The 467,147-nt window shown below is 39.3% G+C and overlaps 15 protein-coding genes and 2 long non-coding RNA genes across 31 annotated transcripts; 7 read left to right on the forward strand and 10 right to left on the reverse strand.

Moving 5' to 3' along the window:
- The first annotated feature begins 49,818 nt into the window (after positions 1-49,818).
- LOC117210472 (leucine-rich repeats and immunoglobulin-like domains protein 1) lies at positions 49,819-253,865 on the forward strand. The gene is made up of 5 exons (XM_033453525.1): positions 49,819-49,880; positions 163,068-163,151; positions 214,214-214,282; positions 249,472-251,141; positions 251,205-253,865. Exons 2-5 carry the CDS (start codon positions 163,068-163,070, stop codon positions 251,773-251,775), a joined length of 2,394 nt encoding a protein of 797 aa, XP_033309416.1. The 5' UTR covers positions 49,819-49,880; the 3' UTR covers positions 251,776-253,865.
- A 7,897-nt stretch (positions 253,866-261,762) lies between these two features.
- LOC117210471 (mitochondrial fission 1 protein) lies at positions 261,763-264,354 on the reverse strand. Its single transcript, XM_033453524.1, has 4 exons — positions 264,114-264,354; positions 263,448-263,657; positions 263,262-263,367; positions 261,763-262,477 (listed from the first exon to the last, which is right to left on the reverse strand). Exons 1-4 carry the CDS (start codon positions 264,156-264,158, stop codon positions 262,386-262,388), a joined length of 453 nt encoding a protein of 150 aa, XP_033309415.1. The 5' UTR covers positions 264,159-264,354; the 3' UTR covers positions 261,763-262,385.
- A 432-nt stretch (positions 264,355-264,786) lies between these two features.
- LOC117210469 (dTTP/UTP pyrophosphatase) lies at positions 264,787-266,149 on the reverse strand. Its single transcript, XM_033453519.1, has 4 exons — positions 265,785-266,149; positions 265,300-265,541; positions 265,076-265,222; positions 264,787-264,994 (listed from the first exon to the last, which is right to left on the reverse strand). The coding sequence occupies exons 1-4, from the start codon at positions 265,872-265,874 to the stop codon at positions 264,856-264,858; spliced, it is 618 nt and encodes a 205-aa protein (XP_033309410.1). The 5' UTR covers positions 265,875-266,149; the 3' UTR covers positions 264,787-264,855.
- Positions 266,150-270,119: 3,970 nt separating this feature from the next.
- Positions 270,120-272,812, reverse strand: LOC117210473. Its single transcript, XR_004488110.1, has 3 exons — positions 272,498-272,812; positions 270,795-270,901; positions 270,120-270,296 (listed from the first exon to the last, which is right to left on the reverse strand). It is a non-coding gene; the product is annotated as an uncharacterized LOC117210473 (long non-coding RNA).
- A 4,129-nt stretch (positions 272,813-276,941) lies between these two features.
- Positions 276,942-284,371, forward strand: LOC117210470 (endocuticle structural glycoprotein SgAbd-1-like). Of its 3 annotated transcripts, none has more exons than XM_033453523.1 (4): positions 276,942-277,074; positions 281,840-281,973; positions 283,289-283,566; positions 283,961-284,371. In XM_033453523.1, the coding sequence occupies exons 1-4, from the start codon at positions 277,060-277,062 to the stop codon at positions 283,963-283,965; spliced, it is 432 nt and encodes a 143-aa protein (XP_033309414.1). In that variant the 5' UTR covers positions 276,942-277,059; the 3' UTR covers positions 283,966-284,371. The 3 variants fall into 3 exon arrangements, with proteins under 3 accessions (XP_033309414.1, XP_033309413.1, XP_033309411.1); XM_033453522.1 differs by lacking the exon at positions 276,942-277,074 and adding an exon at positions 280,640-280,678; XM_033453520.1 differs by lacking the exon at positions 276,942-277,074 and adding an exon at positions 281,182-281,376.
- A 3,419-nt stretch (positions 284,372-287,790) lies between these two features.
- On the forward strand, positions 287,791-289,066 carry LOC117210422 (endocuticle structural glycoprotein SgAbd-8-like). The gene is made up of 2 exons (XM_033453426.1): positions 287,791-287,880; positions 288,393-289,066. The coding sequence occupies exon 2, from the start codon at positions 288,419-288,421 to the stop codon at positions 288,815-288,817; it is 399 nt and encodes a 132-aa protein (XP_033309317.1). The 5' UTR covers positions 287,791-287,880; positions 288,393-288,418; the 3' UTR covers positions 288,818-289,066.
- Positions 289,067-292,101: 3,035 nt separating this feature from the next.
- On the reverse strand, positions 292,102-294,770 carry LOC117210438 (endocuticle structural glycoprotein SgAbd-8-like). Its single transcript, XM_033453454.1, has 2 exons — positions 294,632-294,770; positions 292,102-292,820 (listed from the first exon to the last, which is right to left on the reverse strand). Exons 1-2 carry the CDS (start codon positions 294,644-294,646, stop codon positions 292,440-292,442), a joined length of 396 nt encoding a protein of 131 aa, XP_033309345.1. The 5' UTR covers positions 294,647-294,770; the 3' UTR covers positions 292,102-292,439.
- Positions 294,771-306,422: 11,652 nt separating this feature from the next.
- LOC117210455 (larval cuticle protein LCP-17-like) lies at positions 306,423-308,059 on the reverse strand. Its single transcript, XM_033453488.1, has 2 exons — positions 307,954-308,059; positions 306,423-307,154 (listed from the first exon to the last, which is right to left on the reverse strand). The coding sequence occupies exons 1-2, from the start codon at positions 307,963-307,965 to the stop codon at positions 306,768-306,770; spliced, it is 399 nt and encodes a 132-aa protein (XP_033309379.1). The 5' UTR covers positions 307,966-308,059; the 3' UTR covers positions 306,423-306,767.
- A 7,401-nt stretch (positions 308,060-315,460) lies between these two features.
- On the forward strand, positions 315,461-316,954 carry LOC117210443 (endocuticle structural glycoprotein SgAbd-8-like). The gene is made up of 2 exons (XM_033453461.1): positions 315,461-315,734; positions 316,330-316,954. The coding sequence occupies exons 1-2, from the start codon at positions 315,723-315,725 to the stop codon at positions 316,714-316,716; spliced, it is 399 nt and encodes a 132-aa protein (XP_033309352.1). The 5' UTR covers positions 315,461-315,722; the 3' UTR covers positions 316,717-316,954.
- Positions 316,955-317,508: 554 nt separating this feature from the next.
- On the reverse strand, positions 317,509-322,032 carry LOC117210442 (endocuticle structural glycoprotein SgAbd-4-like). The gene is made up of 2 exons (XM_033453460.1): positions 321,401-322,032; positions 317,509-318,822 (listed from the first exon to the last, which is right to left on the reverse strand). Exons 1-2 carry the CDS (start codon positions 321,410-321,412, stop codon positions 318,355-318,357), a joined length of 480 nt encoding a protein of 159 aa, XP_033309351.1. The 5' UTR covers positions 321,413-322,032; the 3' UTR covers positions 317,509-318,354.
- A 3,733-nt stretch (positions 322,033-325,765) lies between these two features.
- On the forward strand, positions 325,766-340,184 carry LOC117210466 (sodium- and chloride-dependent GABA transporter ine). 4 transcript variants are annotated; one of them, XM_033453511.1, is made up of 12 exons: positions 325,938-326,076; positions 326,942-327,746; positions 331,649-331,845; positions 335,527-335,661; positions 335,973-336,198; positions 336,394-336,661; positions 337,022-337,250; positions 337,600-337,712; positions 337,838-337,978; positions 338,186-338,386; positions 339,183-339,359; positions 339,451-340,184. In XM_033453511.1, the coding sequence occupies exons 2-12, from the start codon at positions 326,956-326,958 to the stop codon at positions 339,619-339,621; spliced, it is 2,649 nt and encodes an 882-aa protein (XP_033309402.1). In that variant the 5' UTR covers positions 325,938-326,076; positions 326,942-326,955; the 3' UTR covers positions 339,622-340,184. The 4 variants fall into 4 exon arrangements, with proteins under 4 accessions (XP_033309403.1, XP_033309402.1, XP_033309405.1 ...); XM_033453512.1 differs by lacking the exon at positions 326,942-327,746 and having other exon boundaries at positions 325,766-326,076; XM_033453514.1 differs by lacking the exons at positions 325,938-326,076; positions 326,942-327,746 and adding an exon at positions 327,891-328,141.
- A 1,681-nt stretch (positions 340,185-341,865) lies between these two features.
- Positions 341,866-351,048, forward strand: LOC117210465 (1-phosphatidylinositol 4,5-bisphosphate phosphodiesterase-like). Its single transcript, XM_033453510.1, has 20 exons — positions 341,866-342,139; positions 342,385-342,444; positions 342,856-342,996; positions 343,090-343,169; positions 343,527-343,662; positions 344,080-344,180; positions 344,274-344,440; positions 344,991-345,201; positions 345,771-346,029; positions 346,533-346,721; positions 346,929-347,106; positions 347,509-347,666; positions 347,737-347,940; positions 348,256-348,454; positions 348,697-348,867; positions 348,951-349,091; positions 349,391-349,565; positions 349,680-349,883; positions 350,381-350,627; positions 350,845-351,048. Exons 1-20 carry the CDS (start codon positions 341,969-341,971, stop codon positions 350,911-350,913), a joined length of 3,261 nt encoding a protein of 1,086 aa, XP_033309401.1. The 5' UTR covers positions 341,866-341,968; the 3' UTR covers positions 350,914-351,048.
- Positions 351,049-351,445: 397 nt separating this feature from the next.
- On the reverse strand, positions 351,446-355,463 carry LOC117210467 (aquaporin-11). Of its 4 annotated transcripts, none has more exons than XM_033453516.1 (6): positions 355,130-355,456; positions 354,323-354,429; positions 354,003-354,232; positions 353,431-353,705; positions 353,026-353,164; positions 351,446-352,032 (listed from the first exon to the last, which is right to left on the reverse strand). In XM_033453516.1, exons 3-6 carry the CDS (start codon positions 354,181-354,183, stop codon positions 351,836-351,838), a joined length of 792 nt encoding a protein of 263 aa, XP_033309407.1. In that variant the 5' UTR covers positions 354,184-354,232; positions 354,323-354,429; positions 355,130-355,456; the 3' UTR covers positions 351,446-351,835. The 4 variants fall into 4 exon arrangements, with proteins under 4 accessions (XP_033309407.1, XP_033309409.1, XP_033309406.1 ...); XM_033453518.1 differs by lacking the exon at positions 355,130-355,456 and adding an exon at positions 354,534-354,797; XM_033453515.1 differs by lacking the exon at positions 354,323-354,429 and having other exon boundaries at positions 355,138-355,463.
- Positions 355,464-356,012: 549 nt separating this feature from the next.
- On the reverse strand, positions 356,013-369,558 carry LOC117210464. 3 transcript variants are annotated; one of them, XM_033453508.1, is made up of 20 exons: positions 369,361-369,558; positions 365,884-366,256; positions 363,978-364,102; positions 363,676-363,842; positions 362,712-363,605; positions 362,470-362,636; positions 362,357-362,396; positions 360,902-361,069; positions 360,557-360,695; positions 359,321-359,524; positions 359,050-359,184; positions 358,782-358,958; positions 358,537-358,688; positions 358,385-358,467; positions 357,734-358,066; positions 357,366-357,633; positions 357,190-357,272; positions 356,885-357,104; positions 356,363-356,796; positions 356,013-356,269 (listed from the first exon to the last, which is right to left on the reverse strand). In XM_033453508.1, exons 2-20 carry the CDS (start codon positions 366,123-366,125, stop codon positions 356,140-356,142), a joined length of 4,161 nt encoding a protein of 1,386 aa, XP_033309399.1. In that variant the 5' UTR covers positions 366,126-366,256; positions 369,361-369,558; the 3' UTR covers positions 356,013-356,139. The 3 variants fall into 3 exon arrangements, with proteins under 3 accessions (XP_033309399.1, XP_033309397.1, XP_033309400.1); XM_033453506.1 differs by having other exon boundaries at positions 365,884-366,270; XM_033453509.1 differs by lacking the exon at positions 365,884-366,256.
- Positions 369,559-370,241: 683 nt separating this feature from the next.
- On the reverse strand, positions 370,242-373,022 carry LOC117210425 (RNA polymerase I-specific transcription initiation factor RRN3). The gene is made up of 8 exons (XM_033453434.1): positions 372,859-373,022; positions 372,457-372,660; positions 372,138-372,357; positions 371,955-372,063; positions 371,665-371,817; positions 371,095-371,583; positions 370,844-371,022; positions 370,242-370,758 (listed from the first exon to the last, which is right to left on the reverse strand). The coding sequence occupies exons 2-8, from the start codon at positions 372,658-372,660 to the stop codon at positions 370,409-370,411; spliced, it is 1,704 nt and encodes a 567-aa protein (XP_033309325.1). The 5' UTR covers positions 372,859-373,022; the 3' UTR covers positions 370,242-370,408.
- A 922-nt stretch (positions 373,023-373,944) lies between these two features.
- LOC117210424 (sn1-specific diacylglycerol lipase beta-like) lies at positions 373,945-383,624 on the reverse strand. Of its 4 annotated transcripts, none has more exons than XM_033453430.1 (15): positions 383,467-383,622; positions 382,948-383,355; positions 381,560-381,658; positions 379,703-379,915; positions 378,300-378,616; positions 377,152-377,295; positions 376,834-377,002; positions 376,496-376,619; positions 376,269-376,412; positions 376,021-376,132; positions 375,352-375,444; positions 375,090-375,244; positions 374,837-374,983; positions 374,597-374,712; positions 374,289-374,445 (listed from the first exon to the last, which is right to left on the reverse strand). In XM_033453430.1, the coding sequence occupies exons 3-15, from the start codon at positions 381,652-381,654 to the stop codon at positions 374,289-374,291; spliced, it is 1,986 nt and encodes a 661-aa protein (XP_033309321.1). In that variant the 5' UTR covers positions 381,655-381,658; positions 382,948-383,355; positions 383,467-383,622. The 4 variants fall into 4 exon arrangements, with proteins under 4 accessions (XP_033309320.1, XP_033309321.1, XP_033309323.1 ...); XM_033453432.1 differs by having other exon boundaries at positions 382,948-383,086; positions 383,467-383,620; XM_033453433.1 differs by lacking the exon at positions 382,948-383,355 and having other exon boundaries at positions 383,467-383,624.
- Positions 383,625-399,552: 15,928 nt separating this feature from the next.
- On the forward strand, positions 399,553-452,131 carry LOC117210444. Of its 2 annotated transcripts, none has more exons than XR_004488105.1 (3): positions 399,553-399,723; positions 445,260-446,292; positions 451,258-452,131. It is a non-coding gene; the product is annotated as an uncharacterized LOC117210444 (long non-coding RNA). The 2 variants fall into 2 exon arrangements; XR_004488104.1 differs by lacking the exon at positions 399,553-399,723 and adding an exon at positions 421,641-421,889.
- The last annotated feature ends 15,016 nt before the right edge of the window (positions 452,132-467,147 follow it).

The raw sequence follows: 467,147 nt of genomic DNA on the forward strand, positions 1-467,147 counted from the left end.
AATACTCGAGTACGTGTATTTGACAATGATACTAATTAAATTCTTGGGTTAGCTACCAAAAATAAACGAATAAATATTTTTTCACTTGTGTCAAGTAAATTCTTGGCATTCGACAGAGTACTGACAGAGTACTGTATCAAATGATGGAAAAATAAATCCAGCAGCGACTGAAGTACGGCTGAACGCGTTTCCTCGTTAAGCGGAGCACGGAATCACGCGACAAGATGCTCCCTATTGTCGTATCCGGCCGCACTTGCTGAGTGAAATGCGCTTCATTCCTAATTCATTAGCGGCAGAATCTCGCTTCGTAACATTTACACGTTTCCGCAGGACATGGCCAAATGCAAAGTTTGGGGATGCAACCGTATTTCATCAGGCCTGGAAGTAGTAGCAGCTGCCTGCTCGCCCAGGTGCCTGCTTTTCCACGGTCACGAAGACGACTACGACGACAACGCGACGATGGCGACGAGGCGCGACGTCGAGGTTTCTCATTGCACGATACACAAATACGGGCGCGTCCAAATGCGTAATTCCAACTAGGGCCTTCAAGCTTTACTTTTGCTAGTTTCATCCCGGTGGTATTAGAAAACTGTCGCGGCTGAAGAAAATATCAGCCGACAGCGAAACGCGAATCAAATTTGCGTGCACTCGTGCGTTGATCGTTTTCATTTCGTTTTCATTTCACTGATGGGAATGGTCCATTCGATAGCATTCGATAAACGCTATCGAATGCTTTACAAGCGAAGCGTTGCGTGGAGGTCACTGGTTTTCATCGGTATTTACTGGTATTAATCACAGTTAACAGATCTTTCGGTAGTCATTTATGTAACAGATACACGCAATAGTTCGTAAATGTTTCGGCCATTCGATTTTTCACGAGTAATAAATTTCAATGGAAAATAAATGATTTCGGTGATTAAGGGATTTTTGATTCGGCGGTACATTCGATTATGCCAGCAGAAGTTCCTCATTTGAAAGGAAAAAATTTGTCGTTTATGAGTCATAAATAAAATTTCTATAAGTTACTGTTATCTCTAATAAAATACGCTTTAATAGAACGTTATAATTATGAATAAAAAATATCAATGCGATTATCTATTTCTTAAAGAATATCTTTAAACGCTCCAATCGTATTTATAAACACGCTGCAAACGAACATTTTTCTGCATAAGTCAGATTTATATTTTTTAATCGCCACAGAAATTAATTAGCGGTGCAACAAAGATTTAACTATCCCTTTATTTATCAACAACACACGATTATGGTGATAAGATTTTGTGTTTCATACTCATAAATACGATTAAGGAACTAAACCGGAGCTAATTCAGACAAATCCCTGATACTCACGATCAGCTTATTGCCTCTCGAATCACGCGGCTTTCGTAGGGGTAAGCGGACAAATGTACAGAATGATATATCCCGGTGGACGTAGAGCTTGCGTCTGATCAAAGGCCGGAAGGTCGACAGCGGTACTTTGTTTGTTCGATTTAACGATGCGCCGTTAATTAATTCAGTCTCTTCGATGCTAACAAGTACGATTTCGAGGAACTGACGGATAGAAGAGACTCCGGCTGTGTATCGAATCATTCGGTAATGGTACAGTCGCGTCAAAGCTACGACAGAGGTGAATCTACGACGCGAGACCGAAATCGAAAACTGTCTGCGATAGAAATTCAAATTTCCGTAGCTGGATCGTGATGCCTCTCGTGCTGATAATTTCGCGTTATGATCATTGTACCGCATTGTCAAATGCAAGTCATAGTTCTCGGGGGCTCGTCATTTTGTTTACAGTGTCTACTCTTAACGATATCGGATTTTTTGCTATATCGTACACGAGTCTGTTAATCGAATTTTATCGGAGAACACGCGCTGCATCGAAGCGTTACATCATTCCGCGAACACGCGTCGATAGCCTATTGGTTCAAGTGATTTGCGTACACAGATCGTGGTGGTACGTTTACTCGATGTAGCAAAGGTGGATGTATATAGTTAACTTGTACGTACAGAAGGATGGAAGCGTGTATTAGGCGGGAAAAATCGGCCATACACCGATGCAACGGCGATGGTAACTGTTTCGGTGATAACAGTTTGTATCCGCGTGACAAGAATTGGCGTTGGCTGAAACTACGTTGCCACACGGCTGGTGGATAGCTATGACACGAATCACTGGCACTTGAACGCGAATTGTTATCGTCCAAGTAGTTACCACGGTTGTTATCTAGGTAGCAACAAATCTTTTTCGTCGCGCTAGTCGTCGTCGACGTCGTTGTCGTTGTTGTTGTCGTTGCCGTTTTCGTCGTCGTGGATGCAGCAGAGTTGCGGCAAAGCGCTTTCAAGCGATACATATCTGGAAACGAGTCGGGTCTAGAGGTGTAGCAGGCAGGACGTGAGTCGAAAATCGTGTACGGCATAACTCGTCGTATTTACCGTAGAGATGCAGATATTCACGAGCAAACATACATCAGTCGCGCGTGCATGGGAATGTACAGACTTGTGTACGCGCAAACACATACATGCTGGAACCGGCGGTGCACCGTGAAAATCGGCGTCCATGTCGATATATTCTTGGCATTGGCGATTCGATCGTCTATCGGACTCCTCTTTCGCGAGTCCCGTGCGTTTGCCACGATAATTTGAATTAAGAGGAAAACGGGCCATTTTTATTTGCCGTATTTTTAATCGCGCACGACGAAAGATGCGAGACGACGATATTCTGGTAAAATAGTGTTCGGCGACGGTTAGACAGCGAACTAAGCGAAGTTTCGAGATAAACGCGAAGGTAAAGTAGTGTTCCGTTTGTCGAGGATACTCGATCAAAATGTCTGAGAACGACCGTGTGTTGCGTTTGAAGAAAAAATATGCTCAGAAGGTACATGTGAATCGAAAATCATGGTATAAACTGCAATGGTTATCACGCTGATACGCACCAACTTGCACGTGATTGTACTTAAGAACTTAGATATAGGGAAAGCATACTGGTGGTTCTTCGAAGCACATTGAAAGTTTATCCCTACTTTCACCCTTATAGTTCATCCCTACACTCAGGTGTATTTTTCCTAACACGATCGTTCGTTTATCGCAAACACTCGTTTCTCGTATGTTTCATCGTGCTTCTTTCTTTAAAACGACGTGGAATATTCTCTCGTGAAAATTATCGCAAGACACGCGCGCGCATTTTGTTTATCGTTTTCTAGGAAAATTCTGTACCTACGAATATTTTATATTTACTCGAAGACCATTGTTGTTTAAATGTATCGAGTATTATTTGACCGGACTAACTTTGCGATTTCACCAACGACACAGTCTCTATTTATTCGACGATATAACGATATGAAGCAGAACGGTATTCGAGAGCATGCAATTTAGAGGGACACATAAGGTGCTTGAGAAACAAGTTACAAACTGCATCGCGTCGAGTTCTCGCAGTATTTGCCGTCGAGATGCAGATACCCGTATGCAAACATGTGGAACCTGTAAACAGAGACAAACACACATGCGCAAGACTTCGAATTACTGGGCTGGTGAGTAGCCCCCATGGTGTACTTTTCCTAACTTCGTTATCCCATTCCCGATTGCATCGGCATACACGCAACTTCTTACTGATTACGTAATCCGTAGGTTTTTGATATACACTCGTTTCCCTTGTTTGCTCGTTGCCAAAGAAGAAATAGTGGAACTTTTATTGATTCCCGGTTCGATTATATTCGTTTGGAGATTCAATTTGGATATATTTGCTTACTATTTTGGATTACTTTATGATCAGAAATATATAGTTCTTCGATTTAAAAACTTGTACCATTTTTATAAATACCACATATATGTAACTTATTGGAAACGTAAATAGGAAAGAGAATTCTTTACTTGGAACGAGGAATCGAAATACTTTAGTCATTATAGATACAAGACAAATGAGAAAAAGAGAAGATTCATAGGTTTAGAGTGTTAATTAATAGAGTGACGTTCAACTTGTTACGTGTACAGTTAATGGGAAATTATGCAAAGGTAGTCAATAAAGAAATACGTGGAAAGTCGCGAGGCAGATTCGGAAACCATACTGGGAACAACTTGAAGTTTCTGTCGCATTTATCGTTGAGATACAGATACGCCTGTATAAACATGCATTGCCGTGTAGACGAAAACAGAAGCGCGCACAAGAATAGTCCTTGAGTCACGCCGGAAACCAAGTTTCAATGGCAAGGTGTACTTTTCCTAACTTCATTATGCCACCCTCAAATCGCGACCTCTTCGCCCTTATTTGTGTGTTTTTGTGCCAGTATACGCGCTTCCTTCCTCCCTTGTAATCTTATTTTCTGTTTAACTTGCGAAAGTAAGAAATCCTGAGTTCAGTCGAAATATGATTATTCTCTTTCTGCTTTTGGTCAATGGACGAACGAAAGAACGTAATATTCTTCCTTAATTTCCCTTTTCCTTTGCCAACAGTAACCTGAATAATTATCATATTATCTAAATTCCTTTAAACATAGATAATATTAAGTTTATTTATTATTTCAATAAACTTTTCCTTATAAATTTGAAATTTATACATGGTTGTTTAATTGTTTAAATAGTTTATTAAATCGTCGCCGATCAATCGTTTCTTTCATAACTTTAACCAGTAATTGCAATGTTTTGTATAATATCGATAATTATAGTACAGACATATGTATAAGATCGTGCGCCAGATGACGACGAATGAAAAAGATCAGGCTTACGTGCTATATAAATAGTACAACCCTTCTCACCGAAGGCTTAAATATAGACTTAATCCATACCAATGACAAGCACGTACCAGGTCTTAAATATCACGTTCTCGATTATCCAACGTTAATTACCGATACCAAGAAAGTTTCGTCGTATCGATAACTCTCTTGCTATTTTATATCTAAACTCGGTGAAATTTCGTCTCTATTATCGCCATCTACGTCAATGTTTAACAATGACTCGACCGAGTTAATGCCATACACGGCGATACGTGGTAAACGAAATTTAGTAACCCATTCATCCGATAATTAGCTATGTTTGCTGTATCGAGTAGATCGCGTGATACTTTTTGCGATGTGGCGCTTGGTTTCCCCCGTATTTACCCTCGAGATGCAGATACCCCTAGATGCTAACACTAGAGATGCAAACATGCGCCATTGCGGAACACAGACGTCGACTACACGCTTTGTATACAGGCGGATACGCGCACACCAGCGTGTTCTTTCGAGTCTTCGAATCACGCTTTTCAAGCAGGCTTCACGGTGTACTTTTCCTAACTTCATTATAGACCGTCGCGGGTACCGACGTGCTTGTTTGCGCATTCGTTACATCGGTTTGCGTGCACCTTTATCTACCCTCCTCTCGCGACTTTCGCTCTCTTTAGTCAGTATGCTAACGCCGTATTTCGGAGTTCGTTCCACGGTGCAAGAGAATGAGGGAAGGAACCGAGGGGTGGTGAAAAAAGAAAAAATTACGTTGTCGAATCGAAGCAGCCCACGGCCCTGCTGCTTCGTTATTGTGCACACGATATACATAATACACGCGAATAATGTTTGTCTGCGTCAACGAAACGATCCTTTTGAAGAATTCGTTGTTACGCCGACGTTTCCATACGCGCATTTTCTCCTTTCGTAGCCACCGAGTGTATTAATTTATGCGACGTCCATTGCGCACCAACTTTCCCACTCGTGCACACTATTGTACACGCGAACTCCGCTACTTTTATCGTGTTAGAATCTTATAGTTGGCGATATTTCGAATGCGATACCAACGTTTGAAGAACTAACCACGTTCAAGAATTTCGTACTCGTATGCTCGTTCAGTGATATAATCTCGGCAAACATATAGCGGGGTCATAAAATAAGCCAGGAGTTAAATCGAACATGTTTAAGGAGAGATATAGAGACTCGGCCAGGATCGTATGAGAAAATATTCAGTTCGTTATCAACGCAATTTAGACGATTTACCGAAACAAAAGTTCACGCTCGCGTTACAATTTCCCTTTCTCGTTCCCTCCTTCTCTCTAATTTATTTAAATCGTTTTTCTTTCTTATCTACTGGATAGTGATAAAGAATTTTGTCAGCCTTTGAAACACGCTAACAAGCGTGGCTTTGTTGCATGTATTAACTTTATGGTGAATTAGTGGCTATTTAGTCACAGACAGAGGCTCGGATTATTCCAAATGGTAATTAAAATGCTCAAGTTTTCGTAAAGGCGTTTAGTTTATCCGTTATCGCTATATCTTCAGCTGGACTATACGTTGTTCAAGAATCTGTCTCATAATCCTCATTGCGACGCAATGAACGAGATTAGTATTCGCTATGTTAACACGGGAGAGGTTTCACAGAAACACCGTTTCTTGGAAATTTGATCGGAGAACGGTGCTTACTGTTCCTGTTAATATCAATGTTAGAAAATGTAGCGTTGCAGCTCCAGGTTTTTCTAAGTATCGGCTCAAGGGCAGCGCGATGTATCTCTCGCTATAAACGATCGCGAATACCTTGCGTAACCTAAATACCTGATTGTTATTCAGTTAGCAACGTGTATTTTCCTCCCGTAACTCTGTTTGTTGTATCAAAACCGTTAACGTCAAGTTTTTAACATTGGGCTAAAATGCTTGTTAACTGTATGTTTTCGGTAGTTTTATGGTTCAACTATGTTTCAATGTTTTGAAGATCAAATACGATTTTGCAACGAATAAACGAACGAAACGAGTTGTTCAAAATCATGGTTAATTAAATGCAGGCGAATCCTATTCGAATTTCAAATTATTTCCACCAACGTATAGTGTGATTAAGCCTTTATCTTGAACTAGACTTACGTAGAAGTGTATCGTTGCTGTCACAGGAAGTAATTACAATTATTCGCGTCTATCAAGCAGGCGAAAACCGAGCTTGGGTAATGCAATTGGCATGCGAATCATTAGCGCGGTTAAAAGACGCCGCGATCGTTTCCGCGAAATGCAGACGCGAGATCCATCACTGTCTCTCGAGAAATCGATCAATTAAAAGCTTCTACGTGCACGCCTGCTAAATAAGGCCAGAGGGAGTCGTGACGCATCGCTAACTTGGACTCTTTCTTGCGAAACGCGTCGTTTGCGTTACGGTTCCCGGCTAACAAGCCTTCCAGACCTTCGGCTCGAAGAACGAGGCACCAGTTCCGCGACAACTGCATGATATTCACGAGCGACGTGTTGCGTTCTCAACGAACGTGTTTGCATCTCGCCGTATTCTTGCGTAACGACCGTTTGAATCTTTCATAAGAGCAAATCGCGAAAGGTCACGATCGAATTAAAATGTATGCTCGGAGCGTCAAAGGTGCGACGCGACGACGCTTTCCTGTCTTTGATCGGCAAACTTTTACAAACTATCGACGTTAATCTCGTGGCTTCTTTGACTTTAGTTTTCACCGCATTATTAACGTTATGATTTTATTCAGCAAAGTAACTGTGTACCAGAATCTCCAAATTATTTCAACAATTTTGTTTTTAGCGCAGTTGAACTCTGTTACCAAATATTTAATGTTAACGTTTAGTGCGCAATTATTCCGCTCGATAGAGCCGGCGCAGAAAATATCCCAATAAGCGTGCCGACATTAATCGATAGCAGTCATTTGTGCCGATATGAATTTCATTTGATCGCTTTGTAGAAATTCTGTAAACGATAACTTTGCATACTGCCGCACAGGTTCGGCTGCTCATACGCTCGGTTCTATCGATAAAATTATAACGAATGTGACGCATGATCGCGTCCCGATAATCTATTTTAATTTCTCATCATCAAACCGAATTCAGCGAAAACTCCTGCGTACCGGCTTTTTTTTTACGTTCGTTGCGGATTCTCTCGTTCCGAAGATAAAAACTGATCGCAGTTATTCGTTGCGATAACGAATTGCTTCATCGCGTAGCTCGACGACGAATTAACGATTAATTGCACCACGTTGGACTCTGATTACCCAGGCAGTGAGTACCGTTGCAGTTACTTGGCGCGAATATTACCGCGATAAGACGTTACGAAACGCCTTTAGCCAGGACACGAGAATTTTTATTCCCTCCATCCCGTTGAAATATATTCTTCGTCCAGGCGATATATTAAAGTCCCAATAGAATCTTAATTTCTCCGTCGTAAATTTCCACTGTGAACCAGCCTCGGTAACTTATCATTTTCGGGTTAAGTCTTGGGTCTTTTCGTTTCTCCGCCTGGATTCAAACGTTAATAACACTTTAACGGATTTCGGTTATACGTCTCGTAACCAAAGAACCTTTATCATACTACTCCGTGTTTCTAATCTCACCTAAACTTCCAATCGTATCCGTTACTGTTACTTTCCACGATCCTAGTCCCGACCGTAATACGTTTTAATAAGTTTCCATTTTACACTGTGATCCCTTGGGACGCAGACCCGATTTCCACGGTGCCTACGATCTTCCGCAGTGTCAGAAGGGATCGACTAACAGCCTGACGAGCAATAACACGAGAATATCAATGAATATTCGAACTTAACTTTGTGATCGGGGTTCAGCATGTTGATTTCGTTAACATACAGAGAGAAACGTGTCTCGTATTAAAAGCACAATTAGTATTGCTATTAGATACATTTGAAGTACGATACATATACTTAGTATAATACATTATACATATATGTATACTTACGTATTATATATGTCGGAGATGAAATGAAAACCGGAGCCTTCCCTATGCAATTTTGAGGAAGCCTTCTAATGCTTTAGCCTAGATTTTATCATAACTGTAATTAAGCAATTGTCATCTGTAATTGTTTGACATTTGTGAAAAGCGAAAGTGGGTTCGAGGTGACAACTGGTCGCTGAACGTATCCACGGTCAACGGGATAACTTTAAATAATTTTATAACACAAAAAATACGTTTGCTGAATCACTCGGTAAATTACTCGATGTATCACTTTCCAAGGCGATCACACGAATGAATATCTGATTAAAATCTTTTTCGTTATACGACTGCATTTGTTTGTTATATTCTCGCTGGAAACATCGAGAAGGTTCCAATCGTTGTTGCTAGGCAATATCTGTCAAAAGTTTGTTGTATATTCTTTGAAAGATCCAAACGCCGATACTAGGCAATTTCTGTCTGGAGATTGATTCCAAATACAACGTGTCCCATTATATCAGCATCTCTAAAGTACAATTCTATGTGAATTCTAGGGAGAACAATACAACCAATCCACACCTTCATCAAGCAAAACGTTTATCCCGTGACCGTGGTTACGTTCAGCGACCAGTTGTCACCTCGAACCCACTTTCGCTTTTCACAAATGTCAAACAATTACAGATGACAATTGCTTAATTACAGTTATGATAAAATCTAGGCTAAAGCATTAGAAGGCTTCCTCAAAATTGCATAGGGAAGGCTCCGGTTTTCATTTCATCTCCGACATATATTTAACAGAACAAAGATTGCGTGCATCCTAGAGAATTCAATTATACGTGTGTATATGCAATTTGTAATCTAACGTAACTCGAACCCATCGTAAGAATCATGGAATGTTTAATTAAAATCTGCCTGCCGATTTATGGAACCTATTGTTTTTAAATTTTTAAATAAAACTTCGGACGGATGAAACTTATTTCGTGTTAAAAAATGCCTAGTTGTAGAAAAAAAAGCAAACGATGTAGATATATGTGTAGTTGTCTCTCGTAGAAAATTGCTTGCGAGAATATCGATTGCTAGCAATCGCTTTATTTCAGTCTTTTCTTCTGTTTATTTGCGTGTTAAAAACAATTACTTAATTTCAAGATATTGGAAAGTTTAATTAACCGAGAGAACATTCGTTTAAAGTGTAAAATATCACCATTTAAAATTCGTAAATTATAATTCAGTTACATCTATCGGTAATATAATTTTCTCCAATTATACGAAACCAAAATTCAGCATTCCGAAACCATATTGTTAATTAATTTTATTATAATGCAGCGTAATTATTAAATTTAACAATCCATATAGTGAAAATTAAATTTTTCGAGCGCGTTCCTTGCTTTAATTTTTGTTGGAAAAATTAAGTTACTTAATCATTTTCGACTGACATTTTTCATACACGTTTCACATTTTACCTTCGTTCGCGAACGTACTGTATTTTCTATATGAACTTCACCGATAGTTGATTTATCCACGGTGCTCCCAAGAAAGATCTATAAAATATACTTGTCAGGTCACTACCATACCAACATCCCCTAATATTTCTCCTTGAAACGCAGTTTCGCACAAAGAGCTAATCCTATCGGATCAACTCGTTTCACGCTCGAATCTGATGATCCAATTGCTCGGTGACTTTTCGACCGGCCCGCTAGAAATACCCCGCCGAAAAGGAACGGAGCCGCGGCACGAGTAATTAAACGAAGAGCGAGTCGAGCTTTAAGGACTTCGAAAACTCCCGTCGTAAATTACGCGTACCTACGCTTACATCGAGTGCTTCGAACGAACGACGACTAACGCAGACACCGACGCCGACGCTGACGCCGTTTCTCGGCCCCACCCTCTTTCGCGAACGTCCTGACGAAGAAAAACGAGCCGCAAATATTAAGCCGAGCGCTCGCTGCTGCCCGGCTTCTGTCTAATACTGGGCATTTCGAAGTTCTAGCGGTGAGAAAGGATTACACCGGATCCCAGGGTGAGAACAGATATTACGTCCATCCGCGAAAATCCCGTGTTCGAATATTGCACGGGAAATAAAGCGATCGTTGCGCGGTTAGATTGAAATGGCGGAGTTGTGCCATTGCGTCCGCCATCGGGACGCGTTATAATCGCGGCTAAGGATTTTCTTCCTTGTTTTTATTTCTGCTGGCAGTGTTTGTTTTGTTTTATTTATTCGATCGCTCGATCTAGGCGCGAACTAAGATTTATTCGTTGGCTGCACGAATTTTGGGCCGTTTTGGCCGAGGCTCAAATGGAAAATTTCTATCCTATAGGTACAAATATTTTCCGATAATTACTCGTCTGTTCGTTTGTTCAATTCGTACAACTGTTAAAATGTGCGATGTCCGTTGCTGCGTGGCTCGTGTTGTCCCGAAATGAAAGTTAATAAGCAACTGTATGCGAGTAAACGAACGAGTTAGATATTTAAACGATGATATTTTGAAAACGTTTATTTCCACGCATTAATATAATTATATATTTCAATGTAATATTATTAATACGAATATAAAACAGAAAGCGCGTGTTTCGTTCGTTAAAATAACACTGTGAAGTAGGATAACGAATCGATGTTATTTTAAATTACGTAAGTATGTTTTAATCGAACTATTGTAATAGCGGGTACGGTGTTATTTTATTGCTTCTGCAGCTCTTACACGATTCGACGCGATGCAGATTAATTTTTTAACAATATCTGTTTCTCTTATTTCATTTCTCTGACTTCAAGCCATAAAATTGTTTTGAAAACGAGAGTAGGACTGAAATATAGAAATTGGAGAATCACAGTAGGATTAAATTATCACTTGATCATCGATCAGGTTAATCGAAATAAAAGTTCTACGTACCTATCGGTTTACTTACTATACGTATATGCGCTTCCTCTTCGCTGTTCGTCAGTTTCAATGCCAGATCGTTATAGTCGATGCACGTTTCGTATAACCGTGTATTTTCGTACCAATATTTTCTCGACGTCTACAAGCCACTCGCAAAGACCGTCGTAAAATACCAAAGTACCTGATACTATTTCAACAATACAGAACGAAGTCGGCACTGGTTACAAGAGAAATATTTAAACGAGAGAGATATTCGATTCTTTCGACTAGGATCGTACATTAAACGCAGCTTCTCTCTTTTTCTTCGATCGTGGTCAAGATAAACTGGCTCGTTCATCTACTCGCGTATATTCCGTCGGGATGGCGCGCGCCGACTTTTCTGGTAATGACTCTTAGCCCTTTCAATACGCAGCCGTTTCTTAGAATTATTGCCAGTGACGACCTAGCCGTGTAGATCCCGGCGGCATCTCTGGCCAGCCCATTCGAAAGTAATGTATCACGCTAACTGTTTCTTCGATCCAAGATATACGATTCGAAAGGGTTAAATGGGACTCGGGGATTTGTGTGTAATCGCTGGATGTCAAAGAGCAGTCGCGTGAGGGTCGAAAAATTTCCTGGCTATTGCGGCAACTTCTTTACTATATCGTTTCTAATAGGTTTCGACAGGAAGTCGCGCTCGTTTAGTACTATCCGTTCACAATATCCATCGATGTGCCGTGCAATCGCCACTTTACTTTACAGACCAACTTCCGAAGGTATATATTTTATCCGAGGCATCAATTTTTAACACGTTCACTGGCGATTGAATTTTTATTGCCACACCGCCGGTGTCCATACAAATTCATATTTTCATGAGCGCAAGTCAAGAAATGGAACCTAGCGGAGTACTTCAAATATTTTATATTTTACGATCTACATACTATCGTGATATAGAATGCAGTAAATATCCGCAGTTTACTTGTTATTTAAGGTATTTTTGAGAATTGAGGATTAAGAAAAAAAATTGTTTCAAATGTCCGGTGTATGTAAAATTTGTAACATTCGTCGAAAGGTATCGATTACCTTTTGAAATATCGTACAAGTCACAAACTTCTAGATAGAATATATAGAATTCAAAATATAGAATTCTGAAAAAATTTTATGTTTCCATTTGGAATATATATAATATGTATAGGCCATGTGCATTTGTGTTTTATTTGTCTTCCCTCGGCCCTTGTCTGGCGTACCATATCTATTGCAATTTATCAATCTAAAAAATCTATTGTTTCCATAAAAAAACTCTCTACCATGCGACGATATGAAATGTTAACGATATATTTTCGAAACTATAATTTCTAAAAATACGACGAGAAACTTCGATCTTTCGGATGAGAAAATACGTCCTTGAAGCACCGGTATCGGACTAACGTTCGCTGACCATAAAAACTAAATTGCTTGTGTATGTTACGGCGTACGTAATTTTACAAAGCATTCAGCATTTCAGACGACTGTTTCGAGTCGAAAAATACCGTTAAAGTTGCTATGGAATTGTTATAGTCGAAACTATTTGGCGCGATGTGTCGTGCTCGCTGTTGGATCTTTTATAGGACGCATCAAGCGGGAAATGAATTTTAACGACCGCAACTTATTTAGCGAGACATCGTCGGTTTTACAACTGCTACGTTACCTATTGCAAAACTGCGAGAATAGCGAACTAGCCTCGGTGTAACAAACGACGTTTGCGGTTGACAAGAAAGAAACTGAATATGTATGAATTTTTGAATAAAATTTTGATATTTACGGATATACAATTCTCTACTAGATTAATTGTTTTGCGAATAATAGCAAATAAACAGCGGTAAAACAAAGTTGCGTCAATTTATCGGATTTTCTATAGTTTAATATATACCTACGTAAATATATGATATGAATTGTCTGCTGAAAGGCCACTGCTCTTAGTTTAGTTCAAACTCGAACTGTTCGAAATATCGTTTAATTAACAGCAATTGGTATATTTACTTCTATCTATTATATAATAAATATTCTATTAATAATATCTGTTTCATATACCAAAATAACGTTGTTGTCAGAGAACCTAATTTTTATTGTTAACGTTTCAATTCGAAAGAAAATTACCTCAAGAAGGACAAATACAGATACGAGATGCAAGATTGCGGATGCTCATTGAACATACTTCAACTTGAGTAGGCATATACGTGATATACGTATGTAGATAGGTACATAATACACTTAACGGTTTAATCTTCTGGTGGTTAATGCAAAGTGACAGGTGAGCGTAGCAGGTCGATTAAAGCGTCAATTTTCATCGATCGAATTGTACTCGTTTAAAGTAGGAAACTGAATTGACGGCGTCGAACGACGTAACAAACTGTAGGTGGGAAAGGAGCTCGTCCTCTGATAAATTTCATTTCGATGCCGTATCCATATTTGGTCGATCGAGCGAACAATTTCGTGCAATTGCCATTATTTTTGCGTACGTTGAAAGCGATAATTTAACGTTCACCGTGGCAACTTACTGCCATACCATTATCTGTTGACCTAGCGTTCTTAATGCGATGCTAGCAGCTTGTAAATTATGAGGGCAGTTTGTACTCTCTGGCGGGTTTGGTGGTACGTGAAACGGTTGATCATTGCATTTTATGGAAAATTTCTCCGTGCAAAGTAAGGATTTAAAACGATAAAATATACGATGACGCGGTTTGAAATTTCAAACAGACAGTGAATGAAAAATTCAAGGAACGCTTTTTTATTCATCGGAAAGCTTTCAACGCGTCAACCCATACGTGAAGTGTTTCGTTATTTTTCCTATACCTAAATTTTGACTTTAATCGACTTCTGTTTAACGAATCCTTGTAAAATAGCGACTTCAACCGACCTGTGCTCTCGTGGCGATATAGAATCTCGATTGGTTCTTGATGATGATACAAAGCGCGTAGTAGGGTTAAGAAATCTAATTCAATTCATCGATAATCTTGGAATCACGTATTCCCTCCGTCGTTCTATCAGCCAGTAGAATAATTTCGGAGTCTTATCGAAGATGGCGAGACTTACTGTGCGATTTACCGTGTACTTCGACATGAGACAGAGATAGGAACGGCTCTTAGTTAGGCAAGAAGCGTCGTAATTCGTAATTCTGACCGGCCGTGAATCTTGGAATGCACGTACGTCGTGTCCCGCAGATGTGCGGCCTTCTCGGAGCGGTGTGTTCCGTTCTTCGTGCATGGCCAGTGGTGAACAGGAACTGCCAGTGCGACCAACTTTCCAGGTATCTGCGATCCTGTCGTAAGTACGCTCTCACCGTGGCAGGCGCGTGTAAGACACGCTGTAATTGGTCTGTGCGAGCGCAGACGAAACGAAGGTGTGGCAGCGGGTTACGGCGGTGGGGAAATCTTTTGGTCGGTTGCACCTGGCTCTCAGCGTGCCGTGACGTAATTGCTCGCGCTGCTTTGATGAATCAATCAGCCGACTGCAGTCGCACGGGCTCGAGCGCGCGCAACTGCAGCTTCTGCAATTCAAATGAGAATTTTCTACGGACGCGTGTCACCCGACGGTGGCCGGGCATGGCGTGCACACAGAGCGCGAGCGGAATCATTAACTCGCGCCACATAGGACGCAACGCGTCCGATAAAGCGGCTACTGCCAACCAGGTTATTCCGTAACGTGCTCGCGCGTCTATTACCGACTAGCTAGGAGCTTCAATTTATGCCATTAACGCTCCTTTTTCACGTACCGTTCCGATCCGCCAAGCACCCTGCCGGCCACGCCGCTCACTCACATTTATCCGTTGTATTGTTGATAATAATTTATTCTGTCTAATGGCGGCTGCGGGTGTATCAGGCTAACGAGGCGATGCGCCGCTGCATAAGAGAATTTCGACCAGCCACGGAACCAACGCGCCAAACAATCTGCGCTATATTTTCTGGCACAGGTCAAACGTGATGCATAGTCGAGGCATAACAGGTTCAACAAAATCGTAAATCAAAGCGTTAAATAGTCTGCATAATCGTCGATATATGTATTCGTATCCACCGTATCTACCGGCCAAGTAGAAATGAAATTTAGAATTAGTCAAGCAACTGTTGTTGGAATATTTTGCAAATCCGTCCATGTCCTACTTTTGAACTCTAACTCCTTCTAGGGACTTCATTTTTGCTTGATCAAGACGTCGCGTCATATTGAAATTCTTTGAATCCTAAACCGAGAAAGTATCTTATTAACCATTAACCTTTCTGTTGAATCTTACGATTTTACTAAATTTCTTCCGCCAACTATATATAGCAGAAACTTGAAAGACGTTCGCGGGGCCATTTGCATCGACGTTGGTCGCGTAGATACGCCGATCTGATTCTTCAGTCGTCGTTCGATTACGACCGCACTCGAGAAATTTGCGGGGAAGAAATCGAAGGAAAGTTTGGCGAGAATGATGTCTGCAAAGGGAATTTTTGCGGAAAATCGGAAACGTTGGAGGTAGAAAAGCGGTCGCGTATTCGACTCGTGGCGTCATGCGTTGAAAGATAAAAATGATTTAGCGAGCACGAGAGTAGTTGCTGAACGACGCGTCAGACTAGATCTAATAAACTATTTAATTAATGACTTTTTTCGTACTTGTTACTTCACCGTCGTGAATTTACGCGTTTGCTGTCAGTCGTTCCGGTTTCTAGAAACGCGTATTCCCAAAATCTATTACAAAGAAGAACGAATAAACTGTACCCATACTGTTACGACTGTTTCCATAAAATGTAACAGAAAAGAATCAATTTGTTCTACGATAGTCAAACATATTTCAAGAACGGAAAATATCCCTGATGATGATATAAAACAACAAGAGAAGCAATCGACCACGGTATATTTTTAGCAATCAACATTTTAAATGAAACGATGTTTCTTCTCTTTTGCCTGCTCTGTTCTGTGGAAATGTATTTTTCAAAAGAAACCCGAGTAAGTGAATTTTAATTAATCTTTCTTAGACAGTTCTACTTTTAAGGAAAGAAATTGAAATCTGACGAGAAATAGAACGTGCCTATCTTCGCCGGAGCTATAACTGGTGCCGCGCGATTATAAATCTGTGGCCGCCGTCAGTAAGCTATTATCTTTTTGAAGAAGAGGCTAAACCCATTTTAATGCATGATCAACTTGAAATAGAACATTTATCACGGATTATTAATCGCTTTCCCATTTTCTATCTATCAATGGAATTACACTAAAATCACCATATAACAGCATATATAATTCATTTATTATTAACGATAAATCTTTCCGTATTAAAATTCCAGTAAATTATAGACGTTACACGCAATTCCATATTCTGAATAGATATTTTTAAGTTGATACACTGCCTCATGGAAAATAGGCTCCTGCTATTTCGTGCCGTTTTACTTCTCAAAAATATCTTTTTACTCGAGAATATAATCTGCCTAAAATATTTATCTAAAGTTTCATATTAAAATTCCTTAAAATGAACGAGCTACGACGAGAATGATAAAAAAGGGGAATTAGCTTCTTGAGATACCGAATAGAGAACTTTTTGATAAAAAAAAAAAAAAAAAAAATGCGAAACGACCTTATTAACAAATTATTTCACGAATGTTTCTCTCCGAGAAGGAATGGTTTTCATCGAGAGATTTAAAAGCGGTCGGCAAAATACGAACCGTTTCAAAGATTTTACTTTTGAAAAAATGATTTACTATACTCGATTCTACGAATCAAACTTTTCATCGTATGTCGTAGGACTCTTTAACGTCCGTGTTAACGTATTTTGTGGATGAACCAAAAGAGGAAAAAAAATGATTGCCATTGAAACTTCTATCGACCGGCATCTATTTTATCTTCATTTCATCTTGGTGAGCGTATTTCAACAAGATTACGCTTACAACCATCAGAAATTTCAGATGCAGGCGTACTTTCTGCCCATTCGAATGTAGATGCATAGCAGCAAGCTTGATTCGCTGTTGGACGAGAGTCGTAGGTCACAAAGGTTTGGGATCGTTTGTTTGAATTTTACTTGCATTTGCACACATCCCTGTTCTCTGAACTCCTTCTGTATGTTTTCACGCAAACCTTACCGATGCCAAGGAGCAATTACGCTATAATCGGAGGTTCACGATGGTGTAAGACAAGAGAACTCGACGGTTCGAGAAACGATTCGCGCAAAAATAGCCGTCGCGGGAGTATACTCTGCCGGTTGAGCGGACTACGTTCGTCTTTTGCATCTGTAATGCGACGTTACTTGCGAAGTGGGCGTTACACACGTACGACGAAATTTATGGTGTAAGCTCCTTCGAATCGACGTGCGCTTTGCTGAAATTCTCAAGTGATCAGCGCGTAGGAAGTTCGCCGGATATTCCGAATTCCTAATGCAATTCACGTAGAGACTAGTGCGCCTGTGGGAAATGTAACGTTGGAAAGCGCGCGCGCTTGTATTTGTGTGTGCGCGCACGAGCGATCCACGGGTGTTAGAGAGCAGAGAGCTATGTGTCTTCTCTCGCGGCGCTTGCAAGAAAGCTGTAAAGCGGGGAATAATCATTTTCGGGCCGGTGATAGTCGGGATTCCGCAGTAAAAAAAGTTAACCAGCGCGAAGGACTGAGTTTCCCCCGTTGTTACGATCCCGCGAGTTATCGTCGCGAGCCAGTTTGAGAATAAAATAAGGGAGGGATCCTGACGAGCTTCCAGACGCGATTCAGTAATAGGGTGTTGAAATATCGCCGGAGCGTTCCCGCCGTGAGATATCGCGAACACGTTGCTCCGATAACCGGAACGCTTTTCCTCGAGGATACTTAGGAGGGGATCGTTTGCGGTTTCAATCGATTAAAATATACGAGGGACGAAATACTGTTCGACGTATAGATTAAACGTTCACGATCGAATTTATTAGGTTGTCTGGAAAAATATTGGACGTTTCGAACGGATGTGGCGCGGCAGCGGTTTATCGAGATGGAACGATCGATGGGAAACGAGAAGAGACGAAAGGTATATTCATCGTAATTAACGTCAAAAGACGTTTCGAACGAAGAATCGATCATTTTGATGGGCGGTTTGAAAATAAATGGAAACGATGCGAATAACATTTGACGAAACGTAGCAAGAATTATTAATTATCGTGATTTATATAGGGTGGTTGGTAACTGGTGGTACAAGCGGAAAGGGGATGATTCTACGCGAAAAAAGAAATCGAAAATATTTTTTTTTTAATTTTTCCATCGAGACAACGATCTACAGTGAGATCCGTTATAACGAGACGCGATAAAGTGCACGCGTACCGAGCAAAAATTCAAAGTCGATTTTCTCGAAAACAAAGCCTCGAACGAAAAATTTTTATTCTATATTTTCGACCTCTTTTTTCGCATAGAATCACCCCCTTTCCGTTCGTACCACCAGTTACCAACTACCCTGTATATTTCGTTTATATGTTTGTCCTTTACTTGCACCGAAGAATATTTTATAACTATCGATAACAACGAAAGAGACAGACGGAAGTAACGAGGGACATTATAAGAGGAAGAAGAAAAGTCACATTTCAACCAAATATGTACGAAAATCTAATGGCATCCACCTATGGGTCCGACAAGGTCCAAGGAATATACGAAACCGAAAGGGTGAGGGTCACGGTTGCCCTAAACCGCAGACATAAAAGTATTCTTGAACAGTCGAAACTCGAGTCGGGCAAAAAACTTTTCCCTGACGCGTATTAAGCGTATAATTTACGCTAAAACCGAAACGACCGCCACCGAGCGTAATACGAAGTTAAGTTCGGTCTGACATAAGACCGCGAAAGACGTTGCCGAACATTCGTAGCAAAAAGTTGTTTTCTTGGATGTAGGTCGCTTTTTTTCGTTATTTACGATCAGGTTGGAAGCTGTTGACTGCTTTTTTCCTTTCTCTTTTTTATACATTTATTTCTGTTCGCCCAGAAAATAAATGGGTGTTTACGAGAAACGCTATTTACACGGGGCGATTTTTTTCCACGTTACGATTTTATGCGATAGCGAAAGAGTAGCGCGCGGCCATACAGAAAAGGAGAAACATTCTTCGATTAAAAGAAAACATCAGCAACGGAGAATCAACGAGGTTTTTCTCGCAAAATATTGAGCCGGAACTCGGTTGAAACGAAGAATAACCACGATCCTTGAGAGGGCACCGGTCGTTAGTTAAACTGAAAGCACTCTGTACGTTTCCTGTCGGTTTATTCTCGGAACAGAGGACTGGCGCGGTTACTTTAAACAGAGGCGCAGATAGGATCGGGGAGAATTCCTTTTGCATCGATCCTGGTGCAGCTGGCAATCATAAAGAATCGGAAAGCTCTTCCTGCCCCCGCATTCGTTGGTCGTTCCTTCTAGAGAGAGAAAGAAAGAGAGAGAGAGAGAGAGAGAGAGAGAGAGCGCAGCGACTCCAACTTACGTGCAACGGAATCGAGCTTAATGGATTCGGGTAATTACTTTTCTCTCTCCCTCGTTCTTCGACCTTTCTAAAGAGACGTTAGTTCGGAAAAAGTGCCGCATAAAGAGCCGATTTAGCCGCGAGCGAGCAGCTTTCGGATGCCCGTTACAAAAGCTCGATGCACGAGAGAGCAGAGAGAGGAGAGAAAGTGAACGCGTCGGTCGAGCCCATTGGGGCGTGCCTGAAACCGCGAGAACTGGATCCGCCGTCCCTTAGTTACCCTAAACCTAAAACATCATACGACGGTGGCTTTCAGACGACTAGCGGCCAGGCGACGAGAGTAAAAGGGATCGGGCCGGCGCGGCGATAGGCACGCTCGTACGCCGTGCATAGAGAAAAAAAGCGAATATAAAGCAAGAGCACTCGGTGCGTTTCCTGTCGGGGCGGTCCGGAAGCGCGAGACACACACGTTGAGGCGGCAATGGCGGCGAATACTCGCGTGAATTTCTCGCGCGTGTTAGTACACGTGGCCGTTCTGATATAAAGGGCTGTGCGTTGTGCAGCCGTTTGAAAAGTCCTTAAATTTTAATGCAAAGCTCTAAGTCTCGCTGTTGTGCCGGCTATAGGATTAAATAAGGGGAGAAGGGATATACCGTGGCTATTATCCCTGTACGCAGTTGCGTTTGCATTAAGCGAGCAGCGGTGAATACAACGTAGTGAAAAAAACCGCACGCGCACACGCATAAAGCCCCTGGAAAGCTGTAAAGCTGGAGAAGATGGGATATTGCTATTGCTATTGCTACTGTTTGGGAGGAAGACGGGCCGACGCGACGGCGTAGGGACGAAGACGAGGATGCTATGAATGGCGATGAGTGTCGGATAAGAGTCGAGGATCTTGCGAAATGAACCCTTGGAAAGGATCCAGACAATTTCTGGCCACGGATCGAGTTTTTACCGGCGATGCGTGGAGTATCATTGGTGAAAATTCGAGGAGAAAAGATCGCGAAGCGATATTCTCGTTATTTTCGTGCAACTTACCGAGTTCTTTAATTTCGTTTAATTCGACTTCGCTTCGAAACGTTTTCCATGAAACTACTCGACGTTTCTTCAAACTTCACCGATCCTTTCTTTTTTCCTGTCTCAAAGTTTAGCAATTGCCTGTCCCCCTCTATTTTCATAGCGCGATTCACCGTTGGACAAACGAATCCACTTTTCGCGATGATTCTCTCTTATTTAGTTAGGATCTGGATTGCGTTTAATTAAACGAGCCAGCGATCAGTAATTGACCGGTCTTCGATATGAATCGCGCTCCGGTCGATTTTCTAGTTCGAGCGAATCTAACGATCGAGAGCACCGTCGAGAAGTACCGTCTACGATAGAGGTCACATTCAACCTTTACGCTCGACTCTGCCGATCGAATTAAATCCAATCGACCGTTCTATCAGAATTCGAGGGCGGTCGCGCGAATTCATCGTCCATAAAAATCGCATTTCCGCTAATTCTTACGGATCGCGGGGCGCGAAAGCGCGAGGGGAATCGAGAAACGATTTTCGCGAAAGAGCGATCCTCGCGACGTGCAGCTCGTATTTACGCTGTTTTACGATGCTCTTTAAACGCGGCAAGAGGAGATATAAAAAAGCGAGACTCATCTTTATATGGATTCCGATAGCAACTCCCTGGCATTCAGCTCGTTCTCATAAGACGATTATGTTCAGCTTCCGCATTCCACCGCTCGGATTCCTCCGATTCGAGCAACGTTCGCGCTCGAAGCGGCGCTCGCGAAACGTTACGACGACGCCGGTCGCGTGTATTTACCGTCGTTTGTTTATAACGCCAGTGTCGCCAACAGCGTGGGAAAATCTCGCCACGCGGTCCTTAAAGTCCTTAAACGATATCGCTTTCTCGATTTCGCGTTAGCACGCGACGTTAGCGGCCGCGTCTGTGTTTCCACGTCCGTGTCCGTGTCTAGAATTCCTTTGTTTCTTTATAACGGTGTATCCACGCGTATATCTGTGTAGCTTTTGTTCCGAAAACGTTAGGCGTCCAAGTGCAGATCTTTTATTCTCTTTTACGAGGATCCATGTAGCATAACGAGCGTGGATAGTTGACGTACGGTGTGCACTCTCCACCCCGTCGGTCGGTTTATCCAGCAGGATTTTCGTCGGGCAGGTTTCGCTTCGCGTATTCCCGTTGTTGAAACAGCAACGCGGACCGCTGTACGAATATGCTCGTACGAGTCTCGCGAAATCTTGCTCGTTTTTAATTTACTGTTTTATCGTTCCACGCGCCACGCCTTCTCCCCTACCAACCCCTTATCGTTTCGGCTGCTTTTTAATTTCCACGAAACAAATGTTTCGTTCTATACGGCTGTTTACGTGTTTCTCTGTATAAATTTTGTTATCTTCCGCGAGGCGTCTGCGGACAAATTGTTCCAGCGCCGCTGGATATTTCATCGCGAGGTCAACATGTGTGTACGTTTCTCGTATCCCGCTGTTTCTCCGCGATAATAGTTCATTTTAAACAATTGCACGGATTAGCGCGATTGAATGAAACGAAATTTGAATGCAAGGAATAACGATAAATTGAAACGGAGTGCAGATCACTTTAGAAATAACGCTTCTTTGTATCTATATCGCCAACTATATGGAAAGAACACTAACGAAGTCATAAAAAATCACCGCTTTAAATCAAGCAAATAATGGAACATCTTTATCAATGCTTCATTGATTTATCGCTATGATGTCGCTAATGAAAATTGTAAAATTAATTGAAATCGAGGTTTACAACTTTCGCTAGCCAGAAAGATATAAATTCGTGCGATCTTCCGTGTACCTAACTGATGCCACGCTAATGTCATATGAACGACATTGTTGCGATCACGTTTCTAGAATAATAATTAGAATATACATATATATATGAATAATATGAAATATAATGGCGCATCGATCGATAAACACAAGTTGTTCCGGTTTCTAATGAAGTTTTTTCCTCTGAATCGGCACAAAACGTACACATTTGCTCGCGCGACGTTAAGGTCTCTGCCTAAATGCTGGTAAAAATGTACGTCGTAGATGTCTCTTTATCAAGAGACAGGGCCGTTAGAATCGAAAGTGGAGCATGTAAAATTTCGGAGTACGTATATCGATCGAATCGGTGAAAAAATATACGTTCGTTGAGGGTAACTGCAGTCGATGCCTGTATGGGCGTACATCGAACGTCTCTCCATTATTAATATGCATTCGTACGGACGATTAAACGCGGGCTCGCGTTGGCCCAGCCAATAATTATTTGCGGCATAGTTGCGTTGCCCCGATTTTCCAAACCGCATTCGACGCTCCATCGTCAGCTGTGTCTGTCGCCGTACCATGCACATCGTTCGACGATATTATTCTGTCGACCCATCCATCTCGTTATCTCTTTTCCTGTTCGTCAAATCGTACGATTTTGTCACGATTGCTCGGAATTTGAGCTGCTTTGGACAAAATTTTCCATTTGATTCGTTGCCATCGTCCAGAACTCAATCTATTCGCGGATACGCCGACTTTCGTAATACGGGTAGCGGCCACCGTCCTTCGATAACGATCTAATTCGATTACCTGGAAACACGTACGCGATTATTCTAAACGGCGCGCCGCGTAATAATAACGCGTTCGTTCGAATGCAACAGAGGAATACAGGGAAACAAGGAAATCGGAAACAATAATAGAAGCTTTTTACGATCGGAGATCCTTTGTTAAAATTCAGAACGGTTTTTTCTCTTTTGTTGCATTTAGCAACGTGTTATTGTTCACGCGTTATGAACGCACTGTGTAAAATATTCGTCGGTTCTGCTGCTGCTTTTTCCGCGGTTCTCAGTTATAATTTGCACCTTGCATTGTTAACGTTGTACCAAGTGACGAATGATTTCATTGCGAAGCCGCCCGATCCGCGAGCCGAGCTTTTCTGTTACGCGTATACTTTATAATTAATTATCGAAGTGCGTTGAACTGTCTTCAACGAATGGGATCCTTTAGCGGTTATTCGAGGCGCGTTATCGGCAATTTCGCTTTTCACCATCTAAATTTTAGCGCGTTGCGCGCTCAGAGTTGTTTGCTTTAAACCGCTTTCGTTTAATCGCGTTCAACAAGTTCGATTAACATTGAATTAATACCCGAGCTTCGAGGGAAAAAACTACGTTTACGCGCGTTACTTCGCGTCCAAGCAATTCTAAACCCAATTTCAAAGGATTCCAGTTCTCTTCGGTTTTCTTTGTCATCTAGGTGCAGTCGTTCAAAGCGAACGGTTCGTCCTCAAACGGGGTCGCGAAAAGAAAGAAGAAGAAGAGCTATCGCACCGTAAACGAAGCAATTAACAAACACCGCCTCTAATTAGAAGAAGGTAGCTTAAATCACTGTCCGTAGCTACAATACGGGTGTTTCATAAACTATGACGTCGCTCTATTTACTCGAAACCCTGTTCTTTCCACCCTCTCGTCCCCGCCGTCACAATTACGGTGGCTGGACTCCCCGCATCTCGCCGCTATCATCCCGCCTATCTTCTCTCTAACGCACTCTCACCCTCTCTCCTCGTCCTTTCCCCCTTTGTCCCGTGAACGAAGGAGCCGTGCAAAAAATTTCTTTAAACGTGCGCTCATTGGTTATGCGCCAATGAGCACTCAAAGAACGAGAGGCAATTCACCAGACTCGTTTCTCTACCCTGAAACCTCTTCCCTCGCATCCCACCCTACGTCGTCTGTCTGCCAACTAAGAAAGAATCGGGGTGGAGAAGAATCTTCCGCGGAATGTCTCTCGCCGTGAGTTTGACGACGGTCTTATCATAGCTGCACTCCGGACAACCATTGCGCGACTTCGTTCACAGTGCGTCGTACGCGGCTCGCTCGAAGGGGCGCTGCCAATGACGTCGCCCTCCGCTTTCACCCTCGCGCTCTAGTTCCATCTCCCTCCATCTCTGTTTCTTCTCCGCGTTCTATCTTTCCTGTAGCGTGCACCCCGTGCTTGTGGAAAGGGACCAAAACACGGCACGTACTAATGCTCCGACCAGCGACTAAAACGAATGATTTGCGAGGGTGGCTTAAGCTTCGTTACCGCCGCGGCTCTTCTACGCGGTGAGGCAAATGGAGGCGCGCACACGATCGAAGAAGGTTGCTTTGAAAGGAGGGTGAGCGAGCGAGATGGGGGATAGGCGAGTATGCCGTGTGCGCTGCCGTGCTGTCGAGGAGGCAAGTCCGAGACGAGACCGATACGAGACTCGGGGCGAAGGAACGACAAGGAGAGAGAGAGAGAGATCGGTGAACGAGCGTGTGCGATAGAAGAGAGATCTAACGGTTTTAAACCGAGGAGCGACGAAGAGAAGCTGCTAGAAAGTGGGAAGAGCAAGGTGACATCAAGGGGATGAAGAGAGTAAAGAGGCAGGCTGAGAGGGAGAAGCAAAAGGCGAAGAAGAGAGAGGATAGAGAGGAGGTTACAGTCCCGTCTCATCTACTTGATTGCATCGGCCGGATTACAGCCGGGCTTTAACGCATCCCCCTCGGGACGCCTAGCGTGAAAACAAAAAGAGAAACGGTCGAGGCTCGGAGGGACGGATGGAAAAAAAGAGAGGAAAGGCCGGCGAACCACTGCTTCTTCTTCTACTTGTTCCTCTTCTTCTTCTTCTTCTTCTTCTTCTTTTTCTTTTTCTTCTTCTTCTTCCTTAGGCATCGCATCACAGCACCGGCTGTTCGAGTGAAATTCTCTGAGAATAATTTTCACTTGTATCTCTGGCGTCGCTGTTCAACCCTTCTATTCTAACTCTCTTTGTTTTGTCTCTCTCGTTTGTCCGTTCCTTGTCCGTCGTTCATTTTTTCCTCTTGTTTCTTGTCGGCCTCTTTGAATCACAGGGCTAAAGCTCTTTTTCCCTCGGATGCTAAGCAAAATCAGCAACGCGCGAGATCTTGCGACTGACGCTAATATAATACACGCGCGATTTTTAAAAGGAGCCCTCTCCCTTTTTCTCTGTTGCTCCGTGTCTGTTGCACACGGCCGTCTTGGCCAAGCGGAAGAGCGAGCGGAGCTGGAAATTGATCGCGAATTAACGTTTCGTATCTCTAGCGAGCCACCATCTCTATTCGCACCGTTAAACAAGTCGGATTTTGAGTGTCACTGGTAAATGTTTTAAACGTTTCCCTGCACATGGTGTTTTCGATCAAGCTATTAATCGATACTCGTACCGTGCAGCGTATGAGATTAACTTTCTGCGATTATATAACTGCAATGCCCGGTTCGTTCGTATCGTATACGATTTAAAGCTAATGCGATTTGAACGACGACGTTGAAACTGCACTTACGTCAGATGATATTAAAAAATATAGTATGATTTTACCAAATATTAAACAAACGAAAGTATAAAGTACGCGTGATATATAACGATGTTTGTATTATTTGATTTGAATTATTTTAAGTTCATTTACGTTTATTAACTTTTTCCAAGCATTCTTAATTTTTTATCACGCTTTTTATATATTATAAATTTGTAAATTCCTGGGTTTGATTTAATATAGCTTTAACTTAGGTTAATTATTTTTAAGTTAATATTAGATTTAACTCCAGTTTCAATTAATTATTCCTTCGTATATTACACGCGAATTTTATACATTGAACAACAAAATTCTCGTCAAAATGTATACCATGATATGCATATACTTCAAGAATTTAACGATTGCTCGATGTAACGTCTTAAATAGTTTATTACTCGTTGCTAATTAACCTACTAGACTGCGAATTTTTATACATTTATGGCAACTTGAAAGGTGCAACGATATACAGAATGTAGATTATATGCGAAAATATATGAATGTCCAAGGTAGAAATACTCGGAATAATATTTAGTAGGTAAAAATTTGCATAACTGTTCGCAGTCTACGTATTACACAGGATACCGAGCGCCATTTCGACGATCAAATTGTTCCAGTAAATTGATGGAACATGAAGCAGAGGCTTGGAAACAGGATTTTTTTCGAAACTGCAAGATTCACGCGCGTCCATTTAGGTCGACGTATTCATGGCGTCCTTTGCCAGGCACGTATCTATTTGCCTAACCGTGGAATTGTTTTCGAGGCAATGCCAGTGTGCGCCTTCGTTCGTGTAAATCTGCTCTCTGTTTACGATCACCAGCAAAGATTAAAACATTGCGCGTGTGCCAAGTGGAACGACACGCGGCGCACAATATCGTCGCGAGCAACAGTGTTCTGTTTCTCATTCTCCTTTGGATTTCGATGACAACGCGGAGGATCGATGGTCGTAAGCGCGATCGTTCTTCTGCCCGTGCTAACTAACAACTGATGTACCTTCGACTGATATCGCAACTGGATCGTATCTAATCACACGATAGCGATGTAATTTAAATTAATTAATTTTAATTTATACACCATGTGGATTTTTATCGCCTAACAATCGCATAGTAAACTGATCTTCATCGCGTAAAACATTTTACCCGCTAGCGAGCTATAGCAACGTTTATATAAACTTTATTATTTGAGCTACTGCAAAATTCCAACATGCGTGTGAAACGTTAAAGTATCTGTTGCCACGTCGACGTCCGATTCCGGCGTTGCACCAATTTTTCCCGACTAATTAAACGTCTCGTTAAGCGCGTTAATCCACCGTGTCGGCAATTCATCAAGCTCCATTCTTGGATGCACGACCATCTTCTATTTCGATCTTGGGGAATCTATCGTGTAGCTGAAGTAGCTGTCTCTCGTTCGTCTAGAATTCGATATCATCACCGTTGCAGCCTGTTATCCCGCGAGCGAGACCGAATATCGAACAGAATGCCAAGGATCGGTCGTTGTAAGTTTAGCAGCAGCTGCGCCTGTATTCGGGATAACAGCTGGATGAAAGTTCGCGTCTGAACTTGAATATATCATGTAATAACGCGACGATGCGCGCGCTCAATTTTGAAGAAGAGTTTGCGCAGTTCGGCTCGCTTCATTTTACGGCGTTTGCTAAAGTTACGAATATGTAACGCGTCAACGAAATACTTTTGAAGGAAAATATTAATTTGCCTAATGTTTACCCGTATCGTCGTCAGTAACGCCACGATTATTCCTACTGACAATAAGCGACAAGTTTCTCCACGAAATCGATTTTATTCGTATCAACAGCCTAAGCGGCAGAACAGTTTCGACATCGAAAGCGTGTGACCTCTTTCTCGCAGACCCTCGATCGCGCAAGGACGTCAACAAAAATGTCCCGACCAGCTTCGAATCGACTAAATGTCACGGCTGGTTGCTTCGCCGCGATTACTCGACGGTTCGACAGAGAGCGACTCGATTCACAGTTGAAATCACACGGTCGGAGGTGACATTATGCGAGCAACAACGCGGATAATCATCTCGTTCTCTTTCTCTTTGCTTCCGTCTCGGTTGGCTCGCTTTTCCGTCCAATGTACCGCGATAAAAATTCGATGGGTCGATCGTCGCAGGTTCAGCGACAGCTGTGGCTTCGTTTTAGGACGGACCAACAGCTGGTGCGAAAGCTTGCGTGTAGGCACGTGCACCAGCGTGTTCGACTCCTTATGCACGTTTATGGCAGATGGTGACCTGATCGTCGTGAAATGCACCGCTCTCGACTCTCGATGTCTCCGCTGGCTGGCGAAGTAAGCAAGCCGGCGCGAAGCACGTTACGCTAGCAATACGTAATTCGAGTGCCACAGACGCAGACGGTCCTCTCACGATAGACGGCTGCAACGCTTTCGAGAAACTACCATATGTCAAAACGATGTCGTTACGGCATTCCTGAAACACTTTCGCGTCTACACGGCGGGAGACGCTGCCTCGTTTGCATGCAATTTCTAGTTATCCGATGAATTATTTCGTTCCAGTTGGCGGACGTCAAACGTTCGAATAGGGCACGGTTGTTCGATACTTTACTCCGCGTATGTCATTACGGCAGTGTCTCAACTCTCTAAAATTGGTATTTCGTTTGCTTTCGAAAACGAAAACTATAGCCGGTTACAGATTGTTAGTTTGCTCTAAGATTTCGAAGCTAATATCGTAGATTATTTGGTGGTAGAATAACGTAGAGATGGAAAGGAGTGATGAAGAAAGTGGGTTAATTCTCGTGCAACTCTAAACGAAATAGTATTAGCTTTATACTAGTCAATTTACGAGAATTTTGTATCGAAAAGAGAGTGTCAAGATAACGCAAGCTCACGCTCGTCTAATTTTATCGTATCTTACATTGGCGAAGACAAATTTTTATAGGATCTTATTTTTCGAATTTCCAACACGAGAAATAGTTTCGCGAGAAATAGTTTTCGAGATACAAGTTGCGAGTTAAACGGAAGAGTATTATTTGATATTTTCGAGTTTTACGAACGTTAAATACTATTTTGGGCAGAAAAAATGGGAAATGTTCTCGGAAATGGAAAATGGTTTTTCTCGGAAACGGGATGTTACTCTTAGAAAACAATACAACATTTTTTAAATACGAAATTTTTTAAATACGAAATACGGAAGGTACGTATAAATGAAACACGATTCGTGTACGTTTGGAAATTACGTTCTTTGAATTTAGGTCAGTATAACGTACACGCAACGTGACTCGATTAAAATTTGTTAGATTAAAAGCATGTTTCTTTCTCCATGGAGCATTTGCATCTATTATTAACCGCGTTATTCGAGCGTTTCCTGTCTTTTGATAAAGTTTAGGTCTTCAAGGTGAAATTTATCTTTAAACATCTCTAACGAGGTACAAAAAGACAACTTAATACAATAATCTTGAATAGATGGGTAATGGGCAAAAAATGCTTTTTACATAATACTAGAATATACAAATGAGAAATTTAACGCTCGCATCATACCTCGGCTATTTGTTAGCAAATACCATACGCCATACACGTCAAATGGTTTCCCTTTGTTCCACATCATAGATAAAAGATGCAAAATTAATTTTTACTCCTATCTGCTACTTTTTAGCGCCTATTTATTTTCGTTAGTAAGTTAGTTCCGTAAGTTTAAATTACTATACAGTACACATATCGTTGTGTACACTTCTCTTAAAACCATCAACGACGTCAAACCAAGGGGAAAGTGCGACAAACGGTTTCAAAGTGGATGATTTACTTTCCCTTAACACTGAAATCGGACGATGGCAGAGCCAAATCGACACGGCAGCGGCCATTAAAAACACAATATCGGGATAGTTGTGCTGGAATCGGGTAACAAGGTGTATTACGTATACCACGTGTAACGCTCTATGCTTTCAAAGGACACATAATCGCTGGCCATGCTTTCACGAGCTCGTTTAAATATTTATATTGATCTTAACCCATTTCTCGGGAACGATGTTGCTTTGCCGTGTGTCCGCCAGCGCGCAACCTATTTCCGTTGAAAAGGGCCATTGCATTTTAATTCCCCGCGGATCTGCTGGCTTTTAAAATTCAGCCAGAAAATCGTGCTCTGCTCTCTGTTGCACTGTAAACAAACTTCTCATACTTGCGCTATCGGTGACCGCGTTTCTCTAAGATTCGCCTGAACGACCACATTCTTCTTAGGGCGTCGAAAATGGCAACTTCTCTGGGAAAGTTTAACGCGTAGCGGGAAACAGCGTGATCCGTCTCGAACTGTCGCAACACAATTCCGAAGAAGTCACATCTTTTTAAATTTTAAACTTCCACGATGATTAAATGACATATTTCTGGCTCTTCCGCTTTCAATCGTGTTTGTATTAGCACGTTGCGCCCTGTTTCGACGTTTTTTGGTCTAAAAACTGTTCTAAAGGCACGATTAAAATCCGAAGAAACCATTACTCAAGATCCGTATGTTCTATCAATTCTCGATATACACGTATTAATAAAAATGCTAAACTTCATCTGCTCGAAGAAGAAGCAGTCTCGTGGCAATCGCCAATCGAAGTAGTCTCAATTCGAACGTCGGCCCACGAGTCTACTTACGAACGACAAACGAGAAAGTAGAAGTTCCGTATCGCAATCGAGCCAGTCGAGCGACATTAACCAAACTATCGGTGAACAAGCCGAAACTTCTAACCAACGTTCGGAATTCGTACCTCGTAACTGTCTTCGGTTCTCGTAAATCGATCAACCGTTTCCCGTCATGATCTAGCCTCGCGAAATAACGCAAAACGGCGCAACGTACACGATTCAGGGGCGCCGAAACGATCCTAGCGCTGTTTTTCGCCGATCAAGATCGTGGTACGCGCATACACCGAGATGATGGCGCGTGTCCGTAAGGAGACGGTCGGGGATTCTCGTTGAAAAAGCTACGATTCCGCCTGGCAGGCTAGCGCAGAGGGTTTGGCTGCCCCAGCGAAAGATCTTATCGACTAATTGGAGCACCACGCGACCGGCAATAGAGGGTTCCCCGAACCTCCTATTCCCTTTCGAGAGCGGTGTCTCCCCGGCTTCGATACAACACACCATCGTCTTGTGACCTGTTCACGAGAAACGACAGCTACCTAATTACGATCTCTTCTTCTTTTCGCTGGAATTACCGGTCTAGCCAGGGAAAGGTTACGACAAGGAAAGATGTTCGGTCGGTTGCATCACCGACGCTTGCATGCGAGAGCTTGTCGCTGGCTTATCGTTTGCTGCCGTGCTCCTTTTTTTCCCCCCGTTTCTTGTCCGCCTTTCCGATGGAGGATACCGACGGCTTCCTGCGAGATCGTATCGATTAATTAGGGGGTCGAGCAAAATGCCGGACGGCTTTTACGGAGAGGAAACGATACTGTGTACAGTTTAACGGCCGTGCTTTCTGTTTCTTCCTGTCTTCCTATTCTCCCTTCCCCGATGAACGTCGACGATGACTTTGCTCGTGTTTCACAGGCTTTGATAAAGACGCGCAGTTTACTCGGGATTTCGTATTGGTTTCTTCAAGTTGTCTAATGCCCGTATTAATGGATAGACCTGCTCGTAATCGAAGCTAGTGGTCCGGTACCGTTGGGATTACAGCGTTCAAACAAGGAATCACTTTTCACACCGACGGAACCATTTTAACGATTGGGCTTGGCTAAGCACGTTTAGGACCGAACGTTCTCTCGTAGCAATTCTCCTTTACACCTTCGCTTAATTCGCCTTTTCCTTCTAAATATAGTAATTAACAGGAATAACGAGAGTTACATTCTTTCGCGCCAATCCTCGCTGTTCTTTCGTTTTTATAAAGTTTCAGCGCACAAAGCAATTGTAACTGACTATTGAAAGAAGCGCTGCGTCCCTCTGCGTGGATATAAATGGCGATAAATTGGAACGCGATACTAGTCCTTGCTATCATTTGATCGTTACATCGTGTCACGTGCATTATCCTTTAACGATGTACTTGGAGGGACAAAAGATACGTTCGAGAAATATATGATAACAAAACCTCGGTACGAGTACGTTTAACTGGGAGAATTGAAATGCATTTTCACGTAAAACAGAGGAAGCCCGCTAATGAACAACGTGATAAACATAAAGCGCACGAACCGCGCAACCTTTTCCTTTTATCTCTTTTTTTTCCCACCCGAGTGGGAGAATCTCGCCGCGTGAATGCAAAACAGTCTTCCGCTCGGGTATTACGTTTCTTTCGTACGCGATCCTTTGCAGTAACTTGCTGCGCCGGTCTCGTTGCTGTAAATAAACAAACTCGAGGATTATCTCAGGGACATTGGGAGTTTGCACGTCGTTGTCTCTAATTCTATACATCTCCTGGATTGGAAATAGTTGCGTGCAAATAAAGGCCACGCTAGACAGAGAAAGTGGCACGAGTAACTAACTAGTCGAGCACGTCCAGCATCGTTATGTCATACGTTTGCACAAAGGACGATGCATCGGGTCTCGTATTAATGCGCACGTGTCTCATTAAAGTTTCGCCAAATATTTGGCGACTATTCGAAATTGCCTTTCTCTCGGTAATTGGTGTGCTTTCCTTTCTAACCTGTGCTCTCCTTTAGAACGATTTATCATCCCATGTCATTATTTGTTCTACTTTGCATCTTTATTTCGAGAATGAAAAAAAAGGATGCAAAAAATTTGAACACAATAATATTATTATTGATAATATTAATGATCGTATGTTAGGATTAAGCGTGGTTTTGGTCATTTTCAATTTGTACCTGTAAAAACCTTTCTACGATGAAGAATAGGTTTTCAAAGTTGCGTCGCCTTTGTTGTTAGCATCTAGTCTATTCCAAAATATCAGCTGACCACAAAATACCAATTATGCCGGCAATATTGGACAATTTAGAGAAAAAGCATGTTTTTTAAACGTCGGGTGTCTCGCCTTATTTTCACACCTAGGTCCTTTTTTCAAATAAATAATCTCGAAGTTACGTTTAAAAATCAAGCATCAAGACAAATGTAGGTGTAACAGCTCTCTTTCCGATCCAGTTTGAAAATCACTTTGCGGCGTGTAATTTGCCGGGATCAGGGTCTATTGTTAAAAAGAAAGGATCCAGTTATGTGCGGGAAGCAAATTGAGGATCCTGAGCGGGTCATAAAGGTCCTCTATAAAATTGTACGACTGGGTTACTCGAAAACCCACTCGTTACCGATCTCGGGCTGCCCTCGAAAGATACTTGTCGATATTCTTTTTGAACTTCCATGACATTTGCACCCAGCTAACCAACACTATGTCGTCTCGATCCGCGCCCGTGTCTGAACCCTGGGCGAGAAAAAGTGAGTGAAATTCGGTCAGACTATCGTGCTGTCGTCGATTCTGAAGCACGAACACGTCCGCTCATAAGTCTCGATGTGGAATAAGTATCTACCAGCGTTCTTGCTGACCACCATGATATTCGAGCGAGAGAATGGTCTCACCCTTAGATATACCAAAGATTATGTACTGTAACTAAGGCCAGATACACTTATCTATGTACGTTAGCGCGTACATATACGTGTACGCGATCGCTGAGAAGCGGAGTAATGTTACGATTATGATATACCCTGTACATTGTGTACATAGCGAAAAGTAACCGAACAAATAATTAACTGAAATACGATGATCGATCGCGTTTGATAGTTTCTATATCGCTAAACAGATTTAGTCGCGTACGACTTTGATCGTATCTCTATATATTTTTCGAAAATGAGAATATATGAGAAATAATGTATCCTCGTTATTTCACGGTATGTTGCACAAATTCCTAATTAACATATAAAATATTCGTACGTAAAATATCTTACAATCCTTTTGTAAGAGCGATACTCGTTTTACTATTTTTAGCAAGCGCATATTTAGCACACTTTTTCTTGTCCGCTAAGTTCTCCCTTTGTTATCTCCAATTGCGAACGTCAACGACACGCGGTCGATTGATCGGAATTACAACGTTTCGCACGAAACCAGCTTTTATTCTTTTACTGTCCCGTAGAAGGACATTTCCCTTTGCGAGGATGGTGCAAAGTTGCATCGTATCCGAGCACGAAATTACGCTTTCCCATTGGACGAAATTGTATTTGGAAGAAAAGGAATGCTTCGATAACGAGCTACTCGTTTTTATTTGCGGAACGTTAAGCCAGGGGAAGAAGGCACGTACGAAATTGCGATTATTACGGGATTAAAGAGATATAAACAACTACGTTATGTTTTTAGCGCTGCACTCGCGAGAAGCAGGGAGCACCAGACGCTCGTAAAAATGCTGAAAACACGTGGAAATGTTAAACACCCGTGGCTAGGTATTTAACAGCCGAGATAAAGTGAGTAAACTGGAAATATAAATTGCGAGTAAGTTTGTGTGTACTTTCGAAATAATAACGTCGTTACGGCGAACGGTACGTTTTTTGAATCCATAGGTATTACGTAGTTTGGTTCTAGCTGATGAGTTTTTCATAAAGTAATTGGCAAAGCGACCTAAATTGCGCTTAAAATTAGCTCTGGCTTGCAGAAGTAATTGCGTTAATTGTTATGCCTAGCTACATGAGCAGATAAAGTCGTGCTTTGTTTCTACGAGCGCAATTAATTAAAAAGTCATGCTCGTTTACTAATTCGTATCGATATTCGATCGAAGCGTATCGCGTTATTCGTATTCAATTTATAGCTATATTAGCTTAACGTAACTTTGTTAAATAGTTTAAGTATGTACGTACATAATACGTTTCTCCGAATATAGGAATGTTATTCCGTATGATATATTTTTCAGCTTCAGGTTTCATTTATTGATAGTAAGATAGAAAAAACACGAGTTATTGAAGAAAACAAAAAAAAAAAAAAAAGAACAGAAAGGAGAATATCAAAAATAGGAGATACGGGAGGGATCGGATGATTTAAAGTTTCCAATTCTATCGTTCGATTATAGAAAAACAAATACGAATAAAAGTTCGCTACGATGGAAAATGAAACGACACAGCGGAGAAACTGGTCGAGATACGTCGCGTACGGAAATATTTTTCCTCGACTGTACGTTGCGCCGATGGTAATCGCGAAACCGCTCACCAAATTGCCAAGGTTGTACGTCAGTCCAACGACGATGCCCGTTTCAAAACATCGCACCGTCTCTCGAGTAGTCGAAAGAAGCGGGCCACGTCTACGTTATTGTATGGTCGACAAAGGGCCAGGAATATCGGGCTCGACCGGTAAGAAAATTTCTTAAAGTCGCAAGAAAAGACGTCTGCCGCTGCACTGGCTGGCAAAGCACCCCCGAGTAACTGGCGCGCGCGCCAGTTCAGAGTGACAAAAGAGGCATTGTACTCGCACGTGAGATTTCTGCGAGGCCTGGGTAACGCCCGAATCGCGCTATACAACCAGGGTGTATAGTTCAAGCTAGTCGGTGTACATACTCCGTCGAGCCGTTCGTGCTTATCGCATCGAGCCACGTCGACCCGTATCTTCCTCTCCTTCCCGAAATTCTGAAACCTGTTTTGGCTGCTGCCACTGTCGCCGACTCGCTGATGACTCCTCGTTCGGATGGAGGCGAGCGATGCGCCTGCGTGCATCGCGAGTCTCATCGGAATGCCGGTAACGAATAAAGGTGCTTTCATAGCGTCTAAGCAAGAGATGTCGGCAGGCACTCTATTGTTCCCCTTAGGATCGACCACGATCGAGCACGTCTGGATCGCAATTACTTTGCTATGCTGGACCCCGTAACGGTGACACGATACCGAAAGCTAAATTCCGTTGGACGCGGTTTCCTCTTCGAGTTGTATCTCGATCGCCAGCGCAGCCTGCACCACCGTGAGCGAGTGACGGAAAATAGGAAAAATAAAGTAGAGTGTTACGCGGTAGGCAAACCATACTCGGTGAAGTCGTTGTTTGTTTCATTTCGTACGATTCATCTATCTTTGGTGGGACGACTAATACGTATTGCTAAAAACAGAAATAGAGATGCCGTAAAAGAACACGTCAATGACCTTTGTAGCGCTAGCCAATTAATTCTTGATGTTCGGCTGTGTAGTTGGAGAAGCGTGCGATCAGCGAGTACGCGGGCCAACAGCTAATATCATCGGCGTTGTATTCTTGGACGTTGAGGATCACTTCGGTGTCCACTCGAAACGAAGCTTAAAGTGTCTTTAGCCTCGGGCGACCGCAACGGGTTACCGGGAGAAGGTGAATCACTGCCAAGAACTCGTAACGATGATCTTCCCGGGCTGATTCACGCGGACACGGATCCGGTTCGATGGAAGCTGCGCGATTGAAACACGAAACAGGCCTTCGAACCGGAAACCAAGCCGAAATCAAAAACGTGCGAGCGAGAAAAACGAGGAAAAATGCGCGTCGTTACTCAACTCAGCTCGGCGTTACAACGCGTCCACGCGTAATGTTTGTCGCGTCCAACGAGAGCTGGTCGACGTTGCATCGTCGAACGTGTTTTATCCCCCGCATGACGATAAATCATGGCGAATTTAACGAACTTCAGCACGCGGCCCACAATAATACACATATTTCCGGCGAATTTACGCGCGCGTATTGCATACCGCTGCCGGCAATGCGACTCTTTTTTATTACACGCCCTGCCGCTGGCTCGTTCTTTTGCAACTTTTAATTATTGTTTATCGCGACTACGCGCGCGACATCCGGCACGTCTCTTCCTGCGCGTTTTCGCATTTTCGAGCGGAGGGTTCCACGGGTATGAGCCGGAGTCCAATCATTCAACCAATCCGTGACACGATGGTTGTGGTAATGCGAGCCAGCCAGTTTGGCTTTTCAGTGGCTAGACGCCACCATTTAATTTTATATTTGCGTGATTTCCGGAACCCGGTGTATTTCACTCTGTACAATAGTTATCTACGCCGCGTTTCGTATCCTGGCGTTCCGCTCGCGGCGATACATGCTTTTGCGTTTTGACGGTTTCATGCTGGCGGTTTGTAAATATCCACCTCTCCAGCAGTGGAGAACATCGCATATATCAGTAGGCAATCGCGGCAGCTGATTGTTGTTGAATCGTCGATCGTACCATCAAATTGCTTGACAACCAAACTCGAGTCGCTCGAACAAACGAAAGGCAAATGATCTTCCAATCGTGAAATCTTGATTTCATCCGTGTCGAGTTTTTGGTCGGTTGAAACTTCGAGCACCGTGTATTACCCTATTTTCGCGTTGTTCGTTTAGCACGTTTTAAGCGATAGCCAATTCTAACGCGACAGTTTCGGGTCACGGTCCAATTAGTAAAACAAACTTCGGAAATACACTCGTATCTCGCATCGTTGCTCGTACGTGTTTTCCCTTTTCTCTCCTATTTTTTCCTTTTCCCTTATCTTATCGTTTCTTTTGTTTTATTGTCGTAGCCAGCTTTGCTCGCGTCGCTGGTGTTATACACCGTTTTTAGTCATCGTACGTGCCTATTCCGTAACCGTGTACTTTTTTCGCCCTTTAATCGTTTTAATTACTTTGCTTAGAGACGAAACTCGTCGACTTTAGCTCCGGCTGCGCGTCGTCCGAATTATGTCGCGCATCATTAGGAAACGTTCGCAGAGTTTGAATATTGTTTCAAGGCTTTCAAGCCGTTTTCCATTCTGCATTTGCGTTTGTTAAATCTCTAACGAGGAGTTTACATTTCCAACTTTTACGAACTGGCCAGCGACGATAAATCGCCGACGAGTAGGAAAAAAGCCATGCATTTATTATACAGTAACCAAAGTTGATCGATAAAATCGGGAAACTGGGCGCGCATATTGGACGGGGAGAAAGATCGTGACGATTAAACATTCAACGATTCATCGCTACTTTCGCTGTCTCGTATCTACAGCTTTAAGGTGGTACTCTCATTGAAATTCCGATTTTGCAAAGAGGTTTTTATTAAATCTTATATTTATATTAATATTTATATTTTAGATACGTATATTCCGGAATCCGGTTGATCACGAAAATTACAATAACTTTAGAAGATCATAAATGATGTATCGCTCTCGACCATTAGTTTCTCATTAATTTACGCATCTTATTTTGCTACAAAATGTCTAAACGCTTCCGGACAGTAGCGTAGGTACTATACACAAAGACAACGTAAAATAAATTGAAAATAAAATTTCTAAAATTTTCCACACAGCTATCGCGACACATTGTCAGCTAACGAACGACAAACAAGTTAATCGTAGAAACTTGCAGGGTTTCCTAGGATTTCCATAAAATTACCGATCGCGAATGCGTTAAGGTACACACGAAATACGGTAAATACGTGGGCATAGAATCTGTTATAAGTAATGGTATGCTACGTGTCTTGGACGTGGCGCAACCTGGGGGTCGCGAAACAAACAGTATCGGGCATCCTGTTACGCGCTTCATGCACTTTGAAAACAACCTCTCGGTATCTCTGGTGGCGGCTTTTGCAAGTTAGTCTTCGATTATGTTCCCAGAGGAGCAATCCACAGAATAGCTCTTGGCCGAGATCTTCCAAGTAGCTTGAACGACGGTTACCGGGCTCGTTTGCTCGCATTTAAATCGAGCAAAACAGCGCCTCGCTAAAGTTTCCGGCTACTGCGTGTGTTCGCTAACAGACCAACGTTACGAACAGTGCATTCATCCGCTTAAATTGCATTAACACTTCGCAGACCCTTGAAAACCGGCAGCCGTGATTTCGGGCTGCATGGTCACCGCAGTTAAATTTTCTCGCTTGCGTTACTTAATCTGTTTCACGATTTATTTTAAGATTGCCCATCCGAAATGAATTTGCCGTAACGCGAGACGGGTATCTTCGGGATGGTTGAAATTTTCATCGACATAAGCTATTTCCATGGTCGCTATAATAGCCACAGACGTTGCACTCTGGTGTAAATAAATTTAAAAACAGAAGAAAAACCACGGAAAGAATACCGTGAAATTTGAAACGCGCTTTCAGTAAAACGCCCTCTCAATTTTATCCATGCAAGTATATCCGAGGATCGCTTCCCGTGGTTCGTGCGCAAATTACGCGCGTTTCTGCTTAAATCGACACTTATCCTTGGAGGGTTCGTCGGTCTGAAGTCTGGAGGGTTCCTGGCTCGAGGACGAACGAACGTCGTGCGGCGTAGCCAGCGAATATCGTAAGAGAGTAAGGTATAAGCGGATCGCGACGACGAATACGTTATCAACCTTAATTATCGATCGATACTTGCTTGCTCGATACGAAGTTTAACACCGGCGTGTTAGCAATTTTTTTCAACCGACACTGGCTTCCTAACGGAACGCCACTTAAACAGTTTCTGTTTTGCCGCTTGTAAGCGCATTAGCCGACGTTCATCGAGCCACTTCCTTCGGATTACCTTGATCCCCTTAGGGAGCTTTTAATTTTTATGTATACCGATGAAGCGCAGGTATTCTCCGTTATCTTTTTCCAACGATTGATTCCTGTCCAACGTTGCATTTTTCATTTCTTGCGATAACAATCCGCCTGTTACAATAACAACGTTACGAGGTCCGAGCAGGTATTACTCCGTCATGCAACTATCATACGGAGTAATATTTTCGTTGACAATGTGTAACCTCGTTCCACGAATCATTAGATCATTCTTACAACCTGTCTCGCCAGTAACACGTGCAGATATTTCGGCTGCGATTGGCGCGATTGGTACGTATAGCGCGTATGAATGGTAAAACTTTCAATTTTTGTATCGACCATGCCAATAAACTGAGCACCACGAAGGAAGTTCTTTTTTATCGCTTGCGACAGTTCCGCAATCTTTGTTTACAGACTTTTTTACCACGGTAATTCGAAAAATCCATATTTTTTAAATACTTTCGCTTTAAATTACCGCAGCCTGAAACGAAATTGGCCAAAAAATATAAAAGCTGATTTGTAATACCGAAAAGATACTCTCGAGTGTAACGTGGAAAATGTCATAGTCAACTGTGGCAATTATTTTCTTAAATGGCAGTTTCAATTCACGATTATTCCCTACATTTCGAATAATATTAATTAATTATATATCGATTAACAGATCTATATTTTAACGTCCTCTGTTATAACGCGTGATTGCGAACAATCATTGATTTCGACGGCAGATCTTCGACAATGAGCATCTGACGTGTGGGAACCCGTGTTCAATCACAAACGTCAGTTGTGTTTGATCGCCGCCTATACGCGTTTACCAAACTCGGTTGTAGCGATTTAGTAACATCGATACAAAGGTCGAGCGTTGGTATTAAAAAGAAACGACTTTTACGAAGATTTTTTTTCGAAAACACTTGAAAATTAGAAAAGGCAAAGGGCGCGAAATTTTCCATTAGAATTTATAGATCGATAAAAAATATGAAAGCAATGATTTCTAGAATATATAGAACCAATATCAATGGTTGGCGAACAGAAGGATCGTTTCTAACGCTTGAAATGAAATTTTTATTTTCCCGTAGAGATAGCAGTGGCTCCATAAAGCGATCGTCTCGGTGAATCAAGTCACCATTGGCTCGATATTTTTCCGCGGTAATTCGAGAAAGAATCATCGAAGGTACGTTTCCTTTGTACGATCGTGAAACGTGTTACGCGAAACTCGAGAATGCCACCCTTTTCTCTGTTCCTCCGGTTCTTACGTCACCGATGGAGAATGGAGACTCGCGTAGATCCATGCAAAAGCGTCGGACGTCTCGGTTGTTCATAGGGGTTCTCGCGTATTCACGGCGTCTGTCATCGGTACTCAGAGATTCAAATAGAAAGAGGGACGAGTTGGCGGAAAGTTTTATTTACTTTAAAAACGCGGCGCCAGGGATCCTTGAGCCAATGCGAAGGGAAAATAAAGTTCTGGCGGGATAGTGAGGCGTCCTAAGAAAAAGAAAAGGGGGAAGAAGTAGAATAGCGATAGCGGTGGTACAGGCAGAAGAAGTGAAAGAAGTGGAAGGAGTAGTCGACGGTTAGCGTTCTTCGTTGGCGAGAAGAGAAATGACAAAAAATCGGGACGAGTTGAAAAAGTCAATTATCGTGGCAATCCGAGTTACTGCTTCGTTTGTTAGGAGCTTGCCAGCTTAGTTCGACCCGACTCGCGCTAGACACAGAGACTACAAAAGCGGCGTAGCGTGCTGATTGCACCAAACGCGAAATCATTTCGCTAGAAGTAAATGGGTTATCCAGAAAAAAACGAACCGCGCCGTGCGCGCTCTTTGGCCGGATCCGACCGCAGGCCATCGCGAAATTTCACGAAAATTAAACGTCGCATTTCGACCTTGCTTGTAATTTGCACTCTACAGTCTGAACCTCGACGTGGAACGAAAGAAGGATTTCTGTTCCCTCTCGGCGATAACACTTATCAATTTTTCCTATATCGTAAACTTTAACCAAATTCTCCGACATTTCCGTAAAAAGCGTAACAATTTCGCTAACAATGTACGAACTCGTAACTGCCAATGTAATTCCAGTATATACCACTATTATCCCGTTGTGTCAATGTTGTCTCTAGTATCCCCTGGTGTCAACTGCGTCGTATATCAAAGAGGCGTTGACTCGTTGGAGTTTCGGAGAATTTGCAGCCGTTGTTGGACCAGCATTCCCCAACAAGATTCGATCGATACAATTTCATTAGGAAATCGCTAGAAAATTATAGAGATTTTCCAACGAATGTTTATCATACGTTCTGTATAACTTTTATACGTTTCGATAAAATTTTTAGTTCGTCGCGCGCGACTGCTCATAATCGAGACGAGGCGGGAATTTTATTAAAATGCGGTAGAACGTATCGAAACCCGGTGAAATCTGGCGGCTACAAAAATGCATCGAATCTCGCGATAAACCATTTTCCAATTTTCTACTCGATTCTACCGACAAGGTTTTCTCTCCCGCGCTAAACGAAAATTCTTTTCCCTAAGTTGGAGTCCACGATATCGGAGGGCTGCACTCGCGATAACACCAGGGACGTAATGTACCAGATGCCGCCCCCTTCAACATCGCTTTCGATTTTCCGCACACCACCGGTGGACAGATGGCTCGCGACTCGTATCTATCGTCACTCGACAATACCGCATCATTTTTCTCCGCTTTCTTTTTTCCCTTCTCTCTCTCCGTCGCACTTTCTTCTATAACTCTTCCCCAGAACTCGCGTTATACGTATACCATATACGTTATGCAACCGCCATATAGAAAGCCATATTTTATCAGTACGTGCGTACACTTACCTTAGAACAAGGTGATTACATACATATGTAGATTCGCGGACCTAATAATGGAAATTACGGACCCGTTTACGTACTGCGTAGCATAGCGATCCGCTTGTAGGTTCCCTATAGGCCGATGCTGTCCGAGTCGACTTTCTTCTCGACTACGCTTACGCTCCTCCATGGCGATATTCTATAGAAACGAGCGGAAAATGAAAACACTTTTCTTTGCAGACACGTTCGTCGCTATCGAATATAATACTCTAGTATCTGTTTTAGGTCTATTTTAAGTTACAAAATAAGCGGAATAATTTTTTCATATTATTATTCCATCCTCTACGTTATTTCAACAGCTTAAACTTTAGAAGCTTCTGAGTGCATTTTGTTTGCGTCGATCTTTCATCGAACGCTATACCCTTCCACGTCCATTCACGTCCATCCACGTCCCTAAAATCCATTTACATCTGTATATACATATATGTATATATATGTATATATATGTATATATATATACGAAGACGCATTAACATAGTAACCCATTTATACGAACGCTATGTTATATAAGCATATATGATATAATATACATATATCTATATGAGCACACATACATAAATGCATGTGTAAGACGATGGCCTGCGCATATAAGCATCAATATGTCCAATATTCGAGCCTACGTAAGTAAATACATAGCTATGCACAAACAGGCAACGGTATTACGTGCACCCACCGGCCGATATAGGTCGGTTATAGGTGGAGGGTAATATTCGAGGATGCCGAAAGCACGTTCGAGCGATCGATCTCTCGGTCTGGCCCACCCTCTTAGCGAGTCTTACACCAACACGAGCTCCTTCAGTTCGCGGTGCCGGTTGCATTCGGGGCTCGAGACTTGAACGTCGCAAGGAGAGAAGCGCGACCTGCCTCTGCAAGAGGATAAGGGCAGATGAAATGGAAAGAGAGAGAAGCTGAGAGAGAAAAGCTAAGGCGAAGGGTGGCAAGAAACGGGGTAGAAAGGGGACGGAGAAGTAGAACGAGAGGGAGACGAAGGAAAGGAGAGAAGGGAGACTCTCAGTAGGTATCTCAACTTACGATTGCCCCGGGGGCGTGCACAGAAGTGCAAAGCAATCGTCTCCCAGCTCGACCCCACGGCTATAGGTTCTGGAAATGGTAACGTATCGAAATACATGCGGCAGAAACGCTCGGGTCCCGCGTTACCCTCTACTTTCCCGAAGCTCGCGTTACATCGGGCTGAAATCTACGGCCCATAGAATTCCCGCGAAACTAGAATTCGCCTCGTCTTTCCCTCGATCCTGCCTCTTGTCCCTCCATCCTCGCCCGTTCTCTTCGACAATGCTACGATGGCCCGTGTGTTTTCGCCCTCGATGTTTCCTCTTTGCCCGACGCGATCAACGCTCCGCGCAATTATACGGCGAAAGAAATTATAATTGCGCCCGTTGCTCTCTCGCGATACGCTCTATCCGCCTGCGCAGGGTTTAACCGCTTGTTTTCTTGGCGGAATTTATGGGAAAGTGCAAAACAGTTGTTCTCGGTGGATTTATGGCTGTAGATTTGTTGCGGGGAAAGTCTGCCGATGATATATCGAACATCGGAAAGGCTACTGTCATAAATAAAAAAAAAAAAAAAAAGGGCGGAAAAGAGTACGTAGTTTGTTATGGCAGTAGAAAGGTGCGTTCTTTTTGTAACGTGCGATCGGCGATAAGGCGTATAGCGTATGTTGATCTTAATAGTCGCGATTATTTTATGCAACGTATCGTGAATTATAGTAATCCGTGCTGTTACACGCTAAGTCTGCTTTCCGCGATTAGTTGGACGAACATGTACTTATACTTATCACGGGACTATAACATGCTTTATATAGCATCTGGATGGTACGATTTTTATCGCTGTTGGGTTGTGTTTCCTTCAGCGTTTGCTAGCTACGCGTGCAAGAACAAAACGGAAACAGATAGTTGATCGAAAATTTTCCCGCTTGGTCATTAGCCCAGTTTTAAGGGTATTTTGGCCGAGAAGCGTCAAAGGAGAGTTGGTTAACAACTACACGGATAACGAGATGTTGGCAAAAAAATTGATGACCCGACATAAATCCATAAACCCATTTACTCAGAAGCCATAAATGGAAAATAACGTTTTCCAGCCATGCACGACTTCTTAACCATGTATTTTAAGAGGGTCGAGGATCTGTTAAAAATTCGGAGAAGATCATCGTCGAAACTGTTTGTGGCTTGATGGTTGTCTATGCGAATTATCGACTTCGATTTCAAGAGAAAACTTGTCTGAAAATAATAGACCGTATTGATGATGGAACGTACGTACAGTTTCACGTGTTAGAACTTAATTTCCATGGAAAGTTAAAGATGCGCGTAATATCTAGTCAAGATGCATCCCCTTAAAATTAAAGACATCTTCAAAAGAATGTAAATTATTCCACGTAACAGGTGCAAATTCTTACAAACTGAAAAGATTGACAAGCGAGTTGCAACACGCGAGCGATATTCACAGTTCAAAGTGTTCGTCACGGTACATAGTAGTTTCAAAGCCTGTTAGTCAAACAGTATGGGTCGAATTCTACGGAGAACAGGAAGTTCCATTGAATTTAATCTTATTACGATTACTCGAGTTTGCTCGACACAGACACACATTGGCAAACAAAATAATCGTTCGTCGACGCTATAGGTTTTCGTTGAAACGTATCGAACTACAGAGCGAAGAGTAGTAGCGAAGAGGGTGGATCGAAGCGGCATTATCCTTAGCTTCGGACTCGTGTTACAGCGTCTACGACTCGCGGAATTTCCGGGGAGGGCCGCTGTTACGTTCTTTCGGTCTCCGTTGTTCGCGAGGTACATATTTCGTTGTACCGGTGAGAAGCGATAGTAGAAGGCATGAAATTTACAGCAGTAAACTGGGTTAAGTTCAGTTAAACTAAGTTCAGAGGGAAATGTTGACTAAAAGTTAAATCGCCGCATCGTAACACGTTGTGAACTACGATATTATCGATGGATTTCCCAACAAGGAACACCGTTACTTTGCTGCGATTTCTCTGACCATAATTCTGCTTCTTTCACTTAACTCGTGGAGACTTTTAATTTAATTTGAAATTGTTATTATGTTGTTATTATTAAGGGTTATTAATTTAACCCCTACCATGGAAATGTATTTATGGCATCTTTAAAATACAGATAATAACAGTTCTTCGCAGATATTTTAGTATTATCCAACTTTATGTTAAATATTTTATATCGAAATGCGACAAGTTATTAAAATGAACGCTGTTACAATGATCGTTTAAGAAACGATCGTCACGCGAGTGAAAACCGAAGACACTCGCGTTACTATGTAATCCTGCAAACGATAACAGATTATCTTAGAAACCTTAGATGCAGCGACACGTAGAAGAGAAAGAGATTCTCGTTACATTCTGCCCTCTTGCTCAAATTACAACGAGAAAACATACGACTTACGGAATCTCTTGAACTTGAATGTTTTCATTCTCGGCCTTTCATTATCTTCGCGTTCTTTCGGTCTGTTATTTATCGTTCGCAGCTACGCTATGCCATTTCCGTTTGTAACTCATCCGTTTATAATATTTTATGATAATTATATAGAACAGGGTACACCTCACCGATTTCGATGATCTTGAAATATGTCGTCGAGGTGCACGTTCTGCACAACTTTTTCCCATACAGATTACCGTGTCTCGGCCTGGCTTCTCCAGGTATTCGTGGAAAGCTTCGATGCAATTTATGTCACGATTACAGTCGATTTCGAAGTAGGCGGACGCATTTAACAAACTTAACTCGTTGATAAGAGAAATAACCATTTTTAATATGGTATACATAAAAAAGAGAAACGAATGGGTTCATGAGTGGGGCTGAAGTATTATAGTATCCGGCCAACAATAAAATTCGCTGGCGCGAAATGATTTTTAATGCATCTATCGATGTACGAAACGTTGCAACTGTGTCTTATCTGTTTGTTCGTCGCGTGCATACTAATAATTCAAATCAGCAGATACGTGTGTGCATGTGCCCCATTCGTAACCTAACGATAACCGCGCACGGTTTCAATTTTTGGGCTTTCGCGACGGACTTTCAATTATAATTTCTGTCTACATTTCGCGTGAAACTCCCAGTCAATTATATCAAAAGCAGTTACCATTGATAGTATTATTGGAAACGTCGATTCGAACGTCTATATTATGCAATTTAACAAACGATTAATATCTACGTAGATATATGTTCGAAGATATTTCGTGGTACTAAATTTTTACTAAACTTAGCACGTATAGATCGTTATGATTAAAGTGATAACAATTAATGTAAGTTAAATATAAGAATAATATAACATAAGCAATAATGTTAATAAACGATAATTAAAATAAATACGTACGTATGATTTATGTTTCCGTTCGAATAAAAGTTGGAATTAATTTTGTCAAAAGTAGTTGTTTTCTTTTAACGATAATAATAATAGGAAATCTGTTTTTCTCTGGAATCTGCCATTTTCACAGATTTCGTAGTTCTCGAGTTAATGTACTTTAATAGCAATTAACGTCTACGTATATCATATACGTTACGAAAACCAATTTTCATGTAATTTGTAATTTTCGATGAGACATCGATGATAAATTGTTTGAAGTCGTCGCGTGCCTATTTGATATTTTATATTTTGTACGTCATAAATTAATGGATAAGATAATGAGAAAATTAAATGGAAACGCGAAGAATCGATAAATGATTAAAAGCTGATCGAAAATGGTAGCCGAGATTCCGATTTAACGTCGAGAATATATTATTCCGATGAATCATGCGGTGCGTTTCCACGACGGCGAGCACATCGGAAACGAGAGAATTCAGCGGTGAAAACTCTCGCAGACCACACGAGTAATGCATTTTTTGAGAGAAGCATCGACCATCCACCTCTCCTTGCCACTGCTCAATTTTTCAAAGCGATTCGCTGGCAACGAGTAGATACTAATAGTCGAAGAGGTTCGGTAAATTCAGCGCGAATAGAAATCGATCGGATGCCAGTCAGCGACGCTAGCTGCAACAAAAATCCTTAGATCGAGGTCGCCGCTACGCTGATCCTCCTCTATATACCAAATGCTTCGAATGGAATTCCGGAACATTCTTGACGTCCGTGACAGAGCTATCGAATTAACGGTGTGTACAATCCACGGTGAGACGGTGGTTCCCGTTCTCTATTAGCCGTAGTTGTCGGTTTTACTGCGCCAGTTCGCCCTTACATAGCTGCGGCGCACGGTGTCAGTTTTGCAGCTTTCTTCGGCAACTATTCCGAACACTCCGACCGAGAACCAGCTCCGTCGATTAGATCGGTCCTGCTTCCCTTCCTCGCCCCTTTCATTCTCCTTCTCCTGCATCTCGCAACTCCGCTGTACTTTCTTCATCGAATTCCAGCGTAGACGCGGAATCTCGGTGCACAATGAGCAATGACTTCGACGGGGATTTGTGATTCTGTAACGTCTTGCGATTCTGCTTGATGGGATAGCAGAGGCAATACGCGCGCAACAATACCGACACGTAGTATCGTTGGAATTGTGTTCGTACGAATGTGTACCGAAGCTAGGCGGTATAATACGATAACAAAAGGTAATATCTCAATAAGATGGAAGAGTACATAAATGGTAAACGCGAGCAAGAGGCTCTATCAACACAATGCGTTAAATATCGGATCGTAACGCGCACTGGATCGTTCGTTGCATCCAGTGGAAGCTTTTAATTGTATATATATATATATTTCTAATGACGGATAGGATAAAGTTGCGGTTGTTTTTAATTAATTTCGTTCAACGCACATCGCAAACCGAGCAACTTTTCATTCTTATTCAGTTCGTATTCGATAGGATTCCTTTGCTTCGCGAGATTCGCGAAGAAGAAACAAGCTTATCGATCACCTCACCGACGAACGCTCTTAATTCTTTCTTTTTCCATCGAGGAAAAAAAATTTCCCTTCGATTCGGCCATTGAAACGCGATCTTCGTTCGTTACAGATGTTCCAACGAGTTCGAGCAACTTTTCACCCCTCTGCCCGTTAGCTTCGCAGTTTCAAACAATAAACAAACGAGGCTAGGAACCGAAGTTTTAGACGCTGCTGCATTTTTTCCTTTCTCCTCCTCAGCTCCTTCTCATTTTTCCCCTCTGCAGTTTCGCGAGTTTCCAGCAAATTATTCTCGACTCCGCGGTGGAGGATGACTTCCGGCGATTACAGGAACCGTGGAAATCCGAGCGGCACGAGTAGAAACGGTTTCTTTGCACGGAAATTCGACGATGCAAAGGGGTACTGGGCGAGCAAGAAGCGACAATAACGTCGGAGAGATAGCATGTAATAAGAATAATTGTCAGCGATGTTTTATGCATAGCGGTGATTTCGCATTCAGCTTGCTAAAGTAGTCGCGTTTGCTAAACTTTCTTGCGGCGACAATCTTAAATCGTTAACGATGCAATTTTTCCATCTCACCTGGCCTCTCGTTCTCGATGAACTTTTTGCGACGGTTCGCGTTGTGCAAATTTCTTTTTACGCGCAAAATGATTCTACGCCATTTCGTGCTTCGCCAATACACCGACTCACGTTGCCTTTCCTCGAACAGGGGCGCAAAACGAACATTTCTACGTCTTTGTGTAACGAGCGCTTTCTTACTCTCGGTGGTTTTACGAGAGAATTGCGCTTCGTAAAAGACGAACAATAAGAACTACGCGTATTGCATAAACACCGGTGTTATGTTTTCCTAGAAATAAATACATTTTTCAGCTTGTAGATGCGAATTTATGTGAATTTCGTTTCTTAGCTTGAGATATAAGTATAGGACTTGTATTCAAATTTTTGCCCAATTTTTTTTTGAACGCTCTGTATCGTAATGAAAATTCTAATCGCACCGCATAAAAAGCGTAATATCGTTTGTAACGCAAAATCTATCTGCTATAAAATCTCGCATATATCATATATGTTCGAGCGCGATTAGCGGATCTTTCGTTAACCGAAATCTGAATTTAAATAGCGGGCTAATTAATTGTACATGTCCAAGTGTGCGAACAGCTTCGCGACGGAAAATGTTATACGTGAACCGTAACGATGATCTTTTAATCGTTACATTATTGCATTAAACGTCGTGTACATCATTCGAAAATTAGATCGGCAATTTCTGCCTAGAGAAACTAATCGTCGTTGTAGATTGCTTTTAATTCAGTGTCGCTCTTAATTCATTAGAAGCGATAAAACCGTATCAATTTGTAAAACACGAGTTCTGCTAAACGTTTAGTGGTATATGCAAAGTAGAATAACACACGACAATCGATATCCAAGTCTACCGCAAAATTATGCGTTATACGACGTGAAAAATAGGAATTTGCTTAGAATTATAACTTCCTGCGGTGCTTACTGGATTCTGTCTCGAGTGGCAGCACTCGGCGTCCCGGTTCCTCGAAATCCCCCAGGCTGCAGATCAATCTAACAAGCACCCGTGGTTTTGTTTCAGATGAATCACCAACGCGAGTCATCGAAGCACCGTTCGTCGGCCGATTCGCAACTACGCTCGTCACGGGTGAGTTTCTATTTCGATCTGCGTACTCTCGAGCCTGATTACTATTTAAGGACGCGTGGAACACGTAGAAAAGTTTGGAAAAGTACGCGTACGAAAGCTGCGCGAAAGAGAACGTGCTGCAACGGCGCAAGAACGACGATAACGACGACGACGTTGATGACGATGGCGAGGGTTCGAGTTGGTTGACCTCGTGCTTGGCGACCCTCTTGTGGCTCGTGTGTCGGATATCTTGAAAATCTCGTGGGTCAGGGCGTGGTAGCGAGCCGGTCCGCAATCAGGTTAACCTGCCATGTCGCTCGACGAACTTCCCTGCCATTCGCTCATTCACTCGCCAAATGCATTCACCGTCGACGAGACTTTCCCTTGCTTCTCCCCTCGCCCTCTGTCACGTACGCTCGGCCATTCCGATTAGCTGCAAATAATACCCGTAACAATAGCCGCTGTTCGATACAGCTCGTTCCAGCTCGTTCTCGTTGCACTTATGCCCTCTGTCCGTGTCCATAAAGCTGGCCCGCGGTGTGTTCGTGTTCTTAATGCGGATGTACGTGTAGCTACGGCCGGTTTATCGCGTGTGTCCTCACACAGTTGATATATAGGGTCGTGTGCGTGCTTCCCCATGCACATGTGTCTCTATGATCTATGCGCCTCCACTTGGCCGCGTATACGCCTGTGCTCGTGTACGCTTCGTGTTACGCGTCCCGCACAGATTCACGATCATGTGTGAGTAGCGATTCGGTCGGGTGTGCGTAAATCAGCGAGCGTACGCGCGCGCGTTTGCTCGCTCGCTCGCCCGCCCGTCTTCCCTTGCGATATCCATCTCGCGCAAGCGAAACGCCTGTTCACCCGTATGTACGCGTGCTGTGTACTTTTGCGTGTGTCTAGGAGTTGTACGCGTTATATACGTCACTCGGTATACCGTGGGTAGAGTACGCGCACACGCGAATTACGTATATTAGGATGCGCGTGACCTAGGGATATACGCGCGACGCAATGACGCGAAGCGAGCTAACGTGGCTATGTAGGCGATACACGCGTGTTTACCAGCTGTCCGTGGTGTGGCGTGGCGTGGCGTCGCGTCGTCGCTATAGTCACGGAGGCTCGGCCTGAGCGAACCAAGTCGCGCGCTAGTCGACGTGTGCGTGATTGCGTGCATGCGTGCATAAGACCCTTTGTGTGCTCGGGATTCGACGAAGCTGCCTTTGCACCAGCACCAAAGAGACACGAGCCAATCAATCCCCATCTGCTTTCGGTTTCGCCTACCCTACGTGCGCTCCTCTACCCTCGTGCTTCTACGTCTCCGGAATTTCGATGATCTTCGCCTGGAAACAGATTTATCTCGCCTGCTTTCCTTTCTCTTCGCCCAACAGTAGCTTTCCAGTTTGTTCCCTCCCTTTTCCATAGATTCCACGGGGATGTTGCTCGCCTAACATTCTGGTCCCCTGTGTGTTTCTATCTCGAGGATGTATCCCGTGCCGAGGCAATTTTATTCCGCTTGCACCCCGAGTACGGTCTCTCGCAGTGGCTGCACGTTCGATTACCGTCTATAAGGATCGTGGCAAGGTCCGTTATCGGAGAATGTCCTACCGCGACTCCGTCTCTCTTTTTCTCTTTCTCTCTCTTTCTGCTCGATCAACCGGGTATACGTCTTCGGAGAGCCAACGAAGATCACTCCTTGGGGCTTAGGGTACGCTTCCATCGTAATATCCTCTTCTCCAGTACTGTTTTTAATCTAGTCACCTAGTTTCGAGGGTCCTTATCTCCAGAGAGATTCGTCGTTTGTCATCGTGTCAACGGCCGATAGTCCGTGAAAGCCACCCTCTCGTTCGGTAAAAGTTAAATAGCTTTTTTGCCGTTGGTCTGTATTATCAGACTTATCGTGGCGGAGATTCCGCGTTCAAAGGAACGCGTCGTTAATCTTATGGGAGCCAGATTGGGGTTACGGCCGGATCGAAGGTTAAGGTCGAACTTTCGAATCGTCGGGCGAAGCACAGCGTTAACGGAGAAATCGGCTAATTTCCAGGGTATACCGGCTGCCGAGTGTCTCGACCCTTGCCTCGCTTTATCTTATCTACCCTTCGATTGGACGAGACGGGACGTTGGAAATTTACTACCTGCGTCGTGGGCTGCGAATCTTCCTCAAAGACGGAGATAACGATTTGAATTACAGACGCGATGCCTAGGTGACATCGCAGGTGTCTAATTACGCGCGATAGCTGGTAATTCGCAGGTTACCGCGCGCCATCGGTTTCGCCAGACTCGTCGCCTGCGGATTCGACCTGGTCGACCGCGATAGCAACGCGAGGATATGAGACCGGAAACGAGTTGCAACGATGCGAATAACCTCGTCAAATTCGACCGATTTACCTCGTATCTTCTCCCTGAGAACTTGTGCCACTGCGGCCCGCCCTTCCCTTGGTTTCGTCGAGCGCGATTTTTCTTCGGCCGATTCACGCCGCGTTCGCAGTAACATCAACGAGCTACTTCGAACCAGGTCGATCTCGAAGCAACGTCTGAATCGTGATACGCAATTCGCAAACAGCCTCCGCAAGCAGCAACGCTGCTTCGATGGGAAGACGCGCGCAAACGTCGCATTCGTCGTCGAAAACGATTTATATCTTGAATCCAGAGCGTTTCTGCTCGAGTAACGGTGAACGCGGGAATAAATTTCGCGAGATGTCTGCCAGCGGCGGAGACTTCATTACGGGCGACAGCGGCTTATTAAAAATGCCCGTTGAACTGGTTCTCTCGTCGAGCGCGATTATGGACGACGGAGCAGAGTGTCGTAATACGAACTGGAAATTGTGGCGCGTTGTTCGTTCCAATCTTTACGGTTTAAAATGATCGATCGCGGTCTTTCTTTTCACAATTTGTGGCTGGCAAAGTGACTTAAACTAAGATGTTTGCACACCAGCAGAGTGTCGACCGATTTTCAAAATTTGTCTTGCTCCGTAATAGTTGTTAGTAGGTTTATTATTATGCTTACATAAGTAACGTTGTTTTATTCGTCGTACAAAGTTATCTTCTAGAAGCGCATAAACAACGTATTATATATTCAGGAAGGAAAGATACGAACGACTCGACTGAAGAAACGTTAAAGTATGAAGGTTGGCGCGGCAGGAAATGTCTAAATGTTTCATTTTATGGTTTCCCTTTGATTAAAAATAATAGCTCTCGATTAATCGTTATGAAGTTCGCAAACCAATCTCGTTCGCGTAAATTATTCCGCAGGTGTATGTATATGTACGTGTATAACCTATTTACCGTTCAACAAACACTTAAAAAGATATACAAGCGTTCAACCGTCGAAATACCGCTTAACGACCGACGTACATGAAAAAAGTCGGATGTTTCTGAGAAACAGGCGCAATCTGTTTTACGCTTGAACTTTTCCCGTGGAAACAACAAAAAATGGGACAGAAACGGAATTCACCGAGAGTTCGTTAGAAGTACATACCTATGTAGATACTTCGATATAAATTTACCGTGCATTCGGTTGTGGTGGTAAGGAGGACGGCGACATCCGCGCGAGAAATATGTGGATGCACGTCTTTCAGGTTTCGTGAAAGATTGAACGAGAAGCTTAAGTCCACGGCCTCTGAAAGGATCAATAGCATTTCGCGCTTGACAACGTGATATTCGACGAACGCCAGATTTTCAGCGGAGTTTTCCTCACGGCCCAGATTTCTTCTATCCATTCTTCGCTCTATTATTCGCGGTATGAACGGCTGAACAGCTTCCCAAACTGTGCGTTGACGCCGTCTCGCGAATACGCGTACATCCGGAGGCAATAAGGTGCACGACCTTATTAAACGCGTCAGGTATCGCGTCACGTCCATCTACTCGCTTTGCCCTACGACATATCCAATGGATATATGTATCAGTAGCGAGCTGTCGTTATCGACATTCGATCACAATAACTACTTGCGAATTTTCCACCAAAAATAGAAGGCTCGTACGGTATAAGCCAGAGGTTATCGCAGAAAAATCAAGCAACCGTCTCCCGATATCGATTCCCATACACCTATAATTCTCTACGTTCGATTTTGCGTCACCGCATACAGCGGAGAACTTTGCGCAATTAATCTTTCATCTTTTTGTTTGCGGCCTAGAGCAATGAATATTAATACACTCGTGGAAACAATGGATTACACGTGAATAAATTACAGTGCTACCAATAGAGAAAGACGATTTATCATTCGCGTTAAAAGATGTACATTTTTCATGACGAGTCGATGGAAGATCGATCGACACGGCGATAATACGAAGGATTTCCTTTTCTTCATGCGAAACTTTTCTCTCGAAACACATTTCCATTTGCCAATAGCTCGCTGCGCCGGACAAATGGTAGACGTTTTCTTATACGTATCGAAATGATTTAGGGGAATTATTCCATATAGAAAGTAGTAAAAATACAGAATATGACGTATTACTTCTATTTTAAAATATCCTTACGATCGCTGTCACTTTATTCTTCTGAATACAGCAACGAACGTATGGAACAACGACGGTACTGAATTTAGTGTAAATAACGCCACCGGTGCAATAATATCGCGTTTCCGTAGCTTAAAACTAACTATAGCCGGTTGGATAGAGAAATCGATATACCCACGTTGCCAGTAAATCACATCTATCGACAGAAGAATCTGGTCCCTTTCGATGCGCTGTTCTCTGCCAAAGATAACGTCGTAAGGATGGTTCGTAGGAAGCGTTAATCTTATTAGTCACGTTTTTCCACGAAGAAACCGGTAAAAACCTGTTTTTCGTCGTCACCACCTTGACACCGTTGATAAACTGAATCAAAGAGTTATTACTATAAGATAAAAAGGAGAAGAAGGTGGGAAGTTTCTGAAACGGATTTCGTTAAATACTTTATTCTACGAGAAAAGATTTTACAGTCGATATAATTCTTAAGGACAAACGTTCAATCTTAAAATACGCGAAGCACAATTGTCGTGTATCTTTGCGTCATGGTGGAATGTTATATCGATTCCTGAAGTGAACAAAATCTTGGAGTATGATTATTTATCACGATGTACTTGTTACGAGAATTATTACAATGTAATAAATCATAACAGGTTTAATGCAGTAACACGATTAATCAGCATACGTGTTATAATGCGATTATGTATTTAACGCACGTGTTCCACGGTATCTCAAAATTACTGTTCTTTTTCTCTCTTTTAGAATTACGCTTCGTACGACTAAAATATTATTAATATAAATTATTTTACTTCAGATTATTGCACACTGATGGATTATACTAGTTCAACGTGAAGCATTCTACGTATATGATTAAAGTATCATTACACATTTGTTCGTAATGGTAATAATAATTATTTAGCTTTAAAAACTCAAGTTTTTCGATATTAGATCCTAATTAAATATAATGATTGTATATGCGCATCGTTATCGAACAGCTAGCAACATGTACATCCCGTAACGAATTTTCGATCACTCATTATCCGTTGTTAATAATTATTCAACGTGGCTGAAAAGCCGAATACTACCCTTCCACCATACGTATTTATATATATTTTGTTAACTTTTTGTTTATCGTAGAATACATACTGTCGTTAAAAAATATTTATACGATTAATCTACCCGACTAGTGTCTTTTCAAAGAGGTTAATCAATGCGTGCAAACGTTTGAAGAATGGCATGATTTTGTTTTCGTTGGAATTAAGCTTAAAAGCGACAACATTGTGCTGTATTAACTCACCTAGTTTCCGCAACGAGTGTAAATGGTCGATCGACTGAATCGATGATGTCAGGATGTGACAACCAGGTCGAAACGATAACGCTACGTGTTTTCCTCGACGTCACATTTCCTCTATTCGCTGTTACAGGACAACGAAACACGGACCTTGTTCCTTCGGGTTTAAATCGTTTGCGATCACGGTCACGATCGCGTGCGATCGATCTGCCACCACGCGATGGACTTTTCCTCTTTGGTTCTCTCCTCTTTCTTCACGGAAGCACACAGCGCGAAGCGAAGAAGCGCGAAAGCTGATTCCGCCACGACGCCGTAAATCACCGCTAGTTGGATATATAAAAGCGATTATCGAAACTTCGTTAATGCAATTTTCTTGCCTTTCGCTTCGTCGCCTGATACACCGTGCGTTAACGAATAACCGGTCAGATATGTAACGAATTGACAGAGAAGCACGCGCATTCGATGGACATTATTTGCGCGCGAAAATCATTATTACCCGGGTTACAGAAATTTGCCACGCCACAAATTGATACCTAGCACCGTCTAAAATTGATACTCAATACCGTATGTTCAACAAGCAATCGATACAAGATAATTTGTTGTACAAGTTTGATTAGAGGTTATCGATCAAAGCTGAACGCATGTGGGAAAGTCGAAGGCGTCTGTCATTTGCCGCTGATTCCTTCGTTGTGAAAGTATTTTTCGTCCGAGCTTTTTGCAGCATGGACAATTCTGTTAAAGATCATGCGTTCACCGTCAGAATCGATTCTTCGTTATTGATTTTTATTAAAGGTCCTTACGCTGTTCGTTCCAAACGCCAACTTCGTATTGGTGCGTATTCCACAACTTTTCAAACGTGATTTTCTCGAAAATAAAGCCTTAAACGAACAAATTTTAGTGTTTGAAATGTACGGGATTTGCAGATTTACAAAATTCCTGTTGCATCGTAACGATAAGTGGATTAATGAATAACGCGTAAATGTTTATTACTATGGAAACTCGCTTGTTCGTTAGATAATTTACTATTCCTCAAATCTTATTATTATTTCGGTATTTAAATAAGATTATACTTGGTAGAAGAAGATCCGGCCTTGGTGAACGTACATATCGTTGGTTTTTAACTTTCGAAAGAAGAAGTTGGCGCAAACAAAAGAATTATAGCGATGATACTGTTACGACTTCATTGTTCGGTGGTCAATTTACCCGAAGCGGTAGAAGAAGAAACGAGAGAATAAATGCGATTATTAACAATGAAATATCCGCCTTAATTGAAAGAAACGCTGTAATACACAAGAGAATAGTTAACTGTATTAAACAGCTTCGTATAAATTAATCTTTTTATGAACAAGAGAATTTTATAATGATCGCAAAGCCATTTAATTATGACTGATTTATCGCAAAGAATTGTAACATGTATCTTTCCTTTAAAACGAAAAAATAATTCTTATAATTATTAATGCTCGAAAATGAGAAAAGAAGGAGAAAGATATAAAAATGCAAAGAAAGAAACCAGCGACTAGAATACGAAGAGAACAGTTAAGCGTACGAAAAAAACTTGCTTCGCGATGTCATCTTTTGTTCCAGTCGCATTCCAACAATATGCCTCGTGAATAAAAGAATAGTTTTAAAGTATGTGTAGGACACTTTGTTAAGTCGTCGAATATTGCTCACAATTATCATAGTGAATCGATAACGATCAAATTTATTTCGATCTTTTAAGTTGTACGATGCCCGTTCATTCAGATTGTTGACTTTGCCAATCGAAGAAAGACGACGTATTATAGTTGAACGATGAACATCCATTTTTATAGCAAACTCTCTTCGCGTTTCACGAGGATCGTTTTCCCTCAGTGCTTTTAAAGCATCCTCATCTACCGAAGTATTAGGTATATCGCACAAATCGTTTCACAGAGAAGAATCAGAGAAGAACGGAATTTTGCAAAGAACGGCGGTATTTTTCTTTCTTAACGGTGTTTCCTTTAAATATTTTGTTTGTATTAACAGTAGCTGCACCACCGTTACTTCGTAATTTGCATACGTACAAAAAAAAAAACCGCATGAATTTCAGTAAAAGCGAGCATTTCCGAAAATATACCGTAAACCTGTGTTTATGGCAGACTGTGGTACGATATTTTACAAAATGTACCGAATTAACTGTTTGCTTCGACTCTCACTCTCTGCCATCTGTTTCGCATTATCAGATCCCAAGAACGATTACTCTCGGCCAAGACTAATTAGTACAATTTGAAATATGTATATTACACGATCTCCGTATCTGTTAAAACGTTCCAGTCACACCCAGCACTCACGCTAATTCGTACACACCTTTAATATTCAGCCGAGTAGGAATTTAATACCGCGTCTTTCTCACGTAAACTCGTCGTTCACGCCAGCTGTACGAATTCGTCTACAGCTTTTCTCTGAAACACTTACTTAACTAATTTCAACAAGAGAATTGCAAAAATAGTAGATTTAACGTCGTATTAATATCGCGTCATCCCATCTACTCGGAGTAATCTTCTACCAAGATTTTTGCTAGTTAAATGTTTCAACTTGCTTATTTTTTTTTTTTTTTTTTTTTTAGAAATCTATCGATAATAGTTCTATCGGTTTGCAAGTGCGCATAATATCGTGACAAAGCGCGTATGTAGCTTCTTTGGTAGTTTCGCATAATTCGGTTTTGCCAAAAAACGCATAATTCGATACGTACGTGCAGATTTTCGTGGCCGGCTGTAAATCAAATCGGCTGAAATCGGCCTACAGGAGCACAAGGATTAAGACAAATTTCAAAATACAGCGTCACCGCAATTATTCGAACACGGACGGCGATTTTAGCGCGCGTGACATCGATATTTAACGGAAGCTCGGCGCGAACAGTACTCGAGGTTAATCGCGATCGATTCGATTGATTTGTTATTCGCACTCGAGTTTCCACGCTGTGGCCCAGCGATATCTTGGTCGACGCGAAACGCCACGGAAACTCGATTGCATCGACACCGTCAATCACGGTCTGGAGCTCGGATAAAAATGCGATTGTTGAAACTTGGCTAACGTAATTTCAGCGGCGCGATACCTCGCCGCCCGTCATTTGCACTTCAATTACGCGTCAACGAAAGCACCGCTATAAAGGAGATAATAACGGACGGTTATCGCGTAAAGATACTATAGCTACGCTGGGAAAATGCACCGCTCGGTCCGCTGCAACGAGTTTTGCGTAAGTGTGCGAAAAGTGGAAAGATGAGGAGACATGCATTGAACATACATATTCATGTATTTCTTTTGCTAGCTTTGAAACGATAACGAAGCTCGACGCTGAATTAAACATATTGCCCGTTTCGCCGCGACATGTCCAAGTATCGCGCGAAATGTGATTTCCGGGTTGAAAAATTGATTTTAATTTTCGCGTTGTTCTATCTTTGTGGCTAGCGAACGTTGTTGAATCAGGAGCTGCAAGTAAGAACGTAACTGATGAGAAAGTTGCGTGAGAACGAATGGAAAGATTGTAGGGGAGTTAAACGTAATTAAAATTGCGAATTAAATAATTATTAAGAGAATTATTGCAAGATATCAACTATCCGACCTGATATTACCGTTACTTCGAAATATCATGCAGATTTACTTCGAAAGCTAGAAAATTTCAATTCCTTTGCGCGTTCCGGCTGTTTCTTCCATCGTACGCGTGATTTTTTTTTTTTTTTTTTAATTTCTGCATCATGACGCATTAATACATGGCGGATACCGCGTACAATGTAATTAAATTTTAATGAGGTTTCTGCATCAGGCAGAGTTTCCGTTTTCCGTTTCAGAAATAGGCCACCTAAATAATTTTCCGCGAAATTGATAGGTAGAGAAACGAGTTAACTCCTCCACGCTAATAATTTCCGTAAGCTCGTGAAGATAGAATTTGCTCTGGAATAAAGTTGTGTTGCCCGGAAATACGGTGCTACGTTAAAATCCACCTATACATATACGTATTCACGTGAAAATTACTTCGAAAACAGAGAAAGGCGAAACGAACTTAATCCGTTGACGAACAATTTCTCCTCCTTTGATTAACCAAGAAATGATACATCTCGCCTTGAATCCGACCACCTTATTTCGACTACCCAGGACAAGAACCAGCTGAATTTCCAAAGCATCGAACACAAGTAAAAGCAAAGAAAAAATGTAGACGCGAATGGAAAGCGTATCTCGTAAATGTATAATCGTGGAATCAGTTGCGTGGCTGTAATTCACGAGTAGTCGAACATTTTGAACAAATCGAGGCGCGATATCGCGACGGGTCTGGTCGTCGAGTCGGGAGTTAAAAAGTCGATTTTGCAACGCGTAGCGATATTTCCCTGTACGCGGCGGAAAAACTGATTGTGTCGACGCTGTCAATCACGAGCGGCGGATATAAAAGCGATTACCGAAACATCACTAATGTGATTTTCCCGACGAGCAGAGCAGCCTTTGCGGTGTATCAGCGCGACATCGGTGACTCTTGCTTGCTTTGCCCGAACGAGGCTGAAATTCATCGTTTTGGAACTAAACGAACGAAAGCAACGATACAAAAAAAAAAGAGAGAGAAAGAGAAAAGGAAAGGGTGAAGGGAAGAAGGAACGGACGAAGCAAAGCCGGTTGTCCCTTTGCAGGAGGCAGAGCATCAACAGAAACGTCATCTCGGTGTAACGTGATTAGCGTATCTCGTTCCGTTTCGCCGATTCAGCAGGTATAGACACAAAGGTGTACGACCTGTACTGTGTACGATAATCGAAACCTTTGTTCGGGCTATCGTAAGGTTATTTACCTGAATAAACCGTTCGATAAAAGAGTGCGCGGCAGCCAGTGACCACGTGAGACGCGGTTTAATAATTTCACAAGCTCTGTGTACAATTGGAATATCGCCTCGTGTGTAACATCGTGTACATTTTTCACGACGCGCAACCTGATAGACACGACAAGCCCGTTCTACGGATCGTTACACTCACCTCGGATTAAGTATACGTTGCCTGCACGAGAACGATGTGTTCCGAGCTCGTAAATCACTCCCCATGGGGAAAAACATCATCGAGAGAACATTTGCTAGAGGAAAATGTTAATTTATTTCGAATTTTCTAAATCGTAAATAGAAAGTTGAAACAGCGAATTACGCGTCTTGGTGGGCTTTTTCACGGATCGTTGAAGCGTTGAAAGTTCGCGGCTGCAGTTTTGCAAGTCGAATCTATACTCGCTGCTCCCTTGCCAGTTATTATTTACAACGAGGCCAAGCGAACCACGAGGAAGCAACGTTCGATGGGATCGAATTTTCCAGCAAAGCGATTCCCGACTTTAGTCGCCGTTCGCAAAACGCATCTTGGTTAAGCGCGCTTTCTTAGTAAATCGACCGACCGCCTTTAACAAGGCGAACAAGGAGCCGCAGGAATTCATCGCTACACGACTATTTCCGCGTTGGTTATGGTTTCCGTTAAACGAAAAGTCAAATTTTGCATGTGGTCCACGTGGCGTAATGAAAATACCGGAGCAACTTGCTAAATTAACGTAATTACCGGTCCTGCCGGCTGGCGTGTATCGTCTCTTACCATTAATTCCAGAGTAATAATTAAATTACGAGACACCGGGTCCGGAAACAGTCTTAATCACACACAATGCGTGCGCTGGTTAGTTAGAAACTCCTTCGCGTAATATTTTAATAGTCGTTCAATTTAGAAAGTTGTTTGTACTTTTAGTTTAAATTTATATTTATTTGAAATTCTAAACGATGTTGCTCGCTTATCTTGTCCGAATAATTGTTTTTCTCCCATAATCCGCATAGTCAGAAAGGAAATTTTCGTCTCGCGTACCGCGAATCAAACATTTCGACGCATGTATGACTTCGCTCGGAATATTTGATGTTTCGAAAGTTGTTGTTTATCATTACCAGTTTCGTCACGGTAGCTTATCACGGCAACTACGATCGTAACAACGTCCGCGGTTCCAGTACGAAGAGTTCGCGTGGCACGCTCTCGAGCTTATTACTTCATTGGTGTACTACGTGACGCTTTCACGAGCATAATTATAATTAATGCGTACGAAGGCAAAGCTTGGGGCGTCATTTGGAAGAGTGGCCATTATTAAGGGCGCAACGCGGTCACGCCAGTGTCACTGTCGGTGCGTGCTCGTTGGTAATTCTGTGGCGTTGATAACCGGCGCGCCGTGCCATTAGGTGGTAGATTTTATTGTCCACCCGGACTCACCCCGCTCCCGATAATCATCACGATACCTTAGCCCACACAGCCCTGGCTGAAACGCGCGTACGTGACGGAAATATACGTCAGTAATCAGTGTACGCACCTGTGCGATATACGGGTGCTCTCTCAGTTTATCCTGACCATGCCGAATATCCCCTCGTTTCGTGACACGATCGAACCTTCGACAGAGAAATTGTTTCCTTCGGCCTGATTCATATGCCCGTTAATGGAATACAGAAGTCCTTGGAGCAACTGCTTTTAGAAATCGTGCTTATTAGACCTCCCTGTTTCAATCAAATTAAAGAGCAGCACGAACGTTCTTCCGCCGTTTGGCTATCGCCGTTCTCTGCCAAATCGGAAATCGAACGTTCAAATACTCTAGCCGTAAGGATAATTGTAATTTCTTGTTGGCGCATCGAGTGAAAACTGTACAGTTTAATTCCAGTTTTCAAATGGTATGTTTCGATTATACAAGAATCGTACGGTTCGGCTATACACCGGAAGGATTATGTTCCTATGACGTCGTTTACGTTTCTTCTGGATCTTGTAAGAATTTAAGAGGGGGAGGAGAAAAAGTTAAACGTAGGAGAAAGACGAGTGAGATAAATAAGAATAGGAACGTGTTGTCCAACCTGAATATATGATATTCACGCAGCCATATCGAACGCACGTGACAGAATCATATATGCGGAGATTATTTCTAACGCCTCGATTTGTTAAGAAGGAACGCTTTGATGACTACCTTTGGCTTTGACTATGCGAGCAGTATTTAAAAATAAAATGCTAGGATATAAACGAAAGGTTGTCCGAAAGAAATAAAAGGTTGCCCCGTGAAGAAGAAAAGTGATAAGCGTAGAATCGCGTACGTGAGTCTCGTGTATCATTGTAGAGAACACATTTTCAGATGTTGGAAGTCTACAGTGTCTTTCTCAACGTAGAAATTGTAAGAACAACGAGTTTAATTACGAGAACCTTGTATTTGCAATTTTTTGTCTCATCAAACCAAATCAGACTGAATAACACTTTCCCTTGTCGGACGAATACTGCGGTCAATTGAGCTGGTCGGATGGATCCTCTCTCCCTGTGTCTGATATCTGGATGGTTGTCGTCTACGCAAGGTCAGCGACATTGTTCTTTTTAAACGAGGCGATACATCTTTATCAACGCGATGTCATGGCTAATGTAGGAAACAAGTTCGACAACACACGGCATGCATGGAACGTCGAATGGGACGATGCTCCGAATCACGGTAATAGTTTCCAGTATAGCTGGATGTCACGAATATTAGTACGTTCGGTGAAACATCTGTTTTCTATTAAACCCTAGTGTACTGCTTCCTTAAGAGTAGATTACATATGTGCCGAGTCGATGTACTAGGTTGCAGGAAAATGTTAATTTATTATAACCGTTCAACACGGTGCGATGAAACTACTTTTTTTATCCATTGCATTCGAACGCATTTAAATAGTAGAAATATACGTTGAATAGAATTTTGAAAGTAGTTTATCACGAACCTGGACAATTTATTTCCTCTTGCGGAACGTGTTATCGAAAGATCACACCTATCGGTTAACATGTATATTTTATAGGAACTATTTATTTTGTGTTTGCAAATTAAATGTTTGGCGCACTGAAAGGGGTAAGGCGTACAAATTTCGGAAAATATAAAGAAGCACGTATCGGTCAATTTACGATAACAAATGCAAACAGGAATAAACGATTGCTCCGTTGAAGCAAGTTCGAATATTTAGCTTTTCAGCGGTGCTGTTTTAAAATAGAAATCTGAAAATCTGAGAGAAAATCCGTGCTTGAATTACCTTGTTATCTGGCAAGGGGAAACGTTGATTACCGAGATTTACGGATATTCGTGGATTATTGTGTGAGTTTCAGTTCCGAGAGTTTCTTCGTAGATGGTTTGCTCGACTTCTTTCAGGAGGTTTAAGATGTTCTAATTTAGAACATTTATAGTTGTGCGTAGATACGTGCATGGCCGACATTTCGAGTAATTTATTATACTGATTCTGTGAATCGGAGAGAACAGATTGTAGTAGAAGAATCCGTTCGAGATCGTACGGAATATAATATCGCTCTTGGAAAGAAAACAACAAGATATCGTCTTAATACGATCCCAATATGAAATAATAATTCAAGCATAGAGATTATATCGATCGAAGAAAATCGTACGTACGCCATTTTCAGTTGTGAATTCTGTCGAGTGAAGATAATACATTTAGCTTCGAATCGAAATTTGTTTATTTTATTAAAACACAAAGTATCTCCTTTTTATGATTTTGTATCGCATAAATGATTCCATGAACGATTATCACAGTCTAAGCAGTTACCCTCTTAAGGGATATCGCAGACAACGAACATGGACCACGTAACGATCATTCGTGTACCATGTTTACTATAACTTTGGTAACGTATATTACGCGAATATAATATCCTTTAATTACCAGTCGAGAAAGGCAGCAATCTATTCAAGTTATTGTAAACACCAGCATTACGATCGATGTAACTAATACAATAAAATGCATATTGTTACGGTAAGGAGCCGTACAACGCATATTATTATCGTTTCCGCTGATACGATCTAAAACTTGGGCGGTAATAAATAGCAACTGGTCAGCCAGTGGTTGCTACTGACTCGATTCTCGCCCATTTCTTTCCTCCGTGTCGACCATTATTTTTGCAAGATAATCCGCGTGTGGTTATTGCGAACACGTAAAGGCTATACATCACGGAATGTTTCGGGGCGTTAAATATAAAGCCGGAATTAGAATCCAATTATGGTAATGTTTCGGTAAATATAAAGAGCGTAATTACGGCTTAGAGGCATTCCACGGAGTGGAAAATACAGTACAGTTCATATTTACCCTTATCGTGTCCTCGGTGGCTATTAATCATGGGGTCAGAGTCGATTATTACCTCTATAGCAGCGAGGGTTATCGCGAATTTGTAATTATAGCCTCCTAATATCTTCCTCATCAGGATAGTAATCATGGTCACCAAATGTCCCTAGTTGATCGAGATTGTCCCCAATTCCGATATTCCCCATCCGTGACAGATGCAGGCGAGCTTTAGGTAGATAGATGACGCGTTTGTTCGTCGGATCATCTCGCGTGCACTCGTCGGCGACCAATGCGTATAATAAATAATTGTTTCAAGCTTTTAACAACGTCTAATCGTAACCACGCGTTTGCGAAATCAAATTGATATTCGTGATATGCGGTTCGAGCTACCATACTTTTGATCGACAGTCCCTAGATGCACTAGAAAGTACGAGATTTGATCGTAATTCTACGTGCTTCCCTTCGTATATCTTCTTTCATCTATTTACGTTGTATAGCTTCTCAAATTTAAAGCGTTACCTACACAATGTTATACGTATCATCGTTAAGGAATCGTTTGTTCGACATTTACAAAGGAACTAAAAGTTCTCGAAGCGTTAAATTAGCGTCCGATTTAAGTTCGGCTAATGTTAATATTTGCGAGAGAAAAGTTACATACCTTACTGGAAGGACGGGCATATATATAGCGAATGTATGTAACTAGGTATGGGGGTGTGTTCCCTATACCAGACAGTTCGAGTACTTTAAAAATTTACAACGAGAGTTTGGGAAGTGGAGCGCGTTTAAAAGGGAATGTATAATCGTTATTGATACTTTCCTTACCTAGAAAGATATTCAGCGGGTTTGTTTTAATACGTCTATGTACAATTGAATTAATTCCTAAGACGGTGAATATGCTGTAAAATTGCCAAAAAATGTCACTTTACATGCTCGATTCGCATTTATATTAAATTCCTTATACCTTGTGCCACTATGTCCACTTTTTATCTCTGACTCAACGAATATGCGGGCTACCAAGCGAATCGAAAGTGATTCGACGTCGCAGTATGCCAAAGAATCGATGATTTCACTCGTGAAAAAGAAAGAAGAATCGCGTTTGCTGTTTCTCCGATTTGACACAGTACAGTACAAAATCTCGGTGTAAAAACATCGACACTGGGAAACGTCCTACACATCGTTAAACAAAATCCTCAACCACTTTTCCCCCAAGCGACAGAGTGCGTGGCCGTGGGTAATTGTGTGCGTGGTCGTGTTCCACGCCCGTTTTCTGAACCGAGCTGAGCCACCGCGACTGATCCCTGACGTCACTTCCGCCGCTCGCGATGGCTCCCTCTTTTAAGATCCGACATAGATTGGGGGAGCAAGAACGAACTGTTCGTGCATGAAGTTTTACGGTTCGCCTTTGTTTGTCGTTCTTACGGTCGCAAAACGCGGTCCCGCAGGAGGAAACGGACAATGAACGCGGAGAGTAGGTACAGAGAGAAGCGAAGAAGACGCGAAACACGGATGAGAAATTTCACGTCCGACGTTTTTATCCGTTTCACGCGGCGTGCTTCGCATCATCGTGCCGAGGGAACGTCGCGCGAGGGGAAAAATTTCATTTGCAAAAACGAATCGTGCTCGTTTCCACTTTCCGAAGGTACGCGGTTCCTCGTCAATTTATTTCGTGCCTACTAACTTGCGTGCGGCCTTTTTTCTCTTTTCCTTCGCTGTCTTTTTTTTTTTTAGTGACCCTGGATTAACACACCAGCTTTTATGGGTTTCCCTTCGGCCGAGTTTTATGGTGGCCCGCGACGCAGGGGCGACGCTACGTCGTTGCTGTTTGCATGGAAACTGTGAAATGTGAACGAGCGAATAGGATAGACAGAAACGTTAACAATCGTGGGTATATTCCGCCAAAGATTAACGCGGACTCGTTTGAAAACAATTTCCACGAGCTGTTTGCAACAAAGCTGGGAAAACTAGCGAGATCGCGGATTACACCGATCGCTTAAGCTTAAATTTTCAGTAAATAGTAAATAAGAGCAAGAGCGAGATCTCTGTAATTGCAAACCTCAAACTGCCGCGAAGTAAATTGTAGACCTTGGAATAATGGTTTGCTTTTCTTTAATCCTTTGAAGAATGGGTCTAGTTTTAAAGTACGAAACGTTACAGGGCAGAGTAAATTGCTCGCGTTAACTCTCGCGTACTAAGTCCCGAAAAATTTTAAAGCGGTTAAAGAGCAAGTCGTATTCTTAAAAAGGAAATCGTGGTTGCAATAGGATCTCTTCGTCTACGCTAAGATTTAAACTTACATACAAGTAAAACTGATATCCCCGTTTGATTTCGCGAAAGCTGAGCAACTGAAGGGACGAAATTTATTTAATTGATCGGACTTTGCGAAGAAAATTTCTTACCATTCCTTGGCTAGTGTGCATACGCGTGTATACAACTGTAGTCTGTATACGTAACCAGCAAATAGTAGCATAGTTTCGGTGGAATACACGTATGCATGCGGCTGGCGATAGAAAATTTCATCCACTTTTATCGCACTGACTGACGCAACAGCGGGTAGATACGCGTCTACAGGATCGAATTAACTCGTAAAGCTTGAAAGTGGATTTTACGAAGGCTTTCGCAGATCAACCTCAAAAAGTAGTAAAGAATAACAATCGAGGTTTATGCGTAGTTGGTACGTTCCAAAAAAGCGCGATATAAAATAGCGGCTTTTGCTGTCCTCGTTGAAACGACTGAAGTACATTGCGGTTTATCGAGCAAATGGGTCAGCGCTTGGTAGTGTGGTTTAGAATTAACAGAATCTGGCAATATGTCGTAAACGACACTGTTACGATTCCCAGTTTCCTGTGTGTGACATCGACAAAGATGAAACGTTCCTTCGAAGGAAAAGTAGAAAGGACGATAATTCGAACGATGATTCTGCAGAAACAATTGCTGCGTAATCAGCCTTCATCGGCGAAATTAACGACAACGATTAAACAAGAATTAAAGTAAGAACGAAAAAAAATCGTGCATATTTACGCAACTGCTTCAGCAGCGATGTCTTTCATCGCGCAAAACGTCGGAAACGATAGGACGTTCGTTTATAATTTATAAATTGAAAATCAACCGCAAACGAAGCCGCAAACGAAAAATCATCCGAGTCCGCATTTTTCGATCGTCCGCGCTTTTAATCCTGCGACAACCACGGCTAATTTTTCAATAGCCAACGCCGCTGGTACGAAACCTGAAACGCCTACGATGAAATTTCGACAGCATTCCCTGCCCCTTTTCCCCGGCTGTTTGATCAAGCGCTTAAATACTTGCGTCTACTTTGCGCGCACATGCACTAATACACGAACGTTGGACCGCTCGGAACGCGGCGTTTGTTGCGGTCCAATGAAAATCACATCGCACGGTAAATTCGAATTCCCTCTAATTTCCCTACTCATCCGGGTATGACATTATTGGAATAAAGGCTGGTGCCGCGACAGGAGATCGAAGCAACCGGACAAATATGTGACTGAAGGAAGAAAGAGAAAGAAGAGAAGAAAGGCTGGATAAAGTCGAGGAATTGAAAGAAACACAAAGAGATAGAGGAAGTATAGGAGAAAGGAAAAAGAAGGAAAAGGGTCGAGTGGAAGACGCGGAGGAATCGGAAGGTGCATTGGAGAGGTTGCAGACGGTCGACGACGCGATGCCCGGTGACTGTACGAGAAACATGGATGCACGAGGGTGGCTAAAAGGGACGAAGAGTGTCGGCTGACTGGGGAGCAAAGGCACGAGGGAACGCCGACGAGTGGCACGGAAGAAGAGGCTCGATATATACGTAGTACGTATGCAAGAGGGTGAAAAGAAACAGGGTAGAGAGAAGGGAGAGAAAAGGGAGCCGAGACGGAGGTGGAGAAGACGGCCGGCTTCAAAGGAGATAACGATCTTTGCTTACGTTAATTACCGTCTGACAAGGATGAACGACCGACCAGGGTAGATCCCGATCAAAATTGATTGTCTCGAGAAGAAGGCCGTGACTGAATGTGACCGAATCTGCGACTACCTGTTCTTCGATAAATCATCCGGCGGTAAAGTAACCGTATTAATCCAAATCCGATTGAGAGGAGAAGCGTAATTGTAGGTGGCGTATATCGAGCAAATAGTAAAATAACCGGGTAAATTATGTGGATCGTGCCGGGGACCAGCAACCATCGTATCGTCAGAGATGCTTGATAAATTGTTTCCGATAAGGCGACGCTGCCGGCTGCCGAATGAAACTGTAAGTGGAATATCGTTCGTCCTGGCCGGGCGGACTCGACACTGGAACGATTAAACTATCGATATTACGTGTTTCCGCGATAAATTCGTTGCGCGTGAAATTTTCGCACGATCCCGAATGCCAGTGAAACGCATTGCACCCAGCTGGTAATTCGTATTTACCGTACCCTGCTATCGAGGCAGATAAATAGCTTTCCGTCTAATAAAACGAATCTTTCATTGGCTGCCTGTTAACGCATAAAGAACAGTTCACGAGTGTTTTTGGTTATCGTTGCGTGAAATTGAGATAACAAACTTGCACGATCGACGTACTTAACCAATACAGAATATGAAACATCCTTCTTACGAGCGATGATCAAATTTCGTGCGATGAGATTTTTATATCGCAATTATGTAACTTGTTATCGCTCGAACGTATATATGCGCATATGTAGAAATTGATTTCGATTTCGAATTTCGATTACGTAGTTTTTCCAAGTGGACCACTTCGGTAAACCTTTCTGTAAAGGCGCGTATCGTACACTGAAAATGGATTAAGTAAAAATCACTTGCTTACGAAATTGCTTGCGATTCTAATGAAATTCGTAAATCATCATGGACTTGTTAATTAATTAACGTAGCTTCGCTGAAGCGCGTAATTCAGCATAATTTACTGTAATAGTAACCGTAGGCACTTTTTAGCTATAACGAACAGTATAAATACGTCAATTTGCGCTTTCCCTTACATTTTGAGTATAAACCTATTCGTAAATATTATGTTACGAATCACTTCGTTTCAATATCTATAATCGCTATATTTTTTTCTTTTTTTGAAATTCCAAAAAATATTTTCACACATACGTTTACATAATATTTAATCGAGAGTTGTTCGTAAAATGCAATAAAAATCTGTTTATAAATATCTACTACATTGTATTTGACAGCTATTGAAGCTATTACCCGGAAAAACGTTGTTTCAAGGCACTTGTGCAATTTCATCATTTTCCGTTACACACCCGTAAACGTGTGTTTAAATAGTACGTCAAATAAATTCCTGGCCGATATTATTACGTGTGCATCAACGAGGCTCGATGTCATCGTTATATGCACCTATACGTAGCTGGTTCTTATTATTGCGCAATGATACGTGAACTTTCCTGAAAAGAAACGTAGCCTGGAAAATGCTACAAGTGTGAATAAGAATTCAAGAGCAGCTGGAAATTGATTTGTTGGGGGGTGATAGTCCCCAAACACGGAATACGAACCGGAAATGAAACAGCAACGTTTGCTTCGTCTAATCGAGCATTAACGAGCAATGCGTGGATCGTTTATCAGTTTGTTGACAGCGATTCTATAAAGATAGGAAGGGACTTCCGGAAGCTATCGAAATTTTTACAACGATCCTTTGTCGATAAACAAGCACTCGTCAAAGGGGGAAAAAAATTACACGACGTTGGTTGGAAAGTAACAACAAGGTAATTTCTGGAATCCAGGGGATCGTTAATCGCCCTGAGATGGAACGGAATTCGCGAACCGTTTAAATAATTATTGCACGCCACACTTGATGGGCCATGGCGAGTTCGAAGCAAAAATAACTCTCGCGTAATTACTCGAACTTTCCACGTGAACTTTAAATACAAATTAAAGTGAAAATCGATGCTCCGATGAAACGAGTTATAAAATGACTGTGCATTTTCTTGCACTAGTCTTTTTCAACGAAAAGCTGAACGATCGATGGAAACTAACGAAGAAAGAAATACTAATTAATTTTTAACATTCGGTATCCTGTTACAAAAACGTTTAATTTCGCGAAAGGCTATGAAATTTGTTTAAATATTCCAAAACGATCGTATAATTTCTTGTAACGTTGAAATGGATATATCGAAATTTCTGCAAATACTCGAAAAAGATCGATTCCATCGATGCGTATTTATTTAAGAGCGAAATTCCAAGCGGCATTCGTATTACATCGATCTGATTCTGCCGTCAATGGTAGAAGAAATACTCGAGTGTACGGAATTAAAAGCGTATACATAGATTAGGTTGTGCGCGTTCTACGGCATCGCAGGCTCGCGAAGCACCGTTAAAGACCCGGTACGAAAGGTCCACCTCGAACTGATTACCGTTCTCCTCAAACAAATTACATCGATAAGCCACGCTAATCCGTGAATAGAGAGACGCTCTTATACGGATAAAAGCGTGCAGAGGCAAGGCAAATCTCGGAGCCTCGGAAAAACAGGAATTGGGTCGATCGACCGAACTCTTTAGTCTTTACCTCCGGTGAATAATGCCGCCGCCGCTCGAGAGGCCTCTTCATCCCTGCTTTAATGGAAGAACTGGCTACCTAAACCCCATGGAGAATCGTCGTTTAACATACCCTGGGACGATAATCAAATAGTAACGACGCGTAATTGTTGAGAGCCGCTAATACGAGACCCGAGCATTCCGCGTGGCTTTCGATAAATGTTTCACGACTCGACCGTATCGTAAACGCCAGTCAACCAGCCGGAATTTCTCCTAAGAACGCTACTGCGCCATGTAATGTTTGTTCCGACACCGGCTAGTAAAATATTTACCGGCCCGTATTTTCGTAACGACCGACGCGAAAACGGAACCACTGTTACGAGCCCCGTGTCCTTTCAATCCGGACAACTGTCCGTAAGAACATCCGTGACGAATAATACGATGGTCGCGAACAACGCCGATTCCTGTCCTCTGTTACGGATTTTTCACACACTCGGCCGGTTAGCCAAATATCGAATATTCGCTCGTCAAATTCGCAACCATTCGAAAACCGCAACTTTACAATGGAACGGCAAACTTTCTTGACCCGTGTTCGTACTCGCATCGAACGCGGTTATAAAAGCGTTGCGTTTCCGTGTCGGTGCTATGTGGAACGCGTTTTACCGCCTTCTTTTATTACCGTAATAGAACGTATTGCTGTACGTGTACGTGAAGCTCGCGAGAACACACCGATGCTTCAGCTACGACCGGGCGTCGTTGAGGAACAAACGGCCAGTTTAAGGCAAACATTTAGAAGTTTCCGTTTTAATCGCGGAAACAGCGTGGTTAGTATGTGACTTTGATGGCAGCGATAGCGGAACCAGGAAGACAGGATGGTCGAGGTGAATCGAATATTGCAATCAATGATTAACGGTAGCGTGGTCAAGATTTTGGTGATAGTGACATCACCGATCGAAGCTGAAACGACACGATTAAAATTAATGACATTTAGAAATCGACAAAATCCATCTATGTAGATGTACGAGTATAGATACCGGATAAAGCAGGTGTGTGTTAACTGAAATTCAGAAGTCGAGATTTTAATCGTACGAGCTGATCGTACATGAAATAAAACGCAATCCGTATTTATATGTAATTTTTTAAATTGAGTACAAAGCGTTCTTTACGCTTTACAAGTATTTACCATGGTGCGAGTACGTGTCTCGTTAAAATTAGCTCTATAACTGACCCATAGGCGAAAGAAGATAATTAATTCATAAGAATGATTAAATGTTCTTGCACGTATAAATACGAGGAATGCAGAAATAGCTCAAGCAGCATCGATAACAAAGTACAAATGAAGCGTGGAAATTATTTTACGTTAAAATAAACATATACATACGTAATTGATATAACGCGTTAATAACTAAAGGAAACAGTCGTTGCTTACTTGTATTACTACATATTATCTCGTGCAATTTCCAGCACGTTATAAATGTAAATATCTCGTACGATCGAGTGCGTTAAATTTGTTAAAATTGCGATTAACGATCTACGGGGATCTGTCATCGAAAACGTTGGGTGAAAATCGACGACGTTTTTTTATTTTTGGGAATAAGAGAAAGATCTTTCAGAAATATTGGACAATCGAATTAAATCGAGAAAGTAAATGGAGAATGAAAAAGGAAGTTGCGAGATGCACAGTTGCGAAAAATTGCCAGCTTGAAAAAATGAAATTATAAATGATATTTTTATTTTAAAAACTCGACGATAGTCAATAGTTAAAAGGTAACGTGACACTATCGTGTCATCTATTTTTTTCTCTATTTGCTAAAAAATTGAAATCTGTTTGCAGGTCGAGTATTTTTTTACCGAACCTCGTATCTACTGTATTCGCGTGAAATTTCAACGATAAAAGTCCGCTATTACTCACAACGAAAACTAAACCTTTTGATCTCGCTAAATGGCTATCATTTGTTCCTAACTTAACCCCTGAAACGAGCAATTATCATTCAAACTGCGTACACGCGCAACGTTGAACACTGATTGAATATATGTTTGCGTAGGGTGGAGGTCCGCACAGGGGTGTAAAGCGTATAAATACAAACAGTCGCGTATCCACGGCCAGGACGAATCGAATGAATCTATAACGGATATGACAGAAGGGTTACCGTTTTTCCCATTACTCTACCCTTGTGTATCAGAATCCGGAAATTACCTGCCGTCGTATTATCATACAAGGGTCAAATCGAGACCTCGGTTGTCCCTCTCGGCTCGATTCAACCCCGCGTTATCCTCGTGCTTTTTCTATCTCCGTCCGGTTCATAGTCTTCTCCGGTGCACACACGCGAGATACGAGCTCGTCGTTCGCCAATCAATAGCCTACGTGCCCTGCAGTCCGAATTTTCAACGCTGTTGCCGGGAATGAAACTGCCCCGGAATGTATCCGCTTGCGGTTAAAATATCTGCCCATGTGCTCGGACCGTTCGGAAGATTTCGTTGCCGCTCGAGCCAACGGCAGACGACCACCGACGTTTTGTCGAACGTTCCACGGGAAATTAGTCGTCGTTCGTTTCTCCGTCGAGAACCGATTTCGAATGCAACGAAACGCGACGGAGATTCTCGAAAATCAGAGAATCAATAAAAACATCTTCTCTTTTCGTCTTGTCTCTCTTTCGTAACATAGAACTCGCTTACAAACTAATCATTCGTGAAGCGTCATCTTTTCGAAAGCTCCGCTTGGGTTGATAATTTATTCGAAAACCGCGATGTATACGAGAGTTGTAAACCCGGCCTTCCGTCACTTTACGTCGCAGCAGAAAGTTTGCCGTTTAGTCACATCCGGCGTGGTTCGTTTGAAACGCGCGCTTAAACTCATGCGAACGTGACTGCTTTTACGAAAGAACCGAGGAAAAATATCTCCTCCGCACGGCTGGAAAACGTTTAATTGTTCCGGCGGATAATTTTTCATGGAGACGGTGGTGCTCGTGCGCGGGATACTTTTGTTGTGCCATTTCGCCGCTGTTTGGTGCGTTCGCAGCCAGAAGGGTTGCGATACGCGACGAGACGCAGCGCACGAGGTATGAATAACGCGGTTAGATATGAAAGGCTATCACGGGGAATTAAAGCGTAATCGTTTTACCAAAGAAAGGAATTAAGCTGTACACTTTTGGCAGGGGGCTGAACTTCTGCTTTGGTCACGAAGCAGCGAATTTCATCGCGCGGTTTTAAACACCGGACTTGTGTGCGATGTTTGTTGCTGCTACGAATCCGGGCAACACGATCCATCAACGTGAGAACATCCATCTGGTCGCGTGCTGGGATATTCTGCTTAAATACTTTGCGACGAAATATCAGTATTGAGGGAAACGTTTATGTTGAAAGTGTCGGGCGAATGTTTTATTTTCAGATCGTTTATGGACTAATCAGGCGGAGCGAGTATTTAGCGCGGACCGGTTAAACGAATATCGATAACAAGGCGAAACTTGTAAACTGAAGACAAGAAAAGGGTCTATGGTACTTTTAAAGAAAATTTCACGACGAAAATATGTAATATTAGGAAACTCCATTCGTCGGAGAATTTTTCCTCGAAAAGTTTCTTTCGTTCGAAAATGAAAGGGAATCAGATCAGTCAGGGATTGGCAGTGAATTTCAGGAACACTGGGAACTTCCCGATACTCTGCAGGAAGGACGTAAAAATCGATAGTTCGCATACTCTATGGAATCAGGGAGATAAAGCTCCTTCGAAACATACCCATTGGCAACTTTAAATATCTCCGCGTGTCTGCTCTTCGTTGATCGTAACATTTAGTGAGTACACACGAACATCGTTATCCTTGAAAATACGATACAGAACTAGAATATGATTAATTGCTATGAAAAATAAATCTACTTTGTTTTCATTATCATCGTTGTTCGTTTTTAAAGAGTCGGCAAGAATATAATAAATTTATCTTGAAGAATAAAAAAATCTTCTTACCGTAGCGTTTGATTACGACGTAAATCGAAATGTTTTCTCGTTCGTTAAGATCCGTATGTGTATGTTGGCCGTAATAATTTACTGATTTCGATTTACTGAAGTCGTTCTAACAGCTGTTCACGATGCGAGCCTTTCGAAATTTTTCAAACGTTGTCAATTTAAAAATAATAAAGATAAAGGTTCACATTTTCTTAGATGCAGCTGAAATTAGCAGAAGTTTTGTAAATATAATTTTAGAGGAATTTAGTCGCAATAATACACGACCTTATTATTATTGGCATCTATCGTTATTCCGCTACGCGGAAAATCATACTTTTACGTTTAGAAAAGGAGCACGAAGGTAAAGCCTCGCATCAAGAATGTTGTTTCCGAGATCTCATTCTGCAAGATGGAATGCTATGAATAAATATCGATAATTCTTTATTATTTTTGATGACAAAAGGAACGTCCTAAGAAACGTATTACTCACAAACGCGAATATTAATAAAGAGATAGGAAGAGAGAGGGAAAGAGAAATTCATCCGAATTTTGTTAAAATAAATAGCGAAATATTCTCCAACGTCGATTTCACGACTATAAAAAGATATCTTCTTCGTAAGCTTGAATCGATATCGAAACTTCGCAAATTTTAATAATAGCCACCGTTAAATGACTTAAAATTTGTTAACATTCATCTGGGTAACTTGAATACGACCAAATAAGGAAGACGTTTTATATTCCAAACCGCTGTAATTCGTGGTGCAGTAAAAAATTTACGGACGAAGAAAACTCATGAAAGACTTATCTCTAAAAATTCCAGGTATATCTGAATATGCTCTACTTATTTGTAGAGCATTTTTTGCACGGCTAGATCTGCAATTGCGGTTTCGCTATGCTGGTGCATTTTGCGCGTAATTGAGAGTTCCCGATGAATGTGGCGAGCCGATATTTTTGTGAGGCCGATGAAGGAGCACGAGGATCGTAAATATACCTGTCGGCATTCGTCTTCCAACTGTTGGATTGCTTTACAGCTTGCTTGGAAGACCGTGGCACGGTTATGAAAAGAAACTGCTAGCGTGCCAGTTCGCGATCGTCCTGAAAGAACCGAATCCTTCCCGTCTCGATATTTTTTAAATTCATAGCTGTGGCGCGTGCGCTTTCAAGATATTAAACGAACGCAGGATATTCCTAGCATAGTTTAATCTCCTACATTGGTTACACATAATCACCGCGTGATAAATGTAACTGTTTCTTCGCATTTTCTACGATCTTTGATAAAAGTATGTACTCGAGCCACGAACGTTCCGTTAACGAACGTTTATGCCAATGAAGCGCTCGACTCGCAGAAATTTTCCTGTTCCCAAAACATTGTCGTTTAAAAACGAAACGTATCAATAACCGCAAAGGGAAGACGACGGTGAGTTTTAAATCGAAACATTTAATTAAATGTCTCGTGTGCGCGTATTACGTGTATGCTAAATACAATCGCGTTCGTGTCATAACGTGGTGGTTCTACCGATCTTGAATTTCATGTAAATTACTATTTCTATTCCTAGTCAGCTTTTCCTTACATCCATTTCCCCATCGATTTCCGCAAATCCTCCGTGGTAGCGTTAAGACACGTCGCGGCGGTAAATTCATAAGGTCGGAGATAATCAACGTTTGACGTTTCCACTTGTTCATTCAAATCAAAATGAGGTTGCGAGAAACGTGTAGCCTTCTATCTCGTGGTTTTGTCGGTGCACGCTGTTGGAGCATAGGTGACATTCGAAAGAATCAACCGCGTAATGCTCACATTTGCGTGGAACGTGCGCGGATTGATCGTTTCCAGAATCTGTATGATAAGCGAGAACGGTTGTGTGATGGAACAAGCGGGATGTACAGGTAGTCGAGGTTCGACCGTTACGCGTAATACACGTGGAAACGTTGTTAATTATACCGAAGTGCGCGTAGCCGGCCACGAAACAAGCCGTTCGAAAATTAGCAAATATCCGTTAATGCCACACGAGCCGTGGCATCAAGTAGCCCAGACCGTACCGCGCGCCGATTAAAAAATCGTAAACGCGCCCACGCGAATAAGCCAGCGAATGTTAACGTTACGTTCGAACGTAGTAAAGGAAATTTCTGCACACGGCCATCTCGTTCTCGAAAGTGCGAAACGACCGCACGGTCGAGCACAGCGCGATTAAAAGGGCCCAAAGGCCCGCCGGATGGCTGTTTCGGACGAGCAACCGCCGCGTCGTTCTATTTCCCCTAATGCTCCGAATCTCGCCCTATCTCTCTTCCTCCTGCTTCGTCTGATTTCGTTCCTCCCTTAATCTGCCACAATTCCGCGAATTTACCACGCTCTCGTTCCCCTTCGTTTCTCATTTGCACCGTTCGCTCAGTTTCCCTTATCGCTTTTTCTTTTCTGGTCCGTGCTTAGCGCGCGTTGCCTCCCGATCGTCGTGCTCGAATCTATTTCTCCACGATGCGTTCGGTGACGCGAGGGCGGGTGCGTGCCTGCCTCGGAGAGCCGGTTCGAAAGTTACGGGGAATTTTTTGTCTGACGCCGTACCACGGTTTGTTTCTGTTTTGTTCGGTATCTTGGCAGAGGAAAGCGGATAGGGGCGGGAAGAAGCATGGGCGGCAGAATCGAGACAGAACGAGAAAAACAGATGCGCGGATAAATAGAACAGAAAATAGGAGCGCGACAAAGACGGAATGACGCGCGATAGGGGAGATGCTCGGCGAGAATTAAGGGAGAAAATTGTGTGCGACTTATGGCACGCTTCCAGAACACTGTGTACGCCGTAACAGCCGGCATTACGGTGGCCGTGTGTTTTCATAAGTATTTGTGTTTATGGTTTATAAAGACAACTGGTGTGTCAACCGGTATTCCTTCCTTTTTAGCTGCACAATTGATTGGCAATGTTCGTGCTGCGGTCCTTGAAATTGGATTAAAGTTGTTTGTCCGCAAGTAGGTAACGCGATAAAACTAGTTTCTATGGGTCCGATAAAAATGTGAGCGCGGGTTTATATTTTCGTAATGGACTTTTACTGGCATTTTTATTGGCTCGATAAAATACGATTTTCGCTGGAAATTGGAGTATTTAGGAGATAAATTAAATCTTATGCCAATATTCTTTAAACATAACGAATCTTTTCGTAACACGCAATTCCTTCTAAAAAAAAATTATGAATCTCGATTCCGTGGTCAAAATTACATACAGGTCCTAGAACGCTCTTATTAAAAAAAAAGTATTAAAACGTAATTCGAGTTTTCGTTTCATTGCCTTAAATTATTTAAAGAAAATATCATGTATTATTTTTTGATATTAGCAGACCATTTCGCAAGTTAATCAAGATCTAAATAAAACCACCGAGAAACTGTACAGCCGAAGTAAATTAATTTCACCTTCGAGAATTTATATTTCAAATTAACTCTTTCAACAAAAAAAGTGCCCATTTTTTATTCCTGCTTATCTGACACAGTAAACGGTACACGTTCGTATAGTCTAACCTGTAGATGTTAATCGTTTATGGATCAGCGAATGTTGCGACTGGAAAGCAAAGTAATAACTGTACGTGTAAAAAATAGGGTGGTACGTTTTACTGAGAAAACTTTATTCAGTGTATTATGTCAGTATTCGTGTTCGATCTAAATAACGTAATAAACAAGTCGACGAGTGATATTTGTTTATTACGAGTATTCAGGAAGATACTAAATGAAATCCTCTTCCGAAAATATTGCCGCACACTTGTTACACGCTGCGGCCAATACCGAACAGCCTCGCTTCATTAAGCGTTCCATGGCCTGGGTTCGGTTAAAACAGAAACATCCAACGGAAACGCTTAATCACCCTCTTCTCCGCCTCTTTTCGTCAAAGCCCCACGGTGTACGCGTTCCTCGCTCATCCCTCTTACTGGATGCGCATCTGTCTCTTGTTCGTGCGTTCCTCCGCGATTCCAATCTTCTGGCGCAAGATTCGTAAAACGAGTTGCGATATATATATTTATATCAGATCGAAGACAAACGTTGTTCCATGGTTGCACGCTGTATCGATTCATGTTCATCTAGGCAAGATGAAAAACAAGCGCAGATCGTTTAATGCGCGACCCGTGCGCCATTTGAAAGTGTGGAAAACCAATACGGGGTTATCGTTCTACCAGCCGGGCCGAGAGTGCAGTTTTATTGGAATTAGTTTGAAACGAGAGAGCGAGAGTCGAACGACGAAAATAACGGTTGAATAGAGATGCTCGAAGCGCGAAAAGTTTCTCGTTATACAGAGAGCAAAACCGGCCGATATACGATCGGAAGTAGCGAAATTGATGATTTCGATGCTTACTTTATTAACACGTCGCGGGCGGTCAGAAAATCGGCGGCTAACTAAATAGCACTGTGTCGCTGCGCATCGATTATCCGCCATCGTTCATTTTCAAAGCTCGTCGTCTCCGTTATTATCTCGTGAAATTAGTTTAAACGGAAGGAAGAGTTAGGTGGGCTGCCGTTAGCCGCGGCAGAGGACATTAATTTATAACAAGCTCCCTTGAAATTAACCGTCGATGGAAATTAAATGTCGCGCCGAATTTGCAGTGTTAACGAATAGAAAGGCGTTAATCGCGGGTCACGAGATAGGAAGGTGAAATTGAAGAATATCATCGTTGGGAATTACAACTGGGAAAAACGTTGCCTTTGCGAACCACGCGAACTTTCTGTCTGATTAAACGAAACGGTGTAGGTATTTGTGGAAGAAAATGACGGCTTGCGAAATGTGACGAAATTTTACGCAAGGTAAATATAAAACTGATCGTAAGATACGTAACGTTAATACGATTCGCTTAACACCGAAAAGAAAATACACGAATTACGGCTGCTGGTATAATTGCTATTCGAGTTTCGAGGACAAGCGGAAAAGCGAAGACGCTGAAGCGTAAGAAAAAAAAAAGCGAACCGCGACGAAGAGACACGGTGGTCTCGCGATGCCGCAAGAGTCGAGGGGAACACGTGGTTTTTGTAAATATGGCAACACGTACATCGTCGCTGCTCGGATCGTAAAAGGTAAGGAGAAAGGGAAAGCGAAGCGGAATAAAGAGAAGAGACGTGTTCGAGCGAACGACGAAAGGGTTGGATATCGAAAGGAATATATAGTCGTGTGTTCCGCGCGACATACGAGTTATCGATATCATAACTCGAGGAACTTGGATACATGCTGCCTCGTCCTGTATTCTCTGGGCGGCGCGACGCGACGTGTCCTTCAGATCGTTGTCGTCGCTGTTCCTTCGTCTCTCGCCCTTTCTTCCGCTCCTCTTGGCTATATAATGCTCGAATCTGAGCAACTTTTTTATTTATCGGCTTCCTCGGAAAATGTCTCGCTGCCGTTTCCTCTTTTGCACCCTCGACGATCTCCGTGCACTTCCGCGCTCCCTGAGCCACGTTTCCTGTTCCCGCGCAACCCACCCCTTTCTTCTCTGGCCTTTTTTCAAGCCGAGCGCTACAACCCCTGTCTTTGTTCTCCCCCGGTTCTTCCCTTCTTCCTCTTTTTCTTCTCGTTTCCACGCTCCGTCTTTATTGCCTCTTGTATTTTCCGCTATCCCTACCCTCGGTTCTGCTCAGCTTCGCGTATTTGTAGCGTTTTTTTCCTCGCCCCTTCCTCGGCCGGTTTCTCAGTCTCGTTTTTCCGAGTAATTCTGCGCGCTCGTCTCATCAGAACGCGGCGGTCGGTGTCGTACGGATTCTGACGCTGTCTCGTTTCCCGTGAAGGCTAATTGTACTCGTTGCTTCTTGTCGTCGCGAGCGAACTCCACGTCGTTCTTAGTTGCAGAGCTGGAAACTGGGTCTTTCTTAACTGGGTTGGAGTGCATGCCTGTTCGTTGGTTGGTTGGTTGGTGTGAGCTCGGGCGGCTGCATCTCTCTGTGCCGCCGTGCGAGACTATACAGGACGATACACGCTCGTATACTTATCCGAGATTGTATATATGCCGAAGGGTAGAGAAGCGGCAAAGTGAGAGGGAGCCAAAGCGGAAGAAAGGGAGATGGGAGAAGGGAGAAACTCAAAGCGGACTAGTAGACGAGGAGGACGACGCAAGCTTACCGTGAATTTAAGCTAACGTCTTCGACTGGAACGCCACGTGAATTAATCCGGTTAATTGTTGTATACTCTGCTTCCCTCTACGCCGCTTCTTTGCGCTTAATTAGACACGTTCGACTACGCCAGGAGAGCAAGTTAAACGGCGTTTAATACGAGACGAAAAGCGGAGGGATCGGGATCTGGCTGCTAGTGTTTGACTTTCGGCGTCGTTCGGTCACTGATTAAAAATCGTCCGCCGAAATTTTCGGTAATCCTGTCGCGACGGATCGTAATCGCTTTTGTAGAGAATCGACCCGTGCCAGCCGGACGAACGAAAGAGAAAGACGCGCTCGCCTTTAATTTCGTCGAAGACGAAGTGGGCTTTTTACCGAGGCTAATTCGGTCGGGAAGGGTGAAAGCACTTCCGAGGGAGTGCCTCTTTGGATTATTAATTTCACATTTCCCGGCAAGATCGAGCGGTCCCCGAAACCTATTTGAAATTCACCATCGTTCGTCGTAATCAGTTTGTATCTAGCTACTTTATTCGAAGATCGACAGGTCTTTCGACCTGCGACTCGCTTTTAAAATTCGCCCGTTCGCAGCTTGAAAAGCGGAGTGACCGGCGAACCAATCGAACCTATCCAGTTTCATTCGCGCAACGCGAACAAGTTTCCATTTCGTTGAAATCGATGTCGATTTTTAGAAATGCGAATCCGGTGGAAATCGTCGGAGATAAAGATAGGACACTCGCGTGTAAGATATCTTTTGCCTTTTTTGTTTCTGATACCCTTAAATTTGAGACGTTGATATCAATCGTACGACCGGTGGTAAAACAGATGTACGAAAGCGAAAAGTTCGACACGATAAATGGAGGAGGATTGGTCAGGGAAATCTTGTTTCGAAGATGAAGCAGGGCGACTGTCGCAGATATTGGGGTGAAAATGGGATAGTACGGGTTCCAGAGAGGGTATAACGGGGTGGCTGATGAATAGATCAAAGATGGTCAGGCAACGTCTGTACGTTTTATCACTGGAGAATCTCCCTTGCTGTTCTGCTACTAGATCCACGCCTTACCGTGCACAGCTTTTAATCTGCTTTCCCGTTTCTTTGCTACCGCAAAACGATATTTAGTTGTACCGATACGTTTATCTCGCTCAACTGTTTCTAATCTTAATTAGTATGCGCCTGGTGAAATTATTTGTTTGCGTTATTTGTTTTCACGTTTAAAATCGCGTAACTTGATAAAAATTTCTGTACAGAGATCAAAGGCATATTTAGGCCACGAACGTGTCTCGTCGATTTAAACGCTCCAACGATGTCGATGTGCGACATAGAAATCAGTCCGCGCAAAAAGCGTTACTCGAACGAGGAGAATGTTCGAGAAAGAATGATTCGCTCGATCGTAAATTGCATCGTTATATTGCGACATCAGCGAGACATTTGTCGTCATCGATAAAAATTGTTCAGGCAAATTTTCTCCTTTTCCTTTTCTTTTGTATTTTTTTCGTCGGTGATAACGATACATCGTTGTTGAGTCTTCTCTGACAGCTTTTTGTTTCCCGTGACTGACGTAAAAAGATGGTTTGACACTTGCTGCACTTTATAACGAGACTGTCGCCATATAGATCTGTCATAGCCATACGTGTTGAACCTTTTGTGCAACTAGCAGAAAAGGAGAAAGAATACGGGGTGAGAGAGCACCGTCGAGAGAGAATACAAACAGAGAACACAGAAAGGAGTAAAGACAGGGACACAGGACTAGCGCTTTAGTCAGCTATTAATTTTGTATTTCGCTTAAACACGCGACGATGGGACTGCACCAGACGGAAATTCATTTCCAGCGCTCTCTCTCTCTTAGTGCAGCGGAGCGACCACGACTCTTATTGGATTCCCTAGCCGAGAGGCCTCGCTCTGCTCTCAGTTACAGAAGCGGTTTATCGAAAGTTTAAATTATTTCACCGCACGACGTCGACCGACCGAGCGAGAGAGACTCGGATCCGCTTGATTTTCTGTCAGCTCGAAAGAGAGAAATAGGCTGGAGGGAAAGGCGGAATATCAACCGGCGAGTGACACGCGTGAAAAAAATGAAAAAACTAACAAACGACGAAAGATGGAAGCTTTTGCCACGCAAGGCCAAAAAGAGATCGATAGAAAATACTCGATCTATAAAGTATAAAGGATTTTCGATAGTATTTCGATGGAAAGTATAACAAAAGTGAAAATAAACGAGCGAAAAGAGACTGAGAAACGATCAAGACAAATTGCAGATATAAAGGAACGAATAAATAAATGAGCATGAACAGGGTAATGAAAAGCAGTGCTAGAAAAAGAAAGGGGAATTGGGAATAGCGAAAATTGAGAGAACCCGCGGGAACGGAACGGTCTCGAGGGATTTGCCAGGCGGAAGACACCGCGGAGAGAATCGGAAGAAACAACCGGAGAATACGAAAGGTTGTGGAAAAAGTATAGTTCGTGGGGTTATGGGCGAGAAGCGAGAGAGTCTTTCGTCAAACGGGCGCGGTTGGTTCCTGCCTTATATATGCCTCTCTCTGTCTCCTCATCTGGGAAAATCGATGTTCCGCGACCTGGAACGAAATTCCAGGGAAGATTCCAGACGAAAGACCGTTTTCGCGGAAATTCTCGCGAGTTAATCGCAAATAACGCCCGCGCGTAGCCGAGATGATGCTCGCTTAGCTATTTCGTAGCAGGACGCAATTCGATATCGTGGTATAATAAAAAAAAAGAAAGAAAAAGCAAAGAAAGAAGGCGAGAGGAACGAAAAAAAGCAGAAAGAGTTTGAAAAAAGAGAGAAAAATATAAGAGGAAGGTGGGAGAGACATCGAGCGAAACGGTACCATGGGACGCTAAATACGCGCGGGCCAGCTGCGTGTAAACGATAAATCGGGTCCACGGGGCGGGCCAATTATGCCGTTCCATCGGCAGAATTATTGATGTTCGATGTGGTTCCGACAACCAGATTCCGGGCAAACGACGACTTGCTCGCACGGATACGGAAATTGAATTTTCTCGCTCGACGAATTCGTCGCGGTACGGACACGTTGTCCGCGGAAATTCTCCTGGAGGTTTTTCCATGACGGAACAAAGAGGGGCAGCGAGCAGCGTATCAGCCGATGCCGACCTCGCCAGACATTTAATTGATCATTTTCTGGCCGCTGAATGACGTGGAAATTGTTCGCTCGTTCCGACCGGACCCCCTCACCGCGCTCTTTCTCTCTCCCTCCCTCCCACTATTCCCCATTCTGTTCCCCTCTCTTCGTCTAGCTTGCTCTTTCGTTATTGCCACGGGAATATCGTTATACCCTTGGAACGTGGTCGGATAATGCGATCTTGATCGTCATCGCTTTGAACTGGAACGCGTTTGTCCGTTCGTTCGATCGCGGAACGACGCTCCGATACTCATAGGAGCACACGAGCGTGCTTTCGGTCTTTGCGTCCGGACAAATACCCGAACCAGTGTTTGTTTAATCGATTCGACAGACTGCCCTCGATCGATAAAGACACGATGATTACACGTGGAATTACGGCATAGTCATCGAGGGTCGAAAGTGTCGAGTCGCGGTGACGTTAAAGAGCTCGTTGCCAAATATTATAACGTGCGAATCTTCGGAATATCACGTCAGATGAATATGGAAATTTCATCGAGGAAAATTGAAAGACCGCCAGACGAGTTCGTTCCCAGCTGCGTACTCTTCGTTATCGCTGTCGTGTCTTTTCGTTACCTCTCTACCACCAAATTTTTCACGCTTAGGATGCAAGCTATTATACAGGGTGTAACGGTACACGTGGAACCTAAAAAACGACGAAAAAACTTCATGCAATCATATGTTCTATCCGTTTTCGTGTAACGAAATTTTTGTTTCGATTTTGCGTTATCTAATTATCTTTACGGAAGATGCTCGGAACGATCGTGTTGCATTTCAAGGCGAGCCTGTCGTAAATCCGGTTATACTCTGAATGGGTTCCTGAATTATGCATTTCCCGAATTTGTCGTAAAGCTTGTCCTATTCAGAACCTTGGTATCTCGATATTTTAAATAGGTTTCAATTACGTGCACGAAATTCTTTGTATCCCACAATCGGAGACACACGGAGTGTGTATTTATACGAAACTCTCTGAACATATGTTCTGTTACACCCTGTATAAGCTATTTTGATATCATTGTTAAAAACTTCTTTTATATTTTACAATTCCTAATAATCGCCATATGATAAAAGCAAATCGATAAACTCAGCACAGTACTAATATCGATAAAGCAAATCGAGAATTTGGCAAGAACGATGATAGCTGAAGTCGCGGTAGGTTTCGGCGATCCACTTATGCGAAACCCATACGTATAACTCAAGGGCCATTTCAAGGCAATGAATATTTCCTAGGTCAGTTGTCTTCCGAACTGCAAATCTCTCTTCCGTTTTTGCTTCCATTCGAGAATCAATCGCTTCCGTAAATTCGTTGTCGTCGATCACACTACCGCCAATTCGCTAGAGCCTTCATTGTCTTCGAGTAAAATATACCCATTTTCGATTTTCGATTTTCGACAACATTCTCTCTCGGCAAATTTGCCGGTAGCATTTTCTCGGTATATACATTGGCGATTTTACGCGTTTCTTGCATACATCGTTTTCAACGAATATGATATCTAGCACGATGATATTCTCGTATGATTAATTACGATCGAAATTTCACAAATGTAATAACATTCTTGTTTGCTCAATATGGCACAACGGTTTCCATACAAATTTTGCTATCGTCTTCCAATAAAGCTTTATATACGTCGCCCGCAGCATCTTTTTTTTTTTAATTTATTAAAATTTACAATCAATTCTCGCATTGAGAATTTTCAGTAATTTTTTCTGGCGTGGCGCAGTGACAGGGCTAATTATTTATAATAAGTTAATACTTATTATAGATAAGTACAATTTATAAGTAAGTATTATAAATAAGTAAATATTACTTAATTTAGATAACTAATTCGATCTAGCGTTTAGGTCTAGCTGGTAGTGTCTCTTCAGCCTGCGGATCTGGTCCGATCAAGTAGAACCGTAGCATCTTGATCAGAAAGTTGTAATAGGAATATCAAACGTGAAAAAAGTAATAACAACGCGATTGCTATTTAGGAAGAACGCGCGAATCAAAGTTATCCAAGTTTTTTTTTGCAAAAAAATGTAAGCTACGACTGTCCGGAAGGCGTGCCATTATTTCGGCAGAATCAATTAACGCGAGGTCCGCGAGCAGTCGGTTCGATGCGTTTGCCAGGTCGTTCAATCGCGGCAGTCCCGTAATCGATATTTACACGTGGTTCGGTCAAACTGTCAGGCAGCTGTACGCGTGTCGCTCGACATTTCAATGAATAAAGTGACCAGCGTCACCCTAAATTTTCATGCCCCACGCTGAGAGGGACCAGTCGACGATCCCCTTCTGCGAATTATCGTCGCTAGGCATTATGGTTTTCGTTCAACCCCTATGAGAGCCCTACGAAAGTACCCCCACATCATGACGAGAATCGGCTCGAGATTGTCCGAACGTATTTTTCCTTGTTTATTTTACTGCACGTCAGATCGTCCTACTACTAATCGCGGAGAGGATCGTTCCGCATGAACCCTACGTGCAAAGTCGACTCTGATATTTTCTCTAATGCCACCACGACGTGCGCTGCTCGGTTCGCGTCGCGTCGCACGATCCACCGGTGACACTGGATACGCAGGGATGTCTATAAATCAGAGGTTAATGACGGTGGCGGGTATGATAATTGTCCCGTAACGATGGCGGCACGACGCGAGCGGCGCCGTGCACCTACGCGAGGTTGGGATTTTGTTCTGCACCGATATACGATAAAATGAGTAGAAGTCGGTCGCGACGATGTTGATATCGTATTGTATAATACGGGGTCAGCATGAGTTATGGTAACCGATAGACAGTTATGCACGCATACTGTTCCTTAATAAGCGGTTGATAACGCCGGACGAGTATAAATCATTCTTCGTAATTGGCGCGATCCACTTACACCGTTTACTCGGTTGAATATCGCCGAGATTGAAAAGCTCGTTTCGTTTCGCTGTTGCGGATGTAGATCGAGAAGCGATTCTAATTTGGTTCTAATCTCTAACGTCCCGTTTTAACGGGCAATTAAAAGTTGAACGAGAATTTTCGCGATAAGTTATTTTTACGTTTTTCCTTCTTTCTTTCTTTTTTTTTTTTTTTTTTGTTGGGACTAAAGGAATCGTTGAAAGTAGTTTCGGGCAAATTTAGATGGTGGATGAACTCGAAAGTTAAAGGAACGAAGAAAGAAGCGATGACTTTAAGCGCACAGGCGTAACGCGTTGCTGTCTGTTGGCATAAGATATAAATCAAAAATTATGTGTTGCGCTTCGAAAGGGGTATTTTATTATTTCACCCGCGTAGCAAACCTCGGTATTGAATTAGACGAAGCAGCTGGGCCCGCATGAATCCTTTATGTATCTGGGCGCCGCGCCGAGCGGACGTACTTATTGAATTAAACATATTTATTTTTATTTGTATCTATTACATGGTTCGTAACATCGTATTTAAAGCCGTCTTTCGTAGAAATCATTTCTTCGTTTCAGGAGAGATATGACTCGAGAGAAATGTAAAATAATATCGTTTATATAATAAATTATGTGAAATCGTATCGTCGGTTTACTAGAATGGGGGTAATCTTGCCTACTAAAATTATACTATCTAATAAGAAAAATGTCATAACCCATAAACTGTATGGATTTATTTTCTTTTCCTTTTTTAACGGCGAGCAATATTTTATTAGAAATCCTGAACAAATTCGCTACATTAATATATTATTCTCAGAATTAATATGTTAGAATAAACGTAATGAAATGTGAATAAATTATTTTTCATCGAAAATGACAGATCGAAGCATAAATGTTAAGTACCTATATATGTATTTAATAATCAAAGAGATCAATTATTACGTGAATTAAAATTTCCGAACTCGCCGATCACGTTTCTCTACGTGTACAATATTAATAATAAGAGAAATTCGGAACATATACCGTCGCTTAATCCTAACGAGAGTACAGGTATTTCGAGACTCGTTGATCTGGAGCAGCGGAAACGGAGCAACCACTCTAAATCGTATAATCGAAATTACATTATCAATCGCAACGCAATTCACAATCAAGGCAGTTTCCAAGTTACAGCAAAACTAGATGGCTGAAATAATTGCAACATCAGCTGACGTTTGCTGTAAATTCCAGACTTTGGTCGCCATCTGTCACGCAAACTTGGCGCCATACGCTCCGGTGGTTTCTTACCAATCTACAGCGTGCCGTGGAAAGTTTTGTCCCTCAACCACCCTTGTACCATCCCTTTCGCCCTACTCGTGCCTCGTTTTCACTATTGTGCAGTCCGTTGTAGAAAATATCGCCGCTTGCGTATCATCGACAAATAATTACAGGCTTTACCTTCTTTCATTGTCGAGGCGAGAACTTTTTATCTTTCGGGAAACTTTTAGCGCATAAAGATGATACCCGGAGTCTTCTAAATGGCTACAAGAAACTACGCAATAACGATATTTCACGGTCGTATACGACTCTTCCTCGCAGCTTTGCACCTCGAAACGAACACCATCCTTCGAGCTCGACTCGTCGCGCCGCCGAGAACTTTTCAATTTTGTAGATTAAAAATACCTACGCCCTTTTGTTCCGTCATGCCGGTTCGAACTTTCTCAACAACGGTCGATCGATATCCGTTGCCGTGCCTAAAATAACGGAAAATATAGTTTAAAGTAAAAGTAAAACCGATTTATTTTGATAGCGACATTATCAGATTATTTTGAAATAGAAACGTCCGCGCGTATATCGGATCGATACAATTACGATATCGGAATGAATGCATAACGCATTACATTGTAAATTAGTTTTACTTGTAGCGGTATTGGTTGATAATAAATGGATATGTCCTTCACCTATGATATCGAACGTCATAGCTAATTTATATCTGGTCGTGTGATATTATTCTACACGTTGCAATTCTATACACTCATAGGTACGATGTATCGATATTTTACTAAATTAAGCTGTAGATAAGGCCATTTCAAAAGCCTGTCACACGGTTTTCCAATCATCTATCGATAAAACTATTTGCTGTACACTGATTCGCAAAATATTTCATTGACGGACAACAACGCAGTGTGTTTCGATTCACCAAGTCGAAACGAAGCTCCATCAACTGCCCGTAAAAAAGTTCGTAAAATAAATTCGAAATAAGTCCTTGAATATTCGAGATATTTATATGCCGACCGCCAGCTTCCGATTGTTCGATCAATCCAAAAAGTTTCCCAGCACGAAATTTCATTTCGCGGATAATACCGGTGGTAGTCGGGTTTTTCGGATGCTCGTCTCGCCGCTGCAACGACGCCACACCTGTAAGTATATCGACAACGGCGCGACGCGGTCGTAATTCGCTTTTTATGATCTACTCGGACACGGCCATTCTCCGAAGATTCATTACGGAGCAGTCTAATAAAGCCACTCACCACGCCACTTCGTTTCCATTTTCCTCGCTCGTTTTTTTTTTTTTTTTCTTTTCTTTTCGGCGATCGCGACGACAACGCGAACAGTGCCGTAGTGCCATATACTTCCGGCGTGACGTAAATTGAGCAACGTCGTTGAGATTCGCCAGAGGTACGGGCCACGGCAGTCTCACGGAGAAACGAAGCCAGAGAACGAAAGAACGAACGAACGAACGACGGGAAGTAAGTGGGACGTTCCATGCCAAATCGATCAGCCATTCTGATCAAAGAGAGGGCTTTGAATGTAAGCCGAGTGCTCGGCCGGGATTGCCAAGGAAAAATCTAATTTGAAACTTAAATGGAGGAATTTGTATCCCATTGCTCTTATGACGACTCTTTACGCGTAGGAAATGAAAATCACCGGAGGAACGTTGCGATCCTTGCGCGATTCCATCGCGATTTCCGTTTTCATAAGACCGTGTACGCCTGTATATGCAACTCCTCTTGCCCTGTGTCGTTGATTATACGTTTACCCTGAAATACCGTGCGTTCTTTTCTTTTTTTCTTCGTTCGTTCATTCCGAACGTTCATTCGTTCTACGAGCAACAAGCGGAAAATTGTTTTAAAACAACGACGCGGTTTTACAAAAGAATTTATAAAAAAGCTTCTTTTCAGAATTTAAATCTTCGAACGGTGATCTATAATTTGTTTCAGAAACATAAAAAATAATTTTGCTCCCCTAATCCTAGTAAATTCGCTTCTGAAAAGATCAAGTTTTTTCTGTTTATTATACTTTACGCGTTCGAATAGCCATAGTATTGTGAAAAATGTTCTATCACTTTGTAATTGTCAGTAGCTTATAATAACTTATAGGCTCTGCAAACTTTGAATCTTTCATATCTCTAAATTGCGTACCGCGCAGAACAACAAACGCGTATTCAAATTTTTGACGGTTCGAACGAAAACAGTTTTATGCCCGGGATTGCCTTTATGAATGCAAAATATTTTGATTTAACGGCAAAATTAAAACAAAACTTGCTTCTTATTTTTCTACTCTTGAACGTTATACGAGGCAGGAATTGACGATATCACGAATTATGTTCGGAAAACTAAAATCACGAATAAGAGACAATTCAAATGTACAATTTGATGAGGATACGAAGAGAGATGGATTTATCGTTTTTAAGTAATTTTTAATAAAAACTTGTATCCGTCCAACTTCGATACAAAGTTAAATGGGTTGAATCTAAAGCATTAACATTCCAAATAATCGTATCACGATTTTCAGAATTACTCCACTCCTGGGTGTTGTAATAATTACTCAATACTTTTCCACGATTGAATATTCTACAATCCCAAAAGCAGCTTCAAATTTTAATAATCCACGGTCGATAAAATTAGATGAAGCGTAAAAACGCACTACGAATCGTTTTCGTCCGATGAATTTATTCCTTCGTTTTCCATATTTAAACGCAGCTTTCGCGTCGTTCGAATCGTTCGTTTCGCGTTTCGTTAAATTTTTCAAAATTCAATATTCGACACATTACCGAACAGTAATAACATTTAAAAATCGTAAATAAATTGAAAGATTAGCGCGTACGGCTGTGTATAAATTTGTAATTAAAATGCGAGAGTCAGATCGTCGATAAAGGGACATCGAAAGAGAGAATCGGTGTGTCGGTATTTTCAAAATATAAAGCGCATACGATTTGACTATTTAAAAACACGTTAAACGAGGGCGCGTGTCAAATTAGAGCAGAACAGAAGCAATTTCGTATTTGTCTCATCGTATGCTGTACTTGTCAGCGCAATTGTTAACGACTGTTTTATTTGGCACTGCTGAACATTTCGAAATTTTGCCGACTCCAAATCATCTATAACGAACTTGAAGAAAGAATCGAATTTGTATAGAACGCTGCGTGTTATACATTCGCGAGATAAAAGCAGCGCGAACGTAGCGTCGTCGAGTTGATTTGCTCCACTTGTGATCTGATTTAACGCGTGCTTGATACGAAGCAACTTACACATCGAACGAAAAGCTTCGCGCGTGTGTCTAAAAAATCTCCGTTCTTTTGTAGAAACGATAAAAGAATTTATTACCTGTAAATCAAATCGTAAAAGACTTTACGATTTTGTAGACAATTCTGTCTTGCTACTAGTACGAATAGCAAATGTTCTACTCTGTTAACGTTAGATACCACGAGAACAAGTTTATCTGTTCTAAATCCAAGAGTCCAAGATCCTTCTTAAAGGCGAACCAAAGTTCGATATCGACGGCGTCGCGTCTCGTCGCGTCTCGTCGTCGCGATCGGAAACCGTCGCCATCCATTTCTTTAGAAAACGCGATATTCCTGCGTACAGAGCTAGACGCATCATTAATATTACGAATGTCGCGAAACGTTCTGTCGACTTTCTGGGTCACCTAAGTATAAGTTCATTTCGCGCTAGCGACACGAACCTGCTTTTGCGGCTTGTCAACCAAACGAATATCTGAATCCTAATCACGGATTATCGTAAGACGTGTGTAGCGCGAGTAAAACTAGATTGCGACCGAGCTCAGCTATAAACTTGTTCATCTGAACGACAGGTATCCGAATAACGTTCGCTTCGCATCCTTCTATAGGGATATAGTCGAGTGGTTCTTACAGTTATAGTCGGCCAGACGCGGCGACTAGTCGCATGTTTCGAAACATTGTCTTCCGAACTCTCCACACTCGTGTCAGACCTCGAATTCCCTGGTCGTCGTCCGCGAACTTGTTGCGTCGACCCGAATCCTGACGAGCAATCCACGCGGCAACCGCCTTGCGCTTTTCACGTTTCGTGTTCGTCCTTGCGCGATCGATGTGCCGCGGACAGCCACGACGAATTGTCCGTCCCTGTCGGATATCGCGGTCGAACCGTGGTTTCCGGAAACGAAAGACGTTTCGCGAGAGCGTTTCGGTGCACGTGGAAATTAGTTTGACTTCTGAGGTGTGAGTAAAGATACTCCTGTTATGGAAACATAGTTTTCAGTTGCTACGCGACTAAACTATATGTATGTAAATAGAGTTATGTAAAGCGTAGAGAGAGAATTACACGACTGCGGCAGTTCAAGTTCGATTGTACGTTCGCTCAATGTTTAGTTTCCATTTTCAAGTACGTAACGTACAACATCGATATTTTCCAGCAGGAATATTGAAATTATAAAAACTACGCACGGTTTGTGTTTATGCGATATATTTATTCGTATTGCAATCCGAGACGATCCTTCGTAGATATTAACGATACCGTTGATCAAATTTTTCCATTTGCACTTAATCCAAATATTTATCGAATATCGTTTATCGAATATTCTGCGATCTTAACAATCACGAAGTAAGAAATTTAAGGAGAAGAGTGTATTAAATTTCTAAGACTAAATATGTAGCTTTGATATAGTAGAGATATACATATACCTTTTCCAAACTGATCGTATTTAATCGTTAAGAAGATACGTACGGAAAAATTGTATTGCAGAAATTAGAAAACAATTTAGAAAGATACGATACGCTTGCCGAATTGAAAAGAACGAGAAAGTTGAGATACGGCGATCTTAAAATTATACGTTGAGCAATTACAAAGCGAAACGTACTGCGCGAAGGTTGATCGAGTAAAATCTACAAAACGGACAACCAGCTATGATCAAGCTCGGAGATTTTCGCTCGGCGAATGAAATTCAAATTTGCTCGCGGTTTTTAATTCGCCGCCCGAGGGTGACGAATAACCGCGTCCGATCTGATCGTGGAAGTTTAATCAAACGATTGCGTGAAATGAAACACTATTAATCGGATTAGAATAAATCTTAATGGATTTTCAACGGTGAAATAGCCAATTAAATTAATCTGCTTTACATTCCTCGATTAACATGGCACGTAATTTCTCCACTGCTTAATATCGATTTATTTTCCGTGAAACACGAGCCATTTCAATTTAAGGGTTCGTAGATGGCACAACGATGTCAAACATTGAATTTACAACGATATCGGTTTATCAAGTATCTACGAGCGCGCGGAAATTAATCAGTTTTATCTCGATTCGCATGCACGCCGGCACATCCCGGAAAATCATTTTCATCGCGACATTATTATAATTCTAAAATTATAACGTAAGACAGGCTGACCGTGCTTTCCAGTATTTTACGGCTGATTGGCATCGCACTTGGATCTTAACGTAACATTCGACAAGCGTTTAATTCTCTAACTACTAACACGAGGCGAATTTCATAAATGTAACAATCTAGCGGGATAATTGAATTAAAACGAATGCTTTGAAGATATTCCCCCGCAACGTTCCTTTCTCCTGTCCCTTTTGTATAATTTTTCTCCCTTTTTTCTTCCTCTCTTTTTACCTCTTTTTTTTTATGACGAAGAATGTTCTTGTGGAGTAGATAAGAGAAGTTACATTTTTTTTTCTCGCATGTTTGCTAGCGAAAAATTATTTCCGCTTGCTTTTATCTCTAACTGCGATTTTTACATTCGCCCGGTGCGTTTCACTTGCAACGAAAACATACGACCATGTGTATATACTTATGTATTTGCGTTATATCGCTTCACACGGTGGTAAACATTAAATTAAATTGAAAAAAATTTGTACGTACTTTTTACATAGCGCATGAAATTTGTTTACTATTTATTTACAATTTATTTACAGTTTATTTACAATTTATTTACAGTTTATTTACAATTTATATACAATGCCAGGCATTTAATTTTATTAGTAATACTAGCTCCATATATTATGCTTGTTCGTTATTTCATGTATAACACACGATTTACTAAGCGTATAATTTTTTCTCTGTTTCAGGTAAGTGACAGACATCGGCGGTGATTTTTTTCTTTATACGCGTAAAGTAAGTGTTGAAAATGACAACGTGAGTTCGTGCTCGCCATCCCTACGCAGATGCGTTAGTTAGAAGAAATAGTAACTAGAAGATAATCCTAATTACAATCGATAGATTTAATCGATAGGCTTAAGATGCTTTTTTGTTTTTATCTCTAGTTTTTATAAGCGCGTGCAATAAAGGTTTTTTGACTCACAACGATGTGATAGATTTATCCATTCAATAAAATAATAACTATTGTGATCCTACCTCTGAGTATAGAAATAACAACAGTAAGGAACAACTCACAAATTTCCCATGCCTTTTGATACAAAGAACAATAATAAATGATCTTTAAAATTACTTTACAAAAGAAGAACGAATTTGGAAGTAAATTTGCTACTTCTTAAACACGCTTGTTATTACATATATGCAGTAGAATAACGATACATTAGTAATATATTAATACAAATTCGTATACATAATTTGTTCACTTGCTAAATATTTGATATTTGGACTCTTGCCTCTCAAAACATTTTAATCGGGCAACGGGCGAAAAATTGCGTCGCTACGTAGCGTGACCGAAATAATAATCCAAGTGAAACACGTTACAAAGCGTGATAATAATTAAATATATCCCTTTACCGTAGGAATTGTTACAGGATTGGATTAAGCGAGGCGTTTGTCTCGTGTGTCGCTTGTATTAATTCATTCGATGCTCGATAATGTGCGTGACACATGCCGCGATTGATAACAGTTGTTCGGTGCGCTATCGTCCTGCGATAATATGATTCACTGTTGCGCGCCATCGGTGGAGAATAAAACGCTTTTTTGACCAATTCATTCTTGCACTTGCACGTGCGTTCCACTTCGTCCTGTTCAATGGATCAAATGTGCCTCGTTAAATTAGACGAGATGGTGTGAAAAAATATCGAACACGAACTAGCTGCTTCAGTATGATTTTTCACTTTCGCATTTTAATGTGTGTATGAATTTCACCTTTTGATGCAAAGTAATAGAAACGAAAAGTCTCTGTAGAAACGTAACTGTGCGCTTCAGATTCATATCGTTTCGAATTTTAAAATGTACACTGTTCTGTTTGAATTTCCATTCTTTGGAGATAATTGTGTGCAAAAATATTGTACTTTCTCTTGCATTTAAACGATGGATTTACGTGTCGTATATTCGCAGGTGTTGCCAAGTATAATCCGAAAATAAAATCTAATTAACAAAGAACATGCGTTTACGCACACCTGGCTACTTTATTACTACGTATGCAGTTGTTTCTTAAAAAGATGTGCTCCAGATTCGTTAATGCATATTCGTTTAATAATATTGGACTAATTAGATCAAATTATTTCTCGTTTTTCGGTAAAATTATCCATTATAATTTCATTCCTTTCATTGGGCAACCACGTTTCTAAAAATTCAGCTAATCCGCTTAATTTAATTTGCTTGCTTTTCATTTAATTTCACGTAAGAGAAAACTTCTCGTTACACTTTTTATACAAATTCGTCATTCTGGTATTTTCCTTTCATTTCGATTAACGAAGATAAAGAGAAACAGCGAACGTTTCCCTACTTTTTCTACGAAAGTACAAAGTATATGATGTCACATGGTCCGTAGACGATAGTCGATGCTTGCCATAACTTTTATTGACTCGGTTGGTCACCGATGGTAATGTTATCTAACGTCGCGACGGCATCGAAGAAATACTATTGTTTCTCGGCTGTGATAAGATTATCGGGGCGAAGCGAAATGGAGGTGTCAGTGACCGGCTGCTTATCGAGGACACGCGCGCAATTTCGCGGTTGCGCTCGCATGAGCAGGGGTAGAAAATTCGAACATCCGGTCGTATGAAGGGCGTTAATTTTGAAAAGCAGCCGATAACAAGCGCTCGTCGGCTTAGACACGGCGTAAATGCTCCCGTTGCACGCGATCGTAAATTCATCAGCGATATTTACATTCCGATGTGCATAAATTCGTCATTCAAACGGGCCAGACGGTATTGATTTTAAAGGCATCTCGTGCGATGACAAACATTGATTTATCGGACAATTGGTACCGCGAGCCTGTACTTTTGTTCGCCGGTAGAAATATCAGCTCGTTCGTGAAACGAAATTTTCACCGGGCTTTCTATCTCCAATTTCGTTGTTGGAGATCGAAAGTAAGCTCGAAGACTTTTCTCCTTATTTTCTGTCGCATAGTAGTTGATCGTCCAGTACAATGTTCAATTTTTTCTTAATCCTCTGTAACTGGTATTATGCTTATTAATATAAAAACAAAACTATCGTTTATCGTTTTGGAATAATTTTATAGAGTAATTTTTCTACGTCGTCTGCTTGACAGCGCAAACACAATGCGAATAAAACGTAACATTGTAGATAAATGAAATAAGAAATCAAGTAATATAGATACACGTACATAATTAATTTATAAATCACACGGTGTTATGCAGGATTAAATTATAATGGGAATGTCTGGTCCTAAGACTCGTAATTATTGGAAAGCTCGTCAAATATATATGTATGATTCTTACCAATTGTTATTTATACATCGACATAATCAGTAGTATTCTTTATTTAATTTATTTTAACAGGTTAATCGAATTACAAATTGATAAAGATTTCTGTCTCGTACAAATATGGGACTAATACGATTTATTTGAAATATATTATTTCTATTCGAAGTAAACCGACACCATATGAAACAGAGTATCGTCGAATAAACAAACTATTCTGTCCAAAAGAACGAAAAAAGGATTTACTACCTCGTCTTTCGAATTAATAGCTGAAAAAGGTCTCACGATATTAATTTTGCAATTACAACGGAGTAATTCGCTATCCTCCATTTTCAGACTCTCTTGGTTGAAAATTACTGATTTATTAGATTGTTCGAGCGACCAACTCGCGTCGATATCCCGTAACAAACATCGATCGCCATAGAGGACGAGGTTAAACGTACATATCGGAACGACCCGAACTATTTGGAAGTACCACGTTTTCTATTAACCGTTAGAGACGTAAAATAGAGCTCGACCGAATAGCTTTTGTTACCGAATTCTTTCTCCTTTCTCAAATTCAAAAGACAAATAAAATCATTGATAGAACGTGGATAGACTATTAAAAATTGTTAATTTTAATCGTTAAGTCGAATCGATAAATTGAAAGATATTTTTCGTTCAACCGAATTATATTCTCTGGATGGTTTGAAAATTGAATTGGAAATTTGATACAAATAAATACCATTTACCGTAAGAATTGTGAAAAAATGATAATCCTAGCGTAACGGCGATAATAAAAATGAAACGTGCGTGCTGGCATTAATGAAAAATAAATAACCGTGTTAAAATTCAAATAAAAATGGAATCACCTACGTTTCAATGTTTTCTCGAACGCTGCTGGCTCGATAACAATAGATATAACGATACCTTTCTCTTGTCGATTCTTTCAACCATCTACCGTCTATCTAAGATGGTTTCTGGAAATTACTCTCTCGAGTTGAAGATTTGAAAGAAATTTATTCCGTTTGGTAAACGGAAAAGAACAACGCGAGGTTCCCCGCCGGCAAAGCTCGTAGCATGATCGTAAAGAAGGGCCATTTTTGAGTTGGAATCTTAAGGTATTATAACGAGTACGCGTTCTGACGACAACAAGGAATGCACGCAGAGACGTACAAAGAAACGAAACGTTCCCATTTTCTTACGAAGAATTACGCAAAAAGGGCTTTGAAAAATCGGTGAACCACGAAAGCAGAGTGACGGAAATAAATTCTCGAAGCCCAGGCAACTGACTTGGTCGACGCCTTCGTGCTTGTCGATCGAATTCAATGAAACACCAGCGAGATTCCTCTATCCCAATTTCATGGAAACCACACAAAGAAAGTGCCGTGTGGAAAGACTGGTTTCCTGGGCAATAACCGCGACCGGAAGCGCACGGTCTCGCCTGTTTCCCCTCGACACTACCGGCGCGAAGATACCTGAGTGTAATGTTTCATACTTGACATTACAACCACTGTAACATCATCCGCTGTCGTTGTGTAACGTGAAAAAGAAAAATATAAAAAAGAGGTAGTGAACGAACGTATGTACAAACACGCACGTCGAACGAACAACGAGAAGATACAGGAGAGCCATGGATGGAGCGAGAGAAAAAGCAGAGAAGAGGGTCGAAGTCCTGGTGTTCGTCTGGAAACGCACGGGCTCGCGTAAACGAAGGACCATTAATCAAAATCCGACCCTCGATGTCGTTCGGTATCGTTGAAATCGGAACAAACGTGGCCCACGTGCACGAGTTCCCATATTAAACGCGGATATATCACGTCACGGACAGAATCGGCCGTGCTACGTTGTTGTAGATTTCTGAGCGTGAACGACGACCATCGGGCATGCAGGGAAACGGACCGCACTGGGACATTTCGAGTATTCTATTCTAACGTAGGCCAGAGATAATTGCGTCGTTCCATTCCGACTAACGAAGCGTTGCTGTTTCGTTTTGCTGCGAGAAAGTGTAACTCGTGTCGTGTAGTCGATCGTCTCGAACGAATGGAGGACTTTGTTCGCTGCTAGATGACGTGTCCAATTTCATTTCGATAGGATTGCATTTCTATGGAAGGATGTCACAATTGTGTGTTTTACAAATGCTTATAACGCTACGTCGTATTAAGATGTCTTTAAGTTGAAGATGCATCTCGATTATCTAGATCGTCGGATATTCTGTATTCTACCGTATAACCAACATATCGTAGTACACGGTTCGTCTTGATTCGGAATTTACTTATTTACGAGAATGCTTTGCGCGAATAATTCACTACCTCGATATGGTTGGTCACTTTGAAAAGTTAAAGCTTGTAGCGTACCAAAAATATTTTACTACACGAACAGTACAAATATCTCTGTTCCAAAGTTATTATAATCATGACGAATTGATAAATCCAACAGGGAAACGAATACGTAAATTTTGAATTTCGAAACTACGGCACCGTGCACCATCCACTCTGTCAATTCGGTATACGATGAACAATGCAGACAACCAAGTAACTCACTCTCATTCATTAAAACTTTTAAGCTGGATATTTTGCACACGGTACATCATACCACGTGTCTACCCGCCGTCTATCCCATATTTGCCACAAAATATCTAATCGAAACTAACATCGTAGCGTTAGGGTAGTAGCGATGACACGCAACATCTGGTGTATCTTGCGCTTTTTATATCATCCAAGTATACAAGGACGTACCAGAAACGTCATTTGGCACCAAGGAGTTGAATGACGCTTGTCACCAACAAGAAATATTTTAATTTTACTCTTTCTAACTCGTTTTTCGCTGAAATGTTCACTATTCGCGAATATCAAGCAAGAACGGAGGAAATTAAATTATACTTGTATGAAGAATTTCCTTGAATTTGATCGTACATCAGGGTGAATTAACACAGTTATCACGAATGTCACCGTAACTAAATACCGACGCGTAGTCTATATATGGAAGAAAATAAACGGCGAGATATTAATACGCTTATAGTCTGCTAATCGTTTGTCAACGTCAAAATTTGACTTGTACAGTGACAGCCGCGGGATCGTTGAAAGGGTGAACCAATTGTGGAGTGACCAAATAAAAAATGGCATCGAACCAGCGAGATCCGTAGACTAACCCCATGTCCCAGCGCGCCCCTTCGTTCCCTTCGCACGTGTGTTCGGTGGATCGTACACGTACGTGCGCTACGTCTCGTTTATTCGCGTAAATCCGGGGTAACATAAGGTGATAGGTATCGGGATGTATTTGACGAGAGAGAAAAGGGTTTAATGGTCGATAGAAAGCTCGATACCCTTCTTCGAACGATCGAATCCAGCTGGTCGGTAATATTAGTCGAACAGACAAACGCAGGTGAAAGGTCGACGGAATTGCAAGTAATTTACACGAAGGAGTCAGCAATTCTTTCGTACGTTTCTCGTTACCTCGACGAAAGGAATGTATAACGATGAGAAACGTCCGAGATCGATATTAGATGCAAAACGAAGGAATGCCTTCTTTCCTTAATGAGCAAATACTTCTCGCCAGTAATTATTCCCGCGTTCTGCCGATCTTTCTCGTTTTTTCGTCTTCTAGCGGATAGTTGGAATAGTCGGCGAATCGCCGGCATCTCTCGTTCACGCGAATTTGTACATTTTATTTAAACTACGACGCAGCGAATCGAAGTACGGGAAAACAACGAACGCCGGAACTTGGGAGGAAATGCGCCAGCGAATCCGTCCCATGATTTCATTCGAGTGTAACTGAGCTTGATCTAACTAAGGTATTCGAGGATTTCATGTAGGTATGTACGTTTCGAGTTTCCATTTCCTAGAGTTCTGAAGAAATTTCGCGTTCCCGGCAACACACACGATCGAACATTTCCGCCTGTCCATGCGTGTGGTAAAAAACATTTATATTTTCCGATATCACGTCTCTTTATTTTAACAGAAATGTGTGCTCGAAGCGTTTTGCGCATTGGCATATATCGCGTATATCGACCACGCCTTGTGTTTAAATTCGATGGAAATTATTAATCTATAGGTTGCACGTGCGGTCTCGATGATAATTATTAATCGCGTATTCGTGAATTTTTGAACTGATATTTGTATAAAAGTATCTTGCGCAATATCGAGAACCGATGTTGACAAACAACATTTTTATGAAACAGGCAACGATTCTTTTGCAAAGGAATATAATATTATAAAATACATACAAGAAGTTGTACGAGACATATAAATTTCGAAGATTTTTATCTAGCTTACTTTTCTATTTGTCTACCTGTCTGTCTGTCTGTCTGTCTCTGGGTGTAATTTTGTAATCGAAGTTTCATTCGCTTCAGGAACAGCTAGAAGACTAAAATTTCAAACGCAAGCTCATTTTCGACGACGATAAAATATAGTTTGGAAAAACTGATAACGTTTTTCAGCTTACTCTTTTGCTTGTTTGTCTGTCCGTGTATAATTTTGTAATCGAAATTTCACCCACTTCCCGACCAGCTAGAAAGCTGAAATTTGGAACGCATGCTTATTTTCCATGACAATGCGACATAATTTCAAAAAATTGACAACTTTTTTATTGGAGATAATTGTCTGGTTAGCCGAGGCGAAATTGAAAATCTCTCTTTATCCCACAATAGGGCCCAATGTATATTATCGGATGACATTTAAGAACTAAAAAGTAAACAATAAAATATATAAATTAAAGAAATGACAAAGAAAATGGTTTTTATTTAAAAATATAGTGAAAAGAAGAAAGTAATTTTCTTAATCCGGTATCGTTAAGTAATTGAATGTGATAGCGGTATACAGGGAAATCTGCACACGTTAAGCACACGCGGTAATCGCATAACAGGGTATCGCTCGATCGTCCAATTCATATGACTAAAAATAAGAAGTTGGCAGGCTCGTTAGTTTAATTCCAATGTTCTCCGAATTTTTACGCTTTCAAAGACTCTCCATTTGACGGGATAAATCTCGGATTCGTGATTTAAGCGAAAATTCTTCGAGTTTTCCATTTTTTTTTTTCCTTGTAATCGTCGAAGAAATTCGTTAGGAATTTTTTCATCCAAAAAGTTCATCCAATAAAACAGCAACAAATTAGGCAGGTTTTTACTTTTAGTAGTAGGAGTTCAACGATCGGGCGATACCTTGTTGTGTATATAATTATCGCGTGCGTTCGACATAACATACAGTTTTCGCTGCGTATTATCGTCACATTCGATCGCTAATAACACGTGACGGAGAAAATCATCTTCTTTTTAATACATTTTTGAACAAAAACCATTTCGCTTTTAATTTTTTAAATCTATATATTTCACGTTTTATAAATATTTATGGCAGGGTTACTCTACTTCGGATATTTTATACGTTGGCGCATATTACGTGCAAAAATGTTTAAATCGATAAATGCGAAAATATCCATTGTCGAGTTATAAAACTATACGCGAGCATTATTTCGAATCCAGCCGTAGATGTATCCTTAATGCGCGCGTTCGATTCTAATATCCGTGAAGAGGACCGCGTATTATCATAGCGATGACAAAAAGTAAAACGGGCACGTCGAAAGGTTTTTCTCGACGACTCGTTGGAAGGCAGCAAAGAAAGTAATGCAGTCGAGCAGCTCTTGGGATTTCAGTCGCTCACCAAAGCTCTTTATAGGTCGTCGTTTTCTTCCAAGACAAATGGAAATGTCCTTCGTTTCTTTGTATAAGAGCGGCCTGTAATTTTATGAACGCCGCAAAGCTGAGAGGCATGCCTTGAAGCAGCTCCATTAACGTGTCTCCGCTGAAAATAAACATCCGTGCAAAGGTTGAACAGGTAGCTGGTTGAACTGGGACCTGCTGGATGATTCGATCGCGAGCCTTTTAACCTCGTCAAATAACCAAGCGAATTAGCTGTGCGTAAAAATCGATCGTTTACCCGGCTCATCGAACGCGCACGTTCCATTTAACGTATTATTTCATGCGATTCGATTATATCTGTTTTCAATTAACCATGCCAGCCTCCCCGCCTAATCCGAAACTTTCACCTAAATTTACACAAGCGCGCATTATTAATCGAATCACACGCGTCCTAATGTGACTTCGCTATCGAGGCTCGTTTAGACGCGTCCGCTAATTTAGTGGAGTAGCGAGTAATTTAGTAACTTATCGTGCGCGCGGACGATAAAATTTAATCGAACATTTTAGTAAAACGATTTAGTCGAGTAGATCCATTTTGCTAGATTTTTCTGGTCGAGAAGGCTTGTTAATCCTTTAATTTGCAGTTTCGTCTTTGCTGAAATCGTACTTCGAACACGTGTTCTATCTCTCAGTTGAATTCGAGCTTCGATTCTGTTCGATAATAAATGAAAAGAGTTTTTCGACGTTCTCAGTGTGTCCAAGTATCATCCCGTAGCATCTTCTAATTCCAATTCTTCGAGCAGACTACTCGAAGCTTCCAACGAATCTCTTCCACTTGTCCATTTTCTAACCCATACACGGTTCGTTCCGTCTAATAAAATCTGAGCAACGCTTCTGATGGCGCTATTTAGTTACGCCGCACGATTACGTCGTCTGTCCATCTCTCGTGATTTCCAGAGTTCAACCGTATTAATTCGGACACTTTCTACGCACTAAACCGTTTCATATTAAGCGGCTACTCGCCACTTGACTAAATTACTGAACGTATCTGAACTAGCCTTTACACGAAGCTTTCAATGGCCGATCGATTCGCGCACATAATCCGTTTATCTGAAAATCACGCGTCAGTTGCGTCATAGCGTACAGTCGTTTGTCCCTGTCCTTTGGTAAAATTCTCCTCATTGATACGCTTCGATTTTATCGACACGATCGCCCCACGGAACATCGTGGCGCACTGGTCGGCCAACGAAATTGGAAGACAAACGATCGTCGTCCCGTCCAGACAAGTGGATTGCGGTGATCAACGGAGACACGCGTCCGCCAGCCGTGCATCCTCGTTCGTCCGCGGTTTTCTCGAGAAAACGGCCAATAATTAAACGATTTATCACCAACCTGGGAAAACTCTCTCCTTTACCTATACAATACACGTTCGAGTGGCGGACGAAGGGAAACGGTCGCACGGTTTCGTTCGCCCTTCGCATCTCCCTACACATCCCTCGGTTATCAACTGCGCATAAATGCAATCACGTGCACCGACGCGGTGCATTACCGCTGCATCTGCCCTCTCCTGGCATTCTGTCATGTGCTCTCTCGTCTGCCCATCTGTGTCTCCCTCCATCAATGTTTCACACTAGCTCTGCTCGCTGCCGATCTTACTCTCTCTCTCTCTCTGTCTCTCTGTCTCTGTCTCTCTGTCTCTCTGTCTCCCTCTTCGAGTGCGATGCATTCGACATTAATGCTCGACACTCGACGACTCGCTGCTGCTGGTGCTACATTCGCAAAATAGGGGGCTGGTTGTACGTTTCTGTTTATACCTCGATAGATACGAATGGCTGGGCAAAGGATGAAAGAGACGCTCCCTAAAACCACCCCCACGAAGCTCGCAGCTACGCTCGTTTCCCGAAGCCTCTCCTGTCCTTGCTTCCGTGGACGCTGAAAGCTCCAGTGACAACGCGAAACGCGCTTTTTTCGCCTGTACTCTGCATCGTGGGGTGCTCCGAGAGGAAAGCGGAAGCGCGGATGCGCGAGGAACATACCGAGGGAAACGGTGGTGCAGAGGAGGAGGACGTGCGGAACCTGGAAAACGGCGAATAAAAGCGAGGAGAAGTACGAGAGATTCGTCACGGAGGAAGAGTTGAACGAATGGATATGAGAGATCGAGGGGAGTTGGCGGAGCTTGATATGGTGTAAAGAATAATGAGAGAGGGAAAGAGGGGGGGCGGGGTAGCAAAGCTGCACGAGGATTAGGGTAGAAACAAGGGGTAGAATTTAGAATGGAGACGATAAAATGGTAATAGATCGCGATAAACAAATAGAAAAAACGAAAAAGATCGAAAGGGACGAATGTGGATTGGAATAATAGGAGGGGAAATTGTGGAAAAGCATGAAATAAACATGGAGGAACCATTTGGAAGGGACGAATGAAAGGAAAGGAGGTTGAAAAGAGTCGAGTGCGGGAGGAGAGGAGGAAGTGAAGTGGACTTAAAACAGTGCAGAAAGAGCGAAGGAAAGACAAGATTTCGAGAGTAGGGGCCAAAAAGGCGCATGTTAATGCGCGATGAAGCGAAGAACGGTTGAAAATACAGTCGGATGTGGCTGTGATGTTTCGCTTTGTTTTCTAAACTAGGTGAACAAGACCGTGAACGATGCGAGAAATCACAGTACCGTAAGTCAAACGTCACGTCGGATGGTTCCGTACGTTTGACACGTAAATTTCTGGCTTTCGTAAAGAACCGAAACGTGTGACGATTACGAGAACAACGTTTGTTAATTCACGAACAAACCGTTCGACGATACGAGCACTCGCGTATCGAGTTAGTCTATCGTAATATTTTAAGCTCAGTTAATTGCTTTGACTATGTTTTACAATAGCGTCATTTGCATAGCTTTTTTACTTGCTTCTTGTTCCATTTTTTTTCCCAAACGAACGCTCTCGTCGTTGATGTATTTATTTGGAACGGGCATCGCTTAACCGACTTATCGAAAACGCTTCTGGTTTGCTTTCTCGTTACGTATCTATCCTAAAGAAGGTTTTTATACCAATTCGATTCTTTGACTCGGTTTTTAAATCGAGAGAAAAGAGAAAACACGAGCTCAAGAGAAAATGAATGGAATCGTACCGTCGAAAAAATATTTTCTTTCTCGTGCAAAAATATATTGCCCGCTCGATATGAACGATATTTCAGCGTTTCGTAATTTTCAAAAATAATGAAAAATGGCAAGTTCGTGGCTCAAGAACGTTCACCCGCGCTGATCGATGGCGTAATTACTGATACCGTTCGTTTCATTTGTCTGCCTTCCTTTAGGAAAATAGAAAAAAAACGGAGATAATGGGAAAAAAACGAAATTGAATTTCTTTACATCTCTCTACGAGGACGGCGAGCCATGATGACCACACTGTAGAACGTCTTAAGAAAAGGAAGAAATATAACAGTGGAATGGACAGAAACGTGGTCGTAGGCGGGGAAAGTGCGTGGGTGGAGAGTGAATCGGAGGCAAGGAAATAGATCAAGGGTGGTTTTTCTACCACTTGCTTTCCTCGACCAAGATATATCCTTGCGTGTAATTGCGTGTAACGCGTGGAAAAAGTAAACAAGATCGTTTACGGACCGGATAACGCACCTGTACCATTCTTCTTTTTCCTATACTTCTTAAATCATGACGAAATAAATCGAAGGATTTTCCGCGAAGTTAAACCATTAACGTAGTAATAACCATTGGCGTTTCCCTCTTTTTTAACCGAAGCCTTCCTGAAGATCTTAATTGAATTTGGCGTTGCTTTATCTTCTCGGACTGAAGCTATTTATTCGAATACAAAAAAAAAAAAAGAAAAAAGAGAAAGGACGAATGTATATAGATATATGTAAAATGATAGCGCAGAAATAGCTATCTATTTGGTCATTTTACCTGATAGAAATGCGTTACGATACATCGTAAATTGCCATGATTTATCGTTGCATCGATTACGTTCTGTCTATTTTGCACTAATATTCTGTATGCATAGAATGTTAGCGTAATATTTCACGCGATGGCCCGTAACGATTACAACGGGACTTTCCCCTAATTTTTGAGAAATATTGCTAGCTTTGCAAAATATTCCTCGATAATTCAAGTAGCCGTACCTGTTCGAGGATCGATCGAGAAGCTATCGTATTTCATTTGTACAATTAAAAAACCTACTAATATATTATTATTGCGCATAGCAAGGGCGGAAGATTTAATTTCGTCACGTAGGAAAAAAAGTACACGATAGAAACGTTTAGAACATCTATAAAGGAGAAGGATAATTCTAAGAAAGTGATGGATCAAATGTAGGATTAAAAAATATGTAATTGTTTCCGTAAATATTCAGCTGTTTGTAAAACATTTAAATCATCGTTTGTAAGCTATTGCATGAATTAAAGATACGAGAAAACTGGTAAAATTGTGTTCGAAACGTTTCGTGGCCGCAATGCTTATTATTGCATATGCTAAAATCATCGAATTTCTACGCGAACAAGCAGAAATAAACATTCGTTGAATTTCTACCCATTTGCGAAATTTCCATTGTAATCGGTGCGTAATATCATACATGGCTCCCCCGGTAGTTTGCTTTTTATTAGAAAACATTTTGCTGCTTCGTAATCTATTTAAAGCAATCTAGATAGAGAATACACATCAGATCGAAATTCTTATCCTTCGTTCTAATTAAGATAAGGATGAAATTCTCGGAGCAAAATTACCTAGCTTCCAGAAGTCGTGCCGAGAAAGAAAGACATTTGAAGCAAGGTTTTCGCGATAAAATGCATCCGACCGAACATCGAATCTTCCAAACTGCGTTATTTGTTTCTAAAACGACTTCGTTAAACCTTATCCGTCTGCCGTGGCACTCTCGTTCGCGTCAATAACGTAACAATAACGATGCTGTTATTTTTCTAACGTATTTCGCGACATGCATACATCATATATAACTGGATACAGAACAGCGTGGAACAAAAAGTACTTAGGACCGAGGCGGCTTAGTAATTTTTCACCGCCAAGATCCAGATGAAAGGTCATCAAGAAAGATCGTGCGGTGCAACCGCGAGAGAAACATATTCGTTAGCGCGAAAATGTTCAACCGGTTCTCGCTAAGGTATTGATCTTGCAACGGTTTGGATCGCGAGTTTGCGCTATCCGCGCAGTACGCCCATTGTGCCCCCACTCTTTCACGTGCTGAATGATCTCCGAAAATTCGTTGACACGATATTGCGAGACGGTGTCTAGACACGTTAATTACCTCTTCGTATTTATGCCGTTCCTATGAGCGTGCTCGACGAGGTGATTAATGGCTGAAGCAAGGAATAACGGGGATCATCCGATCGAAGAGTTTTGATCGAAGCTTCGTCGACCGCCAGACCTATCCAGTTAATCCCGATAAGGCTTCTCTGCGATTTAATCGCTAATAACGTAACTTTGTAGCTTGCGATCCCTAATTGTTTATTATATCGCAAATAAATTGAAATAATCGTGATAGAGAGAAAAAAGTGGAAAAGAAATATGCGCTTATATACCATGGGCAATAATTCGGTGTTACATTACAGAACTAAATCGCATATTCCGATTGTTTGAAATAAAAGTTTATTTTATTACAATCTCGATGCAAGCTTGTGTGGTTGAATTTTAAAATATATCGAAGATCTATTGAAAAATTGTATCTTTCGCGATGTTTCAGCAAAGGTATCTGTACGACATCGAAATTACTCTGTAGTAGGATCGTAATTTCCATTATCTTTTGGTAACATGGAAAATACTCCACGGTAAAAGAGAAAAATACAGAGAAGAATTACATTATAGTATTCTATACATAGAATATAACATCGAACATCGTGGAAGGATGCCAACCAACAAAATCTTGTAAAAATGCTTCGAAGGAGCCATACTTTCAATGCTTTTTTTATCTAAAACAATAAAATGCCAACCTTCCTTCTTTTGATCGAAGCGCGACGCCATTATACAGGAGCCGAAGTTTAATATTTTCCTCGTATCGCAACAGAACAAAATTCATTTTTTTCCATTTGCAAGATATACGCTTCAGCTATCAAAAATACGTTTACCAGTAGAAATTAGTTGTTCCTTCTGTTTCAACGTGACGTACTAGTCGAACGAACGATGGAACAAATCATACGAGTAATCGAATATCCGTTTTTCAGACGAGAATCGTCGATCTATCGAATCTGTTTAAAATTTCCTCCCCTTTGATCGAGATTCAGTCAACGGAGCTCGAGTCGAGGCCTGACAAGACAGATGTAAGAAAAAGAAAGAATGCGCGCTATTTCTTTTCGATAAATTTCCTTATTGTCGCGCAAACTCCACACGATTCGAAGCATATTACGGAATCTTGCGGCTTTTTAATCGTGCGAACGCGGTTCGTTCGTCCGGCTTGAGTTAATGAAAAGAACCTTTCGTTAGAAATGGATCGGGAAAGAAGAAGGGAAGCCGACGACAGAGAAGTGCACGCCGAGGAGAATTGGGATTGGAAGAAGTGCGATGTAATTAGTTGGGAATAATTTCGTTTTTCTCCAACTCCCTCGTTCGCATAATTAGAATTCCATTTTTACTTATTCGCAGCTTATTAGGTTGATGCGAAAGTAATTCTTTCAAAGAAGAAGACTCCCTGATTACTTGTTCTTTCGCTTATTTATCCTTTCGCGGGCAGCTTATTTTCGCTAGGATCGAATTACGATATCTTCGAAATAGTAGCAGGTACCGTTTATCGCATAATTCCCATACGCTTTTGCGTATTTTTTCTTTTTTTTTTTTTATCGTTTGCGTGAAAATTGTTACATTTCTGCGGTCGTGATATAGTTTTCCTCGATGGAATTACGAAGCGTCCAATATGAATTTTATCTGCACACATTCTTGAGATTCGCGAAAAATAGTTTTGAACTTTGCACTTGGCGAACTTCGAACGAGATTCTCAGCCTTATAAAACAAAGAGGTCGACGTTAATGGAGCAATTCCGAAATTATCCACTTGCGAAGTAAAATATGCAAAAGTATATTTCTGGCGAAAACGTAAAAATATTGTAGTGGTTCGGTTAACTGTCGAGTAAAATCACGTTTCATCGGGGCAAGAGCATGCGTTAAGATGGTTATATCAAGTGTAAAATTTCGATTCTATCGCGGGAGAATCTTCGAAATTTGAAAGTTTCGATTTCGTTATTTTCTCAAAACGGAGCAGATTGTATTACCTGAAGACGAAGAAATTCGGTAGTCCTAGAACAAAATTCGTTGACCGATTGGCCGTGAATTGGAACGGGCCAAGAGGCGGGCATTGAAAGAAGCAACGCCAACAAACGCGTGCCACCGCTTAAAGCAGCCACTAGGGGCAGCTTAATAAAAAACAACGAGTCGGAAATTGACAGGGCCCCGTGTTCGGCGAAGCAACCAGGCGAATTCAATCAATCGCGTCCAAGCGACGGATCGGTGCGGCGCGATGAATTGTGTATGATTTGCTGGTTCTCGGTTTCAAACGGGTTGCCACTTCTGGGGAACAATGTAAGAACCAATCGACACGGCGAAAGCCCTCTTCTCTCCCGGCGCCGGCTGGTAAATGCATTTACAGAGGCCGACTTTTATAGGACGATTATTTCGTTACGAATTCACCGTCGAGCGGTCGTAAAGTCTGGTACACAATTATCTAATTACCGCGGCAATTACGTCGCTGAAATTTCATTAGTCGCATTAAAGGCTAGGTAAGGCTAGGGACACACAATCGTCGATAGGTACACTTCGATCGACGCCGCCAGGTAACTGGATTTTAGCCGGACAGGGGAGGAAATGGATCGAGGGCTAGATGCACGCGGAAAGCAGCTCAAGAGAAACTATATTTTGCCGCTCGTGGCAATTACAGAAAATCAGCCGGTGAATTCGCGGTGAATCTCGCGGATAACAGGCTTCCACTGTGTCGGTTTATGTGTGTGCGAGGGCGCACACGGCACGCGATTAATTTATTGACTCGCGATCGCATGATGGATAACGGCTCGTTACTCTCGAAATATGACCGGAATTGTTAAACCGCCACCAATCCCCGCTTCGCCGCCAATCTGCTCGTAAACGAAGAACAGTTTGCGCGTGGTGAATGAGACCACGTGGAAACGACAGGGATTACATCGAGAGGCTGAATTCACGGAATTTCTGGAAACGGATATTCTCAGAAAATCGTCCGGGGGAGCGAGATAACGGTAAGATAGGCGGTGCTATTTGTCTTACTTTCTGCGGCCCATTTGTGACGATACAGATCAAACGATCAATGGATATACACATAAGTATTGCGAAAATTCATCTGTTTCGAACGTTGTAAATGCCGATAATTCGCGTTCCTTATGGAAACCGAAATGGGGATATCGGTATTTTTAAAACGGTATGTAGACAACTATATATTTCACACGGTCAATTTTTTAAATGCCGAGACGGGACGTTGTTCCGATAAACAAAGATTCGTTAGCGAGTCTCGTGGAAAAAACATTTCAGAAACGTCGAAGCAGTTTGCGATTTCCGAAACGCTCAAGCGGTTTCCACGATAATCGACCACCGATCGTTAAAATTCTCGACTCTCGCAATTGCTTTGTTACCATCCCCTCTACTCCCCTTTCGCCCCCAAAAAGATAAATCCATGACTACTCGGGGAACGAACGAATTCAATTCTCCTTGTGCATGTGGGTACAACAAGAGGGAAATTCAGGCGAATCATGCTATAAATTAAAGGGAAGTGCTGTTGTAACGATTGCTTACGATTGATCCACTCGCGGGACCACCTTTTCTCCTTTTTTCCTCTTCCGCTTTTCTTTTCTTTTTTCTTCCTCCTTTCGTTGACATTTCCGACGTTACACCTACGTCCCCTTTGTTACTATAATATTCAGAGCACGCGTCGTTATGTTTCTTCTTTATATCACAGGGGAAGTGCAAGTACGAACGCGTATGAAAACAAAATTTGCTCGTTCCCACAGGGATCGTCCGGAAAATTGAAACCGTGTTAACACCATAAAGATCTATATACAACCGTTCCTTGGCGCATTTCATTCGCGTTTCAACGTTAAACGCGTTGGGTATTTCAGATCGTTGATATTTAACGCGCGTTTTTCTTCTTTCTTCGTAGTAAGCATTTCCTGTGACGTTATATGGTTTTTACCATTGAAGACGGAAAATTCTTACTATTTTTATCGTTTTCGAGTGTAGCAGCCGTGTGTTGCTAGTCTTTAATCAAATATCTGAGATTCGAAGATATTTTCTTATCGAAATTGTCAACTTTCTATTATTTTTAATTTCGTTGCTTCGCAAGGACGCATACATATTGTACGATCGTCCTCTTTCACTTGTTATATTTATCCTTTGTTCTCGTTTCCATCGTAATATTGAAACGTGTTTCTCGTACTTGTACATTCTATTATGCAACATTTACTTTATTCTACAAAGGACGTAAAGGACGCATACAGAATGAAAATGTTACAGGACAGGCGTTAAGTAATTTCGTCGATATAAAAGCGGCTTATAAAATATTTTGTTATAATTTATAACGAGAGAAGGAGGCAACTTTAAGCCATGTAAAATCCTAATTAAAGTTATTGCCACAATTTCACACTTTCCGGTCGTTGTATTCAATGTTAATCGTACGCGTACCTGCCCATGCCAAAGGGCGAAAGATCGATCATTTCTTGAGAATAACTCGCTTCCGTTCGTGCCAAAATCCAAGCGCGCCGAAACACGAGGAATTTCGAGACGCAACCACCGTGTGATCGAACCAGTTTTTCTTCTGATCTATTTTACCTGATCGATGTAATCGTTCGGTCCCGGATACGCTTTTCCATAGCGGACAATAAAACCGACAGGGTCGAAATAGTCTGCGCGCAGAGTGCCGAGAGACGGTATGCGAGTTCCCGTGTCGCACGTGTGCACACCCACTACCATGGAAAATACCTTTCTATAAAACGAAGCGTGACAGCGTTTCGAGGTACGAGCGCGCCCGTAATAATAGTCGGCTATAGCGTATATATCGGCTAATCCGATTGATCGAGCGCTAAAGCGCGTTATTATCGCCTTACATTTTCCATGCTGTGCCGTTCGTTGCATCCCTCAGACATGTCGTGTCGCCCACAGTTCATGGCCTACGTGAGCGTATACCACGTACCATACCGTGGACATGGCACTCGATCCTTTCACCTCTGGTCATCTCCTCCACCGTCTCTATGTGTCTGCCCTCGACGCATCCACATGCAATCCCGACGTTGCCCCATGACCGCGTGTCAAGTGGTTAGGGCGATGGTCTCGTTGGAAGGGACGACGATCTGGGAAAGCATTTTTCGGCGATCGTCCAGGAAACATTAATTTTGTCGCTGTAAACCTCGACTGCTACCAACCTCCAAGCAAAATCATTAGTGAAAAGAGCATAAGTAGTTTAGTTTTATGATGTTACTACGTAACTCTAATTTTAAGAAATCTCTTTTTAATTTCGTTTAATTTAGCTTGCGCTTTCGTAGTATGTATGTAACCTTGTATAGAAGTTTCGTGCAACGACTACCAATTCATCCCATACTTATAGAGTAAACTAACAAATTATCGTTAGACATAATCTCTACGTCAAAAATGCTGCTACGAAAATTCTGTGCAGGCAATGCGGCATGTAATCGCGTGTGCCATTTCAGAAGATTTAGAGAGGAACGCTCGTCGGCAGAACTAGTAAACGAACGAAATTAAAAAATCATTCCGGAAACGGGGTTGACAAAGTCACGTTTGTGCAGCTACTAATTAGCTGAGAGGCGTATTTTTTTTATCTACTTTTTTTTAGAAATATAAAGTTCCTCGGCTTGCAACGGAAGCACTTCCGTCGACGAGTAGAACTCATTTTCGAAATATCACCGGTTCTTCGAGAAACAGTCCCCTACAACGAAGCGTTAAATTCTTTGTACAACATTTTTCAAATACCGTTTGCTATTTTGCAAAGATCTGTTTTTAATTCACCACATTTTCGTAGGAATCTTGTAAAATTCTTTTTTTCTTTTTCTTCCTTTTTTTTCTTTTTCTTTTTCTTTTTTGTTTTTTTTTGCTTGGAAAGTTTAGGAGGGTCAAGGAGTGCTTGCGGACTTTCTACTTCCTTTTTGTACTTAGCCTCGTTAAGGATCGACTTTCTCGTAAAAAGCACTACTTTTCCATTGGAAATATTAATTTAGAAACTATGATTTATATTTAGACATTTTCGTACAGTTAAAACTCGAGCAATTTTGGAATTACGACTATTGGAATAAATAATAGATTTATTATTCGACGTAACGTGGTCGAGTAAGTTTGTAACTTTCTCCGTTACGCTCGCTATTAATTGTACCATAGACAACTGCGCCGAACGATGTTGCCTAAGATAAATGTGACAGAGATCCTATGTAAACCTAGTTTACGGTAAATTGCGATGAAATTAACTACTTGAGCATAGAGGGAAAACCTAATTAATTTGTTTACCTCGTAATCTATTGAAATTTTTAATTAAATAACGATACAACGTCATTTCGTTCACTTTACATAGTAGCTTTTACATCTTTTATTACTTTATGTAACACAATTAGTTACTCCGTCATGCTTTTAAAAGCATATAAAACAAATTATGCTTGCGTTAAGCTCTCAGGCATCGATGTATGCATTTAAACGTGAATGCAATAAAAAGTTCAACATCCTCCTTCGTTTTCTAAATATACGGAGGACGAACGTCGATATGGAAAGAGAGAAAGAAAGGACGCCAACGTGCACCTTTTTACATCTAAATACGCAAGTAGCTCCATCCAACTAGGAAATTCAATCATAGAATTCGATGAATCGGTCGCGCCGAAATTAAATCGCGTTCGATTCAACTTCAAACGCGATACGGAACAATATCCATGCTTCAATTAAATTTAGTAAAATGCCGATTGTAGCGTTTTTCTTCTCCCCTTTCATTCGCTGCTTTTTCCTTCTTTCCTTTTTTTCTTCTTCTCTGAACCAAACGAGTTTGACTCGACACTCGTGGACACAGAAATGAAAATGTACGACGAAGTAAGCGCGTTCAAAGAATCTTCATCTAGGGCACTCGATACCAAAAATAGAGGAAAAGAGAGATATACGAAGCAGTGATGCTCGTCTTCGTGCAACGACCACATCGTAGCTCGTACGCGACGCGCTACCAAGAACTACATCTGTGGCCATCGAAATGAAGGAAAAATCGTCGGCTCGCGCCACGCCGGGCTAAATATCGATTCGCGTTAAAATACAATCTGCCGCCCTTGGTCCGCTGCTTATGGTTGGTGGTTGCTTAACGCTCGATTCGGCCGCTCTTCCTTTACTCTCCGTTTCGATCGGTCCAATTCCCTCCGTCGTACGAACTATGGTCGTCGGATTTAACCAGCGAAATTTTACGCCTGAAATCCGACGTTCAAACGCGAGATCGAAACATTTTAATCTGTTCTGCTCCAACGAGGTGTCATTATTAACTCGTCGATTGAACGGAAATACGAGATGCGCGTTAAACGTTATGAATATTTCTCGAGGATCGCAACGATATGCGTTCGTTTCTTTTTCCTTTTGCCGCTGCCACGCTTTCCATCGCTCGATATTATACGAATTATTTAAATCGTCCAAATGAGCGCACACGTTTGCCGACCAAGCATATACGTATCAATTTACACGCACATATTTAACATTAATGCGCACATCCTGAAAGCGTATCGTCGTGCAGTTTTCGTTCGATTCAAACCATTCCGCGGGGCTGCTACTGCTTGTGGATGAGAAATTTCTATTACATTGGTCGATGTTTATAAAATTTATTGGCGTCGTGGAATACTTGACGAACCGGACATTGAAATGTCCGCGGGAAAAACTAGCGCGAGCGCAAGAATATTCATCAATCAATGTACGCAATCAACGCGTACGTTGTGATTGTGGATCATGCGAAGAAAAATGTTATCGAGAAGTTCGTTGATTCGACGAGACGAAGCTTGCTAACATCAATCCTACGGGGATTTTACGGTTTTCAAATTTCCCTGAAACGTTCTTTGTCTTATTGTTTATAATTTATATATGACTTGTATATAAATGCTTAAAGAATCTCCTCTATTTTATTATAAATTGGCTTTCAAATTTCCAAATAAACACGATCAACGGAGATAAACTACCTCATAAAAACGACGTCTTGTTAATCATCTTAATTCGTCAGACTATCTTTGACAGCGTGAATTTCTTCCGAAATACGAAGTTACGTAGTATGTAAGCTGATAGCCATTACTAGCATTACGTTTAATTCCGATAATCGATATGACCCGGATACTTGCAGAAAGGATCTATAGAAAATACGCACCAGCGATATTGTAACAGCTCATAGAGTTAATACTGGATTAAGTATTCCTCTTTTGATTGAAATTGGTTGAATCTGCCGCAGCCGAATAAATTAGCCGGTGGCGCAATCGTATGCGCAAACGAAAATTATATACGACAGGGTATTATCGTAATATGGATTTAAACACGTTGAATATTAACGGGTGTACCCATCGAAAATTCAGTTTCAGTTAAATATGGCTTAAGCATTGTATTTGTAAACTTGTTAATTATAGACGCAGGATTAATCCGGTGACAAAATAGCAGTGATCGCAGGGGAGCAACTAGATAATTCGTAATTCAAGTTATTTCGCGAATGTTGATAATCGTAGAGTTATCGACGATGAAAAAAGACAAAGAGGAAACAAGGAGAGAAAAAAGCCAGAAAGGAAATGAAATCTAAATCGGTCCACCGCATTGTTTTTTCGCCAAACCTTCGATATTTGATTCTGCAAATTTTATCCGGAGCTGTCGTTTTTATTTGCAAGCGTTCCGAAAGCTGGCGGCACGCACCTCGAAAATCGACGTGAACTGCACCTCAAGTGGAATAAGCGCTCGAAAGGCGGACAAAAGTGCAACTTGATGCGACTCGATGATCGTTTCTAATTAAAAGTGATTTAGGCTCGCTCGTTTTCGAACTGGAAAACTGGTTTCAACGACGAGAGAGGGAAAACTGCTCACGACAGGCGGACGATTCGAGTTAAAATTCAATTTGACGCCGCTGCTCCCAAAACTCACGGTGCATCTGTCAAATTGAACTCACTTCCGAAGAGTCGCCGAATATTCCATATAACATTAATTTAGCGAATTTCTGTGTGTTCGTTTTATCTCTTATCGCGGAACCTTTAGTTTGCCGTTTTCAAATATGCGTATTGACATTATTTCTGTTTCAATAGAATTCTAATGGTTCCATTAAAATAATAACACCTCGCGTCCTTTACAATGACTTTCGTTTATCCAAATTACTCCTTTCTTTCCACGATTACTTCTCAGCTGTCTGGTCTAATGCGATTTAATTCTAGATTAATGCATTCGTCTCTACTTCGCTGTAAACATCTGTTTTCATCACTAGTTTCGCAATGTCGGCTTTTCTTTTTCTTTCGTAATTTAGACTCGGAGTACCGAAATACAGAAAGTTGCGGATTTTTGCTTAAACAAGTTTTAACGGCGGTGGTAATCCTATAAACACGTGGAATATCATCGAAGGCTGATGATTCTACGTGAGAAAATTAGAACAGAGATGTAGAATAACGCTGTTTTCAATCTAAGCTACGGTTTCAAATAAATCAAAGATTCGTTGTACGTTTATCGTACATTTATCGAATATGGGCATTTTCGGGCAACGTTCTATAGACAAACGATAAATATTGCAGAAAATAATAAAACCACGATAAATTTTGCTAACAAATTATCTTTCGCCGGTATAACAATGGCTTGCGTATTTTTCTTCGGTAAAAACATTGTTAAGGATTCTGTTTTTCGCTTTTGTAAATAATTTCCCCTTTCGAGCATTCTTTTCTCTCTTTCAATTTTACGCCGTAAATTTTATACTTCGAACGAAATGAACTGCGTGATAGATATTTCTTATTTTTTTACGTAGAATCGGTTTCTTGCACAGTGCGCCACTAGTTGAGCGACACGTCATGTACATACATAAATATACAGGGTGGTTGGTAACTGGTGGTACAAGCGGAAAGGGGGTGATTCTACTCGAAAAAAGAAGTTGAAAATATAGAATAAAAATTTTTCGTTTGATGCTTTGTTTTCGAGAAAATCGACTTTGAATTTTCGCTCGGTACGCGTGCACTTTATCACGTCTCGTTATAACGGATCTCACTGTAGATCGTTGTCTCGATGGAAAAAATTAAAAAAAAATTTTTATTCTATATTTTCGACTTCTTTTTTCGCGTAGAATCACCCCCTTTCCGCTTGTACCACCAGTTACCAACTACCCTGTATAAAATCGATATAACTTAGATGTGTCGTTCGTCATAGTCGAGCGCAAATCAGAAACTTCGTTGGAACGTTTAATTCAAATAGGCCGGTAATTATACGGTCAGTGCTCTTCGTAATACCGCCACTACGCTCTTTCTTTCCTCCCCGTCCACTTAGTAGGGGTTTTCATCAGCATTCCGTAGACTGTACATTTCCGGCGAATCCCCATTGTCCTCCGTTTATCGTGTACAAAGCAACGAGTACGAGTTCCGACTATTCTTCTTCGTCTGAAATCGGCTTCTAAACGTTACTCTAATGCCGGGGGGATCTGCTTTTGGTCGTATTACACATTGTTCTACTTTGACCGTCAACCGCCCTCCATTATCTAGTGGAATCGTTGGGTCGACCGAACACCGACTACGAGGATCCGCTTGAAGGGGTGTTGGTGAACACTGGCGAGACGAAAAATTAGTTTTCCGTTAAATTACGACATTGACGTGATTCATGCATGAGAACGGACGAAGTGGCTGGTCGGTGGGGTGGAGGGGGGTTCGAAATGTAAACGGATCTTATCTCGGTCGATGAAACACGTCGTTCGATATTCCGATACTAGGCAACCATCGCCATCACCGTTGGCTCCAAGGGTATCGAGGCCTGGCATAATGGAATTCCTCGTTATATAAATTTCGGTGCACATTTTTCTGGCACCCATCGATCTCGCCGGTCTTCCATTTTCCTGGCTTTTCTCTTTTAAAGTCGACGTATGTACTAACCTGCTCGTACACTCATCCGCTTTCGCTCTCTCTATACACGTATGTACTTATTGTATATATGTATATATATCTCTGTCTCTCTTGTTCTTTTTCGCTTCACGGCCTCGCGCTTTGTTTCATTCCGTTTCTGCGAATAGCCGCTCGATTCCTCGAACGTTTTTCCAGAGAAACGGGGAGAAAACGGAATTCCATCGATAACTGTGAATCCAGCGTCGTTCTTTAAATGATTTTATCTCGCCGAGCAAAACGCTGGCAGCGGATAAAAAGGGATTCCCGTCGATTAACTTCCGCTACGCTTTTGTCTGTGGATCGCGAGCCAGAGGAATAGTAGCGGATCATCTGGAACGGTACTTTGGTGAGGCTTTGAGTACTCGGATATCCGCGAAGTCGAATATCTGCGATATGGTTGTTTCGATACGATCGAACGGAAAGATTCGCGAAACGGTCAGCATTCGATGTATTTAAGCGATCTTCGACCGTAGAATTTAACGAACGATCAAGGATAGCGACGAGCATATCGATATGGCATTCGTTTGATTGTTTGCGCGGCGTTCGACACGACGACGACCGAGATGCGTCGATCATAGTCGATCCTTCGCATCGATAGATGGCTCTGCCGTCTAACGATCGCATTGCATCGTACGCTGCCATGGACCGTTACTCGGAATGCGATTGCAGAAGTCTACGCTTGTTTACCTCTAATAAACCGTTCGTTTTAGTGCACTTTAGTCGTGATTTTCTATTTTACGTTGGCGATTGGCGTCCGTCGCTTGTAATTTCTTGCTCGTGTACGTTACAGAACGAACCTTTTATCTAAGGAGTCGTTAATTCAAGCAGAAATTAGGACGCAGCCAGACGATGACAGCGGTATTCGGCCCCTGTGTTTTCCAGCGCGAGCGATGTTTCGAGCGATATTTTCATACGAGGTTAAGTTCCTTTTCAAAGTGAGTGCGGACAATGAATATAGCGAAATTGTGGAATACGTGCCTCGTGCGACAACTGATATTCGTCGATTCCTCGGTGATTCGCGGTGAGTGTGCATTCTGTCTATTTCATTAAAAACGCAAATATAGACATTACGATTTACATATTTACGCAACGAATTAGCACGTTTTTAACGTACACGACACTAAGAACTCTAAGAAAATTTTCGACTAAGTTGATTCGTTCTCGCACGTGTATCTCACCAAATGTCCAATTTTTGTCAGTCTATAAAAATTGCCAGCGTGGATTTCGCGAAATTCAATTTCCATGTCAAGGGTTGCTTGATTTTTCAATTTCTTTTTATTGCTAACCGAATCAAACTTCGTTCGCCGTAAAGTGGCGCGACGAGAAGAGTTCTCGTCGAGACTCTTACCTGCGACGTTCCGTCGTCCCGTGCATCGGTCCTTTAAAAAGCACGAAACAGGGTAAAGAAGTTATGGCGATGGAACAACGGACGGGTATCATCGTCGCGGCAGAATTTCCCGGCTGTTTCCAAATTTATCAGATAAGCGTGCAAGAAAAAAATACACAGGCGTAAAGGAATACATAATCAACGAGAACAGAATAGGATCTCGCAGTATAGTTATTCCAGTCTTGTCGTTTATCTCGTCGTTCTTTGCCTGTCATTCGAGCGCGTAGATCAGTGTACTCCACAAACGGAGACAGATGTCACTTTGTAACATTACGTTCGCTTATCGGTGAATTTATTGACTTTTTATCGAGAACGCATTGAACTCGTTTCTTTCTTCTTTGTAAAGTTTTACAATCATAGGGAAATATACTGGATGTAGCCAATGTATATTCGAAGAATGAAAAATTAGCAGAGGCACGAGAGTTTAAGAAATCACGAATATTTAAAATGTATGGGACATGTGTTAAAAATGATTAATAAACGTTTCATACTTTCGATATTTGTTCACAAAAAACTGTTATTTTCTCAGCAAGACACGCTTTTTCTCTCAGAGACAGGTACATGCATTTTGAAATGTTTCGAACGAGTTAGAGTTGTAATGGTAGTGAATAGAATATTTTATTCGAAAGTGAAAGTCACTCTTCTCTATTCCCAAACTCCTAGGCGAAGATGTGACAAAAACTTGATACCCACTGTGAAGTTACTTTGTGAAAGAAAAAAAAAAGATAAATTGGTCGATGGGTCTGTTGGTGTGAGACTCGGACGATGCTTCTCTGGTTTGTCTGGCGAAAGATGGCCTGACTCTATTACGAAATTCAAAATCTTGAAGCAAAAGTGATATAAATGACTAAATTATGATCAAATTTCTTCCTCTTTAACTTGTTCATTTATACCGTTATTCTGAATGATGTGGAATTTATTATAAAACGAGACACGACAAATGTAAAAATACTACATGATTTTACGTACAGGATACGAAAATTGTACAAGTTCTACGAATGTGTCTACTTCGCGATAAAGGAAATAAAGGTGCACGCGCGTGTGTGTACTTTTTTAATCTAATTTCGTCCAGCTTCTAAATGGCGTTTTATAAATCACTGTAAATCGTCAATGTTTGGTGCAGGTACCACCTGTTCAAACCATTTTTAGGGCTTATCCGGACCGTAAATACAGCTTACCATAGGAATTTTCCAACTACCTGAGAAGATGCAGGTAGTGTGACGCTACTTTGAATGCATCGTCAGGTAAAGCAAGCGGAACGTTTATCGAACATTGCCGTGCGGAGTTCCCTTGCCTTTCACTTTGTTCGATGTTTCAAGTTCGATATCTCCGGTACGTTCACTCAGAAACTCGGAATTTAACTTTCGGAAATAAAGCGATTTACAAACATGCTCGGAAAAATATGGGTTTTTGAGCGATGCACGCACGGATCGGATCAATTTAATGTCGTGAACGTGAGACTCCGGCTAACATTCCGAAATGCCTTTACGGAAGTTCATCTCTCTACAAACTTCCAAACTTTATTTCCAGTTGTAAAATCTGATGGTTCAAGTTGATTTTGACCATTCGATACATGGAGGGACACCGTGCGATACGTCTTATTGCAATAATTTTAAATATCGATAAAGAGTCGTACCGTGCCGCTACTCTCGCGTGTGATATTAAGGAAGGTTCAAACCGGTCAAATGTACCAAAAACGAAAGAAGGAAATGACACGATATTTTATATCAAAGCGAATGGGCCGGAGCTCGGTCTGGTTTTTCAAGACGCATAACGATCGTCGACCATATTTTTCACTTTCCGTACCGTCGATTAATTTTTTTGTTCGCGAATACTCACCTGGCGCAAGAGTATCTAACATCGGGTCGCTCTCTCCTTTTTCTTTTTTTCTAACGAAGCTTTTTACCTGAAGCGACCAACCGTTTCCGCGGCGCCAGATTTCCTCGATATCTCGATAAATTTTCCTGGTAAAGGTTTGCTATTTCGTGGTTGGATCCTCGAATGTTTCTACTTTGGGCGAAAAAGCGCGCTTAAGAACGAGCGAGGAAGAAAAAAGGGAAGAGCAGGAGAAGAAAAAAGAAAGGAACAACGATTCTCGTCGATTAATCTTCGTTTCTTTTACTGTTGTACGCGAACTGCACCTTTTGCATCCTTCCGAGCCGTATTATATCCTCGATCGCATCATTTCCCTTTATTCAACCGCTGTTCCATCTTTCTCCTGCCTCCTGTATTATGCATTATGAGTTATTAATTATTTATAAGTGCATCACCTACTTGAAACTTGCTCACCATTTCATGCATCTTGCGACGTAATATGATTTATCTATCTACGTGATCTTTTCCTTCACCTTGTGAACTTTTATCTCGTGACCGCGAGCAATTCGCGGATAATAGTCTTGCTGGGCTATACAGTAATGGAAAGCAGTTCTAAAGTTACGCCGCACGTGTATTTACATTTATATTATATCGTGGTACGTCTTCAAAGGTATTCGATGATGAAAAATTTACGAAAGCTGATTTTCTGGAATAGTGTATCGTTTTTTCTTTTTATGATAAGTAACTGCGTGTTTCATTGCAGAGGTCGAGTATATCCGAATTCCATATTTTTATCTTTAAAACCGTTCCCTAAGTGTTAAGCCGCTTTTAAGACGATATTGTAAATACATATGTAATTGGAGTTTTGTTTCTTTTCTTTTCTTTTTTTCTTTTTTTTTTTTGCTACACATAGATCGAATATTATGAAATAAGCACCGGTATGATTTCAGTGGCTATTAATTACTTAGTTTGTAACAGGTATTTTATAACCTACACTTAGAGAAAATATTACATACGTGCAATTTAATTTCTGCCATTATTACTGAAACCGATTATTATAAAACGATTTAACCTTCATCGATTAAAACGTTATGTACATTAGCGATTTTATTACTTGCATTTTCTGGCTTTGTAGAAGATTAAATTAAACTACGAATTTTTGATAATACATATTTTAAATTCATTATTAATGTATTCTCATAATTGTCACATATTCCATAGCTTCGAAGCATGTTACACCGTAATTTGTAGTATCTAATTTGATAAACTTTAATGTATTCTATGTTAATCTTGATTTTTGTACAATTGTAGCAAGAGTTGCAATTTTTTATACATATTTAAATAGCTTAACACGTTTGCTATCAACTTAGGACTAATTTAGATTCAATTTTAATTCTACGCTGCTTGTCGTCGATTATGCATTTCGGAAGTGACTAATCTATTCTTCGTACTTTTCATCGGAAAGCTTCGTTATCTCTTATTGTATGGCTTTCATCACTTGGTGGAAAATGTCGAAGCTCGATAGAACGGAGTTCCTCTGGGATTAATTTTCGCTGCTCTATCGTCTACTATTCGCGTTAAATTCGCCTCCATTTTCGCGTCCGTTGTCGCACAGCGTTCTCTTGAACGCTCATAATTGCGTTGGATTGCTCTTTTGTACGCCTTAAATTGTTACATTGGCGCTAATGTTTTAAACGTAGGGGTTCACGTTGAATTTATTATTGCAACAGTCGAAAAGATCATGGTTCGTTAAATAACAGTTAGACATTAACTTTTATTCGTGATGTTACGTTTCTTAAATTTAAGAAGTACAAAAGTTGCCATGTTTTGAATAAAATGCTTAGGTATTTTATTGCCGTTTTTAAACAAATTTTCAAATTATTTTCCATTGATTAGTTGGAAATGTAGCTACGTAGTATTCGAGCGATCGGCTGAAATAGAATATCCAGATGGAATCTTGGATTGACCAAATATCTTCTCGTTTCTCCTCGATTCGATTCTGTGCATTCGTAGCGCAAAATCGTCAGAAACGGATCAGACAGCGAACTGGGTATAATAAAGAACAAATGCGATTGTACTGAAATTATAATACGAATAGCACGGGAATTGTTCGTTTAATGTTCGAATTAAATCCCCCATCGTCGAGCCGATCGCTAATTGAATAACCAGATGGAATCATTCGATGAATGATTGGATGAAAAATTTATCATGAATCGTAAAATTCGGCCAAGCGTGGAATAATCGTTGTTACAAGTTAAACGTGACCTGTCGTCCCTTTCCGTCTGCCAACGTTTCGACCGCGTTCCCAGCCTCTATCTGAATTACAAAAGTCGCGGGATTAGGCGATCCGCTTAATTTCAGAATGTAATATATTATTCATACCCTGATCTGCATATCCCTTGGCGCGGTTATCCCCAGATAGAAAATACGGTACAAGATGCAAATGTAATTTATGCTTGCTAGCACCGCGACCGTAGCTTAGCACTTGGTCATCGGGCAGTTACGTAGCCGCGTGTGTGCACACGTATTACACCTGTCTCGTTAGTCTGGCCATCGATACCATTCTTCGATGATTTTTATCCCTCGGCGGACTTAAACGCGAAAATAAAAAAAGTGATTCTCGTCCATTATTTCCGGTTCTCTCTTGTGCACGGTCGTTCGTGTAAAACGTCTATTTTCGAGTCCACAGAACTGTACTCGGGATTCATTATTGCCTTCCTCTCTATTCCCTCATCCGACGTGTGTTTCTTGATTACTTTAACATTCGGCCGTGTCGTTGCCTGTTTATAAATGCGCGTCTGCAACGAGCTCGTAATTTTCTACTATACTCCTACTATTTGTCGGGTCCAACCAATTCCAACTCTTTGATTTAACTTTCCCATGTATAACGATATATGGTACCATGTAATGAAAATCATAGAACAATAAAGTTATGAAAAAAAAAAACGTGAAAACTATAGATTGTGTCACAAAAGTTATGGAATCTATAAACCTACTAAAGATATAGCGGATAATAATAATTACGATAATCACTACGTGGAATGTTCAAAATGCATTCTCCTGTTGCGTTTAGGGCTCGAAAAGTTGAATTATGAAATTAATTAATTATCGTAACAAGTTGCCACTTGTATATTATTTATTACCGGCACAAAAAGAGAATTTGTCTTTATGTGCTGCAATAATACCTTCCGATATACGATATCGTAATACTATAAGGAAACACATTAAGAATTCGTATTGATTGGCAATCGATATATTCACGTTAACAGTTTTGTAATTCTCTTCTTCACATGATATGTATTCAACAAGCACTCGCAGCATCGTTACACTAACAGCTGAGATTTCCACGCGAATTCCACGGGTCTTTTACGGACAGATATGTGCGCTAATATCAATGTATAATTTATCTCTCGGCCATGCGAATTCTTTCTTTCTTATTCAGGAATATTCCTCGAATGAACTTTCTCGGAACGAAATCTCGGAGTTTGGATTATCGTTGATTAAGTTACATTCGCCCTTTTCGCCATAGAGTGCGCCGCAGATACGTACATTATTAATTTTCACACTCATTTCCGTCTCTCAGAACGAATCGGATGCATGCAGATATAAAAATGTGGATTCTGAATACTTCGTTATAAAAATACGTATTAATGGCGATGGAAGTTGCCCCGCACTCTGGCAAATCGACTCACCGTGGTAAAATTTCACTCCTCGTATTTTTCACTCTCTTGTTTTCTCATTCGTTCGATCGAACGTGTTTTTCTCTACGTTCGAACGGTTTCGAATTCGACTATCGTCGAAGGGCGGAAAGTTTCGCGTTAATTGATTCGTAATTAAGCCGAGCTGCGTTTCGAATATCGCGCGTACCGTGTAATCTCCCTGACGGGTGAGAGTTTCGAGAGACGCGTCATTTCCTCGGGTTGGAAAATCGAACGTCGCCTCACCTCGATGGTAAGCGATTTCACGTTCCCGTTCCCCTTTGGGAACAAAATCGCAGATTTCTCGTGCGATTTTCCTACCATATGGATACATTTTCTAGTCATCGTGGTCGTCCTTCGAACGATCTCTATCTACCCGGACAAAATGCTGCGAGTTGTCGTGTCCAGGGAGGTGGAGGGAGAGAAAGAGAGAGAGAGAGAGAGAAAGAAAGAAAGAAAGGTTGCCGCCGATTAATTTCCGTTTCTCTTTCGCCCGCCGTTCGTGCGAATCGTGCTCGACTGTTTTCGGGCCCGCTCAGGCGTATTATATCCTAGGCACACTATTGCGTTTTGTCTCGACCTACCGCTCTGATATTAAATCATTCGAGGCTCTTTATTAACGGGCACCCTGCTGATCGGATATTTAAAGCTGTTTCCGCCTGACAGTAGACGATGTCGTAATTTTCGTGATTCAGCTCGGACATAGTTTATAAATTACATTTTTCTCGAGATTAATTATTTATACCTCGGAAAGGGAGGTGGTTCGATGGTTCCGTTGAATTATCGATTTCAAGGAGTTTCAAATGCGACACTTTTATGGATTATTTTATCACTCGTGTTGTTTCATTTGTCCTGTTAATCGCATTATTCTTGAACTCATGCTGTTCACCACGCGTTTTTGCATATTTTGCAATATGTTGAATTCGAAATCATTTCCATCCTTTGAGCTTTATTCGCACCAATTTCACTTCGATGCTTCTATAAGAATTGATCAACAAATATATCTTTGCACCTCTAATCGAAAAAATATTATGCAGTTTACATTCCTTTTAACTGTGTAGCTAAAATCAATAGCTCTTTATATAAATATTGGCGCATGCGGTTTTTAATGTAGCTTCATATGTTTTCGGCCGACGTAAAATAAAGCAAAGAGTTTCCTCTTTTATGATACCTCGCAGAGAAAGGTTTAGTATTTGATCTGGTGAACGCGTAAACCATCAAATGTCTGCACTTCGTTCGATCCAGCATCCAGGAAACTGTCTGTTTAACTCTTCGTAAGTTATTAACGTACAGCGAGTTGGCCTCTGTTTGATGTACGACGACCCTGAAACGTTTTTGAGTAGGTGGATGTTACGTTCATATAAATAGTACATTTCTTGATGTTTGAGAAATTCGCAGTTCGAAAATACGAAACTGGAGCAATAGAAGAGGAAAAGTGATCGAATATCCTACCTGTGATCCTACCTGTGACTATAGTCTTTTTTATTAAAATATCGTTGTTTCCCTTATCGATATTATCAATAGCATTTCCTGATCTTTCTCTGGATCTTCGCAGTAAGAGATGATCAGCGTTGAATTCTACAAACGAACATTAAACTATCCTAACATTTACATAAGCTTCTTCAAATGCTAAATTCATACTCTCTGTAGCTATTACGATGCCTTTTCAACGTTTAAACTCATAAAAAGGTTACGCGAATATTCCTGCGCGATGATTCATGAAAATAATGGAATTGAAATTCAGGAAGTAATGTACTGTTAAATAATGGAATTTCCACGATGTTGTTATAATATTCAAGAGGTACATTATGGGGACATGTATTCCTCTCTAACGTTATTTCTAGCGACATAAATTTGAAAAAATATTTCGTATGTACTACTTTCCGGCATAATTTAATAGATATTCGTTTAATATGTAAATGAATATTATAAAAGCCATTAAAAAGAAATACGAAGAAAAAAGAAAAAAAGAGAGCTGTCAGTTCCATACGAATACCTACTATGGAGGAATTAGCTAAAAGGTAGTCACATCGTTAATAAAATACGACGAGCAGATAGCACAGTCTAAAACGTACGTTGCATGCTTACCCAGGAAAAAAGTCTATAACGTTTTATTGCTTGAAATCGCTTTCGTCGAATACCGCATGCATTATGTACGTTACTCAAAGCCGCAGCAGGTCAATACATCTTCGAAGTCGGTCACATTCCCTCAGTTTCTTGCTATTCGAATATTGAAATGGCGCATCCAGTCCGTCCCCCCACCCTCTTTCCTCCCCTTTTTTCTCTGTTTCTTCTATCAAAGCCCCCAAACTATCTTGGAGAATAAAATACCGAGGGTCGCCAGGGAAAAAGAAGAGATTTCCGCCGATTAATTTCCGTTCCCCGTTCCTCCGTCGTTCGTGCGAATCGCGCGAATCGTTTTCAAGTCCGTCGAGGCATATTATATCCTCGAATCATCGTCCCGCTCCGCCTATCGGTCTCTTGCTCTCTTCTCTCTCGTTCCCCTTCTCTCTTTCTCTTTCCGCAGCCCAATCTACCCTTTCGTACACTCCCTCGTCCGGCGATCCCCGAATTCGTTATAACCGAGAGCCGGGAACCACGCAACCGTAACTTTGCAGGATACGATATACGGCCGAGGAGCAAAGAGATGAGACGGAAAGGAACGCTTTACCCCCTTCGACGGACGGAGAAAGATGGCTTGAATCAAATTTACAGACTTCCTGCACCTCCAGACAGAAAGCCCCGAGCGACGCCTAGGAGAAGAGAGACTGGGTTGGTGGTTTCCTCTTACGGTTTCGAGCGATACAATACCGCGCGCTCTCTTGTCACCGATCGTTTCGAAATGTTTTCCGGTGTTTGCTTGACGACAAGCTACAGAAGTAGATTTCGCGTTATTTATTTAGCTGGAAACACGGACTGGCGCGCCGTGTACGCACCCCGGCAATACCGATTAACCGAAAGCTTCCCTTCCTTGCTCGCTAGCTCGCTCACGCGCGCACGCGAACGAGCAGCGGAGGGTAATTGGTTTCGGCCAATCAGCGTGCATTCGTCGGAACGTGCCGCTTATAACGCTTCTGTGTTTGTTGTAATTAGGATGTCAACGAATAATGCGTGTCCGGTAATTATCGATGATATCTGACTTTACCGACCGGGACATTCGGATTAATTTCGATACTGAATTCGACGGGGCCATGCGGTAATTAGTTTATTATGTTTGCTGTCGCGCTTGCTTCCCTTTGGGCCCTCCCGTATCTCTAGCTGTGTAAGATATTTAGCGTTCATCGAGGTTCACCGGTTAACGAATATTTGATGTCGTTTGAAAGTTCGGCACGGCAATGAAACCTCTAATAGGGTAAATATCGTTGGAAAACGGCTGTAATCAGTGACTATTCGATTATTCTTTCGGCGATATAACGAAAGGGCAACTGGCTGAGAAATTGCAGACCGCTCTGGTGTTTATCGCAATCTGTTCCGATGCCATAAATTTTAAAGATTTCGCTCTAGATACGTATATAATAGAAAATGATATTTCAGTGTGATTAAGAAGAAGTGGAGAGGCGGATAATTGTTGTAGCATCTACAATAGCATTAGTAGTTGCCTTATCTATTCAAAGTTCCATCGTGCTAATTACCACATCGGATAAAGTTGCAAATTTCCTAAATCAGTTATGAGCTTATTATCGGACGTTTGTTATTTGTTTTATTCGTAACATTGGAACTTTGAGAAAATAACCTTGTTTTCTTGCGTATTAAAAGTTTCTTTAACATTTTTTTAATGAGATATGTAAAAGACAGCGGATTATAATTAAGCATAAAATAGAAAAGAAGAACATTTTTTCTCTGTCACTTTTACATGTTGTTTGAGAAATTGCAGTAAGAATAAACACATTTTCTCATAAAACTTAGCTTTCTAAGTTTGTCATAGTAAAAGTAGATTGTATGAAGTGGTAGTTCTAACTTACACTACCAGTTTCGTAATGAGAGCAGAAGAGGTAAACGTAGAAGATAAATATTCTTTTTGCAAGGTTGCTTGTTTAGTTAACGTAATTGCGTGTATCGACTTGTATCTACGTTGCCTGTTCCGTTAACTGCAAAATTACGAATTCCACTAGATCCTCTGAATTTCCTAACACTTTGTCCTAGTGTAAGTTGCATCTCGTATATCTAATTAAATTTCTAGCAATTATCAAGCGGCATCGGTCGTAAAATTTCATTTTCCGTTGCAAATGGGTGTTAAATTTTTGCACCTGGTCGAATCGGGAACTCGCAAGGAATCTTATGGAAAAAGCTTCGAGCGGAAATTAATTCCAGGACTTAATAAAAGCGGTAATGAGCCACGAAGATTAGGGATGCAAAGCAATCGTCGCACGGCCTTATCGACGCGCGATTTTCATTATTTATAGCGTTTGCTTCGCCGTTCTATCCAAGCGGGACGGAAAAAGCAGAAACGAATCGTACGGTCGTTTCAGTAAAATTCTTTTATTCGCATACCCTGTGTTTCGAAACGTACAATTAACGCGTATACCGATCACGAGTAAATCCAGTCTACGCTGCGTTTCACGTTCGTCAGTCGCGGCTTACGTGCCGATCGATATTCTCGGTTTTCAAAACTCATTATCCGTAAAATTAGACTTCGAATCTAATTTCAGGCAAAAGATTTTATTACTTTTCTAGAAAAATTGCAATTCCCCGATGTTATTCTAATACCACCTGCAGCTATCCGCATCGTTGCTGCCGGTGGAAAAAAAATTTGCGAGTAAATTGGCCGATTCTTCGCAGTTTCGTTTGTCGCTCGTTCGCTACGCGGGTGTAAAGAATCAAACGTCGCAAGTATCAAGTCTGGGAATGCTCAGAGGCCGGTTCCCGCAGCGTTTCAAGCGTTGGAAGTAGAGATTGTTTCGCACGGGTTACGAAGGCTCGGGGATTGCTTTACAAGTCTTTTGAGGTTGAAATTGCAGACAGAGAGATGAACGTCAGTGTCGGTGTTTGAGGTACGTGAGGAACGTGACTCTTCTAGATATACACGTCTGGTTACGCGCGGTTTATCGAGTTTCGTTTTTCTTACCGCGTTTCTTTCGTCCTTCGAAAATCTTACTTTCCTCGGACGCTCGGCACCAAGGCGTCCAGGTTTAGCCTTTTATTTCGTCTTGTTATCCTATCGCTTGTCAGTGTGTGCTGATTCGAGTCGCGTCCAGAGGATATTATAGAAAGTAGCTTTATTTCGTTGTATTTATGGTTAATAAATTAATATCGTTAAACGAAGCAGGGAAATGATCGTGCCGCGGCACTCGAAATCTGGGTTTACTCCGACCAAGATGATTAACAGTCACTGGCGATTAAGCAAATTATCGCGGCGCGATGCGACGCGACATCGCGAAAAACAGTCGGCAGACGTCAAGTCGGATAAACGAAGGCTCTGCCACAGATACGGATTTCAATAGCTTCTTGCGATCGTTATGTTACGTGCTGATCGTTCTGAAATAGAAATGGCGCGTCGAGCGACAATTACGGTTTCTCTGAGAGCAATAATAACACGGTTCATTAACATAAAAGATAGGTGCGCGTGCTGTAAAAAAAGTAAAAAAACATCGATGAATTTACTAGCCTAGTTTAATGCCTTAGGTGAATGTATTCGAGCAGGCGTAAACTGAATTTTTCAAATAACGAGTTGAAAAAGTTGAACGACTGCTTGCATTTGAACGAGGTTGAGTCGTGAATAGCTTCACAGATGGAAGCAGTAAGTTTAATTAGAGTCTGAAGGCAGAGATTAACGAATAGATAGAAAGTTAAGTAGTATGAAATAGGTTTGAAGAAAAATAAGAAGCTTACTCGCGAAGTCATAAAAACTTTTTCATTTTTGCAGAATAGAAAGATTGAGCTGCGCGCGGACAGGCATTTATTCGCGAGACGTTAAATAAAATAGTAAAAGATACGATCGCGCAAAACTCTTACTCTCCACTCTCTCAAACTAACGCTGTATTCTTAACTCGGATTCCACCTCTAATTTTTCGGTAACTTTTCTAACTAACTCTCTCTGCGTTATCTGTCTATCTTTCTCCACTCTACATGTACCAGGTACTCGATTATCCGGAAAGTTCGTGCCACTTTCTTATAAGCGATGTTCCAATAATTTGCTACAAGCGAATCTCTATAAACGCACACGAACGATATACGGCTTCTTACTTACTTAAAAGCTTACAGCAACTGCAAGATCCGATACGGACTTATCGCTCGCACATCCGTCGTTCTCTTCCCAGCATCTGCACTTCTCAAAATTTTATCATTTTCACGATATCGTCGTAAACGTGCATTGGCAGGTATAAACAGTCATTACTATCCAAACTACAACGATAAACATATTGTTTTTAGACTCGTCAGAGAAGTGGCAGCACAAATTGTATAAAAATTGTACGTTGTAACTTTAACCCGGAACGAACCGATCCGTAGGAAGTTGCAAACACCTTGATACCATGCGATCGCAACGCAACCCATTTTACGATTATCGTTCGGCGTTAAAAATATCCGACGATAAGGATAGAGAAAAAAGTCGAGTCACGAACTGTTGGCCGGCAACGTGTCTGTTTCCCGGCTAATAAGAGTGTATCGCGGAGGAAAGAAATTGGAAGGCAGCGAGGTAAATGGAAAGTCGTCGCGATATGGATGCGAATACGAGTGCTTTCGGAGAATCAAGATGAGGGTGCGGCACGAAAGACGTCGTTGTCACGTAGTCTCCTGATGGCCCCGAGAATTCACGGACCTCGACGGAGGCTTTAAAAGGAAGAAATATTAATCCAAGTTAAGCTTACATAACGATGAAACACGGCTGTTTCCACCGCCGAAGTGAAGTTCTCATGGAGCCTGCAAGGAGAGAGTGCGCCCTAACTAGACAAAGGCAAACGAAGCGCGGCGAGGCCACTCTTGTTTCATCGTGTATACATATTCGCGACTGTGCCGCGCGTGTGTCTCTCTGTACGGTCGTGTATGTATGGGATACAGAAAGAAATTTATTATGCCGCCAGTAAAAAATATCAGTCTCTGCTATACGTATGAGAGTTAATTAAACTCAGGTATACGATACGTAGATATCAACGAGTCGATGATATCTTTTTCGACGACGAGAGGCACGGATGCTTGTCGAATGTGTGGAAAAATACCGAGTACCGGTGTAAAAATGGTGGAAAAATTCAGCTCGTCGATATCGTTCTTCGGTGGATCTTAATTTGTTTGTATTTTAGATGATATTGGATAAGATATTTTAGACAGGGTTTGCTTACTACTAAATAGGACAATATTTGATCTGATTTGCTTTATAGACTACTGATGATTTAAACGAGTTTTTTTTTATTAATAATGTACAATTTAATAAGTGGAAATATTTTATGTTAAAGAGAAAGTGAGATTTGCCATTTGATAGATAGTTTACCGCTTAATAATACACGCATGAAAGTTATGGGATGTGTAAATAAGTTAAAACGTTGCACACGATTTATTTACATACGTATTATCATGTCATCGGGCTATGCTCGTAACCAAAGCGAGCTTTTAAAGTGCGAAAATTGTGTCGTTCCGGTGGCACGTGTGCACATTGAATGTAGTTAATTACCCGATGAAGCGAAATAAAGCAAAATAGAATAAGAGAATTTTATAGCGATATGGATGTCACAACGGTTTTAACGTGGATGAGCGAATGGAAACTTTGACGTAATACGAATACCTCATTGTTTATTTTGCTCTAACTAAAATGAAGGAACGTGAGATATTCTCTTTCTTGACTGCGATAAGATGACCATTTCGAATCTCGATTACAGCGAGATTCTTTAACGTAGAAAGGGAAATATGGCGTAAATTCGTATGGAATGAAAATTTCGATTTTTCTATATTTACGATCAAAACGAAAACAAACGAAGACAGGCGAATTCGAAATTCTACAGGAATGCGTCCCGTGACTCGAGGTTGACGCGACTTGGCTCGAACCGGGAGATACCGGCAAGATAACGCAAGATTTGCGCGGCACTACGTCACACCGGTCGATTTGCATAAATAAGGCGTACACCGGTGTTCCATCAGGTATTATGCTCTCAAAATGCATCGAATACGAAGAGCAGCCATGCATCGGGGATGAACGCGTCAGGTGCCCCTCTGCATAGAGTTGCGCGTATGCGTGGCGGTAATCCCGGTTCGGTGAAGGGACGAAAGAGAGAAAGAGAGCGGTTGGAAACGTGGAATACCTGACCATGATAAATGCCCGACGCACATCACTCTCGCGACGCGCGTCGCTCGAAACGGCTGCAATGCAGCCTCGTACCTATTATGCTAAAATGCAATCTCCTGATAACCGCAGCGGCGTCATTGTGGAGCTTAATCTCACCTATCTGTACAGTCATGGGGGAGTGGGAAACAAAATGGGAATGAGAGACCGACCGGGCTCTCGGTGATTCGGGATAAAGAGCGGGATCGGTGATAGTGGCTGGATGAGAGGTCGTTCCGGAGAGAAACGGAGCATTTGAGAAGGAGAAAACGAGAGAGGGAAGAACGACGGTGGTGCGGATGCTGGGGTTAAAGCAAGAGAAACGGAATAACCTGCGAGTGATAGAGGCGGACAATAGCGGTAGACTCGAGAGATACGAAAAGAAATAAATTCCACGATCGATAAGCGTTCGGCCGAACGTCAAAGCGCGGCTGTGTAGGTGAACACCAGTGTGCTACGGATCTTTGATAAAAAGAAGAAGAAAAAAAAAAGGAGAAGGGGACGGGTAGGGGAAACGGCAATCGACGTGTCGTTTCGGATGGGACGGAGCGTAGAACCGGCTCTGAATCTTTCTTGCTTACAAGTTGCCGCTTTGGTATCCCGATCATTGGCGAATGGTGGACGCGTGTAACGATTAGATCAGAGTAACCAAGTTTTGGGGATGTTGATTGTTTCATCTTAATTAGCGTGATAAGATTTGATAGGAGTTGGAGAGTTTCGGGGGATGATCGAGCTCCGGGTTAGAGATAACGATAATTCCGTTTTGTTCGAACGAATTCGACGAAGATTCTATTTGTTCGCTACAATTTAAAAAACGTCAAAAAAATATGTTTATCTTTATTTGTTTATATTTGCTTTCATTTATCGATATATATTAATTGAGTAAACATAGAGGTAGATAATCGAAAGTTGCGATGTTTACAGTATAAATGCTGTCTCGTATTATCCATCATTTTTTAACACGACATTATTCGACGGTATAAGAATGCTACAGTTTTGAGGAAAAATTGTATTATTATTTCGTTCGATCATAATTTTCGTGTCGCGTGATGATCAAAAAAATAACCCTTTCGTTCGACGGAGTTGTTGATACAGGAGATGCAATTTAATCAAAATACTCGTTGCGACGCAAAACAGTTTTCCGTTGTTTGGTAGAAATATTCTAATTCCAATGATATTTTTGCGATGCGAAAAAAAATTCATCCAGCAAGAAGCATTTTCATTAGCAGTACTACTGCAATCTTGTTCGTTTCTTTTTTTAAATGCCCTATTCCCACTTGCGTTCCCATTATTCAACAACGTCCAACGTCGACCTCCGACAAAAGAGACGATCCCAGTTTCGAGTTTTATCGGAAAAAAACACGTAGCGGAAAATACTCGAGAAATTTTTTTCAATGTATAACACCATTTAACGTTCTAAGTCGTCGCATTATCGTGGCGCTAGATAAACTCGAAACAAATATGCCGTCGTGTTATTATCGTGTGAGCGTTGTATATTATTGGACGTTTCTACCGTTTGTCTTTGTAGTAGTGAAAAATGCGCCAGTTTTGCGGCGTGCTACTGCAGTCGGTAAAAAACTAGGTAAAAGCAGTTATACTATGTCAACGGAATAGTAAATTATAGAGAAAATAAACGTTCTTTTTGCGGACGTAATCGGCTTACTTGTCCATTATTTTGACATTTATACCGGATCGTAGTCTCATATTTGATCTATCGTGATATAATGACTAACAAATAAAAGAAACTAGCGTTGTTCGAGGATGAGAAGCGGAATTATCGTTCCAGCTTCGATGCATATCGTTCCGCGTACGTTGTTTTCGTGAAAATCGCAGTTGGACACGCAAGTTAGCGCGCGTTTTCTACGTATAATCCTCGTTCGACAAACACATCGGCGCGTATCAATACGATAAACTCGTTGGAAATCTTTCCAAGTTGCTTTTCCCAGTTCCTAAAATTCGGTCAAACAAGGTCAAAAATCTACTTTACTTACGTTTTTAGTTCGGTGAACGCATCAAACAGAAACGCCAGTATACCAAGTCCTCGGAAGCCCTGGGAAAAATGTACCGTCGACTCGGACGATTGCCGTGACTTAGTCAATGGATCAAAAGAAGTATTTCCTCCGCCTTCGCAGCTACAAAATCGTTCGCCGTTTAGCTCTCTTCGGAGGAACATTCGAAAAGTTTAGATACCTCTTCGGGATCCTCTTCCAGGCGAGCGAATAAGCAGGTATTAAGGGCTTAGACCACAGATCGAATTCGGAGAGAAGAGTACCTATACCTAACACATTTTGCCTCGTCTCACACACACACACACACACACACAATTTTTCTTCTTCTTGCCTTTATTTGTTTTCCTCATTTCTTTTTCACGGATTTTCTGTTATCTCTCCTCTTTTTCATCCCGCCTCTGTTTTACTCGTCCGCCACGCCCTAGGCTGCACAAGCACTGTGAATGTAGGATGCCAGTTGGACTAAGCGAGTTCAAACATCGAGGATCGTCGAACTGCTCGACCAGCTTCGTCGCAAAAGCGGAAGAGGGTTTAACGGAGGATCATCGTCTGATTTCGCGTAAGTTTCATCGGCGAGGGCGTCTGCCATCGTGTGGCGCTTCTAATTACGTGCACGCGGGACCTACGCTTTCTTTCTCTTCCGATTGTCGTTTTGATTACGTGTGTCATTAGATATTCCCTTGTTTCCTCTTTTCGCAATTTGTCGAAAGTGCACGTCCAATTATAAGAACGATTATCGTTTGAAAAAGATATTATATCACGAAGAATCGTCTCTTCTTCCCGTTAGAACGATCCCTCCGAATCGTGTAATTTTTTAAATATAACGCCAAATATTCGACATCATCGAGTTATGCGTAGTACGATATGTTTTAATAAGATTAAATTTTGACAAACTGAGGTTGTTGCTAAAAAGATTCGGATATTGGATTTGGTATCATGTCATTAACAAAGTGAATGTGTACACGTGTAATTTCATCATTTTATGAAAATATTGAAGATATTTTGGACAGCAGGATTTCGCCAATAAAATTAAATTTTTTGTTTTCCTTGTTAGCGATTAAACACTACTGTTTAATTTTTCTGTTTTTAAATGAATACGTATTATTTTTAAATATTTTAACGATTGTTCGTTGAAACTGCGACGTGCTACGTTTTTTCGGTATTTTCATTTCGATGTCGCGAAAACGGTGCATTTACCTCGCCCAAACATCGAACTCGAAGCGTGTGTTGTGCTGACCGAATCTCACTTCACGATCGATGCTTCATGGGGACAATACTACGGGATGCAGGATGCTTGAAATGACTGAGGTTAAGCATCGGAGATGTTCAAACTACTCGACTAGCTTCGTATCCGAGCAGAAAGTACGTTTAATCAAGTGCCATTGGTTGGAGATTCACTGCAGAGAAAAGAGAATTTCACTAATATCCGATGCGGAAATTGATTGCACTTTCCAGTAAAATGTCCAAAATCGGTTAATTAATCGATTAAACATACGAGTGTATATCTCTATGTGAATAAGGTTATTCCGATATTTTACTTCGTATTAATTCCATCGTTTCTCAGTTACATTTTAGACTTAAACACTTTATAGAATTTCTGTGATTGAGAAGAGCTTTGTTTACAATTAAACATATTTCGATTTATTCCCAAGTAAATTGCCTAGATAAAGGGAAAGAAAGAGAACTTCAGCCTCGCGGCCTAAAGCCTTACTTCGAATTAGACAACCGCTTCGGGATAGCCATCGTCTTGGCTTGATCTCCGAATTTATCATCTTCGTTCCATCTCCCTCTCTCTCTTTCTCCCTCTTCCTTCCTCACTTCCTCCCGCTATCACTTTTACTTAAGCATCGCATCAATACCTTTCGAATATGCTTAGCGAGAAGTCGTGGCGGGCGTTAAGAGATGATAGAACTGGAAGGATATGGAATAGCTTATAAGTAGGGAGTAAGGGAGAGGTTAGACGGTAGGAGTGCCGCTCGTTGAAGGGTGAAGAAGAAGCCGTGGAACGGAGATAGGTTACGAAGACGAGGTTAGAGTAATCCGCAAAGCTCGTCGTGTAATTTCCCATAAGACCGATCGAGAGCTTGTACTTCGCTTTTGTCAAACGTATTTGTATCTGTGTGTTTCGTACGAGCGCAGCGTCTACGTCGTTACATCTCTTAAAGTAGCATCGAGTTGTCCGTTAGCGTGGATCTCGATGCGGCAATCGAAAATGCATTTTTCTCCGCCTCTCCTCCCTTCCCTTTTCGACGGTCATTCACTCTTTCTATCGCTTCTGTTCGCTTTGACCGAATCGCTCTACACGGGTGTCACGGAGCTTAATTAAGCTAATGGATATCCGTAATTGATGCAACGAGACTGTCCACCGGCGATCCACCGTTTTCTGCTGTTCGTGACATTCGTTCGTCGATAGGTGGATAGGTGGGCCATGATAAATATCGGTTTGAGTTGCTGGCCCTTCGATAGGCTACCATGTAATTGCGGCTAATCGATTGGAATGGAATTTGAAAGCGGCGTTTCAAAACCCCGGAAAGATTTCTTTGTTCCCTACTGCCTGGGCTTTAGGGGATACTCGTTGGATTTCGATGCTTTTTCGTCTTATACATCGCTTCAAAGACATTGTTATTCTCTCATACTGCATGCCTAAAGATCATATACACTCGAAGAACAGCGCTGCACGAAATTGGAAAGTTGAAGGGTGCTTTAAATCTTCTTCGTAATAATATTACTCGTGAATTTAGGTGGAACATTTGCGGAAGATTAGGTTTTCCAACCGTAGAATATTCATTCATTCACGAAAAGTCTGTACTTCCGTAAGGATAGTCGATTTCCGTAAGAAAGAAGATTATTTTTGCTTCATCGAATCGTATTAACGTCTTAACCATGTCGATTGTTCGTTCAGGTGGAACATATTTTCCACCCACTGTGCGAACCACAGTTAAACCGCGCGAACCGCATCTAATTTTAGCACGCGGTATGATTCAACGCGACATAGAAACCGCTTCGTGCACAACAGTTTCCCTCGTAAAGGAAATAGAAACGTTCGGACGATTCTGATGGTTTTCGTTCAATCAACGACAGGAACACAAGTTATCGGCAAATTTCAACATGATCGGTCGTTAATTATTCTCTATTTTCTTTCCTACCGTTTTCACGAAACAATATTCGTTTTAACAAATATTTTGATTTCATTTCTGACAGTATTTCGCAACGTTCGCGGAAATGCCAAAACGCAGATTTTAGAATTGTTTGCATTTTTATGCAGTTACAGGATGCAAACAACGGTACTACGAACCTAACGATACGGTAGTAGGTACATTTTTAATGAAAATGATATTTTAAAGCGTTCGCAGCGCGTTAAATTAATAAAAATTCTGCACGTTAAATTAGGTCATTCGGACTTCGGTTTCCCTCTAGCCGAGCCTATAAGCATGTCATTTAAACATTATACTCGAATACCATAGACTGTCGCTTTCAGCTTGCCAAGCAGCAAAGGATTAATCCCCGCGTCTCAAGAACGCTGCTGCAAGAACGGCAAAAAGCTCTGCTCATGGAACTATTTTCCAGCTGCTGCGCGAGATTGAATTTCCATTGAAAAGCCTCGACGGCGTAGTTTCTTCCGATGCTTGCTGGATCCCTGCGTTAAATCGGAGGAATCTTCTCTGGTGGAAGAAGCGTGTCACGTCGTCCACTTAAATACCCGTCAAGGAACGCCTTTAAAAAGTTGCGGTTCCTTCTTGAAGCAAGATCCTCCAATATGTCGGTACGTACGTTTGTTGTACGTTCGCGTATCCACCTGCCCGACCAGACCAAGAGAACCCTGCGTTTACGAGATGAGACGTTCTGCGCGACAAGACGGGGCAAGGAACTTTAATGCAACGTACTTAAGGGGAACATAATGGAATCCACGACGCGTAAACATATCTGGGCTGGTATAATACGAGCGAGAGATAAGCTTGGTCGTAGTTCGATGTCTCTACGTTGCGCAACGAACGAGTTAAGTCAGCAGTCGCTAAATCGATAACCAACTTTGTTTCTATCGTCGTCGGCGACAACTTGAACACTCGTGCATAGCTGTACGTTCATGTAAGTACGTACGTGCATTGGCAGAGAAATTATCGCGTTTCGACTACGTGTAAAAAGGGACGTCGAAAAGGAGGGAGGAAGGGTAGCAACGTAGAAGCTGTTGTATTCAGGTTACCCGAGTCGTGGACAGGATTAATCGCTTTCCACGATTGTTTCGAACGACACAGACCCTCGATGTTCCATTATCCGTGTCTTGATTGTCGCGAATTCGTTTAGGAAGTCGTCGAGTACGTCGATGCTTCCTTTCGTTTCTTCGCGCCCCATACCCCTTTACGAGGAACAGACGGCGAAGAGAATAATTAGTATTTAATAAGGTACGATGGGATCTTTTCACGTGCTTCGCCAATCATCACCGATAGAACAACGTCGCAGCCTCCGAGGCAAGTACCTAATTGGAGGTATTTTCACGTCCTCGGTAATAATCGATGGCAAAATACGAGGCGACTACTGTACGGCCGAGAAGAGATCAAACAGTTATCAGCCGAATGCGAATACGGCGCTCCAAGATCACCGACGCCTAGACGCCTAGCAAACTCCACTCCCTAGCAAAAGAATACGGTACACGAATCACGATAAAACGCTTAATCTTGAACTGTCGCAAACATAACACACTCTGCGAGAAACATTTGTGGAAGTCTTGCCTCAAGGAAAACTTAGGGGATGAAACAATCTACGACTTAACTATAATTCTTGAAGGAAACAGGGTTGGTCAATAAATTAGTTTAATGTAAAACGCTATTCCGCACCGCGCTCCCTAAGGTGTCGCTACTAACCACGTTGTTCATGCGATATTGATTAATTAAAAACAAAAAAAAAAAAAAAAAAAGAAAAAATATCGATACATTATTATGCTTTTACACCTTTCTTCTGCAACAGACAGTACACATATACTTCTACCGCTTCAAATATTACACGTTATAATCAACATTTTGCGAGGAAAACATGGGAAAAAATTATTCTCTTCGTATAATTCGATGCTAATATTTTTATTTGTAGTTGTGTTGTTTTTTCAAGTTGTAATTTAAGAAGAATAATTTATTATCAAATAATTGCAATATTTCTTTTATACGCCGTTCCATAATATTGTTAATTTACGCGTAAAATCTACTGGAAAGAAGATATTCATCGAACTCCGGTTTCGAAGTAAAAATTCACGGATACAGGGACAATTAAAAGCTCTCCAATATCACTCATAAAGCTTAATAAAGCTCGAAGGTTTTCATTTTTTCTTTGCGGAAATGCTGTCTTTTACTAGCGTCGAGTTATTAGTAGATGCCCACTTTTTAGAATTATTATTAAGGACAGAGGGCTCTCTAATGCATCCGTTATATTCAGCGTTCTTTTCAAAGGGATTATGTCGCGGCCGATATTGCGAAAAGAACGTCGTTTAGGCGTGAAATAATTCAATCAAACCAATGTTATTCAACGTAAAGGAAAATGATTGTTACTCCTCCAGCGCGAGGGATGTGAATAATCGTTGGAAGACAAATATAATTTTTATAATTGGCAGTCGGTTACGCTTGCCTGTTTCCAACGATCTACGATAGAACGCAAGCGATAAAGGAAGAAAGTTCGTTACGAAATTCTCTGCCTGCCGTTTCAAGACGAGAATCGATAAAACGATATACGCGTAGGTGGAATTGACAAATTTACAAATTTGCAAGAGTTTGCCTTTACCTGAAAAAAAAAGATATAATTTAAAGAGAAAATAATATTCTAGTAATACTACACACGATTGCAGGGAACTTAACGTTCTATCGACGAGACACTTTTGACTAAATACCGGACGGTTCATAGACAGCAATTATTTGTCATACGCTTTTACAATTTTGCCAGGGCCAAGGCGATTTGAACGTTTATACGATACGTACGTATATCGCGATATGATTGTTTCGTTGTAATACGCTAAGTGGCGTTTCCGACGTGGATAAGTAAGGATTAGTTGAGATAAGCCAAGTGGTTTGTTTCGTACGCGATGCGTGGAAACTCGAAACTTCTCGGCCGGGGCAGGAAAACACCGAAAATAAAAGTCGGCGACCGATGCGAGACAATCGGGAAGGCGCGAGTATGTGGTTGGCGTGAAATTACTGGTTTTGCTTGGCTCGCATCTCGATCGAAGCTGACAGCACTTCGCAGCTAACGCGAACTCAACTACTTAATAATGTAACAGTCAGCCAACCACTATGCGCCCATTATGCTTCTATGCACGTTGCGCAAGAAGTAGAGGCAACAGCCTGGTGGTCGTAATATAGGATTCGCATCCTGTATCGCGCTGTTCACTTTCGTTGTGTCTGTGGCCTGCGTGAAAACACAACGTATTCTCCAGTATGCCCTGTTAGCTTCTTCGGCCGGTTCTTGCGCATGTTTCGCCTGTTTTCGCTCAAGTTGACGACGGAGGGCCAAAAGGGAGAGAGAGAGAGGCTGTCGATGTCTTTGCTCCCCTTTCGCGAGTTACTTTTAATCCTCCGAGTAAATAGAAGAAATCCTGTCGTTGCCGCGCGCCCGTATAGCTACCTATTAGCAGTAACAGTCAGCAGTAGGAACGTTCGAAGCGTTTCTATTTTCTCCACGGAGTAGTTTGTTTCGCCTTGCTTGCCCAATTTTCCCTTCTCTCGCCATCTTTCGCTTCTCTTCCACCTTGTCCGTCGCGGAGATACGAGACTGTACGGGATTGTCTTTCGAAAGCTCGAGCGATTCCTTCCAACGGAGCTTCCAATTCTGTCACGGGACTGTTCATTTTCCGTCACCGAAATGCGATCAACAGAGGTCGATGGATGATCGATGCGCTGCCGCGATTAATACGATCGCGATAAGTCCATAATCGCTGTTATTCTTTCGATTGTGTATTCCAACGATATTCGTTGCTTTTCAAAACTCGCGCTTCGCTCGGACTTTTACGCAAATGCCATTTTTTACGAAATGCCACTGATTACGAAAAGAGATTTAAAGGACTAATCGCGCTGTAGTCGTCGAATCGTTTCAACAAGTTTTTAATACTCGAGCTTCTCTTTGCTTCAGTTTTGTATCAGAAATTCTTAGATTTTATTCTCACGAATTTGTTCAACGAAACAAGTATAGAATTCTGTAGTCAAATTAGTACTGTATTTATTTATTTATTTACATTTAGTCAAGTATGCAGTGGGTGTTTTAAAAGTAGACGTAATTCCTAGTTAAATAGTAGAACTTCATGCGCGAATAACTTGCGAGAATGTATGTAATGTACGAAGAGATGATTTTTTGCTCTGCTATGGCAACGTAACAACAATTGATCTTTGAAATTTTAGAAAATTTATCCTTTATCCTACTTTGTAAGCAAATTAGTCTCTTTCGAGCACGCGTTGACTCCAGTTACATTTTAATTTTCAACAAGTTATTTGCATCTTATCCTTTAAATTAACGCAGTTATACCTCAAATAAGTTTGTAGGAAAGAAGTAACTTCTCGCGTGCGTTACTCTCGTTTGAAACACGAACGTGTCCTCCTACCTACCATTAAAGTACTCCCATAATATTAATTTGGCGTGTGACGAAAGAAAGAACGTAAGCTTCTTTCTAGCGTGCGTTTGCACGATTGTTCTTCGTCTGCTTTTCTTCTCGTATGTTTCCAGATTGCCGTACAGGTCATTGTATTCAGTCTTTGTATTCTATAATTCGTTTTATAACTTTGTATAATATCGTTTTTTAACATTTATAGTAGCATAATTAAAGAAATTACTGCATATATAAATATATTTCTTAAAATTGGTTCTTTTAAATACAAATAGAAAAGAAGGTTACTCGTGTTTGCCGGAAAAAGAATCGATACTAGTGTACATTGAATCGCGATGTTCCATATAGCCACGACTACGCGAAACAATTGTGACTCGTTTAGATTTCTGTATCCGGCACGATTAAATGGAATTTACACATTAAAAAGCTGTTTGTGCTCTGCAAATGCTATTTTCTCTCTGTTTTAATTTACTGGCATTCTTATTCTCCTTTCCCGCGTTATGGTCGTTCTTTCGATTAAATTTTCGAATTGTCTGAAACGAATGTATTTTTATTGCTTAGTCCGTCCCTTTCAGCTTTGGACGAACTTTCGGTTTTTCCCCTCTTTTCCACTCTATTCTATCGCACTACCTTACTTATTCTACCTCTAAAAACTAAAAATTAGGAACTATAAATTAGCAACTAATGACTAAAAGCTATTGCAACTTTGGTCTTTAGCCTCCTTCATGTCGTTTGCCCTTCTCTTCTCTATTATTGCTTTCAGTTCTGCTAAACCTTCTCCAGTCTCGTTTAGCGTTTTCACCGTGTCCTTTGCTCCTCCCGTTATTTCACATTCTTCTATTACGTGTCTTACGTCTTCTTCTTTCCTTCTGCATAGTCTGCATCCTTTTCCAGTATTCCCTTGCTTTGGTCTCGTTTCCGCATCTGAACCTTGCCAGTATTCTTTTGTCCTTCTACTTCATCCTCCCTTCTAAGTACTTTGGTAATTTTTCTTTGGCTATGTGAAACGAATGTACTCGATAATACAAAGGAAACTAGAAAGAGACGGTATCGCTTTATCCACGGGGAAACCAATAACAAAGATGCGTGCGAACGTTCTGTCTTCTATCCAGAGATACGGATAAGGTTGACATCGTATCGATGGCAGTAAAAATTTTGATAATAAATTTTACAAGTATAGGACGCAATTTTGACACGGTTCCGCAGTGACCATTCTAACGACGATATTCCTGACGGCGGATAGACCTGGCTCACCTAGTCACTACGTGTCTCAAACGGTAAACTTTATGGCAGAAATAATAAAATTTCTTGCACGGATATCGGTTATATCGAGCCCATGAATGTATCAAAGGATGGATGTATTCTTAAGGAAGTGGATCGTCTAAGAATGGTCCGTTGGAAATAATTGAAAGGAAATAAAGGGACGATCGTTACTTATGATTTATGATTCTGCAATGGAAAAAATTCCTTGTACCTAGCTGCGAGCAGAATGAATCGACGCTTGAATTTATACGCTTCGAGCGTGATTCTTGTAGCCGAGTTTCTTAGAACGCCAGCTTTTGTACGTTACGTGAATATGGGGATATTTTTAATTATCTACCGTTACTTCGGTATGTTGGACGATACGTTATGCTAGAAATTGAATTTTTTGCACCATAGATACATTAAAGCGATGAATTTGAAGCAACAAAGTATAAAATTGAAAGCGAAAAGTTTCATTCCACATTTATCTATGATCGAGGTAAAGCTTATCCGAAACTTTGAACGAATTTTGCTCGTAATAGAATTTAACGTAGCTTAGATATAGAATCTATCGTTCTTATTTCATAACACGAGTTCTAAATAGAAATTCTAAATAATAATAATCGTAATATCTCTATTTCCGTCTAGTTTCTGTAGATGGAAGCTGCAACGTTGAAAAAAGCATTCTCTGCTGCAAAATTATCAACTCGATTCGATTCTCTCTTATTTCGGCATCGTTAACCGTTTAATCATGTATTTTACTCAAATTAGTCTCTCGACGGAATTAATAGTTTATTCGATTACAACGCCGGTTTGTCTAATATTCGACGATGAATAAACACGGGGTACCCGCGTGTTCAATTTTCCAACGTTTCCAGCTACCTTTTTCCCTTGATAGTCGTACACCGGCCAGGAAATTATAAAGCCCGCTTGAAATTTTCATTCGGCACACCTGCGCCATTTTTTATTACGGTCGAAATTTAAATGCGTTTATGTTGAGTCAACAAAACGCGAGGCAAACATTTTCCACCGTCGTTCTACGGAAATCTCGCCGTAAAAGCTTGACGGCTCGTGTTTTTTCCTGAATTAACATATCACCCAATCGATATCCATTCCATGCTTTACCGCCACCTCCTCGCGACTCGTGCGTACGTGTACACGACCGGGAAAATAATGAAAGAAAAACAAAAATATATCGAGAACGCTTTATATCTAACGCACACGTGTTAGAAGAGCATCGACAGACAGCAGGTCGATTTAATTGCGATCCATTAAGCGTATACCGTTCACGCGATTCTCGCGCTCTTAAAAAGAGTAATAAACGTCATTGTTGATGGACGCAAACGAATCGTCGACGACACTTTCGTGTCACGTTGGACGTTGTTTCGTCGCGTGTGTATCGGTATCGCGAATTGTTTCCCTCCGATTCGAAACCTATTTTTCTTCTTTTTTTTTTTTTTGTGCAATGCACGCACGTGTATGTGTTATCCGTTTGGGTAGCAGGACGTAGTGCGAACAAGGCGGGGGAGGGAAAATGCGTTGAACCTGGCCAGAAGCAGGGAAAATAAAGCACGTGTGAACGGTACGCGTAGCATAAAATTCGCAACCGCGTATGGCGAATGTAAATCGTGGAGGATTGGACGCGCATGAATTTAACCGGGCAGCATGTAAATTTTGAGAGGCGCACCGGCCATGGTGGACCAAGGGAAGGGCAAAGTGGACGGGTGCATGTAAATTTTATTGCAATCAGCTATTGTAAACAGGATTACCGGCGGTGCAACGCGAAAACTATTTGTCCCCTGTCTGGTTAGTCGCGGCTCTACGAAACTTGCCGATCCTCGCGTCCGTCGCATTACTTTGACCGAGCTACCAATCTGGATTGCTTCGTTCGAGCTTCCCCTAGATTCGGCCGTAATCTTGTTCCCGTTACAACGTTTGACAAATCGCAAAACATAATACTTTTAAAGCGACGGCTGGAACTCGTGAATAAAACACCGGGCTTCCTGCACGTGATTAATAGCGGATACGGTATCGTCCTGAAAAAGGATATAAGATGTTCAGACAATAAGAACCTAAAGCTTTAAGCGCTTCTAATACGTAGGAGGAGAAGCACGATAAAGATTGGTCACGCAACTCGCAGCTTAGGATTTAGAATTTTATACTTAAAACCAATTTACGCGAATAAAGAGACTAAGTTTGCAAATATTATACGTTGAAGGAATCTAAGGTATCTTAAAATCTACCTAAGGAATCTAAGGTAAGATACCAGAGCAAAACTAGTTTTCGTTTTTTAAATCTCTTTTAGAAACGGATTCGATCGATATCGAAAAATTAATACACATATATGTTAATAAATTCCGCGAACTCTTTCGCTAAAGTTCATGGTGCGATTTTTGTTTTCAATTTAAATACATCGGAGGAAATACGCACAGAATGGTTCAATTTCCGTGATACTTTAATTATCAATTTTTGGCCGATTCCCGCATGGACGAACGGTTGGATTTCGTTAAAAGCCGGATAAGATCAGCCGCATCGATACAGCGTGTGATTTTAAACCGGCGATTCTGAAAATCTGACCATCTACCGGCCAGACGGCCGATAAATTCGCAATACTTGCACGTAAATCGTTAGAGCTGCCAGACGCACGCCAACTTTATTACAATCGCCACCAATTCGATGCGTCCCCTTTTTTCTATCCGACGGATAGCAAACGGAGAGAGGAAGTACACTGCTGGCCAAAGGCAATCGATGCAATCCTATTACGTTCAAATTCACGAACGTTTAACCACCCCTGTAGCGAGCAATTTGCATATCTTCCTGAACGGCCATCTTTCCGTCCCTCGGAATTGCAATAAGTGCACGATGTTGCACCGCAGTGGCCGCCTCTAAAGTTACTGTAGTAACCTAAGGATAAAGGATTAAACGGCGTCTCTCTGTTTCTTTTTTTCTTTCTTCGGTTAGAGAATTTTTATGGTCGACTTTTAAAGTGGATTTCTGGTTGCTAAGAGTACTGATTTCGCTCGGCTCGAGGGACACTTTTAACTCGTCCCTTCTTGCAAATGAAATCGGCTTCAGCCATACTCTCTATTTCGTCGTCTTTGAATTTGCCTGGCATAACGCGATAGAGACAGTGTCGAGAAATGTTAGAAGAAAAATTAACGAATTCCATGCTTTAAAATGGTCGATCGAAAACCGAATCGGGGGTATTTACAAGCGAAAAGAAGCGTTTGATCGATTTTACTTTGAATCACGTTCTCAACATTTATGTACGACCAACTAGAACGGTGATACCTTTCTCGTTTCGTATCGCAGATTATACAGGCCTCTTTTCAGCAGGTTTATCCACGTAATTAAAATTTACTTTGAACGCAAGAGTTTTTCGCTCGCTGTGAAAGCTGTCCGATGCAAAGCCAAGCGCATATGCTTTTGTTTCTTTCGGTGGAACGCTCGCGAGTACTGCATTAGCTCGTTAACCTGTCCTTAATTCGCAACTTCAAGCGGATGGCGGTGAATCAAAGAAAGACCAAACGAACGAATTTTCGACGCGGGAACGCGGAATAACGAGGTACCACGATGGACGCATTTAACGGAATTTCGACGGTCCTGAAACTAGATTCACTCTAGGTTGACAATCTTGATTGATCTTCGATCGATTAAACGTTTGTCCCAGCCACGTGTCATTCGGCGTTCGAAAATGAAAGGGACGATCCTCGACTTCGATACGTCCGTTGCGACTGTCCGTGCATTCTCGTGAAAACTAGACAGGAGAGAAAAGAAAAGAAGATAAAAAGAGGAAGAAAAAGTACATAGAAACGAAGAAAAAGCGGCAGGAAATTAAGGACAAAAGAAAAATTCAAGTTTTCTTCTTGCTGTGGAGGGAATCACGGGATGAAAAGGAGCAGGAAACACAATGGGGAACGTAGACACGGTAGCGGGGCGGAGGAGACGTATCGCAGCGTCGAAATTCGTGCACAGTCGCGTTTTTTATCTCCCCTTTTCGGAAAAGTCGCGGAATCTTTTAGTTCTGCCAACATCAAGGGGGCGGAGACAGCATTTATACGCGTAGACGGCAAGGTTCGCCCGTTCAAAGCGCAATAAGCAAGCGAACCATGTAATCGACTATCTGGCAGTAAATCCTGTGTGGCGAATGTACATGGTCGGTGTCTGTGCCCGTATCGAGCCTCGGTTACCACCGAATTCCGACTCTGTTATACTTCTCTCTCTCTCTCTCTCTCTCTCTCTCTCTCTGTTATGCTCGACGATTACCGGTCGCGTTGTCATCGCGTATGCTGTCGGGTTGATTCACGCTCGAAACCTTTTCGAGCTGCAATTCTTAAGCGGCTGCGGATAAAACGTCGGAAATCACGGAAAAATGTGTCCCCATCTTCTCAAAGAGCTTCTTTGTTATACGAATTGAACGTATGTATGCACGCGACGTGATCGATCCTCTTTGGGTCGATGAAAAGGGAATTTTATAACTTGGACGATAAGGTTTCGCCGATCGAACAAGGTGGTACATTGAATACTTGGTTAGGATTGTTGCATCGTAAGAAATAAAAGTTTTTAGAGTAAAATACAGTATCGATTCATCGACGGTATATTATGTCCTTCGCATTTACGATTTTACCTAATGTCCTGGATTAAACAAACCCGATACCGGATTACTGCGTCTGACATTCTTCTCCGACATACGTAGTTGATGTTGGAAAACAAGGAGATTTTGTTGGTGTAACAACAGCACCAACCGGTGCTGAACGTGTTTTAACATTTGGTAGTCGTTTGAAACTCGATTCGCTGTTGCAAACCGTTGCGCTTCGTGCGTTCGTTGCTACTACGTGTTTGATTACAAGGAATTTCGAATCAGGTGTCTGGAACGCGTAGAAAGATGATTCCAGAAGAGAAAGTAATTGACACGGTGAATTTTATTCTCGACGTGTTTTCGGTATCGAACGACAACATCCGAAACACTGTCTCGTTATTTTCTTAATGCACATATTATAACATATTCACATCCTATCCAAAGTAAACTATCACCCAATTTCATGGAAAATTATCAAATGCAAAGTAGGAAAATATTTTGATAATTATCGTCTGATAAAGAAAATTAAGCAATTTTCAAGCAGCTGTGTATTCCTTGTAACAAACCTCGTTCGCGGAAGAAAATTGTTACGTTCAAGGGCAGAAAGCTCTTTTCTTCGAACACTCGCAAATAAACAGAAATATTTAACGAGACTTCGTAATCTCGATGAGACGAGTTTAACACTCGAACAAATCTATTTGAATAAATTCTGCTATCAAAATCGAATTCTCTGTTGTGGTTTTACATTTTACAGACGACGTTAATCCCATTTTATACCGAACTATATATTACTACATTTTATACGGATTAAATAACTACACACCGAGATAGACGAGTTTTTAATTACCTTGCATCCACGAACGAAATACGTCGCAACGATGTCGTTAACGCGATGCTTTGAACGAACGAGGGATATTTCGATGAGATATACTTGAATTTTTACATTTCGGTCTTGCTCTTATTTCAGCGAACAAAAAGGTATTTGTAATGTTTTGAGAAAAAGTTTCAACAATTATATTAAATATAAATTACGATATTACATATTGTGGAAGCTTTTACCTATAGATACGCTAACCTTTACGTTCACCCGTTACATATGCATATATTTCTACCGTATGTTTCTATGTTGGCATAAAATTACTTGAAACATTGATTGTACGCTGTGTACAAAGCTCGCAAAAAGAAAAAAGGATCGGTAGATTTGCTGGGAAACTCTGTAGGTTTCTGCAAAATTTAGTCTGTAAAATCATTTTTTCAGGAAAAAGCTAGATGCCTATGCGAAATATTTTATCCCTAGTCTCGCATGAATGACATTTCATCGTGAGGTTGTTTCGTTCATACATGCGAAAAGGTTAAATATTAAAACTTCGCACTCCTGCTTTGACGTCTATAGACATCATAAAGGCGTCGTCGTGCTGAGAAGCAAATTTGGTATTTCGGGTCGTAGAAAGAGATTCGGTTGTTGCACAGGCAAAGCTCGTTAACTCGCAATTTCGAGGAAAATTAGTTGAGTAGTTTGCCTGGTTTTGGTACAGGATTTTCATACTGCACGCATCTCGTTTAACGCGATTCGTTTGCAGCAGTGGTAAAAATCCGCCGTTAGTACCTGACTGTCGTAGTTCGATACAAATATTTTATTCGCAACAGCTGTATGAAGCGACACGAATGTTTTCGAATCGATCATCAAGTTTATCGTGCGTTAAGTCAAATAGTAATTAAAAGTTTCACGCTTAAAATAGTTTTTCATACAGCGATTAAGAATATTTACGACGGAAGATTAACAAACAAATTAACTACGTGATTTGTTTCCCTTCATTCGGAGCTAATTTTGTCACGTCGTTACGTATTTCATTACGTACAAGTTAGTATGAACGACACCTTAACAATCGGAATAATATATTGGCTATTCGTGCGTAATCGTAATTTAAACAATTGAAGTTTTTTATTTTCAATATCTTGGAAACTGAAGCTGTGCGACGATTATACGTATAGGAAGAAATACTCAGAACGTTCATCTTGACAACGTGTTTCAAGATCATCGAAATCGGTGAGGTATCCTCCAACAATGTTACCGATCGTAGCAGTTTGTTATTAAAAATTAACTTGCTTAGGTACCGACTTTCGTTACATTAAACGGTATAGTTCAACAAGGGACACGTTTCTTAACGCAAGGAAGCGTCTGCCTCTAACGATCACAAATTCTGCCAAGTGTCTGATTGACACTGTGCAGAGGAGAGTTGTAACAGTAATTAGCCAATTACCTAGTCCGATATAGCTTCCCTGGAAGGCTGTAATTTATTTGATCTCGGCACAGACTACTAGATATTGCCAAGGCGTGCGTGTATGCACATCTCCAGCGCATAAAACTCGACATCGGAATTGATGGAGCCAATACGAGGAAGGAGCGTGGGCGGAGTAGACTAATTTATTAAGTCCGGTTGTAGAAGGTAACTACGCGTGATAACATGGGTACGAAGACGAGGAATCGTTCGTCCACGCGAATTCCAAGGAAGAACGAAATCTCGTCGCGTGGACAAAGTTAAAAGTAAAAGTGATGAAAGTAGAGGAACCGACACAGTTTCAATTTGTTAATCCGTGTCGTTTCTTAATCAGAAGCTTTTATAATCGGAGAATTAAAAATTGACAAAGACAAGTAAATTTCAGTTTGGTCGGTTTTATTCCTTGCAGATATAAACGCGATATACGCGTTTCATTTTCAATAACGACTAAATCATATGCCAAAAGATATGAGATTCCTGATTTTTCAAGAATATTTAATATCGCCTAATGAATGGTCCAAGGAACGTGTATTATTCTCGGAAGCGTGGTTCGATACGCGACCGATTCAATCCGATTACTCGATAGGATGGTGGATCTGTTACGTATTCGAGCAGAAAAACCTACTGAGTTTCGATGACAGAACAAAAATATCGAGCGTGTTTTTAAAAGAAAGTCTGATAAAGCTTAATCGGCGAAATTCTATCGATCGAACGGCTCAACACGACGGGAAGATCTCGAATAGACGAAACAGCGATGGAAGCGAGTCAGTTGATTATGAAAATAATAGAAACGCGCTTATATCCATTCGGCCTGGCAATTTATAGCTGCATTCCGCGTAATTAGCTACGAGACCGAGGTGTTTTTAATTAAACGAATCACTGGAAAACAAGTTTCTCGCGACAGGAAATTCGATTTCGAAATTGTCGCAAGTTGCTATGCAAATTCATTCGTGCAGCGGGCATGAGACTTCAATAAGCTTTGAAAACGTAGACGAGAGCAGAGCAGCGTTTTTTTGTCAGAAACATTAGACATTCCGCTGTATTTTACTTTTTATTTTATCTTCTGCGAAATTAGAATATCCTGAGATAAAAATAATAAAGTCTGGCAATATCGTCGATTCTATTTATTCTTTGAACAATAAGATAGATGTAAGTTGCAATTTTCTCTCGTGCGACGATAAAGAGCAAAAAGATAGGTATATCGTATCTACATGTATGGATGATATTTGAAATATTAGCCTTCGTCCGTTATCGAGGAAACGATTCACGACTTCTGCTGAAATTGGCTCGCAATGTTCGAATAACCACTGACGCACTGCGTTCGATCGAAATGGATTCTCATTTAGCGATCCGATATTTTTGAAAAAGAGAAAGGAAAAAACAGGCGTTCGCGTGTGAGTATCCGTCGCGAAATATTCGCATGATTTTGCTGGCAAATGTATTTGTGGTGCACGACGATAAATCGATATTTTTGTCAGGCGGTAATCGTGTTTTATATGCATCGCAGCACACGCGCAAATATTATCAGACCTTCACCGGAGTGAAATAAAACGAAGCGTCTAGATACGGTAGAAAATTATAAGATACATCATATGCGGGGCTGTTCAAACTCGACCGTATATTGTTTGCTCTGTAACGTGTAACTCTCTCGTGACATTGTCAGCCTTCAAGATGCTTGACGCGTCGATCGTGATCCTCGACGCTTACAACGCGACACGCGATGTTAGACACGATTGGCATCTACTTCGACACCTTGCATCATGCCCGATTGTCCTGATTCCATCATCCAGTTACCCAAACTGTCGATCGATATAATACTTATTTTCGATATTACAGCGTTCATCGCACTGCGTTTCGGTTCAGTTCGTTCATCCTCCAGCACCTTCTATCGCAATTGTTTAAATATCCACGTGGTCGGCCTATTTCCTTTTATCTCTTTCGACCGCGTTACTTTTATTTTAACTCTGTTACGCGAGGTTAGTTCACGGGGTTAGTTTCGTTTGATCGCGAAACACGGTTTAACCACGAGAGAGGAACAACAACAATGTAAGCAAACGGTTTCTGGTGATATTTGCGTCAAACAGCGTGGACAATACAGTCTCTAGCTCAAGCTTATTTGCATTGGGAAAAGGCCCGAACTGAATACATAGGTGAAATAACAGGGATGCCCGTAAGTCGGCTCGATCCGTACAGTATATTTTTATCGGAACTCGACGTACGAAGTCGATAATTGCTCGAAGCGTGTCTTTGATAATTCGATTAAAACGAATGCTTTTAGAATATACGTAGACGTTTATATTCGCGCTTAATACAAACCTTCGAGTAAAAATCACGGTAGTAAAGAGCGTCGTTTAGCAATCAGTGGCAAAACCGATAGAATCGATAGAAAAAGAAAATGAAACAAGGAAAGAAGAGAAAAAAGACGATACGTGGATTGATCGATTAATGGAAGCGAGAGGCTCCCAGAGCAACGATTCCAAAGTGGTACGGTATCGTCCCGTGAATGGCAAGCAATCGCAACGACGAGACGTTGTCTTTAAGAACGATTAATCGATCGTATTGTTCGGTGCCCTACACGCTCGCGATACGTACGAAGCTCGGCTCTCTATCGGCAAATCTATCACATTATCGGTGTTCAAGGTACGGGACGTGTCGATAGCGGTGCTCGAAATTTCGAGCGTGACGCGAGACGCGCGGATACATTTCACGTGGATCGATTCACCCTCGACCCGTGTTTGTGGTTGTTTCCGTGTATAGTGTTGGTGGTTCCGGCTTAAGAGGGCAAGGGTGTGATCACATTACACGTGAAAACGCATTGGCCCGATATAAGGAGACAAACAGGTATCGTAAGATGAGAATGTATCTGGTATGCGGCTGCTATTTCATAATTAAACTGATCTACACGGATCGAATCCGATTTTATCCAAAATGCTGTCGTTTTGTCCTCCTCTTGTCAAACGACCTCGGGGTTTGACGAGTTGACAAACTGTCTTTGAAAAGTTCGATTAGTTTGCCAACGAAAGCCAACGCAGATACTAGTGTAATTTGGAGGAAAGCAAGTATCTTGGTGTTGCGAAGCCTAAACTCGTACCTAATTCAGTTCCGTATTTTGATGCGATGTGTACCGGTACTGTAGATTGTTTCGTGATGATTTTACTGGCTGAAGGAACGGGGAATGTGTACTAGACGAGAATGTGGCAGACGCCAAGGTTACGAGGACCGCAACGAGGCAAATGGATGCGTGTTGCGAGTAATATAGGGAAATACGAAGTATTAGACGAAATATCGATATTAATTTACGAAGGAACACGTTGCAAATCTTGCAGCGAATCTCTAGTCCCTGCGTTTCACCGTGTTTCTGCTTGATAAGCGTAATTCAAACGCAATTCCCCTAGTCATTTTTAATTAGTTGATCTTTAATTAGCTCCGGTCAATTGTAAAAAAAAGTCTCGTTAAATTTCATCTAAAAGTTATTTATTTACGACACGTTATTGACGATATTGTTCCGGAATAAAAATTTAAGTGGCGCTTAATGATAACATTTTTTAGCTGCTATAAAGGAAATGAAAAAATTGGCAATATTTATAGGACGCAATTGTAGATATCAAGACACTCTGTTTCACTTACGCTTCATATCTCTTATTCCGAGGTAAACGTACAAAATTGAATATAACGAGCCAAGTTCAACTATTATTTGTTTGCTCGTAGTGAGAGACCAACTCGAAGATAGTTTCAAGAGAGGATACTTCTTCGTAAGTATAAATTTTGGAGTATATTTTCACTTTTACAAAGAAATTGGCAACTGTAAACATCTGTTACTGGATAGCAGAGTATGGGATTTCAGATGAAACGCGAAAATCACTGAAGTAAACCTCTCATACATTGAAATATCAACTTGTTATAACTGTGGCGGATAACGCCTGGATATCCCCGTACAAATGTGAAAGTTCTCCAAAGTTGGTATCACGTTGTCTAACTTGAAAACAGACTGTGATCGAGATCGATCGAATTATCGCTCCGAATTGCCCAATCGTTCCAGCGATTTAACCTACTTTGTGCTGAAAATTTAGATGGCGAGAGACAGTTTTAGAACGCTTGCATAAATTCAATCACTTTTTCGTTATGCTGCGAGCGGACAATCAACGCAAATGGATGCGTTGGACGACGATCGATCGGCAAGGAAATTGAATTATAAGAACGTTTGCGTTGCATTCCTTAAATTCCCGCAGCTTGACAGACGCAACGGAGGAATCGTTGCGCACGTTGCAGCAGCCCTTTTAATAAAAGATCGAAGGACGCAATCGGCGTTAAATTTACAGGTCGAGTAGCAGGCGACGATATAGGCAATCCTGGAACCGTAGAAAATTCGTCCGTGATCGGCCGCTGACTCCTTCGGCGATAAAGAAGATTTAGATCGATTTAAGATTCCAATTTCCGGGGCTTCTCATGGGAGCTAGGGTACTTGGAAATACGACGACGTCGACGAGGACGGAGATGTGCCAGTGGCATATCGTGATGAAAGGACGAAGGAGCACAAGAATGGTTCCCCGTAGATAGTAGCCCGGTTTCGGTAGTAGCCTGGATTCAAAGTAGATGGTCGCTTCAGTCCGAATTACTAGGCTCCACTTTCTACCTTTTCTCCATTCTCATCCTTTCCTCTATTTCTTCTCGAGTCTTATCGTTGCTCGTCTTCGTCTTTTTTTTCCAGAAGCTCTTTCCTTTTGACGCTCTTTCTCTATTCAGAGCTATTTGTATTTCTTGCTCGATAATTACGCTCCTTCTTCTTAGAACGTTTCTATAATTTTTATAATTGAACGTACGGTTATATAGCCCCTGGTCTCGCCGGATATCTCTATCTCCGCGTATAATCCTGTCAGACAGCTTTACGAAATATTCGTCTTTTTCCTAGGGAATACTAATTCCTCGACTAATTTTATCGTATGGTTTTGCTTTACAAGGTAATTTGGCCGGACGTAGGATCTATCTCTTTAGTTATTTTCATTAGGCCGTTCTTGCCGTTGCTTACCACGATCCCTTACTCTCTTTGAGTTACCATATACCCGTCGTTTTGTTCCTCTTTTGCTCGTTCGGATTTCATTTCATCCGGTACGCGCCACTCCACTCCGCTCTTACCAACTTTTACCTTTTTCCCGTACTTTTTGAATACGTTCCGTCTTATCGACTGGCGTCGTTCGACTACGTTACCGAAAGAAAGAAGACATTGTACCCGAGACACATCTATACGTGACGCTGCGATACATACATACGCGCGAATACAGGTGCTCAGATTATACTCGTGTCACTTCCTTCGAAGTGTCTGCTTACACAGATTAGTATACAGGCTTTAGTCGCAGTACTACGGTCACGTTAAATTCCACCGGCAACTTGAATTAAACCGGTCGACTTGGCCAGTATTACCGGTCTCCATTTTCTCTTCTTCGTTCTTCCCTCTCGCCGTCTGCGTTTTTTCTTTTAACCCTGTCCTTCTTTTTACCAGATTTCTTCTTTACTTTCTCTCGACCATCGTATCGCCTTTCCTCCAGTCTGCTACAGCCCGCCCACCTCCTTTTGTCTAACTTCTCGTCCCTCTTGCGCGCTACCTGGGAATACCGCCTCGCCGTTAGTATTCTTTATTTGAATTTCACTTCACTGGCCCTTTGGAAATTTACGTACATACGCGTCGTATAACGGTGTTACACGTTTTCATGCGTTTAATGTTACACGACATGGGCATCGATGATCGTGGATTGGCATATCCGAGGAAGATTTCTGTATCTGGCCAGCACAGGAACTGTCAGCATTTTTGACCGAGAAACAACGATTTATCGATCGACGACATTTACGCGCTGCTCTAATATGCCAGTTTACGCTGCTTATCGCTTTTCACGCAGATCCACTCGCGAATAAGAAATCGATTATCGTCGTTACCTTTATTGTATTTAGTCATCGCGAAGTATTTTAAAAATACTTTTTAAATATTTTTACGTAAGTTCCAGTGTCCGATGATATTTATTTATCTTTCTCTTATTCTTATCTTGTCTTATCTAGGATCGATAAGTAAATGCAGCAATTTGAAACAATTTAATAATTGCAATTTAACAATTTACCTTCCTCTTACGTATGTCTCACTCTTTATAGAGGTATAAACTTTTATACAGCATAGTATATACGAATTTTGATAACATACTAAACGTGAAATATTAAAATAAATTTATAAAAATTTATAGCGTAATATATAAATTTGTCTAGTACACTATAGTATAGTATTTTACGATACGATATAAAGATTTTATTGCTTTTCGGAACATTCTCTTACATAAAATTTCATTGCTCGAACTTGGGTTTCTTAAATACTATGATCAATCTACTATCCTTTAACTAAAATAGGATAGAGACTCGTTCGAGTATCAAGAATGTAATACGTTATATTAGATATCAATGTTATATTCTTTGTGATAATTTTCAACAATATATTTTACATTTCCATCTTTTATATTACTTCGTGTGTCCATTGTCATGTAAAAGATACAGCGAAACGTGTCTTGCACAAAGAAACGCAATGGAATCACGAAACTTTTGATACAACATCTTGGATTATTAACGTAGACTTTGATAAAAAACGAATGTATGCGGGTTGCCGTTAATATCGTCTTGGATTCGAGCGAATAGACGACTAAATCCGGATTACCCACCACGGGGTTTCTCCTTTCTCTTTTTCCCTTTCACCGGCATTCTTCGATTCTTCTACGTTTCTCTTGCTTTCAGTGAAATACGTTCTCATCTTCCCTGGTATAAGTTTTAATCCTTCTCGATGATTTTTACCCCACTTCCATTTTAGTATAACACGATGTTTATACAGATACAGTTTCGTTTCCCTGAAAGTTTCGACGAGATTGACCAGCGAATGGCATAACGTCGAGAGACCTTCGATCGAAACGTACGATCGTTTCCCTTCAGATTTTATATTTCTTATTTTGTTTTCTTTTTGAGTCAATACCCGTATACATACATATATATGTACTTTCATTATCTTTGACAGTGTCGTATTTTTGTTAAACTTCGGCATATCTGCCGTTTTCTTTTCATAGCAACTATTCTCTATCGACCCTCGATCAACTCGTTATCATTTCTCTTCGTTTCTTGTCTGACTTTTGTTATTCCCTGTAGGTACACATAAAAAAAAATTCCCCGTGTGTCCATTCATCCAATCTTATCTTCTCGCCTTTTTCCGTGTTTCTTTCTTTGGACTTTTTAATTCCATTGCTGGTTTATATCTATCGCCCAACTTCGTCTCACGGTGATGCATATTTTGTATTCTCTCTGGCTTCACCAGCTCTCTCGTCACCCCTGCCCCCGCCCCTTCTTTATTTAATCTCCGAACAAACGTAAGGGGACTGAACGGAGAATATTTCGTGTTTCAATCTGCCTGTTTAAATTTTATGCGCTCGTTCACCGTTTTAATCTTTCTTCCACTTTTCATCCCGACCATGCAGGCGTGTTATGTCAACGCGTTTCATTCTACGAAATGCTATTTATCTTATAAGGAAATGCTTTCGCGCGCCAGCGTAACCGCGTTTCTTTAAACGACGCTATGGTGGTCGCGGTACCGAGAGTAACGATACAGCTTCTCTGCGCGTAATTAATGGTTCAACTTTGAATCGGAAATCTGTTAAAGGAAACCGTTATTTCGCGTAACTTAAACGAAATAAATAAATTAAATAGCACGAACGAATAGGTAGTTAAACAGAGAAATGTTTCATCGAAGAAGAATGACTCGTTCCACTTGTCATTAGTAGCACCAACGCGTTCTTACGGCAAGCAAACACGTTCACTGGATAATACGTATTTCTTCTATAAAACGGCGCAGCGTTCCTATATCGCGATAACGAAGATAGAGAACGGGCGAAGCTTCCTAAGCCGAAGCTTAACTCGGACAGCGTGAGTCTCAGACCACGGATTTCAGTAGCAACAACGTCCTCTCGTCGTACCTTTGCCCGACCTTCGACTACTCGAATCGACCGTCCCCTCGCAATTGTACTCCACTTTCGTTGGTTCTTGGCAAAGCGGGGAGCTCCATCTTTGCGAATCTTGCCACCGTCTCATCTTCCGACCTTTCCTCTCCTTTGGTCCTTTTTTCTCGCTCCCCATCGCGCTCTTCCGCCCTCGACATTGCCACGTTCTATCGCAAGGAACCTCGTAATTGGCCCTTGGACCGCGACCGGCCTTCAGGGCAAGTCGAAAAGGGAGCGGCGAATGGGTAAGGGTCGAACGAGCCGAGGGTAGCAGTCGAAGAAGCTGCCCGTGTTTAGGGGGTAGACGAACGGAGAAGTAAGAAGCCGAAAGGACAGATACGAGGAGAAAAGCATCGGTATAGAGCGAGAAAGAAAGTGTATAAATCGGAGAAAGGGGACGGGCTGTGAATGGAAGGTGGAGGATGGGAGACAAGGGAGGAAGAAAAGCAAGAAACGAGTAGGCGAGGACGGGAACTGAAACAGGGAATGGTGGCACGGGCAGAAAGATTTGCATCAACGGAGGAAGAACACGGAGGCGTAATACGACGGTGGAAGTAGGAAAACTGCGGTTCGAGACGGAGAGGAAGAGGGAGAAAGTGAAGAGAAAAATAGGGCAACAACAAACTGTAATTAGGAAAGGAAAAGAGTAAAAGGAAAAGCAGGGAATGGAGAACTATGTGGACAAATGGGAGCGGGTAAAGAAAGGGGTGCAAAAAGAAGTTCGTGTTGGCGGGGAAAAAAGTAGGGAAAAATAAGGAGAGTTTGAAATAGAGAAATGGTGAAACGGAACGAGAGCAGGGTGCGGGTGAGGGGGGAGGGGTGGGAATGGAGAAACAGGGAGCTAAAAGCCGGACCAAGAGGGGGACAGGGGAATGGAAAAAGAAGAAACCAGAGCGAGTGGGAGAGAGGGAGAAGCAAGGGACGAAGAAATGGCCAACTTCGAGAGGGTGAAGAGAGAAATATGGGACAAGAGAAATTATGTGCGAAAAAGAGGAAAAGCGGGCGGTGGGGGAAAGTAAAAAATCGAGAAAGTACGTGAGCAGCGACGAGAATGAAGAATTAAAGAAAGTGGAAACTGCGTCTATAAAAGAGTAACGGAAGAGAACCAAAGAGCTGTCGGAGAAAGAGACGTAAAAACGCAAACTGTATCGGCAAGAAAGGCGTACGGGTAGAAGGACGGGTTAAAAATAAGGAAAAGAAACTGCGCGAAAGACAAGCACAGCGAGCTAGAGGAAGTGGTTAAAAAATGTAAACTAGGAGAGAAACCAGGGTGGTCGTGCAAAGAACAAAGAAAGCAAAATAAGTAAACACGCGATAAAGAAAAATAGGCAGTGCACGGGTCTCCTAAACTGAAACGAAGGAGCACACGATTTCCGCAAGGACTTTACCCTATATCACGAGATGGGGTTGCGCCACGGGTACAAGGGATACGTAGCTTCCTTTCACCCCCTTGGGAGAGACGGCTGCTTCGTCGTGCTAAACTTTAGTCGGGGTGAGATATGCAGAAATTAAATATTCATTTGGGCTACCAACCCTAGTCTCCTGCATTTTCCTCTCTCTCTCCCTCTCTCTCTCTCTCTCTCTCTCGCGCGCGCGCGCCTGTCACGCGCCCTGCTTTGTACCTTCATCGTTCTCCTTCCTTTTCTCTCTGCCGTTCACTCGAAAAATAATGCCTTGGCCTGGGGCCAGTTCCGCTGAAGGCTCTCGATGTTCAACCCCTCTTGTTTCGTTCCAGTATCGTTGAAGAAAAAGATGGCGAATAAGGGCCAGCGAGTGTGCGCGCACATTGCTACTAAGTAACCTCTTCTTCCCTCTTTCGTTTCTTCTCGCCTTTCTTTTAATTCTCGTTACTTGCTTCTCGCCGCTTCCTCCAGTTTCGAAACGCGCGTATCGTTCCGAGGAACGTACCTGTTGAACCATCCAGTGACCGTTCGATGAAACAACGACGAGTACTTTGTTTATGCGTGATTTACCAGCGTGCCGCAGGTGAATGGTAACCTTCGACTTACATATCGTCTGGCTTTCACGCCATTTCGCTCTACCAGCCTGCTCGTGGTCGCGAACGGAACGGATCGGATCGCAATGGAACACGCTGCTGCTTGGATGTATCTGCCGTGTTGTTGCGCAACATACGTACGTACGCTTCCTCCCGGCGGTTGACGAAGTGTTCTCTCGGCACGGAAATGCAACAGCGCTTCCTTTTGCTCCTACCAACACATCCTACAGAATGGTTAGACGCAGCGTCGAGGGAACGCGAAGGATAAAAGGATTTGTTTTGGAGCTTTCTAGAGACCGAGGGTAGAAGGAGCGGGAGGGTGGGAGCTGGATGAAATTTGAATATCGTCGTTGTTGCCTTGACAGAGTTCGGTAGGACGAGGGCGTCGTGATAGCGGTTAGGTTAGAGGATACTTTGTACCTTAATCGTTGTATAAATAGTCATTAGACGCCGAGCTAAATATTGCCTGGAAGTATGCACGCGCGTTTGTTGCTCGCAGAACGGATATTTTCCTCTATGCGTTGCTGCTCGCGTGGTTGTAATTATTTTTGACTAGTTTCCGACCATGTTGAAAATTAGCGAGTAAATAATTTTGAACGGCGGACGTTTAACGCGCGGCAATTTTTCTTTTTTTTTTTTTTTTTTTGTTTCGCCGGTTTGTTACAAACTTTGTCGACGAAAATAAGCTGTAGAAATTTGAACGCGGCGGTCCTAATAATAATTACCGAAATAAGTATGTTGCGTCGATAACAGTTTCATACGAGAACTAGTGCTTTTAATCGTTCGTATCCTCGTATTTGCTGTATTGTGTTTAATTTTTCCTGCGAACTTAGAATCACGCCGTGTCGAACGTAATAGAATTAAAGGGCAAGCGAGAGTTGCGAGCGAACAGTGGCGTTTTCAGCAATTTTCATGCGAGATTTAATACGCTACGTCTGGCGTTCTCTACAGGTTTCAATCGTTTTAAAAGCAAATTCTAAGGATAGCTTAAAACAACGTTTGTAAATTGCCAAAGTACCGGGCTGGCCTATTTCTTCAACGAAAGTGACAAATCGTCTCGTTCCGTTATCGGGAAAGGAACGGGGGAGAAGAACTCGCAACTTTGATCGTTCGGATTCCTCCAAGTGTACAGAGAAAAGGACGCAGGAACGGGACAGCTTAAAGCGTATATGTTATTTTGTGTTTCACGAGAGGGGGATCGAATAAAAATAAAAGATCGCTGTGACAAGCGTTCGATAACAAATATCGCGGATATACGGCCCGTTTGTGATTTGAACGAAATAAAGCTTAGTGTCGCCTTTGCTGTTTAACGGAAACGTTTCAGAGAACGAATATAAGAACAGCGGAAAGGGCAGGGAACGGCGAGGAAAATAAAGAGATTTGCTTCGCCGTTTTCAGCTGAAAAATAGCTAGAGTGGGATGGATAAAAATAACATAAAATTTGAATATCATCGTCTTTGTTGTTCGCTCTTTACGAACCTGTAAACGATAGGGAATTGCGTTATTTATCGTCTCGTTGTTGCACAATACGGCCTCATATGGGATAGAAGCTAACAGTTTCTTCTCTTTTTGTTTTAGATGCCCGCATTCTGCGGAATAAACACAGAGAGTCGAACCGAGGTAACAGGGATGAAAGGATTTCTTCGACTGTGTCGAGAAAGGGTAAGACGAGCTCGGAATGTTGTATCGCGCTTTCAAAGAGTCTTTTACAACGTTTTATCGCGTTTACGGAGGATTGTCTCTCTACTCGCGTGAATAGAAAACGCCGCAATATTATAAATATTTCAGTTAACCGTTACAACGTGAGAGTATGCTTTCCCAGTAGCGTATTCTTAAAAAGAAGAAACAATGTCGGCAATTTCAAGTCGAGGATCGTTAAATGTCACAATTCTTTTTTTTTTTTTTTAAACATCGACTTATCGCTTATCAAGGATTCGATACATTACGCCACGAGATAGTCGATAAAGATTTCCATCTGTGTTTTGATCGTTGAATCCAATAGTCGATATTTCGTCCCTATTTTTAATCGCTCTGTTTATCGAAATAGTTCAAGGATCGAGTAAATTTACTAACGTTACAAAATTTCAATATAGATCGCGATTTATACGTTATGGTCGCATTGAAAAAGAAAAAAAAATGATTGGGAAGATGTATTCAAAATTGATTTGAAATAATCTTTTAATCTAAGCTAATTACGTATATGTACGGCGGAAGAATTTTCTTATTCTTACGGTTATTCTTTCGACACTTGGCTCAGCTTTTATTAGAACGAACTCGTAACAGATCTATAAATTTGCAAATTTTTTAAATAATTCTCCTTTCTTTCCGAGTTGGACGATTAATCCAAGAACAATAGTTACGCGATATCTCCATTGTACGATATCTTGCGAAACTTGGTGCGCTCTTCGTACTCGTTAATACAAAGGTAATACAGGATTTCATCTTTACATGCGACTTGACTTGTGTCTTCCATAATTGTATTCATGATATTCATAGTGTACTGAAATTTATCGAACCGCGAGTTTATGCTTTTATGAGAATATCTCGCGGATTTAAATCATACATAGGAAACCATAATGGCACACGACTAGATGGCGTCGTTGGAAATTCTGTATATTTACCACCATAAGCTGTAGCGGTGATCGCAAAAGGAAATTTATAAGGGGTTGAAAGGATTTCGCGGAAAGTCGAAACGTTATCGTAAATCTGTCCGAGTTAGCTCAGTGGGGTCGCCATTTCCGTAAGCGACTTGCCGACGGTATAAACAGAAGATGCGTGGAACAATAGAAGACTCGAGGAAATCGTCGGCAGTTCAGTTTGTCGCTGTGGCTCGTTTAAACGTTGAATATCGCCTTCATCGTCCTCGACGGCGTTGTGGAATTATTATTCTATCGATGATAGAAGGGTAAGAGGTAGGGGAGGCAGCTGATTTAATTGGAAATTAACGAAAGCCTCCGTCGAAGTTGTATCTTCAGGAGTCGATCTCATTTACGTGGCGGCGCGATTCGCAATAAACGGAGACGCGAGGATAAAATGGCTCGGCCGGGGCCGTCCAATTAACTTAATTAACGTTACAGAACGTTAAAATTTTGACGAAAATAATGCTTTATCGACGAAGTGGCTTTTAATTAATTTTCGCAATTGTTTTCCAGATAATTGTATTTTCCGCGTTGGGTTTAATCAACGAGGACGACCTTTTGCAGGATCGCGAGAAGACGTTTCGAAAGAAATGACTAAATTTGCTAAATCAACAACCGTTGCATCTTTCATCGCGTCTTTCGTTTCACGAATCTATCGTAATCGCATTCTCTCATCTTCACTATCTGCGGATTACGATATTAATTCTTTTCACAACGCACGATTATTCCTCCTAGTGTGGTAATAAAATGTTCGTCGTCAGGCGTACAGGTTGATAATTTCTTTGTATTTGTCTAGAAGTCGCTTTCGACTTCGCCGAACGAACAGCGACGAAAATACACGCGAGTAAGTTAATCATGTCGTCGAATGATCTCGCGTGCCATGTTCCCGGGCATATTGTTTCGAGTCCTGACTTGAACGCTGGCCAATTTCTGGTATACGTGTAACTGCATGTCAGCTGCTAGTTTCTCCTTGATGAGGTAAACGAGCCATGTCGATTAGACCGCAATAGTGCCATATTTACCAATAACGTAACACCAGTGAATCCTGAGAAAATCTTAACCGTCGATAGGGGGAAAGGCGTTGATTGACATCGATATCGTACGATTAACTTGAATTAAGAGAAAAGGAAAAGGTTTTCCGATTGTCTGGAGGGTAAAATATGCATACAGCGTGTCGCAACAACTTCGTTCGCCTGAAATATCTTCGTTGTTTCAAGCAATACGCGAAAATGTGTCGAATAAAAGTTAGAAATTTGAACGGAATACATAATATAGCGATAGCGGTTTCTTGAAAGTGGATACGTACAGGAGATACGATTTTGCTTATCTGAACTTTAAACACTCTCGCGTACATTCTCGCGTATTCTTTGCAATAACGGAAATACTTCAGCTGAATAGAGCTACACGACGCAAATGCACATCGCGGGGTACATTGAATTCGAACAAAACTGTAAATCGGCAATTTTACGAACGTTAATAATCCTGTCGGATCCATTGGATTACGTTATCGTCGTTGGGGAAAAAACGATACGATGCGTGATCGCGTGAATAATACATCATAAATCGTCACATAGGTTACTATCGCATTCGGTTCGATTAACAACGCGCCAGGTTGTCGTCGTATTAACACGTTGACTGCCACGACACCCGCATTCGGGTGTCAGTAAAGTTTCTGGTCAGGCCGCGTAACTCATATTCGGGTCTCGCTTATTTGACTACTTGCGAAAGATCGTCGTAGGTATTTGAACAGATATTCCATAATAATAAAACTGTTGAATTGTTATAACATAAAAATACGGAAATGGTTTATTAAAAAAATTATTTAGAATGTAGAACTTTAAAGCATTCTATGCATAGCTGAAGTTGGTCGGGACAATTTGGACAATAAGTTGTTGTTTTCTTCAAATTCTTTTGTACCTTTGTTCGGTTCATTCGACGTCTTTTATTTGCATAACATAGTTTGCATGCGTGTCTAATGCTTCTTCCGGAATCGTTTTTCCGAACGGCGATATTACGCTGACTCCGTCGAAGATAAGGATTTTTTGTATTTTCAAACAACTCTAATAATTTTGCAACTAATAATTGTCTAAATATTCTAATATTTATATTTTTCCTTGTTGCAATTTCGTAAACCGTCAAAGCGTTTACAACAGAAATTCCCAGAAGGAATTGAACGCCAAGTTTTCTGTACCATTTGACTCCTTTTTTAATTATGGTGGCATAAGAAATCATTTGGTTGCAATAATCTATACCACGCTGTCCTTCATTATATTCAACAACAGCTAGTGATTTCAATGTTGCGAACAAACGAAACGAAAGATCATTCTTGAGACCACCACTTGAGCGACTCGCATTACTAAAATATCGATGGGAGCACCTAGCAGAGAACGCTTGGTACTGCTGTACGCGTAGCCTGACGGAGATTCCTTTGAAAACACGCATGGCAGTCAACGTGTTAAATTAGTCGATAATGTCCGCGATACGGGGTGAAAAAGAGAGGAAAGAAAAACGAAGAAAAAAATTTATAAATAGGAGAAATTTGCGTTCGAGAATGCTTGGGGGAAAGCACGCCGATCGCAACGAAAGCGTAGTGTTCTCGATGACTCGAGTACTCGTTTCGCAGAGTCCTTAGAGTTTTATGCTGAACGCATGCCAATTTCGGCGGTACGTAACTGCTTATTAACCTCTGGTTTCGTTTTTGCGAAGAAACGAACCGTGTCAACGCGGTGGGGACTGCCAATTAATTTGGCTAATGTCCTGTCTCGACAGAACCTCATTTCTGTGCTTTATTATGATCTTTTTTATAGAAAGAGAAACAGGAGGAATCACGGTAAAATATTAAAAAGATGGTTTTTAAAGTTTTATCCATGAAGGTTTGAGAGTATGGGGATCTTGCGAAATTAGCTAAGAAATTTCGATATTTTATTATTATTATTTGACAGTTGAAAGAAACTAGATTTGTTAGATTTGCGTGCAAATACCTTGTAGTATGTTATGAAAAATAGATATATAACGTTAAGAAGAAAGTTTTTAAGGTTTTACGAATGAAATTTTTAAAGATCGTAGGATCTTATGTAGTTAATCAGAAAATCTATAAATACAATATAATCTTTCAAAGCACTATTCTTTGTTCGATAAAAGAAAAGGGCATTCGTTTCCTCTTTTGTTATGAGAAACGAAAGCGGTAGGAAGTAACAATCGTGTTCTAACAAAAGTCGTGTGAAAACAATCGTACAGACGTAGAAAACAGCAAAAGAGTTTCATGCAACAAATCATTATTTTTCTTGATTTATAGCTGTGGGATTGGCAAGCAAAGCACATGTATAATTTGTATTACTGAAACAGAAAAATCGTATATTATTCCGATAAAAGTGATTAGCGAGCGTACGTTAATAGACAAACACTTTCTGTAAAAACGATGCTGCTATTAATTTGTAAATTAACGGTTAGAAAATGTTCCATGCAAAATTGTAGAAAACATAAAAATATCGAATCTTTAGTTTTTACTAAAGTATTATTATTGGCAGTAATAATTTTATCGTCAATTATGGATGGCAGGTTACATCGGTCAAAACTGTAATTTGTTGCGAGATGTAACGAATCGAATAAAAAATCCAGTTACAAGCTATGTAATAACTATTCTATCCATCAGGAAATATTTTTTACATGTCGAACATTCAGTTTCGAACAATATTATTTATCGATAATCTAAGTAGACCAATCGTGGTACTGAACATTCCATATAGATAATTTATTTTAACGTTTCAATTTATTTGTCGAGTGGTTCACTTTTTTTTTTATCTCTGACACGAATTAATCGCCTTTCTTGTGAATATTTCTTGTAAGTCTTTCATTATCTTTGATTGAAAATGATATTTTATAGAACGCGTGTACCTCGATCGTTACATCGATAAACGTACGGAACATTCGTCACAGAAACCGTATCTATGTTTAGGAAGTTTTTCCACTGCAACGAAAACGATGTTTTATCGTACGATTTTACAAAATCCTCCTGTTATTTATACGCTCACTGTCCTCTCCATGACGTTAAATAACACAGGCCGAGCATGATCGAAAAACGAAAAAGAGGTGGCTGGAATTAGGTCGACAGTGCCGGGGGTCTACGCGCGTATGATTAATCGCATTAGTTGTTTTATTAACGTTTTCCTGTTCAAATTTACGCGGTTCGTGAAACAGAATATATCGGCCCGATAATTAGTCGATTATTTGCAGACTCACGCGCACCCGTACCCCCGCGACGCAAATTTTCATCGGTATATTTAATCTTTGCTCATTAAGATTCATTTGGTTCTCTTTTATTTTTGCCCATCGATACGCTGTTTTTTGAACACGCTGTGTGTACAATGGAGATGTTTGTGTTTTCGTTCGAAGCTTCATTTTACGTTTACCAGAGGAAGGGTATACAACGCTGTTTCGTGTTTACAATTGTGATATAATTATGATATCTTATATGATATTACTACGATATTGCTATGATAACTGTGATATTATAACTATGTTTATTTTTTGCCACGAACGTCATGCATTCTCATTGTGAAGCTCAAGTTTCTGCAAAGACCTGGGATGCTAAGTTTCGCTATTGGAGCGAGTCTATGAAATTGAAAGAAGCGTTTCGTCAGAATGGAAACGAAAGGTTATTGAAGACAACGGAACGGTCCTTATTTTGGTATGAATGAATTAGTCACAGTGTTTCTTCTAACAGATTACGCTCAAAATAAAATATTCCTATCTTTAAAATACATTATTTTTTATAAAATATGTTTTAGTAGATAAATTTCATGCTAAATGTAGTAGAAAAAGATTTAAAAAAGAAAAGAGTGATGTAAAAAATGTTCCTTTAGCGATAATGTAGCCTACATACGAGACGCGTTAATATCTCCTTAATACCACACGTGGCAAGGATGTCTGGTGCGATGCTTTTTTTTTAACGGGAATTGCAGTTCCTAATAAAATGACAACCACGCTTCTCGTTTCACGGGTATAAAATTTCGTTGCTCGGACGAAACTAATTTTTCGACGACACAAGAATATCATTATTCTGTCAATCAACTCGTATTACCCAGCCAATATCTCGTGTCACAGTCAATTATCGGTTTCCGGGAACAATTCCGTAACTGAAAACAATCGATGGACGTTTCCGTTCTCCTTCTGTTTGCTTTCCTTTTAATTTACAAAAATTGTCTGTATTATCGATATTGCAAATTGTGTCTAATATTACAAAGTCGGCTCATCAAACGGACTAATAAGTAGGCTTTGTAATAAATAGATATTATCATTGCTCATACTGCAATACAGAGGATTCATACGTTTGTATCATGGGCTAATGACAGAGCGGGCACTGGTACAAGGAAACAAACAGTCGACTATCTAACGAACGTTTAATCTGTGATATTATCGAATCATTTCGATAGGGGAAAAATGTTCGCACGTAATCTTGTATTGCTACGATTGTATATTGTTATTGGTTTATGTACAGTTGGTGCTGATTTGGAATTCCAATTTACATGCCCCAATAATCGATAATCAGAGAATCAATTTCCGTATAATCGACGTTCTGAATAGTAGTTGTCGAGACAATCGATATATCTAGATAATCGACGTTCCGTTGTAAACGTTATACTCGATTCTCGAAAGAGTTTTTCTTTTTTTTTTTTCGTTTTTCCACTTCCTGTCAATTTGAAAGATAACGACAGCCCCGATGCAAATGATCCATCTTCTGTAATCGCTGAAGCAATTTCGGAACGATACACGAACCGAAATGAAACGCGAACCAGCGTTTACGCTCGCGAAAAATAACGTTGTTATCGGTGCATACTGCCTCACAGTTATTCGCTCGAGGGTTGTCGAAACATATCGAAGAAAATCTTTTTCTTTACACGGTGAAATCAATCGCGGTGTTTCTTATTCGAAGACAGAAGTTTTGCTTCGCGAAAGTCAAAAAGTATCCTCCGCGTTGGTCTGGTTTCTGACTTGCAAAAGTCGCTGATAATATTCATCGATAGTATTAGCGAATGTAGTACTAAATGGTAGTAGTATTGGTCTACCTCGATACATAGCATACGAAATCAATAAAAAAGAATTTACTAATCGCAAGCTTCTTTGCTGTGATCCTGACACGTTCGTGGATGATCGCTCCAATGTATGTGCACGTGGTTGAAGTAGAACGCAGCAAAGTGGTTTTCTCTATTCTTCGTAAAAGTTCACGATTAAGATAAAGCTTATAGCGGAGAAAAATTAGGGTTTTGATTCCACTTTCAGTTTGCCGGAGTTGCGATTCGCTTCCGAATACCGATAAAGTCGAAATTATGGGTCCATAATGGAAAACTTTCTCCCTAAAGTCTGAAGTTGTCGGTTCCGGAACTAGAATGAGTTAAATTCTTTTTTCTTTTTTTTTTTTTTTTTTGTTTCCCCTCTTATTTCCATGCGAAATGCGAGAATTTACGATTTCGTCGAGAGTTACCTCGATCCGTGAAGGGAACACAGTTCTTCTTGAAAGACATTTCAATTCTGACCGCGAAAAAATCAATCCCAGCTACCGGTTGGTAAGCGAAGTGCCTTTTCAAGAAACGAAGTGGCTTTAAATTATTACAGTCTTAGTTATCGTTGCAGGGAAACCTGTTTAATCTTCGAGACCAGTCGGCGAAAATGAGTCTGACAATAAGTTGATATCCCGGCGAGTTAACGCGAATAGCAGATCACTAAGAACGGATTGCTCAAATTGTTCAATTATTTTAACTGCAATTGAAATGTTATCGCTACGGAACAAATCACGATCGTTCGGTGATCATCGTTGAGCAGGTAAATTGCTCAGTTTGTTACCGATCTAACTGATTCTTGGTTTCGAGGACACCTTGTCTGCAACCGTACCGATATCATGTCTTTGCCGAGGATGGATCGCAGTAGTACTTGTCCTTAGTTCTGTGGTGACGAAACTTTGATAACGATGTGGAACTTCAGTTTCCCAGCACCAGACATATCGATTCCAACAATCATTAAAAACTAATTTGCTTTGCCCTCCGGTAGTGTTAGCTTTCTGACATATTTGCTTTCTCTTCGAGCGTAGAAGGAGCGCAAGCGCCAAACTGCAACCATTAAATCTCAGTTTCTCCGTTTCATAGATACGTGAACTTTCTGTTAGAAAACGAGAAAACCTATATCTCGAGTAAAATCGATCGTTTTGAAACGACGCTATCTTTTACAATATTCCCTTAATACAGTATGTATCGGTTAAAAAAATGTGGCTAGTCACGGAATATGTAACATTCAGCCGAATAAACGAGTGAATCCGGTTGCTCTGATCGTTCGCCTCGACGAGAAATAGCCAGACACACGGAGGCAAAAGAAATCTGGCGAACTGCATCTGGAGAATCGTGCTCGCTCTTCTCGAACGCGGTCAAAGCGTTTATCAACGGTTTCGACGGCGCCCTCACGTGCATTTTTCGTCGTGTCGGTTTCGAGTTTCAACTTGAACCAGAGCCAATTCGCGGTACTTCGCTCACCTCTTTAGAACGACTAGCCATCCGAGCCGTCGTAAGGAGGATCGTTACGGCAATTTACGGCAATCTTCTTGTTGCGCCGCCACCGTGCAGAGAGTCGGGAAACATTGTTTTAAAGGAGTTCACGCGTTTTTAGAAAGCCGTCAGATCGAATCGAGGATCATTGTTTGCTCCTCGATTAGGGCAACGAACACTAGTAAAGCTTCCTTGGCTGCTCTTCTTTGCTTTATTCCGCTGCTTGCTCCTCTTTTCCAATCATGCTGTATTTAGATACGAAGCGAAGTATTCCATATAAAATACATAAATAGAAATGTATTTACCATTGCATGCAATGCAAATGTAAAATGGAAAGAAGGAAGATTACCGATTCCTGTTGACCGAAGGTAACGATTACATTAAGGTAACGATACCAAAAATTTGTATAAAATATTCGTTGATGTTAAAGCGTTGGTGTATTTTTTTTTACAATAATTTTTACGTAGGTTTGGAAAATCCAATGGAAAACGATTTACATGCGCAGATTCTACCGATGGATCTGTCAATCGTTATCCTTTTAAGACTGGTACGTCGTACTGTACGTACTAGTACTAGCTATCTTTCCTTAAATTGTTTTATGTTGTCAAAAATACTTACTATTAATGCTACTTGGTTAATCGATTTGTATTTAAATGTAAAACGAAAGCTTTCGAAATTTTATATCTGTTAGATTGCAAGTTTGGAAGTTGCTAGTCGAAGAAATTTCGTTGTTCGATAAATGATTAAAAACTGCAGAAAATGTTAATACAGATCAGCACGAAATACAGGAATACAGACATTAATTCGATATATCGTTACTAATTGAAAATAGTTGTTAATAAACGGAGCGACGAGATAAATACGTTCTGTTTCGTCTGAAAGGTTTACTCGCAGAAGAAACATCGAGTGGAAGCAAGAATCGCATAAAGTAGACTTTTTATTGCTATTCGAAACGTGTTATTTGAAACGTAGCGTGTAATTTCGTATCCTCCGGTGGGATCACGTTTTGCTAGTGTATCATATAGTTGGAAGAAACGTCTCGTTGCAAGCGGACAATATTAAAAACCATAACACGTGTCTTAGCTAAAATAGACCAAAATTATCAAGTTTCAATCTTTCTCTGTCTTATTATACGAATTTCTATCGGAATAGCTAGTTTTAAATGTAACATTAACGAACTACGTATTTCGTTCGCAGACAAAAAGGAGGATGATAGAAAATGCTGAATTTTTGTGTCGTTCAGGCACCAAAAATATTTATAGGACATTATTCCGTAGACTCCAAGGAATTATAAAGACACTAAGTTCGCTTTCTAGGAACGTTAAGAAATATTTTTGTCAATTATATTTGACGTACGATACCAGCGGAATTTGTGTTTTTGAATTTCATCTATTTGTTACGAAGTTACGATCATCTGAAGTTACCGACTACCAATTTTTCGCTCTGTTTGCTTCATAATTCAACTGCTTTTTCCAACTTTTCCATCATATTTCCAGCAAAATATCGTACTTGTACAATTCTTTACATGTACAAATCTATATATCGATGTCCTATAAATATTTTTCGTGCCCGAGCTACATAAAATTGACCATTTTCAATCAAACCTGCTTTTTATTTCGACGAAGCAGTAATTCCAGATAGCAGTTCCGCTGTTTTTCTTTTTTTTTTTTTGTTTTTTTTTTTTTTACTGGATAGTTTCTATCAAATTTACTGATCTTGCGCGCGAGCTGTGCGATGCCTAGTGTTTGAATAATCGAGGAATCGTGTAAGTAGAACCTGCAAAATGGTACTCGGATACCATTGATAGATGTTGATCGATACTTTCGAATAGTTGCGAGTTGGTCGCGTTTCAACGGAATCGGCCTGCGGTGGATCGGAATCAGTTCGAAGCTTTCTTCTCTGAAACTACCGTTCAAACTCCGTCACTCCGATTCAAACGTCCAACCTTTTTTTTTTCTTTATCCTTATCGCGTATTTGCGAGTATCTTGAAGGTGGGATAAGCGTTCATTAAACGCGCTGTAAGTTGCTTTTGAACGCGTGGTACATATCGAATAATTCTCGGGGCTCGCGAAAATAAAGCGTTTTAATACCCGTCCATAATAGTCGAACAGCGCGCGCAAAATTGTCCAGTAAGTGGATAGTGAGTGGAGCAATTCTTGTAAAAATAATTATAATTGCCTCCACTCACGAGACTCCCGTTTTTCGTCACGTTTTATCACGTATATTTTATGCTACGCTGAAATTACAGAACTGTACATGGTGCCACGATGAAATTGTTATCATGTGTCTAGCATATTCGCGCGTTCGTGTACGTAATCGAGTGTGAGAGTAAAATTGCACGTGCAAAGTTCCACCGTTACTCGTGACCGATGCTTTTGGAACTTTTTCTTCCGCAAAATATCCGACGAAAGTTGTCGCTTTCCTCGTCTCCTTAGAATTTAAGCTATCACTCATAACTGCTCGTAAGCGTCCAAACGCTTTCTACGACTTGTAGTAGTAGTAGTAGTAGTATGTTAATTTTATCAAAGCGTACGAGCGAATGGCTGGATAATCGATTATGGAATCACCTCGGTACAGTAACGCTTTTTGATTGAAATCCCTCGGTGGTTTTTATTTCGCAGAGGAACGAGTTACGGGGTTTCCAGGAAGAAAAGTTCAGAGGGGTGAAAATAGATCTACACGGGGGCGGAAAAAAAGTAACGGACAGGATAAAGTGGGAGATTTTGTTAATTCAGAGTGTCGTTTCGTTGGTCATTAATAGGATAATTGGTTACTCGAACTCGACTATCGCGAACGCTTTTCAGCCGCACGAATACATGACGCTAAGGAAATATTCCGTCGTTGCCGCGAGGATCAAACATTATCTGGAAAGTCTCAAGCTGTCTGCGTCTACTCAAATACTCAAATATGTAATAAGAACCATGATATTCTGAAATGGAAATTTCCGTAGTCTGCTCCGGTCTTTGCTCCGCAGGAAGCAGGCTGTGTCGCGTTCGAGTTTAAATAGAACTTGCCTGGTATAACGAACGTGGCGTTCGTCAAATATTTATACCGAATACTTGGCTGTTATTGGAGAACTTCCGAAAACCTGTCTGGTGCAACTTGCCCATTGTTTCCCACGAGACTGTTGGTTCGTTCGAAGGAAATCTCTTTTCGGAGACACGAATATCTTAGGAAAACGCAGGGTTTGCCGTGTCATTTTATGGACAGTTTGAACATTTCACGAACATACACGAGTCTATTAACGGTAATTCTGGGAAGAACAGTTCGATTATAAAGTTTATGTGTAGCCTGTTATTCGGTAATCAACGACTCGATAGTTTTCTTTATATTTTCTTAATATTTTATTTTCTTTAATTCTCTTTTCTTATATTTCTTTAATTCTCTATAAGATAGTTTTCTTTTAGCTTTTTAATTCGGTAACATTCTCGCACAACGATGCTAATCGGTTAAGAATACTTTAATCTTCGTACGTTGTTCATTTTATAAATCAAAATCTTTATAACTCGTGCAATATGAATTTTTGACAATTTCTTTTCCGCTGATATCTATTAACATTTTTAATTTTCATATATTTATCATTTCGTTTGCCCTTATGCAACGATTGCTTTGAAAGTTTCATGTGATTCAACATTTTTTTTTTTTTTTTTTTTTTGAAGAGTTCTCGACGCACGCGTATATTCCATTTCCACTGGAAGCTCGTTTTGCGTTTCCGCTTAAACAGGGAAACTTTTCGAACGCTTATTATACACATTCTGATTGAAGTATTTATTCATTTTGATGCGTTCGGTATTGACTACGTAATAAATGTGTTCGATCTTGCCGCATAGATGTCGAATGAAATATTTATTCGTTTCGAAGCTTGAAAGATAGACGGTTCGAAATAATCGATATCTGAGTAGGTTTCTAATAGGCACGTTGATATTATCCGGTATCAGATATACACGAATATCTAGTTATCGTCTATACGAATAATTTTTTGCAAATTTATATGTCGGTTCGTAATTACCTTAACTATGCGAGCAATGGTAATAGATTCTAAGGGGCAAACGTACACGTTGATACTATACAATAAGATAAACGTATAGATAAGAGAAACATGTATAGCGCATCTGAAAAAAGCTCAGCAGCAACTAAAGTATCGGAAAACGTATTTCACAGGAAGAATATGATTCGATTAGTCGAAGACTTTGACACTTTGTCTTTGCGTGGATCTCTCAGATCCAGATGAAAGCGCGGAAGAACGTAAAAGATAATTTTTGCTCGCGCGATGTTATCGTCTTCTATATTCTAAAATGAATTATCTCGACGATCGGCGCGTTGCTCGTGAGATTCTCGCGGGAGAGCAAGAGTATCGAGATTTTTCTCGTTTCGACCGGCACAAATTTATATCCGTCGACGAGGAGGAGCAGTTCAACGAAGAAGTTACGATCGTGGCATGTAAAGATCCTAGATTTTATACGGCAGAAATGCAACGAAGACCGAAAAATTTTGTTCGGAGGCGTTGGAGAACGGAGTGCGCCGGTTGAACGAGAGCAAGAAAGAGAAAGAGAGAGAGAAAGAGAGAGAGAGAGAGCTCTTCCCGTTCGTATCATAAATTTCATCGTGCCACGTACTTTGCACCGTTACTCGGCCGTATATTCTGATATCCTAGAACTCAACCTTGTTCCCGCAACCCATTTCAAAGCACTCTCGCGGTTACTTTGGTTCACCCGGCTATACGTGTATTGTGAATTCCGATATTCGCGGCTGCACCGCTCTATCCTTTGGAAACGTATTTGCTTCGAGCATCAACTTAACCAAAAATCTCCGACGAGAATTCCTTACATCGTTACCGTTCTATCGATCCGGTTCCCTCTCTATCTATTTGCTTGTTTATTCACTGTCTTATGGTTTTCACTGGCTGCCGCGAGTTCTCGTGCCAGTTGTTCACGGCAGGATAATAGAATTGCGGCATGCCGTTCAATGTCTTTGTCTTCGCGTTCTTGTTCGGGAACTTTAAGTATTCCTGATTCGGTAATTACATTCGAGTCTGGGAATTGGTTCGGGCAAATTCTTTCGCCGATCGAATCGTATGGAATTAACGATATTGAAATATACGTACGAAATATGGAATTAACGATATTGAAATATACGAATTCGGCTTCGTTTTTATTCTCTTCTCTTCTTTCCTAAGACCGACGTTTTTGTACGTAATTGTTCGAAGAAATTATATCAAGTCAGGTATAAGGTTTTTATGCCAGAAGAGATAGAATCGGTTAACAAAAATTAACGTTGAATTATCGGCGAGATTAAAATAGCGGTACAACAACGTAAGTACAGGTGACGCGCAATAATTCTATCTCCTGGTACCTTTAAAAATAGTTGTCAAGGTAAATACGTACATGTGTACTTTAACGATAGAAAAGGATCGCCTTCCAAGGGCACGTTTTCTATCACAAGATGACTTGCAATTTACAGAAACGTCTGCTAAGTAAAAGACAACGCAGAGTCTTTACTTAGTTAACCCATAAACCTTCAAGGTATAGAATAAGACGTGCAGTAACGATAACGCTTTAATTGCCGTTGTATCTTTTTAAACAGTAAAGTGCAGTTCAGCTGGCATTAATTCCACGAGTCTTGTTATTGTACGTTACACGACACTCTTGCCGCAATATCTGCAATCGAGCAAATCACGTTCTTGAATTCTCTCCAAAATCTGAATATCACGGTTTGTCGCGCGTTATAATTCGCAGCGAAAGCCAACGAGGTGTTCCCATCGAAAGATATTAGCAATTCGTGTCCTATATCGACAGATGGAAGTAAATTACGAATCGATGGAATGTGTTATTAAACTAATTTGTATATTGGCCCTGTTCCTTGTACCCACCAATCTTTGCGCAACTTTCTTCATTTACCGCTCTTCCCGTCGTCTTTCAACACAGTTACGCTCGAAAGGCATTTGCAAGTCTGCATAAGTTTCAGCAACGTTCCACCCTTTTACGTTCGAACGTTAATCGTAGCGATTAAGTGAAATTTCAATTCAGTCGCCATTCGCTGTTCCATACCGAATCGAAAATGAATCAGAAGAACTTGCTTTCCGGATTCTTTAAACGTGTATTAATGGCACAGAAACGCATAAGGGAAATTACTTACATATCACCGTAAAACAAAATATTTACAATGACAATTATTTTATTCCTTGTTATTTATTTATTCCTCCTTCTTTTATCGACAATCATCGTATGCATTGTGTACATTTACCCTATATCATGGTCTGAGATTTGAATGTTAAATTCCGCAGTTTGAACATGCGCGATTTCAGTTTCGTTCGATGTTTTCGCTCGCTTCGGCTCGGCCACCATCTGGTATTCAAACGGGGTCCCTTTTCTACCGACGCAGTCGTTCCGATATCTCAGTACTTAACCTTGTACCCGCAGCCCCGTTTCAAAGCACCCTTTCCCTGTCTCCCGTGTCCCTTTTCCTACTTTATTCCCAGTCGCTTTACCCGATACCAGCTTGACATTTACCTTCACACAGGCTGGTTTTTCCACGGGAATACGTCCTAGCTTCTGGGTGTCCACGTTGCGGTATTGTGTAGCGCGGTGAAACGACTGTTCCCTTCATTCCGAGATGCACGACACGCAGGAACACGCGACTGTTAATCGTGCTCCGTTTGATTAATGCTTTCAATGCAGAGTATATACGTAGAATGGATAAATCGATTTTACGTTGGGATAATGGACACGTGTTCAAAGACATCGTCTCTGGGAATATCGAGATTCTCTTTTTTCATTAAAACAGATCTGCGTTAACGAAGTTATTGTACAGCTTGAACAAATGTACCAGATTTACAGCTGAATTAATTTCGCGATACTTTCTAGCGTTTCGATAAAACCCTATTGTTCCTACAAGTTTCCTACTTTTAAACAGGTGGCCATGGTATTTAAGGGAAATACCGTTCTAAACGAATGCTCGTATCAAAATTGTTTGTACGATTGTATCGTAACTTTTTTTCTTGTTTTTCCTCGTCCCTGGTACGTTTCATCCGTACGTCGTGTATCGCCTCCAGCTGCCGCGTTTTTTCCGATTATTCTAAAAATATCATTTCCTTTGCACTGGTAGGTACCCGGTGCTCGGTACTCGTTTCGATTCCACCTTGCCGTGAATCCCGATACAAGCGAAAACTTGACCCTGTTGCCGTGATCCATTTCACGGCTCTCCAGTTTATTCTCGTCTAGTTTCCAGCCTGGTGACTAGACCGCTGCACTTTTCCCAGATAATACGTATATATTCGGCGCGACACGTCCATGTCGACAGCTCGCTTTGCCTCGCCCTCTAATCCGATAACGTGTATCAACCGTCCGAAAATGTCTTCCCGAGAGGAAAAATTCGAGAGGAAGAAACGCGTCATCCAGCAACCGAATAATAAGCTTGTTGTATAAGCTCGTTATGAATTAAATCACAGAAAGTTCCTCTCTTTTCTCAACGAGCCTCGCGAGGTGAATAGAGCGGGTCAATTCCCAACTCCGAGGAACACATCGTCTGTCAAATATATTTTTGATCGAGTTTCGATCCAATTCCTCGATAAGTTCTTCCAGTTTCATCGTGAAAGTTTCGATTAACCGATAATCGGTGATTGCTGCACTTTCCCTCTGGTGTCGTTTGCGAATAAAACGGACGTTGAGTGTGTAAGCCGCTATCGACTATTTTTGTGTTTTCTCGAAGGGGAAGAGAGCTAGCTGTTCGTCAAAATAGAAGCACGTCAAACGAGGAAGCAAGAAAAAAATAATCTTTTACTTCTTCTTCAAACTTTTCTGAAAAATTGTTAAAACGACCGCAAATTTGAAGAACGTGTGTTCTTATAGCAGCTATTTAAATGTTTATGTGCTTCAAAAGATTTGCCATTCGTTAAAAGGAAACATAGCAGATACCTACATGTGCATTTGTAAATTTCGTCGAATTGTCGACAATGAGAATAAGAAACAAGAATACATTTTATAGACTGTCGGATGATCGTTAACCACGTTCAAATAAACTCTGCGCAACAAGAGATCCATTGCGCGCGTCTCAAACAAATGTAACAACTTGGAGATCGCAAAGAAGGAGAAGATAGAAATTGTAAATTGTGCGCTAAGAAATGCTATACACGCGTCGCGAGACTTCGGTCGTAAACCATGACGATCCTTTGAATGCTATATCTAACATTATGATGCTTTCAGACTAAGATACACGCGTTCTATGGTATAAGGTTCGTAAATGGAACGATATCGTTTTGACTACGAAAAAATGCATAGCTTTGTTTTTACACACTTACCACGGTATGCGTGTATTAGCATGTAGAGTAGAAGGTGTACGATAAGTATATAGGTTTATGTTTCCACATCTTTTTTCTCCAGAAATACTTTGTAAAAAATACACCCGACAACGAGCAACATATTAGGGAATGTTAAAAGTTGTTTTTACAATTCCATTACTTGTTAATCGACCACCTCAGGACATCGAACGTCGTTCCGTTTGAAGGCTAAATTTCATCGAGGTCTGACGCATAAATTTGGACGAAGTCTGAGGCATAAATTTCGTCCAAGTCTGTATTCTACCTGTTCCTCCATCGTGGATTCCGGTATCCTAGAACTTAACCTCATTCCCTCAACCTACATCGAAGGTCTCTCGTTTATTTTCGCTCAACTTTCCAGACACGCAGGATCCCGTGGCGTTCGCGTCTCTCGGGAGCCCGACTGTTTGTAAGTCCTCGAAGCTTTTATCCTGTGTCACGATAATTTTCTTTTTTCTCGATCGAAGGAAACGAGAAAAATTTTTCGCCGATACCTGGCGTCCTCGTTGACGAAAGCGTCAAAACACGTGTTCACATTCGGAGACAAAATCCGTTCGTTCGATCGATTAACTACCGTGTTTTTCCGTGAAACGAGCGATAGAATTTATGGAATAAATATCGTCGTTGTATTAATCCTGTTTACCACGTAGCTCTCCATGGAATATTTCATGAGACTCGATTCGACTTTTGACGTGGGAAGAGTGAAAGAGGGAAAATACCTCTGTACATAGGTACGCTATATAAATCTCAGAATTCCCAGGGATCTGCGAGTGTCTCCAACCCATATTCCGTTCGCATCATGAGTTTTACAATACGTACGCTATACGTCACACAGGATCCGAACTATTGGATTACAACAGGCAATATCTGTACGAACGTCGCAGCTGATACATTGTATATCCTTCTCGAAAGGAGCACCTCGGATGCTGCCATATTCCGCGAGACTTTCCAGTTTTGTTAAGGAGTTCTGCTAAGAGCTTGGTGCTCCCGCGTCTACGAGATTCTCGGTTAGAAAATTGTAGTAATATAAAAGCAATATGGAAATACCTGGGACCTCTGCTGTCTCTTCCGCGTTGTGCCTTATGTTTAAACCCGATGGCACGTTCAACACACTCCTTCTGTCGAGAACTATTTTCTAGCATCAGAGTACCGCCTTTCCATCTGATACGATCGCATTATACTATTTTAACAGCAAGAATATAGTAATCCGCGAATTGTTTTAACCCCAACGTTAAACAAGCTATAGATCTTTATTGTTGGTTGGGTTAGTTCATCCGAAAAAAGTATCGCCGAAGAAAGTTCGGCCAATATCGACAGTACCGCCATCCATCAGTTATTCTTGTTAATCAAAACTTCCTTTTCTCTAACAGCAATCCTGGCAAAAGGCAAAGGATTGTGGGGCGAAATACAGCGGTTATATATAATACGAGCGGTGATCCGTTTGGTGTTGTTTTTCCGCGATTCATCGTACGTTCAGGACCTTTCGTACAACTGTATTTCCACAGGGTTAGATGGAAGCTTGCTTGCTTGCTTATTTCAACCGAGTCCCCGAATCCTATCGAGTCCTTTGCTGACTATAGCTGTTATTTGATCCTCCAAAGACAATACCGTTTATGCTAATCCGCGGACGTTACTCGAGTTTCCATGCTTTTCGGTCACTGCATAGGTCGGAAATCTCGAATTCTGCGTTACGTTTGACAAACGTTGTGTTATACTTTGTACTACGCCAACAAACCAGATATATCACGAAGCAACTCGCACGATGGAACATGATGCTTCTGCAGACCAACGGAGATATTTCCGGTTATCACACGACGAGAATACCTGGAAAATAACTTTTTTCCCTTTGTTTTTTCCTGCAAGCTATAGCATCGCGCCTTTTTTTCTTTTTGCTTCCCCTTTCTACCACCCCCGCTCTCTCTCTTTCTCTCTTTCTCTCTCGTTTTTCTTTGCCATTATCTTCCAATAACGGCGACAGAGTGAAAGCGCGCCGTACCACAGAACTTAATATTACTCCACCGCTAATGGGAACCGATAATTACTTTTTCGGCCACCTTAAATTCGCTTCGCTACGTCGCGATAAACCTTGGATAATGCGATAACGGAGTTACCGTGTCACTCGGTTTTTCAGACCCTCATTAGCGCTTTTAATAACTGCTCCGCTATTGATCGACATCTGGAATGAAATTAATTACAGCCTTCTTCTAAATATGAAAATTTCGTCGAATCTCGACGGGACGTCCGAACTAACGACGGAACCGCTTTTAAAAGCGAACCATAGCGATCGGTAAAATTGCGGCGCTGCGCCACCACCGTCATCGCTGCTCGTAATGCTCATGGATGTCCTTTTTCCGCCGGTCTAAAACGATTCCCGGCTTTATCGAACATAATGTGCAATTAGTCCGCCGCGTATGCACAGAGAAAAATAATAAGAGGGATAAATTGATAGGGAAAAGGGATATTAAAATTTTTAACATTATATGCGTGACAAATAATAGTGAGAAAAAATGGTTGCGAACCGTATTTGCTCGGTATTGCGGTTATGGAGATATAAGAATAACAAGAGACAGAAATCGGCTTCCGCTTTTGAAATCTCGGCAATTTTAAAGAAAATATAGAGCATTGTATGTGATTTCTAGAAATTACAAATATGTAGAAATTCGCCCAATCTAATGCGAACGTTTTTCCGATTCGTATCGTATAACGTTATTTTTCTTAAAACTTCAAATTATTGTACTTGCAAAATAATGGAAGTGAAATTGGATAGAACGGTTGCGGAGCGTTTCAACTGAAATTTTACCTCTCATTATCAACTATGTATATTACACCATATCCAAACGAAATTATACGTACGCATATTATTTTAGAATTAAATTATCTATGTTTAAATAATATCCTTTATTATCCGTATGAATAGTATTTTATAATTGATAAAACTTGGATATTCGTATTCAGTGATTCTATATACCTGGCTGAAATCACTAATTGAGTTAATCTTTACATAGTACGAGCACCTTCTAACTGTGTAATTTATTTATCGCGTAAATATCGTTTGATCTTAAATGTAGTTAAAAATCTAACAAGAGAAGAAGTTTAAAATAAATTTATTAAAAAACGGATACAAGAATGCCCTTTAATCGAAAAGGAGAAACGAAAGGCGAATAGCTAATAGTATCGTATGAAACGCGGGATTGTTAAAAAATGTCTGACATCGTCTGACAACACGACTGAATAGAATACATCGAAATACCCGGTCCAATTTGGTAGAATACAGTCACGTAATAATAGAGGTCACTAGGAATTCCTAGAGGTAGTAATACGCTTTGTTCTCTACCTTACCATTTCGCCACCGATATCCAAGAACTGAACCTTGTTCTCGTGTCCCATGTCCGAGTCTCCGTCGTTTATTTCAGTTCGACTTCTCCGCATGCCATGTTACTCTCGTAGTACTTATTGCCTTGGGGAATGATAAGTTGTAGATCCTTCGAAGTGTAGGTACGCGACTTACAGCGATCCAATAATAATATCTTTCGGTTTACAAGATCCCAAGTTTACCAATTAATTCTTTTCCGGTCAGATGATCGTTGCGAATGTAAACGCGATTCGCCACGCGCCACGCGAACCGTAAGAATTTAATAATGTTAATACTCGTCAGTTTCCTAAGAACGATCGCCGTTGAAAAGGGATCGAATTAAGCTACGTTGCTTCTCGTTTACGTGGTTGCCTTCTCGAGTATCAAAACCGACCATTTTACGGTTCGACCATGGAAATTTTGTTTTTTCTTGCCGTCCTTTTCTCCCTCTTTCTTTTGTTTCTCGTTTGCCAGGTTCGGCGATAGTTTCACGAAATTACTCGCACCATGACAACTTGCCGTGAAACGCGATTAAACGTTTTCGCACAGACAGGTATCGTTCCCGTGGAAAACCTTCATTTCTACGGTTTTAAGAAAGTTGCCGCCAGACGAAACCGCAATCTAGCCGGCTTCTATTTGACTTGGTGAACTTGGCTCATCACTTTCCCGGAAATGTGCTTTTCGAGCAACGCGATACCTCCTTTCCGCCGATAATATTAACACATTATTGACCGCTTTTTTACCGAGCTAGACGACGTTCTCGGAAACTTGAGCGGTGCACGATTATGTTTTCAATCTTGACTTTCATGACTCTTTTACTACGGAGATCAATCGAACGGAACGCGACCATAATACCGATCGTATCTTATTTTGCGTAAATAACCGGTGCTTCTCGTTGATTCGTTGTTATCGTGTTTTATGTAATGACGTGGAATTGGAATGGAATAAATGGGACGACAGAAGAGGAGGAACGAAAAGCGCGAGGATACGGTCGAACTGTTATTACAGCTCGTTAGGCGTCGTAACTCGTTCTTATCATAGACTCGATTGTACTTACTTACTTCATACTTTCTTTCGCAATTTCATCACAGATCTCGATATACGGGTAAGGCGTGTTTCCGTAATCCACGGAGAATCTCCCCCGTTTATTCTGGTTCAAGTTAGCCCGCGGCAGGGGCGTGGTGCTCATTCCTCTTGGGAATGTATCCTCTTGCAACTGCTTCAAAGACTACTTGCTGTGATTCAATAATGCCTCCAGACTACCGGGAACATCGCACGGAACTCTTAAATTTCTAATTAATCATCTTCGAGTCTGTGGAGCGTGGTTGGTCGGAGATTCACGTGCAACGAGAAAATGAAAGAACGAACAGCCTCCGTGGAACGTTAAGCATTGGATATTTTGCGTGGCTGATCTTAAATTGCTTTCATTTCTCTATTCGAAAATGTCCCTTTTGAAAGATACGAAAGGGGAATATTTTTTCCAGCAGACTGGTATAAATAAAATATGAATATTTTCATTATTATTACTATTACTATTGCTACTGCTATTGTTACTGTTATTGTTATCGTTACTGTTATCGTTATAGTTATTATTTTACGATATAGCGTTTCGATTGAGTTTTTGATACGATACGCTTAGCGATAATGAGTAATGGTAGAACACGGAGTAAAACAAGCTGAGGGATATTAAAGATTCGAAGGCGTTTCCTAGGAGCATACTATTTTTGTATATAACAACGTAATATTTCCTGTTATGAATTCAGCGGCACATCGCTACTCTGATGTTGTACGTGTTACAATTTGACAGGCTTGTTAGAACACTTAGAACTTAATAGGTTTACCAGCGTTCTCATTCTGAAGATTGAAATAATTGAAACGTTTCCTTCCTACTCGGAGAGTTTAATTTCCATAGTTGGCGGTGGCCGTAGATTTATCGCTGAAATGCTACTCCATCGTCAGCAATATCTTGTCTGCCGGTATCGTTTTTCCCTGTTTTTAAGAGTATCCCTCCTGTCCTGAAATTAAATTTGTAAATTAAACGCGCTCCGTAAATCCGGGGTGACGGTGCACGATGTAATTTCCTACGTATCCCCTTCGGGTAATTTATTAAAATCACGTGTATTATCGGAAATGCGCGTCGAAAATTACGAGCAACCCTGCCTCGACCTGCCTTTCTCGCTTCCACTAGCAGAACGGTAGTAAGAAAGATGGAAAAAGTCAGAAGGAAAGGTAAATAAATAAGAGAGATATCCGCCGCTTTTTAATCACTCTGATTCGATCTCGTGTAAGAAGCAGATATCTCTTGGGGTTTGGGCGTTGCTCGTTTGTCGTTTATTACCGCGTACCGGAATATCCGTGAGAGATATTCGATTTCTCGCCAGGATTTTTCCAACCAGCCACGGTCTTTCGCTCTCTGCCCTCCGTAGCCTTATTATTTGCCCTCGATATGTACATTTATTCGTTGCTCCGGTAAATAGGCACTACGCTTCACAACGAATTTATCAGGCAGTCTCTTTCGAGCGGTAACCGCGTTTTCAGATTAAACTGGTAATAAAGCGCGCCACGTGTTCCAACTACGGTCGGCCGACAATCCATATTTGCGCCATGTTTATACGACCATTAAGACATCGATTCAAATTTAAAACTTACCACGGACGAATCCACGCTTGGACAGTGCCCCGACCAACTCGTACTTTGGGACCGTTTTATCCGATATCTTTCAGGAAGGAAAATACGGAATTATTAACGACGAAGGAAAGCGAAGGTATTTATTGGTTTATCTTAAAAGCGTGTACCACGATGCGATACAGGTACACGTACAGTGGCTGAGGAAAGTATTTAAACGCTCGTGGAACCCTTTTACGTCCTTTTTCGTTTCACGAAGCTTACGTATATGTTTCAAACGTTGATTCAAATGTCGATATACGTATAGAACAACGATTGACACGAACTAACGAAATAACAATACGTTCGACTCGTTAGTTGGCTTGTGTTATTCCCACCGACTCCTTCAGATTCCATTTGCCAGGGGATAATGCAACTCTGGCGGCCTTTCCAAGTCTGCTTTCTGTATTAGCTGCAACTCGCGCGAATCACCGAGTCAGTTTTGCAGTCTCAAAGCTCTATTCTCAATTAATCTTACGCCCCAGCCCGGACGGAAGCGTTGTTTCTTCGGGCGTTGCCGTTTTAACGAAGCTAATTTTCCTCGTAACGAGCGTACGTTGAAATTGAAACGTATACATGGTTTGGCTGCACGCACTAGCTTGTTGTTTGCCGTTTCCATCGCTGTTCCGCCGCCAATGATTCTGTACATCGGAGCTGAAAAGTTGCAGTTCTTGCTCGGTTGTAAGAACAATTAGGAGGATTAAAGTAACTCATGGAAATTCGACGAGACTTTGCGCTCTTTGGATCATGTTGCTCGACAAATACGTATATTTCTTAAGCTTCGTTGATTCGAGGAAACAATTATTTGGAATTTTACGTTTTAATTGGATAAATTATATAATGTCGTTTGCTCGTAGTAACATCTAAATTCTATAAAACGGAGTTCTTAGTTAGCTAAAATTAATTCCACCGAGTTCGTGGCATGAAAGTTTCGTACAAACTCGCGGTGTATTCGAGAGATATATCGATTTAAATACTCCTCCGAGTACATGAAAATCTTAATCTTATTAAAATACCGTATGTTCGATCGATCGAAATATTTCGGCATTTTCACACGAAAGATCGTTTTAATAAACTTCGCTGTTATCAATTTAATATCAAAGGTATAGCTGGAAAGAATCTTACTCGCTAGAAAAATCTCACTTGTATAAGCAAGAATAGAAATTTTAAAGAAAACTAAACTGGTTGAAAGTAATTTTGCCTCGTTAATTTTTAATTTCGAGTTACAAGGAGTTTTTGGGTGATAAACGATTCTCTTGAACCAAAGTAACAGGTAATCGAGATAAAATTTTCACTTGCTCTTGCAATTTTCCTCGTACAACTTAGCTGTGAAATTGTCAGTTGCCAAGTGTAAAATATTGTTATATGCTCTCTGTAAAGTTAATTGGAAGCTGTAGAACGTTACAAATAACTCAAGTAACGATTTCGCTTTATCTTTCGTTTTATATTTTAGTGGAGTTATATGATCGGATCAATTCCAATCAAATACACGTACAATGTGCTCGGAACGGTACATATGGAACTGATTTCTACGTGCGATTGTGTGCCATTGATATAAGGGTTAGGAGAAATTTTGATAGGGAAATTGGAGAAATTGAGATAGCCGATTCTATTACGGAACCTGTTTCCCAAAAGCATTAACCGTCAGCGTTACCTGTATCGGTGAGTTTGCGAATATTAAAATTGTCTTATATACGTCGTGTAATCCTCGCGCGGTACTATCGAATTTCACACGAACAGTAAAATCCACTTTCTACAATTACATACATATTATGCGTTATGCAGTATTTGCAACTGACGTGTTCTCTATAACAAGTTTGCAGAATTGGCTACGAAAGCAATTCGCAATAAACGATAGTTTCGATCAATGCGACTGCAGCGTTTGAAAGTCGGAAATACGAACTTATTTACTAGGAAACGTTATAAGAAAAAATATAAGAAATCTAAATATCTTATACTATTCTATCGGGCAATATCTGGTACCTAATCTTGTAAAAGTATTCATAGAATAGAATTAGATAATACCAGTAACAGCAATACGCTCTGATATATTGCATTTATTGTAACTCGAGTCTATATTATAAAACGTACGCTTATTTTTCGATGAATCTTATGCTTGAAGAACCTCTTAATTGGAATAACGTAGCTGTGGATGAAAATATATGGACGAGAAAATGCAAATCCCCTGTAACCAACTCCATCGAAAGGAATGGAGATTCTCTTAAAGGCGTGACGAAATTGTCAGGAAGCTAAAACGTAATTAGGTCGCGAAGGTGACTAGCCAAAGAGACACCAAACTTGCTTAAGACCGAACCATGCCGTATTTCGTTATTAACTATACAAAGATTGAAGCTGCGCTGCGATGCATATTCCAGTATATCGGTAGTTACAACTAGTAGATATAATACCGTTTTACAAATTATGTCACTGTTAATAGTCGTTTTCAATTCTGATAAAAGTATTAATCGACGATGACTTATCTCGTGTACTTTCACGCTGCGTCTTTTTTCTTCCTTACTCTATGTTCCGATCAGTAGTTGATCAAAGGTTGATAAGATCAGCTCGTTTTCAAAAGACGGTCCCGAGATTTGTCTGAAACGAATCTCGATAAGAAAGTACACGATGGTAATTACGCTATTTAAACGCCCTCGTACGATGTCTCGAAAGCAAGACTCCGCTATATATATTGTTAGAATTTAATCTTAAAGTCAAGATAAATAATCTGTGGAAGACACAATGTTTGTGTTGAAATAATATTAGGTGATATTTATTAAACAGAATTACAGAACCAAATGTATTTAAAATATAAGTGAGTGATATGGTATGATTAAAGAAGTGTGCAGATAAAGAATTTATGGATTGTTGACAGTTGGCCAGTTACTCTCAGACTGACTGTACGTAGTGACCCATGGTCCCTTAAAAGATTTTGAACCCCGCTCTCTATACAGTAGTGCCTGTGTAGGTGTCTGTATAAGACTGTTTGTGTCTATGTGTCTATGTTGTATTCCAACATATATATTTCATTTGCGCTAGCCGTACAAGATTACACGAATCCTAAAGATCCAGATTATTTCGGTCCATACAACTGAGAGTTTGTACAGACAGATAGCGAACAACGAACACATTTTTACCCACGTCACGATCTCTTCGACTCATCCGTTCAATTTCAGACTTGCATTTTCGAGACACCCCACGGTAACGTTCTATTCCCTGGCACAAAAGGTTTGCAAAGGAACACTCGGATCGTGGTGAACGCCGAAAGAAGGGAGAAGCCTCTGCAGCAGGATTCATCCGACGAATCGTACGGTCCAACCTTTAACTTTAATAATACATAAAATTAGATGCACTCAGCATGAAACGATTTCGTTCGCCAATGGCTAGAGTAGAGAGTGGGAGAAACTGGAAAGTCAAAAGCAGCTCCTCTACTCCGCCGCTCTCGTTGTACTTCCAGTCGACTTCCTCCGGAGCTTTAACGCGTTATTCCCTTGGTAGCCGGGCTTCATCGGGGATAACAGTAACGGCCCTTCGGAGTCGCGCCTGCACCAGTCACTTCTCATCCGCGTCTCCGGGAAAATTCAAAGCCTGCCGGTGACGGAACAGAGGATGCCCCTGGTCTTGGCGCCACGACGCCTCCCGAGGTCTATCTCTTGCTCGATAGCCCCGACCCCGGTTTCCCATGGCAACTAAACTGACACGTATATACGCTCGTGTGCGGCTCTGATCGTTATTGCGGATAGCAGCTCCCTGCTACAGGTCTGAAGAGAAAAATGCGTCGCGACGTCGACGCAGGGGACAGGGTCGCGACGGTCGCGACGTTCGCGTGAAAACTCACCGCGAGTATGCTACTCGGTCTGGCTTTTTCCACCTTGCCTTTGTCTCTTCCCTGCTTCGTTCGCTGTCGCGTTCCACCTCCTTTTCTCTCCGACGTTGTTAGCTTTTTCCCCCGTTCCGTTTCGCGGCTATTCACCAGCTCGTTCCGCAGAAAGCACGGGATAACGCGAAAGTGTCACTCGGAGACCAGGGTCCACCGTTCCGCGAATGTTTCCCGAGGAAATTGTTCCCCAGAGAACTGAGAGGGAAAGGCGGCGTAGCGATCACCAGATGGGATGCAAATTCCAGTCGAAACACCAGGTCGATCTATGTTCTCTCTTAAGCGTCTTCCGCTTAATTTCCTTCATATCGTACAAGTGGTTTAGGAAGGAGGAAAAGAGCGACGTTTGTATCAAGGATTTCTTGGGATCGGAGAGTCTTAAATTCGAAGAGTTTCTTTCCACGAACTCGTTTTATCGATTACGTTTCTGAGAATGATCTATAATCGAGGATAATTCCGAAAGCAGTTGGCAAATAACGAAAGAAGTGCATCGTTCGATTCGATAGGCTCTTGTGTCTTATCCGAGATAAGCTGTTTCTTTGAAACAATTTGAAACTCGAATCGAAGTTCCACGCCAAACGAATCGTATCTTTCCATCGCACTCGTCTCTCACGCAACCTTCATTTGCCAGATTTAATTTGTTCCTCGATTTCAACACTTACGCAACGAGAGAAGATCGACACAGCGAGAAGGTAAATATCTAAATTCGCAAATTTTTTTATCGCAAGGCAAGGAACGAGGTTTCTGTACGTTCAGGCATAAAATTGTTCACGGTATTGGCGAATAGTAAAAGAATCTGCAGGGTATATCGCTATTTTAAATTTGTCGTGACGTGTCAAATTGACGCAATAAAGGACGAAGATTAATTTTATTTCAATTAAGATAAAATATCGCGAACGGATAAAACGAAAGGATAAGGGAAGGAAAAAGTGAAATATAGATTCGTCGTTTCAGGTAAACTGAAATTACACGAGCTTTTGCCAGCGACGCGACGTTTTATATTCCTAGAAATAAAAGATAGCTGCTTTATGCGAAAAAACAAAAGCTGCTCTCTAGCTGCAAATAGTCAACAACGTGATATATGTGCTCCGTCTGTTAGTTCATGTACGAATATCCTCTATTTTTTCAGAAGCGTTTTAACGTTTTCATAATATGAATTCGCATTAACTGCGATTATTTGTCCTGTTGGCGTACTTGTATCTTTGCGATTACATTTCTGCGGAATGGTCAGCGCTAGAACGATTAAACTTTGGTCGTTGAAAGTACAAAGACAAACTACTGGCGATGAAAACACTTTGACTTTATCGACCCGCATCCGACGACGATCTCTTCATTTTCGAGAATTTTCCACGAAAGAAGCAAGACGGACGTATTTGGCCTTGTATATACATATATCGTTACATCTTCTGCTACTAACAGCACGAAACTATTTTCGATTGTTATCGCGATCTTTTTTATATGTTATCTTTGGTCAAGTTTTTAATCAAATTTCCACAGACCTCTATGCTTACATAGTATACGTTTTAGGATGAAACGGTGCTCGTGAAGAGGCTTTGCCGTTTAGATGGTCGCGTAGATGCAAGGAGTCGGACGAGTTTCAGTTGGTTTTCGTGTATTCCGATCGATCTCGCAGTCTTTTGATCGGCGTGCAGCTTTGTGCTCGTTCGCGCGATTCAGAAGCCGCGGAAAGCTTTGAACGGACGTTTCTGTGTTTATTACGTACGCATCTTTCGCTGTTCTAAAAGCTCGGTTGTTTTTTGGCCGCGAGCCTTCCAATCCGCTCATCTTTCACGATACGAATCGCGTCGCGCACAGTCACGTTTTTCGAACGATTTCGACGTTGTGACCAGCACACGCCAATCGTCAAACGTTATGAAAGAACGTTTCTCATTTTTCCGAAACATTTCGAAAAATATATAAAGACTGATTTTTCACTTGAACGACGTGTCACGTAGCAGGAAAGAACTTCGAAATAATTAACATTTTTTAATTCCGAAAACGACTGTTATGCGAAAAGAAAGATCGCCGTTTTGAAAAATCAAAAGTTTTGCGATTTTCGAGAATATAGAAAAGACGTCTCAAAGGCATTGAGAATTTATGGAGTTCGATATTTCGTGGAAATATTGAATTTTATTAACATGTCACGTGCAGAGTATTGGAAGAGGTGAGTCATATAAAATTTATAGTGAAAGTATAAGAAGCGAATGGAGAGGAAAAGAGAGGAATATCAAATATATGTAAATTTTGTATACAAACTGATAATTTTTAGTCTAATAATTTTTATCTTCTCGTTTAATACTGTTATCAAGTGATGCGTACGAAATGCATGAAATCTTTTTTTTTTTTTTCGTTACAAAGAAAGTTAAAAATGAAGTTTTGTGTTTCTTGAAATGCCAGATAATATTTTGTAAATATAAATATTTGATCTCTTTTTGATTTGTACATGTTATAACACGCTTTCGGGGATATATTTACCTGTTATCGTAATTCACATTCAGCCGATTTCATTTTTCATTCTGTAAATGTATTATTTTACCTACATAATGGAATTTATTTTATCTAGACTGTGATAACAATTTCCACGCATTTCTATCGTTTCATAACTTTTGCAATTTTTGAGTTGGGAAATTTTTATTTTACATCGTGTGTTGAAAGGCATGCCTATATCCTATAATTACCGGCCAACAATTTTTTTTATCGCATTCGCAGATATCTCTTTTTATTTACTTTTAGACATATACTCTGTGACGTGATTCCCTGTTTTTCGCGAATACGTATATTTCCAAATGTAATTTTCGATTTTATATTTTGAATAACACGATATTTGAACGATATTTTTATATAAAGTAATTTCAATTTATTGAACGTATGCAAATTTACAAATATATTTGAATTGCACAGCGCAGTGATTTTAAAGTCAGTTGATATTTGATTCCACGCTTAAAGTTAAAATTAGGAATAAATGAAACGTAAGGTAAAAAGTTCCATTATGAATATGTTCACATATCGAAATTAAAGTCGATATCGCATAGCTGATATGGGGGAAATTGAATTTTATCGATAGAACGATAAGATTGCTACGATCAATTAATATTATAAATAACCATCTCGTGTTCGTTCCAAATTACTCAGAGTTACACGATATAACATTCTATCGATGTTATCAATTTCATCTGTGAAACAAACAAAGGAACGATAACGTACGACAAACCCATGGCTGGATTAAATCGTAATCATCGTGATAACAATATTTGATGATCCACGAGCCAACTAATTAACATGCGCAGCCGTTGATACTTCTTATACAGTCGTCTCTCGTTTTGTATCTCGACATGCCGCGTCGAGCTGTTATTAATGCTGGCAAATTATACCGCGTCCGTGTAAATGACATCTTTAGCGTATATGGTCGAGTGTGAATTGCAATTAGGCGCCGGTGGAACGCGATTTACGAGTACCTACCCCGCTTTCACACAAAGTGTTACAAAAAGAGAATCTATGATTTAGTGAGATTATAGCGCCCATCCAGAGCATTTAAATTTAAATTGTATTATTTTGTATATTTATAAGACAGAATACAGGTGAATACGTTGTTCCCGCTTTTTGATCAATTATTTATTCAAAGTCATCGATAATGAGCTATGTCGGAAAAGGTGAGGCTACGGTTACAACGAACCTGAATTTGCGCCAACAATCAAGCAAATAATGGCCGCTTAAACGAATAATCTTATAGGAATCGTTCCAGTTCTCAAATTGTTAACATCTCTCGACGTTCGGGGAGAATCGTTCGAGCAGTTGAACGAAAAGAATCGTTTCAACATCCGGAACGGTCGATGGTCATCAAAAATCGTCTGATTTTTTCAACATCTTGTCCAAGATTGAAATAAAATTATCCGTGTAGCAGGAATCGTAAAATCGCCCGTTAGTCGTTTGATGGTATAGCAGTCGAGAATCCGTTACTCTCACTCGTGAACTAATCATCCAATATTAATTTGGCGGATAACAAAGTACAGCCATCATCACCGAATATCCATCCAAGCACAAACGCTACTCGATAGATTCATCGCCGATAAATTATATAAGATACGAGGTATGGAAGAAATATTAAACTCGCTAAGTCTTAGATCCGTTCTTTTTTCTTTTTGCAACGTCCTACGTCCTGTGTATCTCACGATTAACGGAGCAAATGGTCGAAATTAATCTTAGCGACTATGGATTAAGCGGAGGTAACCGTCTATCAGAAGGGATGACAAATAGCTGTCGAATAAGCTCATCGGCTCGTCGCCTCGACAAGGTTTGTCTATTATAATCGATGCGGTTTTCCAGTCGAGAAACATACTCGTCTCTTTGTTTTCCGGGTCGCGACTAACTTCCAGCTTAATCCTCGATCCTGATGAAATCTACATCGAATATAGTTTATCGAAAATACATAATCTTGTTGGCCGTTTATGAATGACGAAGCGATGGTACAAGCTGTGAGCCTATTTTATCATTATTTAAGCCGAGCGTAATGCGATTTTGACGGGCCCTGATCCGCTTACGATAGTTCTTCCTGCCCGTTGCCGGAATTAAAGCGTATTGAATTAAGAAGAGTAACATAGAGTAAGGGATGGGTTGATCGATTAATATCATTAACGTGGATAGCCGAGAACGCCTGATGACGTCGGGAATACAAAATTTACTCGCCACGGTTCAAGTATTACAACGACTGCGATCGTCTTTTTGTATTTTGAAATCTTCTCGCGTCTATGTCTTCGGACAAGATATTTTCCGACGAAACGTCGTCCACGCGTCAGTCGAATTATCTGAATTTTTAAGCACCTACGAACGCAGTCATTTACTTGATTTAAAATGTCTTTTCTCGAGTGTTGTCTCTTATTAGTCGTCACGAATCAGCGTAAATTAAATCTCCGTCTATATATTTTTTATCATTTCGTCTCGTAAATCAAGGCGAGCGTCAAGGGTATGGATCGATGATTCTTGTACTTGACTAGAAAGAAAAAGGGTGCAGTGCAAAGTTGGACGGTTACGCGAGAAGCAGACCGATGATCCTGGAACAGTTTCGAAAACGTTTCGAGACAGTTTTTTCGGAAAAGGAAAGAACGAGGAGGACGAAGGGATAGAGAAGGGGGAGAGAGCTTGAGCGGACGAAACTTTCGAAAAAGTGTCAGGAAGCGAACGGGGTGAACGTTGGACGAAAGCAAACTGGTCGATCTTCGCAGTGGAAAAATTACGGACAGAGATGAACCGAGTAAATGAACCGGGGCTTTTTACGGCTCTCCTTTCTCGCTTGACCGACTTCGAGACTTTTCAGAAGCATATATCAGAACGTCCCGAAGAAAGAGCTCGATAACGAAGACCTCGGGGTTCAGGGAACAATTCCCGCGGCCTCGGTGTCCCCCATTTTTGCCGTGTCACGTCCATAAACGACAGGTTACCTCAAAAAGAAACCATTTTATCGTTAAGCGAATGGTAATTCACCGATGATCCCATTCAGTTATTACGAGCGATTGAAGAGGTGATTTCTAAAACGTTGCGAAAACTTTCGTTAAAAAGCGATTATACCTTTTTCTTTGATGATCGCGTAAAACGTAACCATTCATCGAGCTCAAAGTACACTCGCAGATATTTTTTTTTTATACAGATGTATTTTTATATAAAGAAGAACGTTTGGCAAATGCGCTGTTAGCTTGTTCTACGTTTCTTTTACAATATGGTTAAAATCAGATGCGATCGCGTTACTAAAGAGCAGTTTATGCTACACGCTTTCAATTATATAATGCTATTAACCCTTTTCATTTTTATCATGACACGTTTATTAATATTATACATCGTAGAAAACCTATTTTACATTTTATTCCGTTGCTCAGATTCATATTCAAAATAATTCGAAAATATATTCTTGAAAACGACAATATTTTTAAATGCAGTTAATTCTCTATAATGCATTAAACGTTATTACGCAAGTAATTGCATGCACCGAGCAATAAAAATGAAAAATTATTTCAGTGTTAGCAATCACCGGTCGGTAAATTCCGAGGTAATTTGCGTTTATGCAAATAAAACTCATTTAAATGTACAAAAAGTATGTAAAACGTAGATACTAATAAAAACAGATTTTTGGTACTCTGGTAATATCGTATTCCATTGATTTCATTACTTATACGAGAATACGTGTTTATCTTAGATCGTTCGTTGGCATAAAGACGCGATTAAGTATCTGTCCATAACAGATTTAACGCTATTGAGATGTTCTTTTTTGATAAGTGAGAAAAACAATAAAAATTGTCGCGTGTAAAGATTTTTAAAGTGGATATTTTTTACCAATCACGGCTTTCATTAATTGACATTAAAGACGTGTAAGTTGTTACCAGCGTCGACTGATTAGCGCCTGCGTCAAACTGCCAACAGACCGGATAATACAAACGTCCGACACATAACATCTCCGGTACCGTAAATGGGATCCAACTGAACGTATCACGGATAAACAATAAACTTTCAATTTCGATTTCATTCGCTTCACGTTCGGTACTTTTATTTGGTTTATGTGCCGCAATTTTGCGTTGCAGGCATTCACGAAGCTACAACTAAACGTTACGGATCATAGAAACTTCTCATGCCTGTACACATGTTTCGAAGAAAGAACGGAAACGGGTTGAATCGACGAACCGACTACACGTCGAATCATCGGATCACGTATGCGAGATATAAAAATGCTGATCGTTTTACAGATTCTTTGATTCGAATGCAGATACAACGGTTGTGGTAGGAGTCTGCGTTTATCTATACCGCGTTAAGGTAATAGCTTTAATCGGTCCGGTGACAGACAGTGGGATCGTATAAGGTCGAGTAACGCGAAGATAAAGCGAAAATGTAGTACGAAAGCGGTCATCCGATTCATCGTCGAATTACACGGAGTTCAAATCCGCTTGCGCAATTATTGACTTTCGATCGAAACTTTAGCGAATTCGGTTGTGCGAAATTGCCGACCTATTCCGTGCTGTAGTAATTGATAGTACGTGCGTGTAAACGAGACTTGCAACGTTTCATTATTTGGAAATTAGAGAGCCGTTTACTAAAAGGGCGACAAAGGTGTGCTTTTGAAGAATTAAATCCATTGTTTGGAGCGATGTTCTTTGGTACAGATAAAGAACTAACACACACTCGTTACCGAGTCTCTTTTACCTTAAGTTTATTCCATGAAAGATCGTTGCAACTTATTCTCGCGAACAATGTCGGAGACTACTGCTGATTCGTTTCCGAAATTTTACTAAACGAGATCGCAGATATAATATAATATAATAGTTGGAGATGAAAGTAAGTGGCTATGATACCATGAAATGATCGTTAATCTCCAGTTTTTATTTTAGTATCAATATAGCATAAAAATGTTTTCGTTTATTCTTACGTATCAATGTTACAGTTGTAAATACAAGATATAAATATGAAACGAAAAATATCGAAGTTATATAAAATGTTATGTACCAAATAAGCGTAGTTTCTCTTGCAAAAGGTAGTACGAAAACGAAATAGTTGATATTTGTTAGTTTTAAAAAGCATCGAAGAAATAACATTAATTGCAAAATGTCACTGGTACTCTTACTTTATAAATTGTGCTACTTTTATTTTCACTTCGTAAATAAACAGGTTCCGCGAGTAATGTACATTATAAAGATATTGCGTTGCATTCAATGGATTACCTCTGACGAAGGAGCCCTACTAAGTTTCCTTTATTATTAGTCTAAATACAACTGAACCGCGCGAAAGGACGACTTTCTTTAAAATACTGCGTGTTTTCGACGATATATGTATGTTAAGACCGTGGAACGGAGTGTTGCGGAAATATAAATCATTCGATGCACGATAACTTCTCGCGCAGTGCATAATTTTATTCTTTTCCCTTGTGTTTCTGTCCTTTTATTTATCTTTTTTTCGATCATTTATTAAAACTACTTTGAATATATATTACAATAGCGCGTGATTTTTGCTCAATTCTTTGGATTATATATATTCAATGTCCGATTGTTAAAACGTAAAAAATGGCTTCATGCATCTTTCAGCGTTTTTATATTATATAGAAGATTTGTAGCTGCATTGTCTGAAAGTTATTGTCAACGACAGTGCTGATAAGTAAGGTAAATAAATTTTTAACTTCCAACGTTTCAACGTTGCGTAATACGAGTATTTCACGAAAGAATCCTGCTATTTTCCAAGTATTTGATAGACCAGGAAAATTGATAATAATGGATAATAAAGTTCGCCGAAGTAAAGAAGACCAACTATTTTTTTTAATACCGTCTTTATTGTTAAACATCGACCTGTACGTGCCCGTACAATTTTTTCAGTCGCTTCTCTTTTTCGAGAGGAAAACACGTCGGATTTGTTCCTAAACATGATTCTGATAAGCTCGCACAATAAAATTTTAGGTAACACTTTTCTTTTTCTTTTTTCTTCCGTTCAAAGCCAGTTTAACTGAGCTACTACGAAAAGTTACAGATTTATGAGTTTTCGCTGCTTACATTATGACTCCGATAACCGTAACAGAGCGAGTAAAAGTTGCATAAACTTCAATTGCGCGTAAACGCGATAGCGCGGAATTATTGCAAAATATTTACAATTTTGATAATAAACGTAACCGTACACGCGTAGAGACGTCGTGAGTCGTCTAATCTCGACGTCGATTCGATTCTCCAGCTGGGACATTTAGAAACAACCTGTGTATACAGCGCCTGTTTTTCCCCGTGTGGTTATTCGTCAGATATCAGGATACTTAAACCCAACCTAATCCCAACCTGTGATAGTTTGCTGGGAGAAATCTATATTATTGCTATATCCTCGGCGAGCTACGTCCGCGTTAATGCAAACGCGAAAATACTACGATGGCGTTGGTGCTTGGGAATTTCGATGAACGGTTCAGGGAAAAAGTGTCTGGGCAACTCAAGGTGAATCAAGTACTTGGTCGTGTATAGTCCGTTCGGCCGCTCTTTTCTGCATTATTCTTTTACACCTCGTTTGCGTTTAATGAGTCGAATGAACGCGGCAATTTGCGGATCCGGATCACGCCGTACCACTTTCTAGTCCGCGCAACCAGAAACGCGGATCGTATCTAGCGGTAACAGGTCAAGTACCGAGCTTTGTGAAATTACTGGACGGTTTTTGTGCACGAGAGAGTGAAATTGCCTTGCGAACAGAGAGAGAGAGAGAGAGAGAGTCGAAAACCGTGCTCGTGTTTTCAATTTCGCGGACCCCTTACGTCCGTTCTATTTTGTTTTTATTTCTTCCTCTACTTATCACCGTTTCTGCTTACGAGTAGGGAAAACTTGCGACTTATTCTCTGTGCACATTTCGTCCAGTGTCTTTGTAATATTCGATGAAAGAAGTACAAGAATGAGAATGTTCTTATCTGTTTCCATTCTTTGTACGTCGTTCGACTGAAAGTAAATGAGAGGAAGTTGGATTTATAGATTCAGCGTAGTAATAGGCATGAAGCATAAATGATGATCATAACGATAATAAATGAGGTTTGATTCCAGTAATTAATGATAATACTATGCTAATGAAATAGCGGCAGAATGTCATAGTATGTAATCATAGCTGTTATTAACGCTGTCGCTGTTAATTCCTAAACTATAAATTTCGTATAGTTCGTAGATAATACTTTGGACATTCTGTCAGATGTACGTATACGTGTGTAAAATATGTTAAGCTATCACGTTGTTCGTGGAAAAGAGCAATTAATTTTCTAAAATTATTTTTGATAAAACGAGAAAGGACGTATAAATGGATATCAAATAGCATATCAAGTAACACGTTAGTATATCAAGAAATCACATTTGTATGAATTCCAAGTCTCGTATAGTACGATTTGCGATAACACGGAACTTTTAACCGTGTTATTCAACGTTTGTTGGTATTTTCGTTCATATTGCTCTTCTTTGGCATTTCGAAAAGTTCTTAGTTACAGATAAGCAATAGTTGGTCTGAAATAAGAAAACTGGGACGACGATCGCGACTTAAGCGACTATTTGATAGAGTGGTAAATATCGATTTATGCAAAGCAACTTGTATTTTCATTAAATCTATGTATGTGTGTCAGTGTGGAAAAGTAAGATCGGAAAATGTCCTTCAGGGATTCGCCTCTTGAAAATTCAACTTTTTCTTCGGTTCGTTCTTCTCCTATGTGTATCCGAAAAAGGGATAATATCGATATCACCTGTCCCAGTTGCATAATTCATGCTGTATAAAGGTCTTATTCATATCTCTCGTCCATTTAAGTCGACCATACCTACCAACACCATTTATTCACCCTAACGGATTGAAAGCCGCATCTACGATGAACATTTTAAAAGATTCATATCGTTTCGAACGAATCATCGAATCAAACGTACAACGAAAGAACGCGAAGCGATCGGATAGCAAACGATCCACTACATCCGTCGTTCTCCTAAAAACTTTCGATAACCCGCAATCGATCGTTTAGACCGATTGGTAGCGATAGGTGAACGTAATCGGATCTTGGATTTATTTTGCCACGTTCTTGTCTCGTAGTGACACGCGTGTTTTCGAAATGCGTAATTGGCCCGCTTGCAATTGTGCAGCAACGGCATCTCCAGGCGTAATACCGTGGTGTTTCGATGTAGAAGCGGTAAAGCAAATGGATAGAAGTTGGTCTACGGTTCACGGACTGGTGGGGGTCCATAATGGGAATAAAGAGCGGGTGCAGCGGCACAAGGGCTGGTTAGGGGCAGGGGAAGTGAGAGGGGGGAAGGGAGTAGGCGAAGGCTCGGAAAAGGAGGACGAAATAAATTAAATCGGCACGATTGAAAGAACGCGACTGGTGATCGAATGGCACGCCGCGGCGCAGCCTGAGGATTAATTAATTAAACCGATATTGCGAGCTCGCCGGCCGTTGTTCGATTCCTCGAAAGTCTCGTAAATATTTATCGGCGCCGCTTTATGGCTACGACGGTTCCATAAATCGGTTGCCGTGGCGCTCGATCGTGGAAAACCCTTTTCCTTGGTGGCATGTCGGCGCCACCAGTTGGTCCAAATGATTTTTACCTTTTGGAAGCCGGCCACCGACGTGTGCCGGCAATCGATCGAACGGGATAAGTTTCGCCTCCTACGATGATGCGAAACGTCCGTGGCTCCGGTGCGCTTTGAAATTTACGAAAGCGGTTTCCCTCCCATCCCCGCCCTTTTCGTTCGCTCTCCGCTGGAATATTCATGTTTCCCGTGGCACTAACAACGCTTCTCTGCCTCGATTCTTTGCCGCTTCTACCTCCAATCGAAATGATTAGTTGCCGAGAGCCCTTTGTGACTATTCTTTCAAACGGTCTAAGCTTTTATAGCCTCCAAGATTACTTATTGGAAATACGCGGTTCAATTGGTTTTCTCGCGTGGAATAATCTGCCACGATTATAGAGAATTATACCTACTAAACTTCATGGGATAGCTTTTATAATAGGCGCAAGTATAGAAACAACAACGATATAGCATAGGACGGTTGACGTTAGCCATTGTTACTACGATTCAAAGAGAAGTCTTGACCTGAACGGACACCGTTTAAAATAAAACTGAAGAACGATATTCACGGAGCGGTTTGCGCTACGAAATTAATATATCGAATGTTAAATTATATTTTTGTTAGTAAAGAAAAACTTAATTTTCATTATTTTCAGGAATTTTGATTAAACGGTACCTATGATGAAAAAGAAGAATGTAACAGTAAGAATAGCGTTAAGCAGATGAAGGTATAAATTCGTAGTTTATTAAATTTATGCGAAAATGGATCTAAATCCGTTGCAAGAAGTTCAAAATGAAGAAATTAGCAGCATTTCAAAGTTAGAGATGAGTTTTCATCATGTTTTGTTCGTTCTGCTTGGATTTAGTCCAAGCTTGTTTAGAATATGTCTTATCCGCTAACGTAACTTAATTTGTGCAATAAGATTTTAAAAGATCCTCGTTATACATTCCTCTCGATCGAATGAAATTTCTGTGTTTTAGAAATAATAAAATCCTTCGAGAAAACTGTTTTTGTATCGTTTTAAGTTGCAAATTTATAAAGAATATCGTTGAAATTTTATTTGAAAAATAACGATAAAAAATGTTATTATGGATATCATTTTTCCATAATTACGGTATTTATAAATCTATATTTTTATTAGAATGATTTACAGGCAGTACAAGTTGCCACAAATAATGGGTACGTACATATATCGTTCGCCTAGTTTTATCATAGTGTGTAACCCTATTAAAAGTGAGTACCCTATTATGCAAATAACTTTATTTCTCTTATCTACGTATATTATGTAATCAGGCTGTAGTTGAGGTTATTTTCTAAGTTGTGTTTTCATCTAACGAGGATTATGGGATTGCTAAATGCCTTTCTTTAAAGTACATGTTACAATAATATTATTTTATCGTGTTGTTTTGAAATTATTTACGGATATTTATAGAGTTATATTTGTAAAGTTGTTTATATTTTAAATAATAACAGTAAAGCAATTTAATATTCTACACAGTACACTACACTACTCTGGTAGGTCTGCTGTTCGAACTGATAATATTATTATATAATTATAATATTATTATAAAATTATTATTACTGAATTTTTTAAATTTAAATTTGAAATTTAAAAGTTTGCCTTTTTATCATTTTTATTCAATTTTCTTATATGGATAAATGAAAACTCTCAATTATATAAATACTTTCTTGCGAAGAAATGCTTCTATGATATAAAATATACCCTCACCATGTCTGTCCCAAGTCGTTAGCAAGTAATAAAAGGTCGATTACATTTCCCTTACGTAAAAGCTGTTGTACCAACTTATCCGAGTACCATCGACCGTAGATTTTCATCTGAACGTGTTTAATAGAATTGTCGATAACTTGTAATATTTCTCACGAACGTATATCATTCTTAGATGGAATAATTTTCAAACGTCTGTGAGAAAAATCCATTTCTTGATGTATCTATCTGACAAATTCAGGCAGTTTCTCCACGCAGGTCATATTTCACTTATCACGAAATACTGAACTCTACCTTTACGGATTTATAGACTTCGTGATTCTGCAAGGAATGAAATCTAGTTACGTACTCTATAACTTGTTATAACGTCCTTGACAATATATTTCCTAAGAAAGTACGCGATATAACTTCTAATTAAATAAATGGAATAAATTAAAAAGAAATAAAGTTCATAATAAGAGGCAAAACCATTTCTTGTATTAATTATCTCTAAATACGATTGCGATAACAACAAGAAATAATAGAAAACTGAAGATTATTTTATTGATAAATTATTAACGTTTGTGAAATGTGTATATTGTACGAAATACAGTGATATCTTACGCTCTTAACCGGCATAAAACTTCTATTGCGAGATACGCGTTATACGATACATTTTTTCTCGAGTCTGTCATCTTCTTTGAAGAGAAAATATAGATTAATATCACAAGATGTTTAAGAAAACATTCGAGCTTCGCTTCATCTGCATTTTATACCAATAAAATGTGGCATTAAGCGAAAGTTAATTTAGAAAAACAATCGTTCGATCGAATCATTTTCTCGTTCTAAAGATCGCTCTCCTGCAAACGGTTTGTGCAAACACGAAATACATAATTACACGTGATTATTATTTATCGTGCTGGCGACGAAATCTCCGCTCGATTCAGGTATGACGTTTTGTAATCCGATTTAAGCGACGCAGGTCGAGATAAATTTAAAGCCGTAAATGGGGAAAATACGAGGGTATAGAAGGCTCCGTTATCCCTGTCGTTTCCGGGATTACATCACACGGTAACGTTTTACATCCTCCGAAAGAGTAGCGATTATAAATCCACGTCGTTTCGTTGCTGGTTTCTCACCGGCAAAAACTAGTTCTTTTATTAGATTTACTTTTCTTACTACTCGTTAAATCTACGTTTCTTTCGCGTTCGCGTGTCGTCGCAAATTGCTCGTCGAATTTGTAAAATTTCCTTAGAACGCCGCCTTCGTTTTCTTCAATTTTTTCAATTTACCGCATCTCTTTGTTTCGTTCTCCAATCGATTTTCGCACATCGAATTATTGATCTTCAGATCTTTTGTTTCTATACGATCCAGTGAAATTACATTAAAATGTTTCATCGGCGGAAACTTACGCCTTAGATAAATACGTATCTCTTACCCAGTATCGGTTTTATGCAGCCACGCAAATTAGTCTTCGAGTAATCCCGACCAAAAGCTCCCATAAACTTAAATTAGTTTTCACTTTTTCTTAACACAATCTTCCTCGTGGGAAATTAAATGTACATTAATAATCTGAAATCTGTGACACAAAATTAACTGCAAACTCCACGGGCAACTTTATCGTCAACACATTATATTTCATTCGCAAATAGGAATTGAAGTTTACGTACATCAATCTCGGAAAATTGAATATCAAAATATCGAAATACAAAATATTAATACGAGCGATGCTTAAAAAATTCTGCTATATCTTAGAACTTTGGTAGATTTACTTCCGGTGATCTATTCGGTAATCTGAACGATAGGAAAAGAATTTAGTTAACATATTTTTGTAAAACACCTATTCAAGCTCTTTGTTTCAAACTTAATACTAAAAGTAAATTGTAATACACCGAGTATTTTTAAAGACACGTAAAATTCGAATAAATATAATCAACGTGTAAGTACAATACTTGACACTCTGGAGAATGCGAAAATATAAAACGGCAAAAAAGTAAATCTTATTCGATAGCGAAAAATTCTCCGTTCTCAGAGCAACTCATGTAAAGCAACTATCTGCTTTATAAAATTCGCAGCAAGTGATTTCCACGCGCACATACACATCTCAACGAGTATCGCAAAATCTCTCCATCAAATTCTGTAGGAAGACCAAAGATGACTTTTCGGCGATCGAATAAAAACGATGCTTTCGCAATGCCGCGATACGTCCAAGGATCAGAATAAAACCTTTATTAGAACACGTGTAAGTCGTTTTATGGGCAAAAGGTTCGCTCCAATAGATTATTTTATGTGCCTTCTCCGATGGACAAACCCCGACCGACCTTTTTGTCAAATTTCTTTATCCGAAACATGAGATCAAATACAGAGGAAAACAGGTCAACAGTCAATATTTTTGCAGCATATTTCACCGCAGGAAGCTTTGACTTTCCTCGGTATAAGGGTATCAAATAAACGGTATAGCTGCACGAGGAATCGTCTTTAGAAGGGCACGCAGATACTCCTTAAAATCGAATTGCCGCAACTTGGTCGCAATACATAGTACGGGTAAATATTTGCTTGTTACCTTTATTGCTTACGATGTCCGGTTCCAATGGGATTCAGGGACCGCGCATTCTCATTTCGTCAGAGAGAAGTGATTGGAAATTAATACCTGAAAAAGGGCGAAGGAACGTAGCAAAGTTAGCTACCTGTATCGATACTACGATGACACGAAAGAAACGAATATTCGTTTAATCGACGAGCTTTACAGCTGTCTTAAATAAAGTAGGAAAAAATTTCTATCGATCGCCCCTTCCTTTTTTCGTTGTATCCATTTCCCCGTGTATCTCGTTGCATGATAACGAAGTTGAAAGACGATAATAAAATTGTAATTAAGTTTCCGCGGTTTCGTTTCGACGATATGTCTCCACTGGTGAGAGAGAAACGTATCGCAGGAAATAATGATTCGAATCGACTAGCTGTCAGACTCAAAAGGGAGAGTTACAATTGTGGTATATGAAACGCGTAGTTAGTAGTATAGTAGAGGTAACGAATTTTGTATCGATGTATTTTAGTTTCACGAGCCTGACGTAATTAGTTTTCAGTAGATGGTGAATTAATTTTCCAGTAACTGTATCGACGTATCTTAATATTAGAGTAATTTCACGGTAATGGAAACGGTTGATAGTTGCCGAAGCTTTTTCTTCGATTACGTAACAGATATCTGAAATATTTGTTTGTTTGTAAGAATGATCGTTATACTGTGAAAAATTAGGTAGCAATCTCTGTGGACGTACGATGTATGTCAATATAATGATTAAACGCAACACAGACGGTACATGATAAAACGATAATAGGCATCGAAAGGCTATTAAATTCGAATATTGGCGATCAGCATCTTTCTTAACTAACAGGCTATAAATTTACGATGCCAGGAAGAAAACTTTAAGAAAAGAAAAGTTCTCAAGATCTTATTTGCGTATCTCTGACGTTTATCACGTTACCTAGATTAGAAATTTTATTATTCGAAACGATGTTTTATCATAGTAGAAAAGTTAGTAAATCTGGCGTCACATATAATGCAAGAGACTCGTTTGAAAGGTGAACACGAAACTAACGCGGAAAGTATATTTATATATGGCGAAGCATGGAAGGAAGAAACGCGCTCCAAATGATACGCGGTTTCCCGGATCGAAATTAAAATTACGATCTTGATGAAAAGCTTCGCAACATTAAAGAAAATCAGGTCAAACAGATATTTAATTTTTCTCCCTGATATTTCATCGAGTATATCGTTCAACATCGTATATAAAGGACGCAGAAATAGAATCTTTCCGTCTTCTCCGTACATTGCATATAACTAGATCGGATGGCCAAATATATTATTCGGCCGAGTTTATTTTCGATGCTATCCTTTTGAAAACTGAAAAGTTCAAACAATTTGCCATGGTTGACAGCATTTTCCTTTTAATTATCGATATTAACGGACTGAATCGGAAGCAATAAAATGCAAATGTTTTGCCTCCACTCGGGCAAACGTGCCCCTTTTCTATTAATTAAAAATTCCCGTTCCCTTTTGCGTTTTTCTTCTCCAAGGCGAAATAACGCTTCGTCTCGATAATAATACAGTAACCTGGAGCGCTCTCGAAAGGCAAAACGAGAAAAAGCAGGTCGATGAAGCGCGCGTCGACGTTTGCCAATATGCAAACCGATAGATAGCAAGTAGGTCAGAATTGAAACGTTGATCTTCTTTCCGTCAAATTCCGAAAGATTAACTCGTTGGCTGACACGTAGGCGGAACCGTTAGAACATTTCGACGATGGAAAGGTTTAGGGTTGGTAACAATGGAGGAACGTGTCGGGATGCATTACCAGTCGAATGTCACTAGAACGTTTTTGTCGAGAAAATAAAAACACGCCGGTACGTTTCTCTCAATGGCGATGGAAAAGCTTACATGTAAAAATACCGTGACTTTTGCCGGTAGATTAACGGCACTGTACCGAAATTTCGCTATCTGGCATAGAATAGTGGAGTACCGTGCATCAGCTGGAAAACGTTGATCCTCTCATCGTGTTACATATTTCGCAGATAAATATAATACATTTGTTAAAAACTTTATAAACGAATAAAAGTTAAACCACAGCGTGTTTCGCGCAACTGGGGCAGACTGTATCTTCGAAACGGATATGAAATATACATTTGGCATTTATTAACGCATCGCTACATTTTAAAAGTGTAATTCTAATTTCTTTCTTTTTTTAATGAAACTTTATACTTCTGATTATACGTACTAATCTGAGTGAAACTTTTCATTCTCTATAGTACACGTACATGTATCTCAAAAGTACCGAAAGCTTACTACAGTTTGAACTTTTCTCACTTATGTGTTGATGCGCATAAGAAATATTCGAACGATCTCGTCTTATTTTTATCTTCCTCTTTCCAACTCTCTCTGCAAATAGGAAAATAATTTGGATACGATATATCTTTTCTAAAATAAATAATTTAACACGTAGTTTAGATCCTCAAGCGTCGTTTAATAGAGCAACTAAAATGAAAGAAAGAATTACAACAAACAAAAAGGTGTTATACAGTTGATCGTGCGTTTGCGAAAGATGCAGATTGCTTCCTGCGCTTATTTATCGTCAGAAAAATTTATACCAAGACAATCGTTGGAATTCTTTACAGCTTGCCGATCGAATCGCTTCGATCGCTTGAAAATTTGATTTTTTCGCCCGATTCTCTCCAATCGCGGGCCGTTCGTGCGTCAAAGAAGAGATATGTCTCGGTCGTTTCTGGCGAGATTGCTTATCGGTCACACTGGGAACTGCCGCACGCGTACGATTCTCGAGTCTCGTTTTTCCCCTTCAAAAGCCTTATCGACGAAACTCGAGCGTCAAACTCGACGCTCGATCGACACCTCCACAACGGATAGTCTTTTAGCGGGCGCATTTTACCGGGATAAGGCGAGTAATTAGCCGTAATTAGTTGTCCCACTCTTCTAAACCCCGTCCCGTCCGTCAGCAAGCTGTAATCCGATTTTCTGCTTGACAGCGGACGTCGCGGAATAATCGAATCCCACGCCTCGAATGGAAGCCATTAATCGACAGCGGGGAAATATTCCACCTTATTCTCCTCTACTACGCACCTTCGCCCCCGTATTTTGGACGGTTTTTCTTCCATGTTCATCTTGATCGTAGCTGTCGGCGACGCCGTGTAAAAGCTCGTTTGTAAGGAAGACGTTTAAAGGCGAGAAGTAGAAACGAGTTCGAATGCAATACACGCTTACTATCCCAAGTTGTTCCAGTATATCCAAAAATTTCACTTTGTAGAATTCGATTACTATCGTTAAAAGGTGACGTTTCGTTGCTCGCATTACGCAAACGATACCTGCGACGTTCGAGAATGTATTTATATAATTGAATCGATCGGAACGTTCCGTCTTTGTCTTTATTATTCCGTTAAAGAATATGAAATTTCTATTAAATAGTATTTAGTATAATATTTGTCGTTGTTTTTGGTTATCTTCCAGCTATTTGGTAATTCTTTCACTCCCTCGAGGTATTCGAAACTTTTCAGTCAAATTTCAAGCTATTTGCAATATAAGTAGCTGATCTCATCTTAGCGTGTAACGAGTGTCGAAACTCGCTTCGTATAGTCGACCTTCTTTTTTTCGGGCGAGTGCGTAACGAAGTGGAGGGTAGCGATGTTGTTGCAAAAGGAAATTCATTTATGTAAATCACCAAAGACCCGGCCTGTATGTAATAAAATTTGAGCTGCGCCCAGATGCCTGCACGAAAACCTACACAATTTTTCTGCTTGCCTATATCGTTTCCTTTTCTCTCTTTCTTTTCGCTCCTTCTCTCCTCCTCTCCTTTCTTAGCCCTTTTCTTATCCTGCCCGCTTTCGACCAACCTCCGACTACGTGCTACTCCGACTGGTGTTGGGTAACCGACGCTCTAAAAAGCAAGGAAATATAGGTTTGCGTTACGCGATGAATGCCTTCGCCAAGTGCTCGCGTAAAGGACACGGCGATATTTTTCGACCGAGCTTCGCTTGCCATAATAATTGGAAAAGTTTATGCCTCTGCGTCGACGCTCGAAGCGCACGTAATTTTGATCCCAGTGTCATATCGTTTCAATTTTATAAGGTCGGTTACAAGAAATTCATTGCGCGATTAGTATTTCACGGTGTTATTCAGCCAGTATCGTAGGCGCTTGAAAGAATGTTTATCATAGCTGTTGTCACAGCCTTCTCGTTGTTTAGGATCATTGACGATCCTTGTCATAAAGATCAAAATATCCGCTACGCTTTTGGGACACGAAATTTATGTAATATACGTATAATTTTAAGTAGATAATACCCGTTTTTTGTTTCCTTTGTAAATTCTAACATACGTGACACATTGTTCGTGATGTTCTACGTAAATCCATTACCTACATTTTTCAGCAACGTTGTTTGCATTTTTTGTTTATAGACAAAAAAAACAGCGGGCCCGTTTTCGTAATTTTAGAGGACATAGAGTTGCCGAGCCATTCGTATAATTTTGTTGAACCTTTTGCATAATGCTGTTAGTTGGTCTACCATATGGTAATCGTTTCCCGTGTAAAATGTGATTCTACCATAACATCACGTAATTCCATTAAATAAAGTCTCTTTCTAAATTTTTTTCTAGATTCCGTTGCATTTTTATGCTGTACCATAAAACCGTAGTTCTTATATTCTCGTATAGTCGTTATATTTCCGTAGAAAGACGGTACGCTAATCAGATTTTTCGATAAACATATTCGATAATACTTCTGTCATTTCCGTTATAATAATATATCATATTTTCGTTTTATCTCGTCAATATTCTAAATATCGAAATCGTCGCTGATTCTTTTCAGAGAAAAAATTTGTTTTCTGTTGTTAATGACGATTAATGTTCAAAGATATAAACGAGTCTCATCATTGCCTGTTAAATCTTGAGAAACATTTCGTTAACAAAGGAGAAAATAGTATTCGTAGTTCGATTTTCAACCAAAATGACCTAGTAATTTCTGCGACAGGTTTAGATCTAAGACTTGCTGTATACAGAGTTTCGTGAAACGGTATAATCAGCTTTACGCACCGTCTAGACGACTTCCTTTTATAAATCGACGATGAATTGTTTGAAGATAATTGTGATAACATTCTGTATTAAAGTACGTGATACAGCGTTTAAATAAAATGTTATAATTTCAAAACGTTCTATACCGTTGCTACGATGTTGTTACGAATTATGACGGGACTGGAACTAGTATTAATCCATTGATCAGCACCTACGTCGACTTACGACTTACGACTTACGGCTTACCTCTTCGTTTCGATTGCCAATCTCTCGAACACTTTTCGCACAAATTGAACGAACCGAAGCAAATTATGTAAGTACTACCTACATCCGCGTTCACAACGATGTCAAATTTTGTTCCGGTTCGTCCATCTCTGTAATCCGATTTCCCACTTCGATTCGTACGGGCGATACTGAAGGAGCGAGTTCAAGCATCAATTTGAACAAATTGAAAAAAGCAGAAGAGGAAGAGATTTTCATTATCCTTGGGCGTGGGATGTCGGCGCTCGTGATTCCGTGATCTCTCTTTAAAACTTCTTAACATGCTAATACTTTCAATATCTGCCGACACGCTTCCCAATTCCCTTCTCTTCTGTATGTATTACTTCCTTTCTTCTTCCCTTTCCCTCTTCCTTTCTTTCTCTTTTCCTCCCTTCTTTTCTTCTTTTTTTTTTACGTTTATTTAAAGGAAAACATTCGATTCTCGACACGCCTGAAAATTCAAGAGAAGTAGTTTCAATTTACCGACACGATCGACTTGACACTTCTAATTTCCACGCATCTTCCATCTCCACCAGATTCTGACGCGAATGCTGTTTCAGATTTTTAGGACCGCTCCGAATGGCTAGGTCGGTGATTCCTCGCCAAGTCTCGAGGTGTGCGCCAAATTGAACTTTTTTTCCTTGCTTGCTTCCAGATTACACGGATGCCTGTTTCGTTCCACGCCAGGCGCCGAATTGCCTCGCCACGGCTAGGCTACACGTTCTTCCCGACCTTTTTTCTTTACTCTGTTTCTCGATTTTCCGTCGACGCTAAACGCGGTACAATCGAAACAAACGATTACCGGACTCTCTTCTGTCGACGATACGGCAAACTCGTGACAAAAATTTCGTTTCTTCCAACGAACCGAGTCGAAATTTTTTCCTGCCAAATATTTGGTTTTAAAAAAATGTACAATCATAAGCGTAACTGTACTTGTTGTAATTCTTTCCAAAGAATTCTCTCTTGACCGAAACAAAATAAAGAAACTAATCGTGTTACTACTATCAGCCGCCTCTAGTCTTCAGACTTGATTAGACGCTGACGTTGAAATTTGCATCTCTTGAGAGTACGGTTTCTTTAGCTACGATTAGTGGATCCTTTTTGTACACGTTGACCGATCAGCCTCACAGTTGATGTATGGAATTTCAACAAAGGTGGTGGCTTTTCATGACAACTCGGTACCGTTATATCCGCATTGTCCATCCTCTGAGTTTCTCTTCGGAATTGTCTGTATGGTATATACATTGTAGCGTACAATATTCAACTTTCAACAACTAATTTCATTTGTCAGGATTTATTTATTTTCATCGCTATAGTGTCACGAACATTTTTCCCAAAGTATTCAAGTTTAGGCAAATATCGATGATTCAAGAGATAGATTTTGATCGATTGTTACGCACCGTTTAAACGTTCGTCGCTCTGTTCCGAAGACTCTTAGCCCGCTCGACGAAATCCTGTCACTTCCGTAGTACTTCCTTACGATATGCGAAAAGTCTGCGAAATAGTAAATCTTCATTTTCGTAGTATAAACTTTGACAATATTTTCGAATATTTTGTTAATTGCGTTGTCGAAGGTCTACCGCGAAATCGTATTTATACGTATGTTGGTGCATGAAAGCCGATTAACCCACATAGTGAAGCGAGCAGTAAAGCCAGTTTCAGCTTGAAAGTTGCGTTCTCGTTTGCAGTTGCTCTGCGAAAGTAAATCGTCGATGTATCGGCGTGTTCGTGTTTTCTGCATAGGAACCCTTCACGGGCTTCAAGCCGTTTGCGAATAAACACTTTAAGCGAGCACGAAATTACGGCGCATCGTTCGTGCATCCCGCTGGCCAACAGTTTGAGAACGCTTGACTTATTGTCAGTTTTCGTGGCGAGCGACCATAATGCAATTAAACTCGTGATAATTAAGCTATACCAATGAAAGTAGGTGCTCCATCTTTGTTTAAAAACGCAGATGTACACCGATATTGTTGTTATCGTTGCTATCGTTGCTACTCGATGTACGCTTGACAATCATATTACGTCGTTGAGTTTTTTATCTTTTGCGTCTTGAAACTTATAACATACGCTTCACGTACCTATTTACAGCGAACAAAAAAATGGGAAATCAACTGTACGGAAAAGACATCATGGTTTTACAATAAGGAAGTTACAATTGATAGGTACAATGGATAAATGTACGTAATATGTATGCGAGAATGTAATAGATGAATATTATCAACGTGGTAAAAACGTATGTCTCGTATAATAATTATCGATTGGACTGATTAAATAATCGAGATACAAACGATGAATTTAATTTTTCATATATTTTTCTAACAATATAATAGGGATCTAAGTAATTTGTTATGTAGGTACATGATTACAATTGATATTGCGATTTTAGATTTTCTACTGGATAATCTATAAAGCATAATTACGATGACAAAGGACCTGTACCTTGTGTAAATTTTAGGACATCATATCGGAATTAATAGTAATATCTATTTGATTATTCGAGTATTACAATAATCAGATCGAAATTATCTATTAATTATCTATTGCATCGAATAGTGCAGCTTTTTGGAAAAATCTTAATATCGCTATTTCTACACAGCCATTTCGTATATCGTACAGAAAGTAAGTTAAACATTATTTTTTCTAATTGGAAAATAGAATATGAAATATCTCTTGTTCCTCTCCTTCTCATTCTTCTTCTTTCAAAGTACAGAAACTGTATATCGTTACGTAAAAGAAAGGAACAAATAAAATACATTAATTTTTCTGAAAGGGGAAGAACGAAGCGAACGCATCGCTTTCTTTAAAAAGAAAAGTAGGACGAGAAAGTAGATATATTTTATTGGAAAAGGAAAAAAGCTATTCTTCTATATGTGTATGTATTGCCTTCTACGTTATATTTTAAAAGTAATGGAATACGTAAAAAGTGTATCTAAAAAACGAGTAAAAAGCAATTTCCTGAAATCCTATATAACAGACGGAATGTCAAAATGTAAACAAGTTAGAGTACATAAGTAGGACAAACAAGCAGCTACTAGTAGTCAGCGTACAGTCAGCAGTCAACAGTTAAACATCGCTGGGCCGGATGTGCTCAAAAGGGAGGATACTATCTCCCTCTCTAAATATTGTTTGGGGAAATTGCCTGCAGTCAAATATCATTTAACGGGCCTGAATATTTTATTCAATTTCCGCAAGGCACAGAACGCGCGGCATCGCGAATTGGCATATCTTTAATTTAAATCTATTATGTATCATCTTTGACTTAAATGTAGTATACCTCTGGTAAGAACGAAAGTAATTTATATCGGTACAGATGTAATTGTCGATTTCATTAAACGAACCTCATAGAAATATAATTTATTCCTACGTTTATTACAAAATTATTGATTCACTCCACTGAATTGTTTACATTGCGCACATGTTCCAGAATAATCGTTCAACTTTTATTTTATCGATGGTCAGCCATGTCACGCAAATTTAAGTAACGTTTACTTTGTTCGATTTAACAAATATAATCCAATTTTGAGTCTTTTATAATAACATTAATGGTGCAATTTAATACATTGTAATATTATTATTAGCAGCCGGTAGTAATATCGGATTATTTGTCGCAGTAAATGTTATTTTATAATTCAATTTATAACTTTCTGCGATTAAAATTGGACGTGTTTCTTTTGTCGAACAATCATGGATTCTTTAACAAACGGAAACTTGTGCTTCAAAATTTAAGTACCGAATATATACTCGTAAAATTCAAAGTCACGTTCCTTACAAATAATTGTTTGCATTATTTTTCAGGCTGTGTCAGATACTACGACGTATCATGGTGTCAAGCGATCAAGTCGATTGTCGGACATTCATTCACAGGTAAATATTTCGATTTTAATATGTACGCGTATACGCTTTGATCATAGATAATCGCGCATATATTATTATTTCGTTCGGTTATTTGACAGCGATAAGGCACGAAAAATGAAGATCGGATTTAACGATGTATTATATGCTTATTAATCGTCTCTGCGAGAAATAACGCGTGTATAATCAAGCGAATATCCTTTTAAAACACTTCAAGCGATACGCTTTTGTCGCAAGCAGATCGAGACATTATTTGCATTTTTTCTTCCTTGGAAAAGAGAGATTCTCTTTGACGACTAAATTTCAACTCGTTTACAGACTTTACCCCTTGCTTGCCCTTGTCATTATCGGCTAAAAAGGGAAAGAAGAGAGTCTGCTTTCCATTCACGAAACTGAAAACACGTAAATCTCCTAGCAAACATCAACAGATCGTGTGTCGCAGCTTTTCTTTCAAACAGCGGCTCGCTCGAAAGATATCTTTCCTCGTAGATTGCGGGCAAGGTCCTTTCGAGCAGGTGAAAAAAGGCCAGCTGTCTAATCGAATCGTCTTGGTGAAACGAGAATCTACGTTTAATCAGCGCCTTTTAGATGGCCTATAGATAAGGCTCGTAATTAGTTACAGACGTTACTTTGAAGCGATGCCGATTCACCGGGCGATGCGCCCCGTTCAACTTCGGCCAGGCTTTAACCCGGTGCTGGCGTTTGCACGTAATCCGATTTTCCGGTTGGTGTGCGGGCTGTCTCTCGCGAAAAGCGTGCCCGACCGACCCAAAGACTGCGGTGTGCCTTGTCATCGTTTAAAAAATGTAACACGTTCCGAGATATCTCTTCCGACCCCCATCCATCCTCTATCTTCTCTGTCACATCTCTTTCTACTCGAAATTCGTCAAAGTACGATCTAACAGTTGCGAAATTGCGTGTGCACTGATACTATACGGTCAATGAAGAAAGTATTTGCAAGCCCTTTAAAATGGGATAACTATTTTGAAACTCGACCAAACGACTCGAGTCTTTCGCAAGATGATAGGAGGATTAGTCTACCAGATGACGCGTAAAGTAAATTCTAAAAAAATGGCAGTTGATCCGAATTGTAAAGATAATAGTAAAGATCGTTCGTTATAACTTTCTCGTCTGAGTCTATAAAATGAAAATTTATACAGTACGTTCTGTACATTTATATCAGCGCCGGAAACTTTATCGAAACCGGTCGATGCAGAAGAAAGCAATTGACAGCGGTAAATGTTGAAATTTTTAGATTTTTAGAGTTATAGGCCAAAACTAGTGAGAAATTGTAATGTGCGCCATTCTTAAACGTTCGCAGATCAAATCAACCGGTTATCTTATTTTTCAAAGTTCTCAAAAAGAAAAAGGGAAATCATGTCGTTTGGTCCAATTTCAGAAAAACTTATTCCGCTTTGAAAAACGCACGAATACTTTTTTACGCTGACTGTATGTGAATGTCACAGTGAGGATGTAAGTACATAGGGTTTAGCAGTTAAATTTTGTAGTTGCGTTTCGTAGAATGTAGATAACGAAACGAAAGATATTATACGAACATAGGAGGCGATTTAAAGATTTAAAAAAAAAAATGTTATATATAATAAAAATGCGGAGTACAAAGGCAACAATACATTTGCACAATGCGCACATGGGAAATCAATGATCACAATTATTCAAAGATTGTTTTACTCTTTGCAATTTACTGCCTTTTCCATTTGCTAATATTACTATTCCTGAATACTTTTGCAAAAAAAAAATAAAAATAAAAAAATAAAAAAACGAGCTAATTACACTGTTACCGCAACGTATATTAGAACCTCGCAGTAGGGACAAAAGGGAGGTTTAGATTCGTTCTTCTTGCGAAAGGTTTACGGATAGGAGCGGTTTGATTACCATGATGAATACCGTGCCACGAATTATGGTTACGTTTCTGATAGTTTTTACATTTTAATGTTTCGTTACGTGCTTGTTAGGGCCGACATAGAATAACGAGGGGCGTTTTTAGGTCCGGATAAATTCAGAACAGCTGCCGTTGTTGGCCACTTTATTCGTTTTGCACAAAAGGACCCGTGAGTGGATGTACCCGGTGTTCGAAAAATTCTGTTACCGTCAAATATGGTTTCTGCGAGTATTTTGTTATCGAGAGGCCATTATATTTTATTCAACTTTTTCACTCATCTCTCGCATTTATGTTTCTTCTTGATTTTTTATAGCACTATCACTGGCTTACGTTTATTTTGTGAGTATCAACTTTTCGCATATAAAATTATTGGAATATCGAATCGAAGTATATATTTCATTCTCGTTTAAATTTTTGTTGTACCTTATGTACGTAAGTATTCGCTTGATTATAAAGCGTATCATAAAAATGATTATTATCATTGTGAAATTTACACGGTAAGGACAATAACACGTTTTATAAAATGATATATTCATATTTCATCGCACTGTCCCATCGAAAGAAACACAATGTAAAGAGTTATTTTCTTTAGAAATTTCTAATTGAAATGTTCCTCTGTTTCAAATATTTATCCATTTTATATTTATGTTCCATTACATTTCATCTTTTTACCTTTACCGCGTGCTGAATAATTATGAAAGTTCGTAATAACGTAAAACCACGTCCTGCACGCGCTTTTTCGGTGTTAAAAACATACCGCTGTGATTTAATTCTGTTCCATTTCATTTAACATTAATGTAGAGCATTCTGTGCGATACTTCTCTTTCTTTTACGATCATAACGTACACGACAAATTTTATTAAAATACAACACGATTATTTAATAAAAGAAAAGATACATCAAAAATTTCAATTCATTTTTACCGCATTAATGTCTTTTCTTAATAAATATGATCAGGAATTGTTCTCCATGTTGAGATATTTATCATGCGATGATATTACGTTTTATTTTAAAATGCAACGAAACAAAGAATTTTCAAATTCTGAATCTATTTTAAGTCTGCGATATTACACGCCTTTTAAAATTTTATACGATATAACGAAAAGTCGCTGCGGTTAAGTTTTTTGGTTCGTAATACGTTACAGTAAAAATTATTGTAAAAAAATATTTTGCTATCCAATATATAAATAGCCATAAACAATTACAGATATCAGTAAGTGTAATAATACAATATATAAGAACAGTTTTATACTATCGTTCAATTTTAGATCTCTCATCCTTGTTACTCGATTCATTTTATTCTTGTCATAGGATTTGTCGAATAAAGGGAACTGCTTGCGTTTTTCCTTTTCTTCGCTTCCTTCATTCTTCTTTTTTTCCTTTTTTTTTTTTTTTTTTTTTTAGTTGTACAATCACTTTAACGTTTGCAACATTGACATCGACCATTTCCTTGATACGTTGTGCATTATAAAGTTCCGTTAACACGAGTAAACAACGTAAAGGGTATTGTTAAAAAATTTCACACTTTTCATTCTGGTATCTGCGGCTTGTCAAAGCACGGTCGTCTCATATGAGCGGAATTGCGTTTCACAAAAGCATGAAAACGGAGACGCGGGCGAGATACAGAGAGAAACAGAGAGAGTGAAAGAGAGAGAGGCGTTGCAGCAGAATTCGCCATCGAATCACTTGCAGATTCTATCCCAAATTTCCCTCGGTTTCGATGAAACCGAGCGTTTGTCAATCCTTTTAAATAAAACTATGCTTCGCTTGTTTCCCGTTTTCTAAAGTAATCAAACATTTCCAGTGTTTAACGTTCCAATTTTTCCTGAATTAACGAAGCCCCGGTAAAATTCACACGAATATCTATGAAACCTGTCGTGTATAAGGGAGAAAATTAAAAACGTATATTTTATAAGCAATTGTATATTTAGTTCCGAATGAAAATTGCACTTCAGGAAAATTCATTAACTGTTTATACGAATTTTTAGAAATTTATCCATCGGTCGTGTTATGTGCATTATGCAGCGATTTGTCACGTGTATTGTGCAAAGCGAGTCTGTGTACCTATTTCGTTTACAGCATCGTAACAGCAAAAGTGAGTTTCATATTTTTTGAACTTGCCTGTTACGAACCCGTGCTATTTGAACTTTACATTCTGGAACCTGCAACTTCTGAACTCTACAATTTTCAAACTTGCTACTCCGGAACTTTGAAATTTACTGGATTTAATGCACTTTACAAAACACGATGGTTCGCAAAATGACGCGTAAAAACTTGCAAATATTCAAACAAAATATTCGACCTGTCCATTATGTATTTGTTAATTCGAGAGGCAGACTTTCTCACCACTTTCTAAAACTTGTTCAGAGTAAATGAAATATCATACGATTAATTTAATTACACAGCGAAATTGTATGAACTTCATAACGATATTCTGTTGAATCGTTTGTGCCGGTGGAGTGTCATTTATCGTTTTATATTGGTGATCGTCTCCAAATACCAAAAACAATCGTCGATTTTACTGTACATGATATTTTGCTGAAAATACATCGCTTACATGTGTCGGTATTTGTACGATTCGACGTCACGAGTAATTAAATTCCCTTTGCAAATAATATAATTTGACAGATTACACATACAAGTAAAACTTATGTTTTCAAACATAAATAAATATATTTGATAACACAGATCCGTGTAAACAAGTGGTTGCACGAGTTAATACCAATATGCTCTGAGTAATACGTAACATTTGTAACAATCGTATTGCAACGATTGTAACGATTACACGGAACGTATAAATTACGTAGAATTGCCGCTGTAATAATTGTGCGGATCTGCGTGTGCGTTGTTTTGAATATAAATTCCAAGGACAGTGGTAATAAAAAATAATTCGTTTAATATCCTACACAGAAAGGGGGAATTACACGTTAGAAATTTACGTAATGTCTTTTCGTCAGAATTTTTGCCTCTTTTCTCAGTCGATGCTCTTCGTCTTCTTGCATTCGGAGAACACGTATTGAAAGACGCCTATTCGAATAAACATTTTTGTTACCGATCTCGAAATTGTTTCTAAATAAGTATCTGTCTATCGTCGTTGTACATCATCGCTCAGAACTTTCCTTTATTGCACACGGCATCAAAGTCCGAGCAAGAGTGGTGCAGTTCACTACGTTGCAACGCAGTCAGTCTCAAGAGAGTACGGCAAGGTTCAAACTTGTTTTCGCGTCATGTACTCTTGAGGATCGTGCGAGTTTAATGTTTTTAGCGTTACGTTGCTTTCAGTAATCTTCGCATCACGCCGTAATTTAATCTTCCGTTACTAACAAATAAGAAGTACGTGTATACCGCGGAACTTTTATCGACGCTACCGAAAAATATTATACGTACTATACGATCTTACTATTGATTATATGTCGATAACGTCAATCTTTAAAATTTCCCATACAGTTGGTTGCAGTTTAAATAAAAAGCAAAATAATTTTGACTACAAATTTCTATAATAGACCTTATATCTGGACGTCTCGTGATGTATGTACCAATACTTGATTTCACGATGCTGTAAAACCATGCGCTACCAACGCGATCATTTATTATTAACGCGAAAGTACAACAAAGGGGCATATCGATTGAAGGGCTCGAAATATGTCGTAAATTTTCAGCGTAATGGTTGTGCGCGAAAACGACGCGTGCAAATAAACGCGTATTACTCTGGTAATGGAAACGCCGCGCCGGATCGATGAAACTGCGACGAATCGGTGTTCTCGGCTGAAAAATATAAGCTATAATATTGCCGAATCTCGTGACAGCTGTCAAACTGTGACGTCTACAAAGCGAGATACGACACGATTGCATTTTCACGAAACGTTTCGCGGATAGGAAACACGGAAGTGTCGAGAGCAGAGAGAAAACAGTCAGTTTCTTATTCGAGTCCTACGTTCCGTCAAACAACTTGCATCTAACAAAAATATTTATCGCGTTGTTCTGTAAATAAGAACTGACACGTTAAACCAATAAATATTTCCCTTGTACACTTCCAAATTACCGGCTGATTTAAAATAGACAGTGAAATTGACTTATTTATTTCGTTTTGCGATTAACGAATAAAGCAGTGTGCGATCCTCGTGAAGCTGGGTGAAAAATGTTCGATTAATGTGTATACATATATTGAGAATGCTGACAGGTGTGAGACGAGATAAAAAATGATATACCTACATATTCCGAATGAGGGATTCGCCTCGAAATTTGAAATTTTGATACTACGTGACTATATTTCATTTTATCAATGGTTTAGAACTTTCCATTTTTCTGTTTCAAAAGCTTTTCAAGAATATTTTCTGCATAAATATTCTCCGTTAATATTAATCTTTGTTACGATTTCGTTATAAAATAATTATTGTAACGAGAAACCGTGTCACAGTACATACATATTTATTTAGCTAAAAATATCTTTTAGTGGTTTTGTTTGGAATTAATTACATGAGGTTTTATATCATGGCAGATGCATATACATACAAAATCGTAAATAAAAGATCCGTGCTTTCGTTTCAAATATACGTGTTTCATCGAAGAGTTTGCACAGAATGCGTATAAAATGTAAGAAAAACGACAGATCGCACGATCTACGTTCTTCGCGATTCTATTTTTAGCGGCAGCCCTTCGAGAATATCTCGAAGGAAATCATCAAAAGTTATGCACAATCTTAGATCAGTTTTTAGGGTCAGATGCGTTTTAAACTTCGGTTGCTGAACTTGCTAAACTCATCTAATACGAAACTTGGTAAACGTCCGAATCTTCCAACTCAAAAGCCTAGATTTCTTCTATTCGTAATTCTGTACACTACGGATTTCGACAGACTTACTCTCAATTTTGCTAAAACTTTGATCGCTATGAGGCGAACTAAAAACTCGCGAATATTCGAATAACTATAAAAATGAAGGAAAACTCACTCACTCGTGTTCAATAAGAAACAAACATATTATACAACCAGAACTATTTTATATTATCATTCGCAAATATTCGAATAACGTACAAGATACGACGAATACAATATTTCTATTTCTCGAATACGTGTAATGATTACACTTATGCAGTTAAGAGGAGAAATACGAAAAAAAGAAACTGTATTTCTATAAAGAAAAATCTTTATTTCGGTTTAGAATCGCTCAACGACAGAGAATCGGTTGAATTCTATCCAAATCGCCAAACCGTTCTCTAAAACGAAAAAAGAAACTTCCGGTTATAAATCGCCTTTTCAGTTATATCCGCTGTTTTTACCGACAGAGAGCAAATTGAAAAGAGACCGAGACTCCGGGTATTCCACTCAGACGTTTTCTTCTTTTTTTTTCTTCCTTTTTTTTTTTGAGTTTGACAAGCCAGCTGCTTAAATTCGGTTTAAGCCGCGGATAAGCATCGCACCATCCCCGGGAAACTTCGTTTTAATTATACACTATTTTAATACAGTCTGCCTTTATCGGCGATGCGAACTTTCCTGTCGACCGGACGAGTTTTTATCAAAGCTTCTTCTATCTTGCGAGGCTCTTAAATTCAGCGACTCGCCGTTGACGCTCGCCCGACTTTTTCCCCTTTTCGCGAAAACTTCCGCTTTCTTTTGCCCCCCTCGCCTTTATTTTTCAGCGCAATCGTCCCTGTCGCGGAGGATTAACGCTGCTAACCGAACGTTCAAAACTTTAACTCGTATACGTAAAATTCCAGCCAGTCGGCGAATTTGTTCCAAGCGAGATCTCGGCGAAACGATGTAACCGTTGCAAACGCTTTGATACATTTCTTACGAGCGGAACTGTCGTCACGTAACGTCGCTTTCCCATCCTTTTTCGCGCTCGTCGATCTTCCAAATTGCCTCCGGCAAGTTATTTATCGCGAGATTTCGCTAAACACCATCGATCTTCGACTCGCGTACAACTCGATTGACCGCGAACGCCAGCTCTTGAAAAGCTCAGACGCTTTCAGAACGATTAAAAGCCGATATTGAATTCAGTCCGTTGCTCTACTCGAGTTCGGGCGAAACTTACACGACGGTTAATTTTCAATCGATCGTACCGCGAAACGGAATAAAACCGTCCGATTGTAGAGAGGGCACTGGCTTGGATGGCGCGGATCTGCCCGTGAAACGTTAAGCTATCCTTTCTCGCGACGACTTTGATACCTTTTTGCTACTTGTACGCCGCTAAACCAAACGGCGCGTCGATGAATCGACGAAGGAATAAAGCACGTTTCAATCTCGGTGAAATTCGTCAAACGCTTTGTCGAAGGTGCAACGGGGATGGATCCTCACGCGCCACTACAACTCTGCTAACCGGAATTTCGCCTGGAAACGAGAATCGCAAGTTAAGGAAACCGATGGAAATTCGAAAAATTCTCTTGTTCCCGTTCCTTCCAAGGAGGAGCAACTTACAAGAACGTCGTGGTTTCGTAGCATTTCGTAGCCTTTGAATAGAACACGAATTTTCTATAATTTCACTGTATGCGATTTCATTTTCATCAAACCGTAAATTTATGTTTATAAACGATTTCTTTACTCGCAGGCGAGCCTGTAGAAAGTTTCCGTTACTCGAACAATATTTCTTCTATTTGATTGGAATTATTTTATTAAAGCCATATTTCGTGGAAGTTGTATCGATATACGGCGCTGTGAATAATTATCGATTCAAACACATTTTCCGCATTATTTCCTCGATATTTCCAAGAAACCACTGATCATGCCTGAACATGTTAAGTAAAATTGTTTTTGTAAAGGGTAAATTGAACGCTATAGAATATCAGGAGATGGTACATGGCGAATTATTGCCTTTTGCAATTGAAATAAAAGACCATTTTTCTCCCTTCATACAGCTGCCACTACAAGATGTGCTTTTAAGATTTCGGAATAGGATTATTACCATGGCTAGTATTGAGTCCTGAACCATTGACCCGAACTCGATCGAGAACCTATAGGAAATTTTAGCAAGAAAAGTTTACGGTCAGGAGAAGTCACCTATAGAAAATATCGGTGAACTTAAAAGGGGAATAAGATACGCGAATATTCTTTATTCAAAACGAAACTGTGAATAAGTTGGTGGATAGTGCACCTAACAGTTTAATGGAAGTAATCGAAAATAAAGAAAAACCCATTAAATATCGAACGAAAACGTAACGAAATTAACATCGTGTTTATGTCTTTTCACAGGCAAATACAGAATTTTAAGAGAAGATTTAATATTTTCCATACCTCGAAAGAAGACAATTTTTCTTTGTTATACACCTTCGGTGTTGTTTTATACTATAATGTGAAATTGTACAAACGATTTTGGCAATTTTTCTTTCAATATTACGGAACATATCTACATGTTATGTGTACCGTTATAGTTTACGTGTCTCTTGGTCTTCAGGTGATACGTTAACTGCTAAGTAACCTAACTGCTATCCGTTTAGCGCAAAACGAGCAACGATATGAAATTTCCAAAATAAAAGAGACACCCTTTTAAATGCACGTAGACTAATTGGTACGTGGTACTAACATCGATTCGAATAAATGGCCACAATCACGGATCGAGTGCTTATCTGCTCGTGCACGTTGAAAAATACAGCAGCGTGCAATATAGCGGTAGTGACTTATCAAATCGTAACGGAATATCATATATGCCGCTGTAGCGTTTCTCGCGTAGAACGGCAACGGGAATACGAAAGAAGCGAGCGAACGGAAAAGAGTGAAAAATACGTTCTCCACAGTCGAACAAGTTGCGAGTATTCTTTATCGAGATCTCTTAGATACGGAAAGTATACTATTTTTATTATCGCCGATAGATATCTTTTAGCAATGTTGCGAGCATAATTTATCCCTTATCCCTTTCAGTTACTGATACAAGCCCGAGGACTTGTATCAAGATATAGTGTCCCGTTTATGGCCGTATCTAGCTACTTTTTTGTCACAGACGGGAAGATACGACCCTCTTTTTTTTTCCACCGCCTTCGAATCAGGAAAGTAATCCTTCTTAAGCTGATTGAAACGTTTCCTGCCGACGGAAAGAAACAGCCGCTAGCAAAGGAAACGTAACATGTTTTCGGTACGAAAGGTGCATTTAATTGGATTCTGTGGAAAATTTCTGTTGATTTTATTCGAATAAAAGTATAAATAATTAGACGATAAAATAAATATAAAATTTTATTAATTATTTCGCTTTAGACGTCGATGACATCTAAAAGATTTAAAGAACAGTAGTAGCGATTGAATAGGTATCGATATGACCAAGTTCATTTTTTAACAAAATACCGCTAAAATCTTCGATCCCGTTCAACTGTACGTAGATATGGAGTTACGAATTTACGAGGCTGCAGCATGGCCGATATTTTATGTAGAACATTTACAAAAAGCATAAAAGAAGAGAAAAAGTAACTCTCGGCTCTCGTAGCAAAGAGGGAAAGAGCGTTCATGCGTTTTGGTTGACGTCACGAAGCAACGTATGTATATTCCGTGTTCGTCGACAGAGCGTTTCTTTCTTCTTGTTTTCTCGCTTTCCACGAGACGCTCTACGAAATGCAATCCTGCCGTCACATATTCTGTCACACTTTGACAAACAGCTGGTAAGAAGCGAATCGCGATGTACAGGATGTTTCACAGAACGTTGTAATTTCGTTACGGCGAATTATCTTCATCGGCAATGTGAAAGAAAGGTTCGTCGCTTTGCACTTTTGTTAAAGACTGTTTGTAAAAGAAAAAAGGAATATCAAACGAATAATCAGGGTGTACTTTGGCTAATTTAATATTACGAAGTATACATATCTGTGCGCGTTGATACAAATTATTATTTATCTTATTTATTTATGATGTCTGTGATTATCAGCACTCGCAATTAATGTACTTTTATGGGATAAAAATGGCGCAGATCGATAGAGTTATATATCTCTATTTTCATACATATGTAATTTTTCGAAAAAAGAGTTTCAAAAGCCCTCGTTGATACGTTTTGTATACCACTTGGAAGCGAAGACGACCTGCCAAATTCTTGCTCCTCGTAGCCAGAACTTCTCGAAATATTGAACAGCCTCTCGTTGGCTGTTGAAACGATATTTCGCCCCGCGAAGCTACGGTGTTTCGTCGTTTGTTTTATCACCGTACTCCCCCTGGTCCTTGGGAGTGACGAGTTGTCGATAACCTCTTCCTTCTCGTTTTCCTTTCGCCCACTTCTCGCCTCTCGCTCTGTTTCCTTTCAAACTTGCCGCCCTTTTTACCAAAGAATTTATCACCCCGTTTATTCGTCACTCCCTTCCTCGTTCTGGTGAGAATTTCACTCCTTCGTATATATATATAACAAGATCATAAACGAAGCATGTATACCGATAATACGCTGAAAATATACCTTTACGCGCGTTCTTATCTTTACAAACTCGTACCTACTTTCGGTATGACGGAAATAATATCCTTAATTTGTTTGAAAATTTGCATTAGTTAATGTGTCGAAACACATTGACTTGCGATTTTTTGTCAATCGAATATTTCTATTCCGCCGTACTAAGAAGGTGTACTAATTTCTCTCGGTAAAATTCTTTTACGAATGAATTCAGTTCACTGATAGACTTAAAGCATTCTATAAGCTAGAGAGAGAAGCACGAGATAGATAGTTTCTTTCCTTTTTTTTTTTTTTAATTTAATCGTATATTTTTATAACGCATTATATTTAATAAAAACAAAGATTAAATATAGCGCATGTTTGGTGGAAATATCCAAGCGATTAACGCTTAAATTCGTAACACTATTCGCACAGCGCTATTTTCCCGATTCGTTAACTCGTTTCGCTGAAGCGAAGCGAAAATATATTTCTGCGCGTGACGTTACCAGCGTGGACCGAGAAATGAACACTCGGAATATGAGAAACGAGTATCGCGGTGAAGAGATTAAACAAAATTGCAAATTGCGAAATAACAGTCTGCGGTTTCTATTTCTGACCCCATGCCCCACTTTCTTCAGACGTATATTTAATAAACTAGTTTTTATATCCGGAATCGATTCGAGAAAATAACGTTACGACGATCTACTTCCTGCCAAACACTGTATTCGAATTCTACGCAAACCGTGTAACATATTAACTCGGAACGAGCGCATAAAAGACTTTAAGAGACTGTTGGAAAAATGATTTAAAGCGAAAAATAAAATAGCGCCCTGTCGGAAATCCGTGAAAACGATGCCACGATTATTCGATAGTCGTAATTACAATCGCACGATTGATAACTCCATTACACTACCGTGGCACGTTCACTTATAAATCTAGTTTGCAGGTTAATTGCATAATAAATAGAGTTTGCAACAATGCCGCCTGTCGATACTATGTCATGGCATTCGCCTCGGTAATTACGGCTTCTATCAATAGAATACATCGAGCAAACGATATAACCGGACGAGCAGAAAAATCCTTCCGCGCTAAGCGTTGCTTTACGTTGAATTACAAAGGACAGAGGAAATCGTTGACGCAGAGGGAAAAAACCGGTCCGAAAGACAAGCCGGAAACGAGGCGGTTTCAACTTGTCGGTAAATTAATCGTCGAAAGTTGGTGACGTACGAGCCGATAAGCGGGAAAATTGTGGAAGAGCATCGCTTTCGTGGGTGGAAGAGGGAAATGCGACTTCGTGCGTGACAGCGACCTGTCATAACGAGATACAAGGAGAGATAATTTCTTACGAGGGTCCAGTTCCGACCAGCGAAGGAAGGGTACATCGAAACAATGAGAAAAGGTGAGAGGGGCGAAAATGCGAAGTCACGCGATGGAAAGAAATATTCGGCGTAGCTTGGAGGTTCGAATCGTCGAGGTTGCAAAAATCGTCCCTTCCTTTTTTCTCTACCTTGCTAATTACTTTGTTTTGGTAGCATCGTCTCGTTAGCCTGTTTAATAAATTCCTCGTGCCGGTGCTATTTGTCTGCAAATATTCGTGCATAGAAAGTACGAAGCGATGGCGTTCCCGTGATGCAATATTTTTAAATAATAAGTGGAAAAATTTAATTTCACGAAATATTATACTTTGCGTAACATTTCTCGTCATGTTACGATACGAGATGTTCGCACAATTTTTGTTAGCTTCCTATTTCGTTACTCTGATTTTCTCACAGAGAACGAATCGCATACATTTTTCATTTACAACGAAAAATAAATAATAAATATTGAATAATCGATAATTTGAGAATGAAAGAATTAAGGAACAAGTGGTATCGGCTTACATCATTAGGATACATGTTATATCGCTAACGCACGTATTGTAATATTAAATGATAATAAATCGAGATAAATAAAACACCACAACGCGTATGCATATAGCATATCTCCTATATAGTCCCTACATACATTTTCTATATTATTGCGTATTACATCGGCATAAATATAGACATTTGACTTAGAATACATCCGTCCCCCGTCGCTTGTTACAACTTTTCACAGAAACTTTTTCCGTGCTTTGTAACGACAAGCATGTGCTTACTCGTTGTGATCCGGTATCGCGATCAGGCACACCTTCTCCCTTGTTAAAATTTTCTTCCACGTATCTGGTTACTGGTGCTTGTCCGACCTTGTTGACTAACGTTTTCCCGTGTTTGAGCTAAATCTTGAGTCAACGATACCAACACAAATATTATATAACGATCATTACTTCCGCATACATCCAACAGTTAGGAAAAAAGAAACGCGTATTCAAACATTCCATTCGGCAAATCTCATCCGTGGACAAACATGATCCCGCTAAAACAACGTGCAATCGCTAGAGACAGGAGAATCCGAATAATATTCTAAACGCGTGACGCACGTTGGAAATATAATTCACGGAATTGAACGGAATTTGCGGCCGCGGAGGGACAGATATGCAGGGCGGTTCGCTTCTAGCTTGAATTATATCAAGTATCAGACTGAATTAATTGACGTGTACCCAACCTAGCCGCCAAAGTGATTCAACTTCTACGAAAGCGAAATTTAATTTCGTCCCGAGTCACGACTCGGAAATATTTATGTACGATCGAAGCAGCTGCAATGGATTTCCTCGGTTTATTGTCTAGCGTTTCCTCAGGATAGAAGCGTGGGGTGCGATGTGTGTCGTCGCATATTTCGCTTGGCGTGAGCTACCGATACTTTCGTATCGACCGTTTTTCGGTGCTTCCTTCGCCGAAATGTCACACGTCCAACCTTCTCGTAAGCATGAACGGTTTTTCGTCGACCAGTTTCGCAGTTCTCCTGATCCGTGCAAAGATATTTTAGACGTTTCATATATCGTAAAACCTGCGAGGGCAAATCTGATACATTTGCATTTAAATCATTCGTTTAATTCTTGCGTCAATGTAAATAAATTTTATATAGAAATATGTCGAGGAGGGGAGCATTAAAATTCTAAATGTCGATATATAATAAATTAGGAATACGGAATTGTACGTCTCTTACTTATTTTTCCTAATTTTTCCGTAACAACCTACTGCCCCTGAATCGCAATAACGCGGAGATTGAGAAATATTAACGCTTTGATACGACACCGACGTTTTCCCTTTTTTTCTGCGCTTGAAGCATTGGCATAAAATTTTATTAGAAATAAAGGAACGAACTTGCACGACATTCGTTGAACTTTGCATTTGCGAAGATGTATAAAAATAAATTTCATTCGATTCTGTTAGTATCATTCTACACGATACTCATGTACAAATTGCGTACAAGTTTGTACAACTTCTTACGCAAGCCCGATCCCAAATATACTTGCGTACAAATTTTTGAAAATGACGTAACAAGGGCAATATCGGACATACGGCGTCGCACGTGCGACAGTTCGAGAGGTAGGCAGCTTTAACAAATAAATACCGGCCGGTCGCGTCTCAACCGAATAAATTCGTCAAGGTCAAATTACATTAGGTCAGACTGGAGGATTCGTAGCATGAACGTAGGGTACCGCATTCGCGGCAAATGCAATTACACCCCCTTTGATCGCGATTATAAAATGGCAAATCCGGGACGAAAAAAGAGGGAAATCCGAGGGCCAGATTGGTGGAGTAACGGGCGGCGATTCAGCGAAGCCAGGCGAAATGTATCGCTTTTAGCGGCACAAAACGGATTCGTGACGTTGTTTTTCATTCTCATCGGAAAAGAAGCAACGTGCCATTTCCCTCGAATCCATATCCGGACGCTTGGCTCGACTATCGGCCAAATGTCGATAGACTGTTGCCTGACAGTCGGAATACAAACGGGGCGACGATATTGCCATAAAAATACCGGTACTCGTGTACAAAGCCTCTCCTTACTTTTTCTTCTATTTTCCCCTTTTATCATTCTCTCGCGCACATACACGAAAACACGTGCCGTTTCGCTTTCCTACGCTGGTTCCTTCTTCCCTGTGTTTCATCGTGAATAATTGCAGAGGTTCGAGATTTCCAAAAAATTTTCGACTTGTGTTTGACAGATCGAATCCTCGTGGAATAACGGATGCATCGAAAGCGCAACAGAGAAACCGTGTTTTAACCGGTAATTAAAAACGACACTTTGATTTCCTTTTTTCCCGCCAATCGAAACGCGTAGTTTGGTTAGAAAGTTTATGCGAGATTGCAAAAGTTTCAACAGCTTTGCTTTCCTCGACACCGGCAAATAAGTTGCAAATTAGGTTAATTAAACTCCGGTCCAAGTGCGTGGCTTCTTTTTTTGTAAAAGCTCCGAAAAAAAGTTGTCCCCTTGAACGTAACGTCTTTTCATTTAGTAGGACATTTAGATGTCGATGTTTGTCGTTTTGCTATCACTGACCGATGCAAGTTCGAGCTTTCGCGTTCATCTTCGCGTCAAAAGCTTTTAGTAAGAAACGTCATGCTATAATTAATACATCGTCGGTAGATATATTTCGCGTTATTATTATTTATTCGTGTTTTAAGAATGCGAATAACGTACAAGATACCTGCTTATAATTTCTGCCCCGTTTGCAATAGCAAACGTGGATTGCAATAGCAGCATACACGTCACGCGTCACCTTAATCTTACATGATTATACATTGAACGTAATATGTACATATGACGAGATCTCGGCTAGCGATATAAAGATGTTAGAGCAATTCTTACATCTTTAAAAAACTTAACTGTTAACAGTTGACAATGCCCTTTTCTTGTCTCGTTTCTTTCTCTAAGCGATGCAAATTAATTTCATCAATTGCTTAAAATTGCTTCGCAGGTAACTGGAAATTCAAGAAAACTCGAAAGATCTAATAATTAACGCGAGTAACTAACACGATTCGTCGTTTATCGAACAGTATCAAAGCGTGGTTAAGATTTCCACGAAACACGGGTAGTTCGATTACTGCGGAGCTAAATAGCCCTCATCATTCGCGAACACTTCGTTCAAATCACGTTTTATAGACGAACGTTAGCAGATTTCTGGCGATCTCGCGAAGTTATACGTGCTCCGGGAACTGTTACACCCGAATGGTTTGGCTAAAACGAAAATCCGAGCCGAACTATCGACGTGGCTTTCAATCAACGAACGCATTAATGTTTCAGGCGATCTGCAACGAGAGAAACAGCCGGGAAAATGGGTCAAAATTGTTATGATTCGCCGGGCAATTGTTGTCATTGTAAATGCAAAGCTTTTTAACGTTTCGAGACGTTGGTTGGTTGGTTGAATCGTTCGGTTGGGAAGAATACATTGAACTTGATCGAACGAAAGTCGAAACTGTGCACGCAGACACTTAATTGTTTAACGAAACCAATGATATCGGTCGTATTTTCATTCGATCGTACGCGGTTGAACGCGAAATATAAACGCCGGCAAAGACGCGAGACTTGCTTTTGATATTTAATCGGCTGCAGATATTTTTTTTTAATAAAGCTCGTCGTTCTACTTTTAATTAAATTTTTTCCTCGGCGTCACACTTTTCATGTTTTTCTTTTACATAGCAACAAATTTTTCTTCCAGCGAAATTACCGAACTAACGTTATATAGGTATCTAGGAGTGCAACAATTTTTTATTTACGATCGACGTAAATGTTTAACGAAATGAAAATCATTGGCCGGCGACGGAAAGCAAAATTCAACCGCTTGAAACGTAGAATTTTCGTTTTTGCCAACATCGATAGCTAACAGAGGTGTGATAAACTCGGCAGTCTCCGTAGGCTAAAATAGAAATTACTTTTTAACAGTTGCTGGAATCGATACGTTCGACGGGGAGTTTAAAGTCTAAAAGAAAGTTTGCGTCGTTGCCAAAGTTTCATGCACGGTTTAACATGCTACAATAGGTGTACGTTCCCTTCTCGCGAAAAATGTACCAAGGGTATGACACGGGTAAGGTTTGAGTTCTGTCGGAGAGGATTAGAACCTAATTAGCTGGTAACTGAGTAATTAGACATAGGACAGAATTATTTACACGAGCAATTAAGCTTCTAAAGTCAGCTTTATGAGAATACGCAACGTCCGCGTCAGCAATATGGTTTAAACTTTGCACATTGTTAACGCGAATCTTGTGGATCAGTGTGATATTAAATATGCAAGGTGTACCGTAATTAACAAATAGTTAGAAAGCTACTTCCGCAACTGAATATAAGGTAAAAATAAAAAGACAAAAGATGCGTTTTAAGCGTTATTTGCTGGTTATCGATTCGAACGATTCCTTTTTTATGAGTAAGAATCAATTAGATTTGTACAGAAAACACTGTATTATATTAAACGGTATGTTCTTACGACAATATAAATAACGAACCTCGCACCTCTGCGTAATATTGGTAGACGTGGCGTACATTAACCGCGTGCTAAATTTGTGCCAAATCAGTAGCTCGAACGTTGTGCATTCGCCCTCATTAGCAGTAACCAGGTTTCGAATAATCTCCAGCTAATCAGTTAACGTCTTATGCTTCCATTAGATTAGAGTCAAATTACACAGCATCAAGGAGCAAGCAATCGTCGGTCACATACGCTACCTACCTGTCATTTAATTATACATATATGTAAGATGCATTAAAATTATGTAATTTTCTATTACTCTCTCTCTCTCCCTCCCTCCCCCTCTCTCCCTCCCTCTCCCTCTATACCTCATTTCTCCCGCCCTCTCTCTCTCCCTCTCTCTCCCTTTCTCCCTCCCTCCTTCCCCCTCTCTCCCTCTCCCTCCTACCCTCCCTCCCTCATTCTCCCTCCCTCACTCTCCCTCCCTCCCTCCCTTATTCTCTCCCTCCCTCCCTCCCTCATTCTCTATCTCCCTCCCTCCCTCCCTCCCTCCCCATCTCTCTCTCTCCCTCCCTCCCTCCCTCATTCTCCCTCCCTCCCTCCCTCCCTCATTCTCTCCCTCTCTCCCTCCTTCCCTCCCTATCTCTCTCCCTCCCTCCCACCCTCATTCTCTCCCTATCTCTCTCCCTCCCTCCCACCCTCATTCTCTCTCTATCTCCCTCCCTCCCTCCCCATCTCTCTCTCTCTCCCTCCCTCCCTCCCTCATTCTCCCTCCCTCATTCTCCCTCCCTCCCTCCCTCATTCTCTCCTCTCCTCCCTCCCTCCCTCTCCTCTCTCCCTCCCTCCCTCCTCTTCTCCTCTCTCTATCTCCTCCCTCCTCCCTCCCTCCCCATCTCTCTCTCTCCCTCCCTCCCTCCTCCCTCATTCTCCCTCCCTCCTCCCTCATTCTCTCCCTCTCTCTCCCTCCCTCCCTCTCTCTCCCTCCATATCTCTCTCTCCCTCCATCCCTCTCCTCCCTCCCTCTCCTCTCCTCCCTCCCTCCCTCCCTATTCTCCCTCCCTCATTCTCCCTCCTCCTCCCTCATTCTCCCTCTCCCTCCCTCCCTCCCTCTCTCTTATTCTCCCTCCCTCATTCTCTCTCTCCCTCCCTCCCTCCTCCTCCCTCCCTCTATCCCTCCCACCCTCCTTCCCTCTGACTCTCTCTGTTTTCAAGCCACAACTACATACACGTGTACTTGCTAAATTTTGCCGTGAAACCAATTTTTCCTGTTTACACCACCCTCTCGTTATTCCAAAAATACCATTTAAGGATCTACAAATTCTTGAATCGAAACGCCATTATCGTTGTCGGAATAACGAACGATACCCATGGGTACAAGGAAAACGTAGCTCCTCGAACATTGAAACATTCATACAAGAGAAAAATATTCACGTTGCTCGTTCGTTCAAGGTAAATTCGCGACGCGGCGATTTTTCTATTGAAAGTTAAATAAAGAGAGAAGAGAAAAAACTGTCGTTGTGGGAAACGGAACAACGATCGAATCGTAATTGGACTAACCGCGATTCGAATGCGCGTCTGTTGTTCGAAGCTACGAATAATACTTAATGCGAGTAATATAAATGGAAAAAACGATACCAGAAGGCTGACAGAAAAAAGAAAGAAAAGGAAAAATGTACACGTGACAAGATAATTTTTGAATACTCAGGGTACGGAAACCGTTCAAAGATTTAAATACGTTTCGGACGAACGAACGCGATTTGCTTTTGCTGAAAATCGATGCCCGACGACGATAATCGTCGATGAATATAAATGACCGAAAGATTGAAAGACAGGAACCGTCGGGAAGCGAAGCAGTCGTCCGAGCGAAAAGAATTTCACGAACGCCAGATTTCGCCGAGAGTCTCGCGACCCTTTTCCTCTTTTTCCGATCGTTCATGCGATTACTGAAACATGTAGCTATTTTCAATACGCGGTACGGACACATAGTTGGAAATAAAAGCAACATGCTCCATTTATTATGCGTATTTATTGGAATATGTAGGTACGGTTGCCTTTAATCGCTTCAAAGCGTCCTTCGTTCTCTTCAGCTGCGAACTGTACCGTTTTATTTACGAGGCGAATAGCTATTCTTCGCGAGATAGATAACTAGAGGAGAAGAATTTATATCTAACAGATTAAATAGCTTGATTGACCGGAATGCTTGAACGAATAAAAAGCGAGGAATATTAGATCGGTCCGTATACGAAGCGTAGGTACTTGATAATTAAATTTCAAGAATGACGCGTTTCAAGATTTTCTGGAAACTGCCTTTTGTTACTTCAAAGAGCTAAACAAATTGTTTCGTAATAATGTAATTATGAAGACAGTTTTGCGATAATTTTTGAATTTCAAATAATGAAATTAGTTAATTATCGAAACGGAATCGCATGAAAATTACGTTAATCAAATGTATGATATTTTAAAGGACTTTACGTATTTAAAATGTTACTTTAGAAGTACTTTGTACGGACCAAATAAATTAAATCTCGGTTTTGAAACTCAGTCGACCGATATTCCAATCGTTATATACTTTTCGTAATCACTCTTACCGCTTTGACGCTTATTTCATGTCAGTCCGAACTTTAAACTCGACGTATAAAGCAGTATATTCCGTAAATGGAACGTTTTGCAAGCGACAATCGCTTGAAATATAAGATTTACGTATAAAGGATTTATGGATAACATGAAAAACTAAATTAATTAAAGTACTTGCTAAAACGATACTGTCTCTCCATTTTCTTATGCTGCTTGATAGTTATTCTGCAAGAGATTAATGTAATGCAAACAAGATAAACATTCAAAAAGATATACAAGGATCGATTCGGTTAACGTTATATTGTTTAACGTAAATATTTGTCCGGATCCATAACGGACTAATGCGCTTAAAAAATTAATGGAAAGGAAACGTAATTCACAATACATTTTAATTTCCAGTATCTCTTCAATTTGAATTATTACGCGCTTCGATTTTACGGCTCCAGCTGGGTTCGCTTCGGCCAAAGCGACAAAGTGATCTTCATTTACTTAAAAATTCAAAATGTACGAGGATATAGTTCCGACTTTTTATCACTTTGTGCTTTTATCAAATTTTTGAGTTAGCCGCAGTCACATCGCAGAATCGTATATCGACGTTTTATTCTGCACCGTTTATATCATTTTTATAATATTCCTTTTATTTTTTGGAATTATCGAACTTGGAAATCAATATTTTCAATTATAAAGCAAACAAACGTTTAAATGTAATATCGGGATTGTATTTTGTACATTTTCATTTGCAGCATCTATAGAATCAAATAACAATCGGCATAATAAAGGACTTCATAATACGAATGGCAAAAGTATAAGAGTCGATATAGTCCTGGAGTTATAGAGGAGGAAAACGTTTAATTATATTTTACGTAATTGGTAAAATTATTAGGTCATGGTTCTAACAGGCACGAAAAGAAAACCGCCGTTTTGAATCTTCGCGTTATTTGTCACGTGAAATTAAATGGCGTTGTTACGTCGCGTGAGATTAACCGTCCTTCATTAACCATCAAGGCCCAAGCACCATTATACAGACCCTCAATAAACCTAAGGCCCAGGAACCTTTAATCTTACAAGCTAATAAGATCTTTTAATCCTTTTCGGTTTATATCTGGTACTTAAAACAGTCCTTAGGTTTACTGTACGTTCTTACAAATTATGAAGAAAGCGGATATTTTTCTAACATAGAAGCAGGTTTTTTCCATAAACAATGTCGCCCATGAGTCACGTCGGTGGGAGGCTTCTTCCTCTTATCTTTATTCCCAACGTTGGTCATAACTAATCGGCATCGCGGATCGTTACCCTCACTTTCCTGACGAAAAGTGTGAGCAACGAATTCACGTTCTTCGTTCAAAGCGCACACCCTTGCCGAGCTTTCTTACACATTCTGCTGGTACGCTCGATTGGTGGAATAGTATCTTCTTGCTCTCCCATTAACACCCGTACTCTCTTCACTGCATTGATTGTTCTCGCAATTCATCATACAGTAGGGTTCACCAGGCCGTTTGGGTACGATCGTCGAAGTGACCCATCCGATCGGCCTAAGGGTTCCGGTGCGCAATGTGTATGGCCGCCAGAACACCGGGCGCGAATCGTCCAATTCGAACGTGAATCGAGTTGGTCAATTCGTGCACAGCGTCTTTTCGGCCATGCATTGCGCAGCGGTACTTCTCAGGCCGATCGAATGGATCAATTCGACGATCGTACCAAAACTGCCTGGTGAACCCGACTGTATTATGAATTGCGAGAACAACCAATGCGTGGAAGAGAGTACGGTGGTGATGGGATAGCAAGAAGATACGATTCTACCAATCGAGAGTACTAGCAGAATGTGGAACGACAATGGGACGGTACGACTTCAATGTAATACAAGATTGAGTAGGTGAAATAACAACTGCGAACGAGTATTACCTGAGACTGCTTTCGTGTTGACGACGGTGATGATATATCTTCTGTCGATTGACTGTCTTCGACTTGTAGATTCTGCTTGTCTTCCGACTCCTGCTGTTCCTTGCACTGTCCTTTCACTCGAGTTGATGTAGACTAACTGATGAGATTTAACTGTTACGTGAATGTTACTGTGAAACAAGTCTAGAGCACAAGTAGAAGTTGTGTTGACCCTCCTGATGTCGTAGAGGATGTGAAATTCGTTCTCATGTGATCACGGAGGAAAGCTCGGTAAGGGTGTGTACTTTGAACGAAGAACGTGGATTCGTTGCTCACACTTTTCGTCAGGAAAGTGAGGGTAACGATCCGCAATGCCGATTGGTTATGACCAACGTTAGGAATGAAGAGAGGAGGAAGAAGCCTCTTACCGGCGTGACTCATGGGCGACATTGTTTACAGGAAAAACCTTCTTTTCTGTTAGACAAATATCCGCTTTCTCCGTAATTTGTAAGAATGTGCAATGAACCCAAGGACTGTTTACCAGTTTTAAACCGAAAATACTTGCAGGATTAAAGGTTCCTGCAAGCTAATAAGATTCGGTTTATGGTAGGGCCTTAGGTTTATTGGGGGTCTGTAGAATGGTGCTTAGGCCTTGACGGTCAGACAATGAAGGGCGTCGCACAGACCATCTCACGCGACGTAACAGGCATGAAATGATAAAAACGACGTGCTAAGTAACTTAATATCGTGAAACGATATTTATACCGTGTATGATAACAAATATTTCGAAAACTAAGATACTTCGTTTGATTACCGCGTGAGTCTTTAAAAAATAATTAAATAATTAAATAATAATTACGATTATCACGACGTTAATAACTTTATTGAATAATATTGAAGAAATACGAAGAGCAGCTTTAAAATCATATATAGATATTTCGAAAAGTCAGAGTTATAAACAAATAATAGCACAAAATTTACCATTTCGTTAGGCTACCAACCTTTTATCTTTTCAATTTGCTCAATTGTTTTTCTTCGACATATTTCAATGAAATATGTCAATAATGTCTCTTTGTGTCTCTCGCTCAATTCCTCGTATTCGCTTGCAACAGAGAGCGAAATGTCGATGGGCAGGAAAATATAAATCAACTTCCTCCGGTTTCAATGTGTATATAATAATTAAACATTTCGCTAACCGGTTTCCATAAATTCGACGTTTCAATTGGTTCGATGTGATAAAAACGTAAACAGAGTGGCGAGCAAACAAGAAAACTCCATCCATTAAAAGGAGCCGATTTCCGGAAGAGAGACAAGGAGTATCGTTAACCAATCGACCAAAAGAGTATCGGGAACAATCGGGCCGTGTTACTCAAGTAGGCGTGTTATTATGATCGTTGGATAACGATAATTATTCTCGTTAACGGGGGAATTCCGTCGAGTGATTAACGATAAATACTTAATTCGATTGCCATTCCTGTTTTCCACTTGTTAATTTTTGTCGATTTCCTTAGTCTACCGATCCATAGTCTCGAGTTGAATTCCGAAACGGATATGAGTAAACAACGAATAATGGAACCGAATTGATTTTCATGGTGGGCAAGAGAATATTGACGAGTAATCGACTGAAGAGAAAACTCGAGGCGAAGATGTAGTACTTTTTTTGTTAATTTTTGAAAATTATATAAATCACACGTATGTCTTATTAATGGCGAAAGGGTTAATAATAGAGGTATTAAAATAACTTTTAGCTACTTTTATTAAAAATTTAAATGGTAGTAGGATTTTATTATTATTATTATTATTTTTCTTTTTTTTCCTTTTTTGCCTCTTTAAAAGCGTAATAGCATTTAAACATGTAGTCTGACTACATACAGTTAGGTAGGAAAAAAAGGAAAAGGTTTTACAGCTACATTAATTGGTACCGACCTATGCGAGCTAAAGTTTTTAAAGATTTTCTTCAAAAACTACAGGATTGAGAAAAAGCGAGGCGATTAACTAAATGGACAATTTTGATAGAAAGTTGAGAATAATAGCGAAGCCGCACGAATCGTGTTTTATATTTAAATTTGAATAGCTTTGAAATATGGTTTACCGTTACGTGAAAGTTCCAAATATCGTTCTTCTCTTTTATTCGTTGAGATAGTTATAAGGGATGAAACAAAATTTCAATATTAAAATATGAAAGTTTTTGTTTATAATATATATAAAGTTCAATACTAGGATAATTCAGGGATCGATTCTGAAAATCTGAAAATCGAGTTCATTGTAACAATACTTAAATAAAATACAGTGGTAAATAACAATTAACGATAATTAATAACAATAAATAATAATAAATAACAAAGCTTTGTACAAGGTCTACCTGAAAATCGAGAATAGATTCTTAAACTACCACTCTTCCTCTGTCAATCTTCAATACTTTAAATAATAGTTTCTTTCTTATGATCGCTCGAAATCCTTCTTCTTCTCTAACCGTCTGTCTGTGTAATGACTGTTTGGCAAATCGGTTGTCTGTAACAACAAATAAGGCCACACTTTCCGTTAAACAGAGAAAGTCCATTTGTTTATCCGCGTTTGAACTCTTAGGGAGTTTACATATATGCTATTAATTTATGACTTTTATTACTTTAATGCTTACTTTTATGATATTTCTTCATAAATATTTTTTAACTAAAGTTTTTTTTTTATTTAATATTTCACATTCACAATTTGTCCAATTTGGACATTTGGTAGAATTTTTTATCTGTTTGATTATCATGTGGGTGGCTACCCCCAGCGGGGTACCATTTTTGTGCTTATTAGGTTATATCCTTTATGAGACCTGCTGGGTGTTCCCTTTTTAGTCTTCTTTTTATGCTTGATGTGTTGATCGTTTTCGCTGTCAGCCGGTTCGGGTGCGTTGCTATTCTTTCTCTGTACCTTCTTACGCACCTGCTAATCTCCTCCTTGACCGTTGGTATTCCCAGGTCTTTCCGAATGTCCTCGTTTCTAACGCACCATGGGGCGTTTACTATTGTTCTAAGAACTTTAGCTTGCATTGTCTCCATTTTGCTTATATGGCTCATTGCTGCTGTTCTCCATAGTGGCATTCCGTACGTCCAGATTAGTTTTATGATCGTTTCGTATTGAACTAAAGTACCGTAAGGATTTAAAAGCAGCATACTCTTTTCATTCGGTAGTTAGATATCATAGCTTCCCTTTCTGATTTAGGATAACGAAGGTAAATATACTGTTTATTTATGTCGAATGTTATTTAAATAGAAATGATGACTATATAATACTCTCAAATAGAGGAAGTAATAATCATCTGTGTTTTAATCTTAATCCGTCTAATCTATATAAATTAGCTTTTAAATGCTAAGCTGAAAATACAACAGGGTATATTACTTGGGCCACTATTTTATGCTTTACATTATACATATTTACTAGTGCTGTATCTGCAGGGAAAGTATGTCTAAACTATCCTTTTGCTGTGAAAAAATTATGAATAAATTCATTAAAACGTAAAACAACTTTATCATTTATTTTTGTAAGGGATGCGAAAACGCCAGGACTAATAATCTTCCTTGGCCGCTTTTAGCTGTCAAAACACGGCAGAATATTTTGATAAAATATATCCGTGCGTTAGATTAATTTAAAGTGCTCGTGCTATTTAGAGTATTAAATGGGCATATGCAAAAGAGAACTGAGAATATAGTGCATCCCCCTGAATAATAGCGAGACAAATTATTCTCGACTATTCATACGCGTTAGAAAAACGAAATGCAAAGATCTGCAATGTATGACTGGGAAGATTTTATAGCATGTGAACACAGGATATTTATGAAATATTCGCTTTTTCGCCTTTCAATAAAATAGCACAAGACGAATCTTCTTCATTACTTTCGAATGAAATGAAATGAATATTAAATTCTTTGTTTCTATGTTTTATCTACTACAGGTAGGCGCTATATGCCAGCAATTGTATGATGAAATACGCAATCTTATAAAAATTCATTTAGAATCGGTTAACAAAAATATGTGATTGTAAATCCCAGGTTTAACCGGCTAATTCGCCTGTTTCGCTTTAATTGGAACGCGATTTAGCGATCTGTAATGAGATTTTTCGTACACATTTCACCTTTGAAAATGTTCCTTCAAAGAGATAGATGCTATGAAACATAAATTATGAAAATTACTCTCAACTCACGATTTGACCTTTGTGCCGCGGCTCTCCGGCACCTAAGCTATTCTAGCTGTAAAGCAGTTCTGCTCCCAACACCATTCTACTTCTAAAACTATGTTAAAAGTAGTACTCAACTCCTACTAAACTAGTAACGTCTACGGCAGAATGCAAGCAAAATTCGCCAAATAAATCCCTTTACAACCGCAACGAAGTTCCATGCCGTATTCGTGGATATCCAGTAGGAAATACAAGACGATTTTCGAGCAAGTCAGTCGGAAGTCTGAACAAGTGGTTGCGTGCTTTTCCGCGTTTGTTATTTTTCCGCGATTCCGTTAGCCTCATTACGCGTCTCATTCGTATCAGGGAAAAGGAGACGACGCAACAACGAGAAAACAGTGAAATGCCATCAACCCTGGCTGATTTCCGAAGCAGACGGTGCGTTATCCAATGGAGCGGGAGACAGCCGTGGAACAGCTCGGCTGTATCATTGCCGACAGAACAGTGAATAACAGTCGGTGTGCACGACTCGTGTATAAGGGATGCACGATTGAACGCCGGACGGCCAGGCTCCTCTCAACTAAGCACGAGCAGCCACTCTTTCATTACATAATGATTCCTGTGCGCAGCATGAAAATTAACCCCTCAACGGACAACATTTTTCCATCTAACCAGCTAAAAACGTAGAATCTTGTGCTTGCAAGTAGGTGTCTATGATGCGTGTACGTATTACAAAATGTGTACAAATTTTTGCAACGATCGCATATTTTTCACTCGTACGCATTGTTATGATAGTGGAAGATATCGTGAAATTACTTGTTTGATAATAGAAATAACGATTAATACTCGCTAATCATTCTCGTTCCATTAAGCAGGAAATATACAAATTTTCTGTCAAATTAATGTACAGTGATTAATATAATAGTATTGGGTAAGCATTCGTAACTACTACTGAAAATGCATTACTGCTATCATAGCAGTCATACAGCAGTTGTGATCATTTAACTGTACGTTGGTACATTACGACCTATTTAAGAATTAATATCCTTCTCGACCTCGATAGGTTAACACTTCGTTAGCAATTGTATCGCGCGCCATTGTTAATTATAGTATCTATTAAAATGCGATATACAGTGTGTATCAGGATTATTTCATCGTCGTGTCAATTAGATTTACGTACATGTGTCTGCAAGAAGGTAGCATCCGTTCTAAAGAATTTCCTTTTTTTCTTCTAAACCGAAGCGATATCGTCGATGTATGAAATTAACGTATAAAATGACTACGTTATCTTCTTATTACCACAATTCCTTACCTATGTGTTCATTACCTATGGTTCTCTTTGATTAAATTGTACAGGATAAACTTCCTAACGCTTAACGTCAGGATCCAAATTACTCTTCCTTATCTTGAATTAGAGAAAGAAGAGAAAATGTTGAACGTGGAAAATACCTTTAACGAAGAGGCAAATGTCGCGTCATAAAAATAATTTTTCGTTAAATCTCTAATAGTACCCTTCGATCTATTTGGACGTAAGCGTAATTTCGCTTTTATATATCTTGAAAACGAAAGGTATTGCTAGAAATTTGAAATACTTTTGGAAACTCTCAGGATGTACAATCTTTTGACTTTATACGACAATTTACATATTGTAAGCCCGCGAGAACGTGGAACTTGGGACAAGGATTGTGGCACCGCTGACCAGTCGCCCAAGTCAGGGGTATGAGCAACGTTGCTGCATTGTATAGATTCTATGACCGTGTACCAGGCTTATGCAGGGCGTATACAAGATTCAGGAACTGCTGCCGAAAGCCTTTATCGATATTTTCGCACTGCTGTCTCACCTAGAAATTCTTCAAGAATATCTCGGTGAAAAGTGTCAAAAGTCTGAAACTGATTTTAGATTAATTTTTAAAGTAGAACCCGCTTTAATCCCTTACGATCAAACTTGTCGAACTCGCTCGCCTTCGAAATCTAAAACGATTCGAATCTTATAACTCAAAGTTGCGCAACTCTCCAACTTGCAATATTGTGAACATTTCGGAATTCGGCAAACTTAGTTTCATTGTATAAAGCTTAAAAATCATAAAAACTCGCGTGGAAAACTTTATGTCGTCATTTACATGGTGACTCGTCTAGCAACGATTGTGAATTCGAAACTTGCCGGGAAACGAAATTGAAAACTTCGAACCCAATTCTAGAGAGAAATATGTCGCACGGCGTTGTTATGGGAGGAATGAAATTCCAGTTGTTTCTACGACGAACCTCGTATGAATCCAAGAAGCGCGGACTAGCGATATATCGTTTTTGACTGGATGTTTGAAATGAAACGAAACGATGCAGTCAGTGGTGCACGCGTCGTCCCTGTTACACGACACGAATCCTACTTTTCGTAGTTTTAGGTATATTTAATCAGTTTATCAGTCAAACCATATAAAATGTGTAAAATGTACGGACGTATGAGGATTAGCGACTGTGACCGCGATATCTACCGTCTGTACTTTCAGAAAAGTAATACGGAAAATTTGTATCATCCGCGGGTTGCCCATTTTTGGCCACGATACAGGAGAACTTCAGCTTTTATTTTTCCAAAATGTTACGTTGATTATGGCAAATAACTGAGCCGTCGACGTAGCTGACATACAGGTTTTGTACATTTCTGGCGAAAAGAAGAAGACTGCGAATTGCTAAAAACCAACCGAGCAACACGAACACCAGCTCGATGAAACGTAATCAGGATATATTGTGAAACCTGGTTTTATTTAATTTTACGATACAGGCCGGGTCACTCTAATTTCCACACGAATGAAACACGAGCTTAGACAGGAGCTGCCACCGCGATACGTAGTTTCTGCGAGAGAAATGATATAATTGAAGTGGCGAAGATGAACTAATAGAAATAGCAGAATTTGCGATTGAAGGTAAAACGTTACTTAAATTATATTAACTTTCTTTGGAAAATATGGACAACAGGTCTACTATCAGATCTATTATCTATATGGTTTTATTACATAAGAAACTTACTGCTTACGATCAATCGAACATCGACAATTATACAACTCGAATTTCTTGTATCTATTCATTTATTTTTATTAAAAATTCACTCAATAATCGATAAATGGAAGAAGCTGTAGATCGATACGCTTACTCTAATCTGTTTGTTTACGTAATTGGGATAAGTCACCTGTTGTGCGAATAAATCATCCGTTCTTTGTCGTATTTGCCTAACGCTAACAGAGGCTGAAAATCCATCAAAATTCAAACCGAATCGCAATTGATAGAATTATTCTAATATTCTTTTGCGGTATTTCGTCTGAGTTTTCTAAATGTAGATAAAAACTAGTCTACACCTGCGAAGGTTACATATGCTCTCACTTAAAAGCCAATGAAACACTGGAGCGTGCTGACACGCGTTGATATTCAAAAGTTTTTCAACAACGCTCGATTCTCGTGGTGAAAACCTACAAATAACAACAAATTGTTCGATAAACCGATTTGCGATCCGTTCCTGAAAACTTTTATCCATGCCTGGAAAATCGTCGATTCGATAACATTTCGCTTGTCACAGCAAATACGTCGGATGTTACAGAATGTTTTAAACGGTCGCTTGGAAAATTCGAAAGAGTCGAAACAAAAATGAAATGCGGACAAAGCTGACGGAATTCGTTTGTAAGCAGTATCTTCAAAAAATCGTCGATGCTTGTTACTTGGACGTGTATCCATTGTCCAGTCAGAAAATCAATGTTCAACTCTGCTTTACCATCCTCCGCATCTCGCTTTTTTCTCCTGTTTTTGAAAAACAATACGACGGACGAATATTTCGGCTTCGCGAAACTACGATTTCGTGTTTGCCAAAGTATAGGGGTGAAGATATTACGCGAAAGTAAATGTTTTCTCTATGCGAATACATAATTTTAGCCGAATAATAACGGCACTTTGAACACCTTCTACGAAGCTCGATACGATTTAGTTAATTGCGATGGGTGATACCAATTCGGACGTCAAGAAGAATGGCTACGCTATAAATCACATGTGATTTAAAGGCAAAGAGTTAAAGCAAACCCTCGTACTCGCGCGAGTTGCTACGGTGAGGGTAACATAAACGCTCCCTTCTCTTCCATAACGTTATAAAGTTGCTTTGAAAACATTTGTTACGGAGAAACAGGAAAGGCGGAAGACGGAATTTCATCAAATTGAAAGTTTTCACCTTCGATATCTCAAAAGGTACACGTGTATAAAGTATCACCTTCCGTGCTCTACCTGTGCCATAGCCGCCCTCGCTTTATCGCGATAAAAAGGAACTCAAACACACGTTTTCCGCGCTTTCAGCTTTACACGGTGCTACCGCTGGCCTACTTTTCAACTGTTTCGCGAACGCGTTAAATGGTCACAGTTTACGGATGAGTTCGTTCGGTTTTCGCAATTTTCCGTTCATCTTCTCCACGATCCAACCGTCGAACAGAAAAAGAGGAACACAGAGGGATGAAAACGTTGTGCTAAATGACTGACGTTTCGAAAAGCTCCCACGGATTTCACAACTCCGACTCTTGTTTTCGGTAACTTGGAGAACGTTGTACGTTCGCGAGCATCTAAACGGAAAAAGACAGTTGGTGTGTATGTGCGAGATAAAGAGACAGACGAAGAGGGAGAGGGATGCAGAAGCTCCTGTCCATAGAGCATGTTCATTCGCAGCGGCAGCTGTGCAAATCTGCCGCGTGTATCGCGGTCGCGCTAATGGACAAAAGGGTAATTTGTAATCGCTAATTACATCCAGTTAAATCTGACGTGTTCACCCCGAAAGCGGTGGTACGCGTGACGTTATCCCTCTCCCGAACACCGATTCGCAGCCACCCTCCGTTCCAGCCCTTTCACCCTGCCGCCGTCCGAGGTCGGTATGATTAGTACGAACGATAAGTCGAGACGTCTGACGTATTCTCAGCGCTGTTATCTGACTGCAATTAGTTGCGCAGTAATTAAGACAAAAACCTCTCGTCTAAGTGTCACGTTATACGCGATATCGACGCGCGATGTTCTTCGTCCGAAGAGCCGTTGCCCGATGGACCCTGGGGCACGTCTTGGAAAAGCGTGCTCGTTACGAGACCCAAGATTTTATCGCGATAGAATGGTACAAACGCGTGGCCACGTTATTCTCCAACAGACTGCGCGAATTAAAGCGGCTGACGAGATCCACGAGGAGTCCAGCGTCTGCGTTCGGTTCGCTGTTGATCGACCATTTGCTCGATTAGTTAGCATCGGGTCCTTTGGTGTGTTGGTGATCGACGTACGGAAACGATCGGAGTATAGCGTAATTAGTAGCTATTAGTTGGAGGAATTTTGAGAAGTAAACATATGTTAGACGCGATCGATCGAAATCAACATTGGTTTCTAGTCTTTAATGTTTCTACCAGAGTAATTTTTTTTTTTTTTTTTGAAAACTGTCATTGGAATATGACGGTTTCGTTATTTTGTAACGTATACATACGTAATATATATAGTGATAAAAGTTAAGAAGGACGAAGCCATTTGAACTTACTTCGTCGTTAATGCGTATAAAGTCATATTTATTAAATACACGATACGGGCAAATTACATGTACAAATACGTATACAAATTTCATATACACCAATCTAATACGATACTCTAATTAGATCATAGATATTTAGTTAATACAGATTAATAGTGTTATATCGGTATGAACATTATTATGAAGAATGGGCAAAATACAGCAGGTGTGCTTAAAACGTGATACAACATGCGATATTCCTACCACGTAAAAAAATTAATAAATTTCAGGAAGGAGAAGTAATCTATGATAAAAAAAATGAGATATCTTTAAGAGTGTATAGATCATATCGCTACTCGTAAAATTCATCTTATCGAGAGAATTCGTGTGATTGGCTTTTTACGATTGCCTACGTTAGTAAAAACTTCTCGAGTCTGATGCAAATTTTATCGTTCTGTTCATTAACTTCGGAACGAAAACGTTCGATAAATCTTGGAAAACGATAAATTACTTGTAACGTGCGATTAAATTTCCATGTGAGAAAACAGTGACAGTCGGATAAAATCTCGATGACACTCCGGCACCGCATTTATGGTAATTTCACGCAACAGAATTAACGATCGCTGCCGTTGTTTGCCAGCAGTGACAAGAGCAATGCAAGTTCATACAACCTCGTGCACGCTTATTATTTTTACTCTGATTAATTGCTCATCTGATATCCATAATAATTTACCGGACTCATTCAACCATATGATTTTACATTAATACAACCAACAACGAGGATCAAACACGTGCCACGATAAGCCACAATAACAAAACATCTGTTAAGCTAATACATCTATGCTGCGATATATCTACGCACATAGTAAAACAATGTTATATAACAGGTTGTTTTGTAGCATATAACCTGCCATACGCTATCCATAGGCGTTAACGAACATTACGTATTTTCTTCTCTTTTTGTAGCAAGTTTTATTAACTTTGCCAAGACGCAACTTTCGATAGTCTGATAGACTGATAGAAATATCAGTAGAAATAAGTAATATTTCGACGTGCACGTTGTCACGATCATCGATAAACATAATTCTTGAATCGAAATTCAAATCATCACTGTACGTGACTTTGGATTAACACAAGATAATTTAACCAAACATACCGCGATAATATTGCCGGTTGCTTCCGTGACTGAAACAATACGCCATTAGCATCTCAACGCAATCGTAATTATATGCTCGTGAACTCACGCAACACCGAGTAACCGCACCGTTATCTCTGGCTAACCCTATTATAATTCGTATTAGGTCAGACTGCAAAGCCGCTTTTAGCGGAGGCTCTCATCCTGTTTTAGCAGGTGTCACATTTTTATTGGCTCGTTTCTCGCCGCGATAAAAGCCCGTCTCCCCTATCGCTATTAAACGTCGCTATTATTATTGTCGTTGTGATTGATTAACACGTCGTTCACGCGATTAACGCGACAGCGATGTCGTTAACTCTACGTATAACTTGAGCAATGCGGCGTTCCTAATAATCACCACGGCGAACAACCTGTCGGCCGAAGTTTCCACGAATACGAAACGCTTTCGTTTCTTCCATACACACTGCATAATTTCTTTTGCCCCTTGTTCGTTGTCGAGTTTATAATTGTATCGACCTGCCGCAGAGTCGAAGTGCTGTTTTCCTTCCCATTCGAATACAGCTGACCTCAAAGGGAGAAAGCTGTCTACCGGTCTTAAAGTAATCAAAACTTGTGTCCATTTTGCGAGTTCGATCCCGTGCAACTTTCGATCGCGTCAGAATACGAAAAGTCAGCCGTTCGAAGAGCTTCTTTCGAATTTGAGAGCCAATACGTTTAGCGCTTTATTTATATGAATATAAATCCAGAGCGTTATTTTCCATTTACTTTTTTTTTTTTTTAATGAAAGAGGGAAGCTCTGTTTCTAAATTAACGAGTTGCTCTTGACTCGTAGCTGCTACTGCGCTGCTTTTTTTAAAACTCGTAGCACAGAAAACAGTACTGAAATTAATTATTTCGAAATGTTCCCATCTCTTTTATGTCCTTTATTTAACACCTAAAAATGTTTACGAATATGATACATTTTACCGATATTATATTACTTTATGTTATAATTGTAGTTACAAGTATGGTATTAATTTTAATCATGTTGAATCATGGAATACGGTCGACTGATTGCTGAACAGTAAATAATACACGAATAGAAGCAATTCGGTCCGTGTTAAATTGAAAATATTGAAAGGAAGTTATACGTATTGCGATAAACGTGTGTTTGTAACGTTACGGATATCACGTGTTTGGAAATAATACAAGTCACAAGCAGCGATAAATTTTTCATTAATTATATCTCGTTAGAATTACGTTACGTTATTTACGCATTTGCATGATTTATTTACGCATGGAGCCCACGATAGATAGGCATAGGGTAGATGTGGATAGTAGACCCACGATCCCGGCAAATCAATCGAATTTATGATATTTTATTTTTATAAAAATCATGATCAAATTTAACCGACACCAACCAACAATCGAATAACGCTAGCAAGGCTCGTTAAATAAAAACCAAAAAGCGATGACATTTGCATATTACATTTGATTAGAAACGATAACAAAGAGGTCGAATATGGTCACTTAGGTTAAGAGTCTCGGCGATATTTTCATGAAATTACAACGTCGCCTAATCATACTCGGCATCTGCGAGCGTGCCGTCGATTTATTCAGCACACACGCCGCTAAAGATTTGCACACGAAACACGTGCGTGCTGCCAGCAAGTATGCAGAAATGCTCGAATAAATAATATCAGAGCACGTTCGAGGACCTCGATTTATTAAATGGCGGCTGAATCTCGTGATACGGCTGAAATGGGAAATGAGTAATGGAGTCGAGTGCCGCGGTGACCTCGCAAGTAAGTTCGGTATTGCGAGCGTATAATCCTTTCCTAATGACGCACCCGTTTTTAGCCTTAAATGCGGCTGACACGTCGCAATCGTACAGCACCGTTAAAAGCAAGCCCTCTCGTGTTTTCCGCGCATTTCATGTACAGATTAACATACGTACGCAGAACAGCGAGCCTAATTTCACGGGACGTTCATCGCGGTTGAACCCAACCCACCTAGCTTTTCGGACGAATCTTCTCTAGGATTCGTTTCTACTACGCGTTATCCTCTCTGAGAAGCTTCCAATCTTTCGAAATAGATTTCAAGTTCCGATAGGATTGGATGGATCAAAAAATATCCGTGATCTTCGTAATTATGTTCAGGCTGGCCTGTATAGTCGAAAAACGAATAACTCCGTACGAAGGAATAAGTGGAAGGCATAACGTATAGAAGTTGATCTACTAAACTTAAGCCGAAGCAAAGATAACTTTGCTCGTTTGCGTCGATCACGGTAGTCGACGATCGCGGGTCTACGATAGTTTGACCAAGTCTTGGTAGAAAACTCGACGATAAATTAAATTAAATCACGTTCGACGATAAGCCGTAGTCAGTGAACCTACTTAATAAAAAGTTTCTTGTTTATCGTTCGCAGACGCCACGCTGCCGTGTAACCGTATCGGCTACGCTGTTGCACCTGCTCGTCCTGGCTGTCACGTTCGCGCTCGGAACGGCTGCGATCTGTCCAAACGGCTGCATCTGCGACGACGACAACCTCGTGGTATCCTGTATAGGCGCGAATTTGGACGTCATACCGATCGCCCTGAACCCGAGTATCCAGCGGATAGTGTTGAAGGAAAATCGGATAAAGATAGTGGACGCGGCGGCGTTTCAATTCTACGGGGACCTGAAAAACGTCGATCTATCGAGCAATCACCTGTTTACCATTCCCAACGGGAGTTTCGACGCGCAAAAGCAACTGGTGGAGCTTCATCTCAGACACAACAAGATCTCAGCGTTGACCGAGAAGACGTTTCAAGGTTTGAAATCTCTGACGGTACTGAATCTACGGGACAACTACTTGGAAAGTCTGAAGAACGGTCTGTTTGCCTCGTTATCAAAGTTGGAGGAACTAGACTTGGGAAAGAATCGCATATCGAAGGTAGAGCCAGGAGCTTTTCAAAAATTGGGTACGCTGAGAGTGTTGCATCTGGACGATAATCAGTTGAGAACCATCCCGTCGCCAGCTCTCGCGCCGTTGAACGCCTTGGCTGAGTTGCATATAGGTTGGAACGCCTTCTCGTCGCTTCCGGATGACGCGTTCAAGGGATTGGAACAGTTGACCGTGCTGGATATTACCGGTGCTGGTTTAGATAACATCAGCGACGGTGCTTTTCGAGGCTTAAACGCTTTGCGTACATTGGAACTGGATGGAAACAAGTTACGAGAAGTACCGACGAAACAGTTGGCGGTTCTGCCTCGCCTCGAAGAACTCACCTTGGGTCAAAACTTCTTCACGACTCTGAGATCCGGTGCCTTTCAAGGTCTATCCAAGTTGAAGAAGCTGGATATATCCGCGGCGAAATTGTTAATCACCGTCGAACGGGGTGCATTCTCGGACAACGCCAATTTAGAGACCCTGGTGTTGAACAGCAACAAACGGTTGACTACAATGGAGGACGGTTCTCTGGCCGGTTTACCCAACTTGAGGCATTTAATGCTACGTGACAACGCGTTCACCGGCTTCTCAGAGTCTTTGGTAGCCTGGAACGAACTGCGTCGACTGGATTTAAGCGAGAATCCCTTGGTCTGCGATTGTAGCTTGCTCTGGCTAGCCGAGGTTCTCGTCCCGAGAAACTCTAGTCCGGTATTATGCGCGGAACCTCCTGAATCAAAAGGGAAACCCATCAAGGGTATGACACCTGACGAACTAGGCTGCGCCTTCTCCGATCCCCGGAAACAAGCATTGTTAGCGACTTTAAGCGTCGCTGGCCTTGCCTTGCTCACCGGCTTGGCTCTGATCCTCTACTACAGATGTCGTAGACACGTCAGGGACGCCTTGAAGGACTACAAATGGAAGAATCGCGGCATTTCCCGCAAGGAACACGAGTATCAAAAAACTTTCTCCGAGGACGAGTACATGGTCAGATCCGCGTCCACTCACCATCATCACCATCATCATCAACCTCAGTCGCAACAGATCCCTTCTCATCATCACCATCACCATCTTCAACAGCAGCAGCTGCAACAACAGCAACAACAACAACAACAGCAACAGCATTCGCAGATAGCGGCGGGTATTAAACCTATACCTGTAACGGAACTGTAGCTAGAACTTCGGGCGGCGAGCCCTGGAACCGGCGGTGTGTGGTTCTTGCCCCATGGCAGCACTACTCTCGCTGAAGGCTTCACCTACATCGACGGGGAGACGGCGCGTCAAATGCGCCGTCCGGGAACGCTGCCCAATTCCGGCACGTCCGGACATCGTGCTGCCGCCGCTATAGAGGACGGCTCCACGCCATTGAGCGTCGCCGGCGATAATTGCTCGTCGACCGGCGCCAGGTTACATTACTCCAATCACTCTTTACGCCGCACGCCGCAACCGCCCCATCTGCCACCTCGCGACGCCGACAGCTCCTCGGAAAGAACGCAGAACGACTCGAGGCTTCAAAACGGTATACCCGGACACCATCGTGCGCCTCCGCCCCTTCCTTCCAGACACCAATCGTCCTGCAGCCAATCTTCCTACCCTACCCTGCCTATGAACGGCCACGCGACTCATCAGTTCCATCATTTCCCACGCGAGAAAGACAGATCGTCGGCTCGCGAGAGGAGTCGCGATCGGGACGTAGGCCTGCAATCCGTCCCTCATCGGTCCGACAAGCACCGAGATCTTCAGATGGAGATGGAGATACGCGACGGGCTGGACATGGGCGAAATAGGAACTTATCGAGCGTAAAGATACGCAGCACGAAAACGGGAACAAGGTGAACTCGTTTCGGAGGAGGCCAGAGCGCGGACAGGCCGAGCGAATTGAATCGAAGACTGAATTCGAACGTCGAATAGAGACTATCTGGCGGGTGAACGAGATTCAAATAGACCGCAGTTTACGCGTCTCCGTCCGATTTTCGCGCACGCACGTGATACGGTCGAAGAGGCAAAGATGCATCGAAGCGTTAGCCAGCAAACGATATCGATGCAATCGCGATGGAATTGGCCAACTCACGACTAAATCAAATCGAAGACTGATTACGACGGACATCGGTGAACAATATCGACAAGTAATTAACCGATACCGGTACATTCCAATCACCTGTCTGCCAGTCTTCGCTGGGATCGGCCAACACCAATTTCAATCAAATTACAACGTTTTGGTCGATGCAGTTTCTCTGAACGTCGATTGTACCGTGTCGTTGTAACGGCTCAACGAGAAATCTCCAATTTTTGCTGCAAAGAACAACCGAAAGGAACGTATAGAAAGATACGCGAGTTATTTTAACGGAAACGATGCTTCGCGTCAGGAATACGAAGAACAAGAGTATATCCGATGGAAATAAGAAGAGAAAGGAGGATTAATCGCGCATGCGAATCAAACGAGAGAGTCGATAATGAAAACGTCATGATGCCGAAGAAAATTGGTCGATAGGAAGAAAGGCCGACCGGCTATCGAGAATTATCAGAAGGTATCGATACGTTTCGTTAGACGTGGACGTTACATTCGCGTCACGATAGTTCAGTGACTCTAAGAGCGCTCCAAGGACTTCACGGTAAAAGGAAACCGACTCTACGAGGCAAGATGGATCAGATTGAAACGCGCGCGTGTGAAACGTCCGTGAAGAACTGTGTCGAAAAGACCGACGGAAGACGAGTTCAGTGTACGTTACCGCAATGGTTTTACGCGCAACTATAGAACGGTCGTCTTCGTCGTGAACAGAAAGAAAATCGCATGTTCGACACATCGATGACTTTGAAGATCTTTCGCGAAGAATTCGTAAAGGCGAAAGCAGAAGAGAAGAAGGTTGAAGGAAGATGAAAGTTCCAGACGAACTTGCTGAGAACGACGTTCGACGAACGTGCCAATGTTCGAACCGTAAAAGCACCTCGTTTGTAAACGTAATTCTGAAAAGTTCGTAGAGCGAAACAACCGAATCGAAATCCAAAGAAACGAGACTCGTCGGTTACGCTCCCTTCTCGTCGCTGTCGCTCGCGAACGATCCGACGAAATCATTTCGGGAATCATACCGCGCTCATGGTGAGAATCGCGGTGAATTTTCAAGCGCCTTAGAAAGCGAATAACTTGAGAAGAAAGACGCCGAGTCGTATTCGGAATGCTCTACTAAGCGTTTCGATCATTCGTTGTATCGTATATGCCCGGCTGGTATCATACGTTATACGTATGTATCATATATTTCGTATTTATTGGCGTGGTTTTAGATAACTTTATATCTATCTTTGTATTTTCTGTATTATTTAAGGAAACAACCGACTGCTTTTTTACATTTCCTTGAGATTTGTACATTTTTTCTCCCAGAAGAGTCGAGCTGATTAACCTTGTAAATTATTGTAAAGATATTTTTTAAATTTAGTCGTGTACAAAGAAAAAATGTACGAATTTGTAATAGAACACCTATTTTCTGAGTACGATTCGTAATAAATGAACGCTCGCACGAAACTCCGCTGCATGTGCTCGTGTACTTTCAGATATAATAAAAAGTCGACCGCTTAATTATACCTAAACCGTGAAATATCACAACAAAGGACGGTCTCAAGTTCACAACCTACGTGATGAAATCAAAGGAACCTTCAAGATCGAAAGTAACTTGGACGAAGTTGACTACCGAGAATAATCGCTCGACTGGAATATTCTCCTTCGCGAATCTGGAACATAAATGTATAACGAACTTTCTTGGACCGGAAGGAACTTTCGTGAAACTGGAACTTGATCGTGAACTTAGGCTTCAACTATTCAGGACGACAACACTGTCTCACGCTCTTTCGGATCGCCATCCAATTGTACTTAAAACAAGCGCTTGAAACAATTTTCTATTTAAGTCCGTGTGTCTTTGACTCGTACTACCGTTATTATTCTATTCTCTACTTCTAAAGAAAAGTTTGAACTGCAGAACAGAAGAAATTTCTATGTTAATTTCCATGCGTTTCATTCGATAGAACGTACATTTCGCTTATTCGTTTCAACCTCGCTCCGGTTCAACAACGAGTCGACGTTCTAGTTGATAGCTAAAGCTACACGTATGCTGTCGAACGTTCATCGAAAGATCCTTCGATTTTCTGGCATCGGACAATGGCTGCATTAACAAATCGAACTATTAGAAGACGCTTTCATTTGTGGAGAATAAAATGTGTATCGTAAGAGATGTATTCTCGTTCGACGTAGAATCGTAACTATATATAGTATATTTTAATGGAGCGAATTTTATTTTCCAAACGAAGCGTGAATATGTAGACGCGTGACATAGTTCAACGAACCGTACAAGTCGTAGCTCTTCGATCGTTAAAATTTAAGAATTAATTTGTAGCGTCTCGTCGATGCAGATACGTATATCATTGCCAACGTCGAAATTCCTGCGATAAAGATTACCGTTCGAAGCTGCTGTATCGCTAATCAAAGTGTCTCGACAGCCTGTAAGCTTCCCTGGCTGCTAAACTTTTGCTTTTTAAACTCACTATTTCACTGCGACGACCAGAAAAAAAAGAGGAGAAAGGGAAAAAGGCAAGGAAATACCTCAGAGTGTAAAGAATTTTACGATAAAGCTAGAAATTTCGGTTGTCGTGCAATGCTGTACCCGTCGTGAAAATCGATTGGCAAGACACGATACCTATACACGATTCTGGTCGCCCGGCCAGCTGTTAACCGACTAGAAGCAAAAACTTATCAACGTATTGAAACGTATTTTACGATTTACGTGTACTCGTACTTTAACCGCGATCGTTTCACCGCCAACTCGATAGCGATCGAAGCTCGAGCAGACTTTTCCGTTGTTATTCAGAACCGTGTACATTTCAGAATAGCTGGCGGTCGTTTTTATCCCACTGGGACATAGGTGGACATTAAAGGTGTAGGGTGTTCGGTATCTCGATGCAAAATTATTGGTTCCGTGTAGATACGGAATATCGTGATACAATGATAGACCGCGGTGAGACAGAGCCACAGGCATTGAAAAACGATCGTAAGCTAACGATATTCGAATAGCTCCCGATTTCTTTTCGGACACGTTCGTTCGTCCGCTGGTTTTTAGAATCAAACTGAAAAGTATAAAAGAATATCTGCGATATTATATATCTCGAGATTGTAAATAACATTACCTATATCGTTTACAAAGATTTCCTTTGGTTGTAACAGGTGTATATGCATTTTTCACGCGGTCGGAATACAGTGTATCTTCGTCAAGTACAGAGTATCATTCGGATAACTCAGTTTACTGGTATTTCCTCGTCTCGGGTTTGTCGCTGCCTCGCCGTTTGCTAATTACGCGACTGCAATTACGTGACTACAATACGATAAAAACAGCTTATCGGTATTCGATCGAACGTTGTCAGAAACGTCGTTCTAATTTCTAAAGTCAAACTTTCGACGAGAAAAACCACGATCCATAGTTCGGCTCGTTATCGAAAGTAACCGACGTTCCGTGACTGAGAGACGTCTTAAATTCGTCCCTCGATACCATCAAAATCCTGTTTCAAACAGCACGAACGATATCTCTCTTTCGATCGGCCAACCAACAACGTTAAGCATTCTCGTTGGTGACACGATACTCGAGACATTCTTTATCCAGTTCGAGTCTACGCAAACTTTTTTCTATTCAGGATATAAAACGGAAAAGAAATGCCAACTTTAAGATAATAATCGATAACTATATATATAATGCTCTCTAAAGTAAGCGAGCAAACTTTTTGGTCGACGCTCGTATACTAAAATTAATAATTCGTGTCAACAATTTCAGTTGCTGACGTTAAAGAACACATTTCCTCTCTTACGAAAACACAGAAAGGCAAATTTATGATAAGATACATGCAATGAATGAATTTTACGTTATGGAACGCAAAAACGCTATACTGACATTTACAACCGATAGACGGGCTCGTCGAGAGTGAAATTACTTAAAATCTCGTTATAATAACATGGGTAGCGTGAAAGAACATAGAAATCGTACAAAAGATATATTTAGCCGGTTTAGCTGGTCTAGTTGATTGCACATTGTACGCGGTCTTGCGCATGTGTATCGCGCTGCAACTCGGCGGAGCTCGGTTGGAAAAGATGAGAAGCTCGCGCGACGAGATTATTTTTCCGGCCGAGTGTACCCTGTGGAATTCCACGGTCACCCCGGTCGAGAAAGGTGACTGCACCTTGAATCGGCTCTCGCGCGCGGATCCCAACCGTGGAGAAGCTAAATTCCAGTTCAGGCCTTTGAACGAGCTTCGATTCCGGAATAGGTTTCGAGCAGCCATTCGCCAGCTATTGTTTCGAAGAAGAACGAGAAAGTCCTGTGCGCGTTTCCTAATCGCTGGTTTTCATGCGGGAAAACGCGCGTGCAAATTCCCTATTTAAGATTTTTTTACTTCAAACGGACATTTTGAAAGAACTTTACTTCTTCGGACGTGTCACTCTAAATTCACGATATTTAATAATTTCGTTTTAGGAATCATCGAGCATTCGTCGAAAATCCGTAATCGGATAGCGATAATACAGCGATAGGCGCGCGGTACAATCAGCTGCGTCGATGCTGGTAAATGCAAAGAGCAATTCAAACAGTTCAGCATTCAACGCTTCATTCAGAATTGAACAAACTTTGTCCGACAGAATATGTCAGTATAGTATCTGTGTTCGCAACAAGTAGCTTTTAAAAATTCAGTATCTATCCGGTACATGTCAGTCTGACCCATCCGTTTCGATCGCACTATCGTGTTTGGGAAAGTTTTCATTCATAAACGTCAGTGAAAAACATTTATTAACTCGAAAATGGATTAACACGCGTGTACGTAGTATTTTACATTTTGTTTGTTGGGAACGTTAAATCGATGACTGTTAAAGGATTCCCAATTCTGTACACGAGAGAGAAAAAATTGCTCACCGATATGAGTACCTGATACGTTTCATATTTCGTTTAATCGCGACCGGTATCCATTTGCTTTAACTTGCGACAAAATGGTAAAAATGATTAAGCAATTGAAAAAGTTATCCCATAGATCTCGTTGAACTAATAATCTAAAATTACAAACGTTTCGCTTCTACAACCGAAGACAATTGAATTAAGCGCATGGATTAAATTATCAGGCGATAATTCTATATTCTCGAATAGTCGAGATTAAGTAACGGATATATTAAATTTTGTATTTTGTAAAACGAACGTATATGTCATATACTTCGTTCCATTATGCTAGAACAAACATTTATCAAACTAATCGGCTTCGATTCTCTTGCGTGATCCTTTAAATTATAAATTTAAATATGATACTAGAAATCGAGTGCCATTGCAATTTACCAACGTATTCGAAACATACGTTTCGTAGATTACCAGTCTTTCGTACTATTCTATATTTTTTTAACTACTAATTTATTTATTCTAATTAAAATTTTTTATCTTATAATAAATTGGTATTTTTTTGTTGCAATATATATTTCTTTTAACGTAACCATTTAAATCTCCAACGTAATTACTAAAATTTCGACTATTTCTTCAAAAATATGTTCGATCGATGTCTCGAGAAACGTTATGATCAGTTGTTCGCTGTTATAAATCAGCAATTAAATGCTAATGTGTCTCCGGAAATATTGAGCATCTTAAAACTTTATTTTATTAAGACGGAACGGACGATAGAAATATAAAAGAAAAAGATATGCGTATACAAAACCTCGATCAAGACGTGTTTTCAACAAGTGGTTAAGAGATAATTGAAAACGGAATAAGTAATCAAAATTGCGGCATATTTTACGAAGCAACCTAATATCTGTAATAAAATATTCATAAGCATCTATTATGCGGACATGCGTACTTTAAGAAACTATTATTTTTTTTTTTTTTTTTTTTTTTGTAGAAACGTTCGTATTTTAATTTTCGTACTTAATCTGGAATCCGTGCCAATCGAGTACAGATCGCCTTTACACGTGCACACACAAAAGTAGATATAAAATTTATCTCGAGGCAAGAGCCTTTGATATTTAAGATTTTACAAAGATTTTCTTCCGTTATATCCTAACGGGAAAATAGCATTTTTAGTTGAAGCAACAATAAAGATAAATGAAGTTTACACGAAAAACTGCAAGTTATATCGTTTTGCTCCGTTCGCTTTCAATTTTGTATCATCACTGTACTGCCACTTAACCGGAATATCCGACACCCTCTGTGTTCATAAGAATCATCGTTCCGCGACATTTTAGAAATAATTTTAACGCGAAATCGAATCGCCATTGTCATTCGAACGTAAACAGAATCTCGAGCGTCGACTGTTTCTCGTTATTCATTGTCGATTCTCGTCTGACAAATCAAGAGATTAAATACGAAAAACAGCAAATCGAAGGTGATTCGCGTTCGAACTGTCAAATGGATCGTCATACCCGTTAGATCCATATAAAAGCGATCAACCGTGAGTAACGATGCATCTAGTTTCGTAAGTTGGACGCTTTCCAAAATACTCGCACAAATCTTATCGCGCGTAGCTTTTCAGTGGTTGAAGTTCGCTAACACCGGTAAAAGAGTATCGTATCGAGAAATCGGCATGAACACGTCCACCGTTGATCAATTTCCATTGTCGATGCCACTGTTCGCCAAATTATAATCTTACGTCATAAAATTATATCTTCCTTTCGTACAAAATTTTGCATACGCATTGCGAAGAACTCCATGCCGATTTGAATCCGAGACATGATCTGTGAGCGTGTTAAACCGTTGTTTTTTACCTGATTCATTTTCCCTTTATACCTAATATCGGATATATATGTCTACATCACGAAATAATATTTATCTCGAACGTTCTTTTCTATATGTTGAGCGCATTATTATCTAACATTTATCTACGTACTGAAATTCGTTTGAGCGCGATATGTCGTGTGAAACGTATAGAATCGCGAATGTGAATCTTATCGATCGTCTCCGTTATCGAAAATATAGTAAAAATTCGCTCATAAATTCGTGAAATTTCTTCGCAAAGATCGCGTAACAGGCGTGGAAGAAATGACGAAACGTGTTCGCAAAACGTCCCTAACGTCTGTTCTGTACGAGGGAGAAACTGCTGATATCCTATCCAATGTATTCCGACGGAATGGTCGGGATCGAATTCAAGTAACTCAAAAATTAATGTAGTGGTAAGCCAGCATTAAATATATCAGATCTTATTTTTTAAGCAACGCAAGAGTTTGCGGGCGCATAGGTGTGACGCCTTGAGAGCGAATGTAAGAAAACACAGGGAATCGATGTCTGAATTTCATTCCTTGACACTGTTCACCTGTGTTTTCCACGATCGAATCTGCGAATGCATTGGAAGAACCCTAAGTAGAATGTCCGATTGTAATTAAATATATTGTAAATGTCGGGTCAAATGTCGTAGATAGACGGGGAAATATGTAGAAAAACAGAGTATTACTCTATCATGATAAAAAAAAAAAGAAAAAAATGGGCGAAGAAAATTGTATATTTTAGGATATGGCTGTTGTGTTAAGCAGAAAGAAGAAATAATTACGTAAACGAATTGCGTCGCATCGTATCGTGTTGCTAGTCAATCGACACGTGTTGAAAAATAAAGACGAATAGACGACGATTCGGCGAGAGTGGTGTAAAGAGCAAGATCGAGTAAGTTAATCATCTCAGAAATATTAAATTATTGTACAAAATTTAATGCCGATAGTTTGTAAGGCCTATCGTTTTACTTGTACGAGATCCATTTATGTTTATAACGTACGATCTATTCGATACTATCGTGCTAAGTTGAATGGCGCGTAAACTCGTATCTATGCACACGATTTATTCACGTTCCTTTCGCGTACGAGAGACAAGCTGGAGTTCTGACTGGTTCCCAAGTTTCTTTAACTATCCTACGCATTATGATTCCGATTCAACAAACGCAGATAATATAATATTTGAAACAGAATGTACTTTGAATTATAATTTGACGATAATTTATCCATATTTTATATCTAACATGGTGTTGAAACAGCAAATAGCTAAAGTTGACTTAAGTAGCTTTTAAAACATCGTAAGACAGGATTATATCAATGTATTTTATACCGACCATTTTTTAAAAATCACGATCGGTGACAATATTTCCACCAAATACCAAATTCTTTTTCCTTTCTTCTCTCTCTTTTTTTTTTTTTTTTTAATACGTAAATAGATAAATTTTGACTATATTTAGCAAGATTTCTTCAAGTACATCTTCGTATAAACATTCGCAAATACTTTTTATACACGAAGATGGTATTATCATTAAAACCGCAATTAATAGAATTAAAGGAAGATATAATACACTGGAACAAGTAAGAACTCTCGCTAGTTTATCTATGCAGTAGCGGCTGACTTCGATGTCCATCCCAATTCTTCGACCACGTGCACTCTGAATCGTTTCCAATTTCAAACAGAAAAGACTAAAGGACTCGCGAGGCTTCACGAAACTGTCAACATGGGAAGGAAGGAGCGAGGAAACGCGTTAGAGGATCAGCCGGCAAACGAAATCTAACATGCACGCGGACACACTGTACATTCGTGTAAAGCATAGCGGAGCCTTATTGAGAAAGCAATATGCATCCTTTAAAAAAAACTGCTTAAAGTATTTTCAAGCTGCTAATTCTACTTGAATAATTAATTCCTATGCTAAGTAATATCGAGGCAATCTGGATTCTCGAAAAATGGGAATCGTCTTCTGCGGCTTCGTCATCGCGAAACTCACTGAAGAAGATCACCTTTTTGGAGAACCATCGATGTAACCCACGGATAGCACTTCAAACTTTATACGTACATTGTCTTTTTCACAGCCAACTGGTCGCCTCGATCGTTCACACTGCCACCTAATTTTTTCACTATTTATGTATTTACTTTTACAAAAAATTACCAAATTTTATATTTCTTTTCGAACGTACCAAACGAAAATTATATCATATCGCGCAATATAATATTTGCATACATATACATATTTTTCGCTACCGTGGGCGGCAGTCAGAGCCCTCTCCACCCCGTATGTAAATACACTACCGAAAATAGTACGTATAAAAATTATTCATCGCCTATAAGATACAATTTTCTCCTACTTATTGAATCTTTATTGAAGTATATAATAAAAACGTGAGTGCAGTCCCGGTTCCACCAGCTTCCTCTTCACCGCTTTTGCCGCGGCTCAACACCGTCAAACATGTAAATATGTGTCGTGAAAAGACAAAATAAAGAGGAGGCCGAGGGAAACACGACGGTGCTCGAGAAAAATAGTAGCGGCGCTCCATATTTTGGCGTAAAAATTAAGCGAACGTGCAAACTCGTAAAACCAAACGGGGAGAAAGTGGTTTTAGCGAGTCCCTTGGGCCATAACATAGGTCACTAAATATAATAATATTATAGGAATATCTCAGCGTTATTTTGTACATAAACAACTTTATCAACGGATATTAAGAAGTCATCAATAAATCTACATATAAAAAGACAATCCGTATAATTTTCTTTCCGATATCTATTCCCCTATTTTATATATTTTCTCAAATATACTCGCTCCATACATCGGATTAATAAAATGAGATCGTTAAAGTGTTAGATTGATCCGTTTTAAACCTATTAAATTTATTAACAAACATATATTGTAGAAAAATTGGCATATAGTTTGTGATGTGTCTCATGTGTGAGAATATGTTGATCGTATTATACAAATAATACAATATTTATTTAAATATTTAAGGCATAATGTAGGCATTGGGCATAGTTATGGAATATAGATCAGTGAACATAAGATGTAATATAGACGTAATATATTTATTTCATCAAAGATTTAAGTAACAATACACATAAATAAGACAATACAATACTTTTATTTTTATATACAAAAGCTACGTTTATCTGCACTGCGGTTTCGGCATAAATATATTTTTTTGACGTACGTGGATTTAAATTAAATAAATCTTTAAATCATTGATACATATATATATCTTATTTATAAACAACTAAACACAGAACAAAACACGAAACATTCGGAATGTCTTTCTTTTATAAATTAACGTATATATTATTAAAAAATTATTTTTGACAATCTAAAAAGAGGATACATATGATTTTATGATACATGAGAGAGTGTAATTGAGTTTACGAAAATCTAAAAAATAATACACATATATATTTATTACCGTGTATTGCTTATATGACGTATTATTTGCTTTTCTGTAAAAATAAATTTGACATTCTACATTACGAATCGCATTGCAGTTTACTTAATTTGAACACAAGACTATTTCTATTGTCCTGTCTCTTTTTTTTTAAATAAAATCTTTGGTGATATTAATTAACAAATTGTATATAACACATTGTACAAAGTAACTATTTCATATCACACAATAGTCATAAGCTTTTTCACGTGAATAAATTAGTTTCTTTTGACCATAGCAAAGCTGAGGCCGAGAATACTTGCAATACCGATAATAACCCCTCCTGCAATGGCCATACCGTATAGACCTTCTGTAAAAAAAAAATCCTCGTAATAATTTAAAAATTAACATTTTTGTCTTTTTTGCTTCATTCATATTACAAAATGCCATAAAGAAAAAGATATGCTTGTGACTAGAATTAAAGTATATGAAACAAACACAAGTTGAATACTGTAAAGGTATTGAAAAAATTTCATATATAATACTACTTTTATTAAACATGTAAAATATACACACAGAAAGAGTAGCAAACACAATTTTCTAGTATTAACACGAAGAGCTAATATAATTATATTAATAAGGAAAGGTCAACAGTGTGAAATGAATACTCCTAATAAAATTGTATTAAGACCTATGTGATAAATACTGCTATCATTTTAGAAGTACGCAAGTCCGTTCTTTATTCGTTTCATTAAAATAATTCAGATCAAAGATATGCAAAATGCAATTTCTATATCATTTAATATAAACATGTATACATATATACACAGGTACAGAGCATTTGTACTTTCCTAGTATAGAGAACATAATGAAATTATCATGTTAGTAATGTGCAGACTTCTTGATTCATTCATGATATAACATCTAAGTTATTTACAGGTATAAGATATTAAATGAAATTAATATCAGTTAACTTTGACTAAAGGAAATGTAATAACTACTAACCCATGAAAGTATTACTATTGTAAAAAATAAAGATAAAATGATTGATTTATACTACATGCTGACTGTAAAAGCATCAAACTGACGACGAAGCATCAAACGAATAACAAACTTTATCTGTCTAAAGCAATAATAATTTATAAAAAAGAAACCTTTTTCCATTTTTTTCTTGATCAATGTTTCCAGATGTTGTACTTGTTGATTTCCGGGTTCAACTTGAAGAAACGATCTGACATATGCTAAAGCTTTCGTATATTCCTATAAAGAAAATAAATAAATACTAATTAAACAGTGCTGTTTATTTTGAAAAATTTCAGCAGGCTCGTAAAAGTCCATACCTTTATTCTAGCATTTCCAATAGCTAAATAATAGAGACAATCTCGTTTCTCACTATCGTTATGATTGCAATATAAATCTTCCAATAACATTATTCCCTTTCTGATGTCTGCAGGATATTTACTTCTAACAAGACACCAAGCATATTCAAATTGTGCTTTTTGTGTTATAACAGATGAACGTAATTGTTCGTTATATATACGTTCAAATTTCTGAAACAGAAAAATCATTTTTTAATCTCTCGGTTTATGATGTAATACTTTTGTGTATCTCTGAAGTATGAGTAACCGATGAATAATGTTGTCATTTTATTTTGATTAGAGCTTAATATATAGATTTATTACAAGCTTCGTACAAAGACATTATGTATTAAATATAATTGCAAAATTCCTTAGAAAGCCTACCATAATTTTATATCAAAAGAAAAATGAATAGAAATCGCATAACCTTTATTGCTATATAGACACATTCAGTGTTATTTTACAGTATAAGCAAATGGAAATTTTATTTTGCAAATTTAATAATCAAATATTTAAAAATATTTCATACTACATACATTAATTATGTATTATTATATTACTTATTATATATTTAAAATATGTGATTGAAACATTAAGGAGTCGACAAGTAAGAATGGTTTTCGTGTATTCTTTATTAAAAGAGTGTACCTTTAAATCATCAGAAGAAACAACCTCTTCAAGAACGTCCTCCATCTTCTAATACAAATTCGCAAGAAAACTACGAAAAACAATTTATCCTGTTCTAAATTCTACCTTAAAAGCAAAGAACTCATTACAAAACTACCAACTTCGGTCCGGCAATTGAGCTGTCAAAGGCAAAGAAACAAGCAAGTTCACATATGCGCTTCTACTTACAGTCACTACTTATTGGTAAGAATAGCAAGGCGCCATTATATGTATGGTTTAAACGACCATAAAGATATACATGTATATTGGACTTTGTTCTTTTAACAAAATCATTTTGATTTTATGATGTTGGCAGTGCCAAACTAAACCAAACGTCTCTAGATTAAAAAATACAACTTTTCGCTTAACACAATAAGTATATGTTTAATCTTAAAATAAAGGAAAGAAAAAGTTCGTTTAATCATGCGCTGTGGTGGTAACTCAAAAATATTAACAATTGATTTAAAAATAAATAAATTAATCTATTTTTCATAAGTTATATGTAAAAAATGTTTCATGTAAAAAATAAAAAATGATATAAAAAGAAATATACGCTGCTGCAGCAGATAAAATCCTAATGTATATTTTGTGTTAAAATTAATATAAGTAAGGAAATGGAAGACTGAGCGAAAGAAGATACAAATAACACAAACTATCCTGTTTTTCAAACATTTATTATGAAATCAATTACTCGTAGTTCATTAACAATATATATTTTTTCATGTTAGTTATTACCAAACATTTCATTTAATCGTTTTGTCAATGAATACAATGGCAAGCCCATTACTGTATAAAAATCACCGTCTATTTTTTCAATTAAACAACCGCCAAGACCTTGTACGCCGTAACCTCCAGCTTTATCTCTGCAAAAAAAGAAATAATTAGCAATATTTTCACATTATTAAGATTATAACATTTACAAAAAGATGAAATATTTTACTCACAGTGGTTCCCCTGATTTTATATATGCCCATATCTGTTCTTCCGATATGTCACCAAATTTTACTTTTGTAGATTCATAAAAATTGACTTCTTTCTTTGGCGTTTTTAAACATACTCCGGTATAAACTATGTGTTCCTTATTTGCTAAACTAAAATCATATTTTTACTTAAATTAAGTTGACGTTAATATTACTTATGTATAAAGTAATATATAGTTATATTTTACCTTGATAACATTTCAAATGCATGTAAGTTATTCTTTGGTTTACCATAAATGACATCACCCATTGTAACCAAAGTATCTGCACCAATTATTAAGGAAGGTGGTGTTACATCTTCCTTTAATCTATCATATACTTCTTGCACTTTATATTTTGCCAAGTCTTGTACATAGTCACCAGAATTTTTATATGCCGATCTATCTAAATTTTCATCATACGTAGATGATACTACTTCTATATTTATACCCTAACATACAAAATAGATATATCCATGTACTACAGTACTAGTATAGTTATATTAGTATAGTTATAGTACTGTCGCAAATTAGTAATATTTAATTATATGTATATTAAGGCTTATGACAAATTAGACTTATGTAAAGTTTGCTTTTTTAAATAGGTTATTATGTCATTTACTAAGGTTACAATAATACATAAATATTTTCTGATATTATAGTAACTGTGTTTATGAATGTTATAAAGAAGTTACCAATTGCTTCATTATTTCATATCGTCTAGGAGATCCACTGGCTAATACAACTCTACCTGCTGTCAAGACTTGCACTACTTGTTCAAACATTATTTTTTCTTTTCAGATTGCATTAATGAAGTAGCTTTAGGAATAAAGTCTTGCAAAAGTTCAATATTAAGGTTTCCTATGTAATCTTTCTATCTATATCTTTTTATCATTTTTAAGAATACAAATTAATTTATTATTCAATCAAGATGATTATATAATCACTCATAAGGTACAGAATACAGAATACATAGGCCTATCATTGTATGGGTCAACCGACGAGGTACAACTCACAGATTACAGACGTACAGAACTGTCCTTACAATTAGTCAATGCTGTCACATTATTGTTACATGATAAGATAAATACAATGTTTCCAGATGTCGCTAGTTACGAAGTTTTCTGCTAACGAGTTTAATACTCCATAGGAAACTATTTGGCATTTTGAGTTGAAAGGAACATTTTATTTTTCACTGTAACAAATCAGATTTAATTTTCGATTTTAAGATCTTTATTTCTTTATCTATTTTAATACGATTACAGAGATTACGTCTATCACTTATCTAAGTTTGGTTTAGTAGTATTTATATATATATATATATATATTCATTTATAGCATTCATAGAAAAATAAAAATATTTTATTTATTACTAAGTAGACTATGTTTATAAAAAATTATATTTCTATTGGAAATTTGAAATTTAATCAGTAATAATTGGAGGAACATATGTTTAATTAAACATATATCTACATAAATAAATAAAAGTACACAAAATGTTGAACTTCTAGGAGATATCGTCGGTTGCATTAAAACAATTTCAGAAATACAAACGAGGTGGCATATAACAAGATATCGTGTAACCGTTTTGTCAGTTCGATGAAATTAAAATCGACTAAAAGTGCGTAAAAGCGACGGGCATGGCAACACGCACTCGTGATATTCATTAACGGCTGTTACGAGAAAGCGAAGTGGAGGATAAGCGGACGGTTCATATCGTTCAAACTTAGTCTTATACCTTACTATACCTTTTTATTACTTGCTATCATAAAACGTATTTTCAGTGTTACATACTTAATTTGTAAATCAAATATACTGTCATAAAAAATGGATGGAATTTTTTTAAAACTAACATCGAGTACACGTAGTGTTAAGCCTACGTGTTTTAATGGAATCATCTAGAAGTTGGGATGGTAATTGAATGTGGATGACAAAAGAGAAGACGATTAAAGGCGTAAAGGGTAAGTAAAAGGGGAATAGGGTGAATATATAGCGCAGCTTAAAAATATTAGAGCGGGAAGGAGAACTATTTTCTAGACACAGAAGATTCTAATACATCGTAATCGGTAAATTACGTAAATGCCGCATGCCATGAACGAACCTAAAGGTCAGTCAGTCCGAGGTCTTACATAATCGCAAGGCGAAAGGTTGACCCATCTTTACGCCGTAGCCTTCCAACTGAACAAAGATTTCGTGGCATTTTTTCGCCATACCTCGCATTGTTTCGACGGTGCAACGATCTTAACAGTTACATTAATTAATTCAAAACGATATTTTGAGTGGTGGGAGGGGGGAGGGGGGGTTGTCACGATTCTTATAATTAGCCTTACTTCTAACAGCATCTGTGATGCTTATCTGTTGTGTTATTTTATTTCATTATGATTTTTATTGTACAATGGACATTTCATGGCGACATTTGATTGACCGTACTTGAGATAATATCATAAAATTGAGTTCATTGTGAATAAATTACTTGCGTACTTAATTCTGTCTAGAATCATATTGCTGTTGAATTTGAAGTCATTAAGAAACTTCCAGTTATATAGTTTACGGAAAAGATTCGAACCGATTAAAATATGTACTTTCTTTGCATAAAGACTACTATAATTTCAAAGAAATTGAAATCTGCGGAAACGTATTGATTGCAGCTGAAGATGCAAATTACCCGGAATTCTCGAAGATGATTTCATGAAAACAACATTGGTTATCTGAAGATCTACATAATCAAAGACTATGACGAGCAGGATATTAAAAACCAGTTATTAAAGAGTATTCATAGACAGAATGCCAAGATAAACGTAGATGATGTACGCTATTGTTACTTCATACGTTTGCCTCTTTACGGAATTGTAAATGGAAACAAAGATCTTAGGAGAGCGGGGAACATTCTTCAGTAAGAGGAAATTTGTTGCAATTTTTGTAAAAACAGTGAAACTTAGTAGCTCCTAATAATCAAATTTGAGGTAAATCTTTGAAAAAAAAGGAACAAAACGAAGAACCTTTAGAATCCTTTTGTTCTTTATTACTTTTAGTTAAGGAAACGCGTAACAATAAGATATAGGATCTATACCTATATCTATATAGGATATATACTAATATATATCATATGATACTAATATACTGCAATACAACCAAATATATGTATATTAAAAGAGAAGGAGAAAGGAACAAGAAAATATGATAGGTACATGTCGCTTTCTTTTTTTCCTTTTTCATATATTTATTTTCTGAATATTGGAACTTCCAATGAATGACCAATGATCGTAAGATATTATGAAAATTAAAAATTATGAAAGTATTCTCGGTCCCACGGAGAAATAAATTACGTTAATAAGCACGAAGCGTCTTCTCGTACTTTCACTAACTTTACATATCCTTCTTATCTCTGCCGAGTCTGAATTTGCCTCATCCGTATCCTGAAGTTGTTCCTTACCATATAATCAAGGTTAATAGGAAAATTAAGTTAAATGAGACAATTTTGGTTAAAAACTATGAAACGATGACAAGAATTGCATCATAAGTATGTGGTATGCAATCCTTGAGCCGACAATTGGAAAAGAAAGTGAGATGTTCTGGCTCGTCCAGTTTGGCGGATTTGCGAAGTCGTATACTAAATGTGGTGAAATTAGTGAATTAGCTAATAAGTGAAATTACTGGTATAGGTCAACCTCTATTTCTACGCGTATGATGAAACATTGCGTGGATATCGTAAAAATCGTTTGAGTAATTAATTATCACCATGCTGCACCGTATTTCTGCATTGGACATTACATAACAGTATTATATATCGAGTTTGGAATACAAATAACGAATTCTATTGATACAAATTTGCAACAACTTGTGTTGGTCTTATTGCTCTTCTTCTCCTCTCGTTTTATCTCTTCACATTTAGACATCGTCCTACGCTTAGACTAAAGTTATTAAATGTTTTATCTCTAAAATTATTAATTTTTTCTTCCATCGATCGCCATTCTATCGTCGATTGTACGGCAATTTTACGTCGACAATCAACTTGCAATTCGTAATATTCATTCGTAGAATTTCGCATATTTTATTACGAAAGTTACTATTATATAAGCAAATTTATCAGCATTGCTAATTTATACCTTGTCACTTGTAAAACTTCGCTGATGATACTAGTTCAATCGTGGAAAAAGATAATTTTATCGAAGCAAAATTAACTTTTTTCAAAATAATTGTACAAAAATCTCGTTATTACCTAAAAAGGTGATTCTCAAAAATTTCATTGCTCGTTTCATTAATTGCTCGTTTGTTTAATCGTTACTACGAATTCGCTTACTGCTCATCCCGTCTGTGAGTTACCGACATCGGTCAGCACATTTTGAAACGTGCTTTTTCGTAGCAATTTATGATTATTTAATTCGACGTTGAAGCAGTAAAGATTCACCTTCCCGACATCCCTTAAGCCTTAAGGCGTCGTATGGTAAAATCAGGTAAAATCGTGGCTGGTGAGTCGAGATGCAGCGGTAATCGCCAGGCTGTCGTTATTAAATGTGATTACGCAACTCGAAAAGTGGCTTCAAAGGACGCGCATTATGACACTATGGCACGTAGCCGTTTCTATGGGGCGCTACGTCATGCCTCGAGGTGTCTGCGTTTAGCATTACAGCTAATACGCCTGCGAACAGGGGCGTATTCAGACGGAATTCGATCCCGGAACACGGTGATCCTTTTTTTTTCTGTATCGCGATTATACCTCGCGGATAATAAAATCACTTTGCTAGGTTGGATACTATTGCGTCGTTTTTTATTTTCGTATAGGTTTTCCAGTAGAATTTGATACCGTAGATAGTTCCGGAGAGTTATAGTTTACACATATATAGTAGTTCATCAGAATTATAATTTTTAAGTTATTTTCAATATGTACAATATTTCATATGTATAATGTTATGTTATGTTATGTATGAAATGTTATGTGTAATGTTATGTTATGTTATGTATGTAATGTTATGTATAATGTTATGTTATGTTATGTTATGTATGTAATGTTATGTATAATGTTATGTTATGTTATGTATGTAATGTTATGTATAATGTTATGTTCAATATTTCATATTTTCAATATGAAAACTGTGTATTAATAACTTCTTTCTTCCAAATGATGGATTACGCAGTGTAGGTATGTGTTTGCTCCGGAAGTGGAGGCGTTTCAAATATTTGAAGGACGTCAAATTTTTTTAACGGAACTGTGGAATGGAACTTTTTCATATATCAATTAAAGTATCCCCTAATTTTGTATGGAAAACGTATATATAAAATACTTGTGTCCGAAAATTATTGGTTTAAAGTTTAACGATGTAAGAATTAACGTAGGACGGACAAGGTGCTAATTAACGTATATACATACAATGTATCCGTAACGTTACGAACGAAGAAGAACAAATAAACGATATGTTGTATCTATTTTACTAATAATTTTTAGATATACTTTACAAAGTGTAACGAGATAATCTTTCGAAATACATCGCATAGAATGAATTTAAATAAACGAAACGAAATAAAAATAATTAAATCTACCATAAGCCGAGAATTATTTGCGGATTTATAGTTATTAGTTAATGGCATTTTGTTCAAACAGAGATTAACGAAAGTATTATAAGAAATAATTGTTATTAATCCGCTCCTATCCGTCGATACTAGTACTTGCATGATGTATACGAAAGATCTATTCGTATATAACTTACCTGATCGTCTCATCTTCTCTCAGCTGACTCTACAGGCTATAGACAGCTGCATGATTTGTCCATACTTGCGTGTACAGTCTCGTTAGGCAGTTGCGCTTGATCGATACCTACTTTGAAATAGAAATGGAATGTAAATTGCACTTTTCGAATACGGGAAGATGGATTAAAATATCTCCAAGCGAAGAATGTAATATAGCCATTAAAGAAATTCTGTAGTCATATGATTGGGTAATATTACAAAATAATTACGAAGTGATGTAAAATGGATTTGAAAAATAATTATTTGTTTAAAAATATTCGTTTACAGAGGTGCTGCATACGCTTACTATATCTGTTATAATTTTGTTATATGAAACGAATTGAAAGAATTCACCACTTCCCTTTCTACGTGACCTAACATTTCAAAGCACATTATGACTTTTAATTAGTCTAACTCTGATTGTTAAACGCTACTGTGACCAAAGAGCCTTTGAGCGGATCATCCAATCGATGGAAGTTGCTTCTTTTGACTGTCATCGGCAGCAGACCGATGGGAATTAATGAAAAAGGAGCGCAAAAATTGAAATCACGAATGATTTGTTGCAACGAATTATTGCGATACAAGTTACCTATTGTCGAAAATATTCAGAGTCACGAGATATTAAGCGTCACACATAAATTTATTACTGCCTTTTCCTCTATAACATGTAACTTAAGCAGCATCAGCCTTCTTTTCGTCGTAGTTGGTAACCTAATCTTTCTAGGGTTGTTAGATAGAAGAATCTTCCCTCGCTTATGCGTCAACGGCCCGCGCCTCCTCTTTGTACCTGAGTTTCATCATCAATGATATCACGTATATTTCCTCTCTTTCTTTCTTAATATTCATTAACTTCTTTGCATTCGCAACTAAGATAACCGCCAAATATTTATTGACTAATTTCTTTACTTTTACGATCCCGATAATTGTGATATTAAATATACGTGTACATGTATTCTATATATCTAATGTACTATGATTCCTCCAAAAATTTCAAGATTAAATGAATAAATAAATACGTTTCACATTATCACCATTGTTTCTGATAGATGGATAGATAGGTCGAACATCAAAGGCGCATTCGCAGACTTCCCGAGCATCTACATGACACACCTTCTGTCACAATAGCGAGTATTTTTCTGACCTTTCAGTTGTCATTAAAAAGAAAGAAGAAGCTCGGCTGACGTGAAACGGAATTGCGGTTCGACTAGTTTCAAAGCAGCGGTCGACCGCCGCGAAGGACTGAAAACACTGGCATTTCAATCTTCAAACAGATATACTCTGTCTACCCTTCGTTCCCATTTGTTTCTCCAACGATTCAAGGAAAAGGTCCTACCATTCTATTAGGTCATCCCACAAGTAACGCTCTTTTTTTTAGAACTGAATTTAAAACGATAAGATAATACCAATACAAATAGCTATTAACTCTTAACGATCGGCAATTGCTGATCTGGATAGTGATTAATATTATCTGATTAGTGACTGGCATTATAATAATGTAATATAATATAATGCAAAATATTATTCCAAGTTATAGTCGCGATAAATAAAATGTACCGAAATATAAGAAATTCTTCATGCGTTTCCGTTTCTTTTGTTTTCTATAACGCAAGTGAGATGTATTAACAGCGAAGCTTCTCGATTTTCAAGGATTAATTGTTTATTTGCACTTAATATATGTACATACCGTAAAAATCGTATTGCTTATGAGGCGAGCTAATTTCGCTTTTCATCCTGAACAGTAGCGCACGGTATTGCGCGTCCTCGTTTGTCGCTCCGATGATTTCCACTCAAAAGACGTATACATTCCAGGAACCTAGTTGCGTCTAACAGCTGAATAGATGAACTTGTTACATTTATTAAGCGTACACGATTTCCCTAGTTCGTGGAAGCAGATTGTTTTCCAAAGGATCGTGCATACTGCACGACTACACTGTATAGTGTAGGACGTCGTGTCGCGCCACATGAATGACACGATGTAAATGTCGGTATATGGCCGTGGAATCCTACGAGAAAGGCTGGTACATTCGAGCCGAACATTAATAACAAATCAAGATCTCCGATCAGCATTAACGTCACAAATGAATTTCACCGAAAACCTCCACGCGATGATTTCGTACCGTACATATTTCAGTGACAAATTATGTAACGAATGCTCCCGTTTTGACCTTATGCGATCAACGTTGATCGCGCGTTGAATTTTTAAAAGCATAAAGTTGTACGACGAAGACAAGTGTGTAAGATATCAGCGAAACATGTATCTAACGAGAAATGAAAGTGATTGATCGTTGACTCTATCGAACAATTTAACGAACAACTTTGGTAGCTGCGATCGTTCCCGATTTAATTAAAACAGGAAAGATACGAGCAATAGAAATGGAAGATATAATTTGTTTTATTGTTTTCATTATTTAAAGTTTTGTATGATATTTTTAGCAACTTGTATTCAAAGATTTTTAAACAACAGCATAGCGGCGAAGTTTCACGTATACGCAGATTAAGAAAATCTCAATGTACTTACATAATAAACTATTACCATTTGAAAATATTAAACAAATTGTCTGTAGTTAAATAGCGCATGATAATTTCTCCTCTTTATTTTATAATTTATTTCGTGCTTGTTTTCTAAATCTGAAGTATGTTAGCGAAATGTCCATCGAATGATAATAAAATAAACACGATAATTGCTAAAATCTATTTACCAACGGCTTTGAAAATATATATTACAATATTTATATACACGTTATTAGCATTATCCGAGCATGTTAATTACCCATATAAAATGCCTGTACGAGGTAAGATGATTTTACATGTCGAGATAAGAGATACGAAAGCGGATACAAGTAAAATGCGCCTTTGTCGCGAGAGTCGATCCTCGAATCACTGAACGATATAACAGTGATTCATAATGCGAAGTCGTCGATGATTGCTAACGATATAAATAAAACAGTTAGTTAATCTCGTATTAGAATTTATTCTTTAAATTATGACGCAAAAGCTAATAAACTTTACATCGTTCAATTTAATCGCCTAATAATACAATATTGAACATAAAATCGGATTTTATATGTACATAAAAAATGTGGTATTACTACGACGTCATCAAACACGTAATATTTTACATTGTTCTCAATGTTCCGTCCCACGTTTCATTTCTATGCAAATAATTAACAAAGTAAAAGATTACACGAATGAAAAAGGTGTCTACAAAGTGAATTTCTTTTATTAAGAATTCGCTACAATTCCCAATCAAACAGGGCATTCGTACGATCATACCATATTCACCACGTTTACATATATCCATGGAACCGACAATTCGGTTCGTTATACTTGGATTCATGCGAATTCTAATAATTAAGTTACGAATCGATGGTCGAACCATTAATTTTCATGTTCGCAAAACAATATACCTAGTGTGTATGTACCTTTCTCTTGTTTCGTGGCGTACTGCCATGTAGATATGTTCATGCCTGCCGCAGGAAACGAAGACTAATAAAAATCCGTTGCGGTTAATCATTACGAGATCAAATCTATCACGTAACAAGAAATCGAAGAAGCATCATACAGATTACTCGTGCTATTCAAGGCGACGAAAAAAAAAACCGATGCACAGAATACGTGAAATTACATCTTAATAACATGCGGGTGGGGACTTTGATCTAAGATAACATGCGGCTATTTTTAAGATAAGAGTAAAGTTGTAATTTTTTAACTACAGACGTTGTTTACTTAAATTAATGCCGTTAATCACCGTGATTCTTGAAGGGAAATCAATCTCTATTAAAAGCATAATTAAAAGCGATATTACAGTTTTTAACGATATTAGGTAAATTTCTCATTATCCAAGCGTAATCGATCTTCTATCAGTTAGTATATTTTCGATTAACAAACAAATAAATAATTCGGCTACGTTTATCCAAATTTGCTTGATATTATTTAGAAAATATTGTTGTGTTAGATGTAATTTTCACTTCGCATAGAGAAAGAAGGAAGATTTGTATTTGGCAACTTATAAAGCAAGAAAAGTTACGATTCTATTAAAGGAAAAAGTATTTGTAATTATTATCGTATCTACTTGATGAGGCAAGAAAAACGATTATTGGCGAATTTATGAAAATTACGTTCAAATAGTCGTTGATGCATTATCGCCGATTGTAACTTACGCCGCAAATGTCAGGGTTAAGCAAAAGACCGTTGCATTAGAACACCGATATTCCAATATCGCGGGAAATTCTGGGTAATTTACTTTTTTTATTTCGTCCGAGTTTTGTTTCGGTATCGCGTGCTTGAAACGTTGCAAATATGTTAATAGTAGAGCTGATAGGTAGTTGTTAAATGTCAGCATGTACTTATTGAAAATATTTTATAATTAAGACGAAGAAACGGCAGAAGTAACAAGCTTCAAAGTGCAACGATAGGGAAAAGAGTTGCGTTGACCCTTTACATTGATTTCTGCCAATTTTTAAATCTCGTTGTCGTTAAAAGTCGCTTCGATTGATTGGGAGAAGGTTTCTAAATATTATTTTAAATCGGCGAAGTCTCAGAAAGAAGTTTTAATTCTGAGAATCTAGGTAGTAGATATAAATAGTTCTAGTGAAAAGACTACGTCGTTTCTACTTATTTAGATACTAAAAGACTTTCACTTGTTGGATTATCGAAGATTTTTGCTAAATAAATTCACTAAGGAAAAGAAGCCAAAATTCTGTTTTTTGAATATCATATTATTTCAAATATGCAATTTATTATGAAATGGATATTTTTATTAAAAAATTGCTAAATAAATTATAATAACAATTCGTTATTTTTTGCAACATTTTTAAACTCTTAATTACTATTCAAACATTAAAGTACGCTGTTATTCGTGTTAATTTTACTAAAAGCAATGACAAAGCGCGAACTCTATATCGAAATTGCTTTTAAAAGTAATCGAAATGAAATTAATATTGCGTCAGGTAAATGCAATGTTAATAAATGACGCTATATGTATATAACTCGTACATCTATACGTATAAACGTGTCATGAGCCGTGCGTGCAGAAACGATTCAAGGAAACGAAGATTTCCTCTTCTATAATCGCAGCTAACACAATTGTACGTGACCTAGACACTGCATCCCTTCATACATTCAATCATAGCCTGTTTTGTTCGACTTTATAAAAATTCTGAACAAATATCCGGTAGAACCTTGCAACAAATGGCAATTATCTTCCTACTTCTCTCGTATCTTTTGTATTTCTTGTTTGTATTTCTCTGTTATATTACTGCATTTCACAATTGATGCTATCGACGAAATTGAAATTGAAATTAAAATTCTGTGCTATGAATCATACACTCGGATTTGTTCATTGAAACATAGTTTTCACGGTAATTTTTTACCGTACGTTATTTAATTCTGAATTTTCACCTTCTGCCTTATTTCTTTATTGTTTCCAGTAATTACTTAAAATTTCGATTTCGTTTAATAACCTATTCTTTGTATTATACGTTTATACGGATTTATTACGGAGATACGCGTAAGTTTTATCACTTTTGAATAATGTTTCGTTTCTTATTTCGTTCATAAAATAATTTATTCTTTAATACATTTTTTTTTTTTTTTGATTGATAAAAAGATCTTTCATTTTAATTTTCGTCATTATATTTGACATCTTTTATTTAATTAATTTTACGGCTTGCTCCATACGCACAAAAAGTTTCTTCAATTTGCTTTCACATTTTAATGATCACCTTGTTTTGTCTGGTATTTAAATCCTTAAATGTTTCATCCGTAAATCATTTATCCGTAAAGCAACTTTTAAAAAATCTTTCGCCGATGTATAAGGCGACAGCCGTCACTTGATTTCTGGACCTCGTGTGTTTCTCGAAACGTCCGAAATTCTTGGACGCGCTGCTCTTCCGGAGGATGAGCGAAGAATAAATCCGCCATGAGGATGATATCATCCATAGTCACGAGTCATACAATGGATAATTTCGCTGTACCGAAATTAATAGACGGGCCATGGACCATCGTTGTACGTATCGAGCGTCAAGATAAAAAATTCCAATTCCTCGATTCATCCGAGCACATTTTTCCGAAGATGCACTGGTCAGAAGAAGTGCATTGTGAAGAGGGCAGGGATGACCCCTTTCACTGTACCACGTTGCTACGGTCGTGTATATAAAGAGGCGAAGCATCTGACGAAGAAGCACAAGTACCAACCCATCTGCATCCTAACCGCTTCATCGCCGGTGTCCGTGTGACAGAGAGATTATGTTCACTATCAAGGTAGGTACTCAGTCCGTAATACACGCGCCCGACAGTTGTCCGCGATACACGGTTTTCATACGGCGAGATAAGTCTTCTGACTTGAACGCCACCAACTTGGCCGTGAATTACCATCGGTGTTAGGTACACGGGTCGAAGCTTTGATTTACGTTGGCTATGGGGAAAAATTGGCTACTCTCGTTGGTAGCGTGTCCCTCGTCACGCATACATTTCCCGCGATCGGTGTGATACTCTAACGATAAGCACAGAGGAAGATCTATGGATATCGAGATATCGCTTAAACGTGGTTACAACTTGATTTCAAGTCACTGTTCGTTGTTACTTGTATCTATGAAATAACTATTACATATCCTTCTTTCATTCCTTTGTAGTTTGACAAGCCTGAAATAATATTCAAGTAGGTGTAGCAATCATTTTTTTCTTTCTTGATTATTTGGAATTTTGGACTTTACTTTCGACAGAATTACGCAATTATTCTTATTTTATTCTTGAAATACGTCGGCGATGTACATGCGAATAATCAATGTTGAATTAATAGGATTGATCAATGAACGAGTATTCCGTCATGAAATAGTTGTGCCAGCGATAAACAGGGTTATTTCAGAACAGAAGCAACGAACATTCGAAAACCCTTCGCGTTTATTCCGAATGATATAATATCGTATTTTGAATCGTATAATTTTTTGTAATTTTTTTTTGTTGTGTCGCCTTCCATTAACGCGATAATGACTCGCCATAACGCGTTGCTATCAAAATTATCTACGTATTGTGAAACAAAACACGAAGGACAAACACAGAACGCGCGTGTAACGAAACGGTTTTCTCAATCGATATATATTTCTAAAAAATAAAAGGGATAGAAAGCTTGAAACGCGACGGTACTAGTGGGATATGTACCTGTAACATCGAAGTTCCCGCGAAATTCGATATTCGTGTTATAAATGTTAATATTGTATATTTATATGGTAAGAATTGAGTTTGCTGATAACGAAAGCTCTTCCGCGTGTACCGATCCGATTAATTTTTATAATTCTTGAAATATTTCCTATTATATCGTACAATAACCACGGTAATACAATACCAATACACGCAACGTGGATCACATTTCTTACGTGCTCATTTTATTAATCTTTGTATTAATTTGTTCTTCATTTCGGTGATTGCAATTCTTCGTGCCGCGCAAATGGAATTGCACGTATACCTAAAATATTTTAATCGATACTGTTCTATTATAGAAATAACGAGACAAACAAATGGTCATTGACAAGCCTTAATATCTATGGTTTTCTATAGAAAAAAAAATACCGAGTCACGATATTTTCACGTTCGAAATATCCGCCGTTATCGAATTTTGAAACTTGAATTCATGTACGAATCTGGCTTATTGACAGAAGTCGTATCCTTTCGCTCCGTGTATGTAGCTTTCGAATTAGATAGGTGTTACATCAGGATAACTTTAAAGCCGATTACTTGCTCGTGCGACTTTGATACTGTCGTTATGTCACTTATATACGGATACGACTTTTCTCTTTTGTTCGTATAGCAGTGTCTTCGTCGCATCGCTGTTGCCTTATTAGCATCGAGCTAAAGATATTTTTACATACATTGTCAGGAATATTCTACGCACAGGTATTCCACTCGAAACATTTTTTCGTAACAGAATCGTCCTTCCTTTTCATTTACTCAACAAATTGTAGAAATTGTACATAACATATGTACGCAACGATAGTTGAAACGAACCTGTTAATCGAATTGAGCTGAAAATATATTTTATTAATAGAACTCGTAGTCAAACATGTACAAATAATACTCTGCGAATGATACGAAAAATATTCATACTCGGCAAGTTAAGCTCGTTATTCTTCTCTTACGCTGCATGCGTATCTTTTTTTTCAAATCAACGATTCGTTCTCGATGCAGGATTTAAAAGGAGGCGTTCGAAGATCTTCATTAGCAATCGCTGTTGCGATTGCATACAATCAAAATTAACGGAATTCGAACGAGGGAACAGAGGACAGGCGTGAAATTAAGAATAGAATTATCATAACAATTACGAACGACGAACGACTAGCACGATTGCGTCACGTTACACTCGTGTCGACACCTTTTTCTTCGAGGTAGGACAATTGCGATGGAATAAAGCATGACACCAACGAACATCCCGAATACTTTCGTGTACGCGTGCACACACGCGTGCGTTCCAATTGTGTCATTTCTCGCGCCACTTTGCCATTTAACTGGGCCAGGTAATACGCTCAACAAACGGGTATCGAACAATGAAAGGAATATTATTCATAGTTTTTATGAAAAAAAAACAATCGCCGCTATTCTAACTAAAATCTTTTGTATCTTATGTACGTTTTCCACGTTGACGATAAAATTTCTCGCGAGTCTCAATAGTGAAAAATCGTTCTTCCGCATTATCGAGGTTACAAATGATTGCTTATTGCAGTCGTGACAAGAAAATAATAGCTAATTTCGAAGGCGACTTAACTAGTTTTAATATGCGCATATACATACACACACACATTTATATATGTATAATGTATAGATAACTATACGAACGACTACCAAGTAAGTAAAGTATGAAACAAAGTATCAACGAAAAAGCAGAAAAAGTAATGCAAAGTAGTATTATTTGTAAGTTTTGAATAGCTAAAATTGATTAGAAAGAAACAATAGATTCTCGTTATTCTCGTTGTTTTTTATTGTTTATCGTAAAACACAACTTCCAAAAGAAAAAGAAGGGAAAGAAAATGTAAGGGAAAATGTTCGATGAAAAACAAGGAATAAAATTCGACAGACAGATATATGCATCCGTATCAAAAACATCGATTGCATATAAAAGTAAATACGAAAAAGGTACCACCGTCGAAGATCAAAAATGGTTTTGAATTAGTTTTTCGATTCGAAATCCAATACCAATATCGTTACTGCACAACTACGACGGATGGCGGAGCGATGGCGGAGCGAAATTGACAATCAACGAACGTATCGAAACGCGTCGGTGCACCTCTCAGACAGGGTCCCCTCGGTGATCGTTTGACCTTATGAATGAGAAGAAGAAGCGCCTTCGCGTCTCTCCGGTTCTTTCATAATCCGTGTGATTGCACGTTACGCGGCGCATCATTACCGCCACTGGTAATTCCTCCTTCATTCCGCGCGACACTTGTGAAACTTTCCACGCCTTGTCATTTTCGCTACTGAACCGCGTAACAACGGGGTCCGGTGCAATTAACATTTCAAGTAGCGATTCGTTCGTATCGAGATCTTTCTATCGCGCGCCGTGATAAGGGATCGCGAGCGAAAAACGGCCGATATCGATCGAGAGAAAGAGAGGAAAATCAAGACAGGCTACGTCCGCTTGTACACTCCGGCATACCTCTTCGATTTCCTTCCTTGTCCTCTCCCCCTTGGTGACTGGCTTCGCTTGGCCTTCCGCGCGTTCCATTGTCTACGCGGTGAACACGACACGTAGGAAGCGATCGCTTGTTTCAGCTCGGTCATACGGTCAAGGAGAATCGAAATATCGATTACATTGTTACGAGAATGAAATCTCGTCTTGGATAGCGTTTCATTGATGTGGCGCTGTTGCTCGGGATTGGTAATTAGAAACGCGTTATGGACTGGAATAAGAGCCACGAGTCCGTAATTCGATCTTCGATCGTGCTGGACGACTAGCATCTTGTCATTTGTCGGCGTCATTCACGAGTGGAAGTTTAAACAGTCGCAGACGGACGTCGGCAAAAATTTCTGTATTTCGCGAAACAATTTTGTGAAAGTTCGTCGGATCGTACGTTTAACAGTGAATAGAAGTGAAAATGTTTCATCGTGTTCGAAGACCGGTATAGAGTGCGATCTATGAAGATGGCCGTGCATACTTGTAGAAGACAAGAGTCAACGATGAAAAGCGATCCGATCGGGCTGACATTTAATTCGCGAATTTTTCCTCGAGCAGATTCACGGTTGACGGAATTCTTGAATGAAATTACACGTTCCACGGTCGTGCGGAGAAAAACGGGCACATTACACGGGTACCGCTTTCGTCCTGCCATTACGTTGTATTTCATAATGTCATTTGCAACTGATGTAACCGCGTCGTGCAGTCTCTAGACATTATCGTCTTCGCTTGCCCTTTGCAGCCGCACCACACAGTGCCACGCCATCGTCGCCAAGCGCTACTTTCACGAATTCTATGAATATTTGAACGAAAGGTTTTACAAATGGTGTTAGCGATCGGCATTTCTCATGGTCTACGGATTTCCCAGGCGCTACCCCACTTTGCCAGTCACGAGAGACAATGCAAGTTAAAAACTCGTATTCCAATTAAACTTAATTGGTGCGAATCCCATTTCGACGCCAATTCAAGAACGACGCTCACTCGATCGCGCTTATTTACGATGGCTTTGTTGTAATGTACACCGTGTAACGTGTAACGCGAGTGCTCGTAATACGATTATTCATCGAATTAAGACAATTGCAGGTTGTAGATTTGTATATTCCGTTCGTAGCGTGGTCAGTGTAGCTGCGATCACTTTGCTTCGCAATTATTTTTTCACAAAACAGCCTTTATTTTTTCACAAAACAGCCTTTATTCTTGCCTCTTTTTACAAAATTCATATTTTGAGTAGATGCGACGCTTCCTTTTCTATCGATACAGCGATTAACTACATATTCCTTCTTTGTCCGATTATTTTATATGTATATATATATACAAGTTCTTCGAAATTGAAAAATATATTAACGAGAAACATGATTGTTTCAGGCGTTAGTGGCGGTCGTACTTTGTACGACGGCGATATTAGCTCTTCCTCAACGACCTAGCGGAGGCGCTGACAAAGATGCGATAATTACATCTCAGCAGCTCGAAGTCAACTTTGACGGCACTTACGTCAATAAGTAAGTTCATGGGAGAACATCATCGAAAGAAGTAGTTTGTTGCAACTGATTTCTTACAAAAAGGTTTACAACTAACGGCAAACTTACCTCGTCGTTTTATTTCTTAATGTAGGACACTAGTTTTACAGAAGAAAAGTAGGTCAGGGCAACGCAGGAAATATAGAAAGGTGTAGCATCTGTATAAGAGAAATTATATAGTAGGTTTTTAATTTAAATGAGACGATATTTTTTGCTTTCTACAAACAAATACGCAACATGTAAATATAATAAATGAAATTTTCTTAGGTATATTTCTTTTTAGAAATTTAAGTTTCAACTTCATTAACATATTTTGTATAAGATAAATGTCGTGTGCCGTTTCTTAAAACTTAAAGGATTTCATACGAAGTTAGCTTCTATTTTTTCGAGAGAATTTCATACCAGACCAGTTGCATGGATTACAAACGATCAACTTGCGGAAAGCGTGAAGAAAATCGAGTTCAAAGTTGAATTGTCCGCCGGACACTTTGCCATGTAACGAGTCAAGACAAGACCTTTGATCATTACTAGAACGCGAACGTGTAACGAACAAAGTAATCACAGACGTCGAAGACAATAGACGGAGGATAACAGGTATTTGAGTCCAATGGCACTGGTTTATTCACACGATTCGCATTGTCGCCAATTGCAATCTCTATTTTGCATAAATACGTAGCTATCCATAGGTAGGAGTGACTGGCTACCGAGCTGAATGTTTTTCTTTCAATTAGAATGCTGTGTCTCTTTCTTTTTTTTAACGCCGTTGGATTCTTGATATGATAATTATTATCGATTACTCTCATGCATCTTTATACTCAAGATCGATGAATTCGATAAAAAAAAACCTCAGCTTCTCTTTATCGAATTCGTTCAATTTGTCAAATTCGTTCGTTCAAAATTCGATTAAGATATTTTGCTGAATAAATTTTTTATTTCAACGATTTTCTACTCAACATTCATATATGTTATTCGTTAGTCGGATATGTAAATAACATTATATTTACACAAGCGTTTGATAAAATAATTAAAGCGTCATTCTTTAAAATGTCGTAAACGAATACCGCCCAAGTTATGAAAGTTTAAAGTGTCTCTTTGGAAGAGTGTTTTAGCGTTACGTCAGCGTTGTATTTAGCTTCGCTCGACGTCTGGACGCGGCATCAGTACAGCATCGGTATCGTGTTAATGAAGCTAAATGTAGTACCGATGAAACATTAATCTGCTGTTCCGAAAGGACGTAGCCTTCGCTGCAGACATTAAGCAGCGTGAAGCGTTAATCAAACTACAAATTATTGTTCAGCTTCGAGACAAGCAACGGAATCAGTCACCAAGAATCAGGACAACCTAAACAAGTAGACAACGAGACACCAGTTGTTTCGCAAGGCTCTGATTCTTACACGGCGCCGGATGGTCAGCAAGTCAGTATCACGTACGTGGCGGACGAGAATGGCTTCCAAGTGCAAGGATCTCACATCCCCACGGCACCACCGATACCGCCAGAGATTCAAAGGGCGCTCGAGTGGAACGCGGCTCACCCAGAAGAAGACGACGGTGGTCAGCCACGACCACCTGGCCGAGGTACGTCTTCTTTTCCTACCCTAATGATTAACGACGCTTTTACGTTCTCCGGTTAAATTGTTCGTTTTCGCTGGCAACGAGTCTGTACGATCGATTTTCACATTTTACATTCGCTTCGAATTTGTACGTTGCGTAGTTCATTTATTTCTTTGAATGTCGATTTTACAGCAAAAAGCATTTCTTATCCTTTGGAATGTTTTTACATTTTCTACTTTACTAGCATATGATTGTATTATATATCATGGCCGAACTTCGTAATCGAATGAAATAAATCGTAACGATACGTGGACTAAAATGAAATTTCTCGGTGATAGTATACGCAGTGACGTACGGCTATAACAGTCAAAATATATGTTTTCCAACGATCGAGTCTAACAGGTTTCTCGTCCCGTAGGTTAATCAGCCCAACTATACCTCAAACGTGACCTGATTTCGAGCCAGCTTGCCATGGACAGAACCGACCCTGAGCCTTCGATGCGACCATAAAAATAAATATAGTGTGGTATATTAATCTAGGATTATACATAACAGAAAAAAATAAGGCGCGAGCCAGCCGGTATATAATAACTGTATACTTCGAGATTCTTTATCTTACCTGTATAGATGAAAGTAATGCGCACTGTTCAGCAGTTTACGACAGGATCGTGCCGATGCGCGCACGCTGCTTTCACAAACGTAAAACGCGAAAAAACGACGACGCCACCGCAGCTGCGAAGACGCGTATCGAGCGTCGATAGTACATAATAATATACGTATACTTTAACTTGTGATTTTTGTATATAAATAAAAACGTTTTGCCGAAGAATCTTCTGTCTGTCTGTCTGACTGTCACACTTTCCCTTTCTCCTTCTCTTGAAGCGTGTTACGGCCCTCGTTTATACGTATTAAACGGCCTGCATCGTCACATCGTGCGGTGATAATTAATCCAGATTATCACGAAAACAATTAATCGGTCTGAATTATTGTATCTTGGCAACTTCTACAGGTAGTTTTTATACAATTTTATTGCGTGTTTTCAAATTGTATAGTAAACGGAAATAAAACGTGTAAAATAGTTAAATCGCTGTAAAATATGAGAAATAAAAAGGAAAAGAAGACAACAAAGCCTAGTTATACGTAATTTTACACTATCGTTATATCTAATTGAAGAAACACGTACATCGAATAAATTTTTATATAATATTTTGCTGTGACTTGGCTCCGAAAGCGATAACATACTATAAATTATAAATCTCTCGTAGTGATATTATTCTAAATTTTATAGTCACGTACCTTTTCTCGTTATGTACTTGAAAATTGAAAAAAAATAGGAAAATTATTTCAAATTTTCTTCTCATATTTAAAGTTAATTGCTACGTAAGATTTAATAGTTCCCAATCATCGCCCCAAATTTTACAGTAGCACGCTCGTTTTACATCATTTCAGAGCCGCGAGTTACGAAAGTCAGGCGTAATTTTGCTTCTTGCCCAGGAGTAAAACACGGGAATTATCACGGGAAGAAAATGTTATCGTTCGAAGGGTATCGATTACAAGACAGCGGGCATGTCGAAACTCTGCGGCAAACGCGATGGAAGCTTCAACGAAGATCCGAAGCAGTAACTTTGTGAAAGGTAGCGAAAGACATTGTCGATGCCATTAATGGTACAAGCTATTAATTAATTACAGTAACAACTTTGAACGCGTGTCAATGCTTATATCAATTAGTTATTGTTAGGAACCTAAATGAAATTATATAACAGCGTATACCTGGTAGAACCGAAATAGCGAGTTTGTAAAATCTTCCGTTAACTTTGGGAGAGAGCAACGATCGCATAAATACGAGTTATTCGTGCCGGAGACATGTTGTCCTCCAAACTCGATTTAAAATTATAAATCATAAGTCTTCTTCGTAGAATTAATCATCTTATCCTTCAAATATTTCTAGCTTGTTACGTTCGAAGCAACACATCCTCACTTTTGCTAATATCTTTTAGTGGAATTCCTAATTCTAGCTCATCGAGAATTCTTTTCTCCCTAGGTCCTCGTGTAATTTAGGTTTGTCAGAAGTTTCGAAAGACCGCTTGAAACCGCTCGAAGCACGCAAACTGATAGTTAGAATGAGAAAGGTCGTGAAACAATTACAAAATTTCTAATAACCATGGTTGAACCGTGACTCATTCGACATTGACCCATCGTTGCCTCACAGACTTGGAGAAAAAGAAAAAAAGAAACACGTATTTCTTAAATCTTCTTCTTTCCTTCTACAAGTTACGCGGTCTCTAAAGTGCTTCGAATATTTAAATAAAGAGATGACTAATTGCACTTGTCGCAATGAAAAGTCCCGGGTAGTGCTGTCGGACAGTATAATACCTTGTACGAAATATTCAAAAGCCACTGTTTCCGCTCATTAGAATTGTGCTTTCTCTGACAGATCATTTTTTAAAAGAACCAGTCCACGGTGTGCGTAACATCACTGTAAATCACGAGATTAATTATTTTCAAGTATGTATCATTGTTTGTTGAGACACGCTTCTTAAACTTTCGTTGTTGCTAAAATCTCATTCTTTTTTCTCACAAGTATACCTTTACCAAATATGCCTTTCTTTTATAAAAAATGTTTCTACATCCAGGTTCGTTCCGAACCATTACGTAGGCGTACCGTTGCTAAAAAATTAACGGTCGACGAAGTCAGATATATATCGTTATGACGTAATACTCCTCTTTCGAATCTGGAGGTAGCTGACAGCGAGTATTTGTCAAAACGTAACAGCATTATCGATACGATTGATAACGTCAATAACAATACGTCAATAACGAGGAAAGTGTCATATAGCATACTGTACTTTATTTTACTATAGGGCAAACCTGTATTTATTAGATACTTTTATAACGAGCAAGAAACAAAGAAAGAGAAAAAAGAAAATAGAACTAACAAATTGCGTTTTAGTACTTGAAATAAGAATAAAACGAAAGCTCTATTTTCCCCGATTTTGCAGCTCTGCAATGGGTAAAACCGTATACACTGTACGGTATTGGCGATTAAAGTAAATTAACAACGATAAAATCGAAAATAGTTAAGTTCTTCTGTTCTGTTCTACAGTTTTCGAGCGCCCCTCTATTACACCCTATACGTACACTGTACTCAACTTTGTTGCAAGTGCCCCGCAACATATTCTTCCTGATAAGCACATATACCATCTAGCTTGATTCTTTTCTTCGACAACTTTTGTTTCTTAGCTGTTGCTAATTCTTATAAATTCGAAATAAATGTCCTTCTCTCCCTTCTTGATGTAGCGAGTAATTCATTTTTGTATTCAGACTCCGAATCTTCTCCGAGACACATGAAGATAACCTTCTGTTTATAATGTTACAAGAAAAACGTAAACATAAAAGTACCACGTTGTCTTTCCTTGTCGTTCGTACGACGAGTTTTGCAAGATGAAAATTAAAATATCTTTTAAACTGATCATTTTTCGACCCAAATCGAAGTACCTCGATACTTTTTTGCAGGGAATTAAAAAACGTTACATTGGCATTGAAGCCTCTTTAAAGACGAATATAAAGAGAAATCAAGATATCCTGTTAAGTTTGGCCCATGAAGTCAAACAACTTTCATTTGAAACACTTTTTGCTACTTCTCGTACTTCGATACTCTTAGCGTATACATTTAAAACTGACATACGTATATGTATCGTACGATCGGAAAGCGAGGGTTTTTTGTTTTTTCAAGCTAGTCCAACGCATAAATTTTTACTTTTGTATTGTATAAAAACAAGCGAGATAAAAGGAAACATGGAAACGTGAAAACAGGCATCTGTTTTGTTCGTATATTGCGTAAGAAAACATGAAACTGGTCGTTCATAAAAGTAATAGGGGATACATAAACAACAAATAAACTACATAAAAGTGACTTCTCACGCTCTTTAAAGAGAAGAGACGCGAACTCGTTGACACGGTGCTTATGCGCGTTGTCCAATCTCCTCGAAGGAAGCTCCAGAAGTAAACACAAGTTCCAAGCAATTTGTATATTTATAGCAAGTGTGTATCCACGGTAACGGTTACTATAATTGACGATCTAGGCGTGGATTGATTGCAGGTTGCCCGTGCCATAACCCAGCCGGGAAGGTTTTCTTTATTACGCGATACCGGTCATACGAAGGCTGAACCGGTATCACCGAGTGACATTTGACGGAAAATGTCGGTGATAGCGGAGAGTATTTCAAACTATAAAAGGTGCATGCGATAGATGTGCACTCGCCAGTAGGGTTTTGCACGCGCTATCTGGAAATTCAGAAACCGAGGTTGGACGATCGCGTGGACACCGTCAATAACCAAGTATGATCGATAGATAGACTTTCGATCGTTATCTTAGCGCGCACACGTTCCATCGATTACCGATTAACAGGCGTATCGTTGCGACTACTTACGCCACATTTCAACGCTTAACTTAATCATCACGTTCGTAAAACGACTTAATTGAATTAACCGGCCTAAACGGATAACTACTTCGTTACTTAGATTTATGATCGGACACTTGTCACGGTTTTAACGAGATACGCGATAATTAACCGGTACGAAAGTATAATACGTAATACAGATAGAATTACGCGTATCTACTCGTCGGGGATACAGTGCATATGAAAAAGATCAACATATAGCTGTTCATATATACGTCATCGTTTATTTTCTAATTTTAGTGAATTTTAGTACGTTTTTTTATTAATTTTTTAATTAATTTTAATTAAAATTCCAATAAATAGAATTCGGACGAACAAAGCTCTGCTGTTGAGTCAAGTTAGAATAATATACCTTAACACGTTACGATTACACGTAATGACTTTTTTCAGACATTTTTCCACCCGTTACTTGCATCATGCACTTCCGGACAATTTGCCTGCTGAATGTGGTAGTTATGGCGCTAGCCGCGGACAAACCGATCGCCATCGTCAGTCAAAGTCAAGATATCAGTCCGGATGGAAGTTTTTACTCGAAATGGGAAACCGCTAATGGCATTGCCGTCGAGGAAGAGGGTGTTTTGAAGAATCGTGGTCAAAAGGACGCGGAAGCCGAAGAAGTTCGCGGCTCGGCCTCGTGGACCGCGCCGGATGGTACGAAAATCAACCTCGGCTGGTTAGCTAACGAAAACGGTGCCACATTTCAAGGGCCGCATCTGCCAACGCCACCACCCACGCAACCGATACCCGTTCTCATACAGCGTGCCCTCGACTGGATAGCCGCACATCCCTCCAAAGACGCGAAAAACGGATTGTAGTTTTCCGTTATGTTTCGTTCTCAAAAGGACAGTATCGCGCGAAGAAGTCGACCGCGTGCTTTTTTCTCCGAATGATTTAAAGAATTTGACTTTATGTACGTACGTCTCTCTGGAAATGTGAATTCTCTTGCCTGGAATTCACCGAATTACGCTATCCGTGTGTAAATTGTTCGAAGAGTATGCGACGAAGAAAAGCATTTCGTAAGAACTAAGATGTAAAACCTTTAGATTAAACGTATTGTAGATCGATGAACCGACGTTATTAATTGATCGCCATAATATATTCGTACCTCGCTATCGATTAATTAAAAGATTGCTTTGTAAATAACCTAAGTAATATAGTACTTTTACAGTCGATTTATATTACAATAAAGTCGTTTGTGCTCGCGCGACGAGTATTCAACGGTAATGAAGAAATAAATCGTGTTCGTGTAAAATTAAGTGGAAAATGGACTAAAAATATAAAAGATAATCGAACAAGATGATCTATCGTTGTTACTTAATTCCATTTAAATGAAACACTTTGACAAAAATATGGCAGTAAAATCCATACGCTGCAATTAACAACATTCCGAATTATAATGCTAGCTCGGTGTACGATAAATGACGAACTGAAAAGAAAAAGGCGAACGTCGGTCCTGCGAATTGTCGTGGCACTGGAATCTCGGCGAAACAACACGCGGATTTCGTAGGCGATCTATTTGCAAGCAAAATAGCTCGCGACAGGTGCAACGCGATAACACGGAAGTCGAGGTCGAAGGTTGCCGTTGCGGCGAAGGAGACAGAGAAATATGGCATAAGTGTCAGAGTACGAAAGTTGCTCGTTGCAGCACCTGCATCGCTGCTGTCAACGATGTTGTCCTCGTTCGTTTGGATTACACACGCCTTGGTAGACGCAGAAAACCGTTTAACCGTGTAAATAGCACGCGCCCATCGTTACGCCTATTTACGGATTATTTCGTTAAATTGTTTGCGCTAGCATGGCGACAATGAAAATAATATAGACTCATGCGCGTTGTAATACGAAAATGTCATTCGGTCGAAGTGTAATAAGTGGTGTCCATTTCTTCTTACGTCTTATGTACTGTGGTTACAGCGACAAAAGTACAGTAGGTACACTAGCGTTTATAAGTATTTGAACATTTGATTCGTTTCGATCAAAAGGTTGATATTGTTGTCATGTTTTCAGCGTTATAAGAAAACGCCTCTCCATCGTTAATATTTTATCACTTGCCATAATTCCTAATTAAAATTAATCGACGACTAAATAAGTAGCAATAAATTGAAACTTGATACAAAGAAGGCAAGGGTGAAAAGAAGATAATTCATGTCGGAAGAGATACTTATGAGGAGAAGGAGAATAAATGCTATCTTTATCAAATTTTGTCTCGAAACGAAAGATATAGAAATAATTTATGTATCCATCGACAAGTAATAAAATATCATCCAATGCTATCGAACTGCATTATGCTATAGATGGCAAAATGTCCTGTTGCATTTATTAGAAAATCTTGATTTCCTAACGATGCAAACGGTAGATTCGGTGAAAAGTTTCTTAGTATACCCGACACTAAAGTTTAATAGACTTTGAATATATAAAGTTTATTAGCTCGAACTTAGTGATATTCTAAGATATCGTAAATGAAGCTGATTATTCGATATCATGAAGGAAGATATGAAAATATATTCGGTAATTCATCTTTGTTTAAGACGTGATTTATGACTCTTGACACGTACTCTAATGATGCCCTCGGAAAGCTATCGTATATACTAAAGATAAAAGTTTCACCGATGGTTTTGCATAGATGACAGAAGTTGGAACGGCCAAGCATTATGTAATTCCATTGTAAACGTGGAACATATCTCAGGTATACTAAAATAGAAGTGTATAACGCTGTCGTTCGTGAAAGTTCAACGAAAGTTTCAGACACAATCGATAATCCTTCGTCGCGTCATCGAAGAGACGTTGACACACGAGACTGATATAAGACGATTCGTTGAGAAAGTTTGGCGTTACGTCTGGCTAATTGACTAACACGTGTTTAGATCAAGTCAGCAATTAGTAATAATTAAGATCGTTCCATGACATTTCACGTCTATCAAACTTGACGAAATTTAAGAAAATAGAGAACGAAATATGTTATTTATGCTAATGCTATTTGCGAAATATGCTAATGTTATTTTATTGTTCTTCCTATTTTTTAACATTTTATATTTATAATATCGTACCGTTGATTTAAATGAAACGACGCGAACGCGTTAAGAGAACAAATACCGATACAAGCATATAGAATAGTATTCTGTTCATAAAAATGTTGATTCTTATCAATTCTACTACTACTATGTTGGTTGAACTTTGCGTGGGATATAATTCTTAAGTTACGACAATTTGCTGTTTCATTTGCAAGGGAATGCAACAAAAGGCAAACGAGACCGCGTTATCCACAAGACCGTCGTCTTCGAATAAATTACCGGAGGACGTCCTTTATGTCCGCGGTATCGCGATTGATTAACGATGTCGAGGCAATTCTACAGCGAGCACGTGCTTAAAACGTTGTACTACGTCGCGTCGTGCTGAAACTTTCTATCGTAAATCAGCGCGTACCTTAGAGAGCACGGATCAAACGAGAACGAATCAAATTCCTCGAAGAAACTACGCTCCTCTTTCAGATTGCGCTCGGAATTTGTATTTTGTATTTACGATTGCAGTGCCGCGGGATTATTTCGTCGAAACGAGCCGGCGCTGATATGAATAATTGGAGCGGAATCGTAAATGATGACAAGGAAGTGTCAACAGAGAAGAGAATTTCGCGTGCATTTACAACGTGACTCTGTAGTTGCAGGCTGCACCCGTAGCTGACCCGTTCTGTCCTAGCCTTTCCTAAAGCGACTGTAAACTAGCCTTAATTCAATCTGCGTTTACATTCGATCCAGCTAACAGTTCCGGCCAAAGTGGACAAATTCGGGGCCAAAGAATAAATACTGTTTTGATACAAAGTTACGATTGAAGTTAACGTTGACAGTTCGACAAGTTTGTTTTGCCAAGCGGAGAAGCAAATTGTCGTCAAATTTTCAAGCTGCGTCCGGTAAGCGAGACGTCTCGGCAATCAGAGAAACGTTTCGTACAACTTGACGCAATAACGTAGGTAACGTTAGTCGTTTCTATTTTGTAATAATCTTGGTTAACGTAAAAATCAGTCTCGATATCACTGTATCATTCTCGTATACGTAATGTACGGGAATAAAAATACGTAAATACGACAGGCAAAGAGATAAGACGAGGGTGTGTGTTGAATTGCAACATTTATTTCGTATGCATCGTAATGTGTACGTACCTGGCAACGATTGTGTACATGTTCGCTGCCCGTGGTACATACTCGCGTCTGCATGTGTTACAATACACGATACATATATAATACGATATAATATATCGATATACAATACACATATACGTCCGTAAAAGTATACAATAAATATTTACAACAGATTGAACCAGAGTAGTACGCGTTTCGTTAGAGCTTGGACTGCAAGAGGTGACGACGGGGCGATTCATCGTAATTCACGTTAGAAGAAAATTGAACGTAGCTCGTTTTGAGATCACTGACGGTACACGTCTCATCCTTTATACCTGATTCTGGTCCTCCTTGCTTGGGTGCGCCGCTATCCATTCGAGCGCCTTTTGAATGAGCGGCGGTATTTCTGGTGTAGTGGGTAGGTGAGCGCCCTGTGGTTGGAAACCTTCCTCGTTCGCAACATACGTCAACGAGATTTGTTGACCGTCGTCGCTCGGATAACTGAAGCTACCCTGAGCGTTCATCGCCTCGTTCTCTTGGCCAGCGTTCTCCAGATGACCCTCCTCTTGCGCTTTGATCCCATTGCCGGACTCGTAGCTCCATTTGTACGAGCCGTCCGGATTTGGACCCTCTTGACTTTGGCTGACAATTGGTATCACGTCCTCCGCTGGGGCAGCTGCCACGCAGCTTGCCAGTGCGATCACGACTACCTGAACATCCGAAAAACAGAAATAAGTCGCGACTTTGCCTTTATCGTTCTCGACGTCGCCTAACATCGAGTCGTCAGATCGCGCCGTATTGTTCTTCGATTCTCTTCTCTTATCTTCTATTTCGAACAGTACGATAAATCGCACGTTCCGACGTTTTCGCGTTGGAGCACTACTCGGAACAAGGAAACCGACTTTTGTTATTTCCAAATCGAATCTATACGGTTTCAGTAGAGCGAATGCAATATCTGATTCGACCAACACGCTATCAACTTGCGTACATTTACGTTGCCCCAATTTGAACAAAATTACGAAACAACATTCGAACGTCCCGCGCGAATCACTCTCTAGCTCGCAAATGACGCGTCTAGCTTTAGCACCTGCATCGAACCGGCAGACACGCATTTAATTGAAGCGATTTCAAAGTTTGCTCGAGTCCTTAACGCAATGATGGTCGTTATAGCTGAGCGGTAAAACAAACGCGACACGCAATTTCGCGTAAAGACGTCAGGACAAATGGATCGGGGTGGAATGCTGTCGTGAACGAGCGCGCCTATGTATACATATACTCGCTCAGTGTTTACGTTATTGCGTTTAAACACCTATAAATTACGTCGCGAAAGATCGATTTTCACGTAATTACGAGCCGGTGAAGCGCGATTTAAACGGTAGAACGGATCACGTATCGATTCGAGAAATCGATTGCGAGATTACCCGTCGTTTGATCCGGCCGTGTGCACTACGAGTGGCTCGTATTGTCGAAAACAGCGGGAAGCTTGCCGCAGTAGTGATACCGTTTCGAGTCAGCCACTACTCGAATGGTAGTATGACGTTTATTAAGTCAGACGTAGTCGCCGGCGTTTCGTAACTGTTCGAACGTTTATCGCGTTAATAACATTTTCTGCTATCGATACCTTTCCGCGTAAACATCGAAGCTGCTAACTGTTTACATAATTAGAGAAATATACAGGGTGGTTGGTAACTGGCGGTACAAGCGTAAAGGGGGTGATTCTATGCGAAAAAAGAGGTCGAAAATATAGAACAAAAATTTTCCGTTTGAGGCTTTGTTTTCGAGAAAATCGACTTTGAATTTTCGCTCGGTACGCGTGCACTTTATCACGTCTCGTTATAACGGATCTCACTGTAGATCGTTGTCTCGATGGAAAGATTAAAAAAAAAAATTTTTATTCTACATTTTCGACTTCTTTTTTCGCATAGAATCACCCCCTTTCCGCTTTTACCACCAATTACCAACCACCCTGTATAAGCAAAGATTAATCGAAACTGCTTTCGAGTTGATAACGAACATATAACGAAACAAGTAGAATATTACCTATAACAAGAATACTAAAGGATTAATCGCGTGCCAAGAACGTACGTGTTTATCTACATTGTGCGGTGAGTTACAAAATTTCGATCGACTATCCAACGAGATAATTTAGAGATCTTGAAGCCCGAGACGGATATACACCAAGCGCACACGATCCTTGTTAAAACTGCAGGCCTCTCTACATTCCACCCTACTCACCTCTCGACCATTCGTCTCGTTAGACTTGCGTAGGAAATCGCAATACGTCCCCGAATCGAGCGAATCAAACGGCACAGGCAACGCGTATCACAATATCCCGGAATGTATCACGCACAGAAACGAAAAAATCGTGGTCTCGACGGATCACTCGACGAATCTCTGTGGATCAGAGAGCTCACTATGACGACGTTCCGATTGGTCCGGATTTTCGTTTCCGCGAGTTTCACCCTAGGTTTCCTCGTCCCGAGATCTTTCCGCTGGCGATTTTTCTCTTAATTACGCTTACCAGTGACGTATACATGCTGCAGCAGTAATCGCTGATGGGCAAGTGTTTATCAAGCCCCGCAGCGCTCGTCGTATATATACCCCTGGAGGCATCACCAATACGATCGTTTGGCCAAGTAACGATAGCCACCGTGCACCTAGGAGGACGCACATGGGACACGACGACACGGCGACAGACAGAGAGGCACGATCGAGACGAACAGAGAGGGAACGATAGTGACACAGAGGTAGAGGTACCTTAAGAGGGGTTACACGGATCCTCGTTTAACGCGCGCGCGATACGCGTTCGTGTGTATCTATGCGAGGAAACGTACAGGGACAGCAACACATTGTACATCACCTGGAGAGAGATTACCTTGCCGGGGATCAGCATGTCACATTACGCTAAATGTCATCGGGTCCCCGTTAAAGGATGCTTGCTCAATTGTCATAATTTCTTTAACGACGCGCCACCATGCCATCGAGGCCCTTTAGGTCGACGTTTGTCAGACGAGTTCGAGGGTTGACTTGCCATCTATCGATTCGCGTCAAACCGATTCGGACAGGGTTACGAGTTGGTAACCGAGACGCGTAATAGAAGACGAGAGCTCTAATAGGAGTACGTTGAATAATGATTTATATCGGCTTTGTCTTATATCGAGATAATTTGCCATAGTCGAGCCGGAAATCGTGCAGCTTAAGATTCGATCGTACAATTTGATGCTGTACGACTAACGAGTAACAACGATAACTGTCCGAAGATACTGATGTATATAGTTTAGTTTCTAAAGTAAGGCTGACGCATGACGCATCTCATACTCATATATAATCTGTGAAAAATTTACTTTACCATTTATACTGACATTGAAAAAGGAGGGAGTTTATCTTTTTCAACGAGGAAAATATTTTCCATTTATCCTGAAAATCGAAACTATGCAAATTTATCGTATAACGATTATCGACACAATCAATACCGACTTTATTACTTATAACTTATTATTACCGACAAACTGATGAGACGATTCGCACTCTGACGATCGTGTAAATTTGTCTTATTCGTATTTTTGATTTAATTATAAAGTCGGGACTACGTTACCGATACCATCGAAGGAGTCTGGATATCACGAATAAATCTTACTCATCTGAATATTATATAATATCATACCACGAACTGTTCAGCGGTGGTCTTTCGCTGGTTGCGCTTAATTATACGCAATAATACGTAAGATATCTGGTCGATGTTCCAACTATTTACATCGTCGTTAATTTCCTCCTTAGGAATAAAACTCCTAAATCGAACACGTAATGCGTAGATAGAATTTTGCGTCAATGACGATAATTACGCGACACGTAATAAGCATATATCGTTGTGCTATTTTATTTAAATAGCGTTTAACGCGCAATTACATTCTATAATTCTTATGTCTCGCGTTTACGTCGTATTTAGTTTCTTCGGCATTATTCCATGCATTTCACTTTCGTTCCTTCTGGACAAAGTGAAGGCACTTTGCAACACTTTCTGTGTATCTTTCTATTCTATTTGAAACATACCAGCCGCATCACCATTACCTTGAATTAAGTATGGGCGTGCATTTGTTTAATCAATGTTACCCGATTGGAACGTCAAGAGTTGATCATCGATAGATATTAATCGATCGTATATTAATCATAATACTTTTCCATACAAATTTGCTTTGCATAAAAAAAAATTTCTGTTAATCTAACCTGACCGTGGTACTTGCCGTACACGTTATAATGGAACGTGGCATTTAAAATCTGCATTTAATCAACGATATATGTAAGCTACGCGATGAAATACAAAAGGTCGTAATCCGATCGAATGTTTACCTTTACGATTAATTTTCTGCGATGCCTCGGAGGTGGTCTCGAGAGAAAAATGAGCGATTGTCTCTAATGACGTGTACTAAACCGTAAATACGGTTTAAAAACTAGCGTATAATCGTGTTCGATGATATTAATCATATTTCCACTTGTAGAAGAAGAGTTTTCATCTTCCTTCTACGATCGCTAGACCTGACTATAATCGAATCAACTGATAAATCACTCGGCTAAATCGTCCAAAGAACGATGAATTATATACCAGAAGACGTTATTCCGCTTCTTTTATGGAAAATACAAGGAATACGCGAAGCTGTAATAAATTCTCGTTTTCTTAGGAATGTCAAGTACCCTGCTGGAAACGTCAGTTGTGATAGTGCGTGATTCACTGAGGCACGTCATCGATATCTATGGACAATCTTCTTCGAGCAATGCTTCTGTCCGGATACAGGCATTTTTAACCACACGAGGTAGCAACTACGAGAAAAAATAACTTGCAGCTTCTCGACTAATAGAAACGCCTTTTCGTACGTTTTTCTATTTCGTTAACCCTTTGAAATCAGAAGAAACTAACTTTTACAGTCCATCGCGCATAATTAACATGATATGCCTTACGAGAACAATTTTGTTCCGTTTCTATGAAAGTTTCGTAAAACTAAATCGCTAAGGTTTACATGTGGTTGTTTGCGGAAAAACTTCAAGTACAAAATAGATATAGCAACGCAAAAAATACTACAAGTTACGGCTGCTCTGTTGTAGCCAGAGAATTTCTATGTACGGTAATGTGACTGGAGGTAAAGTGGAATTTATATGCTAGAGAAATAAGAATACTTTTCTTTGCGATTTATTGTAATTTATAATCGTAAAGTATCATAATCTTCGTACTTCGTAGTCTTTCGGTGTGACACTCTAAACAAAACAAACAAGGAAAGCTGTAAATCACCGTACGCTCATGATTTACCGATTGACACGTTAAGATGCAAAACAAACAGTCACCGGTTCACCAGATACCAGATAGTAGCGTGGTAAATATAGGGGAAAGTCTGTCACGATATGTTTGAAGTTTTAATTAGCTGGGTTACGTAATATGACCAGTGCAAACAAAAGATACGTGCATAAATATCACTCGTGAAAGTAGCGGACTAGGTACCATCTTTCGAGAATATATCGTTGTATTGACCGGAGCGTCGCTCGAGGGGTTGAACCGAGTCGCCTCTACATCTGCGTTCTTCTACATTCTTACTTCGTTACGAAAATTCACTTTCCGTAGCTTACTTTTTCTCGTACGAAGTTAAGAAACTTTCTAACAAGCAGGTCTGCTTGTAACAACGCATCGATGTAAAAATAACTTTACACGGAACGTTTGCTGTACGATGAATACAGTAAATTGATACTACAATCTTAATCGTTCGATCTTATATTCGCGGATATCGTACAACACAGATGTGGGAGACGCGATAAAGTAGCGGGTAGCGGATAGATAAATTAGAAAAGTAGCTAGATTTCCACTTTACGTCGATAAAACACCTCGATGAGATTGAAAATCAATTGCTGCTTTCACACGATACGTATTATGAAACGTTGAGGAATAACAAAGGCAGCATCGAAAATTATACCACTATAATTTCCGAGCAAAAAGCATCGTGGCAAACTATTCTGTATTCGGTACACCGCGTCCGTGACTCGTTCGCGGAATAACTTCTTCCTCGAGATTAATACCCGGACTTCGGGGAGCTGAATTCACGGTTTGTAAATTATACCGCTTTGAATGCCAGCCCACGCAAGCAACAGCCACAGACTGAACGACACGAAACCCATCGATGCGAAGGAATCGTGAATTTTCGTTTCCCTAACGAAGCGCTGCGATTCTTTTTTTTTAATTGGTGATTAAACATGCTCGGTAGTCTCTCGTTATTTCGCTGCGGCGAAGGCTTTCGCGTTCCCTCATTTTTATCTTGTTTTTTTTTTCTCTGTCCCTTGTCAAAATTCGTTTCGAAATAACTGACTCATCGAGAATTTGCGAGAACCGATCGCTACCTTGGAAATCTTTAATAAGGATCTGTTCGATTTTGTAAACAAGTTATCTTCCTAGCGAACCAACGATATTTACACACATTGTTTTCGTTTCCTACCATACACTTATTTTCACTTTCCATTATTCATTAGTATGCCGTTCTCTTTCAACGTTCTTTTTATATCCTGCCTCGCTCAGCAATATTACGCAAAATATTTACTAAATGCGAGATTAAAATTTAAGAGTCAACGGTAGATCGAAAGGTTATACGTATACACTTAAACATATAATAGTTTAGTGATGCAATAGCTCGAGCATTATCTTGTCTTCCGAGGGAATAACCAACATGTATAGAGTAATCAAATGTACTTGCGTCACGGCATCTTGCTTACACTTTGGTACAAACCCGATTAATAACGTTCTATGGCCTGAAGCGATCGATTAAGCGAATGACAAAACTGAGTTTAAAAACAATAACGAGTGTTATTTGTCACTATTATAAAGTGCTATAGCTCGATAGACAGATCTGTTAGCTCCTTATCCTATTACGATGTTTGTTACGATGCCCTTTCTTGCAAAGTAAAATTGCGTTCCTATGGCAGAAAGTATCTCCACGGTAAATGCGCAAAGGTAAGAATCGAATCGATATTTGTATTTTGTAATAGAGGGAAGTAAAGTGATTCGATCTATGAACGATAACGACGATTTATGATAGTCCTTTCCGATGAAAAAAAAAAAAAAAAAAAGAAACAAATTCCTGATGTTACGAAGCAGATGGTCGAACAATTTGAACCTCTTTCTTACTTTAGGCGATTGCCTGGCTTAAAAAATTCCTCGGAGGAAATAAACGAAGGCATTGATCATCGTTAAAATGTCAACGATGAATACGAGAACTGGCCGAGAGTCAAGAGCCGACCATATTTACGGAACATAGAAACTCCGATGTTCGTTGGACCAAGTCGTTCGACTCTCCGAAAAAAGGTAATCGTATGACAGACCAGCAATAAAGTCGATGATTCTCTTCGATCGTTCGTTGCTTTCATTGACTCGCTTGTTCGATCCCGCTGATACACTCTGACTTTCTCCCTCTCCCTTCCTCTCTTTCACATTCTTTCGCATTCTGATTCATAATCTTCACTTATTCCATCTTCCTTCTCCCCCTCTCTCTGCCTCTCATCAACATTTATAAATTTCACCTTATGCGCTCATACATATTTTAATTCATCTCCTTGCTTCTTTCTCTGTGTCTTGTTCTCCTTTCATCCTTTTTCGTGTCACGTACAATGTTCGCCAAGCCGGTATCTCCATCTCCGTTTCAACGTTCATCCCACTCCCCCTCTCGTTCTATCCGTCTACATTCGCGTGGGGTTTTCATTCAAGTACGCATTCTTCGGAATGCGCAGGGCTCGTAAGTGCATCCGCGTGTAACCTTTCTGTAAATATAAAACCGTCTATTGCAACAACCGTGCCGCGTATCGTACTTATAAGGCCGTTGGAAATGCATTACCTTGCCATCTGATATTTTAAATTTCCTCGCTGTTCTTCCTTTGCGAACTTTCGAAAGCAGTCTGCGCGGTAGTTTCAGACTCTTGGAGTCGTGCGATCGAACCCTTGACAACAATCTCTTTGGCACTCGTTGTACTTATTCTCATGAGTTAGCGGGTCTTCCTTTGTAACGGAGCGTGAACTCTTTAAAAGAAATGTAATTTGACGACAATTTACTCGGACCAGCCTGTATACTTTTTCTTAACTTTTATACTTTTATACCTTTCGCATGTGAAATACCAAAAGGTAGCGTAAAAGCGTATCTACTTAAGATAAAAACGTAATTTTATGTTTCAGATAGATTATGGTACTTATACATAAATTAGCAATTTACATTCATAAATACTTGCAGATAGAGTAGCTTAGAAATGGAATATTTTACGCAAATTACATTCTTTCCACATTACACTTTTGCTTATTCAACGAAATAGAATTCCAATAGAAGGAGATACCAATTCTTGAGATTATAATTTTGAAAAAATAATTAATTGATTTATTCAGTTTCGTACGTTTCAGGCAATTACCCCACTAAATCATAGTACGTAGAATACACGCTATGATTGGTACATAAAATATTATAGTACATAGTAGATTAATACGTAGAAAAGTCAACGAAAAACAAGTGTTTTAAGAACTTAGAAAGGAACTTTAACACTTTCAATTTGACGCCTGATTCATCGTCGATTACTTCACTAATGTTCACACGTACCCTAAACTATTTCGTAGCTGTAATATCGAAACTGTATACATAAGTTACAACACCTAAGAACAAAATTTATTCCCCTCTTTTATTCTAAATTCTAGCATTTTTTAAATTGTCAAATGGTCGAGGTTTCAGGAAAGATAAAGAAAGAAAGAATGCTCTCAGAACGATAGGTGGAACGATAGGAGGAAATGTCTATATCGGTCATGTACACAGAGGCTCGTTGAAGTTAGAAAAATACGGTCGAAAGGCGGCACCAGTCGATTCTTCAATTTCAAGCATCGTCAACTGCTGAATTACGGAGCGCTGGATTGCCATGTAACGATCGATCGAATCACTTTCTCGCGGAGCCTAGGCCCACGAGAGCAAACACAGGTCGATCGACGACTTTCCCAACAGGATTTTTTATGAGAATCGTCCTCGAGGCAAAGTATACAAAGACACACGTGCGTACGTCGCACTACCTGCACCATGGATGAAAGTGAAATTGATTTTGGCACGGGTTACGTCTTCTAGCCTGCGGCTAGGCGCTCTCTTAGAATGCTCGCGGTATACGCTTATATGTCAAGGTCGTCTTCTACCATAACTTCTTCGTCAGTTTTACGATTTATTTGCGTTGCGCGCTCATTACCGTCTTCGATTCCCCGAGGCTCGACATACTCGCGCGAAGTCGCTATCGATCATCTCCTTTAGAAATTCCTGATGCAACATTTTATTTTATCGGTCGATTTAAAGCGTCTCTTTCATCGTGAATTAAATCGCGAAGCCATGTTCGCGACTCTGGAACACCATAATCGAGAAAATCTCGCGGATTCTCTTAACTAAGCATTATGGAGGAAACGTCTACGAAAAGATGTCACACAGTCGATAATTAACGGCTCTCGAGTAGAGTATATTAACAACGTTTTATTAATTAAAACCGCTTTATATAATCCGATACTGCTAACTCGCGCGACTGTTTATTTTCGCTATAATTAGTCAAAGATTACGGGCAGAAATACGATTCATTTCGCGTCTCTCGTTTTAACGAGCCATGCCTTGAAAGGTGCAAGAAGTTCAAGATCCGGAAACAGCAGGAATTATCTACCTACTAATTATAAAAAAGCAATGTACATGAACAGAGGATAGTTGAATGACTAGAAATATTTCGGTTCTCGAAAATGAAGATACGCAAAATTCCCCTCTTCCCCTGTGCTCGTTCGTTTTTCCTCTAATTTGTAGTTTTTGAAATTTAAAAAAATACCTAGCTCTTATTCTCAAACATCCGCTTCACATTTTCACGTATATCATAAAAGATGTATTAGAATATTAAAGCTGTTAGGGAAACAGATATTTCAGGGTACACGTTCATTATGGCTGGAACAAAGGGAATAGGAAGCGTAACGCGTTCGTAACAAGTTGTTTCTAAATGTTATTTCTACCATTAAAATAATGTTTCGGGCCGCCGCTGGCTAGTATACCGGAGTATGTGTATTTTACTTAATACGTTCTTATCCGAACGGAACACGTATGCGCTATCAGCTTTACTACGTGTTCCGCATTTAAGCGCATAAATCCGAAAATTCTGCTCTCGCATAAAATTACTCTGAAATTTCAGCTACCCTTCGTCCTCGTCTTTGGCTGAGAGTTATTCAGCTTGAAGGCATGACGAGCAGCTAGCAGGAGTTCGCTTAAAGGCTTCGTATCTTTAAAGTGTCGCGTTATTTACTTTGTTGCATAACATGACAATGATTTTCCACGCACCTCCCGTTACATAATACGATGGACGAGCCACGAGCCACTGTGTCATTATATTTCAAATGTGTTTGCGCGTGTAGGAAAATTTGAGAGAGCGGGAGAAGGCTTTCTTTGCTCCTTCGTTCTCTACCTCTCTTCCTCCCTCGTGTATTGTTTCCTTCTTTATAATCGAAACCTAACAATTCCCTTAATAAGCAGTTGAAAAGATCTTTCATTATTCCTTCTTACTCGTTCTTCCTTTACTATATCCTTATCTTCTTTTATATCGAAACCCAATAATTTATTTGAGGAGAAATCAGAAATATCTTTCTTTTTCCTTCTTTCTCTTTATGTTCTCTCCTTTTCATACTATTTCCGTCGTTTTCGTTTTTTTTTCTAAAATTTAATCACTTCGTAGATGAAGTCGTAAAGTCTATCGGGTTTCGTCTTGTACATCTACCTCAGGCTCATAAGCCATCGAGATTTATAACTCGAGATTGTCAAAGAAATTTCGGCTCTTCCCCTCATACGACTCACTTCAACGAACAGATGATATTTAAGAAATGATTCGCTGAATAAGTTTTTATCGCGTGTCGGTTGCGATAACAATGCTCACAGTTGTGCGAGCAACGTTAATCTCGCGAACGATACTCCTTTTTACGTAATCTGTGGGCTCGAACCCAAGACAAACTTAATTACCCTGATCCATGTAATCGATCGATTCTATTCCATGTTAATTTCAATTACTCTACCATATTTCCTAACGCATAGAATTAACTCGTGTATTTACGCTTATATCACGATATTTACGTAAGCCTCAAAACAATACGCAGTCACGCCATCATGATCAGAGTAGAAAAATTCGACGTGAGTCGTTCGACCGATATCCACGACGCTATTCCTGCGACGTTTTCTTGTCAGTGGAATTCCGCGGGTGTCGTGACGAGGAAGTGAAGAACGGGCCGCATCTCGGGCATGCAGACGATAAATAGAAGACTTTCTCCGTTGCTATGTGTCTTTGCTAGGATCGAAGAGCTCGCTCGATACGAGCAATTAGATTTGCCGGTCTAGTTGCGGTTGCGAAATCTGGCCATCCAGCTTGTTGCACGACCTTTGGGACTATTCTGTCCGTGCAATGACGCGACCCCTAACCACGAAGAGGATGCGGCATGATCGCCGCGCCGATTAGATATTTCCAGTTCTCCACTGTTCCGCGTTCAGCGTGTTCCCGACGACTGGAGATTCGTGCAAAGATACTCGTAACCCGCAACTCCATAAAGCCGAATTTACGCTGTTTCGCTTTCGAGGAACACGACGAATGAACGATGCTTTCATCCTTGTTTTCATCGGGGATGAAAGCGACACGGTGTAAATTCGGCTGAAGCTTCGAACGTGAATTTCTACGAAGAACGTGCGGATCGAGGGAGCACGGCTAGTTCTTGATAAATGGATTGCACGACTGCGATTGCTAATCGAAGGGTGAATTATGCGTTCACCTTTCGCAAAACTCTCTAACCGCCGTCTGTATATTTTTACCGACATTTAGCTGTGTCGCGGATTTACCAGCCTAGCTGAGACGACTAATTCTTCGGTCCAAACGCAGGCTTCCGTACTTTTCGCTTAAAATTAACATCGATATTAAAATTACTTGCCAAAAAACGTTCGTTTATTCATTGTCGTTATAAAGAAAATTATATTTCGTTAACTTCATTTTCAGTAGATCGATTTACCGCGTTTCTCTCTGTCGACAAAATTTTAATAAACATCTCTCTCTCTCTGTCTCTCCTCTCATCTTTCTCTTATGAGCGTTATAAAACGTTTATCGCAAGCAGAAGAATCATCCGCAGGAATAATCTCGTACCACGCTCAGCGATTAATTCCACGAATACCATGCAGTAGCTAACCGCAGTTAACAGATTGACGATTTAATCGGCTTAATCGACGATACGTTAAATATGGAAAATAACTAATACATTAATTCCAAGGACATCGTCCGAGTAGTTGCGAAGACTGGTTTCTCGTTCAAATATTGTTCGCTTAATTAGTTGTTTCTTACACGAAGTGTCCAGAGGAGGGCTACACTACGTAGTTCCTTTATAACTACGATAGAACTTCATTTGTTCGTCGTCGAGCAAACAATTCGCATAACATCACACGATAGGAGTTCGTTGGTTCTTCTCGCTGATTCCAAGCTAATTTTCCTAGGCCGATGAACGCGAAACACACTGTACAAATGTTTCTTTTAGAGAAACAAATATACGAAAAGGCACGTAGCGAAAAAATTTAATCGATTCGCTTTTTAAATCCTAGACGACTTAGTTACTTCAGGTTAGTACACTTTACCGCTTATATCGTTATAAATTACGAGTCTGTATACCGTCTAAAACGGTACGGAAATCTCCAATTCCTTGAAGATGAAATAATACAGGGTGGTTGGTAACTGGTGGTACGAGCGGAAAGGGGTGATCCTACGCGAAAAAGAAGTCGAAAATATAGAATAAAAAAATTTTTTTTTTTAATTTTTCCATCGAGACAATAAAGTACACGCGTACCGAGCGAAAATTCAAAGTCGATTTTCTCGAAAGCAAAGCCTCAAACGAACAATTTTTATTCTATATTTTCGACTTCTTTTTTCGCGTAAAATCACCCCCTTTCCGCTTGTACCGCCAGTTACCAACCACCCTGTATGTTACTTAAATATATCGATACAAACTATCGTGATACGCTGATCCACATATTGGCAAAACCATCGTCGGAAACGATCCCCGAAAAGAATTTTAATCCGTACGTTATTTTCATTCTCTTTTTCACATCGTGTCGTACAGGTGAACTCCAACCGTGACCGTATTAATTATAATTCCAACGAATAACGCGCGTCACGTGAAACACGCGCGACTTTCGTGGAACTCGCCTTTTTCCCTGTGCAGCTATGCATCACTGTCGTTTTATGCGTAATGTGTGACAACTCTGAACCGATGTCGGTCAGTGGTTAATGACGTCATCAGTCTCGTACGCCGAACACGTCCGTAGGACATAGCAGCCGTATATCTCTTGCTTGGATCCCTGGTTTCCTTCATTTTTGTTCCTCGCTCGTCGTTCGTTCGTAATTGAGACGAACGCGCGGACAACTGTTTGGGAAACGGAGCTCGGCACGTAAAACGCATTCCGATTCTAATTTTTGGAAAGTAATAATCGATAATCGAACAATTTTGAAAATAATTTTCCATTCGACAGAACCGCAAGAACGAGATTCTCTTTGTCGATTATAAATCCGATTATTATGCGAAACTCGGTCGTGCAATAAAATTCAATTATCACGAATGCTCCGTTGCATTCGCTCTGCGTATCGGGCCGATCATTCTGTTTACGCTTTTCGATCATCGCACCCCTGCAACCACATCGATTCGTCAACTCGCGTTTGCTCGGTCACCACACCCTATGTAAACTTAATTAGTTTCAATAATCGATACGATAGAACTGCATTTATTTGAACTCGTCGGCGAGGCAAACGAATTGTGTCTTCGGTCAAATCTATGAACTTCAAACTTGCGCGAATTGCCCATTAATTTCCATCATATTCTTCTTAATAATTTAGATAACTATTTTGATATTTGCCTCGGTGATTATTATCTAAATCTCCAGCTTTGTTTACCAACGACGTTTATACGTGACGTAAGCAGCGTTAATCAGTTCCTCGAAGAAAGATCCGACTAATCCGCATGAATAATCAAATCCATGCGTCTAAACGCAAGGGTAATTTATCACCCGATTATGCAATTATGCGGTATTGTTCTATGATACAGAAGCCACGCGTTATACACGTATGTTACAAAATTTGACGTACATACGTAAACGGTAAGACTAACTTTCTCGGTGTATTAAAAATTATTCGACGTGTGTTTCTTCGTAAAAAAACCGACTGGCAGTGAGATACGAGGAAACAACGGTAAACGAATAAGAGAATGAGAATGATCAAGAACCACGAGTCTCGTAAGATCAGCTTAAACGTCTAAACATTTATTCCACGATACAATTGAGACCGACATATTTTACACAGATATTACGTTGTATATTGATGCTAGTAACGATAAGTCGTACAGCATCGCTGTATCCGTCTTAAAACATAAACGTCAAGTGACTTTGCGTTACAGTTGTTACACGGCTATCGCTTACGATCGTTATAACGCCGGGCGAAGATTCGATGACGAAAATGGAGAAAGTAGGTGAAACGAGTCTATAAAAATACACTGCATCGTGACGAGTAGTAAAACGTTCGCACTTGACTCGTATCGTCGCGTCAATTATGTCCTATCTCTACTGTACGATCCGCGTAACGAGCGATCAGCGTGCATTGTCTTGTTCGGGGTGTGCGGCGATGTATTCCAGGGCTTTCAGAATTCCAGCTGGGATCGGATGAGGGGTTGGAAGGTGTTCACCCTGTGGCTGGAAGCCATTCTCGTCGGCGACGTAGCTCAAGGCAATAGGAATCCCGTCAACATCCGAAAAACTGTAGGATCCTTGAACGACGATCGCCGAATTCGTGTCGTTAACTTGTTTCAGCTGACCGTGTTCCTCTACCTTGATGCCATTTCCAGTCTCGTAGTTGAAAGCGTACGAGCCGTCTGGGTTGGGTCCATCGGCGGTGTACGCCAGGATCGAAACCGGTGTGTTATTGTCCACCGGCGCGGCGAACGAGGAAACCGCGACGATGGCGAGAACAGCGCAAGACTGGAAAACAGATTTTTTATTGCAATTTTATGGTTATGGATGGTTATCCGAGATTGATTAGTCGATGACTATGCGAAATACATTTTAAGAATTTGCGAATAAATTTGGTAGAAGTAAAACCTTTGTGCGTGCATCGCGTAGCCTAAAGTTGGTTAATCGTTGGTTAATTTGTAACGATAAAGTAAATGCGTTATACACAGAGAGCGAACTTGATTTTATAAATTGCGACGATATGTGAACGATACATAAGCTTGCAGATTATAAAATCGATAGGCAATTATAATAAGTAACAGATAACGAGCGATTTGTAGAATTACGAGGTTAAATTTCTGCATAGATTATATTTAATTGTGAATACTCTTCTCCCGATTTCTCGGTGAAAATTTCAAGGAAAATAGTTGCCGAGTACGCGGAACGTTTGGTCAGTGACATAACGTTGTATAGTTTACGACGTTTAAAAGATATAATAATTTGAAGGAAACGACCGTAAAACGATGAAACGATAATAAGGAAGAACTACAAACTGTAAAGATATTATGAAAAAGGTATTCTGCCGTATATAAATAAAAAAGGATATAGGACACCGCAACAAGAAAACCGATCAGAAAGCAACGAATCATTTGCAAGAAATTTACTTCGAAATTTTAACTGATCGTTCAAGTTCACGAGTCGAATAATATACGATAAGAAAAATCTTTGCAAAGCGTTCGACATGAAGGTAATAAAATTTGTAAAACGATAACACGATCTCCGCGACAGCCTGGGTGGCCCATGCATCTGGATATCGTGTGGAACTCACCAAAGCGTTCATGTTGATCGGAGTTGTTTTCTGGTTGTAAAGAGCTAGTCTAATGGACGCGTTTATATAGCGCTGCCGAAACCTTGCAAGGTGCGAGGATCTCTCTCTCATTGATAGATTTCTGGCCGAGGCTTAGACACCGGCAAATATTACGAAATTTTCAGACAGGGGTCTGCATAGGGGGGCGACCAGAGTGCTGACCACAGTACAGACGCGCGATGTCTCCTCAACGCATAACACCGTGTCCCTGCGACATGTTCATGAGTCTTCCTGGAAAAAATACTTACGTTTGCGTCGGCTTGAGAACTCGCGGTTGAAGAAAGTTTCCAACCACTGTATTACGTGAGTATAATATAGATGGTTAAATTAAAAGAAAATAAAAAAAAAAGGTTTTAAACTTTCTTGCAAGTATCTTAAAGATTAGAAGAATATCAAATTTATGTGATATTGTTACAACGTTACTTTGAAAGCACGATCGCGTCTGGTCGACGCAAGAGCAGTTAACGCGGGCGAGAAAAGGGATGTATATTATCGAAGGGGTTGATACGTGTTCGTACGATTCGTGCGGAATGTCGAGTAAGAGCGAAGTTTAGTAATCTGATTGTTAATATTATCGCGAGTATCGGAACGATCAAAGCGTAGTTGCAACGCTTCGGTTTATGTTTTTCCTAAATTCGTATTATATAATACTTTAAATCGCGCGTCGCGTTCCAGTGTAACGTAGGAAGTATGTGAAAAATTCTGGAGAATTTTTGGAAATTCTATTAAGAATTATTGCTTAGAGTGTTTCTAAAAGTTGAGAATGTTCGATCGTGCGTACAGTTGTAAAATTGATTGTAAAATTGCCATTCTTAAGGAAAAGTTCGAACATTTTTACGTTTCGCGTAAAAGCACTCAAACTGGATTAACACGAATAAAATTGAATTCGGAATGTTCTCTGAGCTTAATCGCAGCGTATTATGCCCATAAATTTCATAATGAGATACTTATTCGTTGCTATTCCATTAAATAATACAGGTGTCAAAGTCGTTATGTTTAAATGAGCTCTAAATTCGAATATTAATTTATTATTATAGTAGTTCGTAAGACTTTATTCATAGAATCATAAATCCCTTATGGGTATCTATAATCATCGATATCAATGACAGTTAATAAATCCACTATTCTTTCTAATAAAGCTATTTTAACTTTATTTCACGCGTTCTAACGGTCTTTTGTAAGTTTTAACGAGAAATGCACATTTCCAAAATTCAGCATGGATTATAAGAATAAGAAATGACGATTGGATCGCGTGTCATATTTTTAAATGCTTTTTCAGGTTTGCACGTAAGGCGAATCCGTAAAAGGCTTTCCATATATGGAATACATTTTCGATGCTTCCATTGACCCGGTGATCTCTTTGTGCGAATTTTCGTATTTCGCGTTGATTATAAATTCAGCCGTGTAACAAATCTCTGGAGCCTTGGCCAGACCACGTGAACCGAATATATAAGTTAATCTATCTTCATCGCGGCAAGGGGATCACTGTTAAATTCTTTCTTATTTAGGAAGTATCTCTGACGTCTCTCTGACCAACTGCATACACACAGACATAACGGTATTTACTTATCAAGGCATACAGTTTTGCGTTGCTTTTTTCTCTCTCAAACTGTCATAAATTTTTCGCGTGGTTCTACAATTTGTTTTGTTAACTCTATTTTCTGTTCTTTATACTCTGTTTTATTTAACGCTTTTCAGTCATCTATGCTACGTTTCCAATAATCCATCTCTGCTTAGTAAGTTTATTCGTTGACGAAATGAATCACGAAATTGTGATTGCAAACATGAAATCCAATGACATCTCGATGCTATCTTTATACATTTTTAAGGTATGTATAACCTTACTTCTTCATAAATTTTATTCATTACACTATATGTGTACCTTATATACTTGTATAATCATATATTTAACAAGAAACCATTCGCAGCATAATAAAAAGTGTCTCCTGATCCGTTTGTACATCACACGTGGCAAGCGCTGTTTCTCATAATTACGCACTAATACATTATATTTATACTTCTTTCCTAGAACTGTTGCGTTTATTTTTAATTAAATCCTATATGTAAAAACTAGCAGAAGAGTAAAATGACTAGCATAATATTATCGAGTCTAAAATTTATAGACACGTTATCTCAAAATCAAATTTTTATTTCATTATTATTCCGCTATCGCGTATTTCCCGCGTCTCTTAACCACTATGTAATACTCTTTCTTTCTTCTTCTTCTTCTTCTTCGTCTCAATAAAACCTTGCCTTGAACAGTTACACGCGTCGAGATACGTTTTGTCGCAGACGGTATCTCAAAATCAGAAGCTAAATGATCGAAATGAGAAATTTAACTTCCATTAAGAATTCTCGCTTATCTGCAGATTCTGATCTCTGTTCGCGATCCAACGAACCTAAACGAAAGCGTGAATTCCGCTTCTCTCGCAACTACTCGTCAAACGCACAGTGACATGGTTAAATTGTTTGCTCTTGAAATTTCGCCGTTAAACAGCGAAACTTCATTTCTCTTTCGTGTTACGCCTACATGCCGTACAAATGCACGTCGTCTTATGGTTCTGTAATTCGGCAATAAATCTTCGCGCGGAGAAAAGGATAGGAGAGAGGCAAAGGATCGCGCGCAACAGATGTGAACGCCGAGATGTCCTTATAACCCACGGCTATCGGATTTCTTTTTCTAAGGTTACGCGAAAACGAAGGTTTAACAAAAATTTGGTAATAGGTCAGCCTCCTATGTTTGGTCATTCGAAATTTGGAATTTGATCCTGCGAGGCGATTTGGTTGATAATGAACTTAGTATACGACGTGAAATCGTCTTTTTATCTATTTCGCCATATTTACGAAGATCTATGACTCGCTCTTTTCTTTTTTTCTATTTCTATATCAAAGATTCGATTGCGAATGTTGCATAAAATTTACAAGCTATCTTCGCTGATTTTTACTTGATCGGTAATCAATACGCTTCGCTTCTTCGTCCCGGGAGACGCGGTGAACGGTGGAAGCGGACACTGGGAAATATGCTTTTGAGTCATCTACCAGTTTCTGCGTATGATTATTCGCCAATCTTCGTTTTACCGTCGGTAAGATAGAAAGTTAAATCTGGTTGCAAGTAGCAAAGGGGTCGAGGGGAAATTAAGCCAACGATTTCTTGGAAATTTTAGATATTTTTAGCTTCCGTGAGAGAAAAGAAAGGCTTCGGTATTTTTAGGATTAGAAGAAACTGAAGCTTGTTAAGTTAATTGAAACTTGTGCTTTTTCATTGATTTTTGTTAATTTTAATCCATTTAAATATGTTTTCTTTTTTTGCTTGTTTATTATATTAGAAATCTAGAGTCGTCCTTCTGTTTCAATACAGCCGTCTCATTATTAATAATTATCTCTCGAATATATTTTCCCTTAATAATATTTACATATGAGTTCTATTATTGGAAGTATAAGAGTTGTATTAATATTTTTTATTATTTGTATTAGTAATTTCTGGTATTAATAGCGTTATCATTATTTAAATATTATTTATCGAACATGCAATTCCAACTGATTCTTTCGATACAATTATTAAAAGAATTCAATTGGAAAGAAAAGAGTTAATCTTAGTGATAATTATCTAAATTCTCAACTATTTTTGTAATGATATTCAGTTATTAAAATAGCTTATTCCTTTCATCATAAAACAGACAAAACGATTCTGTAACATCTACAAAAATTCCAAATAGGGAAAAACAGCTTGCTCGATGAGAACATGAACGTTTTAAATCTGACATCTTAATATTCAGCTTCTGCTTTTTCCTAGGATTTTAATTAACGATTCGTAAAGCACCTGGTTTATTACCGTTATTATTTCGAAAAAAAAAAGAAAAAACAAGAAATTCGTTTCTGTCAAATCTTATTCCGATACTGATGATTCCTAAGGCTTTTAAATGTTCTTCGTTTTCGTATTATCGTGGTAACGATAATAAGCATGCTATAAATTACCTTGATACGAGAACGAAGTTGCCAGAACCTAGCTTTTAAGGAAAAAGTGAATGGATCCCAATTCATATTCCTGTCATCCCCCAACATGTTATAAACCACTTAACGAGAAACCTTCGTGAGAATTCCACCTACGACCCTGACTCTCTTCGAGGTAGAACCTGCACGGCCTATAATTTCACCTATATACGAGACCTGACGCGTTAAATAATTATCACTGAACTTAAAAAAATGACAAATAAATGTACCATCAAATCGTCCTACTAAGATGCAATAAAGATTCGAAACTCTTTCGAACACCTTTAAAACAGATTTTAAGAATTTTTAGACGAATTTTAATCGTGACAACAATTACAAACAAGTCGATAGAGATATATGTATGACCATCCCTGTAAAGAACGAATGTCTGTTAGAATTTTTTTTTTTTTTTTACCGACACACACTTTTACCGATATAACATAGACACAGATACTTTTTACTATCTATACTACTACTATCTTCACTATAAATTACTATCTTTTGTTCGTTTTTTTAATTGACTGCAAGTATGCAAGACCGATACTGATACAACGGTAAAGCACCGTTTTTATTGCGGCAGAAAATGCAAAATACCAAAATTCGAGTCGTATATTTGAACTTTGTCCGTTTTTTATGTATATTCGTGATGCATACGTACTATCCGTTTCGCTATCCTTGAAGCTGACATAATCTGGCGATCATACATAAATTTTACATCAGAATTTATCAGCCCAAATTTGATTAGCATCGACAAAACTTTATTTCGATCTCAAGATTATCTTTCTTCGCACGGCGGAATATCCCACGAACACGTATCTCGACAACCTGAATTATCTCTTTCTTCGGGAAACAGTTCAATTTCTTGTTGCACGGGCGCAGCTATAATTTTTTTATCTACATTGTACAAGTACAATTGGAAGAAAGGACGATGATTCTGGGTGCCGGTTATATCACGTACATTTTCAGAGTTAAGCGTACGGCTGAAAATTGATAAGAGAATCGTGGAAGACAATTTCTCATGGTCGTTAAGTCGTAATAAAGGCGGAGGTCTCGTTGGACGAAGATCCACGGAATGGAGGTGATAAATTATCATAACTCGTCGTATGCGGCTCCTTAATCGTTGGCTATGTAACTTTCGTTGAACCAACTAAAGGGAGTTCGGCTCATTCACCTTGTGAAAGTAAGAATATCGTGTAGTATTTAGGTTAGCGAGATGAGCTCCTCGATACGAATTACGATGTCTTCTTCGTCTTTCATTGCGTGCAAGCCGAGCGGGACCTACTTGGAGCACGTAAAACCGGAAAGAATCAAAGCGTGAGCAGGGAGGACCGAAGGCGTTTTAATTATCGTGCCTCGTAAATTGTCTCGACGAAGATAAGTGTATTTATTAGTAATCGAGCAACGTGTACCGGGACACGCATATAACTGGCTGTTTTAATAATTCTGTAATTTATCTCGTATAATTCATCCTGTCATATTTGTTTCTTCGTTTTTCGGTCTTCGTTCTTTCTCCTTCTCGTAATTCTACGTTTGTTAAATACATAACAAGTGAAATTACTTTCACCACGTTGTACTGTTCACTGCTGTTATTAATCGGGATAATTGATAACTGAGCGCGACGAGCGAACGACGTTTTAATACAACCGTTTGGCGATACGATGGTATCTTGAAATATCTGGAATCTTATAGGCTCAAATTGAATCGCGTGTCAAGATCTATAATTTGAATTTATTAAATATTTTAATTAATCATTTAAGTGATCAAGTAGCTCGCATATATTTCCACGAAGATCCAAAGATATATCTGGATTGAGAAATGTCGTTGTTAGTGAAAGATGTTGCGTCCCTGCAAAGTTGGAATCGCTTAATTACGCGCCACTTAATTATTATTCCAACACAGCGTGGATCGAATGATTTAAAACTATGAAATTTTTAGCTGCAGCAGAGAACTAAAAATAACTAAAAATAACGTTGTAACGATCGTTCTGCAGAGATTCATCGATTCATTCGCTTCCCCTTAATCGTTATTTTACAAGAAATCGCACTTTGAATCGCATTTCGAAACATCGACGAATACAAAAGAATTGTTTACATATGCCGGTGTATCGTGATCGCTACGTACAATTTTTAACGAATTAAGAGATAACAAGTTCATCGCGTTTTCACACGTACGTATAAATTTACGTTGTAAACGTTGTTGACGTTAATTTCATCGATCATACTTACAACATAAGATGTTCAACCGTTTAACGTATCATCATTTTCTCGTTACTTGCTTCCACTAGTATGCGAATAATTACGATAATCGTAGAATAATTATGCTACCGATACCGCCGTATACGATTTGCATAAATGCACTCAAACCGATCATTTGATAAACGATATATACGTAGGTCGATATAATATACTTATTTATTCGTCGAGAAATAAAGTTACACCATTTTACATACAAATTTCTTAAAAAGATACTTGCGATTTAAACGGTTATTTCTTCGGTATAAGAAAGTCGTCAAATATCTCTAACTATCCCATTACGTTGAGATAAAATGTCGTTTCACCGGAACTTGAATTTCACGAATTAATGTATCGTCCATCAAATGTGATCCTATCGCGAATTTTTCAGTAAAGAAGTGAGAAATTTTCTATAACATGCGACTAGGAAATGCTTTATAATAACAACAATAAAATTTTCTTCTAATTGTCGGCACGAATAATCGAAATATCCGCACGAATTTAAATTCTTATCGAGACAACTGACAGAGTGCAACGTATCAAAACGAAGAAATGTTATTTTTGATAGAAAATAAATACAATTACATTTATTAATAGTAATTTACGTGCGAATTCTGAATAGCCTAATTCATCAATTATTTCGTTAAAACTTTAGAGTATAAAATTTACATAAATCGAAGTATGAAGATCGTTGTACTGGAAGACGTAACAAACTTTATGTTACGGAAAACAGCAATGTTCTTTTCCGTAACTGTATGTACAGGCGATCAAGACGCATGAAATTTATGTACCACGAACTTTGCAGTTTACTTTGACCAATTTCGGAATTAAAGGTTCTGCGTGTTACAAATTCGCCCCACAGCCTTAAAATATCGAAATACTGTAGATCTGTTATATAACGTTACGCAAGTACGCAAATGTGCCGAAATCTACACTGCAAGATTATATATATTTCGTCATAAACGAAGATGCATTCTGAAATATTTATGAGATCAAATTGATTTTACCTTTATCGATCGATGCTACGTAACAACCACTTGTTTTGAGCACTTTTAACGAAATTTCGTCGTCCGATACGAAATTCCGTTTGAATAAAAATTTCATTGAGAATATATCGTGTCTTCGCATTACACGTGTCTTCCTAAAAAGATATCGAGTTATTTGTCATCGGCTATTCTGCATATCCTAGGTAGGGCATTCAGAAAATGCAAAAGATACAAGGCTTACCTTACAACTTCGACTTTCGGATCAGCCAACCGCTTTGTCATCCTCGGGCCACGTGTCTGGATCATCCGCAAAATTTGAAGGTGTCCTGTTCACAGAGTGGGAGAGAAAGGGATGGAGGGGGATTAAATAAGGCACCGGCTTGCCAGAAATTCACCGAATGTTCAGCTGATGGATATATAAAGGGATCCTGTGCCCCATGTTACGAGTCAGTGTAGTTTCCTCCTTGTGGAAGAACCAGAATTTCGCTTTCGAGACTAAAAACAAAAAGTCCGAGGTATCATCATGAACCAGTTGGTGAGTTCAGTAACAGTGCCGGTGCATGGTGTTCGGTTTCATTTTAACGGGTGGTCGGTAGATATGAAATTTTAAGATTCGATGTTATATCATAACGCGTGGTACGGTGCCATTGCGTAATTACACGATCTGAGATGTCCGGGAATATTCAGAATATCCGTATGAAAATTTCCGAGAAGTAATAAGCATATAGAGTACCGCTTATTCCTAGAATTTCTTGCTCCGACATAGTGTTACTGCTTTTATAAGTGGGATACTAAAGTATATATTTTGTTACTCTTTTTCGTATTCAAATTCAGCAGTTACGGAGAAAATTGAGATCATCGTTCGTTCGTTACACGACTATATATTCTGTGAATTTCTAAAAATTTTCTACGCTGTTTATAATTAGAATATTCCATTCGAAATTAATCATCTTCTATCGTAGATTGCGCGCTTAGACCAAGCAATTGAATTCACGATTACGAATTTACCAACACGATCTAATGTTCCCACTTCTTTGCTCTAAACGCTCCTTTACAACACGAGTCCATTGTACTCTAACTTGTTTATAAGTAAAATATTGGATTATTTTAAGAAAATTCGTACGTTTCAGACGATCGTGTTATGCGCCTTCGTTTCCGTGGCAGCCGCCGTTCCTCTGGGTGTGTACTCTTCTACCACGCCGATTCCCATTCTGAGGCAGAGCGCGGACGGCCCAAATCCAGACGGAAGCTACAGTTACAGTTACGAGACGGCGAATGGTATCCAGGCACAGGAGATCGGCTACCTTAACTACCCAGGCACCCAGGCTGAGTCTCGCGAGGCTCAGGGCAGTTACAGCTACACCGCGCCAAACGGTGAAATTATCCAAGTGTCCTACGTGGCTAACGAGAACGGATTCCAACCCCAGGGTAGTCATATCCCGACCATTCCACCCGCCATTCTCAAAGCACTCGAATACATTGCCGCCCATCGGGAGGAGCATATCGGTGCTCAATGAAAGGAGACAAACGTGGATCCGTATACGACAAGAAGATCGGCCTTCAAGCTCCTCGACGTTTATATCTAAACCAAAGTCGAGGATGTACGAAATGGAAACGTTGTTCTTTATTCGGCACGACTCTCGATCATTTCAGTGGCATTTTGAGTAGAAATTCGTTTACGAATTTTCGGATTCGGAGTTTCCAGGCTCGATTCGTACGTTAGCTTTGTATTTATGCATACTGCTTACGATTCAGTTTTTTTGTATTTTAAATGAGAAGATTGTAAGAGAATGTTAAGGAGGATTACTGTAAATAAATTGTACATTGATACCTTTATCTTTGTTGTTTTAGCGATCCAAGAGAATATTTCACAATATCGCTTACGTACCTTGTTTATCATTTATTAGTATTTATTAGAAGTACGTAACAATTGGCGTTATTTTAATTCTAATTTGGCCCGTTGCCTCTCGGTGTTATTTTGATTCACCGTTATTTCTTAGAAAATGGTAAAGCCAAGAAATGGAAATCAAAGATGTTTCGAGTGAAGCAATTGAAGGTAATTAATCTTCCGTGTAACTTTCCCTTTCCGTGACACTAACGATATTTTCAAGATGCTTGAATTTAATTAATTGATTTTTGAAAGCTGATTTCGCTTTTCATCTTCCTTTCATTTCCTTAAATAACTTCACAAGCAAAACTACATCAAGAAAGACCATAAACGAGCAATACCAAGTATCTAAAATATCTTCTTAAAATGACAATTCCCAATTCTATATGAAATTATTTCGTTTAATTAATAGTCAGATACATTTTCCATATTAGAATTATTTTATAAGCCTTATAAGTCTTACAATATAAGGAACATAATACTGATTTACGATTAAATAATATCAGCACATTTTCAAGATCGAAAGCTCGTAGAAATATCATAAACTTTTTAAGAAATACTCGTATCGATAAGCAAGTTTAGTGAGAAAATTAAAAATTAAAATCTAAACTTTCGTCGACATTCCCTTTTTTTAATTACAAAAAATGCGCGACTAAGCATCACAGAAATAGCGATTCCCTTAAATTCCGCCCAAGCTATGCAACGCGTGTTGTGAGTTTAAGTATAAAGTTGCACGTGCTTATTCAATTGCAGCCATCGCCTTTTTGCGCTCTACGTCGATAAATTATTTTCTAGGTAACACGTAAAAGTGCTTCTGTGGAGCGTGCAAGCATTCAATTCTGTGCGTGTTTGCGACACGGATAAAGAAGCGGAATTTTTTCTCGATATACATATGTATATTAGCGTGTTTATGAATTAATAAACATCGTTCGACAAAGAAAGTAGAACGATCAAACGCCATTAAGAAAATCATTAACATACGAAGAAAAAGACGAATACATAGAGAAATCGACAATAGATTTTTAAAAAATATATAGATAATTTTCACGGTAATAATTTCCTACGTTTATTCGTGAGACCGTAACACGTCGATGGTTAAACAAAGTTCCTCCATAAAAATATTTAGAAGCGAATTGAAGATGAACGATTGTCGATGAAACGAGTTAATTCGTGACAAATGAGTTTTCTACGAAAATACGAGGTTTATTTTGTACATTATAAAAACTAACATGTGAACTATTCTAATATTCTAATGTATCACGATCGATCAGTTTCGTTGATTCGTCCTTAACGGTTTATATAGTCGATTAGTGTTGGCTGCTGGAACGGCGTTTTGTTGACTCGGCGAGTCTTTGGCGAGTTCCTCGGGTTCCGGAGTCGAGGGTTGTTTCGCGATCCAATCAAGAGCTCTCTGTATGGCTGGTGGTATTGGTGGCGGTGTTGGCACGTGAGTACCTGCTACTTGAGTACCAAATTCGTCGGCGGTCCAGCTAATTGCTATCGGAGTACCATCTGGAGCATTATACTGTACGGATCCTTGAATCAGCTGAGTTTCAGACGGCGTGCCGACGTACTTTCGACTTCCCGTCTCTGTTTGTACAATACCGCCTTCGGTCTCATAAGTGAACGAATAGTGGCCACGATTGTCACCGAGGTTCCGGTTTTCGCTGACGATCTTTTCCGGTTGCCGGAAATATTCCTGGCAGTGAGCCACTGCGATAAGCGTAAGGAAAACCTGAAAGATGAAGATACATGAAGATACATGTTAAGAAACAGTCGAATGTGAAAAATAAGACTAAACGATGCCAAAGTGCCCTATACGAAGACAGATAAATATTTGACGCTACATATGGACTTCGAATTGACACAGAAGGTGTACATTATTGCAAAGATTCAAAAGGTCGGAACTTAGTATGGAAAACAAATTATAGGTCTATAAAAGTCTAGAAAATAAAGCTAATGTGGATGTATGTTATACCATTATGGGGTATATAGCCAAACTATTTGGTCTATTTGAGCTAGTTATCCTACGCTCCGTGGTTCGTTAGAAAGGAAGAAATAAGAAAAGACCTAAACGTCGTCACACTAAGATAACCAGCAATCGCAAGGAAAAAGATGGAAACGCGCATTAATCTGTTGGTCAATAATATATACGATCGATATATCCCGTGTAAAGTATCCGGTTAAAAGAACACACCCTGCGGACTTAACAAACAAGTAAATATCTGCAAAGGATTCGCAAGATCGACTGATCCTAACGATAATGACGTTGTCTCGGAAGAAACGCTGTCTATTTTGCCACGTTTAAAACGATTTGCCTAATGTCTATTGACAAAATTGTAAAATGTATTTATAAGAAAATATTCAAAATTACGAGGTTGAAATAAATTTTCAGAACGATGCTGCTTTTCTTCTAAAACTTATAGAAAAGAAACAATTTGGTCGATTGAATTGCTACTTTTTAATTAATTATTGTACCAATTATAATTCTCTGTTTCTTCAAAATTCAAATCATTACATTCCGTTTATCGTCAAGATGCTTCTCCTTTTACTTCGACATCAATTCACAAAGTTAATTGAAATTTTCTTTCTTCGTCGCACGCTCATCAAATCATTTGATTAATGTTCAGTTAGTCGAAAAACACGCTTAACGTTCTTAATGTTCGCTTTCAGGATGCCAATGCTATTTTGATAGCAGCTGTTTATTCAAGTAGATAATCAGTAGCAAAATTATAGAGAGTCATCGTTAGCACGAACGCATCGATGTTTGATGTAGACATACTGCATTATACATAACGATTGCTTAAGAAAGCTCGGTAAGATCGTAATGGTTGTGCGCCAAACGTATTGAAAAATCGTTAAATTTTTAATCTTCAAAAATTTTTACTTCAAATCTTTATATATCGATTCTTGCTTGAAATATCGTAGGATATTGTAAAGTTAAATAGAGCCGAGCCACTCACTTCACTGTCTTTCTACTCTATCTTTTCTCGTTTACATTTTTACATCTTCCTTTGTCTGTACGTATTCGTTTGTTTTTGTCAGCCGTCCTTTATATCCGATTCTTAGTAATCGAACCAAAGCGTAACTATGGAACGTTAAGAAATAAAAGTCGATACAGCAATGCTTTAATCTTCGTTACGTCTGTCCTGTAAATCCGTTGAAATGCCTTTCCCCGTGAAAGGTCAGGGCAAGATGAATGTGTTAGTAGGTAGGTCAGAATAGTCATTACGATTGTAAGCAGTAAAAGGGACGAAGGAAATCTGGCTCTAATGTCGTTATCCGCAAAAAACTGTTCAACCTAGTTCAATCAATATCTATAGCTTCTTTCGAATATTTTCTTTCTCAAATATTTTTTTTCAAACATTTCATCAATCGCTGTTGCGTACTTTATAGTCATATTGAATTCACCGTGCGAACTGGAAGAAAATTTGTTAGAAGAAAGATGCGGTAATATACAAAATTTATATTCGTTACGTCACTTGAAACTGTTTTCGTAGACTCCCTTTTTATGTTATACATTTTCATTGTCGTACAATACATAATTTAAGTTAAAGTATCGAGTAATTTTATAATTAATCAAGTAATTTGAATAAATATTTATGTTTATAAGTTTTTGTAGAAAATGATAGAGAAAGTAGCACAGAAAAAGGAAAGTACGACCACTTCATCAACAAGGAACGTAAATTAGCTATATAAATTTTAATATTATATATTCTCCGTGTAGTTTTTAATATTACTAAAATTCTATTTATTTTCTCAATAAAATTCTCATTTTTCGATATTTTCTGTAATTTCTTGCACTAATTATCAAAAAGTAACGAAGAAAATTAGTCGACATTTAACGACTGTATTTAAAACGCTATTCATGTAGATTTCGCAGAAAGATCTAGACATTATTAAGTAAATTATATTAAATAATTAAATAATAATCCTGCAAACTGTGCAAAGTTTCCTAGTAGAATCATACTGGACATTCAAGGAGCGAGGAAAATTTCTATCGATTGTCACGAATTGTAAATACAATTTTAGAACATGCTCGATTCACGTTGAATATCAAATAAATTGGACACCTAATAAAACACTTAAACAAATGATTCGATGTCACTGACCTGGTCGCGTTAAAAATTAATTACCTTTTGAAATTTCGATCTCAAATTGTTAGGTTTCACTGCGAAGAAAACAAAGACGCGAGGTTTAAGAATAAGAGCGACTTCAACCCTCGTTTGCATCACCAAGCAATAAACGAAAGAGGAAGTTGAACACGGTGCAGGATAGGACAAGAGTGGCACAAGGCAAAAGAAGATACTTACCAAAGAACGCATGTTGCCGAAATGACGCGACGGGACACGTGCCTGTGCAACAGCACAACGCTCTCTCGAGAAAGTGCGATGCGACGATGCGTGTGAACGATGGAGATAAGTCTGCGTCAGATAAAAAGGCAACGTCACATATAGAGCGTCGATGTTCTGCCGATGGTTGCCGGCGTGAAGTTCGTGAGCAACTCTTGGACTGTTGGGGGCACAGCCGACCTTTATACCGGCGAGTCTACACAAGCCAGTTGCCAGCCTTTACATAACCCGAGAAAGTTTATTTCGGGATATCCACATCTCGCTCTAGAGCACTTCTAACAGCGAACGATCCACACCCCCGTAGAAATAAAAAAAGGAGCAGAGATGATCGGTCCTTCGATCGTACCTGCGCGCGGCTTTTTAACGCGATTTCACCGGCCACTGTACTCGCGGCACCACGGTCATCCGTGGCTTTTCCCGTCCCAGTCCAATACCAGCAGAACTTGCGTAATCTCTCACTTGCGTAATTATCGCGAGTATTCTGGTATCTTCTCCTTTTTCCTTCCCGCCAACCTGAACAATGCACCGGAAGATAAAATGATTATAGTTTATTTCTTTGTACCCGAAATGGAGCTGACACCGATTTTGGAGATCCGCTCTTGGTCCATTCGCGTATATGCGTCATTTGAGAGACGAAACTTTCCGGTAAACGTCGGTTCAATAAACGACGAAGATTTATGTAATTTCAATGTGATCGAGACAGCCATCATTACCAGATAATGGTAAAGTGTTGATATTTGTGATTATTTAATTGGTTACCCGACTAGTGGAAAAAAGGCAAAGAAAGCTTTCTACTACTTTTATTGACGCTACCTTTTTAGTATCGTACTTATATTCTATGTAAATACTTTGCAAGCATCGTCAGACGCTTAATAAGACTTTATGAATAAATTCATGAAACATTTCGGATTATCGATAAAGATGAAAACAAAATGCGCTCAAAAAAGCTTGATATATGTTCGTGTGGGCTTTAATGTCAAATGCAAACGAACCTTTATATCGTAGCTTGAAAACATCTTAACTCACAATCTCATGGTATTGTAGTTACAATCTAGTGTGCATCGTGAACGACACGATAAATAAATTTCTCATCTTGGTTAATACCGCGCGTCGCCATCGTTAAATTCTTTCAACGTGATTTATATGTATTGCGTTATATTACAATATCAGGATCCTGAGGAGTATCAGATTATATTTAAAAAACCGACAACATATTTGAAGAAACGATGATAATTCGATACGCCATGTTCTGAGTAAAAAATTCAAAGACAATTACATTCCTTTGGAATTATTATTGTGCTTGTCTTTACATAGCAAAGATGCAATTGCAAGGTAGTAGCAGAACGAATTGAGATTTCTTCATCGGATCTCATTTTCATAGCTTTATCTAATTCACAATTCTGAATAAGAAGTTTATGTGTCATAGAGTTAATTGTTTTACACAATGATCGCTAAACTAAAAATTGTTTAAACTTTTTTTTTTGGAGAAGCAGAATGAAACACTCTTCGAAAACACACAAATCCTGATTGTTAAAAGTTTGAAAATAATTTTCAAAGATGAATATAATAAGCACGGTAGGAAACCATGATAAAGATCTTGAAAGTTGTTGTTGGTTGAAAGTTGTTCAAATTAGTTCAACGACATAATATTTCTTTTTGCGAAACACACACGACTAGAATCGTTTTGTCATCGTTAGAAACTAGAATCTGCAGAAAACGAAACTGTTTACTCGGTCGTAAAATACGCTGAGCTCACATTATTGAGTTACAAGTAAGCAAGAAATGTTACGTTCGGCTGTACCTGTTATTTATCAGGAGGATAATGACATCGACTCGACGTCTCGAATGCCCGTTACTTGCACTTCTGTGGGAATTGAACTCTACGAATACAAGTCCTTGGCACAGTGATCCTAACGACGTGCTACGTGTGACAACCAGCGTACATATAATTGCATTAACCGCTTCCTAATATATGCAAGTCAATATTTATCTTTGCGAAAGGAAGATCTTAGATGAAAGACAAAAGATTGTTGTACGTTTTTAATAAAAAGAAATAAAAACGATTTCCAACTCAAACTCGTTCTCATTCCTCTTGAATCTTGTTTTAATAACGATTTCATATTTATTTATGCGTTTCGTTATTGGTTCACTAAAATCTGCATACCAGGAACTGCAAGAAAATTTGTAAGGAAAGGTTTGCGAAAGATATTTTCGTTGGGAGGACAGGTTTTGGATTTAAAAATGGAAGAATAAAATCACCATTGATATTTCGACAGTAACTAGAATTTGCTAGTTTAAAAAAGAAGATCGTAAATTGAATTATTATAATTATTGTAATATCGAAAAATAGTTCTCAAAGTAAACAGGGAAGATATGGAGATCAATATTACAGTTGTAGTAAACATTTATCAAGAGATATACATAATGTAACTTACGATTTGAGAAAATTGATTATTTAAAAACAAATATTACAATTTACTGTAAGAAAAAGATAGGAATGGGTAGCAGTATTGTAGTATACATTAGTAGTTTACATTAACCGGTAATGTCCAGCTCGGCAAGCTGTTGATACTTCTTTAGTTTTTACGAGCAAACCAACTTTACGTTATTGATATTGTTGATCCTACTACATTTCACATTATATCAAACGTTATTGCAGTCATAAAAGTTGCAGTTAGCTAATCACAGATTCTCTTTCTAATTGACAATTAGATATAATGTGGGTACATATGTGTGTATATACATATAGCTTGTAATGAATATTTCTAGACATATTTCTAGACATACGTACATAAAATTATCGAACGAAATATTAGGTGACTTTACAAGAATATTTGTGTATATGTATAGATTTTCTGATATATATAGGATTACTAAAGTTTATAAAATTTAGAAATAAACTTTATATTTCAACCTTGTTATTTTACGAACTACGTGAATAACGTGGAAAAGTAAATTAAGAAATAATTTATGTTCGTTTCTTGATCAGACACTGTAAGTTGAAGTTAACGTGGTAAATTGACGTCAAACATTTGAAACCTTTTACGTGTTATTATACATTATATCGTGCCGGTACATTGATTTGTTGATTTAGTACGACACGAACTACATCATTTAACTTGTACCTGACATTTTAACTTTCTACATTATAGTACTACTGTACATCCTTACCTCGTGCGCTTAATCGTGATATTTGTGGTGAAGCAAAATTGCGAAACAGGAACGGACTGAAATAAATTATTAAATAATCTTTCGAATAATAAGATTTATTATATTTTATTGTTTAATTCTATTATTCAATGTTATTGAACCACTTTAATTGTAACCCATGTCTGACTTGTCTCACTGATTCCATTGCTGTACAAACGACACTGCAGTAGAATGGGTTGTCTATCTACAGGCAATAGCACTGCTCGATTAATGATTGGTGTCTTCATTCTATTATGGATAAAATTTATACTTTACAGAACAAAATTATACCTAATAGAATTATTTATTACCTTTGTTTGTTAAATATTTGTACATCAACATTTCCTTGTTAAAAAATTCTTTCACAGCAACAAATTAAAATTATAGTACGTATCATGAAATAAATAACAGTAATATTCCTTAAGAATAACGTAATATTTTCTGTATTGTTAAAAATATTATGTAAATTAATCTTTTTTTAATTAATATATAATGAGTTTCCTAATTTATTATCAAATCATTATAGAAAAACGATACAAATTAAGATAAATATATTTAATTAGATAATTCCTATCGCATAAAAATTATCTTTTCCAGATGACTGATTGAAACCAAATTTGCAGTTGAATTTTATAAATTCGTTTACGTTTGAAAGAATATTCGCAGACGAATGCATTTTCTAAAACATTAAATTATCAGACTGCTGTCCGATCTTAACTTTCACCGAGACGAAGATTTTGAAAGACTTTCTTTTCCTTATCTATCTCTTCTATTTACATTCACTCGAGTCATTCTCATCTCCGTCGTGATTACGATACTTAGAACCCTTTTCTAATGGAGTTACCGAATAGTATTCGTAAAATACCGCTTTATCTTCCATCGCTCGCCTTCGCAAGCCGACATTCTTCCCATCCGTTGCACTTTGGAAGACCCATCGATCACATCAACGAACGACAAGAATCGTGGTCGATCGATTCAGCTACTAGAAAATTGTAGTGAAGTTAGATCGCTATGTAGTGGGAGTGTTAGCCTGACGAAAACTCACGAACGATTCCGACAGAGGTGCGTCAGGTCCGAGTCCCAACTTTCGTATCACTAGTACTCGTAATGTCCACAAGAAGGCACTGTCAATTGAAAACGCGATAGCCATGCATGTGTTTGTCACGGCTGCTGACGCAAGATCGGCATACACAACGCCGTTGTGACGCGACGTCGACGTATAGTAATCGCGTGCAGCCGCGACAACGGTCGTTCCGATTTTCGCGACTATTCCACCGGGACGTATTTCACGTTCCCAAACGACCACTGAAACTTTTGTCAATCACAAAACGTCACGGTTCCACGTGGACAATTGCGTATCCCTGTTATCAACTCTCTGTACATCGATGGATCTCAGTGACTTCGTTGGAATGCAATCGATCCGGTCGAGGCTCTCTTCGATCTGACAGGTACTGACTCGATAACACGTGATCTTTGTAGCTTCGTTGATGTACGCGTATCTTTGTCTCATAATATGTATTTTTGTGTGACATTTTACGCTAAAAGTATCAAAAGTATACGTCTTAATTTTTGTTTCTCGTTTGTTACATGCTTGCTGTGTTTACTGCATGCTACAAGAAGAACATTCTGTTCGAATTAGTTTTGAATGAATCGTTGCATCGATTCAGAGCTAATGTTTTCATTCAACTCGGTGCTTATAAATTTCGGGGAAAGACGACAGATTCTGAGTCGTGACTGTAGGCCGTCACGTCGTACGGTCTTTGATATCATCACGGTAAATCTTAATACGACGCGATTAAAGGTGCTTCATACACTTTATCTTTGTGTACGGTTGCGTTATAAGTACAAATGTATGTTGGTAAATGGGCCCATCGCGTGAGATAAAAATAATTACACGTATGGTAATTAAAATCTTTATTGGTAATAATAAATCATCGTAAAAATTGATAATTCGAAATTTCAAGCGACTGTGATACAAACATGAAGAGCGCAAAAGTCTCGAACAGTTTTTCATTGCAATCGTGTAAGGTAAGAGTTAAATCTGATCGAATCTTTTAACGAATTGTCCGTGAATGTTTTCGCGTTTCCTTACATCAATGAAATTACCGGAAGTTCGTGCAAGTATTCTGTGTAGACTCTTCTCTACACACACGGGCACACACACACACACACACACACACATCGTCTCTTTCTCCCTCTCTCACCTGGACTGACTCGATCGCTACTTCTGTGTGTGCCTGTGTGTGTGTTTCTCTCTCTCTCTCTCTCTCTCTCTCTCTGTGTGATTCTCCTCTTCTCTCTTTCTTCCATTAGATCGCCATGCCATCATGAATGCCACGGACAGCAACAGCGGCGTCAACGGCAACGACAGCAACAACACGATCGCGGGCAAGACGAATGCGCACGGCAACAGTGTTCGTCTGCAGAGCGTGATCGGCAAGCAGAGCAGCTGCGTGCGCAAGATGAGCACGATGCCGGAGGAGGAGGATACCTCGGACGATATGGATCCTGATGTGATAAGGATAGAACACCAGCACTATCAGCATCATCAGCATCACGACGTCGATTCGGATTCACCGTCCGAGGAAAGGGGTCGTTTACTAAGTGCTACCGAGTCGACCGTTCGAAAGATCACCATTACCCCTACGAGCTCGAGTAACCTGCACTGTAACGGCACTATAAAGAAAACCATCCCTCGAAACGACAGTAGCAACAGCATCCACGAAAAAACGTACTCTCGACTTCAACAATCAAAGTCAGGGGACCAAGTCGGTCAAACGGAGAATAGGCTGCATCGCGACATTCCACAGGGTATACTTAGATCCGTTCGAGGGATCGACTCGCATAGTACACGACATCGCTGCTCCAGCGTAAGATCCGTGAAATCTAATCCGACGATGGATGAACATCAGCACCAGTATCATCCACCGGCGGCCAGCTGGGCATCGATCGTGTTCTCTGATGGAAACGGGCAAACCCACGTGCGAACGCTTCCCGATTCCGTCTCTATACGCTCTCTAGCATCGATCGGCATGGGTTCTTCCAACGGCCGGAAGCTCACGATACGTAGAGTTCTCACTTCGCCGTCGGAGCTGCTTAACATGGTACATCCGCCGCCGTAAGTGAGCTACATTATCTAACGTGCGCGTCTCGGCGAGAAGCGTCGGAAGGAGCGAACTATGAATCATGTTCCGCAGTTCCTCCTTCTCCAACTTCCTGCATGCGGTTTTCATTCGATGCCTTTACGCTTGCCGGAGCTTACGCTTTGCTCTATAGCGAGGATTACTGCTCGTTGGCCGGAAGAGGATTCGGTTCGGCAAGACTAGGCTAGGTTGATGGAGTTTGATAAGATAGCCGTTATCTTGCCGTTAGCTACTCTATAGTTGCGATGTTGTTCAGTGATAATTGGTAATTGGCGATGTTAGATGGAGATGATTGATTGTTATTGTTTGTTTCTATACGTAACGGGGTAACTCGGATGAAGTCGGCAAAAGAGATAGTTTTAACGATGAAGTAAGTTTACTTTAATTAAAACTTGTTTAAACCATGCTTTTTCCAACGAACGTTTTTAACATAGTATTCGATTGGGTAAAAGTTATCGTACGATGTATCGTCCATATTACGCTAATAAAAATCTCGTTGTGGTACAACTTATTGCAGTTATATGTAGATTATACGTTTCATATGTAGTTTAGTTTATACGTGGATTGTACGATGTAGGAAACGGAAGATATCCACTAAATGTTACATTTCGATGATTCATCGATGTATTGAAAAAAAAGGATCGAATCGCGAGTCAAAAGAATTCAGAATGCTTCCAAGAAGTAAAAAATAATGTTCATTTTTCATGGTTCTCGAATGATTCACATTTGCCGCCTAACGATAAGGACAAACAACAGAAGACGCTGTTTTCTTTTCCTGCGGTAACTCAGCTCCATAAAAGTAAGACCTGTGGTGCATTTGGTTCAGTTGGCTCGTAACACGCATCTCGCGATATATAGTTCTCGATAACCAATAACCTTCGTTTCAGTTATCTTCCCGTACTTAAACTTCTCTTCGTTAGACAAATATCGGCGAGTAGTATCTAGCAAATTGCATTTCGAGTTAAAAGTGAACAGCACTTCGGATCTAGGAACACGTAAGTTAGAGGCAGTGCGAATATAAGTTCTTATCTCGAAAATTGTTTAAAACGCGCTGGCGATGTAAACCAAGCTGTTATGCTTGTCTAAGTCAAGATTTCGGTGGCAAGAGATGCCGCGTACATCCGAACTGCTTGTAAAGCATGGTCTCGTCATCCAGGCACTGCAATTCCAGCGTATTGTCCCAGAGACGTAAGTGGATAATAGGTGTACAATGTAAGTCCATACTTTTGTTATAAGTAGGTGTTCATGCGGTATATTGTTGTAGCTGCCTCGCTTCCTCCATTGAAATCGGAGTGGTCCGTTTAAAGAGTCGTAATTGCTGTTCCACATTCGAAATTTTTATAGGCCGCGGTAATGAATTCAACGCGAAACGACTCGCCTAATTGCCCGTGTTGACTTCACCTGCAATTAGCAGATTTTAAACGGGTGTATTTATCTTTAAGAAGCAAATATTTGCGATTAGAGAAAAATGAATCTAACTTGAAGCTAACGTATAGCGAATTTGATGAAATTTGGTAGGTATTTTGCTTGATTAATTTAGCTTTAATTCTCATCGAAAGTCAATTTCTCGGTCGAATGTTAGAGCGCAGTTTGTATTTTCGTCGAATTATTTAGTTATTCCTTAATACGTTTCATTGACAGTTTTTGAACATTGAACAATAGGTAACATTTAAAATACTGTTTAATATAGATTTTTTATTAAGTTTATTTTATTAAACTTGTCCGATTCGTTATAAGAATTATCTACATAAAATTCATACAAGTCTTCAAATTCAGTTTTCAAATCATCCATTAGGAGATGAAATACGGGAGATGAAGAATTATGTAGGATACTATTTAAACTTTTTTCTCAAGTTAAAAATCAGGGTTCGCTAAGTTCAATCAGTATTAAAACATTTGAAATACTCGAGAAGAAAACGGCTGTAGGGACAAAATATTTGCCTTTATATCCAAATAACTTCAAAGCATTATACTAATAACAAAGTGTTTAATTAGACGCGTGATAAACGAGTTTACATATCATAAATCGATTGATTCCAATTTCAGTTATGTCATGCACAATCCTTACGTAAACGCACTTAATTGCCGTGATATGCTAACCAAATATTAATTTTTTTGTTTGATTTGTTTCCCGCTAAAATTTACTGTATGGATAGGATGCACGGTTAATAAAATTTACTGGATTCGTAATATCATAAAAATTAATTGTAATCGTCATACAATTGTTAATTATTCTGTGATCAATAGCGTGCATTTCGTACTTAAATATTATTATTCTTCCTAGAATAAATTCGTTTATCATGGACTACATTTTTCAAAAGTGCTACACGAGCGAATTCAGTTTCTGTAATTGTACGGTTTTCTTTCGTCGACATTCGTAGATTTTCAATCTACGCGCAAATCGTTAATCCAATTCGTTATCACGTCTGGCGAACCCGCAGGTTAAATTTCACACGAAGAAGGCAAAGATTTAGAATTCTATTTTTACGACAGCTGTTCCTACAGCTGTTAACGCGCCTGCAAACAAAACAACGTCGGAATTATGCTGCAATGGATGCTGTGTCTTCGTTTGTAATTTAGTTATGACACGTATATGTATATGTAATAACTTATTATTATTGCCCTGCAGGTCGCATAGCCATTACGCATTGTTTTTACATTACGAAATGCCCGGGGAATTTGCACAGGTGTGTCGTATGTATTATCGTGCTCTGTCAATTGCCATAACTCTCACCGTCATAGTACGACATCGCTTCTGCATCTACCGCATCGGATACCATGAACACGATAAACTCGTAAAAATTCTTCTTCATTCTTGCCGCTTATATAATACACGGGTATCAAGGTTGTTCGTCGCTACGGTTGTAGGTACCCCTGTTTCGCACGATCGTTAATCATAATAAGGACCCCTCGTGGCTCGATTTTCGTTCTTTCTTTTTTTCTTTTTTTCGTTGGCGTTCATCAAAATAAATGCGCGATAAATTTTCACGTCCTCCCAACTATTATGATAAATCAAACACGTAAACCTCCGTTGGTTTAGGATCCTTGGTTCTAGAAGAAACGACGGATAAAGATAACCGGTTTGTCATAAGTTTCGTAAGTACATAGAAGGACGTATGTAGAAGAGAAGAATTTCTAAATGTAGCATAAATAGAACTCGAAATACTTTCCATCGCTTTTTTAACCATGGATGTTCGTAAAACATCGTGTCAATTAGTATTATGTCTCATGCGTTTGACAGAAGGCATGTCATCTTCAGATCGACAAATGGAACGTATATCGAGAGATTGATAAACTTGCATAATGTCGTTCGTTATATGCTCTGTGTAAACTGATTGTCCCTCCAATATCTAATTTATGTCAAGTGCGTTCGAACTGTTTTGACATTTCTAACGATGTACGTGTAATGGTATAGCATGTTAAAATTAGAATATGACTTGTTTCAATGATAACACTATACGTATATATAGTATGGAGATACTGTATCTGTCCTCAGACAATCTTTATTATTTCTATTTTTTTAACAAAGCTGTTAAACAAGGGGGATTATATTAATTTAAACTGGAATATACAACTTGCGTTGTTAATAATTAATAAACAATTTTTAATTATATTTTTAGCATCGGTTTCTAAAAAATATATGTCTATGTTCTACTTTCTAAAATCTACGATAGTTCTTAAATAATAAGAAATAATCATTTTCTCTAGTTAAAATTATATAAAATATTTGAAAATATCTTGTTTTTTTTCAAAAAAGGTGTCAATTTCCTGCATTTTCGATTGATTGTACTGCAAAATTTTATATGATTTGTACCTCACACACCAAAGTTTATATTTCTACATAATAATCTACATGGGGATATCGATCCTTTTTCAGATCGTTCGAGGATGATCTGTCCGTGTGTACCAGCTTCGATGATGCTGAAGATGACGCTGAAGACCCCGGGGACTACAGGCAATCGAGACGCCCACACTGGGCCAACAAAGTTCAATTTGTCCTTGCTTGTATTGGTTACTCTGTTGGTCTCGGAAATGTTTGGAGGTTTCCTTACCTATGTTACAAAAGTGGCGGTGGTGAGTATCTGCATACGTTTACATAATTTCACTCGGGACGATAACAAGCTTTCTCTCTCTTCGAGAAAATTTCACTTTTACTCAAGTCGAAATCTAGTAATGTAGAGTCTGTAATCGATTTATGTTCTACTATTTCTAAATAGCGATAAAAAATTAAGTAAAAGTCGAAATAAACAAATACAATCTAAAATGAATAGTAAAATCAGGCAAGTCTAATTGCAATTACTTCAAGTAGGTTTGATCGCCTCTCTCATAATATGCACGATACGTATAAGAAATATGCTTTGATCGCGTATTTATTTTCGCGACAACACTTCAAGCAGATGGTTTAAAACAAATTTGTACGTGCTAGATTGTCGTTGTGACATACATACGCTCGCTATAAGTAGTGTGCCAGTGATAAGAGGACGTGTTTAGTATTGTCATTGCTGGTGCTAGACGTGACACTTAAATAAAGAACGAACGAATAATTATCGAAAGAAAAATTTTCTAAACCAATACGTTACATAATATATATGAGTTTCCAGTCTTGTATCGCTGCCTGAGAGATGTCGTTTAAAATTTCACGTGTACTTGTAACTCTGTACTCATTTCGTAGTTCACTTTAGTAAAGAATCGAGTCTATAACTGTTTTATTTTAATATAAACGAGAGTATAAAAAATGTATAGAAAAAAGAAAATGATATACTCAATGTTATTCTCCTGTAATATATAACATACTTCCCATGCAGAGGCGTGCATTAGTGTGCGATATGTCGCATATCTTATGCCATGGCAATAAAGGTGCCACACGTTCAAATTAAAGTTCGTATGGAACTGTTTAATATTTATCGCGGTATGAAATCATTTTTTTCTAAACGTGTACCTAAAATAGCAAGTTAATAAATACCGAAGTATTACCTTTCTAATTGTAAAGCAGAAGACAAAGGAGGCGATAGTTTACCATAAAAATATTCTCGCGGATGGTCTGAATGTCAGCTGTCAAGGGCGTTTCGCGGCCATTTTTCTGCAACATCCCTCTTTGCGCGACATTATACCAAACATATTCAGAGCAAGGACATGCATTCTCTCTGTTCGGCAAACCGTAACACGAGTGCGTATCTTGTTACCGGTAATTTTCAAAGTCCGAGACCATCTCGACCAAGTCCGGACATGGAGCAATTCGCCCGCGGAACTTGATACATGACCTTGCCGGAACGTAGCTAAACCAGCGAGCATCGTAAATGATTTCAATGACACCGGTGGAAATAATCGGTCAAGTATCATTTCGACCAACCGTTCGTTAAATTGGATGACCGGAAAACCAGAGCGTGTGGTACGGTTTGATTTCAACCTGGCCAACTAGCATGCCTCCTTTAATAACAAACGGCGATCGATCCCGCTGACCAAAAGATGCGGTTAATTGTCACGAGCATCTCTAAATCGAAATTGGAAGTTGGAACACCAAATTAACATTTAGACATAATGATTTTCGAGAGATTATTGCTGGTTATTTTCGTTTATAACGGAATGATTGTTTATCGATATCTTCAAATACTATCCATCTGTAACTGAAAAAAGAAGGATATAATTAATTAGAATCTCTTTTTTAATGTCAAATCCACGAATGATATAAATATGAATAAATAGTATAACGAGGTACTAATAAAATGTAATAAGACAATTGAAAAAGAACAAATAGATATGTAATTTATACATATGCCTATCGCATAGCGTTATAGTGGATCCATGAAACAAAATTTATTTATGCGCAAGATTTGAAATAACAGTTTTTAATAAAGATAGAAAAGCGTGGCATTTTTTATTTGTGAAAGAGATCATACTTTGTGCATCGTGTAAATATTTTATTTTCCCAAAAAGGTATAAAGAATCTTGAAAAAGCGTTGACTGAAACGGAGATTCATAGAACACGAGATAAAGTACTCTGATTTGCATGTGGCTCGTGGCGCATTTATGCGACCGGTGTTCATTTACGTTTTCATGGAAAAATCCGCGCTAAAAGGAAGGAGTGAAAAACTCGACGAAAATTAACGTTATCACTTCTACTTAGGGAGATACATATATTTACAGTGCCTGCTGAATTCACACGTTCAAATATCCGCTTCTGATCAAAGAATGAAATACTGAAACTTGCGAGGCTATCTCTACGCTCATAAATTAACGAAATACGAAGAATATTCAACTAGTGGACCAAAGATAGATACGAGAAAATTAAAAAGTTCTTTTAAAAATCGCAAATGAAGAAAAATCAATAGAACGATTACCTTACTAATTAAATTGCAGCGTGAATCACGAAGTCAAATCAGACTGCTGCCTGATTTGTTCGACTAGCACGATACAACATTCGTAGAATTAATTTACATGTGCGTGAGATGCAATGATACGACACGAATTATTTCAGTGCTACAACCGGAAACGCTAATCGCTGTAGTATGTAGGAAATGAATTCGAAATATTACAACAGGTATTTCTTAAAATTTATTATAAAATATTTCCTAGAAAAAATGAATGAGAAAAATTTGAATTCGGAACGCTGAGACAAAAGAGTGATCAACTGTTGCGAACTTCTGCCTTCCTCCGAGAGAACACAAATATGCATATTCTAATATCTTTAACTCGTCTAGTTAAATCATCTATCTTTCAGTTGTTTCTAACTTTGTCTAATTGTTTCTAATCAATTGCATGAGTAACATTCGTTGTCTGATACATTGCATTAACACGGAAAAGTGCTTCCGTATCTATTACGGCATTCGTTAAGAAAAGGAAGCGAATAAATTTGCTCAGTTCGAGAAATTGTAGGTCCTTGCGGCATGAGCCACCACTCACGAAGCTAATCAATATGAGATGTGACAGTATTTTGAAAACGAGATTCGTGCGTATACAACCTGTCGTGAAAAGCAATAACGCATTTCAGCAATTTGGCCGAACTAAATGCTTGTTCCCAAATTAAGTCATAATCCACCGGACTGTGATCGTCGTTTATTACGAATAAAGAGTTACATCCAGTGACCTTGTTACTGCCCACAGAATGACGATTAACGAGGAGTACTATTACGTATGAGTCGTGTTTAATGCAACCTTTAATATATCCCACATTACACGCAGATTTAGTAACAACGTTTTTATTTCACGAACATGTATTTCACGAACATTGTCATTGTCATAAACGCTGGCTTAAAATACGGGTAGAGAATGTTACAAAATTGTTAGGTAAATTCATAAAGCTTTGATCTCATAGATTTTTTATCTCGTTTGTGAAGTTTGGCTGAAATATATAGGTTTTTTTTTCAGGGTTTTCAACAATTTTTAATTAACGGAGTTATAGAGAGCCTGCTGTTTTTTCTATTTTGTAGCAGTAAATATAACTTATATAGAGTGCCCCATTTAAATCGACCAGTTTCGCAACTATTAACGATACGAAAAACAGTTTCAGATATAAATTAAAAAGCTTCGATCGACGTATAATCTGAACTAGTATTAGTTCTCTTGTGGATGGACACATAGAAGAAACACGAGGGTGATTTAATTTGTATCTGAAACATTTTTCGATATCGTTATACGTTTAGGAAAATAATATGTGCCATAAATGGCGCATGCGTTCTTATAAATCACTACATTGAAATTATTTTTAAACGTCTCAACCGACTAAAGTTAAATTATATTTTTTATCAAATTTTTCAGGGGTGTTCTTGATACCTTACTTCCTAATACTTATAGTATGCGGGGTACCATTATTATACATGGAACTTAGTATTGGACAATTCACACGACGAGGACCGATCGGTGCTCTCGGTCAAATTTGTCCCTTATTTAAAGGTATCGTATCAACAGTTTATTTCTATCATAGAATTCTATAACATTAGTCTTATATATGACAAAGATATAGTACTCTTTAATAAAACAATCGCTTTCTTTCAAAGCTAAAAAAATGATTAAATAAGATATAAATATTTTAGTGACAGAAATCATTTTGGGTACTTGCTGTATCGTTTCTTTGGAGTCAGTACACATTTGCAAGATAATATTTATACCGAAATTTGTTGACAGTAGCACGATCATTATTCGCTAATCCTTCCATAATATTAGAAAGCGAACAAAAACAAATCGATTTTGTGTTTTTAAAACAGGGGCTGGCTTGTCTTCGGTAGTAATATCATTTTTGATGTCAACCTACCATAATGTGATAATAGCCTACGCCATATATTATTTCTTTGCGGCGTTCAGAGCAAAGCAACCGTGGTCTGAGTGCGGCAACTCATGGAACACTCTGGCATGTTGGTTACCTAGTTACAGTGCCATCGATAATAGAACAAGACCAAACGCTTCTAGAACGCCGGCCGAAGAATTTTTTGAGTAATTTTTTTAGTTACGAAATTAGTTATCGGTCACGTATTTCGAGTCATTCTGACTTTTAAATAAATTCCTACAGGTCAGAATAGTTTCGTCAATATTAAGTAACTGTTCAGAGTATTTAATTATAATCATATAGAATTGATTGTAAATTGTGAATATTCATTTGTTTCTTTTTCCCTGTCTTTGGCAATTTAGCAACAAAGTTCTTCAAATTAGTAATGGAATCGAAGATTCCGGGGCCTTAAGATGGGAGCTTGTTGCATGCCTGATTACTGCCTGGATTATGGTATATTTCTCCGTTTGGAAGTCTATAAAATCGTCGGCACAAGTGAGATACCTGACCGCGACTCTGCCACTTCTTTTAATCGTCGTCTTCCTCATGCGGTCCCTTACCCTTGAAGGTGCTGACAAGGGCCTGCAATTTTTCTTTCACCCTCGTTGGGAGCTGCTTGGCGACGCAAAGGTAATCCAAGAACTCTTTCTTCGCTTTTTAAAATATACTCCATAATATCGCCTTGACAATGCACGCAAGATCCAAGTTATTTTAACGTGGCAGCCTAAAGCTAACAAAGAATATAGCTCATTTTATTTACATGTTTTAAGTATCTTTATCGCCGTTAATACTCTAACTTGTATTCATTGTTCTGTTAATCGTTCAATTAGAAAAAGCATTCTGACAAAAGGCATTAGCTATACTTCTATCGATATTAACCAAGTTGGATAATATAACATTTTTTATATTACAATCTTAATTTTGTGTACTCCACATACGTAAATCTAAAATTATGGCAACTTTCTCATGAAATTATTGTGTTGTGTATAGGTTTGGATCTACGCAACCGCTCAAATTTTCAATTCTGTAGGCATAGCGTTTGGTTCAATGATATGTTTTGCCAGTTACAACAAGTTCCATAACACCATCTTAGTGGATAGCGTGGCTGTTTCTCTCATAAACGCGTTCAGTAGCCTACTCGTTGGAATATTTTCATTCGCAACCATCGGCAACATCGCTCTCGAACAAAATATGTCTGTCGAAGCTGTTTTAACAGATGGTACGTAAAAACATCTATCTCGTACTTAGCAATTAATTTCAGTCTTAATATTACGTTATAAATAACATATTTCAATAAAATGTTTTAACGTCAGTGATATGTATACTATTTTGAATACGATGATGCTAATGAAATTACCGTTTCTTGTAATATTCTATATTTCTTTCACACATATCGCTACTGATAAAAATAAAACTTTATCATCTCAAAACACATGATGTGTGAAAATATTGATTACTTAATGAAATATAACTAAAAAATTTTATATTTTTTTCGTCTGGGTGGTGTCAATCAATGTCAGATTAACTTCTCCTACAATTTTATAGACAAATCATAATTTCCGTTCAAGGACCTGGCCTCGTATTCGTTCTTTACCCGCAAGCGTTAGCCAAGATGCCAGCATCGCAAGTGTGGGCCGTGTTATTTTTCTTTATGCTAGTCTGCCTCTCTTTGAATAGTCAGGTAGGGATCAATTATTTAATTATTATAGCGTGAAAGATTAACACTAAGTTCACAAAGATTGACAGTAAATGCACGAATAATTTTGCCTTTTATATTATAATTTTTCTATTTTACGACAATTTCAGTTTGCGATAGTGGAAGTGGTTGTAACGTCGATACAAGATGGTTTTCCGAAATGGGTAAAACGTCATCTTTTGTGTCATGAAATGTTAGTACTTCTAGTATGCGTCATATCCTTTTTATTTGGCCTGCCTAATATCTCACAGGTAAGATGCTTTATTAATAATGTTAATTTCATTCGTGATTGGTAGGACAAGTTGCTTCTGAAAATTTGCGTATCAAACTTAACTCTAAAACCTATACTTTCCTATCATGACAGAGAAGGGAACTGTTTTTTAAACGTTATATAAATATTAAGTGAGTAACAATCAAAATTACACTAACGAAATTTTCTGTATCGTTTCTATTTCCAGGGAGGCATTTACTTTTTTCAACTGATAGACCACTATGCTGCCTCGGTATCGATAATGTTTCTCGCTTTCTTCGAAGTAATTGCGATATCCTGGTGTTATGGCGTAAGACGACTGTGCAATAACGTAAAAGAAATGACTGGACGTGCACCGTCCTCATACTTCTGGTTTTGTTGGCTTATCGCTGCACCTCTTCTCATCATGGTAAAGTTAATTATGATATTGTTAAAAATAAGTAAACAACTAAATTTATCCGAACAAGTAACCGTAAAAATAAAACTAAATTGAAATAAAAATAAGAATTAATCATGGAAATTAGCATTAATTAATCGTATCGATTTCCTTCGTTGCTTTCACTTTTACATCAAACAATTTTATGACTAACAATAAATATTATATATAATTATATATAGACATTGATAACTCGTAGCAAATCATTGAAAACAATTTCATGTGCTTTCTTGGAATGGTTTTGTCATCTTTTTAAATGTCATCTTTTTAAATAATATATTATCAAAATGTATTACATAAAAATAGTTTAAAAGATAAAGTCGTAAGTCATATTTTATGACAAAGAAATAAATTTCTCCTGAAGTTTGTTTTTACAAATATACTCAAGAAGCAAGAAACTCTTTGTCAACATTTTAATTAATTTTAAGAAGTAATAATTACTCGTTTCACTTTGAAACATTAATATTCTTCCAACGATTTAAGCTGTCATCGTAAACAAATCTTAAAATCATAGATATAAATGTCCCCAAGATCGATTATGTTAATAGTAATCATCACAAATAACCACATGTAAATACAGATTGATAAGTATAGAATAGATAATTGTTAAATATTCTATTTTGAAATTATATTTAAATCGGTCTAGAGACGCATCTCATATTTTCGTCTCAACGTTACAGTTGTCAGCGTTATAAACACGTGATAATTTAAAATTGTACGAAAACTCACCGTCAGCCGCACACCACATTCCCATAAATCTCTGTTTCAGGCTGTGTGGGTATTCAGCGTAATTGATTATGAACCACCGACCTACCACAACGGCGAATACAAGTACCCGTGGTGGGCAGAGGCGATCGGTTGGGGAATAGCTTCTCTTTCGCTCATTTGCATTCCCGCTTTCGCTATCTACGAGTTCATCAGAGCCAACGGCAACACTTGTGCTGAGGTACGATAACGCGAACCATGGCGCGAGCCACCGATTAAAATTTCATTCCACGCGCCATCACTCTCCATAATTTGGCTACTTTGTCTTTCAGAAATTACGGAACTCTATTAAACCGCATTTCGAAGCATGCAAAATTTGTGGCCAAGAATACTGTAACGAGTCCTTGCATAATTTTGAGGACAACATGATCAAAGAGCAACAGGACGCGAGCAGTCCGATACAATTGAGCATCACTACTCCTTTGTCGAAATCCCAGACATGATGCTCAGACAGACATGGATCATTCGAAATTACTTATTACGAGTCTTATAAAGTGTTTACACAGATGAATGATGCGTTTAGTTGATAGAGTTGATATTCGTTAATTTTTTGTTCTTCGTTAATATCACACGTGAGTTTATTAATAAAACTTTGTAAAACGTATAAAAGCTACCAAAGCCAACAAGTAAGATGGTTTATGAGTATTAAAATTGGCCAATTCGTAATTTTTTCTGATTTTTTCTGCCATTAGTTGCACAAAAATGTCACAAATACGTAAAACCGTTTTTTAGTGCCGAAGGTAATACATAGTAGTAATTTAAAGAAAATTCGCTCTGTATACTACGCGCATCCACCAACCACGGAAGAGGCTCGTGAACATTCGCGAGCCACTTAGCGCGGCCGCTGGATACATGGTTTTACGGTAAACAAACGATTAAAGTAGAATAGTATTGTTTTGCTCAAACCTACCAACATTGACGTTATACTCTAGCAAACAAGTGAATTTGTGATAAGATTAAATACATTCATTCACATTTACCAGTAAATTTACGATATTACGATATATAGCGTCACTTTCCTCCCTTTTTTTTCTTTAAATTATATCTTGGAAAATTGGATACGTATATCTGAAATGTAACATTCGTATTGCAAATATTTTGTGGCCTGCACTTTGTATTTCACTGGTCAAAACAAAATATCGTGTGACGTCGATAACATTTAAACACTATATTACTCATTTTCTATTGAAAAGAAAATTATGATACTCCACAAAGCTGATGGAGGACGATATTGAAACTGACTCACGTTCCTGAAAACATTCAAGTGCATATTCTGCTTTCACATTTTAATATGTCATTTTGAAATGAGAACTTTTTCATACATCCATATAAAAACTAAATCGATATCATTTATGTGTATGCTGATCGTAAAGTGAATAAAGAAATGTGCACAACATAACAAACCGAAAGTATTTACCACGTAGTAAGTAAGTTACCATGAATATGGTTACGTATTGTTGCAATAATTAATTAATTCAATATTAGTTTTTGTTCGTTTTTCTGTTGACTTAAATGAAAAACACTATACTCCATAGCTTTTAGGATCACTTCATATTTTTACATGACGTTTTAAAATCAATCGATATTTAGTTATTTCGATTGGACTGATAATGAATGTAAAGCGCAACAAATTGAATGTAATATAATATAATACCATGTCGGTAGGATAGAATAAGAAAAATCACTGTTAGAAAAAATTGTAGTTGCATCTAACAGCGTAGAGACACATTATTGTATTTTACAAACTTTTGTCTGCTTTGTATACATAAAGACATTTGATATTTCATCATACTTTACATAATTTACATTATTAATTCGCATACTTGTTGTTGAATTGTTAGTCGAAACAGAGCACTGTTACTACCATCGTTAATCATTCCTATTACGTAATAATAAGAACATCATCGTTCGACTTAACATCGTTCATAATAGAAGGGTACCTTGATAAGATACGACTCAAACGCACCGAAAAGCTAAAATAATAATCGTTTAATATACTGCGATTAACGATAGACGTATATTTAGAGGAATATGTTAAACAATAATGAGTACAAATGCTAACGTTTTGTCGTAATTGTACATTTTATTCATTTTATTGGGTAAGTAGCGCCGCCAGAAGCGACTATTAAGCGAAGACGACAAGGAATGACTGCGTAAGCTTGTTAATAACGTGATTGTACACGTGATAAGAATAAATATCGTCGAGCGTGATGCGTCGTGTACAAAATTCAAAAGACAATAAAGTAGTGTACAAAACTAAGTTGACAATTACAAAAAGACATCGAACACATTAATTTGTAATTGTTCAAAATTATAATAAATTATCCTATTCCCACGTTACCATTACTTTCAAACATGTTTACGATAATCTTGTTAAGAATTTATTATTAAGAGTCTTATGTATTATCGTCCTTATTTTTAAAAACGCTCTATCCGTAAGGTAGAATTAAGAACTATTTAAGAATTGATTAAGAATTATTTCCGTTCTTTTGCCTTTTCTGTTTATAAGATAGTAGAATTGGTTTCTGATGCATTCCGTTGTGTTTGATGTTTACAAAATCCGATGCATCGATCTTATGTAAGTTAAAAATCTGTTACGCGACGATCTCCCTACACAGTCGCGAGCGAATCCTCATATAATGCTAAATTGGATTTGCCTAATCGCATTATGAGCCTTCGTGCACTGTTTCGCGACAGAATCGAGCCATTCGAGTCTCCTACCATCCCAAGTTCACTTCAAAATAATCAGAAGCTAGATCACTTCGTCGACAAACCGAAAAAGTCGGCAACATGACAAAGAAGTTCGAATTCAATTGGCGAATCGAGGTACCGGAACTTTTGAGAAATGGTTCAACGTTCGATCGCTGGTTCGAAGACAAGGAAAACACCGAATATGAACCAAACTGCTTATTTAAAGTCGATGAATATGGATTTTTTATCTATTGGAAGAGCGACGGCAAGGTAGATTTTCCAAGTCACTATCTGTCCCTATTGTGTTTCAAAACACAAATTTTGCATAGATACTTGTCCATTTCGAGATAAGACTCGAGTATTATGAAAAAATATTTTCTTTTATGAAATTGGATATGCAGTAAGAAAATAGAAATAATATTAGAAGAGAAAACACAAGCTGACTATTATATTTATTTTACATAATGATATTTCGTTCGAATAAATATTTTTCAATCATAAATCTTTTTACGCAGGACGGCGATGTAATAGAACTGGCTCAAGTGAGTGATATTCGTTATGGTGGCACGCCAAAGGTAAATAATACGACAACTATTTGTTTAAGGTATCCAAAAGGGTTGTATAATATCTAATCGATTTTTTATACATACTAGATCATCCGTGTATACAGGGTGGTTGGTAATTGGTGGTACAAGCGGAAAGGGGGTGATTCTACACGAAAAAAGAAGCCGAGAATATAGAATAAAAATTTTTTTTTTTTAATTTTTCCATCGAGACAATAAAGTGCACGCGTACCGAGCGAACATTCAAAGTCGATTTTCTCGAAAACAAAGCCTCAAACGAAAAATTTTTATTCTATATTTTCGACTTCTTTTTTCGCGTAGAATCACCCCCTTTCCGCTTGTGCCACCAGTTACCAACCACCCTGTATAATTTGTATTTGTTTTAATTGTATTGTATTTTTTTGTTTTAATTGTATTGCTTAGGATCCTAAATTGTGCCATAAAATAAGTAAACACGGGACAATGGAAGAAATAGACCAGAAGAGCTTAACTATATGCTCGGGTATCGATTACACTAATATTCATTATCAGCATGTTATTTGTGCAGACGCAAAAACGGCAAAGGTAGTAAAACAGAAAAAAAATAAGCTATTCTTCCTCTAGATTTAATCGGGAATCTAGATCATATTTCTTAAATTGGACATTTATCTGGTCTAGGATTGGCAAGTTGGGTTACGGTTAATTACGCACAACACGAAAGCTTCAAATGTTTGCCCGACGATACAACTAATGAAGCAGTACGTAACGTTTACGTTAATATAATTGTCTCTGCATTATCATCTAGCTAGTCGCTTGAAGGCTGTTAGCCTTTTTCAATACTTTTATTAAATTATGCTATATCGCTACTACAATACTTGCTACATATTCGTAATCGTTATAAATAGGCTGTGAGTTCCCGTTCACGAAATTTAATCCTTTACGCTTCTAGAACTTTTACACTCTAATACACATTTACAATAATTCCTTTCTTAGTTAAGAATTTTATTTCGAAACGAATATCGTTATAAATTTTAGTAAGTTTTCAATATAGGCGATGTATACGCGTGTTATTAAGGAGTTTAAATTATAATTTTAATTATATATTTGTTTAACAGTTGGATGAGATTGAGCTTTCAAGTAGATCCTAAAGGAAAAGTGCCAGTGAAAGTTATATCAAAGACATTCGCCTCTGGGAAAACAGAAAAATTAGTTTATCAAGGGCTAGCAGACATGGGCTTACCTAGTGGAAAGGTAAGCTTCCTCTTCAATACGCGCAATCTTATTATCCTTGTAAAGTCTATATAGACAATGTCAAGTATTTTTAGGCTGTGAAAAATAAAAAGACTAAAGTAACAGTGAATATTACACGTGTTAATATTACATTCGGTTTATTTAAACTAAACCATTTGCCGCTATGTCTCATAGAATTTTCAAATATTACTAACAGAAATACTAGGTTCTCAATTTTAACGATACCTTGTTCCATCCGTGCGATAAAGTTAAACGATTAGTTGAACAAAAGTTCTGTTTCCCAAGACGTTGACAATTTCTTTAAAGCTATCTACTTCGAACAGAAGAAAGTTTACAAGTAAAAATTAGTCGGTAATAATAAAAATTAATCTAGACAAGAAATAGTAGAATTAATTACATAAATATTATCATTTTCAGAGCGATAAAATTGAGCCTAAGGATTTCACGTTCGAGAAATTTAAGAATTTGTACTTTAAAATTTGCCCTCGCAACGATATCGAGGAATTATTCCAATCGATGTAAGTACTAGTTACATAGAGGTAAAATTACTGCGAATAGCGTCATAAATCTTCTGAAATAACGTTTATTATGGTACTAATGGTATATTTCAGAACCAAAGGAAAATCGGATACGATCAGTCTGGGTCAGTTAGTACAATTTATGAACGAGAAACAAAGAGACCCTCGACTGAACGAAATTTTGTATCCCCTTTACGATGAGAAACGATGCACGGAAATAATCAACGATTACGAACAAGATGAGAAAGCAAGGAATGACAGTAAGTTTATTTGCTAAAACGATTTACGTTCTAGAATCACGAAATTTCCTTTTTTTTCCCCTTCCTCTTTCTCCTTTAGTTGGTTTTAACGTCACATCTAGCCTACATCAATGTAATCATTAGTCACGAAGATATATAGAACTACGATTTATTACAAAGTCACTTACAAAATAAAATGCCATTGATATTTATGTATTTTCTTTTTTATGAAATGCATACATTGGAGTTGTTTTGTATTTTTAATCCTATCGTTTGGAATATTAAAAACTGATACAGTGTGGCAATAAACATTAATAAATCTAGATTTAATAAATTTGTTTAAAGTACGATTAGAGGATCAGACGAGCAGGAGAAAGTACATATAACTTTATATTTATTTATTTATAATTATTTTAATTTATAGTTATTACTATTTATATTTTTATTATGTATACATAATTTTAAATGTTTAATGTGTGTATATATATATGATTACAAATTATTTTTTAATTTTTCCTTCTTCCGCAATATTTATTTGATGCATTTTTATTTTCTTTATTTCCGTATGTAGAGTCCTTAACCAAGGAGGGTTTCATTCGTTACCTAATGTCTGATGAAAATGCACCTGTATTTTTGGACAAATTGGAAGAATGGATGGACATGGATCAACCTCTTGCCCATTATTATATTAATTCCAGTCACAATACTTATCTGAGTGGCAGACAAATCGGTGGTAAAAGTACCGTTGAGATGTATAGACAAGTCTTGTTAGCTGGTTGCAGGTAATTATTAATCATTAGTAATTTATTATATATTAGTAATTTATAACATTTCAGGCACGCTAGGTCCTTTTTTAATTTTTAATTTCAATAACAGTTGGATATTATTAGAAATTCTTAATACAAACGATATAAATTTTATTCGTATCGATAAATCATCAATGTTTAAAAACATCAGATTAAACTGTAGAGTTTATTAAATCGGACTAATTCTTTTGTACAAATTTTACATTTTGACTCTAGTTATGTAGGAAAAATTAATTTCTACCTGCTTATATAAAAGATTCTGCTGTGATTATTATTATTTTAAACGTATTTGATTCATTATGATTAAAAATTAATGGCAAAAATATTTAAAAGTTATAAGGACTATTTGCATGTTAAATACAATGCTTTACATCTTATATGTAGGACAATTGTTCTATGATTTCCGTAATTTTGACGATACATGTTGTAAATGATAACGATCACGCTGTTTTTTGTATAAGTTGGAGAAATTTTTGATATTTGATAAAGTTATCGAGGGAGTAAGGACAATTTGAGAAAGGATAATGAAATATGTTGCCCGGCAGATGTGTAGAGCTCGATTGTTGGGATGGGAAAGGAGAAGACGAAGAGCCTATCATAACTCACGGCAAAGCTATGTGTACTGATATCCTTTTCAAAGATGTCATATACGCTTTAAGGGACACAGCGTTCGTCACATCGGAGTATCCTATAATTCTAAGTTTCGAAAATCATTGCTGCCTGAAACAGCAATATAAGTTAGCCAAATACTGCGATGAAATATTAGGTGACTTGCTACTGAAAGAGCCTCTGAAAGATTATCCGGTATGTGATACTCGGATTTAAATTTCTTGAATCTCTTAACACGACGCTGAATAAAACAGTAATATATAATATCGTCGATATCACATGAAAGATAAATCTTCGTTACGCATTTAACAAGTTCTTCTTGCATATAGCTTATATTTATAAAATCGTAAATAATTTCGTTTCCACATACTGAATTAGAAGTTATCTCGAATAACATACTAAAGAATTTGTTCGACAAACGAAAGTCGGTAATTGTCTATTTCCTGTTGTCTCAATTTATGAAAACATTTTCCCATTCGTATTTCGTGCGACTCGATAAACTCGCGTTTTTCCTCGCGAACGGACAAGTAATAGTAGCAGCAGAATTTTATAAATTTTTAACACGCCCGCTGGAAAATACGAGTTTGCCCGATTCAGAGGGAACAGATCAAATGAAAATATGAGAAGCGTGCTTATCGCACGGATGAATGTCCCGCGAGAAATACGTTTATTTTGTAATCGTAAATAAAATGGCACAGCTTGAACCCGGGCATCCACTTCCACCACCAAGTGCACTGAAGCGAAAGATATTAATCAAGAATAAAAGACTGAAACCGGAGGTAGAAAAGGTGGAGCTCGAGTTATTCCGCTCCGGGCAATTCGAGGCGAAAGACGAAGTAGTGGAGGATCCCAGCGCACCACCTTCTGGACCACCGGAACCGCCAAAGGTGTCCCTATGACTATGTTTATCGCTTATTTAAAAATTCCCTTCCACCTCTATTAGAATATAACTAAGATATAATTTATTTAAAATTTACCAGATTTTATTTAGAAAATTTTCTTCTGAAAATCATGTTCCTAAATTATTAGCCTACCGCACAGCCATGTCATACAGCACGTCTTTTTTTGAAAACAAAATCTTGATAACATTTTAGGAGGAACCACCACCCGAAGCTGCACCAGCTGAAGGTGCTGCACCAGGTGAAGGGGGTGCTGAAGGAGAAGCGCCTCCAGTTCAATATACCGGCAGTACGATGGCGTGTCATCCATGGCTCTCTTCTATGATTAATTACGCACAGCCAGTGAAATTTCAAAGTTTCGAAACTGCGGAAAGTATGTAAAGCGTGCTTTCTTTTCATTTATATTAACATACAAGCGTTATATTCATATTTCAGGCTTTTGATAAAGTAAGTACAATTTATGTATGTGCATACGATTTATCATCGCATTCGCCATATCTTGTATCAACAAACGAATAGTATCATTGATTCTCGTATTTGTATTTTTATTTTAATTTTATACTTTAGTACTATGGGAATTTTTATGATAATATATTTATCACGAAAGACAATTATGCAGTAAGTAAGTAAAATTAATAAGTAAAACTAAAATGTAGTCTGCATTACGAGTTTGGATCTAATGTTAGGTAAAATCGGTTATGCAACATACACGTAACAATTACAATGATATATCGTTATTCGCTATTGAGATATATAAGCGCTATTATTGTTGCAGAAAAGAACATACATCATAATATGTCCTCGTTTTCGGAGACTGCGGCACTCAACTATCTGAAAACGAATGCCGTGGAGTTTGTTAATTACAACAAACGTCAGATGAGTCGAATTTACCCAAAAGGTACGAGGGCTGATTCGTCGAATTACATGCCACAAGTAAGTCGTTAATTATAGCTAGGAAAAATTGATATTATTCGGTACATCAATCAGGTTTGTATTTGTTTAGGTCTTTTGGAACGCTGGCTGTCAAATGGTTGCGTTAAATTTTCAAACACCCGATTTGCCTATGCAATTAAATCAAGGAAAATTCGAGTATAACGCAACAACTGGGTATCTACTAAAGCCTGATTTTATGAGAAGGTCGGATAAAATTTTCGATCCATTCTCCGAGGACGTAGACGGTGTTATCACAGCTCAATGTTCCGTTCAAGTAAACTTTGCATATGCAACATTTTATTTTGTCAGAATATTTTTGCAGGGTATTTGTGAAACGATTTGTTTTATTCGAATAAAAATTTAATTTTACTATGTACAAGCAATTACAGTAACGATACGAGTAACATTTTATTAAGTATTATCGATCGACTGTTGCCTGTATCGTTAATACCGATATTAAAAGTCGAATTAAAAAATTTAATCGCCTTTAAAATAATAATATAAACTAATCAATAATAATACACATTATTAGTTAAGTAAATCGAGTGATGGAATAAAAGTTTAATCGTTGATAAATTCTACTTATCAGGTAATAGCAGGACAATTCTTGTCCGACAAAAAGGTCGGCACTTACGTTGAAGTGGATATGTACGGTTTGCCAGCAGACACAATTAAGAAAGAATTTCGAACACGAATGGTTCCTGGGAACGGATTGAATCCAGTTTATAACGAAGAACCGTTTCTATTCCGTAAAGTTGTACTTCCCGACTTGGCTGTACTCAGATTTGGTAATTCTATGACTCTAATCATTTTAACAGATTTATATTAATGCACATAAATTTTTAATAAATTCATCTATCGTTCCTTTAATCTATAGAAGAATCATTGTTTCCAAAAAATAAATTAGCTACACGTCTTTAATTAGTTAGTTTCCAACTCTATCGGCGTTCTATTAAACGTTTTCACCGATTCAAAGAATGCAATTTCACGCTGCAACAGCGACATAAATTGACATTCGTTGTTCGCATAGGTGTATACGAAGAGAGCGGAAAATTGTTGGGTCAACGAATTTTACCATTGGACGGCCTTCAAGCTGGATATAGACATATTTCGTTGAAAACCGAGGCGAATTTTCCCATGGCACTGCCGATGTTGTTCTGTAACATCGAGCTAAAGATTTACGTACCCGATGGATTCGAAGGTAATCTCTTGAGCAAGTTCGCCGAGCAAAAATAGAAGTGTATGACGATGCCTCTGATGCGAGTCCGCTTTCTCGACTTGTAGACTTCATGGCAGCCTTGTCTGATCCGGGTGGATTCAGCAAAGGAGCAGAGAAGCAAGCCGAAACTATGAAGGGACTAGGAATCGAGCAAACCGACACGAAGGCCGAGGCGAAGAAGAAAGAAGAGGAAAAGGCTAAAAAGGGTATACCCTGTTTTTCAAGTTTTCATTCATAAAACTTAAAACGGAAAACGAACGTTTAATGTGCCATTATTTGAAATTGTCGCCGGCAAACATTTTTAAACGTTCCCGGAATTAAATTGTTTGCTCGAACTGTTAATTTTATTAAAATGTTAATCAGTTTGTAAAAGTTTTGTGACGAATTGAGAAATATTTTTATTAAGGCAACGATTGTAAGTTAATTCTGTGTAATAAACCGTGAGACTATATGATACCATATTTATATATAATTATAAAATATTTGTCGGTTATCAAATTTTTAGAGGAATGGAAGCCAGAGCCAATTACGATAGACACGCTAAAGAAGGAGAAAGCGTACAAACTGGGGAAAAAACAACAGAAGGATCTGGATACAATGAGGAAGAAGCATCTGAAGGAACGACAGACAATGCAAAAAAATCATTGCGCTGCCATTGATAAATTGGTGAAGGGAAAGGAGTACGTAGTGTACTAAAACATTACTTTCGCTAACTAGAAATTACCGAATTGTCGCGATTAACGTCGTTATCGCACTTAATCCCTTAATGGCAATGACAAATCTCGCATTTACAGCAAAAGCGCGCTGCTCCAGGACGCGAACGTGAAAAAAGTTATAAGCGAACAAACCGCGCAATGGTCCGCCATGGTAGAACGGCAACGAAAAGAGGAATGGGAGATGTTGAAGAATCAGACGGAGGCCGGCCGGGAGGAATTCAAAAAATTAATCGAAATTGTACAGGCCTCTCAGGTTAAACAGTTACAGGCAAAACATGACAAGTGTGTAGATTCTATTTCTAATTTCTCTTTAGTATTTTTATTCGTTCGCTTCTCACATATAATTTTGGCTTGAAGAATGAAAAATAGAAACTTCTTAAATTATCGTAAAATTAAAAATGTTCAAGCATACGTAAAATTGAACAAAGTTTGTACTTGACATGTAATAGTTGGTTTATAAAATTATTCCTTACCGTCGGGGTAATATAATTTTCCGGATGATGAAAGGTAGGGGTGTGAAGCAGTTTCAACACCGAAGTAAACGTACGATTCGATATACTAAAACAACTGTAAGCTGCAACAGTACAGAACAATGCAAAACAATTCAGCTACACATTGTCCGTACATTTTGCAATCAATTTTTGTTTTTTACGTTCATCGGAAAGTTTAGGCGACAACTACCTCTGCACTCTTACTTTACTTGAAACTCGCAACTAGTAATGCAACTAGTTGTCCAAAATTGCTATTCCTACAATAATATCCTTTTTCTTTCTTCTCAGAGATATTAAAGATATGAACGCGAATCAGGTAAAAGTATCTGTGGAAACGGCTAAAGAAGTAATGAACGACAAAGCGTTAAAGACAAAAGGAGACAAGGATCGTCGACTTCGTGAGAAGAAGGAACAAAATACGAAGAAATTTATGCAAGAAAGGAAAACTGTGCAAATCAAGCAAGGCCGTGAAAAAGAAAAATTGAAAGCTTCTCACGAAAAACAAGTAGCAGACTTAGATGGCAATATTAACGCGGTAATGCTTCATAATTTTACTTTAAAAACTGACTTCTTAATTTTTTATGATCATAAGAACAAGATAATCGATAAATTGCATATCTTTCTTCTAAATCAATCGTTGATATCGCGTGTGAGTGACGCATATTTATTTTCGTATTTTTTCACCAACGTGTCAAGCTCGTTTTTTTTTTCTAGTAGCTGATAATACTTACAAGATTATCGTTTTGTTACAGACCATTGAAATGTACAAGAATGAAGCAATTCACTTGGACATGTCGTCTAAAACAGAATTCTTTGTATAATTATTCGATCTGGAAATTTTCTACTTGAAAGTTTATACTTAATTTAAAAACATATTTTCTACCCATACTTACTCGATATACATATCTTGGCACTATTGTAGAATTTATTAAATCTTTCAAATTTTTCTTTCTCTTTATGCACTGTTACATTTTGATCACATTTTGAACTACTTCTAAGATTCTTTATATAATATTATTTGATAAATATTGTAATAACATTTACATATAATTCACGGATGTGTGACTCGTTTCGTATTCTTTTATAAAGGATAATTATTACGAACTATATATACCTCTAAGTTTCGAAATTATACGATATATATCACGTAGGGTTTACATTAACTTTTAACATTTAATATTCTTACAGTTGTAAGTCAAACAATTTCTTTTCTAATACTATATTTATTGCAATTATGACTAAATTTTGCTTACTATTGTAAGCCTTTGTGAAATTATTGCGTTTCAAGTCTTTAAATTCTTTAAAAGTCTAACACATATACCGTCGCTTTGCTAAATATCTCAGAATGTAATATTTCCAATTTATTCGCAAAACTTTTATTTGTACAGTCTTTTATTGTACAGTCATGATACATTATGCTAATTACACGCATCGCTCGCTATGGATAATTTTACACTAATTTCAATTCAAATCATCGTAGCACTATCATCACCCTACAATATCTAAAAATGTTCCTACTTTGTAAACGTGCGAGGAGGGTGACCGTTTTCGAGAAATTGTTTGTGCGCAAATATTGTAACAATCTGAGAGACTCGATACAAGTATGTATAAACTTAGACGTTACTTCGTAGAACGGTAACTCAGACAGAAAACAGGGAATAAGATAAAACAAACAACGGGAAAGTCGGGCAAACAGAAAACCAACAAACTCGTGCAACGACCCGATGTTTCACTGTCGGTGACTTAAAGCGTTTTCTCTTTATATTGTTCCACATACCGTTGAACAAACGGTAGCCTATATACTCGTAAAGAGGCGATGGAACCCGCACACGCACCCACCCAATAGACTATCACGTGCTCCATAAAGGAAGTTCCTAAACATCCGTATTTCAAGGAGGTAGCCAGCGCGGGATTGAAGTAGCCGCCGGAATAATCGAAAGCTGAAATCAGCGTGAAAATAAATCGAGTATAAGTGTATCAACACGATCATCAACAAGTGTTCACATCGAAAACAAGAGTCTAATCTATGGCCATCATACGATAATACAGAGTATCTAATATTTGCAACGAACAGATTCGATTACTCGCAAACATTTTCAGTTCTTAAATCGCGAAAAGTGTAATATGTTTTCTTTAAGATGCCAGATTTATTAAGGTGGAAGAATCGTAGTGAAGTGAAATCGTAAAGAAACTTTTCTCGAAATAAGAAGAAAAAACAAACGAAAATAAAAGAAATATGGGAAATGTGAAAAAAAAAAACTAAGCGTTATTCGAGTTATTCCAGGCGAATTTTTAATCGTTTCTGGGGAAACAAACATCTGTAAAAATAATAAAAAATGTAATAATTCAAAGGACTTTAAAGTGTTGTTATGTTCGTACTTATTATTGCTCGATGAGAGAAATTTCTTCGAATGATCGAAGCAGACAATTTTCGATGGAAAACTTACATTATTATATATTTGAACACGAAAAGGATTATATTTACGATCCGAATATATTCGAATATTCGAATAATTCAAACATATCCCTACGTTCGAAAGGTTTATATACAATTTCCACATTGAAAGAAAAGAGTTGAAAGAATTCAAGAGTGAATAAAGAAATATATATTATATAAGGATACACATATACAACGTACGTACATGTATTCAAAAATATGGATCGATTCAGCTGTTATTTCCCATTAGTTTATATTAATTTGTTAAAGGCGATTGCGTTGACCTATTAAAGTCGTATGAAACATCTAAATCTAAATATTTATAAACCGCGAAAGAATATATGTACAAAAACGAATGAAAGTTTCTATTTTTATACAGCTTAGATACCCTGTAATTAGAAAACTAAAAGGGATATGTAAATAACTAAAGGTTAACGTAGGTAAATAAATGAAAAAAATTGTTTACAAGACGAATCGTGATATAAATTAATCAAACCTGCAATAACCAAAGTTGTTCCAACGAAGGAATCAAGAATAACACTAATCTTCGAATTTATCTCGCTCAAGCCACGTGAGACCACCCTATATATACAAGTTGCCACGCATTCTATAAATGCTCCAAATATTACAGGCACCTTAAAGATAGAAGAGACGCTCGCATAATTTTCGCTAGAATTTATGTAAACTATGATTTTTTAATCTCATATATCCCGATAGGGTACTAACGTTAACGAGGGTATTATAATAGTCTCAAAGATTCACAAAAAATGTAATGATTTTTATCTTATGTTCTTGCATACGTCACTATCGCGAAAAGACTATTTTTGTTAGATTTTCGAACGAAAGAAGCGAGCCTATTACAAACAGTCGAGAAAAGTTTGTAATTTATTATCGCACTTACTTGCAGATCGGTAGTACAATCTTCGAATGCTTTGTGTTTGTGCGTCGAAACAATTTCGAGTGCCCAAAGTAATTGAACGTATCTAAAAACGGCAAGACCGCCGACAAGTTCGGCCCATATTAAAAGGAAAGCATCGCGCACTGACTTCGTTCCATTGACAACGTCTTCGATGTGCGTGTAGGGACAAGCGGTAGCGTCTTCCCAATTTATAGACCACCAAATCGTCAGTACGAATAAATATACGCCGTACATAGAAACACCCCAGTTATCCGCAACTAAGGTACATTATAATTAAAACAGAGAATATGTACTGAAAAATTTATACAGAAAAGATATAACGTTCTTATAATTTGACGTTGATAGAATTGTAATTGTACATAGTATCCCATTAAAAAATATTAGCTGTTACAGGTACACATAAAAAAAAAAGAAAAGAATAAAATTCGATACATATATACATATACATGTACATAAGTAAAAACATTATTAGTTTAATAAATTTCGTATCAAATTTTGTAAAATTTATAGAGTTACCAATTAGAAATTATTGACGATAAATTCGGTAAACTTACTTATTATTAATTCGAAACATGCTCCGCAAAGTTCACCGGTAGCAATACCTTCTAAAAATAGGGACCTTACAAACGGATCCTGTATATAATAGTTGGTATATCTTCTCATCCAGTAAGCTATGAGACTTGTAAATACAATATACAGTGTAGAAACTGCCAAAGCGATTATCGTTGCAGCCATGGTGTTGATCGAATATAGTATGCACAAGCTCGATATCGTAAAACGGAAACTAAAAAAAAAAAAAAAACAGAATTACAAAATCATGAATAAATGTTTATATATGTCAATGACTGCTGGTATAGTGCACCCCATACATTACCTATACGACCGTAATCGTCGAGCTTAAAACTTGAGCACATATAGTGGGAATTCGGAAAAAGAATAACAAAACACCATATGAAACCAAACAAATATCTTGAAGAGGCTCTGCGAGAACAATGGAGTAAAATATCAGTAAATTTTGTTAAAAACTTAATACACTTCATGATAAATAGAATGCAAACGATTATTCGTGGAAAGGGCAATCTTACAAAATATTAATTGTAATATAAATTGATAATCTATCGTAAAGTACGAATACTTTTTTCCCTTATGTGAATTTTCGATTGTCATATGTTACAAAGTACCGCAGTTAACTCTTTTATTTTGTTATATTTATTACTGCTAACATTGATGTATAACGTGCGATCATCTGTATATCAATGTAATTATTAACATAAAGAACAGTCTTCCCAATTTTCACGTTCATATTATACGAATACTTTTAATCCAGGCTGCCTATATCGTGGCCCAAACTACAAGCATAACAAGAAATCATAATGCAATTATTGTCAATATTTCGTACACTAAAAAAGTTGTTAAAAACAATCTACCATAATAATTTAATCGTACTCTTACAGTAACAATGCGCGAGTATATTGTTACATGTATTCTGGTCTAGAAAAATAATATATTTAGCATCAAAGTATAGTTAACTTTAAGTTTGTAAGTTATTACACATTAACATTATAATACATGTATGTATATAGAAAATATAGGAACATTATGCAACAGCAAAATATTACGCAAAACAGCATTCGACAAACTATGGTTTCAAGTGATTCTCGTGAACATAATATAAACTTACATATTTACCACCAAATTTCATTCGCTTTTCTCATCTCTTCCCGAGCAAACATTCACACAATGCTTGTAAATCTATTTCTCGATCTCTTCCTTTCTTTCGCGCACAGCAAGATTTTGCTTAGCTGTTATTTAAAACCATCGAGTGTAATTGAATATATTTGTGTGAATATGTCGCGTAGCTTTAAATAGCTGGTCTCCCAAATTACCTGGTTGTACATCCGCATCACGTTAGATATCGAATATGTTTCAAAATAATCTTATGACGAAATTGAACAGACAATTTTTCGTAAATATGAATAACAGTTATACCTGTCACCAAGTATTATTCAATTATTTTGCAACTAACTAGAAGCATTTCATTCATTTTATTTATTCAATTTACTTGTTCATATCGTTACTTTGATTCGTATTTCAAAAATCGAAAAGCAAATTTATGTACACGTGTAGAAGAATAAATTATAAATCTTCCATTCATGCTTACAACAATGTAAATTTAATGCTTACAAATTGTGTTTGTATTACAACCTTTAAAGAATAATTTGATCTGACCGGTTATAAATTTTTAATTCCATAACATTCGTTTGTTTCCAAACAATTCAGACTACTGAATGCAGTAAATTCTACACCATAATGACATTTATACAGTTAGTTGACCTGAATTGTAACGAAATAAAACCGGTATGCCCGAAAAGACGTATGGATTTAACGCTCAACAATCAACTAAATACTTAGTTCTACATATTTAAAGTACTAAATGTTTTTACTACTTGAGATTACAAAAATGTCTTTAAAGTGCAAATGATAAATAAATTTTATAATACGATTGTCTATTTCTGATTAACACAAAAATAATCGTTATGAAAGCAAATAAAACTTTCAGTTTATACAGTTATGATTGGATGTTTTTATTCGTTTTATGAAGTATTAACTACATTTATTACATAGGTAAATGATTCCATGTTTATTTATGAGTGTGGACTAACTTTATCATTATAAAAAAGAAAGTAACATTTATTTACAAGAATCAAATGATTCTCCTTTGTGCTTTTTGGCCGCTTGAGAATCATCTTGATTCTCAGTTTTTATCATTAACCTGGAAATCCGTTTTGACTTTAAGTAGGACATCGTTTCGCTTGATGATCTACAATAAAAATTAATTAATTAAAGTTTGTCGGTTTTATCGCAGAATAATTTGTATTTAACAATAGGTTAAATTGTAAAATTTTGTATTTACCTTGGATGTGGAGTCTTAGTCTCAGTAAACATTTCTGTTGAATTACTTTCAGATGAACTAGAACTTGTACATGGAGAATACGGAATGATCTGGTATGTAGTTCTACTAACTACCTCAGTAGTTGGTTCTGTATTTTCTGCTTGATTTGGTATATTATTACTAATACGATTTTCCCCATCTAGTATAGGCTTTTTCTTATCTTCAACATCTGTTTTCACAGATTTTATATCAACATGATTCTCAGCCTTAGTTTTTAGTTTACCATCTTGTGTGGGAAAATTTACAGTTGGTATTGTTATATTTCTATCTCCTTTTCCTGCAATCATTAAGTTAATCAATAGTTTAGAGAGTTCTTCCCTTTTCCTTGTTACTACTATTTCCTCAAACCAATTTTTCAGTGTCTTTATTGGCAATGTATAATCTTTAATGGGATTCTGGAAAAAAAATTTATTATTGTACAATTTGTAATGCTACCTCGTCTACCAATTATACCAATGATATAAACTAAAAAAATAAACCTACTTTAAAGAAGCTCTCTACGTATTGTAATACATATAATCCGCAATCAGTGAAATTTGATTGCTGAGGAACTTTCAACGATGCTCCTTTAATAGTATCTTTTGAAAACACTTTCTCATTTCCCATTTTTGCAACATACTCACAGCTTAAGTAATCTCTTAATGTAGCTACTACACGTGCTCTACTTGCCCCCGCAAGAGAGTCAAATATTAATATGCAGGGTCTATAAAAAATAAAATAAAAATATGAATAAATATAGTATCCTATTTGGAACGTCACTTGTTTTAAAAGTATATGCAAATACTTACACTTTTATAGTCTCTTTCTCCTGCTGTATATTTGGTTCGACATTTGAAGATAAACCTTTATTTTCTGCATTTTCTGATTCATCCTACATTAGAAATTGCCAATAGCATATACTTTGATACATTTATAATTTATTATAATCTATATTAAAACACAACTTAGTTTGCGGCACACTTACATCATCTTCGCTATCCATCTCCATTTCTTCGTCATCGCCTTCAGCTTCGTCTCTTTCTGAACCATCATCACCTTGATCTATAGTCACAGTAGTTGTCACTGGTTTGAGAGTCGTACTTCCAATCGTGACAGCTTGTAGTTTTACTTCCTTTAATTTTTTACTTTTTTGTACAGTCTTGCGAACATCATTTTCATCACATCGTTTTGGCTGTGCAAAAACTTTACCCACCAAACCAGGGAAACAAATAATAGCCAAAAACCAATGGGCACTGTAATATTATTTTATATAACAAGTGTCACTTGGAAATATTTTAGATTAAATAGAGACATAAAAACAGAATTGAGCATTTGAGAAAGATAAGTACTTACTGTTCATTTATAGGAATTATAATAAAATCTTTTTCAAATATGTTAACGTTTTTCGTCCACTTTTGTACTCTTGCATGTCTCTTGGCAGCGGGTGAAAGAGGTACATTACTTTCACCTGCTTGAGCATGTGGACTTGTTAATCGTTTATAAAAATATGAACTGAATACATGAGTTCTATGTTGATCAGATTCTGATAAAACCTCCAGTGTCAAATATTTTAGATAGAAGTCTATAATTACATCGTTTAAAAACTGATCCTCCCCAAGACATAAATAATCTTCAGTGTTAATCGCTATACCGCCTTTTGCAGGTGGTGGAGGATATACAGTTATTCTGTAAATAACAAATCGTACATTATACGAAAAGTGAAAACTGTTAATTGTAAAAAGGAAATGTTTCAAATAAAAGTGGAGAATATAAGAAGAAACAGATTATGTTAACATTTATTTGACCAGCTTTGAAAAATATCCCGAGAATGAAGAAGTTTCAATATTAGTTATAGAAACTATAAATATAATAAAAAGTATAAGTTTCAATTTAAAATATTAATTGTTACCATCAACTCATTCCCAAGTAAAATAAGAAGAAAAAAAAGGAAATAGTATAAATATGATTATTTATTCTAATTCTGTAATTAAATTTGTTTCTTACGTCTGTATACCGCCATTGACATTTGAATTAGTTGTTGTTCCAGTTTGGTTTTCTTTTCTAGATGAGCTTTGTATTTTTAGCTTCTGAAAGAAGGCGAATTATATTTGAGAGATAGTAATTTTACATACTTATCAATAACATATATTACTCACATCTTTCGGCGATGCTCGTACAAGGATATCATTTGCCTCCTTTGAGCTTAATTCCTCTAACAAGCGTCTTCGCGAAAATAAAGATTTTAGCACAACTTTCGATTCTTCGGATAATTTCTCTGGTAGTAAAGTTATACGTTTATGTGTATGATCTGTAAAAATGTTAACATTCTCATTTCATTTATAATTATATATATATATATGTAAAATATATTATAAAGTATAATATATTTTAAAGTTGATACCTTTTCCAGCAGGATCATAATACGGCCCTTTTGGATCCTGCATTCCTAATAATTCGCGAATCATAGCTCCAGTATTAGTAGATGTATAAAAGAAAAGCACTGGCATTGCTTTGCCAAAATGAATTAGCACTTTTACTATATCTTGGATTTTAACTTCTAATGCTACGAAAGTTTTATCTGCAACAAAAATGCGCGAATATTTTTATATGACAAATACCTATCAAAATAACATATAATTATGAACATATAATAATTAGTAAAGGATTACCATCTTCTAATAGGGGTACACCAAATCTTACTCCAGTTTGCGAGATTATGACTCTCTCTCGAGGAACATATTTATAAGATCCTATCCTTACTGTTCGACACAACAAAGAAGTATGTGGAGATTGAAGAGAATTATCTGAAAATATTTATTTTCACGTTTTCTCATTATATATATAATTACATTCAAAATGCAATAAATTGGAATCAACGTATTTTATAGAAGTCATATACATATGTAAAATACGTAAAATATGAAGCATATTGCAAGATACCTTTAATATCTTCACTCTCCATAGCATAATCAGAACTCACGCTAGAAATAGAATTGTTCGTAATTACGGGTTCCTTCTCAAGAATGGTTTCCATTTCTTCACTAAAATTATTACTTGCGTCGTTTGAAAATATATTGTTACTAGAGCCGTCCGATCTTTTAATTTTGCTTTCCTCCTCTTCGTCAGATGATATTGTCAGACACTCTGTATAAGAAATATCATGTCTGAGCTGTCTGTATGTCATAAGATATATAAAAGAATTCACTTCAAAATTTTTGTTGTATATAAACATAATTATAGTAATAAAGATTATTCGATTCAATTGTAAGACACAAAAATACGGTAATAGAAACAGTATTTTTCTCAAGGTCGTTCGTTCCATGTTTTTCTAAATTATTAATGCCTTTATTCAAATCTCTAACATTACAATAAAAAAGAAAAAGAAAGTATTAACTTATTTATATATTTAGACACATCGCGAAATAATATATGAGACAAGACCTACAACACATTTATAGTTCGGAAAAATTCGAAAAAAAAAAGAAGAAAATGTAAAGCTTTAAAAAATTTACAAATTTAAAGAAACATAAACTATTAATATTTTAGACGTTTAGCATGTATAGACGTATAACAATAATAATAATGAAAATTAATACATATGTATATGAAGTAGTGTTTACTATAAATTATGTCATTATTAACATGAATGTTATCGTCATCGATCATTTAACAAGTAATCAAAAGAAGCTAAATATGTTACTTCACATTATTATGATTTTAAACAATAAATCACTTTTAATCATGAATATAATCTCTTGTGTAGACATGATTGTATTATAGATATTACTTGAATAATGTGTCAAATATACAAAGTAGCAAAGTTAGGATGTACATTCAAATAAATATTTCTTAAGCATTTATTTCTATATATCTTTCACATCAAATATCTCGCAGTGTGTTAGGCATACAATGTAAATACATACCATTGATTTTTGTTTTTAATTTCTCTTTAGTTCAAGCACTAAATAAAACATATGGTTCCATTTAAAAAAATATTGATGACCTTGAGAAAAATATTCCTTCCACTATCATATTTCCTTTTGGAAAATTGTGTTATTTTGCTCATTTTTCTTTCTGCTATATTCAGATGCAACAGAGATGTTCAGCCATACTGTTTAAACTTACACAAGATAATATTGTATCGTTGAATAAAATCATATAAATTATTTTTTCTACCTGGCTCTTTATGAATAGGCCTTGGTCTTGAAACGCCACCTCTTCCTCTTCCCCTTCCACGTTTATACACAGACCCATCTCGCTCCAATTTCTCTAATTTTGCCGATGAATTTCGTTCGTTATTTTTCTTGTAAAAAGTCTACAAAAAATGAACATAATAATACAAACCTAAAGATTTATATTATAAATTATATTTGTATCATAAAGAATTTATATTACATTTCGTAAAATAGATATTATAATGGACTTTAAATTAAATTTATACGGAGATGACAAGTTAATATCACAAATTTTAATCTTAGATACATCTAGAATATTGATTTTTTAGAGCCTTATAATCCTTACGTCAATGGTTAGCATTGTTTCTTTCTTTTCTTGCATACCCATTGTCATTGATATAGATTTCACATCTTTGGGTAATTTTCTTTTACATCTTAGACATCGATTAAAGTCAATAGAACTGATACCGCAATGGGAACAGACAGCCAACATTCCTTCAATGTATATAGGTTCCTGCAAGACATATCGAAAATAATAAATAAAAGATATGAAAAATACATTTATATTAAAAAAATATCTTTATTATATGTAAAAGAAATAAAATTCATTGTTATGTAATATGTTATCATATTATAAATAAATATAATTGTGCTATGATAATAGAATGATTAAAATTTACGAAAAACGTGGACCATTCAATGTGTGCACTGTAGTCATAATTTTAATATTCTACATTCTATATTTTTGTTTATTTAATTGTTTCAATAATAGTATTTGTCTATATGACAAATGATGTATGTAAATGATAATTTATATGATGTTCCTAATTAATAATTATTTTTGTCAGTAATTCCGTTAAAATTTTTAGAAATGCTATGTAAATGCCTTTAATGAAATAAAAATTTAAATTTCATGCCAAAGAACATTCTTAGCCGAAATATAAAAATTAAATATCTAATTTAAACTTATACTTAACAATATAACTATATCATTTAATATATAGATTTAACAATTCATGATAGATGTTACACGTGTATTGTTATACTTCGATTTTAAATTAAGGTAATAAATTTAAAGAGAAATTTGATGTGTAATTACTCTCTAAAATTAATCTCTATGTGTAGCTTTTCAATGTTTAAATATATAAGCAATTTAAAAAGAGGCTTCATGCATTTTACACATTGTTTCGTCAATATTAAATAATTTGTTACTTTCATGCAATATCAATCATTACAAATACGAAGAGATGCGTTATATAAACATTTTTGTGAAAAAATGGTTCAATCAATTCACATATTAATTGCATTAAAAATTCATGTATCAACCAAAATTTATATATTAATTATTTATGACATTTATTTTTCACATAATTCTTATGATAATTTGATTTGTTATTGTTTCATATTTTATTATTATTCATTTTTATTCTGGTAATAGTTATATAACTTAGTTATGACGTTAACATTCATAGAAATTTTATAGATTTTTAGTGCAGTTACAAACTAGCTTTCAAGCTAGGCTTCAAAAATATATGCATCTATGTAATATATTTTATTTCATGTATCAAAATTAAAATAATTTTTATTTTATTATTCCTTCAAAAAGAGATTGAATACTTCTCCAGCATGATTTCATTTTAGTTAAGCAAAACATGCTTACAGTGTTACTGCTTTTTATGCATAAATATAAAATACATAATTATAAAAATGTTTATATAAATTATATTATTACAAACCAAAAATTAAATAAATGTTTTATATATTATCAGAAGTTGTATAAAACTAAAAAATTACAACTTACCTCATTTTGTTGTACAGGATTACTATTCTCATCTGGTGAACTGAAATGTTCAATATAATATATAAAAATATTTTATGTGTTAACTTCAATCAGTGATATATTTAAAAGCTTACCTATGAGAATTCTCTAAATTAGTATTTGCACTATCTTGAGAACTATCATTTTCACTCATATCATATGAAGCAACTGCACCAGGCCCAGCTTCTACAATGTAATTGATACCCAACATAGGATCGGAAACTAAAGAGACACTTGTTTTTCCACAAAATACAATATTTGCCTACAAATGCAAATCATGTTTAATTAATTCAATTAACAATTTTTGTAAAATTTCTTTTGGTGACTATTAACATACCTGTTCCAGTAAATCTTGAACTGTACAATCTTCGTTAGGTATGTCAAATGTAATTAATCTCTGTTCACCATTTGAAAGCATAACTAACATTTTTGCAGTATTTCCTTGTATTTGAGGTTGAACTTTAGTATTTGTTGGATTATGAATAACTTTTTCAAGATAAGCGATACTTTCAGTAGAACCATTTTCTGAATCAGTTTGCGAAGGAAAACTTTGTTGATTTATTGGATCTTTTTCACTGACTGATGAAGATTCCAGAGATTCAACATCCATAGTATTAAGCACATTTTGAGATGGAGGTGAAAGTGGTGATTGTTCATACTGAGATTTTTGTGATATGGTTTGTTTCTGAAATTGTAATTGTGATGACGATGACATTTGTTTCTGTTGTACTGAATTTGTAGTTGTTTGTTGCCGTGGATTATTCAATGAACTTTGCACTGATTGTGAAGCAATATTTGATAATTTCTGCATATTATTTCCTTGTAATCTTTGATCATTTTGCACTTGTCTTTGATTTTGCATTTGTTTTAATCTTGTTTGTTCCATTTTAGGCTGTTGCACTTTTAAGGAACTTTTTGGCAAGGTAGGAGCTTGAGGTCTACTATGAACTGTACTCAAAGGAGAATGTATTTGTGTAGAAATTTGTGTCACATTCTGTCCAATGGGACTAATTGTTTTATTACAAAATGGTGTAGATGCTCTGATAGACGCATTAGCGTTTGGTATTTGAGTTCCAATGTTATTTGTTACATTCACCCTGTCAATGGATGATGTTCCTATTTGTACACTATTTGTTGATAATCGATTTCTGTTTTGGTATGATTTAAGTGGTTTTCTTTTTACAATTTCAGTATTCGATGAAGATAATTCACAAAGTCCATGTAGAAGATTCTAAAAATATACAACTGTTATTGCACTTAATAATTTGCAAAATAAAACTATTATGATTCTTTACACTTACTTGTGAAGAAGTATTATTTTGATTTTCATTTAAATTGCCAGTTTGAATTTTTTCTGATATCAATGCATTCTGTTTTGAAACTGCATTTACATTAATACTATTTTCTTGCATTTTTATCCATTGTATTTGTTGTCCATCATTATTACAACCTATAAATGTTTTGGAACCTAAATAAGAAAACAATGTTCTTATAAATTGCTTTATTCCTTCATTGTAACCATAAAACTTTTCCTTTTACATATTAGTGTAAATTCTTTGATTTAATGCACTATTAAGATGATATACAAATTCATTAAATTTACCTTTATTATCCACAATGTTTACAATGTTCCCTCCTACAGTATTATCATTTACTGTCGTAGCCTTTAATACACCTTGGGGTGAAGTTAATTCATTTGTATTTGTTTTGATTATAAAAACGTTTTGTCTGAAAGTAAAAATGCATCATTTCAATAAGTTGAAATATGAGAAAACTCAAAACAACGAATATTTTAATAAAATAGTGCAAACTACTTCCTGTCTGAGTCATTAGTATACATTTATAAATCTACTAAATATATTTCTAATGAATGGTTCTGATGACAAATTGAATAAATTGTGATTGAAGATATGTTTTATGGTCCCTACATGTCAATTATGTGTATAATGTTTATAAGTGAGAAGCACGAGGAAAAAGGGGTGCATTGCTATATTTTAATTGCATTCTATAAAATATAATTAATTCTTCCATTTCATATATATTCTGATACAAATACTATATTACCAAATACAAAATTTTTAATTTTATAAGGTCAGCACCATGATACTTTAATACAAATACTATTAAATGGATTATGTTAATAAAAAGTACATTTTAATGTACTTGTATTATAACTCATTGCATACGAACTTTTTAAGATAAGTTTGGTAATATTATTGTTATGTGAACAATTAATTATAGAACCCATAGAGCTAACAGATGCATATAAATCATTAAACAAAATTTAGGAAAAACAAATTTCAAAACACAGAAAATTTAATGTGATATAATTATATGTATACATAAATGGCAAATATATATTAATATTTAATAAAATAAAGAAGTTCAGAAACATATATTTCATCATATTATTATTATTTAAAAATATTTGGTTTATTAGTGTACATTATACCTTATATTTGAAATTGGTTTATTCTTTCATAGTTATGTGTTCCTATCATGTTATATGATTATAATTTTATGATATTTTATAATTTTAGCAAATTGTTAATACATTCGATATTCAATGAATGAATGATATAATTACACTTATTTGTTGTGTTATATTTCTATACTTGTTTGTTGTGACTTATTTCATAAAGTGACACGAAGTGAATAATGAAATTGATATGATATGCCCAGATTTTACATGCTTACATAAATTTACTATGATTTAGATTACCCAAATACAATATTTCATTATTAAATCAGTAAACCTACTGTGTAATTACAAAAGATTTCTTTGAGGCACACATGTACAATACATATACATATACATATACACACATATATGTATGTATATATATATATATACACTAGTGTAATATATTTTAAATTTACATTTCAGTGTTACAAATAAACAATGCACTATTATTCTTAATAATTTTATTAACAGAAGCAAATTCATAACTTTTTTAATACATCATGTTTCTATATATATAGCTAGAAGACAACCTTAAGAAGTTTTTATTAATATGCTATATTTCTATAAAACATATCAAAACAGACATAATTGTCTGTTAGAATTACAAATTTAAATGCTGACACAATATAATTTTATTCTAAACACATTATACATATACATGAAATTATATAAATCTATTTACAAAATTGTGTGTAATTAAAATAATTTATTTAAATTATTATATAATTGCAATCGTATTACATACTATAAAATATATTTTCATAATGCAACATGAATAAAAATATTTGTTATATTCTAATAACATGCTGTATAATTGATATTTAGTTTTCATAATAAGCACCACATACCAATACCCCCTTTGTTTTCCTCGAGTATCTAACAGTTCTTATATTGCAATATGTATATTAATGTGTGTGTATGTGTGTATATATATATATATATATATATACACACACACTCATACACACACAAAAGACTAAAAGCACGAAGATACTACACTGCTACTTCAATATTTGGATAATTAAAATGCATGCGCACAAATTACCCTTGCTCCAATTGTGTTGCAGAAATTTGACTCCCTAAATTAATTTGCTGTGAAAATATCGCTTGCCCGCTGTTTTGTGGTGCAGTGGCATAAGCCAAAAATTGTTGAGAACCATTACCACCATTATTTATGTCTTCAACAACTAATTGTACACTTTGTCCCTCAACAGAGCAAATTCTCTGTACTTCTTGAAGTGTTAATGTACCACTGGCATTGGTCACGAAATTATAATATTGTGCCATAGTATTTAAGACTTAAATGCTTGCAAATATGATTTTTTGTCAATCAATGTAGATCAAATGAATCAATGTCACTACTATGCCAAATTACACCAGTCCATCAGTATCATATCTGTAGAACGATGAATTAGTATCTGCACAATAAAACCTATTAAAAGTAATTTAAGATTACTTGTGTTTTTCTATGATATATGTTTACATAAGTTAAGCTTTATTATTTCATAGAAAATGTGAATATAAAAATACATAAACAAACATTAAAAATAAAAATGTAGTGTAATATTAGATCAGGTTAAATTAACCTTGGTTAATGATAATATATATTTGCATCATTGCTTTTTGGAATGCATATCATATTAAATTTTTGTTCAGATTTGTAAAACCAAAGAATAATAACATTACTGATGATAAAACGAAAGAATTACATATACCAATTATAGATAAAAAATCACATATTTGCAAAAAGTATTTTATTCCCAAACTGAATGGCAATTATACTTTTTCTTAAATTAATACTTTACATTTATTTTATAAAATCTTTTTTTTAATTACATTTCATGTATATTATGATAGATGTTTAAAATAGGTATATATTATATATGTATATAGAAACTAGAACAAGATCTTATTGAACTACAAAATATAACATTAATAAATATAGAAAGCATATCAAAAATATTTTATTTTATTTATAAATAGACATAAAGTAAAACTTCTTAAGTAGTCTCCTACACACAGCTTTTTAAATATTGCTTAAAACCACCTTAAATCACATCACAATTAAAAATGAAATCTAAACATAAATTTCTGTTGCAAGATCAAACTATATAAAAATTGTTGTACAACATGTGCTTCAAAGATTTACAATTTTAACAATAAAAAGCTATTATTTTCTTCATGTAAAGAATATATTCTAATAAACCTTATAGACAAAAATATCTTTCTAATTTATAGTAGCATGCAAAATTTTAAGAAAGAGAATTTGTATGATCTTGAAATTATTTAAATAGCATACAGACAAATTTATGTGAATATTAAATTACACAATTTTCTGTACTATACAATGTTTAAGAAGTTTCATAATATATTTACGTTTATTTTATTTCACATTGTGAGATACGTCCTATTATCATATATATAATACGTATTCTCATATCAATAGCAATAGCTTAATAAAAATGTAAATAATATATTATTGAGAATATGATGTTTAATGTCCTCTATAAATACTTCATTAACAAAGAAAAAGTTTACTACAAAACTCCTATATTATTAAAAAGTAATGATTTCACTATTCTCTAATAATATTAACTAATAGAATTTACATAATAGTTCGATTTATATATAATTAAAACTTTTATGATTGTCTAAATATTTTCTAAAATTTTGTGCATTTTCGCTAATATAAAATATTTATATCTTCTGTTTACAAAAATGTAATACACATATACATACAGTATATCTTGTTTATTTGTACATGCGCTATATTTCCTTAATTATTGAAAATACTAAAAAATGTTTCATATGAAAGTTGTTTGATTTCATGGGGGAAACTTAGTAAGATATTGTTTACATTCTTATTTAAAGAAATTTCAATGCCAATGTAACTTCTTTAAATGGAACTACATGTGTACATTTTTCTATACATTATTTGATGCATTTTTTGACTTTAATCTAGTAAAACTTATCATATGAAAGACAAGAAAAGACAACGCTGTGTTTTTATGTTTACGATTTCTTTGTCTTCCAAACAATAAGTTTTACAAAATTGAAGTTAAAATATATTTTACACTAATCATTTTTCAACCCGAGTTCTTTAATATGTACTTTCCTGTAGAGAATTAAAGAATGCATCAGGTGGCATATAAAAAAATGTAGTTCAATTTAAAAAACATTATATTGGCATTGCAAATCCCTTTAAATAAAAAACTAAAAAAATCTTGTTCTCTCACAAAATCAAACAATTTTCATATGAAACATTTTTTAGTATTTGCAATAGTTAAGGATATAATAGCTTGTAAACCGATAAACAGGACATGCTATATATATATATACATATTCAATAATATTAATAATTAAAATATTCTTTTGATAATAAAAATACAGTTTTCTCACAAAATTATTTTCTCCACCCGACTTATTAAAATTACCTTTAATTAATATATTCAAATAGTTCATAGAGTGCTTTATACAGAATCTCATAAAGTACTTCTGAATAAATGTGAATAATATAGTTCACAACATACATGTATAAAACCATATAAATCTAATCAAGTACAAAGTATCATCGAAAACATAGAACACAGAAAAGAAATTTGTTAATAAAATATTGCTAAGTATTGTTAATAAAATAAGCATTGTAGTAAGAATGTGTTTCTAAGATATTTTGTTTGGAAATTTGTATATTTTTATTATCACTTTGTCAATAACTATAATAATTATTACTCAATGCAATAAAAATACATGATTTAAATATATATTTTACAGTTACAATAAATTTTCAATAGATTTAAATACAAGAGATATGTTGAAATTCAGATGAGGAAATCTCTAACAAATTATTGGAGTTTTTATAACACATGTAATATAAGTTAATAATTAATATGATATTTTGAATTATAATATGTAAGTATGTAAGTACAGAATAAAATTGAATGTAAAAATTATCTCTACTCTGTGCGTGTAGGTGTGTGCGTACGTGCGTGCATGCGTGCGTGCATGCGTGCGTGCGCGCGCGTGTGTGTTGTGTGTGATTTCTAATATTATTATTGTTTTTACACTTGTAAATACAAAATGAGAATTTGAAATAATATCCCAATTATGAGAAATAGTTAAATTTCACAGAATCATAACCTAGAAAACAAAGAAACAAATCGACCTGGTTTCCATATATCCGTTAAGAAATTAAAATAATAAATTAAAAGTAAACACGTGCACTAGAAATACACATATTACTATGTATAATAAAATATATTTACAATTCAACATCAAAACGTGCGAAGTAAATGACGGTAGAACTGTTTGAGAATTTTACCATAACCTTATTTCAAAATTTCAATTATCTTAAGCAAAAATTATAATGAAATAGCACTAAGAACATTTACATTTTGCTATGTTATAAAGCTATTTTATTGTCAATTTCATATAAAAAACATGCGGAATTACCGACTTGAATATGAGTCGACGTCTAGTGCACACGTTATAAATTTTTTATTAAATTGACAACCATGATACTTACAGTTGTTTGTGGAAGAAGAAATAAATACACAATCCCGAATTCGGCAGTAGTAAATACTCCTTAGATTGTATTCTAGTTATTTCGATATAGTTCGCGCAAGTAAATAACAATTCCAATTCGCCATTTTACGTTACCGTTTACGTGAAAGAATCGCAAAGCAACCGATAGACCGCAAAAGATTACGCCACTGCGTCACTGAAGTAGAATTTCCGGGTCCGGTTTTCTAAAACATTAACGGCGCGAAATTTGGTATGTTATGCCAACTACAGTTTTTGTGAGATGCCAATACAACGTATACTTAATTTGTGTTCATTATTTAGTGATATATTGTTATATTGTTTATATATTGTTAAAATCTTACTTCATTCACGCATATAAATAGAGTTAATAATGAATATAGGTAATAATTCTCAAACCTTTCTAATGGAAATTTCTTAAAAGTTTATAATAAATTTCACGTTATAATACACGTTATATTGTTAAAATCTTACTTCATTCACGCATATAAATAGAGTTAATAATGAATATAGGTAATAATTCTCAAACCTTTCTAATGGAAATTTCTTAAAAGTTTATAATAAATTTCACGTTATAATACTACAATTTGTTACAAACGATTTATTTTTCAGATTTTAATATCTTTAGAGAAAATGAATTGTAAGATAAATATATTGTTCATGTTTTTAAATTTACAAGGAACTAGGAAGTAAAATTCACAGATAAAATGTATTTAAATGTAATTAGAAATTTAATACAAATTATAGATTATATTTATTCTACTTCTATAATTATGAAATTTTACATATTAATATTTAGAATTTATAAGTATAACAACAAATTTGCGTATATCTCATTTACTTTTTTATTAAATTAAAATTTTACATTTTATACAAGTTTCCAGATTTATTTTAGAAATACTATATTTGTCTGATCTAAAACAGTATAATATTGTTTTTATAAATATTCGATTTATTTAAAAAGATGATTACACAGAAATGAATTCAGAGTATATTAAAACATACTCTGTGTTAAATTTTAAGAACTAAATCTAATATTCAGTCATGTATTCAATATATCCTCTATATTTCATACTTGTTCTATGTGCCCTGCTATTAACGTTATCACGTAATACAGGAATTATCCTCTGTCCACTTCGTTGTAACGTATAAGTATTAAATGGGGAAAAGATTTCAACTGTAGGTGTTGTTCCTTTTTTGCTATCGAAAAGAGGTAGTTGATTCCGTGTGTTATTTTCAATTACGGTATAACAATATGCCAATTGATATATTCGGGTAATTTCTGCAAAACTATGCGCAATTTCAGGATGACAAGCTTTCAATGGGTTTAGTTTACAAGTTATAATTTTCGCTAAATCCAACTCTTGTAAATATAACATGTCTGAAAGCAAATAAACAAATAATATCGAACGTTAGTAGAATTAAGAAAAGATGTATATATTGTTTCATTAAAATGATGTATTTACATTTTTTTGAATCAGGATAATCATTATGCCTTTTAATAATTATAAGAAACAGTGCTTCACAAACAGAATAAAATACACTGTGTTCTTTATTTCCATCCTCTATATAGTTTGAATGATCCTGCATGTTGATATAATCATGTATCCATTTGGATATTTCAAATTGGACTGCTTTTACTAACCTAATAAAAATAAAATATATAAAATCTTTATGTATACCTTTTGTATTATGTGTTACATTATTAAAAACATACCCAGTTGTAACGAATGTTGCTGCAACAAGTAAACTAGCAATATATACTACAGACGATTGTCGTATAATAGAGGGTACATTAGGATTGGATGCTTTCTGCCATAACCAATCTACAAAAGCCTCCGTAACAGCTGTTTTAAAACTACAAATATAGAACATAATATACTGCACGTATTGACTCGCATGAGTGGGTAATATTACTGTTTCAAATATTTGCAATATATCAAAATAGAGACTTCTTAAACATTCCACTTGCAAAACTCCGTTAATAAAACAACAGTTGTACATATATTTTAGGATCAGTTCCATACACATATCCAATTTATGAGCTATTGGATGTACTTCATCTGTTTCTGTTATATTATTTTCTTCAACAACATTATTCACATTACCAAGTATACTGTCACATTCACTAGCATCGTCCATTAAGTCTTCATCTTCTTCATTTTCTATCTCTGAACGTGGTATATTTACATCTAATACCATTAACCTATTATGAAACAGAAATCACTTACAATAAAGAACTTACTTTTCATCCTAAAATGATAAAATTAGATTACAGCGATATTACCTGTTAATAATTAGAGATAGAATATCAGATCGTAACTGTGGTGCGTAACTTAATATTTGAATCAATGCATAAACATAAACTTCATGCGTACGAGTTCCATGAACAATATATGGGAACCTTGCTCTAAGAGATTGCAATAGAAGTTTGCTTGACCTTAAACAGATTTTTATAGAAATTATTATATTTTTAAATTTTACTTATGAATTATATACATACATTATTTATAAGAGAGAGAGGGGGGAGAAGAGCATATTTTATAAAATACTAAAAATGATATAGTAAATACTTACATTGGCACAACTTTCAAAATTTTTTGAAGGACATTATGTATATGATTTAATCTTTCAATATCTTCTTCTTTGCATTTTTCATTTTTCCATTCATCATCATTATCCTCATCTACGCAAAATAAAAATTTTAGTTATAATCCATCGTTAGAGCCACTTATATAACAATAATTTCTTAAAATATACCTGGTTTAAATTGTTCAACTAAACTGTCTATTGTATTTTTAGCATAATGAATTTGCATACAAATTAAATCTTCAATAAATGCTTTGTAAGCAGATGTGACATCTATAGAACGGTTTGTCCATTTTATTTGTAGAAGCGTTTCTACAAATACTTTGTGGATAGGACCAAGTAATGATATACATTGTCTTACATTTGATAAAAATTCTATTAAATCTGTGTCCTAAATTGAAAAGTAATAGATTCAAATTAGAAATATCGAATAATATTTAATCGAATAAAACTAGGATAATATAAACTATTTCAATAATTACTTAAATACCTTTATATTTGAATCTCGTAGAATACATATTAAATCTTCATAATCTTTTGTTCCATTACCAGCTTCAAAATTATAGATAATACTTTTGAGATTTTTTGGAAGTTTGAAATGTACTCTATTAGATTGTCTAATAAGTTGTGATCTAACTCCAGGAGATTTTAGAATCGACGAGACACTACTAACCCTTGAAGATACAACTGACATCTGTTGAAAAATAATATATTTATCGTTTAAGGTAATTTATCTAAAACATAATTCTAATATCACAAAATATACTAATATTGAAACTGTTAAAAAACACTATGTAATGTTTATAATATTTATTAAAACTACCAAGCACACGTATTCAAAAAGGTAAAGAGGTTATGATATATGGTAGCAGAAAATTTGAACGATACTTACTTTTACAATTATATTTATAACTTTCTAATGTGATAATACTTTTAATAATTTCAAATCATACATCTGTTTACATTTCGAACTTGTATTACTGTATAAATATTACTAAGTATTCTCACTCGCTTTTTCTTCCTACATGTGACTGGACAACCGCTTCCACTGAATACGTACCATTGATTAAGTACAAGATAGACCTGATATTCAATACGTTTTCATCTCCCGTGTTTTTGGAGCCACTTGACCATCTTATAATTTTCGTGTTGTATGCGACATTATCGATTAGGTATAGTAGTGGAATGTATATGATAATTCACCATAACAAATCACAGAGGGCATAAGAAACACAGGACAGAAACGTCGGACAGGAAGTTCGATATTCTGTATCTGCCTATGTTATGTACATATGCGTATGCTTATGCGAAATGTACATATATATTTACTTTGTCGTGTACTATTTGGTCGTGTCTACTTTATCCTTAGTCGTAATTAATAATGTTATGTAAGTAGTAACTACATGACTACGCCATTCTTTTTTATCCACGTTAAATTGATTTTAAAAAAGATTATTTTAACTGGAAACATTGAATAATTAGTTTTTTTAAGGGATGCAAATAGATACCTATCCGTTTTGTATCAAATTTTTATAAAATTCGTAGGAAAATAAAAAGGAAATATATTATCAAGTAAATATCATTACACACTAAAAAAAAAAAAAGAAAAAATATCTTTTTTAATGATTAAAAGTTTAAAAATGTGTTACATTTCTATAACAGAACAGAAAAATGTATTCAATAATAAAATATAACGTAATCATTTTGGTTACATTTGGGTAAGTATAATGCAAATAATTAATTACACCAACCAATTTATAAATGCAACACAGTGGGCATGTTAAAATACTATAACCAAGAACAAGTCATATTCTGTATTTTTACCACCATTATTATAGTAGAAAAAATATAATATATATATATATTTTATATATATAAAATCACATGATTGGGATTTTTGAAGTAATGAAAAGTAACAATTAAGAGTAATTACAAAGTGATCACAAATTAATCGCAAGCATTGCGATACTCTATAACATCATTGCACCATATGTATAATCACCATATTAAACGATTATAATTTATCATAATGAAGTGAACATAACTGATCGAAAGCAATTTTCATTTCTTCTACGAACATTTTGTAGACGTTTTTAAAATGTAGGTTGTTACATTTGTCATTCGATCTTTCGGTGTTGCGTCTTATACATGTTTTATGTTATGCATTATGTTATATTATATCCTCAGTTTAAGTCAGGAAATATTCAAATTTAAAACTACGCCCCGTGCTATTCGGAAAATTGCACGATTTTACTAACGATATAATGTAATCACAAACCAATTCATTTTTTATTACTTATGTCAAGGATTAAACTATTGTAGCTAGTCTTTTTGTTGTTCTAACAAGGTGGTCAGAGTTTTGTCCATACATTCTGGTAAATGATCCAATAACATCCGTGGCATCACAACTAATTCCGTAAATTCTTCTGGTTGTGCCCATCGCATCTCGAATTTCTTTTCTTTCTTATTTTGATTCTTGCTGCAAGAGAAAATGTAATATGCAGTTAATTATTCGGCGCTTCGAAAATATTCTTCAACTTTGCATAAACTCAATAGATAAGTATTAGTATTATAAATAAATGTGCATGGAGAAAATAAATAATAGGTAAAATATAAAATAAGTAACAAACCTGTTTTTTGATTGTTCGGGTTTACATTTGGTTATGTGAAGTATTCTACCACCTATGTATAATTTTACTTTAGAATATCTCCTTTTTGAAATATCTCGCTCGTAAATCCTACTTTCCTATAATATAAATCATTTTTTTTTCTTTTTAGAATATAGTATTATAACGCAAATTAGGTTTTATACGTGGATAAACGAGGAAATGAATAATTTAAATTATATGGTCACGTATGTAAGTATATACCTCTACTGTATTTATATCTCGGTCGTTAAGTAAAGGTGTTTCTCCCGATACAGTGGTAATCATATTATAGGCATTCCATATATTTTCAAGGTCTTTCTCAGGAATGCCGAATAAAATGTAACCTAATCCGTTTAATACTACTCTATACTGCAACAATAATATTAAAGAAATAAAATTTAAAATATTTCAGATAGTATACGCTAAAATAGACATGTCAGAGTCTAAAATATTCGAAATAGGATAAAGATCGCACCTTAGGTAATGGGCAAACACGAAGTGCCATAAGCAAAGACGTTCGAAGATTTTCTATGCTATCAACACTCAGCCTCATTACTAAGTCATCTCCAATGCCTACTGTGAAAACGAATTCCTCCGTTACTCTGGCAAGATCCCTTGAGAGAAGACCCGCTAAACAACAAGTTTTTCTTAGTAAAGGTTCTTTAATAATAATTATTATTAATTAGAAAAATTAACCATATAAAGAGGAAGAATCAAAGTTTCTGAAGAATCCGTACCTGGCGTGGAAAATCCATAGACTTTCAGTGATGGATATCGTGGACGTAGTAAAAATCCTAACAGAATACCTATACCAGCACCTAGACTGTGACCTGCACATATTGTCTTACATGAAATTGTTAAAAGATTGTCTTAAACATATAGATAAAACTTTATCAGTAAAATTAGATGTCTCTAAATTTCGTTTTAAATTATTTGTTAAATACTTAAAAAGTATCTATTATTTTGGCATGATGGCATTTTTAAGAAATTATATCTTTCTAATTGAAATAAATTGTTTCGTAATCGTTCAAAGAATGACCATGTATGCCTCTAAGATGACTAACGAGAAAGATACAAATAAGTAAATTGCGAGTCATTTGTTATCTATACGCGAAAATCCTTCCTTTTTTATTTATTTTGTACGTAATTTAATAATCTCGTAATGTACAATGCATATATCATTCTAACATTTTGTCTACATAATTGGAATATTTGATACCTCGAAAATACGATTGTTTTCAATTTATCGTTTCTCATGTCAACAAACATTTTATCGTGCGACCGAAAAGAGTAAGACAAAAAAAGTATTCGTAACATAAAATTGAAAACATTTAAATATTATAGAGACTAATACGTGTAAACCTATAAGCAACATTTTCTAGCGCACATATAGCATTTCTATTTACCTGTAATAACCAAATCGTAATGAGGATATGTATTGAATGCTCGTTCTAAAACCTTGTTATCATCTAATTTCTTCAAAATCAGCCTAGCACCCGTTATCATGCCACTGTGTGCCTATACACGTAACATTTCACGATTATGAATAATTTAAAAGGAAACATAACTTAAACTCAGCGTACAATTTTCTTTGTAAATAGTACGATTAAAACTATTCTTATTGTTAGTTTCATATTGGACTTAAGATACTTACATGGCTGTTTGATGGAACACCTTCGCATACAAAAACATTAGAACCTGCGGCAAAATCAGTTATCAAATCACGCATCGAGAGACTACCCCGTACAATAATGACAATGTTATTTTTTTTCTGATCCGCTATTACACAGAACGGTATCTAAAAGTATTTTATAAAAACGATTAAAAAAGCTGTTTCTTTATTGAATATACAAATATATAATACTCTTCCTTAATACCAACCTCGCATAAATAGTTTTTAAATGACGCATACAGGATGTCATCCGTTGATAAATCTGATAAAGTTTTCATTCCGGCTAAATAACAGTAGCAACAATTGTCGCCAATAATTGGAATACGTTTTGTTCTGTAGTTACAATGAATTGATCAACATAGGGTCTCATAATATTAGTTAAAGTAGTACACGTTTTATACTTTTTTCTTTTCTTAAAGCGCGCTATAATATCGTTTCTATATCGCAATATATTATTTAAAATAATATTTTACTGAATCGTATTTCAAATTTGAGTCTATTCTTCTTCTATTTTATTTAATATTCTCCTAATTGATTTCCTACTTACCGAAAACAGGTGCAACAAGTCAAATTCGGCAGAATATGAAAACACCCGGTGCATATATGCAAGTACATAACAAATAACCATCCGTAAGCAGCTAATGAGAGTTTTATATAGTAAGCCGCGTTCTCTAAAGACATCCAACTTGGTACATTTCTAAAAATTACAGTTGCATCTAGAACAATAACGTTAAGATCGTTCATATTATTTGTAGAGTTTCGAAAGAATATAATTAACTCTTTAGTTACATGAATTCCCGCGAATTAAAATTAGAAAAAATGTTAGAAAATTTTGGAGGAGAATTATAATAATTAAAATATATACCGGAAGTATATTTTGGAGCAGGAAGAATATTTAACCGGCGCAATTCACGAGTTTCTCGCTTTTGCCGAATTCTTAGCAGGATACATCCTGCGATAATATCTGAAGGAACTAAATCTGTTCCCTGGTACAGAGAGCTTAGCAAACCTATAAAAAAGCAATAATTTCTTTATCATGTCAAAATTACCCCTATGACAGACGATAAATATAAGATTGAAAATATTGTTGCAAATATAGTCTATAAAAAAAAAAATGTAAAATGTGTTAGATGTTTGGTGAAGCGTTAAATGGCAAATATAGTCAAAGATAGATAGTTTGGTACGGAGAGGTGTGCGATAATGTTAAAGAATTACGTTGTTTACTGTATTTACAAGTTTGTAATATTGTCAGTAACAGAATCACGACGAAAGGAAATGCTGACAAACTGTGTTAGATTCTACAAAGATTATAGATATTTCTTTCTATCAATAGCTATAATTGTTTAGTAAAACAGAGAATGTTTAATTTCTATACATATACTAAGACGTACATTGTAGGCATTTATTTATGCACATTTACCCTCCGGAAAAAAGTTCTGCCTTTCAAAAGTTCAGCATAAACAGAAAGAGATCAACGCCGCGAATTGCAAATATCGTGACACACGAAACGTGTGCGTTGCGCACGGTACATCAAATTATTTTTACTATCCTGCAGTTGTCACGTTTAATTCGTTATATATATATAATTCATTACATGCCATAAGGCACAAGCAGATTTTACTTTTTCACACCAGTTCGTAAGGATGTGTACGTAGAAGTTTAACTACTGATATATATATATGTTATGTGTGTAGATAGGAGTTCAAAATCTCTGTTAGGAAACTATTTATATATACAAAGTACGTATTTTATCAATGTGTACAAAAAATTATCGCCAATATTTACACTAATCAACGACCTTCTATCCTCTTCCATTTGGTGTAGCTCTTGTCTTGACTTTTTACTTTTATGTATTACAAGTTGATACAAGTTTAGGCCAAATCTCCGTTCGTTTAGTTTAATCTTTTTTCCGGCGTTGAAAGCTTTCTTTTAAAAAATATATGACGAAGAAATGACGGTTTCGATTTCAATCACGACAGAACCTTTTTTAGGCCAGTCGTACCTATGTCTCACCAGCAACTTGTTGAAAAGTCTCGTTAGCGTTCTCGTCTTTTCTCATCCACCAGAGAAACTTGAATCTCCGTTGCCAGTTCCTTGAGAGTTTGCCATATTCGACAGAACTTTCTAAATGTTTGTTACTTAATAAGCCTAATGGATCAAAGATCAATGCCAAGCCGAAAATGGTTAGACCTATAAGAATCCAGTCGAAGAACACTAACGCCTGGGTTATCATGATCGTGTAATGTTCATAAGTACATTTGACGTTTGATCCAAACAACCATAAACTTCCTAAAATATTCCATGATATCTCAGGCAGGAGGAACAATATTCTGTAAAATCATAATAATATCTTTATTATAATTTTAAATAAGGGACATCAATTTTGGGAAGAACGCGCTCTTGCAGAATTTTTTTACGCGTATACAAGGTGTCTCAAGACGAATGATACAATACCGATCAGAAAATTGTTTTACCAACAAAGATGAATTGAAAACGTAGAATGAAAGTTTTGCATTTGAAAGCTACTTTGTAAGAAAATTCAGTTCGAAATGATAGTACTCATCGATACTTTGTAAACGACTGAACCGTTATAGGAGATGTATTGTACTTGTTAATGGGTCAAGAGTTACGAAAATTTGTCAAACTCGACTGCCCGCAGAAAAGATTCTTTGTAAAAAAAAAAAAAACCGAATAAAAGAAAATTACGAATGGAAAAATGTTATTCGTATTCAATTGTATAATTCTTTATAAAACATCCTGCATATTAGAACATCTGCCTTTTGAATTTAGCGGCAAGTAAAAGATTCACTAATTATTAAGATTATTTGCGCGATAAAACTTTATACTATACGTATTAATTTGAAGTTGGATTTAGAATTTCTGGAATAACGTTGAGATCTCTACAACACGTGCAAATTTTATATCTTCGCGCTAAGATATTACAGTCAAGTTTTATCGAATTGCTACAAGCAACGAACCTATCAAAAATAATCTTATCGCGATAATAAATTATATGTGATGATAATCTCGCATTGTAACATTCAGAAATGGTGTATATTACAGTACCTATCAATTGTTACTAGTGTACGTTAATAAAGTATGATGCATCAGTACTAAAAAGTGAAAAGAGTTGACGTCAATAGACATGGCAAATGGAATTCATTTTATATAGTAATTCGTTAATTGCCTATACATAATTATGGATAAATGGCGCCGTTTATGATCGATGATAGTAGTTGAAGTTTGTACTTGCAATTAGAAAATTAATAATAGGAATGATAAAAGTATAAAGTAGTTCGTGAAGCGATGCATGTCAGAACGAAGAACATTGTTTTATTTCAGCGGTATTTTATAATGAATGGCGTTGTTCGTCAACGATATGTAAATTGCAGTATAATTTTCAAACGTCTACTTACTTAACTGTCAAGAATGGTTCAACGTATTTACGAGCGTGCGTTTCCATGATAGATCCTTTTGCGCTCAGTCTTATAATGATGAGCATGAAAAGTATAGACACGACAAGAAATGCAACCTCTCCTAAGAGATACACGCGAACTAACTCTCCGCCTAACTGACAACTCCATGTATGCTCGTAATATCTGACACAAACGGTTACAATTAGGGATAACCTGTGAACAGAGTTAATTACGTAAGAATTAAGATTTATTCAGATTCGTTTAATAAACAAAGAAACTCTTCTTAGCGGTAAGGATAATTATTTAGGGATGTTAATTAAGGATAATTATCGGGAATTGTTGGGAATTTTACTCGGCATCGGATTAGGAACCCGAAGGTTTGTAACGTTCCGGATACCCGCGGTCTCGTATCTTTTATTATAGTCAAATAGTCAAATAGTGAAAATCATTCTGAAGATAAAGGTTTAGGTACAAAATCTGATAGCGAAATTAAGAAAAGGCATCTTACTTATGCGCATGTTAGGTACCCGCACGTTCCTAGCAAACACTATCTTTTATATTTGTAGCATACTTAATGTACATACGATTCATTTTCAAATTTTTCAACGATCTGTGAACGATATGCGACATGTGAAAGTAAAGATTTGAGAGAAGTTCTGTTTCTGTTTCTAAACATCTCACAATGTATGTAGTTAAGCCGTTTTTTTTATTATTCGTAAACGTGATCCATTGATTTAACCATTCTGCAAGAAGTTTTAAAAGGAATTTTACTATGTATTAGTGACATGTAAAATACCATAATTTATTTCAACAAATAAGAAATATGATTATATTATCCTTAATTAGATCTATCTAATATAAAGTCTATAATTTAATATAGAATGTATAAAATCAAAATACGAATAAAAACATTAGTTATTTACAAAACATGAAACTATTTCTTGGATAATTCTACCTATGTACAATGTATTACGTACATTTTCGTCATCTTCCTGGAATAATCGAGAAGGTTTAAATAATGTTATATGTGTAGATACACATATTATTTAACCGACTAACCATAGCTCTATAAACACGTACTATGGGTGACTTGCGAGTCTCCAGTTCGTCAAAATTCTATAATCGTAAAATTTGCATAAACACAGAATAAGAAGGTAATCGAGTAAAATGTGTAAATATAGAAAGGATCGGTTCCTTATGCTTCGGTGGAATAGAACTGTTAGATCGTCATTTCTGCCAAGGGTACACGTCAAAACTTAAGCTAAATTATCTGATATTAAAATTCTGAATGTCGTTAGTTTGATTATTCCTACTTTCCACTTTTTTGTTATTTCGCTACTTTTACATATTATTTTTTCCAATACACCTTATTATTTTTTCCGCACAGCTGTGCTATTGTAAGATATCGCGTTACGCAAATTTCATGTGTATAATTCTTAAAAAGTCATATCATTGCGTATAAATTTGAATTTGCACGAAGGAGAGAAGAAAATACATATTTATATGTTTCATTGATTCTTAATCAACGAGATTTTGAAACAACTCGATAAAAGATTTCAAAAGCTGAACTTATACGTTATACATTTTATTTTCGAGGCGTGATATAAGATTATTAAATTTAACGCCATGCCTCGAGAGCAATGTTATGACCCTGTTTACTGTACTTTTAATCATTTAAAACCATTATTTCTTTGCATGTTGGCATCGATTTACAATGTATGATATTTTAAGTAAAATACGTCGATCAATTGAAGCTTTAAAGACTATGTGGAGTCTATACAATCTCTAGCAATGTTCCACGTAGGATGAAATTCTCAAGATTCTAGCGTTGAAACTGAAAGAAGACGAACTACTTACCAAATGGATCGAATGAAAATTTCAAAGATACCCGGATAAACAAGGTCGTCGCTCGCAGCTAGCCATGTTCTGCCGAAGAGTTTTATCGCAGGCATTTTTCTGTGGAACATATCACGATTTGTAAGATTATTTTCTTTATCGATGCTGATTGAATATTGTATCGCGTAAAACATATATCGAAAAGGAATAGATGAACGAGGTGATACGCGTTTGTTACTCTTGCGAGTTAATATCCATATAGCTGAACGAATAAACGTGTAATTTAATGTTTGGATCAACGTTTCATAATATACATAGCAGGTTCGAGCAGTATGCAATAGTGACCACGATGTTTTACGAGCATAAATTTTCATAGGATTTGGATAACCGAGTATACCGCGACGCACGTATTTCTTTGATAGTAAATTACGGATCAGAGAAAGCGCTGAGAGAAAGTCTTTGTCTATCCTACATCTGAGAGTATTGACATAACTTAAATGCGATCGTAACTGGACCCTGACCCTGTTGAACATCGAATCTTTGTTCCAAATTTTTTAGAGTTACCTGCATACGCTTCCGTTTAAAAAAGAGATTCGTCTTTCCTCCGTCGCGTGACGTTTCTTGTTTTCAATTCTATATTATTGATTCAGCACATTTTCTACATCGCGTTGCTTAATTAGATAGGATGACTATCTTTTCGATAAGGAAACATTGATTTAGCAACAACAGAAGATATTATATGCTCTATAAATTCTTACATTTAGCGATAGATCGAATCAATTTGTCGGTGATATAACGTGATCGAAATCGTAAGCTGTCCGTTGCAGACTTATATTTGTCAACGATTCTATAGTAACTCTTTGACATAGTTATAACTGGAATTTCACACCACATTAGTTACTAATTACACGCCTTATCATCGTACACGCTTCTTTAATAAACATGCTGAATCTTAAAATATTTATAATGCCAGATATAGTATTTCTTTTATTATAGTATTTCTTCTAAGAATATACTCCGGAAACATCTTACGGTATATTCGATCTTCAAGTAATGTAACATTCTTTTTACACTCAATTATTATAGTTGGGATAAATAATTCTATTACATCTCGTACTTGCTTTCGTATCGTAAACGCTGACATGAATTTAAAATTGCGTAAAAACACTTTTTCATTAGTCTGACAACATCTTATGTAGCAAAGTCTATACTCATACAGCAGCAAATAACCGTCGTTTAATTTTTTGTCTAATTTAAATACGTCGCTCTCGCGTGTAAAGCCTTGAGAAACAGGCATAATATCTTATTGGCGCAATAAATTGACGATACTATGCGCATTTCAGGAAACGATATAAAACGGAAGAAAGGCTTAATCGATTGAGAAAATTCGAATTTTAAGATATATTCACCTTTTGGAGAAAAATTTGAATTTCAAGATATATTCGCTTCTCGAACAAAACGTCTCGGTATCTCAGTAGAATTTCGGATCATTCACAACATGCCACTTTTCCACAAGCACAATCAGTATTCGAGAGTATCGTCACCAACCTGGTACAGGATGCAGTCCGGTATTTACCGTTTTAGTTACTCGCGCGACGAGTTTTTGATTTCTTCTAATGAGGGAAAATATAAGACTCGCTTGCACTGACATCCATAGTCGTTCACGACCTAACCATCGATCACGATACGCCGATCCAGCGGCTCCAGTCGATCCAATGGTATCCAGCGTACGCGGAACGTGAGATAGTGTCGAAAGCCGCTGAGGTCAGTTCGCAAGGAATGTGACGCCTTGAGCGAATTTTCGTCTGGCTGTGAAGCTAGCGACGAATTAAAAGGAACTGGAGTCGAGCTCGTTTGGTAGAAAATTGCATCGGCTCGCGACACTGGATCGGCAAAATGCATATACAATACACTCGTAACCCGCTCACCTTGTTTCGTAGCATCCCGCGTCGAATCTCACGAGCTGGTTGGCGGTGACTGTCCAGCACGGCCACAACTTTCCCTTCGTTCCTCTCGATCACACGTTCCTTCGCTTACGAAAAAACCAATTGCTTCTCATGGGGATATACAGTAATGGTAGGAGTAGATATCCCTAGTATCCCGTGTTTGCAACAATCCGAGCACTTCGATTTTTCACTAAAACTGTGAAACGAATTTATAATTTATATTATATTCGACTTTTATAAATAAAATATGAACAAGTTTTAATACGTCCTGATTTCCGTGACCAGTATGGCGTAACCAGTATAGGAATATTTTATAAATGCACATTTTCTTCGAACAATTCCATTGAATATATAATAACGTAACGTTATTAGGCACGATGTTTCTTTTTCCGATGACGCATGACTGTTCTTAGAACAAAGCATAAAACTTATCTTCGCTCTGTGCCTGCGTATGTGCATCGTATATCGTTTGATAAATTTTGTACTATTTCTTACCTGTATGAAATTTTCTGCGATATTAATATTAATATGTATCAGTATCAGTATCAGTATCGGTGCGACACCCTGATGAACTCAACTGCATTGTTATCGAAACATCGGGATTCTTTCCTTTCTGGACACGGCCGTTTCCCGGAAGCCTCAAACAGCGTTACACGAAACAGCGTTAATTGTATCAGTGTCAAGTGTAACAGTCTGAATACCATACCTAATAGGATAAAATATTTTTTCTCGAAAATAACTAGTATTCTAATAGAACAAAATAGAACATTTAACATTCTAGCGTACTTTCTTTGTCTCTCTTTTTTTATGCTTTACACGTGAATTCGCTACAGCTACGGGATTTACACACGTTTAAAAGCATAACTGTCCTACTTGCGAGAAAGGCTAGCGGCCTTAAAATCCTCGTGGCGTTTTCATGCAAAGAAGATAAACGAAACCAACAAAGTTTCTTTTCTAAAATACTTTAATTTTATCTACCACTTTTTATTTTATTTATAGTTCCAAAAACAGAAGTCGTGCAAAAGTATTTTTGAAAGGTCAGAAATTTCGCATAAATGGTTTTGCGTAAAAACTCTTTAGTTTAGTGATATACGATATGCTTTTGCAAGAAAAAATTTATAATGTTTTCCCAAAACTATAAATTCTTCTGAATTCTTTCCATTTCTGTGATAAAAGAATGCAGAAAAATATTTTCGAAAATATGACTGAATAATATAATAAAGTATAATGCAAGAAATAATAATTAATTTTAGTAAGCAATTTATATCTAGTTGAAGAATAAATGATATGATATAACATTTTCTGTACATATTGATACCTATATATGAGACGTATATATGATATACGTACCTATATATGAGAAGTCCAGCATCCACTTACAAGCAATATTATAGAAATTTTCATGTAAATTGATTCACGTAAATAAATGGTACTTGTAATTATCTTGTTTGTAAATTATCTATTGAAAACTCCGAACTGAGGAAAAAGCGTCAAAACATATGAATATTCTAAGATAAATTAACAAAATAAAAATACAATTTATTCTATAGCATGTCAGAAAACAAGGATTCAGGATGTAAATTATTTCTATTGTACAAGACATTGATTATAAGAAGTGTAAAAAATATTGAATTAAGATACAAGCTGTAATCAACTTTTTGTGTAAGAGATTTATATATTTGCGTAGTATCATAAAAACAACTTTCAACAAGGTAATTTAAAAAATTTACATATTCTTTTAGTCATTTATCCATGAAAATAAAGAGTTTAATTATAGAAACGGAGATAAAAATATTATGCCATAACAGGATATTATCGTCTACCTACAAAGAAAATATGAATCAAGCCACGAAACTATACATTTTTCTACATAAAAGATGATTCTCCTTTCAATGTCTGACTACATAACATCCACATACGTATAAATAATTAATGAATATTCCAGTCGTTTAATTTTTTCCCTTTTTTCCGTCTCATATGCATATTTCGCTTTAACTACACTGATTGTCGTGCATGTATAAATTACACTCATTAACTATCCTTACTAATATTTTACTATATACGTTTATACGTATAGCCTGTAATATTGATTTGAACAAGTCCTTTAAAACGTTGTGCTAAAAAGATTAACGGATTAAGGAACATGAATTCTTATATTTTTCGTTAATATCTATTTACGAATTTTAATAAATATCCGTCTACTGCTAGAAATTCGAAAAAAAAATTGCTTCGAAAGATACATTGACTCGAGTGTAATACTATAAAATAGCCTTGATTTTATTGAATCCATTTTATATAGCGCTATAAGTAAACAATGTATTGAAGCTAATGAAAAGCTAACTCCAAAATGGTAACAGACAGATATCACATGTTAGATGCATAATTATTTGTTTTTTCAATAGTTCGGTCATTAATAATGCATTACAGTATTGACATCTAATAAGAATTCAATAGGTAGGATTCAATATGCACCATCGATAAAATTCATTGCTTACGCTCTATGTTATATATAAAAATAAAATGAAAAATGATATACACTATTTAATATTAATTTTTCAAATATCATCCTGTGTAGATTAAAAAATAATTTAGACGATATATAATAACATAATTATCCAATACCTATATATATATATGAGCAGAAAAATATTTTACGACACAAGAAAAAGACCATTTATTTGATATATGTAATTGCTACATCTTATTTTTCAGTAAATTATCTCATTATATCGTTATATTTTGCAATCTTATATCAGCAACGCACAGTGTGTGTAGTGATTTACCCTTGCTATTACTATTTTAGTCGGGTTTTATTAATGAAGTTTAATAAGGACACGACAATTTTTCAAAATTAATTATTGAAAATATCGTCGAAATTGAATTTTTTAAAACGATATTTTATTATCGGACTACCTTTAAATGCACTGTGACAAAAGCCATATGCCTTTTCTTGTCATAAATATCTCGCTGGATAATTGCGAATACAAACTTCATTTCACCGTTTCGAAATAAAAATGAACTCTTGAATTTTTACATGTTTTCGTTATCAAAATGATCTCGTTATTTAAAAGCATAACATCTTATTAATGTATACAAGTTTGCTTTTATCCAGTTAAATTTTTTGTAGAATGTTTATTATACTCTTTGTATAATATTCCCTTGTTCAATTAATATGATATCGTGTCGTAATAGAATAAGATTGGCACGTGCCCGGTTTCTGTCACTATTTCACGAGGTCGCGTATTTCTTAAATTTCGCTCTGAAACGAAAAATGACCGCTTTTATAACGTTAACTATGATAGACGAGTTACAAGGAAGCTACGTTACAGTTACTTTAATTACAGGAAGCAACACAATTTTTACGAAAGTAGACCTCGGAGTCAACGTTGTTGTACCTCTTGTGAATCACTTCAATGTGTTCAAGTTAATTACATACCCTTTTTCGTTGGAAGCAAAAGTATACAACTGTAGAGGAAACAAAATACAGAATTAAAACGAAGACAGTCTCTAAATACATTAAAAGTACAAATTTATATGTCCAGTTGTGAAAAGTTCGTATCAACCAATAGATATTAAACGTAGGAGAGAAATGATACAATTGTTGAAACTAATTATAATCTGATAGATGTAAGCAATATATATGAAAAAGTGTTTGTAATGGGTAACATTGTACCGGCAATATTTCTTCCTAACATATTTAATTACAAATAAATAATTACAAACGAACTTGAAAGTAATCGACTATTCAATTGTTGTAATGTAATTGAATGTAACGTGTAGATCATGCTTTTATAGTGCGAGCTAAGAAACTATGGTATTAGAATAGTCGCAATCCGTTTGACGCGGTACGTACGATCAACAACGCAACAAAATTAAAATAATTTTGACATTAAAAACTGACAAATAACATATACGCGACAGCTTAAAAACTGAGTTCGATTATTATTCAACCAAACTGTTTGGTAGTATTCTACATGGTCATCGGTACAGGTGTAATGTAACCTCGACTTTATTTGTAGATCTCAAATACTACCTGCTTCCCGGTAATCTGAGTAATACCCGGTAACGACTCGCTCAATTTTACGAACAAATCTATATTTTTCCATGAAAAAAAAATTCTTTTTATATAACTATTATATTACTATTACTATATGTATACATGTACGTTGTACGTATGTATGTATGTATGTGCGTTGTTTATGCTATATCATATTTTTCACGCAGTCTTGTCTTGTTTGATTTTTGTCTGCGTTAAATCGTAAAGTCTCCTTCATCCTATCTGTAGTAGGATCGTATAGAGCACATTTAAGTATAAAGGTCTTAAATCATCTTGCGTAACTTGTTTTGTATTCAGAAAGTCTATATTAATAATACACGTTTGTCATATTCTATTGATTTATCATAACTAATAGGTGAAAAGAAGCGATTCTTCAACGTCTGCTTGAAACTACATCGATGGATCTATGTTGTCTATTGCATATAACAAGAACAGCTTCTTAATCCAATTTCTATCGGTAATGATGTTAGAAACAGAACTGTATTCTTCCTATGCAGAAATTACGTAAATAATAATATTTTTACATTAATTGAACGATGTACATATAAAAAATAAAATTTTATATTACAATGTCGGCATTATTTGATAACTAAATATCATTATTCCACTGAATGTTTTATATTAAAAGAATAAAAGAGCAAAGTAAATTGATCAATCCCTAACTATGAATTAATTGATCGATTAAACGATTAATCATTAGTAATTGGTTCAATGATCCTAGATCATTATTTAAAATGTTTAACTTTATATAAATCAGACATAAACAAAGTTTATCGGTTATAGAAGGACCGACGATTAAACAATTTGATTAATATTTATAAAAACTAAAAGATAGTCGTTCGGGAAAGCGTCAACTTTGGTTGTTGCAAATCAAAATATTATCATTATGTATCTCGTGATTCTACATAACATATATATCAATAGAAATTTAAGATACGCAAGTAAAAGAAGAAAGTATAACACTATATTAAATAATTATTCTATGGCGATAACGTTACCATCAGTCGATAATTCGCAAATCGCAGCAACGTTTAACATATATACGTATTTAGGTTCTAATTCTTATTTTGTTATTATAGTCCCATTTTTGTTTCCCGCTATATTTTATTTTTATAACAACTAATCATTACAATACAATTTACTGCGGAAATAGAGATCGAGCTTATAAAAATACAAATTAATCGAAAAGATCTGCTGAACATAAATTTCTTTTACTGTTAAAAATTATAATTTGCAAAAGTAAAGAACTTGGTTAAACATTTTTCGAATTACATCTAGAGTAGCTTTTTGTTAATGGAACTTCTGATAGATGGCTCCATGGGCATCAAGAATATAAACGGTATATTACGATTGAATCGTAACACGTGCGATGCGTACAATGCTAAAATAAATAGTTTCTGTTATACAAATATATACGTAAATATTATATAAAAATTAGTGAGAGGGCGCTCGATTTTAATTCTTTTCAACAAACAGATAATTGTAATCGCGAAATAACGAATAGATTAAAAGACAAGAAGAAAACATTCTCCCAAGTAACGAGGTATACTTAATTAACATAAATAATAGCTTTTATTAACTAATTGTTAAATATATTATATAAATTGCTTTGAGTTCACAGGTGATACGAAGTTAATATTTTTCACTTGAAACAACACTCTGTTTGATCGGTTTAAACGATTAGTTCAATCGTTATATAACAATTGGTATTATGTGTAACATAGTTTGTACAAACTTTGATACCAATAGTGCTATTAACAGAGTAAATTAACGCGGCAAACGAATAACAGGGCAAACAACGATCGACTATTTCAAAAACGCTGTTACCTTCAGTCTTATAGTATATAATATATATATATATATTATCTTAGAATAATGTACGTATATCCGAAACTTTATACACGTTTCACATCTATTTACTACATCTAATACATGGTTGTTATTATTAAGAAATATCTAGCCGTTATTTAAAAGAATCCATGATGCTGTAACTAAGCGGTAGATCTGAAGTCAGACCGTAGTCACTGGTCTGATTAGCTACCGATTCGAACTACTTCGGCAAAGTCAGTGCATGCGCTTCAAGGTTTTCATAGTGGTTGTCGCAGTGATTATAAAGATCTCGAAATAGGACAAAAGCTCCGATCTGTATTGCACGAAATGTACGACAAATGAACTCGTATTCCTTAATTTCTTCTATCTCTAGTCATTGTCGTCGCGTATTCAAACGCGTACAACTTCTCCACGTTTCTTCATCTGCTTCACATTTTGGCGAATTTTAAGGAACCACGCTATACGATGGTTAAAAGATAACGCTTCGTAGTAGACTGTGGCGAAGATCTCAGCTCGTACAGTTACAGTTTCGATCGAAACTATCCGAGTATCGATCGTACAACCTGTAACATCGTGTTACGCTCGGACGTGTGTACACTGTACACGCGCTTCATTGCACGGGAGCAGGCGACACAGACACGTCCGTGTGAAAAAGTGGTAACTGGTAACATGTATACACGCGTATTACGTGTGCACGCGGAAAAGCTGAAGATTAAAAAATATACAAAGGAGAGGGGAGGTGATGAAGAATGGAAGAGTGAGATGGGGAAGGTTGTGTGTCGTTACGTGCGAAAGTGAGAGACAGAGAAAGAGAAGGAGAAAGAGAAAGAGGAAGAGAAAGAGAACGGGAAAAGGAAAGGGAAAGGGAAAGAGAAAGGGAGAGAGAGAGAGGGAAGAAGCGGTCCGCAAGAAGATTCTTGGAGTCGCGGATGGTAAAGGTTCGGGCAAGGGTAGGTGGGTGGTTGTGTCGGCGAAGGAGAGCCACAGGAGGACTAGAGGTGAAGAAGGAGGTAGAAGCGAAGGTGGAGGTTGCCGGAGTAGGTGGATGAGGATGAAGAGAAGGATGAAGAAGAGGAAGGGGGAGGGTGGTTTAGGCGATGGTGGGAGTGGGCCGAGCTAAGACGCGTAATGACGCCCTGAATCAATATGTGAGGCACTGAGATATGCATACGAACTAAGACAACCGCACACCAACCAGCCACAGCTCCTCTGCTCGGCGTCGCGGCGCGGCGTCCGCGCCGTGGCGCAAAAGGAGGGGAGAAATTAAAGACGAAGCAGGCACAAAAATAACGACCCACCGGCAGTACCGTCTTTCCTTCTTTCACCTTCGCTATTTCCTTTAACGTTCCTTTCTCTCTTCGCTTCTTTCCCCTCTTTCTTCCCTCCTTGCCACTCCCGCCCACTATCCTCTATCTTCTTTTCTCTTTCTTTCTGTCCTTTAAACTTTCGCCGCCTCTCTTTCCTCGTCTCAGCTGAGATTCTCTCCGTCTTTCTTCGTTCTGCTCTCTCGAAGACGTGACTGCACGGCTGAGATGAGACCATAGGCAGAGGGATACGATGCTGCTAGTCGGTGTCAAGAGAGAGCAAGAGAGTGGCAGAGACGGACAGAAAGACAGAAAGGGATGGAGGAGGGACGGTGACAGGGGAGGGAAACGAGAGAGGGTTGACGAGTGGAGGAGACGATCGGTTAGTAGATCGTTTCGATCGGGACAATGGTCCTGGCTCTCGAGTGGATCCTTGAAACGATCTTATCCGTACAGTCTTAATCCACGTCCCTGCTATTATTCGCTTTTCCCGGCACAAAGAAATACAAATGCCGTTCCCGTAATAGCCTGCGAATGTATGTATACATGCAAACCGAGGGCTCTTGCCGAAGGGATGGCTTGGTGCCGCGATTAGACGAGAATGCAGACAGAAATGACGTCGTTGTGTAGATTTTAATACGATAAATGGCTCGCTTCTACTACACGTGTTCATCTTCCCTTGCAGTTTCGGCAAGCTGATTTAATCAAACGATACAGCTCGTTAGCGATTTTTCTCTCTTCTATACAACATTCTCCAACATTTCCCTCTTTCCTTTAATCTCGTTTTATATTTCGATCGATTCATAGATCCGCTATTCGTCCATCTATTCGTTACGCGCCTTCTCCACAATATTTACATCGGTCATCGTTGATCCAGCGTCTTCTTTTCTACCGTTGCATTCAACGTCCTAACAATCGCCTACGCATATACGTATCTCCGGTTTCGATATTTTCTTTGATTACCATCGTACTCTTGTATCTCATTAGTAGCATCGCACTGGCATCAATCAATCGGTTTGTAATAGTTATTCGTTTCTAAATTTCAAATTAAAACGACAAACCGTACGGAATCACCATCTTTTTCTTTTACGAACAAACAGAATTGCGGTTATACAGGCTTAGACATTTTTAATCAGCGCACGTACATTTCTATAATTGCAACACATTACCACCCCACCCGTTTGACGTCTAAATCGATTTACGTCCTTTACGAAATTATACTACCAAGCTATACAACGATTGCTGCCGCGTATCGTTTCTCCCTTGTCGTCTACGTTCGTACAGCGAAGATCTTCCTACGTATATGTATACGAGCATATGTATAGGTAAATCTCGTGTCAAGGAAAAACGTTAGTTATTTGTTAGTACGCTATACAATGAACCGTTAGACTGTTGATCAATTGCCAACGGAGAAAACAGTCGTAAATATGTCCTAGATATATTGTACTATGCAAGTAGGTGGACAGAGAAAGATATTGCTCGTGACTCTTACATACATCTGTAGACCTCTGTCAAAGTTTTCGCAATTAATATTCCCCTTGTTCCTTCTTTTCGTGCTTCGTAGGAAAGAATCTTAGCGAAAAGTAGGAAAACAATTCGTCGATCGATTTCCAAGAGGCAAGTGTAATTATTTAACACTATCGAGGAAATGTTATGCGAAAAAGCGCATCTAATTAAAATCTCAGTGAGCCATCCGAGTTAGTTTACATGTTCTTAGGAGAATATACGAAAGATATCGTTAGAACGTACACGACTGTTTTGGTTGACGCAAGATAGTTCAGATACGTATTATCATGCGATATATCGATAAATCAATTTATCTTCTGACTTAAATACGAGTCAGATAAATTTCGGTTATTTGCGATAATATAGGTATACTATTTTTAGTGATATTAGCATTTAACGAGCCACGGTTCGAGATAAATGATTTATGTCGTGTTCGTTGTTAATTTCGGACAATATGCTTACAAACAATAGGAAAAGAGTCGGCGAAGGGAAAGAAGAGATTTATGAGTTTCATTTACATGTGACCTAATTCGTCTGAACGTAATCAATGACCAAGACATACAAATCAGATTAAAACTCTGATTTGGTTAACTACACACGAAACAGTAATAACCCCTCCTAGGTCAAATTTAAGGCACCGTAAGGGATCGTATCGATCACGAAACCCGAAAGTCAACGATCGTCGTGTTTCTTTTAATATGCGTCACCCTGCAGTACTTCGTAATCAGGTCGCTATTGACAATATTACAATTCAATTTAACGTTGAAATTTGCTTCGTTCCATTGTCAAATCAGTTTCTGTTTTTCCTAATAAATTTCAAATTAACGAAAACCTTCGATACATGGTTACTTTCCGAACTTTAGTTGGCAAAAGAGTATTTCAGAAAGGGTATGTCAGAAATGTCTCTTTTTTCAAACGATTTAAGTTTTTATAAAAAAATGAAAAGGATTAGTTTGCTAGATGATACCTAAGAAAAATTTTTGACAAATGTTGCGGTTGCTCGTGATCGCCTCTTTTTACAACTACTTTTATCCGTGTCTGTAATGAAAATTTGGACGACACGTTTTGTAGATCTACGTCAATCATATACGTGTTCTTCGCCACTTCTAGCCGATAACTGCGATAAAGACCAAAGATTCTTACATCTTTCGACGCCAATTGCGCGTTGCCGTATCAACCGATTTCGATGAAATTTTTAGCGCGTACGATACATAACTGACAAGAGTGTTGTTAACATTTTCAATATACACTCAGATACGATACAAATTTGTTCAAAATTTTCCTTAGGCGTTATTTAGTAAACTAATCCCTTTCGCTTTTCGATAAAAGCTCAAGTTCGTTCGGTTCAATTTTAAAAACGTCATTCCTGTTTCAAGGAGTGTTGAAATATTATTGTGACCAATTGCACGTGAGTCCATTGCACGTGTTCCATTATTGTAACTTACGATGCCAAATATGTCATCAGTTTGTAGATATTTGCTACGAATTAACTTAGATTTGGATAAACCTTTTAGAGGATAGGAACGTGATCTATTGATCACCGCTACTTCCAGAATCTCGTATTTCGCTTATTCCAAAAATATGTTACAAATTAAAAAACCGACGAAAAATTTAATTTTCTAATCCATTGTTCGACTTTCCGATCATCGGCATTCTTGTCAATGAAATAAGAGCCAGAGAGCGTAACATCGTTAAAAAAAATTTTATCGCATTCGTGAGTCACAAAATCGAACAATTTTATAACACAGAATAAATATAAAAATACTGTCTGTCTTTTATCGAAAATAAATTTTATCGCCAATTAGGGGAATTTCAATTTTTATACAAACTACATGTCGATAACCTAAACTAACAGCGACTGAAAACGACCAACTAGTTTTATCGAAAGTATGGACACGCGTAATTACTCTCGAATTTTCATCGCGCTTCGTATCCACCTGCGGGTCTAAGCGTCTAGTTTATCGGCGGCGTGGAGGGATGTCTTGGACGGATGATACTCGTCTGCGTCTCGAAGAAACCGATCCACGAGATCCGACGAGCGCGGTGATCATCGTTGTTGCCAACACGAAGCGTTTATCTCTAGCGTGTAATCGATATTAAAAGTCTAAAATGTGTAGCGTGTGTGGCAAGCTGGCCGCGTGTAGGGGTCATAGCTCGACGTTGGGAGTTGGGTGAACCCCGCGTTACTGGTTGAAAGGGGAGGGTGGTGGAGAACAGGCAGGCGACCAGGGGGTGAGAGGGGGTGGTAAGAGTGGTGAGCAGCGGCGGTGGAGGCGGCAGCAGCGGCGACGGTGGTGGTGGTGGTGGTGGTGGTGGCGGTGATGGTGGTGATGGTGGTGGTGGTGGTGGTGGTGGTACGAAGAGGTGGAGGTTCTCATTAAGCAGCCCGGGCACCGCGCTCTGGGGGTTTAAATAAGAAGAAGAAGCGTTGCTGTGTGTGTGGAAGAAGGGAGAAAAGGAGAAGAAACCGGTAAGACTAAGGCAGTAAGGGTGAGCAGGCGAGCGAACGCGAGAGGAAGTGGGAAACAGAGAGAGAAGAAAAGGAGATAGAAAGTGAAGGGGGTCGGGGAATTATCAGGGCTCGCGCTCTTCGCGAAGGGTTGGGGGTACCGGCAGGCAATATGGCCGCTACTGATGAGTGATGCTCGTAACCCTTACTGCCATCCATCCCTGACTGATACGTCAGTCAGTCGGATCTCTTAACATACTTGGGAATTATGCTCGCCACGACCCTTCTTTATCTCCATTCCTACCATTGTTCTCGTCGAAGGTCCTCCGTATTCGGTCAATGTTGCCGTGAACCGCGTATCAATTACTTTAATGAGACGGACCTCCTTCGTGGTTGATTTTCCATACTTTTCTTCCTCGCTGAATTTTCTAAGCGGACCTGGACATGCATCGAACCTTCCGGAGTAAAAAGACGATCAATTATATCGTTGTATCGTTGTGCATAGGTTTGTTCGACAAGATAGAAAAAGATCTTTCTTTCGAACGATACGAACGGTGGTAACGAATATCTGCAATTAGGATTCTCGCGCAACTGCTCGAAGTTATTTCCGTGATTGCGAATTACGTTGTACGTAATCTCGACGCGATCGAACGAATTCGCGCTGATCCAAATTATCAGCTTCGAATTTACGCGAACGTGAATGTCAAGTTGCGGTTAAGAACGGCAGCAGCGTCGAATCGCTGTAGAACAGCCCACGGTGGAACCTTTGTTACCAAACGCGTCGGTTATACGTTTATATTAAGGAGAATTTACATTGGAAAAAAGGAACGGATCGTCGTTGTAAATTGAAATGTTGTTTCGTGATTTTGCCATTTGGGTGGTTACCCAAAGCCGACTGGTTAGTCGGAGCTGCGAAAATTACAAAGTGACGAGCAACGTCATAGCCGTTTTCGTAACGAATCAAACTTGAGTCGCACCATACATCCGATAGAATTATCGATACAATCTTCATTTCCCACGGACTAATCAGAACACTCCCCCAAGGGCAAATCATCTTTCCAACGAAAATATGATTAGAACAGATCAAGGGTGTCCATGGAAGTTATATAAGACACGGATCGCCCCGGCACCTTTAACGATCAAGATCCAAAGCGTATAGGTATACAAGCGAGCCCGACGAAAGGTATTAAGAAGGTACAGGCAGCCCTAACCTAACTGCAGCAGCCCTGGACCGATCCTCATCCTCCTTACACCCACACTCCGTGGCCGTCTTACTCCCTGGCCCGAAGTTAAGGGTGGTCTCTTTGTCTCGCCCCTTCACCCTCCTCTTTCCCATCGTATGCGTGCTACACGGACGAAAGACACGCGTGTGCGTGAAACCTCGCAAGACGGACAACGGGGTTGTTGGGTGGATGGCTCGAAGGTGTAGGATGAGAAGAAGGAGGAGGCGAAGGAGAGAAAGTGAAAGAGGGAGCGAGAGAAGCTGGCACGAGCGAAGGAGAAAGCGAGAGAAAGGGTGAGGAGTGCAAACGGAGGGGAATGCAAATTAGAAACGCTTGGGCAGAAAGCAGGAGGAAGAGGGCCAGGGTAGCGTGGGAGGATAGAGAGGGTGGCACTGGCTGGATGGGGGTATATAAGAGGTGGTGACTGAGGGTGGTGGCCAAGGAACTTCACTTATGTAAACCGTGTAACGGTGTGCGCGCTCGCTTGCCGCGTGTGTTCACACTGGCACCTACCGGTTTCTCTATGTATGTGTACGCGTGTCCCCCATGCGTGTGTGTATATATCGATTGCTGGCCAAGCTACCCCGCGGGGTGCCCTCCTTACTACCCCTATAGTAATTATTGTGCTTCTCACATGTGTGTATTTGTCGTGAGATTTCGCGCAAGATGGTATGCGTGCGGGCGAGCGCACACACGTTGCAAAAGACCCTGTACACGTATATCCGAGTTCCTTACGTGCCTTGTCCGATGGTTCCTATAGCGAGCTACGGCATTTAACGGGTGTCATCCTATAAAGCGAACTTCCATTCGTTACGAACCCGTACGAACATCCTATCGTACCCGTCCCGACCAACAGTTCGTTCCGGCAAAATGTTTTCTACGAGTCGCCGGCACCGTTTCTGCAAATTCTTACTTACTTCCTCGTTGACCGCGGCTAATTAGCAGATTTTCCCAGAACGCACGCACGCCTCTACGATGCTTTTCTTACATTTTCTTCGTAAATACAATCTTTATAAATATAAACTGTAGTCGTTCGAGTGGAGACAAAACGAGAGTCGCAATAAGGACTACACGCGAAATGGAAGCTGCTCCATAGATAAGAATTTACGTAACGAACGCTCGACTTTAACTTTCGTTTTGGCTAACGATATCTATGGGAGAACAGCTGTTCGCGAAGCTTTACGGAAAACACTTTAAAGGAGTGGAAGGCGCGAGACCAGAACATCTAAGAATAAGATCGGTTTATTTTCATTTCGAAGAAAAGTTGCCAAAGTCGTTCGAAATCGTTGCACGATTACACGTTCGATACCATCGATTGTACTAACTTCAGCAACTCGAATCCTTCTATATCGTTCGATCGTGGAACGGGCACGCTTTAAAATTCTGCTTTACATAGGTCGACACGCGAACCTTTAACCGCCTCGTCAGATGGAAACAAAGTCGCACAAGCGTAACTACGTACTAGTTCTACGCGTAACGCGTATAGTTGACACTGGGGAACGGTTGTGCGTGGCGTTCGAACGGTCGTGCCACCTGATAGATCGAGCCTCGCTGACGCTCTTATTCGAAATAAATGGCAAGACTCGTGCGATAGTATGTAATTCCTCGGCCAGTATTTCGTTCTTCGCACACACGATCGCGCGTCCGTGACACCGTAGGTGAAGCCACGTGCGGGTTCACACACAATTTCACCGGCACGGTAGTGCACACAACTAACGGTCCGAAGTGCAAGAACATCCCTGCAAGCCACCCTCGACCACCTCGTCCATCCTCTCCTAGGGCAGTCTTGGAAAGGACCTTCAAGCAAGAGGATAGGAGAGAAGCGGTTAGGAACGGACGGTACGACGAGAAACGAACGGACCGACGGACGTAGGACAGAGCACACGCTATATATAGCAACCCTATCTTGCGACACACAACCACAAGTCATCCCCCCGCTCACGTACTTTGGCCGCATTCTCAGTCCCACGGTTCACCCCTTGGCTCACCCCTTCGTCGTTTTACCTATCTCCTTCTCGTTCTCCTTCACCTTGCACCACACTCATCCGCTTTAACTCTCCGTTGTTGTCTCTCTTGCTTTCGCTCGCGGTTCTTCCCCCGTCCCCTTCGTCCTCTCTTCCCGCCGCTTCATCGTGAAACCTCCGAGGCAATCAATCCTCCGTCTTACAACGTACTGACCACCTTCCGAGAAACTTCCACTGGCACTCGTGGCTAGATGGATTTGAGGAAAAAGTCGTGAATGGTTAATCGTCGGTTCTGCGGACAGCGCTGCACTGGATTTTGCTTTATTTGCCATTGTCCCGGGCTGCGAACGACGAAACAGGGCTTCTCGAGGGTCGAAATAATTGTTCTACTTTCCAACCGAACGGGTTGGCTTACTTTCACCGAAATCTCTTCTCTTCGCCTTTTGTCTCGTACGATTCGATTCTTCCGTACGAAGTTTGCAGCTCGATTTTTCAAACATTTTTTATCCCCTTTCTCGCGCACCTCACTTTCCAAATGTTCTCACGATGTAAGTTTAACCGAACAAGATTTCACGGAAATAAATAATTTCTCTATTAACCATACAAGCTTGTATCGATTATCGATAATATATCCCGATCGATATTCTCACAAAACGATACACCTGTGTTTATTTCAATACTTCAATTTCTTTCCAAATCGTAATATTTCTCAACTCGTTCTTCCCCACCATTATTCTATTCTTGTTTCTTCCTGTGGTAACTATTCGAGGCAATCTATCTTCCTTTTTGCAATGCACTGACTGCATTTCAAACAACTTTTGCCTTCCTACGTTCGAAGTTAACGTAACTCTTGATTTAACTCGAGGGAAACAAATCGCAAATTTTAGCGTAGTTAGAAAAGAAGTTCTCCTTCCTATACTTTTTTGTGTCGATGATCGATTATATTAAATTATTTTACGCTATACTATGTCATATATTTACGAATCGATATTCGTAATCGTGATTCGTGTACATTGCGCGTAACTTACGCGTATCGTAATTACGACACGGAAATACAATCGTACGAGCCCGAAGACTTGGCACAAAGGTGTAGCTCTTCGTAAAGTATGGAAGAAAAAGCAAAGAATAGATATCGAAAAATCCTTCGCTCGGCTTTCAGTGTAAAGCCACTCTTTAATCACGACTCGGGGCAAATTATGGACAGTTAATTCGCTTGGCTTCTCCTCTCTTTTACGGTTATTCTATGCGGTCATTTCCATCTCTTCGTTCTGTAGCCAAAGGCGTTCCACAGTCAAATCGAGAACCAATCAATACCGATAATTAATTAGAAAAATCAGAAAGAAAAAACTTGCGAAACTCAAGAGTTCCAACGGAGCTGGTAGAAAAACTGCCGGAGGCTTTCGTTTGACTCCAAAGTCCCTTCACCCTCCTCCCTCCCTCCCGCCTTCTCATCGGTTCCTCTCCGGTGAAACCACCCTTTTCGCCCCTGTTCGACCCTACCGAAAGTCCTTGCTCAATCAGCCTTCCTCCAGAGTTCCTTCTCGCTCTATGTTCTTCCTCGTTCTCAAGCTCGTCTCTTAGGCTGCAGTACTCTCGTGTCTTCGTGCCCCTTTACCATTGAATAAATTAACGTTTTTAGTTTGCCGATATTCTGTCCGACGCAGCCTCGGCTCCACTCTACTCTCTATATCTTCCGTCTATCGCAATGAATGAACTTCTTTTTCTTTCAGACGCTGCCTGCCTTCGCAGCGGCCGGGCCGCGCTCCTTCGCGCCGCTCCTCGGCCACCCACTCTATTCAACCGCGAAAATTCTGCAGGAATTTTAATAACTCGGATTCGTACTGATTAAAACGGAGGTCGCATCCGACATTCCTCCGACCAGCCTACGGTTGCTACTTGGCAGCGGGTGAGTTCAATATTTTGCCTCTGTGTATTTATTCCTTCTTAATCCGTGTTCCTTTTGAAGAGATAGAGATAGAGATAGAGAGAGAGAGGAAGACAGGCGGGCAGATTGGGAAAAGACGAGAAGAAAGGAAATACGTCGTTGAAACTTGTCGAGTCGTTATATATTTACCCAATAACGTTAATAATTCCTCTAGTGAGCGTTTGTATCGAATATGTCGTATTATTCGATTCTATCACAAAATTTTGATTTTATTTACGAAAAATTTATTTTAATATGATAAACTCGAAACTAATCTAAAATACGTGAAAGATCTGTTCGCAATTTTCTTCGCTCCTGTAATATAAACGATATATTTTCTTTTGTTGGAATACAACGATATTAATCGCATACAGATGAGGTGGTTGATCGAACGGATTCTTCCCTTCGTTGCCCAGCGATATTCCTACTAGCGTACGTTCGTGAGATGTACCGCGGTGGCTGGTGCGTGCACGCTCTTCCGAGAATTCGACGGAAGAAGCGTAAGGATACGGATGGAACATTGGGCACGGCATAGCGCTTTGTATCGAGAAGCTGCTACAAGGTTCCGTGGCACGTGACGTCACACAGACATCTACTCAGGTCACACTCTTTACTGCATAGAGAGTGGGCTTCAAAACCTTTTCAAGGGCCATGGGTCACTATGTCGGTTAGCCTGAGAATAACTAGCCAACTGTCAACATTCCACAACGCTCACTTATATTTCCTGTAATTTTTGTTTAATAAATATCACATAATATTATTTCAACACAAACATTGCGTCTTCCACAGATTATTAATCTTAATTTCGAGATGAAATTCCAACATCTTTCCGTCGCACAAACTTATTAGCAATTAACTGCAATTATTCCATTCTTTCTCTTTTTACTTAAAGTTTTAGCGTCGCATCGACATCTAGATCAGCGAGTGAAAAATTTCACTTTTTCACAGTATTCGTTAAAGAGAACAGGTAATTCGATTACGATAATCGATCGTTTTAGTTTTTATGCAGTTCTGACGATCACGATGATATTCAACAACGATTACACTGCGTTTCTTCGCATTCTCATTCACATTTAAACATGATTATTTCTTTATGTACGTTACGTCTATTCAAGGATACTTTATGTAAATAAGCCGAACAAGGTCAGAAACTTGGCTTCGGATTTACCATCCACTTTCTCTCCTTTCGACCCGTTCGACCTCATCCTTTCTCACTGACTGGAAACTTCAGCTTTCGTCGCTTTTACACGTAACACGTCTTACATTATTTTATCACCTCCCAGAATCAATTAAGCAAAACCTTCCACCCTCTAAACGATCTTAAAACGTTCATTATTCGATCCATATACCGGACGAAATCATCGTCACATATATACATATCTATATGTATACATGGATTTACAAACATTGTTTGCGAAGAATCTGCGTATTTTCTCCTGTTATTTTATTATTACGTATCTTGAACCTCGCGGATTCTTTTCATGTTTAATCGCGTCATATCAAAAGCTTTCCGCCTAATCATAAAGTAACATCGAAATCAGAAAATTAGCAAATATATACTTTGCTTATCGTGTCTTAGTCCCCCGCGATCATTGTACTTGTACGTATATATGTGTATACCTTCTGGTAACGATACATTTAATTGCACGCGGGAAATACGACTCACAGTATGCCATGTATCTGTGAGTCTGCGAATATCTCGAGACGTCACGTGCTCGTGGCTTTTAACAAAGCTATGTGAAGTCATATGAATGGCAAACGTGTCTAAATCTACGCAAGCGAAAAAAATCCTGTACCGTACAAGCGTAATGCTATAAAAGCGAAGGGAAACGGATTGACCCTACCGAATTAGATGCTTTCTATCAAATGTCCCGACTCTGAAGCAGAGTGATAGCTTACGTGACTGAACGACCGCGATGATCATTTAATTCCAGTCGAGGAAAAGTATCAACAGTCGGGGGCAGTTGATCGGGGTGAGGGTGTCATTCGGTCCGCTGGTCTGTCGGTCTGTTGGCCTAGGGAAGGGCGCGTGGCGCACGTCCACTATCAATTTATCACCCACCCTCGCAACTTTCCCTCTCGGACCTCGTTCTCGTTTTCCCTCTTTTCTCGGGTCGCCCAACCTCTCCCTTGACCTCTGCACCCCTCCCTGTCTCCCTATCTGTCTTTCTTTCATCCTTTTTCGATCCACGAAAGAAGAGACCACTCTGAGAAAAGAGGGAACACGAAGAGAGTCGAAACAACCATGACCAGCACAATCTAGCGGTGGTCAGTTCACGCTGTAGGATTATAGCTTGTATGTACTACTCGTCGCAACCAGTCCGTTTGCTCTTTGACTCGTCGAGCACCGAGGAGAACCGTTTACGTTGAGTGATTCTGATCGTGAAAAAGGATAGACGAGCAAGGACGTGCATGATTTTCGCTTTTACGACTCATCGGGGAACGTTACGAATGCCTGAAGGAAGGCAAGAGAACTTGGTTTTCAATTTTTTAAAGATAAAAATTATCGTACCTTCGTGATCTGTTTCGTATTTCGTTACTTGGAACGACGCGACGCGATCTACGATTTAGCACTGACTTCGCCTAAAAATCCGATTCGTACGTACTAAATTAATTATACGGTTTGTATAATTATAGATTAATTACGTATACGTATATACACACTTTCGCTAATACGGCTCCCCTCTGGGATCAAAGATCGTATGTTTTTAAACGCGTAATTAACTCTTTGCATTAATTGATCGAGATTCTCAGTATTTTCTGAGATAACTTTGTAAACATTGTACAGGAGATCAAGAAATATAAAATACGGTACTGCCCGATAAATCGAATTTTAGATATAACGCGGTTGTAAGTGCGCGTGTTTTTGCATAAAAATTGAACATCAAACGGAAAAATTTTACTGCAGGTACGCTTTTTTCATCTACTTTTGCAGAAGAAATTATCTACTCGCGTAACATCAGGCATTAGCATCTTGTATAAGCTTCGATTAAGAACCCGTGCGTTGAACGCAAAAGTTCGATAGAAGGGAAAATAACGTCTCGCGTATCGACCTCTGGTACAAAAACACTTTCTTCTGGTCAGCCTTGCGCGGGTCAGTCGATCGCAGACACTGGCACGCTAACATCACCGCACGATCGTACACGAAAAGGCATAACCGAGTACGCGGAAGAAATTTTTCTACCATCGGTAACCACCGGTATGCTCGACGAAAGGGAAAGCAAGGGAAAGAAACGAAAGACTACGACGGGTCGGGCAGGAAGGAAAGCAGGACGACGCGACGCGACGGTGGCTAGAATCGAGGGTGGTTAAAGGAGAGAGAGAAGGCGGACAATAAAATCAAGCGGCAGGGCTTCAACCCTTCCGCTAGAGTTGAGTCGTAATCTTGCTTGCCACTCAAGGGTCGAGGCCTACGAGATACCATTTTCTTTTCCGCCAGGGTAATTAATTAGCGTCACTCTGTTAAATCACGCGACGTACGTGTTGCGTGTTGAATATCCGATCCGTGCGAAAGTAAACATGATAAATAGCGATCGATCGAAATACGTGAGCTTTTGTAATTTAATTTATTTTCTTTTCTTTAATCATGCACGTAATAGCTCTATTAAAATCGATACGAAGATTTTATCGATCGCGTGGAACAACGACGGTACGTTATAAAAAGCACGATATTCAGAGGAGCCGCGAAGAATTACGAGAACGGAAACGCACAACCTTTCAGCGGTTTATACACGAGTAATTTTCCAACCAATATCAAAAGTTATCTTTCCACTGGCGCAAATGAACTTTAATTTCTGTAATTCAATAAGCCACAAGAGCACTCTCGACTCGTATCTCCGATAATTCTGGCTTTCAATACGAGTTTAAGAACATCCGAGATCGGCACTTATTTGTAAGTAATTCAGATCCGCTGCTGGCCCGCCCTTCTCCATGGTTTAATGATTAAGACGAGCGTGGAGGAGGGGGGGGGGAGGGCACAGGAAAGAAAAACGAAACGAGTAAAGAGAGAAGGATAAAGAGAGTGGCTCTTGTCGTCGTTGCTGCATTTTTAATACCGCATTCTTCCCTTTAAAATTTAAAAATACTTCCGCGTCGCGTAATTGCAGGACCTGCTGGAAGTAAAATGCACGTGAATGCAGGGAAATCCGTCTCGTTGGTCGATCCACCGCCGACGGAACAGAGTTTCGCGAAAAGAGGAGGGAGGTGGTGGTAAAGGGGGAGTTACAGAGAGGCAGCGTGCCGGGGCTGGTTGCTCCAAGAAAATTAAGTACTGCCTGGTAATTTGAGGTATTGATTTTTATAGCCTCTCTCGGTAGGCATACATTAAAACTCCCTCTTTGCCCCCCTACCCTGCTTTGCTTTCCACTCCTTCTTCTTAGTCACCCTTCCCTGCAGGGGTGACACGAACACGGCGGTGCCTGGCGATCCAGCATAAATCTATCTTCCCTTCCCTTCCCTTCCCTCTTTCGAACGAAACGTTCGCATACGTGTCTTTCGAACGAGCCTGCTCCTCTTCGATCACGACCTCTGCCAGTCTTCATACCGTAGCAACTATTTTTTTTTTTTTTTTTTGTCATATCAATATTATTCTATCGATTAATTTATCAAATGAGATACAATTTAGATATAGTTGATATAAATTAATACATGCAATCGTATGCCGAATGACATCAATTTTGATAGATACTTTTCGCAAGTTATTAAAGCGACTTATTAAAAATTGCTGGGAAATTAAACGCGTTCAATCAACTTGGAAATAGCGGTGTTTTTCTATATAACCTTCGCATGAGAAAATTAGACCAAAGTAACATTTTGACATTCCTCCTCGGCTCGTACTTGGCATACGCGCCATTATATCGATTTAGTTTTCCATGTTAATTAATCATATTGGTCCGAGGGAAAGCAATTTGTTCGGAGCAACCCCAGAAGGGTGTCACGAGTACTGTGGCGTGTTTCGATCAGATAAAATTTCTCCCCCAATGAATTTTTCACCTCCTGAAGCACGGATGTTCCCCGTGCTGTCATACGTAATTACAAACACTCTGTGTATTCCTAATCGGCAACTATTTCTGCAGATTTTTAATTAAAGCTGTTTCTTTAAAATATAAAAGATAAAAGAAAACGATCACAGACATATACGCAACGATATTAACCGAAACCCTCGATTGGTATCGTTGGAACATAAGAGACGATACCAGCTTTTGAATTGAATTTTAGAATATTTAATTTTAATCTATATCCCTATATCTTGCGTAATAATTGTCACTTGTGTTTTTGCCGCGTAAAACAAAAGTATAAATTAGCAAGTATTTTAAAATTAACTCGATCTAAAGTCTTACGGATCGTCGACGGCCCAACAATGATCAACGATACGGGAAAGTATCGTACAATGATATTCTAGACGATAATATTTCAAAGAGGAAATTTTTGAGAAAAGAGGATAATTTTTGTTAACGTATACGGAGGATATACAAGGAAACGGTCTGCGTTAAGAAATAATTGTAAGAGATAGAGAGAATGGTGAAAAGGCGTACGAATGGATGTGGAAAATTGGCGGTAAAGATCGTGCACGATCCGTTCTTTCGTTGCTCTTTCGTTGTTCTTTCGTTTCCACGTCAAGATAGAGAAGCAAAAGAGAAGAAAAGGAAACTCTCTCGTTCCAAGTTCATATGTGAGCGTCGATTTCGCGGTCCGCTGCGCTGCGTGAGTGGTTTGCTTGCCGCTTAAAAGATCCGAAGCATAGCCATAGCGATGGCTCCACGACATCGCGCAAGCTCGTCCAAACAATACGATCAAATAAAGATCAGCTCTACTTATCAAATAAACAAATTCGTTTCTCATTGGCTATCGTTGAACTACTGGTACTTTACAATATACTTGTCGAATCTTTGTGTCGATTTTAAATCACCGAAGAAAGTTATTATATATATAAATTGGAGATACTTTTGAAATTTTATGCACGTAAGGACAGTCATATATAAAATTACTATATAAGATATATCGTATATAGAGGAATACAATAGATACACGCGGCTATACAACGGAAGGAACAAGGTGAATAAAAGATTTCTTAAAATGATTTGCCTCGACAACGTACGTACTACCTGAGCTTCTGAGGGTAACGGCGTAAAGGCTGGAGCGTCGCACCTGTTGCTTCAGTTCTTAGCACCAAATCGAAGGCCCCGACTCCGACAAGATACCATAAAATGGAATTTCATAAAGTGTATTTGGAGGCTGCAGGTATATACGTATCTACTTACCGTAGGTATACATGCCCTTCTGTTACATCGATCTCTGGCGTAGTTCGCTATGTGCACGTACCGTCGCACGATCACGCCGAAAGTATTGTATATTACCGTGCACCTGGCACACGTAAGCACTGCTTTTTCAACGGAACGAGATCGATAAACTTTGGTTTTAACGCTCTCGAGCCTGAGATCAGATTCGATGAAAAACCATTATCGTTCGCGCTACATTAACAAATTAGTTCGAACGGGACACGACGAGGTGATAACGTAGGATTTATATTTTTCCTTGATCTTCGTGAATATCAGGGATTAATTTACCGCTAGATTGCGATCAATATGAACGGTTTGATCGCGCGGAATGAACGCTCGTTCGAATCCATCGTTACTGGAGCTCCTCCGTACGGTGCACCTATTCCTCCGGACGGGGTAAAAAATGTTGAGGCCAGGCCAGCGTGGGGTCCGGACTTATGCACGCTTCAAGAACTCGGACACTTTAGATTTAACCGAGCGCTCGTACGAATAAACAATCCGCGCACCGGTGTTGCGGATTTATTAATTAGAGTCGTTAAAATCGCTCATCGCACGAATGTTTTGGCTGTTTCACCATTCGCATAATTAACGTTTTACGTGCTAATTGAACATTTAGGTGTCCTAACGACAGTCGTCGATGATCCTACCGACGATACGTGCTACTTTAATAGCGCCTGACGATGTTTAAATTACTTCAATTACATCTTTGCTACGTAATAGCGGTCGGGCAGGATATGATATGATCGGAACATTAGAACTAATTATAGGTATGTATCCGTAATGTAACGTTTGTGACGTACTTTGAATTAAACGCGATGGAAATTAGATGAATTAAAAACGTATCGTGCTTCGACTATTTTACATACAAGATATTTAGACGGAACATTTACATATATCTCCGTTTCAAAGTATTTCATTGTAAGATCAGAGTTTTTATAAAAAAAAGGAAAAAGAATCGTAATATCGGTTATGTTTTATCGCGCGTTTTAACACTCATAACCAGCTGAAGTTACACCTAAGTTCTAGCAATTCCAAATCAACGATCCGATAAGATCCTTTTTAAACAACTCTCACATAGTCAAAGTCGAATAGTCGGAATTTAAAGTTTCTTCGAGCGAACCTTTATTTCCTAAACAGATGCAACGTTACTCGTTTATCTCGCAAACAGCAAGATCAACGAGAAGATTAACTCGGGGCGTTGTTACAATGGCCTGGAATTTAGTAATCTGTACAGATTTCAATGATCGTTCCCCGAATCACGCTGCTTTTCTCTGTACTATATCAGGATACAAAGGTTAAACCGCGCGAGATCAATCACCGACAACTTTCCCGTCCTATCGAGCTTTTTCGGAAAGATTGAAAGTACTCTTGGCTGTTTGCACGCGTAGTCGCGGCCGACGAATCCAAAGGAGGCACGAATCGCGTATATCTATCCAGGAGGCAAGGTGGCTCCGAGCAGGTTTTCGAGCCGATATCATTTGTATCTCCCGCGGCCACGACCTGAAGGCCTCTTACACCCGGACCGCCCCTCCTTCGTGCCTCTCTTATCCCAAACGATCGTCTACCTAATATTTATTTCGCATAGGCTCTTCTTTGATTTTATTTGGATATCGTGTGCGCGTTTAACGGTCGGCGTATCTCATCGGGCCGTTACGCACGTTTACGCGTCGAGCATCGCGCCGCGGCAGCCACGGTAAAACCGACCTTTTATCTGCGATAGCAACCGAACCGGACCCAACAGGGGTAACTTAACACCTGAAGATGGGTGCGTGCGCGCCTCTTAAGTACATACTCGCAGTTACGTTTTTGCGTAGACACTCGATACCGATGCATCGTTCGAACGTCTATTGTACATTTTACTCTTACACTCGAGTGAATTTTTATGCACCTATCTGAATCGAAATTTTTCCATTCATATACATTTTAACACATTCGTCGATGATTGGGTTTTATTATATGTGCTGTATACGCACGGAATTTTTGCGGAACGTTGCGGAACAGTGGCATGTGAGAAGAAAGACGCGGAAGTAAATTGGTAAACGTATAGCAAAATACAAAATTACGACAGACTGATTTTTTATTTAATACGCGCAATGGTTAAAGGGCTTCACCAAAAAATCATCGAATATCGCGTCACTGAATGTTTACTCAAACCGAAGAACTCTGTACTACGATTGCTGTAACAAAATTCTCTACAGAGCGAAGAGATAGTCTAATAAATAAGTAAGACAAGTTGGAGAATTATTTTCTGTAAAACGGTGTGTTTTTGTATTTACAACAAAGGGCGTATGAAACGAATTTCTGTATTGTTTTGGAGGAATTAATTCAGAGTTGTTACGTGGGTATAGATATCACATGTGTAAATAATGAGTAGCAGCACCGGGAGCATTCATCACGACAAACAGCAGCAACGCCAAAACGGTTTATCTACGATAAACGGACTCTGGCACGTGTAACGTAACACCTTAAATTCATATATGTTCGTACGAATGATCGTACGTCTGGATTATAACAACACATTATACATACAATGAACTATACGCTTACCTACCAGTTTCACATTACTGTTGCCTGCGTATACACCCTAAATGTCTCTCATGGATTTGAGTGAAAATTAAACGTTCCAAACGTAAAAGACAAATTAATGCAACATTTCGCTGTAACGTTTATAACATATACGTGTATATAGAATTGTTACGTGGTAATTATCCTTAAGTTTTAGAATGTTTAAAAAATTGTCTATTTCCAACTTGAATTTGCTAATCGAACGATTTTATTTAAAAAATTAAGCAAACACAGATAACGATAAGATTCGGCAATTTCTTTCGGTCGCCTTCGAGAAAGCTATGTTTTTTGCTTGTTCGAGGAAGCCACGCTCCTAATGATCGCTTTAAAAAAGGCTGATGTATCAGTTCGAGGCGAGGCCGAGGGTTAAAAAGTCAAGCAAAGCTCGACCATGGGTACACGTTGGCTGCAAGAAGGAGCAGCATCATCTGCAAAACTCTTTCACCCGCCATAAAGGTTATCAAGGGGCCCGGCACGTGTAACTTAACACCTTAAACTGTTCGTATATACGCGTATAAGGGATTCGTAACACGTTTGAACGCGACCGTGCGGATGCAACCGCACGGACGCGCCGGCGAGGCCCGAGCAGAGCTGGCCATCTCGGCAGATACATTCGAACGTTGGTGCATCGGTGAACGAGAGAAGGAAAGAGAGGCACCGAGAGCCGAGAGAAAGACGAGGCCGTGTCTGCGGTCGTGACTGCCCGTGACATACACGCTCACGTTATACATACATCTCTCGCCGAAGCTGCCACGGACTTTCCACGCGGCATTCGGTTACCCCGATGATCACACTACCAGCGATCATCATCCACCAACCAGCCGAGCAAACAAATTTAGCCGGGCCGGTGACGATAAAAATTATTATCGGGCTCGATCGTCGTCTTTCCCCTTGTTCAGCAAGTGTACACGAGAGACGAAAAAAAGTTATCGCTTCGTTGGTACGATCAGTGCGATACCTGTATCGTTTCGCAAATTATCAACCGTGATAGGCGGAGAAGCGTTACCATGAGAAATTACACGTCTCGTGATTAATATCGATAGGTTTGATTACAACGCGATTGTAACTGTTAATGCTTGAATGGATTACCAGAAAAATAATTTAACAGAATGCAATTTGGTCAAAAGCAACGTTTAATACCGTTCAGGATAAAATACGAACGAACTTGTTACTCTGACCTATCTCATTTACATCGACAACTCCGTACGTTTCTCGACGTTTAATAAGATATGCGATGGTAAGTGACGCTGGTCGTGCGATTTAATAAAGATATACGATGTAGCTTCTTTTACGATATACGAAAGATCGGCACGTAATAAGTTAAAAGTCTCGAAATTGTATCTTCGACCATGACAATGCTCCCCCCTTGTAACTCTTGATCGAATTGCATTCTTGGCGCTAGAGCTGATTCGAAACCACGCGTCACGTATTACCTTCGATGCGTTTTCTCACGCGGTCGGGAGAATGAAGCGAGGCAAAGGATTGGAAAGGTTGTAGATAATAGGCGGGATGGCAAGGTAGCAACGGAGGGAGGGGTAACAGAAGATCTTCATCTGTAACATCGCAAATTGAACGAGGATTTGCTGCGACCACGAGCTTCCACCGCAAATGAATGCATATCTCGCGGTATCGATGGTAATACACGTATCCTCTGATTTAAATTACTCGGAACTGCCAGGCTTCCTGCAATTTACAAGTCGCTCGCCCAAAGTAGTATCGCGCTATACGTCTATGTAAATAACTATGAAAGCTTAAAGTTGAATCTCTGCAAACAGTTATCGACCCGTTAAATAGAAGAAGTTTATCAAATATCGGAAAAGTGGAATTAGGCGAATGAAAGTGCCTACGAACGTTTCATTTATTTACATTTATTTTAATTACAAACGTCATCTGTGTTCGCGAAAATTTCAAAAGTTTTACTTCTTAAATACTGGACGCGTACGTACGTGCCCGATGAACGTCATTAACGTCCATTTACGAACAACATATTCATGGGCATCGCGCAACTGACAAACGAATTATAAAAGCGCGTAAAAGAAGAAAGAAGAAACAAAATATACGGTTCTATCTCAAAGACACGACGTTATTCCATTCTTCTACGGCAAAGACAGAATTTTTGAACCGGGTATCAGCTGTGACGATCCATTTATCCTTCGGAAGCAACAAACTTTTATTCGAAATGCTGCATCATCATCGAATTATCAATTATCTGTTATAGTAACGAATGAATCTAAATCGCCACTTAATTAAACTATTAAATATGAATATTGATTTCCTTCGTCTTCCGACGTTGGTCATTGAAAGAAAAGTATTCGGCTACTTTTAGTAACTCTACAAAGTCGAGTGTTTTGTATCGCATACAGTTAGCCTATACGAATTGCGTAAAATTGCGATAAAACGCGTGCGTACATCGTGACACGTAGAAAAAACGTAGAGAACGCGAAGACAGATCGATGGAAATATACGATAGCGGATAGGAGAATCGTGGTGGCTGTAACACGAAATACGTACGCTATCTTGAAGCGTGTAAGATCCTGGAGATGGAACGTAGTCCGATCTGTCGAGGGCGTGATTCCATTTCAATATCAGTCCATCTGCGGTTCTACGCAGACACCAATCTCCGTAACACTGGATTCGTCGAATATGAACTATATCTCGCTATTGTATTTTCGCAAACAGAATAAATTATCTATTCCATGAGAAACTCGATCGTAAGTCGATAATAGAAAATGTCATCTGTCATCCGAGGAGACGAACACGGAAACAAATGGAAGTGGTCGATAGAAAGGACATTTTTTGCATCTATCGACTCCCTAAGCAAAAGATAGATGCAACCCGGTTGAATGCAGCTGCAAATTTGCGCACACGGTCGAGCATCGAGATTGTGTTTCAAACTGTTTAGCAGGTGTGCTTCGGTTCGTAAAGCAAGGGTTGGGCTACCTCCACATACAGATTACACCTGGAACGAACGTCTTCGTCTATTGTTTTTTTCCTGTTCCTTCGTACCCACCCACTGCTATCAGCGTGCACACTCGTATTCTTCCTGTGTCACATGCATACGGTACAATAGGTGCACCTTTCAAAAGGTAACACCGCTAATTGGGGACGCGCTGAACATTTGTAGCAGAGAAACAGACAGACAGAAGGCGCAGTGCCTTAATTGTCACCTTCCTCTTCGAGATTGTATGGCATACCAAGCATGAAGCAATGCTTGCTCGTATGAAAACTCGCTACTAAGGATGTGAAATGGTTACGTCTACCGTGACGATGCTGGCTATATAATTAATACTTTCTACGGCAAGCTTTCGCAATAATCAACAATCTACATACGCAAGAAGCTTCTTACGGAATTCGTTTCTGTATAAATGAAGTTCTTTTTAATGGCGAAAAATGCTGAAATATTTCAAATACCAAATATAAACAATGCGACGAAACATTTCGTAATTCTTAAACGTACAAACCGTTCGTCTTTCAGAGGAGGTTAAACTTTTATTCCATCGAATCTACGATCTACTGAAAAATCGCAAAAGCTCCATCGTTCGATTATCTGCAATTTTTGCTGACTCGATTCTCGGTCCTCCCTTCGAACACTGGATTTTTGAGAAGGACAACCGTGACATACAAGTTGCCGACTTATTGCCCGAGTTGTCCTCTCTTTTGTCGGGTTACATCAACGCCAGTTTACACACTAGAATTATACCATTGATATCGAATTCGTCTTTCCTCTTATATCAGGAACTACAATTAAAAAATTGAATTTTACGAACCGTGGAACAGTTTGCTCCTCTAATTTTAATTTGATTCTACTCTGTTCGAGTAAATGGAGTTTGGATAAAAGAAATGTACATCCGTATTGAACAAACATTTTTATCTCATTCTACCGGATACGAGTGTAGTTTGGAGAACCATACTGATATTCGATTTTTTTAAAAGGCACGCATACTCGATTGAAACCGTTAAAATTTCAAACATAAAGTCGTTGAAAGAAATCGTTATAAACTCGTGGTCCTTGTGTCGATCCGTGTCTGCCGAAGAAGCTACAGCGGAGAAGTATAAAGTATTCCTTTCGTTCCCTACTCGTTGGACAGGGAAAGAGGGTGAAGCTCGGTTGTGAGTAGCAGCGGCGAACGTAGTAGTAACGAACGGGCACGTGAGTACGTAAGAGGCTGAGTTAGGTACTAGATAGGTACGCAGGCTAACCCCGGTAGATCGGAGATCGGAGTAAAGTTGTGCAGGATAAACGACGAAAGAAGAGTGGAGAGGAGAGGAGAGGATGGCAGAGGAGTTAAAGGAAGAAGAGACCATCGAGCCGCCACCGTCGTCGTCGTCGTCGCCGCGGCGCGGCGCGTTAAGCCAGTAGGTAGAGTCTAAGTCACCGGCAACAACGAACGTTCAGAGAGCTCAGTGATTACGAGGCTGATTGGCCGCCGCGAGATGAGACGGCGGCGTCCGTCCTGTCGACCACAGCTCGTGACGGAACAAGCGCGCACAAGGTTTTTCTTATTTATTCGTATTGTGCTCGCGGCCGCACTCTTGCTTGGCTTTGCGACTGCAACCGGGATACGACTGCAAGCAAATGCGGACGCAGGGAGCTGCCGGGGCGAACGACGAAACGAGACGGCGGGAAAAGAAAAGGGAAAGGAACAAAGACGAATATACCCTTAGCCAACGTATATAATTTCATATCGTGGCGACCCGGTGCGCCGCGTAGGGATAGGCGCCACGCCCACCTGTGTGTCTCTTGGGCTGGCGCCCGTCGTGTCTCCTTTCGCTTCACCGACGGTTGTTGAAGCTTCTGCCGTTTGCTGCCTCTTCTTTCTTCCTTTGCTCCATCGAGTTGCTCCTTTCTCCTCCATTTACCACCCTCGACTCTCTTTTCTCTCCCTTCCATCCCTGTTTCATCGTAGCTATCTGTCTTTCCGTTTACTTATTTTTCCTTCTTTCTCCTCTCCTTTCTCTTCACCTCTCCTTTCCCCTTCTTTTCCGTCACGGCGATATCCTCTACTCTATCCTTTGCTCTGTCAACTCCGTTCCATCATGGGTTCAAGCTTGAATCCGCTCAATTTCCGCGACAACGCCGGCGAATCTGCAAAACCGCAACGCGTGACGACCTAACTGCTTTTCGTTTGAGACCTCAGAGTTAATCGGCGAGCTCCTACGGGTGTCTCGGCTTTCTATCTTCCCTTTTGCTGCTCGGGAAGCCGCGCGCGCCGTTCCATTTCACGCGACCGGTGAAACGATCGTCCCTACGTCCGTATTTCTTTTAACTTACTTTCTCGCCAACTTTGGCGTCGTTGTACGTATGATTTGAAATTCGGGATTGCCGCATAATGAGGCTTGTTGCTGTATAAAGTGTAGCCATATTTTTACACGATGCTCGTCGTACCTTCTTCGTTCATCCTGTTGATTTATCCTGGTGTAATATAGACTCGCAGGTATACCGAAAGGTTAAGATTTAACGTAAAGATATAGCTTCAATGTGTAAGTTATAGGCGGTACTATTCTGCTAATGAACTACTTGATCAATGGGGGTGCCTTGCTGAAGAAAGCGTAAGTCATAATACCGACTGTTACTGTCTGCAAGCTATTTCATTGTAAGTAAAGTACGAGACGAGGATAAAGCGCGAAGAAAGAAGCGAAGAGCAGAAAATAGAATATACATAAAGGAGAAAAATTAACACGAGTATAAAGATCAACGAATTTTTTTAAGTATTGCAATATCATAAACAAAAGTTGTAAGATATTTGTAACAATACAAAACGAAAATGTCGAAAGATGTAGTTGTTGCTGTATCTTGCTTGTCGCAAACTTATTAAAGTAAAGAAAAATTTGTAAGTAGACGGTTTTCAAACGTTTCGTCTGTTAAGTATTTCTATTCCTATAGGGGGACAAAACAAAATCGTACGAAGAAAATTTATGAAGCAAAGACGTACTATGTACAAGCAGCCGTGCTTCTTATTATAACAAAGAATCTCCGCTGTAACGAGAACTCGACAAGAAGTAGAAGAATGCGTCTTTCTCGTTCCATTCGATCGGATATGCAGACACACGCGTACTCTGCATTGTGAAAGAATGACTTTATGTTTATTCACTTTGATAGTTCAAGGAACCCAGTGAGATGTTACAGTAAGAATTAGAAATTTCGCTCTTAACGGAAATACGGTCGAGTACGTCCTATTACAAATATAATAAATAAACGATTTGTTTATAGAAGGCAAAAGCAAATTAAGATATTATCCTAATATGGCATAACATTTGAAATAAAAGTAAATTAAGAATTGAAGATCAATTTGATCAGAATTTATTGCAATTATTGTTCGCCGTATACACGGCGTTCATATATTTACATAAAGTCGTAGCTCGAGATGACGCTCACGCAACTATGGTCGTTACTGATAAGTAAAATCAGATACGTTATAGTCTATATTCAGGATACGAAGGGAAACATACCGCTGCTGTTAGATCAACATACACGAAACACAAACGGAAGAAAAGAACGAAAGTAAAATTAACACATTGATATATGTAGTACTGGGAGAATCGAGCCACTCGTCTTACCACTGATTGCGTCCTCACGTACAGTTCGAATTGCCGAACAAAATTGCCCGCGCGGACAAAAAATGCAGACAAGGCTGTAAAACAAGAAGGACGAGAAAAGAAAGAAACGAAGCAAATGGAAAGGATGAAAAGAGGGCCAGTGCGCCGCCGCAATGTCGATCGAACGAGATTTGCAAAAGGAGAGACCGCAACATGCGCCAAGTTATTTATAAAGCCGTGTTGCAAATCTTGGCATGCATTATCACCGGAATCATAAAGTTGCTACGTAAAGCTTCTTACCTATGAAACAGAAATAAAATTGTCCAAACACGATCTAATTTGCATGTGAAAAAATTATTGGAACGTTACCAGCTTGTCGTCTCAGGTAGCGAACATTACATCTCCTTGTATAAATTCGTTTCATTCCCTCGAGAAAGGAGAACGAGTGTAACCGAAAGGGGAAAAAAAAAAGAAAAGGGAAAAGAAAAAGAAAACAGAAAGAGTTGCACATATTGGACAGACGAGCGGGAAAAGAGCAGGTGGGGAAGATAAGGACAGGGCAGAGAAGAAGAGAAACGATAGAAGGACAAGCGTACGGCCGCAACGCCGATCACGGGACCTTTGCGAAAGGGCAGAGGCTCGCGGGGAGAAAAACGAAGCGACTATGGAGTCGTCTGCGCTGTAGAGATACCAGAGCACACACGACGAGGAAGAAGATTATTGTGTAGCGCGAGAGGGTAGGGCATGACCCTGGGCGGCCACGAAGATCGGTACCACAGCAGCCTCGCCGCCACCATCCACGTTCGTACGTCTACACACGTGCAACGCACACGTGCGCCTTCCTCAACCACCGATCCGCAAGAACGATGTAGGCTCGAACAGCATAAACCGAGCACACGCGGTCTCGTGAGAGCAAGAAAACACAATGCACCGTCACGGCTTTCTTAATCGCTCTCGATCTACTCGTTTCCTGACACAAGGAAGGATACCTATACCGAGAACTTAATTTCGACGACTTTCTTGTCAGTTCATTCTTGCGTACCTTTTTTCGTCGAAACGGCGTTAATTTTCACACCATCTCGTAATTCTACGGAAAATTTAATACGCATCTCTATTCGTTAAGACTGTATATCACTGGTGACATTTTTGTTATCGCAATATAGCCATTTTTACGATTACAACTTCATTTATTGGAACGTAATTTTAATTAGTTCCCGATTGAACGACCTCCTGTACAAATTTCATTATTTATGCTTCATTTATGTTCACAGCTTCATCCTTGTTCAGACAAACGGCTATTGTTGAAATACGTGTTATCGTAGTTGACAGTATTGTCGAACGATCGACATGAAATTTAGCTTCGGTCGTAGACAACAAGGCTGCTACTTATTCTTTAAGAGTTTGTCCTACAATACTATAAAGGATATATGTATATTAGAAATACGTTTAACGCGGATCACCGTTCGAATTGTTTAAAAGATATACGTAAAAATGCAATTAATCTCGTCTCAATTTCGACATACGATGGCTACTTAAAGGCGAATATCGATAGTCTGGGAATAATTTCACACGGATTGTGTAAGAACTCGATTGTTTCGCGTAGCTTGGCGAATAGCCCGTAGCCATGGGTAACACGTGGGACGGTGCGTATTCTCGAGAGCGCGTCGAATAGTGCCAGTTTACCGATCGGAGCTCGAGTCAAAGGCAACATAGCGAATGTAACTAAATCAAACAGCATACACGGTTCGGCGGTGCAGACACAGGCGTTACGAGAGCGAACAAACACAACGCCCGTCACGTATTTCTTAATCGTTCTCGATCTATCCGTACCGTAATTTCGACACCGGTATACGTCCATTACATACGTATTTATGCATCTTATATGGACACTTACGTACAGATCATGTACGTGTTAGCGTTCTATATCCTACACGGACTCTTGGTGTACCCAGAGCTTACCCCCTCATTCCACGGGTCAATGGCTCGATGCCTCGACTTTGCTCCGATCTGCTTCGCTCCGCTCTGCTTCGTACCACCTCTTTTCTTTCCCCCTTGTGCCTCCTCCGCCGTGAGAGGCATCGTCTCCTCCCCACATACGCTGTTTCAACTCTACTTCGTTCGTTCGTGTTACTCTTGGCGAGAGCACCCTGCCGTTTCGGAGACTTCAATGCGCGACAGCTCCTCTTTTCTCGACTCTCCTCTCTCTCCTCTCTGGCACCTCTTCGCTTCCCCATTCCTCCTCCCCACCATCTGCCTTCTGCCTACTCTTTCGCCAAGCTTGTACCTTCCCCTTTTCCTCGGCCACGTATTTCTCTGGCCAACAGGTATTTTTCTACCGCCGCTTTTCCTTTCGCATGTACGTCGTGTGTGTGTGATAAGTGCGTTGCGATTCGATGATATAATGATTTACTGAAGCGCGTGTACGAAAGTGCCGAGAGCGTGATTATTATTGTCGGTGATTATCGACGTTGTTATTAGCTACATGGTGGGAACATTAGAGCAAAAATGTTCGAAGCCCTGTAATTCTGAATCTTTTTTGCACTGAATTTGTTCTCGCAAGGTTACATTCATAAAACGACTTCTCCCTTCTAGAAAGCTAACTCGATATATTTTTATCCGAATCGCATTTATCGATCTATTATACTTTGCTCTTGTATTTCGTCGTTATTCGCTTATTCTACCTGCCGTACATTCAATTTTTTCATATTTTTCAGAAATCAAATTTACCGATATCTTTGATACTTGATAATATCAGTATCAATCCGAGTAATGAAATACAGTAGATACATGCACAATTGTTATATTTGTTACTTTGCTCTGTAGTCTGGTATTGTTCAGTGTCGAAACAGCGTTTAAATTAAGACGCGATACAATCATAATAGGTACGAGATAAGCCTTAAAACTGCTAACCGAAAATTACTTTTCAAACTTGAAACGTGCAACACACTGGATCGTTCCGTAGCATTATAATTTATCTCCGGTTGATATAGAGTCCGCATCGATGATTGTGTGCAAAAGACATTCTGACTGTCCGAAAGAACGATTTCTTAGTACATGCTTCTTCGGTAGATGATGAAACTACAACGATACGCGGTGTACCAATAACATACCGACGAGATAACGCCGAGTCATTCGGAGAGGAGCGAACGTCTAAGATACCATACGTACAGCCACGGAACGTTAGGCAGCGAGCTTCGACGAATTGGAGCACGAACAGTATTGTATTCACATCCGGAGCATAGGCTTCTTTGAAACGAGCAACAACGCGTATACGGCGTTGCTCGCAAAAACGTAATTGGTAGGCACTGAAGCTGTGATTATTCGAGTAGAATTTCACGGAATGGAGCTAAATGGGTTTGAGGAACAAACAATTTACGCTGGGCAGCACCAGCTGATTGCTCATAAAGTCGTGTAAGTATAAAGTATCGGTGGATGTTTGTTCTTTACCGGACCGATGACGCGGTCGTCGTCCTCCATTCTTGATTCTTCTTTGACACGGACGTTCGTCGGATTTTGATCAGAATTTTCACGCCTTCGTTTGCCGTCAGAGAAAAAGTGCCTCGCCAAAGTCCATAGAAACAGATACTTTCATTGGGATATCCGTGCAGCTCGTAAAGAACGATGTAAGAAAGCACACGATTTTCGTTTTCTTTCGAAAGTCTATTAAGTCGATTTCCTACGAAACATTACGTAATACGTTACAATGTAAATGGAAACGTATTTTACGTCAAGATATTGGTTTTAGTAAATCAACCAAGGAAATACGGACTTTCGTGTCTGAAAGATAAATATCGCGTTTTATTGCCAGCTTCCTAGATTAAAAATTGACAAGGTGATTTAATTTTACTAATTAGTCGGCGAAAATGTTTGTTGTGAGTGGGCGAGTTCATCGAAGAACAGGGCAATAATTATTCTTCCTTACTATGTCTAATACATTCCATCGTATAATCGACGCTGGAATTTTTCATCAAAGGTAATAACTTCAAACGATTCTTTTTTTTTTTTTAATTATCGTTTATTACACGTAACCACTAGTGGAAGGAATATCGAAATAACCACAAACGCAACAATAAAATTTATCTTCGGTATAAACATGCATTGGCGTACTCCTGCCTGATTGGATATAAAAACAAAGTAGAAGAAACGCCTTTATTCCGTTTATTCGATAATTACATCGGGAACACCGACGAACAATCGAAATATTAAATTCCATTAAAATATTCGCCCGCGCAGTACGCAACGAAAGGCAATCGTATTTTACTCATGGACTGAATTACGAAACTAATAATCGATCGGAATGCGCTTCTTTCGTTCGTTTCATACAGCCAATCGTCGTACGATTTTTATTCGTGCAAATAGCATTTTGGAAGTTACATTCCACAAGCTCGTTACGTATCGATAAATAACAGCGTGTGCATAAGAAATCGATGTACGTCGATACTAGGAACGTATCTCGACCCATATAACGTGTTCGACTATCGACATTCCAGTTAGCAGAAACGTAACGTCGAGTCTGCTTCTTGGAAAGGAGAAAATAAGGAAGCTAGCAGAAAAATTCGCTACGGTTAAGCGCTAATCGCACGTGAATACGTCGAATTTTAACCGCAACTAACACGCTTACAATTAAAATACGATTTGAAGGGAGCAATTTTTTAGAACACCCTGTGTCGGGTCATTTGAAACGTTGCTTAAACGATGAGAAATTTTCCGTTGTTAATAAGAAAATATCACTTTAAACTGTCTCGCTGTGATTCACGATTGAGCGGTCGTGCGAATGTCTATGTGAAGAAAAAGAAAGAAAGGGAAAAGAAAAGAAAGAAAGAACCGTAAGTCCACCGATCAGGGACCATGGATGTCCATGGACTCCTGGCCGATTCCCATCTCCCCATGCTCCTTGGAAACAAGGAACAAACTGTAGCATCGGACAGCGAAGGCTCCCACTTGTGGGAACCATCGTGCACCATGCCGTGCTCTCTGGACCACGAAGTGAAAGGTCTGACTCGGAGTTAACTGACTGACTCGCAGTGTATTTGAAGTGTACGGCCTGTGTGCAAGGTGATGTATCTCTACCGACTCTCGTACAGGAGGGCCGCACGAGAAACGGACGCACACGCACGCAAGTCGCGAGTTGCACGATGTACGGATACACGGAGATCCGCGGTTCTATTCCAGTATGCATCGTACATTCGTCTTACATGTGTATATATATGTGTGTATATATACATATAGATGTGTATGTAGTTTACGCGCATACGTATCTATGTACATACGAGACGTTACGACCGCCATGGTAATCGGCCATAAACCGCGAAACTATCTCTACATACGCGTCGAGATGCTTGCATCTGCCATCCTGCACCTGCACTCGATCTTTGTTTATTGGAATCGTCGTGTTTTCTTGGATACCGGCAGAAGCGGAACGTAAGAAAGGAGTTTGCGCCTCTTCGTCTGCACAGTCAGGGAACAAAGCGTTTCATTGTCCTCCGCGTTAGGTTCGCGTATACGGATCGAGGCGGATCGTCGGGATTGAAAGTCGTTCGGCGGACTCGCTGGTTAGAAATTTTCATTGCTTCGATCGCTACTGTAATTTTACTCGTTCTGTGCCGGCTGCAAGTTCTGACTGTTCTGTTCGAAAGCTATACGTTGCTGGATAGAAAATCGCGTGACTCGGAAGGAATGACGTTCAGACCGGATAATTCGTACTACTTGCTTGCAAAAGAATATCGACGTTATCGGTTGCTGTCTCTAATTTCGATACTCTGTACCATAGTCAGACGTCTATCTATTAAAGTATCGACGAAAATTTACGATCATCGATGTCCTGCTTCGTCGTTTATTTTTTCTCCTATACAAATTATGCAGAAGCTCGGGGAAAAAGAGTGGACTCTATGGACAAGAACGAGGACGGTAAAGTCGAGCACCCGTCCTTCGAAAACGTCTCAACGTCTTTCCCGGCGGCCTTCATTTCGCATTTAATCCTGGAACTACCCTCGCGTATTTCGTAGTGAGCGGAGCGCAAAATACGCGAAAGACCAAAGACAACGCCCTTAGGTACTTATATACGATGTTGGTGGTAAAGATGAGACGTAAGAAGCGAGGGGGTTGGGAGTGCTCGAAGGTGGAACGAGGAGAATGGAGATGAGTATGGGGTGGGGGCTGGGTTGGCTAGGTATGTATAAGCAGAAGAAAGCGCGGGTCGATTAAAAGTAGCGAGGGTGTTTCTCCTCTCGTTACCGGAGAGCGAGCAAGCGGTAGCGGGACAGGGATGGAAAGATGGAGAAAGACGGAAAAGGATGAAAGCCGGTCGAAAGTCGAAGAAAGATGGATAGACCGGGAGAAGGTTAGCGTAAAGAAAGAAAGAGAGAAAGTGGATAAGTGAGAAAGGGAGAGAAGTTGGAACGGCGGAAGAAGGTGGGCAGTGGTGTAAGACGAGGAGAGGGATAAAGCGAGAGAGAGAGAGAGAGCGAGCGAGAGTGAGGAAGAGCAAGGAAGAACAGAGAAGGAAGAAGAAAAGGGCTATAAAGCAAATGCGACGAACAGAGACAGGAATGTAGTTCTGATCCGGAGGGGTTCGTAAAACGCCGCGCCGCCTACGTTGGATCGCGAGGGGAGGACAGGGAAGAGAAGACTCAAGAATCTCAACCTTTATTTGGATTTAAGTAAGGAAAAGGGTTGTAAGATGTGTCGGATCTGGTGGATTCGGGGCCAGCCAGGACGAAGAGGAAGGGAAATTTCACGATGGCGTGGCGCATACGGAAGGAGCTCGAGGTACGTGAATGTAAATTTTATGATCAAAGTAGCGGATTAATACGGAAGCAATGCTTCTCTGCGGTTACCGGCAAAGATGTTTGTTTGTAGTTGTACGATCCTGCCGGTTTTAATACTTTTCGTTTAAACGAGACACCTCTGCGTTGTTTCTAAAAATATCCACAGATTCTTCTATAAAAACTATGTACGTGTACGTTTCGCGCTTACTAACCGACGATCTGAAAATCGACAAAATTATACGTTTCAATTCGTTGAAATTTAATCTCGCGCGAAACATGAATATTCAGATGTAAACACGCGATATTAAATCGAGATAGGTATCTGTCCGCAAACGAGCAAAACTTCGTGCGGCGAGAAACTCTCTTAATTCACGATTCTCGTTTCACCGTATCAAAAGGTATGACACGGCGTGTAGGTACGGTGGAAAAAAAAATTCGTGACCGTTCGAGCGCGGTGAAATCTGCTAGGTAAACCTAGAAGAGCAACGCTTGGAACAGAAACGATTTACTCGATGTCCAGTTTGGCCGTAAAAAAGCGAATGGCAGGGAGGAGCAACAATTCCAGAACAATAATTCGAAAAGTTCCTTCGTTTGGAACAATAATTAAAATAAACGTTTCGCGGCGCAAGTTTCGCTGGAAGAGAGGGAAGAAAAATGAATCGAGTTAAACGTGAAATACTTCCGAGCATCTGCCACTGTTGCCCGCGCTTCGTCAAACGAATCGACTGAAAAACTATGTGCGCTGAATGGGGAGAAAGGGAGGTCACGAATTTCATCTCGAAGCCTCGGATATCGGCAGCCTCGCCATCAGCTGTTTCGCAGTTTAAACTGTAATTTAACGCATCAGCAACGGAAATCGAGCTTCCAATCCTCCGTCTTCGTCCATCCCGGATAGATATACATAAATATCTCCCGAACACGAAGAAACAACGACGAGAATCGAGGGAACATTGGCGGTATATGCGTTTACCTGCTACCGAAGCATGTCTAACTTCACGAGCCGTTGCCTTCGCGATACAGGTCGCGCCAACGCACCGATTACCGATCACGGTTAATAATACCCGCTGTCTATAGCGATTAACGACTGATCAGGCGCTATTTGCGGCTCGATGGCCCAAGACAATTCAATCCGGGTTTTCGAAAAAAAGTCTCGTAACTGTCGTTGAACAACGTTCTAACGGCCGCGGCGATTCCAACATCTATGAGGAAACGTTTAAAATGCTTGACAAACGATTTAAGGCTATATATATGTTCAGATGGAGCAGACGGAGCGATGTCGATACAGTTCTCCTTAAACGAACATCGTTTTATCCAATTAAATCTGGCTATTTATACGCGTAGATGTATCGAAACATCGCGTTACGATTCAAAAGTATAACTGTCTATGGTCAAAAATTATCCGCTGAATATAATATACAACGATATAATAAGTGGGAAATATTCAAAAACCTTGTACACAGGTAACCGATCGATCAAATCCGTAAGGTGTTTACGCGAATCTCGTCAAATTTCTTTTTTCATAGATAACGAGCGTTACACAGGAGACAGGGAATTTTCGTTTTACTTGGATAGAGCTGGCCAGAAACTCGGGAAAGTGGGTTAACGCCGGCCTGTTTTCGTTGCAAGTCCGTACGCATTCTGCAACGGAATAAATCAGTCGGGCAGCCGAATATTTATTTTCGAGGGGAAAATTCGAGGAAAGTTTTCCTTCGTCGACCGCGGCAACTTCCGTTGCGATCCGTTGACTAGAAAGAGAGCAAATGAAATCCAGCGGCGGACGAGTCAAATAAAAATCGTCCAACTGTAAGTTACACGTCCACCGAATCGAATTTACGACTTTGAAGGCTGATCGGCGACGCATCACGCGTGTAACGTCACGTGTGTAAATTTAATCGTGGTAGTTGCTCGATCGTTAGTGCGTTCGGTTTCGTCGGTCCACGAAGGAACAATGAGACGATTGAGGATGGGAAAGGGAAGAAGAAAAGAATAAGGGACAATGCGGTGGATAATCGCTAAACAGACATATCAAACATTCGTGTAACTGTTCCGATCGACGGTGCATCATCGTGATAAATAAATTCGGTGAGTCGCCCTCGTGTACAAAGGCGCTACGCTAATTGAACACGCTTATCGGGCTTCATCGATCATCCGGCCCGAAAAATGTATTTAACCGCGTCACGAAACGCTCGTGAGACGTACAATTATACTCGGCGGCGTGTGAGTATCGTACAGACGCGCACAGGTAACCACATTCGCTCGCGTAGCATGACTTAAGAGGGCATTCACGGCCCGCCCGTGTAGTTCCTTTTAAACGAATTACAGCGATAAAGACCCCCACGGAGGTGTTTCAATGTATGCACGTATTCCGATTCCACAGTCTCTGGATGTATATCAGGACGTGTACATACACTATCGCACCTACGTATTTGGATATTTTGGTGAATTCTTAGCAAAGGTGAATTTTCGTAAATTGTGCGATAAACAAATATCCGTAATATACCCTTGAGCGATAGCGCGTAAGTGCGTAGAACATTAAGATCGAAGCGATATATATAAGAATCTGAATATGCTTGGGAAATAACGCTTCTAATATTTGAAGGTATTTTAGGTTTCTGTTAGAAGGAACCATAAAATAAACTCTTACTATATATCTCGACTTTTCGTAACGGTTCCACATACATACATACGTTGTATAGCAACGTTGTGTTCCGATAAAAACGAATGAACGTATTCTTCGCCATCTCAGAAATAGACAGTGATTCTACTTATTTGCCATTTTCTTATTTTCTATTAATGGGTTTGCGTTAGGCTCGCTTATTATAGATCTTATTCTTACCTCTAATAGAAACGTGCTGCATTCTTTATGAGAAGTTATCTTGAATATTTTCTTACTTGTAATTTATAGATTTATTTGATAAATAATTTTGGTATTTGATTAATAATTTGTATTTGATAAACAATTAGATGAATATTTTCGGAGCTTTCAGACCGAGAAGCGAATCGTGAACCACAATGGAACGAGAGAGATTCTACGGCTGAAAATAAGTTGAAACGGCAGAATGACATTCTATATTGCGCAGCTTCGTTTTTCAAAAAAGATATTTCAAAGCCGATCGAGTTCGCGTGTCCTTCTGATCGATACCCGATGTAATAAATTTGATTACAAAGCAAATTTTATTATCGTGACTGTTCCTAGACATAACGTAGTATCAAAGTTTGTTCACTGTCGATACATATCTATCGACTGGTTCTCAAGATGTCAGAGTTAAAATAATAAACGTAACGGGTGACAATAAACTGTACGTAAATGAATCGTATTTGATTGGTATCGATGGAAAAGATAAAAATCAGAAACTTTTAGGTTCTGCGAGATTGTGCTGCCCGCGGTATAGTTCTAATATTACGCAGAAAATGTCGAATCACGAATTCCTTGATTCGTGTAACGACTTTCGTGCAGCAACTGAAAAGAATCGTATCCATTGAGAGCCTTCTCTTAGGATGGAAGGGATTAGGATATTGTTCACGATAAGATAATAACTCGTTGCAGCAGATGCATTTTCACTACACGTTTCCAATGTAAGATGCATATCTGTGTAGGTACTCTTCGTTGCTATAACGTGTTATTTCGCTGGTTCGGTAGAAACTGATAGTTAATGCCAGTAATACGTGCGACAATCCTGATAGTAAACACCCTGTAACATTGCATTGTGTACAGAAACTGACATAGTGGCGGTTTATAGCCATATGCATCACGGAAATATCCCCATCAAGCAAAGTACGCGCGAATTAGATCAACTTTCAAATGCTCGTTTTTTGAGAAACAAATATCGCGAAAGTTATTCTGACATTTTAATTTATCTCGTGCTAGAAAATTTTCCTCACTTCGCTGGTATCGCGATTCGCAGCCCGTATGACACATATGTATGCGAGCTGTATTACGAATATACATTAACGAACTTTGTCAATTTGTGAAGCGACCCTTTTTCACAAGTGCAATTAAATTTCCTTTTTAAAGGGAATTGTACGAGTTCTTTCGCATGAATCGATTCCTCGGGCCATTCTATAAATAAAGAATATGAGATATTCTTTCTCGAAAACTTAATAATCACTCGAACGTTCCACCATTGCATTTGCCACACACATTTACCCATTTACCCACGATCCCCTCGTCATATTCTTCACGACATCGTTTTATCGTTTTTCTGATATAGAATTTACATGTATAAAAATTTCACTTAAAGAGAAACAAACAAAAAAGGAGGACATTTTATATCTATGCATCCAGGTACTATAATTAGTCCGTAACCGTGATCCATTTTATTACATTTTTCATTCAGAAAGCTTGATCTATCGGTATAGATACAACAAGCAGAGCTGACTCTGTCTGTTCCGAATATCTCTCTCTGTTCTATCGGTGCGTCTTTTTCATCCCACTCTCATTCCTCCTCTTCTATCCATTCATCGAGCAACCCTCTCCGGCCAAGAAGTATTCTCTCTCTCTTTCGCTCTTCCTCTCCCTTCTTGGATCTGATTCGATTTGTCGTACAATGCTGTTCACGATGTGATTACATGCCAAAGGTCCCTACAGATAGCTGAGCGATGGCAGAGCTTAGGCAGCGTGTAAGTTAACAAAGTACCGCGCTGTTGGCGGGCTCTTCCGTCGACGCTGAAAACGCTGACTTTCCCGGTTAGGCGTTCTACCCTCGAAACTGACTTTCGTATGGTGTTGATTCCCATTTGCGAAGGGTAGAGGCAGCGTATGCTATAGGGAACGAAGTGAAAAAGTCCGCTGAACTTTCAAGCGCCGTTGGATACGAGCTAAATCGAGGAAAAACTGAATCGATTGTTAAGCCGAAACTTTCGGTAATTAACGGAATACATAATTGGCTATTCCCGGAAGATTGCCTTCAAATTAAACCGCGAATACGATTCAACTCCAATAAAATCGCTCAAGTAGTGCTTGAACGTGTAACGCGATACGTTGTTGCTTTTAACATTTAACATTTCTTTCGGGTCGTAAAACTCTGACATGCGAACCGAAATTTCCTATTTCTTCTCGTATTTACGATTTACGATATCTACACGGCCCGTATCATAGAATATTTCTACTCTTAATATCGAGTCATTCAACATTGTTTGTTTGTCAGAGGTTTTTGGACTTTAGATTTTTCTTCAGTTTTCGTTAACGCGTAACGAAACATCTCTAAACTATCGTTTAAAACGTTTCCAGAGTTTGTACGGTGCATCGATTCTATCCTCGCAGGAATACGACTCGTTAGCAACATTCTGAAACTGAGCAGAAAAGAAAGCAAGAGACTTTTAGATTGTGTATCACGCGAGCTATTTCGCGAGCGATGCAAGGCTCTTCCCGAGATGAAATCAGTGACGGGGCAAAAGACCGAACGAACGATTATCACGTATGGATCTTAATTCGTCGTACTCGTGTGAGAACGTGTGTTTAATTTCACGAGGAGTAAATGGCAAGACCTTTTCGACCGTGACTAGCGAGAAAATTGTTTAAGTCCCATTATGTCGAGTACTATCGTTTCAGTTAGGTTTCATTGCTAGTCGACGGATGGAAACTCGTTTTCACGTTCATTTTTATATCGAATTCGTATTTATTTACGTACCAGGTAATAGAGACAAAGAGATAATAGAGAAAAGAGAGAAAGAAGTTCGCGTTACCAGTCGTATAAGTACAGTGACAGCATCGTTGAACATATTACGAGTCATCGAGGGATTTAGTAACCGTTACGCGAGTCGCTTCTTTCATCGAATATCGCGTCGAAGAATACTGTATGGAATCTCTGTTACTGTTCGATATATCACCTTGTCGAATTTCTTTCCAGCACTTTTGAATCCTGTACGTTATTTTAACGTATTCATTTACAGTCCTATCGGTGTATTCGATTAATTTACAACCGCGTCGGCATCTTACCCGAGATACTATGCTCCTTGTATAAAGAATAGTAATATAGTATGAAATATACAGACTCGATCGATCGATTAATCAGGTCATTTGGAATACGATTATATTTATTTTTTTAAAATAAATGGAAATAATTGGCCCTTATTTGAATACATCGAGTCTCCGCGCTCGATGCTCTAATTCACTTCACGAATATTTGATGAGGTTTAAATCCGGCAAGTGGTCAGTTTAAAATTTCTACAACTTTCAAGGATTCTGAACTAAATGAACTGCTTAAAGGCAGGTACCGTTCTGGTATCAAAATTGGTCGATACATTTAACATTACTATGTTATTAATACAATCTTTAATTCAACATCCACTGAATAATATATATTCTAGTATCTTTATGATATTCGATACTACTTCGGTAAACTGAATCTCATACACAAAAGGAATATTCGTAATATATCCTAACGTATTCTCGATGATTTTTCATTTCTACAATTTTAATACCCGAAGAAACAATTTCCCTACATTCTGCTAATTTAATTGCATGGCACGTAGAACGATCGATAAATTGCAATTTACTATTGAAAGCAGAAGTACTATGCGTATCTTTTGCGGTCCATCCTTTTAAGCGTCGTATTACCTCTAAACTTTCTGTCCGCAGCGTACGCCTGCTTATAATTCCTTTTTATATGAAATTCATTTTAGCTTTTTATCTGCAGAAAGTTCCTTGCACGGAAAGTTTTCACTTTCGTAAAAAATTAAAATCACTTACCTTTCACATTCCGAAGAACGAAAACATTCGCGTTTTAACTCTGTAAAGCACATATCTATATCAGAGAAAGAATTACCGTGTGATATTCGATCAAGTCTTATTTTAATAATTTAAAAATTCGCAAAATTTGATGTTTCACATATAGGTAAATTATACTCTCTTCTCTTATAGCAAGCTCTTTATCAGACCTGTACCATTACGTATCGTAAGGTCGTCAGCATTTAGCCTGGAGAAGGCAATATCAAACATCTATGTGAAAACACCATAAATAATCGCAAAGTCTTACGCTTTCTATCGATTCAGATAGATATCCAACGCTTTCGACTCGAGGTTACGCTTCGTGGCGAAAAAAAAAAAAAAAAAGAAAACGTCGATACAACCTCCATTTTGCTTCGCGTTAACGGTCATTAACTCTTGCTCTCAATTTCCATTACGCGGTGGCACGGCGACACGTTCACCTCGTTTAACCCCGGCGGAGGGTTAGCGGAGGACAACTGGAAATAAAATATGAACGCCGGGCTTCCAGATGGATTTACAGTGGACAAGAGACGGACCACGTTCCGAGAACTCGCAGCTAGATTGTAAAACGCGATGCGGATAAGTTCGAAGCGTTCGTAGCTCGATCTGCACGACCCGTCATCGGCGCAGAAAATTGCGCTCACGTGACGCCGGATAGCGTAACTGCATCTTGAACAGAACGTGGCGAAAGAGAGAACGAGACGAGAACAAGAGTGGTGGTGATCCACAGATGAAAAAGAAACGGGCAACGAAACAAAGCCAGGGGGCCGAGCTCTGAGAAAAGTCTTAAATCCCTGAATGAACTGGTCAAATGGTACCACGGCCGAACGAAGAATGAATGGTTGCGCCGGCAGGTTCATTCGATTCCGAGTTCGACTTTTAGCGATCTTTCTTTCGCTTCCCTCGTCTTCGACTCCGTCGTCGTCCAATACCACCACCACCACCACCACCACCGCCGACGCTACTCGGATCTCCCCTAATTATGTCATAACAATTTAACCGTACGGCTCGCCCTGCTTCTTCCTCCGCAGTGCTTCCATTCTCTCCTTACGCCTTACTGCGATGTCAGGGAATCTTGTGCCGGACGGCTTTGCTTGCTAGCTACGAACTTTTCATTTTTGTGGTTTCTTTCAATGACGGAACGCAGCGTAAATGCATCGTAGCGAGCCGATCGCTTCTTTGTAATCGCGTTTCTCTGCCAACAGCGTAGCTCTGCTCGGCGAGGAAGCGAATTTGTTAGACAAACGGTGAAACCATTGGAAGCACTTCGTAAGATGAGAGTTTGTCGGGTTCGAAGATAACGAATGACTAAAAATAACGAAGAACGACGAATCGTCGAATAATTTCGATATTATTGGTCCCTTGGATTCTTTGTAATTTATACGGCGTAGAAAAGTAAGGATCTGCAATTTGAAAGGCTTATAGCGCTCACTGCGAGCGGTACAAATTGTTGATCTTATGAAAGAAATTTAATAATAGAATCGCGTTATTTTCTCTGAGAATGATTAGTATGAAATTTGAAAAATCGGAAATAACGGCACGACAAAGGTATCGATTTTAGAATCTGCGTTGGTTAAGAACTTTTTACTCCGTTTGGTAAAAGCTATAAGCTTTAAAAAAGTTTTCTAGTATTCTGTATAAATGTCGATTCGAAGAACGTAAGTCACTTTGTTCCAAGTATTTCAAATTTGCAGTAGGCCACTCTCTTTGCTTTTTACGTAAAACAATCTTTAACCGATGATTTATTGTGTCGACGAGTACCACGTACCGTTTATACAAAACAATTGACAGCGAGAAACCGATCGATCAACCGTGAAAAAATTGCCGGCACAAAATCTAGAAGGCACCCAGCTGGCCAAAAAATTTTAGGACTTGCGTCGCAAGACGCAATTTAAACTCAGTCGAACAGAACGTTGGAGAATTTTGAGAAAATATCGCGATTACCGAAAAGGAAGTCATTATTGCAGCCTGCCTAATTCTCTTTTCTACAAATCAATGCAGCTTTCAAAATCAGAATGAGACTTGAAAATTTGTAGGATTTGTCGGATTGGAAATTAAAATTCGATCGATGATTCTCAGATTAGCTACATCTTGTTATGAAAGTTCAAAATCGATATTCGTATAAGGGTGAACGCCGTACTTATTTTTCATTAGTTCCAAGAATGTTATCGAGACGAGAGAATAATTACAACGTACCACCGGGAAATTCATTACGATGAAATATCCAACGTATGTAATTAACTCGTATATTTCGTGTAACATGAAACGATGCGGTTTGTTCCGGTATGTGCGCAGAACTTTAAACAGGGACGTGCGGGCCAGCTGCGTGGCCAATGAAACGTAGGCGGATTCGTCGAACGAAAGACAAGAAACAACTTGGTTCTCCGCGCGTCTCTCGTCTACATCTGTATCCTGCCAGTTTTTATTCTTCGGTACATTCTCACGAGTTAACAGGCAGCAACGGTGAGCCGAATCCGTGGATTTTATCCGTCATGATTACGTACAACCGTGCAGGACACGCACAAACGCCCATACCCACAGCCCAACTGTGAAATCGCAGTCGGAGAAAAAAGGAGGAGCGCGTCGAAAGCAGGTAATTTCACACCTGTGGATATGTGAACTCTCGACGGATACGAACCGCGAACACAAAGACAGAGTAGTTTTGTTATATCCAGCAGATTCCTTCCGAATTCTATCGACAGAACCAATTACCTACGTATCGAACGCGGACCAAGTAAATCGTGTCTTTGCTACGGTATTTCCTGTGTTCTTCCTTTGTATATTTAGGCATTAGATAAACGGAATTTTATATCATATACACGTTGTCACAGACGTAATCGAGGATATTTCAAAGACGAAGCTCGAACGACGAAGCTTTGCAGCAGACAGGAGTAGAGTCGCTGTAAATTTTGATTGAAAAGAACACAACTAGAGTGAGATAGAATTAGAAGTGCTCCGCCTCTCCCCGAGTTTGACGTGCTTAACACGATTAATCTGTTATCTAATTTATTTAATAAAAAGACGCAGGTCTGGAGTAGTTCGGAAAAAGATACGTTTTTAAAGATTTCGATACTCGTTTAAAGTGTATCTCGTCAATTTCAAAAAATTATAATTCCATGAGATCCATAATTTAACATAACGTAATGATCAAGTCAATCGTACAAAGAATATCATTAAACTTGAATAATAGTCATAATTATAACGAGGAACGTTAATTATTGGCTATCTCGTCAGAGTCTAATCTACGAAAATAGTACAAGTTTTTACGGGATTTCCTAATTTTTCACTGAAATTTAAATAGAAATAGTACAAAGGAATAGGTTTCCCTCGGATTTCCTTAACTGTTTCTTCCATCGGTCGTCGCGATACCCGGCATCCTTCGACGAGATCTCTTTTATAAATTGAATTCGGAGTCGAAACTATCGGTCGCCAGAGGTTATTGATGTAAATGTTCGAGCTGGATCCACGGGTTAGGTAAGTTGCTGGCTGAAGATCAAAGGAATAAGGAAACCAGAGCTTTTCACATTACGGGGTTAAAGGCTCAGAAAATTCGAGTCTCGTGCCGTTCACAAGTCGTGGAAAGAACTGACGTTTCCAAAGTTCTACCAAAGCGAGAAGAACGTTCGCGTTAGCAAATCTTCAGAGGGACGGAACGATCGAAGCCGCAGAAAAACGGCGGCCACTTCGCTCTTACAAAAGTTTTTAATAAATACGAACGCGTTAGTAAATAGGAAATCGAAAATCTCGATAAGAGTTCCTTGCTTCTATCACGACCATGAGCGAATGCTGTACGAAACGTTAAAGCGAAGACATGGGCGTGAAATCGAAATGGGTATTCGAGCAACGAATATGACCCATGGAATTAATTAACCGCAGTTCTTCGCGATTCCTCTTGCAGAATTGGATGGTACACTCTGCGATCGAAGGAAAAATTTGCACAAAGCATCGACGACTAAGAGAAAACAAACGGGACAAAAAGTTCCGACGAGGAGAAGCAGCATTCATTCAGGAGACGTCGCGTCGGTTAGAAGAAGTAACTACCACCGCGCTCGGTCGAAGAACAGGATGGGGACGAAGGAGAAGAACAAGAACAAGAAGGAAGCCGATCGATTCTCGTAATACACTCCGGCATGGTTAGCTCCAGCGTCCTCCTCTTCTTCTGTATTTGTCGGACATGCATCAGTCTCGCATCTCGGCTTCGAGCGAGTTACGAATGAAGTTAATGTGGGGTCGTGCGAGTCAAGTGTGGGAAGCAGAGTACTCGGGATACAGCCGCGCTAGCTTCTGTTCGATCGACGGCCATCGATCCAGAAAAAAACGCGTACTCGCTGAAAAACTGACGCGTAATAAAACGATAGTCATCGCAACGCACGTGTAGAGGCGTTTCGTTGTTGTACACGAAACGGATCGTCCAAAGATCGCTTGCCGGTGATATTATCGGTGAAATACGAGCTTTGATGTTACCGAAGGTTACTCTGAACGGTGCAAATAACGATGCCGTGTACTTATTTTCATTTTCATTCGTTTCGAGCAAGAATAAAATATTTCATCGAACAGAGAACGCGTTCTCTTCCCTCGTTTACCGTTTACGCATAAAGTCATCGATTATTAAAGAATCGCGATATCGTTAAAATCGCATAGATCACTCGATGGTCTTCTCGTTTTCACAGCACGGTATATCCTTTTTGCGCTCGCATCCGCTCGCTGCATAATTCGCGCGGCATTTTTTCCCTCGATAAGAACGGTCGCACGCTCGATCGTGGATTTTCTCGCTGAAGAAGAAAATTGATTCGCGTCTCGATACGACCTCCTGTCCACGATTTCATTCATGACGGAAGGTTTTACCAATACGCCGAGCTACGCGCGAAATTCCTTTCGAAATCAACTTAATTCTACTTTTACCGAAACTTTCTCCATTTTTATCAAACCTTAAGTTACTACCTCGCTGTCTCTTGCTTAATTTTTTACTCCTTATACGTACTTAATGTTATCGTTGCTCGTTTTTCCATCTTACGGAGCAAAATAAAGAAAACAGAACTTTCGTTTTGTCGCTGGATCGCGTAATACGATTCGACCTTTCAATTATATTCCGTTATATCAATAAGAGAAACATTTTTAATAGTAGTCACCTATGTTTTTAATTACACAATTTATTTTACGAATTAACAGATCGAAAAATTTCATAGATTAAGTGTTGCAAAGCTAGAATTTTATAACTGCAAGATTTTCTCTTGCAATTTTCCTCCGAGTATCGTATGAGCAGCAATTGCGGCTGCAGTTGAAACCATCTGTGTTTTATCCGAAATTTCCAAGCTTCAAGTAATCTCCGTTCCATTCTCACGACTGATCGGATCAAACTTGTACGGCATCACGGTGATCCAGAAGCGTCTAATCTACGCGTATGTTTTCTTGTCACCTCGAAAGGATTGACTCGCGCAGCTCCAGTCATTGACTCTGCTTCCGGTTCGGTTCTCTGTTGCTCGCATTGTTATCTCTGACGATTCCCGTTCCTCGTTCCACTCTCTTCTTTCTAGTTTGCGGGCGGCTCTGTCTTTCTCCTTGGCTCGCGTGCTTCTCGCTCCGCTCTTCTATTCATCCTTTCGTCTCTATCTACACAGTTACACGATTCGTTCTCCCGCTTTATACGTGTGTGTGTATATATATATATATATATGTATATACGTGTATATACGTATACATATACATAGAGAGACATAGACCCGTTTTTCCTTCTCATTCCACACTCCAGGCTTTCCCTCATTCCTTTCCCTCTTGGTCCTTTCCCGCTTTTCTTTCTCTCAACATCTCGCGTCGCACTCTTTTCGTCGGTTCGCAGTTACGTCCGACTTCGTCTCGCCGATCGACGTTACGGCGAACCCTCTTTCCTTTTCTTTCTTTTTTGTTTCTTTTTTTTTCTCGTGAATCTCGGTTGCACACTGGGTCGTTCTGTTTCCAGAACCCCATGGCTGACGACGATGAGATAGAATAGAGATCCGAGTAGGAGGCCTCGGTTTCTCCTGTATACATCCGCGTACCTGGTGTGCGCCGATGAATGGGTGTATTTCAGGGGTTGCTGAATTAGTAACGCGATACCTGGCACCGCGATTTTCTCGCGCCTGCACCCTACCGATGACGGCCCGCTTCCCGCCACTTCCCTTATCCTAACCTCCATGCCATCCCAGCTCATCTCCCAACCCCTTTCCCTCCATTCTTTTCTCGTCGCGGACGGAATCATTTTATTCGAGATAGCCCGAGTTAACGTGGCATAACGTCGTAGGTTTTGGATGTTACGGTATTTCCTTTTGTTTTTCAAGAGCGGTGCATAATTTTTCAAGCAACTCAGCCAACCTCATGTCGCGGAGAATAAAAATATTTTTCAAGCCACCGTCGTGATTGTCAGCTCTACGCATTGTTCACACTGGATTATTATAACAGAGAAGAACTCGGCGACGACACTTGACGTACTCGTGGCTCGTTGCGAAGATTCGTTACGCTCGTTGCCGATATCGCGTTTTTACATTCGCGTGCAAACGTCGACCGAACTCTGTATTAAAAATTAAGTGGTACTCTAACCATTCGAGTATTATTATACCTTATTACAATATCTTACCTTATTTTTGTCTGCGAGCGATTATATACGATTATATAGGATTATACCTTGTGCCGTACAATTCCTGTTATACTGTATATTTCTGCAAATATCATATATCCCTGATAATTTATGTAACTGATATAAGATATCCTTCTTGTCACGCGACCATTATATCTACTTTTCCTTTCTTCAGCGTTCTATATATAACTTTGATATTACAATCAGCCTCGATTATACCAGCGAGTTATCGAGCATGTGTCTTTGATTCGAGTGCTTCTTATAGTTGCACATTTATGGTACAGTTCCGGCGTCGTATGATACCGAAGCTGCATTAAGATGCAACATCTTCTCAACGGCCATTTCCTTTCAACGTTTTTACTTTAACAATTTTACGAGCAACGATCGAAGCTTAGACTTTGTTCGTTTCATCTATTTAAGCCATTTGTTGGTATCGTGTCGGTACAAGTTTTAACAGTCGTGCGTAACGAACGTTTTACTTTATCGTTGTGTTTATCGCATCGACGACGCACAACGATTCACTTGATCTTCAAGTAAACAAATTCCACTACTACATTTATACTCGTATAGTCGAGGGCGTATAGGTGATGTATAGGGCGACATTCGCCGCGGACGAACCTCGGGTTGGCTAAATTTTGCGTTTCGATGATTTCGCAAACACGATGCGGAAACAACTTTATGCAGCCGCGCGTCGTATTTGGCATCGAAGGTCGTACAGCACATTGGCAACGAAACGCAGCATTGTAGCCAACTTGTGCTTCACGCTTGCCGCACACATAGTGTTCGCATTTCGATTTCTCCCCCTTGGACCGTTTGATAGCTCGCGATGACAGGTGCAGAACCCGAGATCCAAGGACTACTCGCTCGGCCGCTCGTCATCGTCGTTGCACCACCGGCGAAATCGCAGACGAGGCAGCGACGCTTACAATAGGCACGATAAAACACGGGACTACGTCTGTGTAATAACTTTCCAAAAAATTCACCAAACGTTCCTTGTTTCTCCTCGTTTCGTTTAATATTTCTACGTTTACAAAACAGTAAATACTTCAGAAGCAATATCCGCGGCAATTTGCTCTTTCACGGACTTCTCCGTTCGTCGCGAACGCTTCGTACTTTTTACATCCGAAATAATTCTTCCGGAGCACGCGAACGGATACAAAGCGTACCTACGCGATTCACGATTTCCAGAATCCTCCAAGTTATCAAGCACGCTCGAGGCGGCTCTCTCGCGGATGGCTGCCTGTAATAGCCTTTTTTTACTTAATATCCCCTGCCGAATAGCCTGGCCGCCTCGTGTTCCAGGTATACGCGAGTGTCGTGGGTAGAACAATGTGGTATTTTTTTGCGGAGGTTCCACGGGATGCGTATAACAGTGCATGAGGCCTAGCCTACGGTTTTATGGCCGCGTAATGGGCCCCTTAGCCTCTCTACCCGGGGCTTCGCACAGCAATACGAACCGAGGTCCCGATATCCTCGCTCACCTCTGCCGTTTTCTCCGTTTCTACACACGCGTCTTGTTGCACTCGCCAAAACTACGACCATCTCGAATCGCCGTTGTCGAGCGTCTGATTTTCGTTACGGTATCGGTATATCGATTTTATCTAACTCCCGTTTTACGCAATATCGTTAAACTTTCACCTGTTCACGAATCATACTTGCACCACATTAATCGAGAACGAAGTTTACATTGTTCTCGTTTTAATAGGTACGATGGTATCGTAACGTTTATTGCTTCAAAGGAATTTCAAGCTTCCTCTCGGCAATAGCACGATACGTTTACTTCGTTGGATCTCCTCTCTACACCCATATAAAATAAATCATGTACAAATACGATAGTCATACAGTTTTATAACGTGTACATATATAAAGTTAGACGAATTCGTGTCGTGCAAAAGAGTAAGTCAGCAGTCCCGCGTATAGCTACGAGTCTCGTACCGTATACCCGTAGAAGAGCCTGGCGAGAAAGCGCATGTTCGCTAGATCAGAGAAACGTTTCCTCGAATAATAAATTCGATCTTAAGAGCTCGAAGCATTCCGCGGTAATAGCAAGAACAGTAGGTTCGAAAGTTCGATCTTATTAGCCAGTTTCGACGAAAGAGCGCACGTGCGATCGTTTCGCGCGAATCAATCGCCGAGCGTCGATCATCGACTACGATTTCCGGTGACGCGATCGAGAACTTTGGCTATCATCGTCCGACGTCGCTCGATTCCGTTGCCGCGGTACTTTCCTAATAGAATAATAGAGAATGGTGTCCTCGGCGACCGATATTTCCGTCTGCTTATACGCATAATCGTAAGTGGATGGCAAAAGGAAGTCGGAGGTTAGTGGTTAAGCCTTGGTCGAAGATTAGCGTCGGCAAGACCGAAACTTTAAACGAGACCGTTTCTTAGCTTAAATCCTTTTAAATCCTCGATTTAAATGCGCTAATTGAAGACCGACCGAAACAGCGTGGATTCTTACCGTACCTACCATGATAATTTGACACAAGTAGGGACGAACGACGCAGGGAAAGGACATTCAGCGACTGTAGGTTCCGTTTATTCGGGTACGTTCTACGATCGTATTTATATTCGGACGTTTCCCGCTGAAAGTATAAATTTGTAATTTCCGAAATTAAAATACGACAACCGATATGCATATTTTCGTACGTCTTTAACACCATTAATGAATTAGTGTAGTATATTTCATTATATGTCTCTTACGTGTCACTTATCACTCATACTTAAAATTTCCATAATAGAAATAAAAATAAACAATTGGCTATTTCGTTATATTTGCTTACATTTCGTGAAATCGATCGAATCAATCGTACCGCTCGACCAATACTTATTTAGATACGATAAAAGATTCTTCCGTAATAATAGAGTCAGAAGGTTGGATTTCATATTTATCTCTGCATAACTTCGTTTAAAACCTTTTCCGCACTTTCGTAAACGTCGTTTCTCAGAGTATCCTATACTCTAAGATACTGGCTGTGCAAAAGTTTAATTAAGTAACTTAATGAGTATCCGAGAACGTAGAGCATCTTGGGAGAGACCAACGAATACAATAAACCGACCGTCCGAAATCCTGGTATTCGTCGCCTACTACAAGTTCCATGTTCCGAGTTTGAATGTGCCCCGATTAAACGAGAGACCATCGGTCGATGGTTCGATCTGCTTGTCCAGTCCAGATCCGAAGCAACCGGAACGCTTAGTCATGCTCGACGTTCCCAGGCGTGGAACGCTTCAAGCGGTGTGGCCGAGACTTCTATATAGATACATCGTATATATGTAGGTATATAAATATCCAGGTACCTACATACCCGCAAAGCTTCGTAGTCACGTAACAACTTATGTATGACCGCAAAGGACTACAAAGGAATTTATACGTCAAATTTGTGATTGACCGTTTCTCTTGTAATTTTAATAGCGCCGCGTGCAAACACACTTTTTAAATTCGATATCATTGCGACAGAAAAGTAGTGACCTATACTCAAAGCACGTGCAGTATGCTGCAGGTGCAAAATTTTACCGTAAATCAGGATGAAATGATTTTAATGGCAGTTTCCCTTTTTTTTTGTATCCGACAGCTCCCTCTCTCTTTTACTAGGTTTCGCTAATCTTGAAGCGAGGTGCGAAGTCTGTAATAATTTTACGCTGTTGGAGAATGAACGGTGCCGTAATAACGACATATCATCGACATTATTTCGATTTTATTACACGAAACATGCCTGACAAATATACGTTCCGAACCTCTCGCAAACCACTTGCGATTGCAATTAGGCTGCCAATTCGTTTTAAGGCAACGGCTCGCTTCGTTTTTCATGCTGCGATTCTCGGTTCAGTTACTTAACCGTAGCGTACTTACTAAGGTGCTGAGAACACATACGTAACGAGAAGCGTGTCGTTTTGATAGACCGGTCGCGTATTATCTCGAGACGAAATTAAGAAGATGGTAGAGGGAGGAGGCGAGGCTAACGGAGACGGAAATAGCTGAGACGTTCAGAGAACTGTCCGAGGGTTCGCGCGATAGCGGACGAGGCAGAAGAGAGGGAGGACGACCACAGCGACGTGCCGGAAGCGAGCAGGTGACTAGTAGTTCCGCTCCATCGAACGCTGTTCCGCGCCACGGCCACTCAAGATCGACTCCGTACTCCTCGGTTGCAGACCATCTTTGAATTCGCATCATCACACGCGACCGACTTTTCGACCATCTTTATACTCGTTGCTTCTCTTGCTTGTTCATCGCGTCACCGTTGACCCTTCGACGCATTCGTTTCCGCGACATCGACTTTTCCGCTAGTACGAAGTAGTAACTCGGTGGCACGACTATGGGATCTTCGACTACAGAGATTACACGCAACTTACGGTCGTGATTTTTCAGATTTTTAAGCGCTAAGGGAAAGGATTGCGATTGGAGAGCAGTTTAGGCGCATTGCGCGCTGTGGTTAAGTAACCTGTTGGGGAAACGATTAATTAATAAACATGAAAGGGATCAAAGATCAATGCGACCTGCTCAACGTGTTTCATGCCGTGTCGTCGACGATTTCTCTTCCACGATTTAACGAGGCGTAGTATCGAGGACCTTATCGTCGAATATGGAATATTTTCCAACGGAAAATGTTACTTTTACACGTACGATGTAATCGAGTTAAAAAAGAAGCGACCTCTGTTCCGTTACTTTGAACATCAAACACGATATTTTACAAATCAAGCGAGCTTCGATATACGCAAAAAGCTTTGCCTGTATCTTTAACAGCGAACGATTTACAACACTTTGAACGAGACACCTAGTAGAATAACGTTACATCGTGTAACGCACTTGCGGTAATATGCTCGATTCTTCTTTACGATGCACACGAACGAACCTGGTTTCATAGTATTAGGAAGATGTATATTTCAACAGATTTACCAAATGCACGACCCTAGACCCGGAATTAAACGTTTCTTTGAACGCGGTTTTTACAGCTTGTTACTCGAAAATTATTCGTTCGCTAAAAATTAGTAGCAACTCGGGGAAACGTAATCGATGTTGCAAAATTTCATATTTTCATTTTGTTCAATTCGTTCAGCAACACGGATTGTTTCCTTATTCGTTTCATACGGTTACATCGATCGTTATTAACATTGCATTGCTCGTGTAACTATAATCTCAGGTTCGAGGGAAATGACAATGTATAAATCTTACAGACGACTGTTCGACACACCGCATAGTTATATCATTATCTCTGTTCTCCTCTTTGAAGTAACTAAGTCGAAGAAACTATATTCCATTTAACTTACATCGTTTATACAGAAATCATACGTGCATTTTCGTTACTTTTCTTATCGAATTCGATGAATAAGTTGAAAGCGCTATTTTTCTTGCTGTCTATCATCGATCGTTCTCGATAATATTTGTCAAACCGTTATTAGCGATTTACGAATAGAACTTTCTCTTAGTTAATATTCGATTAAATGATCGCAATTTCTCTTCGTTTCGCTGACATATCGACTTATTCTAACATTGAAATAATCTGCCGCCGATGCTAGATTTACATTTTTAACATTCCGATATTTAAATATCGATATGTCACCGCGACATATCTAACGTGTCTAATTTCCTCGTAAAATGGTCTGTACCTTTACTCGGACGATTAAATTAAATCGCAATCGACGTTATCTATTTAGCAACTAGAGAATGATCGTTAAAAACACGGTTGAAAATGTGTATGTATGATGTTGATCGTAAAGAGTACCTTTACATAGAGAGAGAGAGAGAGAGAGAGAGAGAGAGAGAGAGAGGAAAAGCAAAGAACCGATAAATTGGTAAGAGTATATCGGTTCAGTTATTATCTGAAACGTAACGATACATACTATCAAGATATTCGATATATTATTTATACATAGGCGTTTCACGTTAAAAGGAACTTACGTTTTAAGCGTAGTGACATCGAGTTTAAAGTAAGAAACGATGCAAACTGGAAAAATACGTGGCTGCGAGATCGAAGCAAGTCGGTTCGTTCTGCCGATTCGACGAAAAGATTGGACATCGATGGAGCACACAGGTCCGTTAAACGATCGTGACGCGTCGTGAGGATTCCCACAGTCACCCCATGACCCGCGGTGCTGTCGCGTAGCTCGAGTGGATCGGCCGAGTCGCGCAATCGGGCCCTCCCCACTAACGTAGCTGGTCGGTCCGATAATTGGCCCGTTCGCTAATTTCCAAATGCCCCGTCGCGGATACGACAACTGGTAGGGCTGTAGAACGTCGACAACGACGAACGATAGGTAAGCGACGAAGACAGTGCCGAGAGAGCCGCTCACCCTACGTGGCATTACGTCGAATAGAGAAATCCGAGGGCACTGTAACCCGGCGTGTATATCGCAAACGAGTGATTTGCATCAAATTGATCCGTTAAGTCAACAAGACCAGTTATACGTTCGAGGTGTATTCCTCGTCTCGGTACCACGGATCCCGTCTCACAGCACGGCCCGAAGTTGACTCGTTGCGCAACTGGGGCTGACCCCCGATGGAACGATTTGCTCCGCAACCGATCCTTTCTACCACGAAACTGCGAAAGATGATTGATGTGGGAGCGGTCTACGGCGATCCATTTCGTTTCGTTTCGTTTCTTGTGCCGATTCGTCGGGGAGCGTGTCTCGTCCGGCCACGGACCCGAACGCTCCCGAACTGCCTAATGCCCAAGTCCCTGGATCGAGTCTCCGAGTCCGATGGATGAAATAATTCATCCATGGCCACGTTCCACGTCTTTCTTTCTTTCTTTGTTTTCGGTAAGCCCGACGATGTGGCAGCGTGTTTTGCATTCTAGTCTGGCAATATTTTTCCTCTCTCCCGCGTGCTTACTTTCTTCTTTGCGTACGATCAACGATATACACGAAACCACGTAGTAACGTAGCGGCTGATGTTTTATCGTTAATTTCGCACGAAATATCTCTATACGTGTTACTAAAAGGCTGAGTATCGGTGAAGTGTATATCAACCAAAGGGATGTTACGCCGCGCGAAGAAAAGCAATATCTCGTTGGTAAAAAACGAGCCGTATTAAAAGTCAGAAAACCGTTTCCTATATAGTAAACTTAAACGGCCGGGAAAATAGAGATTTACCGAAGATAGTTATTCGCTGGGATGTAGGCAACCGAGCAAGAGGTATCTGCCGTTTGGTTTATGGGTGAACGATTATGTATGTGGAATGAATAAATCACGAGTACCAGGTAACGCAGCTACCACGTTCGCGCATACCTCGTGCCTCCCGGAAAGAGGAGAGCATTCCTAGTCATTTTACCGGAGCATACGTATGGAAACATGCCCGATGGTCCGCTATGGAAGAGGAATTCCTCGCTTGTAGCACGTGTAACGAAGAATTCGTTCTGGCCTCGTTCGTGCCGCACGGTCAATCAAAAATCCCGATGGCAGGTCGTAAAATTCCGCTGTTCCTTTACTTCCTGCATCAATCATACGTGTACTCAAACCTTTACAGTCTGCCTTTTGTGTTCGGGCACACGGTTCACTTTCACGGATCAAGGAGAACCTGTCGATTCTTCGCCGAACGATCCATCGTATTGTCTCAATTGAGTTGATATTTTCGCGTTCTTCCACGAAGTTGGACGATCGCCAATCTCTAGAAAGCGTTTCCATGAGCGACTCCGTGAGTGTTACGCTGTACAGTTGCTTGACGTTCATTCTCAACGATAATTAACTTTGAAAATTTCCAATTACCTATTTATCTTGTCGCTTTCTTCCTTCGATCGCTTTCTTTTTGCTTCTCGTCCGACTTGCCTACGTTGGACGTTACTTTAAAAACGGACAATTCGTTTCCTTTGGCAATATCGAAATTCGGTATTTAGCAGTTAAAAATGCTGAACGAGACAAACGAGTACGTTGCAGCGGCGAAACATGGCAAAACGACAAATGTAAGACAACGATAAAAGAACAACGAATATTCGGATAATCAATGTTCTCTAGCCGCGATGATTCATCGCCGTAGTTCGCTTCTTACGTATCGATGCTTAGTTTCGATCTCGCGAGCACATACCAAACGTTATCGAGCCCAAAGTGGAGCAAACATCGTGGATTGCCGACCCAGAAGCCCGCCGTATCTTTGTATCCGTGGCATCGAAAACTTTCGTAACATGCCCGAACATCTACGTTCTTACGTGAGAAGTTTTACGAATGGCAACGCTAAACGAACAACCACCGATCTATGCTTTTCTATATCAAACTTTATGAAGCGAACGCAGCCATAGAAATCTTATCACGTTTTGTTTGTCGCGTTGTTCTCCAACGATGAATAAATCATAAGGTATTCGCATCTTATCAAATTTATAAGTATCGAAACCTTGCGTATTGATTTCAGTGAAATATCTTATTCTTGGATATCAACAATGAAATGTAAATTATCCAATCTATAATCTTATTTCCTAAAACAGCCTATTTTGCAATTAGTTTGCAACCTACCGACTAAAACGACGCGCTATCAAATAGAAATATTTCTATATCCGTGTCATTAGTATAGTGACCGAATGATTAAGCTGCGGATTTTTATTCACTTATGGGGAAACAGGTACAGCGTTTTTTTCTAATATTACGCGCGTAAAACAATTTTCCATCCAAGCTCTATTGCTTCTCTTTCTTTGTGTCTTCAAAGATACGAATTTACATAAAAATCCGTAGCCAGATGATTATCGTTTGTGGAATACTCGAATCTATTAAACTTTCATACGTGTTTTTAACTAAACGACAAATAAAGAGGCTATTGCTTTCCGAAGGATGGACGACATTTGACGACGTGGTTTTACGTAAAGAATGGACTTTAAAAAATTTGATATATATCAAACACTAAAACTCTCCTTTAAATAAACGATGACGCGCGCGTGTGTGTATATAAGTTTGCACTCGCGAAGAAAGGAGCATGCTTTTACGTGGCAGTTTAAAGAGGAGAAATCAAGACTGAATAGAGTTTGGTATGTATTTGAATGAAACCGTGTGTCTTTAACGACACGGAGTTCACCGAGTAAAGTCTCCTAGACTTCCCCTTGTAACAGAAGTAGGTATACCGCGCGCAGTCTATGTCACAGTAGCCAGTTTCTAACGATAAGAATATTTTCTTTATACATATTTCTTTCGTAATCATTTTATTACGGCCATAAATTTCTGGCTCGAACGCTGCAAGACGCGAACTTTATAGCCGTTGATGCTATAGCGTTACATCATCCAACTTTCACATACGTTTATCGAGAATCTATTCATCTTGAAATCGCAATAACAACGAAGTTACATTCGTCCAAAAATTATTCCTCGGTTCCGTGTTTACGAAGAATTATCGAGAACCGAGCGGGAACATCGAGATAACCTGAACATTATCATTTTCGAAGCAAGATATTATTGGAAGTTTAACTTTAAAGGAACGAAACATCGGAGATTACCAGGGACCAAAACAAAGCTGTGTTTAACGATATGCGTTTAACAACGTTACGCGGCAAACCTGCAGCCTTTCAGTTGTAGAAAAAATATGTGGCGTCTTTTGTGGACCCAATCTCAAAAGTATCAATTTGGAACGGGAAATAGCAAGAGGGTGGAACATTTTGCAATTTGGAAGAAACAAACGCTGCTGTTGCAAATTCCAGAACACGAAGGTGTTAGGAGTATACCATGTTGGAATTTCGTGTCTTACATTACACCTACTACTTACCGTTGGTAAAGTTGAAGTTAATTTCATATCAAACATCGAATTATGTATCCAAGTTGCGTTACGAAAGAAAACTCTTACGGAAGAAATTATTCCAATTATAAATACAATTTATCAATGAAATTCAGTAACTTCATAGCATAAGGATAGCATAAGGACTGCGTTAAAATTGAAATGAAAATCATGGATTGTATTTCATATAAGTTTGGTTTGTCTTCGAAACAATGCAACGACAAATATACCGATAATTTCTGTTGCGTTCAAATCTTAATGTACACGTGTCTATTCGTTATTCTAAATCTTCGTTAATTTCCGTAAAGTAAAATACCATTAAACGACCGTTATTACAAAATAAACAAAAGCAACTTGGTTTCAATTTCAGCAGAGTCACGGCGTACAACGAAGGGACGAATCGATAAGACAGCAGCGTGCAAACCACGTCCGGAACTGGTCACATCAAGTTGAACGCTCTACTGTCCATAATTCGCCGCAATTCAGCGTGAGAGGAACTCGCGGTAGGACCAAGCACCTAAATGAAGCCGTGTGCTTCTAACGACATGCACTCCGACGAGGAAGGAAAGACGAGATTCTGTTGGTAAAAGGGATGCACCACGTACCGTCTGCGTTGCACTGCCACCGACCTCGAGAATATTTACTAATTCCCGTTGCGTAGCGAGATAACGTTGGAAGGAGAGCGGAGGAGAAGAAGAGTCGGTTGTCGTAGGACGTCGAGCGGACTAGGAAAGAGATGGCCAACGGTAGGTCCAGAAAACGGCAGAAGCGGAAGAAAAAGGCAAGGAAACGGAGGAAGACGAGAAAGAGGCAGGACAATGGTGTAGAGATAGCGCACGGGAAAGAAGGAGAAAGGCAGTGGTGTACGCAAAACGAGAAAGAATCGCGGTAAGACATCTGTAGAGAGAAAGAGCGGACAGAGGAAAACACGGGAAAGAGAAACGAGATAGAACGATTTTCCCTCTACTCCGGAGAGGCAACGACTACCAATTCCCTTATACCCACCAGCCACCAACCCACCACCCTCGAAAAGAGTATTTAAAGTGACGTCACGCGGTGCGGGGCGGGGGAGGTGAGGAAGAAGAGGAAGAAGAGGAAGAAGAGGAGGAGGAGGAGGAGGAGGAGGAAGAAGAAGAAGAGGCGGAGGAGAGTCGAGGGGGAAGGGGTTGTTCGGGCAACAGGAAAGAGAGAAAGAGTAAACTGGCGAAAGAGAAAGGGGGAGGACAGGGAGATGCTTTAAGACGCTCAATATAAATACTAGAGGGGGTTGAGAAAAAGGGTTGCTTCCCTTCGGGCCGACGACGCCGGCCGAAGCGTGTACGCTCAAGAAGAGCGTGAAAGAAAGACAGCGGAGCAAGGACCATCCAACAGAGAGGGACGGTGTACATCGTGGAAGAAGAAAGGTAAGAAGGATGGAAAGCCTCGCAGGATAGGTGGTGGATTGGCGGGCGGGGGTGGGGGCGGGGGGGGTGTGTTAAGGGTGTACCGCGGGGATGGCAACGGAGTCGGAGGGCTGCCAGAGAGAGGTAGAACCGGAGGAAGGTAGGAAGGAGGATGGGTGGGTGGTTGGTTGGGCTGAAGGGGTGGGGAGCACAGGGCCTACGGGGCTGGAAAACTCACCCCTTTTCTTGCTTACCCTCGCTCGCTGTTTAATTGCATCTTACTTTCGAATTTTCCGCGTGGAGCTATCGATCGAGACACGCGAAAGGGGGTTCGTTTGCGTCTTATCTCCGACAGCCCTCGTCGTCTACTCTTCTCGGCCTCTATCTCTTTCGCCCTTTTTCTCCCTATTTCCCTCGTGCGCCAGACCCGTTCCTTTGCTAGTCTTCGCCCACCTCATCCAACTTACCCACATCAACCCCTATTCCTAGAAAGCGTGGGGTGTACTCGTCTTACCGTAGTCGGTCCACCCACCCTTCGCGGACTATTTAAAACTGCACGTAGCCGCTACGTAAGCCAATGAGCTACCCAACGTGCCACAGCCGATTTTTACTTTTCGGCTTTACTTAGGCAAGCCTGCTCGACCCGGTGTTAGCCGCCACTCCCACGTATCGTATGCAAATCTAACTCGATCCGCTTCCACCACGAGTCGGTCATATTGCCGTCATAAGGAGCGTCGCTAATGCGTTCTAATTCATAGCCGAGTGGTGTACGATCGTCGTCCTTCGAACGATAGGAATCGCGCGAACGATCGAACGCGTTCGTCTTGGACGAAGCTGATAAAATCTATATCGGACACGGTATCGGTCGTTAAGGAAAACGGACTACGACCTCACTTCCGATCCGGAAATACAGTATCAGATTTTAGCAAAATTTGATAATCGAAATTAAAAATTTCGATTACCGAGCTCGATAACTTGTGTTTAAATAGCGACATTTTGACACAGCGTATATTTTAAGATCGTTATTACGGCTAATATTATATTTTTACTTTTTCGATCTATCGTGCGAAATTATTAGTAATACCGTAACTGCTTTTCTTCCCCTTGTAGGACGACCGATGATCGTGGGACGTTTCGACGATGAAAGACGAACGGGAGCCCGTTCGATTGATGTGCCCGCGACGCGAATCGAAACGTGCTAAGAAAAAAGAAAAAGAGAACAAGAGGAAAAGAGGAAAAGAGAAACACTTGGCACAGGGACACGATGTTCGCGTCCCAAGATCGGTAAGAAGGAAACAGAGCGTGGCGTAACGGAGAGGCGCCCAATGTTATTTTCGCCCCTTAGATTTTTAATCAATCCGTCACTGGTAGGGTAGAGAGACGGGGTGGTTTCTTCCTTAGTTCCCTTCCTCGCTTCGTATTTAAAACCTCGGGGCTGATGAACGCTTCTCATGCCAAGCAGCCTGCCTCCTCTCTAGTCCTCCTACCGGTTCTCCTCCGCCCCCGCCGATTCCACCCCTTGCCCTCTTCTCCGCGGCGCCTCTTCAACTCCCGGTGAAACTCACGCACGCATACGTAGATACCGGCACACGTACACGCGTGCACGTGAGCTCGTTCACCCTTCGCGTTTCTTCGAACGCGGCACGGAGGGGCGAAAGCGGGCCGAGGTTAGGGGTGACAAAAGTAGCGAGTTATTTCATGAGTGTGCGACGCATCACGTGCAGGTTTGTTCTCTCTGCCATTACCTTTCCTTGCAATCGCAATATTGAGCCGAGTAGAACGGTCGTTACGAACACTTACGCCAGCTTACACGCGAGTATTGCGTTAAAACGTCGGATAGAAAATGCGTCAGGCTTTCGTGCCGTCTTTATTTCATCGACACGATTCGATTTCGTCGACGCGTGTATTTCGCGAAACGTAAAAGCGACCGGTCTCGGATAACGTTAGGACTTTTCATAGTACGGGCGCGAAACGCTCTCCTGAATTTGGACGGCAAACTCAGCCGTCGAGTGGCTCTCTACGTACATACGTTGCCATTCTTCTTTCGGCCAACAATAGACAGCATTTAGCAAATGACTTTGACGCGTGAAACGTGTAACGAGCGTGCGTTCGACAAACGGCTGTTTCAACGGTATCGTTTGTAATTCTTCCGTACACTCGTATTAGAGAAACGCCATATATTCGTTTCGAGCTACTTTTTACTGTGCTTGCGGTACACGTGGAAATTTGTTAGATATAAGCGTTTAACCGTAAGAGTTGCCGCGAATCAAGTAGATACGTTAAACGAAAGAATTATAAATAGGCAATATAAATAACGAAACGTTTAAGGAAATTACAAAATTACACGGACTCGTTGAAGCGCTCTTAAAATCCCTCGGAACGTTACAACCGAGGATGTTGGAAAACGCAACATTTTGTTACGCGAGATAATTGAGATTTTGTTCCATCTACTTTATACGTGGAACAGAAATACCTCTTAGGTAACCTTCTCGCCGTAGCTCGTAACGAGTCTTACCTGTCCTCCGCACGCATTCGGATCGTCCACGTAACATATTTCCGCGAAGTAAATCTCGGAATATACTCGACCGACGACCACGTGTAATAATCGTACGCGGCACTTGGTCGATGGAAATCCGCCGAATTATCGAGGTAGCTGGCTAAGAGGACCAGGGGTGTAAGAAGAGATTAAAGCACGGCCCGGATTTTTTAATTCGTACATGTGCGAAGAACGAACGCACGCGAACGTTTCCTCGCGTGCCTGGCTCGACGCCTCGCGTGTAATTTCACCCCCGGTGTGGACTCCGCACTGGCAGCCCTACGGGCTTACGTGCTAACCATTACACATTTAACGTATGCGTACACCATTAACCTTCTCGACCTCCTCCTCGACTTCGATTTCACTGCTCGACTCGTTTAACCGGCCAGATTTCGTTACACTTACAAACGTACAAGCTCGCATCACCGATCTGCGATCTGCCGAGAATAATTCGATAGAGACGTTCGTGTTTCACGGAACCGTTTCTTTTCTTTCCTTCTTTCTTCCTTTCTCTCTTCCCTTTTTCTCCTTTCACGTCCGGACAGTAGAACATAATTATTAAAATACCGAGAATTATGTTGGAATACAACGATATTAATCGCATACAGATGAGATGATTGATCGAACGGATTCTTCCCTTCGTTGTCCAGCCATATCCCCACTAGCGTGAGTTCGTGAGATGTACCGTGGCGGCTGGCGCGTGCACGCTCTTCCGAGAATTCGACGGAAGAAGCTTAAGGATACGGATGGAACATTGGGCACGGCATAGCGCTTTGTATCGAGAAGCAGCTGGAAGGTTCCGTGGCACGTGACGTCACACAGACATCTACTCAGGTCACACTCTTTACTGCATAGAAAATGGGCTTCAAAACCTTTTCAAGAGCCATGGGTTAGTAAGTCGGTTAGTCTGAGAATAACTAGCCAACTGTGAACATTCCATAACGCTCATTTATATTTCCTGTAATTTTTGTTTAATAAATATCACATAATATTATTTCAACACAAACATCGTGTCTTCCACAGATTATTAATCTTAATTTCGAGATGAAATTCTAACAAATTAATTAATACCCGCAGATAACATTCCTTCTTATCGACGCGAAATTGATTCGCAGGACACGAGAGTCGTTATTTCCTTACACGCCGGTCGTCTTTCATCGTCCGTCATCGACATCCACGTAATTTACGTTTATGTAAATCGCATTTTTCATTTTCACGCGCTTATGAAATACCTTAGTTCGATTGTTAATCGCGCTCCAGTATTATCGTACGCTATGAAATGGCGAATGTTACGTTAATTATTGTTACGCGAATTAATTGTTACATATATCTCGTACGATGAAGGATATTATTCTATATTAAGTTCTGTGTTACACTCTGTAGCGCCAAAAGCTTGTATGCGTGAAAGAACCGATAAAATCGTTCCATGCTATTCATCTTGTTCTCTTCGGATAATCATATTACATCTCGACATTACGTATATTTCAATGCTACGTATCGTTAAATTCTACGCCGAACACCAAAGGCAAAGCGAATACGAGTTACTGCTTTCGGTTGTGCGTGAATTTCGATTCGTTCGCTTCGAAGAACGTTCGATCGGCTCGTTACAGACGAAGAACAAAAACGCTGGACGATAAAACTCGCAGCGCAGCGGAAGAGGCGACGAAGGCTACAAAGTGTTACGGGAAACGATGAAAAACGATCGTTCACGTGCAAAATAGTAAAAAGGCATTTCCGGAATAGGACGAATGTCGAAGCACTCTTGGTAATGCCAATGGATTTAGTGGACGTGGGATTCCAGGATTGCCTTGACACAAACAACGAAACTGCGAAAGAGATGTGAATTGCTGATGCATGACACAGACCGCAGTCCACATCCGGCATCATCGACCGTCTCCTGCAAATTCAGATCGTCTGCCTTCCCATCATCCGTCCATTATTATCATCCGTACAGTTTTCAAACGACGTTTCGGTCAAGATGTTTCGATTTCCCGGCTATAACGTAACTGCGCCATCGTTTCAGTCCCAGTTTCTTTATCGCGATATTCTTTAATTGTATCGATTTGTCATGAAATATCGAAAGTGTTCGAAGCAGTTAATAAGATCAAAATTCACGCGTATGTGCTACGCGTTCATTGCGAAAGAAGGACTGACACAGCATTAATTATAAAAAGGTTCTAAATTTCGTGACATACAATTTACATTTACGGATACAACGATAGTGAAGTAGCAGTGCTTCTGGTCGTTGGTTCGCCGTTAATCTCTTATCGTAAATCCATCAAAATACTAGAGTCTAGAGTAGGTAGATGAAAAACCCGAGACTAACGAATATCGGTAAGTGACACAAGATGACGTAGCTTCGGTGTCAACGTAACGGGGATACAACCTATCAATTTCTACGAGAGATTATACGCGAAGAATAGAAATTAACAGAGTGAATTAATTTTCAGCGTTTAGCTGGGCGGAGAAAATAGCGAGAAGCATCGACGAGGGAAAAAAGCGGTGCCCCGTGCGATATTTTCGGTGGAAGTGTACGCATAGTAGCGGAGGTGGAGAAGGACGAGGAGGATGAAGAGAGAAGGAGGAGAGGCAAAAAAATTCATGTCATACTCGAGTGGTTTACTCGAGCCGAATGCTCGGCGAATTTTACTGCGCTCTACTGGGCTCTACTGGGCTCTGCCGGGCTCCGCTTCGCTAGAACAAGGAAGGTCTTGGTTAAATCCAAAAGCGACTAGCACGCTTCTACTGGCCGCACCAAAGCGAGCGTATTGCGGCACCAACAGTCAGAAACGCCGCTCTACCAGACTGCACAGATCGCTGCATTAATGCCATTCTTCCCAGCCTCGTTCACATTTTTCCTTGCTTCCTTTCTTTCTCCTGTTTTCGTTTTGTTTCCCGTCTCCCTTCCTTTTTCCCTCATCCCCGTGCCCGTGTTCTCCTTATTTTTTCCCTCGCGAATCGAACTAACCGTAATACAAAAAATTACACGTAAATATCGCCCGCCGGGACGATAACGAAAGCGCGACGCGACGCTGTGCTCGACTAATGAAAAGATCAGAAGCAGTCGTCGCTGTCGACATTCTGCACGATCGCCTTGATTTTCAGGATTATGGATGAGGCATGCTGTTCATTGACTAAACGATCGTCTTTGTGCTCGTCTCATCGTCGTTTCATTGGACGACGCGATTCGATTTCTAGAAACAACCTATCGCCTGTAAAAATCTTGTTATCAAGGTAATCGGTAGCAAAGGCGAACGATATAGCGCTAACGAGTCAACGATTTGATTACAGTGGCATAAATACATTTGTTTCCGAGAAAAATAAACGATATCTTGTTCGAACAACGTTGTAATACACCTCCTCATTGTACGTCGCATTCGCTACGTTTCTTGTTCTTATTCGTATATAACATATATATATATATACATTTGCATACATATATTTCATTCTTAACATAGCCTGGTCAGCGTCCGGCAGATTTTCATCGGTGGAACGTATCGGTCGATAGTAGCGAGCGTGGCGCAGAAAATTAGGCGAAACAAGCCTGTTGTAAGTCCTGTCGAAGATTTTGATAATACCGATGGCGGTTTGGTGAATTCGGAAGCGTCGACCTGGCTGCGAAGCGAGGCTTTCCGGCTGATCACCCGGTATGGACACACTTGCGCGCATCTAACACACGGTTCAAGAACCACGGCGAGATCGAGTCCGTATGAGAGTACACCACGATACATTCGGGGATGGAAGAGGGTGAAACGAGGAACGAGCAGATAGAAGCAGATACCGATAGAGGGATAAAGAGGGAGCCGGAGAAACGGAGAAACGGAGAAGGAGAAAGGGGTCTGCGCGATGGGATGGATGCTACACAGTACGCGGACGGTCTTAGCGGTATCTTGGCTGCCTCGCTGTCCTGGGGGCGAGCGGCTAAATACCTCAGGATTGTTACTATTGCCACCCCTTTGCACCCTCTCCTCCTTCGCCCAACGGGCCACCCACCTCACCCCTTTTGATACGATGGAATGGGTTAATGCTATTGATTCACGTGCACAAGGTGCTTGGGTAGAAGCGGCACCGACGGCCGCCACTGTTTGACAGTAACGGATCTCCCCTTGTCGCTCTCTCTTCCTCTCTGCTTCTCCGCTTCTCCGCTTCTCCGTCGTCGACCATCTTTCGTCTCTTGCGTTCTACGTCCTACGAGATACCTAGACGAACGCGACCATCCAGCTGCTTGTACCTTCCGTTGCTGTCTCTCACGGAGTTTGAAAAGTCCGGCTAAGATGGCACGTTTAAGCGTCCGATCGAACGCTTTGGAATGGGAACCGGCCGACACTTTGACTTTTACGTCGGACCTCGTTGCAAAAACTTTCGACTTACCTCTTTCTCGCTGGCCGATAACGTATCGATTAAAACGAGAGATCGAGGTGAATCGCGTGGCCGAATCCTGCCTACCTTTAATCAATCCGGAGCACGACGCACGATAATTCGCGATTACGACGTTTCGTAGAATTTCATTTTCTCGTGTATATAGTACTCGTATCGTCGTTGTTAACGTTTAAACAGCTAAGTGTCAATTGCGAATAATTTAACACTAAATTATTATTTCTAGCTATTAAAAAGTATTTTAGAGTTTGTCATAGCGCACGAATTTACGAATTTACGAATTTACCAATAAACAACGTTTAAATCGTTAATCAAAGTTTCAAAATCTGGTTTCAAAGTCAAAGAGACCTGATATATTTTATAAAACTTTCAGAGACCGTTAACCTCTCGTAGTTTTCTGTGTCGCAGCGTCGAGTCTTGTCGAAATGGATTAACATTCGTCGCATGATACAAAATCGTACAAATATTCCCGTACAGCGACCTACCTACCTTCGCCATCGTGAACGCAGATAGTTTATATTATTGATCTTTATGCGCATGATATTTGAACATAAACGGCGATGACGTCTCTAGTATTCCAACCAATGAATCGCCCTCTCTTGGATACACGCTAGATGTACATGGAAATTAGTCGAATTTCCAAATAGAAGTGAGAAAAACGAAGATTTAACCGATCGAGACAAATGTATAGTTTCGTTTAAGCTTAGTCGGAACACTCGGAAGGCCCGGTAGGATATCTGCTTAATAAAGTACCATCGATACGCGTAAGAGGGACAGCTACGCTAATGCCATGAACGACGCATTAAATGCGTGATGCGAATATCGGCCGTTCAACCCCTCGCAGTCGTCAGCCCATTTTCGTACTTTTGAATCGGAGCCTTCTCCTCCACCGAGCGATATCTACTTTCCATTTGTCTATGGACGGTTATTTCCAAATTATACTTTTATCGATCTTCAACGTGTCAAATAACTGTCCCCGTTAATAATTCAGCCAAATCAGATAACACGTGTATTCTTAGAACGATAGATTTCTTTCTAACCTGTCACGATACACGTCCCAAATTTGGCATATTTCAATAGAAAGAGTAATAATTCATCGACTATAAAATATTCCCGGAAGAAATTAATTATTCGAAGATAGGACAGACGTAAGAATATAAACGTATTACCGGAGATGATCGTGGTTCGATGTTCATCGTAAAGAAAAAATTGCGACACGACTTGTGTAATTCGATTTTCTTTTGAATAATCTTTCCGGAAGTTGTTCCTTTAATACATGCCTTACGTAGAAACTACGAACGTTGCGTCTGTGGAGTAAGAAAACTGCAGTTTCGCAAGTTCGTGTTATTGGGCACGATATATCAAAGATAATAAAGCTGGAACGAAACCATCGTGCTTTCTTAAATCATCATTGGAGCACGCGATAATATACATGCGAGCTAGCTGCTCTTTCGTAATCGTATCGTCTCCACTCTGCAAATATATCTCGCAAACGGGAGGAACGGTACCTTTCGGAACGATGGTCATTCACGATCGTTTCTTTTTTTTCTTTTTCTTTTTTTTTTTTCGTTAACGGTCAACACGTACATCTCCGTGAAGAAGCAGTTGCTGCAATCAGCAGCTAGTACAGCGATTGCCGGCGTGACTCGACCGATGGAAGCGCGTTGCGTCCAATTACGATAATGAGACACGGTCGTCGTAAAGAATGAAACGGATCGTCTGGACGGCTGGATGAACAATGTAACGGCGCACCGCGTTCGCTACGATACCCAAATACGTATAGAAACTGAAACGAAGCGGCGAAAGACACCGAAGGAAGGGAAATTTATCGTCGTGAAAAATTCAGTTGATCGGAGGAAACGAACCAGGGAAGAGGTTCGACGTTCTTACACGACTATGTTACGCGTTACGCGCGTTGCCACCGACAAATGCGATAAGAAGCGAAGGAGGCAAACGGCGGATTATCCGCGAACGGACGAACAGACGAACGGACGAACGGACGAACGGACGGACGAGTAAAGAGGCGAGACACGGTGCGCTCGTACACGTACGTAAACGGATGCGCGTAACAGTGGTTGGATATGTTACGTACGGTAGACCGTGGACGAGGACGCTATTTCGGGGGCGAAAAGTTGCATGGGAAGAAAAACGAGCTGGCGGCAGAGAGAGGTACGGGGAGGCTGAAGTAAGAGGAACAGAGAAGGAGAGAAGGTGGAGGGCAGGGAGAAAGTCTTAGCCGGGGGCGTACATTATCGTGACGTGTAATACAATATGCAGATAGATATTTGCAACTCGCACACAGAGTTCCCGCAGGCAGCAGCGGCGCGCTCCGGCGCTGCCCCATGCTGCTCTCGGAAGTGCGATTGGAGGGAAGGAAGATGCCTCTGCTGCTCTCTGTTCGATCAACGATACCACCCTCCTCCTTGCGCTTTCTGCGGCCGGACACGAAGAGCGGCTCGAGCTGGAAGGAGAGGACGTCTAAGGACGAGAGAAAGAAAGGGACGGTAAGGTGGGGATCGGAGGGGGTAAGAAACTGTGAAATATCGATTAAGTTTGCCAGTAAGACAAGGAACGTCCGCGAGGCGAACCTGCAAGGTGGGAGGGACGATTCGAAGGTGGCGGCGGTGGGTGGTCAGGAAGAGGGGAAGGTGATATGAGCATTGTATCGGGGAATTAACGGTACTCCCTCCGCTCTCTTACCCGAACCACCACCTCCTCCTTCCACCGCTTCTCCACCTACTGCTTCTCTCTTCTCCCTCTCTCGCTCGTCCTTCCGCCTTGTATTCCTCCTTGCCCTTCTCTTACCACCGATCCCTAGCCGTCTTTCGAATTCCCTCTCTGTTCGCTCACCTACGATTCTCTCGCTCTCGCCGTTTCTCCGTCTCTCTATTACATGTATACGCGCGCATGTATATCTTTCCGTCTTTCTCCCGGTGGCTGGCTCTCGCTCGCCGTCTTACGACTTACCCCGCTCTACGACCACCTTCGTATTCGCCTCTGCCCAGCACACGTCCCAGATCGGCTCCCGAGCAACCCTCTATCCGACGCTGGTGTGTACAGCAGGACGAAGCACCAGGGGAGGATGGCTCGTGCTTTAGACAGAGGGATGCAACGGGTTACGGAGAGATGCGAACGTATACCGAACTCGCTGCTCTCGCTCGCTCGTTCCTTCCTTCGTTCGTCCGTTCGTTCGCTCGCTCGCTCGCTCGCTCGCTCGTTCGCTCCGCTCCACCGTGTCCTTTCGTCCCCCTTTATCGCCTTTCCTGGTCATCGGTGCATGCTTCTCGGTGTACACCGCGGACGCGTCCTTCCTCTGTTATCTGGACGCTCCGTAGGGTGATCAGGAATTGCATGTCGAGTACATGAATCACGCGAGGCGCGCGATCGATAAAGTTTCAGGCAAGGATTTTGATCGTCGCGTCTCTCGTGGCTTTACGGGGATAAATTCCTTCGCGAGATACAGACCGATAATCCCGTCGGTCGTTTTTCCTTCTTCCGCGCCGACTGTTTCCCTCCTTTGACAAATAGACTCTTCCTTCTATCGGCCTGTGCAGCGTGTCGAGAAGCGTGATTCGAAGATGCCGTTCGTGTCAAGGGTCGGTGAAAAGTTTCGCGACCAAGATTTTAATTATTTTATCCAGCCTCGAGCGTTCTTCATACAGTCGAGCTACGCCGAACCGACTCGCACGCTGTACAAGAATTTATTACATTGTGCTTCGGTTACCACGAGCGAAACGCACTGCGTTTACAAGCAAAGTTCTTTATCGTGGAGCGATCGAAAGAAGAGATTATCGTTCTACCCGTGTCACTCAAACGCGCGTCACTCGGACCAGCGCGATTTCTTCGAAAAAATCGACATTGAAATCGACCAACGTCTCTCGTTTGTTCCTATGTACGCGTATGAAACGCAGCTCGAGATTTACCTTCGGTACCGTCATCGCGTCGCCGCTACTTGCAAAACGCATGTGCCGACGATTTACTCGATGCGATGGGACGCGAGATCTGTCCCGACAACGGGTTTCAGAAATCGGTGATAAAATTGATGTAAACAGCCACTTGGCACGCTGTTCGCGCCGAACGTTACTCCCTGGAGGGTTCCCCCATGGTCTTCCTTGCTATTATACTTTCTCGCTCGCTCTCTTTCTCCATAACCTACCCTTTCGTAGGAAGGAGAGAGTGTGCGAGGACCGATACCAAGGAGACGTAACGCGCGAGAGGCAACAGCAGCAGCAGCAACAACCTCGTCCTGGCTCGAGCGTAGAAGAGAGCAAGAGGGAAAGGGGGCAAGGCGATACGAGAGGAGCGCAAGGAACAGCCATAAACAGCTTGTTGCTTCCGCGAAACTGCCAAGGCTCCTACGGCGTAGCTCGAACTCGACTCGAGCTCCGCAGCTCGCCTCGGTTATACCACCTATCTGCTAGAATGGCCTGGGTGGGCGCAAGTATGCGTAGAATGTGAAAGATTGCCCCGTAGTAGGAGCGAGAACCGCGCTCCACGCGACCGTTTTTAAGCGACGAACCTGCGTCGCGTACGTCCCACCTACATTCGTCACCTCCGTTTAGAATTGATAATACACGTTTGCGATATAATTTTTTACAAGTTACGTTTCACTACGTGTTGGGCTCGACGCTTTGTACCAACGTGATTCGTCTAACTTGGCGCTTAAAAGGTACGTTACATTGAAAAATTACAAATAAAATCGTTTGGTTTCGAACCAGGCATCGAAAATAGGTAGGTACTATAGATACGTGACACCTTCTCTGAACCACGCTCGATTCAGCGATCGAAGAATTGGAAATATGGTATTTCGTCGAATTTCATATCGCGCAATAGCGCGACCATCCTGTTTTGTACCGCGTTTCTAGGTGCATTCGTAAAGGTTCGTTATCCAACGAAAGCGGCAATGTATCGCGGTCGTGCGTTTAAAATTTTACCTGAAAGAACAGCGGCAGTTATTAATCCAGATATCTGAAAGCACACGAACAACAGGGTGCTCGCTTCCTTCTCAGCGAGTGCGTATACACGGAATATCCGAGCTATTTACACATTAATCGTTATTCGCTACTAATTGTTATTCGGTGGTTGCAAATGGGGCAATTATCGGCGGAACGGATCGTTCGAGATAAACGATTTCGCGATAAGCGATAAAGACTTTCGTAGATTTGCTTTCGATTGATAGGCCTGCGCGCCAGCTGCAGCCCGATTACCATGTAACGCTCGATATACACTCGGTATACACGACGGTGCACACGCTGCAACCTAACAACGATCGTGTGATGCAGCGATTACGCTAATTCATTCGGCGGTCTTGAGAACGGTAGATCGATCGCGGATAACCGGAACGAAAACTTTAGAAACGTTTTATCCCTTTCTTATGCCACGTATCGACGTTTCAACGAACCATCTGTACGTCGTATGGTATTGGTAAAAATTATTCGCGCGTAAACGTATGTAAATTAAAGTGAGCTTGACAAGCGTCGTCCAACCATCGATTCGATAACGTTACGAGTATTTGTACGTGCAAGGTTTCGATCTGTAATTCGGTTGCGAGATACGGCAAAAACAACGGGGCTAGCAAGAAAATGAAATCAAACGATGTTGCGTAAGCGAGATCGGTACACGGATTAACGGAAAAATGCGAATCTTACGTAAACGGTTTTTAAATCTCGTTTGACACACATAAGCTTATTCCAAAGACGGTACCTCCAGCGTGGTAACCTTACGTTCCAGTACAGTGCTCGACCGAACGTACAGCTAATTACCGAGCGTGTGCCGCGGCGTGCCAGGTACACGAGAAACTAATAGTCGCCAACTAAGCTGTAACAACTGTCATTAACCGTCATTAACAACGCACCGCTACTTCGCGAGCCTGCCATAAAAAAAGGGGGCGGGATACGCGAGGGAAATCCGCATGATTATTATCGCCTGGATGATTGTTTGAGTTGTTCGCGTATCTGAAAGTAAGGTAAAGGATAATATAATTATATCTGGGGCTAAGATCGATACAATTTTATTTCCAATTCGATGGAAACGATCAGAACCTCGAATGTTTGGCGGGGTTGAAAAGTGAAACAGCAAAGTACGATCAGAAATAGAAAGCGGAAATTGCGATAGAGGTATTTAGCGTGAAGGGAATAGCCTGAAACAGAGAGTAGCTACTCGCAACATCGGATTAAAGGGAAGAACACATAAACGGTTGCACTTTATGTTCCTCGAAGTAGATAAACTTCTGCGACACGAGGCTCGGAAGCTTAGAAAATTAAGGTCAGACTGAAAAACTTGCCATGGTAAATCGACTCGATTGACCTCGAGCCGATACGCGCTTTTCGTCATTTTATCATATACAATATACGGTCCGTTCGTATCGCGCGATATCGAACGCTCGAAGCTTCGAAGATTAAACGCGACGGTCGTTTGAAAATGCGTAAGCAGCGTAAGATGCGTTAAATCAGCGATACCATGGGTAGAGTATCGGTAAGGAAATTTCGTAGGTTTTGAATGGCCGAGAACACAGGGAATCGATCTGAAACGCGGGATTCGCGCAACATCGGATTACGGAAAGGCATGTAATCGGCCGCAGGCCTAGCCACGTCGGAGCGGACCAACTTCTGCGAGAAGGAGCCGCGAGATGGGTGGTGGGCAACGCGCGGAGGACTGGCAGGAAGCACGAAGAGATCGGTGGATGCTGAAGGGTGAGATAGTATGGGTGGCCGCCGAGAGGTTTGGTAACGCTGGTTGAGAACGAGGCAGAGGCAGAAGAAGAGAGGAGGTGGAGGTGAACGCCAAGGGTTCTGAGATACTAACCCTTGGCCAAGCCGCACCCCGAGGTCCAGAATAATCTACAATCCATATCAGTCTTAGGTAGTCCACCCAACCACCCTACGCGTCTCATCCTCCCAACCTACAACCACCTTTAGCAATGAGAGAGTTCGCGTTCTCGCTTCCTCTTCCACCCCATCCCTCTACATACCCTCTCTTGTCGAGCTCTTCTCTCGCTCCGTTGCTCTCGTCCTCTCCTCCTTCTGCACCTTTCTCACTTTCGCGTCCATTTCTATCTTGCTTTCCATCCACCTCCTTCCGTCTCTTCAGGTGCTCCTTCTCTTCGTCCCTCTTCTGCTCCGTCTTAGCCGCAACCCTTGCCGGGACCAGCCGGCTAGTCAATACCCCACACGTTCCGTCCTTATACATGCTGGTGCTGGTGCCGGCTCCTTCTATGTATGGACCCTAAACCATCTCCCTATCCAGCCCACAGCCACTCCGACTCCTTAACGATGGAACTATACCCCAGAAACCCACCCGCCGTCGACCTTCTAACGCCGCGTCCTGCGAACGATAAATTCGCTCGGCAACTGGCGGGCTGCTGACTCGAGTCATCGAACACCTTCCAAGCGTACTGCCGTGTTACTGTCCACTGACGAGCCGCCAGAAAGCTTACTCGAATCGAGCCGTACAAACTGCGAACGACCATCGTTCGATCAACGTATTCGTTGCAATTCTTAAACATCGTGCGAACGTCCACGTTGTTCGAAACTCGTGCACTTGGATACGATTTGGATCGAAACGATCGCCAGATCCATTGAAATTGCAAGGATCTCGGAAAAAACGTCTCGCTTAATAGCATAACGGGTGATGGAAACGACACAACTTCCTGCAACGTATACGTAGAATTTGATTAACCGGCTTAGACATCCGTAAAGTTGGAAAGGCCGGATAAGAATCAATGACGATCGAACGAAACGAAAGTTCATCGCTCGCGCAGATCAATAATAAATAGTTCACGCGTTAAATACGTCCATGTACGTAAAGTGACAGCGGTTCGTGAATATTTAAAAAGCGTATTTCCTGGGGAAGGATCGTGTCGCGAAATCTATTTTAAATACGAGCATCCGTTAACGGATATATTTGGAACTGGGAACTCTATTCCAAGACGACGTGCAACGGACGATATCGTCAATGTGCATACAGAAATATTGCGATGGTGAAGGACCTGTCTGGAATTGGACGATCGAGTTAGTCGGATCGAGAAACACGGAACGGTTGTTCTCATTATCGTTATTAAGGACCTTTCATTTCGGAAGGAGACAAGAGCGGAATTGAACGGAGAAGGGGCAAATCTAGCACGGGAAGTCGGTAGACGAAGTATTTATTATGGAACCGCTTCTTGTCACGGCTATTCCTATGCTCATTCATAGATAGAGCTAGCTACGGAAATTCTCCATGAAACACTGCGTGGGAATAGTTAGATTCATTCAAGGATCGGCGTCGAGTTCGCGACGTCGTGTCAAGGTTCGTTCATGATCTATCTACGTTTTTCCTCAAACCGTTTAGGCACTTTGTATACATATTTCAGCGACGATAAACAATAAGAAAAGAGAGAGAGAGAGTGGCACCGTTTACGACAACGTTAATTTGTATGTTTTCTTTCATATTGAGCAGGATATACAGGCCTGTACGTACCTTCGAAACGTATCTTAAAAGAAAAGAAAAAAAGAAACGAGGCAAAGTAAGGCGAAACGATATAAAATATAGTAGCTATCATCTGGAATATATTTTTACCCGTAGCTACGTATAAGTCATTTTCAGAATAAAGTTTGTCCCAGTTTCGTTGAAACATTCGACGCATTGTGACAGCCCTTTGTGCTTCCCGATACAACGGCATACAAAATTGAATCGAGGAAACTGCGCGTTTCCTGCTGCGTTAAAAGACTCTTTAAAAAATAAAACATCTATTTCCCTAACTACCCGTTGGTTTTTGACGTCTGTGACATCGATAATTCATTTTCCAAGTTGACTAGTTTCCTCATCGAATCAATAATTAGAGAGTGATATTTTAACAGACTAGTTTGAAATCTACGAACATTCGATCTTAATTCCACTGAAACCATTTCCTTTGAAATATGGTACGCTTTATTCGAGTGTCTGCAGTGTGACCCAGCATACATCGGTCAGCGAATAAGTAGAATGCGAGAGGCAAATAAAAGTTAAAATATGGTAAATGACTATTTCTCCGTGGAAGAATGAATGCAGGTTTCTTCTGCAAACAATGAAGCTTAGGGCTACTTTACGATGTATCTCTGACAAAATAGCTGTGTAAACATTGGAATTGTCAGGAATATTACCGGGCAGAAAATTTTCACTTTCGCTTCCCTGAATATTCCACAAGGTGTCAGCCATATATCTAGGATAATAATTCTTTTCAGCGACAAGCAGATACCCAGGAAGCTGTACATCGGTTTACAGCGTTACCTGCTGCGAAAAGTACCTTGAAGATACGGAAATAATTGCAAGCCGAAATCGTGCTAGGTATCGTATTCCTCCGAGTAATTTCAACAATATTTCTCATATAGTTCTCATATTTTTGTAAATATATCTTGTAATTTCATAGTAACTGTACCGGTTACCTTCCGCATCCTTCGTAGCTTTTGTAATACTTGATTATAATAGGAATAGCAGTGAAACAAAGAAATTGAAAATTACGGGAACAAAAGTATGCTATCGATTTTACGTCGGATTATTAAACCAGCTATAATAACCATTAAAATTGATACTGTCGCTCATAGTTGTCAACCATTTTTCATTATATGTTCCACGTAATATTTATTTAGAATATTCATTTTAAAAACTTCTTTCTCTCTTATATAATATATATTTTTAATATGTATCAATTATCCTTAATATATATACATATTTCGATATTTCTTTTCCTTTTTTACCCTATAGCTAACTATACCATATTCAACCAAATGTAAGACATTTGAAGGAGATTCTTAAGGTAGCACGAGTATATAATATAAAACGAGTATATAATATTTTCTTTCTACTTTCGATCGATCATTTTCAAATCACAATTTCAGATCAATATCTTACGATTATTATACAATTTATTCTAGGAACATCCTATCCATCTTACACCGTGTATACCTATGCCTACACTATTATCTTATTATCTTGTTCTCTCGAAATTCATTACTTTTCTTCTTATCTTGAAATCAATTCGCATCGCGATATGCTTATGTCACAAAAAGAAACCACATACTTACAGTGTTATTACACATACGTACATAGCGCACGTATATGCGTACATAGGAGTAAAAAATAGTGCAGTTACCGCCATTCGCGGTTCGTCGTTCGAGAATTAGTCGGATTTTGAATGATTTTCGTAAAATGACAGATTAATCTTGACGCTCAAAATTGCTTTCACGACGATGGAAATTATAGCAGCGCATAGAGCGATTCGTGGTAAATCAGTACAAGCGACAACCATTTTCCTCGCCCAGGTACGTTCGTTATATTTTACGGACTAGGCACTAATATTTTACAGGCCTGAACGATGTCGAATCCAAATAAAAGTGATCGAGTAATCTCGCACACGGATACACAGCCATCCTATAAAGCCGTTATATAATACGCATATAATTCTTAAGAGTAAAAAGGCACCTCCGGTGGTAATTAGCCATCTCCATTCATTCGCAAGCTCGCCAATTATGCATACTTAAATACACAATTAACTTCTTCTCCTCCACTTAGTACCCACGATCTGAATTCGAAAAACTCTGGGGAATCGGAGCGGTCCACTCGACTTCCGTGGCGGAACAGTGCGTGAAAGGGTTCAAAGCCTTGCGCGCAGAACTTAAGTCCCCGTTCGAAAGGGAAAGGAGAGGAAGACAGGAGAAGAGGAGGACAGAAAGAAGAAGCGAGGCATTGCCTCGGCGAGTAAGGTTAAGGCAAAAGGCCTTGGGGCCATCTTTAAGCACTTGGCCTCTCCGTCCCTCCTTAGGTTCCCCCTTCTTTTCGTCTCTTTCTCTTTTCTTTCGCTCTCGTCTTCTCTCTCTCCCGAGTGAACCCCGTGTCTTCCGCCAGCTTCTTCCGTTCCGCCTCTCTTCATCCTTCAACCTTTTAGTCGCTAGGTACGTGTCTCTCGTGAAGCTTAGTGAAACGAAGGGCACTTGGCATTCGGCCACCGGTATGGAACTCGCGCTAATGGTTCGGGCTCTTGGACCTTCAAAGCAGCGCAACATTGTCCTGACCGACCTTCTCTTTTCCCAGAATTCTGCGTGTACGTCGTCCATCTTTTCGCCGTTCTCGCGAGCTGCCTTATTCCCTGAACGATCTGCTTGCGCTCGTCACTTTATGTCTCATAATTATTGCTCGTCTCTACTTATTTTACGCTGCCTATACCTTCGTTTCAACCCTCTGCGTAGCTCGCTTCTCCTCCTCTTCTTCTCGCGCGTGATCAACGATACCCGGTTAAACGAACTTTCACGTCGTACCGTGCAAACTTGATATCGATCGAATCGTTCTTTGGTTCAAATATCAAGATTCGACGAATCGCGATGACGCGCGACGATATTTAATTATTCGATCGTACGTAGAAACTTTGAAAGAAAATACTCTTTGCAAGTCTCGTTCTTTGTTCAACATCCTACGCTGACACGGACGATCTTCCTTCCTTAGCCCCGATGTTCATATCGCACGGAAGAGATAGGCGAAATAGCACGTGTCAGGTGTAAAAGTTTTCCGCAAGCTGTATAAATCTCAATTTTCTTTTCGAACTAAAAGGTTTTCAGCCCTCTGCATTTTTCAAACGTTACGATAAAATTAAAAACGAAAAGACCGATTAGTATCGATAAGAGTTCACGAATATCTCTATAAAACAGATTCATACATACGTCCCTTATACAGTCAAGCTAAATCAGAGATTTCCTATTTATTCCCCGTTTGTTGGTAATACCCGATTGTAAACAGCTTCGCGAAAAATGAGACACAAAACGAGATCAACGAAAATTTCGTTGCTTGCCGATTGGCGATTCTCAACGCGAGAATTGATTGTAATTTTAATAAATAAATAAAAAAAAAAAACTTGACAGCAAACCCTTGTAAAATACGGTTTATAAGCCAGAACATCGTCTGCTCGTAAAACAGCGACGATTCGTGTTCTTGGTGAAAAAAAAAAATCCGAAGAAACTCTGGTTACACTATTGCAACCGAGCGGCTACAATGTCCGTGTGGGTGCAGCTGCACCTGTACCTAGGAACCGCACTTACTACCTGCTTGCGGATGATGGAACGTCGAAGAAAGAAACGCGTTCGACGGTCAGGCGGCGACGAGAAGAACGAGGCGCGCAGAACAAAAGGAAAGTGGATAAAGGATAAACACATAATGCCGAGGAAAGAAAGGGTTTACGTGTTCTCCGAAAACTGACCGATCGGTAAAGCCGGTGGTAAGATTGGAACTGCTGAATCGTGGAGAACGACTCGTGGACGAGCGAGCAAGAGGGAGGATTGCGGGCTGAGGGAAGCTGAACGCCGCGCCGGCGGAATCATGATGCGCGCTTTTCTTCCAGATCGCCGATAATTGCATCCGTAATACGGATACAAGTATTTGGTAAATATTTGAATGACGTATTGTGGCACACTGGAAATGCCAGATCGTTGCCCGACGAAGGAAATAAATGATTCTCGCGTCCGCTTCGATGGCAAGTATTGAAATTTGATCGACGAGAGCGAACAGGATATTAGTAGGAGAATCTTTTACGTTGTTTCGGTGCTGAAACTTGCAATTACGCGGAAGTTTATCGTCGACGGGTGTCTAATGACAAAAGAAGGAACGTTTCGTATTCGGTCGAATAAATTAGTTTCTGCGTACGGATACGCACGGAGTAATTTAATCGTTGGTGAAGATGGTCTAGACGGATAGATGGCATCCGAAATTGGCAAAAACCTTCGAAAAAAGAAAAGACTTTCTCGGTTACATAAGCAAACTAGATAACTATTGCCAAACTGTCGAGGAAATATTTAACTCGTTTTCGTACTTCTCGCCCGTTTATTAATTACTTCTCTGCTTCGATCCATTTCCTTCTCCTCTCTTCTCGGCTTTCATCTCGTTCGTTCCACATACTCCGTTTATACGTAGCGTGCACCGATATCTCGCGTTACGACTTCAATTGGGTCACTCGTGCGAAATAAATGCCCTTAAACTTGCGTAATAACGATAAGAACAGGTACCGTGATCGAAACAGCCATTTTGGACGCACAAGTCGTTTATTATAGTGGTCGTATAGCGAACAAATTGACCTGCGTTATAGTTGGAACTTTCGATACGTTGCTGCACGCTGGTTGGACCGCGCAATAACGATTCTCCTATATCACGCGTCGACCACCCACGTCGTCAGGCGTTACTCATTACCATGTAGTTCGCGTTTCGCCAATGTCTATATTTGCTAGTATGTCGTCGAGATTTCATCGATCTAGGTAAGTACTCGAACAAACGAATGGCACGACCTGGTCAGAAGCAGCGCAGACAAATCCTGCCACTCGCATACATGACAAATGGTTTAACGCACAGGTTCAACTGCGAGAAAGAAAACCCTGGATATGGGATAATGGGCGACTTCAAATAATATATACACGTACAAAGGATGTCTCGAGGAACCTTCGAACAGATTTATTTTATTTATTATTAAGAGACATATACCTGTACAATACGAGACAAGAAATACATGGAGATTTCGACCTGACCATCGGTGTTCGTCCGCTTACCTACGCTGACAAGCTAAACCGAAAAATTTCGTTCCTTGCTACGTCCCTCTTGCGCTGCGTCCCTCTTGTGCTGTGTCACATTTTTACTGCCTGCAAAGCGTACTTCGCGTGCTACTGCGAACCAGATGTAGAACTTTACGTTACTATCGATTTTAATTATTTCCTTTTAAGAAAGTTTCCGAATACTATCGAAACATAGAGAAATACGTACGTGTATGTAAAAATTCGCTTAAAGCGAAAAGAATGACGTAGTTCCTTTGTAAAATCGTAGGAATATACGGTACACGGTATCGTATATTCCACGGCTTGAATGAATTTTTTAAAAAGGCAAAACGATCGCGATATTACGTTACCGTTATGTTATAAGAAACGCTCGTTCTTTTACATGTATGTTCGTAGGCGTGTTAACCAAGCGAAATCGACCG

This window comes from Bombus bifarius, unplaced genomic scaffold, assembly GCF_011952205.1.
Source record: "Bombus bifarius isolate JDL3187 unplaced genomic scaffold, Bbif_JDL3187 scf7180000008203, whole genome shotgun sequence".
NCBI lineage: Eukaryota > Metazoa > Arthropoda > Insecta > Hymenoptera > Apidae > Bombus > Bombus bifarius.

Bases quoted from the DNA above. Each gene is read 5' to 3' on its own strand.
- LOC117210467 (XM_033453515.1), bottom strand. From the start codon at position 355,181: ATGTTTGCTCGGGAAGAGATGAGAAAAGCGAATGAAATTTGGTG. The intron at 354,233-355,137 runs GTAAATATGTAA...TTTTTTTTTTAG, and splicing joins AAAGCGAATGAAATTTGGTG to TTTCCGTTTTACGATATCGA. The intron at 352,033-353,025 runs GTTTGATTAATT...CGCTGATTTCAG, and splicing joins AACAACTTTGGTTATTGCAG to CTTTCGATTATTCCGGCGGC.
- LOC117210470 (XM_033453520.1), top strand. From the start codon at position 281,323: ATGGTCTACGGATTTCCCAGGCGCTACCCCACTTTGCCAGTCACGAGA. The intron at 281,377-281,839 runs GCAAGTTAAAAA...TGATTGTTTCAG, and splicing joins TGCCAGTCACGAGAGACAAT to GCGTTAGTGGCGGTCGTACT. The intron at 281,974-283,288 runs GTAAGTTCATGG...ATTATTGTTCAG, and splicing joins GACGGCACTTACGTCAATAA to CTTCGAGACAAGCAACGGAA.
- LOC117210471 (XM_033453524.1), bottom strand. From the start codon at position 264,158: ATGGAGGACGTTCTTGAAGAGGTTGTTTCTTCTGATGATTTAAAG. The intron at 263,658-264,113 runs GTACACTCTTTT...TTTCTGTTTCAG, and splicing joins TTTCTTCTGATGATTTAAAG to AAATTTGAACGTATATATAA. The intron at 262,478-263,261 runs GTTTCTTTTTTA...TTTTTTTTACAG, and splicing joins CAAGAAAAAAATGGAAAAAG to AAGGTCTATACGGTATGGCC.
- LOC117210466 (XM_033453511.1), top strand. From the start codon at position 326,956: ATGAATGCCACGGACAGCAACAGCGGCGTCAACGGCAACGACAGCAAC. The intron at 337,251-337,599 runs GTACGTAAAAAC...TTTCCGTTCAAG, and splicing joins CGAAGCTGTTTTAACAGATG to GACCTGGCCTCGTATTCGTT. The intron at 339,360-339,450 runs GTACGATAACGC...TTTGTCTTTCAG, and splicing joins ACGGCAACACTTGTGCTGAG to AAATTACGGAACTCTATTAA.
- LOC117210425 (XM_033453434.1), bottom strand. From the start codon at position 372,660: ATGTCAGTTGTATCTTCAAGGGTTAGTAGTGTCTCGTCGATTCTAAAA. The intron at 372,064-372,137 runs GTATATTTTAAG...TATTTTGCGTAG, and splicing joins AGTTGAACAATTTAAACCAG to ATGAGGATAATGATGATGAA. The intron at 370,759-370,843 runs GTAAATACATCA...ATTTGCTTTCAG, and splicing joins TTATCCTGATTCAAAAAAAT to ACATGTTATATTTACAAGAG.
- LOC117210472 (XM_033453525.1), top strand. From the start codon at position 163,068: ATGCCCGCATTCTGCGGAATAAACACAGAGAGTCGAACCGAGGTAACA. The intron at 214,283-249,471 runs GTAAATATTTCG...TATCGTTCGCAG, and splicing joins TGTCGGACATTCATTCACAG to ACGCCACGCTGCCGTGTAAC. The intron at 251,142-251,204 runs GTAGCTAGAACT...GCCCCATGGCAG, and splicing joins CCTATACCTGTAACGGAACT to CACTACTCTCGCTGAAGGCT.
- LOC117210464 (XM_033453508.1), bottom strand. From the start codon at position 366,125: ATGGCACAATATTATAATTTCGTGACCAATGCCAGTGGTACATTAACA. The intron at 358,689-358,781 runs GTATCAACTTTA...ACATTTTTACAG, and splicing joins TTATGATCCTGCTGGAAAAG to ATCATACACATAAACGTATA. The intron at 356,270-356,362 runs GTAAATACAAAA...TTTTTATTGTAG, and splicing joins ACTAAGACTCCACATCCAAG to ATCATCAAGCGAAACGATGT.
- LOC117210424 (XM_033453429.1), bottom strand. From the start codon at position 381,732: ATGTTTTACGCGATACAATATTCAATCAGCATCGATAAAGAAAATAAT. The intron at 375,245-375,351 runs GTACGGATTCTT...CTTGTTGTTTAG, and splicing joins CTATGGATTTTCCACGCCAG to CGGGTCTTCTCTCAAGGGAT. The intron at 374,446-374,596 runs GTTTGTTACTTA...TTTCTCTTGCAG, and splicing joins CCCGAACAATCAAAAAACAG to CAAGAATCAAAATAAGAAAG.
- LOC117210469 (XM_033453519.1), bottom strand. From the start codon at position 265,874: ATGTTTGAACAAGTAGTGCAAGTCTTGACAGCAGGTAGAGTTGTATTA. The intron at 265,542-265,784 runs GTAACTTCTTTA...TTTGTATGTTAG, and splicing joins ATGAAATAATGAAGCAATTG to GGTATAAATATAGAAGTAGT. The intron at 264,995-265,075 runs GTGAGTAAAATA...CTTTTTTTGCAG, and splicing joins ATAAAATCAGGGGAACCACT to AGATAAAGCTGGAGGTTACG.
- LOC117210422 (XM_033453426.1), top strand. From the start codon at position 288,419: ATGCACTTCCGGACAATTTGCCTGCTGAATGTGGTAGTTATGGCGCTA.
- LOC117210465 (XM_033453510.1), top strand. From the start codon at position 341,969: ATGACAAAGAAGTTCGAATTCAATTGGCGAATCGAGGTACCGGAACTT. The intron at 342,140-342,384 runs GTAGATTTTCCA...CTTTTTACGCAG, and splicing joins ATTGGAAGAGCGACGGCAAG to GACGGCGATGTAATAGAACT. The intron at 349,566-349,679 runs GTACGTAGTGTA...TCGCATTTACAG, and splicing joins AAATTGGTGAAGGGAAAGGA to CAAAAGCGCGCTGCTCCAGG.